This window comes from Anabrus simplex, chromosome 1 (assembly GCF_040414725.1).
Source record: "Anabrus simplex isolate iqAnaSimp1 chromosome 1, ASM4041472v1, whole genome shotgun sequence".
NCBI classification, from domain to species: Eukaryota; Metazoa; Arthropoda; class Insecta; order Orthoptera; family Tettigoniidae; genus Anabrus; species Anabrus simplex.
The window spans coordinates 510,846,630-511,423,345 of NC_090265.1; the positions used below are offsets into that span (position 1 = coordinate 510,846,630).

General features: G+C 38.5%; 3 protein-coding genes and 1 pseudogene across 7 annotated transcripts in view; 3 read left to right on the forward strand and 1 right to left on the reverse strand.

Annotated features, from left to right (window-relative positions):
• LOC136868568 (CCA tRNA nucleotidyltransferase 1, mitochondrial) overlaps window positions 1–34,019 on the forward strand; it is a 131,826-nt gene extending 97,807 nt beyond the window's left edge. Inside the window, exons 8-10 of the mRNA XM_067144783.2 lie at window positions 14,186–14,289; window positions 14,427–14,599; window positions 33,816–34,019. Of these exons, the coding sequence (XP_067000884.1) occupies window positions 14,186–14,289; window positions 14,427–14,599; window positions 33,816–33,952 (414 nt within the window). The 3' untranslated portion in view covers window positions 33,953–34,019. The remainder of the gene's footprint in view (window positions 1–14,185; window positions 14,290–14,426; window positions 14,600–33,815) is intronic.
• Window positions 34,020–85,589: 51,570 nt separating this feature from the next.
• Dhpr (dihydropteridine reductase) lies at window positions 85,590–160,158 on the reverse strand. Its single transcript, XM_067135396.2, has 6 exons — window positions 160,015–160,158; window positions 134,002–134,085; window positions 133,815–133,920; window positions 124,385–124,525; window positions 113,673–113,865; window positions 85,590–86,980 (listed from the first exon to the last, which is right to left on the reverse strand). Exons 1-6 carry the CDS (start codon window positions 160,156–160,158, stop codon window positions 86,881–86,883), a joined length of 768 nt encoding a protein of 255 aa, XP_066991497.2. The 3' UTR covers window positions 85,590–86,880.
• A 1-nt stretch (window position 160,159) lies between these two features.
• LOC136857039 (E3 ubiquitin-protein ligase KCMF1) lies at window positions 160,160–481,014 on the forward strand. Of its 5 annotated transcripts, none has more exons than XM_067135395.2 (8): window positions 160,160–160,343; window positions 244,901–245,068; window positions 302,595–302,734; window positions 328,039–328,154; window positions 365,406–365,504; window positions 369,706–369,880; window positions 461,292–461,473; window positions 479,136–481,014. In XM_067135395.2, exons 1-8 carry the CDS (start codon window positions 160,328–160,330, stop codon window positions 479,830–479,832), a joined length of 1,593 nt encoding a protein of 530 aa, XP_066991496.1. In that variant the 5' UTR covers window positions 160,160–160,327; the 3' UTR covers window positions 479,833–481,014. The 5 variants fall into 5 exon arrangements, with proteins under 5 accessions (XP_066991496.1, XP_066991493.1, XP_066991494.1 ...); XM_067135392.2 differs by lacking the exon at window positions 160,160–160,343 and adding an exon at window positions 160,415–160,732 and having other exon boundaries at window positions 369,706–369,874; XM_067135393.2 differs by lacking the exon at window positions 160,160–160,343 and adding an exon at window positions 160,415–160,732 and having other exon boundaries at window positions 328,039–328,143; window positions 365,407–365,504.
• On the forward strand, window positions 374,654–378,006 carry LOC136857042 (piggyBac transposable element-derived protein 4-like; annotated as a pseudogene).
• Window positions 481,015–576,716: the final 95,702 nt, after the last annotated feature.

Consider the following 576,716-nt stretch of genomic DNA (forward strand, 5'->3'; position numbering starts at 1 on the left):
ACAATATTAAAAAGTACATGTTTCATTTCTAATGTGGAACATCTTCAGCTAAAAAAGATACAAAAATTGGCATGAACAAAATGAAAAACACTGATGATGATGATGATGATGATGATGATGATATAAAATGTTCCTTCATGTTGGGTTAAACCCTCAACAAGTCAATGTTCGAGTTTGAGATAAAATCTTTTTTAGCTGAAGATGTTCCACATTAGGAATGAAACTTGTACTTTTTAATATTATAATTAGATTTTAAGCTGTATTATGTTAAATAAATACATAGCCTAGCAATAAAAAAATAAGTATTGGAAGGTGGGATTCTCCATTCAACCTAACCGTAGTTGAGTTGATGCCAATACTGGACAAAAAATGAGATTTATAAGTAGTACCTTTATGTGCAAACCACCATATTTTTGTGTTACCTGTGAGTGATGCCATTGTGTGTGATATACCATGAGTCTACATTACCTGTGATTAGTACCACTTGCGAGAAACACCATGAATCTGTCACCTGTGATTAGTACCACTATAGGAGGAACACCATTGTTCTGCTTTATCAGTGATTAGTACCATTATGAGGGACCGGTGACCTGGATTTTGGACCCCTTTACATAAGTATCATTGTAGTACTTATGGCATTGTGAATAGGATCTGCTGATTGTTTTTCTCACGATCATTTTTTCATTGTCATTCATTTTAGACTCTAATCAGCGTATACACTTCGAAGTTTTAATTTTCATTTCATTCACCTCGTACCATTAAGGGCCGATGTCCTAGCTCTTAGGCCCCTTTAAACAACAAACATCATTATCATCATCATCACCAAGAATACAACCAAGAATGCCCAATCATCTTGACTCTTCAAACCAAATCTCAAGCAGATGTGTTGTTTTCTTTGCACATTATTACTGTGGTGTACCAACAACCGAAGAAAATGACAATCAAACAACTGAAGCCACAATACCGCAGCCCAAGTCTTTGATTGCTAGCCCAACTACCAAAGAGACAAGAGGCCATCCCATTGCAAAATCACGCCAACTACTTACGGTAGGCCTCGATAAAAACACAGACACAGGATTGGGAAGCAATGGAATCTGGGCAGAACCACAGGTCGAAAGGAACTTCAATAGAGGGTGGATCCAAGGGAATAGGATAGAGCAATTCATGTGAAATACCTAAAACACTAAATCATTTAAACCACATGAACATTTAATAAATAAGAATTTTTGTTTAAAAGGAGAGTAGCACCAATAAATAATCCATATAACTTTAAAAGAAACAACAACATTTGACTAAATAAATTAAGTAAGAATAGGGAAAAATTATTTCATTCACTTGGAACCATATTAAATCACAAGGTGTAATACCTTTAGAAAAAAAAAAAAAATATCTTACAGATGAACTGCAGTTCATTTTTCTTTAAAGGAAACCTTTAAATTAATGGTCATATGATCATTTGGTTGAGAGCTCTCAATGAACCTTTTAAAAGAACAGGGTACCCCTTTTAGTAGATTGTTTCTACAACAATGTTGAAAAGCTTGAAAATATCAGCACCATTTAAAATTCACACAAGAAATAAAATTAAGAATTTAAACCAGAAGGGAAGAAACACCTCCCAATCAACATTTCCAAAATACCACAAGTGTAATAGGCAAACTAAGAACTAGAAAATATTCACAAGTCGGACCAGTCAAACCACGACATATTCACAACAAAAATAGTTAATTTCACCAAATTCCATCACACATTAGACGGTAGAAACATCGTAGCGATCACATTTCTTAAATCACATTGCCAATGTTATTCAATGAGGTGCAATAAACCCCAATCATCATCAATCAGGTCTTGCTTGACCACTATCCCACACGAGCGTCTGCTGCACAACGCTACTCGTAACGGTCATGTTCCTTATCAAATTATGTCATATCTAATCAATACCCACTATCTTGACGTAACAATGACATAACCATTGTAAGATGGAGCAACACAACAATAGCAAGTATTAAATCTGTAACGTAAAAGCAGTTTAAGCTTCAAAAGGATAATAGCACCTTCAATATAGTATAGAAAATAAATGAGTTCCAAGAAAGCCAATTTATAATAATAATAATAATAATAATAATAATAATAATAATAATAATAATAATAACCAGAGAAAATTAAGTAGAACACATCTGAGATCGACAAATTTAAATATTAACAATGATAATACTATGCTACTAGGCCCTTGGCAGAGCCTAGAATAGTCTTTAAATATAACACTGAAAGAACACTTAATTATGGGGACCACAGCTGTTTTATTTTTAAGGCCGTCGAAGTACATACCGGATATCACCTTGAAATTTAGAGGGAAACACTTTTAAACAGCTTCAAATATTATTTCTGACAATGAAGAGCAGATTTCAGGCATTTTCACACAATATCACAGGAAATATCCACGCAACGCTCTTGTGCTACATAGCAATGTATTTCAGTCCGACATGTTGACATTCTGGTAACTCCTGATATTAACACAGTTATGGTAGACGTGCTATCTTTCACACAAAATATGTTTTCAAAACTTACCGATGAAGAGGTCCATTAATAATCCTTACAGATCCCCTATTATTAAATAGTAGCATATGACACACAGTTAGTATTTAAACAAAATTAAATAACATTGCACCAATCACCCACTTGAAGAGTAAATAGAACCAAACAAATGAACCCATCATACAGCAGGCACAATGTAAGTAAGAGGCTCCACAGCCACTTCAGTCCCATAACTAGGGTGGACGATAATCATTTCCCCTAGCCATAATGGCTAGACGGAGTGTCACTGCAAACATAGCCATCTTGGAGATGATTAAAAGCCAACTCCCTGCAGGAAAATTGGAATTAATGGTCTGGCCGCCTCAATCACCCGATCTGTCACCTATTGAACTTTTGTGGGAAGAACTTGACAGGAAAGTGAAAGAAAAGGCACCAGACAGTGTGGATGGGTTGTGGCAATGTCTGTTAGAAACCTGCGGATGTATAAATACCGAGACGTTGGAAAAATTAACAGCTAGAATGCCACGCATCTGTAAAGCAGTAATCAAAGCAAAGGGTGGACACATTGATGAACAGGCAGTGTGATTGCTTAAGATGTTGTGATTGTGTTCGTAGCTCCCTGTGAATGATCAGTGTAGAGGAAAATCTAGTGAAATGTGTAATAAAACTAGTTAGTTCTAAAACATACATATTTCCATGTTGATTTTCAACAGATAGCCCCCTATCTTTCATGGTAAGTGAAAATTCATGGGTGAGTCTAAACTTTCTGCTACTAGTGTACATCTCATCGTTGGATCCGTAATGAGCAACATATACCTTTCTAAATTTATTTTTTTTTTTTTTTTTTTTTTTGAGAGTCTAACTTTTCAATACAAAATAATTTTTATTGATTTACACAAAAAGCTTTATGTCGTAACGGGACATGTTTCGCCCACATTTTTGGGCATCATCAGCTGTTATTCCTGCCCTCAATGATCAAAATAGCCAGGATCCTGGGTATTTGTTTCCTGAATAAAATACTTAAAATTGTCAAGCTAACTTGGATAATATTTGATAAAATATGTTTTCGTATAAATATATGATCTGTGGAGACATCCGGCTGTTTTGAATTATTTTGACTTGTGAAATATGCTATATATTAAAAATATTAATATTACATACAATTATTCTGTTTTAAAAAGCGAGTCTACACTTGTTGAACATTAGATAAAAACTAAATTGTTATGCTTTATGTCTTTTTGGGTAACATTAGTTTGAATTGTTCAGCCTTTAATATCCAATGAGCGTGTTCTCGTGGTTAATTGGGTTGTATGATCTTGAATATCCAATTTGCATGCTCTCATTGGAATGTTCTCGAGCTTGAGTGTCACCTTGGGACTTAACTTTTGTTGGCGTATTTGTAGGATATTATATGATCCATTGGAATGTTACTCATGCCTGTCATTATCGAGTTTTGAAGCGGGGACTTCTCAATGTCATTATGACAAAATGTTGTAGTCCTGTTGCTTCAATTTAATGGTTGATATTAGTTGATTGAGAGTCTGTAACAAGAAAAAAATCTGTGTCTTAGTTGTGGAGTGTCTGTGAATTGAAGTATAAAATGCAAGAAAGAGTCTGGATGATGAGCATACTCCAGATACTAAGAATTTAGAGCCTAATTTATTTTGCAAATTTTACACACAGTTCATCCCAGATTTTGTGTGTCAGACACTAGCTGTGACATAGCTGAGACGGTTGAGGTGCTGGCCTTCTGACCCCAACTTGGCAGGTTCAATCCTGGCTCAGTCCAGTGATATTTGAAGGTGCTCAAATACGTTGGCCTCGTGTCGGTAGATGTACTGGCACGTAAAAGAACTCTTTCGGGAATAAATTCTGGCACCTTGGCGCCTCCGTAAACCATAAAAGAGTAGTTAGTGGGACGTAAAGCAAATATTATTATTATTATTATTATTATTATTATTATTATTATTATTATTATTATTATTATTATTATTATTATTATTATTATTATTAATGTTGAGAAATGGTTGACTATCTAACTGCTTCCTGACCTGCCTAAAGAAAGCACGCTGGTAATTGAAAATGCCCCTTATCTCAGTGTTCATGAAAATAAACCACCAACTAAATATGATGTAAATCAAGCAATGATGGAATGGCTTAAAAGAGAAAGGTTTCCTCTTTTCTGGGAAAGCATGAAGAAGTTTGAGCTCTTTGAACTTACACAGAAGTTAAAAAAGCTACAGAAAGTATTTCGTTTAGATGAAATGTTTACCTTTTGAACTTGGTAACCCTTAGCGTATGCTGCCTGCTCCACTACTAATTCATTTCTGCACTATAAACAGCTGTAGACCGAGCTCGATAGCTGCAGTCGCTTAAGTGCGGCCAGTATCCAGTATTCGGGAGATAGTAGGTTCGAACCCCACTGTCGGCAGCCCTGAAAATGGTTTTCCGTGGTTTCCCATTTTCACACCAGGCAAATGCTGGGGCTGTACCTTAATTAAGGCCACGGCCGCTTCCTTCCCACTCCTAGCCCTTTCCTGTCCCATCGTCGCCGTAAGACCTATCTGTGTCTGTGCGACGTAAAACAACTAGCAAAAAAAAAAAAAAAAAAAGCTGTAGGAAGTGAACACTGCAAAACAATCTAACACAAATATAATTATGTTACATGAAATATATTTACAGTTACAGATTGTCTTGTTGAATAAAAACACAGGTTAATCAGGATCACCATCTCTCCACTCGTGTCATGAATTTGGAAGAGCATTACCACCTATAGTTTCAGTGTCACTATCACTGTCCATTAACTGTTCTAAAATATCCACTTTTGTGAGCAAAGATGAAGCAAAAGCCTTGTTAACATTCAATCTACACCGAGTGGCAAAAAGTCACAGGAAGGGGTGTCCCATTAGAAAATGTGCCATGTATGACCCCTGAGCATTGCGGGTAGCTGTGACGTAGATGAGCAGTCTGTCACAGGCTCCAGTGTCATGAAGATGGCAACACGTCACGAGTTAACCGACTTTGAACGTGGTATGATCATCGGCGTATGGGTCATTGCATTACGGAAATTACACGTGAATTCGGGTTCCCGAGGTCAACGGTGTCGAGGGTTGATCTTCAATATCGCAGATAGATTGTTACCACCCGTGTAAACCGCCGCTCGGGAAGACCGCAGGTGTTTAATGAACGGACATCACATTGCCTCCACAGAACCATACTGGGCGCTCGACGGGCTACTGTGAGTCAGATCATTGCCCAGTTGAATGTTGGGAGTCAGAAACCCATTTCTACCAGGACTGTAAGGAGGCAGCTGCACCGCATAGGCTTCACCAGCCGACGACCAACTCGTGTCCCTTTGCTGACACCTCGACACAGAGGTCAACAATATGCATGGGCCCGTGAACATTGCCAACGGACCCTGGATCAGTGGCGGCATGTGGTATGTTCTGATGAATCCCAGTTCCAGTTGTATCGAGCTGATGGGTGTGTGAGTGTGACGTATTCCCCATGAAGCTATGGTTTCTATGTGTCAACAAGGTTGTGTCTAGGTGGGAGGTGGATCAGTTCTGATGTGGACGGCATTCTCATGATCACAATTAGGCCCCATTGTCCAGCTGCAGAGAGTGCTAACAGGTGCACGTTATGTGGACATTCTTTCAGATCATCTGCCATGTTTCAACGGGACAATGCGCCATGTCACCACTCTGTGGTGGCACGCAGGTGGTTCGAGGAGCACTCCAGTGAAGTTACGACCATGGATTGTCCCTCCAGATCCCCCAATTTTAATCCATTCGAGCATTTATGGGATGCTGCTGATGCTGGTGTACGCTCCATGAACCCCGCACCAACAACACAAGACCAATTGTGGGTAGCAGTGCAAGATGTGTGGGTCCAGATCCCTCCAGAACAATTCCAACACCTTGTATAGATCGATGCCTCGCCGTATTGTTGCTTTTTTTAGGGCTCACGGAGGAGCAACTCGTTACAAACATCACATTCAGTGTCTTCCCATGATGTTTGGCCACTCAGTTTATATCATCAGTAAACTTTCATAAACTTTTGAGAATAACAGAGGTTACAAAGTAATTACAATTCCAGCAGACTAAAGTAAATAGGAAAAGGTGTTCTCTTGGAGACCGTTAGATAGCTCTCCAACACAGCACAGTCGTCATGTCGAGTAGGACCTTACATCGGAGCTTAATGTTGAGCCCCACTCGACATAGGAGTGCAAAAGGTTAAAGCTTCACAGGCACACTGTTGTATGGCTGCCTCTGTACATGTGTGAATTTAATGCCATCGAGCTGGCTTGGGATTGAATCGCGCGATTTGTCCAGGAGCACAATGACGGGAGACTTCACACTGACAAAACCGAAGGAAGTGATCTTGGAAGCTATTGCGTCTGTTACTCCAACTGATTGGGAAAGATTCGAAAGGCATGTCATCAAATTAGAAAACTAGTTCTGGGAGAAGGATGATCTGTTAGAAGACATAATGGACGACATTCTTGAAAATAGTTCTGTTTTTTTTTTGGATGAGATTTATGTATATCGTTCTTGCTTACCCTCTTACTCCCATTGAATGAGATGAGATTTATACGAGCTGATTTTTATACCCGGATACCCTTTCTACCGGCAACCTTTGACGAGATTTTGTAGTTAATAAAAGATGTTAACCTGTATGTGTTACTTGTATATGTTACTTCAATTTATACATGACTTGAGTGAAAGTTTTTATTTTAGGGAGTGTTCATAATTTCATGAAATATATATTTAGCCAGGTCTTGAAGGTACTTTTTTCCTTTCTTTGTTTGTATTTTTGTCCTTATAAATCATGTTGCATGATCGTAATTATACTTTTTTTGCTTTACGTCGCACCGACACCGTCTTATGGCGACGATGGGATAGGAAAGGACTAGGAGTGGGAAGAAAGTGGCTGTGGCCTTAATTAAGGTACAGCCCCAGCATGTACCTGGTATGAAATGGGAAACAACGGAAAATCATCTTCTGGGCTGCCGACAGTGGGGTTCGAACCCACTATCTCCTGAATGCAAGTTCACAGCTGCGCGCCTCTAACCCCACGGCAATTATACTTTAACACATTTATTGCATTGCAGAAATAGATGCGCAGGTTAGTTCCCTAATAAAGCCTGTTCACATCACAAAATATGCGACACTGCTGTAAATTTGAGTTCTTTATTAGTGAAAATAAATAAAGTTTGTGTTCAGTTAAATTTCTCAACAGAAACACTGTTGTTAGCTAACATAGTAAGATATTTTATGTCATTGATCATTTCAATTTACTTAACTTCAGTGCTAGCGTTAGCTGTCATGTGCTTCGGATGTTTTGAGACTATGTTTTCAGGAAGAGAGATATCGCTGGGTTGTTGCCAGACAGGTAATCGCCACATGCCTGGTGGGCACATTCCTTAGCCTGGCAAATGTATCAGCTACGGACAGTACCAGGAAAGTAATTGGACTCTCTGCATGATGTGGCATACTAAGTGTATGTGGTCAGCCTTCCTCATAAATAGAGGACGGATTCTTTTGCACTAAAATTACAGAATATTCATGTGTCTTTGCACTAAAAAACAGGATATATGCATAGTTGCATACTCTGCAAAATACTTGTTTTCCTGTATGTATAAAGTTGGTTCTCCAGATATCCACTGCTGAAGTTGAATACTTGTATCTACTTTTTCTTTTGGCATGATTTTTAATGGTTACTGGTCTTCATACAACAAAGAAATGAAAGTATAGGTTATAAATCCAACATAGTGGTGGCTCCGACGAGCTCGCAATGCACTGAATAGGCTTGCCAACATCGGCGCATTATCCACAGATGCTAACACGAAAGATGAACAGCTAAGATGAAATGACTGAGCTCAATAGCTGCAGTCACTTAATTGCGGCCAGTATCCAGTATTCAGGAGATAGTGGGTTCGAACTCCACTATCGACAACCCTGAAGATGGTCTTCCGTGGTTTCCCATTTTCACACTAGGCAAATGCTGGGGCTGTACCTTAATAGGGAACATGCATGATCCGGGGTTTTAATTAAAAATATGCTAATCTGATTCAAAATTGCATGCAGAATTCAAAAATGTGATCAGAATGTACAAATAATAACTCCAAACATGATAAAAATCTACGAAAATGTCACGTCACGCAAGTACGCGATCTCATTGGCCTGACGTCATCGTACAGGTTGACTGAATTAGCAGACGAAATAACACACAGTGTGCTGTGAGAAGCAGGATACACTTCGCGTATTTCTACTTTACGTTAGTGTCTAGTATGGTTAAATTCGAGGTCTATACATTGGATAATAATCTGAGTGGTTTATTTTAGACGTAAAATGAATCCTGCGCAGACAGTGAGGCAGAAAACTTAAAAATGGTGTAGAGTTCCGATGTGCAATAGCATACCAAACAAATTGTTTATAAACGTTCCAAAGACGCTAAAACTAGGGAGAAATGGATTTTGGCGAGCTGGAGAAATGCTGGTGATATATCGGAAAAGTCTACAGTTTATTTTTTTGAAGATTTTAACGTAAGATGAATTTGTTTGAATTTTCAAATCACTTTTCCATGTCAGCTGTTCTAGTGGTAATACTTTAAATTTTAATGTATGATGCTTTATTTAAATGCTTCAATTACATCTTGGAATATGAAAGTAATAAACAGTGCATTAAATAATGCTGATTATTAAAGTATTCTCCAAACCTAACCTATGTTTTGGGTGATCCATGTCAAGATAATAAATCAAAGGGGTTATGAACCATTTTGACAGCTCTAATTCTACCAATATATCTTGGCATGGAACAGTTGTATGTATGTTTAGTCCTCAGCCCGCAGGCTGGTTGGATCCTCAACAGCTCTGCCATCAGCTGTCATAGATGGCCTAGGCATCACTGAAGAGGCATACTAGGGAAATGAGGAGTGAGGTAGTTTCCCGTTGCTTTCCTCACCGGGCCAGAAGTTGCTATTACATATCAGTCTGCCAAGCCCACTGAAATGCATGCACCAACCGACCCTATGAGCAATATTTTCACACCATTCATAGCAGGGACTGGCTGCAGAAGGAATGGCATTACTAGCATCACTCATACCTCAGTCACTTTCATTTTGTCAAAGCCAAGGATAAAGCTGAGACAGATCAATGAAAGTAACAAGATTGCTCTAGCCCATACCAGAAGACATAGTGCACTGTAAACACTAGGTCCCGCCAGCAAAGGCATATGGAACAGTTATGTATGTCTTTATTGAAGAGCTTAATTGGTAAAGAAATTTAGGCTATATCTAAATACTCTATAATGTAACAAAGAATAGCGTGTACATCATGAAAGGAAACAACGTGAATTTAACAAATGTATAACTCTACACAAAACCAATGCTTGTCTGTTGGGGTCTTATAAGTTAATAATGCTCAATTATAATAATTATCATAATATTAATGAAATAAATAACATAATTGCACACAGGTGAAAATAGTGATGTAGGTGTTTAAAATATTATCCAACTTAGCCTAAGTTTTAGGTTATACAAGCCAAGTCAATAAACCGAAGGGTAAAAATACCGCGCGAGTTGCCCGTGCGGTTAGGAGCGCGCAGCTGTGAGCTCGATGCTGAGGCTGTACCTAAGGCCACGGCCGCTTTGTTCCCATTCCTAGGCCTTTCCTGTCCCATCGTCGCCATAAGACCTATATGTGACGGTGTGACGTAAAGCAAAAGAATAAAAGTCACAGCGCCCAAAGACATTCCTGTATTGAGCGACTAAAATGTCACCAGGACACTTTTCTTTCCTGATATGCTCAGCTTGTTAAAAGCCAAATGTAATTAATGTTATTGGCTTCACGCCCCGCTAACTACTTCTACGATTTTCGGAGACGCCGATGTGCAGTAATTTAGTCCTGCTGGAGTTATTTTACGTGCCAGTAAATCTACCGACACGAGGCTGACGTATTTGAGCACCTTCAACTACCACCGGACTGAACCAGGATCGAACCTGCCAAGTTGGGGTCAGAAGGCCAGCACCTCAACAGTCTGAACCACTCAGCCCGACTTGTGAAAACTAGATTAAGTCATATTTATCTTTATCATGTTTAACTTTTTCCCTCCACAAAGATATTTAATTCTCTTTCATGGGCCCCGGAAGTGGGTAGGCCAGTTGTCCCAACCGTAAATATATATTTTTTTGGGAATGATAGATGATCTTTCTTTCTTTCCTTCTTTCTTTCTTTCTTAATCAGTTTATCCTTCAGGGTTGGTTTTCTCTCGGACTCAGCGAGGGATTTCACCTCTACCACTTCAAGGGCAGTGTCCTGGAACGTGAGACTTTGAGTATGGTGATGAAACTGGTGAGGAGGGCCATTACCTCACCCAGGCGGCCTCACCTGTTATGCTCAACAGGGGCCTTGTTGGAGGATGGGAGGATCGGAAGGGATAGACAAGGAAGAGGGAAGGAAACGGCCATGGCCTTAGGTGCCTGGAGGAGAAGTAGGAAAATACGAAAAACCACTTCGAGGATGGCTGAGGTGGGATTCGAAACCCTTCTACTCAGTTGACCTCCCGAGGCTGAGTAGACCCCGTTCCAGCCCTCGTATTATTTGTTCTCAACTTTCATGGCAGAACCGGGAATCGAAACCGGGCCTCCGGGAGTGACATACATTAACCACTACACCACAGAAGCGGACTAGTACTATAATGCTACCTATATGTTTATGTTAGTGCTGAAATCCGATTTCTTACTTTACTAATGCTGAAAGCCCGAAAATGTAATGTTATTCTTTAATAGGGGAGTCAGTCTAGAAGGAAATGTTGAAAGTGATGTGATATCTATCCAGGTTCGTTGTTATCCTAATACTATGGGTTACAGTACATTGCACGTATATAAAAGACACCACTTACAAACTTGCTTGTTATCCGCGAATTTCTGCGGCCACAAAAGTCACTATTTTTCAAGAATGATGACATTTACACATGATAGATTGTCTGACTGTGCTGGTTTGAACCTTTCTTCCGTCATTTCTAAGTTATTCGCGATCATCAATAATAAACAATCGGCTTTTAGCAACGGCTGATGCACAACGGCTGGTAGAGCTCCATGCGGTACTGGATCGTGACGTCACAGCGCGCCGCTTACGTCAGAGGCCGTTTCACTCGCCTTGCGGAGAGGCACTATTAAATATTTTTTTAATGGTAGAAAACAAGGCAACATACCACAATGTAATACGTTTACGTACTATTTCATTGGTGTACTTTTCAAAAAAAATATTTTTGAAAATGATGCATGTTCCCAATTAAGGCCACGGCCACTTCCTTCCCACTCCTAGCCCTTTCCTGTCCCGTCATCACCATAAGGCCTATCTGCGTCGGTGCGACGTAAAGCAACTTGTAAAAAAAATTGTAGGTTAGAGCTACAAACTATTGGTCTGGATTCGTTAGGTCCTAATAGTGACAAGACCATAGGAACAAAGAAAATGGTAGTATTATCTAGTTTCAGGCTGTCTCTGTTTTAATTCTTCTAAATAAGTAAAAATACTTTTTTTGGGTAAGGCAGGTTGGTCACTGCCAAACATCGAGGAAGGATCTCTCCTCTCTGCTACTTCAGATATAGTAAAACGTTATTTTTCTCCGATTCCAACATCCGAACCGCATACCAAAATGCCACCGGAAAACTTATTGTCAGGCTCTTGTTAATGTTGTTAATGTTGTTGACTGTCGACAACAATGCTTCCAGCGGCGAATGGAATTTTAACATATCATTTCTTTGTATTGTTGTATCAATTTTAATATCAATATTTAAGTTGTTTTATACAAATAATAATAAAAACTGCAATTATGCATTTATATGCCCTATAAAACTTATCCATTTGATTTCAAATGGTATTTATCACCCTTATTTCTTATGGGCATATTATATCATAAAACATGCAAATATGCCAAAATCCACCCTCTACTCCAGGGCCTCTCAGGGTGCATGCGCGTGGTGCATGCACTGTGCACGGTGCAAAAGACGACTTGGCTTGATTGACCAAAGTGCAGACCCCCACTCCTCGATTTAGAGCAATAGCGCTAACTCTCTCTCTTTCCTCACGCCTCTCTCGCTCGCTCCGCCTGTCTCCCTCTCCCCCACTTGCGCCGTAGCGCTCCAAATCCGGGCTGAGTAGAGCCGAGCATAGCCGAGTAGCCCAGAGACGAAGCGTTGATCCGAGCCATACCGAGCGGCACCGATGCACAGTGCACGGAGCTCTTGCGCCTCGCTCTGCACGCGTGAGATTTTGGGCGTTTGAGAGGCCCTGCTCTACTCATAAATGATGAAATGGAAATGAAATGACGTATGGCTCTTAGTGCCGGGAGCGTCTGAGGACAAATTCGGCTCGCCAGGTGCGGGTCTTTTGATTTGAAGCCAGTAGGTGACCTGCGCATCGTGATGACACATACACCTAGCCCCCATGCCAGCAAAATTAACCATTGATGGTTAAAATTCTCCAACCCTGCTGGAAATTGAACCCCGGACCCCGGTGACCAAAGGCCAGCACACTAACCCTTTAGCCACGGAGCCGAACCTCGTAAATGATGAAACAGGTCAATACAGAGTCTAACGAAAAATGCATTCAAGAATTTCATTTTTTTTAAAAATGTATTTCACAATACAGTATTTCAAAATTGAAAAAGTGGCTTAGGTAACTCTAAATGGCACTGTTACAAGGGCCAATTACCCAGGAGATTTTTCTCCTTGCTATCATAAACAAACAACGAACTAACTTCATGCCTTCTACGGCTTTGATGGACTTTGGCCTACAAAGCAACCCCTGCTCATCTTGACGTTCTGCAGTACACAAGGTGATGGTGATCAAAGCAATGAATCCTCTCAGCCATTATTCTTGGCTTTCAAAACCGGGGCCACACTCTCACCATCAGATAGCTCCTCAATGGTTCTTCTGTAGGCTAGGTGGAACTCGAACCAGCCCTCAGATCCTGGTAAAATTCCTTGACCTGGCCAGGAATCTAACCCAAGTAAGAGGCAGGCTCGCTACCCCTAGACTGCAGAGCTGGCTTTCTGCTATCACAGGTTGTAAAGTATCTCTAAGTTGTAAAAATTGTTGCTGAAAGAATATAAAGTTACCATATCTAGTACATAATCGGTGTTTTGGAAGCACTGCTTCATGATCAGTAGAGTGAATATATTGAGACTAGGCTTTTTACACATTTCAAATATAACAAAATGAAAATTCTAATTAATTCTCTAACAAACAGTTGCATTAAAGAATGTTAATGTAACTTCATTTTCTTATTTTTAAATTGAAACAGTGGCTTAGGTGACATGAAACAAACATTAAAACTTGGTGATCGAGGATGGATTTATATGTCATCACTCCAGTTTCATAGATTCTTAATTATGTGGGCATATAACATTTAGATCACGTTGCCAGGTTTGAAGGGAAATGAGGAAACATTGCTAGCTGTGATGAATGGTAATGTTAAGATCCATCTGTTGAGACCTGTAGACAGAATTCAGAAAAGTATATCAGTCTAATGTAGAAGAAGGCACTGTTATTTGCTGGCCTGTTTGTCTTTGATTCTATGTTCATCATTTAGCAATTCAAGTTGTATTCTCTCATGCATTCTTTTTTTTTTCTCTCTCTCTCTGTTAGGTGATATCTTTCCACAATCGTGTCAAGCTTTCGGCCTTTGATAGGGATCTTGGGTTGTTTGTTCTAGCTCATAGAGAGGACAAACTTGCAGTGAAGCCACTCAGGTAGGATCAAATACTAAGTTATTTAGTTGAGTGTTGGAGAGAGGGAGTGAGACTTGTTTGTTCTGTTCCTATACTAATATGATTTACTTATTAGGTGTGCTGGACTTGATCTAATGCCTGATTGTGTTTGTTTACAGGGCGTATCAAGCATTGGTAGTAAATACCAAGCTCAAGCTTGCTGATGCTCAGGAATATGTGAGACAGACCCTCCGATACAGAGGAGATAAGCAGTTACTTGATGAGTTTAATCAGTGGACTGTACCAAAGTTTCCTGTAAATGGAAACATGTTGAGAGCTAATGGTGTTCCAGGTATTATATATATATATACAGAACTTATTGTATTTTGTTTTGCTAAGATTTTTAGAGAATGATTATGTAGGTTCCTTAGAAAGATTTGAGAGCCATTTTTATAACTTTGGCATATAGTTCTGTATTATTGCAAGATTGAAATCCATCACAGGTACTTCACCAGTGGTGGCACCTTTTCAGGAGCATGTTAGCACCCGAACACGTAATGTTAGTGTACTGAATAATAACAGATTCAGTGCATAGTTCAGATGTCCCTCTTTTTGGCACTTGAGTAATGCTATCTGCTTTTATCGAAGGTAGAGGTATGGACCTCCCTTTTGGGATACCAGTTGATCCCAGAGTAATCAAAGACAACCTACCAGAATTTCATGGGAGGCTCGAGGAGTGTCCTAAAACATTCCTAAAGACATCGGAGTCTTCACTGTGTAGGGCAAATATACCTACAGAAATATACTTGTAAATTGTCAGCTAACAACTAAAAGCGTCAGCAGGGGCTTGGTGGCAGAACATTAAAGGGCTTGGCCTCAACTGGGAGGAATTCAAGAAAGAATTCGTCCAGAGATTTGACTTGGGGGCTGTCCAAACTTCGGTACAAAAAAAGTTCCTAACTGAAGCACAACCCAGTGGAATGAGAGCAGGAGCTTTCATAATTAAAAAACGCCAGCTCTTTAAGAGAGTCCGCGAGGGGGAAAATATTGACTCGAGCGTCGCTTATATAATTGAACTGCTTCATGATAAGGTTCGATCTCTTGTTAAGGTGGCACAACCAAAAACCTTTGAAGAGCTCCATCACATCGTAGCAAAATTAGACGAAGAAACAAGTTACCATGCCTCAAAAATGAAAACTTTAACAGCGGAGGAACCCCGGAAATGCTACCGATGTGGGCGGACCAGGCATTTAAAAGACCGCTGCCTAGTAAATTAGCTTGGGACCTTTTGAGTCGGGGCAAGGTTGGTTCCAGAAGAAGGAAGAAGCCCCAGATACATTACACTTGGCTAGAAGGTAAACATATTGGTCATATCTATAGTGGTGATGAACCTAATCCACCCCACCCGGCTGTTAACTTCACAATTAATGGCAAGCCTTCCATCACTATCCTTGACACTCAAGCTTCACACTCATTTGTGAATATGAATGTGGCAAAATTATTAAAACCTGTTCGTCCTGCTAAGGTGGCAACAGTCAAGGGGACAACCCATGACATATATTACAAAATTGCGGGTTGTACCTTTCTTCAAGCCAAGTGCTCTACTGAAGTCATAGATATACCTATATATATAGGATTTGATACCTGACATAATATTAGGACCCGACTTCTTAACTAAATATGGGGTAGTGATAGATTATACAGCCAATGAAATATTCTTTGGTAATAAACAGAATTAACCACACCCGGGTGACTGGAGTGGGACATGATGATGATGATGATGATGATGATGATGATGATGATGATGATGATGAATAAACAGAATTAGGTTGGCATGGATAGAAAATAAAGCCTTTGAGTCGGAAACTTAAGAAACCAATGTATTGGCCAAACTGAGAAAAGGGCTGTTGAGGGTGGAGGAGAAGGAAGACCTGGAAGTTGCTGAATAAGTTCTCTGAGGTCATTACTGATAGAATCAGGTTTACCATAATGGCAAAACATAAAATAATGTGTAAGGATAATGCCCCAGTTAAACAAAGGCCTTACCCACTTAACTCAGATAAACGAAAATTTTTAATAGAAAAAGTCAAAGAAATGAAGAACCAAGGATTGATTGAACCTTCAGTATCAGGATTGGCTTCTCCAGTAGTACTACCTAAGAAGAAAAATGGTGATTACCGACTTTGTGTGGACCTACATCAGGTAAATAACAAGACTATCAGATGCCTACCCCATGCCGGATCTCTGACATCTGATAAAGCAAGTGAGTGGGGCAAAAGTCATCAGTACCCTCGATTTGAACTCTGGCTTCTTGCAAGTGGAAGTCGAAGAAGAGTCTCGACTGATTTCTACTTTTTCCACCCCAAGAGGACTGTTATCAATTCAGAGTCGTGCCCTTTGGTCTTAAGTTTGCTCCAGCCACCTTTATGCGTCTGATGGACGAAATCTTGTCCGGATACACAGGCAAATTTTGCCAGGTCTATCTGGATGACATCCTCGTGTACAGCAAGACGTTTTCGGGCCATTTGGAACACTTAGCTGGAGTCTTAGAGAGGTTGAGGATTCATGGACTCACCTGCCAAGTCAGGAAGTGTCAGTTCGCATCAAACTCAGTTGAGTACTGAGGTACAAGGGCTTGGAGAGACAAACTGAGAAGAATAGGGCCATTGAGGAACAGGAAAGGCCTCGTACCAAACAGCAGGTACTTCAATTTTTAGCCCTCTGTGGGTGGTATAGTAGCTTTGTACCACACTTTGAAACGAAAGTTGCTACGCTAACCGACCTCCTCAATAAAAACATACCATTTAAATGGACCCTAAGGGAAGAAACAGCCTTCCAGGAAATAAAAAGATCTATTTGTGACTCTCCAAATCTAGCTTATCTGGATACAAGCCGGGAGGTCTGCTTGCAGACGGATGCGAGTGACATTGGTCTTGAGGCTGTACTGTTCCAGTATACTGAAGTTTACTTCCCACCTGCATGGATCTTCTCCGGTCATCGTCATTCCAAGGTCGCAAATTGCGAGGATTTTGGGAAAATACCACGATAATCCAGAAGCCAGTCATCCTGGTCAAGAGGAAACCTATTCTTCGATTCAGTGACGTTTCTTCTGGGTACACATGCGTCAGGATATCAAGAACTATGTCCAAGCCTGTCCAATCTGTGCTCGCACTAAGGCGAACAACCAGAAGGCGAGAACCAGCATGAAAGGACGCTGACCACATCAACCTTGGGATGTTCTCGCCCTTGACCTTATGAGACCTTACCCAAGGATATCTCGGGAAAAGACAGGGATCCTCGTGGTGACTGATCTATTCATCAGATAGATGGAAGCATTCGCCATCCCTGAAGCTACATCAGGATGTATCGTACAACTCTTAAGGACGGAAGTCTTCAGTCAGTATGGGTATCCTCGGTGTCTACTCACGGACAGTGGCAGTCAGTTCACCTCGAGACAGTGGTTGCAAGTTCTGTCGGAGTGGGGAATTGAACACTGGACTAATCTGATCTACCATCCACAGGCGAATCCCACCGAACGGAGAAACCAGGAGGTGAAGAAGATGCTTTGGATTCACTTGGTCGGCAAAGAAAATATCAAATGGGACCAGCACCTACTTGAGTCCCTGCTGGCCATCAGACAGCGGGTTAACCGCATCACAGGTTTCTCATCTGCAGAACTTTTCCTTGGACGTTCAATGAAGAGAACTGGTGACTGGGACTTTATCCATGGACAAAGGGAGGAAACGGAGGATTCTGGGCATGCGCGGAACCACTGGGTGCACCGCCAAGCCGAAGAGCGTTCAAGGAGAGAAGCCGAGAACAACAATGCACCGGAGGAAAGGGACTTCAGGCCTGGAACACTAGTTCTACGTCGAAACCATTCCCTCAGCAACAAGCTTCAGAAGTTCCACGCTGGGATAGCTCCAAAGTGGCTTGGACCTTTCGAGGTGGATAAGAAGTTGGGAAATGGTGTGTATCTCCTGAAGACTACACTGCTGACGAAAGTGTATACACAGTAATTATAATAAGAAGTATTTCTTGTCCACCTATTCAGTACAAATCACCTTTTTGGTGTTTACACTTTTATACAATTAATTTCTCTAAGGGACATGTTTCGTTCTGTTTAATATATTTACGACTGTTCAAGAACATCATTTTAAGATTAAGATTTAGGCCGAAGATGTTCTTTATAAGAGCGAAACATGTCCCTTAGAGAAATTAATTGTATAAAAGTGTCAACACCAAAAAGGTGATTTGTATTGAATAGTTGGACAAGAAATATTTCTAATTATAATTGCTGTGTATAACATCATTCAGTACGGAGTAACCATGAGAATAATGACCTGTAATGAAGGTGCATACTTCGGAATTGAAGGCGTTACCTCAACCCTACAAGAAGACGGAGAGACTGAGGAGTCAACACTCTCTACGGGGCCGCAGAAGAATGCCGACTTCATGGAGGATCAACACACACCGATACCTACCTTGGAGGATAAGAGAGTTGAAGACATAGACATAAGGACACCTAGATATAATTTAAAACCTAGAGTAAGGAATGTACAGGATAGATATTGAAGGTTTTAGGGGGATAATTGTCATAGGTACTACACTCTTAACTGTTGTAAAACCTTCAATTATTATGTTTAATATATATTAATTATATTTTATGAAATGCTAAATTATCCTTTATTAACCCTTTCACTACCAATTTTATCGTTTCATTAATTAGGTTATTTCTTTGCATTTACTGGTCAACGAACTTCTAATTAGTATGTATTGTCAATATCTAATTCATATCGGATACGTTGTGCCTCTGAGAGGGGTGGGACATATGTGTCCCAATGGTATTTCTGTGTGGGACATATATGTCCCAGTGGTATATTTTGAAAGATGCCAACCCTTATTTACAATACCATTATTTATAAGAGTATGAAATACAAAATATGGTACACAGAATACTAAGTATCCAAACTTAAAACGATGATGTATAAGATCAAATTATTAAGTTTAAAACACTTCACATGTAGGTTAGATTAGGTGCAGTAGATCAAGTGTGATAATTTACAAAGTAGTTCTTGCACAGAGGGAGCTTACACATTGTACAGAGAATTTTGGTTCTTGTTTCTTTCTTCAGTTTTGAGCACCTCACACATCGCCTTCTGGTGTTGCCTTCCACCGGCAACTGATCTCCGAAATTCAACATCAATTTTGATGCGAGGTAGGTCGCCCAGATGTCCTCTTCCTTTTTACAGTTGCATTTGTTTTGCCAACAGTCATCATTTGTTCTGCAAGGGGAATAATGTACTCCAGCAATGGAATATTTTTATGCTTGGTTTCTTGATACAAAATCCAAGAATTGACAACGGGCCATCATGAGGACCTTGAAGAAAACCTTTCTCCACCACTTTTGAGATTTTCTATCAAAATGGTATGTTCCAACTTTCCAATCTGAGAGATCTACACCTCCCATAATTTCATTGTAGAATGATGTTGATTCTGGGCAGGGAACTACTTCTTTATGCCCATTTTTCTTCTTTTTTTAGCACTTCGACTTCGTTTGCCATATGGCAGTTGCTAAGTACCACCACTTCTTTAGAATCCTGCCCTCTTGCAGCAAGCGTTCCAGAAGCATTAGCCAAGTTCAGACATTGACTCCTGTCTAACTTTCCCTGCAATTGTCGTTTTTGTCTGCTTCTGAGGCTGTATCACCATCCAAACGTACCGAATCATTATCACTAGGCACGTAATTTACATCCGCAACATCATCAGAGCCGAAGTCCAAATCTGATGCTGGATCTTCTCCATTGGTCTCTAAAAACTCTGCCAGTTGGTTGTCATTCGAAAAGACATCCTCCCAATGCCGTCTTTTTGAAGTGATCTTAGCTACAATAAACAAAAGCTATTTCGTAAACCAGGTTATAAAATACCACTGGGACTATATGTCCCAACAAAAACTACCAATGGGTTATATGTGTCCCATTGTAAAGAAATTAGATATAACATTGCACTAACCTGATATAATAATATGAAAGATGCAAGAAAGTGGTATTTATTATCGCTATAAGCACTTGCGTGTGTTACACAATGAACAAAATAATGTGACCTCTGAGAATTGGCGCGAAAACAATGACCCGTATCGATAATCTCCCTTTCTATGAATAAAACTTAGAACGAATGCCATCTGTTGGAAATTTATGGCAATGCTAAATCTAACAAATGTATAGATAACCATTGGGACACAGTCCTGTGCTATTATAATTGAATTAAATCCCAATGGGATTGCTTGATGCCCTTGCGGGACATATATGTCCCAGTGGGAGTGAAAGGATTAAATGTTAAATATAACTAATACATGGTTTCCCTGTAAATATGTATTATAAATTTGTATAACCTCAAATACGTATTGTGTATAAGTTTAACCTCAAAATCTATATAGTCGAAAGCTGTAGAAAACTATAATGTTCATATATTAGGTGTATTCTGCTATAATTTGGTAACTTCTGGAAACTTACTGTAAGGTTTATTATCCAGATACATATAGAGAGACATTAAGAATGTTGAAGAGATTTCCATGTGTATTGGTAAACAGTAATCGAAAGTTCGAGCTGGATCCATTACGGGAGTACTCTATTCGACTAGCTGGTCGATAGATGTTTTGTGTTCCATTTATAAAGTGTAAGAACCCTTCCAGAAATCTATAATTCTAGATGGTTGCACTTTACAAAGGTAAAAAATTGAGTGTATCCTCCTATTCAATACATCATATATTCCATCATTAGATGGAGTTATCAAATACAAATATGTTACGGCTCGCTTGAGACATCTTCAGTGAAAAAGGGCGAGGTTGAAATAATTTACATAATACAAGCTAAAATGCCAAAAAACATAATGAAGGAACAAATGAAAAAAACAAAAGAGAGCCTAGATGGAAAAATAAATTAGCACAATATACAATATTTACATCATTATGTGGAGCAAAAAAGAACTCGCTGTGATAAAATTCAGTGAAACGGTTAATACAAAACATTATTGAAACTAAAAACTGTGTTAGCCTAAGAAGAAAAGAAATGAAAGAAATGATACAGATAGAAATGAACAATAACAATATCTTGTAATATCTAGATAGTTGATCGAACAGTAGGCCTATATATATCGAGCTGTGAGTCAGTCAGTTCAAGAGTGTGTGTGTTATAGTGAGCGAGTCAGTATTGTTGATATCTGTACTTGTCAGAATCAACTTCAGGTTACTCTGCTATTAAGTGGTGTAGTGTCACCTGCTATTGTATGTAATTGTGTGTTGTGACAATAAAGTAGTTTACACAAGGAAGTGAATGTGCTCTCGTGTGATATTTATTTACGTCAAAATCGCATTTGGGAGCAATAATCAGGGTTAAAGGATCTTGGTGTAATACTTCCAAAGTCTTTTCTTGAAAGGGGAATACAGTGACATGGATTTACCTCTCTCTCTAAATAGGACAGTTTGGGAGATAATTTTAGATACTATACTGCAGGAATAAAATTTAAGAGTGCTAACAGGGCTGTATATATGTTATAATTTCTACTCGAAAACAAACTAGATTGGGGAACATTTTCTCAGGTGATACTACACCAAAAGATGTTCTTCAATATTGAAATGTTAAGACTCTTTCTTTCTCAGAAATACCTTATTGGCCCAAAAATTGCATGTCCCTGATGTTTGGAAGGCATTTACAAGAAATATTAAATAATGAAATAAAATTACAACATATTCAAGCTCTCCTATAACTAATTTAATTAGCCCTAAAGTAAATCAAAGTACATTTTTTAAATACAAAAGACTGTGGACTTGCCCCCATTTTAGGTAAAGGTTAAGAATGGGACCTGCAGTCATTTGTGCCACTGCATGAGGCTTGTGTATTGCTAGCACCTAATTAATTTGGTTATGGTGCCATCTGTCAAAGGATGGTGGACTATGTTTTGCTGATAAGTGTATATTAATTTGTCACCAGTGGTTTATTTTGCTTGACATACAAACTTCATTTAGATGTGTGTGTATTGGTTTACTTGATATGGAGTGCGAAGCAAGGAATAACATGTTTAAACTTTTATTTGGGATTGTTTATTGTGTCGCAGTTGGTGATGACATCTGTCTGTCTGCAGAATTCTGGGAGTGACACCATATTGTAGAAATTTCAGGCAGTGGCAGTGACTCTGATACAATTGTTATGGAATATGTAGCACAGTTGATGAAAATTGGTTAGAAAAATATATATCTTCCTAGGTTGGTTGGTGGTTCCCTAGTTTGGGCATTGAAAAATTCTATGTGGGATTTATATAATTCACCTTTATGCTGGTGGTCTCTTTCTTAATTTTTTCTACACTGGGACATCATAAGTACAATCGTGCTTATTATACGATACAATAAATGCATCATTATTTGTTTACACCAAACCAGGCTTGCCTTAAATTCAGTTAAGAAATTCAGAGGTTCATCTGGAATTACACCTTGTGGATTTATTAGGGAGATGCAAGATTATTTTAGAGGGATAAACATTCCCGGAGATCAACAGCTTAGAACTGTAGGGAAGTTTCTTGAAAGAGCAGGTAATATTTGTTTTTTGGCTTTTAAATATAGTTTTGAGGATTTCAAAGGATTTCAAAAAGCATTTTTGGATAAATACTGGAGTTATGAAATTCAACTAAACCTTAAATTCGAACTGTATTCAAGAAAATATGCCTCATGTACCACAATGAGACATGCAGATTTCTTTATCAGCCAAATGCATAAACTCAAAGAGTTAGATTGATTAAGGTCATATTCAAAGAATTCTAATAGCAATGAATATTCAGAGTGCTATTCAAGCTGAAATCATGCTTAGATAATTGGATGGTACTACCATGTTTAACCAGACTCGGAATATGAAATCATCTGAACATCATATTAATTTTATAGATCCGAATAGAGAACAGAAGTGAGATAATCATACCCAGTTGTCAGTCAACCAAGAAGAAAGAAGTGGAACCACAGAAAGAAAAAGGAGAGATGATCGAAGATGATTTTTGAGAAGAAAATTTACCAATTACAAAACAGATTCCAGAAACGGGAGAAATAGACCTCAAAATAAATCATATGTGAAAGAACCATATCCAGAACCAAAGGGAGAAAATTGGGGAAGAAACCAACACTAGAGATAATTTACAGAGAAGATGTGAAGAAAGTGGAAGGTACCTGGAGGAACTGCATAAATTATCAACAACAAAAAAAGAGTGGAAACAGACCTTAAAGCAATAAGATGATAAAATTTTAGAAGCTGAGCTTAGCTTCAATTACAGGATGAACAAAGAAAAAGGAAGTGCAAAAATCAATTAAGTTCCTTACCATATAGTTGTGAGCCTGGCCTGAGGAAAGAAAAAACTTTGATAGGGAATTAAACGAGAGTAAAGTTGGGGATGGAAATGAGTCGACTGTAGCACAAATAGACTCTTGGATAAGAAACCTGAGGAACTATTAGAAGATTATGTAAGAAATGAACATAATAATATGAAAGGACTTCCTGTTATTGAAACCAGAATCGGAAGATTGAAAACGAAGGTCTTGATTGATACAGGCACAAGTATGAGCATCATTTCCAAGCATTGTACTGTTGGAAAAACAGGAATAGAATTGGTTTTCTGCAATGAAGATTAGAGGCATTATTCCTGATAGAATGGTTGTTATAAAGGAACAAACTTTCTTAGAAGTGGAAATTGGAAGATCAGTATTTCTTCATTCTTTTATGGTTATGCCGAGAATGAAATTTAATTTGATAGTTAGAGCTGATTTTATCAGGACTTGTGGAGTTGTTATTGATCATGACGTTATTCAATTTAGAAAAGCTGAAATTACAGAAGTTATAATTGTAAATTAGGAAGATATTAAAGAAACCCATTCGAGAATAATAACCTTATTTATATTTCTAGGCAAATAAAAATATCAGAAACATGGGAAGATATGGAAGAGATCTTCAGAGTGATAGATAAAATCTTGGAAGAGGGTGAATCAGAAACCCATCCTCCTAATGACAATATGAAGAAGGTAGCAGAAATTAATGGTTCTGAGAGAGTGAGAGAGAGAGAGAGAGAAGCAATTATTGAAGAATCTTTTGCTCGAATACAAACATGTTTTTTTATGATAAGCCTGGGAAAATTCCATATTTTAAGTATGAATTATTGGTTAAAGTCATGCTACCCTCCAAAAGAAAACCATACCCAGTACTGGAAAAACATCACACTAGGGTAAAGAAGATCGAGGATATGGAAAAAGATTGCATAATTACGAAGAATCCTATTCCAATTGTGAACGCCATAGTAGTGACAGAGAAACCCAATGGATCATTCATTACCTGTATGCTTAGGTACCAGGTCTTTGAATGAAAAATTTGTACCTGAGCATGATCGAGCACCTAATATTAAGGACATTACCAGTATCAGAAAATTCAGGAATATGAAATATTTCACCTGCGCTGATTTTACTTCATCCTATCACCATTTGGAGCTTGATGACCATTCTAAACTTTTAACCAGATTTATGTTTGAAGGACAAACATACATTTTTGAATGTTCACAATTTTGGGATCAGAAACACAGGATCAGCCTTGATAAGAGCCCTCGACAGATGTTTAATTCCAGAGGTGAAGGGATTTACGGCAAGATATATTGATGATGTCTTAATAGCATCGGAAACCTATGATGAACACATGGGAAAACTGGAGAAGTTATTCAAGAATTTATCCTAATCATTTCAAAGCGAACATTAAAACATCTCATTTTTGTCAGCCTGAGATTCTTTATCTTGGACACATGATTGATGGAAATGGGAAAAGGCGTAACCCTATTAAAATCAAATCTATTCACAAATTTTTTCCAACAATTAAGCGGATTTGCCAATTCTTGGGCATGGGTGAATTCTTAGCGAATCACTGCCCAGGATATGTGGAAACTGTGGCTCATTTGCAAGAAATGTTGAGGAAAAACTAGAAATAGAATTGGTCTTTGGGATGAGAAGAGGCATTCATCAAAACTAAGGGAATGTTGGAAAAAATATCAAGTTAGTATACCCAAATTTGAATGAAGCTTTCGTCATGCAATCTGATGCTTCTAACATTTGAATTGGATCGATCTTGTATCAAGAAGATTCTGCGGATTCCAAGAACTGTACTTATTTAGCTTTTTTTAGTAGAAAACATCAAAAACATGAGAAGAACTATTCGACTACGGAATTGGAAGTGCTTTCTATCATATATGCTCTCCAATGTTGAAAAAGTTAATTTATGGATTTTGAATTATGGTACGAACAGATCATAGAACATTTTCATTGAACATTGCCAAGGAAAAGATAACATTCTCACAGATATCCTTAGTAGAAATCCCAATACAGAAGTCAGAGATGTGGTATCAATAGAACTAATTTCTGAAGATTATTAAACTCTAAGGAAATTAGGATTTCTTAAACAATCTAAAAAAAGAGATAAATATCTAAGACTATTAATTAATTATTTCACAGGAAAGTTGTTACCTGGGGAACAAAGATATGAGGAAACTCATCATATATCTCGAGATTATCTGTATCAGAATGAGATTGTATATAAGTTTATAGACCGAGATCATACTAAGTGAAAGGTTATGGTACCAGATAAATTACAAGATCTTGTATGACACACTCATAGAATGATCGATCACACTGGTGTGGATAAAGTTGTAGCCACTTTACACGAAACTTGTACATGGATTAAATTAAGACACAGGTAGAGACATTATCAAGACTTGTGATGTTTGCCAGAGAGTGAAATCCAATAATTTCTTATTAACTCAATCACCGATTCTGATATTACCAAGTAAACCACGGGAATTTAAAGGACTGGATGTTTTCGTACCTGTGCCACATGGAATAATGGGTTTTAAATTTATTTTGGTCATGATGGATGTATTCTCAAAATATCTTACCTTATATCCCATGCAAAAAGCTAATGCTAAGCAGACTTGGAGAAGAATAAAGATGTATCTTATACCATTTATGAGAAAACCGGTTTTCTTGCTAACTGATCGTGGTTCTTAGTTTACCTCATTTGAATTCAAGCAAGCGATTTGTGAACTTATCATTCAACCTATTCTAAATTCAGTAAGAAGACTGGAGAGTAACCCAAGTGAGAGGGTAATGGAGGAAGTAGTGAAATTTTGCAGAATTTATTAGAGAGGAAAACATTAGAATTGGCCAAATGTATTGCCGATTATGATGAGCTGTGTGAATAATACCATTCACGAAGCTACAAATCAAATTCCAGTGGTCCTACATTTCAACCGATATCGTAGTAGACCATGAAATAACATTGTTCCAGAAATAGAAAATCCATGTCTTATGCATCAGTTGAATATCCAGCGGATCATTGTTGGTGATCGCAACAGAGGATTGAAACTAGTCCTGTACTCATAATATACTTTTAAACATAAATGCATATAATTAACACTGTCCAAGTATTGATTTGGTTGAGAACCCCTAACCTACAATTGTGAATTTAACGCACTCTATTGGAGTGATCGGCTGCCTATGATTGGCTGTTTATTAATTCACTTACCCTCCGCCAAAAGGCAGGACTCAAATGCCAAGTCGAAACTTATTATTTACTGTTGTCTTGTATACCTATTTAAGAAGAGCCCTCCAGTTGTCAACGTATGGAACAAATTATTGTATTTGCTGGCCAGCACTGACTTCTTTGTCAGGGAGTTATCTTAGAACCTCAACCTAGCACACAAGTCAGCATGTGCAGCATTGGGGTGAAAAGAAGAAAAAGCAGAAACTGCAGTTTGAGACTTCTATGACACTCCGACCATTAACACAAACGAATGGAAGGAATCAAACTTTGAGTTATGGCATGTCTTTGCAATGGCTGCCGTTCACAGTTTCCATTACAGAATCTGCAATTAAAGGGGATATTACCAATCAACAGCTCAGTGCACTTGTACATTGTGTGGGGAGCACTGCAAGCAGTATTGCCTACTCATCTGCCAAAAAGGACTAAATCAATAGCTTTCTCTGCAAGTGATAGTCATTTTCAACAATGTTGTTATTTTACGTACACAGTGCATTTAAAAAATCTTATTATTGTGAATACCCAATAAATTTATGAACCACAGAGTTCATGCAATTTTTTGATACTGAACTATGTCTTTTAAAAGACAGTTACAATACTTTTTCACCTCAGCTTGCTAGCTGTATGGTAGGTTGCTTCCCAAATAGTACATATTTGGCTAAACTGAAATATGCTACAGAATATTTATTACTCACCATAATGAAACCATTTTAGAGTCAAGTAACAGGTGAAGTAACACTATTTTTACTCTTGTATAAACAAAAAATTATGTGAACGAAAGGAAACAAAACAAATGCTTTTGCATCTTTTCTGCACCGATTCATGATAGTTATCACAAACTGGATGTGGTACTCGGAATGTAACATGTCCGCAAAATATATTGCTCACTAACAAACAAATGAATGCAGAACAGTACATTATACATTCCAGTTTCAGCACATTTAATATATATATTTTTTACAAGTTGCTTTACGTCGCACTGACACAAATAAGTCTTACGGTGATGATGGGATAGGAGGGGGAAGGAAGTGGCCGTGGCCTTAATTAAGGTACAGCCCCAGCATTTGCCTGGTATGAAAATGGGAAACCATGGAAAACTATCTTCAGGGCTGCCAACAGTGGGGTTCGAACCCACTATCTCACAAATACTGGATGCTGGCCGCACTTAAGCGACTGCAGCTATTGAGCTCGGTGCATTTAATTTTAATACCTGGTACCTCACCTCTCACTATGGTGCATACTTGTATCCTTCCTGACATACCATTAAGCCGTTGTAGCATGATAGACAAAAAGATCTAATATGATGTTCGTTGATAAATAGTTCCTTTTGCGAGTGAACAGTCTGTTTTGTGTGATCTGTGAAGTACCCCAGGATGTTGAGATGAAATAGCTGGATCTCCGTATGGCTGTCAGGAGTAAAGATAGACAACATGCAACTTCTTTTTTATAGTTTGTAGAGATATTCTGCTTTATGGCCGCTTTTGAATTTCCTGTAAGCGAAAAGACCCAGGTAGCAGTCATTGTCCCTGAATTACACATGTGAAGCAAGTCCTTAACACTATCCATATTTGTGTAACATTTCCATATCCAAATTTCATCATCTTTGATTCACTCTTACACCTCATCTGGCAGCTGCCATGGTGGATCAGTGGTAGAGTGTCCGGATCGTGATCCTAAGTTAGCGGGTTCAATCCTGGCCGAGGCAGTATATTTTTGAAGGTCAGTCAAATATCATGGCACCGCATGTTGTCGTTGACATGTTGAAAATCTCTGGCGGGGCTCTTGGTGTCACCCGATAAATTTAAATTAACTCAGCCATAATATAGTCATGATGTCAGGAAGAATTATGAATTTTGAAGTGAATGGATAGAGAAGTGACAAAAAAAGGCATGATTGTTAACCGCTCAATCAGGGGAAGTTTTCAGATGTGGTAATAATAAAAATAATAATCATAACAACAAAATGAGGGTAGTAATAATAATAATCATCATCGTATGGTCTCAGCTACCGTGGTGCAGGTCTTCCGAAGTGGCACCATCTAGGCCACCTAGTTATAAATGTCGACATTCCAAATGTTCAGCTAACCAGCAGTGAAAGCAGAATTCTGCTGGAATGGATACCCTCTTCAGACCCAATGTCCTCATAGGAGGAAAGCTGAATTTTATTCTCTGTAAATGTAATTTGAATTTTCAAATAATTTTACTTATGATTGTTCTCAGAGCTTGTCTTCATGATTTCTTAGATCACCAACATACTGTAACATCTAAGGTGGCCTTTCAACTTGACAGTAACAATGTCTCCTACAGTTCCTGGTACACATCCTGTACATGAAGAACTGAGATGTAGAAAATCACAAATTTCGGTTATACATCCCTTTAGGGAAAAAGAAAAAAAAAAAAAAAAGAAAAAATAGAAGTCATATATAGCAACATGAATGTGAACACACAATAGAATGAACACGAGGACAGGTCAATGTGAGGCGAGGGAGCAAGAGTAAGGAGACAAGACAAGCATGAAAACGTAAAAGGACAAGGAATTCTCCACATCTTCATACAACGCCATCTTCAAATCCATCAATCCCACTTCTCCTGTATCAATTTCTTCTCATCCGTGATAAGCTCCTTTCTGCTTCCAAGGTTCATCAGAAGGGCAAATTTCAAAAAACTCATTGAAGGGCCATAATCACAGGCCTACAGTCTTGTAGTGGAAACTGTAGGATAAGAAGAAGGAAGCTGGATAAACACAGGAAAAACAAATTAAAATATATTTTGGTAACATGGATGACGTATGCATTTCATCATCCTACCTGCTTATTGTAGATCATAGCACAAGTACAAGAACTGGAATATCTGATTTCTTGAACATTTTGTGGATTTTCTTTATGTAAAAAGGTCTTCCCAACACTAGAGATACTATTTGGTGCTACAGGTTAAGAAAATTGCATTTTTCTTTGCATTATTTAAAGATGCATCTCACTGATTTACAAGTTTGGTGCAGAATCAAACCTGGCCTCTGCTAGTGAAAGTACTGTCCACATTTTTGGGCAAATTTGAATTGTGAATTTTATTTGTGCAGATACAAATTAGCATTACAGAAATTCATTTTTCCATAAATGTGGCCTTCAGTCCTGAAAAGTGTAGGGATACAACCAGACTTGAAAATTAGCTTTCTGGCCATACCTCTATACAATTGATTAGCTGGAGAACCTCTTCCTTCCCAATTATTATTTATTTAGCATATGGCTTTTAGTAAAGCCTCCATGGCTCAGGAGGCAACGCGTCGACTCTCACCGCTGGGTTCCGTGGTTCAGATTCCGGTCACTCCATGTGAGATTTGTGCTGGACAAAGCGGAGGCGGGACAGGTTTTCCTCTGGGTATTCCCGTTTTCCCTGTTATCTTTCATTCCAGCAACACTCTCCATTATCATTTCATTTCATCTGTCAGTCATTAATCATTGCCCCAGAGGAGTGCAATAGGCCTCAGCAGCCGGCACAATTCCTATCCTTGTCGCAAGATGGGGGCTTCATTAATTCCATCCCTGGCCCGGTCAATGACTGGAATTTTTTTTGTAGGTTTTCATTTTCATTTCATGGCTTTAAGTGCTGGAAGTGTCCAAAGTCATGTTCGGCTCACCTGGTTCAGGTTTTTCTGTTTGACTCCCGTGGATGACTTGCACATCTGGGTGTGAGGAGATGATGATGATGATGATGATGATAGGGAGAGTGTGAAACCCACAGTTAGCACATAACCTACTCTTATTGAGTAACACCAAGAGGTTTGCTCAAGGCGTAACATCCCCATCTGATGACTAGAACCACTATCAACAGAGTCATTTGCCCTTACTCCTTATGAATATTGCAGAGAGGTTTGGAATTGAATCCAGGCTTTTGGCGCATCTTGTGATTAGAATTTGTATACCTCCACCTCTCCTAACCTGTCCGTCAACATTCTGATGGGCTTTCCTTCCTGATAGTACAGTTTAAATTAATTTTTCAATCTTATTTTTTCACATCTTCCCAAACCCCGTCTAAATCTCTTGGCCTTTAGGTGGCCCATCCCACCCCTTCAGGGTGGGGAATGAAAACATTTGAACAACAATTTTTCAACCTCCTGCCTTAGGACATTGTTTTGCTGTCATTAGTTAGGGCTGTGTGGAGGTTTGTTTACATTTACTATCAGTTTAAAGAACTACATTGAGAAACATATTCTTCTAACATCAGAGATTGCTATAATACTGGAAATAGAAGGGACTCCTTCCATATTTTCAGAGTATTTAACATATTTTTTAAGCCTTTATTAATACTTTATTAGATATGCTGCATTTTTATAATTGAGGACAGCTTGTTCAAAAAGATCTCTCTTACAAACTCTTAAATTGAAATGAGCAATCCTACAACTTGAAAATTACTTCTTGTGATATTAGAGTTATGTACTGGGTTGTAGGAATATTCAGCTTGGATAATGAATTGTTCTCAGCTGAGAGAATTTTTAAATGTTGATTTTTTCTTTTTTTCCCTCTTGACTCACATTTTCTGTTTGTATAAATAACAGACCACACTGGAATACTCATGTTGTCACATTCAATCTTACCAATTTTATCTCAGATACGAAGAGACTTATGGTTTGACTTCAGATAGTTATTGCATGAATGATATTGAAGGATGCATAACTTTTTTTTTTTTTTAATACACTTTTCAGTAGTTCATCATCATTCTACAGTTCACGTGTCTTCACTCATCAGTTTACAAGTCCCCAGCAACACAAGCATCAGTGACTTGTTAATGTAGATAGTAGGTTCGAACCCCACTGTCGGCAGCCATGAAGATGGTTTTCCATGGTTCCCCATTTTCACACCAGGCAAATGTTGGGGCTGTACCTTAATTAAGGCCACGGCTGATTCCTTCCCACTCCTAGGCTTTTCCTATCCCATTGTTGCCATAAGACCTTCCTGTGTCGGTGCAATGTAAGGCAAGTTGTAAAAAAAAAAAAAAAAAAAAAAAAACTACTGTATACATAATTTTTAGCCCGCCTGGTGGCCATGATCGTTAAGGCGCTGAAGTCTAAAACGGTCTAACACCGAGGTTAGCCGGTTCGAGTCCCGTTGGTCGAAAAAATTTTCACCATCAGAATGTTGGCCGGCAGGGTAGGGGAGGTGGTGGTATACAATTTCTAATCACTAGATTGCGTGCCAAAAGCCTGGATTAAATTCCAAACCTCTCCGCAGTGCTCATATGGAGTGAGGGCATATGACGCTGTTGATGGTGATTCGTCCGTCGGATGGGGACGTTAAGCCTTGAGCAGACCCCTTGGTGCTATTCGACAGGAGTAGGCTATGTGCCGGCACCGGGTTTCACCCTCTCCCTACTATCATATATCACGTCATTAATTTCATCTCTCATTAACTCCTCTGATGAGGTTGACGTCAGGAAGGGCATCCGGTCATAAAAAACCGCCACGACAAATTCATCTCACCTCATACCCGACCCCGTAGGGAAACGGGACAAGGGCTGGACAAACAAACTGTATACATAATTTTTCTTTACTGTTATTAAAAAGCAAGGATATTCAACATAAAATGGGGGCTTTATATAGATGAACTTTTCTTCTTCTTCTTCTTCTTCTTCTTTTATGACCACATAGGATCACTTTAGTCAGTCCGTCGTTCAGGTCTCTTTGAAGGGATTGTTCGGGCTTTGCGGTCCTCCCAGTACTTCTTCAGACGCTCCGATCTTCGTGCCCTTTCCTCAGTTGAAAATGTGCGTGTTGTTGGTTTGTTTTGTGTAAGGGTAAAGCGGAGGTTTGTATTCTTGAGTTTTGTATTCAATTTTATCTTATTTTTGGTGTCTTCTGTTGTAAGGCCTATTTCCTTCAGATCCTCTCTTACTTCTCTGATCCATTTACATCCTGTTGTGGTATTTTTTGAGACGAGATTGTGTTGTACTAGTTGTTTCAGAAGTCTCGAGTCCTGCATCCTCATGATATGTCCAAAGAATCCCAGTCTCCTCTTACGCATAGTATCTGTAATGGGTTCTAGCTCTTTGTACACGACTTTGTTAGGTATTAACCGCCACTGTCCATCTTTCTGATATTTTTTGTTGATACAGGTTCTTCCAATCCTCCTTTCAATTTTCTGAAGTCTGTCAGTCTTTGATTGTTTATTCAGGTAAAAGAGTGTTTCTGCTGCATATGTAGCTTCCGGTTTTATAACTGTGTTGTAGTGTTTTATTTTTGTATTTATTGATAGACATTTCTTTTTGTAGATATCCCATGTTAATTTTTGTGCTTTAGCTAATCTATTTGTTCTTACTTGGATTGAGATTTTTTCATTTAAGTTATGTGTTATTACTTCTCCAAGATATTTAAACTGAGTTACTATTTTGATTTTATTACCATTTATGGTGACTTCTTTTAGCTGTGTTGGTTTTTGGGGCATAATTTCTGTTTTTTCAAATGATATTTTGAGGCCAATTTTATTTGCAATGTTTTGAAGTTCTGATATCTGGGTTTTTGCTTCTTTTATGTCCACTGCTAGTAATGCTAAATCGTCAGCAAAACCCAGGCAATTTGTTTTGATTTTTCGGCCAATCTTTATTTTGGGGGGACATTTTCTAAACCATTCCCTCATTACCATTTCTAGAGCACAGTTAAATAATAGTGGTGAGAGCCCATCTCCCTGCCGTAGTCCAGTTTTAATTTCAAATGTCTCTGATGTTTCACCCCTAAACTTCACTTTTGACTTGGTATTGGTGAGAGTCAATTTTATCATGTTTATTAATTTGGGGTGTAGTCCAAGATGAACTTTTATAATAATGAATTATACAAACAGTAGTTTTTTTTTACATTGTTTATTAGATAATTATCAATTTTTCAGTTTCATCATATGGTGATTGAGCAAACAAGGAGTAGTTTATCCGTTTAGCTCAGGTAACAGTAATGACATTTTTTTGGTACTTCTTGTTTCAGGTGGCAAGGCAATGGGTGCAGTCCTGCAAAAACTGAAAGAAAAGTGGATTGATAGCGACTTTACTTCAACTTCCGAAGAGCTAGAGAAATTCATACCAGAAATCCTTGATACGTTGGACATTAAAAAACCTAAGTGACTAAAAATTTCAGTGTTATTACCTACTTGATTAAAAATATTAAATAAATTTTACCATAAAACTTGAAGTACCACCGGCCTTGTTTCTTGTGTACTTCTACATGCCTACATGTCCTTAAAATGAATTTGTTTGATCAGAAATATTCAATCATTGAAGTAGTGCTATTCTTAGTAAGTCTATACATTGTAAATTCTATTTTCCTCATCCTTTCATTTTATTTGTATTACTACTGTCTATTTTAGCATTCTTTCTTCAGTCGTCCATTAAATATGTCCAAATATTTTGTTGCTGTGGATATTCTGTCACCTTTACCACTTTCAGTTATTTTTATACCTTCATATTCTATATCTCCTTGCCTTCCAAAATTCTACTTCAGAATACATTTCTGCTTCATGTATTTGTCTTTTACCCTTCTTTGTCCCTTGACAGGTCTCAGTTGTGCATAATTACAGATACAGTATTATCCCTCGTTTACACTATTCAAGGGACCCAAGGAATACTGGTGAAAATGGGGGGAATGTGTAAATCGTGTGAAACAACGTATATATTAAAAATGCTCTGTAAAAGGTCCTAAATGTTACACAAATGCATACTATTAATTTATAGAATATTTTAATCTTTCCTATTGCAGTCTTCATCTTCTACCACTTTTTCCCACACCTGTGGGGTTGCGGATGCAAACTGTGTCACAGATACGGATATGGCCCTTTTTTACGGCCGGACGCCTTCCTGACGCCAACCATCCATGGAGGAATGTAATCACTATTTCGTGTTTCTGTGGTGGTTGGTAGTGTGGTGTGATGTGATGTCTGAATATGAAGAGGAGAGTGTTGGGACAAACACAAACACCCAGACCCAGAGCCAGAGGAATTGATTGCAAACGATTAAAATTCCTGACCGGGCCGGGAATCGAACCCGGGTCCCTCCAAACTGAAGGCTTCAATGTTTGTCATTCAGCCAAGCGTTGGACTTAATCCTATTACAGTACTTATCTAAAAGAAAGGTCCAGTGTAAATTAACTGTTGACACTACACTGCCTTTGTAATTCTGCTCATCCACTGACCACGTGAAGGGTAGCCTACCAGTAGGTAGTTAAAATATTGTGTAATGCAATGTATTATTTTAATGTGGTTATCTTTCTTAGAATGGCTATAGAATTATCTAACATGCGATCAGTTTTCTTTCTCTGGATGGAACATTTTAATTGCTACTATTGTACTTATTTACAACATTAACACACACTTATTCCAGACAGAAAACTACACAATCACTGCTTCCTACCGAAGCAGTCTAGATTCGATCTGTGTTTACACTTCTTATTTCTAATTTTCTTTATATGTTTTTCAAGTTCATATAGTCTCCATTCCTGACACGGCCGACTTGATGTGTCGCTCTAGCTATCTCCTTACCGGCCTTGACAATCAGGTCCACGCATTGTAATTAGGAGTGGTTACACAGCTCGACACGTGGCGCTGGTGGCCTATCTATTTGCGGTAGAAATGCATGCTTCTTTGTGGAAAAGATATTGACTTTGATTGCCGATCGTAATTTAGAGTTATGGAGAATGTTACATAGGTTAATACTGTTAAAATGATTAATCCTAAAGGTTACTTTGATTGATATTTGCCAAAATAATGTCGTGCAATGAAACTGCGGAGAGGTGGAGTAGTCAAGCTGACGTTCTGATATTGACTCTGATTGCCAATTTATCTTAATTTAGGGAATAAAGGAGTATGTTACATTGAATAATACTGTTAAAATGATTAATCCTAAAGGCTACTTTCATTGATATGTCCCAAAACGACGTTGTGAAATGGAACTGCGGAGAGATGGCGTAGTCCCACTGACGTTCCTTAACTGTCAGGAATAATAGTAATTGCTTTTATTATCATGGCATTTAGATACATAGCAGAAGTAACCACAATACTTTTGTCTTTTGATGTTAATCTCTGAGAGCCATTGTTCAATGAGAATTTTAAAATTCAAGTGCTGCTCTCAGGAAGGGGACTGGACAAAACATAAAAGCCTTACGTTTTCTATATTCGTTATATGGATAACATAAATATTTTGACTCAAAAATCTTTAAATGTAAATTTCTATATATATAGATTCAGGTTACATTTCATTCATACCTTGCACTAGAATTTTAAATACCGGGCGAGTTGGCCTTGCAGTTAGGGGCACGCAGCTGTGAGCTTGCATCCGAGAGATAGTGGGTTCGAACCGCACTGTCAGCAGCCCGGAAGATGGTGTTCTGTTTTTTTTTTCGTTTTTTTTTTTTTTTCTTTTCCATTTTCACATCAGGCTGTACCTTAATTAAGACCATGGCCGATTCCTTCCCACTCCTAGCCCTTTCCTATCCCACCATTGCCATAAGATCTATCTGGGTTGGTGCGATGTAAATAAATAGCAAAAAAGAAGAAATATATAAAATAAATATTCAGTGAGACAAAAGTATTTTAGTAAATACATTGTAAACTGTTAATTGCTCAGGTAACAACACTTCATACGTTGGCCTTACCGTCATAACGGTAATGGTTCTTACTTGCCAGTGTTTAAATGTTAAAGTTCAGATTATCTTGGATAAAAATCTGTTGTGTTGCTGTCATATGGCAAATACGACTCTGACTCAAGGATTATTATTATTATTATTATTAAAGCGTCTTTATTGTGGCGAAGTTAGGGCTCCCGGCCCTTTCTTACACTTAACCACTTCATGTATATACAATGTATATTTTACATAAAATTTAAACATATGAAATCTTTACAACCTAAAGTATAACTAAAGCAACTTAAGTATCACTAACTAAACTAAGGTGAGTAAAGTATAACTAAATTATATACAGGAACACATTGCAATAAACAACCATATTCACTCTCATTCATGCATCCCATTCACACTCAAGAAAGACTGGAAGTGCTTAAAAGATGACGCTGGCAAAGGATTTTAAATTTTGTCTTAGATTTAGCTTCCCTGATGTCATTGGGGAGTTCATTCCACCAGCTCGTGGCGGTGATAGTGAACGATCTATTGTAGGTTGCGGTTCGATGCACAGGAATTTCTAGCGTACAGCCCTACCGGGTATTGAACAGGTGCAGGGAACTAAGGTAGCGAAATCTGGTGGATAGGTAAGGAGGAGTGTTTTCAGAAAGCACTTGATACACCAAAGTAGTTGCGTGGAGTCTACGTCTGTCATTCAGTCGTAACCAAGATAATTGTGTATAGAATGGGGATACATGGGCGTATGGTTGTATGTCGAATGCATACCTGATGCATGCATTTTGGGCACGTTGCAGTCTCATGCTTTGCTCGTTATTGATATCAATAAAAACTGTATCACAGTATTCGAGAATCGGAAACAAGAGTGATTGAATGAGCTTTATTTTCAAGGACCGAGGAAATATATTTTTAAACCGCTTCAGAGGATGCAGGCTTTGATATACCTTTTGGCACACTTTCATCACATGTTGCGACCAGTTCAATGTTTCGCTTATAGCCACACCAAGATTCATAACTGTTTCACAAAATGGAATAATGGTATTGTTTAGTGCTACAGGAGGAATTTCGTATTGTTTTAAGACGTGTAAGTTTTTTGAAGTACCAATGATTATTGCTTGCGTTTTAAGAGGATTAATTTTGAGATTGTTACTCAATGCAAAATTACTTATGAGACTTAAATCAGCATTAACTTTTTCTACAGCACTCTGAATTTTATCAGTTCTTGAGTGGTAGTAGATCTGCAGATCATCAGCATAAAGATGATACTTGCAATGTGTAATCGATTTGGCAACATCGTGTAAGTAAATTGCAAACAGCAATGGTCCAAGTACAGACCCTTGGGGGACACCGAGGGGTTTGTTAAGCCACTCAGATCTGCTATTATTTACTTTGACACACTGACGGCGATTTTTGAGGTACGAACTGAAAAAGTTTATTGCTGTCTTGCTGAAATTTAATGAATCCAATTTTGAAAGTAGCAGTTGAGGAACAACAGTATCAAAAGCACTAGAAAAATCAAGTAGAACCAGTACAGTCACTTGTCGAGTGTCCATTGCCTGTCGGATATCATCAGTTACTTTCAGTAGGGCAGTCGTTGTGCTGTGTCCTTTCTTGAAACCAGATTGGTAAGGGTCAAGCAGTGAGAAGTTAGTCAAGTAAGTGAGGACTTGTTCGTGTACCAAGCGTTCTGGTACTTTGGAAAGGGGTGGGAGAATGGATATAGGGCGATAATCTGATGGTAAACTAGGAGAATTCTTCTTAGGAATAGGAATGACGATACCGTGCTTCCACACAGTTGGGAATACTCCCTGTACAAGGCAATGATTAAATATATGCGTCAGAATAGGTAATATGGCACCAATAATATTTTTTATGAAAGATAATGGTATGTCGTCATTACCGGGAGCATCAGACTTGAGGGAGTAAATTACACGCTTCACATCGTTCGCCCCAACTTTTTTGAAAGTGAATTTTACTTGATTTACTCGGGAATGAGCATTTATGGCGTTAATATCATCATTAGTTAGGTCATCAACTGGTTGATGATTATTATTATTATTATCATTATTAGGATAGTTAGCATCATAGTCATTATTGTCAGTAATATCATTATTAGTGTATGCTGCTTTCGTAAAATGAGAATTTAGATCATCAAGTGGTATACTGGGTGTCTGCATGGTCAGGCTGCGACCTATACCCATCTGATGCAAATGTTTCCATATTAGTGCTGAATTTCGTCTGTTTGTTATCTCTTGAATATATTTATACTTGCTGTTACGAATTAATTTCTTAACTTGATTTCGGAGAATACGGTAATTTTCGAAATCACTAGTGCTTTCAGTTCGCCTAAATCGCCTATACCAAGCATCACGATTTGCCATGACCGATTTAATTTCATTTGTTAGCCAAGGAGACGAAGGGTGAGAAACTCGAATTTGCTTCTTCGGAGCGTGTTTGTCATACAGTCCTAATATTAAAGAGTTCAGTCTGTCAACCTTATCATCAATGTCATTAGTCAGTAGAATGTCATTCCACGGCAATTGATATGCTTCATTTCGTATTATCTCAGTATTAAAATGCTTGAAGTCTCTTCGCATTATGTACCTGGTTTTGTACTTTGGTGCCTTGAGAGAGTAACATAAGTATATGAGATCGTGGATTAAGGATTATGCAATGAAAGAAAATGAAGGGGTAAAAAATACCCGATTAGCATCATTAGCTGCCACCCCCGGAGGCCCGGGTTCAATTCCTGGTCCTGCCACAAAATTTTGAAAGTGGTACGAGGGCTGGAACTGGGTCCACTCAGCCTTGGGAGGTCAACGGGATTGATTCCCACCTCAGGCATCCTCAAAGTGGTTTTTACCATGGATTACCACTTCTCCAGGCAAATGCACGGATGATACCTAACTCAAGACCACAGCCGCTTCCTTCCCTCTTCTTTGCCTATCCCTTCCAATATTCCCATCCACAACGCAAGGCCCCTGTTCAGCATAGCAGTTGCGGCCGCCTCGGCAAGGTACTGGTCATCCTTCCCAGTTTTATCCCCGACCCGAAGTCTCACGCTACTACCCTTGAGGTGGTAGAGGCGGGATCCCTTGCAGAGTCCGAGGAGAAGGCCAAGGGGTAAACAGATTATGAAAGAAGTAAAGATGATAGATGCCCGAAATAGAAACGGAAAATTAAGAGGAAAGTGCTAATTGCTTTGAGCAACTAGTTTTGTCCTGGTCTATAGAGAATTCGTGAAATGATAGTGTTCGAAATACAAAAAGGCACACAGTAATACATATTCGAATATTTCCAAACACAGTTAAAGAAAAGCAAATCACTACACCATTAAAAAAACGAATTAGCGCGTAAATTAAAATTCTTGTTTAGGACGAAGTTACAGCGAGAAATCACTTTGAGCCACTCATTACATTTGTTCTTGTTTGCAGAAAATTTCTGCTTGAAGTACAAAAAGGCGCACAATAATGTCACAAATTTCAAGATTTGTAAACACAATTTAAAGAATATAATCACCACACTACACAAAAAAACAACCCGAGCTCGATAGCTGCAGTCGCTTAAGTGCGGCCAGTATCCAGTATGTCTCAAATATTATTACAATATTTTTAAGTCCAATGTATTGTATTGAACAGGTGGATTTAAAAATATTGTAATAATATTTGAGACATACGTCAACTTCAATACGGAACCAAAATGAGAATAGTTACTTGTAACAGTATCCAGTATTCGGGAGATAGTGAGTTCGAACCCCACTGTCGGCAGCCCTGAAGATGGTTTTCCATGATTTCCCATTTTCACATCAGGCAAATGCTGGGGCTGTATCTTAATTTAGGCCACGGTCGCTTCCTTCCAATTCCTAGACCTTTCCTGTCCCATCCTTGCCATAAGACCTATCTGTGTCAGTGCAACGTAAAGCCAATAGCAAACAAAAAAAAAAGAAAGAAAAAACACAATAAAAAAATAAACTCACTAGCGCATAACTATCAGCTCTTAATATCAAGCCAACAAGCACTCGTTGCGAACACAATGCCAACATTTACAACAGCAAAACAATATAAATAAAACTGGAAATGCAGCGATTTGCGGTATACAGCTTTCTGTCTGTGAGTAGGAAGCCAGCTCTCCAGCGGCATTATAGTGAAACTTTCCAATTACAGCTTTATGCTGGGCTTCACAAGCGATTGTCAAGGCTAGTATAAGGAGCACAGTGAGGGATCCAGTTGGCCGTGTTCCTGATCACGTAGTTTACATTTCACTCAACATATGTCATCAGAATATCCTGTTTCAACTGGAGCTAAAGAAAGTTTCTAACTCAGCTCTCCACATTGGAACAACAGATTCTTTCATTCAATAATGCAGCTTAGGAAACATAACCGATTAAATGCAATATTGAGCGAAAATAATGGAAAATCCTGTCAGCACAAATCGAGGCCCCGGGTTCGATTCCCGGCGAGGTCGGGGATCTTTACCTGGACCTGAGGGCTGGTTCGAGGTCCACTCAGCCTACGTGATTAGAATTGAGGAGCTATCTGACGGTGAGATAGCGGCCCTGGTCAAGAAAGCCAAGAATAACAGCCGAGAGGATTCGTCGTGCTGACCACAAGTCACCTCGTAATCTGCATACCTTCGGGCTGAGCAGCGGTCGCTTGGTAGGCCAAGGCCCTTCAAGGGCCATGGGGTTAGGTTGGTTGGTTTCTGATGAGAGGTTTCTTACTGAGTTTTATAAATCGCTCGCACTTATGCAAACAACTTGTGACAAGGTTACTTAAAAGTAGCTTTAGAAATATTACTAAAAGGAGCTGTGGAAACCCATCATTACAAGTGTTACATTTCATTTCTCTTCCGAATTTCTTTCAGGAGATTGGAGCAGTTTAGTAACTCACTTTGAGGAAGGTAATGCACAGCTGCAATAAGAAAATCAGAAACAATTGTCAGAAGCGATATATAAAATGAGGAATGCCCTCTTTGTATTAACTGAACAGTTTAATTGTAATTATCTTACAATCAACTCCAAAATAACTGCTTTTATACTTTTCCGAAGAGCTGGAGATATAGGGCCGAGTAATACGCTGACTCTTAATGATGATTACATTAAACAAGTTGATTGTATTAAATATTCAGGTGTTGGTACAGTTAACCTCCACACTAGACTGGGGCTATCATATACAATTTATTAAGAGTAAAATAGTACCGACTATAGGTGTATTGAACAGACTACGTGGAATAATTCCTGCTTCTAACTTGGTGTGTTTACTATACTTTCATTTATAGTCATCTACAATACACTGATGTTGTATGGAGTAGCTGCACTCAAGTTCAGATAGCAGAACTTCACATTCTTCAAAATAAAGGACTCAGAGCCCTGTATAGTTTTCCATTCTTAATGTCCAGATGATTAATATACCCATCAACAGGCATTCTTCCGTTTAGGTTATCTACTGCATACTCTTTGGTAACACTTGCTTTCAAAATTAAACATAGGCCTAGTTTGGCTCGGGGGGAAATAAAACTCGAATTAATCAGTAATTCATCTATTCATGATCATGCAACACGGCAATCTGGAAACTTACATATCCCTAGAATTAATACATTGAAGTATGGAACTAATGGTGTATTGTATAGGGCCATTATAGCATTTAATTCCATTCCAGACTTGATGAAAGCTTGTCAGAATTTTAATAAATTCAAAAAACTATTATGAAATATTTATGGACAAAATGTAATATTCTTGGGTTTAGTCTGTTTAAATGAACTTATTATCACGTTTCATTTCAAGCTATAGGGTTCTGTTTATATAAAGTATTAAACAACAACTGTATCCTTAAAAAAAGTTGTATTTTAGATTTGAATTACTGGTACTATAAATTTTTATCAGCTTTGTATTATCAATAATTCATTTTTTGTTTAATATTATAACTGTGCCAGCTTTTTAATGTACTGTCCCAATACGAACATTAGCTCATTGGATCTTTGAAACTATAAAAAAAATATATATATAATAATAATGTTATTGGCTTTACGTCCCACTAACTTCTATTTTGGTTTTCGGAGACGCCGAGGTGCCGGAATTTTGTCCCGCAGGAGTTCTTTTACGTGCCAGTTAATCTACCGACACGAGGCTGTCGTATTTGAGCACCTTCAAATACCACCGGACTGAGCCAGGATCGAACCTGCCAAGTCGGGGTCAGAAGGCCAGCGCCTCAACCGTTTGAGCCACTCAGCTCGGCAATAAATTAATTAATTAAATAAATAAATAAATAAATAAATAAATAAAGGTGGCTAGGACCATTACAAAGAAATATTGACTTTTCATTATCAGATGGATGTAGTATTTCATCCTTCAAAAGTACCACGTACCCAACATCATGTTTCAAACATTGAACTATTAACCTGGTAATTATCGGTTAAGGCCACGGCCGCTTCCTTCCCATACCTAGGCCTTTCCTGTCCCATCGTTGCCATAAGACCTATCTGTGTCAGTGCGACGTAAAGCCAATTGTAAAAAAAAAGAATTATCGGTTACTATTTGAAGAACTTGAAAACCACCGAGCCAGTTGGCCGTGCGGTTAGGGGCGCGCAGGAGTGGGCTTGTATTCGGGAGGTCGTGGGCTGGAACCCTACTGTTCGGCAGCCCTGAAGATTGTTTTCCGTGGTTTCCCACTTTACACCAGGCAAATGCTGGGACTGTACCTTAATTAAGGCCACGGCAGCTTCCTACCCACTCCTAGACCTTTCCTATCCCATCGTCGCCCTAAGACCTATCTCTGTCGGTGCGACGTAAAGCCAATTGCAAAAACAAAATTATCAGTTACTATTCGAAGAACTAGAAAACCACCGAACCAGTTGGCCATGCAGTTAGGGGCGCGCAGCAGTGGGCTGTTATTCGGGAGGTAGTGGGTTAGAACTCCACTGGTTTTCCGAGGTTTCCCACTTTACACCAGGCAAATGCTGGGGCTGTACCTTAATTAAAGCCACGGCAGCTTCCTACCCACTCCGAGGCCTTTCCTATCCCATCTTCGCCATAAGACCTATCTGTGTCGGTGTGACGTAAAAAGACTTTTAAAACTTGAAAACCATATTCTTCGACTGTTTCATTGTCATCTAATGTAAATTTTGCCAGCTGCTTTCCAGTTAGCGAATAAGTTAAATATAATGAAACCGGTGGACTATTCTATAAAATGTTGGCAAGCCCTTGAATAGAATGCACAATAGTTTGTTAGCCAGCTTGACTTCAACGCCCAGTGCCTCTCTGTTGACATCTCTTATGCCGAATGTGCCGCGCTGATCACCGGGAACTGGCGGTTTGCTTCTACAAAATATTCGTCTGCGACTTCAAGTTTATTTATAACCTTCACAGGCTATATTATTTGATAGTGTTGTGACTTTGTGCCTGACAGAGTGTGAAACTAACCCATTTCTCCAATATTCATAAACATTGTGTGATTTCGCCTACTTGTTTTTACGGCTGACGATGACCTGGACTAAGGTCGAAACCGGTCCCATTTAAATAAGAATGTAATTACTACATTTCTTTCTTTTATGTATTGAATTGGTTGAACTTCAGTTATTTAATTTTTAATGTTAATAATTTCAATACGGAACAATGAAATTTTTATCTTTATTTTACACCAATAAAATATTACTACTAGTTAACAATAATTAAGAAGTATTAACAAATTAAAATATGGCTGTGATGGACTAGACATTGATCACAATTTACTGATGTCCAAGTCATAGTAATGTTCTAAACATCTGTAAGATTTGGCTAAAAATCTTGTTAGTTCCCCGTTTTTACTAACACTATTTAGTGCTAAGTGCTAGTCCTCAAACCAGGTGAAGAAGGGGAGGACCACTACTATGATGATTCCAACAGACCACAAACCTTCAAAGCACAACCTTGTAATAATGTAGTGGTTTCTCAACTAAACTGAAAGTACAACGAAAGAGAAAAACTTTGCAAGTTTAATTCTCTAACATCATTAATTTCAAATAGAACATTTAAACTTACAAAAATAACTTAGCAGTAAATAGTGTTAGTAAAAACTGGGAACTAACAAGATTTTTAGCCAAATCTTACAGATGTTTAGATCATTACTATGACTTGGACATCAGTAAATTGTGATGATCAATGTCTAGTCCATCACAGCCATATTTTAATTTGTTAATTCTTTTTAATTATTGTTAACTGGTGGTAATATTTTATTGATGTAAAATAATTTTAATGATCAAATTGTTTAAATGAAAGTTTAATGTAAAGACTTAACCTTGAGAAATTTGTTCAAATGAGCTGAAGATGCTCGACACAACAAATAAAACATGTCCCTGTTAGTGTTGTATTGTAATAAAATGTCCTTCTAGAGACAGTAAACATTTTTATGTATTGAATTAGGTGGAAAATAAAAAGAAGAATTGTAACAATCATAGAGCAAGACCTTGAGATTTTTAGGAGACGCTAAACAAGGGGCCTTTGCTTGACGTTACAGAGGCGTACTTCATACAGATAGATCAGTATTTTAGTGCTAATCTTAATCTAAATGAAATTTCTGAAAAACCTAAGAGTTCTATTCGATTTCTCAATAACATTATTTACAAATATAAGAGTTCCAAGAAATATTACTGTTCTTCATGCTTTATGTAATAATTTTTCATATTATTCTTTTCGTCCGCAACGTCCCCCGGACCCCTCCTTTACTATCGCGCCATAGGCGATTTTCCTTGCTAACCCCTAATGGCCCTCCTCAACGCCTCTCAACTTTATGCACATGACACAAACAAGCCACCACTCATTGTGCTACAGCCGCCACATTAGGTCTACGGCTGTTTGAGGTGAGTCCTACAAATTAGCTTAACAATTGATAGGGCTTATATCTTGTCTTCCTTTGTTAATTTTGGGTTTTTTATCATTTGCAGGTATCCGATATTGAACTGAGAAACACAGTCCATGTTAACATCTTCAGGACACATTTGTATGTTCCCACTTTATCAGGTTTCATGCAACAGCACAGCCAAGCATAGTAAATATTCTGCTACAGGAAGCAAAATTTTATAGAGGATGGCATATTTTAGTACATAAAATTATAAACGAAAGCAAGCACAATGAGATTTTGGTATAATTTAGTTTTATTAATGTAATATAAGTTCGAACTGAACAATTTAGTGTTTTAACACCAACAAATTTGAATGTACCTATACGGTTTTAACTCAGTACATTCGACCTAGAAGACCAGTGCTATTTGAACTGACACACAAGGTGATAAAAAAAAAAAGGAATAATTTAAGCAATACCAAGTAAACAAGAGCGAACTCAGTACCGCAAGATGGAAAACTTTGAACGCACACAAACCTGATTTCTTTTCCTTTAGATTGTTTTTAATTGTGACATTTGACCCACAAGTTTGTGAACTTGTAGAAATATGAGACAACCTTGTATTTTATCTATATATATTTTAATATAAGGTCTATAGGAGTTAGGTATACAAAAATGTTGATGTATTGTACCGAGAACAGCGGTACAGAACCAAGTCTCCGCAGTTAAAATTTAAAACTTCGCGCTATGCGCCGGCCCAGCAGCAAAAGTCAGCCAGAAACAGTGAGCAACCTGAGTGTGTGACATAGGGCGAGTTGACGTCACAACCTGCCTCCCCGTGACTAAGGCTCTATAAGATGGATATGCTTAGCCGCCATTTTGGTTCATACACGCTCAATGAGCCATGTGGTCAAACTCTAGTTTCTCCTACGAGCGCTCGCTTCATCACATTGAACGTATCGCTTTAATCACCACATGCATGGACAGAATAGTGCTATATTTGTGTGTATATGTATTTCATTATGGTGGGTTGTTCTGCACCTAATTGTAGTAATGTCTCTAGTGCGGGATACAGGTTGTTTAGATTCTCTTCTGAAAATTCTAGGAGAGCAATCTAGCTTCAAAACTGTAGACGTGACAGGTGGAAACTAACATAGACTTCGAGGCTTTGTGAGGTAAGTTATTTCACATTAAACATTGGGTTAGAAGTACTGTACCATTTTAATGATTAATGCTGAGAGTCTTTTTTTTTTTTTTTTTTTTTTGCGCTATAGCTTGCCTCTTTGTTATCGGTATTCTTTTCAAGTATGCACGGTACGAGCAATTATCACTTCTTATGCATCGAAATTCTGATACAGCTTTGGTCTGATCAAAAAGGGCAAACTACCGATAATAGCCACATAGATTTAGTAGAAAGGCTATCTGCATGGGAATAATGCCTGATCATAAAATACTAAAACTTCCTCGTAATATGCCTAATTCAGAATAAAAGTATATTAGGCCTATATGCTGATGAATAGCATACTTAGAAAGGTCATACTTCTGTCCACCCAAGTAAAGATTTGAAATTTTACTTACCGTTTAAGTAATATTCCATTAAAATAATGTCTATGTGTACCTTACCACTATGATATTTTAAATATTGTCTCGATAATCATAAGCCCTTGATAGTTTTGATGTGGAGGTAGGTAAGGTGTAAATGTTTGAGGATTTTGTTTTGTTAATAAATAGGCCTACACTTAAGATTTTGTGGTATCTGTGTAACATGATTGCAAATTTTAATCAGGCCTAGGAAATAAAAACTGGTACCTACTTCAAATCAGTTACAAAATTGTAAGTACCAGTTCAACAATAATGTCAACAGATATGAGTACCATTTTAGGTATGTGCATATATTTTGAGCATTTTAAAATGCTTTACTGTAAGATCTGTAATGATGGGCATCAGTTATTATAAAAATATCATAGAATGGTACGTATTGTAAGCAGAGAAGGGGGAACACTGTTTCTCCCTGCTTAGTTGTATTCATCTATCTAGCAGAAATGTCTGATTTGAAATGACCACAGTACTAGAACTCATGACATTGTCATACGAACATAGAACGTTAGGTCTATTGCCATGTTTCTGCTTAAAATATTGAAATTAATGATGTTTCAGAACAAGAACATGAGTCAGGAGATGGAAAAGCCATTGTAAGTTGGTTCATGACCTTTTGTAGTACCGTACCTGATTCAATTGAGGTTCCAGTATTATTTACAAATGAGTCCAAATTGTAGTGGACACATCAATTCATTGTAGCAATGATTGTAATACATTTATTCATAAAGGTGAATTTTCTTTACCAGGTTCAGAGTGAACATGATAATGCAGAGCATGGTAAAAAAATACAGAAAACAATGAATTTATCTGCTTTCCCTCTTAAAATCAAATATTGGATAGGTCTGTTTATAGTGGATGTACTAGTGCACTAGTAGGTATGATAACTAGGTGAACATTATTTATATTGATTCATAATGTGTAAATTCACAGATATAAAAACTTTTACTATCTTGTATGAGAGATGCTAACTTGAAATGCAGGGCAAGCTTCTTTCAGTTGGGGATCTAGATTCATAATCTTCATGTGCAATGTTTTCCCTTTTAGGTACACTTTGAAGATAATCAGTGGGAACATAAGAGAGCAGATGGTTAGAAAAAACTGAAGCCCAATGCAATTCCTATATTGTTTAATGTCCCAAATCCCCTCAGGAGACTTTTATCTGCCAGAAAGTCTCAGTATAAGGTATGTATAATAATATTTATTCTTCCTCAAATGACTGAGGTTGCCAAACTGACAAAGAATACCATAAAATATAAATTTTGTTCAGAGTACAGAGTAAAAAACAATCATTCTATTGATAATGTACAGAAAACAATGAAGCAGCAGATAAATTACTTTAAATATGTTTTAGCACAGATGTATTGTTTAACAAATAATTATAAATTTAAATGTGTAGTTTTTCTGATTGCCTAAAATGAGCCAGTCTTTAATTATTCTGACAAAAGGAATGCCTAGTGAAAGGAGGATATGTGAGATCACTTTTATTTCAGATCCATTATGTGCTTCCTTGTTATTATAATATTTATATTCTCTTCCAGAAGACTTCACAAGATGAAAATAAGCATTCAGAAGGGAATGTTTCTGAACAACAGCTTCAGAATGAAGAAGGCTGTTCATCAAATAGTGAAGCCTTTGGACCTTCTACTAGTTCTACAATAGCAGAGTTGCAGGAAGAAATCAAATCATTAAGAAGGGAACTTCACAAGAAAAATGCATTAATGAAAACATTTCTTAATGATGAACAGATCTCAGCCTTAGAACACATGCCTTCGCCATAGAGCAGTGAATCCATTGTTTATGGTTTAAAGCTTAGGTTCAGTTTAGGTATTCATGGCTGCAATTATTTACATAGCACAAATTATCCTATCCCTTCTTACAGTACACTCACTAAACGAATTAGACATTTAAGAATAGAGTTTGGCATTTTTAAAGACCTTCTTGAGCCTTTGAGATGTAAAGTGCAAGCTCTTGATGTATTAGAATGAGTGTGTACTCTCTCCATCGATGAAATGGAAATAAGTAAGCCAATTGATTTTAATAAGCACGAGTATTCATTTTGTGGAAATATTACTCTTGGTGATACTGAGTCTTTAGGTAACCACATTACTCTTGTTCTAATCAGAGGTGTAAAAAGGCTTGGAAACAGGTAATAGCATGTGAAGTAACAGGCCCTTCAACCAAAGGTGTTGTACAAAAACAACTTATTGAAAGATGTATTCATTTTTCAGAGCTGTGTGGCCTTCGTGTTATCTCTATCACTTCAGATATGGTTAGTAACAACAGAGCTATGTGGGCTGCTTTTGGTGTAGAGGTGACACGAAATGACAGTCGAAGGAATGTCAAGTTCAGTATTAATAATGAAATTTATGTTGTACCAGACGTTTGCCATCTCCTTAAAAACTTGAAAAGTGCAATTTTAAATACAGGTCTTCATCTCCCTCAGTCACTTGTAGGAAATGAAGGGCTTCCGAGTAGCTTTGTATCTGGAAAATGTATTGTACAGCTGTGGCACTCGGAAATTGATAAGAACAAGGAATTGAGATTACTTCATCATTTGCAGAGAGCTGATGTGGAGCCAAGTCATTTTAGTAAAATGAATGTTGGTTCAGCTGTTTGCTTCTTTACAGTAAAGACAGCAGCAGCACTGAAGTTGACTGTAATGTTAAAAATGTTGTCCCCTGAAGCATTAACTACAGCATACTTTTGTCGGTTAATTGCACAGTGGTTTTCAATATGTTCCTCGAAAGTTGCAAAGGCAGGTGTGACTGGTAAAAGCAAAAATGTAAAATTTCAATTCCTTAGTCGATTTGTACAGATCTTTCAAAATATTTCAATAAGTAATGGCTGGAAACCTCTGAATACAGGAATGATTATGTCAACATTGTCATTGTGTTCAATTTCAGAGCAACTTCTAAATGAAGGATATAAATTTGTGCTACTGCACAGGTTTACTCAAGATGCTGTTGAAAATATTTTCTCACAAGTTAGGAGAAAAGTCTGGTTCTTGTCCCTCTGCACTACAGTGCACTTATAACAGTTTCCCAGTTTATCTCAGATGTAAAGAGATCTTCCTATTTTAGTGACAGTGATTCATTCTTAATTGATCATATACCACAAAATATTCCATCTGCACCATTTTCTGCCTCAGTTCCTATACCACCTATGCCATCTTTCGTTGACAATACCGTACTGCATTTTCTTCTGAAACTACAGTATTTAATTCTACTTCCTCAGACATCACTTCAACTTCTGCCTTTAATTTGCATCCCATTCATCTCACTGCACTAACTTCAACTTCTGTTGATCAGTATCACACTCCCATTGACATTGTTGAACCCATTTCTCCTTCTGTTATTGATCTGCATTATGCCTCCACTACCTCTGCTACACCTTCTACTTTAACTGCTGAACTCCCACTGACATAACTACACCCCTTAATACAGTCACTGTGGATCATTCAATATTCAGTTCTGCTCCCAAAGTCCAGCAACAAGAGTTCAATATACAAACTCCTCAGTTACAATATTTGTCAAAACTAACTTCATATGACAGAAATAATTTGTTCAACATTGGTGGTAGTACAACAAATACATTACTGAAAACCAAGATCTGTGATATATGCAGACAGTTTTTGAACTATGAGCTTTCTGACTCGAGCTCTGAAACATTCGTAATTTTTTAAAATTTGGGTGGTCTAAAGAAACCAAATTGTGAAGTTATGGATTTAATTTATAACTGTGAGGTCTTCTATAGGGACTATAAGCATTATATAATGCAAAATGGTGCAAATCTTGTAATGGAAAATATTTTGAGTGATAAATGTACCAGCACATGTTTTCCAATGTGTTGTAATTTAAAAGAAAAAATGGTTAGACATTTCTTCAAAATTCGATCCTATGCTGTTGTGGACTTTAACAAGAATGTACAGAAACGAGGTAAAATGTATGGGACTGCTTCAGAAAAGAAGAGAAAAATGTAAACAAGGAGTGTTATTGTTTTGTAAATACTGTAATAAAGGGAGACAGTAAATTTGTAAAATATTACTTAAATTTCACATTTTTTAAAAAAATGTGCTGCCTGAACAAGTTAACCAATTTTGCAACCCTTTGAAATTTAATAAAGTGAGTCGTGTTGAGAAATCATAATACTTCTCCTCAAACCAGAGGAATCTCTGAAAGAAAAAAAAAAAAAAAAAAAAAAAAAAGCTACTGTTAACTTTGCCTACGTAAAAAAAAATTCAATATTCTCAACAGCTTGTGAGTCACTCCCCTTACAAGTCACTGTAACTGATTATCGCTGGTCTCGTGGTGTAGGGGTAGCATGCCTGCCTCTTGCCCGGAGGCCCCGGGTTCGATTCCCGGCCAGGTCAGGGATTTTTACCTGGACCTGAGGGCTGGTTCGAGGTCCACTCAGCCTATGTGATTAGAATTGAGGAGCTATCTGACAGTGATATAGCGGCCCCGGTCTCGAAGGCCAAGAATAACGGCCGAGAGGATTCGTCGTGCTGACCACACTACTCCTCGCAATCTGCAGGCCTTCGGGCTGAGCAGCGGTCGCTTGGTAGGCCAAGGCCCTTCAAGGGCTGTAGTGCCATGGGGTTTGGTTTGGTTTGGTAACTGATTATCAGTGCAATACTCCAGGCTGGGAGAGAAGATTCAGCTATAGAATTAGTTACTCTATTCCTCTTTTCTTCGTGAATGTAATTTATGATAATATTTGTTTCATGAATAAACTAAAATCTTCTGTTAATTACAACTGCATAAGCTGATGAGATGCATAACATTCACTAAAAATTAAGTTTATTTTGCACATAGAATGTCCTTTTTTAAATACTGGTAAATAAGAAAAGGGGCCCGCCTCTGTGGTGTAGTGGTTAGTGTGATTAGCTGCCATCCCCGGAGGTCCTGGTTCGATTCCCGGCTCTGTCATGAAATTAAAAAAATGGTTCGCGGGCTGGAACGGGGTCCACTCAGCCTAGGGAGGTCAACTGAGTAGAGGTGGGTTCGATTCCCACCTCAGCCATCCTAGAAGTGGTTTTCCGTGGTTTCCCACTTCTCCAGGCAAATGCCAGGATGGTACCTAACTTAAGACTATGGCCGCTTCCTTCCCTCCTCCTTGTCTATCCCTTCCAATCTTCCCATCCCCCCGCAAAGCCCCTGTTCAGCATAGCAGGTGAGGCCGCCTGGGCGAGGTACTGGTCATCCTCCCCAGTTGTATCCCCCGACCCAGAGATTGAAGCTCCAAGACACTGCCCTTGAGTCGGTAAAAGTGGGATCCCTCGCTGAGTCCGAGGGAAAAACCAACCCTGGAGGGTAAACAGATTAAGTAAATAAAAAAAGGAACTAAATTTTAGAAGAAAGAAATAAGCATAAAAAATCCTAGTTACTTGGGTGTGTTCGTCTTCATACATCATATTTCAGCGTTTTGTTCGATGAATATTTTTCTTATTATTTCGACAACATTGAAAATAGCGCTGAATCAGTTTCACGCAAGTATGAAATACCGACTGAGATCATATATGGTATCAAAATCTTCTATCACAATTTATGTATCTTCGACACTGACCGATTATCACGTCAAATTCCACGGCTTAAGAATGACAGTAGTCCAGGCCTATATCAACACCACGGTGTCCCTCATTTCATTTGACGGTACCGCGGCGCATAGGTTATGAACAACCTATTCTACTTATCAATAATATAATAATAATAAACCGATTTATTAGTACCGGTAAGCTATTTTTCCTAATATTTCTCCAGTGAGAATACAGTATATGCCTAGTTTGTTTGGCCGGGCTGAGTGGCTCAGACGGTTAAGGCGCTGGCCTTCTAACCCCAACTTGGCAGGTTCGATCCTGGCTCAGTCCGGTGGTATTTGTAGGTGCTCAAATACGACAGCCCCGTGTCGGTAGATTTACTGGCACGTTAAAGAACTCCTGCGGGACTAAATTCCGGCACCTCGGCGTCTCCGAAGACCTTAAAAAGTAGTTCGTGGGACGTAAAAAACAAATAACATTATTATTATTATTATTAGTTTGTTTGTTTTTAAAAGGCATATTACGAGTATTAACTACTTTGCTTTTACAGTCACCGTCTCGAGTAAAAATTACACAATAATGTCCGAAATATGGTAACATTTGTGTTCAGTAACAGTTTGAGTAATATAGAGAATGAGTATTTTTACATTATGTTAGTTTAGTATAACCGGGCGAGTTGGCCGTGCGCGTAGAGGCGTGCGGCTGTGAGCTTGCATCCGGGAGATAGTAGGTTCGAATCCCACTATCGGCAGCCCTGAAAATGGTTTTCCGTGGTTTCCCATTTTCACACCAGGCAAATGCTGGGGCTGTACCTTACTTAAGGCCACGGCCGCTTCCTTCCAACTCCCACGCCTTTCCTATCCCTTCGTCGCCATAAGACCTTTCTGTGTCGGTGCGACGTAAAGCCCATAGCAAAAAAAAAAAAAAAGTTTAGTATAATTTTCAGGCTTGGTCAACAGTAAAAAAGAGGGATATACAAGGCTGGGGCGGTCAACTGCCTTACGAACGTAGTGCAGGAATGAACCAAAATGGCGGGCGAGCATACCTAGTCTTTAGAGAGCCCTACCCGTGACACAGAGAAAGCCTACGTCAGTATGGAATATTCCAAAAGTTTCTTCGGCTAATAACCTTCCTCACAATAATAGCTGGATAAAATCAATCGCATCATCATGTAGCCCCGTATTTTATCTCCATTCCTACAGCTTCAGGCATAAGCGCTTCATCCAAGGAGAAAACAGGCCCCTCAGGCAAGGACCCTTCAGGTCTTGCAGGCACAAAGGGCCAAAAAAAATGCCCTTCAGACGGAGGTCTCTTGAATTTTAAACCTACACGTACGGAGGGTAAACACAACCCCGGGCCCTCAGCCCATCCAGCCCCCACCACCGTCCAAAGCAAGACCTCCAACCATAATAAAAAGAAGGCCCAGCCCCATGCAAGGAACCAAAGGCAGGTCAAGCCCACGCAAGCACATCCCGAGCTGCCACAGTGCCCGCCCCAGGCTAGCTCCACCCCCCGCAGTAAACAGGCATCAACACCACACCAGCCACTACCATCTCACCACCCACACCTGAAACTCTAACACAGGTGCAACAGCCAGAAGGGAACATGGCAGGAAGGGTGTTCAGGGGAAAGATAGACGAAATTCTGAAAAACGTCTTCCCGAACCTGAACCTGACCGGAATCATAACCAATGGAGTTATGATAGCCAAACTACTGGCTACCACCCTATCAATCCCATGGCTTGGGGACCTGGCGAACGCGATATCTGAGCTCCTAACCCTAGATGGCTGAACAACCCAACGAGGATAAGAAGAAGAAGAATACTAACACACAAGAGCTTCGAGTTCTAATATGGAACTGCCAGGGCGTCAGGTCAAGAAAATACGAACTCGAAGCCTTCCTAGCCGCGAATGTCATACACGTAGCTCTCCTAACAGAAACCTTCCTCCCACCGGGGAAGAAGTTCACCATAAGAGGCTACAAATTACACAGAAGCGACAAGGCTAATAGAGTCGGAGGGGTGGCAGTTCTGATAAGGAAGGACATTAAACATATGGAACTAGACTTATCAAAACTGGTCGAGCTGGAGGCATGCGGAATTGCCATGCCAGTGCGAGGAACACTCATCAATGTCATATCGGCATACGCCAGACCTAAAAGCCGTAACACACAAGACACTGAATCGGTAGTAGGCTAAATCTAAACACGATCCTGGGAGGGACCTAAAAGCCGTAACACACAAGACACTGAATCGGTAGTAGGCTAAATCTAAACACGATCCTGGGAGGAGACCTAAATTCGAAACACGCCAGCTGGGGCTGCCTCAGACCTAACTCAAAAGGCACAAAGCTGTACAACCACATGCTATCCCAGGGCTATGTAGTAGCAGCCCCCAGTGAACCCACGTTCCTAGCGCCAAACGAACAGGTCGATGACATACTAGACATAGCCCTACTGCGACATATTCCTCAAAGACACAGCATTAAAGTCATAAACGACCTAGGGTCGAGGCATCAACCAGTGATATTTACACTGGAAGCGAACCCAGAGTAATATGAGAATAACCCTAAGCGCCGATTCAACTAAAAAAGCAGCCAAATGGGGTAAATTCGAAAGAAAACTCGATTCAATCCTACAAGGGACCGAGGACATACAAATAGTAAACCCAGCCCAAACGGATGAATCATTAAAAACACTCGTAAATGCGATCCAGGCAGCCACAACAGCGAGCATCCCGGTACACAAACCTAAACAACACACTAACATCGAAATAGCGACCCACATTAAAGATCTAATACGCAGACGCAACCAACACAAGCGCAACTGGGCCCGATACCACCGCGATGAAGACCGGATACGTAAAAACGAACTCAGAACTGAAATGAAACCGAACTAATGGAATACAGGTCGCGGATCTGAAATAACAAACTGAGTACGTTCGACACAAATACCACACCGGTGTGGAACTTAGCGAGATATTTCACACAAGAACCACACGTGATCCCAATAATTAAGGGACCTAACGGACCAGTATACGAAAACCAAGATAAAGCCGAGGTGATAGCTGACTCACTGGAAGCGGCCTTTACACCCAATGATGAACCGTCATATCCCGCCTTCATTAGACAAACAGAGGCCAAAGTAGCGGAATTCCTAGCAAACGCACCTAAGCCCGAGGTTAAGAAGACTAATATCCACGAAATTATATCAATAATAAGATCACCTTAACCCTAAGAAGGCACCCGGCCCAGATGAGATTCAGAACATAATACTCAAAAAGCTAACTCCGAAAGCCCTCGCACTACTCACTAAAATATACAATGCAATGTTCCAATTGCAGGATTACCCGGAACAGTAGAAAAAGGCGAGAATACTTGTATTCCGCACACCAGGCAAGGACAAATCTAACCCTAATAATTACAGACCTATCAGCCTCCTGGACGCCCTCAGCAAAGTATTCGAGAAAATACTGCTGAAAAGGCTAATAGCACATATTAAGGAAAAAGGAATAATTCGAAATGAATAATTCGGTTTTAGGAACGGCCACTCCGCCCCGCAACTGCTTACCCGATGTCATAGAACAAGCGACCATCGGACTAAACAAGCGGAGGGACACAGGCACGGTATTCCTTGATATCCAGAAGGTATTCGATAATGTCTGGCACAAAGGACTTTTAGCGAAATTAATAGACCTCGAATTCCACCCAGGGTACATAAGACTAATTAAATCATACCTGGAAGGCCGAGAGTTCCAAGTAGATGTTCACAACACACTGTCAAACACGCGACCGACTAATAGGCCCAATCCTCTTCATCCTATTTACGAATGACATGCCGACAGCGGAACACACTACCACGCACCTCTACGCGGATGACACTGCTATCACAGTACAACACCCTCAGCTAGCATGCACCCGAAAGAGACTACAAGTAGCACTGGGAACCCTCGAGCTCTGGCTAACCAAATGGCGTATCAAGGTCAACGTTGACAAATGCCAAGCTGTGATGTTCACTAGGAAGAACAGGCGCGCAAATAGGCCAGCCAATATCAAACCGCTCAAACTATTTAATCAAGATATAGCATGGCACGACAAGGTCAAATATCTAGGAGTAGTCCTAGATAGAAAACTAACCATGCTATATCACATTAAAGACATCCAGCGGAAAACACACACACGACTGTCACAGCTCTATCCTATACTGAATAAAAGATCCAGTATTAACAAGAGAGTAGCAATCAACATGTACAAGGCCCTAATTAGGCCAATAATAACGTACGCAGCTCCCGCCTGGGGCTACACTGCTATGACGAACTTGGATAAACTGGAACTAATGCAAAACAATTTCATTCGAGCAGCGGCTAGACTCCCGTGTGACACACCAATACCAATACGCCACCTACGCGCAATTGCGAAAGTCAGCTCGACAGGGAAATACATACGAAAACAAACATTCCGAATGTACACGAAGTCATGGGGTAATAAGATCAACCCACTAGTCAGTGGAATAGGACGCTATGACGTCGATCTATACACCAAATACCCTACGCCGAAGCACATTCTGTTCAGCCACGGGGTAAGGAGGCCGGGAGTCCAAAAGCCCCCCCCCCCTCCTCCTAAGCTGACACCAACCGACTACACCGCTCCACTTAATACTACGCACGCACACCACACTGCAAACACCTGTATATATGTTCATGATTGATGAAACAATCCGAACAGTGATAAATTGTGAACGACATTCGCATTCGCAACTAATTGAAATATTTCGCAAATTTTGTGTGTCAGAACTCTTCAGACTGTGACAAGTGATTAATTAATGAATTAACTTCAATCTATGACTGTGTCTTCGACTTATAAAAATCGTGAGATTTTCCAATATCTCGTGTATTCAGTGTAGACATTGGACTGTGATTAGTTTCAATCCGTGCACTATGCATTTAATCTGTGCAGACCTTGAACTGTGAGTTAACGATAGACTGTGAATTACATATTCGAACTTTGCATTCATGGTAGGCATTGAACCGTGTTAAGAAAGGAGTTACATATTCGAACTTTACATTCACGGTAGACATTAGACTGTGTTTAAGGTGTACATTTACCTCAAATTAAACTGTTTATTTATGACTAGTAATGAACTGTGCATTTAAACTGTGAGTTTTCAATAGAGAGTATTTTCTTTTGTGTGATCAAACCACGGACTGTGGAAGAGTGAAACCTATTTCATTTAATTTCAAATTAATGAACCAAATTGGTTTACAAGTGAAACATTATCTTTTTCAAATGACTGAGTTAAAATTGCACGTAACCCTAAGCAAATATTTTGCGTGTGATAATTTCAAGCTGTTTCAAGTATCACATTTTCTTTAGTCAATTTTATTGACGTCTGATTACGTCACACTATGAGTGATTCTTTGTTCAGCATTCAAATCCGTTATTCAAGAAACTTTTTCCGTGTCCCAGGTGCTAATGTGTACAGTCATAAGTCATTCCCCGTGCAACCAAATAACAATGCTCACATCACTACGTTATCCCGATCTTTAGGACGTCGTATGGATATTCCAGAACTTCCATCGTGGGAGAAATCGTGGTTCCGTGGTGCCGAGAGCAGTCTGATGGCAGTATGAGGAGGGCAGCCGGATTTCTAGTACATCCCCAGCCTGGACGAGGAAAGAACAATTTCCTGCATATCTGCTGTATGAAGGTAGTATGATTTGAACTTTGTTAATAAATTCAGAATTTTAAAAAAGAACTTAAGAATCATTTCAAGAAACCCCTCTCCCTCTGTAAGCACTCCAATCAGAACGGTACACGCCCTGAGTCTAACTCATGCTCGTCAAAGTACCATATTTACTGTTACAGTATATTTTATATTAATTGCCAGTTTTTCATGACTTTCTTGCAGCTGATGATGGCGCTAACGAAACGCCGAAACTAGTACTGCTAAATAAAGTTAATACCGGTATGCTGTAATGCATTCAAGCAACATTGTTTTGTACTTAATAGGTGGAACATCTACAAACTTTATGAGTATTTTTAATTAACTACGTCTGTTGAGTAATCACAACATATCGAGGGCACTCTTCGGTTTTTTAAACGAATATGTTTTAAAGAGAAAATATAGAGATGCAGAAAATGATAGACAATTGTTTTGACAAATGTTAGTCGGCCGGGCTGTACCTGATGCACTGAAGTGGCTACTGTATTATTCAAGGACAATTGTTCCAGCTGCTCCTGCATCAGCACAATCTTCACTCCCACCATCCACCAAGAAGTCTGTTCTCTGGGAGGATTTTGATGCAAATAATCAGCAATTTGTACAGAATCCATCCCCGAAGGTTGCCGCAAGTATTGAAGTGAATCCTTTCCTCCGCGCTAATCTAGTACCGAGGACAGTAAATCTAACTTCGTGGAATGATATGAAGCAAACATACACATTAGGGAAAGCACGGTTGTGTATAGTGGCCATGGGCGCCGGCAAGGGGGGGGGGGGGGCGCTTGCCCCCCCCCCTGGAATTTTAAAAAGTTGATGTTCAATTGTTTAATATCATACCAGATTATTTCGTAAACTGAACTTACTGACAGTCATTTAGCATATGTTATATTCGCAAATTTCTGTAAACAATTTAATGTTGCGGACGTTATATTGGTATTTATATTCAAGAAAATTGTTAGTGTGCTGCCCCTTGGAAAACTCGAGACGAGGCAAGATGCGCCTTGCTGCATATGCAACCACCATTACGCATGAGTGAAATGTGCAATCTAAATTGCTTCAGTTTGCTCCAATTCTTCAGACAGGCAGGTGTACATCGTTATCAGACCCCGCATTCAATGACATGCGACCACTGCTTGTGTTTACCTATATTTTGGTGACGAAGGAAACAATTACTTACCATGCTATAGTGTATTCGCATCATAATTAGGTAGGTACTTCGAAATATGACTGTGCAATGTGAACTGTGTCTAAGTGTACGCGACAACTCGAAGACGATGTCCGAAACGCAACGTAAGTCGTGGATGTCGGTTATTTTTAAGAGATGTCACATAGCACAGCCCACTGTGTTGCTTATTCAAAAGAAGTAAAATACATCGGCAGAAATACTTCTGGGATGATCCGGCACTTACAAACGCATAATATCAATGAAGAGGAATCGTCACAGAACACCTCCGGCCCGGTCTGAATCACAAGAATCTACCGTGCCGACAACGATTGTGAGGCATCCAGGTAGGTTTACATCCTAATAAAAATTATTAACAAATTATACGGGTTAGTCAGCTAAGAAGTCCGCCTGACATAACTCGTGAAGAGTTTAAGGTACTGGCATTCTGTATTCACTTTCGTTAATGGTAAGGAGCTCATAGTTCAACATGCAGTGCTATCCTAGGCTTTTGACAAAATTTATCGTCACACACATTTCTATGTAAGAACCGCTGATGATAACTATCAAGCTTACACTCGTAGTTATTGGAACGTCGCACAGCTTGCACTACAGGAGGATCGGTCTCGAGATTGCCCATCACTAGCTAACCTTCCAGCTAAGGAGTGGGACTCCTTACACGACTGCACGTTAATAAATAATTATTTGAAAATATATTGCGGTATACACTTTGGCATGGGTTTATTTAGACTATATTTTAAAGCCAAAACTAGCGTTATTTTAAATTCTCCTTAATTTGATTTAAAACTACGGTATATATTTTTATCCACTGTACCGTACAACCAAATGATTTTGGCAATATGTTGATTCATAACTATGACCGCATTTAAGGAATTGGTGAAGATTTGTCAGAGTATTTCTTAATTATTTCAGACAGAATAAAACTAAGCCGTTTCTACTTGCCAGGTAGTATATTCAGTATTCTGGATAGTGAATGTTGTTCATGCATAGTTTACGATAGTACCTACTGGTACTGGATCTGCAGTATATCCTTCATAAATTATGAGTGCATACCGGAAGTGAACTGGTAACTATTTGTCAGTAACATGTTTATCAGACAAGTAGAGGTGGCTCATGTTTCCCAAGCTCAGATGTAGTAACATGTGTATACTACCTCCTTGCTGCGACAAAGAAACCCAACCTAGATACCATGGAAGAATATTGTGCTTAAATAAAACAAGTAAACAAAAATATTTTCTAACAGATATCACTTTCAAATATACCAAAAAAAGATTTTTCTACCCATAATTTTATTACTGGTCATATTGTCCCTTCCATAGTACATAAGACTGTAGAAAGGAAAGACGTGTCATCAATCACAAGAGATATAAGTGTTTCTAAAACTGTATGTGTAGTTTCTGTTTAGAACAACTCCTGCTGATGAGAAGAGAAAATCTTGTTTTTATCAAAAAGAGGATATTTTTATAAATAGTCATTTCTCAAAGTATGTTGCAGATGTTTCATATCTACAGGCTCTCAATGTTGTTGGAGGTGATAACATAGATGACCTGAATGAAAGTGTATGTCCTGTATTATTCTACATAGATTGTTGCTGTTCTAATAGCATTTAAGTGTGGCTATTGTAAGTTATTTGTATCTGGTGATGATAATGAAATTCAAGATGACAGAAATAGCTTCATCAGTCAGACAAGTACTGGTGGCTTATGTTTCCCAAGCTCAGATGTAATAACATGTGTATCCTACGTCCTTGCTGAAACACTAAACATCCTAGATAACAAGAAAGAGTTGTTATTGAATAAGTCAGTAAAACTTATTGTACCATGTTTCACTTTCAAATATCTGGGTTTTTTCTATCCGTAATTGTACTAATGGTCACACTGTCCATGATATTGTACATTGTGTTGTACACACATCTTTAAATATCTTGTTAAATGATGATACAACAAAATTTAGTGGCTGTACAGAGGAAAAAAAGTCTTGTAATTGGTGACACTTAAGTTTTCCTAAAATTGTGTGTAGTTTTTTTTTTAAACTACCACTGTTCATCAGAATAGTCATTTCCTCCTCACTCCCTGATTTAATTTTTTCCTTCGTGAGCAGTTCTATAATTCCAATATAATTATACCAATGACAGTGATAAAAGATCATTTGTTAACCCTGAAATAATTATGAAATAGTCTTTGTTGATTCGTACGGTGGCGCATTGTATGTTATGGCTCATAATATGTTTGAGGAAAGATAACGTAAATAGCATTTTAAAATATAATTCTCAAAATGAGTATCTGTTCTCAACGTTAGTGCGAGTTCGACCCTGTACTGAATGTTACACAACGTCGTTCTCCACAGTACTCCCGTAGGTCGCATGGTGATGACGTCACATTTCGAGTGTAGCGGCCTTGTTTCCTAGGTAGCATTGTTGTAGTTCCCTCGTTACTCCTCAGCCCTGTAAAACGAAGTGTCACTAAAAGTTTCGCGGATAGTCTGTGCCATCTCAAAATCCGCGCACCCTAATTTTAGGAGAGAATTTAAAGAAAAGAAAATTGGCTTTGTTTCGTTTGCAAGAAATTAATCTTACATTATGTAGGCCTACTAAAAAACTTTCTATTTTCTCACCAACACAGAGAAACCGAATACACTACAGCCAATACTATTCACTTCCGTATACTAAACTGAGAGACATGTTTGTAGTGGTGCACCTGGTGGCCCGAACTTAAACATCAGGCGCCAAGATTGAAACTACAAAAACTGCACGTTAAAATTGATAGAAATAATGAAACTCAATAATGATTTCGTTTTGTCCCAATCCTTGGCTGAATGGTCAGCATTGAGGCATCCGGTTCAGAAAGTCCCGGATTCGATTCCTGGATGGATCGGCGATTTTAATCGCGTATAATTAAGTCTTCTGGCTCGGAGACTGGGTTTTTGTGTTTGTTTCAACACGTTTCTCTTCATATTCAAACGACACACTACACTTCCAACCACCACAGAAAGATGCAACAGTGATTACTAAACCTAGGATTTTTAGGTGCTTAAATGTTATTTTAGCTGCCTCCAGTGCCAATTTACCAACTGATGAGCCCAACACTGGGGCGAAACGCTGGTAACCAGGAATGAGTTAGTTGGAAAATTTATAATGTCCAATAACGGACCAACTATATCTACATATACCGGTATAAAAGTTATGTCTGTACATTGCTAGTAATTTAAAAAGGATGATATTTTGTATCAGCCGTGTTCACAGTAACAAGGAAATGCACTTTTTAATTTTCCGTAATTTCTGTCTGTATGTGTGTATGTATGTATATGCATCGCGAGAAAACGGCTGAAGAGAATTTAATGAAAATCGGTATGCGGGGAATAAGTCGCTACAATCTAGGCCATAAATAATTTTATACACGCTGAGTGAAATGGTAGTTTATGGGAAGACCTAAAATTTAATTCTCAAATGTTTATGTTATTAGGGCTCATATCTTAATAAAAATCGGTAGGAAAAAAAGGAGAAACGTCGCTGCAATCTAGGCTATAAAAATTGTATTAATGCCGAGAAAAATGGTACTTTAGGGGAAGGCCAAAAATTTCATTCCCAAATATTTATGTTTTAGTGGCCGTATCAATAAATACGAAGCTGTTTTTAAGTAAGGTCCGTTTCGTTGTAGACACTAGTAGTTCGCGCGCATATCGCAACGAGCGCATGCGTCGTGTACCGGCATGCCTCGGGAACAACTGTGCTCAGTTTCAGCTCTGTAGTTAACCTGTATGGTTCTGTTCCGTGCTTTCAAAATGTTTAAGACTATCAACTCGCCCTCCGCGTGTGAGGTTCGCTCAGTGATACGGTTTTTGTCAGCAAGGAACCTGTCTGCTGCAGAAATTCATGGACAGATTTGTGAAGTGTACGGTGATACTGTTATGAGTGAAAGCAAAGTCCGTAAATGGGTACGACAATTCAAAGATGGCCGTGACAACGTCCATGATGAGGACCGCTCCGGTCGCCCTTCTTTGATTACAGACGATTTGGTGGCTTCAGTTGAAGCGAAGATTCGTGAGAACAGGCGCTTCAAAATAACAGGTCTCTCAAACGATCAGTGCTTTACAACATTGTTTCTGAACACCTAAAGTTTAGGAAACTGTGCAACCGCTGGGTCCCGAAACTCCTAACAAAGGATGACGAAAACCAAAGATATGAGTGTGCGATGAAGTTCTTGAATCGTTATGACGAAGAAGGTGACTGCTTCTTGAATCAGATCGTAACTGGAGACGAAACATGGGTTTTGCGTATCATGCCCGAATCGAAGCAACAGAGCATGGAATGGAGACACACACACTCGCTGTAAAGGTGAAGGCCAAACAGACTCCCTCCCAACGCAAAATCATGGCGTCGGTGTTTTGGGATAGGCATGGTGTTTTGTTGGTCGACTTCATGCAACGAGGAACCACTATTAATGCAGAAGCATACTGCCAAACCCTGAGAAAGCTACGCAGAGCGATTCAAAACAAAAGACGCGGCATACTGACAAAGGGAATTGTCCTTCTCCATGGCAATGCAAGACCTCACACTGCAGGTATATTCCGCGATTTATTGGACAGTTTTGGCTGGGAAGTTTTAGACCACCCACCCTACAGTCCTGATTTTGCGCCGAACGATTACCATCTGTTCCTCCACCTCAAACATCACCTCAGTGGCAACCATTACAATGATGACAACGTGAAAACAGCAGTGAACCTGTGGTTATCGGAGAAGGCGGCAAGTTTCTATGAAGAGGGTATTTTAAAATTGGTTACGAGATATGATAAGTGTTTGAACAAACTTGACAACTATGTACTATCTGAAAATAAATTTACTTTTTTGAAATCACCTTTGGTTGTGTACTTATTTTCAAACGGACCTTACTTAAAAACACGCCTCATACTACATAACTAAAGTTATATAGTAAAAAATGTCCGATCATTTATATTTTATACATTGTTACCGTACTGGCTATGATATGAATTTGGAATTTTATTACTAAGTCCACATCAGCATTGAGTCACGCGAAAATTGGTAAACAGAATTTAATGAAAATCGGTATGTAAAGTCGGAGAATAAGGAACTACAGCGTATGCTATAACTAATTTTATAAGACGCTCTAATATCATAGAGTCGAAAGAAAACTAAATGTGAAGGCCTACAATATAGAAAGCTCATAAAATTGATCAACAATAACTTTACATTGACCATTGTTTGTTGTGATGTGCCTTGTGTTTTCTGTTGCCACTCATCTCTTTTTTGAAAAGGGTTATCGGTAAAACTAATGAGCGACAAAAATCTAACAATTTTCGCCATACCCCGGAATCTGCCACCTGGGCTACTGCCCTAAATGCAGATCAGTAGTGATTGATTGACAAAATAATAATACTTCTGGGCTACAAATTACAATAATTCATGCTTTAAACAGGATACTTCAATGAAATCATACCTACTTACATCATAGGCCAATGATTTGTAGATGAACATAAGAATCAAGAAGAAATCCATGTTAAACAGCAGCAGGCATAGTGAATATACCGTATAATCTCGAATATCACCAGCCACCGAATAAGACCCACACCCTTATTTTGAAAGAACAAAATTTTAAAAAAAATGAAGTCAAACTTACTTACAATCTTTACTAACACACATCAAATGATTAAAAAATACAAATAAAAGTAAACAAACATTTCCAGAACGATATGCAACAAGTTCATTCATCATCCTCATCATCATCAGTACCAACTTTAGAATTTTCACCACCATCACCTCCCCACAAAATGTCATCATCGCTGCCATCCATAGCATTAAAAATGCTACATTTCCTGAAGCTTTTCGAGGTCTCCAGGGATACGATTCCATGCCGTCAAAATACATGAACACAGCAGCTGAACTTCCGGGCGCCGAATGAGACCAGTTGGCGTCAGTGTCTGATTATCAACCGCCATCCATTCTTTATAGAGCTGTTTCAAGGATGCTTTAAATGGACGGTTCACGCAGACATCCAGCGCCTATAGCATAACTACTTTCAGTTTCTCACTTGCAGTAAAAGATCGCAAACGCTTTGTGGAATTCATGTTAATACTGCGAGAACGTGCGTGTGACTGACGCCAAGCGCGGAAGTAGAATTTACTGAGAGCGGAGAGAGCATTCTTGCTAAGCCACGCCGGCGGTGATGCCCGATTTACGCACATTCGGAAAGATGAATTTCGCAAAATTTTAAATAAGACCCGCACCAAATTTTGGAAGCAATATTTTTGAAAAAACAGTGCGGGTGATAAATTTGGAGCATACATGACAGGACTTCCTTGATAAATTAAGCGGATATGCGATAATTGAAAAAGGCTTTACACAATAAAACTTTTTGAACGTAACACAGGCAAGAAATAATATAATACACACTGCAAATCACATGCTAGTTCGACTTTTAAAGTCATAGTTGTGACCTTTATAGCTTCCTGCAAAAAGTCTTGAGAAGGTGTTTTGTCATAACAGGAACCAGAACTCCTGGTCTTCAAAATAGAAATAGACTCCAGAGATTCATTGGACATGCATGATCTGAACTCTGTTCTAATTTTCTTCACAAGGCTGAAAACACTTTCACATTCTGCACTGCTATGGGGTATGGCGAGAATAGACAGCATTACTCTAGAAATTCGGTCATACTTGTACCGGGAGGTACACCTCAACGCCGCGCATTTAAATCTTGCGCCTAAAAAACTCCTCTACAGGAGAAACAGTTAACTTGAAACTAGACCTATTTAAACCTTTACTCAGAAGATGTCACTACCGTAATTCGACGTAATTTTGTTATTGTGAAGTTTCCAGTACTGTGTGAATTTCAACTTGCTTTTGTTTTCCGTTCATCAAGAAGTTTGGACATTCTCTCATAGATGTCACTGCTAGAAAACTATGATTATGCACCCTGGTGTGAAGTGAAAGAACTTTCTTGAAGAAGTTTTGTATTCATACATTTTTTTTACTAATTGATATTCATTTATTTTTGGGTTGGCAATATTTATCTTTTCTTTCCACCAGTTTTGAATCCAGCCAATCCCTAATTTTTGTAATTAATTTCCAACCAATCCCGTATTTCTTCTTAGATTCTGAGTGTCACTTTTAAATTTGACCAATAAAACCCTGTGGGTGTGTCTTTATTATTCATTAAAAAGGTCTCGAATTTTCCCCGAGGGTTTATAAACTGCGGATTTTCACATCTCTTGGCCAATTGATCGTTATCTAACTTAGTGTGGGTATCAAGCAGCAGGTGGGAGGCGCCTCTTTCATCAGACAGCAGTTCTTCAGCAAGGCAATGGCCATTTAACTCCTTACATTTTTGCTAGCTCCGCAGTTTAACCTGAGGGAAAGGTCCGAAAACTTAACTATGTAACCATCCTCTCTAAAATGTAAGTTCTGCTGGCTAATGTAAAATTTTCATAAAATCCCTAACTGTAACTCGGGGATAGAGTGTGATGTACCCTCTCGAGCTCCCCTTCATATTGGTTTGAGGTGACTATGTTTTGTAACTGGTTTTCTTCCTTTCCGTAACGTCTTAAGTTACTCTTATACAAGTCACCTCCATAGTTTGGTAATAGCCCGTTTCATCGGCCCAGTGCCCCTTAGGTTTTCAGACTTCATATCTTGGAGTACAGATACACGCCTCCATTCTATTTGTGTTTCGGGCCATTTACTTAACCTGTTCTTTTCTACTACGGCCCAATAGGTTGGGTACTAGTTACCCCAGTTTCAAATTTTGTACGTTGTGCCTTGATGGCAAGTAATTGTAATTTTCTGATATTGCCTTGAGTAGGCTTGAGAACTGAGAGCACGTTAGCTCTTTTTCTAGTGTTGTAAAAGTGCCTCTGGGAGGCCTGATATTATAATTGCTGGAGCAAGGGCTCCATGTATTAGGGGATTTCTGCCCTTAAGTAAAGTTGTGATCTTTGTAAAGTTGAGCGTGTAGCTCAGGAATTGTAATGCGAGGGCTTGAAGCCCAAGATCTGTTTATACCACTAATCTTGTCTTTCCTAGACTTGTTTATTGCTACTGGTACCTGTTACATTGTTATTTGTTGATTTTTGAAATTCAAAAAAATATATATAACCTTTGTTACAGTTTTAAATTAACTTTGATTTTGTAGTTGGACCCATTCACCCCGGCACCTTCTTTCACCTCTGCTGGTCCACGGATATTCCCGTAACAAGTGGTAGCAGAGCGTGGTTGAATGGGTCTCAATTAAGCCCCTTTTGACGGCTAAACATAAGTTTCGATTTGCACAATTTTCTCGGTCGTTGGAATTTTCCTTTCCTATTTTCTAAATTCGTAAATTTTTTGTCATCATGTCCGGCCCTCGCGAAGTCCTCCATCCCGGCTACTTGCGCAAGGAGGAATTAATTTACGAATTATCTATTAGAAATGTTCAATCTGGAGGCACGGTTGCGGCAGATACCACCAAGCTTAAGAAATCCCTTAAATTACCTATTAGTTCCCAACCTTGGGAGAGAAGGATATTGATGAGGCTCTGTCCACCATCACAGATAACACCACTGAGCTAGCAACCGTAGTTAGTTTTTTGAAGTGAATGATCCTTCTGCTAACCAACTTAAAAGAGTACAAGCTAGAGTGTTCCATTTTTACCATAGAGTTAGCGATCTATTGTCTCTTAAGTTAAACGAATTTCAGGGTAAGGAGGAAAGTAATCTTGTTGAACACCTTTCCAATATGTCCAGTAAAGTTAGTCAATTGTCAACTGTGACTGCTACTCCCAAAACCGACCAAGCCACTATTGTAAACATCGTAAAGGAAGAAGAACCGTCCAAGAATGTAGAAAGCGGAAAATCGGTAGCTACGCAACAAACTCCTGCCCCATTTGGAAATGAGTCTGATCGTCGTACCTCCATTCCACCTTTCATTTTGAATAATGCTGTCTCTGAAGCTTCTCCACCTCCTCGGCCGTTACACACTATGTCACCTGGGTTTGGTAGTTTGCCTCATCTTTTGGCTATGTTGCTTAGGGGAATTTCTAAGTTTTCCATTAATTCTACCAATGATGTCATTTCATTTTTAAGGTTTCTAGTTGAATTTCAAGATCACGTTCTAGTGTTTTCTCTTTCTCCTTCTCAAATTCTTCAAATCATTTACCCTTACTCCATAGGTGTCCTCTCAGACAAAATAGTCAGAGCCATATCTAAACAATCCTCTATAGAAGATTTCCATGCACACCTTCTGGCGAATTTCACTCCGTCTCGAGCAATGTCATCGTTAATTCAAAGGTACTATCACAGAGTACAGCTACTGGATGAAAATCTCGCCGACTTCATCCAGGACATTAAGTTATACACCACGGTTTCCGCTCTTCATTTCCCAGAAGATCAAGGCATTTCCCCACCCTACAGGTCATATCTGTGTTTCGCGTCGCGTCCTCAAACCTTTGCTGAATTGGAGGCGATGGCTGTCTCAGCCGAAGGAGTTAGGTATGCCGACACCTTACGAGTGCCCTCCGTCTTCGAGTAATTTTCGGCCTCAATCTCGCCGAACCTTCAACACCCGCAAATGCTATGCTTGTGGGTCGGCAGATCATCTGCGTAATAAGTGCCCTTTGATTAAATCCAGTGGAACAAAGAATGGAGCAGGGTCATCCCAAGGCTGTTTTAAATGTGGCTCGTTTTCTCATATCGCCAAGAATTGCCCTAATGCTAATAGCAACCCCTCCTGTTCAACTTCCACCAACTCGAATAGTTGAAAGTGACTAGCGGCATCGGCTGAGTCGGCAAATTCATCTTTCCAAGGCTCAGCCCCGGTTAAAGCCTCCAAAAGCTCGGAACAGCGTAGAAGTTCTTCTAACCCCGCAGTTGAATGCCCTAAAGAATGTCTTAGGATTGCGGCGGAGACCCCCGCACTTGTACCTTTCCTCAAAATTGAGTTGGATAATAAACCTGTTACTGCTCTATTAGACTCAGGGAGTGTTTGTTCCATTATTTCGGCTGAATCTAAATTAAAGTCTGTCTGTAAACTTTCTGATTATTGTTCGACCTACGTTCAATGCATTTCGGCCAATTCCTCTCCTTTAGAAATTTTAGGTTTCATCTTTGTCTAAATTGTAGCTACGAACTTGTCTTGCCCGGTAATATTGGGAACGGATTTCATCTCTTTTACTAGTCTAATGCTCGACATTCAGAGCAAGTCGTGCACTTTCAAATTTGCTAGTAACTGTAAAATTCCTTTGCTTAAATGTAATCCTGCGTCATGTTCATCTGTTTCGCCTACCCAGGATGAGATGTTTTTAGACCTTAGACATCTACCAGAGGAGTAGGCTGGTAGTATTCGTAAGTTATGTCAGTCGTTTCCTGATACTCTTGGAATTACTGACCTTATTGAATACAAGATTTAGGTTACGGATTCGATCCCCGTTAGGTTTCCACCTTATAGATGACCTCCTCCTAAAACCAAGGCTCTCAAGGAGATCATAGACCAAATGCTAAAGGATGGTATTATTCGACCTTCTAAGTCGGCGTATTCACCGCCCATTTTCCTGGTTCCGAAACCCCAAGGTGGATTCAGGCCTGTGATTGACTATAGGGCTTTAAAACGGAAGGTGGTGTTACAGTCTGTGCCTCTTCCTGACCTACACTCTCGTTTTCCATGGTTTCGGAAAGCTAAGTTCTTCACCATCTGAGACCTCAATCAGGCGTATAGTCGGATCCCTCTAGCCGAGGAATCAAAACATTTAACGGCTTTTGCCACGGATTGGAACTTGTATGAGTACAACCGCGTGCCTTCCGGGCTCCCCACGGGAGCAGCTGTGCTTACCAGACTGCTAGATAGGGACATCAAGTTTGATTATTATACCATTATCTTGATGATGTCGTATTTGCTGAGACCTTTGAAGAACACCTTGATCATCTGAAAGAGGTCCTTAATCGCCTTCGTAAGGCAGGGTTTACTATGAAGTTATCTAAGGTAGCCTTTGCTAAGCCTTCCATGTCATTTCTAGGGCATATTGCGTCGCCCGATGGTGTTTCCATTGATCATTCTAGAACACAGGCCATCCGTGATTTCAAAACTCCTAAGGACATCAAAGGTATTGCCAGATTCATAGGCATGGTGAATTTCTTCAGGAAATGTATTCATAACTTCGCTAACAGAGTGGCGCCCCTCAACTTACTTCGTAGGAAAGGCGTTAAATTTGAGTGGGGGCCTTCTCAACAAGCCGCCTTCGAAGACCTGAAATTAGCTCTTTGTAATGCCCGTTCTTGCTCTGCCTGATTTCTTGAAGAAATTCATCGTTCAAACCGACGCATCGTCGTCGGCTGCTGTGCTTCTTCAAGAGACTGAACTCGGAAGGCGACCCATCGCCTATGCATATAGGACACTATCGGCTCAAGAAGCCAAGTATTCCATCTATGAACTTTAGGGTTTGGCAGTCTTATTTGCATTAGAGAAGTTCCGACTCTACCTGGAACACATCAAGTTTGACCTGGAAACATATAACCAAGCTTTAAGCTGGGTCTTAGCTAGGCCGCATCGTACTGATCGTATAGCCCGATGGGCCATCAGGATTTCGGCCTTCCAATTTGACGTTAGAATTATTTATTTTTTTTGCTAGGGGGCTTTACGTCGCACCGACACTGATAGGTCTTATGGCGACGATGGGAGAGGAAAGGCCTAGGAGTTGGAAGGAAGCGACCGTGGCCTTAATTAAGGTACAGCCCCAGCATTTGCCTGGTGTGAAAATGGGAAACCACGGAAAACCATCTTCAGGGCTGCCGACAGTGGGATTCGAACGTACTATCTCCCGGATGCAAGCTCACAGCCGCGCGCCTCTACGCGCACGGCCAACTCGCCCGGTACGTTAGAGTTAGAAATGGCTGTGGAAGTAAGGAGAAATTGAAGGAACTTACTAGAAAATTGAATATAGCAAAGGCAGCTAAGGATAACATGATGGCAAGCATAATTGGCAGTCATACGAATTTTAGTGAAAAATGGAAGGGTATGTATAGGTATTTTAGGGCAGAAACAGATTCCAAGAAGGACATTCCAGGAATAATTAATGAACAAGGGGAGTGTATATGTGAGGATCTTCAAAAGGCAGAAGTATTCAGTCAGCAGTATGTAAAGATTGTTGGTTACAAGGATAATGTTGAGATAGAGGAGACTAAGGCCAAAGAAGTAATAAAATTTAGATATGATAAAAATGACATTTACAATAAGATACAAAAGTTGAAAACTAGAAAAGCGGCTGGAATTGATCAGATTTCTGTGGATATACTAAAGACAATGGGTTGGGATATAGTACCATATCTGACGTACTTATTTGATTATTGTTTGGTCGGAGCAGCTATACCAGATGAATGGAGAGTTGCTATAGTAGCCCCTGTGTATAAAGGAAAGGGTGATAGACATAAAGCTGAAAATTACAGGGCAGTAAGTTTGACATGCATTGTATGTAAGCTTTGGGAAAGCATTCTTTCTGATTATATTAGACATGTTTGTGAAATTATTAACTGGTTCGATAGAAGGCAATTCGGTTTTAGGAAAGGTTATTCCACTGAAGATCAACTTGTAGGATTCCAGCAAGATATAGCAGATATTTTGGATTCTGGAGGTCAAATGGACTGTATTGCGATTGACCTGTCTAAAGCATTTGATAGGGTGGATCATGGGAGACTACTGGCAAAAATGATTGCAATTGGACTAGACAAAAGAGTGCCTGAATGGGTTGCTATATTTCTAGAAAATAGATCTCAGAGAATTAGAGTAGGTGAAGCTTTATCTGACCCTGTAATAATTAAGAGGGGAATTCCTCAAGGCAGTATTATCGGACCTTTATGTTTTCTTATATATATATATATATATATTGTACCAGGAAAAGTTGTGGGCAAAGGGCATGAGTAGGACCTCAGGGAGTGGAACTGGGTTTTGGAGCCGATACAGAGAAGGATAGTCTCGCAGAGCGAATAATAGATGGTAAATAATTTTTTTTCAAAACAATTTATTAATTTCTCACCCTGCGGTATGATTGTTGACTCAAAATTTATATTGAAATTAAATGTTGAAAATAATCTTCTTGAAAAAAAAATGGCATAAATATCATTGGTTTCAAAGTCTTTCATATGTGTGAATTTCCACCTAAAGTCTTTTTAAACCTAAGCACACTTTTATAATGGTAAATGGATATGAGAAATTATTAAAAGTTTTCAGTTCTCAGTTCGTCAATCTCGTTATACAACACACTTGAAATCCTACAGTCTTTCTACGAGAAATGAAATTGAAATTAAATTTATCACTTTTGAGAAATTATGGAAATTGTTCACACGCGACACTGAAGTTTCACTGTTCAGAATGAATGAAAAAGTTTAGTCAGTTTGTTACTCACTTATGACAAGAACTGTTGTTACCAAATGTCGAAAGATGGACATCTGGAATGTTCCATGTAGAATCAGGATCGGCGATGTTGACGTTCCCGATGAGGTGATGACAGCAGGAACTGTTGAGTTTCGCACACGAAAATTCATTTAGTGCGACTGGTTATCACTTACACTGTTGAACACTATTTATGGCGTATGAAGAATCACAGTCCTTTCTGTACTAAATACTATTTACAGTCGTTATTGAAACGTTCTTAATCACACAGTTCATACTTGAAGAAGAAAAAAAAAGAAAGCAAGTCGATAAGCACAGTCTGTGAACACAGTCATTAAGTTAGATTTTCTGCTAATCCTGTTATATTAACTCAGAAAAGTTCTTACTTTTTCATTCAAAATATTGATGTGACGTGAATAAAGAAATATAATGCAATACTCGAGAGAAAAAAATAAGTTCTGGTGATTCTTAAGTATTAGGCTCTGTAGAAGTTTAATGTTACTTGACGTTGCCTAAGTCCACACGTAATGAAATAGTTAATATTTGTACTCCAATAAGTTCACTCGTGTTACAGTCTTAAATGTCTTTTTAGGATTATATTGTAATCGCGACGCGACATACTAACTGCAGTGCGACGTCCTTTATCGGCGATAGAATTTCGCGTTCTGGAGATATGACGAAAGTACTTCTACCGTGACTGCGCGAACATACTGTACGCGGGCCGGTTTCTTGACTATCTCACTCACACAGTACTGCACTGGTTTGCGGGCTATCTGGCCTTGACATATATAGATGCCAGCGCAGGGAGGGGTGGCAGCTCTCTCTCGGCCATGTGACCGTAATTACGTAATTTCGTTGAGACTTTAAATTGTTATAACTCAACAACCGTTTGATGAATTAATTTGAAATTTACAGGGATTAACTTTTATGATGTTTGCTATAATTCAGCGTTTGTCCCGTTGAAATTGGTTAAGGTGTTAAAAAGCTGTTAAAAGAAAAATTCTTTCGAGAAATATCTCTAGGGGAGGTGAGCTTCGAGCGACAGGTGACGTCACTTGACTCCGCCTAGCGTACCCGTAGGGTCTGGCACATACTGGAACATTCTTTACATGGATGTTCGTACGTCGGTCGGATCTTTAATGCTGGAAATAACATTTCTTTCAATTAATATGGACCAGGACCTAGGCCTTCCTGGTACAATATATATATATAAATGATATGAGTAAAGGAGTGGAATCGGAGGTAAGGCTTTTTGCGGATGATGTTATTCTCTATAGAGTGATAAATAAGTTACAAGATTGTGAGCAACTGCAGAGTGACCTTGAAAATGCTGTGAGATGGACAGCAGGCAATGGTATGTTGATAAACGAGGTTAAAAGTCAGGTTGTGAGTTTCACAAATAGGAAAAGTCCTCTCAGTTTTAATTACTGCGTTGATGGGGTGAAAGTTCCTTTTGGGGACCATTGTAAGTATCTGGGTGTTAATATCGGGAGAGATCTTCATTGGGGTAATCACATAAATGGGATTGTAAATAAAGGGTACAGATCTCTGCACATGGTTATGAGGGTGTTTAGGGGTTGTAGTAAGGATGTAAAGGAGAGTGCACATAAGTCTCTGGTGAGATCCCAACTAGAGTATGGTTCCAGTGTATGGGACCCTCACCAGGATTACCTGATTCAAGAACTGGAAAAAATCCAAAGAAAAGCAGCTCTATTTGTTCTGGGTGATTTCCGACAAAAGAGTAGCGTTACAAAAATGTTGCAATGTTTGGGTTGGAAAGAATTGAGAGAAAGAAGAAGAGCTGCTCGACTAAGTGGTATGTAAACTGTATATAGGATAATATCTTTTGTTTATTTCCACCTATTCAATACATTACAAGAAGTTGGCATTTATTTTAAAACATTATTCAGATGAGACATGTTTCGCCTCTCACTTTGAGGCATCTTCAGTCATTATCAAAAACATTATTTTACCAGGCATCTGGTTAAAGATATTCAAAAATGTGTTTGATGATTATAAGAGAGGAAAGATTTACGTTAGTTATAAACATGTTCATGAAGTAACTAAAAATCCAATATATTGATAAAAACATATGTAGTTCTTTGTTGAATAGGACTTGTTTAATTCTACTATAGTAAGAGAAGGTGGCTTGAAGCCGTAGTCGTTAATAGATGTCTAATACATAGTGGAAGGCATAAAATATCAGTTCTATGAGAATATACATTACATTCAAATGATACTAAAAACCAGTGGATTCAAAGGTAGTACATATAAAATGTTCAATGAAATAACTATTGATCTAATAAAATGATAAACACATATGTAGTTCTTTGTTAATTAGGACGTCGTAAGATTGTACGGCTTAAAGCCGTAGTCATTAATAGATGTCTAATACATAGTGGAAGGCATATGAAATCAGTTCAATGAGAATATATAATACAAACAATTGATACATAAAAACTGGTAGATTCATAAGAGGTACATTTAAAAATGAAGGCGTCATGTGACTATAAAAGACAGTTGATGGCTTAAAGCCGTAGTCAAGGTTTGAAATGTAGGTTAAATAACTGCTAAATATATGGTAAAAAGATATGTCAAAATATACAGCTTAGTATAAAAAATATGAAGGAAAAACATTCCAATTGCTTGACATAAGTTACTTGACGTTGGCATGCGTATGTCCATGATATTTATTGGTCAACATTTCGTAGGTTATTTTAGATTTATTCGGCAAGATTGCGTTGACAAGAAGTTCACCGGATGTTTATAGTTGGCCTAATTTGTAAAAAGAAAGTTGCAGAGATGATGATGGGTGGAAATTCTCAACGTTGGTATGTTTTTTTTTTTGAATTTCCACCCATCATCATCTCTGCAACTTTCTTTTTACAAATTAGGCCAACTATAAACATCCGGTGAACTTCTTGTCAACGCAATCTTGCCGAATAAATCTAAAATAACCTACGAAATGTTGACCAATAAATATCATGGACATACGCATGCCAACGTCAAGTAACTTATGTCAAGCAATTGGAATGTTTTTCCTTCATATTTTTTTATACTAAGCTGTATATTTTGACTTATATCTTTTTACCATATATTTAGCAGTTATTTAACCTACATTTCAAACCTTGACTACGGCTTTAAGCCATCAACTGTCTTTTATAGTCACATGACGCCTTCATTTTTAAATGTACCTCTTATGAATCTACCAGTTTTTATGTATCAATTGTTTGTATTATATATTCTCATTGAACTGATTTCATATGCCTTCCACTATGTATGAGACATCTATTAATGACTACGGCTTTAAGCCGTACAATCTTACGACGTCCTAATTAACAAAGAACTACATATGTGTTTATCATTTTATTAGATCAATAGTTATTTCATTGAACATTTTATATGTACTACCTTTGAATCCACTAGTTTTTAGTATCATTTGAATGTAATGTATATTCTCATAGAACTGATATTTTATGCCTTCCACTATGTATTAGACACCTATTAACGACTACGGCTTCAAGCCACCTTCTCTTACTATAGTAGAATTAAACAAGTCCTATTCAACAAAGAACTACATATGTTTTTATCAATATATTGGATTTTTAGTTACTTCATGAACATGTTTATAACTAACGTAAATCTTACCTCTCTTATAATCATCAAACACATTTTTGAATATCTTTAACCGGATGCCTGGTAAAATAATAAGGTTTTTGATAATGACTGAAGATGCCTCAAAGTGAGAGGCGAAACATGTCTCATCTGAATAATGTTTTAAAATAAATGCCAACTTCTTGTAATGTATTGAATAGGTGGAAATAAACAAAAGATATTATCCTATATACAGTTTATGAAACTTTCAATACGGACGAAAAATGATTTTCATCACTTGTAATAAGTGGTATGTTCCGAGCTGTCAGCGGAGAGATGGCATGGAATAACATTAGTAGACGAAAGTTTGAATGGCGTTTATAAAAGTAGGAAAGATCACAATATGAAGATAAAGTTGGAATTCAAGAGGACAAACTGGGGCAAATATTCATTTATAGGAAGGGGAGTTAGGGATTGGAATAACTTACCAAAGGAGATGTTCAATAAATTTCCAATTTCTTTCAAATCATTTAGGAAAAGGCTAGGAAAGCAACAGATAGGGAATCTGCCACCTCGGCGACTGCCCTAAATGCAGATCAGTATTGATTGATATAAGAGGATCTGAAAATGTTGTGGCGGATGGACTAAGCCGCATGTTTGCTAATGATGTAGAGACCTACGAACTGGAAGATAGTTCTTCCCTTCCCACGCCCATACCTTCGGGCATTAATGCCATTCTAACCGATGTCCCCATGTTGTTTAGGGACATTGAAAAATATCAACGTGAAGATCCAGTGCTGGCTCCTATTGTGGAAACCCTTTCTTCTGGAAACATGTCATCCCTTATGTGTTGAGGAATGGGGTTTTATGTTGCCCGTCGAGGCATGATCAAAAGATGAAAGTTGTGGTTCCAGCTGTCCTTGTACCTATGATCTTAAAGTATTACCATGAGACCCCATTAGGGCGAGCATTTAGGAATCTTCAAAACTCGAGAAAAGATCCGAGAGATGTTTATCTGGAAAGATATGGACGGTGAAATTTGAGAATTAGTAAAAGCTTGTAAATCTTGTTTGCTCAGTAAACCCACCTTGTCCACTAAGCTCGGTCTATTATCTTCTCATCAAGCGTCCCACCCCATGGAACGCCTCTATCGACTACGTAGGACCCTTCCCCCAATCAAAGGGGAATGCCAACAAATTCATTCTTGTGCGGGTAGATGGTTTCACAAGATTTTCCTGGTTATTTCCGACTAAGCTGGCTACCGCTCAGTCCACCATTTCTTGTTTAAATTCCATCTTTGCTTCTTTTGGTCCGTGTCAATATTTAGTTTCTGATAATGCTAAAGCCTTTACCTCCAATCTTTTTCGTAAATTCTGTTTTGATCTGTAACATGTAACTACATCGGTGTATTATCCTCAACCATCTCTGGCTGAGCGGGTCAATCGTAATCTGAGATTGGCTCTAATTGCCTATCATCATGATGATCATTCCAGGTGGGATACGTCCCTGCATTGGTTGGCCTTTGCTTTGAATTCGGCAGTTCACGAGTCTCATAAGTTCACTCCTGCTTCTCTGATGTTTAAATTTGTACCTAACACGCCGCTCTCTAACCTTTGGTCACTTAGTGATATTCTTCTACCAGAGACAATAGATCCCGATAACATTAGAGATCTACGGAAGAAGGCAAAGGCCAATCTTAAAGTTTCTCATGAAAAGGTTAAGGAAAGGTATGATCGTGGACGGAGGCCCACCAATTTAAAAGTAGATCAAGTCATGGTAAGAAACTTTGTTCCCGCAGGCAAGCTTGCCCCCAGATTTCATGGGCCGTGCGTATTATTGGATTTCCTGACACCGGTTACCTTATTAGTGAGCAATCCAGCCACGGAGAGGTTCTTTAGAGTTCACCTGTCTCAGGTGAAACCTGTGTAATGTCACTGTTAACTTAGCCAGCAACGTTTAGTAGCAGTTCGAAGGTTATATTTTTTGAGAGGCCTTCTGCCCCAAATTAGTGTGTTTTGTTATCTATGTAAATGGTATGTACGATCTTCCCTTGGGGTTTCCTGCTGTCAATTCCTTTGTGGCCATTACCAAGCCCCCGTCTCCTGCATATCCACACTATTGGCTAAAAGAATAAAAATAGCCTTCCCCGCCGCTTGCCCCTCAGCATCACCAATAAAGATCGTACCCTCTATTCTCAAGTCACCAACAACACTTTTCCGTCGCTGTACCACCACTGAGGTGGGGTAGGGCCCACTCCACTCCCATGATGTCTACCTGTGTACGGCGCCGCTACCGCCAACTCATCTGGGGACTGTACATACAATTCTGATCTGCGGCGTCCTTCACCACGACTACACTGCTCATAGTAGCGGGAGAGGTGTATCTGAGGTTACTTGAGGGGTCCGAGCGACCTCAACTGGATATCGGCAGCGGCGGCAGTACTTGCCGTCAAAATTACCAAAATGTATTTCACATTCTACGGCAACAAAGACACTCTAAAGCTGGAATTTAACAAGTTTCTACCCATCAACAAAAACTTAGAAAATGTTCTTGGAAATAATTTATTTTCAAAATTCATCTGTCTCCCCTTGGAAGGACATTTGGGAGGGGGGGGGTCTCCCCAACGCCGCGCATTTAAATCTTGCACCTAAAAAAACTCCTCTACAGGAGAAACAGTTAACTTGAAACTAGACCTATTTAAACCTTTACTCAGATGATGTCACTACCGTAATTCGACGTAATTTTGTTATTGTGAAGTTTCCAGTATAGTGTGAATTTCAACTTGTTTTTGTTTTCCGTTTATCAAGAAGTTTGTACATTCTCTCATAGATGTCATTGCTAGAAAACTCTGATCATGCACCCTGGTGTGAAGTGAAATAACCTTTTTTGAAGAAGTTTTGTATTCATAAGTTTTTTTCCTAATTGATATTCATTTATTTTGGGTTGGCAATATTTATCTTTTCTTTCCGCCAGTTTTGAATCCAGCCAATCCCTAATTTTTGTAATTAATTTCCAACCAATCCCGTATTTCTTCTTAGATTCTGAGTGTCACTTTGAAATTTGACCAATAAAACCTTGTGGGTGTGTCTTGATTATTCATGAAAGGTCTCGAACTTTTCCCGAGGGTTTATAAACTGCGGATTTTCACGTCTCTTGGCCAATTGATCATCATCTAACTTAGTGTGGGTATCAAGCAGGAGGCGGGAGGCGCCTTTTTCATCAGGCAGCATCTAACATCTTACTGTTTTGCTAGCTCCGCAGCTTAACCCGAGGGAAAGGTCCGAAAACTTAACTATGTAACCAACCTCTAAAATGTAAGTTCTGCCGGCTAATGTAAAATTTTCATAAAATCTCCAACTGTAACTTGGGGATAGAGAGTGATGTACCCTCTTGAGCTCTCCTTCATATTGGTTTGAGGTGACTATGTTTTGCAACTGGTTTTCTTCCTTTCCGTAATGTCTTAAATTATTCATATACGACTTTACAAAAGAAAATATTTATAAAATCCTCCTATCAATACAATTCAAGTCATCTGTTAGATGAAGCAAAGTCTATACATGTTTCAGCCTAATCTCAAGGCCATCTTCAGTAGTAAAACAATGATTACCTAATATACAAACAAATTAAAAAACATAATGATGTGAAGTGCTTCATCTAACAGATGACTTGAATTGTACTGATAAGAGGATTTTATAAATATTTTCTTTTGTAAAGTGATAACCGTCAATACGGAATGAGATTCATAACTTGCAATATTCATATACGAGTCACCTCCATAGTTTGGGAATAGCCTTTGTTTCATCGGCCTAGTGCCCCTTAGGTTTTCATATCCTGGAGTGCAGATACATGCCTCCATTCTATTTGTGTTTCGGGCCATTTACTTAACCTGTTCTTTTCTACTACTGCCCAATAGGTTGGGTACTAGATACCCCTGTTTCAAATTTTGTAATTTGTGCCTTGAGTAGGCTTGAGAACTGAGAGCACGTTAGCTCTTTTTCAAGTGTTGTAAAAGTGCCTCTGGGAGGCCTGATATTGTAACTGCTGGAGCAAGGGCTCCATGTATTAGGGGATTTCTGCTCTTAAGTAAAGTTGTGATCTTTGTAAAATTGAGCGTGTAGCTCAGGAATTGTAAAGTGAGGGCTTGAAGCCCAAGATCTGTTTATACCACCAATCTTATCTTTCCTAGATTTGTTTATTGCCACTAGTACCTGTTACATTGTTATTTGTTGATTTTTGAAATAAAATAAATATATATATAAAACCTTTGTTATAGTTTTAAATTAACTTTGATTTTTTAGTTAGACCCATTCACCCCGGCACCTTCTTTCACCTCTGCTGGTCCACGGGTATCCCCGTAACAATGCTTAAGAAGTCCATCGGCTCCACGAATTCTTGATATTTGTGTCCACTGGAATCACTTGCAGCATCTTGATTTGTCGTCGAAGTGTCATCCATCTGAAGAGATGTGAACTGTCTCTGAAGCTCATTCATCACCTCATCTGTAGTTTCATTCTCTTCCTTGCATAACATGATAGCAAACATTTCCAAGAAAAAACGAATGGAAGAAAACTATGCATCTTCAATTTTGTCTAACCTAGCAACTTGAGCATGCTTTAACACATCATCCTTGAGTGGAAACTTCTTGATGATGTAGTCACAGGCAATACAAAAGTAGTTTTTCATTGATGAAAAGAAAAGGGATTTATCTGTATCCTGGAGATCATTCACTATGTTCGAAGTCTGAATGCCAATAACTAACTCATCACTTAAATAGTTTCTTCCACCATGTGCAATATGAATATCACACCCAAAAGGCAAATTTTTCTACCTTTCTTGATTTTAGTATGCATGGAAAATCAACAGAATACGATTCTTTAAATGTCTGGAAGTACTGTCTCTTTTGGATTGGATAATCTACAATACAAATGTAGCCTATGAAAATGTCTGAGAACAAATGTCTCAATATGTACTGAAAATCAAAAAGAACCTGGATCACTGAACGTCACATAAAATTATAACAAACACTCAAGGTTGTTGAACACTTCATTAAAACATGTCAAAGCACAGAGCCTTAAACCATTAAATGAATATGACGCCAACCTCGTGAACAAAGAATATGCACATGGTAAAAAGCATACACACACGTGGAACGAATGTAATTCTTCTTATTTATAATTTAATGTGCTTCGCTAATAGCAGTATACCCAGTCACTGGAACGAATCTAATTAGTCCAACGAATACAGGAAACTGCGAAGCACGAAGTTATAACACAAAAACTGATTGATTGGGGTGGCAGTGAATGAATGCAGACGTGTTATTGATGTGTGCTAGTTTTTATCTAAACAAACCCACTTCAAGTCCCTTTCCACCACAAATACTGGACTAAACGTATTACGACTGAGTGTAAACTTCGAAGGCTGGACTCAACATAATTTTCATTAAATTTTCTTCAGCCATTTTCTTGTGATGCGTGTACATACATATATATACACACACACATACATACATACATACATTAACATTATAGACTGTTATGCCTTTCAGCGTTCAGTCTGCAAGCCTCTGAGAGTTTACTAAACGTTGCCACAATCCTCGATTTGTAACTAGTGTTGTGGCCTCATTTAGTTCTATACCTCTTATCTTTAAATCGTTAAAACCCGAGTCTAACCATCGTCGTCTTGGTCTCCCTCTACTTCTCTTACCCTCCATAACAGAGTCCATTATTCTCCTAGGTAACCTATCCTCCTCCATTCGCCTCACATGACCCCACCACCGAAGCCGGTTTATGCGTACAGCTTCATCCATCGAGTTCATTCCTAAATTAGCCTTTATCTCCTCATTCCGAGTACCATCCTGCCATTGTTCCCACCTGTTTGTACCAGCAATCATTCTTGCTACTTTCATGTCTGTTACTTGTAACTTATGAATAAGATATCCTGAGTCCACCCAGCTTTCGCTCCCGTAAAGCAAAGTTGGTCTGAAAACAGACCGATGTAAAGATAGTTTCGTCTGGGAGCTGACTTCCTTCTTACAGAATACTGCTGATCGCAACTGTGAGCTCACTGCATTAGCTTTACTACACCTTGATTCAATCTCACTTAGTATATTACCATCCTGGGAGAACACACAACCTAAATACTTGAAATTATCGACCTGTTCTAGCCTTGTATCACCAATCTGACATTCAATTCTTTTGAATTTCTTACCTACTGACATCAATTTAGTCTTCGAGAGGCTAATTTTCATACCATACTCATTGCACCTATTTTCAAGTTCCAAAATATTAGACTGCAGGCTTTCGGCACAGTCTGGCATTAAGACCAAGTCGTCAGCATAGGCCAAACTGCTTACTACATTTCCACCTAACTGAATCCCTCCCTGCCATTTTATACCTTTCAGCAGATGATCCATGTAAACTACGAACAACAAAGGTGAAAGATTACAGCCTTGTCTAACCCCTGTAAGTACCCTGAACCAAGAACTCATTCTACCATCAATTCTCACTGAAGCCCAATTGTCAACATAAATGCCTTTGATTGATTTTAATAATCTACCTTTAATTCCATAGTCCCCCAGTATGGCGAACATCTTTTCCCTCGGTAGCCTGTCATATGCTTTCTCTAGACCTACGAAACATAAACACAACTGCCTATTCCTCTCGTAGCATTTTTTAATTACCTGGCGCATACTGAAAATCTGAGCCTGACAGCCTCTCTGGTCTGAAACCACACTGGTTTTCATCCAACTTCCTCTCAACGACTGATCGCACCCTCCCTTCCAAGATGCCAGTGAATACTTTGCCTGGTATACTAATCAATGAGATACCTCGATAGTTGTTGCAATCCTTCCTGTTCCCTTGCTTATAGATAGGTGCAATTACTGCTTTTGTCCAATCTGAAGGTACCTTACCAACACTCCACGCTAATTTTACTACTCTATGAAGCCATTTCATCCCTGCCTTCCCACTATACGTCACCATTTCAGGTCTAATTTCATCTATTCCTGCTGCCTTATGACAATGGAGTTTATTTACTATTCTTTCCACTTCCTCAAGCATAATTTCACCAACATCATTTTCCTCCTCCCCATGAGCTTGGCTGTTTGCAACACCACCAGGATGATTTCCTTTTACATTGAGAAGATGTTCAAAATATTCCCTCCACCTCTCCAGTGATTCCCTGGGACCTATTATGAGTTCACCTGAATTACTCAAAACACTGTTCATTTCCTTTTTCCCTCCCTTCCTAAGATTCTTTATTACTGTCCAGAAAGGTTTCCCTGCTGCTTGAGCTAGCCTTTCCACGTTATTACCAAAATCTTCCCATGACTTCTTTTTGGATTCAACAACTATTTGTTTCGCTCTGTTTCTTTCATATACGTACCAATCCCTGTCTGCTGCGGCCCTTGTTTGGAGCGATTTCTGATAAGCCTTCTTTTTACATTACAAGCTGCTCTCACTTCATCATTCCACCAAGATGTTAGCCTTTTCCCATCTTTACACACAGTTGTTCCTAGGCATTCCCTTGCTGTTTCTACTACAGCATCCCTGTATGCCACCCATTCACTTTCTATATCCTGAACTTGCTTACTCTCTACTGTTCGAAACTTCTCACTAATCATATCCATGTACTTCTGTCTAATTTCCTCGTCCTGGAGATTTTCTACCCTTATTAGTTTGCAGACAGATTTCACTTTCTCTACCCTAGGCCTAGAGATACTTAGTTCACTACAGATCAGATAGTGGTCTGTATCATCGAAAAATCCGCAAAAAACTTGTACATTCCTAACAGATTTCCTGAATTCAAAGTCTGTTAAGGTATAGTCTATTATGGATCTGGTACCCCTAGCCTCCCATGTGTAGCGGTGAATAGCCTTATGCTTGAAGAATGTATTCGTAACAGCTAAACCCATACTAGCACAGAAGTCCAGCAAACGCTTCCCATTCCCATTAGCTTCCATATCTTCCCCACATTTACCAATCACCCTTTCGTATCCTTCAGTTCTATTCCCAACTCTCGCATTGAAATCGCCCATTAGCACTATTCTATCCTTGCTGTTGACCCTGACCACGATGTCACTCAATGCTTCATAAAACTTGTCAACTTCACCCTCATCTGCACCCTCACATGGTGAATACACGGACACAATTCTTGTCCTAATTCCTCCCACTGACAAATCTACCCACATCATTCGCTCATTTACGTGCCTAACCGAAACTATGTTGCGTGCAATGGTATTCCTGATAAAGAGTCCTACCCCAGACTCTGCCCTTCCCTTTCTAACACCCGTCAAGTACACTGTATAATCTCCCACCTCTTCCTCATTATCTCCCCTTACCCGAATATCACCTACTCCTAGCACATCCAGATGTATCCTCTTTGCTGACTCAGCCAGTTCTACCTTCTTTCTTCCATAAGCCCCATTAATATTGATAGCTCCCCATCGAATTCCATTTCGTTCGCCAAGTTGTCTCCAAGGAGTCCCTCGCCTGTCAAATGGGAGTGGGACTCCATTACTTCCATAGGTCCGAGGCTTGCTTAAAGTGTTCTGAGCTCGGTAAATTCATGAAGCAGGATGCTGCCCTACTTGCACATAGTCCAAGTGAGGATCTCTCCTCTAACGGGTTATGGACCACCGGTGAATTTTATAGTCCTATCCGCCTGAGCACAAGGAGGGCCACGACTCAGAATATGTCCGAGATGCCCAATCCCATTCCATAGCAACTGGTATCCCAACTCTCAGGACCACTTACTAGGACACTCAGCCATTGCCCATGGTTCACGAACTAGGACGTGACTACAGTAACCCACAAACATGAACCATATAAACATACGGACAGAAATTACGGAAAAGTAAAAAGTGCATTTCCTTGCTACTGTGGACATGACTGATATAGAAATACTATTATTTTCAAATTCTGAGCAATGTAGAGACAAAACTCTTATTCTATATATATATAGATTTTAATCATTCTTCTTCTTCTTTAGCATTTGTCACGCCTGGTGGCAGGGTCCGCTGTGTGGATTCGTTGTCTCCATTTTATTCGGTCTCGGGCCATGTCTGGATGTAGTCTTACAGCTTTCAGGTCGTTGTGCACTGTATCGGTCCATCGCTGTCTTGGTCGTCTCTTGGGCCTCTTTCCAGCAACTTCCAATGTGTACGCTGACTTTGCCTATTTTAATAATTACCAGCTCATATTCTACATGGGAGTTGTTCATCACACAAGCAACAATATAACATGACAAAGTTTCCGAAAACACGCACGTGATGTGAGAATATTCACTTGTTAGCAACAAGATTGATTAAGGAATTGGTATTTGATGCTCAACGCTAATCCACAAAAATATATTTCACAATACAATCCTTTTCCAAGGTAAATACAAATTATACATGGATTGAGATACCATATTTCTTAAAAGCCACCCTGTCTTCATTACATTAACTATTTATGTAAATATTCTCTTAAACATTTAATATGAAACAATTTAATAATTCACAAACACACAGCAAAAATAAGTTTGTATATCAAATATTGCACATAAGTAACCATAATTACCATTTTAAAACTTAACAGACTTGTCTCTTTCAAAAACTAACATAGTACCCCTTTCAGACCTTCTCCACACACATTTGTAGGTCAGAACATATTTCTTTAATGTGAGGAAAGTGAGAAATCTTAATGCGAGGATTGTGAGGAATCTGTAGAGCAGTGAATAAAAATATTCAATTACAAAACGAAGAGTGTCACTAATCTTATATAACAACTGCAAAATTGAAAGCTTGTGTAAGAGTATCAAGCCAGCCAGACAGTTCAAATCTGTACCACATGTTTATGTAGACTTTGTTCTTCCTGTAACTACTAGTTAATGTTCCAATAATTACAAAGGAGCTACAAGACTTGGTTGTGAAGTGCTGATGATCTGTATCTCTCCCTAACAAGTAATTCAAACAGTTTCAGAAAAATTTCATGAAGTAAAGTAGAGTATGCCATTTAACTGTTAAACAACTGTATAATTATGAATTTGAGCCTTTAAAAGAATGCAAACGATTTAAAAATCTCATGAAATGAAGTTGTGTGTCGCCCTTAAAACTGTAGGACTTAGGCAATATATGTCATTTAATTATTCAAATGTTCTGTAATTACAGTTTAAATTGGCTTAATATAAAAGCCAAGAAATTGAGAAAAATTAACAATTATGATTCACATCACACAAATGTTTACGTTACAAATTTATATTAAAAAGGTGTTACTTAGTTGATTTCCTTGTAATATTTCATTCTTTTCTCCTGAATAAATATATATCTTGTATATTTGTAAAAATTGTAACCTTGGGTTTGAAAGGGGTAAAATTAAAAATTAAAAAACATTAGGTACTGAAACTCAGTCAACGTATTGCACAAGGAAGACGATTGGAATGATCAATACAGAATGTCAAAGAGGAAAATGTATTGCAACAAGTAAATTAATTTGTTAACGTCATGGACCATGATAACACCGATCAGAATTAGTCAGAGACAACAGAATATCTCTTTTTAATATCTACACCAGAGCAAATGAAATTAAACATGTAGCCTCTTCTTTATGTGATGAGATTCCTTCCTGATTGGTCTCTTCACTCCCATCAAACCATATGAAGTTCAGTAGCAAAATTCTTGGTGACCAAATGTACAAGGCTTCCACTAGGAGGGCGGTCCTCACCTTTAGTCCAGCGGAGAAACAAACTGAAAAGTAATAGTAACATAAATGATGATAATAATATTAAGCTAGGAGCAGGAATTAAAGCGATGTGCTGAAAAGGGATCTAACCGATACTTTTTCTGAAAATACAGACGTTGATTCCCATAGGGAATCTGTAGTATTTGTTCCGAATGAGTAAATTTATAATACCAATATAAATGGTCCGTTATTGGACATTATAAATTTTCCAGCTAACTCATTCCTGGTTGCCAGCGTTTCGCCCTCGTGTGCTAGGCTGGGCTCATCAGTTGGTACCTAGCACACCTACCAAGACGCATGGCTAGTGCATACCGTGGAGGCCACTGCGTAGGCCAATTGTAGCCACCGGCAGTGCCAATGCATTATGAGACACTCTGTCTCACTACTGAAAATTGATGCCTGCTTGGCCATCAGATAATACAGACGTTGATTCCCATAGGGAATCTGTAGTATTTGTTCCGAATGAGTAAATTTATAATACCAATATAAATGGTCCATTATTGGACATTATAAATTTTCCAGCTAACTCATTCCTGGTTGCCAGCGTTTCGCCCTCGTGTGCTAGGCTGGGCTCATCAGTTGGTACCTAGCACACCTACCAAGACGCATGGCTAGTGCATACCGTGGAGGCCACTGCGTAGGCCAATTGTAGCCACCGGCAGTGCCAATGCACTATGAGACACTCTGTCTCACTACTGAAAATTGATGCCTGCTTGGCCATCAGATAATACAGACGTTGATTCCCATAGGGAATCTGTAGTATTATAGTATTATAAATTTACTCATTCGGAACAAATACTACAGATTCCCTATGGGAATCAACGTCTGTATTATCTGATGGCCAAGCAGGCATCAATTTTCAGTAGTGAGACAGAGTGTCTCATAGTGCATTGGCACTGCCGGTGGCTACAATTGGCCTACGCAGTGGCCTCCACGGTATGCACTAGCCATGTGGTAGGTGTGCTAGGTACCAACTGATGAGCCCAGCCTAGCACACGAGGGCGAAACGCTGGCAACCAGGAATGAGTTAGCTGGAAAATTTATAATGTCCAATAATGGACCATTTATATTGGTATTATAAATTTACTCATTCGGAACAAATACTACAGATTCCCTATGGGAATCAACGTCTGTATTATCTGATGGCCAAGCAGGCATCAATTTTCAGTAGTGAGACAGAGTGTCTCATAGTGCATTGGCACTGCCGGTGGCTACAATTGGCCTACGCAGTGGCCTCCACGGTATGCACTAGCCATGCGTCTTGGTAGGTGTGCTAGGTACCAACTGATGAGCCCAGCCTAGCACACGAGGGCGAAACGCTGGCAACCAGGAATGAGTTAGCTGGAAAATTTATAATGTCCAATAACGGACCATTTATATTGGTATTATAAATTTACTCATTCGGAACAAATACTACAGATTCCCTATGGGAATCAACGTCTGTATTATCTGATGGCCAAGCAGGCATCAATTTTCAGTAGTGAGACAGAGTGTCTCATAGTGCATTGGCACTGCCGGTGGCTACAATTGGCCTACGCAGTGGCCTCCACGGTATGCACTAGCCATGCGTCCTGGTAGGTGTGCTAGGTACCAACTGATGAGCCCAGCCTAGCACACTAGAGCGAAACGCTGGCAACCAGGAATGAGTTAGCTGGAAAATTTATAATGTCCAATAATGGACCATTTATATTGGTATTACTTTTTCTGAAAGTGAGCTCTCATCGCAATGAGGTTCTATATGGACGTTCCTGCATAGTGGCGTAGTCATGTGGAAGAATTGGGAACTTGTTGCTGTGCTAGAGGGTGGAGAATTTTTGTCTTGCATGGAAAAGGGATCTACCTCCAGTCCACGACGACGTTTTTCACAATTAACTCATAATAGAGATTTTGGTGGTTAGACCCGTATTTGGCACATTGCTTCACTTATTTTTGTAAAGAATGGAAATAGAGATTTCCACAGCCTCATAGCTATACAATACATACATACATACATCATAATTATAGACCATTATGCCTTTCAGCGTTCAGTCTGCAAGCCTCTGTGAATTTACTAAATGTCGCCACAACCCTCTATTTACAACTACTGCTGTGGCCTCATTTAGTTCTATACCTCTCATCTTTAAATCGCTAGAAACTGAGTCTAACCATTGTCGTCTTGGTCTCCCTCTATTTCTCTTACGCCCATAACAAAATCCGTTATTCTCCTAGGTAAACGTAAATTTTTAGCGAGGAGGTGTGTTTGAAATATGTTTTCATGATAAATGTATGGTTAGGTTAGGTGATGCTGTTTGAAGAATAAAACTGAAATATTTGTCACAGAAGCCTCTGGAGTGATACAGTATTTCTCTGAATCCAAGACAACGGTTTTTTCTCAGAATCTCATGTGAAAATACAAGGGTCGTTTTGCATTCGCAGCCTGACAATAATGAACAACACTGGCAAAAACCGCAGTACCCACACTGTTTCTTTTCAGCCCTGCACACGCACACACAAGACTCGTTGAAAATAAACGACCGCCACTTTATCATACATCGCTAGCCGCAGTGACCGGTTGTACAGTGTCTATGTGTAACGTCACTGGATCTCTGGAAATAGTGAAGAGAGAACGACATTCTATTATAGGAATGAGCTGGCTGGAAAATTTATAATGTCCAATAACGGACTATTTATATTGGTATTACATACCACTTAGTCGAGCAGCTCGTCTACTTTCTCCCAATTCTTCCCAGCCCAAACTTTGCAACATTTTTGTAACACTACTCTTTTGTCAGAAATCACCCAGAACAAATCGAGCTGCTTATCTCTGGACTTTTTCCAGTTCTTGAATCAAGTACGGTAATCCTGGTGAGGATGCCCTCTCCTTTACATCCTTACTACAACCCTTAAACACCCAAATAACCATGTGCAGAGATCTGTACCCTTTATTTACAATCCCATTTATATGATCACCCCAATGAAGATCTTTCCTTATATTAACACCTAGATACTTACAAGAATCCCCAAAAGGAACTTTCACCCCATCAACGCAGTAATTAAAACTCAGAGGACTTTTTCTATTTGTGAAACTCACAACCTGACTTTTAAGCCTGTTAATCAACATACCATTGCCTGCTGTCCATCTCACTACATTATCGAGGTCATTTTGCAGTTGCTCACAATCTTGTAACTTATTTACTGTATTACTCTATACAGAATAACGTCATCTGCAAAAAGCCTTACCTCTGATTCCGCTTATTTACTCATATCATTTATATTTTCCTTATATAAATGAAAATGATCATGGCATTGTATAAGGAATGTTGTAGTTGCGTGCAAACACAAGTTGGCAGGACAAGTTAGTTCAAAATAACTAGTGGGCTGGGACAGGGAAGTGTTCTATCACCAATCCTGTTTACAATAGTCATGGATGACATCATGAGAACAGCAAAAGCAGCATATGGAGGAAGAGAAATGAACATCATGTTATTTGCAGATGATATTGTGATTTGGGAAGAAGACGACAGGAAGGTTCAAGAACAGTTGAATGTGGTGAATGGGAAGATTGAAGAACGTGGATTGAAAATAAGTGCAGAAAAGAGTAAAACTCTTGTTATGACTAGAGGGGAGAAAGAAGGGAAAGGTCAGATTAGACTTGCAGACAAGCACCTGGAAGTAGTGGAAACATTTAAATACCTGGGGAGTGAATTAATGGAGAATGCTCGACTGGATGCTGAGATTAGTAAAAGGATTCAAGCTGGAAGTTGTTTCTATCATAGTGTAAGAAATATGTTATGGGACAAAGATGTGCCAATGGAAGCAAAGGATACTATGTACAAGATGTATTACGTACCCATAACAACTTATGGAGCAGAAACTTGGACAATGACAAAGAAGGATGAGAGTCGAATACAGGTGGCCGAAATGAAATTCTTGAGGAGTATGATACAGAAGAGTAGAAGAGACAAAATAAGGAATGAGAAAATCCGGGAAGAAATTGGAGTGGAAAAAATGAATGATAGAATAGAGAAGAGCCGACTAAGATGGTTTGGGCACATAAAGCGAATGAGCGATGAAAGAATGCCAAAAAAGGTTATGGAAATGCAAATCCAAGGAAGGAAAGGCCGTGGACGACCACAGTTGAGATGGAAGGATACCATCCAACGCAGCATTATAGAAAGAAACTTGGACTGGGACACAGTGTTGGAGGAGGAGTGGTGGAAAGACCGAAGAAAGTGGAGAGGAACCATATTTGCCCCTACCCGGCTACAGCTGGATAAAGGGAAATGATGATGATGATGATGATGATCATCATTTATATATATAAGAAAACATAAAGGTCCAATAATACTGCCTTGAGGAATTCCCCTCCTAATTATTACAGGGTCAGATAAAGCTTCACCTACTCTAATTCTCAGAGATCTATTTTCTAGAAATATAATAACCTGTTCAGTCAGTCCTGTCTAGTCCAATTGCAATCATTTTTGCCAGTAGTCTCCCATGATCCACCCTATTAAATACTTTAGACAGGTCAATCGCAATACAGTCCATTTGACCTCCTGAATATCCAAGATATCTGCTGTATCTTGCTGGAATCCTACAAGTTGAGGTTCAATTGAATAACCTTTCATAAAACCGAACTGCCTATTACAGGCTGACCAGAAATTTGAAGTAATAAACACAGTTATATGCCCATCTCTCATATATCCTTTCCAAACTATCAAGCCAGGGAAGATTCCGAAAAAGTTCCTTGCTGATACAAACATACTAATTCGAAGTGTTCTTAAGGGAATTCTTCAAATACCTGCAAACATTCCTAAAGGAATGGTCTACACTGAGAAAAAATGTAAGGGGTTGGGACTCTTCTGCGCCACTTGGGAAGCTCATCTTCGGCACATTAACATCTGTAAGGTACTATTAAGCTCAGATGACGAATACATCTGTGCTACAAGAAAGCTGAAAGAAGAAATAACTCTCTCACTACAATCCCTCAATGTCCATCCATCTGACAATTTGCTACATCCACGCCTAGAAATAACAGATGCCAGGAAAGTGAGAAGAGTACTGAGAGAAAGGGCATTTAGTGAGTGGAGTAACTTGCAGCAGAAAGGAAGAGGTGTATGTTTGTACAATGAATATACTCCTGCCAACTCCTGGATTCGAGACCATCAAGGCTTATCATGTAGTGAATGGCGTGAAGCAATTAAGACGACAGCAAACATTTCAGCAGTTAGATCGGTACCAGGAAGATCTCAGAACGATTCCCTTTGTAGGCGCTGCCTCAAGGAGATTGAAACTCTTGCACATGTTTTGGGATCTTGTCCTCATGGTGAACTTTTAAGGAATACGCGCCATCATAACATCCGCTCGTTAATTGCGGCAACGCTAAAAGACCATGGTTTCCAGGTATTTGAAGAGGTTCATGGCTTAGCGCACAACAGAAGCCACAGAAAGATTGACATCACTGCTTTCAAGAATAAGAAGAGAGGTTATACCATCGACCCCACAATTCGCTTTGAAAGCCATAAGACGCAGCCCTCAGATGTTAACCTAGAGAAAAGGAATATTTACCAACAATTCCTTACTACAGGGAGAAATAACAGATAGAGGTAATCGACATAGTAGGTCTAATGATTGGAGCAAGGGGAACGATTCCCGCTTTTGCCGCTAATTTCTGGAAAAAGATGTCTCTGCCAGTTACAACATTACGGGAGATTGCCATCATAGCTTTAACGGGCTCACTGATAATTTTAAGAAATCACTGTTACAATTAGGTTACCTTCAACATTTCTCAAGTACAGTATATCTATTTCTCTTCTAAAAATAAATGTAAAAGTATACTTTGTCGCAAGGCAGCCTCTGCATGAGAGGAAGTATTTCATAAAATAAAAAAAATTTCGCAAACATGTCTAATATAATCAGAAAGAATGCCTTCCCAAAGCTTACATGCAACACGTCAAACTTACTGACCTGTAATTTTCAGCTTTATGTCTACCACCCTTTCCTTTAAACACAGCAACTACTAGAGCAACTCTCCATTCATTTCGTAGAGCTCTCTCATGCAAATGATAATCATTGCCTTTGGTATATCCCCAGAAATCTTATCCATTCCAGCCACTTTTCTAGTTTTCAAATTTTGTATCTTATTATAAATGCCACTGTTATCGTATGTAAATTTTAATACTTCTTTAGCATTATTCACCTCCTCTATCTGGACATTATCCTTGTAATCAACAATCTTTACATACTGCTGACTGAATACTTCTACCTTTTGAAGATCCTCACATTACGCACTCCCCTTGTTCATTAATGATTCTTGGGATGTCCTTCTTGGAACCTGTTTTTGTCTTAAAATATACCCTTCCATTTTTCGCTAAAATTTGTATGACTGCCTATTGGATGGTGTTGTGCAATGATAGACCAAGCAAAAAAATTTATGTTTCGAGAAAGAGGTGTCTTTGCGGATGCTTAAAGAAAAACTATCTACCTCGTGCATTTTTCTATAAATCAAATCTTATTATATTCACGTAGCACCAAATTTTGTTTTTCTAAAATAATATAAGCAAAAACCTTATTTGAGTATCTTATTTTGATAAAAAAAAGCGTCCTAGTATACAAGTGATTTCAGAAATTCTATAATGCAATCAGAGTCCAAGCACCAGGTGGCGTTTAGTCTACAAATGCGAAACAGATTAATACAAAACTAGCACATTTCTACAGGAAAAAACTATCAAGCACAATATCACAGTACAACACTGTTAATATTTTACATTCCATAGTCAATACTAACTCTTTTATTATTACCCATTCCCGTGGTCATTATAGTGAAGGAACTTCACAACTACATAATGCAAATAATAATAGTAAAATCAACGTAAGAAAAAGAGTAAATTTCACCTTCACAAACGACTTCATGAGTTATTTCGAAATCAGGTTTTCCTAATAAACCTTCGATATCATCAGCTATGGTAGGAGAACTAACTTACTTTTGATAAAACTCCAAACAGTCTTTAAGGATCAAGTGAAACATGGATTTCATATCACGTAATTTTTCTGAGCTTATTGGTTTTCCTTCCGGCCACAGTTTAAGCAGTTTTCTTGAGAAATGTATGCTGTCGCCGACAGATTTTCGACCAGTTCCTTTTCCAATGTTTATTTCCGTATAGGTTTCCAGCCTTAGATCACTTTTCACAAAAACTTACAGAGGCTCTGATTTCTTTGAACAATAACCAGTTTACCTTTTCACCCTCAACGCTTTTCTTCCTGTTGGTGATCGCACCTTCTATTGCCGATGTACCTACAAAGTCATCCTTTACCATTTGGAAGACTTGTAACGGATTTCTCTTTCTGCAAGACTTCATTATTAATGTAATCCTATGGCACATAACGACGTTGCTGGAACTTTAATGCAGACTCAATATCACCAAAGTCCGAGTCGTTTTTCAGAAAACTGTGTCCAGGAACTAGAAAGCGTTGTGTGATAGTCAGTAGGCTAGGATGTTCTTCTAGAATAGTTTTCAGCAACAAAGATATTTTTATATTTCGATTCTGGCCCCCACATGAATCTGACCAGAGAATCATATATGTTGTGCCTGGTGATACATGAGTCAGTATGTTTTTTCTTAAACACGATCCAATTTCTTGGGCTCCTCTTCCAGCATCTCCTTCCACCCACACGTAACAAAATCCTTTGTCCTTAGAATCATGAATATCGCAGTTATACAACCAAAGTTGGCGTTTATAGAACACTACATTTGTTTGTATTCTTGGGAGTGGCAATGTCTTTTCCAAATCGAACGAAATGCATTCAGTTTCTCTCGGCGTGTCGTTTTTAGCCTGTAAGAAATTCTGCTTCATGGGATTCCTTGCAAGGTTTACTTCCTCTAAATGACTTTCATGTTCTTTTGCTAGTGAAGAATCCAATTCTGATTAATTCTCTATCCTCATGGTAAACGCATCACATGTATTGCATGCATCTTTCTTTAGTGTTTTACACTTTAGGTTAAACTTGGTTAGAAATATTTTTTTATACGATGCTAAAGAAACAGGATTCGCATAGTTTTCACAGTAGAGACCGTAAATCAATTTGAGAGTAGTACCTGGACTTAAATACTCTGCCTTTGTTTGTGAACGAAAATAATGTGATTTATAATTCGGAAACTTTGAAATGTGCTCACATACTTCACAGACTTAGCTTCTGGTAGTTTATTATATCTTCCAGCACTCCCTCTCCCATCCACGGTTTCAATTCGCTTCGTTTTTTTTTAAAAACTTTGTCAACAACACAACTCGACACCCGTAATGTTTGTAAAAAATATTGCTTTACACACTTTCCTATTGCACAGAAAATACTCTCTGGATGCATTCTGCTTCTCAGATCCTAGTGCTCTCTTCCGCTTCATACTGACCTCTTTAACCATTCTTGCTATTATTTGGCATCTAGCTTCATAAGAGCTAGCTTTATGAAAATGAGTAAATATCACTGGTCTCTGGTCCACTAAAACTAATTTGTGGCATTTGAGCCTGCAATTACATTCGTAATCCCGAAATTCTTTACTGAATGTGAATATCCCCCTGGTATTGATGTAGTCTTGATTGGTATTCACCTTCCTTTTCTTAATTTGTCCCGTTTGATCTTCATTTTTCATTTTTCACTTTCTTCCTTTTCTTGGGAGGCCATCTGAAATAGCAAAGCTAGTGTCCAATTCTATCTCCACATCTGATGTCCCAGTATCTCCATGTGGGGTGAAATTATTGGAGGTGCCAGTTTCCAGCATTTTGTCAAAATTTTGGCATAAAATATTTCCTGATATGCTAGGAAATATTTCATTTATAATAGAAATGTTGTTTGAAAGAATACTGATATCTGAACACTTGTGGTACAAGCGTGGAATATCATCACGGTCTTTCTGAGGCTTATCATTAGAAAACACTCGTTTAAAACATGTACATCTTCGTCAGAGTGGCTTATTTCCCCAACATTCCTTAATTTTGTTTCTATTAATGCACACAACTCAGGGTTGGACACTTCGATTTCAACAGATTCCTGAGCTGTTCTGTTGGAACTATTACGGCCACTCAAATTTGACATTAAATCACCAAATGTGATGACTTCAGGCGAAACACATTCTCTTCCAATTGGAAGTGACATATCACAAGCCAGAAGTTCCTGGTTGACTGAAGGTGAAAATGTATTACTTTCACAGTGATTCATGTCAGTTTTAGGTCGATCAAATTGATCATGTAGATCAGAAACACCCCCGCCACGTTCAGTAGGTATAAGAAAATTGATTTGAAAGTGTTGTGCGGGATTAGTTACTTATTGAATGCGGTGTTCAGCAAGCTCTTTGTCAGAAGGCAGATCTTGTGGAGATGCCTAAAATAGATATTGAAAAATGTTAAATATCCGATTATAAACCTTACAATTAAATCAGTTTTAATAGGAATATGAAAAATCTATCTTGCGTTTTCATAACAGTTATTCCTAATGTTTCTAACATCTTCTTTCCTCTTGAAGGATGCATGTTTGGAGCTTACTAGGAGATTTGTAAATACTGCAGCAGTTGCTAAACAATACAGAAGTGGGATTATAAAGAAGGAATTACGCATTCTTAGACACACAAACCCGCCAGTATATACTGCAGCTGCTAAACAATGCAGATGCCGAATGCAGTATTAAGAAAAACAACCTTCATTTTAAAACTAAAAGCCCCCCAGAACTACACACCAACATTAAGAACCAAAGCATTTATAGACCAAGTCTCTCACTTGGTCTACAATTGCAGAATGTTTAGTCGGTTGGTCTACTATTGCCTTGGACTTCAAATGCAAAACACAGTAACGGACTTCAATCATGTGGCGCTTAGGTTTTTTTAATTTACAGGAACTTTTACTGTAGAAAGTTGGCATTTCTTATTTTATATAGAAGTTTGAAGCCTTGGCCACCAGAATGCAGGAGAAGCCTGAAATGAGCAAATTGTCCCTCAGTCTACGAATGCAACACTACGTCCAATTATGCTTGCCATCATGTTACCCTTAACTGCCTTCTTTGAGAGATTCAATTTCCTAGGAAGTTCCTTCAATTTCTCCTTACTTCCACAGCCATTTCTAACTCTATTTCTTTCCAATCTTTACCTCCTCCTTAGTCTCTTTATTTCTCTATTATAATAAGGTGGGTCTTTAACATTCCTTACCACCTTTAACGGTACAAACCTGTTTTCACATTAATCAACAATTGCTTTAAACCGATCCCAGAGTCTGTTTACATTCTTATTTACCGCTTTCCATTGATCATAGTTACTTTTTTTAAACTGCCTCATGCCTGCTTTATCAACCATATGGTACAGTGGAACCTCGATTCTCCGTTTTTGGAGGGACCACCGAAAAAAAAAAAAAAAAAAAAAAAAAGCACAACATGGGAAAACGGAAAATCTGTGAATGAATGAACCATGAAGAATTTGGCTAAACATCACAAAAAAGAAATATGTATACTGAAAATCTTACAAACACCCCTAAACCAAACCAAACTACAGCCCCAATGGGCTTTCTGCCTACCAAGCGACCGCTGCTCGGTCCGAACGCCTGCAGATAACGAGGTGACGCATGGTCAGTGTGACGAATCCTCTCAGCCGTTATTCCTGGATCTCTAGACTGGGGTCGCCATCTCACCATTAAATAAACGCCTCAATTAAAGGTAATCGTAGAATGAGTGAACCTGGAACCCGCCCCCATATCCAGGTAAAAAGGCCTGACCTGGCCGGGAATCGAGCCTGGGTCCTCTGGGTGAGAGGCGGCGAGTTCGACCACGACGTTAATTACCGGTACGCAACTTAAAAATCTCAAACCTTTACATTCAGTTTTACCGGGGAAACTTTGTCGGTTTCCTCTGAAAACTTCTTTCAGTTCAGCAACTTTGATCGGTCAAACTGTTCGAAAAAACTAAAAACATCAAGCCAAACAATCGACTACAAGTAGTTTTTAATTCTCTAATCTAATAAAATAAAGCACACCGGATACAAAAGCGCCCAACATGATGGCGAAATCCCTTTTTCTTTAAAAATTCCATTGTAATTTGGTCACTGGTATACTGTTCGCAGTCAGTTTGTGGAAATCTTGTACTGTGCAAATTAGGCCTACGGCCTACATCGACTTTTAAAAGTTATGTTGAACTCGAGAATATTGTTTCGAATGTAAGTATCGATTCTCAAGTTTTCGAATGCATTATATTCAATTATGTCCGTCACTAATCACGATTAAATTGGAAGGAGAAAAAGTATTATCAAAACTTCCGAAATTACGGTTATTCACGACCTTGACCTCAGCTGGAAAACGCGCTCGCTGTCCAAGTCCGTATGAGTGCAAAATGATGCAAAAGCTTTTCCATGCAATGTGCGCAAATAAAACAACTGCGGTTTTAATATTTTAACACAATAACGTGAAATTCCTAGTCTTACATTAGGACCAAAACAGTAATAGGCAATCCCAAAACCTCCCATGGCTTTATGTACGTAAGAAGGTGCAACATCTGCTCTGGTCTCGATAATGTAATCGTATGCGATAATATTAAAATACTAAATTTGTGTTACTTAAGAAGGAGCTGTTCAGAATGCTGTCTGAAAGCTCAGCGACTATACACTGCCCTGAGGGAAATGCCGAAAACCTGTTCGGCGATACACTCGGGGGGGGGGGAAGAAAAGTAAACATCTAACTCTGGACATAATGTAGACGCTTTGCAAGTACGAACATTTGACGAAACTCGTTCCGTCTTCAAGTAGAGCTGTTGAAATGCGCTCCGTCTCCTTCCAATTGTTGTGGACACTCTCTGCTTTGTGATTTCGATTCTCTAAACAACACCACCCGAATGTGATGCTAAGATGGTTCCTAATGCAAGTTCACCGCCGATAGCTTTTCCGCTCACTCAAATTACTGCAATGACTGGACGTGAACACCAAGATCCGCAAGTATGCGTTGCCGTCCTTTCGTGAGATACTGTTTCTTGAAAAACGCGTGATCGAGGATTTTGAATTGATAGGGCTCAAATTTCTGAACGGTTGATATGGGAAATTGTTTCTTCGAGGAACGGATAATGCGGGATTTTTAAAACGTGATTTAATTAGTATGCTCGCGGGACCACATAATTTGAACGGACAATACAGGAAAACGTAGCTTCCGGGAACATATGATTGAGATTCTACTGTACTGCATAATAAGACCTACTTTTAAGACCATCCTTTCTATCACATTTTTTTAACTACTTCGGTTTCACTATAGAGCTCATCTGGTTTTACCAGCACCACGTCCAGGATATTTTTCCCTCTAGCTGGCTGGTTCCATCACTTTCTGAATCAGCTGTCCTTCCCATATTAGCTTATTTGCCATTTGTTAGTCATGATTCCTGTCGTTCGCACTTCCTTCCTAATAGACATTTGGTAAAATCAGGTCTTCCGCTACAATTGTAATTTCTTTCCATGCTGTTTCCCACATTGCTGATTATCTTATCAAATAATTCTGAATCCGTGTCAGCACTACCCTTTCCCGGTCTGTACACTCCAAAGATATCAAGTTGCCTATTATCTTTGAGCCTTACACCCAGACTTTCATGTTTGTCATCTTTAACTTTTTTGTAGCTTACAAATTCTTATTTCACCAGAATGAATACTCCCCCTCCGACCATTCTTATCCTATCTCTATGATACACACTCCAGTTCCATGAGAAAATTTCTGCATTCATTATATCATTTCTCAGCCATGATTCAACTCCTACTGAAATATCTGGTAACTACCGTATTTCACGGCATAATCGTCGCCACCGCGTAATCGTCGCATCCTTTATTTTCAATACAAAAATCGGACTTTAAACCTTTTATTACATAATCGCCGCACGTCCAAATTTTGTTCACTAATCTGGATAAAAGGTAAATGGAACTGCAACGTAAGTTGCACATGAATGCGCAATTTAAATACGTGTATGGTTTATGGGCAATTTGGCAACACAGTCACGTTTGCGACATGTTGCACAACATATAAATAAATAATACCGGTATATGTACGACGCATGGCTTACCGGTAGACTATCGGCAGTTTGACAACGTGGTCGCGAGACAGTGTACTATTTATTAACCACCTACATATTATGAGTTCCCATTTGAAATACGTAAGGCTGTAAGTTATCGCTTATCGGCAATGTCGCCAGGAAATACCGGCTAGGTAGGTTGAATGGACCTCGAACCAGCCCTCAGATACAGGTAAAATTCCCTGACCCGGCCGTGAATTGAACCCGAGGCCTCCGTGTAAGAGGCAAGCACTCTACCCCTACACCATGGGGCCGGCTCCTGTGTTATTGCGCACGAAGTGAAATCCAAGACGATAACGCAGATTTCCACGGAATTATTCAGCCGAATTATTTACGATGTCTCAGTTGTCATCGCTAGACTCTTATCTTACTACTACGTCATAAGTGTCCGGGCATGGGATGAAAACTTTTATCCAAGCAGTCAAGATAATTATTATCCAATGCTATTAAAGTTTTATTTTATAAACTCGTCAGTAATGTAATGTAAAATCATCAATAACTGGGAAGAAATATTAACCTAATTACCGCATGTTTAAAAGAAATTGAAAAAAATGAATGTTTGTTACTGACGTCTCGGAATACAGTCAACTAAACAGTAGATCTACACCGCGCTAGCTAGAGCTCCGGTTTGCGAGCTTTGCGCAAGCGCAGTAGTGTGTCGCAACCAACGAGCTAAACTGATAAATTGTTGCATGCTTCCTTGCTGCCTAACAGTATTGGCTGCTCTGGAATGGACAGATCACAGATGCATTTATTTGTTTCAGATTTACGTGATTACTGTAGACATGTGTGCGTGAGAATTTAAGTTTTTAATTTGTGTTTTGGGTGTTTGCAGAAATAATTTGTTTTAATAGTGAACAATTACGGAAAGTCATTTATATCGCAAAACATTAACGTGTGAAGCATTTATAAGCGATTATGGGTAAATATAGAAACTATTCTGCGGGCTTCAAGCTAAGCGTAATTGCCTTCGCTGAACAGCACGGGAACAGAGCTGCAGAAAGAAAATTTTCTGTGAGTGAAAAGTTGGTGCGTGACTGGCGGAAAGTAAAAAACAAGCTAAAAAGCACAAACCCTTCTAGACGCACGTTTAGAGGTCCTAAAACAGGGAAGTTTCCTATAATTGACGAAGAAGTGTTTAGGTACGTCAGTGAAATACGTAACAATGGCTGCAGTGTATCATATGAAATGTTACAAATTAACGGACAGGAGGTAGCGCGCAAACACAACATACCGGTAACTCAGTTTAAGGCGACTCGTGGGTGGATTAAGGGGTTCATGCGACGACACAATCTGTCAGTGCGAAGGAGAACAACATTAAGCCAAAAGTTGCCTGCTGATTACACGGACAAGATTGTAAATTTTCACCGATTTGTCATACGTTTGCGCAAGGAAACTTCGTACTTGCTTTCTCAAATTGGTAATGCCGATCAGACTCCAATCTTTTTTGATATGCCTCGCAACAGCACTATTGCGCTAAAAGGATCACGGAGTGTATTAATGAAAACCAGCGGTAGTGAGAAGTTGCGATGCACGGCAATGCTAGCCATTACAGCTGACGGGAGAAAGTTGCCGCCTTACATCATTTTCAGGAGGAAAACGATGCCTAAGAATATACAGTTTCCCCGTGGAATTCATGTACGAGTGCAACCAAAGGGTTGGATGGACGTAGAACTCATGCTGGATTGGGTTAAAACTGTGTGGAATAGAAGACCTGGTGCACTACTAAAACAACCAGCTCTGCTTGTTTTAGATAGTTTCCGAGGTCACCTCGTGAACGAAGTGAAGCAAATTCTGACTACAAATAAGACACGACAGATAGTCATTCCTGGTGGCCTAACATCTGCTTTGCAGCCACTAGACGTATGTGTTAATAAACCCTCTAAAGACCGCTTACGTCGATTTTACGAGTGGATGATGAGCGGCGATCAGCAATTGACGCCCGCCGGAAATATCAGGCGTTCACCCTTGGACTTGTTATGCTCGTGGGATCTTATACCACCTGAACTAGTCTCCAAGAGCTTCAAAAGGACTGGGATTTCGAATGCACTAGACGGTTCCGAAGATGACGCAGTGTGGCAGGGAGACGAAGAATCTGATACTGGTATTAACAGAGGCGAGGACGGCGCATCAGATAGCGAAACCTGCGATAGCGACACCGAAGATTTGGAATAAATTGCGTACCGGTAAGTCCGCATTTCACAACAAAGAGATAATTTTTTGCAAGTGTATTATTTTAACTTTAATACTCAAATTAATGACAAATTAACTTAATACGTTCGTTTTTATTTTCAGGTTGGAAAAACGTTTGCCGAATTGTTGTGAAAAATTATGAATTTTGTTTTAGACTATTTTAATTATTTTGATGTATAAACGCGAGTATTACGTGCATCTTAAATTTGTATCAAATACAATTTAGTTATAAATACATTTTTTGAGTAATACAAATACTGGTATTAAATATTCATCGTATAATGGTCGCACCCTACAATTTTTTTCGAAAATTTTGGTATAAAAAGTGCGATGATTATGCCGTGCAATACGGTATATATCTATTAAATGACTTAATTTTATTCTTTTCTTTACAATACAGTAAAACCTCATTAATTCGAAGTCGTTGGGACTAAAAAGTCGGACTTCGAATTACGTGATTTCAAATTAACCGCCAATTCGCAATTCAGAAGTACCAACCCTTGCCGCGTTACGAAATATTCTAAGGCCCGTTACTGCATGCAGTTAACTTTGATTCACAGTTTATACCTTTCAAATGCCATGAAAAAAGAACTATTTCCAAAATGCATCCAAAAAGGTGCATTTACAGTATTCAAATAATGCACTTGCATATCTCACTGGCAAATATAACCTCACGCAACGAAAGAAAGAAAAAAAAGCATGATTCAAAGACGAGGAGAAATCTATGCTGGCTCCCATGTGCAAGTGCATTATTCATTGGAGTACTATACTGTATGCATTTTAGATGCCTTGTATTTACACAGAAAGTACCCGATGCCCTTAAAATCAAACTTTCCTATGACTCTATCCTTGTACGATTTCCCGCCATGGCACTTCTCTCGTACTTCAGAAATGTAAACACTTGCCGCGTCACAAAGTATTCTAAGACCCATTAATACATGCAATCACCTCGATTAACAGTTTAAACCTTTCCAATGCCATAGAAAAACTATTTCCGAAATGTATCCATCAAGGTGCATTGACAATGTTCAAACAATGCACTTGGATAAATCACTGACGAACATAACCTCACACAATGAAAGAAAAAATATCACACAATTCAAAGATGAGGATAAATTATGCTGGTTCCCCTGTGCAAATGCATTATTTTTTGGATATCTGTACTGTTTGCATTTTTAGATGCTTTGTACTGGGATGGAAAGTGCCCGACGCCCTTAAAACGTAGCTTATCAACTTTTCTATGAAGAGGGGATAAAGTTTCTCGCTTCCATGTGCATTGCAATTGCAACGCACTACAATAACCCCCATCCCCGACCCGTGTACGATTCCCCGGCTGGCACGTTCTCCTTTAAAACCATAAGACCGTTTGGGCTCGCATTAAAATAAAGCAATGCAGTTTCATCGGCAATGACAGTATTGTCCGGTGCCTACGAATTTATTATACGAGCCACGCTTTTTCGTCAACTGTCGGCATCGCCAGTGTTCGCGCATTCTGTTTTCCCGCACACTGCCTGTTGAGTGATATTACGGCGTTCCTGAAAAAATTGAATACAAAAGAATTCCGATTTCATTCAACTTGGCAATCATGAAGCGCACTGTACAGTAAAATACCAGTATAACAAAATTTTGGGGACCTCTGAAATTAATTTGTTATACTGAAATAAGTCAATTCGTAAGAACTCACCTAGTATTATATCCGTTAGTTATTGTTGTTTTTCGGGGCGGAACTACGAGGTCATCTGCCCTGTTATATCAGCTGCAGGATCTATATAACTTCAAAATACCATTATAACAATAAGAGTTACAGTACTGACAGATGTTTTCAGAAAATCTATCTTTACATTGTACCAGTAAATCTACACACTGTTCCAGAACATAATTTTTTGAAAAAGTCTGTGATTTTCTTCTGAACTAATCCAGACACAAAAGCTCGTTCCAAATAGTCACCAACCACTGCACATGAATTTAAAACAGATTCTGGCACATCACTTCGTGACACGAGAAAACCTTGAAGGCTATGTGCCATGTTCGTTGCCTGCTGAAGAGTCAAGCTCTGTCGATCACAATCATTTTGGGGGTTGTCTTCCTCTTCCTCCTCATCGCATGGATCTCTATCATTCATAATGTCCTCCACAATTTCCTCATTTGTGATTTCTTTGTGGACTATTACATCACTATCTACATTGATGTAGTCGGTAAGACTTACCGTAGATGGCACATCCAACGTTGTACACATACGCTTCCAATTCTCCTCGGTTTCCACATCATCCAACACTTCACTTTCTGCGATGTCTTCTGTAAAAACCACTCCAGCTTTTCTAAAGCAGTTTGTGATGATGTCTGCATTCAGGGATTTCCATGCAGCATTAAACATCTGCATTGCTTCCAATATATTGATGTTAATGGCTCTATTCGTGGCAACGTTGCACAGCATTCGACGGACTACATGAGCTCGGTAATGCCGCTTTACTGCATGAATTATACCCTGATCCAGCGGCTGCAGAATTGAAGTTGTATTTGGAGGCAAAAATAAAACTTTTACATGCTCCAAATGGCGAGGCACACAATTATGAGAAGAGCAATTGTCCTTCATCCGACGTTCCAAGTCCAACGACCACTCTTTGAATAGCACAGATGTCATCCATGCCTTAGAATTGTGCTTGTATTCACAGGGCAGATGTTGCACTCCCTTGAAGCACCTTGGCTTCCCAAATTTCCCAATTATGAGAGGCTTCAGTTTGTCCGTCCCTGTGGAATTGGTGCACAAAAGAGCCGTGATACGTTCTTTTGAACGTTTGCCCCCAAAACACTTATTTCCCTTAAAATCAAGGGTTTTGTTCGGCATTAGTTTATAAAATAAAGCAGTTTCGTCTGCATTATAAATGTCTGCCGGCGAATATTCTTTCAAGGCATCCTTTAGAGTCTCCAGCCGCCATGAAGACGCAACTTCCTTCGGGGCATCGTTAGCTTCACCATTTATAATTTTGTGGGATATGCCATATCTCTCCCGGAACCTATGAAGCCAACCAGCACTACCCATAAACTCAGGTGACCCAAGCGAACGTGCGAAAGATCGTGCACGCTCACATGAGAGTGGGCCATTTATTGGAATGTTTTTACTCCGCATTTCCACAAACCACGTATAGACGGCTTGGTCCACCTCCTTGTAGTCGGCTGTCCTGATCATCTTATGCTGTGGACCTAGGGCATCAGCATCAATGTTTTCCTCTATCTTGCTTTTCTGTTTTAAAAACGTAGAAATTGTTGACGGGCTAATGCCATACTTCTTCGCTACATCTCCTTTCTTCTGCCTTTCTCTACTTCTGCAAGTATTTTACGTTTTTCACTCAACGAAAACTGCTGTCGCTTCTGCTTATCCATTTGCAATGATATTTACGGTACTTATTTATTTAACGAAATGCACACGAACTTTGCAAGTTTAATGATATAACCTTAACAGCAAGAAGAAGTAGTTCTCCAAGAGAGAAAGAGAAAACAAGCAGAAATCAGCCTGGATTTTTATTCATCTGATTGACCGCAGCTGGACCGGTCCAAATAATGACATGAGAAGTCAAAGAGAATGTGAGAAGTGCTTTGAATAGGCTTTGCGAATTAAATAGAAGAAACATGCAATGCATCCGTCGCGTTCATTGGTGGATTACAAACATCGCGATCCTACTCAGCCAATAGTGTGACGTCTTACATCGGTTGATAGGCCAAGTCTATTGGTTGCACAAAGCGTAGCGTTCATTGGTGGATTGCAAACTTGGCGCTCCTACTCAGCTAATAGAGTGACGTCTTACATTGGATGATGGGCGAAGCATATTTATTTATTTAATAGCGTACAAATGTGCATTAAAAGAAAAAATACATTAATCTTTCGCATATTCTAGTGAAGATTGTTGCACTTGCTGAAATGATAGCGATCGTAATGTTTATCACACAACGTACGCACACAATGTAGGGACGGTTCATGAAAGTCTGATCGCCGGCATAGACTATGGTGAAACCCATGTACCGCCAGCCTATTCAAAGCACTTCTCACGTCATTATTTGGACCGGTCCAGCTGTGGTCAATCATAGCATCAGCTGAATAAAAATCCAGGCTGATTTTTGCTTGTTTTCTCTTTCTCTCTTGGAGAACTACCTACTTCTCGCTGCGTATGTGAAAGCTGCATTCTTATTTTCATATCTTCCCGTAAAAAAGTTTCTTTGGATAATTTGTACGCAAGTCGTAATGGTGACATCCTGGAGATGCCCAGTATTCGTTTCAGAAATCTGGCCTTTACATTTTCAATAGTTCAAAGGTCGGACACCGTTAGTCTTTCCCAAATAAGTTCCTTACCATATGTGAGAACTGGGCGAAGCGTATTGGTTACACATAAGCGATTGCCTTCTCGATCGCGTATGGTACATACATGGAAAATGGCGATCATATCGTCTGAATAACGAAATAATGTAACAATAAAAATTTGGTCATAAAACAGGATGAATTTTGGTTTTAATTTGAGAAAATATGGTCAAACTGGTAAAGAAAAGAGCTCAATTTTAATTCATTAAACTGAAACTACGAAATTCGTTAAAATGAAATATTTTAACATACAACAAATAGGGAAAAAGGAAGGGACCAAAAAAATTATTCGTTCTTCTGAAAATTTCGTTATACTGGTGTTTGTTACAGCGGAATTCTACTGTAGACCCACCGAAGTGAGTGTAAGTACGGAAAGCTACCCCTCCATGTTCCGGAACACGCGTTCTGTTATGACGCGGATAAATTTCGAGTTGAAATTACTCTGTAACATACTATTGTTTTAAAATGTAAAGGCAGGTTTGAATTAAAAGTCTGAGTTTCGGTAATGGGGCCGACATTGTACTTCGAATTACGAATTATCCGTATTTCGAATTAAACAATTTAAATAACATACAAAACTGTATCTCATGTTTCCAGGAACGAGAGCTTCTTCGAATTACGTGGGATTTTGAATTATCGAGGTTCTACTGTACTTCTACAGTTCAACACGAACATTTTTATGTCACCCCTACTTGACTTCCAGATCTCTGTACCCTTATCACCGCTCCCTAGACCACCCCGTTTCCTGGAATGTACCCCCCTATTACTCTTCCAAACAAATTTCCCAACTTATACGTACCGCTGGGGTTTAAGTGAAGGCCAACTGAGCGCAGATCCCTATCTCCTACCCACTCATTAGAATCTAGAAATTTCACTCCCAGTTTTCCACATACCCACTCCAGTCTCATTTAAATCCCCAATCGCCCTCCACTTGGTGTCCTTCCTACACAGTACAGAGGAACCTCAATTATCCGTTCGCAGAAACTACGTTTTCCCGGAATATGCATTCAAATTACGTGGTCCCGCGAGCATTGTAATTAAATCACGTTGCAAACGTCCCACATTATCTGTCCCTCGAAGAAACGATTTCCCAGGATAAACCGTCCAGATATCCCAGTCCCATCAATGCTAAAGCCACGATCAATCGTTTTTTAATAAACTGTATCTCACGAAAGAATGGCTATGGCATATTTATGGATCTTGGCGTTAACGCCCCGTCAATGCGATAATTAAAGCAAGTACTGTACCGGTACTGGAAAAGCGATTGGCAGTGAAGTTGCATAAGGGACCATCTTAGCATCGCATTCAGGTGGTATTGTTTAGAGAATCTCGGAAAATTATAAAGCAGAGAGTGGCCACAACAATTGCAAGGAGACACGGCGCATTTCGACAGCTCTGCTTGAAGACGGAACGCGTTTCATCAAATGTTCGCACTTATAAAACGGCCATATTATGTCCAGGGTTAAAGGTTTATATTTTTACATTTTTTTTCGATCGTACTGCCAAACAGGTTTTCGGCACTTTGCTCAGGGCACTGTAGAGTAACTGGGCTTTCAGGCAGGAATCGGAACTGCTCCTTCTTAACACAAATTCAGTACGGTATTTTTGATATTATCGTACATGATTATGTTAGCGAGACCAGAACAGATGTTGCACCTTACATTATAAAAAGAAAGCCATGGGAGGTCTTGGGATTGCCTATTACTGTTTAGGTTCTAATGTAAGACTGGGAATTTTACGTTCTCGTGTTAAAATACCAAAAACCGCAGTCGTTTTATTTGCTCACGTTACATTTAAATGGTTGGTATCATTTCCAACTCGTACAGACATGTGCAGCGACGTGCTTTCCAGATGACCTCAAGGTCACGAATAACCGTAATTTCTGAAGTTTTGATGATATTTCTTTTATCTTTTCAATTTGATTGGATTTGTGACGGACAGAATTGAATATAATGCATTCTAGAACTTTTAAGAATCGATACTTACATTCGAAACCGTCTTTTCGAGTTCAACATAACCTTTAAAAGTCAATGTAGGGCTAATTTGCACGGTACGAGATTTCCAGAAACTGACTACGAACAGTATACCGGAGACCAAATTACAATGAAAGATTAAGAAATGAAGGGATTTCGCCATCTTTTTGGGTGCTTTTGTATCTAATGTGCTTTATTTTATTAGATGAGAGAATTAAAAACTACTTGTGGTCGATTGTTGCTTGGCTTGGCGTTATTAGATTTTTCGAAGAGTGTGGCCAGCCTAATCAAAGTTGCTGAACTGAAAGAAGTTTTCACGGGAAACTGACGAAGATTCCCCTGTAAAAGTGAATATAAAGTATCGAGATTTTGAACTCGCATACCGGTAGTTAATGCAGTTTCGTGGTCTAACATGTCTGCCTCTCATCCAGAGAGCCCGGGTTCGATTGCGACCAGGTCAGGCAATTTTACCTGGATATAAGTCTGGTTCCAGGTCCACTCAGCCTACGTGATTACCTTTAATTGTGGAGCTATCTAATGATGAGATGGCGACCCCGATCTAGAGAGCCAGCAATATCGGCTGAGAGGACTCGTCGCACTGACCATGCGGACCTCATAATCTGCAGGCCTTAGGGCTGATCAGCGGTCGCTTGGCAGGCAAAGTCCCACTGGGGCTGTAGTTTGGTTTGGTTTAGGAGTTTTTGTAACATTATAATTATACATATTTCATTTTTGTGATGTTTTGCCAAATTGTTGATGGTTTTCATTCATTCCTGAATTTTCCGTTTTCCCGTGTTGTACGGTTTATTTTCATGGTCCCTTGAAAAACGAAGAATCGAGGTTTCACTGTATTCCACTGATAACAATCTCCGCTTCCTTAAACTTTATCCGTGCTGCATTTACCAGATCCCACATTGTCCCAACTATGTTGGTACTTATACCTGCTTGCCTTATATTGCTGGTACTAGCTTGAAACACTACCAAGTTGTAATAAAAGTCCTGCATTATCCATTCCTCGAAGAAACGATTTCCCGGATCAACTGTCCAGAAATTCCAGTCCCATCAACGCTAAATCCTCGATCAATCGTTTTTTAATAAACTGTACCTCACCTCCTTCTCTTCTACTTTCCTCAACATCTGCCTCAACCTAATTCCTGGATAACACTCTGCCATGGTTCCCTTTCCTCTACACACTTTCCCCACATGTCTAACGATGGAATCCCCCCATGACCAGAGCCTCAAACCTACCCACCTCATTTGACCCCCTCCTGGTCAGCTCTATCTTTCCTGATAGCTGCAGAAGCTACTTCCTCCTCCCTTTTCTCTCTCCCATGACCCTGTTTCATCTGTCTTTTCCTAACCTCTAATCTACATTTCCCTTTCCTACCTTTTCCCTTCCACCTACTTCCACACATCTCAGCAACAGTTCCCTGTTCTTCATCTTCCCTCTGTTGTTCTACCTGGAGTGACTTGTACCGATTTCTCACACAAACCTGTCCCGAATTCTGATCCTGAATATAGCCCTTAGCCTGCAATCTCCTTCCCCTTAGAACATTAGACCACCTGTCTTCTACAATTCCCCCTTTTCCTTCCCATCCTTCTTTTACACCTACTGTAACCTGTACATTGTTTGTGAGAGGCCTACCTTCCTTCCTGTCTTCTGTGAGAATCCTAATTATCTCCCTCAAACTCTCCAACTCCTCCCTCATACCCCTCTCAATGCCTCGCCACACCCAGAGTTCCTTCACTTGGACTCCTTAGCCATTCTTTAAGGAAAAATGAAAAGAAAAGGAAAACTAACTTATGTGCAAAAAAAAACAAAAACTAAAAACACAACCAGAAGGAAATATTGTCTAGGATAGTACTCAAAGATTACATGACAATAAGGTAATTAATTTACTACCACACTACAATACTACTTAGTCGTACTCTATTTTTTTTTATTACAACACCGTAACAGGATAAACACTTCTCTTAATTACTGAATACCGAAAGGAATACACAAAATTATATACTTCTAAACTGCAGTTATGGCTATCCTAATTACAACAACAGAATTCTAGTAAGAGTTTCTACGGATACCTCTACTGTACAACACAAATATTTTACAATAATAAAATGAGCACGCTAATTTCTAATAAGATATTACTCCTATACTACTGTACAGTACACTACAATAATTTTAAACTACATTCAGACGTATCCTAATTACAATACCTGTACCGTATGTCACTACTAAGCACAAACAGAAATGAGGATTGCAAGTTTGAAATTTGCAAGAACTACTGAGCTCAAAGATTACCAACAAAGCTAAATGCTTAGACAGATTATTATTAATACTATGCTCTAATAGATACACACGAAAGATACATACACACAAAGATATACACAAATATAGCAGGCAAGATACGGTACTATCTAAATATACCGTATCTACACTACAATTCTCATCTGAAATGTGGTTATATGATTTTTACCGCTGGTGGATTACTGTTATTTTCCTTACTACGTGGGATGGAGAATAAAAGTGTCCTTAAATGCTGAAAAATAAGAGGTTGTTTACAATAATTACTGTCAAAACTACGACGGGGGCTTGAACTGCAATATTATTGGGATATAGGAATTTGATTACAGTGAAACCTTGGTTCTCCGTTTCCAAACTACAGCCCCTATGGGCTTTCCGCCTACCGAGTGACTGCTGTTCGGTCTGAAGGCCTGCTGATTACGAGGTGAGCCATGGTCACACACACCTGTCCCGACTTCTGATCCTGGATAAAGCCCTTAGCTAGCAATATTCTTCCCCTTAGAATCCTCTTGACCGTTATTCCTGGCTCTGTAGACCGGGGTCGCCATCTCGCCATTAAATAGCTCCTCAATTAAAGGTAATCGTAGAATGAGTGAACCTGGAACCAACCCTCATATCCAGGTAAAAATGCCTGACCTGGCCGGGAATAAAGAGGCAGGCAAGTTAGACCGCAGGGCCGGCTTCAAACATTAATTACCGTTTCGGGACTTAAAAATCTCGGAACTTTAAATTCAGTTTTACCGGGGAAACTTCGTCAGTTTCCTACAAACACTTCTTTCAGTTCAGCAACTTTGATCAGCCAAACTCTTTGAAAAATCTAATGCCCGTAATGCCAAGCCAAACAACACTTGACTGCAAGTAGTTTTTAATTCTCAAATCTAATAAAATAAAGCACATTGGATACAAAAGTGCCCAACATGATGGCAAAATCGCTTTTCTTTAAATCTTCCATTGTAATTTGGTCACTGGTATACTGTTCGTAGTCAGTTTATGGAAATATTGTACTGCGTAAATTAGGCCTACATCGACTTTTAAAGGTCATGTTGAACTCGAGAATATGGTTTCAAATGTAAGTATTGATTCTCAAGTTCTCGAATGCATTATATTCAATTCTGCCTGTCATTAATCAATCAAATTGGAAAGAGAAAAAAAATATCATCAAAACTTCTGAATTTACGGTTATTTGTGACCTTGAACTCAGCTGGAAAGCGCGCTCACTGTACAAGTCGGTACGAGTGCGAAATGATATGAAGTTTTTGAATGTAATGTGCACAAATGAAATGACTGCGGTTTTTATGACATTTTAACACAAAAACATGAAATTCCCAGTCCTACATTAGGACCAAAACAGTAGTAGTCAATCCCAAAACCTACCATGGTTTTATGTATGTAAGGTGCAACATCTGTTCTGGTCCCGATAACATAATCATATACAAAAATATTAAAATACCGGTACTAAATTTGTGTTACTTAAGAAGGAGCAGTTTCGATACCTGCCTGAAAGCTCAGTGACTATAGAGTGCCCAGAGGGAAGTGCCGAAAACCTGTTCGGCGGTACACTAGAAAAAAGTAATAAAATAAACACCTAGCGCTGGATTTGATTTAGACTTTTTTTTTAAATGTAAGAACATTTGACGAAACTCGTGTCGTCTTCAAGTAGAGCTGTTGAAATGCGCTCTGTCTCCTTCCAACTGTTGTGGACACACTCTGCTTTACGATTTCGATTCTCTAAGAAATACCACCCGAATGCGATGCTAAGATAGTCCCTTAACACGTTCCCTGCAAAGTATGCATGGAACTTAGACTACAAATTATCAAAATAAAGTAATCAGCTGATTTTGTACAAGGCTTGACATAGGGATTAGCAAGTGGGTGCAACAGGGCAATGCATTCCACCAGTGTAAGAAACCTTGTCTTTCATAAGGAAGAGTAAAAATATAAATGTACAAAATGTATTATGCACCCACATTGACGTATGTGGTCGAGACCTGGACAGTGATAAGTAGGGAGGAGTGTAGAATTCAAAACAGCGAAATGACATACCTGCGAAGTATGACAGGAAAGATTCAGAAACGGAAATGTAAGATAAAAGCTCGGAATGGAAAACCTAAATGAGTGAATTGATATGAGAAAACTAAGATGGTTTGGACATGTAAAGAGGATGGAGGAGAAAGAATACCAAAACAATGATGGAGGTGAAGTTTGAGGGAAGAAGAGCGAGACTTAAAATAGGGTGGACTGATTCAATAAAGAAGCAGCCTGGAATGGGACAAAATGATGGAAGAGGAAGGCGTTGGTCCAGTGTACTCACTCCGCTCGGTGTACACAGAGGCTCGGCGGCGGGTGGTGTTTTTTATGTTTAGTTCACGGGATTGCTGATAAGAGCGTGTTTACAATCTGCGAACTGTTACCAACTGTTAAAGAAATATCCCACGAAATGTGACAAAATGTTACTTTTAAATATATATATATAGGTTACAACAACTAAATTAACGTTTTTCTTGCAGTATATGCCGCGGCAATAGTTAAGAGCCTCTTGAAGTAAGTGTGGCCCCTGAAGGGATGACAGAGCTTGGCTTGGATTTTCAAAGATAGGTTACAGCTACAAAATTACATTTTTTCTTGCCAAGCCTTTAGCCGTGTTTTTATTTTTCCCTAAAGTATAATCACAATATGGCTTACCAAGTGTAACTAAATGTAACAAACAAAAGAGAGTTGTACCATTCAGTTAAATGAGCGTTCATAATAATAATTAACTACAGTTAAGATAATAGTAACACCACTGAACAGAAATTAGTGTTTATATAACTTAAAACATTTGTCTTACTCAGCAACAAATTCCAAAGGTGTCCAAGTGGAGAAATCTGCATTTGGCATCCACTTGCGATTCATAGGTGTATCGAGAGTGACAGGCAAAATTGCTACTGCCAAGGAATTAACTGGTAAGCCACTGTCCTCAGCAGCCAAGGATTTGGTCAACTGATGAACAGCTGCCTTAGCCATGCCATAACCAATCATGCCTGCAACAATGGTAATGGTATTGTTTTAATGTCCACAGTCACAGACTAAGAAATAAAAGCTATAGGCACATAACAATGAGCCACAGTTTTATTTATTCCTCAATAAACATTTCAGTAGCCAAATTAACAAAGGATACCACACAATACAAATTCATTAATCTAAGCACAATTTATAATAAAAGATATACAATAATTGTAATGAAATGAAATGGCATATGGTTTTAGTGCCGGAAGTGTCCGAGGACAAGTTCTGGTCGCCAGGTGCAGATCTTTTGATTTGACGCCCGTGGGCGAGCTGCGCGTCGTGATGAGGATGAAATGAGAATGGAGATGACACATAAACCCAGTCCCTGTGTCAGTGAAATTAACCAATTATGGTTAAAATTCCCGACCCCACCGGGAATCAAACCCGGGACTCCTGTGACCAAAGGCTAGCACGCTAACCATTTAGCCATGGAGCTGGACAATAATTGCAATGATAATGTAAAATAACAATCCTTAGTCGCAAAGGTACATAGAAGAAGCAAGATATATGTAAAAGAAAAATACTTCAAATGATATACGGTAATTAAGATGGTGGTACATACATATGATGTCTCAAGATCAATACTGAGGCTTTCAATGTATGTATGCATGCCCCAGTTAACAATAATCTCATTTGGCACACCAAAGTGTTGTGTTGCACCCAACATGAGCCCTATACTCTCGATATCCTCAAGTAAAATGTGTAACAGGAATGTGAGTTAATACATTTTATCACCTGTATAATTTAATTTATTATCTACTGCAAGTGGTTCATGTTTGTGGGTTAGTGTAATCACGTCCTAGTTTGTGAACCATGGGCAACGGCTGAGTGGCCGAGTAAGTGGCCTTGAGAGTCGGGATACCAGTTGCTATGGAATGGGAGTGGACATCTCGGAAAAATTCTGAGTCCTGGCCCTCCTTGTGCTCAGGCGGCTAGGACTATACAATTCACCAGTAGTCCATAACCCGTTAGAGGAGAGATCCTCACTTGGACTATGTGCAAGTAGCGCAGCATCCTGCTTCATGAATTTACCGAGCTCAGAACATTTTAAGCAAGCCTCGGACCTATGGGAGTAACGGAGTCCCACTCAAATTTGACAGGCGAGGGACTCCTTGGAAACAACTTCGCGAACGAAATGGAATTCGATGGGGAGCTACCAATATTAATGGGGCTTATGGAAGAAAGAAAGTAGAACTGGCTGAGTCAGCAAAGAGGATGCATCTGGATGTGCTAGGAGTAAGTGATATTCGGGTAAGGGGAGATAACGAGGAAGAGATAGGAGTACTTGACGGGTGTTAGAAAGGGAAAGGCAGAGTCTGGGGTAGGGCTCTTCATCAGGAATACCATTGCACGCAACATAGTTTCTGTTAGGCACGTAAATGAGCGAATGATGTGGGTAGATTTGTCAGTTGGAGGAATGAGGACTAGAATTGTGTCCGTGTATTCACCATGTGAGGGTGCAGATGAGGATGAAGTTGACAAGTTTTATGAAACATTGAGTGATGTCGTGGTCAGGGTCAACAGCAAGGATAGAATAGTGCTAAAGGGCGATTTCAATGCGAGAGTTGGGAATAGAACTGAAGGATACGAAAGGGTGATTGGTAAATGTGGGGAAGATATGGAAGCTAATGGGAATGGGATGTGTTTGCTGGACTTCTGTGCTAGTATGGATTTAGCTGTTACGAATACGTTCTTCAAGCATAAGGCTATTCACCACTACACATGGAAGGCTAGGGGTACCAGATCCATAACAGACTATATCTTAACAAGCTTCGAATTCAGGAAATATTTTAGGAATGTACGAGTTTTCTGCGGGTTTTTCGATGATACAGACCATTATCTGATCTGTAGTGAACTAAGTATAGACCTAGGGTAGAGAAAGTGAAATCTGTCTGCAAACGAATAAGGGTAGAAATCTCCAGGACGAGGAAATTAGACAGAAGTACATGGATATGATTGGTGAGAAGTTTCGAACAGTAGAGAGTAAGCAAGTTCAGGATATAGAAAGTGAATGGGTGGCATACAGGGATGCTGTTGTAGAAACAGCAAAGGAATGCCTAGGAACAACTGTGTGTAAAGATGGGAAAAGGCGAACATCTTGGTGGAATGATGAAGTTAGAGCAGCCTGTAAACGTAAAAAGAAGGCTTATCAGGCAGACAGGGATTTGTACGTAGATGAAAGAAACAGAGCGAAACAAATAGATGTTGAATCCAAAAAGAAATCATGGGAAGATTTTGGTAATAACCTGGAAAGGCTAGGTGAGGCAGCAGGGAAACCTTTCTGGACAGTAATAAAGAATCTCAAGAAGAGAGGAAAAAAGGAAATGAACAGTGTATTGAGTAATTCAGGTGATCTCATAATAGATCCAAGGGAATCACTGGAGAGGTGGAGTGAATATTTTGAACATCTTCTCAATGTAAAAGGAAATCATCCTGGTAGTATTGCGAACAGCCAAGCTCATGGGGAGGAGGAAGATGATTTGGTGAAATTATGCTTGAGGAAGTGGAAAGGATGGTATGTCATAAGGCAGCAGGAATAGATGAAATTAGACCTGAAATGGTGAAGTATAGTGGGAAGGCAGGGATGAAATGGCTTCATAGAATACTAAAATTGGCATGGAGTGTTGGTAAGGTACCTTCAGATTGGACGAAAGCAGTAATTGCACCTATCTATGAGCAAGGGAACAGGAAGGATTGCAACAACTATCGAGGTATCTCATAGATTAGTATACCAGGCAAAGTATTCACTGGCATCTTGGAAGGGAGGGTGCGATAAGTTGTTGAGAGGAAGTTGGATGAAAACCAGTTTGGCTTCAGACCACAGAGAGGCTGTCAGGCTCAGATTTTCAGTATGCGCCAGGTAATTGAAAAATGCTACGAGCGGAATAGGCAGTTGTGTTTATGTTTCGTAGATCTAGAGAAAGCATATGACAGGCTACCGAGGGAAAAGATGTTCGCCATACTGGGGGACTATGGAATTAAAGGTAGATTATTAAAATCAATCAAAGGCATTTATGTTGACAATTGGACTTCAGTGAGAATTGATGGTAGAATGAGTTCTTGGTTCAGGGTACTTACAGGGGTTAGACAAGGCTGTAATATTTCATCTTTGCTGGTCTTAGTTGACATGGATCATCTGCTGAAAGGTATAAAATGGCAGGGAGGGATTCAGTTAGGTGGAAATATAGTAAGCAGTCTGGCCTATGCTGACGACTTGGTCTTAATGGTAGATTGTGCCAAGCCTGCAGTGTAATATCTTGGAACTTGAAAATAGGTGCAACGAGTATGGTATAAAAATTAGCCTCTCGAAGACTAAATTGATGTCAGTAGGTAAGAAATTCAACAGAATTGAATGTCAGATTGGTGATACAGAGGTAGAACAGGTCGATAATTTCAAGTATTTAGGTTGTGTGTTCTCCCAGGATGGTAATATAGCAAGCGAGATTGAATCAAGGTGTCGTAAAGCTAATGCAGTGAACTCGCAGTTGCGATCAACAGTATTCTGTAAGAAGAAAGTCAGCTCCCAGACAAAACTATCTTTACATCGGTCTGTTTTCAGACCAACTTTGCTTTACGGGAGCGAAAGCTGGGTGGACTCAGGATATCTTATTCATAAGTTACAAGTAACAGACATGAAAGTAGCAAGAATGATTGCTGGTACAAACAGGTGGGAACAATGGCAGGAGGGTACTCGGAATGAGGAGATAAAGGCTAATTTAGGAATGAACTCGATGGATGAAGCTGTGCGCATAAACCGGCTTCGGTGGTGGAGGTAGAGGTAGACCAAGACACCGATGGTTAGACTCAGTTTCTAACGATGTAAAGATAAGAGGTATAGAACTAAATGAGGCCACAACACTAGTTGCAAATCGCAGATTGTGGCGACGTTTAGTAAATTCACAGAGGCTTGCAGACTGAACGCTGAAAGGCATAACAGTCTATAATGATAATGTATGTAGCAAGGGAAAGGACAACCGCCCTGCTCTCGTTTTCTTCTTTACAGTGCTTTAATGCTTCCAAGGGGAAGAGATATGTGCTGCTAGTTGGAGAGCTTCAAGGTTACGGTCATCTGCGCAAGTGAACACTGGAACCTTCTGGACGAACAGGTACGAACCAATGATTAATTACTAACACTTTTGAGTGACCAATAGTGAACATAATATAGACGTCCCTTCGTCACACGAGTTAATATAAGCCAATACGTGCAGAACTCGTCTCCTTTCGCAATTTGCTTTTCTCTGCCAGCTACATTACAATAACTAATTAACAGAGCTTGACCATTAGGCCTATATCTCAACTAGAACTTTGCGTTGTGGCAACAAACAGATTATTCCCTACGAGCTGTATGGTTTATTCAACACTATACTTAAAAGTGTTGAATCTAATTTTGCCATGAATATACTAGTCGTGTGCCGATTGTAATTGATTCGATTAGTTTCCAGTGCACGAGGAATTCAACAAGCAACGTGAGAGTAGAAAGACCCCAGCTGTGCCAACGAGCAGCACATTGCAGCAAAGTTTGTGGATCACCGCAATGAAAAGAAATTTCAACACCTACATCATAAGCTTCTTTCGGTGTTTTTTCAAATCTGTATGTTCGTCATCACCAGTTGGTTCATTCCAAATTATGTGTTAATGTCATACTTTCACAACATGTATACACCGGTTATGACCCCCTCACACTGTCTCACATCAATATCATCCTCTGGTTTTCTCCACATACTTTTTTTCCATTCTTCAGCTTTGTTTTACTGTATCCTGGTGTCTGTCGTTGCATTCATTTTATTTTAGTTCCTATTTTCTTCTACCACATTCATCCCTGATTCGTCTTATGTCCTTTCTGATACTTTTCAGCACACACGTTATGATAGAACATCTTAATTGGAGCTTAATGTTGTCATCAGCTGCCACTTGGAGCGAGCCACCTGGTGACGAACGAGAGTACCACTACAGTTCTCCAACGATAAAGCATTCTTAAATTCAAATCCTCATTAGTGTAGCGACTTCATCGTGAACAGTCGAGATTGTCTTCCGAAGATGTGGAGCAAAGTTCTCTGCTAAACGTAAAAAGTTTCATCTTGTTTGCTTGACACGGCATAGGTCCAAAAGCCCACATCGTGAAAGAATTATTGTTGTCCAGATAGACAGCAAACCAATGTCCACCACAATAGTGCAGGTCTATATGCCTCCTAGTTCAGTGGATGATGAAATCAAAAGAATATATGAAGAGAGAGAAGATTTATCGAGTCTTCAAGTATGGGCCATGAAAGCATCAATGTTAACAGTAATCCTTTCAATAAGCCGGTTGTAGTAGCTTACCCATTAGGCTATTTCTTATTCATTATTAAACCAACGTCTGCATTTCCCCTGAGTGAGTCTGCGTCGATGATTCTGTAGTCTGACCAAAAATCCTGTTCTTCCTGCCAACGTAATTAATTAATATTGGACTAATTACTATTAATTAATTACTATTGCGACTTACAAATATATGGTACAATTTACATTCAGAAATTATTGTTTGAAATCAACACATGGAAATGAACTTTACGATTTATGAGATTAATTACTCAAATGCCAGAGTATGATAAATTTAGCAGTGGCAGTGATGCTGATAAAATTGATTATCAAGATAGAGATGCTTTCTTGGACTTGTGCTGATATGTAAATAAATTAAGTCGTTAAAGACATTTGAATTTAACGAGTTAATACAGGAGGAAAGAGTTTAGCTCTAAATAGTGTTTTTTTTCAATTTTTGATTTGAGGAGCGATACCCTAAGCTCAATTTAAATGTACGGTGAAATAAGTTACAAGCTTTTAGATCAACATTTATTCAGATGATAAAAGACGATTAGGTTTATTTAATTACAAGATACTAAAATCATTCCGTATTGATGGTTTTTGCTTTACGAAGGAGTAATGTTACTCCATCTAAGGAAATATTTGTATGTATTGAACAGGAGGACGTATTAAATTTCCTTTGTAAAGTGTAGGTTTATTTCGTCGGACTGATAGTTTATCGGCATAAAATAGCCAGCAGATATGGATAATATTTTTATTTTGTTGGGATTTTGGTTCTTCAGCTTCACATGTTAATTAAATATTGTTCTATTCTTTTAGAGTGTCATGGACAATGAGTGTAATGTCATTGGAAGAAATCCAAATCCAGTTTAATTAATCAAGAATCACTAATACCCAAGGAATTGATTCTTGTAAAATTTATTATCTCCCACCTTGATGTTTTTATTAATAAATTTGCCAATCCATTTTGATGGCGAGAGTTATTTATGTACTGTTCATCCTGTCAGTTTCTTATGTCATTAAATATTGGGTTGGCCACACAAACGGTCCACTCCTTGGAATCCTCGTGTTAGCCGGCTGAGTTTAACAGGGACAGGGGTATAAGAATTGGCCACCTAGGACGTGGTGGCTCGATTTAGGCATACTTGACCTCTTGGCTGGATGAGACGAGCGGCATAAATATCATGATCACGTTGAATATTTCCACAATTGATGGATGATAGTCAATCCATAGTGGTGATTACTGTTTTAAGAGGAAATACAACTAGACAACCATTCTCTATATAATACTAAAACACAGAGAAAAAATGGAAGGGATATGACACTTAAAAAATGAAGGTATCGGCCAAAGAAAGACAAGGACCACGAAGGGCGTGAAAATGAAAGACTCCCTAGGCCTCGAGTGCTCTAATTCCATCAGGGTCAAAAAACGAACAAGAGTTGACCAAGGAAAAGGGTCATTCGTATGGTAGCATATGATAGAGCTTGGTTGGAAGAGGCTAAGAAACATGTGACAGGATTTCAGTTACCTATGTCTTTTAACGCAGCACCAGCTTGAATTGATAACCTCTGCGGTCGATACAAAGCTGCGCGCAATGCTACAAGGACCATCTGGCACGTTTCAACATCTCCGGTGTCATGGATCGATATGCTGTCTAAGGTGACCAGGATTGCTTGTTTCCTGAGCATATACCAGTTTTTTTTTTGTTGTTTTTTTTTTTTTGCTAGGGGCTTTACGTCGCACCGACACAGATAGGTCTTATGGCGATGATGGGATAGGAAAGGCCTAGGAGTTGGAAGGAAGCGGCCATGGCCTTAATTAAGGTACAGCCCCAGCATTTGCCTGGTGTGAAAATGGGAAACCACGGAAAACCATCTTCAGGTCTGCCGATAGTGGGATTCGAACCTACTATCTCCTGGATGCAAGCTCACAGCCGCACGCCTCTACGCGCATGGCCAACTCGCCCAGTCCAGTTGTTTTACATGGTCCCCACAGAAAAATTTCAGGGGCATAAGACTGGGCAATGTGATGGGCCAGAGGAAAAGTCCTTCCCTTCCTATCCACTTATCAGGACACGATGCGTGGAGATGGTTCCGGATGACCATCACAGCACGTGGTGGAGCTCAGCCATGTTTAAACAATACCCTGCAGTGATCAAGGAGTGGCACATGTTCCAAGAATATATGACAGGTCATCTTGGAGAAACCGCAGATAGTGTTCTCTTGTCAGAGGTCCCTCAAAGAAATGGGGACCAATGAGGTGATCACACACGATGCCACACCATACGTTCACGCTCCACTGTACTTGAAAAGTTGCCTGTCAAACCCAATGAGAATTATACATACTCCAGTAATGCATATTATGTCAATTAATGGTTCTGTTGTTGTGGAACCGCGCTTCATCCGTAAATAACTTGGCTGCTAAAAGGGCAGGATCAGAGTCCACATGCTGTGGGATCCATTGACGGAATGCCACCCGTGGTTCAAACTCATTACCAAGGAGCTCCAGGTGAAAGTGCAGATGGTACACGTGAAACCGCTGGGTACGTAATACAACTAAGGTTAGGTTGAAGGAAGAATCCCACCTTCCAATACTTATTGGCTTTTCATTGCTAGTCTATGTAATTATAAAACATATTCCAGGTTAAAATCTAATTAAATTATTAAAAAAGTATGTTTCGTTCCTGATTTGGAACATCTTCAGCTAAAAACCATGTATAAAGATACAAAAAATTGGCATATATGAAATAAAAACACATATAATGATGATGATAAGGAGATAAAATGTTCCTTCATGTTGAGCTAAAACACTCAACAAGTCAATGTTCAAGTTTGTGATACAATCTGTATGCGAGGGATCCTAGAAAGTCGTCATCTTTCTTTAAAATGCTGAAGAAGTTGATATAGTATTCTAGTACGTACTTTAAATATCTGGTAAATATCTTGTAGATGAGGATAGACTTAAAATTTAAAAACACGATGACCGGGGCAAAACTCTGTAAGAATAACCGAAGTTGTGGTTAAATCTTGATATAAAGTTTTAAAGGTGCTGACGGGAGTCTGTAACAAAAGGAAAGAAAAATTGTTTTAGAAAAAGAGGTAGAGAAAAAACCTTGTGAATATAAGGTGGTGAAGTATCGGGAGAACACTCAAAAGGCTTACCCCCAGCAAGTCCCGCTATGTTTACTTTCGTTATGTCGTCAGCTGACTAAGTGTATATGTTATATGGTTGGCCTGTGACAGGAGCATGAGGAGAAAGAGGTGAAACAGAGAAAGGGAAAATGTCATGGGAAGTGAAGTTGACGAGAAGGGGACTTACAAGATGTTTTTCCGGATCCTTTTCAATGGCTTTCCTACATAAATCATGATTGGAAACCAATCCTAACAGTATATTTATATTATCGGTTATCTCATTTACATTCTGATAAGGGTTTAGTTTTTAATCAGTCTCAATATAAATGTTTTCTAAAATGCTCGTGGCCAAATATCTTTTGCATCTTTCGGCATTTACATGTTCCTGGTATCTAACTCGCAAATTTTGTCCCGTTTGCCCAAGCCTAAGAAATGGCACAGTCTAAGCACTTGAGTTTACATAACCCCAAATTTAAAAATCTATTATTACTCGCAACATGATTAAATATTAGACATTGTTTATTATTACTGGTACAAAAGACTATATTGAAACCAAATTTCTTGAAGATGTTTGTGATTTGATAAATATTACCCTTATCACAGGTGAAGATGGCAAAGTTTTTCTCTTTATACTCTCTTTTTAGCTGCATTTGAGGATTAATTTTTATTTTGTTTATTAATCTATCATTGTAGTTTTTAGTATAACCATTACTAATCGTTATTTTATAAATAAGACTAATTTCTTTTTGAAAATCGGACAAAGGGATATTATAGGCTCTATTCAACATGCTTAGAAAAGAACTACTTTTATGTGCTTGAGTGTGATGTGAATCTTTCTGTATGGTATTTATAGTATGAGTTGGCTATCTAAAAATCAAAAAAGGTACAGTAGGTTTAATTCTTTTCTTTTGATAGATCTGTAAATTTTATAAAAAGGGTCTAAACTATTGATTTGGTCTATTAAATTCCTAATACTATTGATTTGTTCATCTACAATTACAAAAATATCATCAACAAAGCCAGACGATAATACGTTTATCAACTATCACAACTCCTACTGTGTCACTGTTTGATTTGTTCATCTACAATTACAAAAATATCATCAACAAAGCCAGACGATAATACGTTTATCAACTATCACAACTCCTACTGTGTCACTGTCAAGAGAGCAATTGTGAGGCTTGACATGCAGTGCACAGTTTCCAGCCTATACAATACCTGCTCCTGGTCTGTGTGTGCACCTAGTGTTGTAAGGTAATGTGTTCTTCGTATCTGTGCTTGTTTTACGGGTTAATTCGAGGTACCCATAATGAATTAATAGTGACAATCACAATTCCTGCTGTCTTCTAGTCGGTAAACACACATCTCATTATATTGCTCCAGTTTAGGTAGAGGGACCGTTGTATTTCAGAACTATAGTAAAAGCGGCGGGGTGCATAAAACTAAATCACAAGGGGCTGGTGAACTACCTGGTATATAATAGCATTTAGGTTGTCTTCTTATTCCTCCAGGATACTAAACATCTTCTCAACAGTCAATCTGAGAAGGATAGATGAAAAACATGTACCAGTACAGACATGGTACTTTATGCTCTGCTGGAGAAAAACATTTATCAGTACACCACAAATTAATTTGAATTTGTTAAATGGAAGTTTTATTATTAAAATGAACAAAACTGTCCAATACACTATTAAAAATAACAATATAATAACAAAATAATACCACAACAAAAGAGTCGTCCTTTTGGCTGTATACGGAATGATAATTCATATCCAGTCATTCTGCAAGGTGCAAAACTGAATGTTTTGTTTCCATGTAGTGCAGAAAGTGTCAAACAATGAAATGTAAATAATGCAATTCAATAAAATGTCTTCCTCTTTACTGATTTAAGATCAACTATATTCAGATATTCATGTCAACAAATGTCCACAGTGGGCAAATATCGGCTAAGCTACCTCAACGGGAAAATTACACAAGTAACTACCATAACACCTAAAGAAACACTTTCCCTACAACTATGTTGTTTGTTTCGACTATAATGACACTATATTTACTAGGACCCACCTGGAGTTGGCCCTATTGCTGGCTTGGCTCCTGGAAGGGAGATCATTCCTCCATCCTTCAAATACTTAGCAGCAATGCTAGCAGCAATCGTAGAACTCCACACACTTTGACGCCACATCAAATCTGCATTCTTCACAAATTCTGCACATAAAACAATCCAAATTCCAATCAGCAAATCTTATTAGGAAGCATATGACAAGGAGAAAATGCCCAGTTTGGATGTAATTTGATACACATGCATACCGGTACCACTGACGGGCAACTAAATGATTTAGAGTTGCAATGATCTATTACTTTTAGAATGCACTATTGATGTGACTAAGACTGAAGAGAGAGTGTTATCCATCAGACAACCAGTGAGCATTGTAACTGAAGTCATTAACCCCCCCCCCACACATAGCTACTGGACTCTCTACAACACCCCATGCAATTCCACAGGGCATCATGATGACTAGTATCAAATGGACTGAAGGTTCACTAGCCCATGTGTACAGTAAACTGCTATTAACACCACAGAAGGACAGTTGCAAATGGAGAGGTGACATAACCAGGAAGGATGGACTGTTGAAGACAAATGGCATCATATCATGTTCAGCAGTGAATTTTAGTTCTGTATCAGGACAATTTTATTTTAATTTAATTGTTAGTCAATACAAAACTTAATATGAAATTTATTACAAGTAAGTTAAATGCTTACTAGACTAGATAACATTCCAATTACATGAATCTCCAAATAATACAAAAATTGGAAGTGACAAATTATTAAAAATATGCTTGGAAGAAAATTTAGTTCCTCAACATTTAAATTTTAATAATTCTTCTTGGATGAGAAAAAACATAAGATTAATAAAACCTGGACAAAAAAAGAAAATCAGATTTTTATACATGAAGAAAACTAATCATAGTTTATAATGTCAATTTGTACATATTTGTTTTATTTGTATATATTTGTTTCATATACCTTTGCTGGCGAGATGTAGTGTTTACAGTGCACTATGTCTTCCGGTATGGGCTAGAATAAATTTGTTACTTTCATTGCCCTGCCCCAGTCTCATTGTTGGCTTTGACAATATGAAAGTGACTGAGGGATGAGTGATGCTAGTAATACCGTTGCTTATGCAGCCAGTGCCTGTTATGAATGGTGTAAAAATATCGCTCATAGGGTCAGTTGGTGCATGCATTTCAGTGGGCTTGGCAGACTGATATGTAATAGCAACTTCTGGCTCGGTGAGGAAAGCAACAGGAAACTACCTCACTTCTCATTTCCCCAGTATGCCTCTTCAGTGACGCCTAGGCTGTTTATGATAGTTGTTGGCGGAGCTGTGGAGGATCAAACCAGCCTTCGGGCTGAATACCCAACATACACAACATACATTTGTTTCATTTGTTCTATGTCAATTATGTGCATGTACATTTGTTTAGTTATTAGATGTTTTACATTAAGGCTGAAGATGGCTAGCCCCGGTCGAAAATATATAAATAAATACATAAATAAATAAATAAATAAATAAATAAATAAATAAATAAATGCATTAAAATAATTTCTTATGGGAAAATTTACTTTGATATACAAGTGTTTTAGATTACAAGCACATTTTCAGAATAAATTATGCTTGAAATCCAAGGCTTTACTGTACAAAAAACCTTGAAGAAATACTTAAAAATGCCCTTTTAAAAATGAACATGGGTCCTTAAAAATAATTTACCATAATCCTGGAATGCCCACAGTTAGAGCCTTACCAAAAAATACAAAGAGAAGTTAATTTCAGAAATAGTCCTCCTTTTTCACAGCAGAAATAACTATGAAGAATTTCATACAATTAGGCAACAACATTAAAAAATATATTAAATAAAATCCAAATTATACTCTTCACTCTTTTGATGTCACCAATTTGTATTAAAATATTACCACAACAATACCATTAATTTAATTCTTGAGAATTATGAATTTTGTATTAGAAAACAATTATTTTATTTTTAATAATAGAACATATAAACTGTATTACCAATGGGATCACCAGTTTCAAGAATCCTTGCAGACACATACACAGACAATTTAGAAAATACAAAAACAATAAATATGAACGTATTATATACTGGGCAAGATATGTAGACAAAACCTTCATTGCTCTATATCAACAATTTACAGATGGAGTCACCATAATCATTCTCCAGTTCCCTTATCCAGCTCCTGCGGGGTTGGGATGTTTATGGCACCTTTCCATCTTCCTCTATCCAACAACCATTATTCCTCCTTGACTGTGTTCCAATCCAGGTTTCTTCTAATTATACAATTCTTTATTATTTTCAACGACCTTAGTCTGAGTCTCCCTTTAGCCCTCTCTCCTCCTATCTGGGTTTCCATCACCCTCTTTGGCATTCTTCCCTCATCTATCCTCTTAACATGTCCAAACCATCTAAGTTTATACCTTTCTATTCTGCTAAAATGCTTTTTCACTCTGATTTCCTTCCTGACGTCCTTCTTCATCCGTACTTTGATTTCATTGGCCTGGATTTTCTTCTCATGTCCTTTTATCAGTATCCAGGTCTCTGCTGGACGGTAGCACAACTATCATCTCTATAGATTTAATTCTCTACAAATAACCTCAGCCTTTATGGGTGGGGTTAACTTCCAATGAGTAACCAGAGGAAAATGTCCACTACAGAGCGCATCCCCAACTGGTGGATAGTAGGGTTTCCCATATGGATGATCTTCCAATCCGTACACCAACAGGTAGCCCTATTCATGTAGGCTTTAAAATGCTGGGACTCTCCAAGAGTCATAAATATGGATGACCCTAACATAGGATGATGTGCAAAGTCCTTTGGACCAGTGCAGGTAGGCTTGCCAACATTTACAGAGAAAATAAGGGATCGAGGAGGAAGCCTACAAAATAAACATTTCAAATAGCATTTTTTACAAAGAACAGTAGGAATATACAGTAGAAGTCCGCTATAGCGAGCACAGGATATAACGAGAACTTCATTATAATGACCTTTTTGTCTGTCCCTTCAAAATTCCTATATTAAACTGTGTATTATTCTTCGGTTACAGCGAGAGCCGTATCACTGACGCATCCGTTATTTATGCGCCCCAGTGATTATGTTGCATGCAATCGATCACCTTCGGTATTGTTTTCTCACTATGTCCACTAGTAAGTTCTCTCGTCGACATTCGGAGGCGATGTCGGAGTCGATTAGTAATACTCGTCAGTTGCTGTTCCGTAAAAAAAACTTAAAAATGAAAGATAAATTTTTTTGCATAATAAATGCACAAATAACTTGTCCGATAACAGTTGTTAACTCGTTAAAGATAAAGGCTGAATAAACGATCACTTAATTTTAAGTAATGCAATTAAGAATGGGATACACCTCAAGATATGTCAGTGTGCGTCATTGATTACAGAGGTTAGTTCATATTTTCTCGCGTCCGTTAACTTATGGAAAGGCTATTACCATGTAAATTTATAGCAATAAGATTATAATTTTATTTCTCTACTGGCGATTGAAGTATATTTCCATCATACGTATAGTACAGTTAAGTTAGGATAGGTGACGCTGTTTGAATAAGAAAACCAAAATGTTTGCCACAAAATGCGATTGATCATCCAGGGTACGGTATAGTTTTCTTGCTAAGTGCACTTGCGAGCTCTCTCATAGACATTCGAAACGATGTTGGAGTCGATTAGTAATACCTGTCGACTGCTGTTCTCTAAAGAAAATCCAAAATGAAGGAGGATACCAAGTTTTCGTAACAAATGCTTGCAATTGTTAAATCGTTAAAAATAAAGGCTGAAGTAAACAATCTCTTTTAATGTTATATACTGAAATTAAGTAAGAATGTGATACACCTCAAGATAAGACAGAGTAAATCACCGTCTTCAGAGGATAGTTTATATTTTCTCGCGTCTAGTTAAATTTCGGAGAGGCTATTCCCATGTAAATTTTAGCGAAGAGGTTATCGTTCCTCTACATGCATTTGAAATATGTTTTCATGATGCATATGTGGTTAGGGTAGGTGACGCTGTTTAAAGAAAAAAACTGAAATGTTTGCCACAGAAGCCTCTGGAGTGATACAATATTTCTCTGAATCCAAGACGACAATTTTTTTCCTCAGAATATCATGTGAAAATTCAAGGGTCATGTTGCATTTGCTGCCTAACAGTAATCAACACCACTGGCAACTACTGCAGTAATCACGCTACTTCTTTTCATCCTGCGCGTGCGCGCACACACACAAAATGCGTTGACAGTAAACAACAGTATCTTTATTATACATCGCTAGCCGCGGCGACCGGCGGTACAGTGCCTGTGTGTAACGTCACTGGATCTTGGAAAATACTGAGGAGTGACTGACATTGTATTAGTCTCTACACAATTGGTTCTCAAATTTGCAGAATGGCATAAAAAATGTGAGCCTTTGAATTCTTAGAAAGGCCATGGCTACTCAGTAGAAGAGTTATAACTCGTCTACTGTACCCGACGCTTAGTAAAATTAAGTTTTATAGATAGCAGGAATATTTTCGTGATTGATCATCGTATTGTAAAGATCCGTGGAACACGTAAGATATTGCAGGCAAAATAACCACTCTGATATGCAGAATAATTGTGCAGCCGCAAGAAAATATGGCATAAACTAAAGCCAATAATCAGCGTTAGTGTGAAGACAAAGATAGCTTATAAAGGCGTACTGAACAAGAAAATGCATTCAGTGGTCCGCAACATGGACGCTTTAAAGAAGTCAAAGATGAAATATGTATGTACATGAAGAACACAAGGGCGGAATTGCCATACCACGGCGCAATAAACTCAGTCGCTGACCTTCAACATCCGCCACGAGGCATATACATCGCTAGCTGCTGAAGTTGGCCGAACCCGGCAAGTGAGACGTGCATGCAGCGGCAGACAGGGAAAGTAACAGTTTCATAGTAAGCACGAATATTTTCCTGATGGATAGTCGTATTGTAGACGCGTAGAGTAGGTTTTGCCGCAAATTTTCAACGGGTTCTGTTCGATATTATGATGCCAATTTTATTAAACCCGCTGAAATAAAGACCAACGGCGCAGCCGCAAAAGAATACGCCATAACTAACGCCAATGTTCGGCGTCTAAAAACACTAAAATAAGAAAGGCAATCATATGATTTTACAAAGCACTTTTTAAGACTGGTTTAAATTTTTGAAGAAAAAAGTGGGGGTCGCCTTGGATTCGGAAGAAATACAGTACTATAATTTTTTCAGTATGAAATACACTTGTTTTAGCAAACATACACTTTCACGTAGTATCAGATTTCGAAAAATAACAAACAAGTAACCCATAGCGTGGATATTATCTGCAAAAATGCAAGTTTTGAACAGACTGATTGCCGTTTCATACAGATTTTAATGTGTACGGGTGTTTTCCCGACTTTTACAAAAAATCGATATAATAGCGAGTAAATTTTTCACTGTTATGAATTCTCGCTATCACGGACTTCTACTGAATTTAACATTCATATGCATGTTTTATTTTACATTATTCCTTGTATTTATTTACAGACTTTGCTTCTTTTAGCAAAGATTCATTTGATTTTTCATATGTAAAGAATTTTCTTCAATTAAAATTAAAAGCTACTTGCAGTTCTGCTTTTATAAGGTCGGTGGCACATTTGACACGCACCTCTGTCCATTTATGGTTTGTTAGGGAAATAATTCTTTCTACCTCAGCATTTGAACCAGGAATGCTTAAAAAACCCAACTATTTTTAGCAAATTGAAAACCTTTCCTTACACCTCGTAGTAATTTAAAAACCTTCAAGGTCAGTTCTCTTACAGTAAATTAATGATATACGTGGATATTACGGTGATAACCTGTATTTTAGTTAAAGATTCTGTAGACCCTTCGCGAACGATAGGTTAGAGATCTCACATATCGTGGCTCGGACATTGTCACAGAGGTTAGGAATTCAACATGTCGCGCCTCGGAGGATGTCACAGCAGGCTAAGCGATGCTGCCAACTTAGGAATTACCGTATTTTCAAGACCAGGCTAGTGATAAGATTATTGGTTAGGCTTGCAACAAGACAACTGGGCAGGGGGCAACAAAGTGGACAACAGGCCTCTAGCATACCACACACATCACAAGGTAAGAAACGATTAATAACCCTGTGACTAATTAAAATGTACCCGGCACAAACCGCGGCTATTTAAACTCACGATATTCTCATCTTCAACGAAGCTGGCAGTCCTAGCCAGCCAATAGCAACATAGAAAGTGGTGGCAAATTTGAGTTTGACAGTGCCTCTGTTTTAATTCTTGTAAATAAGAATATTTCTAGGGGCTGGTTAGTGGGTTGAGGAGAAGTGCTGGCACCAGGAGGCTCGTAGTGAGGTTACACGTGAATAACCTGCGCACAGCACTCTAGCCTACAAGATCCTTGCTCAAGACTAGCAACTCGTAATCGCTCGTAGATTCTCATGTAACAGGTTGGCGCTATTATATGCTCTAAAGTATTCAGCTGTCTCTTAACACCCAAAAAACTTTTGCGTATATGTTTCTTACATACGATCAATCCATGTGGGAAAATTGTGGCCGAGGACAAATATTTTTTTTGAAGATCGATGCGATAAAACGATAGTTCAAGGAACGATAAATGTGGGGAAATTGAACAATGGTTTATATGGAACATTTTTGGGACTGAATACAATGAACGGGGGATACGGGAAAACTACAGTTCCGGGAAAGATGCAACGAGGTTCTACTGTACTATATTCTTTTCAGAATGAAATTAAACATACACTTTCACGTAGTGGGGATATCATCCGCGAAATGCAAGTTTTGAACAAACTGGTTGCCGTTTCATATCGATTTTTATATTCAATGGGGTTTTCCGGAAAAGACTGGAAATAACGACAATCTGCTATAGTGAGTAAATTTTTTCGTCGTTATGAATTCTTGCTATAACGGACTTCTACTGAACATACAACAGCTCTACGCGATGTCTCATATAGATTTTAGTATAATTCAATTCTCGGACATAGATCGTGAATTGCATAATTGAATTCAATCCTTAATCCGGAGTAAGACAGTGATAGCTCAATGAATATAACTAAGAAGTTATATTCATAATGAACACAAATCTCCAGAAAACTGAACATAGCTGCTGGTGACTAGACTGAAATACAATACAGTCATACAAAGTAATACAAAAAGCAGCTTGAAAACAGACAAACTGTTCACTTGATAGATAGATTCCATGATCACAAGATATTAGATATTGGATACTAAGCTAGCCTGGCACGGGCTTAAATGAACTTTGTCATACCCTGTATCTCCCCTTTACACGACCATCCCTCCACACAGATTATTGGTAGCTGGCTAATCACTGAAGTAGACGTTCATCCACGTGGTCACACGTTGTTCAAAATCTTGCCACAAGACTGTTGACTTACATGCTACTGAATGGCTGAAAACTCCTTATGGAATGGGAACTTCCTCTTGCCTAATGCAAAGACTGCTAAATTTAGACTCGTTGCACAATATCGTGCCAGCTCTTATTTGTCTTTGGTTATAAGTTGAAATACCTACTACTGTGTTTTAAATTTTTAAAATCCCACTTATATATATGTAAATAAATAAAATTATTACAAGAATAATTCACTTATTTTATTGATTAAACAGAATAAGATGCATGATACCAATTAAAATGATGAAGATCTGAATATAAAATATAATGAATGGAATTAATGATGATGATAATAATAATAATAATTGTCCGACTTGTTGGCTGAATGATCAGTGTACTGCCCTTCGGTTCAGAAGGTCCCGGGTTCCATTTCTGGCCGGGTCGGGGATTTTAATCACTTCTGATTAATTCTTCTGGCTCGGGGACTAGGTGTTTGTGTTTGTCCCAACACTCCCCTATTCATATTCAGACAACACACCACATTAACAACCACCACAGAAACACACAGCACAGATTACATCCCTCCATATAGGGTTGGCGGCGGGAAGGGCATCCGGCCGTAAAACAGGGCCAAAACCACATGTGCCATGCAGTTCGCACCTGCAACCCCACGGGTGTAGGAAAAGCGTAATAATTATATATTTGTCAAGGTAACATATTTTAATTGATTAAAGGTACAAGACTACAGGTTAATATCCGCATGAGAAAAGCCATCGCAAATGTGCCATGCGGGTCATTAATAACCGGTGTAATTGCCTGACTGTTGAATGGAGACATGCATACGTTGGGTTAAAACAGCGGAATGGGGCGTATTATCCTGTTGGAAAACACCCCGGGGAATGCTGTTCATGAATGGCAGCACAACGGGTTGAATCACCAGACAGACGTACACATCTTCAGTCAGGGTGCGTGGGATAACCACGAGTGTGCACCTGCCGTGTCACAGGAAATTGCTCCCCGGACCAGAACTCCTGATGTAGATCCAGTGTGTTGACGCTGCAGACAGGTGGAACACACGGCCATCACTGGCACGAAGGCAGAACCGGCTTTCATTGGAAAAAACAACGGACCTCTATTCCATCCTCCAAAGATATCTCACTTGATACCAATGAAGTTGCAGACTGCGGTGGTTTGGTGTAAGTGGAATGCACGCCGCAGGGCTTCTGGCTCAGAGTTGTTCTTCAAGTAACCAATATTAAATGGTTCAATTCGTCACTGTGGTGCCAACTGACACTCAAATCACTGCTGCAGATGCAGTCCGCTGTGCCACAACCATACACTGAATACGGCGGTCCTCCCTCTCTGGGGTGTCACGGGGACGTCCGGAGCCTGGTCCTCTTGCGGGCATACCTTCTCGTGACCACCGCTTCCAGCACACATGCACAGTGCAGCCATTCCTGCCAAGTCATTTTGCAATAGCGTGGAAGGAAAATCCACCTTAACGTAGCCCTATTATACAGCCTCGTTCAACCGCAGTGAGCTGTTGATACTGGCCTCTTTGTTGTCGAAAATGAAGTTTTTACCCACTCACAGATATCTAACGCTCTCGCACAGTACAGCCCGTATTTAAAGCTAACCTGATGTGCAACATCATGGGGCCAGTACTAGTGCCACACTAAAGCGATTTGCAGGAAATTCTAATCAACGTAATCTTTCAGATGTATAAACACACCTACCAACGTTCATTAATCTAGCACAACCCCTTCTTGGTGTCTGGATATTTTTTTCCGCCAGTATATTATAATGAACGTCAAGGGAAGTACGTAACCAACTTGTACGGTTAAAGGATACTATGGAATTATTCCACCAACCTCATTCACAGGAGGCGAACTTTGAAACTGAAAAACAACAATCTATCAATGATCCATGGACAGAGCTTACCTACCACTATGCAGACACATCTCAATGAAGGAAAATAACAATAGTTCTCAATAAATCCTACCATTTTGCTGCATGCAAACGTTTTTTGATGGCAAGTGATGTTTTACCTTTAGAAGCAGCATTTCCACCAGCCCATCCACCAGCAACACATATAATGGCATCGATCTTATCTCCTTTTAACAGTTCACCAACCTGAGATATAACACTTGTTTCCTGAAAGAGAGAAGAAGAATCTCAGGATAGTATATCATAAGTTCAAGTATGGAATGTAAACTATGTCTCATGTCAAATTACCTGCTCGCCCCAAGATTCATCAGGCTTCACCAGAATGTTGGCGTCAGCTTGGTCATTGGCTTTCAGATCGATCGACCCAACCCACTAAAAAAAAGGGAACAACATAATATTAATATGAAAGATGGATCTCGCAGAAAGTAGTAATATAACATTGATTACAGCAGAAACTTGCCAAGGAACATGTCATAAAATCACTGATATATGGAATGGATTAATGGTTCTATAAGACAACCATACAATTTTGAAAGAGCTACATCAATTACTGTAATGAGCGAAACAGTACAAACTATGAAACCTTCTATAGTTTTAGCCAAATATTTTCAGTGGGGAGTTGTGTTTAAAATAAAATAAAAACACAATATATTACAGGGCAGTATATTGATCACTAACTGGCAATTGAAGAGGTAGATTAAAATAAAGGAAGCAAAACTCGCATTATACAAAATACGACTCACTAAACTGTGTTCTCTTAAATACAAGTTACACTTAATCTTTTAAAAATTAATCTTTCTTCAGAGGTGCCTCAGAAAATTGTCAACTATAAGCAGCATTATATTATTTGCAGAAATATAATGAGAGCTCTGGAATTTATCTTGGGAGAATGTAGAACTCGAGCTGTGTTTATTTTGACTATTCAGCAAATAACTACAAAATTAAAAGTAATAAATACAAAACCAGTCACATACATAGATAACTGCTTTAGTTATGTCGCGGTCGTGCTGTAACCTATTCAAAGAACAAAACTTTCAGCACAGAAATATACTGTTTTATTTTTTCCATTTTAACTCTTGGGCTGCAGTCTGCCAAATGTTGGCTGTCAGCTTCATCAGAATACCAGATTATGTCCTGTTGATTGTGCACTCTGTGGTCAAATGTATAAATGAAGACAACTGATGTTTAGGTCAAAGAAGATATCAAGAGTTTTTAACCACATGTCCTGACGAATTTAACTTATACAGAAACAAGTGTACGTAGGTTTGATAAAATGAAAGAGAGAAAACAAAAATGATAAAATTGTGGTGATAGGCAGCTGTGATGGGTTAAAATGCCTAATATTCTTAAACAGATTGGTCACTGATTGATCAGCTGAACAGTCTAGAGCATTTGATATTAGTTTTCACTTTTTTTAAAAGTTCACTGCTTAAAGATTAAAAATGATTTGTGTCATACCAAGAGCTATTAGAACAAAATACACAAGCTGAAGTCTACGAAAATAAGTAAAGAGGAAATATATTAATTTTTTAATTTAAATATCTGTAGGTTTGTTGGCAGAATACTTATCAAGACAGTTTATTACTATTACTAGCTGATGTACCCGTGCTTCGCTACAGGATTCTCAGGAAGACTGTCCTTGTGGTTTTCTAACTGAAGTTAACATAGGTGCCGATCTAACAGTCCAATGTCCCAGTGCTGGAATGACCAGGCCGCAGATAGCCGTGAACACTCCTTTGCCATTAGTTATGTAAGTGTGCACACTACTCTTTCCAATCAGTGCCACAGAGTAGGGACTGAATATCTCGAATGCTATGATGAACCACTGTGTTACGTACCAGTAGTATCAGAAAATTTATGAACCAAAGGAATGGCATGCTAAAGAAGAAAGTTAACTAACTCCTCAGCTACTTCCCGCCAATATTCAGACAGACTGATATACTCGGTACGACAGGGCAAGTTGGCAGTCCTGAAGATGCCAATTTTCACACCAGGCAAATGCAGGGGTTCTACGTTAATTAAGGCCACGGCTGCTTCCTTCCCACTCCTAGCCCCTTCCTATCCCATTGTTGTCATAAGAACTATCTGTGTCGGTGTAAGGTAAAGTAAATTTAAAAAATATGTACATACTCGGTATGCAACAGTAATCCCATCTATTGAAGATGAGTGGCAACAGAAGACACCTAGTACATCACAACAAACGATGGTCAATGTAATGTTATTGTTGATCAATTTTATGAGCTTTCTATATTGTAGGCCTTCACATTTAGTCTTCTTTTGATTCTGTGATATTAGGTTGCCTTATAAAATTATTTATAGCATAGACTGTAGTTCCTTATTCCCCGACTTCACATACCAATTTTCATTAAATTCTGTTCACTCATTTTCTTGCGACTCGGCGCTGATATGGAATTAGACAACAAAAATCCAAATTCATGAATATCTGTGTTATCATAGCCAGTATGGTAAAAATGTATAAGACATCAATGATCGGAAATTTAATACTATATAACTTTAGTTATGTAGTATTTATCAACAGGACCACTAATAGCAACAATACTTAAGAATTACATTTTAGGCCTTCCCCTCAACTACCATTTCACTCAGCGTGAATAAAATTATTTATAGCCTAGATTGTAGCGACTTATTCCTCGACTTTGCATACTGATTTTTATTAAGATAGGACCACTAATAACATAACTATTTGAAAATTAAATCTTAGGCGTTCCACTAAACTACCATTTCTCTCAGCGTGAATAAAATTATTTATGACCTAGATTGTAGCGACATGTTCCCCGACTTCGCATACCGATTTTCATTAAATTCTCTTTAGTCATTTTCTAGTGATGATTTCCAACTGTTGCATTGAAATTACCAATTAGCACCTTTCTGTTAACCCTGAATACAAGGTCAAACAATGCTTCATAAAGCTCGTCAACATCAGCATCTGCACCCTCCAATGGTGAATATACTGAGACAATTTTGGTCCTAATTCCTTGAAATGCCACATCTACCCACATTATTCGCTCATTAACGTGCCTAACAGAAACTACATTATGTTGTGTGCAATAGTATTCCTGTTGAACAGTGCTAGCCCACACTCTGCCCTTGCCTTTTTAACACCCCTCAAAATACTTTATAATCTCCTATCTCTTCCTAGTTATCTTTCTTACCCCGAATATCTTTTTAACTCCTCACACATCCAGATGTAATCCTCTTTGCTGACTCATCCAGTTCTACAGTCTTTCTTCCATAAGCCTCATCAATATTGATAGCTCCCATCCAATTCCATTCCATTCACCAAGTTTTCTCCAGGAAGTCTCTCGCCTGACAAATGGAAGTGGTACTCAGTTATTGCCATAGGTCCGAGGTTTGCTTGAAACAGTCTGAGCGTGCTCGGAGAAAATTCTGTGGAGCAGGACGCTACCCCACTTACTCATAGTCCCAGTGAGGATCTTCCTTCTAATGAGTTAGGGACCACGGTGGATTGTGTAGTCCTAGCCTCCTGAGCACAAGGAGGGCCCGGACTCAGAATATGTCCTTGTTGCTCACTGGCATTCTATAGCAATTAGTATGCTGACTCTCAGGACCACCTACTACTACTACTAGGCCACTCACGAAGTAGGACGTGACAACAGTAACCCACACCACGGACCACCAACTCTATCAGTGAGACTAAGGGTAACAGATCTATAAAGACTATATCTTAACCGCCTTCGAATTCAGAAAGTCTGTTAGGAATGTACGGGTTTTCCAGGAATTTTTTGATGATACAGACCACTATCTGATCTGTAGTGAACTAAGTATCTCTAGGCTTAGGATAGAGAAAATGAAATCTGTCTGCAAATGAATATCATGGTAGAAAATCTCCAGGACGAAGAAATTAAACATAAGTACATGGAAATGATTAGTGAGAAGTTTCAAACAGTGGACAGTAAGACAGTTCAGGATATAGAAAGAGAATGGGTGGCATGCAGGGATGCTGTATTAGAAACAGCAAGGGAATGCCTAAGAACAACTGTGTGTAAAGATGGGAAAAAGCGAACATCTTAGTGGAATGATGAAGTGAGAGCAGCTTGTAAACGTAAAAAGAAGGCTTATCAGAAATAGCTCCAAACAAGGGCCGATGCAGACAGGAAATTGTAGGTAGATGAAAGAAACAGAGCAAAACAAATAGTTGTTGAATTCAAAAAGAAGTCATGAGAAGATTTTGGTAATAACCTGGAAAGGCTAGCTGAAGCAGCAGGGAAACCTTTCTGGACAGTAATAAAGAATCTTAGAAAGGGAGGGAAAAAGGAAATGAACAGTGTTTTGGGTAATTCAGCTGAACTCATAATAGATCCCAGGAAATCACTGGACAGGTGGAGAAAATATTTTGAAAATCTTCTCAACGTAAAAGGAAATCTTCCTGATGGTGTCGCAAACAACCAAGCTCATGGAGAGGAGGAAAATGATGTTGATGAAATTATGCTCGAGGAAGTAGAAAGGATGGCGAATAAACTCCATTGCCATAAAGCAGCAGGAATAGATGAAATTAGATCAGAAATGGTGAACTATAGTGGGAAGGCAGGGATGAAATGGCTTCATAGACTAGTAAGATTAGCATGGAGTTTTGGTAAGGTACCTTCAGACTGGACAACAGCAGTAACTGCACTTATCTATAAGGGAACAGGAAGGATTGCAACAACTATTGCCGTATCTCATTGATTAGTATACCAGGAACAAGTTGGGGAATACAACCACAAACAATTAGAACATCAGCTCTAGCTCTATGCTACTCTGCAGGAGAATATGCTTCCCCAGTTTGGTACAGGTCAGCTCATACGAAGCAGTTGACATCGCTTTAAACTAAAGCTGTTTGAAACCTACACACATTGAGGTGTGAGTCATAGGGAGGTAGCAGCTAACAAAGAAAGGCTCCAATCTTCTTCTTCAGAAGCACATCCTCTCTATAGAGGTTAAAATCTAGAAAAAAAAATTCTCCGCACATAAGTTAACCTTGGGGGGGGGGGGGGGGGGGAAGCAGAGAATGCTAGGGTCAAAATGTGGAAAGAAAAAATCAACCACCTTTGCAACTGGATCGAGCTGAAGGACAGTCTTCCACGCGGACGCCAGGAGAAGTGGACAGTATGGAAAGCCCTTAACAGACTCCGTACAGAATTCGGCAGAATAAAAGTAAATTTGTGGAAGTGGGGTTCCTCAAGAGATTCATAACTTTGTGATTGCGGAGAGCAGCAGACGATCCAACATCTACGTCAGTGTGTTTTATGTCCTTCAATGTGCACTATAGAAAACTTGATTGCAGTCTCCCCCAACGCTACTGACGCCGCACAACATTGGGCCAATACGAATCTCGAAAATAACCAAAGTCGACCGATTCAGCACTAGGGAGCCCATGTATCACTAGAAGTTGCACAAGTAATATACCAGGCAAAATATTCACTGGTATCCTGGAAGGTTTTTTTTTTCTATATGCTTTACGTCGCACCGACATAGATATATCTTATGGCAACAGTGGGATGGGAAAGGCCTAGGAATGGGAAGGAAGCGGCCATGGCCTTAATAAGGTACAGCCCCAGCATTTGCCTGGTGTGAAAATGGGAAACCAAAGAAAACCATCCTCAGGGCTGCAGACAGTGGGGTTCGAACCCACTATCTCCCGATTACTGGATTATCTTGGAAGGGAGGATGCGATCAGTGGTTGAGAAGTTGGATGAAAACCAGTGTGGTTTCAGACCACAGAGGGGCTGTCAGTTCAGATTTTCAGTATGCGCCAGGTAATTGAAAAATGTTACGAAAGGAATAGACAGTTGTGTTTATGTTTCATAAATCTAAAGAAAGCATATGACAGGGTACCGAGGGAAAATATGTTCACCATACTGGGGGACTATGGAATTAAGGGTAGATTGTTAAAATCAATCAAAGGGGTTTATGTTGACAATTGGGCTGCAGTGAGAATTGATGGTAGAATGAGTTCTTGGTTCAGGGTACTTACAGGGATTAGACAAGGCTGTAATCTTTCACCTTTGCTGTTCGTGTATACATTGTTACTTCATCCTAGGCTGATGATGGCATATACAATGCCGAAACCGGTACCTAAAAATGACAATAAAAATGTGACGTTTTAATTATTTCACTCTTTTTTTTGGGGGGGGGGGGGGGCTGGCTGTATTGAACAGGTGGAAAATCCGACCCTTATCTTTGACTGTAAATCTTGTTTCAAAACGGACCAATAATGAAATTTTAGACGTTAAATATAAATGGATCATCTGCTGAATGGTATAAAGTGGCAGGGAGGGGTTCAGGCAGGTGGAAATGTAAGCAGTCTGGCCTATGCTGGTGACTTGGTCTTAATGGCAGATTGTGCCGAAAGCCTGCAGCCTAATATCTTGGAACTTAATAAGTGCAACGAGTATGGTACGAGAATTAGCCTTTCGAAGACTAAATTGATGTCAGTAGGTAAGAAATTCAACAGAACTGAATGTCAGATTGGTGATACAAAGCTAGAACAGGTAGATAATTTCAAGTATTTAGGTTGTGTGTTCTCCCAGGATGGTAATATAGTAAACGAGATTGAATGAAGGTATAGTAAAGCTAATGCAGTGAGCTCGCAGTTGCGATCAACAGTGTTCTGTAAGAAGGAAGTCGGCTCCCGGACAAATCTATATTCACATCAGTCAGTTTTCAGACCAACTTTGCTTTACGGGAGCGAAAGCTGGGTGGACTCAGGATATCTTATTCATAAGTTAGAAGTAATGGACATGAAAGTAGTGAGAACGATTGCCAGTACAAACAGGTGGGAACAATGGCAGGAGGGTACTCAAAATTATGAGATAAAGGCTATGTTAGGAATGAACTTGATGGATGAAGTTGAACGCATAAACAGGCTTCGGTGGTGGAGTCATGTGAGGCGAATGGAGGAGGATAGGTTACCTAGGAGAATAATGGACTCTAGTATGGAGGGTAAGAGAAGTAGAGGGATACCAAAACGACGATGGTTAGACTTAGTTTCTAACGAGTTAAAGATAAGAGGTAGAGACGTAAGTGAGACCACAGCACTAGTTGCAAATAGAGGATTGTGGCGACGTTTAGTAAATTCACATAGGCTTGCAGACTGAACGCTGAAAGGCATAACGGTCTATAATGATAATGTATGTATGTATGTATGTATGTATGTATGTATTGTAAGTTTTGGTCTGCCAAAAACCCTTAGTCTTTTATGGGAAAATAATGATTTTTGATTTGATAATATTAGGTAAATGAAATCTCATGGACAGACATAGGCTACATGTATAGTGATTTAGGCCACAGCACAAAATAAATTAGAAATGTATCACTTCCTTAGAGCAGGTTAATTTGCTCATAATTCTGAGGAATAATGGATAGAAAATCATAGAAAAGAGAATTGTTCTTAATTTTCTTTAATCATGCCTCAGGTGTCATCTGTGTGATCAGATGGAGACTAAACCATGCTAGTTTTGGTGCAAAACTAATTAAATGAACATTCACACAGCTAGTTTAACACAGTCCCATCAAGGCTTCATGAGAAAAGCATCTAGTCTTTTTATGCCCCTCGAAAACCACCTCTGTCTAGGGTGCACAGGGAAGCATGCTTGGAGTTTTATGGCAGAATCATCCCATGCTGTTTTCTCAGAAGAATCACGTTTCAAGTTATTTTAAAGGGGAAAAGCTTAAGTTGATGTACAAAGGCAGAGAAGTTCTTGCCTCCCACTGTCAAACAGGGCACAGAGGCAATTATGATATGGGGCTGCATTACGTCTGAAGGCCCTGCAGATTTGAGAATTGTTAATAAGTCTGTCAAGAGTGCAAAAGTATTGCTAAAAGCTAGAAATGAAACTGCCATTCATCACTAACCTCCTCTGTGAAAATGTAAATGTAAACACATTAGCTGAAAAGTAAGTGTCAACACAGCCCGGCCTCGCGGTGTGGGGGCAACGCGTCCGCCTGTCACCCGGAAGCCCCGGGTTTGATCCCTGGCCAGGACAGGTTTTAAAAAAAATTGTAATGATTAATATCCCTGGCCTGGAGACTGGGTGTTTGTGTCATCCTTAACGTTCCTTACCTCACATTCAACGCTTTACACTTGCAATTACAATTACACGTAGGTTCAAAAACATATGGTGTAAATAGTGGCAAAAGATCTGTAGAGGATGCTGCCTCGAACAAATAGCATTAAAAAAAAAAAAAAAAAAAAAAAAATCCATGACAATAGCCAAAGGCAAGTATACGAGGACGGTTTGAAAAGTTCTTGGAATCACCGCTAGATGTCAGTGCTAGAGCAACAAGGTTCCCGTGCAATAATCACACATCCTTCGTGAGTGAACACGTGGCGCGTCAGTGCTCTAGCTGCAGGAGTGTGGTAGTGACAACTCTTTGTTGTTGTTCCCGCGTAGTGATTTGTGACAATGGAAAAAACTGAGATTCGAGCAGTGATTAAATACTTTGTAAAGAAAGGTATGAAAGCAAAGGAAATTCATGCCGACTTTCAGAACACACTGGGGGACTCTGCTCCTTCATTTTCAACTGTTGCCAAGTGGACCAGCGAGTTTAAATTTGGTCGGGAGAGCTTGGATGATGATCCGCGTAGTGGACAGCCAAAAAGTGTTACGACCTCAGAAAATATCGCAAAAGTGCATAAAATGGTCATGGAGGATCGTCGACTGAAAGTGTGGGAGATTGCTGAAGCTGTAGGGATGTCGTCTGAACGGGTATATTATATTTTAACCAAAGAATTGGGTATGAATAAATTATCTGCAAGATGGGTGCTGCGGCTCTTGACATTGGACAATAAACACACCAGATTGGAAATGTCCGAACAAAGTCTGGTCCGTTTTCAGTGCAACCAACAAGATTTTTTGCACCGGTTTGTGACTACAGATGAAACTTGGGCCCACTACTATACCCCAGAGACAAAACAGCAGTCAAAGCAGTGGAAACATGCTGATTCACCACCACCAAAGAAAGCAAAGGCAGTGCGTTCGGCCAGAAAGGTTATGGCCTCAGTTTTCTGGGATGCAAAAGGCATTCTGCTGATAGATTATCTTCCTACTGGAGAAACAATTACAGGGCAATACTATGCAAACCTCCTAGACCAACTACAGGAAAAGATACGCGAAACAAGGCCTAGTTTGGCAAGGAAAAAGGTCATCTTTCATCAGGACAACGCTCCGCTGCACACAAGTGTTATTGCCAAGGCAAAACTTCATGAACTGGGGTACGAATTGTTGCCACATCCACCTTATTCACCTGATTTGGCACCATCAGACTTTCATCTATTCCCCAAGCTGAAAATTTTCCTCGGACGGAGAATTTCTACAAGGGAAGAACTGACAGCCGAATTGGAGAGGTATTTTGCAGGCCTGGAGGAATCTCATTTTCGAGATGGGATCAAGGCATTGGAACATCGCTGGACCAAATGCATTAGTCTACAAGGAGACTATGTTGAAAAATAAAAGCAGTTCCACTGAGGTAAGATACTTAATTCTAGTTCATTCTGAGAACTTTTCAAACCACCTACGTACATACTTAAAAAGCTTGGTTCCAGATAGCAGAGAAATACAGATGATAGTTACGACCTCCATATTGAACAAGCTGGCAATGCCAACAATACAGAGCAATCAAAATACAGAATTAGCATTGCAACAGACTATTTGCAAACAAACGGTTGAAGCCAGATGGCCCTATCAAGCAAACTTGTATTTTTACCCTGTCCTGCTCGTGTTGAGAAATGTGGATATTTAGTGATGAAGTACATTCAGCATTGGTGCAAACAATGGATCATTTGCTTGTGCAGCATTGATCAAGTGAATGGTATCTCCTGCAGTCTTTTAAGGTGAAGCACAAGAAGGTAGTCACCCAATCTTAACAAATGGACAAGGTTTGACCCTTCAAACAACAAAAAAGCACTTGTTAAAGTTGTGCAAGTGAAAGGCCTCAAAAATCTAGAACCTCCAGAGTTGAAAGAAAAAAATGATCTTGGTGCTAATTGTCTCGATCATCAAGTAAAAAAAAGACAGCAAGAAGCGTGGCAGAAGTGGAAACAATGCGAGACTTGGGAGGTGCAATGGCTACCGTATGCACTGATATGAAGAATGCTCCTACTCTTCCACTGTACTGGTTACACCTCAGAGAGGATTGAAGAATGAAATCTGCAAAAGTTGGATCTCTCTCATATTTATACATTAACCTTAAATAACCTTCTCATTGAAACTACATCGATTTTGCTACTATATTAGTCCTCTTTTCACAATCCATGGCCACGTTGTGATCACTTACTCCTTCATACGATGAATAGACAGACTATCCTAGCACTTTGGACAAGAATTCACTTTTGGCTTGGTTGATTGCTTCTATGTTGAGCTGGCAGATATTTAACATATTGGCAATTATGAGACTCACCAGCAGGTCACACTGACTCTGTACTTCTGCACTGTGATATATCCCTTAACTTTTGCTTTGCTCCTAATGAATAAACTCTGAAAACAATACACCATCGTCAACATGTCAAATGAGGGCTGAAAGTTTCTGCACAGAAAGTGATAACTGAAAAAGCCTAGGATATTGATCACCTAATGACTGCAAGATAGAAGTCTCCTAGATAAGCTGGAGATAGCTATTGATCTCAAATCCACCGATTCAATTCTAACAGATGCCTGGAGAGGGGAATGGCGGTTTAGTTATCATTGCCTCAAATCAACTGACCTTTGAGCAAATCTCGTAAGAAGTTGAGGAGCTAGTCTTCTCACTTACCTTAATACCCTGCCTTGTTCAGCTTGCTAATCTCGGGGATATCACCCATCAGTCGTCACGAGTACACTCAGTTTCCACAGCAACTTACTCACAAGATTACTGTCATGTCATGGCATATGGCCTCGAGAGAGGCCCGGTGCAGGTCTTTAGAGGCGACCTCAATTAGAAACCTTCTATTATTTCTAATCTTCTTCCAGTTGAAGCCTAACTCTTTTACAATATGTACTTCTCAAACTGATACAACCTCTCTCCTAACACAGGTCGTAATTTAGATATTGACGGAATTAAAATCCATGGATCGTGTGTCGAAATCTTAAGAAACCTTTACACACCTTTCCTCTTTCTGCCTGACCAATGGAGTATTCCCTAACGTTTGGAAAGACGCACTAATAAGGCCTATCCCGAAAAACAATACCTTGGATTCTCCATCAGATTACTGCCCTGTGCCCATCCTGCCACCCCTCGCAAAAGCACTCGAACGTCTGATTCATGCACAAATCACTGTATACCTGACCCAAAATTCCCTCCGTGATCCTTTTCAATCCGGCTTTAAAAAAGGACATAGTACCGCGACAGCATTACTGCGAGTTACGGACGACATCAGACAAGCGATAGACCAACGATATGTGACTGTAGCAACACTACTAGACCTAAGCAGCGCCTTTGACACAGTTAGCCCTGGGTTACTACTGCTGAAACTCCGTAGTCTCAACTTTAATATGACATCTCTTAAATTTTTTAGCTCCTACCTCACTGACTGTCGGCAACGAGTATCAATAGGAACAATGTACTCAGGATGGCACAACAAATCAATGTGTCCCTCAGGGGTCGGTTTTGGGCCCACTTTTATTTGTTGTTAGTGTGAACGACATAGGGGACGCATTGAAATATAGCAAGTACCATATCTATGTAGATGATCTTCAGATTTATTATCACTCATATCCACAAGACATAGATGTAGCCATTGACAAGAGTAAATTTTGACTTACGACGACTGAATGACTATGCGAAAAATAACAGCTTGTTAATAGATCCTAACAAAACTCAGGCTATTAAATTTGGTACCAAAATAAACCTCAACTTGTTAAAAAGTAGACATGTACCCCCAATTATTTTAAATAATATTGTCGTGCCCTATTGTAAGTCAGTAAGAAACTTAGGCGTTATAATGTCTGAGACACTAAATTGGACTGAACAAGTGACAAATAGTGCAGAAATCCCTTTTTCCTCTCAAACGCTACTCTACTATATTTCCAAAAAATCTTAAAATACAACTGGTAAAATCTCTAATCTTACCAATTCTAGACTACTGCGACACTGTACTTACGGACATACCTCAAGACAGTACCAAGATGCTTGAACGGAGTTTAAACACCTGTATTCGATTCATATTTAAGCTGCGATATGGTTCTCACATTTTAGCTTATTATAGGGAGTTGTCATGGCTTCGTGTTCATGAGCGTCGCAGTCTCCATGGAGTTCTAAACACAGGTGTACCGAATTATCTCTCTTAAAAATTTAATTACCTCTCCTCCTATCACAACCACGATACACGATCTGGCTCCTGTTTAACAATATCTCTCAGTCACTCCAGGACTTACAACCGCTCCTTTGTAGTCATTGCCGCGAGGCTGTGGAATACCCTACCTGCTACCATTAGGGATTTGCGTTCTCGTAGGAGATTTAAGATGGATTGCTGAAATCACTTTCTGAATACTTCTAGCTGACTTTTTGATGTGTGTAGTGTGAATGAGTGTGGGAATGAGCATATTTTCATAAAGATTAGAAATATATTTGCTAGTTATAGGTTTTTTTTCTGTGTTTCCGTCTCCTATTATCACTAGTGTTAGTTTTATATTTATTATCATGTATACTTAGATTGTCGTGTTGTACATTCTATAATCGTTTTTTATTACAATCTCCAAATTTTCTATTAGTACTATAGTCGTTCTGCGGAGAAAAGAAAGGCGACTAAAACTTTAAGTAAGCAAAGTCAATGGCTGGTATGTAACGCATACGAATACGTTATGAAGAACAATGTTCGTAAGGGTTATATTTCTGAGACAGCTAAAATGTTGAAACTTAACAGGAAAACTGTAAGTGAAGTAGTAAAGAGGGGACCTACAACTCCGAAAAAGTGTGGTAATAATAGGGTTATCTTTAATAAAATTGATGATTTTTTGCTGTGACTTGGTGAGATGCGAGGTATATGCATTCTTTACTAAAGGTAAGTTACCAACCGTACAGGAACTGTTAAAACATTGGAAAAATGTGTGTGGCTTTCCTTATGAAAAAACTACTCTACGACAGCTGTAGAAAAAACTTCCGTATTCTGAAGAAAAAAATTGTAATGGAATCTGCTAGAATAGTAGCTTGGCGATATAAATTCATAGACCATCTCCGGAAGTTGCGTTCCGAGGGATGCTGAGTTGCCTACTAGATAAAAACTTGGTACGATACTCATGACTAGGGCCCGGATGTTGATGACATGTCATCTTTTTACTGAGCTGTCTAAAACAATGCTGAAGCAGATATAAACTCCGGCCGGGTTACCCCGTCTTCAAATATGCCATTTTTATTTTGCATCTTTTTGCATTTTTTGCTATTTTTCCATTTTAAGAGCATTTTTTTAAGTTTGGTAGATTTTTGGGGACATATTTTAGAGAAATCGGCCTTTTAAGATCATTTTTTCCCGATTTAGTCATGTCACAGCTTTATATGAGGCAGTTACGTCTCTCAGAGTTAAGAACAAGCTAGTAGTTGATACAGGATAATTTAAAATATTGAAATAAAATATTTCAGTATTGCTATTAGTAGTAAAATATATATCTTGGATGCAGAAGGTTATGGGGGGTAGGTATGCAGATACTCTTGTTTTCGTCGCAAACCAGTTATTAGCGGAATGGAATGTTACCTGCTCTGTTGACGAAGGACAGCAGTGGCGGGGTAGAAAGGGGAAGGTCTTGTCTCAGTTCCGCATAATTCACGACGACGGCTTCCAAAATGCCTAAAATAAAACCGAGTGTGTCAGTGCATTTAAAACAACTAGTATCTGAATTTGGTGACAATGTGTTTTCCACCGATGGAAGTATACTGTTTTGCAAATTGTGTGGAACTAAAGTAGCTGCTGAAAGAAGATTTACTGTAACGCAACATATCGGTCGCGATAAACACATTCGTGCTCTTCAGTGTGTTTCAAATAAACCTGCAACTCAGCGCTTACTGCCTTCAGTTGCTTCGAATTCCGGCAAGTCCTCACAGTTCAGTAAAGAATTGTGTGATGTATTTGTATCTGCAAACATTCCGCTGTATAAACTCAACAGCCCGAAATTACGTGGATTTTTGGAAAAAACATACGAATCAAGTATTATACCAGACGAATCAACTTTACGTAAGAATTATTTGCCGCAGTGTTACGAAGACACATTAAACAAAATAAGATGTGAAACTCTCGGGAAGAAAATATGTGTGTGAATCGACGAAACTTCAGATGCTATGGGGCGTTATATAGGCAACGTTGTGATCGGAACTTTAGAAGTGCATACGCCAGGTGAAATATTTTTATTGACTACCGAAGTGCTAGAAAAGACCAATTATTTTATCATATCAAAACTGTTTGACAGTGCTATGTTTCTCCTGTGGCCTGAGGGCATCAAACATGACGATGTACTTTTATTTTTAACTGATGCTGCACCGTATATGGTACGGGCAGCTAATTCATTGACGGCACTCTATTCTAAAATGGTCCATGTTACGTGCCTTGCCCATGGACTGCACAGAGTTTGTGAAGAAGTAAGGGCTCTTTACCCCAGTGTAGACAGGCTTATAGCGAACGTTAAGAAGGTTTTCTTAAAAGCACCCTCACGAGTCGCACGTTTCAGAACTGAAGCTCCAGACATTGCATTACCCCCACAACCTATCATAACACGCTGGGGCACGTGGTTAAACGCGTGTATGTATTATCGTGAAAACTTCAAGTTAGTAAAGGAAATAGTGCAGAGTTTTGACAGTGAAGAAGCTGCAGCAATAAAAATTGCCCAGGACATGCTGTCTGAACCAAACATTGAAGGTAGTTTGGCATTCATAAAATCAAATTTCGCCTTATTGACAGCAACAATCACATAATTGGAGAAAACTGGTGAAGAAATAGTTGATTCCATTTCCTTAATCAACCAGGTGGAAACTAGTCTTAGCAACAATCGTGGCGAAATTGCTGCGGGTATTGCATCAAAACTGAAAAAAGTGCTGGACAAAAACACCGGGTATAAAACATTATGCAAAATCTCAGGCATTCTTTCTGGTGAAAACTACTGCATGGATGCGATTGAGGAGGATTTAGCAGCAAACCACCTTCCTCACTTCAAGTACGCTCCGATCACATCAGTTGATGTTGAACGCAGCTTTTCGAGATATAAAAACTTGTTGGCTGATAACCGCACATCATTTACATTTGACAACACCAGAATGACATTCGTAGTGCAGTGCAACTCAGACTAAAGTGAACATAAACATTTTGTTAAGTGCTAGAAATCTATTTTGATTTACTTTTCAGTTTGAGCTTAAAGATGTCATTTTTTAAATATTGGTGAGTTTATTATTATAAGATCATTTTTTTCCATTTTATAGTGCATTTTTAGAATTTTTAGATCATTTATTAAAGTCATTTTTAAACATTTTAAGGGCATTTTAAAAACTTTTTTACGGCATCAACATCCGGGCCCTACTCATGACATTGTGAGGAAAGGGTGGGATGATGGAACTTGTAATTGCATACTGAAAACACCAACATCGCGAGGCAAGCGTATTATGGTATTGCATGCTGGAGGCAGTGGGGGCTGGGTTGAGAATTGCCTTTATTTATCAGCTAAAAACATTGGAGACTGCAAAGCTGATAGCCATGACGAAATGACAGCTCAAGTTTTTGAAAACTGGTTTAGGTCTCATCTTCTAGAGAACCTACCACGCGACCGAAAATGTGTAATCGTAATGGACAACGCAAGCTATCATTCGCGGCAGCTGATTAGGTTTCCTTCCATGAACACTAATATTAAGGACATTATTAAGTTTATGGAGTACAATAACATTCCCGTGCCAAAACCTGTACCCATCAAGGCAGTCATGCTGCAGGAAATCAAATCAGCCAATATCAGTAAAAGGTACGCTGTAGAGGAGATCGCAGCCTCACGTGGACATGAAGTTTTGCGACTCCCTCCATATCACTGTATTTTAAACCCCATAGAAATGATCTGGTTTCAGCTGAAGACGTATGTTAGGAAAAATAATGTTACGCCAACTTTGAGTGCTAGTGTGTGTCAACTTCTTCGTGAAGGAGCTGGTCCTGAGAGGTGGTCTGCTTGTGTTCGAAGCACCATTAAGACAGAAGAGAAGTACATGAAACACGACACGGATAGCAACCAAGATAGATTTGTAACTCACCTAGCAGACAATGACGAGGACGACGAATAGAGGTACGGTAAATACTGCATTTGTTTTAAAAGTAGCTAAGTTTGCTGGCTATTTTTTGTTCGAACTATATACTCCGATATTTATTATTATTATTAATCTGCTTACCCTCCAAGGTTGGTTTTTCCCTCTGACTCAGAGGGATCCTACCTCTAACGCCTCAAGGGCAGTGCCCTGGAGCGTGAGACATTTGGTAGGGGGATACTTCCGGGGAGAATGACCAGTACCTCACCCAGGCTGTCTCACCTGCTATGCTGAACAGGGGCCTGTGTGGGGGATGGGAAGATTGGAAAGGATAGGCAAGGAAGAGGGAAGGAAGTGGCCGTGGCCTTAAGTTAGGTACCATCCCGGCATTTGCCTGGAGGAGAAGAGGGAAAACATGGAAAACCACTTCCAGAATGGCTGAAGTGGACCCCGTTTCAGCCCTCGTACCACTTTTCAAATTCCGTGGCAGAGCCGCGAATCGAACCCGGGCCTCCGGGGGTGGCATCTAATCACACTAACCACTACACCACAGAGGCGGACAATTATTATTACTATTATTATTATTATCCCAGTTCCTAGTTCGTGATTTTACTTTTCCTTTGCCAGGCGAGTTGGCCGTGCAGTTAGGGGCGCGTAGCTGTGAGCTTGCATCGGGGAGATAATGGGTTCAAGCTCCACTGTCGGCAGCTCTGAAGATGGTTCACCGTAGTTTCCCATTTTCACACCAGGCAAATGCTGGGGAAGTACCTTAATTAAGGCCATGGGCACTTCCTTCCCACTCGTAGACCTTTCCTAGCCTATAGTCTCCACTACGGCTATGAATGAAATCAGGAACATCACACAACTCTCGATCAGCACAGCTATGGACTTGTTTAGGTTAAAGATACTACCTGTTCTGACGTATGGCCTAGAATTAGTGGCAGAATACCTCACGTACAAACAGCTGGACGAATTGGAGCGAGTAAAGGCTAGATACCTGAAGAGAATTTTAGGAGTCCCGCAGAATGCAAGATCGAGGCTAGTGTATGAGCTTACCAGGGAGACCTTCTTAATAGAGGATCTGAGATGCGAGCTCATACTTCAAGCTAGTACCAGCTTCAAACAGCTTATACAAGATCTGCATGAGAAGAAAAACAACATACCAGAGGACTTCTATGCAACATCTGCTATGCAAGACAGGACCTGGATGGAAGCTAATCATGATATGCGACACGTGACGACGAGATTGGCGATCCATGGTTTCCACCACAAGGTGTGCTGCAACAAATTATTTCACGAACCAAGTGACGAATGTGTGTGTGAGTTGTGCTTGAAATTCTGTGATCGATACCATATTGTAAAATGCAGGAATAGACAGAAATCCATCGTAGCTTATAGCAAAGAAAAGTAATGTGTATGTAATGTAAATGTAATGTGATGGTATTCTGCACGGCATGTGCGCATTCTTCAATAATAATAATAATAGTCGCCATAACACCTATCTGTGTCGGTGCGATATAAAACAAATTGTAAAATATTGTTGCACTTTTCATTTCTTTACTGAAAGCGAGACACTGATATTAGCAGCATAAAATTAATATTTTAATGGGCCTACTTTGGTATCAATTTAAGTTTAGTCTTTGTCGAGTTTATTTGCCAATGCCTTCTTCCTGTTTTTTCTTTCCTTCTTTCAACATCTGCGACCACCGCACGGGTTAAGCACGAAACAAATTATTCTGCGACATTGGTTTGTGCTGTGGTTCATTATCTAGTTTTTATATTTATATTTTGATTTTAGAATAAATTAAATGTTAACATGTTTAAATAATTGACGCAAAATATGACAACCTTGCTTTTGACAGAGCTCACTTGCCTTTTAAACGACACGCGCCTCTTGTGTCCATGAAAAAAGGAGCCGACTGTCAACCCTCATTATCACTAGGGCGGGCAGACTGACAACCCTCATTACTACCAGGGTGGGCCAAGTTTTGAGATCAGAAGATACCGCTTGAGTATGCGTTGAGCGTCAGGACTATACTTGTTTAATGTCACACTAACACATTGAAGGTTATTGGCAACGGAGGGGTGGGAAAGGGCTAAGATTGGGAATGTAGTGGTTGTGGCCTTAATTAAGGTACAGCTCCAGTACTTGTCTGGTGTGAAAATGGGAAACCACAGAAAACCATCTTCAGGGTTGCTGACTGCAGGATTCGAACTCACTACCACCTGAAGGCAAGCTCCAAATTGATTTGAGGCAGTGATACCATTAATAATCAATCTTCCAAACTAGCTGATTTTCATCTGCCTTGCCCTGTCTAAATTAAGCTCAACATAATTTGAGGCAATCTTAAATCCACCAATTCAATTCTAGAGATGCCTGGAGAGAGGAATGGTCAAAGTTGCCTCCTGGTGTTTTAGTTTCCATTAATGATCAATGTTCCGAATGAGCTGGCTTCCATCTGCCTTGTCCTATCTAGATTAAGCTAAACAGAATTTGTCATTGATGCTTTCATGGCCGATACTTATAGAGTTACAGGCTAAGAAGAAATAAAATACGGTCCGAATTCTATGCAACAGAAGCCGTGGCATCTTCATAATGGAAAGCACGTAACTACGATATCTGACAAACAGTAACTTGTTTCTCAGTGCAGGGCTTCCACTTTCAAGTGTGTAAAACAAACGCCTTCCATGAGCCAAGCTTAGAGTGCATCTGTGAACTATGTGGGGAGAAAAATGTGAACGATATCAGGTGGAGTGGTGTAATAGGAGATGGGTCTCTTAATGACTTAAGTAGTGAATAACTTTTTGATTTTCACCGTAATTGTTCTATCAGATTGGTGGCTATTAGCTGCAATAAATCTATTATAGGACAATGTAAATATTTGTTGTGTAAGCACCATATGATAAATAATTATTAATCCTCATGCCAATTCCCTCAACCATCAAATCAACTTCAGGGTTACCAGTAGTAACCTAAATCTGTTTTACCTGGGATATTCAAGTTTTCCTTGCATTAAATTCAGGGGGGCAATGTACACAAGAGTGATGCTCGAGCATGTTTATCATAGTCTGGACTCATCTTGAAACATATTTTGCACAAATACTTACAAAGGCATAAAGAACTTGAAATAATTGCATCATAAGTCAAACAAGCTAGAACTTACCGTAAGTGCCAATCTATGAACTAGGTTATCAGTAATCCCATCATAAACAGCCACTACAAGAGACGAAAATGAACTACAGTGCTCACAGAAAGCCATCAGTCAATCACTCTTCAAACTGTCTGTGTTCATCCGGGACCTTATTCTTGAAACGGGTAAGAGTAAGCTTGCCAGTTTCTAAACACACTCATAACAGAAACATATGGGTTAGTGTTGAGAAATTCAGGAATAAGTTCCCAATTTCATAAGCAAAAGGAAGTGTCGTTCGAATACATATGCTGGTCAACTTGTGTGCATAGAAACAAGCACCATTGACACATTCCATTCTTTGTAGAATTCTTTTGTGATAATTTCATTTTTCCATAATAATAGCAGCGACACTTGAGACTTTTTAACCATTCCAAAATGATCAAGTTTTAAAAAATTTGTTAATATCTTCGCCTTAATTTTATACTTTGACCAACAAGCACATAACTTGTTAATTTTCTTTTAAGCGTTATATTTTTACTTCATCCTGTTAATGTCACTTATTACCAAGGGTCTATTATATGTACTACATACTTGTATATCTTTGTTCATACGACCTGTTTCGGCTGATGATGGTGTCCATAGACACCCAAACTGGTACTGAATAAAAATGTTGTGATCATATTAACAACATATTGTGTATTGAAAAAAGGTGAATCAATCAAATTTCCCTCTATTGTATGTTATCAATATGAATATTTGAACAGTTTGAGCATTGCTGTATGTAAGAATTAATTTAATATTAATAATGTCCCCTACTGTATAAGAAAGTGTAAGTTAACTTAAGTACGAGAAGAGCTACAATTGCTTTAAAAAGGGTAGCACTGTCGAAGAAGTTAAGTGTTACAGCAAAATCCTTTGTTTTGAAATTGGAAAGTGTAAAATTGAACTGTTTTAATATGCGAGGCATTCCAGATTAAAGTGAGCCTAAGTGTGAAAAATAATAATTTTTATTTAGTAATATATGTCATGTCTAATGTTAGTAAAAAGTATAAATTTTTCTAAACCTATCCAATTTTTTGATTTTTCATATTTTTCCTTTTTGTTTTCACTACTTTTCAAAACACTGACCATCTTTGTGCTCATATGGTAATATTGGTCAAGTTGGCAACACTGTTTTAATTATTTATTAGCAGCTGATGTGTGTTGTTTTTATGCCATCTGATTGATATTGACTTTGCTGCAACATCATAATTCAAGGTAATTAATCATTATTATTTGTTTCAATGGTTGTTTTTGATCCTACTGTTATTCTGTAACACCCGTTACAAAAAACAGTAAGTTAAATCCACTACTAAACTAAGACACTGCTTTAATTAATTTTTTTGGGAAAGTGAGGTTATGTTTAAGCCTAACATTATAATATATAAGAAACTGAAGAATATTTATGTCTTGATGGTAAAGATAAAGTAACGGGTGTTACAGAAAACACGACCACGGGTGTTACAAGCAAATGCTAAACAGTAATTCGGGTACTTTGTTTTATTTTAAGATACTGTTCCATTGAAAAATGGGCTGTGTACTTACTGGGAAAGCTTGTAGAGCTAGATTAGAGGTTTATTTCCAGTAAATTTACATTTTATTTGTTTTTATTTTGGATTTTATGTACTTTAGGCTACTTAAATCGATTGATTGCTTATTCTCTTAAGGGTAGGATTGTTTTATTTTGGCCTAAGCCTAGTTTTTGTTTCCTAATGCTTCTCATCTCATTAAGTTTATACCTCTGACACTGTATTTTTTTATTTATTTAAAAAATCGCACCTATTGATAAGAAGGTTTTGATGAGAGCTTATCGTGAACGACTCAAGGCCAACAAAGATCAATATGAGGCACATCTTCTAAAAGAGAGGCAGCGTGATAAGCAGAGAAGAGAATGAAATAAAATAAAAGAAGAAGAAAATTAACAATTATTACAAGAAAAATATAGAAAGGTTCTAGAGAGAGTGGGAAACCATCGTAATTAACTGCTGATTCCACCAAGGAAATCTCTCTGATTGACAGCTACAAATGCCGACAGTCTTTTGGGAAAGCGGTAAATAGATTAAAGAAGAACTTGCCTGACAGCCCAAGCAAAAAAAAAAGTGCTGTAGTAAAAAAACTTGCACTAGATATTGGATTGAAATTAAAAGAGCATAATAAAACTGTACATTTACCACGTCGGTCCCTATCTGAAGACCACAAGACGTGTACAATTGATTTTTATAGTAATGATGAGATCAGCTGGCAGGCACCCGGGAAAAATGATGTAAAATCAGCAAAATGTACAAAAAAAACTGGCAAGCGAGTACATATGTAAGTAAGGCATTTGATAATGACAATAAGAGAGGCCTTTGAGGAGTTTAAACTTCAATATCCTGATGTTAAAGTAAAGAAATCACTTTTTTTCTCTCTACGTCCCAAACGTGTATTACCGGTTTCTCAAATGCCGCAATGTGTGCGTCTGCAAATACCACGCCAATGTAAATTTTTTTATTGGAAAGCATCTCCAAAATAAATGCAAATTTTCCAAAAAATCATAAAGAACTTCTAGAATACACATGTTGTGATGTACTAAGGGAGAGCTGTATGTTTGAGAAGTGCTCAAAATGTTCAGAAACTGATCTTCACGAAGATCAGATCTCCTGGAAGAAATGGACTGATGAGGGAGGAATCCATTTGATTGCTGTCTCCGGGAATGTTAAGAGAAGCTGTTAAGGAGCTAAAAAGCAAAATGTCACATTTCAAGTCTCACTGTTATGTGAAAAAAATACAGGATTATTTTGAAAAATGCATGAAAAATCTGAATAAATAGAAAAATTAAGAACCTTATGCTGTTGTAAAAATCGACTTTGCTGAAAACTATTCAATTAGGCTACCTTTCAGGACGAGATTCAGCCAGGCCACTGGAGTCACCACCAAGTAAATTTACATGTGCTTGGTTGCCAAATAATAAAACAAAGTCATGTGTTGTGATAAGCAATGACACAAGTCACAGCAAGTTTTGTGTATGGACTTTTCTTGGTAAAGTTGTTAGTGACATTAAAGAGAATTTTCCTTTTGTTGACAAATTAATAATTTTTAGCAATAACTGTGCTTGCCAGTTTAGAAGCAAGTACACCATGTCAGCTCTGTATAAATTGGAAACTGATTTTGAATTGGTCATCGAATGGAACTTCTTTGCATTAAGCCATAGGAAAGGTGCTGTCGATGGCATTGGCGGAAAAGTAAAGCGCCCTGTATGTCCATACAGGTGAAAGGAAACAGACAAATTCATATAGAGTCAGCAAAAGATTTCCACGAGTATGTTGAGAATAAAGTCACTGGCATCAAAAGCTTTTACATTAATAATAGTGAGGTTTCACAGAATGAGTCAGTTCTCCAAAACTAGAGGGAAAAGGTTATCCCGATCCCCAATATTCGGTCAAACCACCATTTTAGAGTATACGATAATAACCATATTTTTAGAAGGGAGAACTTTAACTTCTTTGATGACCAAGGTAGCAGTTTTCCAAGATGCTGAGGACATCATATATTCTCAACCCTCAACTTCTATAACCAGACTTTGGTATGAAGATGTCTATTCAGATTCAGAGTGTTCAAGTGAGGAAGAAATCCTTCAGTTGGAGAAGAAACTAGCCGCGAGTGCTTTATAAAAATCCAGTAGATGTTCACTCTGGAATGTATATACTTGTTGAAGTGCCTTGTGAGCAAGTCAAGGGTCGCAAGTCACAGCAAGGAAAAATGTATCGTTATGCTGCCATATGCCAAGGAAGTGTCGATGATGAGAACTATGTGTCTGTAATGTTCTTAAAATCGCATGGTTCCAATAGTGTTTTTATAGCCAATGATAATGACATCAAACATGCAAGTTTTAATAATATTTTGGGCAAACTCCCGAACCCTTCAGTCAAGCCAAAGGGCCTCTTCACAAATTCTATACGAGTTCAGTGGAAAAATTGATGTATTTGAGAAATAACATCAAGAGTTATTTCTCAAAGTTTTGAGACACAGGATACAAATATAACAAATAAATATACTTAATACTAAAGTCATAAACAATCATTAGTTGTTTTTATCATTACTTAAGTATTGGCAATTTTTAAAATATTGTTTTTTAATTAGTCTAACATATCTAAGGGACTAACTTTTTTTTATTTATTTCATGTAAGCATATAAAAATGTTGTTTAAGTTGTGCACTTGTTTGCTGTACAATGTATTGTAACATATAAACATGCTTAGTATTAGTATTTTATACTCAAGCATTTTATTCAGATAAAAAACCCAACTGGGCCGATGACCTAGATGTTAGGCCCCTTTAAACAAGAACATCATCGTCAAAAAACTTAAACCGTAACACTCGTTACCCTTCCTTGTAACACCCATTACTTTTTCCTTATAGCTAAAATCATGTAATTTTTTAATAAACAAAATATTTATATCATGTTGATGGTCATTGTCACAGCTAATATTTATATTTTTTTCATAATTTTGAACTATTATAATTCACAGAGGCCTTTGCTGGCAGGACCTAGTGTTTACAGTGCACTATGTCTTCTGGTATAGGCTAGAGCAATTTTGTTACTTTCATAGATCTGACTCTGTCTTATCCTTGGCTTTGACAAAATGAAAGTGACTGAGGTATGAGCGATGCTAATAATACCAATTCCTTATGCAGCCAGTCCCTGCTATGAATGGTGTGAAAATGTTGCTCATAGGGTCGGCTGATGCATTTCAGTGGGCTTGGCAGACTGATATGTGATAGCAACTCTGGCTCAGTGAGGAAAGCAACGGAAAACTACCTCACTTCTCATTTCCCTAGTACACCTCTTCAGTGATGCCTAGGCCATCTATGACAGCTGATGGCAGAGCTGTTGAGGATCCCACCAGCGGAAGCGCTGACGGACTGAACATACATACATAATTCACAGAGTTTTAAGTAAAATGACGTAAACCTCAGGAACCATGTCCATTTTATGTAACACCAGTTACCACTGTAATTTAAATTTGTATGAAGAATTAAAATAGATAAATAATAATAAAAATGTGAGTGATGTTTAAATATTTTAGTTCTACCCTATCATTGCACATCTGAGGTTTTGACTAAACTTATTTTGTTTTATTTAAAAATTTTATGCGTCCAGATGCAACACCTGTTACTATGGAATTCCTGACGTGTATGCCCATTTTTGGTCCTACTTTTAAAAACTCATTTAACTGCCTTTACACCCACAACCATCTGGCAACTCTAAATAAAAGATTTATTTGAGTCCTGTTTATTCTCTGTCAGTCCCGATATAAACGCATCAGTCTCAAACGGTAAATATAATCTAATGAGTTTCAACATACGATTCGTAAGAATCGCAGTTTCGCCTGTTACTTGAGGGATGTGTTCCTGTACCAGTCCTTCAATAAGGAATTCCCTCACAGTAACAGATCACAGTGGTCAGAATGAACGAGGGAACAAGTGAGCCAGAAGCGAGGGGTAAGAGAAAAGAATACTGGAATGTGGCAACATCGTGAAATGGCACGTGCAATGCTCCTCCCTCCAATCCTACGTGTCAGACACCAACTTTAGTTATTAAAGGTATACATCCTTCTGCTGCAACAGAAAGTTTTTTTTCCTGCTGTTACTACCAATAAGACCAAATTGAGAAACAAACTGCAATCCTGTATGTTGAATGGGCTCCTGACAAAGGAGAAACTAAAACATTCATCTGCCCATAATTTTCACATTTCAAAAGAGTTTATTGCTTTGTCAATGTTTTCCAAGGATTTTTTTTTTCATTTGCTTTACGTCGCACCGACACAGATAGGTCTTATGGCGACGATGGGACAGGAGAGGGCTAGGAGTGGGGAAGGAAGCGGCCGTGGCCTTAATTAATGTACAGCCCCAGAATTTGCCTGGTGTGAAAATAGGAAACCACGGAAAACCATCTTCAGGACTGCCGACAGTGGGCTCGAACCTACTATCTACTTAAGCGACTGCAGCTATCGAGCTCGGTTTTTTCCAAGGATTAACAGAAGAGCAAAATATGAAGATCAAAACCGGTAAGTTCTGTTCTCATTTAATAACTGTGCATTTTTGATAAGTAACTTATACTTTGCTTTCTATAACTTACTGCCTTTATGAATAATCCTATTCCATTGTAAATAATTGATTTAGTATTTACTTTTTCCATAATCTAGTACCTTTTTAGGGGAACATTAGCTACGAAAATTTTTTACCCGGTGGCAACTGTGTACGCAGCCGGTTGACGAAATACGAAAAAAACGAGAACAAGGTGAGGGTAGGGTTTGAACAGTTTTCTCCCTCTAAATCTGCGCCCCAAAAAGCTGAATAGGATATAGGATACGGCAGAATTTTTTCTTCTTCCTCCGATGCTTGCAAAGATGTTTCACGCTTTCTCCCAAACAAGCTAATAAATACAGTGGACAAGCCTGCCAATATACCACAGACAACATTTACATATGTGCATACAGTCTCCAGAGCACTTTAACTGAATTTTCATCGTGGAAGTAACCGTATATTTTCTGCACTGTTGCACTTCATGAAATATGAAAGAAAAGCTAGAACGCTAGAAGTCACTACAGCATATTTTTGAATAGGTGGCAGCAATGCTCGCGGTCATTCTTGTTCTTTTCTTTGGAATCAAACGTGCCAATATTAATGTGACAAATTGATAATTCGTGAGGTTAGAGATATGAATACACTCCCATTAAAGCACAAAACTACGAAATAACAATAAATCGCCTGTATACAACACCGCATATTACCAAGTTCAATCACATCAACCAGCACCAAGAATAAGGAGTTGTTCTACTATCAAATATGATTCTTTCGGTTCCTGATAACATAAGCATATCACCACTAAACAATTAGACATTACAACATTATAACAAAACATAGTTAAACTGGAATATAAATAATTTATTTACCCAGTTTTGCGCTTTAAAATGTGCCACACATGCTGCTCCCAAAGCACCTCGTCCTCCGTAAACGAACACACGTCCTAAGATAGCGGCCATGTTTATTACCTGATTGCGAAGGGAATGATGGGATACAAGATTCTGTGACGTCATTATGGCCTAGTTGGGTTAGGTTTAGTGATGGAAGTGTATTGAAAAATTTTGATCAGTGGAAATGTATTGAGCGATCATTGTGTCCATCATTTATTAAAGTCGAATCTTAAGAATCTGAATATAAAGGTAGAATCAATTATTGGTGTGGGAGTTTTGTGTACTCTCTGAAATGTCTCGACATGAAGGTGAGTTGATGCCTTATCACGGCCAGAGAATAGGCTACGTTATTACTTGGTCCTGGGCGTTTGAAGGAGTAAGATTTGTACGTTGAAGCTTGTGTTAGACGATCTGTTTGTGTCTTTGTATGTATTTTTCCGAGCTGGCGATACCGTAGAAGGAATTGATACCTTTACCGATCATAATGTGTTAATACCCTGACACGCAAAATACTGTGTGATAATGTGGGTAGCTTCGGCTTTTGTAGTTTCCGCATAGTGGAAATTAAGAATGAAGTATACATTTTTACGTTACTGAGTGATGATTCATCTAGTAATATAGAGAAAATAGGGGATGGATGATTTACTATACCGTCAAATGCGCAGACTCGCTTGTAATCTGTTTGCAAGGAGGGAAGGTCAGTATTATGGAGGTATTGATGCAGCCTGAGAGTGTTTGAGTACTATGGTGTATGTTTAGACAATGGAAAATGCAAGTGACATACAATGTGTGTGATAATTCCAAGTACAGTAATTATTTATGTTGTCTAATCGGGCTATAAGTCCTGTTATAGCAAGATAAGTGAAATTTTGTAGTATATGATGTAATCATTCTGCATATAGGTCTGAACCACTGGAAACACCTTGCATCTGTGTTTTCATTTTTGTCTCTTTCTGAAATTGTGTAAAGAGAAATGAGTTATCATTCATGTCAGCCATTTGGAAGTTTTCAGTGGTGCACTTGTAACTGATTGGATGTATTTGCCTTCCATTTAAGCTGATGACTTTGTCAGTGTATTGGTCACTCGCTCCTGCCGTACAAGTTTTGTATAAAAGCACAGAGAAGGATTTTCCTCTCCAGAATTACTGGAGCTTCTCAGTATGGAGACATCTTGGTGCCTGTTATCTTAGAAATTGTCTTGATATAATATTTTGTCTGGTGAAGTCTTGATTTTCTGTTTTGGGAAACTTATTACTGTAAATCATGGCTGATAATTTCTGACACTGTCATATTTTCATATTGCATATTTGTTACAAGAAACAAATTTACCCTCATGAAGGAGTTGAGTATTTGACAGATCTTAACCTCAATTAAGTGGTTGAACATTCACAAATTAGTTCGAATCAATCTAGACTGACGTTTCATTGTTATCCTAGTGTGTTGTTCTTTTCAATCTGTCTTAATTTATCTCTCAGGTGGATTATGTCTTTGTAACTGATTAATTTTTCTTATGTCATTTGTACCTTACTTTTCTGAAAATCTACATTTTTCTGTTATTTTTCTCAGTCTCATTAAATTATGATTTATCCTTCAGTTTAAGTTGAAACTTAATGAGTCAAATTTGTCTGTGGGGGTTTAGCCTATTGATAATATTCATAAGTAGGCATCCGGATGATATATGCCATTATAATAATAATAGATTTATTGCAGCCAATGGCCAATAAATACATATACAAATTAATTTTCTTCACTATATCTCACTATAGATTTTGTTCTTTTCGAGCACTCCTGTAGGTGATATCTTGCACATTGTTTACCACAAAGTTTGCAAAAACAGTGTTCATCCGGTGAATGAAAGGACTTTATTTTACATAAGCGATGATGAAATCCATGCACAGCAAACAGTCACTGTGTGCCTAAGAGCGTAGTTGGTTTGAGTCCATTCCTTATTTGTCATTGCGTCGGTGCGATAAAATTCCTCCCAGGTATTTACCCTTTTCTCCTTCCTTTCATTTAGGTGTTTTTCTGAAGCTTTTGGTTGTTGGTAGATGCAATCGTAATTTAAGATCCTCGATGAAGAAAGTTTCCTTTGTAAGTTCATAAACTAACCTTGTAGGAGTAAACTTTGAAACGGCTAGTGTATTGAATAGGTGAATAATAAATGTATACTTTGTAAATTGAATGTGAAAACTTAATTGTTACGAAATTGCAAACTATGCATGAATTGTTAAAATGTCAAGAGAAACGAAGTTATTCATTTTGAAGGAAATAGATAGAAGGAAAATATTCGTTTTGGTGCATTCAGCGAGAGTCTGAAGAAACAAAGACAAAATAAAAGGTTGGATGGCGGTATTTGCCTTGGGAAAAGCTCATGGAGCTTTTGAGGGGAAAAGTTGTACGTATGTAAGAGGTATTCTGCTCATTAATGATTCCAGGAATGTCCTTGGAACTTGTTTGTTCAGTATTTTCATGCCAACGAACAATTTGAGGAAATTTTATATCATTTATTGCAGCTACCACAGAATATATTGACCTACAGACCGAAGATTTTGCCATCCCATGCATATCTGCAATACAATGGTACTGACCACCATTTCCTAGCCAATGTAGTGTTATAATCATTATAAAATATCAAAGCCATTTCTTATTAACAGTGCTGATGTAGTTAATTTTATTATTATTATTTATATACAGTCGTATCAGCACACACTTTATTAAAACATAACCGACCGAGCTCGATAGCTGCAGTCACTTAAGTGCGGCCAGTGTCCAGTATTCAGGAGATAGTAGGTTCGAACTCCACTGTCGGCAGCCCTGAAAATGGTTTTCTGTGGTTTTCCATTTTCACACCAGGCAAATGCTGGGGCTGTACCTTAAGGCCACGGCCGCTTCCTTCCCACTCCTCCTAGCCCTTCCCTGACCCATCGTCGCCATAAGACCTATCTATGTCGGTGCAACGTAAAGCAACTAGCAAAAAAAAAAAAAAAACACATAACCGGTGTTCGGACACTAAGGTCCATCATCAGTGTTAAAATTTAAATTTCATTTCACATAAGTGTCTTGTCAAAATTGGTTAAAATGAGTTTAAAATGTAGCACTGTTGACATCAATGTAAAATAAGAAAACGAAAAAACAAGTGTAAAAATATGAAATAATACACTGACTGACAGAGCAAATGCAACACCAAGAAGGAGTGGTCAGAACTTTATGCCAAATGCAGGGTAGACTGACGTCACTGAGGTATGCTCATGATGTGAAATGCGCCGCTGTGCTGCGCACGTAGCGAACGATAAATGGGACACGGCGTTGGCGAATGGCCCACTTCGTACCGTGATTTCTCAGCCGACAGTCATTGTAGAACGTGTTGTCGTGTGCCACAGGACACGTGTATAGCTAAGAATGCCAGGTCGCCGTCAACGGAGGCATTTCCAGCAGACAGACGACTTTACGAGGGGTATGGTGATCGGGCTGAGAAGGGCAGGTTGGTCGCTTCGTCAAATCGCAGCCGATACCCATAGGGATGTGTCCACGGTGCAGCGCCTGTGGCGAAGATGGTTGGCGCAGGGACATGTGGCACGTGCGAGCGGTCCAGGCACAGCCCGAGTGACGTCAGCACGCGAGGATCGGCGCATCCGCCGCCAAGCGGTGGCAGCCCCGCACGCCACGTCAACCGCCATTCTTCAGCATGTGCAAGACACCCTGGCTGTTCCAATATCGACCAGAACAATTTCCCGTCGATTGGTTGAAGGAGGCCTGCACTCCTGGCGTCCGCTCAGAAGACTACCATTGACTCCACAGCATAGACGTGCACGCCTGGCATGGTGCCGGGCTAGAGCGACTTGGATGAGGGAATGGCGGAACGTCGTGTTCTCCGATGAGTCACGCTTCTGTTCTGTCAGTGATAGTCGCCGCAGACGAGTGTGGCGTCGGCGTGGAGAAAGGTCAAATCCGGCAGTAACTGTGGAGCGCCCTACCGCTAGACAACGCGGCATCATTGTTTGGGGCGCTATTGCGTATGATTCCACGTCACCTCTAGTGCGTATTCAAGGCACGTTAAATGCCCACCGCTACGTGCAACATGTGCTGCGGCCTGTGGCACTCCTGTACCTTCAGGGGCTGCCCAATGCTCTGTTTCAGCAGGATAATGCCCGCCCACACACTGCTCGCATCTCCCAACAGGCTCTACGAGGTGTACAGATGCTTCCGTGGCCAGCGTACTCTCCGGATCTCTCACCAATCGAACACGTGTGGGATCTCATTGGACGCCGTTTGCAAACTCTGCCCCAGCCTCGTACGGACGACCAACTGTGGCAAATGGTTGACAGAGAATGGAGAACCATCCCTCAGGACACCATCCACACTCTTATTGACTCTGTACCTCGACGTGTTTCTGCGTGCATCGCCGCTCGCGGTGGTCCTACATCCTACTGAGTCGATACCGTGCGCATTGTGTAACCTGCATATCAGTTTGAAATTAACATCAATTATTCATCCGTGCCGTCTCTGTTTTTTCCCCAACTTTCATACCTTTCGAACCACTCCTTCTTGGTGTTGCATTTGCTCTGTCAGTCAAGGCACGTTAAATGCCCACCGCTACGTGCAACATGTGCTGCAGCCTGTGGCACTCCCGTACCTTCAGGGGCTGCCCAATGCTCTGTTTCAGCAGGATAATGCCCGCCCACACACTGCTCGCATCTCCCAACAGGCTCTACAATGTTGTAAAAGGTATGGGTATACCATAGGAATGGCTGGCTTTTCCTCGTGCTCAGGCTGTTGGTCGTGTACTGACAAACGTTCAGCTTTAAGTACGGAACCGCGATGCAAGCACATGTGACGTCACCTCAAGGTTTCGTTGGAAGCACCTGATGTTACGTCAACTCAAGATTGTAAACAAAATGTTGCTTGTGACTGTTTCATTTAAAATTTTATCTGGTTCCATTGTCTACGCCAAAAATATCTCAATGTTTTCACGTGTATTTAATTCAAATCCATAATTACCCTCAAGGATTAACTTCATGTTCTTTTCGATTCCTAAAAAGCTGTTGTTATTGTTGTAAATGTGTTCCGCAAAAGCTGAATATCTGTTGTACTTTACTGCCTTGAAATGTTCTTGATATCTTTGATTTAAGGTTCGCCCTGTTCTTCCTTTATAAAACATTTTACAGTCGTTACAAGTGAGCCTGTGTATTCCCGAATTGGTAAGTTTAAATGTATTATTTCATATTTATACACTTGTTTTTTCTTTTTCCTTATTTTACAGTTGATGTCAACAGGGCTACATTTTAAACTTGTTTTAACCAATTTTGACGACACACTTATGTGAAATTAAATTTAAATTTTAACGCTGATGAGACGGGCCTTAGTGTCCGAAAACCGGTTATGTTTTAATAACTTGTGTGCTGATACGACTGTATATAATTAATAATAATATTAACGACATCAGCACTGTTAATAAGAAATGGCTTTGATATTTTATAATTATCATAATTTGTCATTGATTGGTCGAGAAACATCCAAAGCCTTTAAATTTAGGAACACAAAATTGAAAATATTAACCATCAATGAGGACATTAAGTTTAACCACGAATGCTTAAAGCATAACTTAACACCTAATTTTGTTAATCTGAAAAGCAACAACACATCAATATCTTGTCAACGAGCCGTCAAAATAACATGGACAACATGGTTAAAAAGTGAGATCAAGAGCCTACATGCAAAGAAGGACCAGTTAAATGAAGAAGCGTTTCACCTTCAACTTCAACTGATGAACACATACAATAAACTGGACTGGATATGTCTCGCAACACACATTCACGAATACATAAGAATTAGACTTGAGAAAAAACGAAAATGAATTCAAAACAAATTAAGTAAGCTTAAGAACAAATACATATGTGATGGTTTTAATGATTTGACTGAGCACAAATTTTTTGAACCTGTTAACATTTCTGACACACCTTTAACCCGAAATGAAACCAACCTATTAAAACTAGGTCACAAACACAATCTTAAAGAAACCCTTAATAATGCCACAATTATTTTATTTATTTAATCGTATGGCCTCAGCTAACATTTCAAGTTGACGCCATCTGGCTGTCTGCTCGTCAATTTCGTCGTTCCGTTTTACTCTGGGCCCACTAAATGGCAGACCGCGTAAACCGAAACTCTCTTGGGCGTCTATGGCTGAGATTTAATGAATTTTGTCGGGTAAACACCAAATGTGTCACCAGATATCTTTTACATGCCGACATCGTACGACATGGAGTGTCGAATGGACTTTTTTCTGCCCTTCAAAAATCTGACTACCTCTGCCGGGTTTGAACCCGCTATCTTGGGATCCGGAAGCCGACACTCTGCCGCTGATCCACCGAGGCAGCCACATTAAAACAACTAATAACAGAGACTGAATCAGCTATTCAAAAAGTCCCTGACAATAAAAAAGAAACTGTAAGATACTTAGTAGTAAATGAAATTGAAAACATCAAAAAGAAACCAATCAAAGAAAACAAAGAAAGTAGTACACAACAAGAACTAATAACTAATCTAAAAATTAAAATAAAAAATAATAACTTGATTGTAACTAAAGCAGATAAGGATAGCATCACAGTTATCATAAATAAAGATGACTACATCCAAAGAAACAAACAACATAAAGGAAATAAAGAAGGACCCCACCAGGAATTTAAACACAAAAATAAAAAATAAAAAACCTAAAGGATACACAGTTCATAATAAACGAACAAGATAAACAAAAGTTAGTCCCGATGAACCTAAGGTGCCCAACTTTAAAGTCTCTCCGAAAAATCCGTAAAGAGAATTACCCTGTTAGACCTATAATTAATTGTTGGAACAGCCCCACATTTCAATTATCTAAATTTTTACTTAAACACTTACAAAAACCACATCACATTAAAAAATAGCAATTCAGTATCAAATTCTTTGGAAGCTATTTCCAAAATACAATCAACAGAAATAAACAAACTATAATGGTATCATATGACGTGACCAACATGTATTCCAACATTCCTATCAAAGAGACTATAGATTTAATAGAAGAAAATTTAAAGAATCAAGACAGACTCAGTCACAAAGAAATTAACGAAACAATAAACTTATTAACTCTAATATTAGAAAATAATTACTTTATATTCAACGGAAAGTACTACCAGCAACACACAGGTTTACCAATAGGGGGTCCACTATCAGGTTTCTTAGCCGATATTTATTTAAACAATCTTGAGAAAACCATCTTGAACATATATCAGAAAGAAATAAAATTATGGGTCCGTTTTGTTGACGACACGGTAGTATTTTTAAATGGAGACCTCATTTCTCCCGAAACATTTCTGGGTGGTTTGAATTTGCTTCACAGCAACATTAAATTCACTATGGAGAAAGAAATCAATAAAAAGTTAAATTTCTTGGACCTCACATTAACAAAAACCAACAATAGGATAGATTTTGATATTTTTAGGTAACCCACACAGGCCATCACCACCATCAATAAAAATTCCAACCACCCAGGAGTATACAGGAACTCGCAAACAAGCAGCGTACAACAGTTATATTAATAGATTATTTAAACTTCCCCTGAGTAATGAAAACAAACTGAAAGAAATTAGAATAATAAAACAAATTGCTAAAGCAAATGGCTACAACCCAAAAATGATAGACAATATTATACGTAAGAAAGAGAACGGAGAAAAAAAGAAAAACCATGAGAAAAGAAAGAAAATCCATGAACGTAATCAATTTGTAACATTTACATATTTTGGAAGTCAAGTTTTTAAAATTGCGAATATATTTAAGAAATTTCAACTTAAAACATCTTTTCAAACCAGAAATAAAATATCAGAACATATATATATCAGAACACACACGCACATATATATAATGCACATAGTGTCAATAAAAAAGAAAGATATATTATATATATATATACACCAATGCAGGAGTATACAGGCTCACTTGTAACGACTGTAAAATGTTTTATATAGGAAGAACTAGGCTAAACTTAAATCAAAGATATCAAGAACATTTCAAGGCAGTAAAGTACAACAGATATTCAGCTTTTGCGGAACACATTTACAACAATAACAACAGCTTTTTAGGGATTGAAAAGGACATGAAGTTAATCTTTGAGGGTAATTATGGATTTGAATTAAATACACGTGAAAACATTGGGATATTTTTGGCGTAGACAATGGAACCAGATAAAATTTTAAATGAAACAGTCACAAGCAACATTTTGTTTACAATCTTGAGTTGACGTAACATCAGGTGCTTCCAACGAAACCTTGAGGTGACGTAACGTGCTTGCAGCGCGGTTCCGTACTTAAAGCTGAACGTTTGTCAGTACGCGACCAACAGCCTAACCACGAGGAAAAGCCAGCCCTTCCTATGGTATACCCATACCTTTTACAACAACATTGTAAGTTTAAATGTATTATTTCATATTTTTACACTTGTTTTTTTTCTTTTTCTTATTTTACATTGCTGTCAACAGGGCTACATTTTAAACTCATTTTAACCAATTTTGACTACACACTTATGTGAAATTAACTTTAAATTTTAACGCTGATGATGGACTTTAGTGTCCGAAAACCGGTAATGTTTTAATAAAGTGTGTGCTGATGCGACTGTATATAATTAATAATAAAAAAATGTAGTGTTGTTAGTAACTGTTGTTTAGCAAAGAGAGATTTATTTCTGTTCTTAGGATGTTTTAACCTATGCCCAATATCTATCAAAAGTTCTTCCACTTGTATTGTGCTTAACCTAAAACGTTCATTGTATTGAAATACAGTGTTAAACTGGAAGTTTATTCTTTCCCTGTACAGACGGTAGTTTTCATTTTCATCGCTATCACTACTGCTAGACCACATATTTATCAAAATGTATCTGAAATAAGCATATTTAAATAGCACTAGTACATGTATGTATTAATGTCCTTTCACTGGTAGAAAATACTTCCCAATTCACTAGTAAGTTTCAAGTACTAGGACTTTTGTGGAACACACCCATAAAAATTCACTGGTAATTTGTAAGTATGGAGTAGTAAAGTACAACTCTAGGAAATTCTTTTGTGAAACAGAAAATCTGGTATTTGTACTAGTTACTAGAGAATTTACTAGTAATGTACAAGACCATACTCTTGTGGAATAGGCCCCTGGGGAGTTCCTAGGTATTATTTTAGTGACAGTATCTGAAGTGATTACATTAAAGAGTAGTGGGCTTAATGGGTCTCCTTGTAAGACTCCATTTGTCTGAGTGATGTTTTTGACCTAGTTGTCCCATCATCTATCATAATTCTGTTTGAGGTCAGAATATTATTTATAATAATCACCAATTTGTTATTTTTTCCTACCAACAGCTCTAGTTCGTGTATTAGAATTTCCCTATTTATCAAGTCAAAAGCTTTGTTATAGTCAACAAAGACAGCCAAGAATTTCTGTTTAGGGTGTCGTAGAGTTTCATCTATGTTATCCAACAAATTTGCTGCAGCGTGGAGTGTTGATTTTCCTTTCCGGAAACCAAATTGTTGATCAGGAATCTTGTCATTGATTTCTTCCTCCAATCTCCTTTTCAGTAAACTGGTAAATAGTTTTTACAGGTTATTCTCTAGCACTATGCCTCTGTAGCAATCTAGAGATCCCGTATCTCCTTTACCTTTGTAAAGGATTTTAATATTGGATTCTCTCCATTCATAAGGAATGTTTCCTTTTTCCGTACAGGTGTTGAATAATGTCACCCATATTCCTAAAACGCTTCCATAGACAATTTTATATGTTCGTTTAGAATACCGTTCGGACCTGCTGCCTTTTGATTTGCCAGTTGTGTTATGGTTGCTTTAATTCCTCTTCCATGAAATATTTAAACTCCATGTGTTTGTCCGTATTTTCTTTCATCTCCATAGCCACCGGCCGGTTTTCTCTGTTCAAGATGCGTGAAAAATGATCTGTCCAAGTTTTCATTGGGATATCATTTGGGAAATGAGGTCTTCTGGCAGTTTGCGAATGGAACGGGTTTTTGCGAGCTGTTTCAGCAATTATCATTGCTTCCCTATCCATGAATGCCTTTTTCTTCTCTTTCAAAAACTGTTTGTACTTTCTCCTTTCTAGTGTATATGGATTCGTGTCAATCGGGTTACTTTTCTCTCTTTCTATGTAGGCATTCAAGGACCGTCTCCCTCAGCTAGTAGCACTCCTGGTCAAACCACTTTTGAGCTCGCCTGGTGCTTTTCCTGATTGGTATAAGAGCTTGTTTGAGTTTTTCTTCCGTCTTTAGTTGATTCATAGGCATCAACTTTGGATTAAAAAATATAGGCTTACTTTACTAGTCAAAATTCATGCATGATTCCTTTTGAGTTCCTACTGAAGTGAATTTCTTGTTACAAGTTCCTATCTCTGGTGATTAGACCTTAGATGGAGACTTTGATATTCTTCTAGGAATTCTGTACATTGAATAACATTGCATTATGTAAGAAATAGGCATACTGTGTTAAAATATTTCAGCTGGTATAGCCTACTTCACCAGTATTATTCTATGTATTGGATGCCTTCTTGTTATTTTCAGTTTACTTAGGCACTTCTCGTATTCAGATAACCAAAAATCTATTCCATGCATAAAGGACTTAAGAGATAAAATCTGCAGCAATGACAGAGTTTTCAGATTTCAGCCCTTCATTTTTAAAAGGTTAATTTTTAAAATGAAAATAATAGCACACAATGGACTTAAGAGTAAGCAACTTAGATGTATAAAACTCTGTATCTGTAGTTCGCAACTCTTAGCTTGATATCGGTTGCAATGTTCATTGCACAGTTCACAAACACAGTTGATGTCTGGTTATTGAAAGTGTTTGGTCCTGTATATTTTTAGTGAAGACGTAGACTGCAATCACGTCGTAATCTATCTGAGGTTATAGTAAGTTTCCTTCCAGTCTGTTGTGAAGAATTTGCTCCCTATTTCCCTTTTATTGTCTTTTGTCCAGAAGTTGCACTGAGTTTAGTAGATGGTAAAAGGTATTTTATTCTGGGATCCTTGATCATGAAAGATTCCCTCGCTAGTTCGTAGGCTAGTCTTGAAGTATATTTTGAAAGTTCAAGGATAGCTTTCAGAAAGTGGGCTTCAACCTTCTCTGTGGTAGATAGATTGTTTAGTGACAATTTAAGCCAGATTATTCTCAGTTCTGTACATCAGGACCAGCTTAACCTCAGTGTAGAACAGTATCATGGCTGTTTCAACTGATAGCTTCTAAATGTTCTTGATGTAATCTATAGTTCGTTTATTTTTTTCTGTTCTGACTCTTTCTTAAAGAATTAGTGATTGTGCTATAGTTTTGAAGGTTGGTTAGTTCACCATCATTACTACCTCCTTGGTCAGTGCACAGGATTTTATCCTGATCAAAGCAGAGGTTAGATTTTCTCTTGGGTCCCTTGTTCTGAAATTCTTATTTAGAGAGAAGCTCCATAATGTTCCATGTTAACCATTGCAGGAGAAACTAAGCTAAAATGTTCATGTCGCAGAGTGTCAACGTAATTCAGCGAATAACAACCACAGTCATCGTAGAACCCCTACAGTGAGCCGGGCAGGGTGGTCTTGAACGAGTTTTTGCCATCATTTTCTGACTCCCAATTCCCTCCTCTTCTCTCCACACCCTCTCTCAGCTGGTGTAGCAATCTCTTCCTAGATCTTCCCACTGCCCTTCTTTCTAGGCACGCACATAGTGTTCTTGTGCCAGGTATTCACTTTACATGTCCAAGCCATGTTAGTCTCGAAGTCCGTAGCTTCTCTTCTATAGAGTTCACTTCAGTTCCCTTCTGATTTCATCGTTCCTTACATGATCCTTGTGTGCGATTTGGTGGGTAATTATTAGAAATTTTATTTCACATGCTTGCAATTTACTATCTTCTCTCTGTTTCAGTTTATGGACTGAATGTAAGAATGGGCACAAAGTATAACTTATACAAAGTCATTTTGGTTCCCATGGACACATTTTTATCCCAAAGTAGATAATGTCTTACGACGTTGCAGAAGTTACAATTGCTAGCCACTCTGTTTACTATTTCTTTATCTGCAATACCTCTGCTGAAAATCATGCCACTTAGGCATTTGGATACGTGTACACATAGAATGTTTTCACCTTCAGGCTTTCTGTGGCAACCAGTATCATTCCTACTAATTTTCAGAGCAAGAGGTTTTGTTGCCCTAACTTTCATCTGATACTGTTCGAACTTAGCTACCCATTCATCTAGCCTAGTTTGTATGTCTGCCTCATTCTCTCCCTAGATAGCTACACCAACCGTAGTGACATTGGTTAATTATAGTATATACTGTGTGCATAATGTGCATTAGTGTTAGTCCTTCATAAGCCCACTGATTGAACCATCTCAAATTACAATTCTTAAAAATATTTTGATATCTCTTACATAACTGGTCACACAGCCTACACACACATTGTGCATTTGGTTCATGGAATACAGTGTTCCTGCATAGCTTGATATGGAATCTGTGAACAGCCAATCTGGTGAGATACCTCAGTTGGTAGTTTGCTTGTGTCCATCTCCTGTCAGTCATGGCCTCTGTTGTGTAGAAATGCTCCTATATATCCCTTTTTTCTTCTCGTAGATGGGCCAGTGACCTAAATGTTAGACCCCTTTAAACAACAAGCATCATCTTCTCATAGATTGTGCAACAGCCTGTCATATGGGGCACTAGCTGTTAGCATAAGCCTGTATTGTATACCCTTGATCAGAAAGGCTTCCCTCACAAGTTTGTAAACAAGCTGCAATTTTGTTGATTTTGAAACACCCAGAGCTCATTTTAGGCACCTTGACTGTACAAAGTCCTCTAAATCTTTGAACCTCAGGAATTCTCTTACAATCTCAAGCCCATAGACTATTGTCGCGGCCACCAAATTAGGCGGGTGAAGTAAATTGCGCTGTCGTCAGATATGGGAACGGCGAAGCGACAGATGGTCGAGAGTTGCTTACCCCTGGGCACGGATTGGCAACGCTGATCGTGCAGTGCTGTCAAACTGAAGCCCATCCGCTCCAGGCCACCTTACCCGAGTCATTCCCTGTCAAGCAGCTGTTGAGCTCGCATCGTAAAGGCAGTTAAAGATGGATAGTGAATGTGAATTGATTTGGGCTCAAGTCAAGAGAGAAGTGGCAGAGAGGAACAAGACAAAGGGCATAGAAAAACTCACGTCAGAAGCCATCGACCGTGCGACTGCTGCAGATTGGAAAAAGTGCTTCAATCGCGCGGAAGATGTTCAAACAGACGATTGGGCCAAGGAAATAGTAAGGGACGAAAGAAAGGAGCCGTTCATCATCAGTGTAAAAGACGATTTGACAGATAGTGAGATGAGTGATGACAGTGACTAAGACTGCCTTGAAGCCAGAAACCGATTCTTACTTCATTGTAAATTAATGTAAACCTATTCTTTAAAGTAGTTCTTTTCCTATATTACTCGGTACAATATACAGTATTCAAATATTTATAATGTAATAAAACTGATACGGATTAATATGTAGTCCGAAAGTATTTACGGGGTCCTGCAGCCTGTGCTGATGCGCGCGCCCCAAACTGCCTCAGCTAGCGACATTTACATGAACGCTTTCCGGGCCATTTTCCAGGAAAATGACAAGACTCACGGAAATGTTTCGGATAAAAATTATAAGTCAGGCAATTTTTTTTTACATTTTTCCCGCAGACAAAATTGAATTGGCTGAAGAAATAAAAACTTGGCCGCTTACTGAAATTTTCAATACTGATTCTACGGATTTAAACTTACTTGTTCAAGATTTTATTTTTCATAATTATTTAAAGTGGTTTATATGGAAAATAGTTATACCACTGGAATCAGCAGTCTTTTCTGAAGTTTGTAGTATAATTTGTCTCGAAACATTGTATGAAGTAACATCAGGAGCTTGAGAGAGAACAACTTGCCTCGCGCTCCGAAATGATGTGTTCAGTTAGACATTTCTTTGCCAGTTGCTACAAAACCTTGGCAACAGCGTAATTTCTCTGACCCGCCTAATTTCGTGGCCGCGACAATAACACGGGTAACACTTTCAATCAGTCACCACTGACATGCATTTAGGACAGTCTCCCAGGTGGCAGATTCCTTACCTGTTGTTTACCTAGTCTTTTCTTAAATAATTGCAAATAATTTGAAATGTATTGAACATCTTTGGTAAATTATTCCAATCCCCAACTTGCCATCCTATAAACGAATATTTGCCTCAATTTTTCGTCTTGAATTCCTACTTTATCTTCATATTGTGATATTTTCCTGCTTTTAAGTACACAGCTAAAACTTATTCGTCTACCAGTGTCATTTCACGCCATCTCTCCACTGGCAGCTCGCGAGCAGCTTGTCCTCTTTCTCCCAAGTCTTCCCAGCCCAAACTTAGCAACATTTTGATAACCCAGAACAAACAGCTGTTTTTCTTTGGATTTTCTCAAGTTCTGGAATCAAGTAATTCTAGTTTGGGCCCTGTACACTGGAACCATATTCTAGTTGGGGTCTTACCAGAGACTTGAGTGCCCTCTCCTTTACATCCTTACTTCAAACCCTTAATATCCTCATAACCATGTGCAGAGTTCTGTGCCCTTTATTTACAATCTCATTTTATGTGAATACCCCAATGAAGATCTTTCCTTATACCTACTGTAGGTACTTAAGAGTGATCCTAATAAGGAAATTTTACTCTTTTAATGCAGTCATTAAAATTGAGAGAACTTTTCCTATTAGTGAAACTTACCATTCTAAAGAGCACCCCGCCTTGCCTCTTCATTGCAATGTTCTCTTTGTTGTTCATTGCTCTTATTGCTGCAACCGTTCTAGATCTTGGATAGTTTCTGAAGCTGCGGCCTGTTTGAATAGTCACACCCATGTATCTGAAGCTGTCGACTCTTCGGAGACGAGCATTACTACATGATCTGTGCTCAATTTCAGTTAGGTTTCCCACCTGAATGCTAGCAGTTCTGTTCTCCCCTCGTTAAGCCTAGTTTCAATTCCGTTCGCCCATTCTGCTACTAAGTTTATAGCCTGTTGCTGCTCTATATCCTCTGCCGCTATTGCCATGTCATTTGCATAAATGTACATTTTTGGATTGGTTAACTCCTTTTCGTCATTGTCCCTATACCAGAGTGAAAGCAATGAATACTGTAATATAGTACTGAGTGGGCTGCCTTGAAATACTCCAATCTTGTGTGATGTCCAGTTTGACATTCCAATTTTCTGACTTGAAGGGTTATGTATTTCACTCGCAACCAACCTTCTATTCCTCTTCTTCAAACTCTCCAGCTCACTTCACCTTATGTCAAGTTCTGTGGGATGCAGAATAGGTGATCAATGAGCCTAGTTTGATAGGCCTATGATCCCATATGGCCACGCCATAATCCATAATTAGCCTTGTGAGCAATAGTGCCTTCGTCTAGGAACTGTTGCCCTTTCACATCCGCATTACAAAATATAAAGACTGATACTGTTTAGTCATTACACTTCTGATGTGTATCCCATATTTTGACTGACAAAGTTTAGAAGGTTAGATGTTGGTAACTTACTTGGCATTTGATTCATTTGCAAATGTCCGCGTTCATAGCGTAATGGTTACGACTATTAGCTGCTGTCCTCGAGGGCACAGGTTTGATTCCTGGTACTGCCAGAAGTTTAAGAATAGCAGGAGGGTTGGTATGCGGTTAAAATGGTACTTGCAGCTCACCTCTATTGGGGGTGTGCCTGATAAGAGCTGCACCACCTTGGGACAAGGACATATGTAAATAAATAAAATGGCATATTGAACTCATGTTCAGAACAGAATTTCAGTACTTCAGCATCTCTGAGGATGAGTATGAACAAATATAAGGTACAAAGTATTGTTATTATCGGTCCTTAAAAGAAATGTATGGTTTTTTTAATGTCAAATATATTCATGCAGTTTGATATTTTGAAAGACTTCATTGCTTTGATAATGTCAGTTTTCTTTCAGCTCTCCTACTTGAAATGTTCTACCTGAAATGTTGTTTAAACCGAATGGTAGACTTCTTCAGGTGGTAGAGTTACCAAATATACTGTCTGAATTTAATAGATTGGCTTAAGAACTGGTAGTTTCTATGTTGCAACCCTGACTACTTTTCTCTCTATTGATTGGCAGTTTACTTCACATCAGGACAGGACCTATTCTCTCTGGGGTTCGGAGCTCTGTGGGCTGCACATGGGATGAATTTATTATCCAACAATTTTAACCTACTTCAGCTAGAATAGTTTGAAAATTTGAATGCTGAGGTAGTCTTTGTTTTCCTACTTTTAGTAGCCTTTTTATAAATTTAGGTGGGACCCTTAGTCTTTAACACATTCACGCCCATCATCTGAGTGGCTATTTAAAGGGCTGGCCCAGCTATTCCAGCTGTTAGTGGCAGAGCACACAACAACGAATTCTTTTCACAATAAGTTCTAAACTGAACAAGATATGGAAACAAAATTTTCCACATACCTTAATGAAATCCTCTAGTATCTCTGTAGGGTGTGGTAGGTAATGTCACACTTTCCTGGGTGAATGGGAACACTACACATTCCAAAAATAGCGTGTGTCACTAATAATTTAATTTTTGAAGCACACTTTGCACCTTCTTCAGGGGAACTTGTCTATATTTGATGGTGAAAACTTTAGAATAATATGCTCTTTTCTCTTCCAATCTAACCTTAATGATGGATCCTTGGCCGGTGCCCTTTTTGGCGGCAAAATTGCAGGACGTTGACTTGGAGCTGGGATTTCGGAGAGAGGTGACTGTACTTGTATGTCGGGTTCAATTTTTACCCCGTTTGAGAATTGCTTGGTGTTCCTTTAGATCTTTTGGTACACCCCTATTTGACCGTATTGTTCCACATACGGCAGTATTCTGTTCCCGTAATTGTTTCGCGAGTCCAACGCTATTTGTAATAATTGTCCATATAGACTGTATACCCCTGGCCTAGATAATTTTCAAGCAGCTGAAAAACTGTGCTTTGTAAATTCGCATCACTTGCATCATTTATATTGTCCCTACATGCCATGGTTATACTTCAAAACGTGATTATACACTACGCAGCTAGTTGTGCGAGCGCTAGGCTACCTTCAGAAACAAAACAAAGATAGTGCATTGGGAGGGAAAATCGCCATGGCCATGTGGTTTCTGGTGAGTAGAAGCATTCATAAGGGTATTACTTTCATCTCTCTCGCACATATTTGTGACCAAAATAGATCCCAGCTGCGTAGGAACGGCTCCAGTTCAAGGTTGCGCTTATCCGGGCTAACTCGGATACGGTCTACAACATGGTCACGTGCTATAGCCAATAACTCGGATACGGGCGTGAATGTGTTAAGATGACTGGCATTCCGTTCTCTTTCAGTTTTCAAAAGCCTGATAATGTCCTTGTTTTACTCTTTAAAGCAATCACTATTACCACCATGCAGGGGAATACTCTTATTCAATCTAATGCATAATGGTTCAAGAGAATACTGTTTCAGACAGTTGGAAGTAGACGCTGAAATATAGGCTGTGATTACTGGTAGTTGATGGTTGATGGTGGTTTGAATTTACCTTTTGGTTCTTGCTGGGACTTCATAATTTTTATTTTTTTTAAAATTTGTATTTCACGTGGTTCACCTAAAATTATCTAAATTATTTGCCGTGTTGAGGTGATTCCACTCATTAAGAAAGGAGATATGGAAAATGTACCAACTATATATGAATTAACTCTGCTGGAAATGTTTCCATTCTTGAGAGCAAAGTAAGAAAATACATAGAACCTCAACTATAGAACAGCATGGATTGTGTCAAACCAGATCAACTATAATACTGTACTTGTTACCTATATCACCAGTGAAGTACCATGTATTCTCTTGAATTTCTTTCTTTAAACAAAGTTTACAAGGGTTCTGTGTTATTTACTTCAAGAAATTATTACCTTTGTAATAGATAGAACTGGTGGATTGGCTCTTGAATTACTACGTATATGAAATACCGTGTCTCTTGCTTGCACAAATGTAAAAGTTGCAGAAGTTACAACTACTTATAATATCGTATTCCATCAACAAACTTACCAATATTAAAATTTTAAAAAGCAAATGTTATTTCTTCTTTCCCCCAATCCAAAATTGAAACAGAATAAACCTAATCTATGAAACACCAAATTAAATAAATATCAGTAATCTGAACCCTAGAATAGTAACGTGAGTAAATTTTACGCATATGTCGCGTAATTACGTGAACCTTCTCCGTGTGGAGCGGATTAGCTTCCTGAGCTTACTGCTATTCTACCCTTGTTTAGTTATCGTGAGGACTGCGGCACGGTGAGACCTGTGTAAGCTTCCTTCTCAGCAGCAGACCGGCGTATGCAGAAGTCACTATGTAAGTATTACGCATCATTACCAATGCCCGTTAATATCTATGAGTAAAACATACCCATGGTTACTGATTGTATATGCTTATCTTTTGTACGTAGTAAACAACCACGCATTGAATTCTTATATGCATGTTCGTCTTTTAAATGTGTTGCCCTGATAATTTATGTATACACTGTGGTTGTATTTTCTCATATTGCATTTAATTTGTCAAGAATATACTATACAGAACATAATTTTTAACTTAAGAATGGTCCAATAATTCCATATTTCTTTTCTCAGAAACATGGTTCATGGATCCGGAGGACATCCTACAGATACTAGAAAAATTCATCTGACGAAGAGTGTGGTGAAGAGAATTTACTTCAAGAGGAAAATGAATCAGAAGAGGAGTCGTTGAATGATAGCGAAGCTGACCCAGACTGTCCGGCTCCATGGCTAAATGGTTAGCGTGCAGACCTTTGGTCACAGGTGTCCCGGGTTCGATTCCAGGCAGGGTCGGGAATTTTAACCATCATTGGTTAATTTTGCTGGCACGGTGGCTGGGTGTATGTGTCGTCTTTATCATCATTTCAACCCCATCATGACGCGCAGGTCACCTGCGGGTGTCAAATCAAAAGATCTGCACCTGGCGAGCCGAACATGTCCTCGGACACTCCCGGCGGCACTAAAACCCATGTGCCCTTTTTTTTTTTTTTTTTTTTTTACCCAGACTTCATCCCCGATGCAGGTAATTTGGATCCTGAAGACCTAATTTGTGAAGAGATTAGATCCTAACAACCATTTGCTGGGAAAACTTCTGAGATAAGAAGAATTTTGAACGCATCAGAAAAGGAAACGAAATGGACAGAAACGTGATGACAATTGTTAGGATTTCGGACAGTAATCATAATTGTTGGGAATAATGGCCTTGTGTGGAACACGTGCAGTAAAATTCCTAAGGGAAAAGTTCCTAAAAGGAACATCATATATGGCTTGATCCTTCTGCAATTGCTGTGTCTGCCAACAAACAGGGGGAATGCTTCAAGTTATATTTTTTCAGATGTGTTTAGGGAAATGATATTGCTTCAGACAAACGAAGAAATTCTTCCCCAAGACAAAATTACAAAGTTCCAAATAGTGTACATTTAGCGGAAGTGACGTTGACCGAATTGCACGCATTGCTTGGAATTATTATATTATCTGCTACATTAAAAGACAATCATTAGTATATGACTTCTGGGATAAAATCACAATCTTATGTAACAGATGCCTTCGCCAGGGAGTAATCCCAAACAACTGGGAGAAAATTGACTATAAAAATGCTGTATAAAAGAAAGGGTGATTCAACGAACTCCAAAAATTGCAGGGGAATAGCACTTGAATGTTCGCTATTTAAGATATTCACACGTCCACTGACAAGACTCACGGATCTAGTAGATACTTACCTACCTAAAGAGCAATTTGGTTTCTGGAGAGGAAGAAACACTACGCAAGTTGTTCAGTGTCTTCAAAGGGACATTGAAGATGCATTATCAAAACCGAAAAGGAAACTAACTATACGCCATTTTCGTTGATTTCTCAAAAGCCCTCGACACCCTCGGTAGAGACATCATCATAACTAAACTGAAAATTTACTTGGCCAAGATAATCCCATATGTTCCATTATAAGAAGCCTACTAAGTGAAAACTATATAGTGATAGACGATTGAATCTCCCGTTCAAGAACCATAAAGCAAACAGTAGGGGTGTTACAAGGTAACCTATTTAGTCCCCTTTATATACAGTGGCCACAGCGGACGTAATAAAGGCGATGCATTCAGAGAAAGTTAAAATATATATTTATGCAGATGATGTGATGGCTTCATCATCGATTGAGGATTTGCAAACCTCTTTCGATCAATTGGCAGACTGGGCGGAGAATAACGAGCTATGTAAAAAGGGCACTAAGAAAGCTTTGCAATGTAAGTGAACACTTTAGACCTTTTCAAAATAATTTCCACCACACTCAATACACTTCTCCATACGTCGAAACCAGTCATTGAACCAACTCTGCCACTTTTGTTCAGTTACATTTTCACGCTCTTGATCCCATGCTGCCAGAAGCTCCTCGACGGATGCAAAACGCTGCCCTTTCAGCTTCATCTTCACTTCTGGGGAGGGTGCGAAGTCACATGGTGCAAGATCAGGACTGTATGGAGGGTGATCAAGCTAAGTCAACTCTGATCTGGCAAGAAAATCCATTGTTACATTAGGACGATCTGCTGGAGCATTGTCGTGATGCAAGAGCCAAGTGTTGAGCCATGACCTTGAATGGAGCTGCTTGAGAGCCTGGATGACCTGAGACAGTCAAGTCTCACTGTACCACTTCGCAGTAACTGTCCTTTATGTTTCTAGCACAACCCAAGTCAGGATGCCCCGTTTAGTGAAGAATACTGCAATCATCCTTTTCTTCACTGACCTTGACTTTCGCACAGTCACAGGAGTACCCTCATCTTCAAACAGCCTCACGTTGTTCTGGGACATTGTTGGGACATCGTAATAGTAAAGCCAAGTTTCGTCACGTGTAACGATGCTATTGACGTTACACAAAGTCCCATTTTCAAACTGTTTTAGCATTTTTCGGCACTATTTCCTTCGATGTGCCCTTTGTTCCTCTGAAATTGAATGGAGCACCCAAAGGAAACAAACCTTTCTATCATGGAGATGGTCATGTAGAATTGAATGAATAGCTGTTGCAGGGATATGGAGGATTTCTTCTACCTGCCGATATGTCAACTGCCTCTCTTGCTGCAACATTTTCCTCATAGCTTCAGACGGTCGCCCAGGACAAGGATCGTCTTCACCCCCTAAAATTTCCCCTCTGGAACTCTTTTCATCAGCGGAAAATTGTTGTCCGATGTGGACAGTCTATCCCCAGCACAGGAGTAGTTTCCTCCAGACACTTGTCAACAGTTAATCCACAAGCAGAATTGTAGTAGATAATTGCGCGATATTTACCTTTAGACCACACTGACATCTTGCTTGCTTTCAATCCCACTGCTTGGTAACAACTGGGGTGAAGGTCGTGCCTTGCTGTCTTCTAGACCGGTTTTCACCTCTTTTCATCCCTTACCGTACCAGGGGTGTCCAGCCAACCATTTTTGCGTATTGCAAAACTTTTTCTTAGAGCCCTTTGTATTAATAAAGAAAAGACAGTGACTATGACATTTAGAAGAGGTGGGGAACATGCGACGTTCTTCCACAGAACAGTTCCTCTAGCAGCAGTATCACATGCGAAATACCAGGGAGTAATAATGCAAACAGGTGGAAACAAATTTTCTTACTACATTAGAGTCTGCGCAGCCTTTAGGAGTACAAATAGCATGAAACACCTGAGAATTGTCATTAAAAATAGCAGTAAAATTGTTTAACGCCAAGGTATACAAACTAGCTCATTTAACCGTTCTTCGCTTTTCATAAACATTATAAGACTTTGCCTAACACTGCGTGTGCCATACTGCCGTTCAGAAAATTACGCACTGTTTCTTTTAAGTGACTTACATTTTACTTCTTCTGAATTTTACAGTGTCTACCCCCGTCGTTTTTATATCGCCTCTTCTACTGATTTGGAGGGAACTTGACCTTTTATTTTCTTTTTCCTATGCATTGTTTTTCATGTTTTAATCGGCTGATGACCTGGACTAGGGTCAAAACCGGTACCACTTCTACTTATTATTAAATAAGAATGTAATCGCTGCATTTCTTATTCTTTTGTATTGAATAGGTTGAACCTCTTTATTTATTATTTCAATTTTAACTGTGATACTTTTCAATACGGAACAATGAAATTTTTATCTTTTAAGGTTTCGCCTGTCATCACCTACGGAATAGCAAACATCTGGCCTTATCTAACAAGAGATCAACTGTTAATCATAGAAAAATTTAAAGCATCATTTCTAAAGGAAGCTTTATGTGTCTCCAGGTACACTCCATCTTGCTTGGTGTACGTATTGGCAAGGGATCCATTATACTTGGAGGAAATAAGGCTAAAATTTCTACTTCTAGCCACAACCACCTACAATTCTATCATGATGGAACTTGCATCAAAGAGAGAAGAAATCTCGGAAGAGTTCTATGCCACCAGTGTCATGATCATACAAGATAGAAAACAACCAAACTACGACCTCAGGCATGTGATGACTCAGTTTGCAATACATGGTTTTCACCACCTATTATGCCAGAATTAGATTTCCATTCTCCACGACAAGAATGTATGTGCAAGCGCTGTGGTGAGCTATGTGACAGATACCATGCGATGTTTTGCTAGCAAAGGACCAAATCACTATGTTCTGTGCTAGAGTCAACTAACCATGTATTGTTTGTACCATGTATGCACATTGTGCTAATTTCTCTAATTAATTAAAAGAGAGTCATTTAACTACCGAAATCCTCTTTGACAGTTCGTGTAGTGGCAATAGGTATCGGGCCACGTCAGAGAAGAGGTTTAACTTTCTCATAAATTGTTTACGATTTGACGATAAAAATACCCGACCTGATCGTAAACAGCAGACCCAGCTGACACCTATTTCTGAAATATGGGAATTATTCATCAGTAATTGCAGGAATTTCTACAAGCAAAGTTCATATGTGACCATTGAGAGCAGTTGTTCGGCTTTAGAGGTCAATGTCCATATAGGATGTACATCCCCTCCAAACCGACCAAGTACATCATAAAAATTGTGGTAATGTGTGGCAATTCAACTTTGTTGTGGATGCTATTCCTTACTTAGGAAAAGGATCTGTCCCAGATGGACAGCTATCTGCCAGCTACCTTCTCAAGACTTTGGTGGCATCTATACGAGGTTCCAATTGCAATGTAACAGTGGACAACTGGTTCTGCAGCATACCACTAGTTCAGTCGCTTTTGAAAGATGAACTGACGGTTATAGGTACTAAAATGAAAAACAAGAGTGTTTCCATCTCAGTTTGACCCCAAGTTTCAGAAAAGAAAACCACAGACATCTATGTTCTTGGTCCATGAAGATTTGACTGTTGTTTCCTACAAACCAAACACCCAGAAAATTGTGACTGATATCTGCACACAATGATTCAGCTATTCATGAAAGCACTGAAAATTGTGTGGTGGTAATTAATTACAATGGCACCAAAGGACTTGTAGATTCATATGATCAGATGAGCCATCATGTGAACTGTAACCGTAAAACCAAATGTTGGGCACTGTGCTTCTTCTTCAGTATGGTGAACATGGCCACAGTCAATGCATACATAATTTATGTCCATAATTTTTACAAAAAGAATAAAGATGGGAGTAAACCCCTATCCACATTGCAGTTCATGTTAAATTTGCACACCAAATTGACAAATGATTGCCAGATCAAAATACTACAACCACCAGCACTCATTAAGGTACGTAATGCGATTCAAGATGTGGCTTGTGGAAAGAAAGAAATTAAAGATGGCAAACAACTTCCTATTGTTTGGAATGTCACAAACCAATTTGTGGTGAGCATCAAAAGATTAATTGCCAGGAGTGTTGAATAAGGACATAGAAAATTTCAGCTATGTGCAAAATGTGTGCATTTTTTGACAATTCTTCTAAATGATTCATTCTAATTTTTAATTTGTTTATTTTTTAGTGTACAGAATCGCTGAAGTATGATTAAACTGCAACTGTTCCGCTGAAATGTATTTTATTAATACTACCTGAAATATGCGTGCATTTTACTCATTACCTATAACATACAGAAAATTAGTGTTACCATTCTAGGGTTAATTACTCCTACCAAAAACTACACACCAGTATTTAAGCAAGGATCCGATAAATTCCTTTTAAGTACTTCAGTTGTGTAATATGTCCTTGTGGTACATAAACAGTATCCTTCGATTTGGAGCTAAAATGTATAGTGCCTTTCCAACTCTTGAACAACCCGTGTACCGTTGACCCTGGAAGAAGCCTGTTTTCTGTAGATCGAATCCTGCAACTTTAAGTGATTGTCCTTGCACCTTGTTGATACACATAGCGAAACTCAAACGAATGGGGAACTACAGTCAATTAAATTGATGTATTATGTCCAAAGGGATGATTTGAATCTGAGGAATTATTACATCCCCGTTGCATGTCTAGTCGTGATGGGGACTTCATTATTATTCAGCATCACTTTCTTGTCTGAGAGTCGTGTTCCAATTCATATTCCTGAGAAGAGTAGTCGGTGCCACAATCATTCGCACGAAGATGTTCGGGTGTACTCCAGGTGACTCAAAGTTGTTCAAACTTCTGTAAATGGCTTGTAAATTTGTAGAACACTAGGTAATTCTTGTAAAAGTTGCTTGTTGATGACATTGACAGCTTCATTTCTTGGAGCAAGAATTGCTCTTTGACATAGTCATCCTGATTGGTGAAATGCTGCACCCACACGTTAAGTTCAAATCTCTGCATGCCGTACATTTGGCTGGGCACCGTACCATACACATGCACACAAACCCTTTGGGATATCACTGATTGAATAAGACTCTTAGTGTCGGACCGGAAATAGCTTTCTACACAAGTATGAAGGATGAGTTCTCCACCTAATCAGTACTTTATTTTACATAGTGTCAATATTATTTACAGAAAAGAACAGTACCGGTTTCACCTGTAAATAGGTCATCTTCATCTGTTGAAGAACCTGCTCAATAGCGACTGTACAGAATAAATACTACTAAAAATCAAGAATGCCATTAAAAGGAAACATAAATGCCACTATTCTAAAAAATACTTATACATATGGTACAGTTTTGGGGGTTAGAGGGCTTTTTCCCTGACCCTGTGATTTCTAGATATTTCAAAAATTATATTTGCTGAGGTTGAATACAATTCTAAGAATTTTATCAAGAATCACTGTCATTGTGGTCTCAAGTTCAAATATCTATGTTAAAAGCCAATACTATGTCCAATGGTTTTATGAGATGTTTCAAAGTGCATTGTTGGGCAGCAAATATGCGGGGACATCGTATTCATTAGAATAAGAGGTTCAGTAACCTGTTTACAGATACATAGCTTATTCTCAGTCTCTATCAATGCTGAAAAACATATTAGTGAATGCCACTGTACTAAAATAATACTTAACGTTAAGATATATACATGGGGTTTAAAGGGCTTTTTTCCTGGCCCCATGATTATAGTAATGGCTTTCTATGCCGTGGACTTAAAATTACTGTACATCTTGACAAATATATGTATTATACTACTATTCCCTGTTAGTTATCTATCTTGTGTACTGTATGTATCCTCTCAATAAAATTAAGTTTGAGTTAGTTGAAAGAATATACAGTTCACATTTTGTTGCTGCTATAGTGAAATCCTCGCATTCCCTAAAATTTTAAGTGAATGAAATGAATATCAGGTAAATACAAAATAATTAAAACTAAAATTATTAATGAAGGCAGGTCTTTCTTAATTGTACCGCTGTAAAGAATAGTATGAGAATACACCTGTGTTCAAAATTTCAGATCTCTGCGTGCCGTAGATTTGGCCGGATGTCCCACACACGAACGCTTCATTTTCTTATAGATTGGGCGTAAGTGATAACAGGGAGGACAAAGCACACGAAAGGAGTGAGAAACACCATGGTTATCTACAAAAAGCATAGCATACCATCTTGCTCTAGTATTTATTTATTTATTTATTTACATAGTTTACGTCCACATTGGAGCACTTAAATCAAATCCAAATACATTTACTTTAACAAAGAATTAACTGAAGATTTAGCTTGCTTTAGTATATTCAAACTATTTGGCAAGAAATGTGAACATACAGCTTCTTCAGTTGATGCTGTCTCCTCCATTATGGAGTATATTTTCCGGTTTTGTTTCTGACATCAGGATTGCCGTATCATGGAAGTCGCACCACTGTAGGAGGTTCTATGCCCAACATAAATGTTTTCCACCTATGTCCACATTTCCTTTCCATCTGACCTATGATCAATTGTGACAGCTTTTATTCGTTGTTTCAGAAAATGTAACTGAAATAGCTTTCCTAAGTGTGTCTTCACATGATTCCTTTTTACAGCACAATACCTTCTCGTTGACGCTGAATACCCATGGGTCTCGATATTCTGTCATACATCCACATTTCAGAGGTCCACTTTCAGTTAATTGACAAAACCTTTAGTGTCCATCCTTCAACATAGTGAAGCAGCACGAGTAACACAAAACTTCTCGGCCCACCCAGTTTCGAATCAAAGCTCACTATTTTTAAACCTAAGAATTTCATTTTTGTCCGTATTGAACTGAGAATGGAAGATAGGAAAACTTAAAGGGTCCACCTTTTCAATACAAAAAATGTTATAGTTTATTTATAACATGTATTTGCACTTGGAACTAGTTTCGACGCTGTTTGGCGTCATCATCAGCCAAAATGTGGGAAATAGGCCAGCATGTAGGCATTTATATTACACAAGGCGTTACATTAAACAATACACATCTTACAAGGAGCTAAAAACAGGGACGAATATAGAAACAAATGAATCGTTGAGAAAGTAAAAGTTATACATATTAAAAATAACCTTAACCACACATCTTGCAGTGCGAAAGTAATCTTCTTGAATGATTCCTGAATATAAAACACGCGCGCACACATTTCTGAAGAGCCAGCAGGCAGGACAAAGTAAAGTGAAACCTTAAGAGTTCTTCTGAGAAGAGTTCATCATTTTTTTTTTTTTTCTTTCTATGTTCCGACTAACTAATGAAGTCTCCCTTGAGTTCCTGATAAACATACATAACAGGAAATTCTCCTTCACTCTCAACAATAGCTATAAAGACCAACGGTAAATTTCATTTTAAATATTGTGCAGAGACGTGAAAGCATGAACTTGAACATGATATAACTCCTTCATTTAACCCAATTTTTTACACAAGGTGTTACATTAAATAATACACATCTTACGAGGAGATAAAAACAGGGACGAATGTAGAAACACATGCATCGTTGAGAAAGCAAAAGTTATACATATTAAAAATCAGCTAAACCACACAACTTGCAGTGCGAAAATATTTGCCTTGAATGATTCCTGAATACAAAACGCACGCGCACACAATTCTAAAGAGCCAGCAGGCAGGAAAAAGTAAAGTGAAACCTTAAGAGTTCTTCTGAGAAGAGTTCATCTTTTTTAAAATAAAGAATTGAACACCATTCGCTCTATAGCAAAATTCAATGGATATAATGAATCCTTTATTGAAAGAATAATCAATAAATTCAGACACCGCCCAAAAACCACCCTAATAAAAGACAATACTAGCACTGCCACGTTTTCCACATTTACCTTCAATAAAGAAATTTACGTCACTAACGTTCTTAAAAAACACAACGTTAAAATAGCCTTTCGTACTAACAATAGAAGCACAGAGATCCTACACAACTCTTCATCAATAAATAAAAGTAGTCCTTTTTCTAAATCAGGTGTATATAGGTTTTCTTGCCAAGACTGCAAAAGTTCTTACCTAGGGCAAACAGGACGCAGCTTTAAAATCAGATATGCAGAACATGTCAATGCCATAAAACACAACCGTTTTTTCTGCGGTCGGCCTACATATAAAAGAATTTAAGCACAACTTTACTGAAATAAATCAAGATCTTGAGGTATTAGATATTCTAAACAAAGGTTCTTTCCTAGACGCCACTGAAAACCTCTATATTCATTTAGACCAATATTTCAATCCCAACCTAAACTTAAATGATATCTCAGAGAAACCCAAGATCCTATTCAACTTTCTCATTGGATTTTTCAAAGACATGAATATCCCGAAAAACAGATCTGTCTTTCAGATTATGCATAATACTTTGTCACGCCACACACTTTCACCACATCACCCTCCATACTTCCCCTCCTTCCACTCCTCTTCCCCTACCGCTCATCCCCTCTCCCCTCCTAATCCAACAATGGCCACTCCCCAGACCTAAACTATCCAACACGCTCTGTTCCTCTTCATCTCGCGCCATAGCTTTACCGCCTCATGTCCCGCAATAAACATCATAGAAACCTGCCCCCACCCTACACGTAACGCTGCAACAATACACCACAAATACTGCACAGTCAACCTCCAAACTCTTAAAAACGTATTCCTTAATACCAATTTTATATTCTTGTCGAGCTGAATACCGGACCTGTGAAGATTACAAGATTATTTTGTGCTTCTACAGAATGGTGTTAATGAAGCTATGTAATATAGAGACTTTCAAAGGTGGTTAAATGAAGAAGTTATATTATGTTCAAGATCATGCTTTCACATCTCTGCACAGCATTTAAAATACAATTTACCGTTGGTCTTTTATAGCTATTGTTGAGAGTTAAGGAGAATTCCCTGTTGTGTATGTTTATCAGGAACTCAAGGGAGACTTCATTAGTTATTCGGAACATAGAAAGAACGATGAACTCTTCTCAGAAGAACTCTTAAGGTTTCACCTTACTTTTTTCCTGCCTGCTGGCTCTTTAGAAATGTGTGCGCGTGCGTTTTGTATTCAGGAATCATTCAAGGCAAATATTTTCGCACTGCAAGTTGTGTGGTTAAGCTTATTTTTAATATGTATAACTTTTGCTTTCTCAACGATGCATTTGTTTCTACATTCGTCCCTGTTTTTATCTCCTCGTAAGATGTGTATTGTTTAATGTAACACCTTGTGTAAAAAATTGGCTTAATGAAGGACTTATATCATGTACAAGATCATGCTTTCACGTCTCTGCACAATATTTAAAATGAAATTTACCGTTGGTCTTTATAGCTATTGTTGAGAGTGAAGGAGAATTTCCTGTTGTGTATGTTTATCAGGAACTCAAGGGAGACTTCATTAGTTAGTCGGAACATAGAAAGAAGGATGAACTCCTCTCAGAAGAACTCTTAAGGTTTCACCTTACTTTTTCCTGCCTGCTGGCTCTTTAGAATTGTGTGCGCGTGCGTTTTGTATTCAGGAATCATTCAAGGCAAATATTTTCGCACTGCAAGTTGTGTGGTTTAGCTTATTTTTAATATGTATAACTTTTGCTTTCTCAACGATGCATGTGTTTCTACATTCGTCCCTGTTTTTATCTCCTCGTAAGATGTGTATTATTTAATGTAACACCTTGTGTAAAAAATTGGGTTAAATGAAGGAGTTATATCATGTTCAAGTTCATGCTTTCACGTCTCTGCACAATATTTAAAATGAAATTTACCGTTGGTTTTTATAGCTATTGTTGAGAGTGAAGGAGAATTTCCTGTTGTGTATGTTTATCAGGAACTCAAGGGAGACTTCATTAGTTAGTCGGAACATAGAAAGAAAAAAAAAAAAAAATGATGAACTCTTCTCAGAAGAACTCTTAAGGTTTCACTTTACTTTGTCCTGCCTGCTGGCTCTTCAGAAATGTGTGCGCGTGTGTTTTATATTCAGGAATCATTCAAGAAGATTACTTTCGCACTGCAAGATGTGTGGTTAAGGTTATTTTTAATATGTATAACTTTTACTTTCTCAACGATTCATTTGTTTCTATATTCGTCCCTGTTTTTATCTCCTTGTAAGATATGTATTGTTTAATGTAACGCCTTGTGTAATATAAATGCCTACATGCTGGCCTATTTCCCACATTTTGGCTGATGATGACGCCAAACAGCGTCGAAACTAGTTCCAAGTGCAAATACATGTTATAAATAAACTATAACATTTTTTGTATTGAAAAGGTGGACCCTTTAAGTTTTCCTATCTTCCATTCAAAGCTCACTACACACAAGATGTGTTCATTTCAGGAATACACTACTTATTATGCTGATTCAGGTTTTAATTTCTACACCTGGATCCCATTCTTGTATTAACCAGTATCTTCCCTGGGTAATAATAGTGTAGTTGCTTCCCACTTATGTTGATTGCTTAGTGAACTGCTTCATGGATAATTTGGAAAAATGTTATTTTGTACGTTCTATGTTTTTTATGACAATTCAAGCTTGAAAATCAGGGTACATGGTATATGTGGGAAGATAGTATATAGAATTAAATTACAATTAAAATTTTAAGAGTAATAAAGCCTCATTATTCCTCGTAACAAAGTACATTTTATTATGTTTTGTAACACGATATTGAATATCCACAAAAGTTTCAAAGTTCGTAGGATTCCTTTTGTAGCCGAATATGCTCCCCTGCCATTTTTGCTTCCTTTTCACTGCACAGATAAAGAAGAAAAGTGTTAGGCTTACTATCAGCACTGGTCATGTAATATGCACACTTTTTATTTACAGGTTTACCTGGAACTGTTTATTGAATATCAACTTGGTTCTTTTAAACAAACCTGTAAGCTTAGACTCCCTACTGTTACATAAAAATTCTGTCTGCAGCATGATTACTGTGTTGCTCCACAACCTGAATCACTTGACTTTTAGAGCATGCCATAAAGCTTGAACACTTCATCATAACTTTCCTATAAGTAAAGTCAATTGGAAAGCTAATTATGGTATCCTAATACACTGAACGTGATTTTAATGCCTTATGTCTTGCACGTGCCATAACCTGGTATTACAGACAATGAATCTCGTAAAATCTGTATTGACGGTTGAACTTCTTTCAAAATTGTGCAAAACTATATATTTTACATCCAATTAAGACGAAACTTCACACACATTAATAGACATGTTTCGACCCGGCATTGTGTCCTCCTCAGTGAGACATGCGTGATGAATTAAAAACATTGAAAACACACAACATGAAATGTTCGTTACAGTTTTTTAAAAAGCATGGGGAAAGTAAAAATACTGTGAAATGTTGATCGTTAAAACAGTATTGAGCTCGAGGTCTTTCTATTTCAATGTTTTTGTTGTCCTTTGGTGTGGTTCAACTGGTATCTGTATAATGTTGGCTTAGTTATGTTCCGTCATGGGCTGATATACAGCATCTTTTTATTTTTTTGGCTCGCTTCGCTTCACCACTGAGAGCACGACATGGCTGGCGCAAGGACACTCTGTCGCTAGCTGGTATAATGCGTGCTTTTCTTCCCCACTACTCACAGCAATTCACACTTATAGAAATCCATTTCTAGTGAAAATAGTATTCTAAAACCTACCTGGCAGTACATTTGATGTTCAAAATGTTGTCCCTCAGCTGTCTAACACGCCTGACACCTCGTAAATAAGTTTGGAGACCCTCGGTGAATCTCCCCCCGTGTGATGTTTGAAATAACTTGTGTAAATTCTCTTGTAGTTCTTCTCTTGTATAAGGGTTGTTCACATGCACTTTTCCTTTCAGCATCGCCCACAGGTAATAATCACAGGGGTTTAAATCAGGAGATCTAGGGAGATAATTAACCATATGATCTTCAAAAACTTCCCGTATTACCTCCATAGACAGATTAGCGGTATGTGCCGTCGCATTATTTTGCATAAAGTAACCATTACTCCTTTCTTCCTCCGTCAGCTCTTGAAATAATGGTCTGAGAATGAGGTCTATATCAATCAGCATTTATTGTTTCACGGAAAAATATTGGCCCTATAATTCTGCAAGCACTAATTGCGCACCAAACTCCTATCTTTACATCATGAAGTTGACGGACATGCAGCTGGCACGAATTTTCTTCACACCATTACCGATTGTTTTGACTATTTACATAGCCCCTTAAGTGTAGCCATGCTTCATCACTATAAAATAAAAGTTCTTGGTCAATATACCCATCGTGAACTGACTGAAGTAACCAGTCACTATACTGAACCCTAGCGAAATTGTCAGGTCCTCTTAAATATTGGGCAGGGGTGGGTTTGTACGGTTTTGTTTTTAACAGTTTTATTGCTTTGTGGGCAGAAGATGATGACACATTAGCTTTTACGGTGAGTCGCGACAGGGATTTTGTTGCAGTTCTTTCCAAGGGAGCTATTTCATCAAGCTTTTCCTCTGATAAAACTGTCTGTCTCCTGCGTGATTTCTTGTTAAGAATGGACCCGGTGTTGCGGAACTTCTTTGCGAATTTGTGTACCGTACTCCTATGGAGAGGGAGGATGCCATGAAATTTGCGACTGAATCGAAAGTGACATTCTGTATAATGAGACTTTCCTAAATGTCTGACTAAATTTTACAAATATTATATAAAAGTGCATTTAACTTGAAGAATCTGTATATATGCATTTAAAATGGAAATATGAGAATTAATATTCATTAAATAAAATACACACTCGTCGGACCTTGTACTCACACTTACTTGTTACCTGCTTACTTACACATACGTTATTTGAAGGGCGCCAGCTGCCACTCAGTGCAGCAATAATAGAATGAGACTCTTGACTATCTCTAGGGTGTGGGGTAATAAGCTTACTTTTGACAACATACCATATAAGTTCTGGGAAAAGGAGATTGGCGTTCGGTTTCCCCATTAATTTTGAGGTTAAGATATTTTACTGTCAATGAAATAAAACTATGAATTCGTTTGATAGAACAATATATATTCTTTAAATAATATATCAAAAAATAGTGAGTCTTGTTGCGATAAAGCAGATGAGAATATGAAATTATGACACTGCAACTGAAAGAAACTAGGCATGAATTTGAATTCTTCTTGACCGGACATTTAACAATTTATACGAAATATTTCCCTCACTGATTCACTTGACTGTACCTTTCAACACTTTGAGTGTAATTACGACGTATTCCTTTGATCTGGTGTTTACTGTAGATGTGTCGCGCCTAACTTGGTGATACATCCTTGTGACTGCTTCTTCTCCATATCATCTAACTTCTTTGCAAGTCAATATGGTATTACCTCATAGTAGGTGGTATCCCTCTCTGACTCCATGGTAAGCCCTTGCGTCCGTGTCTTCCACTAAGTGACGGACCAACTTTGGCCTCACTCTCTCAATGACCAATAATTAATGGCTCAATGAGTCTTCTCCATCTCTCGTTCACACTTGTTGACTGACCGACTGAGGCCTCTTCATCTAGTAGACTACTTCACTGTTCAGCTTCCGTTTAACTAATGACTGACGCTACAATATGCACCCACCTTTTATAGACGTTGGTTGACACAGCTACGTAATCTCCAGAAATAACAATGACATACTCCTACAACGCGGCAAATATTACATACAGTTGTGAAACCGCCGCCGGCTTACTGGGTTTCTCAAAGAAAGTGAGCTCAGTACTAACTAAATACGATAGCGTAGCCATGATGTGGCAATGACTTGGCAGAATCGCCAGCAATATTGCACAATGTAACGATGCCATATCCACCATCTGATATATAACAATTCTCACTGTACATGTATTGAATGTTATTCTACACATACGTATATATGCATACATCTCAATTACAAATACGCAAGCGACAAGCATTGCGTAAGGGAATTGAATAATAATTATAACAAAATAATAGTAATCTCACAGATAAAATAATAATAATACAGACATAATAATAATAATATACATATTATCTTGTAACGGGATTTGAACCGTTACAATAAGAAGAAAGTGAACACAATGAACACGGTACCAATACCACAGATGTTGAACTAAACTATTGCTGTGAAGGAATGGTTATCGCTACCGTACTGCATTAGATCATCTTAGCCAGTAATGGATCAATATATCTCTTGGCAAATGAGTCACCCGACCACGCTTTCACCTTACATGTTATAATTCTCATATTTTGGTCCGTATTGAAATGTACAATGAAGTCAAATAAATATTGAAGTTTAATTATTCCACCTATTCAATACATAAAAAAGAGATTTTAATAAAGAATTAAATCTGTAAATAAAATTATAGGGACATGTTTTGCCCTTTAATTAAGGGCATATTCAGCCTTAATCTCAATCTGAAAGATAATTAATCAGGTACCTGATTGTAATTAAATTACGTATGAATGTGAAGATATTGGAAATATGCTTCAAATGGTGAGCGAAATGGTTGACAATAGTTATGATATTCTGAAAATGAAGCCTTAATAATGTCTATTATACAAATAGTCGTAAATTTATACACTTTTTTGAATGTCCTTGTTTAAAAATTGGTAACAAATTGTATACTGGTAGTTTGATAAGAACGTAAATTTTGTAAAGTGGCGTCCTGTGGAGGTTGAGGGCATTAGAGAAAACTTTTGGATCCTAAACAGATCGAATGTCACAATAATAATAAAAATGTAGTCGATAATTCCAAATGGAATATTAATACATATTAAAGCTAGTAAATAGACATTTTCGTTGCTCTCTTCAAGTGAGATTTATAATAAATTGTTACGTTGAAATAAGTATCGGGTGTTAAACAGTTCAAATGTCAGGATAATGATGAAGAATGTAGTATTATTATTATTTCGTGTCAGAGTGTTGAGAAACTTAAAAATATAAATAAGGTATTATATACAAATAAAACAGAATACATTTTATGTCACAAAACATGTTTCACACAATGTCTGCCCAGAAATGGGCAACAGAAATTCCCTCTTCAGTGGCTTGAATCAAGTCTTGAAGTGTACAACGAACAGGGCAGGACTGACAGTCATACAGGTGTTGGGTAGTTTGTTGCTCCCCACAATCGCAGAAGTCTGACTGATCTTTCACATAACCCCATTTTTTAAGGTTATCCTTGGATTTACCTACTCCACTCCTCAAACGATTAAGTGCCTTCCAGGTTGTCCATTCCAAATGATGACCAGGGGGTGGAGATTCAGAAGGCACCATCCAATCAGAAAGATGCTCCATTTTTGCTCGCCACATATCACAACGTGCTGTTCTTGCTGGTTTATCCAGAGCCTTGGAGACATTGAGGAAACTTTTCCTGGACTTCAGTCTTCTGGGTGGAGGTCGATGTCCAAATAACGGGTGGTTGCTTGTGAGATCCACCTTCGACCTCTCTTGCCTTGCAAACACTTCTCGCCGAATGTCTGGAGGAGAAATACCAGCCAAGCAGTAGAGTTTGTCAGTGGGAGTAGGTTTCAGACACCCAGTTACTATTCTACATGTTTCATTAAGGGCTGCATCCACCCGCTTCGTATGGGCTGACCTAAACCATACAGGACACGCATACTCAGCTGCAGAAAAACTCAGAGCAAGAGCTGAGGTTCTTAACAAAGTTGGATGGGCTCCCCATTTGCATGAGCCAAGTTTACGGAGGATGTTATTTCGGGCTGAGACTTTCTGTCCAGAATTAACACAGTGTTTCTTGTATGTTAAGGTCCGGTCTAAAGTGACACCCAGGTACCTAGGTGTAAAACAATGCTCCAGTTGCTTACCCTCCCACGTCACGCACAGCTGTCTAGTAGCTTCTCGATTTCGAAGATGAAATGCACACACCTGGGTCTTAGTCGGGTTTTGTAGTAGCCGGTTCTTCTGATAGTACACTGAAAGTTCCTTAAGTGCATTTGAGAGCTGCATTTCAGTGGTTTGAAAGTCGTCAGACTGGACAGCTAAAGCCAGGTCATCAGCATAAATGAAGCTTCTTGTATAGGAAGGCCTTGGCTGGTCATTTGTGTAGATGTTAAAGAGGATTGGCGAGAGGACACTGCCCTGAGGAAGTCCGTTCCGTTGGTCCCTCCACCTACTGCACTTTCCTTGAAACTCAACAAAGAACCGGCGATTCTGCAGGAGAGTTTCAACAGTCTTCGTGAAACCATAGTCTCTGGTGAAGTTATAGAGCTTGGTGATCAAAGTTCTATGGTGCACTGTGTCGTATGCTGCCGTAAGGTCCACAAATACCACACCTGTGATTTTACGTCTTTCAAACCCATCCTCTATGTTGTGCTGAGTTAAATTGAGCACCTGTGAAGTACAATTCCTTCCAGATCTAAAGCCCGCCTGTTCTGGAATAAGAAGGTGATCTACTTTAGATGTGAGGCGCTCAAGTAGGATCCTCTCAAATATCTTATATAGGTGACAAAGTAATGATATTTGCCTGTAGCTCTTAGGATCTAATGGATCCTTACCTGGCTTCAAAATAGCTATCACTCTAGACTTCCTCCATACCTTAGGTATCTGTTTACTCTGCAGGCAATTGTTTAGAAAATCAACAACCCACTTCCTTGCTCTGGAACCAAAATGTTTTATTTGTTCCACTCTCATATCATCCAGACCTGTAGCCTTGCCATTTTTGGATTTGTTTATGGCTTTCTCTAATTCCTCTAGGGTGATATTATTAGTGAGGTCGCTAGACTCCTTATCTATTTGGCATTCTATTTTAACTCTATTCATATAACCCCCTATTTTTCCATTGAGCAAAAGTTGATGAGTAATGGCATCTGGGGACAAATTGACGTGTACAGGGGCTTTTGTGAAGTCATTATTAAGCCTCTTTAAAAGTTGCCAGGCTTTCTGACTACTTTTAGACATGTCCAGCTCTTCAAGGGTAGATATCCAACGATTTTGTTTATCTTCCGCTAACATTGTTGTCAACTCTAGACCTTTCTGCACAGTCTCTTCGCCAAAGGGATTCGTCTCAAATAGATCAATGTATTCAGCCATCAGAGCTGAGGAATGTTGATTGAGTCCAGGAACATAATTCATTCGACAACCTCTGGGAATTGACTGTCTGGAGCTCTTGTTCACTGCATCTACAAACAGATCGTAGTCAGTCATAGAAATACCTATATCAGATAGAGCATCTTCCAGATATGCAGTAAACTTGTTCCAGTCTGCTTTCTTAAAATTATATCGCCTGCGGAAAGGTACGCTCATAGGACGTACCGCAGCAAATACCTGACACATGATGGGTCTATGCTGTGTGTGTGGTATTGGGGTGCCGATGTACTTTATACACTGCTGAGCAATTCCTTCGCTAACAAAGATTAGATCAGGGTTATAACCTCGTTGCCAACGCCCGCTGTTAAAAGAAGGAGGAAGTTTAACATCGTGTAACAGTAGCATCTGGTGGGTCTCAGCCCATTCCAGCACAGCCTCTCCATCTTCATTCTCATGTTCATATCCCCAGACGTTGCTTTGGCTGTTAGTCACCAATTACAATGTGGACGGCTTGATTGTCGAAATTCCTTGGTTTCTGGAAATGGAATGCAGAATTTGGTGGTTTATATATAGAGGAAACAGTGCGATGATTTAACTCAACTGTAAGGAGTTCTACGTCAGCACAGTCAGATATATCAGTGGATAGGACTGCTATACCAGGTTTGACAAATATTGCACTTCCATGCTGTTGACTTGGTCTCTCTACCACTAAACGCATGCCAGAAATTCTTGGCCTGCTCTGATTATTGTCTCGATGGGTTTCTTGTACACAAAGGACATCGCAGCCATGTTCCATACATAAATACTGCAAGAGTTCTTCTTTTACAAGGGACATTCCTTCGATGTTTATAGACATAATCGACAACTGTGGTCCTGAAAAGGACCTTTTTAAAATCATCTTTCAACACTTCTGGAATGGAAGAATTAGCCGGTAGATATGTGCACTCTCTACCGTTTCCAGGGAGCACCGTCAGTCACAGTCTGTTTAATCAAAATTAACTGCACAATTTATTCTGTGGCTGCACACGTGGAGGTTTCTTCCGCGCTCCCCAAGAATGTAGTAAATAACTCCGAGTGAAGTTTAAACACAATTTAATTTTTTTTTTTTAAATAGACATTTCTGCTGCTCACTTCAAGTGGGGTTTATAATAAGGCTGAAGATGCCCTTAATTGAAGGGCAAAACATGTCCCTATAATTTTATTTACAGATTTAATTCTTTATTAAAGTCTCTTTTTATGTATTGAATAGGTGGAATAATTAAACTTTAATATTTATTTGACTTCACGCTATCACCTTCCGTGCGTGTTCCCCTGTCACACAGAACGAGCCAAAGAAAAAGACCCTGTACATCAGCATTATTGAAGTTCAACTGTCGGATTTTTAGTTTTGCGTGGCCCGCTTATATCACCTGTGTTCTCTGACTACGGAGTTTAGCTCTCAGACGGTTCAACTTCAATAATGCTTATGTATATCAGCCCATGTCGGAACACAACAACTAAGCCAATAGTATACAGATACCAGTTGAAACACACCAAAGGACAACAAAAACATTGAAACAGAAAGACATCCAGCTCAAGACTTTTCTAATGATCAACATTTCAGTTTAACTTTCATCGTGCTTTAAAAAAAAACTTCTTCACTAACATTTCGTTTTGTGTGTTTTCTACGTTTTTGATTCATCATACATGTCTTACTGAGGATGAACCAATGCCAGGTCGAAACATGTCTATTTATGTGTGAAGTTTAGTCTTAATTGGACGTAAAATATATAATATTGACTAGGAGGATTAATATAGTTTTTTCACAGTTTTGTAAAAAAATTGATATACTGAAATCTCAGCCAGTTCAACAGTGTTGCATACCATCTAGTTCATTAGGTGAGGGAATACCCTAGGATCCATAACCAGATAAAGGGGGAGAACTGCTACAATTAAGATAATGGAAGGATTGTAGGAGACGCTTTGACCATGAGCTGAGAGCAAAGAGGCCTATGCCTGCCACTGTATTTATACTGACATGAATTTTCTTCCTAATTGCATATAAAAATTAGGGCGCATGATATATGCAAGGGATATATGCTTGTAAGTATAGTAGCTTCCGAGTATTAGTTAAAAGAGGATATAACCTAGTTTTAAATCTTTTTATAACTTGATCTCTTCAGAAGCTTGGTCTCCAATTTTGATGTGAGCTATTTGGTTCTAAGACAGCTGCTGGATGATATTTACGTGATATGTACATCAACTCCAATACAGTATACACTGCCTGACAAAAATAGTTAAGCACCCAGAATGAGTGGTCCAATATTATTCCATTTTGGTATACACGCATATCATTGATGTGTGAGTACACGATTAATTTACAAGGATCTGTAATGTCTAGAGCGCCCGCGAGGGTGCATTCGTGATGGCACCATCCTGATGTTAATGTGTTACCAGTCAACTGCTGCGAGTCAGGCGGTTAAGCAAGACACGCAGGGAAGACTACGTTCAGTACGAAGGACCCGCGATGCCTCGCAGACACGTTAGACAGCCTATCCACCAATATTGACAACATTTGACAGAGGCCGCATTGTGGGACTGCATGAGGCTGCTTGGGTGTATCTTACAATTGCCAGGCATATGGGCCATTCAGATTTCACAGCAGCCCGATGTTGGACTCGGTGGGTGCAAAAGGGCACCCAATCACATCGTGCAGGTTCGGTTTGAAACACTGCCCCGAGGGACCGTCGTATGGTGTGCCAAGCATTGCATGATCCAATAATTTCAGCATCCGCTATCTTCAAACATGTACTAGATACTCTACAACATCCTGAGGGTTCCCTCACTGTGTCTCAACTCGCACCTGCCGGATTGGGGTCCTACTGCCCCATGCATCTGTTGCGATTGACACCAGAACACAAACGCCTACGTTTGGAGTGGTGCCTTGCCCAGGAGGCATGGACAGAGGACGACTGCCGTCTCATGTTCAATGATGAGTCCCGCTTCTCTATAACCTCCAATGGCCACCCTATGCGGGTTTGCAGCGTCAAGGGCAGAGGGCAGATCCTGCCCATATTGTGGAAAGACATACAGGTTTAATCCCTGGCATCATGTTGTGGGGAGCCATAGGATATGCTTTCAGGTCGCTTCTAATAGTGCTTCGTCAGACTTTGACGGCACAGCGATATGTCACAGACCTTCTGCATCTGCATGTCCTACCTCTTACATCACAGCACTCTTGGACAGTGTTCCAGTAATGTAATGCACATCCACATACAGCATGTGTGTCTATGGACTGCCTAGAGCATGTTGAGGTTCTCTCGTGGCCAGCAAGGTCCCTGGACCTCTCCATCATTGAACACATGTGGGATGACATTGGAAAGGGGCTCCGTCCCAGTACCATCCTGCGGGATCTGGAGGGACAACTGCAACAGCTGTAGACAAATGTGTCTCAGCAGAGGATCCAAAGGCTGTTTGACACCGTTCCAAACCGCATTGGGGTGGGTGCGACCACCTACCGACATGGCGCCAACATTCCACCTGTAACAGCCAACTGCCTTGTCTCTTTCATCCCATATTGTATTCAAAAGCTTTTTCACAATCAATGAAGCAAGTTAACGTAGTTTGTTGTTGGTTAAGACATTTTTGAACTAAAACAGACACAGTTTCTCACCCCCAACCCTGTTTCGGAAGCATTTTGATCTTTGTATCTCTTTAAATGAGTATGCGGGCTGTTGCTATTTCTTGATAGATGTCGTATTTTAGTATCTGTCTTTTAGCACAGACCAGAGCAATAGCCTCCAGTGAAGTCTCAGTCTAATTTACTTCCAAAACAGCATGGGCGGTACTGAGTAATACCACCAGTGGAGCATGACAGTATATATGGATGTTATCAAAGGCACTACTCATGGGGCCAGTTGTGCTGCAGTAGCAATTTCTGGCCCAGTGAGAAAAGCAATGGCCAACTAAATCACTCCTCATCCTGCCTAGTTTGCTTCATAATGGTGCCACCATTGGTTTTTGTAGTTTCCCCATAATTTAACTATGTGACCTGGTGTTGCTGCTTGAAGATCTAACCTGCTCCACAGCTGAAGACTTAGCAGAAATTGAGTGTAGAATTCTTATAAACACTTTCAGAGATAATTCATTAGACTTATCAACTTTTAATCACTACACCATTTAGATTTTTTTTTTTTAGACAGTGATAAATTTCAGCCTGTCTGCAAGAATGTGCCCATTATTGTAGATGTGACTGAACATAAACAGTTTTACATGCATTTGATCTTATCCAGCAGCTTGCTGATTTTGCTCGACCTACATTTTTCTTGAGTTGATCCTTGAAAATCTTCGAGCCATTCAGTTCTTTGACATAATCCGATTCTGAGCGATCATCTCTAAAGAGACCTGCGATGTTGTTCTGTGATAATTGCACTTGCTTTACCTTATCCACAAGAAGGTAGTTCATTTTCACAGTCAACTTGATTCATGGTCATCCTGGGGGAATGGGGGAGGGAGAGTGATGAACAACTCCTATTGGGACTTAAACTGTTGTCAGTGATCTTGGCAAAAATTTACTCTGGTTTTGAATCAGCATATTAGACAGAAACGCATACAATTTTACATTTAATATAATCTCTGTAGAACATGATTACTCCTCCAACTCTTCTATTTATATCCCATTATCTGTACCATGCTACTAGGAATACTTGCATGCATTTCTTACTAACACAAGATACATGTACATTGCTATTCTAAGAGTTGTTAGCTCCTTGTGGTGAGTAGGTAGTGATGGAAAATTTAAGTGAATGAAGTTCTAATGAGTGGCTAAAACAGTACTCATCACATAAAGGAGAATTAAGATTCACTAAGCACGATATATACTTCGAAATGGGAAAGAAATAACTTCTGGTGAAATGGACAGAGAGGTAGTTGTGGCGGAGATATTCTCAAACTGGGTCATAAACTATCACCAGTGATATGTTTTCTACTCATTGATATTAATCCGTTCAGGAAAGGCCTTGGGGAAGCTTCTCAGCATCCAGAGAACCAAGATATTTCAGTCTGATATTTGTCTAACGATATTGTTCTATTCGCATTGACACCTGTCAAGATGTAAAGTAGTATCAATAAGATCTAAAAATATTGTAATGAGTGGAATCTAAAAATTGATATGCAAGAAAAAGACGAGGAAGAATTTATGGTAATCAAAAGAGAGCATGGCATGCAGACTTCTAAAGCGTAGACAGTGGTAGGGGGTGGGTAGGTAAGACAAGGCTGGAATTTGTTTCTAAAAGTTGAATACGTTGACAATAATAATCAGAAATAATAATTTGTAGTAATAATCGTAAGGCCTTGGCTGTCGTGTGCAGGCATTTTAAGTGTATGGCTGTCTGCTTGTCAGTTTGAATGTTCCACTTTACTCTAGGTCTTGTAGATGATACAGTAAACTGAATCTCTCTTGGATGTCTATGGCTGAGTTTTAATTAATTTTGTCGGGTTAACACCAAATGTATCCCCGAAGATCTTTTATATGCCAACATCTTAAGACATAGTGTCAACTGACAATTTCTAATCTCTGGATTGCATGCCAAAGGCTTGAATTTAATTCCAAATCTACTTGCGGTGTTCATATGGTGTGAGGGCATATGACACTGTTACTGGTGTTCCTTTAATCGGATGGGGTCGTAAAGCTTTGAGCAGACTCCTTGGCTCTATTCAGCAGGAGTAGGCTTTGTGCTGGCAACAGGTTTCACCCCCTCCTTTCCAGCTATCATATGTCATGTCTCATATGTTTAGTCTCATTAACTCTAATGTGGTTGAAGTCAGGAAGGGCATACAGTGATAGAAACTCACTGCATAGATTCATCTCTCTTCATACCTTGCCACGTAGAGAAATGGGAGAAGGGTTAGACACACATCAATGGGATTGTCAAGTTATACTGCTAACAGTGGAGTGAAAATGATGTGTGAATAGATGAAGTATACCAGTAGACATTGTTAACCCAATCACTGCCAAACCCGTATATATACGTTTTTGAATGCCGTGCCACCTCCGCCAAACCCGTATATATACGTTTTGGTGCAGTGTGTACTTCACCGATCTCACAAATGAACGCGATATAGTGTCATGCTTTGAGATTCCATGGAAATGCTCAAAGAACTTCTGTACTGTAGATATACCACTCTATTTCGTGTGTTTTGAAAGCGATCTTGTGTTATTTCATCTTCGTTGGTGTGGAACATCTTTCCCTCTTACGTGTAGCCATCATGGCGCCTTGAAGTATACATTCATCTCTTGTTGACGAAGAAATTGAATGTTTCCTCATAAATCGTGCTTCTGGAGAGCTATATTTTGATAATGAAGATGGAGAATATCTAAGTGGCGACATTGAACTACAAGAAAGTGCGAGACAAAGTAGTAATGACGAGTCTCATGCGGAATTGTCACCCCTTCTTCAGATAAATTATTTTTCCCCAAATGTAAATGATTTTGATATTACCAGTTCTTGGATCAAGAATTTTGTATTGTATTTCAGTAATAGTATCACTGAGAGGAGTGGCCGCGTGAATTAACCTGCAACGGCTATGGAGTCAAGCTCTCCACTCGGTAGACGAGTGGGTTCGAACCTCACCGTCAGCTGTCCTGAGAATTTCTTTTCTTTTCTTTGTGGTTTCCCTTTCATACCCCCAAGCAAATGCCGGGAAAGTTCCTATTCATAGGCCACAGCCGATTCCTTCCACTTCTGTACCCAGTTTCATTCACCATCATTCATTTCATATTCATTACCTCCTCAACTGAGGTTTGCATCGGGAAGGGCATCCGGTCATAAAATATGGTGTAAAATATAATCTCACTTCATCCCCGACATCGTATTGGGCTGTAGGACTAAGGGGACGGTATGCATTCCATTAATAGTAACAGTAAATATGTATCTGTCAAAGTGCTTCTTCCTTTAAAAAAAACCCGGCCCACAGGGCTCGGCAGGTCATCAAAACTTGGCAGTGAAAAGGTTAAGCAAATAGTAAAGTATTAGTTGAGACTACACTGGGACTCGAGGTGATATGCTAACGTTACTGTATGAGAATCAATTGTAACCTTAAAATGAGTGCTGCTGGGTGGGCATTCACTCATTGGCAAGTATAATGTGCTGCTGAATCTCGGTTTTTGCTAATGGTTGTAGATTCTTAGGTCAGACTGTTAAGGCGCTGGCCTTCTGGCCCCAACTTGGCAGGTTCGATCCTGGCTCAGTCCGGTGGTATTTGAAGGTGCTCAAATACATCAACCTCGTGTCGGTAGATTTACTGGCACATAAAAACTCCTGCGGGACTAAATTCAGGCACCTTGGCGTCTCCGAAAACCGTATAAGAGTAGTTAGTGGGACGTAAAACAAATACCATTATTTAGATTCTTAGGGGACTGAGAAAGTAGATTGTAGATCTACAAGCTCTACCACAATGTTGGCAGATAACTGCAAGAGCTCCTAGTTGTTATAGAACCTGGTGGTCTTTCCTTCTCTGATTTCCTTGTTCAATCTTTTTCTTTGGACTTGTGCCATTGTCTCTAATAAAATTGCTGAGAGTCCTGCTGGACAATATGTTGTCACAACGGCTAAGATGTAGCCTTCCAGTTGCTGATGTCAGCTCAGCATATTTTCACATTCGACATAAGAATGCCCTTGTATCTCGCTGTCCTCTCCGATTTTGTTGTCCAATCTTCAACACAACTTGCTTTGGAGGGTGCTGGCGATGTTGCAGCCCGTCAGAGTTGTTTGAAAATCATTTCCTCGGTACTAGTGTTATTTGCCTCTTCCAAGGCAGTGCTGGTGATATTTTTCCAGACATTTTAAATGTCTTCTATAAATATTCCAAGGTTTTTAATCCTTATATAAGTGTTTGTATTGCTGTGGTGTTGTTACCATGTAGCCTAGTTTTGATACCAAGATTATGGCTGTCAAGAAACCTGTTCAGTAGACGACCAAACACTGCACTCCACATCTGTATCTTTGTTAAGTGTTCATCGAGAGGTGGCTGCCAAGTTGAGGAAAATGTTCAACAGATTGTTGCCACTGACTAATGCATGAAGCTACCTGCCCATTCTTACCGTAAATACTTCCAAGGTTGGCTCTATACTTCACTCTTAGAGAACAGCACATTCCCAAGGCATAGGGCATGACGTGAGATATGGGTCATTGGTTGCACTGCGGCCTCGGGAAGTTGTTTGTACTAGTTTTCACTATGAACTGGGGTGATAACGAAAATCATGTTGCAGTTATTGTGCTGCATAATATACCCAATGTTCCAGAATCTCAAAATATCTTAGAGGTTAGTGTATCACACTATCCAGCGTTTCTTAGACCCTGGAACTGTGATTGACTACCCCTGGAAAAGAAGGCCAAATAAAATATGGACTCCAAAATTAGTGAAAGCCATGTCGAATTGTGAGCACAGGCATCCAGTATATAGACAGTCTGTGATGGCCCACAAATTTATAATATCCAGAATGTGTATATCTCGTGTGTTAGGTAGTGACCAGGATTTGTGTGTTAACAGATTGCTCAAATGACACTGTCCTCACAAATAAATTGAAATGTCGAAGTCTTGCAGAAGCTAAGTGCTTACGAGGAAATGGGCAACAAATCCCCACAACATAAACAAGTAGCAATTTTTGCAGGCACAACACCAATATTATTTTGCATTATAAACAGTAAACTGCATGCATTAGTAATTACAATAAATACTGAAGTACTCTCTCCTCAGTACCTGGTCACCCACTACTGGGTACCCCCTGCGGGTGGGGGACGCACATGCAGAATACACCCACGGTATCGTCTGCCTGTCGTAAGAGGCGACTAAAAGGGGCAACCTAGGCGGTGTCGTGGATTGCAGTTTGATATCATGTGTTGGACCTCCTGTGGATAGGAAGGGCTGAATGGATTCACAGGTAATCCCTGCCTGTCGTAGAAAGTGACTAAAAGGGTCATTTGGCCCTGGTCCCGTCTATTGTTTTTTGAGGGTTAGTTGTAGACCTACTCCAAATTTTTGATGTGCGTGCTGCTCGTAGATGGGCCTCTTACGTGTGTGTTTATGCCCGTGCAGTCACCATCCAGGAAGCGGCAGGTGGGAGAGTCATGTATCCTTGCAGTAGTATCCGCCTGACAACACAGATCCCCGCACAGCTGAATGCCAGAAGGACATATTGATTGTTTTTTTTTATTTTTTCTCTATATTTAATGCTCTGTACACGCTATGGGGTACATGCTATTGCGGGTGACTAGAGGAAGGGAGTCTTAGAGATCATTGCCTCAGTCATCCTGTATTAGGCATCGTCTAACATCGGACCCCAGTCAGTACCGGCTATGACCAGGTGGGTATTGCCTTGGCAGCTTGGTTCGGCTACAGAGACCCCTGATCAGAGTGGGCAGCATTCAGGGAGGATGATTTTCGGGAATGGCTTCAAAACGTCATCGACCTGCCCAAGGTGGTCCCCCACCAAAGTCTTTTAACTTTCTCTTCCCTGAGAGGTTCAACTCCCTCGGAACTTGCGCAGCGTGAAGGAATCAGATTTAGCTTCACTAGGTTTCTGGTTGCTACCAGAACCGATGGGCACAATTTTAAGCTTGTGAAATCTATCCTTTTTAGTAGACACATTGAAGGCGTCTACAGCGAACTTGAGGATCTCAAGAAAATGCGCAACGGTAGTTTGCTTGACTCGTACAGCACTGTAAGCCGATCAGTTGCTTAAGTGCGACCACTTTGGCGGAATACCCGTCAAAGTGGAGGAGCACAAATCCTTGAATCTGGTTCGCCAAGTCATCTTTCACTGCGACCTTATTTTGAACATTGACAGAGAGTTGATGGAAGACGTGAAGAACAGTGGCGCGACACGTCCGCCGCATTACACGCAAGGTCAACGGTGAAGACATTGCCTCCGGTGCCTTCATTGTCTCTTTCACGTTGTCAGTGTTGCCAGACAAAGTCAAGGTAACAACTTATCGTTGCGATACATCCCCCCTCCTATGCGATGCTATCAATGCCAGAGATTCAGACATATGGTATCTCGTTGTTCGAATCAGTCTGTGTGTGGTACATGTGAAGAGTAGCTCACGGCGCGGAGGAGTGCACAACTCCGTACTAGGTGTGATATTCAGCACACTGAACCCCTCTTTCTATCAGTCATTTGGCACTGGAGGTAGTCCAATAATGTGGAGAGCGACATTCGATTGCATTTGTTGGAAATCTATTTTTAAATTGTTGTTCTGAGTTATTTTCAGTACTGCCCTAAATAATAGACCTTTACATTTTTTCTCGTACTCATTTTTCCACAATTTGTCCCCAGTGGAAATGAGGTGACTGTTTGTGCTTCTGAAACCATTGTTTTTCAACTCGTTGCATACATACCACCTTTAATAATTTTTCCTTCTACAGTCAAAACTCACTTCTGCCAACACTGTTGGTTTCATGGAAAAATGTTCATTACCAAATGTGTCTGCTGAAACAAGGTTGTAAAAATTTATCAAACAGCAAAGAACATCCACCTTAATATAAGCATACACCTTTATTTTGACTGTTCTAAATAATTTTATAACTAAATATTTGCATGGGAGATATTACAAGTGATTTTACAGCCTTTACACTTTCCGGTTATTTGTGACGTCTCGTGCTTTTCTTTGTAACATTGGCCCACTTACTCATGGCTTCTTTTCTTGAACACATTTGAATCACTCATGTACTACAGCGTTCACTTCTGCAAAAACTGACTCCCACTTTTTTTTTCATTTCTCGATTCTTATTTTTCTCCCACTCAGAGTATAAATTTTATTCTTCACAATTGTGTTTTCCCTTAGTTTCATTACCCCCTGTGACTGGGGGACGCAGACGAAGCCCACGGTATACCCTGCCTGTCAAAAGGGGCGACCATGGGATGATTGTATTGAACCATGGAACTACTTGTGATTAGTACCACCACGCGGGGAACGCCATGGGTCACTTCTACTTGTGCGTAGTACCACTATGTTAGGTACAAAATAGGTTTGTGATTAGTAGCTACAGAGTGCATTGCCAGCTTTTACAGTACCTGTGATTAGTACCCCTTTAGGAGCAACACAATGGTTTTGACAGGCCTATGATTAGTACCCACCATATAAGGAACTCCACGGGATAGTGTTGGTCCCTGTGGTTAGTACACGTATGTGATGAACACAATAGGTTTGCGATTCCTGTAAATGGTGCCGCAATTTGCGAAAAAAATGCCATAGGTCTGTATTGCGTGATTTTCATTGCCTTTGAGTAATACCATATTGTGTGGAATACCATGAGTTGACATTACTTTTGATTAGTACTGCAACATGACAAATACCATGGTTCTACTTTCCTAGCGATAAGTACCATTATGAGGGGGCGATGACTTGGATTTTGGACTTATTTAGACTATAAACATCAATTCAGTATTCTGCTACAGAGGCAGTCCCTTGGTCAGTAATACTATTTTTTTATGTCAGTTTCTGTGATTGTGAGGCATTGCGGGTCTGATCCACTGATTGTTTTAAATTCATATCCATCCATTCATTCCTTGTCCTCACGTTTTGAATTCTGGTCAGTGAAGGATTTTGGACTTCTAATTTTTCATTACATTTAGTCTCATTTCATACCATTAGGGGCCGATGACCCCGATGTTAGGCCCCTTTAAATAACAAGCATCATCATCTTAGTTTCATTTTTCAGGGAACTTTTCTCATTGAAAGTCCTTTCGCACTATATTTTTCTTGTCTCGAGATCTAAACGCTCGTCCCTCCTACTCATATTTTCTCGGCGGTTGAAATTCTGTGGTATTCTGCCTCAACAATCAGCACATGAAAGTTCCTTCCTTGTCAAGTTTAATTGAACTACTTGAGCTCGACGTTATCAGCGACAATATGAGTTTTAGAGAGTGATGTAAGATATGCTGGAAAATCCCTTGGTAACTTATGAGTAAGCAGTCACTGGTAGTATTCCTGGGCAACCACAATTCTCAGAATGTACAAAAGAGGACCCTAACAAAAGGTTTAAACTGAGCCCTGACAGAATAATTAACTTCAGCATTCCTATGTACCTTTCTTTCTGTTTTCCTTGGATACGAAATAGCACAAACATTCAAAAGGAATTCCCGTATGTTTTCAGAATGATTTTAAGATAAAGAATAGCATTGCCCTGTTTCCTGGAATGTGTACAAAGTGTCCACTTAAGACAAGTGTACAAGATTAATGGCGATGTCTGTTGTCCATAATTCAAGATGTCCATATGAGGCTTATTTAACGCACGTCTTATGTAAAATAAAATCTGTTGCGTAGAAAAATGTCCATACGGGGAGTTGTCCGTTAGGGCAGGTGTGACTGTATTAAGTAACATGGATTAAAATTAAGATTCCTCTAGATTTACCGCATACCTTATCTTTCTTGATAGTAGGTATTCAATACATATTTAACGAGTCTCCTTGTCCACTGCGTTTAGGGTTGCCATGAGGTTCAGGATGAAATTCAGGACACCAACATCGACAAGTTCCAAACGTACTGTTGGCGCAAACTCTATCGGACCACTAGCCCCATGCATATAGTGGTACGGGGACACAATCGTGTTTTTGCATCTGTAAAAATATTTGATATATTCATCTTTGGCTCTGTGCTCAAGATCACAAGTTGGGGCCTATTGTTCCGAGTGTATTTGGATAATTCCATGAGAACTGTCCCATCCGTTATCAAATTACACACTGGTATCATGGTAATGTTAAAAATCAAATAGAGAATAAGAAATCATTCTTTAAGTAAAATACCTACTTTACAGACCACTCCAAAATGATATAATATTCAATGTTTGCATAGATTTTTAAGTAACAGGTGAGACATTCCCTTTCAAAACCATTTGAGCAAAATTTTAAATAATTTGCTCTGATTTTTTAAAAATTCAAAACATTTAGAGATTTTTAAAAATTCAATTAGGAAATCAGGACACATGCTCAAATTCAGGACAATCCCGCCTTTTCAGGACATATGGCAACCCTAACTGCGTTCCTGTCCAGCAGTTTTTAATATTCCTTCTTGAACTTCATTTATTTCCCCAGCTTCTCCACTCATAATTTTTCTTGCCACTTCCACCTCGTCAGTAGCTTACACTTCAGCCTATGTTCTCCTTCATTTTTAACAGGTCGTGAATATGTTCCTTCTGTTTTCTATTTCTGCTCGGGTTTCCAATATTGCTTTATCTTTATCTTTTAGTAGTCTAGTGTTGACATTTTCACACTTCCTACTTTTTACAGTTCCATGTGATGTTTAGGTTGATCTCTTATGTACTTACTGAACAACTAACTTTTTATCTTTCCTTCAGCAATGATTTTCTGCTGGTTTCAGATACAAATCAGTGTTTCAGTATATAAGAATTGTAAAGGAAATGTCATCCATTATTCCAGTATTTAGATCTGGATGTTTTGTTTCCATGACACTTTTCTCTGTAGCAACAATGCCAGGAATCCTGTTTTCTTTTATTTTTTTCCCTCTTTTTTTTTTTTTCCTCATTTGACTATAATTCTGGCAAGTCTCACTTATGTGTTGGCTCTCAACTGCAACCATTCCCCATCTATGCAAATAAATAAATAAGTAAATAAATATTCCTCTGCATACATTACTTGATTTAAATTTGAGTTATTAGAATTTCTACAACTGATGGCAATGGTTTCCTTTTATGTTAACTTCCATGGTAACGTGACTTTTGGCCAATTTTAGTCTTCCATCATTATGTTGAAATTAAAATTTGTTTTATTTCTTCACTTACCATATTACTCAGATATAAGAAACTTGGAGTGTACTGGTGTCCACGTGTGATTGCTATCATGACTTCCTCATGGCCAAGTAACTAGTTAACTGCTTATGGTTGGGATGGTTGAGCTAGTTCATATTCCTGTTAGTTTGTTACCTTAACTCTGTAAGTGCCAATTGTCGCACTTGCAACACTTTGTGTTGCTAGAATGCCAATGTTTCAAGCGCGACTTATTGCATACAGTAGATATTAACAGAAACATTTTTTTAGTGCTGTTAATCCTTTTGTAATTCATTCGTATTGGATATGACAATTTAGCTGAAGATTTAGGCGTTTCATTCTTCGTATTACTGTGGCAGGAAATAACCTTTGGAGGAGTCGTTGACCTGCAGAGTCGTGGTTTCGCATTTTTACATCAGGCAAATATTGGGGCTGTAACTTCATTAATCCTTTGAAACTGTGGGGTCCGCTAAACACCCTTTCACAAACTGCAGCATTCCTCAATGCCTACGAGGCCTGACAGGAAAAGGAAACTCTGGACTGTTGATTCTGAATACTGTTCAGTGGGCATGAGAATTGGATGCCATTATGCATCTTTAGACTAAGCACCAAAAGTTAGTTTTGAGATATTCGCGTTTAACTTTAAGTGTATATGTAAATTGGAGCAAACCTAATTTTGCCTAACATGGTATTCCTGGTGTTGTAGGTTAATAGATTGTACCTTCTTACCAAATTTCAACATTTTTATACTCACAGTACATAGATTATCCTGAAAAAATGGCGCTTAATCTACTGATGCTATTCAAGGTATTTCTCACGTGCGAATAATGCATCACAATGCTACACCAATAATCCTGTACTGTTGAGTATCTACTGAGTATGACTTAAAAATTATAATGTAACCGCTGTCATGATTAAAACCTGCCGCTCCAAAACTCCAGCACATTATTCTAGTTTTAGATAGAGAAACTCTAGAAGGGGAAGTACTTCCGAAAGTCATTGCTATAACCACTTACTACTCTGAGGAATTTCAACTGATCTGATTAAAATACAAATGGTAAGAAATTAGCGATTGTAGTCTATAGAATGCAGCACATATTTGTTTGTGGATTTTCCTTCATGACAGGTCTATTATGTTCAAAAAGTACACTACTAACATGATATATTCAAGCTTATGGGTGAGTTTTCTTTTATTATTGACACACATTAGTTGCTAAGTTGAATGGCAATCTCTCATACCATTATGCACCGATGAAAAAATGAAATGTCGTATGGCTTTTAGTGCCGGGATATCCCAGGATGGGTTCGGCTCGCCAGGTGCAGGTCTTTCTATTTGAGCCCCGTAGGTGACCTGCACATCATGATGAGGATGAAGACAACACACACACCCAACCCCCGTGCCATTGGAATTAACCAATTAAGGTTAAAATCCCCGACCCGGCCGGGAATTGAACCCAGGACCCTCTGAACCGAAGGCCAGTACGCTGACCGTTCAGCCAACGAGTCGGACATTATGCACCGATGACCTAGCTGTTAGGCCCCTTTAAACATCATAATCATCATCAGATTGCCAGTCCTTTAAACTAAGTAAAGAATATGAATGTCATATGTGGTTATGATTACTTTTTTTTTTTATTCCAAGAAAAATAAAGCGATTCTGAAGAAAGTATTGAATTTTAATTACCTATCTCAGTCGAACATAACAGGAACAGAAAATGTGATTTAAAATATTTGCTCCCTTAAATTCACACAAAACACTGGACAGGTAATAAGACTGTTGCTCTCAGTTCATTCAATCTCATCGTCGCCATAAGACCTATCTGTGTCGGTGCGACGTAAAGCAACTAGCAAAAAAAAAAAAATAATAATAATAATAAAAAAAATAATAATAAAAAAATAAAGCATTCAATCTCACCGACCTTGATAGCTGCAGTCGCTTAAGTGCGGCCAGTGTCCAGTATTACACGTAACTAATCTCATGATTAGGCCCGTATTGAAATTTGCTATAAATGCTTACAATATAGTAACTATTTCAATTCACCTATTCAATACCAATTGGTTTCATGTTGCTTGTTCATAATATTACAACATGAATTTGCAGGGACATGTTTCGCTTTATTTACAAGCATCTTCAGCCCACACAATTGTCTCAAGGTTAAGACCTGTCGTATTTGGATTGTTTTTACAAAATATTTTGCTTGAGTATATGTCCATGTTTGGTAATAATATAGGATATATGTACACATTAAAAGTATAACAATATGAATTACAATGTTGGATAGAAGTAACCCTTAAATTCTAAAATACATTGACATCCAGAAACATAGTAACTACAATTTAAAATTTCTTTTTGGGTTGAAAATTGTTTTCACTTTTACAATGTTGAATTGGGGTAACCCTTAATTCTAAAATTCATTGACATCCAAAACATAGTAACTGCTATTTAAAAATTTGGCTAAAATTGTTTGCACAAAGCTGTGGTTGATTTAAACAACCGTAATATGGCTTTAATTTTGAGTCATGAATAAGAACTGAAAGTTAAAATATGTAGGAGTCATTTTTTCTAAAACCGTTGAAATCTGGAACACCGAGCTCGATAGCTGCAGTCGCTTAAATGTGGCCAGTATCCAGTATTCGGGAGATAGTAGGTTCGAACCCCACTGTCGGCAGCCCTGAAAATGGTTTTCCGTGGTTTCCCATTTTCACACCAGACAAATGCTGGGGCTGTACCTTCAATAAGGCCACGGCCGCTTCCTTCCCACTCCTAGCCCTTCCCTGTCCCATCGTCGCCATAAGACCTATCTGTGTCGGTGCGACGTAAAGCAACTAGCAAAAAAAAAAAAAAAAGTCTGGAACACAGTAACTTCCGATGTTGAGAATTTGGATAATAATTGCGATCTCCAATGTAATTATTTAAAAACAACTATGATTTGACTCCATGTGTCGGTAATATTCTAAATCTAAATCTTGGAACAGTTGGAGACTAGCTTCTAGAATTTACGAGGCTTGCTGCAGTTTGGTGTTTTGATCAGTGAAGTGTTGGAATAATGAGTTCTTGTTCATTGCGACATTGAATATCCGAAGGTAGCCGAATGTATTAATGTAGTTGTAGTTAAAAGGAGTGGCTTCATTCAAGTCTTGAATAGCTGTTTAGGTTTCTTTCGAGGTAATAGAATGAGTGAAGCATCCCTTTGACTGCTGCTACAAAGTCTTGTGGTCTTTCTTACGTTACTGTGACTGACGTCTGTTGACATGACATGATTCAAATTTAAAGCCATATTACGGTTGTTTAAATCAACCACAGCTTTCTGCAAACAATTTTAGACAAATTTTTAAATAGCAGTTACTATGTTTTGGATGTCAATGAATTTTAGAATTAAGGGTTACCCCAATTCAACATTGTAAAAGTGAAAACAATTTTCAAACCAAAAAGAAATTTTAAATTGTAGTTACTATGTTTTTGGACGTCAATGTATTTTAGAATTTAAGGGTTACTTCTATCCAACATTGTAATTCATATTCTTATGTACACATTAAAAGTATATTTCCTATATTATTACCAAACATGGACATATACTCAAGCAAAATATTTTGTAAAAACAATCAAATACGACAGGTCTTAACCTAGAGAAAATTGTGTAGGCTGAAGATGCTTGTAAATAAAGTGAAACATGTCCCTGCAAATTCATGTTGTAATATTATGTACTAGCAACATAAAACCAATTTGTATTGAATAGGTGGATTGAAATAGTTACTATATTGTAAGCATTTACAGTGTCCAGTATTCGTGAGATGGTGGGTTCAAACCCCACTGTCGGCAGCCCTGAAGAAGGTTTACCGTGGTTTCCCATTTTCACACCAGGCAAATGCTGGGGATGTATCTTAATTAAGTTCTACTGAACTGAAAAAAGACTTTTCTATTAGTCACTCGGTCAGTCACTACTGATCTGTATTTAGGGCAGTCGCCCAGGTGGCAGATTCCCTATCTATTGTTTTTCTAGCCTTTTCTTAAATGACTGCAAAGAAATTGGAAATTTATTGAACATCTCCCTTGGTAAGTTACTCCAATCTGTAACTCCCCTTCTGATAAATGAATATTTGCCCCAATTTGTCCTCTTGAATTCCAACTTTAAAAGAAGGAAAGAACACAAAATGAAGATAAAGACATCACTCGAACTTAATCGTCTACTGATGTCATTCCATGCCATCCCTCCACTTACAGCTCGGAACATACCACTTAGGCATAAAATCTCAAGGATATTATAAAAAAACCACCTATTCAATACTTTCCACTTTTAACACATTGCTGACCGGATGCTCGAGCTTGTCACATACCCTGTGGATCGGACATTTTTCTACTAAGCATACTAGGGTCACTTTATTATAAAAATGTAAATATTAAACCAGTCAAGATTTTATCTTTAAAGTTGGTGGATCTGTCTTTACAAAACCATCTTCAGCGTCAATTGCTAACACATCAGTAATGTTTACATCGTTGTCGTCGTCAGTCACTTGAATAAATAAGCACACTAGGTAAATTACGGCTTGTAGAGGCTTGAATATCACTTCCACTATCACTCGTGCACTCAGTTTCCACTAATTCATTATCACTATATCCCTTTGAACGATCATCAGCATATAATTCTTCTAAAATATCGTCAGCTAACACCGTATTCCGCAGGCGCTCCATCTTGTCATTGACTGAACCGGCAGAAACAAAGTCGACGTTTCGAAAGTAAATCAAAGAATAAAAGAGGCCGTGAATAAAAGAAAAGTGGCAGATATACATCTACGATTTATTCTACTCAATGTGCAAGTCTGAAATAGTTCAATATATGGTCAAGAGATGTCACTGGAAGACTGAAAACGTCTTGAATAAAACCGAGATTTCTCGGGGCCCGTCACCTACCGCTGGCGAGTTTACCACGAGATTTCTCGGGGCCCATCACCTATGTGTTAATGTGGTTTGAATCTACATGAGTTTATGTAGACTTATCAGGTCAGGTACATGTTTCACCCATTATTTGGGCATCTTCAGCCTGTAGAAAACCTTTAGGTCAAGGTTTGGGACCTTTTAAATCATATATACACTGACTTAGCAGATGTCATGGGATAGTCACCTAATAGTGTGTGGGGCCTCCTCTGGCCCTGCGAACTGCAGAGAGGCGCTATGGAAGTGAGTCGACAAGTCCCTTGTAGTCCTCTGGACGCAGCTGACACCAAATTGTTTGCAGAGCGGCCGCCAATGCTGGTCTGTTTGTGGGTGCAGGATCCATAACATGGAGCCTGCGTTCCAGGACATCCCAGATATGCTTGATAGGGTTCATATTGGGGCTCCTGGGTTGCCATGGCAGTCGTTGGACCTCCGCTGCTTGTTCCAGGAACCATTCCCGGGCGACGTGGGAGCGATGTGGTAGTGCGTTATCATCTTGAAACACCGCAGAATTGTCTGGGCGCTGGAAGGCCAAAAATGGGTGGAGATTGTCTCCGAGCAGCTCAACGTACCACGTACTATTCAAAGTCCCTTCCAGAACAACTAGGGGGCCCATTCCATACCAGGAAAATGCACCCCAGACCATAACACAGACACCAGCACCCTGGACCACACCTTCGAGGCAGGCGGTATCCATCACTTCATGTGGTCAGCACCATACACTGTGCCTCCCATCGGCATGGTGCAGTTGAAATTGTGATTCGTCCGACCATATCACGTTACGCCAGTGTTCCAGTGTCCATCTCTGGTGTCTGGCAACAAATGCGCGTCGTCGTGCCCGATAACGTTGGGTTAACAGTGGCACCCGTGTGCGGCGCCGGCTCCCATACCCCATAGAATCCATGTTCCTACGGATTGTGCACTGGGAGACGTGTCTAGCACGGCCTGTGTTGAATTGAGCCGTGATTTGTTGCACGTTGCCCGTCTGTCACTATTGACAATCCGTCTCAGGTGTCGCCGGTCACGGTCATTGAGGGTGGCTGTTGTGGACGGTGACACCCGCATTCAACCATTCACGATACACCCTGGACACGGTTGATCGTGTGAAGCCGAATTCCCACACCACTTCTGAAATCGCACTTCCCATCCGTCGGGCACCGACCACCATACCCCGTTCGGTGTCAGCTCACGACGACGTTCCACGTTACACCTGTCACATGCACAGCCACTGCTCACAAGGTCTCCTATACAACTCCCGCTGGCACAGGGGGTGCATTGTGCGCAGACAACACATCTGCGCATCAGTGCTCCGCTATCCCATGACATTTGCTCACTCATTGTAGTATAGTATACAAACGCTAATCATTTCTTAAGACTAACATGCGAGGATAATAATTTTTAAAATGTGAACAAAACATAACTGTGGGTAACAAATCAATTGTGTTTTAACACAATACTTGTCAGTCCTATTCTATCTAACTTAACATATGTCTAAAATTAATATGGATCTTCTTCCTCTATCATAAGTTTTGGGTAAAGAGGATATTACAAACTGGGGTTCATTTGACCCTCCTATATCATTTCATGTTCTTGACGTACCGTAACTGTCAGAATGTGTTGTCAACCACAAGTGATGATTTAGAACTGATTGTTAGTTGTAGGCTAGTCAATATTATTGTGAATGAAAAATATAACATTTAATTTAACGGTGTTATTTACACAGTTAAACCTTGTCAGTCTTGTTCTGTTTAACTTAAAAAATGAGAGTTGTTACTTGTAACATACCACTTAGTCGAGCAGCTCGTCTCCTTTCTCCCAAGTCTTCCTGGCCCAAACTTTGCCACATTTTTGTAATGCTACTCTTTTGTCGGATATCACTTGGAACAAATTGAGTTGCTTTTATATGGATTTATTGCAGTTCTTGAATCAAGTAATCCTGGTAAGGATCCCATACGCTAGAACCATACTCTTGTTGGGGTCTTACCAGAGGCTTATATGCCATCTCCTTTACATCCTTACTATAACCCCTAAATCCCCTCATAACCACGTGCAGAGATCTGTAACCTTTATTTACAATCATATTTATGTGGTTGCCCCTGTGAATGTCTTTCGTTATATTAAGACATAGCTACTTACAGTGATCCCCAAAAGGAACTTTCACTCCATCAACGTAGTAATTAAAACTAAGAGGACTTTTTCCTATTTGTGAAACTCGCAACCTGACTTTTAACCTTGTTTATCATCATACCATTGCGTACTGTCCATCTCACAACATTATAAAGGTCATTTTGCAGTTCCTCACAATCTTGTAATTTATTTATTGCTCTGTACAGAATAACATCTGCAAAAATAAAATAAAAATACTTGATTCCACTTCTTTACACATATCATTGATATATATATATATATATATATATATATATAAGAAAACATAAAGGTCCAATAATACTGCCTTAGGGAATTCCCCCCTTTATTAATACAGGGGCAGATAAAGCTTTACCTACTCTAATTTTCTGAGCTCTATTTTCTAGAAATATAGCTACCCATTCAGTCACTCTTTTTTCTAGTCCAAATGCACTCATTTTTGCCTGTAGTCTCCCATGATCTACCCTATCAAATTCCTTAGATAGGTCAATCGCGATACAGTCCATTTGACCTCCTGAATCCAGGATATCTGCTATATCTTGCTGGAATCCTACAAGTTAAGCTTCAGTGGAAAAACCTTTCCTAAACCCAAAGTGCCTTCTATCAAACCAGTTACTAATTTTGCAAACGTGTCTAATATAATCAGAAAGGATGCTTTCCCAAAGCTTAGATATGCATTGCATGTCAAACTGACTGGCCTGTAATTTTCAGCTTTATGTCTATCACCCTTTCCTTATACACAAGGGCTACAATAGCAACTGTCCATTCATTTGGTATAGCTCCTCCTTGCAAACAATAATCAAATAAGTACTTCAGATATGGTACTACATCCCAACCCATTGTCTTTAGTATATCCCCAGAAATTTTATCAATTCCAGCTGCTTTTCTAGTTTTCAAGTTTTGTATCTTGCTTAACGTAGGTAAATTTTAATACTTCTTTAGTATTAGCCACGTCCTCTATCTGGACATTATCCTTGTAACCAGCAATCTTTACATACTGCTGATTGAATACTTCTGCCTTTTGAAGATCCTGGCATACACACTCCCCTAGTTCATCAATGATTCCTGGAATGTCCTTCTTGGAACCTGTTTCTGCCTGAAAGTACCTATACATATTCTTCCATTTTTCACTAAAATGTGTATGACCTCCCTGTGCTTGCCATCATGTTATCCTTAGCTGACTTCTTTGCTAGATTTAATTTCTTAGTAAGTTCCTTCAATTCCTCCTTACTTCTACAGCCATTTCTAACTTTATTTCTTTCCAACCTGCACCTCCTTCTTAGTCTCTTTACTTCTCTGTTATAATATAGTGGATCCTTGCCATTCCTTACCACCTTTAAAGGTGCAAACCCATTTTCACATTCCTCAATAATTGCTTTAAACCCATCCCAGAGTCTGTTTACATTTTTATTTACCGTTTTCCACCGATCGTAGTTACTTTTTTAAAACTGCCTCATGCCTGCTTTATCAGCTATATGGTACTGCCTAATAGTTCCAATTTTAATACCTTCCTTTCTTTCACATTTATGTTTAACTATGACAAAAAAAGCTTCATGATCACTAATACCGTCTATTAGTTCTGTTTCTCTATAGAGCTCACATGGTTTTACCAGCACCACATCCAGTATATTCTTCCCTCTAGTTGGTTCCCTCATTTTCTGTAATAGCTGCCCTTCCCATATTAACTTATTTGCCATTTGTTGGTCATGCTTCCTGTCGTTTGCATTACCTTCCCAATTGACTTTTTGTAAATTGAAATCACCCACTACCATCACGTTCCTTTCCATACCGTTTCCCCACATGGCTGATTATCTTATTGAATAATTCTCTATCAGCATCAGCTCTACCCTTTGCCGGTCTATACACTCCTTAGACATTGTTGCCTATTATCTTCAGAGATGAGCCTTACACCTAGAAATTCACGTTTGTCATCTTTAAGTTTTTCGTAACTTACAAATTCTTCTTTCACGTGAGTGAATACAATTTCTATCCTATCTCTATGCTACACACTCCAGTTCCGTGAGAAAAATTTTTGCATCCACTATATCATTTCTCAGCCATGATTCAACTCCTATTACAATTATTTAACTCAATTCCTTTCCTTACAATACTTTACAGTTGAGTACTAACATTTTTATGTTTTCCCTCCTTGACTTCCAGTTCCCTGCACTGTTATCACCGCTTCCTAGGCCATCCCGTTCCCCTGAATGTATCTCCCTATAACCCTTCGAAACAAATTTCCTAACTTATATGTACTTCTGCGGTTTAAGTGAAGACCATCTGAAAGCAGATCCCTATGTCCTACCCACCCCATTAGGATCTAGAATTCTCTCTTCGTTTCCCACATACCCACTCCATAGTCTCATTTAAATTCCCAATCACCTTCCAGTCATTATCCCTCCTACACAATATTCCACTGATATGAATCTCTGCTTCCTTGAACTCCACCCGTGCTGCATTTATCAGATCCCACACATCCCCAACTATGTTGGTATTTATTCCTGTTTGTCTTACTTTCTTAGTACCATCTGGTGAACAACAGTGAGGTTTTTCCGCCTGCAGTTTCTCACTACCTTTGCATAGTCCTCTGCAGTGTATAAACGCTCATGAAATTTGAGGGCACGCTCAATATCTGCCGTCACTGTTTATATTATTCTGATCTGGAATTCACTGATTTGGCACGTTCTATTTAGCATAACATGTTAAAAGTTTGTTACAGTGAAACCTTGGCATCATCTTCAAATAAATATATCAATAGAGAAATATTGCTTTCATCCAGACTACCGTGTTAGATACCGTGCAACAATCTCATCTTGGTACTAACCTTAGAAAGTTCGTCTAGAGAACGATTCTCCTACGTAACCTTTTTAGCAAGGTTCGTTAGTAGCATTGTCCTTCTTCTTACATTCGGAAGTACTTGATACTTCGCTGAAGTTAACACTTGATAAACCGCTCAATGTATCACCACGTCAATAACTTAGCACTATTGAAAACGCGGGCTCCCTCGCTGTTATCCGTGACTCAATGTGAGGATTGTGGCACTTGGTCTAATGATGCAAACTGGAACGTGCATAGTTTACAGATGCAATTTACAGTTTGATTCCTGCTATGTTGCTTAGGTTTTCAGTTAACTGACAACTAATGACTTCTTGTAATGCAGTGGGGAATTTATTATAAGTAGTTCAAGCTTTCCTCAACAAGTGCTAAAATCTCAATTTTGGTGAAATGGCGCTTAGTCTGTTTGTGCATAACTCCATCCAATTGTGGCCAGTGTGCATCTTTTGACCAAACCTCTGTGTGTTCAGAATAAATGGAGTGAAATAAACCGATTTGAAATCACTATGAAATTGTTCATGTTTTGTATATTATACAATGTTTAAATGTGTGACTGTACCTTTAGTGCAGAACATGAGATTCTGAAAGAACAATTTGTTGACTTGAAAAAAATCCATCAGTTGTATCTCACTGTATGTGGAAGGTAACTACTTAATTTTTATCTAGGAATATAACACAGGGTTATCTGAGTAAAATGGTCTTTGGTTTTGAAGTATTTTGTGAATGTTCAGAAATATGTTTTCAAGGCTTTTTAAAAGCCTGCAGCGTTGAGGGTAGTATAACACTTGGCACTCACAGAGTTAAGATACGTTTCTTGAAAGATATGTATGTTCCATTATCATCCATTGAAATTATTTTCAACAGTTCAGTACATGCATTATTATACAGATTGAGTTGACTATGAATGTTCTCCTCAGGAACTGGTTAACTGTTAAAGATATTGGAAATTTGTTACCTCTGTCAGTAATTTTACCATGGGGCTTATAATAAAGCTTCCAGGTTGTCATTATGTCCTGAGATATCGGTACTTCTTTTAAAAAGGATTCTACACTGTTTTACACACCTAGCTTTGGAGATATGGATTTTGTCATTTTAGAAAGGTAATTCTTTTCAAAATCTGACGAATACTTTTCGTGAACGAATCGATCACTAACAAGGCGGCCAAGGTACGCTATCCGAGAGCTGGGTTCTCGCTCTGCTGTGCCTATGCTTGAAACCTTTAATATTACTAGATGTAACAGGTATAGGAAAAAGGGAGTAGTAGCAGTGGCTAATAAGCGACAGCTTTTATTTTAATAGGGCAGCCTATGACTAGTGAACGACACAAGTTTGACGACACTATTTTCTAGAGATGTACTTGTTGGATTTTGAAATAAATCACACCCGCGAATTTGGAATGCCTTCATCTGTAATGCTAGATGTTCCTATTAAAAGAAACAAAATTATTTCTGTTATCTTGGCAGATATTGACGTCGAATGCATTTTTTTCCTTCAACTGTGATGTTCTATTTTTGTCCACTTCCGTGGAAAATTTCGTAATTTGCTTATGTTACTATGCTTTACTACTCCCTGAACCGGAAAAACAGTATTTTGGCAGCAAGCTGTTGCCAGGTCGCTTGCTAGAGGAGTTTGCTTGTCTATGATGCCTGTGCATTTCCTCTACTCTAAACCCCCTGTGCCTATCGTAAAAGGTGACTAAAAAGGCCCCCAGGGACTCTTAACTTCTGAGCGTTGGTTGGCAACCTCGGGGCCTAAGAGCGCTTCTGGCATTGATTTCACTCACTTGTGCCAGGCTCCTCAATTTCATCTATCGTATACGACTTCCCTTGGCCCAACTCTTGTTTTCCAACTCAAAGATACTGGGTTTGAAAGGCCATGGGAATCTTTTATTTTCACACCATAAACGGCCCTTGTTTTTTTTTCCCCTTCCTTTTTCTTTTTCCTTCATTTTTAAAAGTGTTTTATCCCTTCCATTTTTTATCTTAGTAGTGGTTTATAGAGGATTGTTGCCTTGTTGTATTTCCTCTTAAAACTATCACCACCACCATTTCCTCTATGGTCATATTTTTTAGAGTGCTATTGTAAGTGTTGAACAAGTTTTTATTTACATGTGTTAACTTGAGTATCTCTGAAAGATTGTAAGTCAACAATGAGTATTCTTAATGTCCAATCATGGTCATTATTTACTCTGGTGAGTTTCCATTTTCTGCTCAGACATGCAATAGTACACAAAATACTCTACTTGAAAATATTAATTTTTTGCCTCATGATTGCATTTTTTGTGAATGTGTCAATATTTAATGTGACTTACCCTGTAGATACTGATGGTGATATTTCCCTGTGTTATTCTCAAACAGGCAAATATATTGGATCTAGTAGACGTTCTGCCGGTATCTAAGGGGTAAAGAAATTTCACCATTATGGCATTTGTGACTGCCAGTCTTGTTTTCTTCTTAATAAGAATACCTAATTCTAAAGTATTTTAGTTCTTGTAGGGATGTGGCAGTTGTTTTAATAGGTCAACATGCTTTGCAGAATAGTCTCTTGTGCTGGCATGTCATGAAGTTTTTTTTAATCCTTTGCTCCCAATATATATATATTTTGGCTTTATCAAGTAAAATGGCGTATATGTATTTTAAATTTGTTACATGACCATGATAATATATTAATTACTTGCTTGACATGGTAGTTCTTGAGCATCTACAAAAATATTTCATCAGTGTGAATTAACTGTAGACAATAGTATTATGGTAAATGGGATAAAAAGTCGGATTGTAAGTTTCTGCAAGAGGAAAAGTCCTCAGTTTTAATTACTATGGGGATCACTGCATGTACGTGGATGTTAATATAAGGACGGATTGTAATTGTGATAATCACATTAAGGAGATTGTAAATAAAGATTACAGATCTCTTCATAATGGTTGTGAGTAGGGAGGGCGTTTGACTTAAATTTCATAATGTATGCAAAATAAAACTTGCAGTTATGACCTAAATATAGTACAAAAATTTTTAAGTGATTTCTGAAAAAGACAATATACTTTCGAGTTTATTGTAGAACACTTATTTTATTCATGAATAGAGCAGTATTTAATGAGGTTATTATTGTTAATTTGTTTTTAAAATATACTGTAAAATAAATTATTCTTAATGAATGTATGTAACTTAAGTAACAGTACTTGAGAATAATGCGAACTGAAGTGTTTCGTATATTTTACAACATCTGTGAATTACACTGTACAGTGAAAAGTTGGAGATTCTCTAAGGAAAATGATTGTCTGTTGTGAACAAGTACAGGCTTATACATGGAGAAACTTCTCTGCACTTCAGCAAAAACTACTGGAGCATACTCAAGACATGTAATGTCTCCTGGATTTAACTCAGCAAGAGAAAAATTTTCACCTGACAAAAGCTTTGCCATTTACCACATTATTTTGTAACCACAGTTCTTCTCTAACACCTTCATTTTCAGTGTATTTGCTTCACCCACTTTACCACCACTCACATGGCCGGTTTCACCAAGCTTCGTTTATGAATTTGACGACTGTTTAACTTTGACGATTCGTTTATCGTCCATTTTTTCGTTTCTTCAATGTCTGTTTACTTTGACGATCGTCAAATGCACCATCAATTTTGACGCGCCGATTTTCGACCTTCAAATATGACGATTCGTTTAAAATGGTGTGTCCGTGTTGTAAACATTGCAGTGTTCAATAGTAGCTGGAAATTATAGATCTCTTTTAAAGGGTTTTAAGCGTTCCGACATTTTACAGGAAGTGTTAAAGCATTTCACAGAACGTTATTTAGAAGATCATGAATGTGGGAGACAACTTTGATGCTGAATTACTGTATATAGAATAATTGGAAAATCTGGGACCTGAACGTGCAATTTCTGACCGTAATGATCATTTCTTCTCAATGGATGACTTCAATTTTGTAACTAGGTACAGACTTTCCAAGAGAGTAGTACTGAAACTTTTAGAGCAAATTGAAAATAGACTGGAATATCCTACTAATAGAAACCGTCCGTTAACACCGATACAACAACAACTACTTTTAACTTTACGTTTTTATGCTACTGGTTCTTTTCAATTGGTACTAGCAGATGTGAACAGTGTATCTAAATCAACAATTTGTCGCTATATTAGAAAAGTTTCCGAAGCAATTGGTTCCTTGAGACCCCTGTATGTGAATTTTCCTGAAGGTGACGAGGCTCGTTCAGTTATTCGCGATTTTTATATGATAAGCAACTTCCCTGGAGTAATAGGTGCCATCGACTGCACACATATACCTATACTGTCTCCTGGTGGACATAAAGCAGAAGTTTTCCGCAACAGAAAGTCCTATTTCTCAATTAATGTACAGACTATTTGTGATGCTAATTTACTAATAAGGAATATTGTTGCTAGATGGCCTGGATCGGTTCATGACAGTTTTATTTTTGATAATTCTGAAATAAGAATGAAATTTGAGACGGGAAGAATCCAAGACGGACATCTCCTAGGGGATAATGGATATCGGCTAACACGTTTTCTTCTTACGCCATTCTTAAATCCACGAAATCAAGGCGGTTAATAATGTTACTTAAGTTTATACGTTAACACATTCGTAGATCATTATTACGTTATTATTATTATTATTATTGTTATTATTATTATTATTATTATTATTATTATTAAATTTAGTCTATTGTTTCTTCAAATAAAAGGAAAGTTTTGCCTCTAGCACTGCACTTCTCAGTTTTTCATTTTCTTGCTTAATTTTTTCGGTTTCTTTTTTCATGTGTATTAAGGCCAGTTCTTCGTTATGCCTTAATTGCAGCATGTCTAATTCTTGCTTGCAGAGATCCCTTCTTGCTTCTGACAATTCAATAATTTTTTCACGAGCTTTCAATGCTTCTGATTTCTTTGTCTTCTTAAAAGAAGGCCGGTTTCTTGATGCCCACGATATCTTGCTACCGCTAGTTGATGGTGGAAGGTCATGGATTGTATTCGGGACCGTTTCTTCACTGGTAGGAATAAGGATCTCTGTACTAGGTTCTTCTTCAAACGTCACCAGTACATTGCATGGTTCAATAGTGTTGCTACTGGATGCGGTTAGGCCTATGTATGCAGAGTCGCTTTCCAAGTTGTTGGGAAGAGGCTCTACTTGGTCCCTGATTATTTCTAGGAGTTGTGATGATGTTTGATCTAATGAAGGGGTTACAGCAACTCCACCTCCAGTTTTAAACATATTCACCTTATCCTGGCATCTTTTTTGCTTAGCCCTTCTTTTGAAGTTGTCATAAAACATTTTCAGTTGTTTCACTGACCTCTTATAAACAAATTCATGAGAATTAAAACAATTTGCTAGTTCTATCCACGCTTTCTCTTTATCATGTAACGTTATGCCATCGGTTTTCTTGTTTTCGATTGTCTCTTTCCTTTCGGCAACAAGACTCACGAACAAACTCTTCTCGTCTTCAGAGAATTTGGATCCTCTCTTCTTTGACGAAATATTATTATTATCTTCCATTTTTGAGACCACTCTTACAACTGAAAATTAAATTACAAAACAAGTCTATTTTCAACCACGGCTCAGTACTTCAATTATTAATCGAGAAATGGCAATCCGAACGTACGATAAAACTCGATATATCGCGATATAAAATCGTTTTGAAATGCGAGTTCGTGTCAAAATAAACGGAGCGTCTATTCCAGCTCACTAGTGATGATGAAATGTAAAAGGTTTTGACGAAGCGTCAAAAAGAAACGGATCGTCAGTTTTGACAGCCGTCAAGCACATTATGACAAAGCTTGGTGAAACCGGCCAATACTGTCCAAATCATTGACAACTCTACCCACATCTTGCAGTTGATTCATTAGTTCCACTTGCAATTTTTTAAGAACTATCCAATTTTTTTAAAAATATGTGGGTGCATTACTGTATATACTTAGTTAGGAAAGTGCACCCACAGTTTCTCCATTTGATTGGAGCAGAAGCAGTGTTGTCATCATCAGAGCTCTGTCAATAATAGCAGGTGTCAATCCACATTCCCATCTGTTTAATACAGGTGAAAATGGTACTGAAATGACTGGTGCTTTTATTTTGCATGGTTGAACTTGAAAGGGAGCTTTCTTGGAAAGGATAGTCAGTCTGTCAGCTGCAGGAAAATTAGCCTGTATCCTCTCTGTTGTTTGGTGTAATACACGTGGTGAATATGTCACGTGCACCTTTTTTTATAGAGTGCATTTAAACAACCATCCACCTTTATCATGTAGGGTGCTATGGCTGTTATAAACAGCAGCTCTTTATTGTTCCAAATGCTGCCTGGTCACAATGTTCTTAATGACTGGTCAAGAACTCGGCAGATTGAGTGGTCAGCTTTGTCCAGCTCTTCACAGTGTAGCAAGAAGCATTCTCCAGGGGTTCCTGCTTCCAAAATTCCAACCACAACATTTGCTATAAAATGTAATATTCTACAGATCCTAATGTTTCATCCACTGAATTTTGTATGTTTTTGTCTCCAACTTTCTTCCTTATTTCTTGTATAGTTTGGTCATAGCGTCTGCCAACATGAGTTTGTCTCGGTGTGCTGGAATTTGCTATTAATTTTCTGAACAACCTATCATTGCAATGTAAGGCCGTAAATCCCGACTCCCATGTGCTGCTATTGGTGCCAATGCATATGGTGAGTGTTGCCAACTTAGCAGATTTTCCGCTAAATTAGGTGGAATTAGAAGACTGTCGGCGGAGAAATATACCATTTAGTGGACAGCGGATTTTTTGGCGGAATTCTAGATTTATTATAGCGGAATTTAGCGTTTTATCCATTTTACTTTTAAAAAAATTTGTACTTCAGTCTGTCTTTGAGCTATTCCGTATTTCTGGCAATCACATGAGGAAAACATGTTATTTGGATTTAATGTTATGAGATAGTGGTATCATAAATTTGTAACGCATGAGGAAAGGGTACCTTTCTCTTAGTTGACGAATGATGACAGATAATGAAACTGTGAGAGAGTAACATTTATATTTATGCTATGAAGGAAGACCATTCAATGAAATGGCCTGTCCTGTGTGTGGCCCTTGAAGCAAAGCAAAAACAAGTTATTTCATTCCCTCTCCTCATACGAGGAGGGGCGGGCCATCAGGTCAGCGAAGGAGCTCTTCGGCCATAGGAAGGAAAGAATCAGTAAAGAAGATAAAATGTAGGGGGTATATGTCGTACATAGCATAGAAAGGAGATCGTTAGTGAACTGGCGCAAGGAGACTGGGACAACAAGTCGGACCCAGGCGAGACCCACAAAGCACCCTGCACAAGCAAACTCCCGCGAACACCAGAGGGAAAGGAGACGAAAAATTTATTTGTAGCAACATATCTCGGGCGCGTATTCAGAAAAAAGACAATGTTACATAGAGTTACAGAATTACATTACATTACATTACATATATTGAGCTGGAGTAATGAGCGGGTGTGGTAGGAAGGAGGAGGATAGTGTTGTGATAGAAGGTAGTGCAGGGTTGCGGTCATGTTGGTGATGGAAGTAGTGAGTAAACGAAGAAGAGCCATTATTGGGAGGGGCGGTAGAAAAAAGAATGGGTTGTGGAGCGGGTACGTTAAGGGGCGGCAATAGTAGGGTGGGGGGCTGTAAGAAGGGGTGGTAGAAGAAGAACAGACATGACGGGGTGGGGAGCAGGAATGTTCCACTCTATAAGTTCTTCTGTGTAGACGGACGCCAGAGGTGATCAGCTGGTCAACGTCGGCGTTAGACGAGAGTTGAAGACGGACCGTGAATGTTGGGCCTTGATCGTTGAAGATACGGAATGCTCGACGGGCCAGGACACCAGCCAGTTGAAGTTCATTCAATATATCCTGTTCTGGGATGGCAGGGTCTATGCCACGGATGACGCAGTTCAGAGACGATTGGAGTTGTCATGTTGCTTCATTGGGTGTGTCCTCGGTGAGCGGGCTGAGCCGCAGAGGTGGCAGACGAGTGGTTGCCGGGGGGGCTGCAAGGGACTCGGGAGAGAGACAGGTAGGGAGATGGTGGAAGTAGACATGATAAGAGAAGAGTGGCGAGTCGTGGTAATGACGGGCGAAGTAGTCAAGGGAGTGGAGGCAGAAGTGGTGAAGGTGGGAGTGGTACTAGTAGACGTAATGGAGGTGGGGGGTGGTGGGGACGTCGTTTGGCGAGATGAGAGGGGGGTCAGGAACGTAGCACAGGTCATGTAAGATACTCTCGGGAGTAGGAACCACCTCGTGCCGTTGACTGGAGATTATGGCGCCATGGGCTACGGATTTGTCCACTTGAGCTTGTTCCCGAAAGAAGGCGAGGACGTCCGGTGAAGTTTGACCAGAAGATCTGTCCTGAAGCCGTGCAACTTCCCAAATCGAGTGTCCGTGTCCATCAACTTCATTGCAAATGAACCAATCCGAGAAGGATGTGTCCACGCCTTTGATGATACAGGTGTACATGGTGGAGAGAAGGCGACAGCCAACTAGGCGTCTGCCTATTTGTTTGTCCCTGGGTCGGCTGAGTCAGCGATAAGCAGAGTGCCACCCAGCCGCAAAAATGTAGAGGCGTGACGTATTGATGTAGGATGTTGCCCTTGAGGTAGGAGATTCACCTAGTTTGCACCCGGCAGTAAAACGCTTACAAGTTTTAGCTCGCCGGCTCGCAGGCAGGGGGTTAATTCCAGTGGAACTCACAGATCAGGTGAGTACAGACATTTATTATTATTATTATTATTATTATTATTATTATTATTATTATTATTATTTGCGTATGGACCCAATGGATCACGCAAAGCTCTAACGATTCTGTTTTCTGAGTTGCCAAACAGCTCTCATCCTTTCTCTGTGGATCCTTTTTCGTTCTTCTGTCCACTTTGCTCCAGTCTTCTTTTTCACTTCGTTCTCTAGTTGCACTTTCCATCCGTTAATTTTTTTCCTAAAGAAGTTTCTGTCTGCGCTGTCATTTGAGTTCATCTGGGCTTTTTCTAGATCCCTCTTCACTTCTAGTACCCATGGAGTATTTTTTAGATGCTCTATGTAGGTGAGGATCTTGTGTGTCAGTCTACTTGCCGACAGTCTGCGGACGTGCCCATAAAATTTCAGACGTCTTTTGCGGATGTCTGCTGCAGTGTTGGAAAGCTCTTCTGTCACTTTGCGTGACCTCAGTCTATATCCATCTTCTGTTTTTTGGGGGCCGAGAATTTTCCTCAGATTATTATTATTATAGTCCATTATTTAAGATTGGATTTCTTGGCAGAATTTTAGCGGATTTTTAGTAGTATTTAGAGGATCTTGAAAATATAAGTTGGCAACACTGCATATGGTATCTTATTTTCAATAAGTCTTTGTGTGGTACATGTAGAAGAGCTCATGGTGCGGAGACCTGAGTCTATATCCACCTTCTGTTTTTCGGGGGCCGAGAATTTTCCTCAGATTATTATTATTATTATTATTATTATTATTATTATTATAACCCATTATTTAAGATCGGATTTCTTGGCGGAATTTTGGTGGATTTTTAGTAGTATTTAGCGGATCTTGAAAATATAAGTTGGCAACACTGCATATGGTATCTTATTTTCAATAAGTCTGTGTGTGGTACATGTGGAAGAGCTCATGGTGCAGAGGAGTGCACATCCTCTTATTGATGCACTGACTGCCCCGGTCTTCATTCTCCTCAAGAACCAAACTGTCTGGTCTCAATCAGAAGAAGATCCAGGAGATCGTGGCCATGAATGGTCTCTGTTTCCCCAGACTCCCCTCAAGAGGTCGGCAAATGCCACACCCAAGCCAGCGGAGGCTGCATCGTCGACCGGGGGTGGGAGTCCACTTCCGAGCCTGTCTGAACAAGATAAGAAAGCAGAGAAGAGGGACGCCTTAACCATGCGCTCCCCCACTGCTCATGCAAAAGGGGAATCATGTCCTCCATACACTAAGGCGCGAGTTGTTATTCGGCTGAATAAGAAAGTTTCATGGGAAAGATGTCTATGATGTCACATACAGTCATCTCAAGTGTGGTCTGTGTAGGCGAACTACGGGGCTATACGAGGAGTAACATAACCACGATACCACTTGTTAGTTACAACACTGTTTTATTCGACATCACAAGCCATACTACATCTATGTACACATTCACTCTACTAGTACTTGGCTTACATCTTAACATCTTGTACAACTGCCATCCAACTGCTACACATTTCAACTGGTACATCCTATGACACACAATAAGTGGGACGCAGCTGATCACCTCCGAAGAGTCCATAGATAATCGCAGAGAAAAAGCTGCTGTCAAAGAATACACAAAATTACTGAACATTGAACCCTAACATTTCCCCCTCAGTGTTAAACTCATATTTACATTTTTACATAACCTGAACATCTCAACATCTCAACATTTTAACAATTTTCATACAGTTGCCAAGAATTATATAGTTTACAGGCTTAGTTAACATATCAGCTAGTTGCTTGTCCGTTTCAATATATTCTACATTCACATGCTTCTTTTCCACTTGATGTTTTACAAAGTTATACTTAATGTCTATGTGCTTTATTCGCTTCTGATCCGGATTATTCACAACTTCTATTGTACTCGGATTATCTTCAAATATGGTTATACTCCCTGTATCAGTAATTAAGTCTGCCAAAACTTTATTCAAGAACATTGCCTTTTCAGTAGCTTGACATAATGAGATTAATTCTGCTTCTGCAGTGCTTAACGTCACAACACTTTGCTTCTTACATTTCCAAAGTACCGTGTTATTAAGTACCTTAAATACACATCCTGAAGTTGACTTACTGTCAAAGTCTCTAGCAAAGTCTGCATTTGCATAACCAGTTAACACATCACAGTTGTTTGATTTACAGTACTTCAGTTTCATGTCCAAAGTTCATTTTACATATCTAAGTACTCTTTTTTAATGCTAACCATAGCTCATCAGATGGCTTGTTTTGAAATCTACTTAGATAGGACATTGCAAAAGCTAAGTCAGGTCTTCAACCATTTGTTGCATACATCAGTGAATGATCTACAAATTTTTCCTTATCAGGAGTAATTGCACAATCATTACTGATTCTAAAATTATTGTCCATGGGTGTTCTTACTGATCTACACTCAAGACATTTTAAATCTGTGCAAGACACTCATCAAATAGTTTGTTTGATCAATGTACAGACAGTTTTTTACTTTGTCAATGCACATACCTAGGTATTTAAGTTTATTGGATGCTAGATCCTTCATCTTAAAATTCAGGCTTAAGAAGTTTTTCAGTTTGTTAATTTCTGCCAAATCATTTCAAAAAATCAACAAATCGTCCACATTAATCAACATACACAATTTATCTTGGATGTACAAACAATAATCATTCTCTCACCTACAAAACCCATACTCTTCCATTTTCTCCCTAAATATTTTCATACCAATATTTGGGTGATTTGCAGAGTCCATCTAAGTTAGTGACTTTTTCGAGTACAGAACCGGACTGAACTTCCACACCTGGTGGGGGTTTCAAAAGGACATTTTCTTTGATCTCTCCATACAAGAGAGCACTTTTTACATCTATTTGATGAATTTCCAAATTATTTTGAACTGAAACCAATATCAGTATTCTTGAAGTTTCTAATTTTGCAACAGGTGAATAAGTATTCTCTTTAATGTTACTCTGTAAAAAATCATGTGCAACTAATCTTGCTTTGTACACCATTGAACTGCCTACTTCTTTCTTAGTAGATACCCACTTAGTACCTGTGACCATTTCATCATTTGGTTTCTTTACTTCATTTTCTTCAAGTGATTGTAGCTCTTCCTCAATAGCTCTTTCCCATTATAATCTCTCGCTACAAAACTTGACATCACTGTAACTTAATGAGACATCAACCTCTGACTGAACAAATAATGCAAATAGCATCTCTTCTGCTTCTTCAACCACCTTATCCACATCTGTGACATCATCATGCCATGTTGGTTTCCTCCTAATTCTTTTTCCTTCTTCAATTTGATCTGAACTACCTCCATTACCTTCAACTACCTTCTCAATACTGACTTTAACTAAATGAACATTAACATTTTGAAGTTGAGACTGGACTGATACAGTTACTACATTCTTGTTCCCTAATTTATGTTCGTCAAAAATACCTTGTGACCTAAAACAATCTTTCTCTTTTTAGCAGCCCATAACCTCCAACTTCCTGCCGGAGCATAGCCTATCATAACTAGCTTTTCACTTTTTGGTTCCAGTTTTCTCCTGAACTCTTTAGGCACATGCTTAAAAGCAATACTACCTAAAACTCTCTGATTCAATCAGTGAAGTTCTAGCCTTTTCTACGAAGGTTCTATTCATTTCATATTATTACTAATATATTCACCACCATTGTCTGCTCTAAGTTTTAACTGGTTTTTAGAGAAATGATTTTTTGCATAATTATAATATTCAACAAACTTGTCATATACCTCATCCATATTTCTCAATAGAAAAATGTGTAAAATCATCAGTAAATGTTGCAAAATATTCATATCCATCCCATTAAAGGTTTAATTGGACCACACACATGAGTATGAACAAGGTCTAAGAGCTTACTTGACTTTTCTCTTTTACCACTAAATGGTTGTCTAGTCATCCTTTCAAGAATGCAATTCTCACAATTAAAATTTTCTAATTCAAGTGACCTAACCTTCTATGCCATAACTCTAATTCTTCGTAGGTTTACAATTCTTCAAAGAATTACCATAGCTAGCATTAGACTTTTCAACTTGCATCTTAACTGTGTACAGTGAACCATCTTTCTGTCGTGAAAGTATTAATTTCTTATTCAAGAAAGCTTTGACACTCCTATGAAATATCATTTTGCAGCCAACCCGCTCCAACTTTGATACTGACAATAGATTTTTTCTGAGTTCCGGTACATAATTACATTTTTAACAGTATAAGGAACAATTGTTCAATTAGCATACATATTAGTATTAATATTCTCTATTCCAATTGCCTCAATGTTTATGCCGGTTTTTGCTATCTTCTTTGGAAGTCTTAATTTCACATAGGTATCAAAAACATCTAATTCAGACACAAAATGATCAGAACAACCTGATTCCACACCCCAAACAAGATCACTCTCAGTATTACCTTCCTTATTTTCCTCTACATTACACACAATGTTATCAGAGTTACATGAATTTAAATTTTGCCCTGACTCACTTTCACTTTGAACTTCATTTTCATCCTCTGCATAAAATGACAATTTGCCATCTTCTTCAGTGTTGAAATTATTTCCCCTGCTGTCCATTTTCCAAGAAGTATTTCCACGAGCTGTGGAAACTGGCCTACGAAAATGTGTTCGACCATGTCCTCTTGACCTTGAAGGTCCTCCTCCTCTGTCTGGAGTGAACTTTCCTCTTCCTCTGTAGAAGCTTTTAGGTGAAGAATTGGAATGTTCTTTACACTGATATTGTTTATGACCTGGTTTACCACATCGAAAGCAGAGAAAAATTTTATCACTTCTGGTAACAGAATTTTGAAATTTCTTCTGTTTTTCTTCTAACAGATGATTTTTCACAAAGTCTCAAAGTTTCAAGAACTGTCACCGCTGAATTATATCTACGAGGCATTGAAACTAACAGACAATTTGTCATCCTCAGATAGCTCACTATCAGCATCCTTCAGTTGTGAGAAATAGTCCTCCAATTTCATAATATGTTCTGCTAATGAACTACAACCATCATATGTAGTTCATTCAACAGTCTCCTCAAATATAAACTACTTCTTGCCCCTTTACCTTTAAAATTATCTTCTAAACTCTTGAACATTAAGTTTTGCTTACACCAGCAATGAGTAACGCCTGGGCTTTTGCTTCCTTACCGGCATTTTCTGTTTTCGTAACAAAATCAGGAATTTCGATAAGCTTCTAACACTTGAGCTTGACATAATACACTCTTCATTCTAAGCGACCCATTCCCAAAATCTGCACCCGAAAACTGCTGAATGTGAAACATTTCGTTAATCGCCACTGTCTCTGGTGAGCCTTCACTATTTATGCAAGCACACCTAGAAAACAACTCACTGGAACTTTCTGTACCTTGTAGCTGTGTCGATCTTCTGGATACTTCTGGAACGCTCTGGATATTTCAGTAGCAGACTGGCGATCTGGATCATATGGGGCAGACTAGTGATCTGGGCGCATAACCTTGTAGGCGAACTAATGAAGTTTTTATCTTTAAAAACTATCGGGCTATGCGAGGAGTAACATAATCACGATACCTCTTGTTAGTTAAAAGACTGGTTTATTCAACATCTCAAGCCATAGGCTACTACATCTCTGTACACATTCACTCTGCTAGTACTCAGCTTACTGCATCTTAACTTCTTGCACAACTGGCATCCAACTGGTACATTTTATGACTGACGCACAATAAGTGGAACACAGCTGATCAAAGAGTTCATAGATTATCACAGAGTAAAAGCTGCTATCAAAGAATACACAATATGAGGGAACATTGAACCCTAACAGCCTGAACTTCGACACATGTCGGGAGTACAAGGACCCTCCTTTTTACCGACAATTTCCATTGTTGGCAGTATTGTCGCTGATCCACCCTCGGTTGCTAATCATCTTGAAAGTCCTTTTGCAGATGTGTCTGGTTCAAGCAATTACCATCGTGATTTCTTGGCTCTGAAGCAGGAGGCAGAATGCCATCATCTTGAGTTTTGCCAGTCAAGCTTTAGAAGATTTTAACGTGCCCTTATGAAGTGGGAACTCCGCAACGCCTTAGCGCTTTGAAAGGATACGGCTCCCGGACCAGATAATGTCCATAACCAGATGTTGAAACTTCTCAGCAAAGATAGCCTCACCCGAATCTGGACAGAGGGTTAGTTTCCGTCACAGTGGTGAGGCTCCTCAAGCCTGTCAAAAATCCCAAGTATGCAGGAAGTTAAAGATATATTTGTCTTATTGTCTGTAAACTATTTGAGAGGATGGTAAATTGCTGGCTTGTGGGGTGTTTGGAGAAAAGGGGACTTTTGTCCGAGTACCGATGTGGTTTTCGAGCTGCGTGCTCCACCACTGATACTTGGTACACCTGGAGAGTTCTGTCCTGGACACATTTCTCCAAAAACAGTGTTTAGTAGCCATTTCCTGCAATTTAGAAAACGCCTATGACACCGCATGACAACATGCCATCCTTTTTCCTGTATCAGTGGAATTATTGCAAATTTTTGTCCCTTTGTCCATTCCATGTCATCATCACCAAATCTGATAAAGGCAACACTACTGTCATAATGGAAAAAACTGACTACTTAGGTAACATACATACATACATACATACATACATACATACATACATACATACATACATACATACATACATACATACATACATACATTATCATTAGAGACTGTTATGCCTTTCAGCGTTCAATCTGCAAGCCTCTGAGAATTTACTAAACGTCGCCACAATCCTCGATTTGCAACTAGTGTTGTGGCCTCATTTAGTTCTATACCTCTTATCTTTAAATCGTTAGAAACCGAGTCTAACCATCGTCGTCTTGGTCTCCCTCTACTTCTCTTACCCTCCATAACAGAGTCCATTATTCTCCTAGGTAACCTATCCTCCTCCATTCGCCTCACATGACCCCACCACCGAAGCCGGTTTATGCGTACAGCTTCATCCATCGAGTTCATTCCTAAATTAGCCTTTATCTCCTCATTCCGAGTACCCTCCTGCCATTGTTCCCACCTGTTTGTACCAGCAATCATTCTTGCTACTTTCATTTCTGTTACTTGTAACTTATGAATAAGATATCCTGAGTCCACCCAGCTCTCGCTCCCATAAACCAAAGTTGGTCTGAACACAGACCGATGTAAAGATAGTTTCGTCTGGGAGCCGACTTCCTTCTTACAGAATACTGCTGATCGCAACTGCGAGCTCACTGCATTAGCTTTACTACACCTTGATTCAATCTCACTACTATATTACCATCCTGGGAGAACACACAACCTAAATATTTGAAATTATCGACCTGTTCTAGCTTTGTATCACCAATCTGACATTCAATTCTGTTGAATTTCTTACCTACTGACATCAATTTAGTCTTCGAGAGGCTAATTTTCATACCATACTCATTGCACCTATTTTCAAGTTCCAAGATATTAGACTGCAGGCTTTCGGCACAATCTGCCATTAAGACCAAGTCGTCAGCATAAGTCAGACTGCTTCCAACATTTCCACCTAACTGAATCCCTCCCCGCCATTTTATACCTTTCAGCAGATGATCCATGTAAACTACGAACAGCAAAGGTGAAAGATTACAGCCTTGTCTAACCCCTGTAAGTACCCTGAACCAAGAACTCATTCTACCATCAATTCTCACTGAAGCCCAATTATCAACATAAATACCTTTGATTGATTTTAATAATCTACCTTTAATTCCATAGTCCCCCAGTATGGCGAACATCTTTTCCCTCGGTACCCTGTCATATGCTTTCTCTAGATCTACGAAACATAAACACAACTGCCTATTCCTCTCGTAGCATTTTTCAATTACCTGGCGCATACTGAAAATCTGATCCAGACAGCCTCTCTGTGGTCTGAAACCACACTGGGTTTCATCCAACTTCCTCTCGACGACTGATCGCACCCTCCCTTCCAAGATGCCAGTGAATACTTTGCCTGGTATACTAATCAATGAGATACCTCGATAGTTGTTGCAATCCTTCCTGTTCCCTTGCTTATAGATAGGTGCAATTACTGCTTTTGTCCAATCTGAAGGTACCTTACCAACACTCCATGCTAATTTTACTACTCTATGAAGCCATTTCATCCCTGCCTTCCCACTATACTTCACCATTTCAGGTCTAATTTCATCTATTCCTGCTGCCTTATGACAATGGAGTTTATTTACTATCCTTTCCACTTCCTCAAGCATAATTTCACCAACATCATTTTCCTCCTCCCCATGAGCTTTGCTGTTCACAACACCACCAGGATGATTTCCTTTTACATTGAGAAGATGTTCAAAATATTCCCTCCCTCTCTCCAGTGATTCCCTGGGATCTATTATGAGTTCACCTGAATTACTCAAAACACTATTCATTTCCTTTTTCCCTCCCTTCCTAAGATTCTTTATTACTGTCCAGAAAGGTTTCCCTGCTGCTTGACCTAGCCTTTCCAGGTTATTACCAAAATCTTCCCATGACTTCTTTTTGGATTCAACAACTATTTGTTTCGCTCTGTTTCTTTCATCTACGTACACATCCCTGTCTACCTCGGCCCTTGTTTGGAGCCATTTCTGATAAGCCTTCTTTTTACGTTTACAAGCTGCTCTCACTTCATCATTCCACCAAGATGTTCGCCTTTTCCCATCTTTACACACAGTTGTTCCTAGGCATTCCCTTGCTGTTTCTACTACAGCATCCCAGTATGCCACCCTTTCACTTTCTATATCCTGAACCTGCTTACTGTCTACTGTTCGAAACTTCTCACTAATCATTTCCATGTACTTATGTTTAATTTCCTCGTCCTGGAGATTTTCTACCCTTATTCGTTTGCAGACAGATTTCACTTTCTCTACCCTATGCCTAGAGATACTTAGTTCACTACAGATCAGATAGTGGTCTGTATCATCGAAAAATCCACGAAAAACTCGTACATTCCTAACAGATTTCCTGAAGCCAAAGTCTGTTAAGATATAGTCTATTATGGATCTGGTACCCCTAGCCTCCCATGTGTAGCGGTGAATAGCCTTATGCTTGAAGAATGTATTCGTAACAGCTAAACCCATACTAGCACAGAAGTCCAGCAAACGCTTCCCATTCCCATTAGCTTCCATATCTTCTCCACATTTACCAATCACCCTTTCGTATCCTTCAGTTCTATTCCCAACTCTCGCATTGATATCGCCCTTTAGCACTATTCTATCCTTGCTGTTGACCCTGACCACGATGTCACTCAATGCTTCATAAAACTTGTCAACTTCATCCTCATCTGCACCCTCACATGGTGATTACACGGACACAATTCTTGTCCTAATTCCTCCCAATGACAAATCATCATTCGCTCATTTACATGCCTAACAGAAACTATTCTGTGTGCAATGGTATTCCTGATAAAGAGCCCTACCCCATATTCTGCCCTTCCCTTTCTAACACTCGTCAAGTATACTTTATAATCTCCCATCTCTTCCTCATTATCTCCCCATACCCGAATATCACTTACTCCTAGCACATCCAGATGCATCCTCTTTGCTGACTCAGCCAGTTCTACCTTCTTTCTTCCATAAGCCCCATTAATATTGATAGCTCCCCATCGAATTCCTTTTCGTTTGCCAAGTTGTTTCCAAGGAGTCCCTCGCCTGTCAAATGGGAGTGGGACTCCATTACTCCCATAGGTCCGAGGCTTGCTTAAAGTGTTCCTAGCTCGGTAAATTCATGAAGTAGGATGCTGCCTTACTTGCACATAGTCCAAGTGAGGATCTCTCCTCTAACGGGTTATGGACCACCGGTGAATTGTATAGTCCTAGCCGCCTGAGCACAAGGAGGGCCACGACTCAGAATATGTCCGAGATGCCCACTCCCTTTCCATAGCAACTGGTATCCTGACTCTCAGGACCACTTACTAGGCCACTCAGCTGTTGCCCATGGTTCACGAACTAGGACGTTACTACAGTAACCCACAAACATGAACCATCTACTTAGATAAAACTAAAAAAAATTTCTGTGACTTCTTTTTCTATTGTAAAAAAGACCCAACCATGAAAATCCAATGCCTACTCAAACAAACTTTAAAAAACACTTCTCCTCACAGATCAAGAAAAACTAAATTAATAAACATGAACCCAGGCCTACCCACTGCCAAAGCCCTCCCAAAAATTCACAAAACTAACATTCCCATCCGTCCAATAATCAATTACAGACCCAGTCCCCTATACAATACTAAATTCATGCAAACATTTTTACTAAAAAAACTATTTTTATCCAACAAATCTATCAAAAACACTTCTGAACTAATCAACAAATTAAAGAACTTTGATATCCAACCAAATTTTTCTCTCCATTCTTTTGGCATTGTAAACATGTACCCTAGTATTCCAATTTCCAAATTATTCCCCATAATAAACAACAACCTAAACAAATTCAGTAACCTAAGTAAACTTGAAATTCAAGACTTCGTGTCTATTTTAAAATTATCTCTCAACAGTAATTATTTTTCCTTTGATAACACCATTTATCAACAAGATGGCTTGGCTATGGGCTCACCAGCTTCAGGCATTCTTGCTGAAATTTACCTTGGCTTCTTAGAAAAACACAAAAGTTAATAATAATAATAATAATAATAATAATAATAATAATAATAATAATAATTTGTCTAACGTCCTCTTTTGGGCCAGATATGTCGATGACACATTAGTAATTATAAATGAAGAATCAACCAATGCAGCCTCTACACTTCTTCATCTCAACAACATGGACTCTTAACATTAAATTCACCCTCGAATCAGAACACAACCAAACTCTTAAGTTTCTAGACTTAACTATCACTAGACATCCTTCTTTTTTTATCTTACAAAACATTCAGAAAACCAACCCAAACAGCAACCACAATACGACAAGATTCTTCGCACCCTCAAGCACATAAACGCGCTACTTATAACAGTTTAATTTTTCGTGCCTTCAACACCCGTATGTCTAAAAAAGATTTAAATAACACCATCCGTAACATCGCTAAATTCAATGGCTTTAACAACTCCTTCATAAACCGTATCATCAACAGATTCAAATACCGTCCTAAAACCACGTTATCTAAAGACATAACAAAACCAACTGCATTTTTCACTTTCACTCAAGATGCTTATAAAATAACTAATGTTTTTTAAAAGCATAGCATGAAAATTTTTTAGAACTAACAATAGAAATTTCGATATTTTACACAACTCTAATGCTTTTTCTAAATCTGGAGTATACAGATTCAAATGTAACAACTGCAGCTCCTCCTTCATCGGACAAACTGGCCGCAACTTCAATATCAGATACTCAGAACATATTAACACCATTAAATACAACAGATTCACCGCCATAGGACAACACATACAAGACTCCAAGCATAATTTCACCAATATTGAAAAGGACATGAAAATACTTATCATTTACAAAGGCCCCCTCTTAAACACTACTGAAAATTGCTTTATTCACCTTGACCAGCACTTCATCCCTAATTTCAATTTAAACAACATTTCTGAAAATCCCAACATCCTTTTCGACTTCCTAATTCTTCTTCTCAAAAATTCTAAATTTCTAAACCCCAATTCTATTTTCCATGCCTTACAAAGTTCCTACCCACATTTTCTACCTCCAAACACTCATTTCTAGTTTTTACTTTAGAGATGAATAATCTGATATACGCTTGTCGTTGCTAGGATTGAGATTTTTACTAGTGACTGAATCGGATATATCTGTTTGAGATACCTAAGCAGTGTGATTTTGAAACAATATTTTGCAGTGTCCGTCAGGATGAGTGACTAATATGGATGGATACATCCTGTCACCACGATAGAACTGACTGGTATTGGCATTTGATTTCCCGAGGTTCTTGCCAACTTATTTTCAAATAAATTGGCATTCCCAATTGTTTGGGTATCAACACGTTCTTCAGGTGTTAATATTGAATGTTGTTCAGTTGCATAAGGGATGATGTGCTTTCATGATGTCGCACTGTGATTATGATGTGCGTACCTTAAATGTGCAGCAATTCCTCTCTCCCTCTCCACGAAAAAAGCTCACAAAGAAACACCTAATTATGGAAATTCGTTTACATTATCTTTGAGCATTTATGTAGTAAAATCAAGTGTGTCTGTATTCTAGATAGAAACTTGCGAGGTAAGACTAGGAACACATCAAATCAGGCACTTCTGCCCTAGGTACTATAGTTATTCATTTTGATAAAGGAAAAACTTCTGCATAGTTTAGTAATATAATTAAGAAGTGATCACGCCAGTACTTACCAAATAGATATTTAGAAGTAAATTTTAAAAACTGTCAATCAATTTTGTATCAAAACATAACCTGTACAAATACTATGCACAGCCATTACAACAATACTTAAACGTAAACATGCATATGGTACTCTCATGTATAAATAAAAACACTGGCTGAGATTAGGTGTTCTGTAGTGCATGCTGGCGAGCAAGATTATATTGATAAAGGTGCCGAATTGTCTGTTGCTCTCCAGAATCAGAGGATTGTTTCAATTTCAGTTGAAAAACCCCATATACATATTCAGTCTAGATCTACCAATTCTTGTGTAAAATCTTTTTACTGCCTTCCACATTATCAGATTCTCTAGATTTAAGCTTAGGTTGACCGAGCTCGATAGCTGCAGTTGCTTAAGTGCGGGCAGTATCCAGTAATCGGGAGATAGTGGGTTCGAATCCCACTGTCGGCAGCCCTGAAGATGGTTTTCCGTGGTTTCCCATTTTCACACCAGGCAAATGCTGGGGCTGTACCTTAAATAAGGCCACGGCAACTTCCTTCCCATTCCTAGGCCTTTCCCATCCCATAGTCGCCATAAGACCTATCTGTGTCGGTGCGACCTAAAGAAGAAGGGAAAAAAAAAAAGCTTAGGTTGAACACGGAAGTGCCCAAAGAGTGGGTCTACTTCTGATGTAGATGCCTTGAGTCACGTGATAACTGGGGGCTGTTTTTTTCCTTCCTTATGAGTAAATAGTCTTCTTTTTGGTGTAGTTGTACGCTTCTGACTAGAGTTTTCTCCCCTTCAGAAATAAAAAGGACCCCGTTTCTTGGTATTACTTCATAATTATATATTTATTGAGAAAATGACTTTCCAGACATTCTGGATTGCCAAAATTACAAAGTTTAACTACATCAAAAATAATAAAATAAAATTTGAATAATCAATAACACAACGTACAATCTTAGCATTAAACACTTGGGAGGAAATACAAAAAATGAAAAATATAGTGCAATACATTGGTTATTAGGACATTAAAATGAAGTACTTTGTTTACGGATACGATTTTAAAATTGACGTATAGTTCCTCGTAAAGTGGTGATTACCAAAACATTGATTCTGGACTTCTGTAAGCCGAATCTGTTCCAGAATTTAATTTTCTAAAAACTTACTTATTTCACGTGCCTCTACCATTAATCCGAGTACTTCCACCTTTTGAAGATGGTAACTTACTTTCCCCTGTAAAAATCTATTATAGATGTTCCAGATCTGCGACAGAAGCTGCCATCTTGAGATCTCCCGGATATACTTCTGAGGAAATATTGTCATGTTCATTGGCTCGTGCCATTCATTACATGTAAGACCTTGCGATGACAGGAGTATATTCCTTATGCAGCTCTATTCCTAGTCCCTTTTGAGGTAATTTACAACACTTAACAAATTATCCTTAACGCAGTTCACTGAGTATTTTACTTGTATCTGGAAGGTTGGTTTTCTGATTTAACATGGGAGTAGGATTCAGGATGCCAAGTGTATTCAAGCAATCCAAAGTCTCCACCGCGGTGTTCCTAATTGCAATTACGTAATTATTTGCAGTACTAATGATTGTGTTGCAAGCATTTATGTGCTGTAGTTTGAGTTTCCATTCAGCTTTAAATAGTCCAAGGCCTTAATACTTCTTTCCTGTGTACAATGCAATCTGGAAAATCTGTTGGTAACTGGAGTATTTCTTAACACTTTTAAATAATTTAACTGAAATCTTGTCATAAATAACCTTCACAATAAAATAGAATCATCGGTATCCTTGCCACGGCTTAAATCTGGTCAGATATTTACAGTCCTTAATACAGCAGTCTGCCCCTCTTTAACTTACCCATTTCAAACTGCTGAGAAAAATACAATATCCAGGTGTTTTCCAAGGGATTCTAAGAAAATTATTAAAAGTGTTAAGAAATACTCCAGTTACCAACTGATTTTCCAGACTGTGCATTGTACACAGGAAAGAAGTGTAAAGGCCTTGGACTATTATTCCTCCCTATAATGAGAGCATCATCAGCAAACCCTATAACTGTGAAAAGTAGTAAATGTGGTGAGAGTGATTTATCTTACTACACACATACACTTTCTTCCAGAAACCGATCGAAAATGTAGACTGTTGATGGATTGTGCAAACTGTTGACAACAGAGAACCTTGTAAGATTCCTCTTCATAGAGAGATTGGTTTGTTTTTCCCTTTCAACATCTCTACTTGAGTAGTGCTGTCTGTCAGTTCATTATTATGTCATTTTAGGAAGAATAGGCTCTTCAGCTAGAGCCATTCTGAGATGTTTGTGGCCTATATTCTCGAATGCCTTCGATGTATCTAGGGGTGCTACTGTGAAATAATTTTTTTTCTCCTTAGATGACAGGAGGATTTCTTATAATATAGATGTATTAATTAGAGTTCCTGGTTGATTACTAAACCTGCTTTTATACTGGTTAAAACTTACGAAAGATCGTTAACTGTCCATTGAGAACTCATTCAATAACCCTCCCAATAACCAAACAAATTGTTTTTGTCCTCCAGATGGAAAGGTACTGAGCGTCACCATCTTCTTACAACTAAACAGTTCGAGCCTTCTTTAAGTAAGCTAGTACCTCCTTTGTTTTTACCACCAGTACCACATTGAGAAGCAGTTTGTCTTTGTCGATCACAATTTTTTAGAAGTTTCCAGGGGGTATTACCATTATCATTTTGCAGTACAGTAACATGACTCAATACTGAAAATTTAATAGCTTTATTCGGAGACATTCTTAAAACTCGGGTATAAAGTACATGCTATTAATAAAGCTGCCGTACACCTTCAGTGCAATTCGCTTGAAAGTGAGGCAGAATTTAGCAAACAGCAGCTAGTGTCATTCCTTTGTCTCTAGTTGGGTCGTGTAAGGAGGATAAATATTTAAAGCAGCGCTATGACAAAGAGAATATATTCGTGATTCCAACGATGTGCAACAGATAGTGTGTGCTTTCATTTACGGCTACAGTTAAAGCAATTAAGGCAAAACTGTGCAAGCCAGAGAACGTGTTCCGGCTGATAGCGTGCAGCAGTAGTGGGAAGCCAGAATACGTACTCGGGCAGACAGTGAAGGAGTTTATTACAATTTTATTTTCAGGGTGCGAAGTATGTACCAAATTGCTTTCTTTCTTTTACAAAGTATTTATCAAAATCCCGGTTTTATGCACAGAAATTAGGGCAAACTATCACCATAAATTCACACCTTCAATAGGAATGATTATAAATCGTTGTCAGGCACTTGTGTGTGTGAGATATTATTTATGAAAAGGCCATTAAAACATGGTTAAACATTCCAGACTTTTTTATACTCCCTCATATCTCACATTCTACTTTTTTTTTTTTTGTTTGTTTGTTTGAAAATGTGAATTAAGGAGGTATTGTTTATTTCAGGCGTTAGCTGTGATGCGTGTCTGAAAGGAAATTTCCGAGGCCGACGATATAAGTGCCTGATTTGCTATGATTATGACCTTTGTGCCACATGCTACGAAGTAGGAGCTACCACAACTCGCCACACCACAGAGCATCCGATGCAGTGCATCCTTACCAGATCTGACTTTGGTATGTGCCCTTCTGCTTTTTGTTGCATTTGTTTGATGTGTGTTTGTGAAATGATAAGTATTGCAGGTTATTTTTCATTAATACACTATTTTCATGAACATTATAAGAAAATATTTGAAATTAATTTGACAGGAAAGTATGGTACAAGAAATTGCAGAACAGTTAGGATAGAGAACCTCATATGTACTATAGATGAAATTAAGAAACTTGTTAACATATGATATGACTTAAGATTTTGTTTACCGAGCAATCTGGCTGTGCAGTTCGGGTTATGTGGCTGTCACCTTGCATTCAGGAGATAGTGGGATCAAACCCCACTGTTAGCAGCCCTGAAGATGATTTTCCGTGGTATCCCATTTTCACACCAGCCAAACGCTGAAGCTGTACCCTAATTAAGGCCATGGTCGCTTCTTAGTTCTAGCCCTTTCCTGTTCCTTCATCGCCTTAAGTTATATGTGATGGTGCTGTGTAAAGCAAATTGTAAATGAAAAAAGGAATGTTTTTGTTTCATTATGAATAATCAGCTATGTACATCAGGAATGTTGAGCATATTTTTGAAGTACAGGTTTTGAAAGATACAGGGTAGGGCATGGAAACTTCCTGTTTTGAGAATGCAATAAAACAACTACAGGTTTCATTCAACTTTATTGTTGGAAATTTGAATTTACAGAGTTTTAAACACAATGGGCCGATTGCAGAAACGATGACTTGTTTTAAGCCTTAGACATCGTCTACCTAAACAGCGTCTAAATCATTCACGTTCTTCCATCGCATAAACAATGTTCAGTTGATGTTTAACTGGACATCCCTCAAAGTTTCAATTTTGGTTTGAAAATGGAGACAGAAGTACCGTATTTCACGGCATAATCGTCGCCACCGCGTAATCGTCGCATCCTTTATTTTCACTGCAAAAATCTGACTTTAAACCTTTAATTACATAATCGTCGCACGTCCAAATTTTGTTCACTAATCTGGTTAAAAGGTAAATGGAACTGCAACGTAAGTTGCTCATGAATGCGCAATTTAAATACGTGTATGGTTTATGGGCAATTTTGCAACACAGTCACGTTTGCGACATGTTGCACAACGTATAAATAAATAATACCGGTATATGTACGACGCATGGCTTACCGGTAGACTATCGGCAGTTTGACAACGTGGTCGTGAGACAGTGTACTATTTATTCACCACCTACATATTATGAGTTCCCATTTGAAATACGTAAGGCTGTAAGTTATCGCTTATCGGCAACGTCGCCAGGAAATACCGGCTAGGTAGGTTGAATGGACCTCGAACCAGCCCTCAGATACAGGTAAAATTCCCTGACCCGGCCGTGAATTGAACCCGAGGCCTCCGTGTAAGAGGCAAGCACGCTACCCCTACACCATGGGGCCGGTTCCTGTGTTATTGCGCACGAAGTGAAATCCAAGACGATAACGCAGATTTCCACGGAATTATTCAGCCGAATTATTTACGATGTCTCAGTTGTCATCGCTAGACTCTTATCTTACTACTACGTCATAAGTGTCCGGGCATGGGATGAAAACTTTTATCCAAGCAGTCAAGATAATTATTATCCAATGCTATTAGTTTTATTTTATAAACTCGTCAGTAATGTAATGTAAAATCATCAATAACTGGGAAGAAATATTAACCTAATTACCGTATGTTTAAAAGAAATTGAAAAAAATGAATGTTTGTTACTGACGTCTCGGAATACAGTCAACAACTATACAGTAGATCTACACCGCGCTAGCTAGAGCTCCGGTTTGCGAGCTTTGCGCAAGCGCAGTAGTGTGTCGCAACCAACGAGCTAAACTGATAAATTGTTGCATGCTTCCTTGCTGCCTAACAGTATTGGCTGCTCTGGAATGGACAGATCACAGATGCATTTATTTGTTTCAGATTTACGTGATTACTGTAGACATGTGTGCGTGAGAATTTAAGTTTTTAATTTGTGTTTTGGGTGTTTGCAGAAATAATTTGTTTTAATAGTGAACAATTACGGAAAGTCATTTATATCGCAAAACATTAACGTGTGAAGCATTTATAAGCGATTATGGGTAAATATAGAAACTATTCTGCGGGCTTCAAGCTAAGCGTAATTGCCTTCGCTGAACAGCACGGGAACAGAGCTGCAGAAAGAAAATTTTCTGTGAGTGAAAAGTTGGTGCGTGACTGGCGGAAAGTAAAAAACAAGCTAAAAAGCACAAACCCTTCTAGACGCGCGTTTAGAGGTCCTAAAACAGGGAAGTTTCCTATAATTGTCGAAGAAGTGTTTAGGTACGTCAGTGAAATACGTAACAATGGCTGCAGTGTATTATATGAAATGTTACAAATTAAGGGACAGGAGGTAGCGCGCAAACACAACATACCGGTAACTCAGTTTAATGATATAGATGTTGATTCCCATAGGGAATCTGAAATATTTGTCCTGAATGAGCAAATTTATAATACCAATATAAATGGTCCGTTATTGGACATTATAAATTTTCCAGCTAGCTCATTCTTGGTTGCCAGCGTTTCGCCCTCATGTGCTAGGGTGGGCTCATCAGTTGGTACCTAGCACACTTACCAATACGCTGGCTAGTGCATACCGTGGAGGCCACTGCGTAGGCTAACTGGAGCCACCGGCAGTGCCAATGCACTAAGAGACTTTGTCTCATCACTAAAAATTGATGCCTGCTTGGCCATCAGATGATATAGATGTTGATTCCCATAGGGAATCTGAAATATTTGTCCTGAATGAGCAAATTTATAATACCAATATAAATGGTCCGTTATTGGACATTATAAATTTTCCAGCTAGCTCATTCTTGGTTGCCAGCGTTTCGCCCTCATGTGCTAGGGTGGGCTCATCAGTTGGTAAGTGTGCTAGGTACCAACTGATGAGCCCACCCTAGCACATGAGGGCGAAACGCTGGCAACCAAGAATGAGCTAGCTGGAAAATTTATAATGTCCAATAACGGACCATTTATATTGGTATTATAAATTTGCTCATTCAGGACAAATATTTCAGATTCCCTATGGGAATCAACATCTATATCATCTGATGGCCAAGCAGGCATCAATTTTTAGTGATGAGACAAAGTCTCTTAGTGCATTGGCACTGCCGGTGGCTCCAGTTAGCCTACGCAGTGGCCTCCACGGTATGCACTAGCCAGCGTATTGGTAAGTGTGCTAGGTACCAACTGATGAGCCCACCCTAGCACATGAGGGCGAAACGCTGGCAACCAAGAATGAGCTAGCTGGAAAATTTATAATGTCCAATAACGGACCATTTATATTGGTATTAACTCAGTTTAAGGCGACTCGTGGGTGGATTAAGGGGTTCATGCGACGACACAATCTGTCAGTGTGAAGGAGAACAACATTAAGCCAAAAGTTGCCTGCTGATTACACGGACAAGATTGTAAATTTTCACCGATTTGTCATACGTTTGCGCAAGGAAACTTCATACTTGCTTTCTCAAATCGGTAATGCCGATCAGACTCCAATCTTTTTTGATATGCCTCGCAACAGCACTATTGCGCTAAAAGGATCACGGAGTGTATTAATGAAAACCAGCGGTGGTGAGAAGTTGTGATGCACGGCAATGCTAGCCATTACAGCTGACGGGAGAAAGTTGCCGCCTTACATCATTTTCAAGAGGAAAACGATGCCTAAGAATATACAGTTTCTCCGTGGAATTCATGTACGAGTGCAACCAAAGGGTTGGATGGACGTAGAACTCATGCTGGACTGGGTTAAAACTGTGTGGAATAGAAGACCTGGTGCACTACTAAAACAACCAGCTCTGCTTGTTTTAGATAGTTTCCGAGGTCACCTCGTGAACGAAGTGAAGCAAATTCTCACTACAAATAAGACACGACAGATAGTCATTCCTGGTGGCCTAACATCTGCTTTGCAGCCACTAGACGTATGTGTTAATAAACCCTTTAAAGACCACTTACGTCGATTTTACAACGAGTGGATGATGAGCGGCGATCAGCAATTGACGCCCGCCGGAAATATCAGGCGTCCACCCTTGGACTTGTTATGCTCGTGGGTGAAGAAGAGTTGGGATCTTATACCACCTGAACTAGTCTCCAAGAGCTTCAAAAGGACTGGGATTTCGAATGCACTAGACGGTTCCGAAGATGACGCAGTGTGGCAGGGAGACGAAGAATCTGATACTGGTATTAACAGAGGCGAGGACGGCGCATCAGATAACGAAACCTGCGATAGCGACACCGAAGATTTGGAATAAATTGCGTACCGGTAAGTCCGCATTTCACAACAAAGCGATAATTTTGCAAGTGTAATATTTTAACTTTAATACTCAAATTAATGACATAACTTAATACGTTTATTTTTATTTTCAGGTTGGAAAAACGTTCGCCGAATTGTTGCGAAAGTTTTAGACTATTTTAATTATTTTGATGTATAAACGCGAGTATTACGTGCATCTTAAATTTGTATCAAATACAATTTAATTATAAATACATTTTTTGAGTAATACAAATACTGGTATAAAATATTCATCGTTTAATGGTCGCACCCTACAATTTTTTTCGAAAATTTTGATATAAAAATTGCGACGATTATGCCGTGAAATACGGTATCTTTCATGCAACTCTTTGCTTGTCGCAACCAATGAAATTCGTCGGTGCGCGCGCCGAATGCCAGTCAACTGTTTGTCTTCCTACATACTACTCAAATATGGCTGAGTATGACTTGCCCATAGATAAGAGTATCGCTTTCGGTGCAAATTAAATCTCATAATATTATCGACACTAAAGCGACACGCCACCGTACGGGGAAGTGTAGCTTTCATTATAGCGTTGTTACAGCGAGTGTAATCTATATATATAAAATAAGAGTTTTCTCTGTACATTGCTCAGAATTTGAAAAGAATAGTATTTCTGTATCGATCATGTCCACAGTAACAAGAAAATGCAGTTTTTTACTTTTCCGTAATTTCTGTCTGTCTGTATGTATGTATGTATGTACACGCATCACGAGGAAACGGCTGAAGAGAATTTAATAAAAATTGGTATGTAAAGTCGGGGGGGGGGGGGGGGGGGCAAGCCGCTACAATCTAGGCTATAAATCATTTTATTCACGCTGAGTGAAATGGTAGTTTAGGGGAAGGCCTAAACTTCAATTCTCAAATATTTACATTATTAGTGGTCATATCGATAAATACTACATAACTAAAGTTACATATAATTAAATTTCTGAACATTTACGTCTTAAGCATTTTTACCATACCGGCTATGATAACACAGATATTCATGAATTTGGATTTTTGTTGCTAAGTCCATTTCAACGCCGAGCCCCGACAAAATGGGTAAACATAATTTAATGAAAATCGGTACATAGAGTCGGGGAATAAGAAAGTACACTTTAAGCTATAAACAATGTTATTCACCCTGGGTGAAATGGTAGTTTAGGGGAAGGCACGTGTGTTCTTCGTTCTATGGAAAAGTACTACATAACAAAAGTTATAGAGAATACAATATCCGATCATTTATGTTTTATTCAGATTTACCATACCGACTATGATAAGAGTGGTATTTCAGAACCAGAAGACAATTAATAATGTGAAGGCCTACAATATCGAAAGCGCGTAACATTGATCAACGATAACATTACACTGGCCGTTGTTCGTTGTAATGTTCTTTGCCTCTTATGCTGACATTCAACTCCGATAGATGGGATTACTGCTGCGTACCAAGTATAACAGCCTAACTGAATATTGGCGGAAAATAGCTGAGGAGTTAGATAAATTTCTTCTTTTGCATGCCATTCTTCTGGTTCATACATTTTCTGATATTGCTGGTACGTAACACACTGGTTCATCATAGTATGCCAGCTATTCGATACCTACTCTGACGTGCTGTTTTGAATGAGCAGTGTGCACACTTAAGTCAGAGGCTCAATTAGTAGTAGTAGTAGTAGTAGGAACTGGTCTAGAATTATAATTTAGGCCTATTCCAAATTATTGTACCATTTCATAGCCCGGTTTGCGTCAAGAATAGGAGTTACATTACTAACACTTGCCATGCATCGCGGGAGAATGACGAAAATTATATGATGAAAGAGTATATTACAAAGAAAATATGCAAATATAACAAGTTAAGTAGGCCATGAATTAAAATTACGACGATCAGACCTAATGAATCCATGCAACCGTGAGTAAAAAGATCGGATTGTTGTCCCGTGTTGAAAAAAAAGAATCACTTGAAAAAAAAATTAACAACGGAACGAAATTACAGGCAAAATTCAGTACACAAGGAAAGAAGAAATTGAAGTCGGAGAAAAGAAATGCTGATAATATAATTACGAGAATATTTAGAACATGAAGAAATTCTTGCCAAACCTTAAAATACGAATTGAAAATATCGGACTTGAAAGAAGAATAAGGAAAGAAGAGATCGCCTGGTAGTAGTCGCCAATACAAACCCAAAGCCGTTAACCAGAACCTCGTATGAAAATTTAGAGATCGTCAGTTTATTTTTCGAGCTAGTGACAAGCAGAAAGTACTTAAAGTACTGTTCTAAATATTATCTCTTGTGAAATAATTTACTAGAGAGATAGAAAATATGCTCAAAATTATTTATTTACTGATTGGAAAAGGCATCTAATGTCATCCTTCAATATGTTTCCATCGCATGTAATCAACGGAGATATTATGACTGAGTAAACCAGGAAGATGGGATTGCAGTCTGGAGGAACTCTTACCAGCCGTTTTCCACACCCGAGGCCAGACACCAGAAACCAACGATGACGTGAGCTTGAACTCGAGCCGGGGGCCAAAGAAGATTGAGGATGAAATCCAACCCAGTCGAATAACGAAAGCAAGATAAGTCAAGTTCCATGCATTTATATTACGCAGTTAAATTATTTATATTTGGATGAGTAGTAGTACGTGATTAATTTAATATATGATTGTAGCAAGGTCAATATTTAGCTCTTCGAGATGTGTGTTCCATGAATAGTCTCATTAAAAAGGAATCCATATAATTTCTTGAGAATACGGATTCAGGTAGTCTTTGACATCCCAAATCTATACTCAATCTGTAGGAATGTTTATTTTGAGGAAAGCTTTGAAAGTCAACATTCTCAACGTGATATTGGAGATACATATCTTTCATTGTATAAATCAATCCAAATGCAGTGTGGAATGAAATAAGACCGTCTTCTAGAACAATAGAACTTTATATAACGTTAAATCGTCGCCAAACGTAAGTAAATACAGCCTGAAATATTAACACATGCTTTCTTTTACAGGGGATGTGTAGTTGCTTGTGTTATGTCATACAGTAAACCCATGACGTGCCATTATATTATGTTAGTGGAGTATACGTATATTGCGCTACTTGTAAAGCAACGAATGATTTTATTGTATGGAATTGTTGTTATGATCAACGAATTCATGAGATTATAGGCTAGAATAATGGACATATGGAAGTATTTGAGTTATGAGGAATTATATTAGATATGGTGCGTATACGGTGAAATATGTTTATATTTAAGTAGTTGGTGATATTTATGCAACATAACGCTAATGTTAGGTTGTTGTAGTCATCGCCATGTGAATTATAAGGTAGTGTACGAGGTCAGGTTAAATTGTACATGTATAAGATTGTATGAGGTTATTGAACTTGCAGGCTATTAATGGTGTACGGTCAACGAAAACATATCCTAAAACAAGGCATTTACGATTGAAACTTATCATGTTTCTAGAAGAATTTCACATGTTATGCTATGCCCAAGTTGATTTCCTGTCAAAGACATGATTGGATGGAGGAAGCATCCTCATGATTTAAATAACTACTGTCTGTAAATAGATAAATTTCTTATACCATTTTCTGTCCAAATTTCGCAGATAGATGATTGTTTTTGAGTGAAGGTATGGCACTCCCAGATGATCGACTTGCTTATTGACACGTGTGTTACGGTAGGTTACTCCTACATATTTTCAGGAGATGTTATGATTTAATATGTTTACCTAGTAGAAATGATATATTTTCGATTTTATTTACGTTGGTATGTGATTGAATGGCTAATTTTAAGCCATATTATTTGGAACTTACTTATATTGCTTACGTTATGACAGAAACTTGAGAAAGCAAGAAAGGCAAAAATAAGTGCAAATTTCAAAGGGACATTCAATGATATTTAAATGATATCTCAATAAGATTTAAATGATGTTTCAGTAATATTTAAATGATATTCTGGATATTTCAATGACATTTCAATAATATTTCATCGTATTTCAATCATTTTAATGATATTTCAATGATATTTAAGAAATATTTCAATGACATTTCAATAATATTTCAAGGTATTTCAATCATTTTAATGATATTTCAACGATATTTAAGAAATATTTCAATTACATTTCAATAATATTTCCAGGTATTTCAATGACTTTAATGATATTTCAAAGATATTTAAATGATATTTTAACAATATTTTCGATGATGTTTATATAATATTTTAAAGAAATATCAGTTATACTTCAGTTTGAGATCAGAATTCAATGAATATGACTGAACATGTAAATATTATACTTCATTCCAAGTACAATGAACTTTAAAATAAAATAGGAGATAAGGATTTTGATTGGAATTCTTGCTATTTATTCATTTCATTATCGGAAGAGATATTAGATGGAATACTTATAAGTGAATCAATGGATAAATTCTACATTTTAATTATTTATTGGCTACAGTTATATGGAGATGGTTTTGCGGATGAACTTTGGAAAGAGGCTGTGCATTTCTTCAGTTGAGTCCACGTAAAAAAAAATTGATTGAAATTTTTCTTTATCCCTGAAAGGTATTGTGCAGCGAATTAATACAATCTTGACATCAAAATATGGTACATATGTGGTATTTGCCAGAATAAGCAAATATTGGTGGTAGCAAAGGAGTACTTATGACGGATGTGATGTAATATACAGATGATTTGGCAAACGTGGATATTGATATTAATATTCGGTTGCAGATTTAGGATGATGTAATTATTTTCATTCCCATCTGCATGATATCTCAGAGATTGCAGGATATGAATATATTTCTTTGACCATCCAACATAATATGTTAGATTAATGGCCGGAGTATATGAAATAGTTAGGGGAAAAGGCACAATACGAATGATGTACCCCCGTACGGTGCATTATGGTACCACAATTCACTAAATAACTCTATATTCAACCCTGAAATGAGCCGTTTCTTAAGAAAAGCTTTTTCCTCTTCACTTTTATTAAATGTACATTAATTTTATTCCAGACTAGCAGCGAAGATGTGGTTTCTTCTCAGGCTTGGAGGAAAAATTGCCTCCACATCAGATAGTTCTTTCCCTCGCTAGTGTAGTGAATTGAGATTTTCCGACTCATCGGGTACTCCCAGGAAACTGATAAATAAACGGGCATAGTTTTTGCCCCGGAACTATCCACTATTCGAATCCCTCCGCCGAAATAAAGACGAAGATTGATCACGGATGTCTGGGTTTTGGTCATTCCAGCTCTGTAGTTTTGGACTGTCAGTTCGGCAGCATAGTACTGTTCGTTAAAAGTGAGAAAATGTGTGGTTTTTCATTTGATCGAGTATTGCATATGAAAGCATTGCTTTGAATCGCGCCATTCCTACTGACGTCATTGTAATGACCCATGTTCATTTCAGTTGGGAAAACCACTAAGAGAGTCTTTCTGAGGATCTATAAAGGCAGGCGAAGAGTGAGTGTCTGCCATTATAATGAAAACTCCCCAACCTGATTGTGATTGACGGTAGGCAAGCTGGCCTACCATTACAATGAAAATTCCTTAACCTAGTCTTCATATGAGAAAAGACGTTGGTGACTTCCCCGTCGTGCTTCTAGGGCAACGTTAAGAGCTATGCAACTTAATACAATCTTGCTCACAACGTTTACACTACCTAACCTAGAATTCTGTATAAAATTTAGAATTCCGTAGCGAAGCACGGGTACATCGCTAGTTTACTCATAAATACAGTAGCTTCGACAAAGAGAAGATGAAGCAATAGTAATGTGTAACCGAGTGTGTTGTACGGGCCATGTAGATGTAGCTTGCATTCTATAGATCGTAGATTCGAAACGCATCATCGGCAGCCGTGAAGATTGTTTTCCATAGTTTTCCTATTTTTACACCAGGCAAATACTAGGGCTGTTATTATGGCCACGGCTCTTCTTCCCCAGTCCTTTTTAAACGATAATCACCACCACTTGCCTTTTCCTATCTGATAGTTGCCGAAAACCTATGCGATTATATATATAAAAATCACATACGACCTACTTTTTAGTTTTCACTATTATGTGTGTGTACTTGGCAGTAAATATAAGTGAATCTCTCCCGGTTGATGTATGTGATAGCCCTCAGATGATTGGGACACGTAATTGTGATATGTATGTTGTCGAAGTGACCTATAATTCCATGGAAATTACCCCATGTATATAATAAAATATCTCGATTGCCATGAATTGTATTCGAGTTGACAGTTACCGGACTGTCACTTTGTCAGTCTCAAGAAACAAGTCTCTCGTAAAGCGAAACCTTATTTTATGATTATCTCCCCGTGCATGTCAAACGAATTGCTGCGATTTAGCAGCGGGCGACCTACAGATAGGCCGTCGGACTAACCTTTCTTCCCGGAATCGTCTCAACATAATACAAATGACATATTTCATGGTACATAACCTCTGATTGTGATCCACTCCTGTCATTTGAGGTTAAACAGTGCTCTCGGCAGTGTTTAACCCATGAACGCCTAGCGTTGCATATGTGCAACGGCATGCGGGTGATCTTTTTTTCAATGTATGAAGTTGTTTTCCAGTAAAAAGATGAAAATTGGGTGCTTATTCGGTAAAGGGAAGTGTTGTGCTTTGTTACGAGTCGGTTAATCAATAGTCACCGCTTGATTGTTGACGAGGTGTATGTTTGAAGTTTGCCGTGTGTTCCAGCTATCACAATGGCATACCGTAAGAGGTAAGATTCGCCATTTAATTTTATGATTTAGAAATAATTAACCTCTTTTAGGAAATACAGGAAGTAAATTCATCGGAGTTTAAATGTAGAACGATATCTTTTACAATTAATAACTCGTGGGCGAGTGAGATTCACATATTCCCGGCGTTGCATATTCGCAACGCTAGGCGGATCCGTTGTCAAATCACTTTCTCATGTACCAATTTGTTATTGAAGGGTTTGTTATTGACGTAACAACCCTTCGTTGCTGTGCATGCAATTCAAACTCATATACCAGTTTTGTGATGCATATTATATGGTCAAGAGGTTTTCCAGGGCAGATAAGAAAGTCATCATGGTAGAACGCCCTGCGCTATTAGGAATTTATAATACATGTATGGGAGGAACTGGTCTCATGGACGAGAGCGTCAACAGATTCTGCGTGGCCGTTAGGAGCAAAAAATGGTGGTGGGCAAATTTTTCCTGGATTTCAGACGTCAGCCTGCAAAATGCTTGGTACCTCAACAACATGTCACGGCCTAATATGACGCAGCCTCAGTTCAAGCGGGAAGTGGCGCAATATTACTTCAAATCCTACGGCACGGAGCCCAGGGGTGTGGGGCGCCAATTGCTCTCGCGGGTGGGGAAAGGTCGCGTACATTAAGTTGTACGGTACGACGGGTGAGACCACCTTGTGATATATATCCCAGACAGTAAAAGAAGACGGTGTGCATACAGGGTGTGTAAAGTGTGACGTTGGGCTCTGCATAAGCTGCTTCATTCCGTTCCACATAAAGGGGCATACAGATCACAGAGTCTTCAGAGAAACCCACAGCAAATGATCACACCAGTAAACTGAAGAATTCGTTTTCAATATCATTTTCCTATAAATATATTTATTTTGATTACCATATGTATATATAATAGATACTGTAAATAATGTCTTACTGTATATAAACTATTTTATTTTATTTCTTAGTAAATAATCAACTCGGCAGTAACTTATATCTTCTTCTCCATGCTCACTGTCCGCTTATTTTCATTATTTTCTCGAAGAAAACAATGTGTGTTGGTACCTTGCAGACTACTACTTAAGCGCCTAGCGTTGCATATATGCAACACCCTATATTTCCGAAACTAAACATGTTTGCTTCTTCAATATAATGGATATTCCTTGAGTAATACCCTATCCAAAGAATGTTTATTAAGAAAAAATGAACATTTCAAAAAATAAAAAAGTCGGGCGTTCAAGGGTTAAGCATGACGGGTTGAATATCGGTTTTAGACAGTGTCTGAGTGATATGTAATGTCTCTGCAATGCGGCAGCCATACTTGGGCATTGTTTAACCGTAGACATTGTCTAAATGCCGTTTCTGCAATCGGCCCAATGTCAGTTTAATGTTGCCTTCCATTGTCAATACACTGATTCAGTCGACTTCGAAAACTTCAAGTCATCTTTTCAAGCATAACGACCAGGATATTCTCAATTTTGGCTTGGATGTTGTTCCGTAGGTCTTCCAGGGTGTTGGGACAATATTTGTAAATTAGAGACGTGAGATAACCCCATAGGAAGTAATCAGGAGGGGCTGAATCAGGTGAGCGTGCAGGCCAGTTTACGTCCCCTCGCAGGGAGATCAATTGTTTGGGGAAAGCTGCTCTCAAAACACCCATAGAAACACTGGAGGTGTGGGCTGTGGCCTCTTCGTGAAACCACACGTCAAGATCCATTTCTTGGAGAGCAAGTAAGAAGAATTGTTGGATCATTGTAACATAATGGTCTGAATTGATGTTATCATGACCATTTTCTAGAAAAAAGTATGGATCAATTATCCCTATTCTTGATATGGCACCTCATACCGTGACACAATCTGAATGAAGGGGCCTCTCACAATGTTCTTTGGGATTTGTTGCACTCCAATACCGCATGTTCTGTTTATTCACATAGCCACTGAGGTGAAAATGTGCCTCATCAGAGAACAACACAACTGCGTCATTCGGTAAGGTGTCGTGCAGCTGCTCACATGATGTTTGTCGGGTTACATAATCCTGCTCCGTAAGTTGTTGGACCCCAATCATTTTGTATGGGTGAAAATGGAGCTCAAAGTGAAGAATTTAATGAAGAGAATGGGACGACATACCAAAGGTAACTGCCTGTTTACGCGCAGAACTCCTGGGTGACCGCAGAGTAGACACATGAACTCTGTCCATATTTTGAGGCGTTCTAAGGGTCTTCGGGGGTCATTTCCTTTCTTTGGAGACACTCCCCTTTCTCTAAAGGCATCCACCCACATAAAAACACATTACCGATCAGGAACACAACCTCGCGGAGGAATATCGAAGTGACGACAAAAGGCATGTTGCACTGCAATCACTGACGGACCGTTAGAGAAATACACCTCCACAGCAAAAGCGTTCTGCTGCTTTGACCAAAGCATGTTTGCGACTGAGACGGGCGGGAACACAAATATCCCACTCCAACGCTTCCACTGAACCGCTCCCCACCCCACGACCTTCACCGCAAGATGTTCAAAACAGGAAGTTTCCATGCCCCACCCTGTATTCTTCACTTGATGCGGTGATAATGGCTTCTAGAGAATAATAAACACAATTTTGCCAGGCTGAGTAGCTCGGGCAGTAGAGCACTAGCCTTCTGAGCCCAAATTGGCAGGTTCGATCCTGTCTCAGTCCAGTGGTATTTGGAAGTCCTCAAATAATATCAGCCTTGTGTCAATAGTTAAAGTGGCACGTAAAAGAACTCCTTCTGGACAAACTTACAGCATCTTGGCATCTCTGAAATCCGTAAAAATGCAGTTAGTGGGACGTGAAAACATTATTAAACACAATTTTAGTAGGATACCAATCGCGTAATTATACATAGGCAAGTCAATAAGTATCTGCAATTTTGCTGTAATTGTCTTTAGGTTCGTGCTATGGCGTTGTGCTCACCAGCCGTTATATGGTACTGTTGTTTATGTCCGTTGTAGGTTTCACTGTTATCAGATCAGTACAGCTTGTGCTGTTGTAACGTAGAGATGGCCACGCCACTCTCTGTTTGAACCAAGGAAGAACAGCGTTCCGTAATCATGTTGGGGTGGTTGTTTTTTTCTGAGGGTGTAACACCAGTGGAAAATTCCTAGAAAACTTTCAGCACAATATGGGGACAATGTTTTGCCACAGCAAAGTGTTTATCAGTGGATTGAACAGTTCAGAAGGGGTCGCTTGACTGGTGATGACATGGCAAACCATATGCACATTAGCCGTGGTTCTGCACATGAAAGCATGGATAACTGGCTTAAATTTCACAAAGTCTGTTCGGGATGGGTTCCAAAACAACTCAGTGAAGAGCGGAGCTAACGAAGGTGAAACGTTTCTGAAACGGATAATCATTGGAGATGAAACATGGGTTCACCTTTTCGAACTAGACAGCTATCTTCAGAGCGTGGAATGGTAGCATCCCGGATGCCCAGTCAAAAATGAAGTCAAGAGTCAACCTTCTGCAGGAAAAGTGATGCTCACAGTGTTTTGGGACTCTCAAGGGGCAATCCTGGAACATTGCCAGCAAAACGGGGGGGGGAACAATTGAAGCGCCGAGAACCATAGTGGGCCAAATCCACCAACCGTCGAAACTGAGTTAATGCCACCTAGCGGTTTCTTTTCTGACTCGGGTATTATCTCTTCAAATGGGCTATCTCCACGTCTTCCCAGTTATGTGCTACAAGGTCACAAAATATCAACCAAATTGAACTAGCCACTGGAGGTAGTACCATAGTGGGCAAAGTCGTCATGACCAATCCCTCGCTTTCTCCGAGTCACGTGATATGCGTACTATCATGACGGGCATCGGCCATGAGGAGAATATAAACAGTGATACGAATTCGAAGAAAAGAGCGTTTATTTTTTCAAGAGGAAGATTTTGGCATATAATGTAGGAATACATAACTGTGAGAATGATAAAGGGAACATGTACATGTGGGGTGAAGATACAGCACAAAGAGGTCCAACAGAAGTATGTTCATGTATTCTGTATTACCTGAGGAACGTCAGCACAACAGCAAATCATTTAATAGCCTATTCAGACGCTTGTGGTGGCCAGAATAGGAATTGGTATATTGCATCTTTGTGGGCCACATTAGTTCTCTATTCCCAATTTATAATTATTGATCCTAAGTTCCTAGAATCTAGCCATTCATATTTGCCTAATGGCAGAGATTTTAGTATCATCAGAACTTCAAAATTTAAGAAAAAATCACTGTTCACGGTAGAAGATTATCTGATCTTACTTAAGTAATGTAGGCAAATAAGCCCTTTAGTGTGAAGGAAATGGTACAGAAAGGTTTTGTGAACATTAAGGAGCTCTAAAAACATTTGTGATTCGTAGGGAAACATTAGAAGGGGAGAAGGTTCAGTGACTCAAAATTAGGTGGTTTCATTTCCAGTCTAATGAACTTCTTAAGATTAAGTTCAGGTACACCCTGAGCGAAATGGAAGAATGGAAAATCCTTGATATTTCACCTTCTCGTAAGTGCAGGCCATCTGTCAAGGTAACAACTTCCGTACTTTCACCATGGGAACAGAGTCCTGCTTAAGGCGCGCCCATTAAGCTGGTAAAAGCTAAATATGATTTTTAAGTGCCATGCTGTCAATCGTTCCACTATTTAATCATAACTTTTTCAGTATTTGTAATATTGTGATATAACTAGGGCAAAATGAAGTACCTTGCAGTACCATGTGGAGTTGGTCCATTGGAATATTGTTAAAATTCATACTTTCCATTTAGAGCCATAGTGGGTCTAATCCACTCCAGTGGAAAATGATGGTATTCATTTACTTTTTATTTGTATTGAAATGCCAGATAATCTTTTTATTTTGTTTTGTAGTGATTAATGGATCTATTAACTACAACATGCAAATGTTGTAGTCTGTGTAATCTCTGTCTTTGAATTATGGCAGTGATTAAACTTTAACCTTAATTTTCTCAATTTTTAAAAAATGCCACTTGGCCCACTGTGGTTCTTAGTCCTTAATAGTGAACATTTCAGTAAACAAGCTGAAACCTGCAATTCACAACAAATGCAGAGATTGATTGTCGGAAGTTATTTTGTTGCATGACAATGTGCGTCCACATACCGCCGCCCACACCGCTCAAACTTTTCAGATGCTGCGTTTCGAGGTGTTGGGGCATCCTGCATACAGTCCTGATCTTGCCCCGTTGAATTACCATCTGTTTGTTCCAATTTAAAGATCCTCTAACAGGCCGTTGATTCTGCTCCGATCAGCAGGTGAAGACAGTGGTGCATACGTGGCTTGCTGCACAACCAAAAACCATCTTTGCAGAGGGTATCCAATAGCTTGTGAAACCTTGGATCATGTGCATTGAAAAGCAGGATGACTAAGTTGAAAAATTATATCAATAAAAATTTTGTACTCTTTTTGTAGTAGAATATAAAAATTGATTGCAGATACTTATTGACTTGCCCTCGTATATACTGGCACACCAGTGGTTGGGTTGGAAGTTTTCTTTTATGGTCACTTCCTCTTCACCACTGCTGGAAGAATTTCTCCTCGTATGACTTATCACAAGTAGTCATTGTCATTTGTTGCGGTGGTTATTTTCGTTCAAATAAATTGTTTTTCCAAGCATGCGATATCCACTTGAAATGAGGTTCCATTTATTGTTTCGAAATCTTGCTCATTGGAGTGCATTTGTGCACACTTCCCACTATCCAGCACCGATTCTAGTTTGGCACATCGATATACGAGGGTAGCCCAGAACCGAATGCACCACATTTTTTTCCTTCAACAATTAGTTATTGAACACAATGAAACTTGCCCACAAGATAGAATTATGTTTCTTCTACACTCCCTATTTTTCCACGTAATCTCCTTCCAGTTATGTGGCCTCCCTCATGCGAGACAACCTGCCGCTGACGTTCTCCATTCTTGCAGTTCCAGCCTTAGGAGTAAAGGTTGATGCCCTGTCGGTACCACTACTTGTTCTGTTCATGAAGCCATTTCTTCACTGTGCGAATCACCTCTTCTTCATCATGACCTTACCAGTGGAAGCAGTTGCTTTTTTTTCTTTTTTTTTCTTCGGAGAGTCAGGATGGTGCCATTCCATCAATTGCAGTTTTGTTTCAGGCTCAAAATGGTGAACCCAGGTTTCATGACCCATCACAATCCGGGACAAGAAGGCTTCCCCCCCCTGCTTCAAAACGTTGCAGCACCTCAGAGGAAATGTTTGAGTTTTGTATTTCTCCGTAAGATGGCGCAGAACCCACTGTGAACACTTTTTGTATAATCAAGAGCACTGATGATTACACCTACACTTCCTTTGCTGATTGACAGTTCCCACGCCAAATGCCGAATCGTTCTGTGTTGGTCCTCGCATATGAGCATATCAGCATGCTGCATCCTGTCAGGTTTGACAGCCGTGGGTGGCCTCGCCAACCACTGCAATTTATGGTGCTCTGCCGAACCTTTCAGATGATCTCAGCCTCTGTGCCCAGCGACTAACTGTACTTCTGTGGACTGCTGATGCTCCATAGACTGCACATAAACGTTTGTGAATGTTTCCAACCGTTTCTTGCTCCGCAGTGAGAAATTCGATTACGATACGCTGCTTGAAACATACATCACTTATAGACGCCGTGTTGAACCATTGCTGCAAGTAAGCTATTTTTTTTGAAGAAGCGGAAACTTTGAACACACACTCCGAAAAGTTTGTAGATTCATTTCTAAAGTTACACGTTCGTACCATTGTTGCTTGCTGAGAAAAAAATTGTGGTGAATTATTTTCTGGGCCACCCATCGTATACGTTATTTCTTGTAACTGGGTGTCGTTCCACAAGAAACAATTTCATGGTTTCGAAGAACCTCTGTATGTCATTTGTCAGATAGCTCAGAGAACTTTACAGGAAGAGCCAGACATGGAATACTTATACTTCCCTCAACCGTTCATATCTATTTGTGCACCATTAGCAGGACTGGACAAATCAGGAGGGAAACATCTAAGAGCCATCAAACATTTTTAGTAGCCAAGAATTAAAATTAGTTTGCTTACATCTGTAGTATTAGCATATTTACTCGCGTAATAGACCCCTTTCCCCCCCCACTTTTACAGCCAAAAAAAATAAAGGGGAGTCCAGTATGCGATAACATCAAATTTTGTGCAGTGAATACATGACTTCTGGGCTCCAAAGAGTCATAAATTGTACATGTAAACATTGTACACTGTTCTTTAACAAACTTATGAGTGCATTTGAGTTATACTGGCTATTTTCGTTGGATGGCAGTATTTCTAAATGTAAAAGGTCAATAAATGGTGAACACAACTTTTAGGCCTACACATAAAATTTATATCATCTGTTTTAGTTACTCATATCACGTCATTCGTTTCATCTCATTAATTCCTGTGATGAGAGGTGGACGTCAGGAAGGGTATCCGGTCATAAAAACTCTCTACGAAGACTCGTCTCACTTCATACTCAACCCCGTAGAGAAAAGTAAACCTGATCTCTGCTTTCCTTTTAATTGTCTTGCGCCGCTAACTTCCCTGCTACCGGCGTGTCATCGTTCCAAGTGACATCTTCACTGCCATCTCTTCAGCCTTGCACTCCAATAGAGACTGAGGGCATTCGAGGTCCTGTCTATTTGAACCTTTTAAAAACAATTTTTTTCCCAACTGTAGAGTCAAAACTGTATGAACCTATTTCCAAATGGTTTCCGGAGATTGATATTCCCAGCTGGTGTACGTGCCACTCCTGAATAAAGCCGTGTTGTTGGAAGCGTGAAAAACCACCAGCTGATAACTAGCGTATATTACGAGTTGTATTTCTGAATGTAATACATAGTGATTTGAAGCGTTCTTTTGATAACTACGGCTGTTGAAAGCCAGACCCTTATTTTTGAATCTATTTCATGCTTGTTCTGTACATTGATCACATTAGGATTTACCTAAAGAGCTGTAAATGAGATAAGAGAGACCACATTGTTTAGGTTAGGTATGGTATCACCTGGATAGTGCCAAAAGTTCCACAACGGAATGAATAGAAATAACAGGAAAGTTTGTCACATTTATGGATATCTGCAGGTGTGGTGGTAATGTGTTTTATTATCGTAATGTTTAATTTCATACGTTTGTTGTCTCCCATTTTTATTAATGCATACCCTAGTATTTTCTATTTGGCGTCTCCGAAAATTGTTGAAAGTAAGTGGAAACATAAAAAATCAATAGTATTATTATTATTATTATTATTATTATTATTATTATTATTATTATTATTATTATTATTATTATTATTATTATTATTATTATTATTATTATTATTATTATTTGTTAGGTACTTCGGTGATTAAAACGATTGTGATTGGATTGTTTTTATCAAGTTTTAAACCTACTTCTCTCCCAAATAACCCATATTGGCCCGAGTTACGAGATATTACACAATCACTTTGTCAATGATCTCACCTGCCTATATTAATAGGCTTAGCAACAATCGTGAATATTTCTTAACTAAAGTAAACCAGTTTCCTTATCCCGAGGTGGTGCAGCTCTTTTTTAATCATACCCCCAGTGGAAGGGAATTGCATGTACCATTTTTACCGCAAATCTACTTTCCTGCCATTCGTGAAGCTCTTGCAATACTGTACCAGGAATCGAACTCAGGCTCCCGAGAATGGCAGTTAATTGTGCTCTTACCCTGGTGAACATTCTTAACTACAAAACACACATATACACATGACCGATGCGTGCTTGCAATGTGCGGGGCTGTCGCAAATCTATTCGCCTATTTGAGTGACGTCATCAGAGCTGCAGTAAGCCTACGCTATGGAGGCGGACATTTCTTAACTATGAAACAGGTGTACCACATGACTTTGCGTGTTTTAATTGCGTGGGTCGTACTGACAAAACTATTCACAAAATTGTGTGATATCAGAGCTGCATAAGGTTTGTACCCGCTTCGAAGCGAAATCATTGTTCTTCTCCGACAATTTTTTTTTTTCCCCCCTACATCTCGAAAAGCCAAGGGGGATCCAATACGCAAGGGGGTCTAATAAACGAGTAAATATGGTAACATGTTTGATCTCTCAATCTTCAGCCATCACTACTGGTTTGCTTCTTCTAATATATGCACAGGCTACTTCTCCTCTTCAGACTACTCCACGTATTGGAGTCAATCTTGTGTATCGTGCATTAAATATGATGCTATGTATCGCTAGCTACATCTATCCCCATTTATCCGTCAACAATAAATTTTCTTTGCGCCTTCATAATTTTCGATTAGGGTAATAATCTCCTTTCCATGTTTCACAGTAGGCGTCAAATTATTCTCTGATTTGCTACACAATACATCTCAGGGGTTACTAATATGCATAAAAAAAATATATATATTTTTTAACGTGAGATCAACTGGGAACACGCATATCCTCTCTTATAGTTTACCAGCAAATCCATTTTTCCTTAAATATAAATAAAAATCATCACTCAAACTCATCCAGCCAGTAATCCTGCAAGAATTCAATTTAAACTATTCTGCTGTAATAATGAAATAAATTGCAATAACAATAATTTAAATTTTTAAATTCTTGTTTTATTCATGATCATGAATTGCCTTGGGATGAATTATTAAAATATCTAATTACATTTGTTGTATCCTCATTCAAAGAATTAATCAATAAAGTCGTTGACTGAAATCAAATCATTATCTCGTTAAAGAAATGTGGTTCTTAACAAACATAAATGTAAAGAAAAATTTTACGAAGTATCATTTATCATAATTATCAATCTCATTAAGTAACAATCTTGCCGAATATTAATGAAATCAGAGTGTCAAGAAAATTAAAGAAATATGAATACAATCAAGAGTGTGAATAAAATCAAAAGTGTGAATAAATAAAGAAATATGAATTCAAGAGTGTGAATAAAATCAAAAGTGTGAGTAAAATCAAAAGTGCTTATTTATCCTCTCATCAAGTCATTACTCTTCTCTTATATCCTTGCTTGATTTCAATTATAACGCTAGCAGAAAAAGCAAAGTTCGAAATGTCATAGCTTCAAGTGGCTGTTTTTATAATATTCCGATAAATAAAAATAAAAAAAATCAATAACTTTCACCTGTTACTGGATAAATATATCCATATTATTTCCTAAAAGGATATAGGAATCGTCTAATAAATCGTCCTAACAGGTCTTACATTTATTAAGTTTCACAATCACATTTAAATTCAATCACTAAATCACGGAATCTTAGAGAATATCGATGATAATTATCTACTAGTCAATAGCAGTAACTTAAATTATGAAGATGCTTTCTCCCATCAAAACGTGGCTTCGATACAAATAAAACACGACTTAGTACAACATGTGAAATTCTCCTAGAAGATATCAGGTTTACACCTTTATGTTTATCATTTGGAAATTTTATTTTGATGACTGTATATGGTTATCAACCTACAGATTCTGTAACGTATTTCACCATATGAATAACCTATCAACCCAAAACATCCTATGTCACTACTAAAATCATGCTGCAATCACAACAATTATAACCTATGATTTGTATTATGTCGCGTAATTACTACCAATAAATCATAAATACATATCTCTTATCATATCCCAATCATAAACATTACAACTCCACATTAATCATATCAAGAAATATATCCTCAGAATATCATCTCATCATTACGACGTATGTACTCTTAATTACACATATAAATATAAATCATTTCTCCTTCAGCGGCATATTGTTTCAATATACCATTATCATATGACGATCTGGCGATAACCAAGTCTTAATATCCTATGAAAACATCTATTTGCACTCCGCATTACAGCCGGATTAAATTATATTATGTATAGCACTTTTCTTTGGCAATGGTCGAAGTATCGTTTTAAATTCTCTCCACAATTGACTGTAAGCATCCCTACATATGAATGTTGATTTACCTAATCAAAGACTACCTACATCCATGGTCTTAAAACAATTAAAATAATTTCTTTGCGAGGACACTGCACATTGAAATCAATTCTTGAAGATATAAAAGTCAACCTTTTAAAATCACATTACATGGTTACTTTCAATAGATAAAACTACATGGAACTTAGCTTATATCTTCTCGCGCTACAGGACGGGGCTCTATTCCAACTCGATCTTCTTTGGTCCCCTGGCTTGAGGTGATGGCTCTGCGTCATATTTGGGCAGTAGTTACCAGTTTCGGGCTTGCAGAAACAGCTGGTCGGTGTCCATCAGTTGTCAAACCCATCTTCGGTTTAGTTGCTCGTCTCGATGCCATCATATACATGCGATAAAAACATATTTAACATAGTCATGAGTTCCACAATTCAATTACACAACAAATTCTCCTGTGTCTAATTTCTATTTTCAAGCATATTATTCCATCAAAATTCAATAAAAATCTCCATTTATAAGATGTGTAAAGTACTTTAGATAACTTCTAGTTTGACGTAAAGCCGGGCTGAGTGGCTCAGACGGTTAAGGCGCTGGCCTTCTAACCCCAACTTGGCAGGTTCGATCCTGGCTCAGTCCGGTGGTATTTGAAGGTGCTCAAATACGACAGCCCCATGTCGGTAGATTTACGGGCACGTAAAAGAACTCCTGCGGGACTAAATTCCGGCACCTCGGCGTCTCCGAAGACCTTAAAAAGTAGTTAGTGGGACGTAAAACAAATAACATTATTATTATTAGTTTGACGTAAATGTATTTTGAGTTGGCGATTCCTCCTTTTAGTTTTTACCCTCGATAACCTTGATATTTATTTGAGGATCGGCGTAATATCTTTATAATATTACTCTTTCTTCCAATTATTCATCAAATCTACTTTCGTAAAACAGCGTTCTCCTTTACGTGTTGAATCTCTCGTGATGCTCAGCGTAAAATGTGAATGTTCACTTTGCCATTTTAACCATTTAAAAACTTCTGCATTTTTTTTTATCACAGCCGCGTGGATTCTATAGATCTGAATGTCTTACTTCCTGACCATGGCTTACTTGATTCGTTAAGACTGTATTCTTTTCGACATATTCACGGCTTCTTTAATTCTATATGCCTGTACTATTATTATAACATAACCATGGCCTATTTAATTCTGTATGTCTGTACTTTCTTCTAATGTATTTCTCTACTATATAATCTTTGTCATTTTATTACGATGCATGGCAAACATTGGTGTCGTAACATCTCGTTACAGTATAATCAGGGCAATGAAATGGTACATATGTATATATTCCTTTGTTTCAAAATAACCACTGCTCTGTTGATTTAGGTGGCTTAAAATTTTCTAAACATTGCTTTTGTGTTGATCACCTTCTAATAATTAGTCCTATGTATTACCAGTGAAGATCTCGACTAATTTTGAGTAGATTCATGGTATAAACCACTCTGCTTAATTACAGTTCTTTAAATTCGTGCCACTCATCCGGCTATTCATTGTAGCTTTCAACAAATCAAGTATTTGTTCTCTTTCTACATATAACTAAACTAATAGTCATCCTGGGCTTCACTCACATGGATTTTGTAATTTGTGAGAAGTAATCGCTCCTCGGTACTGTACTAAGACAGTATCTGAAAATCGCTATAGTGTAAAACCTCGCCGAAAAATTGAAATTCATTAATCCCTGAAACTCTTTGTAAACCACGTTTGTGGCATTGCCTTTTGGGGCTAAGATGACCATGCAGCCTATAACTATTTGAGAAACAGTCTTCTATCAAGTCAGGGAGGGAGAAAAGGAACCAGAATGTTTCTTTTTTTAAAAGAGATTCCAAATACCTATTTCCACGTCTGTAACATCTTCAGTTTTTGAGATATATCCCCATAAAAAGAAAGCCATTTATCAGTCCTTCCCCCACCTCCTCCCTCACCTCTAGGTGGGCTGGTGTAAGGGTGCACATGACAGCTGAGCAAAATGTTGTTCACACTGCAATGGTGCACGAAACGATGTTGTCGCCATAACAGCTGATTGCACGTTACAAGAGATTTTAGAAACATGGAAGAAATGTTTTTTAATGTCATTGCAATGATACACAACACAAATGAAATCAGCCAAGAACAATCGCACTTTCAACACCACGATTAAGTTTACAATAAAAATATGTCACACAAAATGATACGAAATAAATCTACGATGTTCTTTTTATCACGATGTTAGAAAATACAAAAGAAATCTGCAGACAAGAATCTCTCTTTAAATACACCAATAAATGTTACATTACAATATTATACACTGGTGCTAACACACAAGAATTCGAGTAAAATCAATTAAATTTACGAAAATTCAGAAACATTATTCTTACCTTAATAAATTTACAGAGGCTCTATACCCTACAGATCACTACCACCACCTTTGTTGTCGTCGTCATCCAGGCAGATCAGCAACTCCTGACAGTCACTGTCATTGCAGAGTTAATTAATGTCGTGACATGGCTAACTTTCTCCACGAAGCCGCATCCACTAGAGCAATACCCTCCCGAACAGTCCTTTCAATTCAGTGATTGTGAAAGACTTGTGAAACATTACGTACGCACAAATAACTTTACTTCATACCAACTCAATAGGTTTGAAGAGATACTGGTTCGGCGGCAACATAATAACCTCCTATCCTTGTTCCTTCACTACCTCATCGACTACATGCGTCGGTGAAACCGGTTTGTTTTGTTTCACCAGTGCATATAAGGCTAATTTACTCATACCCATGTGCGCTGAGACAGGCTATTTCTTGCCTGCAACCATTCCACTAACAGGTCTTCACTGGCGCTTGAAGTAGGGATCTTGTCCATTATTACAGAGTGGTAAGGTGCATTGCCCATAACAATGACAGAAGGGCCATTGAGCTGTTGGAGGAGTTTCTTAAACCAATCTAAAAAGCTAACATGGTCCATATCGTCGTGATAATAATTGATCGGAATATTAGAAGGCTGCCGTCCACAAAACCACTGGATGAACCTGCGTGCACTATTATTAATGGGTGGTATGAATAAAAATGAGAATATAGTATGTACTTAACTTTTCAGAGAATATACTTCACTTGATAAGAATAAAGTTCTTGAGAATGTACTCACTAGTTGAGTATATACTCATGTTATGGAGGTGGTAGGGTATATACTCACCTTCCTAAGAATATGAGAGTAGATTCTCACATGTGATATGAATAAAAGGGAGTACCTTCTCAAATTGATGAGTATATATTCACTTTGTTTTGAGTATGGCTGATAGTTGCCTCAAACATGAGTATATAGTCATTTCTTGCTTTTGGGAGAAAGATTTCAAGAACATGGCTAAAAAATGTATGCAAAACAATTTATTTTTTAAAATATATATACTCGACTATCATTCTTTCATCTCTGATTTTAACTTTTCTTTCTGTGAGTTCCAACACTCTTATCTGCTTTAACAGCACCAAGCACTGCTTGTCTGTATTATTTAGAGTTCTGGTTTCATCATTTTCGTAGTCGTCCAAAACACTTCTCCGTTTAGGGGTAGCTACAATTGGAGAGTTCACGATTTCTGCAGGACTCCCTCTTTCTCCTCCCTCTTCCAATACTACAAATTCCACTACAGGTGGAGGAATGTGTTCTGGCTGAACTTCAGGAAGCCCTACTCCAATCGCAGTTGCTCCTACGAAAAAACAAACAAAAAACGACAAACGTTTTGATTTACTAATTCAGTTTTCTACGGACAATTGAATTAAACGGAGCTGAAGTCCCAGGCTCAGGATTCAAACCCGGGTACCCTGAACCAAAGGCCTAGGTGCTATTCGATTCTTATAAAGCAATACATAGAAATATCTTAACCTTAAAGTTCGTAGTATACTTTCTACAGCCTCTATAAACCTGTTCAAGAAAATAATCATGAATATACTTTCGGAACATACCTGGAATTCGTGTCAATGTTGGATTAGTATCCCCATCCAACAGCCCGTGGATAATATTCTCCCAGTCCTTCAGCACTATCCTTTTATTCCCCGTTTGGTTTACGTCGCACTTTTGTTTCACCCTCATTTTCATATTGTTTATCCTTTTCGTTATGGTGCCAGTCTCAACTTTCTTGCCGCACATTGCCATCAGTTTCGTTTGAATTGCCTCCAACGATTCGGATTTTTCTTTCCGAACCGCCGGCAGTTGGGAATTACTAAAAAGTACCGCATGTTTCCGCAATATATTCGCAAATGTTATCGGATGAATACTTTCCATATCGACAAACTTTACGAATGAATAATCAGTGCAAACTACAAACTAAACCGGATCCACTTGAGGTTATGTTGCGATTGGAACCAAACATGTTAAGAGTTGACGATCGTACACAACATGAGTATCTACTCAGTTTCAAACGATCCACATGGTGGTGCACTTGAGTATCTACTCCATCAGAGGAGAACCTTTTTATTCTTACCGAATGGAGTACATATTACTTGGGCTGAGAATATACTCCTACTAAATGCTCATGCTCATGAGTATATAATTTGAGTAAGTACTCACGTTTTATTCATACCATCCAATCTGGCGCCCCTCCCAGTTGGTTGATCATGGGAGCTTTTTGGTCTGTCCTCGGTCCAAGATTTAGCAATGCACTCGCCAGCATTCGCCCACGTCTCATCCAACCATGTTACCTCATGGAGGTCCTCACCGACAAGTTTATTCAGAAAATACTCATAGCCTTCACGATATTCGACTTTTCAAGTAGCACTTTTCTTCTATTCAGTTTTTATATCTGAACCTACTTTTAAAGTTACCCCTGGAGAAAAGTTTTGCCTGCCTAAGGGAGACTAGTAATTTTGCCATGATAGGGTATTCCTTACTGCTGTAAATAATCGGACACGTGTCTCCATCTGGCATCAGCCTGGAAAGAATCGATTGTTGTTACAGGAGATGGCTTAATTCGTTTTTTTTATGGAGGGCTTAGACACAAGACTTCACTGTCAGCCCCGTTTCCGCTACTGCTAAGTTCCCCAGTCCCTTTTTCCTTCAGTTCCTAGAGGATAACACTCTTCTGAATAACAGAACGCTTTGAAAGTCCTGATGTTTGACTTCTACGTTCCACAATTCCGTCTCCCTCTCATAAAACACAAGTCGAAACTCCTCGGTGGAAAGGATTATCAACTCGCAATTATTCACTATGCTGTCCTTTCTGTGACATCGTTCTGCATTACTTACACAAAACTTCACAATTATCTCACAAAATACCACCACTTTCATCAACGCATGAATCACACCTGACTATGTGCTAGCACAATAGACAAACGGCAACACTTCAATATGGAAGTCAAGGTAGTTATAGATGGCACCACTATACTAGCCATATAGCCAACAGCAACTAAATGAAAACAGTTCATCTTTATTTTTCAGCTCACTTAAACGTTACATTCCTTTAAAAAATGCTCATGTTTTTGTAAGTAAATAAAAGGTTATACGCCGTATACAAAATTAAATACAAACTAATATCTATAAAATGCATAACTGTACGTGACCTAAAAATTAGTTGATTGGTCGTTCTGAATGACGGGTGACGTTCAATTATTATTTGTAGTAGTATCAATGTGAACTACAACTATCAAGTGCAACCTTGTGCCGGCCCACCTATAAGTGGAATTTCCAAAAATAAAAATGTACACTGCTGGGCAAAAGTTTATGCACAGGCATTGAACTGTTAAAGAATGGACTGAGATTAAAAGAAACATACCCATGGAAGGAATTGACAAATATACATTCTAAAACTAATATTTTACAATAAAACTATGTTTTTACATTACATCTGAGCAGGAAATAGACAATATGTACACATTTACTCCCACAGATCACCAGAACATATCAAACTCTCTTCTCATTAAAGAAACTCCTCTTTGCTGCGAGTACAGTTTTAACTCTTTTCAGCATTCTCAAAAAAAGTTTTTCTAATACTGATGCAGGTATACTTTGCCTGGCATTCTGCAAAATGTCCTACATCTTTTCTGATGAAATACACTCTTTTCGCACTTGCCGATCCAGCTCCTCCCACAGAAACTCAATTGGATTTAAGTCCGGGGATTTGACGGGGGGCATTCTGTTGAAAACAATTCTCCAGAGTTTTGTTTGTTTTGCGGATAATGTATGCAATAGTGAGATATGTATTTGGGGTCGTTTTGTTGGAGGACAAACCCACGTCCAATAAGTTGCTGTCAAGACGGAAGAGGATAGCGAGATAGGATGGAATGGTAGCAGTAAGGATAATTTAATAAAACCACCTATTCAATACTTTCCATGTTCAATGTGGTTTGAATCTACATGAATTTATGTGGACTTACCAGGTACATGTTTCACCCATTGTTTGGGTATCTTCAGCCTGTAGACAACCTTTAGGTCAGGGTTTGGGACCTTTTTAACAATATAATATAATATATGAATGTTAATAATCTCTTAAGACTAACATGAATTTTATGAATTTCTTAACGCAGAATTTTTTCACGGTTAATAAGACTTACATTCAAGACATTTTTGGATCCTGGTTGTAGTTGGCTCCTTTCTGGCTAATTCACTGTATCCCAGTGTTTGTTCTGTGCCCTGCTATCCCATTCGCATAAGAAACAGGTATTTTTTTCTTCGGTAAAAACGAAAAGAGGTGGGTTTTATGAATTAACGCAGAATTTTCTCATGGTCAATAAGACTTACATTCAAGACATTTTTGGATCCTGGGTGTAGTAGTTTCCTTTCTTGCTAATTCACTGTATCCCAGTGTTTATTCCGTGCCCTGCTATCCTATTCACATAAGAAACGGGGAAAACTTTTTTTGTGCAGTAAAAACAAAAATAGGTGGGTTTTATGAATTTCTTAACGCAGATTTCAAGAAAAAATTAGTTTTTCCGTATCACGTCTGGTTTAGTGACAATTTTACAAAATGTTATTTTGTTCTTACGTAAAATTATTGATACTTGGTGGTATTGATTAAATTTGATATATTAATGTCAATTTCAGCTTGCAAAACGTAATCATATTTTGCATGCATTAAATACACATAAATGCTGCTTTGTAAGCAAGTAGATGGTTTGTATTATATTTTTAATGTATACTGAAATTCGTGAAAGTGAAGCATAAAGTGCCTATTTAGTTTCGGCTGTACAGTTGCTTTTAAATTAATATAACCATACCTTGAATAAAAATTACATGGTTAAACATACATAGTTTTGTTACATTATGTGCAGGTTAGATTCACACCTCCGTCCTTTGCTGTTTTTCATGGATTTTCCGGGTTTTTTAAGTTTTTGAATGATCTCTAGAAGGGTCGTCTCGTGGAATCGGCCAACAGTAATTGGCCATCGTATTCACATCCCACCGTCCCTGATGGCGTCGTTCTGCATCTTTGAGATCCTGGTGAAACCTTTCACCCTGTTCTTCACTGACAGCTCCTAAATTTCGAGGGAAAGAATCCAGATGCGAAGCTAAGAAATGAAGCTTAAAGCTCATATTACAACAGAGTTCCTTAAACTTTACCAACATTTTCCTTACAATTTCTTTGTATTGAGTGTCCTTAATGTTGCCAAGGAATTTAGTTACATCTTTGAATGCGTTTCATGCCTCTTTCTCAATTTTGGTCATCGTGTCTGTGAAATTTTTATCCTTCATCAGTTTATGAATTTGTGGTCCATCAAATACGCCTTCTTTGATTTTTGCATCTGGTAATGGGGAAATTTAGTGGATAAATATTGGAAGCATAGGCTACTTTTATCCAATGCCTTGACACACTGTTTCATCAATCCTAATTTGATTTGCAAGGGTGGAGGTAGAATTTTTTCATGGTCAATAAGACTTACATTCAAGACATTTTTGGATCCTGGATGTTGATTCCTTTCTGGCTAATTCACTGTATCCCAGTGTTTATTCCGTGCCCTACTATCCCATTCGCATAAGAAACAGGGAAATTTTGTATAGCCTTTTTGTTGTCCCAGCAACAATCTAATGATCTTCAAATCACCGCATATTTGCCACCCATGCTCGTGAAATTTAATTTTCTCAAGCACCAACTTTAAGGTCTCATATGTTTCAGACATTTTTTGGAGTGTGCAAGTGGTACGGATGCGAGAACATTTGTATTATGAAGCAAAGGGTCAATAAAAACACACCAGTTACTAGGATCATACTCTTTCTCTCCCAATTGACGTAGAAGATTTGAAACATCCGTACAAAATACAAGTTCATCTTCGTGAGTATAATACTTTCGCACTGTTATCTTTGAAAGGAAACTGCTTTATCTGTCCATCATAAACATTGCATAAGGGCTGGGGCTTTTAACACGTCTTTTTATTCAAGTGGTCTAAAATGTAAGACAAATGCTCAACTGTCTTATCTTCAATCCTACATACCTCATGGTCTATTGCGTGTCTGGGGGAGTTTGTTATGAATTTACCAGGAAACCCCAAAATACAAAATGAAAATTTAGAAATTAATAAACCTATAATAAAATGCAAACAGTAACAAATCAAATCACATAATTGTATTCTAAAAAAAGTTGCGCGAGAACGTCTCTCAACATTACATCTTACGAATTCATGCAAATACTAAAAAACTGAATTGCGTCAAAACTAGACGTGATAGGAATAAAATAGCATCATTTTCGGAATCACGGCAGCGATTTCCATAAGAATGACATCTTTTCCATTTTACCGCAAACTCATGTTGGCTAATCTAATTTAAAAAATGTGAACAAAACATAACTGTAGGTAACATAAATTAATGGTGTTTTAACACAATTAAAAGTTGTCGGTCCTATGCTATCTATTCTATCTATCCTATTTATACATGTGATAAGCATAAGTGCTGACGTACTAGGGGAGAATTGCAGTAACATCATCACTTTTTTTTAGATATGCAACCTGTGACATTAAAATTTCAGAGAATAGTCCTGTACAGGCTGGTCTCCACTGATTAACATTCAACACCAACATGTCAAATTTAACACGTTACAATTGACATGTATATTGTGATTGTGTCTTCCAATTGACTTTGCATGTTAACTCAGAATGTTGAGGTTAACACTTTTAACACGTTGTCGTGTTTTCCGCACCAAGTGGGAAACATCAACGATAAGATATCTATTAGGTTCAACCTTTTCAATACTAATTTCGTGTTGATGTTACAAATACCTTTTATTCAACTTGGGGACCGGTTTCGATATATATGTCATCAGCCATAAAATGAATCACAAATATATAAGTAAAGACATAATAATCAAAACTATTGTGGATACATATTGAAATACGTTCATAACTGTCCATTCACACCATGTGATAAGATAAATCGCCATAACAGAAGAGCAACGGCATAATTATTAAATCTGATGCGTGACACGTTGAAGTAAGCATATAGTTTCTCACTATTCAAAGAATAGAAGAAGATTCTCCAATATATAGTCTTTGTGCATCCGTTCAACAGAAGGCTCCGATAGGCTTCCAAAGTAATGAGTCATTTAAAACACTCACACGTGCTATGCATCAACCAGAGTGTTGAGAACTTACTTGGTATGTAATTTATACCTATAAAATTTTAACACTGATGAATATGAAATCAGTCAGTGGTAAAAGACATTAGTCTTGTGAGAAGGAAATATAAAATGTTATATGTGGTAGGTCTGGAGTGGAGGAAGATTGGGGGGGGGGGGGGGGAGATCTTGTTAGGGGATTAGTAGGTTTAAGGTGGGTCTTGTGAACAATGTGGTGGGGGTTTGTAACGTGATAGGGTACTATGTATCGCGGTAAATATTGACCTCCTATTCGGAAGATTAAAATAATTAAATACTTTATTTAAAAAATCAAACAGAATGTTAGTTTTTTCTAAGATTTCGTTCAGATTCGAATTGGAGTTGAAGAACTGGTCTAAGTGAATGAAGCAATTTTCTGGGACGTCAAGAATAGGGCCTTTGTCCATATTTATGAGCACTGCTATATCTTGTATGTTACTGAAGCTATGCTTTGAATCTTGAATGTGCTGGCCAACTACCGAGGATCTAATATATTTTGTAGCATTAACATGTTCCGTGTATCTGTTTTTGAAATTCCTCCCTGTTTGACCAATGTACGAGGATTGACAGTTTTGACATTGGAATCTGTAGACACCCGATTTTTGATAAATGTTATTCTTGTTATTTTTTTTTTTTTTTTTTTTTTTTTTTTTTTTTTTTTTTGCTAGAGGCTTTACGTCGCACCGACACAGATAGGTCTTATGGCGACGATGGGATAGGAAAGGCCTAGGAGTTGGAGGGAAGAGGCCGTGGCCTTAATTAAGGTACAGGTCCAGCATTTGCCTGGTGTGAAAATGGGAAACCACAAAAAACCATCTTCAGGGCTGCCGATAGTGGGATTCGAACCTACTATCTCCCGGATGCAAGCTCACAGCTGCGCGCCTCTACGCGCACGGCCAACTCGCCCGGTATTCTTGTTAATTGAGCTGGTGTTATATAAGATATCCATATTTCTATTGTTAGTTCGATATGCAATTTTGGTGTTGTGTTTCTTCAGAATATTTGTAATAACGTAAATATCTTCGTTGAATGTGAAGGTTGAATAATAATCAGGTTTAATTTTCTCTCTAGTTAGAATTGAATTCAGGCGATATTTTCGTTTGTTGTTAATGCGCTCTATAAATGCATTGTCGTAACCGTTATATTTGGCTATGAAGCGGATTGTATTCAATTCTTTATTTAGAGTTATTGTATTAAGTGGTATACTGAATGCCCTGTCTACCATACTCTAAGCATACGTGCGTGCTTTGGGATGAAAAGAATTTTTCTTGATAGTAGTGGCTGTCTGTGTTGGTTTTATGTAAATTTTGTATTCTATTGATGAAGTTTTTTTAACGTGAGATCCAGAAAATTTATGCTTCTGTGTGTCTCAGATTACAGAGTGAACTTTATCTGCGGATCAATATGGTTTAATTAGCTAAGAGTGGTGGTTGCATCAGTAATTCTTTCGTGAAGGATATCGGGTGTGTCATCCACAAATCTGGCCCAAAATTTTATGTTCGCGAAGTCACTGTTGTTAATTGCTGTATGCTCTAAATGGTCAATATATATCTCAGCTAAAATCCCTGAAGCCAGTGATCCCATAGCTAAGCCATCTTGTTGGCATATGCAATTATTGAAACTGAAGAAATTATTCTTAACCACTAATTTCAAGATTTCCATGAAGTCCTGGACCTCAAGTTTACTGAGGTTGCTATATTTATTTAGATTGTTTTGGATTATAGGAAAGAGTTTCTTAGTATTGATGCTTGGACACGTATTTGTTATGTCAAAGTGGAAAACATGTCAATCAATTCATTGTTCGGAGATGTCGTCACAGCTTCGGCAACTTCTGTGCTGTTTCCATGCCAAGAGATAGCCTAAACGTCACAAATGATGTGCTTCCCGTGAAGTAGGATTATAGTTACAACACTACGCAACACTCATTCTCTTTGTTGTTATAGGCTACAAATACAGTACGCGCACGTGTGTCGTTCTCTCTGCACTATACTAAAATTTATAGTCAGAAATGGAGTGGAGCAAGGAGATTACTCTGGCCTTAATTATATAATTGAAGTGCCTTGTTTGTGGGATGTCTCATCAAACGAATACAGAGATAAAGCAAAGAAAGCAGACAGTTTCCGGGAACTCGAAATTATCTATAATTGTGCCCGTGAGTGCATTGAAAAAAATGAGCGTCCCTCCACTCCCAGTACAGTCGAGAATTGTAAAAAATTCAGAAAAGTCGGTAGTCGAGGGCGGGAGCGGACAAAGTTTATACTTCAAAGTAGTTTGCTTTTGAAGCATTGAGCAGGATGAGAGGAAGAAATGTGCCTAATGAAACTGCATTTCTAAATCGTAACAAGAAGCAACAGTGGCAATAACAAAGGCCAATTCCTCTTCATCTGAGTCCATTGTCCTTGTTTGAAAATACTAGACACCACCTAAATGTATTACCACAAATTGATATGATGAACTACCTGTGTATTAACAAAGGAAGTCAAGTTTAATATGTTAATTAAGTGTGGACACAATGTTAAATGAAACAGTATTTAACAATTAACATGTTGATGGTGTCACCAGTTAACATTTAACACTTTAAACATTTAACATGTTGTTATTAAATGTTAATCAGTGGAGACTGGCCTTACAGTCAACATAGATGAACAATGCACAACAGTGACCTTACTGTCCTTCAAAATAGTCCCCTCCCTTAACTATGCACTGCTGAGATCGGCGATTCGTGTCCTGGAAACTTTACAAGAAGGGTTCATTTGGGATGGTGTTCAAAAGCCTTGTCACATTTCATTGGATGTCAGGAATATTGTCAAATCTCTTTCCTTTCAAAGCAAGTTTAAGTTGTGGGAATAGGAAGTAGTCTGGTGGACTGAGATCTGGCAAGTATGGGGAATGTTCAAGTGCACCACCCCCTTCTTTGCCATGAACTGTTTTGACTATATTGGCTGTGTTTGGGCGAGCATTGTCATGGACAAAAAACTGTGAACCTTGTTGTGCGTACTGGGGTCGTACCCTGCGTAGACGTTTCATGAAACGGGTCAAAATTTGCATGTACCATGCAGCATCCAATGTCGTTCCTTCAGGTAGAAATTCCTTGTTGATAATCCCTTGACTATCGAAAAAGGTAATAGACAAGAAAAATGTTCCACCGATCAATACATTTATTGTGAATGAATTATTGCACTAGTACCGGTTTCGACCTATCTTGGCCATCATCAGCTAGCACACAAGTTTACAGTCATAGGACAAAATTACAAAGATGTTACGTAAGAGCATCCGGATGTCTAATGAAAAATGGAAGTAAAATATATTGCAGTATGTTGCATTAAAATATCTCTCTGATATCTTTCTGATTCAGTGCAATAGTGCAATAATTCATTCACAATAAATGTATTGATCGGTGGAACATTTTTCTTGTCTATTACATTGAATCCAATCAATACGGAATATGAAACTTATAAATAATATCGAAAAAGGTGACGAGCATCGTTTTGATGCATGACTTTTCAGCTCTGGCCTTTTTCCGACGAGGGGATCCCAGAGAACGCCATTCCATGCTTTGCGGTTTCGTTTCAAGGTCGTACCCGTGACACCAGGTTTCATCCTCGGTGAAGAACAAACTCCACACACTAGTAAAAAATTCCAATATCCCAGCCGAAATACACAAGAAGCTGATATCCTCGGACCCAATACCTCCTAAATTGTATGGCCTTCCTAAAATCCATAAAGAAGGCATACCTCTGCGACCTATCGTGAGCCCTATAGGATCTCCCACGCACGATATCGCCCGTTACGTAGCTGGACTACTTCAGCCACTTACAGGACACACTGAAACCTAAGTGAAGGGCTCTCGACATTTCATCCAGCTCCTTAAGGACCAATCAAATGAAAGTACGGACTTATTATTAAGTTTGACGTTACATCACTTTTCACCAAGGTGCAGCTAACAGAAGTATTTCCGCTATTAGACCAGAAACTTCCAGAAGACCTGTCAACACTAGCTAAAGAATGCCTTAGCGCCACTTATTTCTATTTCAACGGGGAGTTCTACGAACAGACAGAAGGGGCCGCGATGGGGTCGCCACTCTCTCCAATAATAGCAAACATGTATATGGAACACTTCGAACAGAAAGCCTTAGCTACATCTGTCCTGAAACCGAAATGTTTTCTCCGTTTTGTGGACGACACATTCGTAATCTGGCCTCACGGGAGCAATAACCTACAGCTATTTCTCAACCTTCTCAACTCCATACACGTAAATATTCAGTTCACCATGGAAATAGAAGTAGACAGGAAACTACCGTTCCTGGATGTGCTAGTAATACGCAACTCCAAAGGGACGCTGAGTCACGCAGTATACAGGAAACCCACTCGCACAGACAGGTACCTACACGCCTCGTCTCATCATCACCCATCACAAAAGCAGGCTGTCCTAACATCAGTGGTGAACAGGGCCATAGCGATATCTGACGCAGAGCACCTCGAGCAAGAGAAAGAACACCTCACAAGAACTCTCAGGAAAAATGGCTAGTCGCTCAATAACATCCGATGAGTCCTTAAAAAATCAGAAGAGAACAAAGAAAAGGCCGCCACAGGAGAAAACAACGGGAATGAAGAACTGACCCGCCCGAAAACAGCGATACTGCCATACATTAAAAACACTACAGACAGGATCGGCAAGATACTGGACAAATACAACATAAAAACTATCTATAAACCACACCGGAAGCTAGCCTGTTATCTACCACCAGTAAAAGACACAATAGAATTACAGGCCCCTGGAGTATATCACATTGAATGTAGCTGTGGAGCTTGTTATGTAGGCGAGACAAAACGTCTGATTTTCACCCGCCTAAAAGAACATATCCGTCACACCAAGAACCAAAACTCAGATATTTCAGCGGTAGCCAAGCATTCCTATGAAACTAAGCACGGAATATCATTTGACAAGACCAAGATCCTAGCAGCTTGGAATCTGGAAAGGAAAATCCGCAAGGCTATCAAAATCAAGAAACATCCGAACAACATAAATTTAGAAGGAGGATATAAAATCAGTAATTCTTGGATGCCTATCATTCATAGTTTAAGACATACAGACCACAACATAAACACACGGGCCATAACCCCATTACATAACAGTGCGGGCAAGCCCCCAGTACCTGGCTGTGACACACACTTTCCAGAATACTCACGAGACAGCCAGGGCTTACATCAGCCAGAAAGGCTAGGATATAAAAGGCCAAGATCAGGGCCACTCTAGTAGTGTAATTTCTGCCTGGGAGACTGATTACCTCGGATCGAGTAGGGGTATTTCAGTCGCCTCGACAAAGAATACTGCAATGTATTCGAAACGTCGGCAAACTGTACGTGATGTGCAGACAAGTACAACACGGTTCAACCCGGAAATTAAATAAAATAGAACTTTGTCACAGGTTGTATGTATCCTCATAAAAAGAATTGCACTCCTTTTTTCAGCCCCACCCCCAAGTTGACTTTGCCCCAAAATGCGTTTCTTTATATTTAACGGAGATTCCAAATACCAATTTTCACGTCTGTAACATCATTAGGTTCTCTTTTCTTTTCAGAGATACCGTATAATTCCGAATACCACCCGCACGTTTTTCCCTAAAATATTGGTTCTAAATCTTGGGTGCGGGTGGTATTCAAGCCGTTCATTCTTGTTAATATTTACTACATTTACATAGAGCATTGAAATAGATTTGAATATGGTTACCATACTCAATATACCACATTAAACGGTCATTCAGGTCTTATTGTGTTTTACTTGCGTTCTAGAAAACAAACGATTTTTTCCGCAATACGTTTACGGTGGCATGTAAGCGCGAAATGTAAGGAAATGAAATACGGTAAATAAAGAATATGGGTAAATATGCGGTAAATTTGAAAGCCGCTGCTGTGGATGCTCGATCGTCATTTGTTTCACAAGTGTTGCTGCTTTACAATGGCGAAAAATGAAAGTATCCTCCCATTCAATACATCATATATTCCGTCATTAGACGGAGTAAACAAGTTCAGACATGTTTCGGCTCGTTCGAGCCATCTTCAGTGAAAAAATTAGGGGGGTTGGAATAATTATTTACATAATATGAGTTGAAAAAATGCTAAAAAACATAATGAAAGCGTAAATGAAAAAACAAACAAAAGAGAGCCTAGACGGAAACAAAATAGCACAAATATACAATATTTACATCAATATGCAGAGCAAAACAACTCTTGCGAAGTACGATATAGCGCAAGATCAGCCATTCGCGCACCCAGCATGCCAGCAACATTTCCACGACCACACGGCACATTCCCGCAAATTCACTTCACCAACTGTGCAATAAACAATTTGTATTTGAAATAAATCTAGGTTATGATAACCTTCTATCGATGTTTTTGTTTCAAAGTTTTGAAAACATATAACATTGTCAACGTCTCTGATCCTATCACGGAAAATCAATAACCCGGCGCATGCGCTCTGTTCAGTATATTCAAATATCAAGCGACATCTCGACAGAAATTTGTGAATATTTAAAAAATAGAGTTTAATTATTGTCGAGCCTGGTCATTTTTGCCATTATAGGTTTGTTGCATAATGTACTATTGAATGTTTAAAGATGACCAGGATAATACACGAGTAAACTGTCAGTGGTTCACCACTGTCATAAGAGCGTAACACGTGGTTAGCAAGCCTGCTGTTCCGCATGACTAAAATATCCAATGTTGGAAATCTACATTTCGACACCAATTCAGATGGAGAAGTATTTAATAGAAGAAGTATGTTTATATATGTAAAATAAGAGTTTTGTCTGTACATTGCTTAGAATTTGAAAAGAACGGTATTTCTGTATCGGTCATGCCTAAAGTAACAAGGAAATCCGCTTTTTACCTTTCCGAAATTTCAGTCAGTCTGTATGTGCATACATCACGAGAAAATGGCTGAAGAGAATTTAATGAAAATAGGTATGTCAAGTCGGGGGAAGAGCCACTAGGCTATAAATCATTCACACTGAGTAAAGTTGTAGTTTAGGGGAAGGCCTAAAATTTAATTTTCAAAAATTTATATTATTAGTTTTCCTTTCAATGAATACTGTACTGCATAACTAACTCTATATAGAATTAAATTTCCGATCATTTGTGTCTTATACATTTTTACCGTATGGCTATGATAACACAGATATTCATGAATTTGTATTTTTGTTGCGAAGTACATATCAACGCCGAGTACAAGGAAAGGGACTAACAGAATTTAATGAAAATCGGTATATAAAGTCGGGGTATAAGAAGGTACCGTCTAAGCCAGGGATTTAAAGATAAAAATTTAATTGTTCTGTATTGAAAGTATTAACGTTAAAAATTAAATAATTGAAAAAGAGGTTCAACCTATTCAATACATAAAAGAAAGGAATGTAGTGATTACATTCTTATTTAATAGTGATTAGAAATGGGACCGGTTTCGACCCTAGTCCAGGTCATCGTCAGCCGTTCAAAACATAAAAAAACAAGAAAAACAATGCATATGAAAAAGATTAAGTGAACTCTGGATCGGTATAAGATGAAATATAAATTGATGAATGGGGTAGAAATTGTGAGTCACTTAAAATAAAACAGTACGTAATATTATGAAAGGTAGTACGGCACACGCAATGATAAGTAAAGTCTCTCAATGTTTATGAATAGTGGAGAACGGTCAAATGGGTCAGTTTTTACACTCTGTCAGGTACAAAGTCACAACACTATCGAACAACATATGAAGATCCATAAATATTTTGAAGTCTCAGACGAATAGATTTATAGAAGCAAACTGCCAGCTCACGGTGACCTTGGATGTGCCGCGCTGATCACCGTGAGCTGGCTGATTAATGCAACTGCGATAACAGACTGTATAACCTGAAAACAGTATTCTCTCACCCATGGGTAGTTAATGTAGATATCGAGCTCGGATATTATTATTATTATTATTATTATTATTATTTTTCTATTATTATTATTATTATTATTATTATTTTACGGTCGTGATTATTATTATTATTATTATTATTATTATTATTATTATTATTATTATTATTATTATTATTATTTCTTGTATGTACAGCTGTGAAGTGTTACATGCATTTAGTATTAGTATTACTATTATTTACGTAGTCAAATGATCGTATTATGTGCAAGGTTATGTCGTGGGACATGTGTTGTACACAGACATTGATATCAGTTCTGTTAATTTAAATACCTGTAAATTGATATTATAATTTATTCTTACCTGTATATATAAATTGTAATCCATAATTATGAAACACACTGTAACTTCCAGAATGGTACATACACTAGAATGATTGAGAACATTCTCTACACTATTTCTATGTATTGAACACTCTGGAACATTCAAGAAGATAGTTTCTTTTGCAACGTATCTTTCTGGAGATCTGGCCAGAAATATATAGAGACAGTCTTGACGGTGAAGTTAGTCACTGTTGAGTTACTGAAGTTGTGGTTTGGAAGTTATTGGAAGAGATGTGGCTGACATGCCGAGTTAAGGCAGTCTCCATTCTGAATTGATTGGTAGTCGTCTGTTTTATTTGTATTCCAAGGTTGTAATCTGTGTGCTGTGTTATTCGGTTGTTCTTAATAATGGCAGCTTGTTGATATTCTCGAAGTGAAGTGTTTTGATACTGTGATTAAGGTTATGTGTGTGTTAATTTGTGTATATATGTGAATAAAATTAATTGTACCAGCTGACAGCAGCTCGTGTGCGTATTTGTGAGTACGTTATGATACACCTTTGTCTTTAATTTCTTGATGTGCAGCTGGCAGTTCCTAGTCAATACAATACCTGTTCCTGATTTGTAAATGCACCTCCTGTTGTAAGGTATGTGTGCTTTCTATCTGTGCTCGTTTTATGGGTTCATTTGGGGTACCCATAATGGCACTTATGATTGCTGCTGTCTTCTGGCCCGTAACCATACATCTTGTTATATTACCCCTGTTTAGAGAGAGGGGTCGATGTATTTCAGAACCAGAAGGTTGCATAAAACTAGATCGCAAGGGGCAGTTAGACCACCCGATATAGTGTATTTTACTGACTGTTGTAAAATTATAAAACCCTGTTCCTTTCTATCAAAATTGTTCAATGTGTTGTTTATTTGAAACACGTTCTCTGTACAAACATCCTGCTTCCGTGGACTGTGTGCAGTGAGAAAGCGGTACATCGTTGAAAACATCTTGTTTGAATCTTATGTTCTGAATTATGATTTAATTAAGGCCACGGCCGTTCCTTCCCATTCCTAGGCCTTTCCTATCCCATCGTCGCCATAAGACCTATCTGTGTCGGTGCGACGTAAAGCAAAATAGCAAAATAAAAATTTGATTCCTTCAGGATGTATTGATTAAACAATTTACACGCAGTCAGACAGAACCTTTGTGATAACACTTATTACACCAGATGTACATATTTTTATAATACACAATCTTGAACATAAGAGCGTGGAACGGACACGCGTCTGCCGCTATCTACTGCTGTTAAAACTGTCCTGGGGGGTCTTTTTTAGCAACCTCATTTGGTGTAAACATGACGAGTATCTTTACCTCTTTCGGTGATATGAATTTATGCTCCTTTGGTCACTTTCTTAAACTGGAAAAATGTGTTGTAATCAAGTAGATTTAGGTATTATTGAGGCTGTGGGACAAAAATTTTGTGGTTAATAACTGCTTATTAGATCATAGAGGAGGAAGAAGAGTTTGACAGCACTGGTGACATTCGTTTCTCTCTGAGATTCAGATTAAAACCTAGCCAATATGTACCAGGAAACAATTCTAGAAATAGTAATTGAGTATGTCAATTTCTTTCGTGGGCTAGAATGGAGTTTTCGGTAGAAGCTACCACCAGGTCATAAACTTTAACAATTGCTGGCGTGGCTTTATTTGAGTGCTCCAGAATTCATACCTACTCAGTACTTTGGACTGGAAATTGTACTTCCCGCTTCTGGACATCGCCTAGAAGAGAAGGATACTGTGGCATCACCAGTCTGAAGTGCTGTCCTCTGAAGGCAGTGTCACATTTGCAGTAGATAAACTGGTTTTTTTTTTTTTTTAAGTTGTCTACTTAAAATTGTGAATTATGTCCATAATGTATCTTTATAACACATGGTCGTAATTATAACATACTTATCAACATTTTATTACAGCTCTCTGTAGAACGTTTAGATGGTATGACAAATAGAACAAATAGAAACAAATCTAAATATAACAAACAGAATTTCAGTAATCATGTGTTACATGCTTTTGGTATTATCTCTCTGGGATTCTTCCTTAACCAGTGACTGACTAAAAGAGTACCACGTGAATACAGATTGATGTGTTTCCACTTACTTAAATTGGTAGCAGTAACATTCTATTGGATATACTGGCATTAAGGATATCTTTTGTAATTTCATGGAAATGTGTCCTGTTCTTCATAAAGATGTTGATTTTAACATACAAGATAAATTATAGTTCTGCACATTGAATATAAATTTTTTCTTTACGTCGCACCGGCACAGATAGTTCTTACAGCGACGATGGGATAGGAAAGGGCTAGGAGTCGGAAGGAAGCGGCCGTGGCCTTAATTAAGGTACAGCCCCAGCATTTGCCTTGTGTGAAAATGGGAAACCACGGAAAACCATCTTCAGGGCTGCGACACTGGGGTTCGAACTCACTGTCTACCGGATACAAGCTCAGAGTTGCGCGACCCTAACTGCACATCCAACTCGCTCGGTAATATCAGATTTAATAATTACTGGATACTTTTATGCTTTCTCATATCATGAGATTGGAATATGACTACCTGGCCTAATGTCTGGCATTACTTCTTATTAATCCAAGACTGCTCTCTTTAATCTTTCCTGTCCAAATTCTTTTTGTCAGTTCTTGTTCTCTCCCAAACTCAGCATATTTAGGTTTGCAAGGCTAGGTTTTTTTTTCCTGCATTGCATTATTCTCTCTTATTTAACTGATACAGTTGTTCTTTAACGAGTTGATCTTGTGATTAAGAAATGTTCGTAATCTCATTGTTTTGCCCCTTAATTCATTCCTGTGGAGAGGGAGTGAGTATGGCTCAGGGCTGTTGAACAGTAGTTTAGCACAGTACAACTGTAAAATGTGTTGAAGTAACAGGGAGTTTGTAGGTCAGTGTGTCATGATGCATAAATAGATGCTGCTCTAATTCGGCTTGCTCTGAATAAACATTCTTATAAAACAGTTTTCAAGGTATCAGAACAACATTCTAAATCAACATCCTAGATCAGGGATATTTTAACTATATGGAAATAGAATGCAAATCAAAGTAATGTTGAAGCTATCCACACCATATAGTTTTTTAAATTATTTGGTTGTTACAATTGTACATCTAGCCCTGTTTCTTGACACAGGGTCTGGACTGAGGCGAGATGAATTTATATTGCATGTTTTATGGCCAGATGCCCTTCCTGATGCCAACCTCAGTAGAGGAACTGAAGAAGAATAAATAAATGAAAGCTAATTACATTGGGTAAGTATGTGGAAGGAATTGGCTGTGGCCAGTGAATAGCAACTGTCCTGGGATTTACCTGGAGGTGAAAAGCATTCTCAGGACAGCCAGCAGTGGGATTCGAAACCATCTTCCAAATGTAGGGCTCAGCTCCATAGCCATAGCACATTAACACTCGCGGTCACTACCCTCAGTCCGTTATTAACATTTCACATTAGTTTATTACTGTTGATTATTTCATGCACGTTTTGCCCATGTTAAGACTTCTTCAGTTAATTTATATTATTTTTATCTGTCTAGTCAAATTATAATAACAAATGATAGTAAAAATATGTAACTTTTACATTTGAACGTCAACGTTATCTTCATAATGAAGTGTGTAAGTCATAAAAGTATTTATTGTAATACATGAATTACAGTAATGGCAGATGAGGAAACCAAACGTAACAGTTCAAAATATACCTGTACTATCATTTAAAAATTTAGAGAATGAAAAGTTTACCAAGATCAATAAAATTATATCCGTTATAACAGAACTTTGTTGATTTAGGCAAACTGATTTTCTCTACCATCGTCATTATTCTGCAGGAAAAGATTAAAATTTGCAAAGCTAAAACATTTCATATACACAGACCTTTTCTCAGTACTTATGGCTTATATTTGACCAATATCGGTACTTCTTAAAACATGTGCCAACATGTAAACCAGGTTGTAGGTCAAATGTGTTGGTGTTTTTTTTTTGTTTTGTTTTTTACCTTTCTATCCCAGCACACTAGACAGTCTTTACGTTTTCCTTGGGCATCAGAATGTGTATCTTTCCATCCAGGCATTTTCTTTGTCGGTAGTTGATGAAAATTCTCTCTGCATTTCCTGACCTGCACGATAATCACAAATGAGGTATATGACACTCTTTCTGGATGATCAGTTTGGATTCAGAGTTCTAAGTGTTTTCCACCTAGAAGAAGAACATTACACTAGCCAACATGATTTTGCGGTAAAATAGAAAATATGTAATTCTTATGAAAATCGCTGCCCTGATTCCGAAAATGATGCTATTTTTTTCCTATCACATCTATTTTTGACGCAATTCGGTTTTTTAGTATCTGCATGAATTCGTAAGATGTAATGTTGAGAGATGTTCTCGCGCAACTATTTTTAGAAAACAATTATGTGATTTGATTTGTTATTGTTTGCACTTTATTATAGGTTTATTGCTGTCTAAATTTTCATTTTGTAGTTGGGGGTTTCCTCGTAAATTCATAACAAACTCAGACACGCAATAGACCGCAAGGTATGTATGATTGAAAATAAGACAGTTGAGAATTTGTCTTTCATCTTGGACCACTTGAATAAATAGACGTGTTAAAAGCCCCGGCCCTTATGCAATGTTTATGATGGACTGATAAAGCAGTTTCCTTTCAAAGATAACAGCCCGAAAGTATTATACTCAAGAAGATGATTTTGTATTTTGTACGGATGTTTCAAATCTTCTGCGTCAATTGGGAGAGAAAGAGTATGATCCTAGTAACTGGCGTGTTTTTATTGACTCTTCCAAAATAAGTTTAGTGGCTGTTTTGCTTCATAATACAAATGTTCTGGCATCCGTCCACTTGCCCACACCACAAAAATGTCTGAAACATACGAGACCTTAAAGTTGGTGCTTGAAAAATTTACATATCATGAGCATGGGTGGCAAATTTGCGGTGATTTGAAGATCATTGGATTGTTGCTGGGACAACAAAAGGGCTATACAAAATTTCCCTGTTTCCTTTGCGAATGGGAGAGCAGGGCATGGGATAAACTTCGGGATACAGTGAATTGGCCAGAAAGGAAACAACTACAACCAGGATCCAAAAATTACTTGAATGTAAGTCTTATTGACCGTGAAAAAATTCTACTTCAATCCTTGCACATCAAATTAGGATCGATGAAAGTGTAGGCATTAGATAAAAGTAGCCTATGCTTCCAATATTTTTCCACTAAATTTCCCCATTATCAGATGAAAAAATCAAAGAAGGCGTATTTGATGGACCACAGATTCGTAAACTGATGAAGGATAAAAATTTCACAGACACGATGAGCAAAATTGAGAAAGAGGCATGGAACGCATTCAAAGATGTAGTGACTAAATTCCTTGGCAACATTAAGGACCCTCAATACAAAGAAATTGTAAGGAAAATGTTGGTAAAGTTTAAGGAACTCGGTTGTAATATGAACCTTAAGCTTCATTTCTTAGCTTCGCATCTGGATTATTTCCCTCGAAATTTTGGAACTGTCAGTGAAGAACAAGGTGAAAGGTTTCTCCAGGATCTCAAAAATGCAAAACAATGCTATCAGGGACGTTGGGATGTGAATATGATGGCCGATTACTGCTGGTCGATTGCACGAGACGAACCTTCTAGAGATCATTCAAGAACTTCAAAAACCTGGAAATTCCACGGAAAACGGGAAAAGATGGAGGTGTGAATCTAACCTGCATATAATGTAAGTAACAAAACTATGTATGATTAACCATGTAATTTTTATTCAAGGAACGGTTATATTAATTTAAAAGCAACTGTACAGCCGAAACTAAATAGGCGTTTTATGCTTCAGTTTCACGAATTTCAATATACATTAAAAATATAATACAAACCATCTACTTGCTTACAAGGCAGCATTTATGTGTATTCAAACATGCAAAATATGATTACGTTTTGCAAGCTGAAATTTATATTGATACATCAGATTTAATCAATACTAAGTATCAAAAATTTTACGTAAGAACAAAATAATATTTTATAAAATTGCCACTAAACCAGACGTGATACGCCAAAACTAATTTTTTTCTCGAATTCTGCGTTAAGAAATTCATAAAACCCACCTATTTTCTTTTTTACCGCACAAAAAAAAAGTTTTTTTTGCAGGCTAGTGTTATACATACCACTTATATTTTCAAGTTCATATTCCACCACTTTATCATCAGTTTTCTCTAATTCTTGAAACTGGATGTAGTGAACTGGCAGAAATTTCCTATCAGATGATTCTTTATCCCATAATAAGTTATATACAGTATTAGCATTTACCCGCAGCTTCGCTCGCATGGATTTCTTAATTTGACAAAAGTAATCGTTCTTTAGTACTGCACTAAGACATTATCTGAAAATCCCTAAAGTATAAAATCTCACTGAAAAATTGAGTTTCATTTACCCCAGAAACTCCTTGTAAACCACGTTTGTAGTATTGCCTTTTGGGGCTAAGATGGCAATGTGACATAGATCTGTACATGTGAGAAACAGTCTTCTCTCAAGTAAAAAAAAAATTTAAAGGAGATTCCAAATACTGATTGTTACGACTGTAACATCTTCAGTTTTTGAGGTATATGTATCCTCATATAGAGAATTAAACTCTTTTTCACCCACCCCCACCCACAAAGTTGTTTCTCCCCTCCCCCAAATGTGGGTTTTTGTTAAAAGGAGATTCCATATACCAATTTTTACTTCTTTAACAGTCTTCAGTTTTTGAGATATCATTATACTAATAAAAATAATTCAACCCGCTTTTCAGTCCTTTTTAACCCCCTTCAGTGATATTTCCGGAAGATTAAGAATACCAATTTTCATATCTGTAACATGTTAAGTTTCTGAGATATACTGTAGATATGGTCTTTTTAAGAATTCACTCCATTTGTCACTCCTGTTCACCCCCATTAATTGGATATTTGAAAAACCAAAAAAGTGTTTCTTTATCTCTATAGGAGTTTCCAATTACCAATTTTGTCATTTGTAAACTTTAACAAGCAAGAGGTCGCACCCGTTTTAGAACGCAAGAGATCACGCGAAGGCAAATTATTCACGCTTAACCTATTTGATCCCATTGTTCCCAAATGGGAACATGATTTCTTATTCTTGTCAGGAAACAATAAGCTAAATTAAGGCTGTTCTACTCTTACTCGCGCCTAGTGTTGAATTCCATTTGAGTTCCAATTCCGTTCCAGGTTTTATACAGTACCGACATCAGTCATTTTGTTGTATCTTCATGCTGCAGCCGAATATCCTCAGACTTCGTTCTTGCTTATGTTTGAAGTAAGTTATAATATATTTTTTTCAATATCAGTGAGATTTACATGTTTTTGCATCTCTGGAGTTAACAAATATTAAGAACACGATAGATGGGGGGGAGGTTGGTAAAGCATTCATTTTTGTTGTTCCCAAATGGGAACAATGGGACCTTGCATATACTGTAGTGTATTTCCTATATGACACAATAACATTTCCACTCATAATCTAAACATTTAGGCTATCAAATTTTAATATATTTATTAGTAAGACTAGTGAGAAATTCAAACACGTTATCAACCCTCATTTTCTGTGGATTAATAATCAGTAAAACTTCTATGACTTTTTCGTTCGTATAACAATTTAGATATAACATCCGCTTCACTTCACGTTTTTCATATAAGTTCATTTCTCTCTTATTTTAGATGTCTTTCAAGAAATTCCTCAGCCGGGCTGAGTGGCTCAGACGGTTAAGGCGCTGGCCTTCTAACTCCAACTCGGCAGGTTCGATCTTGGCTCAGTCCGGTGGCATTTGAAGGTGCTCAAAAACGACAGCCCCGTGTCGGTAGATTTACTAGCACGTAAAAGAACTCCTGCGGGACTAAATTCCGACACCTCGGCGTCTCCGAAGACCTTAAAAAGTAGTTAGTGGGACGTGAAGCAAATAACATAATTATTATTATTAGTATTAGTATTAGTATTATTATTATTATTATTATTATTATTATTATTATTATTATTATTATTATTAGACATTCCTCAAACCTGAAGAGATTTTAGAAGAATTAGAAAGTGGTAATCTACAGGGTGAAGTAGATATTGTTATAATGCCCCCTGAAGGAGGTGATTGGAACTTGACAGATGATGAAGCTGGTGACGATGACGTAACATGCACCGATGAGCAAGATCTGCCTGCAGAATTGTGTGGAGAGGTGGAACTACATCATACTACTGAAGATGATGATGATGATGGCGGTGGATCGCATTCTAAGAGGACTAGGTCTGAAAAAGATCCACGCATTTCCAGTAACACGGCAAGTAGTAAAGGCAAGAGAGAGAGAATTACACCCCAATGGAAAAAGTCGAAAGAATATACAGCCAGTCTACAAGAAACTCCTATTGACAGTTTGGAACAAAGTCACCCTCACCTTGTAGGACTGGAGCCGTTTTCCCTATTCCGTTATTTTTTCAATAATCGCATTTTGGACATGTTTGTAAAGGAAAAGAAACGATGCGCAGATCAAAAAATGACTAATTTTTATTGTGATGAAACAGATGTGCTAAAAAATTTTGGAATAATATTTATGTCAGTGTAGCATTCCTTATCACGAGAAAAACTGTATTGGTCAAAGGGAGAAGATGTTTCTGTTCCACTTGTTTCAAGGCAAATGAGTCGTAACAAATTTCAGGCGATAAAAAGAAACATTCATGTTGCCAACAATGAAGAGCTGACACCTGGAGACAAAATGGCAAAAGTGAGACCTCTCATTCAGGCAGTGAATGAATCTTTACAACAGTTCGGGATTTTTGAAAGAGAATTGAGCGTGGATGAACAAATGGTACCTTACTATGGACGCCATAGTTGCAAAATGTTCCTGCGTGGTAAACCGATCAAATTTCGGATTCAAACTTTGGATGTTATGTTCTGCTTGTGGATATCCATTCAACATTGATCCATATTGTGGTAGAGACATCAATAATCAGAAATCTGGTATTTCTTTGGGCACTCAAGTGGTGAAAAATATGTTGAGCTGTGTACTCAACCCGTCATGTCATATTGTGTTCATGGATAACTTTTTCACGTCATATGATCTCCTGGCTGAATTACGTCTTCTTGGATTCAGGGCTACGGGAACAGTGCGCAAGGTGACACAAGAACTGCCCTTTCCAGAATATTACCTCAACAGACAAGTCCATTCGAGGAACATACGGCTTTAGAACTGATGGAAGTGTCCTCGCAGCAAAGTGGAAAGACAATAAAGTTGTTTGTGTTGAAACAAATTTTGACAAAGTGCATCCTACCCAACAGGTGAAACGGTATAGCCAAAGTCAGAAAAAGCATATACAAGTTACCAAGCCTCTTTTGATAAAACCTCACAACAAGTAGCCTATATGGGAGGAGGGGATTTGCTTGACCGTTTCACTTCGCAGTATAGGCCTGTAATAACGCCAAAAAATGGTGCTGCCTATACTTATGAACTGCATCAGTATGCTGAGAATTGCTGCAGGGTGGGTCCACACACTACTCTTTCCAGATTCAAAGCTGGACCACCTTGCTTTCACCAGAATGCTAGTCAGTGGCATGTTTACATCCACTCCACCATATCCCAGAACTGGACCTTCAGGATCACTTTCCTTTGTATAGAGAACCGGTGGAGCACACCATCTCGTACCAGCAAAGAATCTAGGAAGATGCCGATTCTGCAAAAAGAACGCCTGTCTAATGTGTTCAACTTAGAGTGCACAGATTCCAGTCCTGTTGCACCTTTACTGCTCACCATTGTTCCATAGTCCAAGATAAGAAGACTGGACTGAATAGTGAAATAGCTGAATATAGCTATTGTGTGCGACCATTGTTCCCAAATGGGAACATCCATTTTTGCAGTTATTCATATATGTAATTTACTTTTAAATGTGTTTTGATGTCTAAAATGATGCCAATAAATAAAAGAATAAAGATAAACTGTAAAAACAAATTCTTAATGGGGTTGGGTCCAAATGGGTTAATATTCTGATGAGCTGTTATTTTCCTTCTGCAGTGAATGCTTTGATAAATATATAAGTATGTACCCTGTTTAACTGCCTTTCAGTTAGTACACACATAATTACCCAATAACAATATTTTCTCAAAGTAAAAAATTAATGAAATGTTTTCAAAAAATCTGGCAAAATTACGTGAGTTTTTAAAGAACATAAGAGGTCGCGCGTGAGCAAATTTCCTCAACGTTTGCATTTGTACATTTCAATGAATGATTTGGTCACAATTCAAGATAAAACTACTGCACCACACTTCACTGAAAGCCACCGAAACCTCTTGAACTTTACTTTCTTGGAAATGCAGTAATGTAAGAATACACTACACGAGGGGTCGCTCAAAGGCAATTTGGTGCGGCAGATGCGAGAGTGAAAGAAAACTTAAACTACTCTGGAACAGAGTAGGCAATACACTGACGATAATCGTCAGGCGAGAGGGGAGGGATGAAACGAGCTCCCTAAGCCCTACAGCGGCTAGCAACGAATTTATTTATAAATATTTAAAAAGTGCGGCAAATTGCCGCAGGTACGACCTCTCGCGTGATAATGTTTTAGGGATATAGATATACTCATTTAGACAATTAACACACCCCCTCCCTTTTCACCCCCTTAGCGATGGAATATCCAAAAATCCTTCCTTAGCGAGCACCTACACTCTAATATACTGTAAATGTATCGCCAAAATTTATGTTCAGTAGTTTTGGCTAGGCGATGATGAATCGGTCGGTCGGTACATGTTATTTTATTTATATATTACATTCCTGCCAACGTTTACGGATTATCCATAAAATTAACGGAAATTGCACCATTTTACGGATAGACGGTGTCATTTTACGACTTCGCGGACAAAAATTTGAAACATTAACATTAGATAATCGCCCCACTTCCATACAGTCAATTGTGTGCGTGGGGTGAAGTCAAGTCCACGATAGTAGACAACTCATACTTTGATATGAATAGCTGATTTACCCGTGCTTCGCAACGGAATTCTACATTCTATACAGAATTGTAGGTTAGGTAGAGTATATGTTGTGAGCAAGACTGTATTAAATTGCATAGCTCTCAACGTTACCCTGGAAACGTGACGGAGAAATCACCAAATGTCTTTTCTCATATGCAGACTGTGTTGGGGAATTTTCATTGTAATGGTAGGTCCACTTGCCTATCATCGGTCACAATCAGGTTGGGGAATTGCATTATAATGGCAGACACTCGCTCTCCACCTGTTTTTTTACATCCTCAGAAAGACTTTCTTAGTGGTTTTCCCAACTGAAATGAACATAGGTCATTACAATGGCGTCAGTAGGAATGGTGCAAAGAAAAGCAAGGATTTCACATGAAATACTCGATCAAATGAAAACGAACACATTTTCTCACTTTTAACGAACAGTACTACACTGCCGATCTAACTGTCCAAAGTTCCAGAGTTGGAATGACCAGGCCAAAGACAGCCGTGATCCGTGAACTCTCTACTCTTAGTCTTTTTTCGGAAGGGGTATTCGAATAGTGGAGAGTTCCAGGGCAAAAACAATTCTAGCATTTTCATTCCACTTTGGTGCTGCCTGGACCATATATTGATTTCTTTGCAAGTAATCTGATTTCTGAGTGACCAGTCCTTTCTTGATTTCACCTTAACCTTTTAGTACTTTGTGTTACTTACTTACTTACTTACTTACTTACTTACTTACTTACTTACTCCATGGCTCTACGGTCCTTTAAGGACCTTGGCCTCCTTGACCACAGCTCTCCAGTCGTCCCGGTCTTCAGCACGCCTACGCCACCTCCTGACTCCAACGGTCCTCAGATCAGTCTCCACATCCTCCAGCCATCTCATCCGGGGCCGACCTCTCCTTCTCCTGCCCCCAGGGTGTCCTGTCAGTGCTTTCCTTGGAAGTCTTCCCTCCTCCATCCATTGTACATGCCCCAGCCATCCAATTCGTCTCATTTTGATTGATGTCACCAAGTCCGGCTCCTTATACAATAATCTTATTTCTTCATTTGTTCGGATTCTCCATAAATCTCCCTCCTTCATCGGTCCAAATATCTTCCTCAGTACTTTCCTTTCCCACACATTTAATCTCCTCTCTGTGGCCTCAGTCAATACCCATGCCTCACTCCCATACATAAGCACTGGTTTAATTATTGTTTTGTAGAGAGTCAGTTTTAATTTCCTGCTTAAGTTTTTACTTCTCAGAAGGGGATTCAGTGCCCGGAAGGATCTGTTGGCAACCTTAATTCGATTTACAATATCTGTCTCAACTTTATTTTCTGATGTTATTACTGAGCCAAGATATGTGAAGCTATCTACTGCTTCAAAGGTGTAACCATCCACTTGGAGTTTTTTAGTGTTCCTTCCATTTCTCTCTGTTACCATATATTTAGATTTAGCCTCACTTATCTCCAAGCCCAAGGACCCAGCCGCATCTTTCACCTCCCTCAAGGCAGTTGTAAGTGCCTCGTTACTTCTAGCAGATACCACCACATCATCTGCATACGCCAAAATTTGGATCAGTCTATTGTAAATATTACCACCCAGATTAGTAGTTACTGATCTTACAGCTTTCTCCAACACTAGATTAAATAACACTGGTGATAAGTGGTCTCCCTGCCTTAGGCCTTCTTCGGTTCTGAAAGATCTTGACAGACTTCCCTGCACTTTTACCTGACTTCTGCTGTTCTCCAAGGTCATCTTAGTCAATTTTATTAACTTCTGTGGGAATTTAAACTCCTTCATTGTTTCCCACAATGTCGATCTCTTAACTTTGTCATAGGCTTGTTTAAAATCTATAAAAAGATGCCCTAGTCGAACGTTGTATTCATATGTCTTTTCCAGAGTCATTCTCATGGTGAAAATATGGTCCATCGTCGATCTTCCAGGTCTGAAACCAGCTTGGTACTCCCCTATAATTCTTTCGGCTCTACTACTAACTCTCTTTGTTATGGCTGTAGAGAGGATTTTGTATACTATACTCAGTAAGGATATACCTCGATAATTCTTGCATTGCATGCGTGACCCCTTCTTATGTATAGGACATATATTTGCTAGTGTCCAGTCCTCTGGCATTGTACCTGTTTCCCATACCTTTTTAATTATCTAGTGTATTTTCTTCACCAACACTTCTCCATGTTTTACCATTTCTGCTGTTATGAGGTCATTCCCTGGGGCTTTACTGCTCTTTAATTGTTTTATAATATCTCTTATTTCTTCAATCGATGGTGATCCCATATCGTCTTCATCCTCATCTCCATTCTCCTCATCCATCTCTTCCTCCTCACACTCATCTCCATATTCACCCTCCTCATCTCTCTCTGAAGTTTCCATACTGTCTGATCCTTCTTTTTCTTCATTTATTGGTCTGACAGAAAGTAATGTTTCAAAATGTTTTGCCCATTTTTCCAGAATTCGTTCTTTCCCAACAATGAGTCTATTAGTCTCATCCTTAAGCATATTCACTCTGGGTTGATATCCCTTCTTTACTTGTCCAACCCCATGGAAGAATTTTCTGCCTTGTTTGTTTTCAAAATTCTTCTGCATTTCATCCACTCTCTCCTTTTCTTCTATTCTTTTCTTGCTCCTTATCAATGTCTTTGCTATTCTCCGTTTCTCTTTAAAAACTGCAATATTATTTCGAGTGGGTCTCTGTAGCATTCTTTGTCGGACAAGATTTCTCTCTTTCAGAACCTTATCCACTTCTTCGTCATACTATTTATTTCTACTCTGTTTCCATCTCTCTCCAAGTACTTCCTGCGCCGTTGTATTTATTGCTAGCTTGGTTTCCTCCCACATTGTGTTGATGTCCACATCTCCGTTTCTGCCTATCTGTAGCTTTCTTTGCAGCCGGTCTCTATATTCTTCCTCCTTCTTCTCATCCCTTAACAGTTCTACATTATAGATCTTGCTCTGCTCAGCTCTGTCCCTGGGTTTAATTGCCAGTCTTTCTCGGAACTTGATCCTCACCAGTATGTGATCTGAATCACTGTCTGCACCACGCATGCTTCTCACATCCATTATATTGGAGCCATGTCGCGCATCTATCAGCACATGGTCTATCTGGTTCTTTGTCAGACCATCCGGTGATATCCATGTCTCTTTATGGATCTCCTTATGGGGAAAACCTGTGCTCTCAATCACCAGCTCCTTACTGAAGGCAAAGTCAATCAATTTCCACCCGTTTTCATTTGATTCTTGGTGTTTACTATGATATCCTGCCACTGGGTGGTTTTCTTTCTCTCTGCCTACTTTGGCATTATAATCCCCTAGGACAACTTTAACATCATACTTGGGCAACTTGTCATATACTTGCTCCATTTTTTCATAGAAATGTTCTTTCTCTTCCTCATCGGCATCCTCTGTTGGTGCATGGACACTAATTAGTGATATGTTGGCAAATCTCCCTCTCAATCTTAACCGGCATAGTCTGGAGCTTATTGCTTCATATTCAATCACATTATGACTGACCAATTTCTTGACCATAAACCCTGTTCCTATTATATTTTCTTCCTCCCCACTATTGAACAAAATGTAGTGCTGTAGATCTGTCACCTCGATTGTCTTCCATCTTATCTCCTGTAATGCTGCCACATCTATCTGATATTTAAGTAATTCCTCCTCCAATTTTCTACTAGCCCCGGCCTGAAAGATACTTCTCACATTCCATGTTCCAATATATCCGTATCGTTGCCATTTAGTGTGCTCTAGTCGTCGTAAGTTTGGGACCGTCCGGTTATCTTGATTTGGTTTCTGAACAATATGTAGTTTTGTGGTAGTGGAGTTGTTAGCCCCACGTACCAACCCCCAACCTGGAGGACCAGGGTATCACTCTTAGTCTGGATCATCACCTTAGACCTGTCCGGCTTGGGTGGCCCTACCAGGAGCATATGCTCCCGCCGGCATAGCTCTAAGGATCATTTGAACACGCAAGCCTCCAAAACACCCGGCAAAATGTATTTTGCCTTCGTCAAGGTGGTGATACCACCGGGAGGAGTACTTTGTGTTAGGTGATCGTTATTGATAGGAAATTTCAGTGAACACTGGAGTTTTTACTTGTTCACCTCTAGAGCAAAGATATGCATCAATCAGCAACTTATTCAGAGTTCTGCTGTATAAGTCCATGGGAATATTTTCTGAAATCTTGTCAAGAACCCAAACTTTTATTGGAGCTAAGTGCAGAGCAAGCTGATGAGTAGGGAAGTGTAAGGGAGTGGAGGAGTTGTTCCGGACTCATACGGCTCTCACATATAGACACCCAGGTTACATTAAAAGTAATACTATACCACAATAAAGGAGGACAGTGATAATAAGAAGAGTGGTCCGACAAAACTATTTAAGAGGGGTCAAAATGACTCCCAGGCATTCTGGAGGTAATGTGTTCAATTTACCTAATGTGTGTGTAGTTGTCATGAGACCACAAATCATCCAGTTTATTCTGAATTATTAGTGGTCATTTTCACTTTGAAACTATCTGTGAGTAGCTGGTACTTGTGACTTATTAAGTAGGGGTAAACATGAGTAGGTTTACTGCACTGAATGCTGTTGACAGCCTTGGCAGAACTTCAGGAACATTTGTGAAGCCATCACAGGACTGTAACGATTGCATGCTTTTGAAAATATGAAATGAGTAAACGATGACTAAAATAAGTTTAAAATATGAAATGAGTAAATGATGACTAAAATAAGTGTAAATACCAAGACTGGGCGCCACCTGTAAAACAATTACAGGAATATATAACTATGTAGAGCAATGAGTAACTCCGTCTATCAAGGCGACAGTCATCAGGCTGACGAAGCGCCAGACTTACTTTATAACCTTACCGGTTTACCCCTGAAATTAGATTTGGGTAGCATGCCAGGTTCATCCATACTCTACTGATAAAAGATTCACTGCAAGTTTCCTTCCATGATTTTACTCCTAAAATAAATAAAAATATATATAAATTACCTCAATAATAATCACTTGATGAGACTAACACTCGTTCGCCGTTTACAAAGGGCAAATATACAGACCACTAAAAACCACATACAAAAATAAATCATTTGACGAGACCAACTCGTGTTTGCCGCTTACAAGGTCTAATTACAAACATCTACAAACCACCAAGATGAAGAAAGGAACATCACTTTACAAGACCAACTCGTGTTTGCCGCTTACAAGGTCTAATTACAAACATCTTCAAACCACCCTAAAATTATTTTCACTATTTACATTTATCATACCTCCAGGTAAGAGTCGCACTGCACTCTACTGTTGCAGAAGAAAAGCCTAATCTGGTAAAGAAAAGTACGACGACTTTCTCTACGTATGGATGCAACCTTCTTTACGAAGAGCATCCCTAACCTTATTTACACACTTCATCGACGTCTTGAGTCCTTCCCGAGTGCCGCACAGGTTAGTGTGGCGCCTCACGTTTCTCCAACTGAAACTGCATACTCGGCCGATGATCTTCTTTACCCAGAATTAGCTCTGTGCACAAGCACACATCCACTACCGAATGTAGATTTGGTACGCTGTGGTGCCACCAGAAACTTGTAGCATCAGCGATATTTAGCGTGCTCACTCCATAGGTAAAATATACTTAAGACCAATAGAGCATCACCTAGGAATCTGCGCAAAGTAGCTCCCACGTGCCGGTCTGAGTGAGAAACACAGAATCAAAAACACAAACACAACCAGAAACAGAATCAGAGTCCGAATGACTTGCCACACACGCGTACATACTTATATAGCGTGCTGCACGTGGTCATAGTGTCCCGAAAAGTTTATAGGTAGCAACGCTCTCACAGGCACTTCTTGACACGTCACTGTCAACCCAACCTCGCTTAAAACAAAGCCCTCGTATTGGCTATTGAGTGTCTGATGTGACATTGAATGTCCACTCACATATATCCACATTGATCCACTCCAATTCTTCAGCCTATACTACCTGCCGTACCCTGTGTTTCCAAGCCACTTTGTTGCAACACATTCAACTGACTTCAACCGTCCTTCCCGATATAGTCGCAGTTTTCCCGGTTTCACAATCCTATGGCTAGGCCGTATTTACAGACTCTTACCCAAACGGAAATTTATACAAAATATAATGATGCACATATGCAATATTCCCTAACTACACATTCTTCTTATAATATTACGTTTTTACATTCTCAATAAACAAAATTACATGATTTTAATATTACAAACTATATACGAAAATTTCCTAACCTAAAAATTCGGGGATCGTACATACGTACGGTTACAGGACCCCAGCTGAGGCTGCCATTTCTTCTATTTACTCTATCTGTGCCAAATTTATCTTCTGTGCCTGATCTACCTTCTGACCCCAGAGGTAGGGGGTTTGTAACTAGTGGGAAGTCTATATTGACAGATATACTGTATGTATAGATCTAAATATATTTTGCCTTTGCATTATATGCTTATTAGGTAGGTAGGTAGGTAGGTAGGTAGGTAGGTAGGTAAGGGTTATTCTGCCCAAAGGCAGGTCCGAACCTCAGCAGAGGCGTTCCTGAGCCGGAGTTTACGTGCGGTAGGGTGGCCAATTCCTTTCCGCTCCTCCATTCCCTTACCCCCCACCAACAGCGTGCGGCAACCCATCCAACTCCTGACCACGCCCGATGTTGCTTAACTTCGGAGATCTCACGGGATCCGGTGTTTCAACACGGCTACTGCCGTTGGAAATGACAAAATATTTGGTGAGCTGTTTTGAATTACTTGGTATTTGTGATGTTAGTCGGCCTCATTCATATTTTCATATTTGTTTGCAGACTTGTACTATGGAGGAGAAGCACTCACCGTAGAGCAGCCACAAGCTTTCACGTGTCCCTATTGTGGAAAGATGGGTTTTACAGAGACTACCCTCCAGGAACATGTTGCAGGGGAGCACCCAGAGACATCATTTGAAGTAGTAAGTAGAATCAAACTAATATAATGTTTACGTATTACAATGATTAGCAAAGCTGATGTTTTGGTCCTTCAGGTCTCATTAATTAATTCATTAGATATCTTTCATGGTCCACATCCTTACAAGAAACCTTACTACGCCATCTATTTCAAAATTATTGTCCCGGAATACCAATCATTTATTATTGCTCGGTATCAGTAGTATGTCTAGATGATGTAATGAGTGAACTGGTAAAGTTACTTCAGATGTATCAATATGTGTCCCAGATGTGGTACATATAAAGAACCAGTAATATTTTTTCTGTTTTAAAACACTATCTCATTGCAATGCCTACTTAACAGCCTTTAGGAATGTGAAGCTATGAACCTACTATGCTGGCGTAGCAGGGGGAGAGGTGATAATCCCACATGGCGCATCCCAGTTGGGGCGGATAGGGGGGTCATAACTGGCTTGCCAAAGGAATTGAGTGAAATAAACGAGCTCTTGCGTACCAAACACACATCCCTCTGTGGGTAGGGGATGCAGACAAAGAATATACCCATGTATCCCCTGCCTGTTGTAAGAGGTGACTAAAGGGGGGCGACCAAGGGATGATCTAATTAGAACCATGATACTACTTGTAATTAGTACCATTGTGCGGGAACACCCTGGGTTGCCTTTACTTGCTAGTAGTACCACTATATTTGGTACACAATAGATTTGTGATTAGTAGCAGCAGAGTATGAATCAGGGTGGGATTTACAGTACCCGCGATTAGTGCCACTACATGTGGAACACCATGGGCTTACGTTGCCTGTAATTAGTTCCATTATGTGAGAAACGCTCCGGGTCTGGGCATTGCCTGTGATTATTACCACTATATGAGCAATACCTTGGGTCTGCGTTGCCTATGATTAGTACCCACTATGTTAGAAACACCACGGGATAGTACGAGTCCCTGTGATTAGTACACCTATGTGAGGAACACCATAGGTTTGTGTTGCCTGTAAGTGGCGCCGCAATGTGAGAAACACCATAGGTTTGTGTTGCATGCGTGTATTACATTACCTGTGAGCAGTACCACGTGTTGGAATACCGTGATTCTATGCTACTTTTAATTAGTACCGCAAGATGACAAATACTGTGGTTCCACTTTACTGGCAATAAGTACTGTTATGAGGGGTCAATGACCTGGATTTTGGACCCCTTTTGACAACAAGCATCATCGATTCAGGATTGTGATTTAGAAGCTGTCCCTTGGTCAGTAATACTATTGTTTTGTGATAGTTTCTGGGAATGTGGGACATTGCGGGTCGGTTCCACTGATTGTTATAAATTCATATACTCCTTTCATTCCTAGTCATCGAGTTTTGAATTCTGGTCAGTGGATGATTTCGGACTTTTAAATTTCCATTACATTTCATCTCATTTCGTACTATTAGGGGCCGATGACCTAGATGTTAGGCCCCTTTAAACAACAAGCATCATCATCATCACGAATGTGAAGATCATATTGGCAACAATGATTGCTCAGTACGAGAAATCTACACGCGTGAAGGTGAACATGTACTGCCTGGTAAAACAGGCTATTTGCTGATAGAGAGAAAACAATGACAATACTGGCAAAGCCACATCGAAAATATAGTGACTGAGAAATTATTCCATTCACCCATCCTAAAACCCAGAACCGTACAATTGTCGGTAGATGATGATAATAATAATAATAATAATAATAATAATAATAATAATACCGGTAATACAATTGTGTGTGGACATTTTAATTTAGCACTAACTAGGCTGCCTGCATGTCTATTTCAACTTTTCATTTTACTCTACCAGTCAACAGAGAAAAATCGTATCTCTCTTGGGTGATCTCTGGCTGAGTTTTATGTAAATATGTCAGGCTAACACCAAATCTGTCACCACAGATCTTTTACATGGCAACATCATATGACATGGAGTGTCAAATGGATATTTTTCTGCCTTTCAAAAGTCTTAAACTCTGCCAGGTTTGAACCCATGATTTTGGGATCCAGAGGATGACACTCGACCACTGATCTCATCAAAGGTTTTCATGTTGTCAAAGTTAAGACTTTGTTGAAGTAAATAAAGGCAGGAAATGTCCGTGGGCCAGACAACCTTGCAGTATAGTTGTGGTGTTCTCAAAGACGTGATGCAGCAACATGGTTAACATATTTGTTCAGCCATTTTCTTAAAGAGGGACTAATACCATCTGACTGGCAACTAAACATTACCTGTACACGTTTGAAAAAAAGATACCTAAGTGAATTGTGTTAAATTCTGCTGGATTCAAATTTTAAGCAATGGTTGACTAAGAAATTCACAAGATTATTATGATGACTGAGAACCAAGCTGCATTTTTGAATGATTGTAACACAATGGATGCAATCCATGCTTCTCGGCTGCTACTTAAGGAAGAAAAATTGCTATATCAATTTTCTGGACCTCAAGAAAGCCATTAATCATGCATCAAAAGACCATTCTTGGCCAGCACTCTATCCTGGGCTACAGTGTCAGTTGGATGCAGTTACCTTATGCTGTACCAAGAAGCTTTGAGAGAAATTAATTTTATTTCATGAAAAATATTTTGCAGTGATAGTATGAAGAGTATGTTATTACAGTCTTCCTCAGTCTACAAAGGATTAAGTGCCATCTAAATGCTACAGGTATCACAGATTCTTGCTGCAGTCCATGATGAAAGTGTAAGCTGCATCATGGAGTTGCAAAAATGTGAGGATTTGGTATTGCAAAACATAGCAGAACATTTTGTGAACAGGAAGTGAAATATGGTGAAATCTCGTTAGTGTGTTCCTCATTAACATGTTTTCTCACTTAGCATATCACATTCTCACTTAGCATACCGTAAACTCGAAGTCCGGATTCTCATCGTATTAAATCTATATTAAAATACCTCGCTTATCACGTCACAAATTTATGCTATTACCATTTAATACGATCACATTTTTCCTATGCTTGAAAATGTCAATCATTCCTTTTCAATGAATGAGGATTCCAGCTCGGGTAAGAGCCATCACCACTGTTGCATGATTACGGGAAAACATCTTGAATATCTAAACGTCACAGGATAAGTTGCACCTTCAGGGAACAAGGCATTAACATCAGCAGTGTTCATTTTTGCTTCCTGGTTAGCAGCTAGATTGCTGAATAACACAGTGAGCCTATTTGTGCTTGTATAATGATTCCATTCAGAAATTAGAAATTTATTGTGTGTTGACTGGTACAGTGAAAGATATTGAATATTTCTTACTTGATAGCCTATATCTGGATTAGGAACATTAATCATGTGTTGACTAGTGTGGTGATATTTGTCTTGTGATAGCCTAGTTATGAATAACAGAGAAGTCGTAAGATTCCTTATTAATGAAGACAGAATTAATGTCTATCAGAAAATGGACTGGCATTCGCATATTTAAGCATGACAGGTGGTGCGAATGTTGAAGCTTGCACCTTCAAGTTTTGACTCCACCCCTCGAGTTGGTCAAAGTTTTTTCAGATTTAAAATGGTAGACAGTCATTCCTCGCAGTCACACATGGTAGAGTGTAATCTTTTAATGAATTGTCTCTGAGTGTGACCAGAAAATGATGTTTAATAATTCACTGGTCCAAAATAAAAGGCTTCTACTAAAATTTGTTTTAGAAAGATTGTGACTTGCAATAATACTTGGATATTTTTATGGGCCCATGTGCATATTTGTTGTCTGGTGTTTTTCATGCCTTTCAGTGTATTGTTATTTTATAAGCCCCAGCAGAAAAATGTTTTTATTTTTGTTCTCATGTTTTTCACACCCTTTTCCTCTCATCTTTAGGAATGATACCCATGGATGCATGACCTTCTTTTCATCATGGGACCTCTTAAATATTAGTTCCTAATTAGTGTCGACCTCATCTTGAAATTTTTTTCTCTCTCTTCATCTGGTAGTCCTAGAGTGGAGAGTCTGATTCTACCCAGCGCCTCACATTCGAAAAGTATGTGTTCAGCTGATTCCTCTGCTTCATTGCATTTTCCACATATATTGTCTCTTATTACTCCAATTCTTTGTAGATGTTTTTTCAGATGGCATTGTCCTGTCAACAGTCTTACTACCCATCTAATATTTTCTCTGCTCAGTTTCAGCTGTTCTTTAGTATGCTTCTTGTTTGGTCCTTTTATCAGTTCCTGTGCAAGCCTGCATCCTGGAGTATTTTTCCAGTTTTCCATTTGTTTTGTTTTGTGTTTTTTTTTTTTGTACCCATTTTACTGTGTAGTGTCAGGCTTGTCCATAGAAAATCCCGCATACAGGATCTGGGCCTACACAAAATGTGTTTCTGCTCCTTTCCTGGCCAATTTATCTGCCTTTTCATTTCATTCGATACCCACATGCCCTGGTACTCATATTATTTTGACAATGTTTTACATTGAGAGCTTCAGGAGAAATGAATGGCAATACCAGACAATTCTGGATATTATCCGGACTGGTTCTAGTGCCTTAATGGCCGCTTGGCTGTCCATAAAAATGAAAATGTTCTTATTCCTATAGTTCATTTTCATATTTTTTTCAAGATTTGTTGTGATAGCTGTGACTTCTGCTTGAAGGACTGTAGTGTGTTTGCCCAGGCTCATCTGGATTGATCTCTCAGGTCTTCCCGTGTTGATCCCTCCTCCTGTGCCAACCCCAGTCTTTGAGCCATCAGTCCACCACACTATATCTTTTTTCGGTATTCAAATCCCAGTCTTTTTTTTAAATCTGGGTCTCAAACGCTTTTTCAAAGTTGTACTTCGGTATCATATAATCAGAAGGCATGTGTAGAACTTCCTCTGTTATTACTCTCTTAATTTTACAGTGTCCTAGATTGGGTCTTCGAGCATTCCAGCACTCTGATTGTGCCAAACTATATGAACTCATTCTAGCCTGTCCTTTTATGAAGTTGCGTAGTGATGGGAGGTCTAGTAAAGTATTCAAGGCTTCTGTCAGCATAGTTCTCATAGCCCCAGTTATGGCTATGCATGCCATTGTCTGTAGGCTATCCTATCTACTACTGACTTTTCCTTGGCTTACTTTCTGCCACCAGATGATTGCAGCATAGGCCATCAACGGTCTAATGATGATTGTATATATCCACATTACCATTGATGGTCTTAGGCCTCATGTCTTCCCGACGGCTCTCTTACATGCATACAGCTAGTTCTTGGCCCGGGTTATGTTCCTTTCTATATGTGGATTCCAGGTTAAATTTTTATCTAACACTACACCTAGGTGCAGTGCCTGTTCTTATATATATATATATATATATATATATATATATATATATATGTTGCCCAAAGAGCTTCAGTGATCTCTTTCCCTCTAATTTTCTCCTTGTAAAAGGGACCAGAGTTATCTTGTTCGGGTTGACTGATAGTTCTTCCCAACACCAGTTCTCCACAAGGTTAAGTTATCTTTGCATGAGGTCCTGGATAACACTCATCACCTTACCTCGTACCACAATCACTTGGTCATTTGCGTATTATTGTGTATAGAAACCTTGTTCGTTGAGCATAGCTATGATTTTGTTCACCACGAGTTTCCACAGCAGAGGAGAAAGACCTCTTTCCTGAGCACAGTCTCAGGTGGTGCTAACCATCAGCGTTTCGTCAAAGAGGGTTGCTTTTATCTTCCTTCCGTCTAACATGGATTTAATCCATTTGATGTCGGTTTTACTCACCTTGCTCTTTTCCAATGCTTTGTATTACTGAAGGCTCCTTTTATATCTAGAAATGCTGCCAGTGAAATTTTTTATATTCTAAGCTTTCCTCTAGTTTATAAACCCACTGGTGGAGTGCTACTTGAGTGGATCTGCCAGGTCTATATGCAAACTGATTTTCATGTAACGTTGAGTTCAGTTCCACCGTTCTCCTGATATGTTTATCCAGAATTTTCTCTGTTGCTTTCATTATGGAGGAGGTTAAACATAATGGTCTGTATAAATACTGCTTTAGATTCAGACCATGATTTTTAGCACGTACCCTAAAGCTAAACTAGCTCTGAAAAGGTCCGTCAGGGCATTAAGTATCTCCCGTCCTTCCTATAGGAGTATTGGAAGTATCTCATCTGGCCCTAGAGCCTTTAGTGGATGAAACGTGCTGATTGTCCATTTTTACATGGTTATGTTTTATTATTCTGTTGGCACAGTTCCAGTCTGCTCTTTGAGCTCCGGTCTGTGTTCCAACCGTTTCTTCTTTTGTCATCTCCTCAGCCTCAGGAAATTGACACGCCATTAATATCTCCAGCGTGTCCCTCCCCGCCTGAGTAAATGACCCATCTGGTTTCTCCAGTGTCCCCACTTGATTTATATGGGTTGCTTTCAGAACCTTCTGGAGCCTTGCTGTGTCAGTCTGTGATTCTACTTTCTCGCGGAACAGTCTCCAAGATTTTCTTTTTGCTTTCTGTATCTCTAGGTTATACTTGGTCAGTTTCCTATGATACACGTCCCACATACCATTTCTAGATGATATGCTGTACAACATCGTAACGTCTTTTTTCATTTTGGCTAGTTGGTTGTTCCACCACCTTACTTTTTTTTTTTTTTTTTTTTTCTTTCAGAGGACAGTTTTCATGGAATTTGTCTATAATGGCCTCATCCAATTCTTTCTGTCCTCTCATGTTAGTTGGAATTTTTTGTACAGCCTTCCCTAGAACTTCCTTGTATCTGTCCCAGTTAGTTCTTTTTGGGTCTTTGTACACCTCAATCCCACATAGTCTTGCATCTATTTCAAATTGGATGTGCTGGTGATCTGCCAATGATAATAAATAAAGTCTAATAAAGTTTGCAATATGCATAGTGCTTAGTGTAATGTCTATTACCTTCCTACGATTTTTATTTATAAATGTAGGCTTGTTTCCTAGGTTTAGTATCATCAACTCAGTTCCAAAAATAAACTCTAATAAAGATTTGCCTCTTGGATTGCAGTTTGTGCTGCTCCATGCCGTTGGTGTGAATTTGCATCAACTCCAAGGACTAGGTGTTCGCCTTTCCTCTTTGCTTTGCAAATTAGTTTTGCAACTTCTTCTGATGGGGGCAGATTAGTTGTGTCATGTGAGAGGTATGCAGAACCTATTATTTCTCTGGGTCCCTCCCAATTTCCAAGTTTAATCTTGGCCACGGTTAAGTCCCGTGAACGGTGTTCCTGCAACATAAGACATTTTAATTTCCTGTTCACAAGAAGACATGTTCTGGGTATTTCCGATGTTGTATCATACATCGGGTTACCTTCAGATTCCACCAGTCCTGCTGCTCTGCCCTTGACTACCCATGGCTCTTGAATAAGGGCCACGTCAATAGCCTCCAGTGAAATTGGCCATAGCTGCTTTTTTGTGCTGAAGATTGGCCTGAAGGGCTTTCAGCTCCATCTTTATCAACATTGGGTTTCGTTCTTCCCCTGATGACTTGAAACTTGATCTGCCCAAGTCCGAGCTTAGCCTTAAGGCTTCTCTTTTTAAGCTCTTCAAAGTCTCTTTTACCAAGGGCTAAAACGACTGTCCTTCCTGTCTTGTTGATTGAAGTGGCATTCAGCACTCTCCACCCTTGTGTTAGAAGTTTGGTATTGTGCTGATTGATTCTGACAGCAGTCTGCTCTACTGGAGCTTCTCTTGCCTTTTCTTGTTTTGAGTCGGCAACAGCCTGTCCAATTGGGAATTCTGTCTCCTGCATGACAATAAATGCCCTCATATCAGAAAAAATCATATCTAGTGTTTCCATATCCCTGTTGGATAGTTTTTATTCATGTAATCAGTAGTACATTTTCTCTCTCAAAACACTCTTTCCCTTGTCCCCTGCAGAATCGCCTTAACAAGGTTTTTTACTGTATGTGGAGTATGCAAATAACACATAGTTTGATTGTGCTTTGTGTGCAGAAATACAGTATGTCTTCTGTTTCAGTTCTGGCATGGAAAAGGGAGGCTTAGGACATGGAGGATAGCCGTGAACAGATGCAGAGTCTTCCTTGCAATAAAATCGTGGCCTTGAACATTAGTATTTCTCTGGTTTTGCTGGTTAGTTAGGAAAACTAGAAATGACCCTTCCTTCAAAAATGCAGTGCTCGGAGAAAGTTTTGCATATTCTGGTTTTGTGCACTTTTTATTGTGCTGTGTGTACGCAGATACATTACGAAAGTTATATACAGATAAATACTTGCAGTCAGCTATGTTAACACCACAAAAGCACAAATTTGGTACTAATGAGGTATTTTGAACACAAAATTATCGATCATTGTGCGACAGATCTAGCTTTGAGGCCTGCTTGAACACAACACATACTCAGCACCAAGGAATCCAACTTCTTTTAGGGCAGATTATCCCACTCTTGGATAGCAGCTTCTGCTAGTTACTGAATGTTGGCAGGAGGATTAGGATGGCGGACAATATTTTTCTCATCAGTTCATGCCATGCTCGTGCCAGCCACACCCTTTGTTGTATGCAGTGCATCTCAAAGGACTGACTGACCACTCTGGCTTGTTGGCATGAGCCTTACTGTCGGTTAGTGTAAAGCCTCGCCCACAGTTGGAGGATGTTGTCTGTACCAGATCAGTCATGTTACTCTGAATGGCAATCAGAGGTGTACATTGACAAAACATGATGGAACCCCCCTTGCTTCTGATGGTGCTCCAGAATGAAGGGCTTATTCTCTACCTCACCAGACCATATCCACACTGATGCTCCTGTTGTATGAGTTCAAGCTTATGGTGACCTCTGTCAGGAAAGAGAGTACGCTTTCTACAGTTTGTAATACCATGGGCAAGAGATGTTGCCCATCTCACTCGAACTACTCTGTGGTCAGTTTTGAGAGGACCTTTTGGCACAGGCTGCCATGATACCTGTCCTCCATCGTGCTGCCAATTTTGTACTGTCTGCTCTTTACACATTCACTCGTATGATACTGGTGAATTAGGTTACAGTAGCAACAGGTCTATGACATGCTGAAAGCAAGAGATACTGATCCGCTCTGCGAGTTGTTTTGCACGGGCATCACGTCTCTTGTCCGATCAGCAACCATTTGTGTCTCATACTTTTTGCTAACCCTGGGGACATCACTGATTCCAAAATTAGTGGCAAAATCTAGTTGGTCACTCTCCTTCTTGCGGCAGTATCATAAATGGAATGTAGTCATTAGCACAATTATTAGTATTGCCACATTTACCTCAATCCTACACGTGCTGTCTATACACAACCTTTGCTGCAGGTAATGTTGATAAACTGAGTGACATGACACAACCTCCTTTCAGACAAATAACAAATGTGATCTTGATTTAGCATCACTTTGTGTCTTTGATATACTCATCAAGGGTTATTTCATTTTTGGTTGATCCATATTGAACTGAAATTCTCTCTCTCTCTCTCTCTCTCTCTCTCTCTCTCTCTCTCTCACTCTCGATTCGTTTAGTCGATTCTGACTCTCCGTGACCCCATGAACTAAAATACGCAAATTTCTTCTGTCTTGCACTGCCTCCCGAAGATTTCCCAAGCTGGAATTTAGTACTTCTGTGATGCCTTCAATCCATCTCATTCTTTGCTGCCCTCTTCTCCTTGTGCCTTCGATCTTCCCCTTTTCTAATGAATTGTGTCTTCTCATGATGTGACCAAAGTAGCTTAGTTTTTGTTTCAGAATTAGGTCATCTAAGGAACACTCTGGTTTTATTTGCTGTAAAACTGACCTATTTGTTCTCTTCGCATTCCATGGGACTCTTAAAGATTTTCCTCCAACACCACAATTCAAAGGAGTCTATTCTGCTGCGTTCAGCTTTTCTTATGGTCCAGGTCTCTCATCCGTACATCACAGCTGGAAAAACCATAGCTCTTACTATACGGATCTTTGTTGCTAACACGTTGAGTGCCAAGCCCATTGTAGCACACTATTCCACTGGTGCCAGGCATGAATTTCAATAGTATTCCGCTGGTGCCACAGCAATTATGTGTTTTGAAGGCTGTTTATATAATCTTGGGATATATTAATATGATGTACTAAGTAAACTTTATCTCATCATACAAAGGTCATGTGTGACGCCATATGGTGTCACATCAATTTTTACGAAGCATAAAATATAGCGTGACGCCATATGGTGTCACATCAATTTTTACGAAGCATAAAATATAGCGTGACGCCATATGGTGTCACATCAATTTTTATGAAGCATAAAATATAGCGTGACGCCATACTGTGTCACGTATTTTTTTTTAATGTTTTATATGGAATGAACAACACAAATTTCAAATATGTCAAAAATATTGTGATAATTCAAACTAACATATGTTTATTTATTTATTTATTTATTTATTTATTTATTTATTTATTTACCTTTCACCTTAACATGTAGTACATGTTTCGAGAATATTATGCATTCTCTTCCTCAGCTAGTGGATTAAAATTCAGTATACAATAAGACCTGACTAAAATGGGGGGGGGGGGGCATTAAAAATTCAAAATAATGAGTATTACAGTGTAACACTTAAAAATTTGGATGGTACAAACATAGAATTAAAATCCCATTTTGTCAAGTACAAATTAAAAACACAATATAGTAATGTCTAATTAAATACAACGTCTTGTGATGATATGAATTCACAGTATCCTTGAAGTTGCCTTGTGTAGTTCAAAAAAGTTGAGTTAGGAATGAATGAAATTGCATTAAAACTTGAAGTCCTGCCGATATCCACTGTTAATGGGTGTTAAAATGATGTCTATTTAAATTAAAATATCGGACACAGCGTCATATAATGATGTGAATTTACGGTGTCCTTGGAATTGTAATACTATCTTGCGAAGTTCAATTGGATTTGTACAAGATTAAATGAAGTTGCGTTAAAACTTGGAGTCCTGCCATTATCTTCGGTTGATAGATGTATTGTGCAGCCAGGTTGAAAATAGGTTAAAATGGTCTATAAAAAGGAAATGAAATAGAAATTAACAAAAGGCTCCGACATGAACAAATGAGAATACAATGGGGCAAAAATATTAAACCTTACCGGTGTGATGTTGTAAATATTACGTGTGGCATGCATGTGTTGGATAGATGTGAAGGCACCTGATGTTGTATGGCAACTGGTTACGGAATTACATTGGGTTGCGTGGTAGATGGAAGGAGGGGTGGAAGGAACCGCCCCTGATACTACAGTCATACTTCCCCCCTTACACGCTTGACATCATTTGGCCTCTTACTAGGGTATTGGGTTACCAATTTAAACAACTGATTGTCTTCTGCAATGTGTTCATTTAGGCCGTTCTCATTATCAATTTTTTGCAATTTGTATATTTCTAATTTCTCTAGGGCATTCATTTGTTTGCCTTTGCTTAATGTATGTAATAGTCATATCACGTTCAATATTTGTGAAATGATGGTTGCTTTCATGCATGTGTAGAGTATCTAGAATGTTTTCGTGCATTGACATGCTCTTTATACCGTACCACCACACTTCTACCTGACTGTCCGACATATTTTTTTCCGCAATCTTGGCACGACAGTTTGTATACTCCTGACTTACTGAACCTACTGTTGGTGTTTACGCTATTCGTATTGAACAATAAATTATTATTATTATTATTATTATTATTATCTGTCCTAAAGGATACATGGATATTGTGTTTCCTAAATAGTTTAACCAAACTGTATGATTGTTTATTAATGTAAGTGAATGTAGCAAATTTCTTTTTTTTTTCTTCCTTATTTACAAGTAGAGTGTTAGGTCTATTCACGACCTTACTCTTTATCCTATTGACATAGCTTTTGGGGTAACCGTTTCTTTTGGCAATATCTTGTATAATGTTTATCTCTTTATTAAAATCATTTCTGTTTAATGGTATTCTTACTTCTCTATTGATGAAGCTGTAAAATGTCGCTTTCTTATGTTCTCCTTGGTGGTTCGAGTCTTTCCTAATAACATCTGTGTGTGTAGGTTTTCTAAATACTTGTTAAATCAGGTGGATATCGGCAGGACTTCAAGTTTTAATGCAATTTCATTCATTCCTAACTCAACTTTTTTGAACTACGCAAGTCAACTTCAAGGATACTGTGAATTCATATCAGCACGAGACGTTGTATTTAATTAGACATTACTATATTGTGTTTTTAATTTGTACTTGACAAAATGGGATTTTAATTCTATGTTTGTACCATCCAAATTTTTAAGTGTTACATTGTAATACTCATTGTTTTGAATTTTTAATGGGGGGCCCCCCCATTTTAGTCAGGTCTTATTGTATACTGAATTTTAATCCACTAGCTGAGGAAGAGAATGCATAGTATTCTCGAAACATGTACTAGATGTTAAGGTGAAAGGTAAATAAATAAATGGTATTGACTAGGCGGACGATCTTCCAACATATTTACTGTTACGAAGTCGATACGGATCCTATCCCGGCCATCATGGTCAAGATTATTAATAACACAATTTTTACGAAAACCTGCTGAAATGCGAAACAAGTCATTACATTACATTACATATTGTTGCCCCTTATGGGTGGGGGACGCAGATGAAGAATACACCCCCGGTATTCCCTGCCTGTTGTAAGAGACAACTGAAAAGGGGCGACCTAGGTGCGGACACGGATTGTGATTTGGTACCATCTGTTGCACCACCTGTGGATGGCAAGAGTTGAATAAATCCACAGGTAAGTCCTGCCTGTCGTAGAAGGCAACTAAAAGGGTCATGTGGCCATCGGTCTTCTCTTTATTCTTTTTGAGGGTTAGTTGTAGACCGATTCAAAATTCTTGATGTGTGAGTTCTTGTGGCTGAAGAAGTATCAATTTGAAGATTTAGATGCTCCTGGCTTGTAAATGGAATATCTTTCTGTGTCCCTACACAAGGACCTCAGTCATCATTGTTCACATGATTGTGTACACCATTTGCACCAGCATCGTCCCCACCGTCACTATCAGTATCGCCACTGTCTTCCACATCACTCGATACATCCATTATGCTGTCAGCGCACTCGTCCTCACTAGCATTTTATTCACTGTCATCAACACTTACATCTTTTTTTCCATCAGAATCCATAAGTAGTTCACATATATCCAATTCACTAATTCTCTTCTTGGTAAGTCACCATTTCTACCAAGAATATTACCAATATCTTCCATTTCTTTATATTTTTGCAAAGCTATACAAACCGAATGATAATTCGCACGTAAACGAGGAAAAGAAAAAAAACAATGCCTGGGGCGCTTTCACTTGTAAGAATGATCACGGGCCAGTCAGTGGTTTTGGAAGAATACTGTGGCACCATATGGTGCCACATAGTAGCAATACATAGCTGGAGTAGACCCTGTAGTTCGCACTTCACATAGTACCAATTTTATGCGCATAGATGTCGCAGCTGATTTTCTACAGCGCATCGCCCAAAACTCTGCTGTGCCGCCATATGGCGTCACGCCAACTCTGATTTCAAGTCCTGTGTGCCGCCATATGGCATCACGCCATCTCACATTTGAAGACCAGCGTGATACCATATGGCGTCACGTGGCACCCAACGTGTTAATGTTACGTCTCTACTCCTTAAGATATTATCAAGATTGGTCATTGCCTTTCTACCAAGTAGCAATCGTCTTTTGATTTCATGGCTACAGTCACCATCAGCAGAAATCTGTGAGCCAAGATAGTTAAAAACAGAGACTACCTCCATTTTTTCTCCTACATGCCATGAATTGACAGGCTTAAATGCCATAATTTTTGTTTTCTTGACATTCAACATTAGTCCAGCCTTTGAACTTTCACTTTCAGTAAGACGGTTTTTAAGTCTTCATTTTCTGCCATCAGGATAGTATCATCTGCATATCTCAGGTTGTTTATATTTAACCCAGCTATTTTGATTCCTCTTTCTTCTTCATCTAACCCCACGTTCCTCATAATGTGTTCCGCATACAGATTGAAAAGTTAAGGTGACAATATACAGCCTTGCTGTACTCCTTTCTGAATCTTGACCCATTTAGTTGTTCCCTATATGGTTCTCACCGTAGCTTCTTGGTCAGAGTATAAGTTCTGTATGAGGTTAATGATATGATCTGGTACTCCCATGTGTTTTAGTACTTTCCATAATTCATTATGATAGACACAGTCAAAGGCTTTAGCATAATCAATAAAGCAGAGATACACATCTTTCTGGAATTCTCTTGCCTTCTCCATTATCCATTAGATGTTGGTGATTTGAACTCTGGTCCCTCTTCCTTTATGAAATCCAGTTTGTTCTGCAGGTAGCTCTCGGTCTACATACTAGCAAAGTCTATTTTGTAAGATTTTAAGCATGACTTTGCTAGCATGTGAGATAAGTGCAATTGTTTGGTGATTCGAGCATTCTTTAGAATTTCCTTTCTTTGGAATTGGGATGAATACAGAACATTTCCAGTCTTTTGGCCACTGTTGGGTTTTCCACATTTCCTGACATATGGAATGCAAAACTTTCACTGCACTAGCTCCAATTACTTGGAACATTTCTACTGGAATTCCATCATGTCCACTAGCTTCGTTTTTAGCAGTATTCTCTAGGGCCCATTTGACTTCACTTTTTAACATATCTGGTTCTGGTTCTAAGGGCACATGAACTTCATTATCAGTAATACACGGTTCTCTCTTATACAGATCTTCTACATATTCCATCCATCTTTTCTTAATGTCCTCTGCTTCTGTCAGATCTTTATACCATTTTTATCATTTACCATTCCAATTTTTGCCTGGAATTTTCCTTTGATGTCCCCAATGTTCTTGTAGAGATCCCTCATCTTCCCCATTCTGTTATTTTCTTCAACTTCTTTGCATTGATCATTTGGGAAAATATTCTTATCTCTTCTGGCTAATTTTTGAAACTCTGCGTTTAATTCAAACATTGCTGATCTGTCCCCTTTGATTTTTGCTTTCCTTCGTTCTTCTGCAATTTGCAGTGCCTCGCCCGATAACCATTTGGCCTCCTTGTTATTCCTTTTCTTGGGAATGTGTGTTTCTGCTGCCTCCTTTACAGCGGAGTATACTTCTGTCCACAGCTCTTCAGGGTTTTTGTCTTCTACCTGTAATGCATTAAATCTGTTCCTGATTTCTACTGTATAATCAGAAGGAATTCTTCCAAGGTCATATCTGCACAATGAGGCGGCTTTAGCTGTTTTCCTCAATGTCAACCGGAATTTTGCAATTAAGAGTTCATGGTCTGATCCACAGTCAGCTCCTGGTCTTGTTGTAGTTGATTGAATAGCACTCTTCCACCTACTATTACAAATTATGTAATCAATTTGATTCCGGTATTGGCTGTATGTGGAGAACTACCGGATGAAGAGATTATTGCTGATGTATGTCAACAACGCGGTGGTGATGGACCAGCTACAAGCGATAGTGACAATGGAGATGGAGATAACGACTTGAATCTTGACACCTGAACTGAGTGAAGTGTTACGTGCAATCGAAGTGCGTAGGCGTTACATCAGTGCGAAAAGTTGTAGTGAAAATGCTTTGAATTCATTACAAAGCTTGCTAAAGGAGGTTTATACTCTTAATGCAAGAAAAGTGAAACAAGCCGAACCATCTGATTTCTTTAAGGCTGGGCCAAGTTCAAAATAATATTTTCTTTCTTAACGTATTTACCTATTTGCAAGGATTTACACATGTAGGTCTATTCCATTGGTTTTTCAGTAAATTTGTGATGTATTGCGTAAGTTTGACTTCTAAGTAATTCTGAGTTACAAGTAGTTTTTTCTTTTCCCCTTGATATACGTACAAGTCAGGTTCACCTGTATATGCTTTTTTTTTATCTATAATCACTGTTGCATTGCCTTTATCGGCCTTGGTGATGATAAGTTAATTATATTTTATCTTCTTTATGAGGGCATATATGTGTTTTTGTTCAGCTATTAATTCCTTATAGTTGATATCATTAGTGGGAATGGAAAGGAAAGGATGGGGTTTTTTTTTTTTTTTTACGTCGATTCTTAGTTCGTCTTGTGTATCTGCTGGCATTTTGTTGAGGGCTAGCTCTGATTCTGTAACCATGGTAGTGGCTATGTTGAGTATGTTCAAATTGGGCCAGTTGTGTTTGGGTCCTTTGGCTAGAATTGAGTGTTCGTCTTCATTTAACACTTTGAAGACGATGTCATCCCATGTGGGGTGACGGACCCTCATACAAAATATAGTATGTCACCCCTTATGGGGTGACACGGTTGTGCCTCTCAACTTCACGCTGTCGCATGAAACTAGCGCTACCATTCACTGTTGTATTGCATTGCTTGTTCACGTAAGGTGTTCATAGAGTGCAGTGCAGTGCCCATTCCTTTCTCAGCATGCTGTGCATTGTGCAACAGACAGTGGAATTTCTCCGACATTCGTCACCCCGTGGGGTGACATACGCAACCATCAGAATTCAATTATTAATGGCAAGGAAAGTAATGTGGATTGGAGTTTATTATTGCTTTATTCTTACATACTGGTTGAGATTTAGCACTCAGATGAAATTATACATGTGAATAAATACAATGTTTCTGCAAACCTGAGAATGTTACCCAGTAATTATCACTGGCTGGTGATTTGGTTGAATCATTGCCCGATGAAGCTCCGGAATCTTTGCTAGTGTCCTCACTACACAAATTACTGTCCAATTCCGACTCTGAAAAGGTGGCATCACATTGCATATCCTAAATGTCAACATCTCTTGATTCAACATTCAAACCATTTTCAAGTTCTTCTATCTCTCTATCGGTAATCATGGCTTACTCAACACAGAAACACGTAACATCAATTAAATTCTTGTCACAAAACCTTAAATTACAAGGAACTCGTTGAAAGGCACGTAAATCAACATCTCACAACACAGAGCACAGTGTTCCACAACAACAAAGGTAAAAAGGCTGTCACCCTTACGTGTGCTTTCTTTGTTGCATAGTCAACCTGATAACATGTCACCCCAATGGGGGGACACAAAAATAGTAATTTTGAACATGAATTATGTCTTTGATTGTCATCTACGAATGAAATTACGAACATCCGCAGCCGACGACAACCTGAAAAATGTATATCGCATTTCAGCAGTTTACCACGAAAAAATCAAATGTACACATAAACGCTAAAGTGTTAGGGGTATGTTCCATACATTTATGACAGGTGGGTGAAACTGCTTGCAATCATCCGTAATTCTGTTGTTATCTCTAATCTGATTATTGTAAAGTTTAGTGTTTTTTAACTTCCCAGTTGTTTCTCCAAGTTTTGTTGTTTTTTGGATAGTTCGTGAAATAATTTATTCTCTACTTTGTGATAAAAAAGGTTCCATTGGGCCTTTCAGTATCTAGGCCTAAAATCAAAGATAGCCAAATTATGCAAGGACGTTGATTTCCTAAAACAATGCATTTCACTCGATTCACTATGGCAGTCGACTTCAGTAGACTTTACTTTTTCCCATTATTGTTCACACTAGCATTGTTAACTAAAGCAGCAGTTGATAATGTATACTCAACATGCATCTTTTGGTCATGTATTTGACTATATTGTTGAAGTCAAAGCCATGAGTGTTAGACCTGTATGAGTTATCGCCCGACCACCAACATTCCTAGGATCATTCTGGCCTTTATACTGCACTAGGGTAGTGAGCAACCACAAATGTACTAATGACAGATGTTGACAGATGCAGGTTCAGCATTGTCTGTAAAACGCACTCATGCAAGAATAGTAACACAACTCAAGAAAGTCATTTTTTAGTTATAGTTATGACGTACATCATATGCAAAAATAATCATTCTTTTCGATCCAGCAAATTGTCATAAGTGTAACTCCTTTCTTTCTTGGCAAAAATCACAAATGCCATTATACCACTTCAGCGTACTGAACATCGTCAGTCAACAATATTGAAACGTCTTAGCTGTGAATTATAATAATTTCGTGTGGCTATTTCTAGCCGAGTGCAGCCCTTGTAAGGCAGACCCTCCGATGAGGGTGGGCGGCATCTGCCATGGATAGGTAACTGTGTGTTATTGTCATGGAGGATAGTGTTATGTGTGGTGTGTGAGTTGCAGGGATGTTGGGGACAACACGAACACCCAGCCCCCGGGCCAGTGGAATTAACCAACAAAGGTTAAAATCCCCGACCCGGCCGGGAATCGAACCCGGGACCCTCTGAACCGAAGGCCAGTACGCTGACCATTCAGCCAACGAGTGGGACAGCTGTAAATTGACCTGGGAAGAGTCTTTGTGACTCTGGCAAATGGGAGTGAGATGCATCGTTGCAATCCATCAACAATAACATAAGGACTCGGCAAGTTTGAGTTCTCTAGCCTTTCTCACTTCAACTCCAAGCACATAACCTACTAGAGGTGCCCCCTGGTAAGCCGAGCAACCCAGTGGAAGGTTTGGGTACCCAACCCCAACGGGAAACTGGGTTGGCGAGTCGATCAATGCAGGAGGATCACCAAGCCGTTATTTTAATGCAAAAGTCAGCCCCTATAAACTTGGCGACTCAGTGGTGGACAACAACGAGATTTATGACAGGAACGACCGAGGGCAAAGACTAGTCCAATTTGCAGAATATACCAACATGCCAGTAATTAACACGTTCTTCAAAAAGCATCCTAACCGAAAATGGCCATGGAAAAGCTCCAACTCCATAGTTAAAAACGAGATAGACTTTATTCTGTCAAATACGCCTCATACTGTGAAAGACATCTCGGTTTTAAACAAATTCAATATTGACAGTGATCACCGATTTGTAAGAGCAAGAATTGAAATCAATGTAAGAGATGAAAGAAAAACACTCTTAAAAAGGAAGAGAAACGTAATCAATCTCAAAAATTTTGAAGAAAACAAAAAGTAATTCCAAAAAGTCATCCAAAGAAAGTTTCAGGTAAGAAAGGAAAAACACCTAGCACAAATGTTAGTTGCAAGTGCACAAGAAGTAGGTGGCTTATGTAAGAATAATAACCAACCAAATAAATTCGGTGACAAAACCAAAGACCTCCTACAGAGGAGAAGAGAAACGAACATTCAAACTGATCGGGACACAATAGAATATTCTGAGCTATGTAAGACCTTAAAAAGAGAAATGAAAGCTGATATACAGAAGTTCAATGAAGAAACCTTAAGAACAAATGTAGAGAACAAGACATGTTTAAGGCAGCTAAACGTAAGCTCACAATTGTTTAAAAAAAAAAAAAAAATACAGATCATAGCAATTGATAGAGACAATGGTCTAATTACTGAAGAGGAGGAGATTTTGAATTTTATTAGACTTTTATAGGAGTCTATATAGTAAAACAAAGAATATTTTGATAGCACCTGACCTAAAATGTGTAACTAAAGTTCCAGATATATTTCCTTCGAAAGCCAGATATGCTATAGACAACATGAAGAAAGAACCTGTTGCCGGTTATGATGATCTTTCTGTTGATATTCTGAAGCTTACAGGTGATGAAACAGTAAACCACTTGGCTAAAATCTTCACTTCTTGTTTACACAATGCTTCAATCCTAGCATCATGGAATAAAGCAAAGTATTATTGCATAAAAAAAGAAGTATTCACAATATTTAAAACTATCACTCTATAAGCTTGCTCTGTTTTATACAAATTTTTTATGAAGATCTTGTTACACAGAATCAGCTAATCAGCTTTACCCTTGACTCAGCCCAGCCGGTTGAACAAGCAGGATTCCGCAGCAGCTTTAGCACAGTGGACCACATTCTGGCTCTGCGTGAAGTGATCAGCAGAGCAAATGAATACCAGATGCCTCTGTGCATAGCCATTGTTGATTTTCAAAAGGCATTTGATACAATCAGCCATTCAGCTATCTTACAAGCCTTCGATGAGCAGGGAGTTAAAATGGCTAATATCAGAGTTCTCAATAATATCTACAAGACCTCGTTAGCCTTTGTTAATGTCATTGAAGCAACTTCAGAATTTCCTATCGGAAGAGGTGTTAAACAAGGTGATCTAATCACTCCAAAGCTATTCTCAGCTGTTTTGGAGATGGCGATGTCGAAGTTAAATTGGGAAGGAAAGGGTATAAGGATCAGTGGCAGAAGGCTTAACAACTTGAGATTTGCTGATGACATTGCATTACTGGCAAACGACAATGGCGAACTCCAGACATTAGTTACTGATCTTGCCATGGAATTTGAGTCAGTCGGCTTGAAGATTAACCTTTCCAAAACAAAAGTCATGTCCAACTAGTGGGTCACAGCAGGAATTGTGAACATCATCAAGGTCAATGAATATATATTACTGGGCCAGTTGATGAATATGAAAGGTGATAGACGACCAGAAATTTTTCGACGCATTAAGCTAGGATGGCAGGCGTATGGAAGAAACTCAACTGTCTTCAGATAAAATAAGCCAGTAAATCTGAAGAAAATAGTTTATGATCAGTGCATTCTACCTTTGCTGACTTACGGCTGTGAGACCTGGACACTGAACGAATTTATGAAAGAGAAACTTAAGACAGTGCAGAGACATGGAAAGGTCAATACTGGGTTTTACAAGGAAAGATAAGAAGAGAGCAGATGGCATCAGATCGATCACCAAAGTTAATGACATTCTTGAGAGAATACCCACCTTAAATTGGCAATGGGCTGGGCATATTGCTCAAAAGGAAGATGACAGATGGACGAAGCTAGTGTTAGAATGGAGTCCAAGAGATCATCAAAGGCCTAAAGGAAGACCACCAGACAGATGGGACAAAGACATCAAGAGAATAGCTGGTGCTACCTGGCTGAGAACTGCTCGAGACTGTTCTACCTGTAGAGTTCTGCTAAAGACTTACCTGAGTTCACGACTTAGAGGCCACATCATGTAATGATAGAATTGGCTGATGATGATGAGTTGTGATTTATTTCATTGAAACTCTGTGAAAAAGTGATGCAATATATGCTAAATTTCACTGTGTAGAAATAGTCTGATAAAATATTATCCTTGATTTGATATGGTGTTTTAAACTTTGTTTTCTTGAAAACTTTCATTTTTGAGTTGTCACTATTCTTGTGGAGGTGCAAACTGTGGACACGCAAAATGGTGATGATAGTGATAATGTTCCAATTCTGTGGAAAATTACTCTGAGAATCCCAAAGTTCTAACAAAGTGGCAGGATACTAGCAATGATGAATGAACCAAGGAACCACCCGGCCAATAAGTGGATAGATTTTGTACATTTTATGTTGTATACACTGACTTAAAATAGGTAAACTACCCCCCCCCCCCTTTTTTTATCTTAAACATTATCATGTTTTTAAAGGGAAGGTCTTGTTCATGACTGTAAATTAATTCTTTATGAAATAATATAAGCTGTTAATTCCAAGTTTTATTAAATGATTTAATTATGTCACTATTTTCACGGCCTGACGATGGAGCAAAATCTCTGAAAGGCATTGTAAAATCATGTGACTGGTGACAGTTTATATTATTTCATAAAGACCCCTTTTTAATCTTTTATAGTTTTCTGGTTTGAATTATGCCTTTATTATTTTTTTTTTTTGTATTGTCAGAAATGCATCTGTAAAAGAGTTCAATTACCTCTGGAAAAATGTACTATTTGATAGCAAGGGGAGCACGTATACACCCACAAGGAATATAAACTGATAGAACATAATTACGTGGAGAAGTCGCTTCGGAACGTACGCCTCCTGTTTTGCTTTATAAAAGCTGTAGAAAATGTATTTCCAGCAGGCGTAATGGGATGCTTTGTGAGCATGAGAGTATGTTTGTGAAAATAATGCATCAAGTTTCGAGTCTATGGATTCCAATATCTCAAATATATGTAAAGATCCCATGGCCTGACTTTCTGGGATAAATACTCTCTCACCTTAACCTCAGTTTTGAGTTGGTTGTAAATTATGAGCTCTTACAGAAACTTTTTACCAGTAATTGTATTTGCATATCAGCTCCCCTCATCAACACAGTGTTTACTCCAATAATGACTACATTATCTTTTTTTTATGTTACCTTATTATGGTATTCCAATTCACCGTAATAAGATGCTCTTAACCTCTTCAGTGACACGCCCGAGAAATTCTCGGGTAAGGGCACGCCTGCCCATAACTGCACCGCCCAAGAAATTCTCGTTTAGCTGCAGTGTTCATTTCGCCATCGCCCAATAATTTCTCGGGTACTGTAATCTCTATGGAAAAAGTTTTCCAGCATTCCCAACAGATGGTAGGAGGATTTCCAGCTGTATTCATGAAGCCTCTGGCCTAAAATATGCCTTAACTTCTCTACTTTACATATACAATCTCTGGCCAGCTGACGAGGTAAATAGAAATGGCGAGCGCGAAACGGAAGAGAAGTTTATCTGAAAACAAAATAAGGAACTATATCAAAGATGAATCTTTGTGACATTAGTATTTCTGATAGCAGTGATAATAATTCTATTGATTCTTCAGATGATGACCTTCATGGTAATTTTAGGGAAAGTGAAGAAGATATTACATCAGAAGCTAAGGTGATGGTAGATGTTGAATATACATTCGTGTGGAAAAAGTGTAACCCTGGGGATAGTGTGCGACCTAATATAATTCAATTTACAGAAAATCCTGGTGTGAGGGTTGGATTATTACCAGAGGTGAGTGTGATTGACTGTTTTGAACTGGTTATAACGGATGAAGTTGTAAATTTGACAGTGACCGAAAGAAATTTGTTAGCCCTATGCTAAAAGTGCATTGAAAAACTTGTAAATAAATCTCCGCATGCAAGGGCAAAGTTAAAAAAAAAAAAAAAAAATTATTGCGTTTGTGCTGTTGATGGGAATAATACAAAAGCCTGAAACAGAAATGTATTGCTCACAGGTCAGTATTCTCAAAACACCAATATTTTATGAAACCATATATCAGACCTACTGTAAAAAATTGCAAATAGAATGTAAAGTAAGATTTTATTAACCTTGAATAATATATGAATGCATACCCTTAATAATTGTTACTCATTCCTTGCTATTTTTCACCACATTTCCACTGCAATTCGGGAAGTTCTTCTCGAGGGTGGAACGTCATAATCAGGGGGGTGAAACTCTAATAGGGCTTTTGGTTCCAATCTGTAGCTAGCTTCAGGTAGTTTCAGTCTCTTTTTCTAGATGGCGCTGGAGGTCATTCATAACGTGTAAATAGTTATATACACGTTCTGTAGATGGCACCCAAGTAAGCATGAAATGAGCGTTGTTAATAATTAAAGGCAGTTTGTCTCGAAGTCAAGTATTTAAAGTATTTCAAGTCTAACCTCAATCAGTGGGCCCTTCTAACAAATTAATTAGTCATAAAACGTCAAGCATTGTGGAGATAATATTGCTGAATTGCATCGAATTCGATTTTACCCAATCGATTAACCTTGTTCCCATGATGCTACAGTATTTGTGTTGTTTGAATTCCAAGTGCTCATGTGCTTGTGCTGTATGTGCTGTAAATCTTCGCTCCTTGTGCTTGTTTATTTGAAATATATCTTCGCCAGTCCTCCTGAAATCCTGTATTTCCTGTTTGAGTACACATCAGGGGCTGAAAGCTGAATGGTTCTATTAATGTAGTTCTATATATTTCCTGTCTCAGTGCATTTAATTCTGTTATTTTTATTTTCATGTGGTACTTGGATATTGATGTGATACCCCATTTTCTTGCATATGGTGTGCTCTGTTGTCTTGCTTTCGAAGGGATTTCTTATTTGTTATAATATCAGCTTTGTGTAATGTGTCAATCATTCATTTGAAGTTAAAGCTGCTTTGAGGTGTGTGGTTATGTTCTCAGTAACATAGTATGCCATACGAACTAGGGGTATCAGATCATTATTTACAACGTAGTAAGTACTTGGAAATAAAAATATATGAATTACAATGTATTGGGCATGGAAGTAGTAGAACTGCATTATTATCGCCGTTTGGGCGAGGGGGGGGGGGGGTGGCGAGGGGCAGGGAAAGGAGGGGGGAGGAGCCGTAAGCATACCCGGATGTGCGTCACTGCGCCGGATGTTAACTCTCCGCGCTATCTGTTGATAGTAATACTAAGGTATTGCATCAGAATGCACACTGTGGCGCTATCTCGGAAAAGAGACTAAAACTACTAGCGCCAAGTGGCTTGGAACCGAAATTTATCATTGAGTTTCATCTCTATTCTATTCTATCCTCTTTGGTCATAATTTTGTAAATGATGTAAATCTGTAGAAAACATGTGAAGATTTACATCTGTCTGTGTATATACAGGGTGGAGCGAAATTCGTGCACTCGGGCGTCGCAGTGCGACTCCTCACATGCCAGCAATAAAAAAATGTCCCTCACAAAAGTTCATCCTGCAAGTATATCAGGCAGAAAAAGGACGTTGAAGAGTGGCTTATTTGCTAATTTCCATCGGACATTACATGCTGTAATACAGTACTTGTTACCTTAGGTCACATGTATCCTACATTTACAACATTGTGTACCGCTGAACACAACAAATACTTTGCTAGGCCTACTGGTAACGTAAGGCCCTAGTGAAATGTAATGGACCTGAACGAGGCATGAATAATAGTTGGTACTAATCTACGAGACCATTGTAGGAGGTTTCAAAGAAAACAGGTTTCGCATCTTGTGTATGAAGTGGTGCGAATAAATTCACGCCCACGACGTGGAAAGGGCGTCTTTCCAAGCTGACCAATGAAAATGATTGTTCGTCCATTTCTAGGAACGTAGTAAGTGCAAATGGTTTCTAGAGGACCCGCTGCAATTGCTGTTGACGATTAAGTTGCCAGATACCATACCACCTGGACTACATTTACGAAATAAAAAACATACACTTCAACCAGGCTCGACCCCTTGACCTCCTGCATGCCAACCCAAAACTCTTTCCACTGCACCAACTGTACAGCACGAATAATATGTGCTGACAGAGGTAGTTACCTTGCATGTAGTTACGGTGTTGCCGGATTGCCACTCTTCAACGCCCTTTGATATACTCTAAGGACAAACTTTTGTGAGAGACTTTTTTTATTGCTGGCATCTGAGGAGTCGCGCTGCGACACCCGAGTGCGCGAATTTCGCTTCACCCTGTATATATATATATATATATTATTTATTTATTTTTATTTTATTATTCAATTTAATTTTTTATTTAATTTTCTATTACATCATCTGTAATTGGGACATCCTGTAGCTGATAAATAAATATATTCTATTCTATTAAATAATTTCCTCCAAGAAAACTTCACTTTCCTGGCACAGGAGGTCTGCCAAAACCTGCCACTGAAGGGGTTAATGTCCTTTGTTCCAGAGTATATCAGTTGAAGCAATTGTGTGGAAGTGCCCTTTTAATTACTTTCTAATACATGCATATTTACAATGTAATGTATGTAATGTAATGTATGAACTATCATTTCAGGTGTGTCCGGTATGTGCATCTCTCCCAGGTGGCGATCCAAATCTGGTGACTGATGACTTTGCTGGCCATTTAACCTTGGAGCACCGGAGTGGTCCTCGCGACCTGATATCCTTCCTCATATCCTTTACAATGCTCAGTGCCCAACACAAACTAATACAAAAGACAAGACTGTGTGTCTTACTTTGACACACAAATTTCAGAGCTAAGTATTGAATTTAGTTGTAATGTTGAGAGACGAGAATGTCTGGATGTCCTGTTGAGAGTAACTTGAGAGGTGAGGGAGAGAAAACTGACATTGGAAATGCAGAAGGATTAACATTCCTTAATAGTAGGAGCTGTAATTAATGTCTGAGGCACAGGTTCTTTTCTCATCTCTTCTGGTCATCTTTATAAATACACAATGGATATATTTTTAGGACCTTGTAAATATGCAGAGCTGAACGAAGAACGTCTTGACTTTTCCTTTGAGTACAAAGTATTAAAAGATTAATCCAATTTTTAATGACCATACATCATGTCTGCCTTACCAAGGTGAGTGGCGAGACTGTTTTAAAGTAGGTAGACGTGTTGAGGTTGGTCAAGGCAGTTTGCTACAACATGGACCATGACGTCCTATGTGTATTTATTTTGTACAGTGTAATTAGTCTAGTAAATAAATTAGCCTTGAAATGTATATTCTATTGGCCTTCCCTTTGCACTTAATAAAGTGCATTTTTGTGAACTGTGGGAAGAGCTAGGCATCGTGCAACATGAGTAATCAACACGAACACGAGACCGAACATCGTGGCGTGGCATCAGCATATGGTAAATCTACAGAGGTGGTGGTTATGGTGGTGATCATTTAAAGGGCAAAACAATAGGATTATGGCCTCATGGCTCTCATCCATTTGTCTGCACATAGGAAAACATCAGATTTCGAATGAGAAGAGCTTTGTCTTTGAAGTGATGGATGTGTCCTTCCAGATGCGATTAAGTTTTGCTATTGAATTTCTTGCAATGTGCTTATGGATCTCAGGTTCACAGTCTCTGGTATTTGTGACAATAGATCCCAGATACTCAAAGGGTCTGACAACCTCATAATCAGCAATTCTTTTTATGGCAGGTCTGTTATTATTAAAACGATCTACAATCATCACTTTCTTTTTGTTTGTTTTTTTCCAAGACCATATTTTCTGCTTCGCTCGTCTAACCTCCACATGATGGTTTGCAGTTCTTGATCATCTGTTGCAATTATCGCAGTGTCATACGCATATCTGAGATTGTTAATTTTTCTCACAACTGTGATGCCGTTACTCCAGTCTTTGAGAATATCTCGCATAATGTACTCGCTGTATATATTGAATAGGATGGGGGAGAGAATGCAAGCTCGTCGCACTCTAGCAGTACTAGAAGAAATTTCTGAGAAGTTGCTATTAACTCTCACTGCCACAGTGTTCGAAGAGTACAATTGTTGAATCAGGTACACTAAATGTCTCAGCGTCCCCATCTCAATGAGCATTCCCTATTGCAACCTGTGCAGCAGAAACTTGGACGATGAAGACGGCAGATCGCCACAGGATGGATGCTTTAGAAATGTGGTGCTATAGGAGATTACTGCGAATACCATGGACAGCACACCGTACTAATGAATTGATCCTTTAACAGCTCGGCATCAGAACAAGACTGTCGACCCTTATCAACCAAAAACAACTCGGATATTTTACTCATATTGCCAGGAGACAGGAAGCAATGGAAATACTTGTCATAGAGGGAAAAGTCGAATGCCGAAGACCTAGAGGACGTGCACTGTTACGATAGATGGACCAGATCAAGAGCTTGACCAGGATGAGCTTACAGCAAGCAAGTCACTATGTCAAAAACAGAGACTCCTGGAGGCAGATTACCAAAAGGATTGTCGTGTGATGCCACTACACCCTTACGAAGGGTGTTGGACTCGAGGAGAGAGGAAACAATACCAGTTGTCAAGAGTAGAGCAATATTTAGGCGTAGGTCTTTTGGGCCCAGGGCCAGGGTGCCAAATTTATGGGGCAACATTAATAATAGAATTTTCGTTCCACTTATGTGAAACCTATCATGGTTAAATTTATCAACAGTATGTGAAACGTGTCTCTAATAATATTATAAATGTTACTGCATCGTTGAAAAACACCCCATTGGTTCTGCATGCAGGTATCAAAATGACTTCAGGCTGCAAATTATTCAAGCAGGCAGCGAATCAACATCACCAGGACACACCCATGTGGTGTTGAGTGAATCGGGAAGGCTGCTAAATTCCCCATAATAGCAAGGGTTCCGGAAAAGGCCATTTTTATTAATTTTATAAGAGTTGCCTTTCATGTTACCAACACAACCTGGATGCACACATGTATGAAGGATGAGAGTCTTCCACCTAATGAATACTTTACTTACAAAGTGTCTCAAATTTTAATTACATTAAAAGACAGTACCAGTTTCGACCCGTTAAATGGGTCATCGTCAACTGTTGATGAACCTGCTTATTCAATAACGACTGTACAGAATAAAATATTACTAAATGAAACATGAATGCCACTATTCTAATAAAATGCATAATGTTAATATACTGTATATGCATATGGTACAGTTCATGAAGTTGGAAGGCTGTGGCTTCCTAAAGTCCCATGAATGCCACAACTCCAAAAATTAGATTTGCTATAATTTTAAAAATAGGATACAATTCTTAGAGTCTAAAGAGTCACTGACATCCTGGTGTAAACTTCAAATATCTTATGTTGTAATGGCAACATTATGTCCAACGGGTCTATAAAGTAGATTCAAGAGTGCATTGTTGGGCCACAAATATGCGGGGAACGTTGTGTTCAGTAGAATATGAGGTTCTTTACTTGTTTTACAGGTACTATGCTCATTCTCAGTCTATATCATTGCTGATAAACATGCTAGTTTCTACTAGACTGTTGTGGAGGCATAAGTTGCTGTATATGACTTATTGAAATCAATGAAAGTCAGTGTGAGTGCTCCTCTCTTCATACTTGCATTCCATTCAGATAAGGTCAAAAAATCTATTACCCTTATTTTTGGCTTATGAGTAATGTTACTAGAGACTACTACGTTAAGAGTGGAGTGAAACAGAAACAGGATGATTTTTGTAATTCTATGCGGATGTATCCAGACAGCAATTTCTGACAATAGTGCTGTTTGAAAGAAAGCTTTTAAATGGAGACAGCATAAAATATGAGTATATGGTTTTTTTCGTGCAGCGAACGATCTGTTTCTGTGCTCCTTGTAAACTTTTTTTAGGGACATCCCACTTCTCAACAACTGGCTTCAATGATTGGTGAATGGAACGTGAGAATTTCCACCCTCATCGTGATTACGTTTTCATGTTTAAAGGACAGGGTAGTGAATTGTGTATCGAGTTGACAGCTGTCTACTTTCTCAGTTGAATTATTATTATTATATAGTATAATGGATCAACATCAAATTTTAATAACAGCGCTTCAGGAACTTAGGAATATGGATCAAGATCCAATCGAATTTGGTGGAAATCGCCTTTACAAAGGTCCTCCAGGAAAAATAATGTTTTCCAATTTGGTATGGGATTCCTAGTCCATAAGAGTATAATAGACCTGATCAAGGAGTTCTCATCAACCTCTCCAATAATAGCAAGATTAACAATTAAAGTGGGGAATAAATCTTATACTCTGATAATTGTGGCAAAAATGCCAAGGAAAAAGAAGAAACTGGCAAACTTTAGGAAGAACTGGACCATCATCTATTAAACATCCCTGATGTAAACATTGAACTCTTGCGTGGAGATTTCAGTGCAAAAATAGGGCAAGAAAGAAAATATCGTACATTAGTGGGAAGATGGCCAGCTCATAAATTCACATACAAAAATGGGCAAAATTTAATTGAACTTTGTGAGGACCATGGACTTACAGTATTCTGGAATCCACAAGATTTCAGACAACCACACCAGTTCATGACTTGGAATTATCCTAATGTAAAATTGGGGGAGTTTCAAATTGACCATGTAACCATGGATAGAGATTACTACAAAGAAATTTATAATGTGAAAGTCCTCCGGAGGGTCTGTTGATTCAGATCATTATACATCAAAAATAAAAATAAAGTTAACACCTAAACGGAGACAAAAAAATCTTAATCCACTAGGCAAAGAAATTAGGATCCCAGTTATTTAATAACAAAATGAATATGGAGAGATCTAAAACACCCCTCAGTGCCAAATTGGGGACGATAATTAACAAACTGAAAACTGTAGCTGAGGAAATTGCTCCCATTAAACGGAGAAAGAAACATGGCTTGAGGAATGTGACGGTGCAATTCAAGAAAGGCATAAAGCATGCTTATATCTGACCAACAACGGAAAACCAAAAAATCCTGCAAAGAACTCGTGAATGCTGGAAGACAGGCAGCCAAAGAAATTAGAAGCATTAAAAGAAATATTATCAAAAATAAACGCCGAATACCACAGAAGAAGCATTTGGTCAACATAAAACAAGACTATTACAAAACATTCCAACAATATCAATCAAAGTACATTCCACCTACACTTACGATTGAAAAATAAAAACGGGGAAATGGCACACTTTTTTTTGCTAGTTGCTTTACGTCGCACCGACACAGATAGGTCTTATGGCGATGATGGGACAGGAAAGGGCTAGGAGTGGGAAGGAAGCGGCCGTGGCCTTAATTAAGGTACAGCCGCAGCATTTGCCTGGTGTGAAAATGGGAAACCATGGAAATCCATTTTCAGGGCTGCCGACAGTGGGGTTCGAACCTACTATCTCCCGAATACTGCACACAATAATAGGGATAATGCTAAAATTATGGCCGACTATTTTATAAAGAATTACTTAATTGTGAAGATCCAAAAGAACAATTTGATTTTGATCCTTCCCCAAAAATAAAACTCCACTGGAAAAGTTATACTGCCAACTTATGATGATGAAGTGATCAAAGCAATAAATTCCCTCAAGAACTACCAAGCAGCAGGAGAGAATCAATTTGTAGCAGAACTTTGGAAGAATGCAAATAAACAAACCCTTCAAAATTTACATAAACATATCATAGATATCTGGAATACTGAAGAAATACCTGAGGAATGGACTACGACAATAATCCAGCCACTGTACAAGAAAAGTGATAGATTGGATCACGGTAATTATCGGGGTATATCTCTGCTTGATGTTACTTATAAGATTTTATCTAAAATTATGTATACAAGAATTCAGGAACAATTTGACCAGGAACTGGGATAATATATCGGGGAGGATTTCGACAGGACAAAGCGGTCCCGATCAAATCATCAATCTTAAGTGGATCATGAAACACCATAGAGTTTGGAATAAGAGATTAATCATAACTTTTTTTGACTTCAAAAAAGCTTGACAGTATTCATAGTGAGTCACTACTAAAATTCCTTAAAGAATTTGGTTTACACTAAAAACTCATCAGTCTTATTGGAATCACTCTTATGAATACTAAGTCGAAAGTCAACTTTAGAGGTGAATTGTCTGAGCCATTTGAAATCCACACTGGACTTCGACAGGGAGATGGACTCTCGCCATTATTGTTTAACTGGTATTGAGATACATAGTCACGGCTCGTTTAAGTTCTTCATCGCTGTGAAATCTTTTTCCTGCCAGGAAGTCTTTAAGCTTCGTAAAGAGATGAAAATCCGAAGGGGCCAAGTCTGGGCTATACGGGGGATGGTCGAAGGTTTCCCACTTGAATTGCTGCAAAAGTTGTTGTGTTATCGCAGCTGCATGAGGCCTGGCATTGTCATGAAGGAGAATGACGCCTGTAGACAATAGACCTCGCCGTCGATTTGTATTGCCCGCCGTAATTTCTTAAATATTTCACAATACTCATTAGCATTAATTGTCTCTCCACGGGCCATAAAATCAATGAGCAGTACACCTCGGCAATCCCAGAAAACTGTTGCCATGAGTTTCCTGGTGGACAGAACTGTCTTGAATTTTTTTTTGTTTGGTTGGTGAATGAGCATGATGCCACTCCGTTGACTGTCGTTTAATCTCAGGTGATGCATAACAAACAAATGTTTCGTCCCCAGTAATGATGAGAGTCAGGAAAGAGTCTCCTTCATCGGAATAACGTTCCAGAAACGTCAGTGCTGCAGCCATACACTTGGTTTTGTGCTCCTCTTTAAGCATGCGAGGTATCCATCTTGCTCAGATTTTTTAATAATGCAGATGGTCTTTGACAATTTCATGAAGAATTGTTCGAGACATATTAGGAAGATGTTCACAGAGTTCATAAATTGTGACGCGCCGATCGTTCCCCACGCATTCGTGTACTGCACTCAGCAGTTGGTCTGTAATGACAGATGGTCTCCCTGATCGCTCCTCGTCGTGTGTATTCCCCCTCCCCAGGTTGAAGTTGCGACACCAGCGCCGAACAGACTCGTCCATCACATTGTCTCCGTACACCTCCGTTAATTGGCGATGAATATCACAAGGTCGAATGTTTCATGCATTAAGAAATTTAATCACGGCCCTCACTTCACAACTGGCGGGGTTCTCAATTTGTTTAAACATTTTAAACGATCACAGACACAACACAGGCAATGCAAGCGTCACGCAACCTCACACAGAGCAGGCAGACAAGCCACTGACGCTGTCTGACCTTGCCCAGTGGCTATCCGAGTCGTCAGTGCTTCATGCGGCGCTAACGGGTACTACTTTCCGGATGGCTCTCGTAATTCAGGTTTCCTAAGGGAATCTATATCCATATCATGGTATGGTGCATGTGGCTGATAACAGATACAGATATTTGTGATTATATGGCGACTGGTTATCTGTTATACCGAGTGACAGTGAATTGTGTATTTCTAATGATGTTTGTGATTCGGAATGTGATTTTGGAACTTCTACTTCAAATCATGGGCAACAATCTCATGTGTTGGTATACAACTCCAATACAGTTGAAGACGATGTAATCACAGGTACTGTAGGTCCTCTTCACAGGGGGCACTGCTTTGAAAGGTATCACACTGTACAGAACTACTAAGCAACTTGATGAGAATGTTCCACATTTGAGGTAGATATCTTGAATATTTTTGCAAATTGCGGTGGTTTGACTGCAGCAGACAATCGCTCATTTTCCAAAATGAGTTAGCTATTTTCAAATTCCATTAGCTTTTTTCCATTTGTATTGAGACAGGTACTGTATTTCTTCCAATCCAAGACTTTTTTCCCCTCAGAATTTCATGTAAAAAAAATCAAGGGTCATCTTACATTCGCATCCTAATGGTAATGAACACCACTGGCAGCTACCAAGCTAACCACGCTGCTTCTCTTCATGCACGCACACTCCTGCGCTCACAAACTTGACCTTCAATGTCAACACATCGCTAGCCGCAGCAGCCGGTTGAACAGTGCCTCTTTGTAACGTCACTGGTTCTTGGAAAATAGTGAAGAGTGAATGACATTCTGCTAGCCTCTACAAAAAAAGCAAATTGCAGAATGGCATCAAAACATTACTCTCTTGAGCTAGTTGCAGGATCGACCATAAAGTACTTCAGAGCCCCAGCTACACAGGAAGTGTTAATAGAATTGGAATAGCAAGGATTCAATCCTTCAAATTCTTTGAAAAGCCACGGCTACTCAGTAGCAGAGTTTCAACATATTTACTGTACCTGACAGTAAAAGTAAGTTTTGTAAACAGCTGGAATATTTTCGTGGTAGTATGTCGTATTGTAGAGACGCGTGGAACGGGTATTGCCAGCAAATTTTCAACGGATTCTCTTCGATATTATGATGCTAATTTTAAGTTAATGGTTGTTAAACACGTGGAAATGAAGACTAATTCTACAGCCGCAAGAAAATACAGCATAACTAAAGCCTATGTTCGGCATTAGCGTGAAGACAGTTAGCTAAAAAAAAGTGTACTGTACAAAAAATGCATTCAGTGGCCCTCAACAAGGATGCTTTAAAGAATTTGAAAATGAAATTTTGAGGTATGTGCGCAAAAAACGCAAGAGTGGAATGGCTATAATGAGATGCGTTACGAATGCAGGCGCATATAGAGGAATTCCCTGTACTTTCTAAGGCAGTATCTGGTTCCTCGAATGAAATATGATGCTTGTTGTATAAATGGGCCTAACATCTAGCTTCTAATGTATATGATTAGGGAAGTAGGCAGTATTTACATGATACTTGTGTGTGTGAATTTTTTTTCTCAAATTAAATTTGAAATTTGTTATAAATCTAATTGATTTTACAAAGTGCTTTTAAGCCAGATTTAATTTTTTTAAGGAAAAAGTGGGTATTGTTTTGGATTTAGACATATGATATATCCTTGTGCAGTGCCACGGCTATTAAAGTTGCCTATTTACAGCTACATCTTGAAATTTTTCCAGAAAGTAAATCCTCGGTTGGTTGTTAGATAGGTATGTTACAAAAAATTGTGATGAGCTACGAACACCCAAATTATTTGGAAAAATAAGCTAATTAATAATGCTTCTTACGACATTCTATAAGAAGTTATTAAGCTACTCAAACTATATTGTTTAAAGGTAGCTTCTTAATTCCGGAAATATAGGGCATTACATATATGTAACATGAGGTGCTTGTGTTGTCAGTTTTCGTGCATCTTGTTGAGGATGGTGACTTATAGAATACAGTAATTGTACTGTTTTCGTGTTTGATTCCATATGCGTAAATTGGTAGTATGCTCTATAAGAAGCACTAAACAAGTCTTTTGAGCCTATCCAGCCTTCGATCATGAGTTCATATGAATGACTCATATGAATTCTTGAATAGTTTCTTTTTGCGAAATGGCAGGAAACATGGTATGCACCGTCCCACATCATGTTTACAACATGCACTGTGGACACTGCTTTAACACAATTCACTGGCACACCGTCCCTTTATTTCCTGGGATCTTGATGATCAGATGATTGCACTCATGTTGCAAGTCCTCAATTGTGCAGCCTTCTCCTGCATGTGCTCCTGACGGGCACCCAGATCCTCATTTTTGTATGCCGTATGATTTTGCATACAACTATACCGCTTCCCTCTTGAACTCCAGTTTTTTGGTTGTGCCATATTACTGAGGTACTGTGAGTTTTGAAGACTTGCATCAAGAAGCCAAGAAAATACTGCCTACTACTACTTTTTGCTTCCTATAGACAAGCAATGTTGGTTTATGTTTTCATCCATAAGGTCCATTCCTAGTATGAACATGTTATCGGTGCCAGTCAGTTAAGGATGTGGCACTCTTAATTTACTTTTTCTTCCCAAGGGAAACGTTTGTCGTGGTAGAGTTGGGTGGAAGGGGAACGGGGCAATTTGTGGAGGCAACTTTTTCTGTGCTGTTAACATGCCATCAAACAACAATGATGACATTACTTGACGTACAATCAATCTCTTCGCTTCATATTTTTAGTGCAAGTAAGTTAACATTCTTAGTGGTCTCCGTTCTCTCTGTTTGTTCGTATACCAGAATAACCAGACAATTTTAGATAAGTGAGCAGTTTCATTCCTGTAAACAAATTGTCAAAATGAAGTTTCTTCTTGTCATCAGGAAAATGATCTGGCAGATTTTCCAAATCTTGCTTCATTGTCGACTTGCGTATTGGTATTTGGTTTCTTACCGTAATATCCATAAAAATTTATTGGATCATTCCCTCTCTCCGTAAGCATGTGGAAGGTGACAGTATAGTAACACCCATGTATCCCTGCCTGTTGTAAGAGATGACTAAAATGGGCACCATTGGCTCTTGGGAGCGTGGGTGGGCCACCATGGGGCTCATTGCTGAGTCCCGATGTTGCTTCAACATAATTGTGTCAGGCTCCTCGCTTCCATTTATCCTATCTGGCCTCCCTTGGTAAGCTCTTACTCCTTTCAGACCCCAACGGTATTATGTCACAGGGCCTTGAGAGCCTTTCACTTTCACGTCCTTCGCGACCTTAGTTTTCTTTGGCCAATACCTTCTTTTATCGAAGTGTTGGACCTCTTCCATTTTATCCCTCTGATTAGTGTTATTTGCCTAGTTGTACTTCCTCATCAAATAATCACCACCACCACCACCACTCTCCTCCTCCCGAGTGTTCATGCACCACGCTTTATAACCGATCTGATTGTCTTATCCCTGATGAATTGCTTGAATTACGGGTGGTGTCGTCCATAATGTGGAATCATGGATTCATCAAAGTTTATTTGGCGAACAGGGACAAAAAGCTCCATAAAGTTGCTTTTGATCTTCATGGTCCATGGTTTGCTGTGCACATCTATTTCATTGTTAGTTATAAAATGTAGGAATCACATTATTTGAATTGTGCTTCTTTGCTTTAAAGATCATACAGTACCTTATTTTGTCAGGCGAATCCTAAAAGTACCTCACACCTGGAAGCTCATAATAATAATAATAATAATAATAATAATAATAATAATAATAATAATAATAATAATCGTATGGCCTCAGCTACCGTGTGCAGAAATTTCGATTTGACGCCATCTGGCTGTCTGCTCGTCAATTTCGACGTTCCGTTTTACTCTAGGCCCACTAGATGGCAGGCAGAGTAAACCGGATCTCTCTTGGGTGTCTATGGCTGAGATTTAATTAATTTTGTCGGGTAAATACCAAATATATCACCAGAGATCTTTTACATGCTGACATTATACGACATGGAGTGTCGAATGGACTTTTTTCCGCCCTTCAAAAATCCAACTATCTCTGCCGGGTTTGAACCCGTTATCTTTGGATCCGGAGGCCGACACTCTACCACGGATCCACAGAGGCGGAAGCTCATAAGAAAGCTGATATGAAAATTCCGATAAAACACTTCAGTTCACTTTTTTTTTTTTTTGAACTGATGTATCTGGACAGTTTCTAAACAAAGCATAATTTTGTATTTCATTCAAAACAAATTTATACAGTTCATCATCAAAGATGATGTCACAACACAGAGGATAGGTGTTTAATATTGTAGAAAAGTCTCAAATAATGTGGCGATTACAAAATATGGATACAAACTTCAGCGTCGCGAAGGAATTAGGTGCTTCACACTCAACAATTTCTGCAATTGGGAAGAACACACACAGAGAGAGAGAGAGAGAGAGAGAGAGAGAGAGAAAAGTCTCAAATAATGTGGCGATTACAAAATATGGATACAAACTTCAGCGTCGCGAAGGAATTAGGTGCTTCACACTCAACAATTTCTGCAATTGGGAAGAACACACACAGAGAGAGAGAGAGAGAGAGAGAGAGAGAGAGAGAGTGTGTGTGTGTGTGTGTATCTCATTTACTAGTCAAGACTGTGTGCAAGCTTATTGATCAGTTTACATTTGTGCTACTTCTTTCCTGGGTTCTTAATTTATTTGGCTAGCATTATAGTACTTGGTAAACGTTCCTCTCAGACACTGTCCACAAATACTGTATTGCAAATACAGTAATTATTTCACTTATGTTTCTTGAAGTTTTAACTTTATTCTGTTAATTAACACTAAGTGTGCAGCCTAAAACTTACAGATATAACATTTTCAGCAACAGAAGAAACCCGGTTTGTGTGACGATCATTTATAACAACTGTTGATGTACGGTCCCTTTGGAGACGTTAACAACTGGTTTAGACTGTTTAAGGTGCGTCTGACGTTATTCATCTACTGTCACTTTGCTCAGTTCAGTCTGGTGTAGTGCCGTTATTGTCTCACGTATTAAAACTTTATTACTTTTCTTTTATTGAAACTCCACCATGCCAAGCTTCTGCGCCACGCAACATGGCGTTTCAAAGTGACAGTGAGTCTAGTAATTACGAGTCGTAAGAGGTTTCAAGGCGTTGAATGATTTATAGCAATCCTTACCAGATGTCAACGTACATCTTGTTGTTTGAGTCATCATTCCATAGACTGGTTTGATGCAACGCTCCATGCCACCCTATCCTGTGCTAACCTTTTCATTTCTACGTAACTATGGTATTGCATCCTACATATGCTCTAATCTGTTTGTCATATTCATACCTTGGTCTACCCCTACCATTCTTTCCGCCTACACTTCCTTCAAAAACCAACTGAACAAGTCAGTCCTGGGTGTCCTAAGATGTGTCCTATCATTCTAGCTCTTCTCGTCAAATTTAGCCAAATCGATCTCTGCTCACCAATTTGATTCAGTATCTCTTAATTAGTGATTCGATTTGTCCATCTCATCTTCAACATTCTTCTGTAACACCACATTTTAAAAGCTTCTATTTATTTTTTTCTTTCTGAGCTAGCTATCGTCCATGTTTCACTTCCATACAATGAAACGCTCAGATGAAAGTCTTCAGAAACATCTTTCTAATTGCTATATGAATGTTTGAAGTAAGCAAATTTCTTTTCTTAAGAAAGCTCTTCCTTGCTTGTGCTAGTCTGCATTTTATGTCCTCCTTACTTCTGCCATCGTTAGTTATTTCACAACCCAAGTAACAATATTCATCTACTTCCTTTAAGACTTCATTTCCTAATCTAATATTTCCTGCATCACCTGCCTCCGTTCGGCTGCACACCATTACTTTTGTTTTGTACTTATTTATTTTCATCTTATACTCCTTACCCAAGACTTCGTCCATACCATTCAGCAGCTTCTCAAGATCTTCTGCAGTCTCAGATAAAATAACAATATCATCGGCAAATCTCAAGGTTTTGATTTCCTCTCCTTCGATTATGATTCCCTTTCCAAATTCCCCTTTGATTTCCTTTACTGCCTGTTCTATGTAAACATTGAAAAGGAGGGGGGACAAACTGCAGCCTTGCCTCACTTCTTTTTGGATTGCTGCTTCTTTTTCAAAGCCCTCTATCCTTATCACTGCAGACTGATTTTTATACAGATTGTAGATAATTCTTCGTTCTTGGTATCTGATCCCAATCACCTTCAGAATTTTAAATAGCTTGAACCAATCAGCATTATCGAATGCCTTTTCTGGATCTACGAACGCCATGTACGTGGACTTGTCCCTCTTATTTCGATCCTCTAAGATCCGATGCAAAGTCAGGATTGCTTCACGTGTTCCTACATTTCTTCTGAATCCAAATTGATCTTCTCCTAACTCAGTTTCAACTTGTCTTTTCATTCTTCTGTAAATAATAGTGTTAAAATTTTGCAGGCATGAGATACAAAACTAATGGTGGGATAGTTTTCACACTTGTCAGCACCGGCTTTCTTGGGAATAGGTATAACAACATTCTGCCGAAAATCGGATCGTACTTCTCCTGTCTCATACTTCTTACACATTACAGGGAATTACCTTGCTATACTGGTTTCTCCTACGGCAGTCAGTAATTCAGAGGGAATGTCATCAATTCCAGGTGACTTGTTCCTATTTAGGTCTCTCTGTCAAACTCTGACCTCAAAATTGGGTCACCCATTTCATCAGCATCAACAGCCTCTTCTTGTTCCAGAACCCTTTCATCTACTTCTTTACCTTGATACAACTGTTGGATATATTCCTGCCATCTTTCTGCTTTGTCTTCTTTCCCTAGAAGTGGTTTTCCATCTGAGCTCTTAATATTCATACACCAAGATTTTCTTTCTCCAAAGGTTTCCTTGATTTTTCTGTATGCAGCATCTACCTTCCCTAGGACCATACAACCTTCAACATCCTTGCATTTCTCCTTTAGCCATTCTTCCTTAGTTACCTTGCACTTTCTATCCACTTCATGCTTTAATCACCTGTATTCTTTTCTGCCCTCTTCATTTCTAGCATTCTTGTATTTTTGTTGTACATTAATCAGGTCTAGTATCTCCTGAGTTATCCACTGATTCTTAGTTGATCTTTTCTTCCTTCCTAACATTTCTTCAGCAGTCCTACTGACTTCATTTTTCATGACTATTCACTCTTCCTTTATTGTGTTTCCTTCACCCTTTTCATTTAGTTCGTGCACAACTTGTTCCTTGAAACAATCCCTCGCTCTCTTTTCTTTCAACTTGTCTAGATCCCATCTTTTTGCATTCTTTCCTTTCTTCAATTTCTTCAACTTCAGATGGCATTTCATGACCAAGTTGCGGTCAGAATCCACGTCTGCTCCTGGGAAAGTTTTGCAATCCAACACCTGGTTTCTGAATCTCTGCCTAATCATAATTAAGTCTATTTGATACCTTCCGGTGTCTCCAGGTCTCGTCCACATATACAGCCGTCGTCGTGGTGTTTGAACCAAGTATTGGCAAGGACTAAATTATGATCAGTGCAGAATTCAACCAGCCAACTTCGTCTTTCGTTCCTTTGTCCCAATCCGAATTCTCCTACTGTATTACCTTCTCTTCCTTGGCCTACCACTGCATTCCAGTCTCCTATCACAATTAGATTCTCGTCACCTTTTACATATTGTATTAAATCTTCTATCTCCTCATATATTCTTTCGATTTCTTCATCATCCGCTGAACTAGCAGGCATATAAACCTGCACTATTGTAGTGGGCATTGGTTTGGTGTCTATCTTGACGACAATAATTCTTTCACTATGCTGGTTGTAGTAGCTTACCCGTTGCCCTTTTTTCTTATTCATTATTAAACCAACTCCTGCATTTCCCCTGTTTGATTTTGTGTTGATAATTCGGTAGTCGCTTGACCAAAAATCCTGTTCTTCCTACCAGTGTACTTCATTTGTACCAACTACATCTAACTTCAGTCTACATCTCTCTTTTCAGATTCTCAAACCTACCGCAACTTCTAACATTCCACGCTCCGACTCGCGGAATGTCAGTATCCATCTTCCTGATGATCACCCCCTCTCCTGTAGTCCCCAAATGGGGGACTAGTTTACCTCCAGAATATTTTACTTGGGAGGAAGCCATCATCAGTACATCATTCATACAGAGAGTGCTGCATGTTCTCGGGAGTTAGTTACAGCTGTAGTTTCCCGTTGCTTTCAGCCCTATAGCAGTATCAACACAGCTAAGCCTTGAGTATTATTACAAGGCCATATCAGTTAATCATCTAGACTGCTGCCCTTGCAACTTCTGGAAGGCTCCTATTCCCTTTCGATGAACCATTAATTAATCTGGTCTCTAAACAGATACCCGTCCAATATGGTTGCAGCTGCGGCTTGGCTATCTGCTTCATTGGAACACTCAAGCCTCCCCACCGCGTCAAGGTGGCATGGTTCACAGGGGAGGGTCAACGTGCATATCAGTGAAAAAATTGTGATTTATAGTATCAATCTACTTAAGGAAATGTATGATACATACATCTGCTAAAATGCAGCAGAAATTTGCATCTGTATGCTCTCAAGCAAAAAGAGGTCATACTATTTCCATCTCTTTAGAAAGTAAAAAGGAAACACTGATTTGGACCAATTCATTCATATGTACAAGGAAAGAAGAGATCACTACACTCAATGATATACCATTTCCATCTCGACAACTTTAAAACTTTACAACATACATACATTATACATACATTATCATTATAGACTGTTATGCCTTTCAGCGTTCAGTCTGCAAGCCTCTGAGAATTTACTAAACGTCGCCACAATCCTCGATTTGCAACTAGTGTTGTGGCCTCATTTAGTTCTATACCTCTTATCTTTAAATCGTTAGAAACCGAGTCTAACCATCGTCGTCTTGGCCTCCCTCTACTTCTCTTACCCTCCATAACAGAGTCCATTATTCTCCTAGGTAACCTATCCTCCTCCATTCGCCTCACATGACCCCACCACCGAAGCCGGTTTATGCTTACAGCTTCATCCATCGAGTTCATTCCTAAATTAGCCTTTATCTCCTCATTCCGAGTACCCTCCTGCCATTGTTCCCACCCGTTTGTACCAGCAATCATTCTCGCTACTTTCATGTCTGTTACTTGTAACTTATGAATAAGATATCCTGAGTCCACCCAGCTTTCGCTCCCGTAAAGCAAAGTTGGTCTGAAAACAGACCGATGTAGAGATAGTTTCGTCTGGGAGCTGACTTCCTTCTTACAAAATACTGCTGATCGCAACTGTGAGCTCACTGCATTAGCTTTACCACCTTGATTCAATCTCTCTTACTATATTACCATCCTGGGAAAACACACAACGTAAATACTTGAAATTATCGACCTGTTCTAGCTTTGTATCACCAATCTGACATTCGATTCTGTTGAATTTCTTACCTACTGACATCAATTTAGTCTTCGAGAGGCTAATTTTCATACCATACTCATTGCACCTATTTTCAAGTTCCAAGATATTGGACTGCAGGCTTTCGGCACAGTCTGCCATTAAGACCAAGTCGTCAGCATAGGCCAAACTGCTTACTACATTTCCACCTAACTGAATCCCTCCCTGCCATTTTATACCTTTCAGCAGATGATCCATGTAAACTACAAACAGCAAAGGTGAAAGATTACAGCCTTGTCTAACTCCTGTAAGTACCCTGAACCAAGAACTCATTCTACCATCAATTCTCACTGAAGCCCAATTGTCAACATAAATGCCTTTGATTGATTTTAATAATCTACCTTTAATTCCATAGTCCCCCAGTATGGCGAACATCTGTTCCCTCGGTACCCTGTCATATGCTTTCTCTAGATCTACAAAACATAATCACAACTGCCTATTCCTCTCGTAGCATTTTTCAATTACCTGGCGCATACTGAAAATCTGATCCAGACAGCCTCTCTGTGGTCTGAAACCACACTGGTTTTCATCCAACTTCCTCTCAACGACTGATCGCACCCTCCCTTCCAGGATGCCAGTGAATACTTTGCCTGGTATAATAATCAATGAGATACCTCGATAGTTGCTGCAATCCTTCCTGTTCCCTTGCTTATAGATAGGTGCAATTACTGCTTTTGTCCAATCTGAAGGTACCTTACCAACACTGCACGCTAATTTTACTACTCTATGAAGCCATTTCATCCCTGCCTTCCCACTGTCCTTCACCATTTCAGGTCTAATTTCATCTATTCCTGCTGTCTTATGACAATGGAGTTTATTTACTATCCTTTTCACTTCCTCAAGCATAATTTCACCAACATCATTTTCCTCCTCCCCATGAGCTTGGCTGTTTGCATCACCACCATGATGATTTCCTTTTACATTGAGAAGATGTTCAAAATATTCCCTCCACCTCTCCAGTGATTCTCTGGGATCTATTATGAGTTCACCTGAATTACTCAAAACACTGTTCATTTCCTTTTTCCCTCCCTTCCTAAGATTCTTTATTACTGTCTAGAAAGGTTTCCCTGCTGCTTGTGCTAGTCTTTCCAGGTTATTACCAAAATCTTCCCATGACTTCTTTTTGGATTCAACAACTATTTGTTTCGCTCTGTTTCTTTCATCTATGTACCAATCCCTGTCTGCCTTGGCCCTTGTTTGGAACCATTTCTGATAAGCCTTCTTTTTACGTTTACAGGCTGCTCTCACTTCATCATTCCACCAAGATGTTCGCCTTTTCCCATCTTTACACACAGTTGTTCCTAGGCATTCCCTTGCTGTTTCTATTACAGCATCCCTTATGCGACCCATTCACTTTCTATATCCTGAACCTGCTTACTGTCTACTGTTCGAAACTTCTCACTAATCATATCCATGTACTTCTGTCTAATTTCCTCGTCGTTTACAACCTAGAATAAAATGAACTTGGGCCTACAGGGGTCTGTACCACGCATGGAGGTCAGCAGCATGTGAAGAAAAGGTTTATACGGCGTATGGACGTCGGCGTCAAGGTGTTAATCGTAGTTCTAGGACATAACATCATTGCAGCTCTGAGTATCGTGTTACTTACTGCAGCTGTTCTGTTTTCCCAAATGCGCTCCAGGTAAGTGCTGCAAAGGAGCCGTGTTTTACCGAGCAAGTTCGCTATGCGATTAGGGTCACATCCTTTTCAGCCTGCATTGGTGAGAGAGTAGGTTCAAACAGCACTGTCAGCAGCCCTGAAGATGGTTTTCCGTGGATTCTCATTTTCGCGCCAGGCATATGCAGGGGCTGTACCTTAATTCAGGCCAATTTTGCTTCCTCCTCAGTTATGGCCCTTTACAATCCCATTGTTTTCATAAGACTGAGATGGTGCAATGTAAAAGAAATAGCAAGTAAGAACTCTGTTTCAAGTCTCTAAATTACACTGTCGTAGACCTCACAGTAACACAGTATGTCAAACCTCTGTTCTTACTGGTGCTTAGGACTGGTGATCGAAGGTGTCCAAACCACTTGATATGAATATCCACTAGAACTTGTAAAACCCATTTTATATCTTGTAGTACAGTAAATTTAACTACACTCCCTTATATGTTAGTGTGCTTTTCTGGTTTAACTCTGGTTTATTAGGTTATTTATTATTAGTTATGTAGTCTTTATATTTGTAAATTATCTCTTTCTTATAGTCCTGTTTCCAGTTTTGCACTTCATGTTTTATGTGTGTTCAAGATTTGCAGAAATTTATTTCTAGGTTTCATATAAATATTTTAATGGACAGTTTGTTTTTGGTATTGGCACAAACCATTTTGTAGCTTGTGTTGGGCAGATTCATGTTATTTGTTTTGCATGGTGTTGAGTTTCTCCTGTAGATCTGTATCCACAAACACCAGTTACTTTTCTAAAATTCATATAATTTCAATATTCGATATTGTCCAGGTTTACTAAAGGTAAATTTTCATTTGTCTGAATTTCAACCTAAAATTTTTCATACTGTTGGAGGGAAAACAATCCATTACAAGCTTATATGCAGGTTTGGTGTTCAAAAATAATTTATCGTAAATCATCATCATAAAGGGGTAGTCTATATGGTCTGACACAATTGTTATCTGGTTGTTGGTTGAAAAGATTTCCACTATCAGAATGTTGGCCAGCAGGGTATGAGAGGTGGGGGTATACAATTTCCAATCACTAGAAGGCATGCCCAAAGCCTGCATTCAATTCCAAACCTCTCCACAATGTTCATATTGAGTGATGGCATATGACGCTGTTGATGGCGATTTGTCAGTCGGCCGGAGACCTTAGTGCTGTTAGATAGGAGTAAGCTATGTGCTGGTACTGGGTTGCACAGTCTCCCTTCCTACTACTGTACCATATATCATTTCATTTCATTAACTCCTTTGATGTATTTAAAGATAAAAGTTTCATTGTTCCTTATTGAAAAGTATCACAGTTAAAATTGAAATAATAAATAAAGAGGTTCAACCTATTCAATACTAAAGAATAAGAAATGCAGTGATTACATTCTTATTTAATAATAAGTAGAAGTAGTACCGGTTTCGACCCTAGTCCAGGTCATCATCAGCCGATTAAAACATGAACTTCCTCTGCAATCTGTCTGCTAAACATATAACTTCTTGGAACCAGTGAATTCCCTACGCTTCCTAAATACAACTGACATGCACGGAATGCTTAAATTAGGTATTTTCGTATACGTTTTCTTAGATAGAACAGACAACTGACTGACTGAATTTAAATACATTGCGGCAGCATGGCTGCACATAACCAATTGAGTTAAGAGGATTTACAAATTGGATTAATATGTTGATGAATGCATTGGTTTTCATGTTTTAATCGGCTGATGACCTGGACTAGGGTCGAAACCGGTACCACTTCTACTTATTATTAAATAAGAATGTAATCACTGCATTTCTTATTCTTTAGTATTGAATAGGTTGAACCTCTTTATTTATCCTTTGATGTAGTCGACATCACGAAGGGCATCCGGTCATAGAAACTCGCAGAAATTCATCTCGCTTCATACTGGCTCCATAGAGAACCAGGACAGGGGTTGGACGGACGGACACACACACACACACACGCGCGATATGCCAAGAGAATGAATTGTTACTGAATGTGGTGGCAGAAAACATTAATATAATAGATAATTAGGAAACAGATGGTATAATAACTCAAATGTATAATGACCAGCCATGAAAGAAATAGATTGTGTAACTGTAAGCAATTAGGTGTAATAGAGTATTCTTCTGACACACTTGTTGGATATTCCAGGTATTGTTTCATCATTGTTAGGGCTAACAAAGCTTACGCTTTGGATAACCTAAAATGTGTTACAAAATCAATATCATCTTAGTCCTTTAACTCTTTCCTGCAGGTTGCGTAGTAAAGCTTACTGGAGTCTCACATTGTCTCCTGCAGGTTGCGTAGTAGAGTGTACTCGACTTTCAAACTAACTTCCTCTGCCATCTGTCTGCTAAACATATAACTTCTTGGAACCAGTGAATTCCCTACGCTTCCTAAATACAACTGACATGCACGGAATGCTTAAATTAGGTGTTTTCGTATACGTTTCCTTAGATAGAACAGACAACTGACTGACTGACTGATTTTAAATACATTGTGGCAACATGGCTGCACATAACCAATTGAGTTCAGAGGATTTACAAATTAGATTAATATGTTCATGAATGCAATGGTAGTGAGTTTGAAGTTACAGGTATGATCATAAAAATGGTGTGGGGAGCAGTTGGGACAGAAGATGAACCTGAGGAAAGTCGAAATATGGTATAATGCCCATGGTAGGAAATGCTCATTCAGGTACCATCTCCCTTTAAAATATTAGGCCTACTCGGACAAAAAATAATTATCAGTTTTAATCGTTAAGTTAATTCTGTTTCAGACTATGGGCCTCTGCATATTTAAACAATATTGCAACTCGTGTCAATTTATCTTCCAATCCCATTCAGTGAAAGATATTTTATAATTTGTATGTTCAAGAGAGTATGATTTGCTATGTAAATACAGTATCTTCATCCGACTGATTCCGAAAATGAAATAAGCTGGGAGATTCAAGGTGAAGTCCTGTGTTCTCTGCATTACCAAGAAAATAAGTGCCTCATCAGGTCGAGCAATTCAGGCTGACTTTGAGAACAAGCAATTTAATATTAACTCGCACCATGTTGGATGCTTCTTGATGTTTCATTCCAAACGGGGGGGGGGGGTTTCTGCGTGTAATTGGGTGATCTCATTGTATCATTTTAGAATAAGTATGGTGTATTTTCATTTGTTACAAAATTTGAAACCGATACCTTAAGTGGTTTTTACAGAATAAATTATTTAGTGAAGGTACTCCACAGTTATACCTGACAAGCAAACTATTACTCAAGGTTTTGCCAGACAGTGAGTGAAAGATAGTCCGTGGGAATGGGTTAAAGTACATGTGCTACCAAAAGTTCAAGGACACCTGCATATTTCATGAACATGATTCCTGTCCTTAAACGTTTAGTCTCAGGCATATGATTTTTTTACAGGGAGCTAGTAAATATGTAGAGGAACATTTGCTGCTATTTTCATTAAAATATTACTTTTTGTTTTTAAGTTATTAAATTTTTTGTTTACAATGAATGAAAGGAAAACAACTATTTTTTTAATACTTGAGGAAATCTGGACAGTACAATATGGATATTACATTAATAATTTTTATTATGGAGGAGCACAGATTTCCTGTAGTATATTTATAATTGCAATAGAGCAACAGAACGTTTCAATTAAAAAATTCCCGTTCTATAGCTCATAATAGAACCACAGAAAGAGGTCTTAAAACAAACGTTTCTTGATCTTCGCTGGACAGGTGACCCCTCAAACTACCGAGATAGTTTGTGGGTTATGTTGTAGTTTGAATATCTCACTATAACACACAAACGATCTCGGTAGCTTAAGGGGTCTCCTGTCCAGCTAAGGTCAAGGAATATTTGTCCACGAACTGGCTGCGCTGGCGTAGCAGGGGGAGAGGTGATACTCCCACGTGGTGCGTCCCAGGTGGCGGATAGGGGGGTCCTAACTGGCTTGCCGGTGGACTTGAGGGAAATAAAACACCTCTCGCGGACCAAACACACAACCCTCTGTGGGTGGGGGGCGCCGACGAAGAATACACCCACCGTATCCCCTGCCTGTCGTAAGAGGGGACTAAAAGGGTGACCAAGGGATGATTGTCTTGCAACCATGAAACTACTTGTGATTAGTACCACTATATTAGCACCATGTCGTCGGCTTTTGCGGTACCTGTGAGTAGTACCACCATATGAGCAGGACCATGGGATGATAGCTACCATAGTTCTGCCTTGCCTGTGATTAGTACCCACTATATGAGGAAAACCACGGGATAGTGGAAAGTCCCTGTGGTTAGTACTCTTATGTGATGAACACCATAGGTTTACATTGCCTGTAAATGGCACCGCAAAGTGAGAAAAACATAGGTCTGTATTATATGTCGAATTTCATAACCTCTAAGCAGTACAATAATGTGTGGAACACCGCAAGCCTCTGCTACTTTTGATTAGTACCGCAACAGGACAAATACCATGGTTCTACTTTCCTAGCGATCAGTACCATTATGAGGGGCTGATAACTTGGATTTTGGACCCCCTTTAGACTGCAAGCATCATCATTTCAGTGTTACGCTATAGCAGCAGTCCCTTGGTCAGTAATCCTTTTCTTTTACGTCAGTTTGTGTGAATGTAAAGCATTGCGGGTTGAATCCACTGATTGTTTTAAATTCATGTCCATCCATTCATTCTTCATTCTCACGCTTTGAATTCTGGTCAGTGGAGAATTTTAGACTTTTAATTTTTCATTCCATTTCGTCTCATTTCGTACCATTAAGGCCGATGACCTCGATGTTAGGCCCCTTTAAACAACAATCATCATCATCATCAAGGAATATTTGTTTTATGACCTCTGTCTGTGTTTCTATTGCGAGTTATAAAACGGGGGATTTTTTTAATGGAAGCACTTTCTGTTGCTCTGTTACAATTTTAAATACTCTGTAGGTATCTGTGTTTTTTCACAACAAATCTTATTAATGTAATCTCCATATTTTACTGTTGAGATCTCCAGTATTTAAAAAAAAGGTATTTAATTTCCAATTATTATATACAAAAAATTTAGTAACTTCAAAACAGTGATATTTTAATGAAAATTTCAGCAAATGTGCCTCTAAATATGTACTAGTTCGCTGTAAAAAAACCATATGCCTGAGACCAAACATTTAAGGACAGGAATCATGTTCATGAAGTATGCAGGTTTCCTTAAACTTTTGGTAGGACCTGTAAATTCTTTTACCCTCCTAGGACATTTTATTGTTTATTTATTTTATTTATTCACAAAGCACAAGATACAGGTACACAGAGCAAATTTCACTTACACTGTCAACAGACTAATTAACAAATGTAAACTTTCATAATAAAATATAACAAACATGACGAAATATAATGAGATCTGGTACACAGCCTACTAATAACAGCTGTCCAAATCGAAAACCATGAGAATGTCCCTGTTCATAGCCAAGTCGTCATGGGTCAAGGTGGCGGTATAATCCCTTCACATCAACTTATCTTTGACTATTTACACCCCTCTCGAATATGCTTTTATCTGATGCTATATCAAACTCTTGTCTCCTATTAATATTGTTAAAGAGAGTTGGGAGGCAGATTAGGAAAGATCGTTGAAAGTATTGCATGCTGAGTGTGGGAAATGTGGAGAAGGTGTTCTGGTGGAGCGGGAAGGAACACGGAGAGAGAGGAGTGAGACAAGGTGTTCTGAACGGTAATGCCCATTTAAGATCCCGTGGAGGAATCTCAGGTCCGCTGCCTGTCGCGTGATGTGCAGCGGTGACACATATATTGCCCTTAATATCTGCTGCGTAGACAGATTTCTGAGCTTGGGATTTCTGTTCCTAACAATTGCAGCAAAGAAGGATACTGCTCTGTCTAACTGGTTAATATTGGAGGAGGAGGCTGTTGTCCAAATCGGAGAGCAGTAGTTTAAGAGATTAAGAGAGGTTGAATGATCGTGAGGAAGAAGTTACGAAGAGCAATGAGATCAGAAATTTCTGTGAAGCGGTAGAGAATGCCTAATAATTTCATAGGCTTGGTTGTATATATTTCTATGTTGGTGTTAAATTGTAATTTTGTATCGAATATTACACCTAGGTCACGCTGTTGCGTAACTACAGTGATAGGCTTGTCGAGTAGGTAATATGTTGTCTGTAGAGGAGATTTGCGGAGTGTTATGGTCATGTGGCTGCATTTTTGTGGATTGGGAATAGGTTTCCAAGTACGGCACCAGTTCGAGAGGGCATTAAGTGAGTACTGTAGCAAAGCTGCATCTGCTGGATTCCTGATCTCCCTAAATATCTTGCAGTCATCAGCAAAAAGTAAGGTATTCACTTTTTCGTTGAGTTTGGGCAGCAGATTGTCCATAAACAAGGAAAACAGCAAGGGGCCTTGTGGTACACCGGAGGTGACTGGTAACCATGAGGATGAAGTGCCTAATATTACCACTCTCTGCCAACGGTTATGTAAGAAGCCAGCAAGAAGGGTCAGAAGACTGCCGTGTATATTAAATCGTTCTGAGAGTTTACGGAGCAACAGAGTATGGTGTACAGAATCAAAAGCTTTTGAAATTTCTACGTAGCAGATATCCAGCTGTGATTTAGCTGCAATTGCATCTGATGCAAAGCTATGCAGAGTGGCCAGGTTTGTCGGACAAGAGCCACCTGGTAGAAAACCATGCTGCTTGGTTGAGATTTAGGGTAAGGTGAATGTGAGGAGGCGCTGGTGGTCTGTAAGTTTAAACATTAAATTTGTTGTCTGATTTGAGAAGTGGAACAATATTCACCTGTTTCCAGGTAATAGGAACATAGCCCGCGGTAAAACATCCGTTTAATAATTTAGAGAGAGGGACGCAATCACTGGATTGTTCTTCCAAATGCATGACCTTGATCGCATATCTGCTCATCTTGGCTACAGTTTGTTCAAATAACCTTCTTATTAAAGAATAATTGAAAAGGATCTAACACATTGTCTAAGTCCTATTGCTGCTCTGATTGACCAGTGAAAGATATTTTGCTCGTTGTATTAAAACCATTTAAGTTGTGCCACTCTAAACTTCATGTGGTGGGTCTTTTCGCTGGATCTACAGACACAACTACTTCCTGAAGTGCGGATTCTCTTTGAATATTATCACTCTATATTTTTTTACTCACTTCTAAGACTGCTATGTAAAAGATCGTTTATTTCAGTAGTCCTTAAGAGCACTGGATTGTCCAGTCATAGATTTTGAGAATTCCCCATAGCTTGCAATTAGAAATTGCTGTAGATGAAAATCTATGTACTTTTTTAATATTAATCTGATATATGGTTTTTATACCTTGTACGGCAATTAATGACGTACGTTGAGTTCGGCTAAGTTATTGTCTGTTACATCATCACTGGAAAACAGATCAATGAATTTTCATGAAACTTGATGTTTAAGTTAATAGCTAGTAGGATTTTATCTATATGTTTTTTAAACAAATTCACCAGGAAGGTGGTTTTGGAGGTAGCCTGAAGTATAGAAATCTACGCGTTTTTCTTAAGGATGGTTTTATGGGAAAATTGCGCGTGACGAAGTTAATTCTATTACTTATAGACTTTTCTGTTTTATATATTTTTAAGATACTGTGAAAAATAGGGGAAATATTGGCAGTCCTGTGAAGGTTTGTCCAAGAGCCAATAACCAACTCGATACTGGGTTACTATGGGGATCATACTGGCCACTTCGTATGTACATCTGTTTATTTATTAACACTATAGTTTTTTATTGTATATGAAGGTGGATCAAATATAAATTGGAATTTGAATGTACCACTGCTGTAATAATTCTGAGGGCGGGGCTTTGCCAGGATGTTGGTCGGGGTGTTGGGAGAAGGGGCTTGTGCGTGCGAACGACGGTGAACTGGGCTGCTTCAGTATGACATGAGTGTGCAGGATGTGCACATGTCTGTTGCGCTACGCATCATTATCAAATTTCTCGCAAAAGAGGGCACCATACCTTCCGAAACTTTGAGACGGCTCCGCACACAGTTTGGGGAAGAAACACTTTCACAGACTCGAGTGTATGAGTGGACTAAAATATTTATGGCAGGAAGAAAAGCTGTGGAAAATGAACCTCGTGAAAGGAGAATGCAGACAAGCATCACCGCCGACAACATTGTTACCATTCGTGACATTATTGGGGAAGAACGGCGAATAAAAATTTCTCACATTGTTTTAGCCATAGGAACAAGTTATGGAAGTGTTTAAACCATCATCCGAGACAAAGTCCATTTCAGACAAGTGTATTGAATGCAGGATACTATGTAGACAAGTGATCTCTATACATGGGTGTGTGTTTTTATGCAATAAATTTTTAAAAATAAGTCCCATTTATATTTGATCTGTCCTTAGACTACTGTAAAATTTTGTGATCCATGTGGAAGGGAAACTGGGCAGAGAACACAAAGAAAACCTAATATGTTAATATGTCCATTTATAACATCACATTATATTATTTTGATGCCAAATTTTGGACAGATTGGACAATTATCCATTTCTGAAAGATGTTAGTCACTTCCAGTGGGTTTAATGTTGAAGTATGGAAATATTACAAGTCTTGGAAGACATCACGAGCATACTAATGCAGCCATTATAAATATTATAGTTTGTCTCAAATGAGAAGCTGTTTCCTATGAAGTAAAAATATTTTGGCTTGTCATAAGCGGTATTAAACACAGTGAAATTTTCTGCGAAGAGTGGTATATTGTGAGGCTGGTATGATACAAACATGGCAGCTACTTGGTTGTACAGTTCTAAGTTGCCTCTCGAGGCCAAAACACTTCCAGTTTGATGCAGATTACATATAATTGCTGGAAGATAGGTAGATACTTATCATTAGACCCTGGATTATATGTAATTACATACTCTCTTCCCATATATGTATCTACAAGAAAAGCTAAAATGTTGGCAAATCACACTAAAAGGACCATTATTCCAAGGAGTTTAAAGTTACATATTTTAAATATTTTGAAGGATATTACGCACTTAAAGAAAACACAATTCTTTTTTCAGTAATTTTACATCAATTTAAATTTGTAATTAAACACTTGAATATAGTTTAAAAACCCTGTACTGTACGTCTCTAACATCTAAAAATAATTTTAATAATTAAAGTGAAGTATTCTGTCAAAGAATCGCATCCCTTACCTATGTCGATGGTTTGTACATCCCTTAAGAAGTAACGGTACAGTGTGAAGGGTGGATCAATGACATATCGCTGTACTACGCAGAAAGACACAAAGTTATAGTTACCCTGCGACTGGGATGACCGCTTTGCAAAAACAACCCATGAAAGAAAACACTTGCTCGATTCAAATTTGAGTCACAGTTAGTGAATCGCTATGGCACCAGTCGCATCCGAAGTACCGTCAAAGTTAAACTGGATTTCGATTGCTGAAGCCTTTGCAAGTGACGGTAAAATCGTGCTATGCCGAGTGTGTGATAAACGTATTGGGTGTTCCATGAAGTCACAATTAGAACAGCATTTAAAAACTGATCTTCATGTGAGAAATAAAAAAACGTGCGTCGAATAAACAAATTCCTCTTACACAAGGGACACTAGAACCTTCTTCTTCCAGTAAATTTAATAAATATTTGTGCATGGCAATGGTTGCTGCAAACATACCATGGTATAGGCCTAAACCTGGAGTGCCGAAGTTTCAATGATTCCTACGCAAATATTGCAACTTCAGTATTCTGGATGAATCAACACTCCGGAAAAACTATTTGAACTCCTGCTACATTGACACAATGGAAACGATTAGAGCTGAACTTGGCAATTCATACGTATGGATTACCTTTTCGAACGATGCCTTGGGTCGTTTCATTGCAAATCTCCTAGCAAGTAAATTGGATCCAGAGGCTCCGTGTAAGTCTTATTTTAATTTACTGCAAACCACTGGAACAGACAAATCATGCTACAGTTTTGTGATTTATCAACAATGGACTTAAAGAGCTAGGAATTAACGAAGAAAGAGCATTGGTGCTCTACTCAGATACTGCATCCTATATGCTAAAAGCTGCGGTTGCGTTGTCTGTGTTTTACCCCAATATGGTTCACTTCACACGCTTGGCACGTGGATTACATAGAGTAGCTGAGATCATAATAAGAGAAAAATTTCCTGAAGTGAACGGTTTAGTATCAGCTACAAGGCAAGTTTTCCACAAATCTCCCTATCGCGTGCAGTGGTACAAGAAATTGTTTCCAGATGTGCCTTTACCTCCACAGTCTGTGATCACCAGTTGGGGAATGTGGATGGAAGCTGTAAACTTCTCTAATGAACATTTTGAAGCAGTGAAGTCAGTGGTGGAAACACTTCCTCCTGAAAGTGCAGCATCTGTGCGTGAGTGTATGAGTGCCTTTCAAGATTCAAAGGATGCTTCATCGATTGCATACATCACAAGCCATTTTAGTTGGATTTCGAACAGCATTACAAAGGTGGACACTTCTGGACTGCCCCTCCAGGAATCTATGTCTATAGTGGAAAAAGCAATCAGTAAAATGTGCTGGAAGCATTTGCTGAGAGTGTTTCAGTAAAATTCAATGATGTATTGAAAAAGAACCCAGGATACAATTTTTTTTTTTTTTTCAAATGTATGCCATATACTTAATGGTGAGTCTGTGCAGCTCCCTGAGAATGAGAACGTGTCTTCCAGTATCATTCCTCATTTGAAATATATGCCAGTGACTTCATGTGAAGTTGAAAGGTCTTTTTCTATATATATAAGAACATCCTAATGGACAGAAAGCATTCAATGATTGCAGAAAATTTGGAAACCTATGTAGTTATTAATTGCGTCCCCAAATGAAAATTAGAGGTTGAATAACATTTGCACTTTAAACTTTTTTTGTTTTGTTTCCTTTTCCTTTCAAATAAAGCTTAAGTATTAAGTCACATATTTTATATTTATCTGTTTAACTACATATTTTGTCAATTTTAGCTACATATTTCTCATTTTTATATTGCATATAATCTGGCCTCTACTTATCATACAGACTATTTTTGTTGTAATGCAATTTAATGAAGCATGACTATTGCTCTAAGCAACAATTGACGTATATAACACTTTGAGATAGATAGATAGATAGATAGATAGAAAATCTGTTGAGGTGATGTAATGAAGGCCCTCCATTGTATTTATACTTCCTTACGCCAAATAGATAAGGAGTCTAGCGACCTCACTAATGATATCACCCTAGAGGAACTAGAGAAAGCCATAAACAAATCCAAAAATGGTAAGGCTACAGGTCTGGATGATATGAGAGTGGAACAAATAAAACATTTTGGTTCCAGAGCAAGAAAGTGGGTTGTTGATTTTCTAAACAATTGCTTGCAGAGTAAACAGATACCTAAGGTGTGGAGGAAGTCTCGAGTGACGGCTATTTTGAAACCAGGTAAGGATCCATTAGATGCTAAGAGCTACAGGCAAATATCATTACTTTGTCAGTTATATAAGATATTTGAGAGGATCCTACTTGAGCGCTTCTCTAAAGTAGATCAACATCTTATTCCAGAACAGGCGGGCTTTAGATCTGGAAGGAACTGCACTTTACAGGTGCTCAATTTAACTCAGCACATAGAGGATGGGTTTGAAAGGCGTAAAATCACAGGAGTGGTATTCGTGGACCTCACATCAGCGTACGACACAGTGCATCATAGAACTTTGATCACCAAGACTATGGTTTCACGAAGATTGTTGAAACTCTCCTGCAGAATCTCCGGTTCTTTGTTGGTTTCAAGGAAAGTGCAGTAGGTGGAGGGATCAACGGAATGGACTTCTTCAGGGCAGTGTCCTCTCGCCAATCCTCTTCAACGTCTACATGAATGACCAGCCGAGGTCTTCCTATACAGGAAGCTTCATTTATGCCGATGACCTGGCTTTAGCTGTCCAGTGTGACGACTTTCAAACCACTGAAATGCAGCTCTCAAATGCATTTAAGGAACTTTCAGTATACTATCAGAAGAACTGGCTACTGCAAAACCCAACTAAGACCCAGGTGTGTGCATTTCATCTTCAAAATCGAAAAGCTACTAGACAGCTGTGCGTGACGTGGGAGGGTAAGCGACTGAAGCATTGTTTTACACCAAGGTACCTGAAGACCGGACCTTAACACTGTGTTAACTCTGGACAGGAAGTCTGAGCCCGAAATAACATCCTCCATAAACTTGGCTCAAGCAAAGGGGGAGCCCATCCAACTTTGTTAAGAACCTCAGCTCTTGCTCTGAGTTTCTCTGCAGCTGAGTATGCATGTCCTGTATGGTTCAGGTCAGCCCATACGAAGTGGGTGGATGCAGCCCTTAATGAAACGTGTAGAAGAGTAACTGGGTGTCTGAAACCTACTCCTACTGACTTTCTCCTCCAGACATTTGGCGAGAAGTGTTTGCCAGGCAAGAGAGTTCGAAGGTGGATCTCGCAAGTAACCACCTGTTATTTGGACATCGACCTCCACCCAGAAGACTGAAGTCCAGGAAAAGTTTCCTCAATGTCTCCAAGGCTCCGGATAAACCAAGAAGAACAGCACGTTGTGATATGTGGCGAGCAAAAATGGAGCATCTTTCTGATTGGATGGTGCCTTCTGAATCTCCACCCCCCCTGGTCATCATTTGGAATGGACAACCTGGAAGGCACTGAATCGTTTCAGGAGTGGAGTAGGTAAATCCAAGAATAACCTAAAAAAAATGGGGTTATCTGAAAGATCAGTCAGACTTCTGCGATTGTGGGGAGCAACAAACTACCCAACACCTGTATGACTGTCAGCCCTGCCCTGTTCGTTGTACACTTCAAGACTTGATTCAAGCCACTGAAGAAGGAATTTCTGTTGCCCATTTCTGGGCAGACATTGTGTGAAACATGTTTTGTGACATAAAATGTTTATTTGTATATAATACCTTATTTATATTTTAAGTTTTTTCAACACACTGACACGAAATAAATAACTGGGCAATATTGATATTTCAATACTTCAATAATCACTACACTTTTTGAAATGGAAACACATTACTACGCACTTTCTTTCAGTTGTACAGAATGTCACAGGAACCACTTCACCAGGGAATTTACAACATTACAAGCACCACCTACAGGATACTTTATAAATGAGGATTTCATTAAGAATTACAAATGTCACCCTCATAATTTTGATGTATCTACAGTATAATAGTTTCGGCACTATACTCGGTCCCAGTTCTGTACAAAAAGTTCAGTAAATAGTCAACGAAAATGTTACCGTGCACTTGCTAAGTGATTGTCCCGTCAATGACAGGTACAACAGCTATTTGGATATATAAGAGGGTGTTGCTCTGAGCACGCATGCAGCTACAGTTGTATTCAGTGATTGATATTGATCAGGTTCCAAAACACTCGGGGATGATCAACAGATGGCAGGAAAGGAACAAACTTGAAAAATTGAAAAGAATACGTATTTACGACAATTGGTTAACGAGATGTGAAAGTTCAAATATCTTTGAACTGTATGTACATTGTACATTTAGGATGTGGCTCATGTCTGTATAATCCCTTGGTGCTGTGACAGCAGTGCACCTGTTTTTATGCAGTGGACAGTGTTCCATAGCAAGAGAAAAGGATAATGATGCCAAAAGTATTTCCTTTAAGTACGTTAGAAAAGAAATTCTAAGAACATTTCTGTGTAAATGGAGAAAGCATTCAATGTAAGGTGTCGTAGTAATTAAGGGTGCTAAGGGTAGTGGCTACAACAGTGTGGCAGTACTGAAAAGCATAAAGCAGGCATTTGTGTTAAATAAGTAATCAGAAGTAGAAGCCATTTCTCTCGTTGTGCTGAGTGGCTCAGATGGTTAAGGCGCTGGCCTTCAGACGTCAACTTGGTAGGTTCGATCCCGGATCAGTCCGGTGGTATTTGAATGTATTCAAGGCACTTCCGTGTATGTGGGGCTTGCCCTTTCTCCTTCTACCACCCCTAAATTGTACATGTACAATTTAAGGAAAATAAATAATAATAAGAAAAAGGCAAAGGGGGCATAGTTCAGTGAGGTACAGAAAGATCTGCAGGAGATTGGGATCTCATTTGAGGATATCCAAGAGCGTGTCCCACTTAAGAAAAAAACTCCAAGAACATCAGAGTTTCCTACCAAAGCCGAAGATGAAAACTGGAAAGGCATGGACGGAAGAACGAAAGGAGCAACACCGTATACGAATGAAAGAGTACTGGACCAACATTAAAGCTCAAGGGAAACAGTTGAAATGACGTGGTCCTTAGTTGGCCGAAACGAAACAAGAAGAAGAATAATAATAAATATGTCAGCTTCGCATCGATAGATTTACTGGCATATAAAAGAACTCCTGCAAGACAAAGTTCTGGCTCCTCGGCGCCTCCAAAATTCATCAAAAGTAGTTAGTGGGACAAAAAAAACAGTAACATTATTATTACAAGCCATCTCAAGTTCGGCATTCCCTACTCAATTGGATTTCTTTCAAGATTTGTGTAAAATGATGTGGGGACCAATATACCATTTAACAAGGTAGATAATCCACATTTCAAACAATTTATACAAAAATATATGAAATTTTACACTTCTTGTTAAACTGCAATAAGAAAATACCAAATTCCTATGAAAATATCTAAACTAAGGCAAACTATAGATATAAAGGAGAAGGGTTTTGATAGATGAAACTTAAGATGCTGGTGGTAGGTAGATTGCAAACATCGCTGTGTGAATACTCTCAACAGTTAATTTTAGTGAAAGATTTTTGTTAAGTTGCAAACTTCTTTCAAAGTGAATGATGTAAGCATCACAGAAATTTTTCATAGTAGCATGAATCTGTTTTAGCCTGAAGGTATAAAGACAGATTGTCTACTTCTTTTTAATTAGCCATGCTGCAAGTTACATGCTGAAAGGTGGCTAAGGTCTTCAGATGACCTATCCTAACATGCTCCGTTTGACCTGTTTAGCACGTGGGCTCCATCACATAGCTCAGACAATTTGCATCTGTTAAGGTGATATACACAGCTTTATAGCAAACATGGAAAAGATATTCTTGAAAACCCCTAGTAGGAAACCTAATTTCAAAGAAATGACCCCTTATATTTAGAGCCCTGCACGGATGCGAATATCCGCGGATATCCACGAAGTTAGTGTTTGTGCAGATACAAACTGTATGGCAGTGCGGATAATTTTGCTCGTAATTTCTAAATAATAACGTTTATTGATTTTCATTCACTCAGGTATACTCTTGTTTTTGCTTGTGGTTAGGCGACCCTTGAATTGGTATGGGAGAATAGTGATATACTAAGGACCTTGAGATCATACAGCTGTGAATCTGACCTAAGCCTAACTGACTCCTGCCTGCAGTTAATGGAAGGAAGGAAGGAACAAAAGTCAATACGTCGGTAGTTCTTGCAAGAGAAAATCCCTCATAATCCTGTGACTGTAGCGGTTCTGGTGCCAGGTGTCAGGCCTATTGTATTACGTTAACAGATCTATCCGTTTCATTACCTTGGGTATAATATACTGTAGTTATATATTAACAATATTCGCAGATAACAGTTCGTGGACTTAGACAACCATTCGCAGATGCGGGTGCGGATGAAGGAACTGCGGGTGCGGATATTATTTTGTATATCCATGCAGGGCTCTACTTATATTCCTTAGCCCAGCATTTTTGATGGGGGAGACAATTCTGCAATAAACGGTCCGATTGAAGCAAATTGCAAGAAAATTTGTTGGTATTGAGAATAACTTCGCAGGTAATCATAATCATTTCTTAGCTTTGGCATGCCAGGTGTGGTTGTGTATGAGTCTCCTCCAGTTTGTCCTGTCCATCCACAGATGAAATGAAATGGAAATTGCATATTGCTTTTAGTGCCGGGAGTGTCCGAGGCATGTTTGGCTCGCCAGGTGCAGGTCTTTTTGACTTGACGCCCGTAGGCGACCTGCATGTCGTGATGAGGATGAAATGATGATGAAGACGACACATACACCCAATCTGCATGCCAGAGAAATTAACCAATGACGGTTAAAATTCCTGACCCTGCCAGGAATCGAACCCAGGACCCCTGTGGCCAAAGGCCAGCACGCTAACCATTTAGCCATGGAGTCAGACTCCATCCACAGATGTTATTCACATATGCGACACCAGTTTACATCTGTAATTTCAAGGTTCTTGAAAATCTGCTTCTGCCAAATATCACAAGCTCTTCTGCTTGGTCTCTTACCAGGAACACTGTCAAGAGATGTCAACTATTACGATTCAGTCGTAATAATTACAAATTGCCCATCACAATTATGCCTTTACGGATGACACACCACAAATTATGATTTTTGTTGATTTTAAAATCTAAGTGTATGAAGTGTTCAAAAGGATACACAAAGAATGCCATTACAGCTTGAATTCTCATAATATTGTCAGATTTCTCAGTAATAATTTATACCCCTTTCCTGTCCCTTGTTTAAGAATATTTAAGAGTTTTCACGTGCGAACGCAGTGTGTGCTTCCAGTACCAGAAAAATAGGCACCTGTGAAGTGGTATATCTTGCGGAGTTGTCTTTGTTCGTCACATGACCAGACTTCCATGCAAGAATGTGAGGTCTTTTGTCTTTGTTTTGGTGGCAACGTGGCAACAAACCCCGTTTCATTGTGGATACTGTGTGCGTGACTGTTGTAGAAGTATTTATTGGGATTTTGGTTGCCAAATTTACATATACAGTATTGCTCTTCTAGGATATATGCTAATTGTGTGTTACAAGATGCGAAAGGTGTGAAATAATGCGATTTCTTGTGCAGGAAAATACGTGTGGCGATGTTACCGTGATTAGTGACGCTAGTAATAAACCAAAAATAGTTCAAACATTTAGGGAGGAATACTCGAAAGAATGGCCCTGTTTACTCCGTTCCTTAAAATCACATTTTGTAGTGTGTGCACATGATATCAAGAGAAAAAGCATGTCACCAGTGCTAGTTTACGAAACAGGAACTACAAGCTGGTAAGGGAGCAACTACAGTACTCAACAAAAGAAATGATCCTTCAACCTCCACTCAGATATGCACTGCAGATCACCTGTTACTTTAGCAGGTAAGAATAACACACTTTATATGCCAGTTTTGGAATATCTGGTTGAACTGTATGTTGTTCATTGATTTTTCAATGATATGTAAGTTAGTAAGATCTCGAAAAAAATATTCTACGCCCCCCCATCCCCGTGCCCGAACAGGTGCATTACGCATTGCCTTTCTTGAAAGTTGGCATCTCTGCACTGTGATCAAAGTATGCTTAGGTGTCCTGTGGGGATCCATCCTTTTCATGTGACCATAACCATTACAATCTTTTCACTTTTGGGGTCTCCAGTACACTTCTTTCCAATCCAAGCTGTGGTCGGATATCGACATTATTTTATCCATTTTTGTTTTTTTTGCATACAACTGAGCAACTTCATTTCTGTTGCCTGAAGGTGGCCGTTTGTTGATCCAGTAAGTCTTGCTGCTTGCAGACCATGCATCGATATAGGTACCAGATATATTTTGTAAAAGCTGATTTGGAAAACTAACGGAAATTTCATCCCAGAGTATTTTATGTACAGCGTGATAGAATGTGGAAGCTTTCTGTATTCTTTTTTTAATATCCTGATGTATGGCTTTGTCTGAAGAGAAAACACTATCTAAGGACTGGAAATTGCTTAATATCCATCTCCTCATATCCAATTCTTAGATGAACAGTTGGAGAGTTTCTGCTCGTCACCAAACTGATTTTAAGACTGAAGGTTCTAAAAACTTCACGCCAAAGATCTAGTCTAGCTTGTACGTCCGCTTCCGTCTTGTCCCATACCATTACATCATCGAGAAAGGGATTTAATTGTTGGATCCTAACTTTTAACTGCTTTTAAAACAACATTCATTATGGTTATGAAGAGGAGTGGTGAGAGAACTTCATCCCTGGATTCCATTTGTCGTTTCAAACCAACTTGACCTTTCATCCTTTACTTGGTCACAACTCTTGGTTTCATCATATAATCGTTGTACTTGTCATTGTACACAATTGCGAGTTTACATAGGACAGATATTTGAATGCCTGATCCCATAAAACTTGTAGATGAACTGTCTGAGAATATTAGTGGAACAGCTCTTGGGCTAGTTATCAAAGGAAAGTCAAGAGAAAATGAAAACTGCTCTTCAAAAAGTCTTGAATATTCTACAATGGTAAACATCAAAAACAGTTTTCGAGTAAGTTATAAAATGCTATATACTTCTCAGCACGATCTGAAACTTTTCCTATTTTGCTCCTGTGATCTCATGTGATATATTATGTTTCATCCACAGATATCAGAGTATCTAAATATTATTTACATTGTATTTTTGGATGTACAGAAACAATGTTTAAATTTTAGCCTGAATGTGTTAACATCTTATAGTTTGTTGGAACAAGCAGCGCTGTTATTCCTACTAAACAAGTTGTGCTAAGTAATCCCTATGAATTACAACAAATTATGTTCATTTCTCTACTGTTTTTTTAACAGTTAATGAATGTCATTGACTGTGATCATGCTGGAGGCATGATTAGTTCAGTAGCGTACCTGCTGGCTTCTTATCGAGAAAGCTGAAGTTCAAACCCCAGTTGATCCTGGGTTGAGATTTTTATCTCAAAAATCTCTTGGCGTCAGGAAGGGCATCTGGCCTTAAATCCCCGACCGTTACAAACTTTGGCTCTTTAAGCGCACACCGACATTTCTTCTTGCTGCACCAGTTGGTGTTTTTTCTTTAGACTTTGAATACCGATTAGCCGTTTGTATTTGTATCCATTCTCGCATGAACTTTTACAATCACCACTCTTTCCCGTGTTATGTACATCAGATTGCTCAGTGCAGACAAACGTTCATCTCAGTAGGCACGCATAGATGCCAACAGAAAGCAGACAACCGGGCGAGTTGGCCGTGCGGCTGTGAGCTTGCATGCAGGAGATAGTGGGTTCGATTCCCACTGTCAGCAGCCCTGAAGATGGTTTTCCGTAGTTTCCCATTTTCACACAACGCTGTACCTTAATTAAGGCCACAGCTGCTTCTTTCCAACTCCTAGGCCTTCCTATCCCACCATCTCCATAAGACCTATCTGTGTCGGTGTGACGTAAAGCCACTATAAAAAAAAAAAAAGAAAAAAAAAAAAAAAAAAGCATACGATTGATGTATTTCTAATATTGACCCCCAGTACATTGCAATGCTAGGTCCACAGAGATAAATGGCATTTCAAACAATCTGGTTATCATAGTTGCATGTTCAGACTATAGGCAGACTACTTTCTCATGTGCCATTAAAAAATATATTGCTCCCAGTGGAAAGGGGAAATAAGACCCTTCATATACGTCCCAGCATTTTTGAATCCTCTCAAATTATTGTGGATTAGTATTACAACTATTAATCTAAACGCATGATAACTTGTTCATTAATTAGCATGCAGCTAACTTTTCATACCAGTTAAGAAAATATTGATAGCTTAGTGAAAATTATGTGCATGTGATATCACTTCTGAATGATGTGAAGGTTTGGAAGTCTTTGTGTTAATTAACTGGCTGTAGATATTGGAGTGTAATCATTACAGTAGCATTTGTATGTGATATGTTATCCTTAACTGTTTGTCACGATGAACCTGCGGGCTCTAGGCATGGTGTTCGGAGAATACCACACCCTTCACGGGGTGTGGGAGGACCCAGGGCTCGTCGGTCTAACATGCATTTCAGGTGAGTGCAATATTAATGTGTCTTATCTTCATGAAGATCTAGGTTAAGTTCGCAATATTTGGTAAGATTTTCATGGTGGTTTTTAATGGGTTTGAAATGATAAATGCATAGTATTTAAAGTCTAACCTTTTATTGACTAGGTGGAGGGGAATTCGATGTTACTGTTAAGTCAGTGGTATGCCTAAATAATAAAACTGTGACAATGAAGGCCAAAATTGCAGAGAGGACTGGCCAGAGGCGACAATACTGGCAGAGCTGTGAGCTAAACGGTAGTGCTGGTGAATTGTTTGGACTTGTGATACGCAAGCTCTTAGAAAAAGATGGAAACTGATTAACAATACAGCACACACCCAGAATGATCTGGAAGTAGAAACTGAGACTCTTCTGTGACCCTATATAATAAGCGCAGCTGACATATGACAGTCAGTCTTGAGTAATTCAGTACTGTGTCAATTGCAAGTTACTTATGAGATGGTCATGTGTCGGAGAGTACTGTAGCGGATCAAGACTTTACATGGTGTGAAATGAACTGTTCTAGAATGATGCTGTGCTATGAAGACCATGTTGGAGAACAGGATCTCAACAGGTCTGTCTGCAATGTGTTCAACCCTGATTGTGAGTAAATACTGTATCACATGGGAAAAAAATGCGAGTGAACTTGGAAATAACTGTGAACAGTCGTTTAATAAAATTTAAGTTGATTGTAAAACATCCTACCTTTCTCATGATAATTTTAGTTTTAACTCTTTAAGGAGCAAAACTGTTTTTGAGGTATAAATTCCATTTTATGATTTTATAATTACAGTACTATTGTTATGTACAGTATACTTACAGTTAATAACAATGATATAGCCATAAAATATTTCACATTTTGAATATAATGAGTTTATTGGTGGTTACTCTAATGATCACCATCCATTCAGGCACCCAGTTTGTACCCACCTGGTTAGTGATGACTTAAATTACCACTTACTTTTACTGTTGATATTTTCATACAGGAATCATTTCAAGTTTATTATCAAATTGGAATGACATACTTGAACTATATTAACATGTGTGTTGATAATATAAAAAATCATATTAAAACAATGTCTAAACTCAATTATTTGAATCTGCAGTTTGCTGGGATTTCTTTATCCTATTCCCAAATAAAACTGCTGATGTCAACAGCTCACTCAAACACATGTCATCAATATTTGAAATGGAAAGGAGTAAATCAGTCATCACACAGCGCTACTTTGCAGTCTTTGCATAGTATAGAGCTTCGGTGCTGCAGTAAGCAATTGCTCTTGCATTTGTGGCAATTCGTTGATCAGACACTTTCTGGCAGTGTGGTGCTACCCTGTGCATCGAAATCACCACCGATATCAAAACCCTCTTCCTGATCTTCTGACATAGCATCAAGAATGCCACACAACTTGTCAGTTCTCTCAAGTTATTTTTGCCTCTGCTCCTGGCCATTTTGTACTAAAAGAAAAATATTAACTGTATATATTAATATTTTCTTTCTATATTCTGAACAGTCTTGTTATAACTTGCTATAGAGCACTGCTTCCTAGAGTACAACAAAGCCTAAGCCTGCTTAACATTTTCAGCCGTACCCTGAATTATTCTGTTGGCTTGTATTTCATACACAGCACAACTGTCTGGCTAATAACATCTTTGCGCCAAATGCTAATGAGAGTTCTTGGTGAGAAAAGAAACCAATAACGCTGAAAGAATTTAGATATCAGTATTAGAAATACTACATGAAGAAAGTCATTTACAGATGTAGCACAGTGCATGAAAGTACACTTACCTCAATTCATTTGAAATTTTCAGCCTCCTAGGTCACTACTCATCAGAAATGTCACTACAAAATCGTTCAAAAGATACCTTAGTGAAGTTTTCTTGTCAGCAAAAGTAGGAAACAGTCTTACTAATGACAAAAATGATTAAAAAACTACATTTTATACGGGGTTAGACTGCAGAGCGATGGTGATCATTCATGTAACCACTTAGAAAAAACATGCAATGAATGCATGACTGCAAACTCCTACATTGTGAAGTGAGTATATGAACAAACACTGTTCCTACTAAGGAACCTCTTCATGTACATAAGGGTAACTTTCATTCCAAATTAAATGAAAATATGATCTTAAGAGCAAGGGTTAAGTGACCTCCAAATTTTCAATGGTTAAGGACCCTCAAATCCTACTGCAATACTTATTTCAGATTTGTAACATATTCAGCAAGCTGTAATGCCCAGTACATCACTAAAGTAGGATTATGTTTGTAAATTGTTTTGCTGTATTTTCAAGAATTTTCTTAAAACATATATTGGTGACTTGTTGGTTGTGGTGAGATGTGCAGCAAATTTCATCAAGAAGGCATTCATCTGCCCCCTCCTGCAGTAGTTCAAGGGATTGTTTAATTTTTGCCCTTACTTACATGCTGAAAATGTTTGTTTTACTGATATGCCTAGCATATTGTTGAGAAAGATAATACTGTATATATAATACTCCTAGTCTTCATATGCTTTCCGAATGGAAGAGCATTTTAGTAAAGAAATTAAGGAATAAAGAATTATTTTGAGGTAAACATGCTTATGAACTACGTTATGAAGTTGGAGCTTTTTATGCCTTCTGTTATGGTATCAAGTATCTGCTCATCAGTTTGTTGCCTTTTGAGAATCCTTAAAAGTGAGGTACCATTTTTAATACATTTACTGACGTTAACGAGTTGTCTCCTGGACAAACCTTGATACTTTGGACATTAACGTGTATGGAGGCGCCGTGGTGAACAGTACATGCCAAATGTTGTCCAGAAAGGTGACCGATTAGGACAAGGTTCGGTGATGGTGTGGGGTGGCATCAGCATTGGTGGCCATACGGATATTGTCCGTGGTAATCTTACCGCAGCGGGGTACATCGAGCAGATAATGCGTTGGTTGCTGCATACGGCCCTGAATTCGTACTTGTGCACAGAGCTCATGTAGTGCGCACCATCTTGCAAGAACTGGACATCCAACAGATGGAATAGCCAGCAGTGAGTCCCGACTTTAATCCCATCGAGGATGTGTGGGATAGGCGTGACAGAAGTGTTCGTGGGCATCCTGTTCCACCACAGACTTGAAGACCTTGAACAGGCTCCCGTTGAAGGAAAGGACCTGATACCGCAACGTGACTCAGTTGACTTATACAGAGCATGCCACGTAGGTGCCAAGCTGTGATAAATGCTCATGTAGGACATACACCTTACTGAAGCTCTCCAGCTGTGATAAAAATCCACCCTGAAGGACTGTTATCACTTTGTTTTTGCCCCTATTTGGACATTTCTGTTGTTCTGAAAATGAACACGAACCCATCGATGTTCATTTGTATATTTCAACGGTAAAGAATAAAGGTTTAGTTGATAATATACCTGGGTGTGAGGTATTGGTTTTGTGGAGCATGGCATATGTTCAAAAACATGTTCCCCTAATTTTTTGAACTGTGTATTTGTACGTCTGGAAATTTATCTGGAAACATGAAGTTCTCATGCATTTCAGGTCAGAACTTGGCAACAATGGTCATGGCAGAACTCAGACTGCTCTAGAACATTTCAGGAAAAGTGTTTATCTCTGTTGGCAGTATATAGAACCTATTTGTTGCCTGCAGTATAAATGTTCAACACTCCCCCCTCTGTTCCAGTGACTAGAGATCATGATGCCAGGTTTAAGGACAAGTGTAGAATTTGTTACATTTAGAATGTCATTGGGTTCTGCTTAGTATAAAAATAAACAATGTTGTGCAGTTTGTTTTGTCTGGACTTTTTGCAGCACTAGTTCACATAGTATTGGTATTGTAATCCTTATTTTAAATGCTACACTCACAGTGCTGCCAATTGTGATTGTCGTTTCAGATTTCCGTGGTTCAGATTTTGTAATATTGTTCAAAACTTAAGTATTAATTTGGGAAAACGCCATTCTTGGCAAGACAAGGTAACTTTGTGACTTCAAATAGATGTAAATACTGAATTTTTACAACTATCTGGTAGCTATACCTACAGCTGTATAAATGTTTTGTACTTCCACAATTTCTGTTTCCTGCTTTACACCACAGATCTGCCAGGATCTCTAACAGTATTCCTCCCCATTTCCATCACTTAGGCGAAAGACAGCATTGTTCTGTAATTGTAGATTTTTGATAGAGTAAAGAGATAACACAACATATTTTTGTAGTTCCTCTGGTGGGCTATCATCTTTATCGCCTTCAAGCCGAGAGAGTGTCGACCCTATTGCAGAATTGTTGTCTCAGCTATCAGGTGTGCGAAGATCAGCTGCAGGCCAAGGCTCCACACCTTCCCAACTTCAACAGCTTCAGATGCAACTCCAGCTCGAGAGACAGCAGGTGAGGGTATGGACACCAACTTCTTTTCTTATAACAGAAGTGAACCAGAGTTTCTAACAAATTGGGCCTAGTCATGTGTAGTAAATCACACATTCCATTTTCAGCTTATTTTGATGGAGATGTGTTAATTGAAATTTGTTGTTGTAGAATAAAATTCACAGCATTTCCTACAATGTTGTAACACCTTTCCAAAAATTAATTTTCTATCGTTGAATTGAATTTTGTCTGCCATATTGTGCAAGAATAACTGTTTTGAATTATTTGGTTCTGAGCTTGTAAAGAAAAGAATACTCTCATCCTTCTCAGGCATAAGAAGTCTTTGTACTGGCTTATCACTTTTGATCCGTGAGTAAAATGATAGTTTAACTCTTATACGCTCAGCAAGCCGATCTGTCGGCTCGAGTGGTATTGCTGAAACCACTCAGCACACCAATCTATCGGCTCTTTGATCGGTTGGCTGTATTAGTACTTTAGTGGACTCCCAGATGTCAGGAAAAGACAGCAATAGTAGATTTAGGATTTAGTTTACACTTTTCTCGAGAGATAGAGACACTAAGCTCATCTGTTTGAAACAAATGAAATTATCAAACCGCGTATGTTTACCGCATGGCAGCCACATGGCGAGTTGAAGTGTGCTGCTTCCTAGTATAGTCTTGTTTATACGTGTTTTCCTTCATTGTATTGTTTCCATTTTAATTGGTTATATTTTGTTTATATTCAACATTTATCAGTGTTCAGAAGTGAAGTTTAGTTTAACATTTTGTGTTATTAGATTTTTGTGCCATGAGTTGGCCTAATGTTTTTAAATGGCTGGGCCAAGTTCTAAGCTAAATAATTCCGAAGTATTGGATTATTTAGATTCTTTAGTCGATGACAGTGACTTTATAGCCAAGAATGATTTGGACTTTATAGGTAGCGATGATAGTGCTCCAGAAACAACCCCAATAAATGCTCACAGTATATCTGAAAATGTTGATGATGATATGGATAATGAAGACCAAAGGGAGATTCTTGTCACCTGAAAATAGTCTCCCTCTCCCATTTCAGTATCATGAATTATCGTGTAACATGGGCTGGATGAATGTACGCACAAACACTGTGCCGTGGCAGATAAGAAATAGACATAGTAATGTGACAGGTGTCAGATAATTGTGAGCACAATGCACAAAGATCAGGCAAGATAAAAATTAACCCACACTGTGCACTTAACGCAGACGGTGACACCCAAAATAAATCATAAAATAGTAACACAGTCACAAGACCCACAGCACAAAACGAATAAGGAACAGAAATAAATTAGAACATGCAAGGAGAAGTAGGAAAAGGCGACTTACCTTAAAGGGGTAAAAATGTGAGGCCGAGCACACCTCGATTTTTTTTTTTTTTTTTTTAATATCAGAAGTAATATCCAGTAAATTTTAGAGAGTAGTCCAGAACCGTATCGTGAAAGAATAAGCGCTAGTTTAGAAATAGAAAAGTTAATTAACAACAGTATATCAGTTTTACAAATGTCAAAACATAATTATTTGTTCTTTAGAATTAATAGCCCGAAAAGTAGGGAACAGATAGTTAAACAATAAAATTGACAGAGATAAATGCAGAAAAATGAAACTAATACTTTAGTATGGTGTTAACACAAGAACAAAGTACCGTATAATCCCGAATACCACCCGCACTTTTTCCCCAAAAATATTGGTTGTAAATCTTGGGTGCGGGTCGTATTCAAGCCGTTCATTCTCGTAAATATATACTACGTTTACATAGTGCTGAAATAGATTTGAATATGGTTACCGTACTCAATTTACCCCGTGTAAATGGGCATTCAGGTCTTACTGTGTTTTAGTTGCATTCTAGAAAACAAGATAGGTTTTTTCTCAATACAATTACAGTAAACGCGAAATGTAAGGTAATGAAATATGGTAAATCAAAGAATATGGGTAAATATGCGGTAAATATGAAAGCCGCTGCTGCAGATGCTCGATCATCGTTTGTTTCACAAGTGTTGCTGGCATGCTGGGTGCGTGAATAGCTGACCTCGCAGGATATCGTACTTTGCGAAAGTTAAGACTGTTGGTTACGGTAATTTACCTCGCTCACATACGAGTTCCGTATCTGTCCCGTGAAAGTGCTGTCTCGATAGTAAGTGATGGATTCAAAACAGCGTCTGCGCTCATTTACTGTTCATGAGAAACTTAAAGTTGTAATCGAAGCTGAAATATACGAAAATCATGCCATTGGCAGAAAGTACGATATTGATGAATCGTGTATTCGTGATTGGCAGAAGAAGAAGGAAAAACTTCTAAAAAGTAACGGCAATCGCAGAGCATTCCGCGGGCGGAGTGCAGTGTTTCTGGAAATTGAAGAACGACTCCACAAATTTGTGATAGAAAAATGTGAGTTAGGATATGGTGTTTCTAGTGAAATATGTCAATTGAAAGCACTAGAGATCTCAAAAGAACTCAAAATGCAGGGTTTTACTGCAAGCTGCGGGTGGATCCAAAACTTTTATCGGAGAAAGTGATTGTGCATTCTATTTCATGTCGTCTCCCTGGGGCATATGAAGAAAAAACAGCCTTTCAGCATCACATTATTCATTTGAGGAAGCTAAATTCTTATTTGCTGTCGCAGCTGTGGTTGAAGTGTGTTTGGCAATGTCGCCCGGGAGCTTTGTTACAAAAACGAAACATGCTTGTGTTGGACAGTTACTGAGGACATACAACTGACGCCGTAAAAGATACGATGAGGAAAGGAAAAACCGATCTTGCGATAATTCCCGGAGGACTCTCTTCTATTTTACAGCTGCTGGATGTGTGCGTGAACCAGCCTTTCAAAACTGCAATGAAACAGTTGTACACCGAATGGATGTCTGATGGTGATCACGCATTAACACCAACCAGACAAGTGATGACGCCTGAAGTGGGACTAATATGCAGCTGGATCAAGACTGCATGGGCATGCATTCCCAATGATCTAGTGTCCAAAAGCTTTAAAAAATGTGGAATTTCAAATTCAGTGGACAGTAGTGAGAACGACTATTTGTGGAAAGATGCCAGCGACGAAGTTCCTGTGGTGAAACTTCAGATGGCGACGGTGAATTGTGAATGATCCGAGTATTGGGCCGATTTTATTTAAGATTTTTGTGATGATTTTATTCATTGTAAGCTGTTTGAATTTATATTTTTGGTATATTTGAAGAAAATTAAATAGGTATGAAAGTTGTTTGATTTTTTACTTTTTTTCCCGTATTTTGCCATCTCAAATTTAGGGTGCAGGTCTTCTTCGGTGGTGGGTGGTATTTGGGATTATACGGTATATTGAAGTTACTAGGGAGCAGGAACCTAGAAGTAATTCCCTCAAAAAATAACTCACTTGAAAATCAACCACACAATGGGACTCAACTAGAGACCATTCCAAAATCCAGTTAAGTAGAAGTGAAGATTAAATGAATAGAATAAATACCAGAGGGCAAGGTTAAATAAAATATAATCAAACTACCAATAAAGTAGGAATTCACACAGTCAGACATGGAACAAGGTGTAGAAAATATGACCACCAACACAATAAGTTCAATATCAAGGAGGACGAATAACTCCTTAATCCAATGAATTCCAATTAAAATACCGGAGAATCAGACAATGGGTGACATAATCATCCAAAGAAATAGTAATAATATAGTAAGGTGAGTAAATCTCACCACCAACACTTCTAGACCAAGGTCAAGTTGAGTCATTCAGCTACGTTCTTTTGGTCTCAGCAAAATCAGTCTCAAGTCTCAGTTTGCAAAAACAAAAACATGCCTCAGTAAAGGTCACCAAGACGACGAGAAAAATAAAATCAGGGAATGAAAATATGTGACAGATCACTGTAATAACAAAGAGTTTAATTTTTCTCAATACATAATTAACGGCAATTCTTGATTACATAAGTTACCACACCAAGGTGAATGATACAGAGCTACAGGAGTGTTGAAATAAATGTTAGCGCTTCGGAATAGATAGGCATATTTAAGGTTATCGGCCACCGGTAATTAAAAACAAGGTAAAATAATAGAATTTAGGAAACGGACAATAACGTCCCTTTAAAGGTAATACTTCACGAATAGTACATATCTGACATTTTAGGTAGAAGTAACTAAAACATACAGGAATAATAACTAGACGTTGGAAAAATACGAACGGATACAGAATTACAAATGGAAAAGCACAAGGTGATGTCCTTAACGGAAGGACAGAAACAAGATTATTGACCACCAGGAATAAATTAAACCAAAACCAGAAGAATGAGATTTAGAAAAAAGATCGGTAATGAACTATTGATAAAATCTGCTCCCAATTACTAACGAGAATGACAGTAATACACGAGAAAGGTAGGAGTTGGAGAACCCAAGATTAGAACTTAAAAATAAACATGCAAGGTCAATTTATCATTCACAACACGATCAGAAGGTAGAAGAAGGAAATAAAAAACAGCATGTACCAAAATTCCCTCCCGAAAGGGATAGGAGCTGGGGTAGACCCCGGTAATATATCGCAGGTTACATGGCACGTTTGTATAGCACAGAAACCAGAAGTAGACTCCAAAATGGCTCCCCCAACAAAGCTCAAGGGCATCCATACCCATTAGTAATAGGAAGAGGGAGGGAGAAAACACCAATCAGGATCGTTCCACAACACATGGCTAAACAGAGAAAGATTTGTATAGCTCTGCTAACATATTAAGGTGGACATGACTTAGAGTAATTTCAGTTTTAAAATACCATTACAATCTGGGCCCAAACACATGCCACTTCCTGAGTCTCTTCCAATAGCCTACTTCCTTTTGTTTTTCACAGATTTGACTCTTTCTCTTATGGTGACAGAATCTAATCGATATGCCCAGCAATTCATCACAAATAAGAGAGATAATGTTCCTCCCTCTGAAGAATTGGGTCAGGATCACACTGTCTGAAATGAAAGGATTTATTGCATGTGTTCTTAACATGGGTATCAACAAAAAACCAACCATTGCCTCTTACTGATCTACATTGTCTTCTCAGTTCAACTCATGGTTCCCTAAAATGTTTACTAAACGTAGATTCTCCCACTTGCTGCGGTTCTTTCATTTTGTCAACAATGAGGGATTGCCAGAGCCAGGAGAAACAGGATATGATCCCAGTGTTAAGTATCAACCATTAGTGGATCATGCCAACAGGGTATTTAGGCACCACTATACACCACATCAGGAGATTAGCATTGATGAGTCTCTTGTAAGAACTAAAAATAAAACTAGCCTTCTCCAATATCTGCCCAACAAACACCACCACCGCTGGGGGATCAAATTTTGGATGTTTTGTGATTCTGTTTCCATTTACTGCCTGGTTTTTTTTTTTTTTTTTTTTTTTTTAATCTACAGGGGTGCCAGATCTCAAGAAGATAGACAATATTATGAAACATGGTTTGGGATACATCGTGAAAAAGCTCCTAGTGATGGGTGGTTACCTTAACAAGGGTCACCATGTCTTTGTTGACAAATATTTCATGTCTGTACCACTTATGTGCCATCTATACCTTCTCGGTACATATATAACAGGAACTGTTAGGAGAAATACGAAATATTTCCTCAGAAGTTTAAAAATAAATTTTCTGTTGAACAGAAACAGTATTTTAGGTCAGGTCCAATGTTAGCATGTGCATTCCGAGAAAAGAAATCCCAGAAAAACCCAGTAGTTCTCCTATCTAGCCATGCATTAGCCCAAGAACAGGAAATTCCAGCAACCCACAACAGTGCCAACAGCAATTCTAAACCAGCAATAATATCCTATAATAAATTTTGGACATCTAATCAGGACACCAGAGAACAAGATCATCAGGAGAATAGTAGAAAAATTATGGAATAGTAAGTGCAACATGAAGTGGATTACAGAAATCAAGGAAGATATGGATGAACTACAAATTACAGTGGAAGACGTAAGAAACAAAACCGACAAAATCAAGAAACTCACAGACAAGCAAACCAGACTGCAAATCAGAATCAACAAACAGACAATAGGAAGGGTGATTTCCGATGAAGAAAGAAGGATAAGATCAGAGAAAATGAAGAAGTACTGGGCTGACAGGAAACTGAAAAATTCTTTGTATAAAGTTGGTTAGAGTGGTCCAATGAAGGCCATAAAATGTAAATCTATATATATAAAATAAGAGTTTTGTCTGTACATTGCTCAGAATTTGAAAATAATGGTATTTCTGTATCGGTCATGTTCATAGTAACAAGAAAATGCACTTTTTACTTTTCCGTAATTTCTGTATGTATGTATGTATGTACACGCATCACGAGAAAACGGTTGAAGAGAATTGAATGAAAATCGGTATGTGAAGTCGGGGGATGAGCCTCTACAATCTAAGCTATAAATCATTATACTCACGCTGAGTGAAATGGTAGTTTAGGGGAAGGCCTAAAATTTAATTCTCAAATATTATTAGTAGTCCTATCTTGATGAAACTCGGTATGCAAAGTCAGGAAATAAGTCGCTATAGTCTAGGCTGTAAATTATTTTATTCACGCTGAGTGAAATGGTAGTTTAGGGGAAGGCCTAAAATGTAATTCTCAAATATTTCTTATTAGAGGTGTAATCGATGAATGCTACATAACTAAGGTTATATAGTATTAAATTTCCTATTATTCATGTCTTATACATTGTTACCGTACTGGCTATGATCACAAAGATATTCATGAATTTGTATTTTTGTTACTAAGTCCATATCAGCGCCGAGTAACGAGGAAATGGGTAAACAGTATTTAATGAAAATTGGTATGTAAAGTCGGAGAATAAGAAACTACAGTTTACGGTATAAAATATTTTACAAATCACAGAGTCGAAAGAAAACTAAATGTGTAGGCCTACAATATAGAAAGTTCATAACATTGATCAACAATAACATTACATTGACCATTGTTTGTCGTGATGTGCTTTGTGTCTTCTGTTGCCCCTCATCTCCGGTAGATAGGATTACTGCTGCGTACAGAGTACTTTTTATTTGATTTACGTCGCACCGACATAGATAGGTTTTATGGTGACGATGGGATAGGATAGGGCTAGGAGTGCCTTAGGCCTTAATTAAGGTACAGGACCAGCATTTGACTGGTGTGAAAGTGGGAAACCACGGAATACCATCTTCAGCATTGCCGACAATGGGGTTCAAATCCACTATCTCTCGGATGCAAGCTCACAGCTGCGCACTGCTAACCACACGGCCAACTCGCCCAGTCGTACAGAGTGTAACAGCCTGCCTGAATATTGATGGGAAGTAGCTGAGGTGTTAGATAACTTTCTTCTTTAGCATGCCATTCCCCTGGTTTATAACTTTTCTGATACTACTGGTACGTAACACACTGGTTCATCATAGCATTCGGGCTATTCAATCCCTACTCTGAGGCACTGATTGGAATGAACAGTGTGCATATTTAACGAAATAATGGCAGATGAGTTTTCATGGCAATCTGCGGTCTGGTCTTTGGAACTTTGGACTATTACATTGGCACCCCAATCTAACCGCAGCACTGTTCGTTAAAAGTGATAAAACGTGCGGCTTTCCATTTGATCGAGTATTTTATATGATAGCATTGCTTTTAATCGCTACATTCATACTTACGTTTTTGTAATGACCTATGTTTATTTCAGTTAGGAAAACCACAAAGTCAGTCTTTCTGAGAATCCCGTTGCGAAGCACGGGTACATCAGCTAGTAAAAAATAAAATTCATGGGTGGGATTGACACCTCGGACATGGATGTTATACAGTTACCTTGATGAAAGGCAGACTGTACGGTCCTGGAAGAAGGTGGCTTTCAATATAATTGCTAGGATGGTACTGAACAGCTACATTCTTTATAAAGAAAACAATAAGGGATCAGGGAAAATAAAATCTAGACTGCACTATACAGTATCAATAATTGAGAGCCTCGGGGAGGAGTGGATTACCTCAAAATTATGTGCCATCCATGATCAGAGAGGACCAAAGGGGGTGAGGAAGCTTCCTGAGGAGGAGTCCAACTGTGTTGTTTGCAGCAGTAACAAAAAGAGGAGGGGGCTTGAACAGTATGCACTAGGTATAACAAGAGTCTGTATGGAGAGTGTTTTTCAAAACATAAATGCTGACTCCGAATGGTACATGTACAGTTCTTTACGTCAGGTGCTATAATTAGTGCCTAAATTAGAATACAAAAAACAAAATTATATCATGTTATACAGAATTAACTGCTCTTATTTTCATAATGGCTGATCAACAATATCACTAAAGAACAGACTACTATTTAGTATTTGAAAACCGATTTTTACTTTTTGTAATGTATTTTCTAATGTTCAATATTTTTTTTGTAGTAAAATATGTCATGAACAATTTTGGGATTTTTTTTCTAAAACTATTGAATAGTGTACTGTTGTGATTTTTGTTTTCAATTTTGTATCTGGGTATTTATTTATATGGCAGTTATTTACATTTTAACATGCATAGTTATGAAAAATACCCTGAGTCTTTTGGGCATGACTGGTGAAAATAGCCTGAGAGTAAAAGGATTAATAATGTTGTCAAAATAGATTACAGAATATAACAAAAGACAAAATTCCTGTCGGTGTTCTACTGGCCTGGTAAATGGAAGTAGGATTCTTGTCACTGTCATGGATCCAAAACAGCCAGCAGTAATAATTAAGTAAATGATGTAGAAAAATAGGGATCTCTTTAACATTGGACAAACACGAAAACAAGGAGGACAAGGACAATCTCCATCTTCTTACACTGCCGTCTTCAAATAAATGGGTTCTCTTTTCGTCAATCCCAGTTCTTCCACATCCATCTCCTCTCAGCCTCCTATGAGCTTGCCTCCACTTCCGAGCTTCATCAGGAAGGTGTTCATCAACACCGATGTAAGAACGGTAGGAAGGAACAAAACTGCACAAGTACAGGAAAAGGGAAGAAACATAAGATAAATACAGATGGAAAAATATTGGGAACACAGGATCATTTGGTCTGACATCAAGCTTACCCGGAGGTCCCGTTGTTGGAAGAAAAATATCACCATCAGAATGTTGGCAGGCTGGGTAAGAGTGGTTATTATCATCATCATCATCATCATCAATGTCCCATTCCAGTCGCCCGGATGTGGTTAACAAGCCTCCTCCACTCCTTTCTGTACTTCCACTTTTCCTGCTCCATTAGTTCCGCCACATCCAATCCAGCTTCTCTAATGTCCTTCCACATTTGATCCATCCACCTTCTTCTCGGTCTTCCAACTGGTTTCTTTCCCTTAACTTCTCTTTCTTATTCCCTTCTTGCTACTCGTTCCTTTTCCATTATTTTTACAGATCCGAACCATCTCGGTCTTGCTTTCTGTATGTTCTGTACTAAAGGTTCTATATTTAGCTCTTCTTTGATTTTACTATTTCAAATTCTATCTCTTCTTGTCTTTTTAACTGATGTTTTTAAAAATTTCATTTCTACTGCTTGGATCTCACTATCTTGTCTCTTATTAGTTACCAGCATTTCTAGTCCGTATGTTACAATTGGTATGAAATACTGTTTATATAATGTTAATTTTGTTCTCTTGAGTACTTAGTCATCCCATAAAAGCTTGATGATAAAATGTTGTACCTTTACTTAGTCTGTTATTAATTTCAGGGTGGATTTCATTACTTCCATTAATAATGCTACCGCGATATGTAAACTGTTCTACATTCTCTAACCGTTCTCCGTCTATGTTCACTTGGCTTCTCTTTTTTTCTCTTTCCCACAGTACATGACAACAGTTTTCTTTTTACTTATTACCATTCCAAACTTCTTCAGATTTTCGTTCCAAATGTCCAATCTCCTTTGTACTTCCTTTTCTCCCTTTCCCCAAATCACCGCATCATCTGCATATACCAAGGCATTCACTTTATCCTCTTTTACACGTTTTATGATTTTATCCATCAGTATAATAAACAATAATGGTGACAGTGCACTTCCTTGCTTGAGACCTTTTTTTGTATTGTCAGTCACCACTTCCCACTTGTACACTGCTTTTACTCTCATGATACAACATTTTTATCTCGTTAATTAATGATTTTGTTAAATTCCTTTTCAGTACACATTCCCATACATGTTTTCTCTGAACTGTATCATAAGCTTTTTCCAAATCCAATAATATGAATAGGATTTCCTTGTTCCTTTCCAGATGCTTTTCCATTATCGTTTGCACTGTAAATATCAAGTCTATTGTTGATCTATTGGCCTAAAGCCATATTGTTCTTCCTCTGTGTTTCTATTATATCCCTCAGTCTTTTGTCTATGACTTTCTCGATTATTTTTAGCCCATGTGGTAATTGGGTTATACCTCGATAATTTTCACATTTCTTCCAATTTCTTTTTTTGAACAGTGGTATAATGCTTCCTTGCGGCCAATCTTCGGGTATCCTTTCATCCTTCCATATGGCATTGAGGGCTCTGTATAGCCACTGTAGTCCAATGCTTCCTGCTGCCTTAATCACATCAGCATTGAATTTGTGTTTTCCACTTGCTTTACCTTAGGTCATTGCTTTCACTGTCCTTTCAAATTCCAAGTATGTTATTGGGTTCTCTTCTTTTTCTCCATCTATTATTTCTATTTTCTTATCTCCTCCTTCCTCCAAGCAGTCATCCTCATAAAGTTCTTCAAAATACTTTGCCATCACCTTCTGAAGAGCCTTCATCATGTACTATGGATCCATCTTCCCTCTCTACTGCCTTGATTTTTTTCTTTTTGATTTTATTACTCTGTATAATAGTTTCTGATTTCCAGGACTATCTTGCTCAATTTTGTTGGTAAACTCTCCCCAACATTTCTCCTTTTCTTCCTTGATACTCCTATTTGTAGTTTCAATCTTTTGTATCCCACATGTAACATTTCTACCTTATTCTCAACCCTCTGATACGTTTTTTGCTTTTCCTTATCCATTTCTTTCTTCACCTTGTTCCTTTCTTTTATTTATTTTTTTATATTGTTTTGTCCACCACCGTGTCTCCTTTCCCTTAACCTTTGTTTGTTTGTTTTTTTTTTTTTTTTTTTTTTTTTTTTTTTTTTTTTTTTTTTTTTTTTTTTTTTTTTTCCTCATACCTCATTTGTTGCTCCACAAATGTCTGCCTTAAATAGTCCCACTCTTCTTCTCCACCTCATATTTCCATGTTGGGCAACTTCCTTTTTATACAATCTTGGAATGCCATTCTTTTATCCTCCTCCTCCAATTCCCAAATCCTGATCGTAGGTTTCTTCTTCAATACAATTTTAGGGATTTTTACTTGTTTTATTTCCACAATGAATCTATGATCACCTTCCATACTTTCACTGGGGGTTATCTTCGTATTCATGACGTATCTTCCCCATTCTTGGCCTGTTATTATGAAATCGATGAGTGTTCCATACTGTCCATCCCAACTATATCGGCTGATCTTAGGGCTAATCCTCTTTATAAACAATGTGTTGTTTATTATCAGGTTATTTCTGATACAAAAGTCCAATAGTTTCTCTCCATCTTCATTTCTATTGCCATACCCATGTGGGCCCAGAACATTCTCATATCCCATTCTATCAGTTCCCACATGAGCATTCAGATCTCTCAGTATCATGATCCCATCTCCAACATGTGTTTCCAGTTCACTGAGGAACTCTTCTTTTTCTTCCACGCTACATCGTGTCTGTGGAGCATACACCTGTATTATCTTCAGTAGTTCCTTGTTTACATGTATGTGCATTATTATAATTCTTTCATTTACATACTCAACTTCAGCTATTGGTTTGACATTCTGATTCACTACAAATCCCACTCCATTTCTTTTCTCTTTACTGTTACCCATCCAGTACAAGGTGTACCCCTTTCTTAGTTTCTTCATTCCTTTCCCTTTCCATTTTACTTCACTTAATCTCAGGACATCGAGTTTTCGTCTCCATTAGGTCTGTCAATTCATTTTCCTTCCCATTCATTGTTAAAATATTTATTGTTCCAAATCTGGTTTTGTTCTCTGATCTAACACTTGCACGAACATCAACATTACCATCATACTGTGCAACTGTAGTCGGAGACTTGTCAATTCCTTTTCCATTTTTAAACTTCCATCCGAGGCTTGTATTGTACAGTACTTGAAAGCAAGTACAAATTTACTCATCTGCTGACCTGCTAAGTTTAACCCATCTGAGGATTTTCTCGCGGGGTTTACTCCCTTAGCCTTTGAAGATCCCTCTTGTCCACAAGGATGGGTTGCCCCGTCCACCATCTTCGCCATTTTGAAGGTCTCCTTCTCTGCCTAAGATGCTGTTAAAGTCCCACCCGTAACCCTGGGCATTGGTTCCACGTTATACCCCGTGAGACTGGGTCCCTGCCCGAACTTAGCTATCCTTCACACCGGCTAGTGATGTGAAGGATACCCACCCCCGCAGCATGGATGCGCCTGACAAGAATTACTCACGTGAAGGATAGGGAAGATGACCCTATCTCTCTTGAGCCGGTGCCACAACCAATGGCAAAGGTAAGAGAGGTAATAGTGTAAAATTCCTCATCTCTACATTTCGTGCCTCTGTGCAGTGCTCATATGATGATGCTGTTGGTGGGTATTCATCCGTTTGCACGGGACGTTTTGCCTCAAGCTGACCTTTTGGTGTTTTTCAATAGGTGGTGGTTTCTTCACTGATACTGGGTTTCACTCCCTCGCTACCTCATCAACCAAGCTCGATAGCTGCATTCACTTAAGTGTGGATAGTATACAATTTTCAGGAGTAGTGGGTTCGACCCCCACTGTCGGCACCCCTCGTGGTTTCCCATTTTCACACCAAGTAAATGCTGGGGCTGTACCTTAATTAAGGCCACAGCCGCTTCCTTCCCACTCATAGTCCTTACCTATACCATCGTCGCCATAAGACCTATCTGTGTCAGTGCGACATAAAGCAACTTGTAAAAAAAACCTCATCACCACACAACACTTGCCATGCAATCATCACACAGGACTCACTTGAATCATGATCTCCTTTGAAGCAAGCCGTGAGAAACTCATTGACCAAAGATGGTGTTGTTCAAACAAATGAAAATCGCAAACCACACATCACCACAGACAGTGGACTCTTATCCAAGTGCTTTAGCATTAGAATACGCATCAGACTTTTTTCTATTTTAAGGTATTTTTTACTTAAGGATTGTTGAAGGGATTGGAATCATTCTGAAAAGCACACTCAAAAATTAACCATGTCGTCTCATTTCCTTCCCTATCTGTCCTGTGATGGATATAATTCTACTAAGACTGGTTTGCATTAGCAAAAGTTATTTCCTCTTAGCAAGTGTCAACTATGCCAACAATATCTTATTGTGGTTGTCATGTACATTCATAGAAGCTGGGCCAAGTGGCTGATGGTGGAAGCACTGGCCTTTTGAGCACAAGTTGGTGGATCCAATCTCGGCTCACTCCGATATTATTGGTGCTCGAATACGGCATTCTTGCATATGTTAATTTTCAGGCACATGAAGAAACTCCTGCAGGTCAACGTTCTGGCATCTCTGCAATCTGTAAAAGTGACATAAAATTAATAATATTATTTGCTTTACATCCCACTAACTGCTTTTGCGGTTTTCAGACACGCCGAGGTGCCGGAATTTTGTCCCACATGAGTTCTTTTACGTGCCAGTAAATCCAACATGAGGTTGTCGTATTTGAGCACCTTCAAATACCACTGAACTGAGCTAGAATTGAACCTGCCAAGTTGGGGTCAGAAGGCCAGCGCCTCAACCATCTGAACCACTCAGCTCGGCTGAAATTAAATTATTATTAATGTTATTGTTGTTGTTGTTATTATTATTGTTGTTAAATTTATTGGCCACATTAGACCACTTAAGTCATTCCTCGTTCACTTTCTCTTTGAAGATTGTATTGTTCGGTTCTTGTGATCTGCCCATTACTTCTTCATTCGTTCCGATTGTAATTTTCTCAGTTCGTCTGAAATTACTATAGGACTTTTGTGTGTCATTTCTTCTGATAATATGAGTGTCTTAAGGCAGTGCATCTCTGAAAATTCTAAAATCTATAGTTTTCATCCTTTCACCTTAGAATTTTCATCATTTTATGTCAGTATCAATATGATGCAACATACGAAGTTCCAAGTTTCTATCAACAACAGGTTTTGCGATATTTTAAAATTTAACAACTTTATAAAACTTTTGAATGTATTTACAAAATGCTCCTCAGGCCAAACGATTCAACAGTACTGGCTGAAAATTTTATCTCGGTTTTAAAATACTACTATAAAAGTGATGTGTAGGTTTTGACAAATTTTAATTACTCTAAGAAGAAAAAGGAAATTATTTCACATAGGTATAACTCATTTTTTAACTTTTATGATCATGACGAGGAAAAAAATTGATGTTACAGCAATTTCCAGTTTTTACTTTGACACAAGCACTTTCTTCGGGCTGTTAGCCCAAATTACACTATGCAATGATTCATTGGCATTCTGTGTTTTATCTACTGTGTAGTGCTCTGAAATCTCATTCGAAGCAAGTCTTTGATACACAGGTATTATTTTACACACTACCTGTGGAGATAGTGTAGTCTTCTTGTTGCTTCTGTCATGTTCTGGTGAATCTACGAAAAAACTAAACTAAAGATATTTTAAAAAAAGCAAAAAACCAAGTTTTAGCATCATTTTCACCAAATTTCACCCATACATTGCCTTAAGAAGGGTATTACTTTTTTGTTCTCTACATCTGCTATCTAACATCCATTTGCTTTGAGATCTTGATGAATTTTATAGATCCATTGCCCTCTTGTCTTTTTCTAAGATTTCTCCTCGCTGGTTGTCGTAAAAGCTGATTTCCTGGCAGTCACAAAATGTGAAAGAAATGAGTTTTTTCCATTGTACTGGTGATTGGGTAATAGCTCTTGATAGACAGTTTCATTAGGAAGAATTCCCCAGACTTCTTCAACCTGATATTTTTTATTTATGAAAGTTTTGATGATTCTTCTCTGTTTTGGGGAACTGATCATTTCTTCTTTAATTTTTATTTTGGAAGAGGTTTTCACAAGCGTAAGTGACTTTCAGGACAATTAAGTTTTTATAGTGATCGATCTTAGTGTCTATTGACAAGCATTACTTGTTATATGTCGACCAGGTTAGAAATTGGGCTTAAGTTTCATTTATCCGTATATCTTTCTCATTTAAGTGTTGTGTGATGATTTCTCCAAGATATTTACAGTAAATTGTAGAACTATGTTAATTTTTTTTATCATTTATGAAGACTTTATTTATGCTCGGGGGTTTCATGGGAATGATCTCGGTTTTCTCAAAGGTTATTTGTAATCTTTATAGGGCACTTTTTTGACGATTCATGATCTGAGCATGAACTCCTCCAGAGTCAAGGGCTGCGGGAGCTAAACTATCCGCAAACCCCAGGCAGTTTTTTTCTTATTGGGTGTTTTGCTCCAATTTTGATTGTACATGGTTTTTCCTTTTGCCGAAGTTTCACGTTGTAATCGATGTAATTGGGGGTGTTATTGAAAAGCAGTGGAGATAATCTGTCACTTTTGTCTGAGGCCAGCTTTTATTGTAAAAGCTTTTGACACTTTTCTCCTGAACTTCAGCTTGGAATTTGTCTCGCTTCAAGTTAGTTTGATGCTGTTTATTAATTTGGGATGAAGGCCATATGATCCGAATATTTTTTAAAGTGTCTCTATATGGATACTATCATCTACATTTTTGAAATCTTTGAATGAGACGAAGATTTGTTTGTTTCTGCACTTGTAATATTCCATTATTAGTTTCAGCCTGAAAATATTATCATATATACTAGTAGTAGGTTATTTTTCAATACTTCAGAAAGAATCTTCCTGCTAATTTTAACAGAGATCAAAAATCTTCTGTTTATTAAACATGAAAAGATCTAAGTCTGTCTGCTGAAACTAAGAAAGCTACTATGATAGTAAAGCTGATAATGTTACTATGCATCTGGCCCATTTTGTTTGAGACAGTATGGTGGAGAATTTGCTATGCTTTGGCTATGATAGAAATGATAAATGAGAAAGGAAATGTGAATATCTTACCCAGGAATTTACCGTGATATTTCTCTTCCTTCCGCATTTATCACATGACAGGTGCATACCTGCCAACTCTCCTCATTTAGGCGGGAGACTCCTGTTTTTACACCGTTTCTCCCGCCCTCCGGTTAACGTATTAATTATCCTCATTTTTCAAAAATCATGCGTGTAATTTCAGACTAAAAGTCTGAGATGACAAACATCAGTTGTCCTTCGAACAGATCGATTAGAAATTGATTTTACGTGTTTTGGCATGTGTTTCTATTCTGCAGTTGCACATTGTATTGATAATTCTCTGTAAGAGTGTGTATTTACTAGCTGCCGCCTCGTGTTTAGTTGGCATCGAACCTCTTTGAAATTGTTAATGGTTAATTTAGCATGTATATGGGTGAGAAGTAGTTATAGGTTGCGGAATATTGTATCATCTGTTTCCTATGTGAAACCATACAACCTGTGACAATAAAGTTTGGTGAATGAAGTCAGAACGGTCGATACAGCAACACTGGCGACACACAACGCTGCACCTGCGTAGCAGCAGGTTTTAACCACCTGCTCCCAACATTGTTCAGTTGAGTATCGTGTGTGTGCCGTGTTAGACATGTTTGCTATGCGTGTTTATTGCGTTGGTTCTGAACTGCGAACAGGAACATGAACGACCAAAAGATCAATGTACAGTTTTGTTTTAAGCTTGGCAAGACAGCAAAAGAAATGCATGCGATGCTGGTACGTGTTTATGAAGATCAAGCACTGTCCTTGAAGTATGTGTACAAGTGGTTCGCCCGTTTTCGAGGAGGCTGGGAAAGTGTTTCTGGCAAACCCCGTTGCGGAAGACTGGCGACCGCCTTCAGTTACGAAAACCTTGAGAAGGTTAGGACATTAATCGTGAATGATTGGCGATTAACTGTGCGCATGATAGGGGATGAACTGCAGATTAACCATGAATCCGTATGACAAATCGTTACCCAGAAGTTAGGGAAGAGGAAAACATGTTCTCGTCTTGTGCCACATCACTTGATTGGTGATCAGAAGCAGGCACGTTTAGAGGCTTCACAGGATTTTGTCGAAACCGTGGATGTGCGACACCAAATTTCTTGAACTGTATTGTCACTGAGGATGTAACCTGGTGTCTCAGGTACAACCCTGAAACGAAACGGCAAAGCATGGAATGGCGTTCTCCGGGATCTCCTCGTCAGAAAAAGGTCAGAGCCGAAAATTCACGCATCAAAACAATGCTCTATCACCTTTTTCGATAGTCAAAAAAACCACCACAAATAGAGGTACAACTTTGAATCACTTTGGTTACTACTGTCCGTTGCAATTGAAAAAAGTTCAAACCTGCCTGCAGGCAGAAGACACCCTTACCTTATTGAGATGTAAAAGCTGTTGTCTTCCTGGGGATAGAGTATTTTGTCCAAATCACAAGGAATTTCTACCTGAGGGAACGATGTTGAATGCTGCACGGTACATTGAAATTTTGACCCGTTTCATGAAACGAACGATATTCCTGACATCCAACGAAACGTGATGAGGCATTTGAACACCATCCCAAAGGAAGCCTTCTTGCAAAGTTTCCAAGATGTATCACCGATCTATGCAGTGCATAGTTATGGGAGGGGATTATTTCGAAGGACAGTAAGATCACTGACATTGGCATTAATAGGAGGCTATTGTAATTTTCAGCCAGAGTTATTTTGTCAGTTCCTCAATAATATGGCAAAAAAAATATGACTTGACATTTAAAAGTGTGTACAAGAATAACTTTCAGTACTGAGTCAAGAAGAGACTCAACATCTACATTTTGTAATGTTTGTAAGTGTGATTTCAGTATCTCACATGGGGGGAAGGGAGATATTTCAGAACCTTTGCTCACAAAGAAGCATACAATGCCCAATGTGTTCGGGGGCAGGGGTGGGGGGGAACAAGAAACTTGATTTCAAGTGTAAGGAAGACAAACTGACAGTATAAAACATGCAGAAGTATTGTTCACGTTGTTTAATATTGAGCGATCATGTTAACCTTCCAGTTAATTGTTACGATCATGCCAATCCGTTATTTAGGAAGATGTTCCCAGAGTCAGAAATTGCTGCAAAGTATGGCTCTGCCAGAGTGAAAACCTTGGCCATCCTTGCAGAAATATGCATTGAAGAATGAAGGTTATTGCTTGCCATAAAATGGTGGGGTTTTTTTTTTTTTTTTTTTTTTTTCAATTGCAACGGACAGTAGTAACCAAAGTGATTCAAAGTTGTACCTCTATTTGTGGTGGGGTTTTTTTCTTTGCGCCACGTACTTCAGCAAATTGAGTTTTCGGAGTTAATATTTTAGAAGGAAGTGCGATAGGCATTAACATTGCCAATCTTTTACTCACTTAATTGGAAAGAATACAGCATCCCCGTGAAAAACTATGCTGCTCTTGGTACAGATAATGCCCCAGTGATGGTAGGGTTAAAGATGGGTGTGGCAGAGCTGTTGAAAAGGGAAGTGGAAATTATTTTAATTGTAGGATACCCTTGTAATTTAATAAATTCAGCTGCTGTAAAGGGGAATCAACATCTGTATCATCTGAGGGCCAGGCAGGCATAAATTTTTGAAAATGAGACAAAGTTTCTCATAGTGCATTGGCACTGCCGGTGGCTCCAAGTAGCCCTTCGCAGTGGCCTCCATGGTATGCACTAGATTAATAATTAATCACTTGTAATGCACTAGCAATGCGTCTTGGTAGGTGTGCTATTTACCAACTGATGAGCCCAATTTATCACAGGATGGCGAAACGCTGGCAACCCGGAATGAGTTAGCTGGAAAAATCTATCGTGTCCAATAACGGGCCAACTATATCAGTATTATGCTGAAAAGGGATCGGCATGTCTGCCTGTTAATGTAGATGAAAATAAATATTGACTGTTATTTGGAAAAAAGTTCAGATGGAAAGGAAAAGTTCAAAAGAGTTTCAGAGATGATAAAAATTCTATAACTTCCAACGGCCCCCCTCAACCTTTCCCCCGTCGCCGTCAGATCTCCTAATTTTTCAGTTTGGAAGGTTGGCAGGTATGCAGGTGTAATTGTGATGGAATTATTTTGCTTTGGCAGTAGTTATACTTTTGACCAAATGGTATATTATTCTTTTGTGTATTACATATAAATGTAAAATGCTCGTTTCCTTTACAGTTTAGTATCATCTACTGTATGATTTTGATCTTTTTTTTTGTTGTATATTTTATGTGGTTGGTGTACAAGAAAACAGTTACAATATATCCAGCCATCTTAATATCTGTATCCTGAAAGTGAATCCTTTTCAATTCCAAATTTTTCAATTTTATATCCACTATTGAGATCTAAAGCCAACGGCTGTAGCAGTGTTGAAACACCGGATCCCGTGAGATCTCCGAAGTTAAGCAACATTGGGCGTGGTCAAGATTTGGATGGGTTGCCACGTGCTATTGGTGGATGGGGGGGATAGTGGAATGGAGAAGCAGAAAGGAACTGGCTGCCCTACTGTACGTAAACTCTGGCTTAGGCACACCTCTGCGGAGGTTCAAACCTGCCTGCAGGCAGAAGACACCCTTACCTTATTGAGATGTAAAAGCTGTTGTCTTCCTGGGGATAGAGTATTTTGTCCAAATCAGTTACAAAGATAGCCAATATAACAAACCACTGGTATGCAGTTGATAGTCCAATATTTTTATTAAAAGTTTTTCTCTCCTGTAAAATTATAAATTTGTTACTTGCAATAGTTTACTTCTCAGGTATAGATATTAGTATTTGATAAGTGTGTACACTTTCTGGCACAATAACTGAACACCCTTCTATGGAAGAATCAGAGTTAATCTTACATCAGGCTATGATCTTCTGTAAGAAAATAGTCTTACTCTTTAATCTGTATTTGTCCAGTACACACTCGGTAAAAAAAATAAAAAAAATAAAATAAAATTGAATAGCAGCAGAGTTCTATTATGTTAGAGGAGTTTGTACCTAATCTTATAATTTAAACTTGTTCCAAAAGCATAGAACATCACCCTTTTATTAGCAAGGTATAGATAAACCTCCATATATTAACTAGCCAGGAAATGTTGTGTGATACTGTGCTCCCTCTTTATCATTGCGCATGTTCTTGTGGCCTTGAAAATTTCAACTAATCACGTGTGTGGATGGGTGGGCGGGTAGAAGTGTACATTAAGAGGATTTGTTCTTACAAGCGACTGTTGTCTTAAGATTCTTCTTTCTGCTACATGGAAGCACTACCTGCAAACATAAGCAGTACTAATAGTTGTGACAATATACTCCACAGTTGTATTTTAATTACTGTCTCCTGTCTGCCTTTCCAGATATAACAGTATTTTGTTCTACTCCGTGTGTTATAACTGAGGTTCAGTTTATTCTCTTAGTTGAGTGAACTTTAACCCTCAAGAGCTAAAATAAATCCCATGTTGGAACGTATTTCTTTTTTAATCTTTTGAAAAGATAGATACTGGATATTTGCAGTATGCAATTGAGCGAGTATTCTAATTTTAAATTAATAAGAGTAAGAATTGTGCACTCGGCATTGAGAACACAGCTAAGAAAATGGTGGGGTTGTATAAATCCCACCTGAAGCCATTGTAAAAGTGACTTTTCCATTTCATTTCCCAAGAAATGCTACGAAAGTACTTTTACTTACGGGCAGCAACCTGCTCTGTTGTGAACCCAACTCCGCTTGCAAATACATACATACATACATACATACATACATACATACATACATACATACATACGTACGTACATGTATATGGTCAGAAATGTAGAAATCAGAGAATTGAATTCCCTGAACTACAAAAAAATGTATAGAGACCAGTAAACTGAAGTGGAATGGGCACATAAGAATAGAAGATCGAGAGTTCCAAAGCGAGTATTTACAGAGAAAATAATAGGAAAAAGAAAATGAGGAAGGCTCTGAATTGGATTGAAATGGTGAAGGAGAGTATAGAGAAGAGAGGAGTTAAAGTGGAAAAAATATTGGAAAAGGAAGCGAGAGAAAGACAGCTGTGAAGGACCTTGATTCACAACCCAGCTCAAAAGACAGGAAATAAAGAAGTACATAAACTTCTGTCATGTAGGCTATCAGATTGACTTTCTATGTTGATCATGTTGTCCCAGCTGAAATGTTCGGTTCGTTTGGCTACACTTGTATTCATAACTTAGTGGATAATCTAAATCCACGAGAAATCATTGCATTGTGGCGATTTTGTGCAGACTAAACTGTGGTTAGACAACACAGAAATGTGACCCACAGCACACACTGTACAAGACCAATTAGTATGCTTGAAATGGACCATGTGGGTAGATCTTCAGTGCAGTATTTCTGAGTGTTGTGTATGTTTTGCACACAGTTTTTGAATTATAGGGAAGTTTCACTCGGGCAATTAATGGAAAAATTTTGGAGAAAAGGGAAGGACTTACGTGTTTTGGGGGTTTAAAACAAGAAGAGGTATCGAACAAGGGAGTTCTTTCCCTGTTGCTCTTCATTACACTCGTGGATACTGTTATAAAGGAATTGAAAGTAATAGATAATGAAGACCTCCATTCATTTGTTTTTGCTGATGTTGCCATTTGGGGGGATGTTCAGAGGAGGTTGGATGTTAGGAATACCAAGTTAAAGAAACGTAAGTTAAGCAAGAACAATAACAGCGGTAATGAAAGTTAGCGGGACAAATACACCTTGTACCCTCACCCTTGAGGGAGAGAATATTAAATGTGTAAACACCGTCAAATATCTGTAGAATACAATATTAAACGATGGAAGTGTTGAACGGGGTGTAAAAAGGATCCAACTTCTTTCATCAAGTATGAAGCATAGCTAGTGGCAAGGGAGTTCCTCAGAGAGCTAAACGGGCCCTGTTTAAAACTGCCCATCATGACATATAGTCTGGAGAGTTGCTTCATCTTACATAACAGAGAAGAAAATCAACTGGAAGCTTGGAAATGAACTTCCTTAGATCAGCTATACAAAAAAAAAAAAAAAAAAAAAAAAAAAGACAGAATTAGGAATGATCAGATAGCAAGAGACCTGCAGGTCAGCCTGACCCTGGAAGAAAGGCAGAGTGTTGCAAGGTTGAAGTGGCTCAGACACATTAAGTGGATGCAGCTGTGTTAAATTCCAAGGCAGTATTTTGATAACATTCCAGGATGAAGGTCATTGGACACCCTAAAAAAAAGTTGAGTAGACCAGATTAGAGAAGAGGAGCAACATGGGATGCTGTAGAGAGAGAAGCATATCAGGACCGTAACAAATAGAAGGTACATCGTTCTAAACATTCTACCTGACTCGCTGGAAGGAATTCATGATGATGATGATGATGATGATAAGCAGGATGGCACAGCGAACACATTTAGACGACATTACATGTGATCGGATCATCGGCAGATTAGAGACCGCCTACAATCAGCGCGACGTGGGCTGGAAGTTGACTATGTGGGAGGAAACATTCAGTGGCATTCCGGGCAAAGTGCTACATTCCAGCGTCAGGATCGTTATCTTGCCGTAAGTGTTGAAGACATCCAACGAGCACATCTGCTGAACTGGCTAGAGACCTTCGCACATCTCCTGTCTCTAGATTGTGCATAGTCATTTGCTGTGTATGCTCTCAGACCCTTCACACAAAGGTACTGTCAAATATGCCTTGCCCACCGTGATTGGTAGGAACAGTGGGGTAGAGCTCTGTTCATAGACGAGTCACGGTTCAACCTGAAAAATGATTCTCGCTGTCTGTTCATTTGGCACACTCCTGGGACGTGTTGCAACTCTGCCAATATTGTAGAAAAAGTCCACTATGTTGGCGCCAGTGTTCTCGTCTGGGGAGGCATCAAGTTGGGATGTGTTTCCTAGTGGTACTATGATTAGTGCAATCTATAGGGATGACGTCTTGCAACAGTATGTGAAACTTTTTCATGGTACATATGGACCTAGGGTCCGTCTGATGGATAACAATGCCTGCACACTCAGGGCTGGCCTGGTGCACATGCGACATGACGTCTTCGTGTTTCTAGAGTGACCAACTCACTTCCTATACTTAAATCCAATTGAACATGCATGGGACACACAAGGTCAAAGGATTTCAAACCCTAGCACCACCACCGCAGACCATTGTTGACCTTCAAACGTCACTTGTCCATCAGTGGGATGCATTACAGCAAACCATGCTGGATGGTCTGATCCACAGTAAAGGGAGCTGTGGTGTATCCTTTATTGCCATGAGAGGTCATCACATCCTGTACTGGCGTTCTCTATCTCACCAGTGAAGCGCCACCTCACACGGTCAGTGCCATCCGCTCTGCATGTCCAGTTTTCCTGTATACCTTATAACATATCACTGTACCACGAGTTCCATTGATGCCAGAGCACTTACTAGTGCGCATTTACCGCAATCACCCATGTTTTTTCATGGATCTCAAAGAATCCTTAACTTATGACAACCGAGTGAGTTGGCCGTGCGGTTAGGGGTGTGCAGCTGTGACCTCGCATCCGGGAGATAGTGGGTTCGAATTCCACTGTCGGCAGCCCTGAAGATGGTTTTCCGTGGTTTCCCATTTTCATACCAGGCAAATGCTGGGGCTGTACCTTAAGGCCATGGCCGCTTCCCTCCTATTCCTAGTCCTTTCCTGTCCCATCGTCGGAATAAGACCTATCTTGTGTCAGTGCAACGTAAAGCAAATATGAAAATAAAATAAAAAATAATTTATGGACATCGATGTAGTACTTCGTCAGAAAACATTTTTTCTTTCGATATTAACCTTTTAAGTGCTGAGTTACCAGTTACCAGTGCTCAGATTTTTATTTGTATGGGGGGAAAAAATGAAGCCTCAATTTTTATCTTACCAGTGGGGTGATCATCTCAAAATGTTTATAAATGTTGGTTCTTCTTATTTTTCTTTTTATGGCCGCATAGGATCACTTTAGTCAGTCCATCGTCGGGTCTCTTTGAAGGGATTGTTCGCGCTTTGCTGTCCTCCCAGTACTTCTTCAGACGCTCCAATCTTCATGCCCTTTCCTCAGTTGAAAATATGCGTGTTGTTGGTTTGTTTCGTGTAAGAGTAAAACGGAGATTTGTATTCTCTAGTTTTGTATTCAATTTTATCTTATTTGTGGTGTCTTCTGTTGTAAGGCTTATTTCCTTAGATCCTCTCTTACTACTTCTCTGATCCATTTACATCCTGTTGTGGTATTTTTTGAGACGAGATTGTGTTGTACTAGTTGTTTTCAGGAGTCTTGAATCCTGCATTCTCATATGTCTAAAGAATCCCAGTCTCCTCTTACGCATGGTATCTGTAATGGGTTCTAGCTCTTCGTACACGACTTTGTTAGGTATTATCCTCCACTGTCCATCTTTCTGGTATTTTTTGTTGATGCAGGTTCTTCCAATCCTCCTTTCAATTTTCTGAAGTCTGTCAGTCTTTGATTGTTTTTTCGGGTGAACAATTGTTTCTGCTGCATGTGTAGCTTCTGGATTTATAACTGTGTTGTAGTGTTTTATTTTTGCATTTATTGATAGACATTTCTTTTTTAGATATCCCATGTTCATTTTCGTGCTTTAGCTGATCGATTTGTTCTTGTTTGGAAAGAATTTTTTTTTTATTTAGGTCATATGTTATTACCTCTCCAAGATATTTAAATTCAGTTACTATTTTGATTTGTTACCATTTATGGTAACTTCTTTTAGTTGTTGGTTTTTGGGGCATAATTTCTGTTTTTTCAAATTTTATTTTGAGGCCAATTTTATTTGCAATGTTTTGAAGTTCTGATAACTGGGTTTTTGCTTTTATGTCCGCTGCTAGTAATGCTAAATCATCAGTGAAACCCAGGCAATTTGTTTTAATTTTTCGGCCAATCTTTATTTTTGGGGGACATTTCCCTGAACCATTCCCTCATTACCATTTCTAGAGCACAATTAAGTGCCATAGTCCAGTTTTAATTTCAAATGTCTCTGATGTTTCACCCCTAAACTTCACTTTTGATTTGTTGTAAGCGAGAGTCAATTTTATCATGTTTATTAATTTGGGGTGTAGTCCAAGGCATCTTAAAATTATAAACAGAGATTCTCTATGGATGCCATCATAAGCTTTCTTGAAGTCTACAAATGTTATCACCATATCTCTGTTTCTTCTCCTGTTATAGTCCATTATCAACTTAAGACTCACGATCTGATCAGGACAGCTCCTCCAGGTTCTGAAACCTCCTTGATATTCTCCTAGTTCTTTCTCAAGTTGTAAAATTATCCTATTAAGGATAATTATTGAAAATATTTTGTATGTTATGTCTAGGAGCAAGATTCCCCTGTGGTTATTACGGTCGGTTTTGTCTCATTTTTTGTGCAGTGGGTGAATGAAAGCTGTTGTCCAGTGTTCTGGTAGTTCTTCTTTAATCCAGATAGACAAGTTGTTGATGGAGGGCAACTTTTGCCGATCTTCCGGAATATTTCCAGATTTCTGCAAAGGTCTGATCTCCTGGCGCTTTGTAGTTTTTTAATGTATTCAGTGCTTGGACTTCCTTTATTGTGGAGGGATTGATGTTCTATGGTGGTGTTTTTGTCGGGGTGTTGGTGTCCAAATGAAGGAGTTCTGTAGGTTCCTCACAATTTAAAAGCTTGTTGAAATATTTAGCCAGAATTTCTGCATTGTCTTTATTGTTATGAGCCAGCTTACCATTTTCATCCTTCATCAGTAGGGTTGGAGGTTCATATTTTTGGAGTTGTTTTCTGAAGATTTTGTAAGACTTAGGTAGTTTCTTTTCTCTTTTTTACTAGATTTTGATTGGATATTTCTGTTTTTTGGGACTGATGTAATAGCCATGCCTGATGTCTTTTCGCCATTGTTTCATCACATTCACTCTTCCATGATTGGTGTTTTTTTATGTGATTTAATTGGAGCCAGGTCTTCTGCAATTTGTTTAAGGTTGTGTACTAAGTCTTCAAGTTTATCTGTGATTTTTATTTTTTCAGTTGCTTTCTGGTAGTTTTTGTTGTTGATGAGCTGGGTAGGATGTATTTTTCTTTTAGTTTTAGGGGCTTGCTTTTGTTGTCTCCTCTGGAGAGTGTGTTTAATTTTAATTTTAACAACGTAGTGATAACCTGTGTCTATTCCTCCGAGGACTTTGACATTATAGATCTCTTTGTGGTGGTCCATGCAGATGTGATCCAGTTGCCATTCTCCTTTACTATAGTCAGGGTGTTTCCATGTTTTGAGTTTTTGAGGTTTCCTCTTAAAACATGCAGATTCTGGGATTAAGTTATGGTTTCTACACAGGTCAACTACTCTCTCTCCATTTTTATTTGTTTTCTTGTGTGCTGGCCATTTCCCGATGATGCCACTTTCTCTGCCTAGTTGAGCATTGAAGTCGCCTATTAATAATTTTATATGGTGTTTGGGGATGTTATCTATGGTCTGGTCCAATAGGTACCAAAATTCTTTTGTTTCCTCGTGGTCTTTTGAGGAGTTGTTTTTATCATTAGTGGGAGCATGGATATTTATTATAGTATAGATTTTATTAGATGCTTTTAAGGTGAGCGTTGAGTCGTGGAGGCTGTGATTTGAATTCTTGACCTGAGTTTATTATTTTAAGGCTGACCAAAAATCCTGTTCCAAATTGTGGGATATTCTTAATCACTCTCTTCCTGGGTATACCTTTATAAAGTCTGTACCCTTGAGATTCCAAGACATCCTGGTCAGTGTTTCTAATTAACTGTAATCCCATGATAAGAATTTTGTATTGGTCTATTGTGTCGGTGATCATTTTTAGTTTACCGGTTTGCATGTGTGAGTTTATATTGTGTGTAGAGAAGTATGTTATCTGCTTTGGTTTGATTCTTGATTTTATCTCGTTTGTGTATGTGGTACTGGGATATTTCCGTATTTCTCATTCTGGACTTGGGACCGGACAATGGCAGAGTTTGTTGGTTGTTGGTTCTTTATAAATTTAAATGCAAATGGAAAATCCTACTCTTATGTTCATTATTATTTTGAGACAAAACAAAATTACGCTTTTTGTGCCCATGCGTATATCATCTTTATATGCAGTAAAGAGCCCAAAATAAAATTATTTCTTCAAATTTGTTGGCAACTAATACATCTAACTCCTTATAAGTACATAAGTTGATATTTTAAAATATTTTCTAACCCTGGAATGTGGTGAGAGCTCATTGTTTTCCTCCGGTTGTTTGTGATACCAATTTGTTCAACCAGCTGCACCAACTCCACTGGCACAGAAATTTTTAGAAAATCAGTGATTTTGGGGTTTTCATCAGTTTCCATCAAACACTACTTTGCTCCCAGGGTCTGTCTTAGTTACTTGAAAGCCTGGTGGACAAAAGTCATCTGTCCGCCACAGAAATAGTGATGAACTAGCTTTTGAACTCGCAGTGTTTACTTCTTTAGTTTAGGAGGCGGCTCTGTTTCTTTCTCACTTACAATATTTTCAGCACACATTGTATCACTCTCACTTTCCAAATCACTTAACAATTCATTAAAATCATAATCTTCATTATCACTTTCCAGTGTGGTTAATAACGGAAAGAATCTTTGATCCAGAATAACATCGGTGCAAGAGCAGCTATAGCTTGTTTTTCCACCATGTTAGTTTATATCACAGATGAACTCCGCAGGCGTCTACAAAAAGCTCTGTAAGGTACTTTCCGAAGCTGTAAACCGTGATCAATTAGTTCTACATAATGCCCAACAGATGGCAGAACATGTCAGAGTTCGAATCAGCACTTGAGAGTTAACCGGGAAACTCAAGAAAATTAAATTTCTCGTGCACCGTCTATATACGGGCATAGTACTGCTGGACTGGTCGAATCAGCCCATCTATAGGCGGGCGTAGCACTCATCAGGTTAAGTATCCAATGCTTAGATTGGGATATTAAAAATTTGACGAATGTTTCTGTCTTCTTCAAAATTATAAAACTATCTTCCTTATAGAGATGACACAATTGATCGGAATGGACCACTGGCAGAAGTTCCTATTCTAAACTTAACTCTGAGCAAGTTCCTGCCCATGAAGTCATCAGTCAAGTGGTTTGTTGGATCTTCAAGATGCACCACTGAAGGTTATGCACCTTAAAAACCGATAGCAGTGGTGTAACGAGGTGTAGTGGGCAAGATGAGGAGTGACGTAGTTTGCCATTCCTATCCCACTGAGTAAGAATGTGTTATTGTTGTACAACTGACCCTGTAAGTTGCACCGTTTGCAGAATCCAAGTGCTGTAGTTGTGTTCTGAATATCATCACTCGAGCTGGAATTCCTCTGTAATTACATATTTTGTTCCTTGATATTTAAATACTGGGAAAAGTTGTTTCAGAAACCATGTTAGTGTATAACTGAATTTCATTTTACATTTTTTAAATATATATTTGTAGGTATTCTTAGTGATACTACATAAAATTACATATTTCAGTGTTTTGGTTCTCATTATATAAACTGCTGTGTTGAAGTTTTGCACTTTATGTGGGGCTATTGTTAGTTACCTCAACAGGATGATTAAGATAATTATGAGCGGCAGGTATTTGAAAGGGTTATAAGTGCAGGTGGAAAGATACCTGTGAAAGTGGTTCATCCAAATGTTCCAGTTAGCTGCAGGAAATACTGTTGCTTTAATTGAAGCACTATGTGCAGGTCTTTACATCTTTCATTAATATCAGAGATAACTGCTTTCAAACTAACCACTTATATATTGAATTTTCCAGAAATATTTTCCTAAACACATTTCTGTCCTCTTTCTTACTTAGGAATTTACAAATCTCTTCTTAAAGTTTTCTTCTTTTGAAATGTTTCAACCAGGTTTTAGTTTTTTTTAAACAGTTGAAGAACATCATTCACGAACATCAGTTAACTCTAGAATCAATATGGCACCAATTGCATCCTTGCTGGCTTCAAAGTTAAAATCTTGGATTGTAGTTGATGAGTCCTTGATAGTGATTTATCAAGTGTGCAACAAATATATCGCATGTTCCATGAAATGCCGCGTTGAACGGCATGCACGAAGTGCTCTGCACAGAAAACACAAGCAATTAAGTAAACAGAAAAAACAAATTCTTTTAACACAGATGGAGCATTCAAGTAACCCTTATTATAAAGACTTCTGCAGTGTAATGATTCCAGCCAATATTCCTTGGTCTAAACTTGAAGTGGCTGAATTAACATCTTTTCTGGAAAAATACTGCAAGCAATGTGTTCCTCACCAATCAACACTATGCAAGAATTATCTTCAAGTCTGTTATAACAAAGCAGTGTACAACATAAGGCAGTATATAGGAAAAATTTATATATGGGTTACTGTTAATGATAAACTGGGTGCTAAGGGTAGTTTTATTGCAAATATTAGCGAACAGTTAAGGTCTTCTCAAAGCCATGTTTGATCTACTGTAAAGAGCTGGACTAAACAAATCACTCAACTATTGAAAGATTTTTGAATGATGGATTAAAAGCTCTGTGGCCGATTGAGATGCAAGTGGAAAGGGTATCAGTGATGTATTCTGATGCTACAGCATATACGCCCAAGTTGCAGCTGCTCTGCAAGTGTTTTATCCCAGTATGTTCCATTATACATGCTGGCTCGTGGACTGCAACGTGTTGCCGAAGATATTAGAGCCAGTTCTTCACAAGTGAATAGATTAATTTCAGCAACAATTTTTTTTTTCTTTCTAAAAGCCCCACATGGAGTGCTATCTTACAAACAGCAATTGCCAGATATACCACTGCCTCTAGAACCAGTGTTAACGAAATGGGGAACACGGATAGAAGCAGTTAACTTCTATAGTGAGCTTCTAGATGCTACAAAGGCTGTTGTAGATACTTTCGATCCTGAAAGTGCTGTAGGGTATCTTCATGCAAATCGCAAACTGCCTTTAGTGACTCCAAAACAGTCTCCTCAATTACCTAAATTAGCGACAACTTCAGCTGGCTTCCAGAAAGCATCAAACATCTAGAAACATCAAGATTGCTACTGCAAGATTCTGTTGCTGTCATAGAGGATGCTATTAAAAACTAAGTGCTGTGCATGGGGAAACTGGTGCAAGTGTATTGAGTAAATTGCAAAAGGAAATCCTGTTTATTCAACACTTCACAACATATGCCAAATTCTAAATAGAAATGATGTTGATACACCCTACGACATTTCTCCAGCAAAACTTTTCCTAAAATTTGCCCCAGTTACATCATGTGATTAAGAGAGATCTTTCTCAGCATATAAGATCATTCTGAGTGACAAATGTCTTTCAATGAGCCTTGAGAATACAGTACAAGTTTGTTGTAGCAAAAATTCATAACACCAAAAAAATTATTGTTACATCCGATTTTTTGTAAAAATTGGGGGAAAATCGGGCACACATTACAATCCATATCAAACTCAAACAAATTCTTTGAAAACCTACATTTTCGCAGATTTCTGTCCTTTGACTTGCTTGTTATTTTTCTAATTCCAAGACAACAAAAATGTTTGTTCAAATTTCATTCTGAAAAATTTTTGTTTTCTTATTCAAACAGCATCACCTAATCTAACTAAACCTTTCATGTCTCATGAAAACATATTTCAAGCACCAGCAGAGTAATGATAGCCTTTTCGTTATAAATTTTTATGGGAATACTCTTCCCAAAATTTAACCAGACGCAAGAAAATACAGCGAACCTTGTTGGTACTGTGGCTACTCCAACCACTACTCTTATACTTACATATCTTCCACACAATATAAATAACATTTGTTTGAGCGCCAGTTGCTTTTTTAAGAAAAACAACAAAATTCGGTAGAGCATACCTCTTATATCAATTATCTCAAGGCGTGAGGTGATAAACTCACATATCTGGCAATATACAGGGATATGGATCAGGACAATATTAAATTACTGTTGCATTTCCACAATTGAGGATTGTACATGGAACTGGAATCACTTATTATAATTAAAAATAAAACTGAGTTTATGACTAAATTTACGTCACAATGAACAATCATTTACGTCTTTTAATTTAACAAAAGAAATATATCGTGAGATTTGCGGTACAAAGAAAAGGAAAATTTAATCTAAACAAAAAAAACTATTGGCATGAACTTGAAGTGAGACGTGATATCGCCGCTGATTACACTCTTCTTCATGTTATGAATGCATAACATGTCTGATGCTTTAATTACCTGTTGTCTGCATACACCGCTGTTGAACTTGAAATTCTTGGGAAAACCTGTGAGCTGAAGTCGGGAGCCGTCTGTTGTAATCTTCTTATATAACAAGGAGTTGGCCTACATACCATGTACGCGTGTAGGGAGCTCCAATGTAATTACGTCCACTCAATATATTTTAAATAATTGGAAAATATTATTGAAACGTCTTGTGAAGTCCATCCTCACAAGAAGATGATGTTTCTTTATCAGCATAGTACCCGTCTCTGCTCGGATACAAGCACCACTTGTAGACTTCCTCGATGATTACCTCTTCAAACACAACTCTTAGCTCTGACCATCACACTAAGACCACTTCTTCCATTTGATACATCTGACTGTTACATATGATCTGCACGATATCAACTGCTTATGAACTGAGTACCTCTCCCTACCGTAGCATCACCTTATATAACCTCGCGATGACGACTCATCTCCCCACTCACTGTTCATCCCTTCCACTTCAACATACAGTAGCTGACGAATACTGACACTTGGTCGCAATCACGTGTCCACGCACTGATGTCATCAGTCAAGCGTTGTCTAAGCTTACCCAAGCGGATCGAGAATGACTATGCCGAATGCGTCACCGGGAAATCTCCTTGTACACAATATTCCCAGTTAAACATAGCCTCGATTGCAAAATACTATGCCAGCTCATCTAGCCAAAGTTACAAGCCACAGCATGACAATATGAAACCAACAAATCTCACTTACTACAATGCAGAATAATTACAAACATATTCACTTAACCTATGATTAAATACAATAATATACGCGATACCTAATTATTACAGTCTAAATGATGAGAAACAGAATATATAAAATCTAATGAATCGGGTTAATAATGATAATAATAATAATAATAATAATAATAAATACAGAATGGAGTCTGTAACCCTGTTGTACGGTTACAGTACGTTCCTCATCAAGACAATTCGTCGCTTAGCACGTAGTAAATTCAAAGTCCCGATTCACGCCATATTAAATCTACTTGAAGACTGAACGAGTTTCGTCAAATGTTCGCATTTATAAAGCGTCCACATTATGTCAGGGGTTAGATGTTTATATTTTACTCTTTTTGATTGTATTGCCGAACAGATTTTTGGCACTTTCCTCAGGACACTGTATAGTCACTGTGCTTTCAGACATGAATCGAAACTGTTCCTTCTTAACACAAAACAAGTATTTTAATATTATCGCATACTGGTATGATTATGTTATCGAGACCAGAACAGATGTTGCACCTTACATACAAAAAGCCATAGGAGGTCTTGGGATTGCCTATAACTGTTTCGGTCGTAGTATAAGACTGGAAATTTCATGTTTTCGTGTTAAAATGTCAAAAACCGCAGTCGTTTTATTTGTGAACGTTACATTTAAATGGTTTATATAATTTGCAACTTGCACTGACATGTGCAGCGAGCGCGCTTTCCAGCTGAGCTCGAGGTCACGAATAACCGTAATTTCTAAAATGATTTTCTCTTTCCAGTTTGATTGGATTTGTGACACCAAATACAGTAGAGACAATACGCGACACTTCCAGATTTAGACTTGTTAAAATGGGAGACAATTCGTAAGTGGCGCTCCTAGTGGCACGACCTGCAAATTCACGCTAAATTCAAATATCAATGGAAATGCATATACGGAAATGGATAAATAAATTGTGTCTAGAAGGAAAGTGTTATTAAGATATTAACCTCAAAGTTGCTAAAGCAATTCTGGATAAATGAATGAAGAATTATTAAAGACTGAAATTAGACATATAATCAATATGTGAAATGGACTGCTGTGAAAGGGCTTGATCTTTCATTTATGCATTACCTTTTTAGCTTTAGCATACCTGCCTGAACTTTCACGGCTAGATGTGTCTTTTTTTTTTCTTATTTAAAAGCATTGTACATCACATGAGCACACTTGTCAATAAAAATATCGGCACATTCCTTACACTCAAGATTAAATTAATTTACATTTAAGAGCTGGACAATTTTCCTTTTAACTTGAAGCCTACTAACAGAAAGAAAATTATAAATTTAGGCACGAAAACATTCAAAATTTCCCTATAAGAAATACTTGCCATTACATTAGGGTAAGGCAAATTTGCATCATCATCACATTTCTTAAATCACTCATATTTTCTTCAGTGCTTGACAACGCATTATGGCATTCCAAATGGGGTAACTTGGAACACAACCAGCCACACATATACGCATATGCATTTTCCTGAATTAAATCGAAACCCACAGATCACACCTACAACAACACATCGGTATTGAAGGTTAACTGCTGCACTAATACAATAAAATAAGCTTATTGTATTTTAAGCCAGTTAAAATACGTGTCGCGCAGGTTAGAAGTTTAGGAAGTAGGCCTTCTATAAAAATATCTTTGTGACTGGAAGAATATATATGCAAACACAGTATTTACTTACATTTTCTTGTCACGAGGGAAACGGAAGAAAGACTGCGAATCCTTCTGCACTTCAGAGTTATTGCAGCCAAACGCAGCACATATCTTTCCACTCATATTGACAGGAGATATAAAGGAATGACACACGCTACTATTTACTTATGCCAACTTTATGCAAATGCATAAATAACCCCAAAAACTTCACAAACGAATACAAGTGCTCTTATGTCAGAATCAGTAACTCTCAGGTCACTCCGCTAGACAGAGCTCTAATCGCTGTTCCTCGATATCTGGCAGTGTGTCGCGTACTGTATTTGGTGACGGGCAGAATCAAATGTAATTCATTCGAAACCATGTTCTCGAGTTCAACATAACCTTTAAAAGTCGATGTAGGCCTAATTTACGCGGTACAAGATTTCCAGAAACTGACTACGAACAATATACCGTAGATTATATTACAATGGAAGGTTAAGAAAAGAAGGGATTTCGCTATCATATTGGGCAGTTTTTTATCTAAAGTCCTTTATTATATTATGTGAGAGAATTAAAAACTACTGGTGGTCGATTGTAGTTTGGCTTGGCGTTATTATATTTTTCGAAGAGTTCGGCCCATCAAAGTTGCTGAACTGAAAGAAGTTTTCACAGGAAAATGACGAAGTTTCTCCTGTAAAATTGAACATATAGTATTGAGATTTTGAACTTGCGTACTGGTAATTGTTTGATGCCGGTTTCGCGGTCTAACTTGCCTGCCTCTCATCCGGGGGGCCCTCATTTGATTCCTGGCCAGGTCAGGCATTTTCACCTGGATATAAGGGCTTGTTCCAGGTCCACTCAGCCTGCGTGATTACCTTTAATTGAGGAGCTATCTAATGGTGAGATGGCTACCCCGGTCTAGAGAGCCAGGAATAACGGCCAAGAGGATTCCTCACACTGACCTTGCCTCATCTCGTAATCTGCAGGCCTTCAGGCGGAGCAGCGGTCGCTTGGCAGGCAAAGGCCCATTGGGGCTGTAGTTTGGTTTGGGAGTGTTTGTAAGATTGTAATTATACATATTTCATTTTTGTGATGTTTAGCCAAATTGTTGGTTTTCATTCATTCCCGGATTTTCCGCTTTCCCGTGTTGTACGTTTTATTTTCGTGTTCCCTCCAAAAATGGAGAACTGAGGTTCCACTGTGTTCATATTTCAATCCTTTCATTTTCATCCTCGCATAACATCATCTCGTATTCCTATTCTCATATTTCACTTCATATCTCTTGCAATACTTCACCCCATTTATCGTGTATAACCTACATTGACGCATATCAATCTTCATATTTAACTAAATAAATCTATCATCGGATCATTGTCTTCACATTTAACATCAACCTGTCTTCTTTCTATCTTTATATCCATATGTAAACTCTTCTCACTCATTTATGACAACATATAACCTATATTCGTAAACATAATTTCCTACATTTCATTTAAAATCATATAGCATTCTACTCTCAAATACTTCACGTATGTTATGGCATGATTCACTATGACTCATTAATATCATAGACATTACACTATCATACTATTTAGTCACTTTCCTAAGTAGAGTTGGTCGTTTTTATTTTTTTTTAATTATGAGAACTACTGTTTCCTTAATTACGACACACAATTAAGTCACTCGCGAGAAACTATCTTAATTTGATTTGTTTTGAAGACATATACAATTTATAATCTATTAATCAAATGCAAGAAATCTACCCCGTACAGAAACTACTGATTAAATTCATATCTCTACGAAACTTATCTTTTCCTTTGGCCACCGAGATTGTTTCTGGCTAGCCTTCAGTAGCCTTGGTCGGCCTCAATGTTTCGCCGCCAGTGATTGAGATGTTCTCGGGAATGCAACTCTCCTGTGCCTGTCATATCGGCTAGATTTCCCCCGAACAGTCGGCCCACATTTTTCTTACAGGTCCATGGCGTAGTTGTCTTGCGCAATTGGAGGATATAAATTCATAGAAAAGATTAGTTGAAACATCTTGATATAAGCAAAGCCTTCTAACATAACAATGATATCGAGAATCGGTTTAAGTAGACGTTTATCTCTCTAATTTTATGCAGATTTCAATATGTCCGCTTCTGCTTTATTTTTTTTATATTGAATGTAATTGCTACTTAATGACATTTTATAGTTGATTCTTTCTTTTACGGCCGGGCTGAGTGGCTCAGACGGTTGAGGCGCTGGCCTTCTGACCCCAACTTGGCAGGTTCGATCTTGCCTCAGACCGGTGATATTTGAAGGTGCTCAAATATGTCAGCCTCGTGTCGGTAGATTTACTGGCACATAAAAGAACTCCTGCGGGACAAAATTCCGGCACCTCGGCGTCTCCGAAAACCGTAAAAGTAGTTATTGGGGCGTTAAGCAAGTAGCATTATTATTACTTTATTTTACGAGCCAAGGCATATTCTATGCCTTCTTAACGCTTGGCTGATTGAATCTTGCAATATTTCATGTATTTAGCATGAATTTATTAATATTATCTTAATTATACGATGTTCTTGCGTGTAATTGCAATATATCCTTTTCTTCTTCCGCTGCTATATCAGTTTCAGTGCTTTGAGTTGCTTCTTTCATGACCGAAGTTCGTCTGCTTTTCATCGATGTGTATTCATTTGTAATTATTATATTACTGTTAGCGTTAACAATTCGAACTACTCCGTATTTCCTTGATATTCTATCACTTTATGCACAATGTTTAATTTCACTAGTGGTAATCACGTGCAATTCGACTCAACTAAATTGCTCTTAGAACAATGCAAACAACACATTTTCTCCCCTTACTTCCGCTAGGTATATTGCTTGTAATATATATATATGTTGTTTCTTTTACTTGAATGGGACTTACCATTGTTCTAACTTAACTTTCGCATTCCATGTTATTCAGCACTCCTGTCCGTTTATAGCATTTCTTATCTCGACGTCATATATACAGAGCGTTATATCAGCCTTATAATTTTTATTCTAACATTGCACTTTATCTTCTTCGTTACTCATAACTTTTTCAATATTTTCTATTATTTCTTCCTGTAAAAAATCAACATCATTCTTCTTGTCATCTGGGATTAAACATTCCTTTATGTCGTTATGTACCTCTTGTCCTTCGATTCTCATGTGCTCGTTATCTCATACATTCTCATTTAGCTCAATTCTTTTGTCTCTGTGCCGTTATCTTCAGTAATAGGGAACCTAATTTCCTGCTTCATATCAATTGTCATTTCGGTAGCTAGCATGAAATCGATTCCTAATATTATATTGTATTTGATCCTGCTCATGACCATAAAAGGATGTTCGAACGTTATCCTCCCTATTCCGATTTTTAGATAGGTTTGTATTTTACATTCTACCGATTTATCAGGCATTATTCTGCAAATTTTGACCTTTGATACTGGAATTGTCGGTAATTTAATCTTTTGACTAATCTCATGGAATAACACTTGAGATATCACGCTTATGCTAGCTCTAGAATCAATTAAGCATTGCGGTTTCAATCCACTTATCCTTACGATAATTATAGGTAGATTAATTAGCTGTTTTTTTTTTTTTTTTTTTTTTTTTTACATCTTCCATTAACTCATCCAGATTCACGTCCCACGTTTCAATTTGTGCATTCAGCCAACTTGAAATTTCGTTGTACTTTTTATCCATCACATTTTCTATTTCTTTATTTACTCTACAATCGACGTGTAATTTTTTCATTTTTTCTGGATTAACGTCGAAGGGTTGGGGGGTTGGATTCAGCCTCTGTTCTTCGCGTTCTTTTCGTTTGTCGGATTGCAATTTGAGACTTTCGGCTCCTTCAATATCTCCATTTATGTTTTGATCCTTGATTGCGCTCTTCCACTTCTCTTTATTTTGTGTAGCTTCCCGTAAGTCTTGTACATACTTCCTGTTTCGATATTCTCTCTCTTTATAACTTTCTCCCTGTCTTCCTTCATATATGGGTCTTATCCTGTAATTTTGTTCTGTTTCTGTTAGCCCTAAATTGATTATTTGGTCCATAATGTGGCACAAATCTGCTGTTTCCATTATATCTATTGCTCATTTGATGACCATTTCTGCATTGACATTTCGTTTCTTCTGTCCTTCTTTCTCCTTTTCCAATCCAGTCCTTTCTTCAAGGGTTTCTTGGATTTCCCTTTTGCTGTTCTAGCATATTTTTATTAATGTCTTCATGCATTAATACATTTATTGCTTCGTTATTTGTATTTCTCGTGATCCTACTCGTATGTATTCATATCATATCAAGTTGCCTTTTTCTCCATTTCGATTGCCGATTCTACATTCACGGCTGACAGTAGTCTTTGTATATCTGATGGAAATTGTTTTTGAATTGTCTTAATTGCTTCCAATTCACTTGGCGCTGAGTCTAGATCCTGAAGTCTGTGAAATTGGTAAGCTAAATAATCACTAAAGCGTGTTTGACCCGTCGATGCATGCAATTTTTTAAGAATATAATTCTAATCTGAGGTTCTGCTGCACTTCCGAGTCCCAAAACCTTTTTTAAAAATTCGACTTCAAATTCCTCGTAGTCATGGAATGTGTACTTAAACGCCTGATACCATAGGTTGGGAATCGAATCCAGTGTTTTTCAATTAATCTCAACTTTTGCCGTATTGTTAAAATGCTTTGGCCGGTCGTAAGTTTTAATTATATTTATTATCGCTGGGTTTCCATTAGTGTTCCCCATTAATATATCGTCGTTTTGATTAGTTTCAGCCGATACTGTAGGTGTTTCTTCTCTTTCGTTAATGTGCAATTCCATTGCTCTTTGTCTCGTTACAGTTTGAGATAACCAGTTTTGTTACTTGAGCTTCGTTTCTAATATCTTGAATCTCTTTTTGGATCTGTTTTAGCTCCTCTTCTGTCTTTCTTATTCTTTCATCAACATCACTTCTATTTCGTTCTATGTCCTTCATAATATCCAACTTATCTTCAATCTGGTCGTGTGCTATTATGAAATCGACTTCCATTGTCCTATTCATTACTTGCACTTTCTCGTTCATCTTGTCTATCCTCTCCTGATATTGATACCATTTTTCCTGTGAATCAATTTTTAGTGCTTCTATGTTCTCTGCCAGTCTTTTAATCTCTTCCTCTTTCAAACTTTGAATATAATTCTTATTATCTGTTAAGTCTTCCCTGACTTTAACTATTTCGTATATTTCCTTGTTTTTACTTTTAATGGTTTTGATCATTTCGCTTCCTAGATTCGTTATATCATTCTTGAATTCCACAATTTCTCTTCCAATTTTTCCCATTTCTGTTTTCATCATTTCCATTTTCCTTATTTCTTCCATTTGTTCTTGTTGCAATTTGTCTTGCTTCTGTTGGTACCTTCTTGTATATTTATTATTTCTTCCAGTTGCTTTTGTTGCAATTCTTCTTGCATGTTTCTCATTTCTTCCATTTGTTTTTGCTGTTTTTCATTTGCTTTCTGATCATTTCCTGCTGTTTTTCTTCTTTTTTTCTAATCATTTATTTTAAGATTTCCAGTATTGCTCTCTGTTCTTTTGTCTTTTCTATCTCTTCAGATACTGTCTTTATTTCCTCATTTTTTTTTTTAAATTTCTCTTCCTTGATATTCTTCGAACTGCGTTCGCATCTGATTTAAGTTTGACATATTCGGTTTTCTTTTTCTCTGTTTTTCAATCAGTTGTATTGTCTTTCCAGAGTCCATCCCACCAATTGACATCTATTATCCCAGTTTTTACAGAAGTTTCTGTCCTAAGTTTCTCATGCACTTTTAATCCATTTCAATGTTATCATCATATGATTTTCATCATCGTATCCAATAAAATTTAAATTCTACAACATTATATACATTTAAATATATATATATTAGCTATTCTCCATAGTTTACTACATATTTTGGTGCTTTTTGTTACATATTTTGTGTACATATATGGCTATACTACATAAGAATCCCAGCTCTAGTCACCACCCAGTACTACTACCTCAAGCAGCTTCAAAACAGTCAGTGTTAAATGAGAGCAAGACTTCAGCGGAAGCTACATTTTGCAATGGTCTGTGCCAAAAGGTGGCAAAAATACTGCATCTATCTAGAAATAACCACAAGACTGTAATGTTCATGACATGGCAGGTCTATTATGTATCTAATTTCTGGCTTTTCTGTTGTACTGGTGCATTATCTTCCACAGTATCAGTTGACAGGTTCAATCCCAACTCAATCCAGTAGTATTTGAAGTTGCTCAAATATGTCAGCTTAGTTTCGGTAGATTTACAGGCACATAAAAGAACTCCTGGGGAAAAAATTCCAGCATCTCTGCATTTCCGAAAACCTTAAAACTAGTTTGTGATACATAAAATTAATAACATTGTTATTATTATTTAATTAAATTGAACTCATGGCCTGAAGCAGCAATAGCAATTAATAAGTTAATAAGAAGAAAGAAAAATGGAACATATTGTCTAGTATGGAGCAGAATACCTTCCAGGTATGTATGTGAACACACCAATCGATTCAAACACAAAATTGCGTGAAAGATGTAAGACAGAATGAGACCTAACACAAAGTGACCATTGAACATTTATACTGAAGAACACCTCACACCCTCCCTCATCCTTCAAATATCATGCAAAACATGCAGAATCACCACTGTGAAATGATGCCACAGTAATATTTCCCAGTATTGTATGAAGTATGAAAAATATTTCCTGTATCATTTAAAATACAGAACGCAGAATCAGAGTTAACGGAACAAATCTCAGAACACCATTCCTACATTCTTTCCACCTGTGCCATACGCAACTTACATAAATAATTTTACAATATTTTGTTGTAAACGATGCTTTTTGTATTTGCTCGATCTCCTTCAGTGCCGTGTCCACTTGAATTTTTAATGAAATGAAATGGCGTATGGCTTTTAGTGCCGGGAGTGTCCGAGGGCAAGTTCAGCTCGCCAGATGCAGGTCTTTTGAGTTAACGCCCGTAGGCAACCTGCACATTGCCATGGCGATGAAGGCGACACATACACCCAGCCCCTGCGCCAGCGAATTTAACCAATTAAGGTTAAAATTCCTGACCCTGCCGGGAATCAAACCCAGGACCCCTGTGACAAAAGGCCACCACGCTAAGCATTTAGCCATGGAGCAGGACAATTTTTAATTATAACCTGCAAACTTCTGTACTCTTGATGTTAGTAAATAAAACCTACTGCTGCTTGTGAGTAAACACAGGCGTAGGAAGGTAGACAACAAGTTTATGAAGAGTCTGCCTCTGCTTGCCTATTGAATGATAGTTTAAAAATTGTAACACAGTAATTAGACCAAAGAAAAATGCAGAAATTGGCTATGTTACTTGAAGTCAGGAATTCATTCAAACACAAAACTGTTGGATAGTCATAATACAATTAGAATGAGACCTAACACAATTAGCCACAGAAGATTGTTGTCTTTATACTGTACCACAACTCTCACCCTCGCTCTTTCTGTTAGTGTATGCTTAACATGCAGAACCACCAGAGTGAAATTTTCACAGTATTTCCAAATATTGTTTGAAGTAGGAAGAAAATGATTAGAATCAATGTTACAATAATATATTGTAGAGTATACTGATTTGGGACTAAACAAGACCAAAATAATGATTGTTGATAGTCAAGAAATTAGCCAGCACAGACATCTTCAAGGAATTGAACGTCTCAGAAATTCTATACCTCGATTCAGTCATTTCCAGTTCAGGTAGCTGTGCTCCTAAAATTAAGAGAAGAACAGGTAAAGCCAAAAATGTAATAACAAATTTGTCTCATTTATGGAAGGTCGCTCTATCTAGTTACCATTGAAAATTATTGTAATATCCAGTCTGGTATTTTTAGTTTTCCTCTACGGATCCAAGACGTAGACTCTTCATGCTACAGACCTGAAGAAAATAGATCCTTTTGAAATGTTATACTGGTGAAAAATGTTGTGTATACCTTGGACAGCATTTTGCACCAATGATTTCATTATAAACAAGCTCAATCTCAAAATCAGATTATCAATATGTAAACAAAGAGTTTTACCATTCCTTGGACACCCTGCGATGTGGGAATGACAGCATATAAAAAGTGATCATTCTTGGAAACTTTCTCGGCAAGAGAGAGAATGGATAAGTTCCCGCTCAATGGTTGAACATTATCAAGTGTATAACTGGGTGGAACACCTTGGATGCAGCAGAAGAACCACAAGAGATGGAGACAACTGACCAATAGCCACCTGGGAGATTATAATCCTGAGAATTGAGGAAACAATAAGAGAGATACTGATTGAAGTGCAGAGCACACTTAGAATCACGTTAACAAAGCAAGTTGTATAACACTGTTTCTATACTCTTTCTACCTATATCACGCATAACTTGCCTCACTGCCCGAGTTGTCATTTTTTTTAAATGTGATTTTCTTGTAAACAAAGTTTTTGTATTTCCTGTATCGCCTTTGGTGCCTTGCTCACTTGTATTTTGAACAATAATAGGATTCATGACACCGGGCGAGTTGGCCTTGCTTGTAGAGGCACGCGGCTGTGAGCTTGCATCCGGGAGATAGTAGGTTCGAATCCCACTGTCGGCAGCCCTGAAAATGGTTTTCCGTGGTTTCCCATTTTCACACCAGGCAAATGCTGGGGCTGTACCTTAATTAAGGCCACGGTCGCTCTTCCTTCCAACTCCTAGGCCTTTCCTATCCCATCGTCGCCATAAGACCTATCTGTGTCGGTGCGACGTAAAGCCCATAGCAAAAAAAAAAAAAAAAAAATTCATGACACTACTGAATGCAGCATTCAGTTGTCATTTAGTAAACACAAGCTTATTAAGAATCTTGTCTTTGCTTGCATCTTGAATTATACCTAGTCTTGTCATAAATACTGTTACAAACTTTTAAGCTGTACTGTACAGTGATTTTTATTGTGATCGTTTCCTTTCTCTGTCATGAGTCACCCTTGCCATCGAGAGTCCAGGCAAAGAAGCCAGAGGCTGTTTTCCTAAAGCGTTTATGATGACTTGGGGAGAGTATGAGTATGAGATCAGTGTGGCTGTAATAGCCCTCCTCAAGGTAGGGAAATCTGCATCTCGTAATTTCAAGACGTATAAACATTGAAAATTAGTAGAGTGTTCATATACTGCTCTATCAAGTAACTCTTCGAGACAAAGACTCTCGATGAATGGGCAGGACTCCGGCACATTTGAAAACAGTGGTGGCTCGTATTTGGAGAAATGCAGTGCAGAGATGATCAGTCGTGGCTAGTGAGCTAAATGTCTGAGAAAAACCCTGTCCCGTATGTTAGGTAGTGACCTTGGGTTGAAAGCTTACTGGCGAATCACAGGACATTCTCACAACCCGGCTGAAGATTCAGATGGACCTAAAATCAAAACTCCTCCTGCAGAGGTACACTTGAGGAGGGCACAGGAGAATTCTTTTACAGATGAAACAATTTTCACTGTTGAAGAAATTTTTAGCGTCCAAAATGACAAGGTGTATGCCTCATCATCCCGTGTAGCCCATGCAAGAGCTCCGAGGATCCAGTGAGGCCATCATCCTGCTTCAGTAATGGTTCGATGGGGTGTGAGCTATTCTTGTACCACCACGCTCCATTTCTGCGTACAAGGGATGAAGGTCTACGGAGAGGGTGTGTTACAGACAGTAATAAAGCCATTAAGCAACACACTCTTTTTAAAAAATAAGAATGGAATTTCTAGCAAGATTCACCACTAGCTTATGAGCAAAGACCACCCAGGAGTGGATTCAAGCCAATGTTCCCGCCTTCATATCTCTATAACTTATATCAGTTTTGTCCCGTATTGGCATTAACTCAACTGAGATTAAGGTTAAAGGAAGAATCTCACCTTCCAATACTTACGTTTTCTAATAGCTAGTTTATGTGATTACAAACATACTCGCTTAGTCTAATTGATTGACCAAAAGATTAGTATGTTTCGTTCCTGTGGTTTGGAACTTCTTCAGCTAAAAACATATAGTAAGATATGAAAGGGTTCTAGTGCCACGGTGTTAGGACGTACATGCACGTGTTTGCCAATGAAATGCTAAGTGTAGGTGGCCCCTAAGGAGACCATTTCTGTTTGTCTGTGTAGACAAAGCCCTAGTAGTCGTCTGCGTTAAGGCATTACGCATTTCTGTTGCAGTGTATGCCGGGTTCCTGCGAGCCAGGATTCACACGAAATGGTCATCAGCTCGTGTTGTTGACTGCGGACGACCACTGCAAGGGCGATTTTCAACATTTTGTGTCACACGATAGCGGTTGTATGTCCTGACAACATTGCTATGGTGTACAACAAATGTTTTAAAAGTTACCCATGTAATTTACATAATGTAGAGGTGCTAACTATTATGGATGGCTCGTAATTATTAGGGATTTCAATTCATAATAAGGTGAAATTATTATGAAAAAGGGAAATTATCACAATCAAGAATTCTACAAAGAATGGAATGTGTCAATGGTACTTGTTTCTGCCCATTCGTTTCTGTTACGGGTGTGTTTAGAAACTGGCAAGCTCACACATGCCAATTTCAAGAATTAAGACCTTGATGAACACAAGCAGTAATTACATTGTTGTGAGCAATGTATAATTACATTGCTGTGAGCAATGTAATCGTTTTTGTTGGTTGTGTACAATGGGATTATTGATAACCCACTTCACAGATTGGCACTTAATGACTAGTTACAGCTTGTTTGACTTTTAGTACATTTATCTCAACCGAGCAAGTGGCAGTGTGGTTAGGGTCACACAGTTGTGAGTTTGCATTCGGCAGATGGTGGTCGGCAGCCCTGAAGATGGTTTTCTGTGGTTTCCCATTGTCACTCCAGGCAAATGCCGGGGCTGTACTTTAAGGCCGTAGCCGCTTCATTCCCACGCCTAGCTCCTTTCTATCCCATAGTCACCATAAGACCTATCTGTGTCAATGCGACGTAAATAGACTTGTAAACAAACATTTATCTCAAGTTATTTATGCCATTATAAGTGTTTGTGCAAAATATGTTTCTAGATGATGAGTCTACAGTATGATAAACATGCTCAAGCGTCACAGTTACGTACCAACTAGCTGAAGTACCTGTCGTTGAGGGGATAATTACTTAGCATGTGCATGATTATATTTTTTGTCCGTCCCTCATGTTGTTCTCCAGATTCTGAAGCGCATAAGTGGACACGGCTCTCCCTATCAGCAGCTTGTCCTGACGTACTAGCTTCCTTGCTCTCTGTGGCCCTTTACAGTTTAATACAGTTTACGCCTTCTGATATTGTAGGCCTTCACATGTAGTTTTCTCTTGACTGTGATATTAGGGCTTCCGATGTAAAGGGAATCCTTCTTCCTCCTTTCACAACGTTCCTTCATGACTTTTTCTCATTTCGATAGTCATCTTTACAATTTTCATTGCTGTAGCTAGATGTAGTACCAGTCATTGATGGGACAATCATATAACATGTGCATAGTCATCTCTCCAGCTACTTTTCACCAATATTCAGGCATGCTGTTTTACTCGGGATGCTGTAGTAAACACATCTGAGATGAGACGAAATGCATCACAACAATGGTCAGTGTTATTGATGATGAGTTTTATGAGCTTTTGATATTTAGTTTTCCTCCAACTCTGTTATGTTCATCCTTCTTTCATTACTCCCTGTCGTCTTATTCTTCAAGCAATTGTTCCTTTATGATTTTTTTTCTAATTTTTTAATAATAATCTTAAAGATTTTCCTTGTTGATATGGACAGATGACCATGCGGTTTTTCTCCTTAAGACAGTCCTGACATAAACCGTCGCCAGTCAACACGATTGAACAATATTTCCATGTTAGCAATGCTGGGAGTTGATGTGGACCTAGCAACAAAATCAAAATTCATTAATATCTCTGTTATCATAGACGGTACGGTAAAAATATTACATACATAATCATAAATTTAATTCTATATAACTTTAGTTATGTAGTATTTATCAATAAGACCACTTATAACATAGGTGTTTGAGAATTAAATTTTGGCCTTCCCCTGAACTACCATTTCACTCAGCATGAATAAAATTTATAGCCTAGATTGTAGAGCCCCAGTGTCAGAATTTGCATACCAATTTTTATTAAATTCTCTTCGTGGTGCTCGTATGTACAAACAGAGATGATGGAAAATTAAGAAGGGCACTTCCTTGTTAATGTAGACACGGGCGATACAGAAATACCACTTTTTTTTAATTCTCAGAAATATACAGACAAAACTCCTATTTTATATATATAATGTCCCACTAAATTTAATGCAGGGAAAACAGATTTAGGTTACTTGTGGGAACCTTTACCTTAGTTAAAACCATGGCCGCTTCCTTCCCACTACTAGCCCTTTCCTGTCCCATCGCCGCCATAAGACCTATTTCTGTCATGCAACGTAAAGCAACTTGTAAAAAAATAACCTTGTAACAGTATTTATGACAAGAATAGATCGTTTAAAAATTGTAATACATTAAATAGACCCAAGAAAATTGAAGAAATATTGTGCAAAAGTATACCTTTCTGAAGTCGCTGAAGGCAGCAGTTGATCCAAACAGAAAAATTCTTGAAAGACATAACAAAATTAGGATGAGCCATAACACAGTTGGTCACAGAACACTGTTCATACTGTACTGAACTACACCTCACACCCACACGCTTCGTCAGTATCACACACATCATGCACAACTGCCAGAGTGATATTCTGTTAAAATGGTATTTCTCAGTATGAAAGGAAAAGTTGGAATAAATTTTTCTGAACTTTATATTACCTGCTAGACTTACGCATTTGCAACACATCTCTTCTCAATATGCTGTTGGTCTTATGCACTTCAAAACACATGATCTAGTCTTCTTCAACCCACTTTTTATGCAGCACGCTACACTTAATGTGAAGAAATTGCTGCAAGCAGGGAGGATCTCATGAACACCTTTTATGTCAAACTGTGTTGTAAGATTTACTGTTTGCATACTTTCAGATTTGAAAAGCAGTCCACAGTTATTTGCTGGTCTTCATCTAATGTCACTTATGCACTGCTGTCCTATTACAAAGAAATCTGTTGCTATCAGCAGTGAGGAAAAACTCCACTTTCTTTATTTCACTCATTCTCGTCACGAACCGTGTTGTTACATTCACTATTTGAATACACTTAGGTTTGAACAACAAACCACGGCCAGTACGAATAAATGAACAAAGCAGCTCACATCCGTGTAGGCATACTCCCTATTACAAATACATTTTGTAACACTAAAAGAAGCTGTTATTTGTTTTTATTTTTTATTTTTTTTTATAAATGAATATTTGTAGTTGCAAGCACTTTCTCATACTTAATGAATCGTGAGACATTTCTCACCATTCTAGGTGCTGTAGTTTTCTCATAATTTTCCTAACCTTTAGCTGTTAAAGTTTGGTTACGTAACTCTATTCATATTTATTTCTCTGGAAAATATACAGGTGTATTACTATCAATTCTTAAGGCTAGAAAATGTTTGTACTAATCTTAGACTTAAAATACTTTCCATGATTTCTTAAATTCTAGTAATGCAGAATTTATACGTATGTTGCTGGTATTTACTTTTTCTTTATAGCTCGTCTCAAAGCAAATACAGTAGAACCCGGCTTAACCGAAATGCTCTGGCAAAATTGTATTTTAATATTTTGTTTATACCCTCTCGTTCTTAGCCATCTATATTAGTAATTCTCTTGCTATATATCCTGAGAACCACTAGGCAAACCCTAGTTTTATATCATGACATATACCAGAATGCACGTGTAGCATAAAACAAAACAGTTTCTCACCATCTAGTTCATTCCATGATACATTTTTTCTTCAACAAGCAGGAATTATTACTATGACTGCATTATTATTATTATTATTATTATTATTATTATTATTATTATTATTATTATTATTATTATTATTATTATTATTATTCATGAAGATTATGTAGACTGTGGTTAGCGTAGCTTCAGTTGCGGGAGTTCCCTCTTGTTTACTGCTCAGACTATACCGCAGCTTCTGTTCGGAAACCAGGGAAGTCCAGCGACCCTTCTTCATTCATATTTTTTTCACCCAAGCTCGTTCCACTGGCCTTGCGGTTTTATACTGTAGTTCCAATGCTTTTCTTACCCCCATTGCAAAATAAATTTTTTCATTATTTCAGATTGCTTTGCGCTTTGTTGAACAAAGCAATGATTCTACACCAGCTGATGTATTGTTGATAAAATGGTGACACGACATAGCTGCAACAAGAAAAATTCAGAAGAAAATCACTGATTTTATACAATGAGTGACATTATGTAAAGATTTTAATGTTAATATACACTATGCACCTTTGCTTAAGAGTTTATGCATTTTTGTTTCAAGATTTAACTTTTGAAAATATTTACCATGTGTCATCCGAAAAAACGCATCAACCGAAGTGGCTCCGCCCCCTTTATTTTGGATAAAAGGGGATTCTGCTGTACTTTGAAGGCATTCAAAATATTTTAGAAGGGAAGAGATTCTCTTTGTATTTCCTTGTTCTCAGTCTCACTACGCTCAGTACCGTCGCTTGTAATCTTCTGAGTGCACAGCTAGATGAAGTGTGGCTTCCTGTTCAGTGGCTCTGCATCTTAACAGAAGATAAATTCCAAAGACCATAAACTGCTGCTTTATAGGCATGGAATATTTGTGTTGCTCGTAATGCAGTATAGTTATCAGTTCCCTGATTTACAAATGAATATTTTGCTTTCTACCGGCTACTTTTTCCTTATTATGTAAAACAAGAGCTAAGAGGTTTCCACCTACTCAATACAGTAAAACCTTGTTAATTCAAAGTCGTTGGGATGCAAAAATCGGACTTCGAATTACGTGATTTTGAATTAACCGCCAACGCGTACTTCGGAAATACCAACCCTTGCGGCGTCGCAATATATTCTAAGACCCGTTACTGCATGCAATTAACCTTGATTCACAGTTTAAAGCTCTCAAATGCCATGGAAGGAAACTATTTCCAAAATGTATCCAACAAGGTGCATTTACAGTATTCAAATTATGCACTTGGATAACTCGCTGGCAAACACATATCTTCACGCAATGAAATCAAAAGAAAGTAAACAGGATTCAAAGACGACGAGAAATCTATACCGGCTCCCCTGTGCAAGTGCTTTATTCACTGGATTACTGCCTCCGTAGCGTAACGGTTAGTGTGATTAGCTGCCGTCCTCGGGGGGCCTGGGTTCGATTCCCAGTACTGCCAGAAATTTTAAAATGGCAGGAGGGCTGGTATGTGGCTGAAATGGTACATGCAGCTCACCTCCATTGGGGGTGTGCCTAAAAAGAGCTGCACCACCTCAGAATGAGGACACGAGTTTACTTACTTTACTTGATTACTGTACTATATGCATTTTAGATGACTTGTGCTTGCACGGAAAGTATCCGATGCCCTTAAAACATCGCGGCTTATCAAACTTTCCTATATATAGAGGGGAGAAAGTCTCTCGCTTCCGTCCACATTACAACAGTACAGTGACTATACTTGTACAATTTCCTGCCATGGCACTTCTAAGACCCATTAATGCATGCGATTATCTTCATTCTCAGTTTAAACTTTTCAAATACCATGGAAAACACTATTTCAGAAATGTATCCAACAAGGTGCATTTACATTATTCAAATAATGCACTTGGATAAAACAATGGCAAACATAACCTCACACAATGAAGGGAAGAAAAACACAATTCAAAGACGAGGAAAATTTATCCTGGCTCCCCTATGCAAATGCTTTATCTTTTGGATTTCTGTACTATTTGCATTTTTAGATGCCTTGTACTGGCAAAGGAAGTGCCCGACGCCCTTAAAACATGGCTTTTCGAACTTTCTTGTGATGGGGGAATGAAGTCTCTCGCTTCCGTGTGCACTGCATAGCAAAACAGTACATTTCCTGGCTGGCAATTCTCTCCTTTAAAGCCATAAGTCCGTTTGGCCTCAGCATTTAAAAAAATAAAACAAACAATGCAATTTCATCGGCATTGACAATATTGTTTGGTGCTTACGAATTGATTATAGGCTATAAGCTATGCTTTTTCGTCAACCGTCGGCATCGCCAGTGTTCGTGGATTCCACCTCTCGCACACTGCCTGCTACGTGATATTGTGGTGTTCCTTAAAACGTTAAATACAAAATAATTACGAATCCGCTCAAACATAGCAGATATGAAGCACACTGTAGACATGCCGAAGTAGGTGAAAGTGCACAAAGTTACCCCTGCACGTTCCGGAAGGCGCGTTCTTTCAAGATGCAGACAAATTCTGAATTTAAATTACTCAGTAAAATACTAATTTTTTCAAATATAAAGGCAGTTTCGAATTAAAAGTCTGAATTTCGGTAACGGGACCAATATTGTTCTTTGAATTATGAATTATCCATATTTTGAATGAAACGATTTAAATAACATGCAAAACCGTACCTCATATTAGCGGGGCAAGAGCTGCTTCGAATTAGGCAAGATTTTGAATTAACCTATTTCGAATTATCAAGGTTCTGCTGTACTTCTTTATTGTAACTTTTAAAAAAGTCATATATATTTGAAACTAGTTCGAAGAAAATGTTTAGAACTTATATTAGAACAAGTGTGATAGTCATAAGTGTTTATCATTCAACTCTTTACTTGTCTTGCACCAAATGTCAACACCACACACTTATTTCATAAATTTTATCTATAATAATTCACGTCTTCCGTTAACTTTATGATTTTGACTGATGGTGGTCTCTAGCAAGACCGAAACTAGTTTCAAATGTCTAACTTTTTTAGGTTACAATAAATAAGTATTGAATAGATGGAAACCTTTTAGCTCTTGTTTTACATTATATTGCTCTTCAATATGGAATAATATGAAATTTATTACCTATGGTTACTTTTTTCCTTTTCGTTAATGATCGGTCCCTGTCCTCCTCGTGAACAGGGGTAGTTGATTATACAACTCTCTCGAGGTTGGCTTATTCGTATAATTGTTGCAAATGGTACAGAGTTGGTTAAAGCTTAAATAGTGCTGTTAAAGCATGCTTTCTTGGAATAAGCATATGGCAGAAGAGTTCCAGCATACAAGCACAACAGGAGATCGTAACGTTGGGAACATATCCATCATACGACCACCCGTTGCTCAGTCTAAACCTGTCCTCTACTAGACCATTTAGGACCAATTGAAAGTGAAATTCATCTTCAAACTTCTACCAAACACAGAGCATCCACCGTCCTTGGCCAAAAATTATCTTGGCAAACTATTGATTGAGGTGTTTAGCCAGAAGGTACCCACTGATTTCTTTGCTTGATATTATGCAAATGGAGCTAATTATACTTTCACTCAGTCCTTGCCAGTGTACAGCATTTCTTGAGAGGACTAGAATAAAGGACTGGAGGAACAGATGGCAAGCTTTATGTCCAGCAACAAGAGCAGACTGTGCGTTAGTGCTAATGTTGGTGGTTTGTGCAGGGTCGACCAGGTGAGCGACATGTTTTGCATTATATACAGCAGTGACATGCTTGATGAGCCCCTGGAATCCTGTAGTGAGCTATTGCCTACAATATCTGCTGCTCTTCTGTGTTTGTACAGCGAACAATCGTTATTCCTATTACTTTTAGAATATTGCTGAACTCATTCTGCATGTACTCTTGCAACAGCTGGGAGATGCATTATGTAAGCAGGTTAGTGCCTGCCCACATACCACTCATACAACCCAACATGCTTTTGAAGGGTTTTCTTCAAATCCAGTGACTAGCACAATAGCTAGATCTGTCCTTCCTATTGAGCATGTATGGGACTGGATTGGACATTGTCTAACTTCGTATTTGATACGACGACACCATTGCTCAACTGTTTTACCAAGTAGAATGTGCATAGAATTCCACTCTGCTGGGTGACATCCATCACCTTTATAATCTTTTCTATGCAAGTTTGCAGAGTGCATTTCTATGTGAGCGGAGGTACATGGGTTAGAGAATCTGCCCTTCTGCACACACTGCAGACTGGATACGTACTGTGATCTTGTGCAATTGGTTGTATTCACTGTAATACCAAGCAGTTGGCTCTAGAAATCTATTGAATATTGGTATTATGTTAGGAGGAACTTTTTATGTTCAGAGTAATGGTGAAGGCATCCAATATAATTGCAGATAAATTCATGAATATCTTGAAAATAAAATGTGGAGAACCTATGTTCATTGTGGTGGGGTATGAAATTCATATCTTATGCTGCATTTGTTGGTCAGTAACATATTTAAAAGCTTTAAGTAATGGAAAGAATCAAAGAAGTGCAAATCAAGTTATATACACAAAGATAAGAACATGGAAAGGAATACTTTATAGGATAAACATACTGATATGCTGATGTGTTTATCCTGTTGTGTGTTCCTCTCTTTCTGTTTACTAAAATTGATTTTGGGGTTGTCAGGTTTTCAACAATAGAAAAAGATGTCCCTTCACTTGTAATGAATAAAGGCATTATACCTAAACACAGAGTTGTAAATGATGCTTAAGGCCCAAACAGTATCTTCCAAGCTGCCAAATTGAGTGCACTCTCCCTTGAGCTTGCAAGACCAGCACAGGCGACTGGGGGTGTATAGATGTGTAAGGGAATTGTGGTACTGATACCAAAGATTTTAGATCCTTGTAGATGGCCTTGATAATTTTCTTGAAGGAATGGTGAACCAATGGCATGTATGGATCTTTAGAGGAGGTAGGCCTTCCATGGAATTAGACCATCCTTCATCACCATTTTTGTAACAATTAATTACCTCGTTCGAACATTTCAGCTGCTTAACGACCCTACTCAGTGCCTGGCTCCTGGAACAAGAGTCCTTGCTCATGAAGGTCCATTAACAACATTGTTATTAGAAGGGGATGTTGTGGATGTAATTTGAAGTGTGACTTCACTGAGGATGTTGGTTCTTCTTGAGATATAGTACAGGTATATATTTCAATATGTTCTAAAATGCTTGGTATTTGATATGAGGACACCATTGCTCAAGTGTGTTAACAAGTAGAATGTGCATAGAATTCCACTCTGCTGTGTGACATCCATCACCTTTCCATGCTTGTGTTGATTTCTGCTTATTTAGTCCGTATACACTATACGACCACATCATACAAAACTGTCTAACTCCTCTGTCGGTAAAGGACTCGCAAGTTCAAGTGTTCTTGTTGCAGGAGTCATTTGCTGAGAACACTCATATTTAGAGATTGAAAGCTCTCCAAAAGGTCATGAATGTGCTGTTGTTAAGTTAAAGAAAGTTGGTCTTGTTCTGTGAATTGTTGTGTTGTGGTTGTCAATATTGTTCAAAAAGGCCCATGTAATCACCAGTCTTGTATCCTGATGTATTATTTTTAATCTGCCCAAAACACTTTATCTCTACTGGTCTATCAATCTCATAATTGTTTTTAGTGTGACAATTCTTTTCCTTTGTTTGAGTGACATTTTACTCGAGGATGTACTTTGGTGATGCATTTAAATTTTTTTCCCCTTTTTTCAGTTTCTGTTATTTATTTATCTCCCCCGCTCCCTTATTTTAATAGTACTGTATACCAGGCCTTTTAATCCCCTTGTTTTGCATCTTAAAGCAACCACCACTACATCTGCAAGAGACAACCAGAGAGCCGGTTTTCATCTCATACTGTCAGGTAAAATAAATGCAGTACCAATCTGTGACTAAATGACATTTAATTATAGTGGTGGTTGGCCATGTAGCACAGCTGATGAGGCACAGGTCTTCTATATTCACAGTTGCAGTGATGAACCCCTCCATTGTCAGTTGTCATTTTTTAAGATTTAAAACATTTATTTGCAAGAATCCCATATTAGCATATTAAATGATACTGTAAACTGAGGTAATATCAGGCGCTGGAGTTTTCAAACAGCAAGGGTACTTTCACTTTTTAGGTTGGTCGTGCCGCATCCCAGTGGCTATTTCTTCTGCACTTTTTCTGCTTACTGTTTGAACAGTAGCCCTCAGTTTTTAATATGCGTGTCTCCACATGTGTAAAAGGGTTTTCATCTATTATCGTAATTGCCACAAGTGATTTTAATAGGCACCACAACCTTTCACTGCTACAGTAATACAGGGTGGGTGGAAAATCACTATCCAGTTTTAAACTGTAATAACTTTATTGAAGATGGATAGATTTACGTAAAATAAATGTTGTGTTTCCAAGTTCGACAATTTTTTACACTAAAATTCCACTTAGGCGCCTGTGTTGGTAACGAGGCGTGGTAAACGTCATTGTATGTCGTCAGTTATATTTCAAAGAAAATCCTGCAGAACATTTCATAACATCACATAGATACATTCCTCTGATTCCTCCAGAGTGCACAGTTTTGTCCAGTAGACTACTTCTTTGCCCCATCCTCACAAAAAGAAATTTTATTTACAATTTGTTTTTACATCGCACTGACAGATAGGTGTATGGCGACGATGGGATAGGTGTGGGAAGTAAGCGACTCTGGCCTTAATTAAAGTACAGCCTTAGCATTTTCCTGTTGTGAAAATGGGAAACCACAGAATACCCTCTTCAGGGCAGTGAGGTTCAAACCCACTGTCTCCCAAATGCAAGCTCATAGCAGTGCAACTCTTAACTGCACAGCCAATCGCTCGGTACAAAAGAAATCACATGATGTTAGGTCTGAGGCCACTCATGTGGCCCCCATTGTCCCAACCCATACCTCTAAAAGTGTCTGTCCGGCCAGTTACACAGGGTATGTGCGAAGTGGTGTGGGGGCCCATCCTGCTGAAAAAATAACTTTTATAGCATTGTCCCATTACAAGACCATTGGCCACACATCCTGATTCAGCATGTCCAGATACTGCTTAGCGTTCATTGTATCTTGCCAGAGGACAGGACTAATGCCAAGGTCTGAGGTCATTCTACACTTTTGCTGGATTTTCCACTTTTTCGCTACCAAGCTCGATAGCTGCAGTTGGTTAAGTGCGGCCAGTATCCAGTATTCAGGAGATAGTGAGTTCGCACCCAACTGTCGACAGCCCTGAAGATGGTTTTCTGTGGTTTCCCATTTTAACACCAGTCAAATGCTGGGGCTGTGCTTTAATTAAGGCTAGGGCCGCTTCCTTCCCATTCCTAGGCCTATCCCATCGTCGCCATAAGACCTATCTGGGTTGCTGCGAATTAAAGCAAATAGGAAAAAAAAAATACTTTCTGCACAGGGTAGTGTTGTGCCCAGTTGTGACAGTTATGTTGATTGACAAAACCACCAATGTGGAAAAACTGCCTCATCACTGTAAATAACATTATAAAACGGATCTGGCCAGTTGGTGTGCCAGGAAAGCATTATTTCTCCATATTCCGTGTGTATATCTCAGGCTGCATGTGAACTCCTGTACATGATGAGGCTTCCAAGTCTGAAAGTGAAGCTCCTTCATTAACACTGTCTGCAGTGTGTGTCTAGAGAGTCACTCTCACGAGAGTCCTAGTGCGTTAATTTATCAGGACTCTGTATGTACAATGCCCTCGCTACCATATCATTCTTGGAGACCACACTTGACTGTCTCCCACATCTATATTCTGTATACTAGGGTTAGAACTTAAATAGTGACAACTAATTACAACTGATACAAAAGAGATAAAGTACATGGTACCTAGTTTTTACACCCTTCAGTGTAGTTGCCAACATTGTGGACAACCCATTGCCAGCTGTCTGGAAGTAATCATTGCCTGACAAATCTCGGAAACATTTCTGAAGCGAATGCCAAGAAGTGGTTCCTTCATCTTAGGAATCAAGTCAATCACGAGGGCATCAGTCCAGGGAGTATGGTTTATGGTACAGCAATTCCCAACCCAATCGACCAAACAAATCAGCTACAGCTTGCGCTGTATCCAGTCAAGCGTTATCTTGCAAAATGATGGGTGGGTTCTGCAGAAAGTGTCGCCACTTCTTTTTCAAAGCTGGTAGCAGATTGTGTTACAAAAATGAACAGTAATACTGTGCGTTGACTGTCTGCTCTGGAGAAGCATCATGCATTAGGATAGTACCATCGCAGTCATACACAAGAATAACCATAACTTTCACATTACTGGGGTTCTGACGAACCCATGTTCGTGACCCATAATGACGACATTCGTTCAGTTGGTGTTTCAGTTGTGACTCATACAATTTGGCCCCTGTCTCATGCAGCGTAATGACACAGCGTAAGAAAGTCTCTTGGCATTCATAGTGCTCCTAGTGGTTACAAGCAGCATTGTATCGTAACCATTTTTACACATCCGTCAAATCACGCGGGACCCAACATGATGCAGTTTTTTCCATGCCCAGGCGTTCCTTCATAATGTGAAGCACAGTCATATGCGCTAATCCGATGTCTCGGGCCAGCTCACAAATCGTATGGCGTCGATCATTGTCCAGTGACATGGCAAGAGCATGCACTTACTAGGACGACCTGGCTGACGCATGTCTGCCACATTTTGGCGTCCCTTCTTGAGGGCTTTTACCCACCGTGCCACTGATCTGTAAAGTAATGCAGATTCCCTGCAAGCCTCTTTTGATACTGTACGACCTCTGGCACATAAAATCTTTATCCAACTCCATTTCTGTTTCAAAAACATAGTGACAACACTGTCTTAGACTGCCAGTTAACACTAGACTCTGTTCCTCTCACCAGTTTGCATGCGTGTGATATGGGCAGGGAGAGTCCATGTGCTTTGAGGTAAGATAGGTACGTAACGTGTGCTGTCAACGACATTATTAGATTCTGTTGCATGGCATCTACAGCAGTGTTGCCACTATGCAAGTTCCAACCTTTGTATACAGTTTGAATGCGTAATACAATATTGTGAGAAAACAGCAATTGACGTCCGAAACAGGGGAGGAGCTTACGGTCAGCTGTTTCCAATATGGCGGCGAGATAATGACGGGAAATAAACACGACAGTGATCGGGTGTGCGTCTGTAGGGTTTATTAAGTGTTCAAAATGTCTTTGGTGTCGTATGCGCAACTGTTGAGAGTTGTCGGAGATTTCACGCGTCCATTAGTGGAAGGGGAAAAAATATTAAAGCGTAATTACTTGATATGTGTAGGTAAAAAGTTTGAAACAGAAGATGAAACTGGTGTTGTAGCGTTGTGTTTACAATAATCCCACATCGATTCAAAACCCCACAAAGTTAATGTTGTCTTGAACAAAGGGAGTGAAAATGTGAAGTGCAACTGTACATGTAAAGCGGGTTTGTCAGAGAAATGTTACCGTTGACACGCTAATTCACCTTAACAGTTAAGCTACTGTAATTTTCCACTATTAGAGGTTATGGAGTAATTTCTTGTTTATTTGGTCCATGCCAAAGGCCTAGCCAGGTGACGGGGGAATTACCTGTCTTGTAAACTGTAATCTTGGGGAAGAAATAAAATAATAATTCTACTAAGTAAATGTTGTAAAGCAAATAAATCCTAGGCTTTATACAGGCTTCTGTTGGAACAGCCCACATCCTAATCTTAATATTCTTCTATTTTTAACATCAGCACAAAAGTTAGAACTTAGAACTGACAATAATAAGTATAAAAATTATAACTACTTACAGAATATGCAGAGCAAAGCTTGAAAATTATAATTTAAGAGTACTATAACCTCTACAGTCACAGCTGTTTGGGGAATACTTGGTTTGTCCAATTCTACCAAATAATTAGGTTATGGCTTCTAATTTATGATGACCAGGCGAGTTGGCCGTGCGGTTAGGAGCATGCAGCCGTGAGCTCGCATCCGGGAGGTAGTGGGCTCGAACCCCACTGTCGGCAGCCCTGAAGATGGTTTTCCGTGGTTTCCCAAATGCTGGGGCTGTACCTCAATTAAGGCCACGGCCGCTTCCTTCCCATTCCTAGACCTTTCCTGTCCCATCGTCGCCATAAGACCTATTTGTGTCGGTGTGACGTAAAACAAATAGCATAAAAAGCTAATTTATGATGGCAAAATACTACATGTTTTCTTTCATTGATAGAAGTATTTTATAGGCAATTTATATGCAGTGCTTAATTACTACCAGTTAAAGATATTACTCGCACGTAGATAGTTAATTTACTGTCTGCTGTTACACATATGAAGAAGTTTACAAAGAGCGAATTACATTCTATGTGTGGCACAGAAGTATTAGGCTACAAGTTTATCAGTATTTTTGATGTAGCTAAATCTTTGTGAATACGAATTAGAGACAATAACTATCAATGAGTACAATAAACAGTACTGGTACGTACGCTGTGGAAAGAAGTCGTCTTCACGAGAATGCAGACTGCACACTGTCATGTGTCGCGTAACACGTTTTCCAATTGACAGCGCGGAAGCCCATCTTTCTCTATGAACTTTTTGTACAGGAAAGTAGTGAAGAGATTTCGCACCCGTTTTATACGATTTGCAACCGTATACAGAGCAGTCCCTCCTCAAATTTAACAATTTTCTTTCTGTTTCCATCACGACATCAATGCTTCGCCATGTAAATAAACCTCACCAGTCACTATGTTGCAGCTTCAACATTCTACCGCATGGCTGCGCCATCCAACTTTTCTGACGTCAATACTAATGCCTGTGTGTTATAAATCAAAAGAAAGGTCTCCATCTCAGGATTACTAGAAAAAATTATTAATTTCATTATGGCCTTTATTTGCATAAAATATTAATTTATTTGAATAATACTATGCTTACATCGTTGCAGTTAACTGTATTCACCAGTAGATGGCTCTATGAAAGTTGTCTCCTCTAATCTATCTATGCCAGTCCAATAGAGGGCTCTGTGAAAGTTGCCTATGCAGATCTTTGTTAGTCCAATAGATGGCTCTGTGAAATAAAGCTATCTTCAGAATGTAAATTGTTGCTCCATGTTAGGTCTGATAAACAAGAAACAGAAAGGTATACATTTCGGGATATTCTGTATTTCAAAAAGTCCTTTATTTGACTCAAATAGTAATTTATTCGCAACATGCGATGCATTAGCTGGTAGATGGCTGTGCGAGTCTGTGAATGTCTGTCCGCATGGTTTGCTGATCTTTCAAAACCTTGTTTCATAGACTGTCACGGGAGTGTGCTATCCATGCACAATGTTGGCCATTTATTACACACATGCACACACGCGCGCGCGCACACACACACACACCACATACAGCAGCGCCGTTGTACCAGTAAATGGGTATTCTCTCAGACGGTGGTTTTGATTGTGGTTCTTTCAGTGCATAGAACTAACTTCACTTATCTCATGGTCCACACCTAACGGAAACTTAATAATTGATTCTTTTCATCTGTTTTAGTTGTGGGGAGTACGTTTGCATGGTTGCATATTTTCTTCTTACAAAGTGAACTGCTGTTAAACGAGACTACAGAACACGTCGCCTGTGTTTCTGTCCTATTTGATCTCGGTTTTTCTTTTCATGGTTATGGATTCCTTGACTGACTATCCTTCTATCTAGCAGAAAGCCAATTACTATTGTATTCATCATACTTAGAGTTAAAGAGAGAGTTTTCAATTTTCTTTTGTGATGTGTAAAATGAGTTCTGTTCCTTGGAGTGGATGCCTAAGAAAGTGGTCTGTTTTGCGAAGCACTGCAGATGTCAAAGCTCAAACTAGGGATCAAGTTAGTAATTTCCGCACTAGGGAAAGAAATCCATTGGCTCGGAATACTATTCACTATGAAACTTCCATTGAATTATTTATTGTAGAGTTATTCACTGAAATGCCAAGTACAATATTTCATTGCGGACATTTTAATTCATGTTTCCACAATGGTTTGGTTTATTTTTCACAACCTCAAGTAAACAATGTATGTACTTAAAGGTATGATGGTAATGATAATTTCATGAACCTCATAAAGCAGTATACTTGTACAATGTCCTTTGCATCCTTCTCTGCTAACTGTAGCCACATTTCAGGATTAGGTCCTTCATGTTTCAAAGATTCAGGGGATAATTCATAGGTACATTTCAGATTTACTGCCTACTGAAAATTGCTGTTTTATGTGATAGATTAAAGTCTTGCAACCAGAATTTGTTGCGAAAATTCTATAAATTCCTCTCTTAATCCAGAGACAATTGAAAAAGACTCGCCATCATTTTGCTAAACAAAATATGTGCTACATCATAACATAATGCTGAAAAAGCAATAAGACAAGAAATAACAAATCATTAAGCACATTCTATCGATTGAAGATTTGTGGATAGTGCATCTTGATCTGCATAGATATAACAGGCCGATTGCAAACGAGATAGCTGGGGTGTTATTTTCAGAAAGTAGTGAACCACCAGGTTATTGGGACATTGTAGCACGTGGTAGACAAGGAGGCGCAAAGCTACTTTCTACTTTAGTGCTAAAGATAGTTTTCAATTTTCTTTTGTGATATGTGAAATGAGTTCTGTTCCTTGGAGAGGATGCCTAAGAAAGCGTGTTCTTTTGCGAACCTAATGTTTCCATTGGGAAACCTGGCTGGGACAAGGACCTTACAATACACATAATGGCAGTAGGCATCAACCAAATAGGTCAAAATTAACCATGCTTCGATTCATCTGAGTCAGGCGTGCAGTCAGAAGTTTTCTTACATTTACATCAGGCCAAGAAACTATTCCATCAGTACTCAGTTGATAAGTTTATTTGAGTTGAGGATCAAAGATTAGAATTCTTAAGAAATAACCAGAAATCCTTAAGAGTGGAGCTGTTACAAGGGTTGCAAGATTTTGTTGTTAATGAAGCTCAAGCAAATAACCTTATGACTGGAAGAAGAGTAATTTTTGCCATCATCCTTTCAGGGAAGGCCGAGAAATATGCAGCAGTGTTACCAGGATGCTATGGCAATAGTTAGAAAGTATGGAAAACGTGATGTTTTCCTCACATACGCTTCCAGTCTTAACTTGCCTGATATTAGATCTGCTATGCAGCATGGCGAATCACCTGCCGATAGACCTGATGTTATCTCACATGTTTTCTCAGTAAAATGAAAGAACTTAAGAATGATATAGTGAGGAGATGTGTCCTCGGCAAAGTCGTTGCATTTGTGTATGTCATAAGAGTTTCAAAAAAGAAGTCTCTCTGTCTGTGTGTCAAATTTTGTGAACCCAAGAATATTGATAATTTTGTGTATGCAGAATTACCGGACAGAGAAAGATTTCCTATGCTATTTATGATAGTTTCATGTCCTGCATGGATCATGTGGCGTGTATAATACCAGTGCACCATGCTTGAAAGTTGGTATATGCAACAAAGGATGGTCAAAAAGTTCCAGGAAGAAACTGTTTACAATTCTGATCTGTATCCCATTTATAGGAGGAGGAATACTACATAAGGTAGCAAAAACTGTGTGGTCATTGACAATTGGGACATTGTGTCCTCTAACAGATGTTTCATTTTGAAGAATAACGCTTATATTAATGTAGAAATATGTTCCAGTGTGAAAAGCATTAAATATCTCTAAGTATGTTTGTAAGGGATATGATGTTGCAAACATGGCATTTTTTCACTAGTGGCAATGTCAAAATTATGAGATACTGAGCTGTGCCAGTATGAGAATGTTAATGCTCACGAAAGTTGTTAGTGATTATTCGAGAATGAAATGCAAGAACATGTCACGTGCTGTTCTGTTGTCTGTCCTTGCTGTTCATGAACAACTTAATCAGAATAAATATTATAGGCAAGGGTTAGAGCAACAAGACAATTGATTCAGCTCAAAATAAGCATACAATCCATACAGCTTGGTTCAAACTTAACAGAACAGACAGACACATACTGTCTTATTCACACCGAAACACCAAATCATTGTATTTTTACTATCACATAGAGGAAAATGAAGCAGGGTGAAAACCAAATTATCAGCAGAATGTACGCTGTGTCTGTTAAAGATACAGACCATTATTTTCTACATTTTTTATTATTGCATCTGAGGGTCTACTTCATTCGAAAACCTACGATCAGTGAATTATTGTATTAATCCAAGGTACCGAGATACTGCTATAGCCAGGACTTTGGTCACTGATGACAGAGAGTGGTACAACTGTTGGAAGGAAGCTGTTTCCTTCATTATGTCCAAGCAGAACAAATGGCACTGCATGAAATTGAAATAATTTTGAATTCAAATGGGTTTTCACATTTTAAAAAACTTGGTTTACCACTGCTAACAAATAGTATACTTTCAACCCCAAGTACAGCAGCATAACATGCCCTTAATGCTCAGAGATGTATGGAAACTGACAATAAACTTAACTCAGAACAAGAAGCTGTTGTTGATGAAATACTAAATGTAATTTCCACACTTGATGATCAGAACATCATCTTTTCAGAAGCACTAGGAGGCTGCAGGAAAAACATTTATTTATTCAAGTTCAGTATACAAAATTAGAAGTAGAGGTGAGATTGCAATCACTGCTGCATAGACAATAATTGCAGCTTTGTTATTACCAGATGGTAAGACAATTCACAAAATTTTGCTTATTCCAATAACAAAAAGTTCAGTTTTGTGTATTAAGTGGAATGGCTCAGAAGCAGACATTTTGCAAAAATCAGCTGTTGTTATTAATGATGAAGATTCAGTGACTCCTCCATTAGCAATAAAATACTGTACATTGATCGCCTGTTAAAGGACATTGAGGTGTGAAAAAGAAATGTATGGTAAGATTATCATATTTGGGATAGATTTTCACAAAGTTGGTATCCAAAGGTGGAAGAGCTCAAATAATTGAGGCCTGTAGGTATCCAGAATGCTCAAATATGGCCAAAAATTAAAGTATTGCACTTCAAAACAAATATGCGTGCCAGAACAAATATGCATGCCAAGCCTTTCGAAAAGGAATTTGTGACGTCGCTACTACAATTGGGAAATAATTAAAAGTGAAATAAGAAATGATATAATTAGTGTTCCAAAACAAGGATGCGTATGATAGGTCAATTGCCAAGGTTCAAAAATTCCAGATGTATAGTCACAATGGAAGTGTGTTTTTAAAGGCAAATAAATGGTTTTCTGGGGTTCAGTATATTTTCTGTTACTTTTCTCACGCTTCCTTTATTATCAGTTTCATTTTTAGTCTTTGTTTGCAACTATTGCTGCGACAGGCCAGTAGTCCTGTATCAAAACTGAAACTTGTGTCGTCAATTTTTTTGTGACAGTTTCATATCGTGTTGAGGTGAATTGTAACGTGTAGACCTTGAACACTTCACCACCATTGCTGCATTAAGACAACAGGTTCACATCCTTTAAAACATGGAAGCTATGAGAGTGCAATCATCCAAAGACAATTTGTTGTCCATTTTCTCCCTCCCTCCCTCTCTCACTCACTCAGTGACGGAGATATCTTGCTACTGGACAGTTTTCTTACAGACACTTGAACTACCTCTTCCTAACCTTTCTCCCATCACCTGGGATAGACTTTTGTGATCACTCTCTTCCAGTATTGTCTGTCTCAAACCCTGTCCTTCAGTATATTCCATTGTTTCCAGTCTTTTGGAAAACAAGCTTTCCATCTAATTTTCAATCAGCACAGTGTTGGATTTTTCTTAACCTCTAGCCAGTTGATTTGATATGCAACAAAATCTTCAGGTTGTCAGGATGTCTTTCCACTTCATTTGCTTTTCTTTAAGCTTTGCCTCAATGGGAACTACTCGTAGAGACTGGCAGTTAACATAATTCTGTATTTTATCCTGTCAGGTAACCCCATGAGCCCATCCTTAACATACAAATTTCTGCAACATGGACTTTCAGCTCATTTTTTCTTTTTGTAGCCCAACATTCAGTGCCATGTAATATGGTTGAGCACACTATTACCATTTTATATATTTGGCCTTTAAGGTGAAGAGGCATTTTCCTATCATACAGAACTCCTAATGATGTGCCCGCCACTGTGACCAAACATTTTGTCTGGTTAATGACATCTCTATTACTATCTCCATCAGCCTGCTCTACAGATCGAAGTTAAGTGAAGGTACTGGTTTGAATGACATTCTTATTATCAAAAAGCAATCCTACCCGTCCATAGAAAATTTGCAGTGCATGTACTGTCTTGGCTTTGCTGATCCTTAACCCATTTTCCTCCAATGCATCCTTCCAATTGTTAAATTTGTCTTGAACTGCACCCACACTACCACCAACACAATGTCATTAACAAATAACATACTCGATGGACGGAGCAAGTTGGCCGTGCATTAAGGGTCCGTAGTTGTGAGCTTGCATTCGGAAGATGGTGGGTTCAAGTCCCACAATCGGCAGCCCTGAAGATGATTTTCCCTTGTTTCCCATTTTCACACCAGGCAAATGCTGGGTCTGTATCTTAATTAAGGTCAAGGCTGCTACCTTCCCATTCCTAGCCCTTTCTCATCCTTGTGATGCCGAAAACGTTTGTTAGTGCGATACTAAACCAAACCACTAAGGCCACGTGCACACCGAGCGCGCTTCGCATAGTGTGTCGCGTGTTGCTCAGCGCTAAGCGTCACGCTAAGCATAACCAGTGCTTTGTTCGTAATCCAGGTGTTCACACCGTCCGCGCTCTGCTGCGCTGAACGCCTATCTTACAGCTAAGCGAAGCGCCAGACAACGCGCAGTGTTGGTTAATTGCTTAGCGTTACCTAGCTGGTTCTGAATCTATGGAAGAAGAAATTATTCATGCAGTGTTTCAAAGAGAAGAAATATGGAACCCAAGACACAAAAACTATAAAAATGTAACTGTTTCAGTTGTATCGCATTGCTACAGTAAACATATACAGTAATATTACTTCTACTGTCACACTTTACTGGGCTTAACATTGTGACAGGATGAAATTGGGTATGGATTTTAGTGTTGGAAGTGTCCGAGGAGAAGTTCGGCTTGGCAGGTGCAGGTCTTTTGAATTGACGCTCGTAGATGACCTGCACCATGATGAGGGTGAAATGATTATAAATACACACATACACCCAGCCCCCGTGCCAATGCAATTTACTAATTATGATTACAATTCCCGACTCTGCCGGGAATCGAACCCGCGACTCTGTGACCAAAGGCCAGTACGGTAACCATTTAGCCATGTAACCGGACACTTTGTGACAAAGTGCATAGAATCTCCCGGACTCTGTCATATCGGTTTATAATTTTGCCAGTGGAGGGTGGTAACATGAAGAATATCACTCTGCAGGCTAGTAGTGGGCTTGGAAGTAAATATTACTGTTTATTAATTATATTTGTCACACATTTACTCCACTTTTGTTACGATGATTAATTGTGTATGCTAATTGTAACAATATTGCAAAATACTATTTATAATTAATATATAAGGAGCATGATTTAGCCGGAAAATTAATTTCCACGTGTTTGCTGCAAGGTGCTCCTAGATAATTCGGAAAATTGAATTTCTCCCAATACTTCTCTGCTACTTGACGCCACATTTCAGTTGCAGGGTTTGGAAGGTCAAAGGTATTTTTTTGTCATTCTGACGTAATCATAAAATTTATCGCGATAAAGTCTTGCATCTCTGTGCAAACAATGGAATTATCTGAAAGTAATTCGTTCTTCATTAAATTCAAGTACCCACTTTCGATCCTTTTTCCTAATTTTCAGTTTTAGGTAACTGTTATCCATCAGTAAACTGTTTCTAGTGTACTTGGATAACGGCATTAGTTTGTGACGACCCTAAAACGCCTCGCACCGAACTAAGCTGAGAGCACGGCGTAGAGTTTTCGGTGTGAACAGCAAGAACGCCTTGCGTTATGCATTGCATTTCACGCTACACGCGACACACTATGCGAAGCACACTCGGTGTGCACGCGGCCTAAGGAAACGGTGCTCCAGGAGGCTTCTTCCTGGGTGTGCTTGGATAGTTTGTCAATGATCATTATGACGAAGCGGCCTCTCACCGCTGGATACCATGGTTCAAATCCCGGTCACTCCATGTGAGATTTGTGCTGGACAAAGCGGAGGCGGGACATGTTTTTCTCCGGGTACTCCGGTTTTCCCTCTCATCTTTCATTCCAGCAACACTCTCCATTCTCATTTCATAGCATTTATCACTCATTAATAAATCACTTTCTGAGTGGCGACCCCATCGTACTAACAGCCTATATATGTTTCATTCATTACATCCCTGACCCGGTCAATGACTGGAAAACAGGTTGTAGGTTTTCATTTTCATTATGACGAAGAATGGGCTAGTGCAGAGCCCTGATGCATACCTACTTTAACTGCCAAATTTTCTGTGGGCCCGCATGAACTGCAAATAGACATCTGGCATTCATATCTGGAATGGTGGTTATGTACGAATATGGAACATTTTTCCTGTTGAGGGCCCAAGAAATTAGATTCTGTGGCACTCGGTTGTGGTCCTTTCCCAGATCTATAAAGAACCTATGCAGATCTTCCCTGTGCAGATGGTACTTTTTGATGAGCATTCTGTGGGAAAGTCCAGCATCCGTTGTTGGTGTACCAGGTATAAACTCAAACTGATTTTCTGAGGTGCAAGTCCCTTAGCCTCTTTACGATGACTCTCTCCCAGAGTTTGAACATGGCAAAGTAGTTTAATCCTTTGGTAATTAGCACAGTCTTGTGCATCCCCTTTTTCATATATGTGGTTAATAACTCTATTGCATAAAATGAATGTCATTGCAAAGCCCGTATTGTTGTTAATATACTTTTTTAAAGGTATAGTCAAAGGTTCCATCTTCACAATACTTTCTTTTTTAAATTAACAATTAACAAATGTTGGACATGTTTTGTTCTTCTTGGTAGACATTTTACTTGCTGTCCATTTTACTTACCTTATAAGTATTTTGGCTGATGGTGTCCACCAAGAAGGACGAAACATGTACCGACATTTGTTAATTGCTAATAAAACATTTAAAAAATTAGTACTGTAAAGATGGTACCTTCGACTGTACCTTTAAAAAAGGATAACTCTCTCACTCCAATTTTTAGGAATTTTCACCTGAAACATGATAGTATTGAAAAGGTCTGTAAACCACTTGATTCCTCTGTCTTTCATGTTCTTCCAAGGTTCAGTAGGGAAATTATCTGGGCCCAGGGCCTTTCGATTCTTCCCATAGCTTTTCCCAAATATACTGGATGCAAAAGACCTAGGTTGATTGGGAGTTCTTCACAGGGCACTCTGGAATTTTCTTTAAAGAGCCGTTCTTGAAAATAAGTATTCCATCCTTCCTCCTCCTTTGTCAAGACAGAGTTTTGCTTAACTTTAATGCCTGTAATGTGTGCATTGTCCTTTGTTCTTTTCCTTAGTTTTGGTGGTCAAAAGATCTCCTTTTCTCCTTTTTTGTTTGGGAAACCTCACGTGCATGATCTCCTCCCATACTTACTACTTTTTTTGGCTTCTCTCTTCTAAGGATGACATAAACCTGTTAAACTGTAGAAGTATTGTAAAGAAATTAATAGAATTAAGTAATTTAATAAGTTCATATTGATCTGATATTGTATTAGAGATTGAATCATCACTGAGAAGTTATGTTTAAGATACAGAAATTTCCTCACAGAACTGGAGTATTTATTGCAATGGCAGGATAGGATCGGAAGGAGGAGGAGTATTAATACTGGTGAAAGAATTTGTAAGATAAGAAAATGTTAGGAATGAAAAACATGAAATTCTAGGCATACGGCTAATCTGCAAGGATAATGGTCAACTTGATGTTTCTTAGGTGTACAAATCTGGAAAGGGTGATGCTGATGCGGAATTATTTGACGAGACGATCAGCTAAGTGGTTAACGACACAGATAGGAACGTGGTTGTAGCATTTACCAAATGTTAACTGGGAAGTTATTGCAAATGAGAGAATGCTTGACAGACAGATTGTAGATAGGTTAATCAGTAAAGGACACCTGAATCAGAAAGTGATGGAGCCAACTAGAGGTAAGAATATTCTAGACATGATACTAATAACAATCAGATGACCTCTATAGAGAAACTGAAGTATTAGATGGTAATAGAAGCTATTTTTGCCATAGTTAACCCATTCATGCCCACATATGTCTTTTTGGCCCATCATATTTTGCTGTCTTACAGTATATAAAACTGTTGCACTGTCAACTCCAGCTAGATTGTTTCAATATACCTCTATATATTTCTGAAGATAATTATACCATAGTTTCTTTAGTTGTTGCTATCGTTCTTGATTTGGAGTCCATACAGTAAGTCTGATGAAAAGCCAGAAGTTTATATGTCATAAAAAAGAAACTTTTAAGGAATTGAAATCCAAAATTAATATGGCAGTGTAGACTTCAACACAAAAGTACTGTAATAATCTTGATTGAAACTTTTTTTTTTTTTTCCCCTCTGTTACTATCATGTTTACGTTGTAAATCTCTTGTATTGGCAATATCATCACTTGAAACATTTCAACTCTTAAACTTATTTTTATTTTGACATAGGTTGTTGGGAAACAGTGGTTCTTCTTCTCCTTCTGATGGTGATTGTGAAGATAAAGAAGAATAAGAACATAGAATAATATTCATCATCATCATCATCCTAAACCATCTCCAGTTTCCCGGGTGTGGTATATGAGCCTCCTCCATCTCATCCTGTCCTTGTACCATTCTTCCTCCACCAACTTGTCCCAATCATGACCTCTCAGCATTACATCGCTCTTAACTAAATCTATCCATTTCCTTCGTGGCCTTCCCACGGGTCGTCTTCCTTCTACCTTTCTGTCAAATTCCTTCCTTGCAGTTCTGTTTACTGGCATCCTCTTCATGTGACCAAACCACTTCAGTCTTGATATCTGAATCTTATTTAGGAGAGAATTGTCTACTCCTACTTCTTCTCTAATTTTCTCATTCCTAATCTTGTCTTTCCTGGTTTTCTGGATCATAGTGCGTAGGAATTTCATTTCAGCTGCCTGAAGTTTGGAATTATCTCTATTGGTCAGTGTTGTGGTTACGAGACTGTATGTAAGAATTGGTGTATAATAGGACTTGTACAATGTCATTTTTGTTTTCATTGGTATTTGCTCATCCCACAGCAGGTGTCTTACCTGGTGGTAGAATTGTGTTGCCTTATTGATTCGATTGTTCACCTCATGTTTTGCTAGGTTGTCATTTGATATAACGCTACCCAAGTATTTGAAAACTGGAACGCTGTCCAGTTGAGCTTCATTTAACATTACTATTGGTTCTGCTCCTTCCCCATACACTTTCATCACCACCGTCTTGGTCTTGCTGATGTTTAAACCATATTTCTTAAACTCCTCATTCCAGCTTTGTATTCTCTCTCCCAATTCATCTTCTGAGTCACTCCAGATCGCAACATCATCTGCAAATGTGAAGGCTTTGATATCTCCATGTTCTTTCCTTTTAATAGATTTCATTACTACATCCATTACAATAATAAATAGAAGTGGTGACAATAAGCTGCCCTGCTGCACTCCTCTCTTTCTTTCAAACCAGTCCGACAAACCACATCCTACTTGAATACAGCTTCTGTTCCCACTATACAACATTTTCACTTTGTCTATGATGCTATCTCGCACTTGAAGTTCTTTCATGCATTGCCAAATTCTTTCCCTTGTTACACTATCGTATGCTTTCTCAATGTCCAAAAATATTAGGAATAAAGGCTTGTTCTTCTCCCAGTATTTTTCCATTAGCATCCTAATTGCAAATATAAGGTCTGTAGTTGACCTTCCTGGTCTGAAACCATACTGCTCTTCTTCCAAAATTGGTTCAAGAATATCTCTGATTCTGGTCTCTATTATTTTTTCCAATATTTTCAGGACATGAGACAGTAGTGTGATACCACGGTAATTAGTACATTTTCGTCGGCTTCCTTTCTTGAACAGAGGTACAATGATGCCCATCTTCCAGTCCTCAGGAATAGTATTTTCCTCCCATATCTTGTTGAGCAGTCTATAGAGCCATTGGATTCCTGGAACTCCCACTGCTTTCAGCATATCTGCACTTAGTTCATCTACGCCCACTGCCTTTCCTTTCTTCATCTCTTGAGCGCATTTTCAACCTCAAGCCATGTAATTGGTGGTTCAGTTGTGGTTCCTCGACTTGGCTCTCCTCTATCCGTTGTTATGTTTTCTGTATCTCCATTCAGCAGCTTTTTGAAATAGATCTTGAGTTCTTGTTTAATTTCTCCCTCTTCTTGTACCAGAGTTCCATCATCACGTTCTATTGCTTTTATGGTCTCTTGATCCCTTCGCTTGTTTTTCACTACTCTGTATAGCAATTTCATATTTCCTCTACTGTCCTCTTCCAGTTTGTCTGCAAACTCATTCCATTTCTTCTCTTTTTCTTCCCTTACAATGTTCTTTACAGCAAGTTTCTTGTTCCTGTATACTCCTTGAAGTCTTTGTATTTCTTGTTCATTTCGTTCTTGTCCCTGTTTTTGTTTCTCCTTGTCCAGTGCCTTCTTTATTTGGTTTCTTTCTTTCACCGCTGTTTTCACTCTATCGTTCCACCATGGTGTCTCCTTTTTTCTTTTGATAGAACTTGTAACTCCACATAGGTTTTTGGCTTCTACCACAAAGGTGTCTTTGAAGGCCTTCCATTCTTCATTAACGCTGGTTACTTCACACTTCGGCAAACTCTGTTGAATCCTTAGTTTGTATTCTTCCTTTATTTGGACTTCTTGCAACTTCCAAGTTTTAATCCTTGGTTTTTTTGTAATAAGTTTCTGCGTTTCATTTGTCTTATGTTTGAAATCTACTACCAACAATCTGTGGTCACTGCCCATGCTTTCACTAGGGATGACCTTTACATCTGTGATGTACCTGCCACCATCTTTATTTGTGATTACGTAGTCAATCAATGTTCTATACTGGCCATCCCAACTGTACCTTGTTATTCTGTGACTGTCTCTTTTTTTGAAGAATGTATTTTTGATTATAAGATCATTTCTTCTGCACAGATCTAATAGTTGTTCTCCTTCTGGGTTCCTTTGTCCAAATCCATGTGGACCAATGATGTTCTCGTACCCAAGTCTGTCTACCCCAACTTGCGCATTTAGATCTCCAATAATAATAATAATATTTTCCTCATTAACTGTATCTTCCAGGTCTTGCCAAAATTTCTCTTTGTCTTCCTCACTGCAGCCTGTCTGTGGGGCATACACTTGTATGATGGTGTACTTAGTGTTCTCCAGTTTCATGGACATTTTAATGATTCTATCACTTTTGCAGATAACTTCAGCTGTAGCATCAGTCCTTTCGTTAATTAAGAATCCAACACCATTTTTCGCTACCTTCTCCTGTTCACTCCAGTATAATTTATAACCTCCACGAAGTGTCTTACTTCCAATCCCTTTCCATTTGGTCTCACTTAATCCCAGTATTGATATTTTTCTTCTATCCATCATGTCTAGGAGTTCTTGTAACTTTCCAGTTAATGATAGAATGTTCATAGTTCCAATTCGGTATTTGGGTCTCTTTTTTATTTGGGGTTTCCTTTCAGAACATTGTATATCATCAGCCTTACGGTCATCATACTTTACAATTGTCTGAGAGGACGTGTCAGTCCGGTCTATAATATTCTTTCCGAGGCTCTTTTTCTTATTGAAAGCAACTATACTCAATACTCTCCTGCTGACTTGCTAGGCCATGGGTATAACTAAGTGCTGTATTTACTCGCCTATAACACCACTATTTTTCTTCTCTTTTGCTTATTTTCATCTTCAAAAATCGAGGAGGCTCTAAAACGTAAAATTTTCACATACAGTAATATACGTTTAAAAGCTGAAAAGGGATCATCTTCAAATCAGCACACAAATAGTTACAGTATTTAAATCTATACTTTATGTTACGCAAAAAAGTTATCACATTTAAACAATTATGTATAAAGGCTCCTCGTGCATTGTTACAGCTGATTGGTCATACTACTGAATGTCCCACCATAGCAACGCAGCATGGAGCTGGATTCAAAGCTGTGCAGCATTGTGATTTTGTCATGCGGCAACTACCTGAAATACAAAATATTTGTTTCTAATACTGACTATTTTATAAAATATTATAACCATTCATTTTTTTTTTTTCCTGCAAGTGTGCTTCAGATCATTTGGTGGGATCGTTGCTACTTTCATAGTCACGTGGCTTTGTCTATATCCTCATTTTTTACTCTGCCCATTCCAGAGTAGATTGTCTTCAGTTCCATCCAGAGCAGGAGGAATTCCTGTTTTAAGAAAACGTTTTGGACGATGTTGGGTGTGATTAGTCTCCGTGCACTTACGATCCACTCACAGATCACATGAAAGGGCAGTTGCTTGATTTTTCTGCCTTTTGTAATCTTATGCTTATCATTTACTATCCAACTTGCATAGAACCTAACGTGATCTTTGAATGGCTTATTTATGAAGACATCAAATGGATGTAAAATCGAAGTAAGGCCTCCTGATATGTTGGCTGGACAGGTCTGCATCCATGTTCGTCTGCTTTTTCACAGCATCCAACTCCAGCATATACTTGTTCAGCAGGGCTCCTGGTCGGTGTTTCCACTCTGTCCTCGGCTTCTATCCTCTTGTACTTGGACAAGTATTCCCGTAGGAAAATCTTCTTTCATTAAGTTTTCCTTTTAAATATAAAATACGGTAGAAACTCCTTGTCAGTTGTCACTGTTAACTTCACAGTGCATCCAATTTTTTTTTTTCATTAGATTTACCAGCTGCATTGATTGTGGTATTTGATGGCATACCAAAGAACAGTGGAATCCGATCAGCGTTGTCAATTTGAGACTGACGGTTGTTTCCAAAGTCTTCCTACAAAGTGGTAAAATTCAATAACTTCGTCAGTATAAACTGTTGAAAGCCTGGCACAGCGATTTCCTTCTCCATAAACTTACAGTAGTCCATTTCAGCACACGAAGCGTTCTGATCATCCTCTTCTTGCTTTAAAATCCTTTCCCTCTATGCCAAGACTTTGTGCAATTTCACATGTTTTAAATTGCACCATTTTGTGATTTACAGCATTGCTGTTGTCTCTTCCTTCTCTAGCCCACTCCTAAACTTTTAAGACCACATTTTCATGTTTTCCTTTCTTTGGACTGCAGAAAGTTTTAGATGTTTTCTTTGCTCCCAATAATTTGTGTGTCTGGTTACGACAATAACAGATCATACACGGCTGTACATTTTATTTAAGACTTGCTGCTGCCCATTTTCTGATGGGAGAAAGTGAACGTGAAATGATAAAAATGTTCGATAAACTTAACATGAAACTAGAATAATGTGGAATGAGAATTAATAAGACCAAAAGTATGATAATTGGAGGAAAAGGTAGAAAAGGGAGAAGAAATAGAACAAGTCACTAACTTCAGGTATTTGGGAAGTATGATCAGAGATGATATGCATTGCACGACAGATATTAAGAAAAGAATTGCCATAGCAAAAGAAGGCTTTAAAAAAAAAAATCAAAATTACTTTGCGGACTACTAAACAAAGATTTGAGGAAAAGACTTGCTAAGTGTTATATTTGGAGCATATCGCTGTATGGCGTAGAGACTTGGACATTGAGAAAGGAAGATGAGAGAAGATTGGAGGCACTAGAGATGTGGGTGTGGAGGAGAATAGAACGAGTGAAATGGGAAGACCAAGTAAGGAATGAGGAGGTATTACGAAGAGTTGGAGAAGAACAAAGTATGTTGCAAATCATTAGAAGGAGAAAAATTAACTGGATTGGACATTGTTTAAGGAGGGACTCTTTACTGAAAGAAGGAATAGAAGGAATGGTGAAAGGCAAACGAGGTAGAGGAAGGAAAAAATATCAAATGTTGGACAATATCTAAGGAAATAAATATTCGGACATGAAAAACTTGGCGCAGGACAGGCAACAGTGGAATAGGTTCATCCCATGACAAGACCTGCCATAAAGCAGAATACCTAAATGATGATGATGATGATCTGCATTTTCTGCAGCATATTTTAACACATTCAAGTTGAAGGATGTCTTAAAACTGATTCTCTTGCTCATTTTCACTCCTGCCTATATACTGGACGCTTCCTAATTACACATTACATGCAGCCATGCTGGACATGGAGGCCGGGAGCTGGAAGGGCATTGAGAAGTGTATGGTAGGGGGAGAGAGCAACCAAGACCAGTCAGTGCACAGGTGGTGTAGAAGCGTGGGTTTTACCAATAACCGAAATATTAAACTTGCTGCTTGGACACATGAAAGATTTTTTCAATGATTTTTTCCTCTGAAAATAGTTTAAAATATTGGCGAGTAAATACGGTAATATACACTTTTAATATTGGCGAGTAAATACGGTAATATACACTTTTGGTCTCTAATTTTGAGAGAGGGATGGCTTTCAACTACTACACATATCATCGCCGCCATTGATGATATGGTTTTGTGCACCGCAGGTATCGGAATACGTGAGATGTGACCCTGTGTTAGGTATGGGCATTATTTTCTTGTGGAAATAAGATGCAATTTGCTCTGATCATTGTCCTGCAGCTCCCTGGTGCCACATAAAACACTTGTTTTCATTATTTCTTTCACTGCACACTCTAACAATAAAATTGTACACCCACAACTGTCTCTTGTAATAAACTATACTGCTGCTCATTACTGGCATTGGCAGACACTATTGTATGTCAAATACCAGTATTTTCGTGCATTATTTTCAGCTGCTCTTTTAGGCATAACCTGCTAAAGCTAAGTGATTATCATATTCTTGCTTAATAATACCCTTACCTTCCTGATTACAACTCTTCAGCTTCATTTGAAACAAGTCACATGTTTTACAAATGTTCATCTTAGGTTACTTGAATCTTAATTCTGTCAAACGGAATACATCTTTGTAAACTTCTTAAGTCGCGTACACCTCGCACAGTTTGGTTATATTATGATGCAAGTATTTGTAACTGGTATGGAGACTCAAATAATGGCTATCAGCTCTGAAGGGATGATCCCTATTTCTGATGCTCAAAGTTACAAATGAGTGCCAGAGAAGAGAACACCATAGTCATTTTCTCATAAATGAAGAAATTCAAAATTTGTGGTAATGGAACTCTGTAAGCGTGTGCTAGATTTCATATGCGAATCTGAATTCTAGTGATGGTTATGAGATCTAGTTACGTGTTCTGCGAACAAAATGTTCTTCTTATAAAAGTAAACAATAAGGATTATTGGTGAGAAAGTGCTAATTTTATAACTATAAACAGTGTATGTTCATAACAAAATAAAATGTTGCCTGATAACATTTCCTTCAAGGCTTGCCTCATCCCGAGCAAGTACAGTACTTAGCAGGTCGTTCAACGCCCTGTGTGTTTATTTAACACCTAAATGAATGAAATCATTCATGAGTAACAGTCCATACAGAATATATCTGTGTGCAAATCTTCTGCCTGTGAACTTAAAAAAAAAAAAAAATTGGGCATAAATGGGTTAAAAATAAATGTGATGTAAGGAAAGATTGTGAAGGTAGGACTATTAGGCAATACCATGTGTTTGATACGAGAAATAATTATGGTCAGTGGAAAATGGTGAATTAATATTAAATCAACTTATGGGATGGGTTTAAACAGTGTTGAGGACTGTGAAAATAGATATGTACATTTAAAGGAGGTACCGAATGGGAAAGACTCGCGTTGTTACAACAGAGAAATAAAGCGATTAAGAAGCAAGTGCAGGTTGGAGAGAAATAGTTATGAATAGTTGTAGAAGTGAAGAGAGATTGAAGAAACGTATTGGTATTTGTTTTTTAAGTTGGCTAAGGATAACATGATGGCAAAAATACTTGGCAGTCATGAATTTTGGGGGGGAAATGTAAGGGTATGTAAGGTACTTTGTGGCACAAACAGGTTCCAGGAATGACATTCCAGGGATCATTAATGAACAATAGAAATGTTTATGGGAGGTCCTGCAGGAGGCAGCAGAAGTATTCAGTCAGTAATATGAGTTGGATGTAAGGTTAATGTCCAGGTAGTAGAGGTGCCCAATACTGCCGGAGTACTGAAATGTACTTGTGATAATAGACATTTACAAAAAGTTGAGAGCTAGAAAATAATTCATGATTGATAAGATTTCTCAGGATATACTAAAGGCAGTGGGTTTGAATATAGTGCTATATCTGGAATATTTGATTACTGTTTGCTTGAAGGAGCTATACCAAATGAATGCAGAATTGTTATAGTAGCACCAGTGTATAAAGGAAAGGGTAATAAACATAAAGCAGGATAATTACAAACCAGTCGGCTTGACATGTTTCATGTAAGCTCTGGAAAAACATTCTTTCTGATTATATTACACATATTTGAAAAATTAGTAACTGGTTTGATAGAAGGCAGTACAAGTTTTGGAAGGTTACTCCAGTGATGTTCAACTCACAGGATTCCAGCAAGATATAGCAGATATTTTAGATTCATGAAGTCAGCTGGACTGTGTCGCTGTTGACCTATCCAACCCTTTCGATAGCGTAGATCATAGGAGATTTACGTCGAAAATAAGAGCAATTGGACTAGACACAAGAGTGTTATGAGTGGCTAAATTTCTAGAAAATAGAACTCTGAGAATTAGAGTAGGTGAAACAAGAGGGTCATCTCCCAAGGCTATATTATTGGACCTTTGTTTTCTTACGTGTATATATACGATACGAATAAAAAATGGGAATAACAAATAAGGCTCTTTGCAGATGATGTATTACTGTATAGGGTAATTAATCAGTTGCAGCAAGAAGACCTCAACACTGTGAGATGGACAGCAGACAATGAATGGTATGATGGTAAATGGGGTGAAAAGTTAGGTTGTAAGTTTCACCAAGAGGAAAAGTCCTCTGGTTGAATTAATTACTGTGTTTAAGGGGGAGAGGGTTGAAAGTACCTCGTGGGGATCCCAGTAAGTACTTAGGTATTACGCAAGATCTTCATTGGGTTAATCACATTAACAAGATTGTAAATAAAGCATACAGATCTCTTCACATGGTTATGAGGGTATTTAGGAGTTGTAGTAAGGATGTTAGGGAGAGGACGTATAAGTCTTTAGTAATACATCAGAGTATGGTTCCAGTGCACGGGATCCATATGAGAATTAATTAATATAAGAACTGGATAAGGTCCAAAAGAATGCAGCATGATTTGTTCTGGGTGGGGGATTTCCAACAAAAAAAAAAAAGGTGGTACAGAAAATTTGGCAAACTTTGGGCTGGGAAGACTTGGAAGTAAGGAGACGAGCTGCTAGACTTAGTAGTATGTTGCAAAGACGTCAGTGGAGAGATAGTGTGAAATGACATTAGTAGATGAATAAGCTTGAGTCGCGTGCTATTAAAGGTAGGAATGATCATACTATGAAGATGTAATTTAAGAGGACAAATTGGGGCAAGTATTCATTTATATTAAGAGGAATTAGGGAATGGAATAATTTATAAAGGTGAACATTAAGACTAGGTAAACAATTGATAGGGAATTTGCCACGTGGGCGACAGTCCTAAATGTAGATGATTGGATGGACGGACTGATGGATCCTCTTTTTGCCACATTTGGCATTTGAAATGTCTCTTCTCCTCTCTAACTGCTAGTTATACTTCGGTATCCCACCACCAAGTTTCCTTCTTTTTTATTTTTATGAAACGCACACTGTTTGTTTGACCAAGAACTTCCTTTATATTTTCTCTGAACGCTGATAACACAGTGCACCAATCTTGTTCAACATTTCCTCCATCATAAAAAGCCTGCAATATACCAGTTTGTTGAAGTTCTTCTGTGAGACTTTTCATCAGTTCCTCCTGTAATCTCCACCACTTAGTTCTTACCTTTTGTCTCTTTCTACTTGAACGTCCAAATACTGTGATGTTAGCAACAAGTAGTCAGTGTTAGGAACCAAGGCTTTCTCTTGGGTTAACCTTACAATTTTTGACATTTTGAATAGTTTATCTCCATGCTAAAATGTATCAGATTTGAGGTTATTCCCTACCACTTTTATACCGTACAAAGTGTTCATCCATTTTCTCAAATAGGAAGCATGATTAGCTTAGCTGCTGCTTTCCCGCCCAGAAGGTTGAGTTTCAAATCCTGACCAATCCTTGGTGGAGATTTTCTAATTCATGTGGCATCAGGAAGGGCATCCAGCGTCAAACCCCAGGCAAAACAAAAATGTGCCTGGGTGGCTCCAGTGACTTCAAATAACTGGGATAACCTGAAGATTTATATTGGTTTTAAAAAAAAAAATATTGAACAAAGTTGTATCTTAAGCCTGAGCTGTTAGGAGAATTTCTTTACCCTCTTTAATCCCACGATATCCTCCATGGGATCTCTCAAACCCTAATATTTCCTATCCCACTTAGCCATTCTGATCTCCGGCCATTATTTGTCATTCATGTTGGGCAATATTGGTTAGGAACACATCTGAGTGTGACCAGAAATCTTTTCTAATGCTGAAATGACAGCCAACTTGTGGGGCATAGCACCGAGTACATTTAGGGCTTCACTCCCTGGCAGGAGTTTGATAGCTAAGATTGTCAGTCTCTCTTCCCTTTTACCAGTTCTTCTTTGAAGTCTTGGTCAAACATAATGTCAGTTCCGTTCCTCTTTCTATCGGTACATTTGTAGAAGAGTTTAAGACCATTCCCTCTGTCTTAAACCTTTCTATAGGTCTTCTGGATACAAGCAATATTCATTTTCCTTGCTAGAGTTTCTAAAAACTTTCTCCTGTTAGGGTTCGGATGTTCCATGTTGCAATCCTGATCTTCTGAACTTTCTTCTTTAGTCCCATACGTCAGAACTATGAGGTGGCCCTTTCCCATTTCTCACTGTCTCCAGGCCAAGAAACCACGTCTTTTATGGGGAACATCCTAGCATTTGCACTTCGGGCTGTTAGTGGTCCATATTAGATTTTTATAGCCAGCTGCCTCCCTCGTACTGAAAGTTACATAACTATATTAGGGTAATTTTGCGTATTGCCATGGAAATAAAAAGGGAAAATATCAATGTTACTCCTAGGCCAGCATTTCTTAATCTTTGAGAGACCACAGCCCAGTAAATACTTTTGCTATAAGCCGCCTGGTCCCAAAATTTACGCGTATGTTTCCAATTTCTTTAATGTTCATACATTTCACTGAAATAAGTATTGCGTGATCTTAAAATGAACACTGAATATGATGTACGATGTTGACAAAAAATAATCATGTCACTGTATGAATAAAATTGTCTGGCCTTTTATAGTATCTTCCAAGCCAGCATCAATTAGAGTATTAATTTATACTAATTTTCATTGATATATTACCCCGTTCTGACAACCAAAATGTTATAAAATATACAATGTTGATTATTGTACTATTACATAGATTTTAATGATATTAGTTTGAAAGGGAATGTTACTGGGAAAAATTGTTATTCACTGAACTTCACAACAGAAGTCAGTAGAGTAGGAGCAGCAGTAGGATGTCAACTCATCGACGAATCACTTGTCACAAATACATAGGCCAAAAGTTATTATGTGCATTAAATGTATTTTTATATATAAAATAGTATGAAACTCGATGTTCTAAACAAAACCGAAATTTTACTCCTCTGAGAATATTTTCACTATACAATATTTATTCATAAAAAAATGCTTAGAAATGTAAAACAATTCCAAAAGAATTTATCATGAGCCAGCAGTTGAGAAACTCTGACCTAGGCACCTGGCACTATTGTGATCCTTTGAATCTGGAAAACGCCTAGTAAGCTTCTGTACAATGTGCTAGTGTTGGCTACTGAATGTATGATTCGAAGCAGTGTATCGATTCATTCAAGTGTCCGAATGAATCGATTCACAGGAACGGCGAGCTCACGGCACACGATTCAGCTTACTCTCAGCGGACAGTGCTGAATGGCGCACTCACTGGACACGCGGAGAGCCGAGCTTCCGCTGCAGCGAGACATGCAGTGAGTCATGGCACATCGAAAGAATCGTGAACGAGCACGGCTCAGTGAGACACAAGATACACACGACTCCTTATCGGCTCACTGCAGCGAGACATACAGTGAGCCATGCTACACTGAAAGAATCGTATGCTATAATGGACTCTCGAGCTCAGCTCATTTGAAAATAATACCCATTTGCATTCACTGTCCTCTTCTTACAGGGAGGTTTAAACAATAGATGGATTTATTTGCAGTGTTAAAAAGGTAGTCACAACATAATTCTGAAGTAGCTAGTAAGTAGGTAGGCTATTAGGTTATACTATTTATTAGTTTAATGAATCTTAGTATTATAACTTAGTTGACATTTGACAATTAAACTCGACTCTAGCCTGCCCTATGACTAGGAGTCATGCTCATGACCACTCAAAAGTACCTGTTTTATATTGGGAAGAACGGCTCAGTATTCTCTCAGTTCATATGTCACATCGTTGCACAAGACTTCAATCATATGTGGACAGACGCAATAACAGTATGTTGAATCAGAAAACCAGCGGGCTGCTGTACATCTCGGGTAGCCTATACAAAATATGACTATAAAAAAAAATCCTCAGCTGATAGAAAAATACTTTTTTTTTTAAATGACTGAGCGAGTTGTCGTGCGGTTAATATCGCGTGGCTATGCCCTTTGCATTCGGGGGATGGTGGGTTCGAATCCCACCGTCGGCAGCCGTTAAGATGGTTTTTCCGTAGTTCCCTCCCAGCTATTTCATGTCCCATCGTTGCCAGAAGACCTATCTGTGTCAGTGCGACATAAAGCAACTTGTAAAAGAAGTACACCAAGGAATGTAAACTCCTCTACTCTTTTAAATATATATTTCCCAATCTTCAAAGGCAATCTGTCAACCTCCTCATGATTCAGTCTCTGTACAACCATGTAATATGTCTTATCATTTACCCGTGAGCCAATCTTTGCTGCTATTTCCTCTAGTTCCACAAATAACTGCCTAATTTCTAATTCATTGCAGCCAATAAGAACAATATAATCCGCATATGCAAGGACTTCCTGCTGTCTCCCCATTATGATACCAGCATGTACAAGAGCTAATTTCCTGATAATCTTGTCCAGTGCAATTTTGAACAGAAGAAGAGATAGTGCATCCCCTTGTCTCAGACCAGTTTTATTCTGGAAGGAACTTGATTTTCTGCCCTTGAGCAAAACACAGCTAACATCATCCACACACGGCTTGCACATGTTAATTAATTTTATGGGAAAGCCAAACTCTATCATGATGTTCCACAGCCCTTCTCTATGGATTGAATCATATGGCTTGAAGAAATCTATAAAGAGATAATGAACAGACTCCTTGTGTTCCTATGCCTTATCATTAATAGTCTTAATTGCAGGTGTGTTGTCTGTAGTGGATCTGTTACTACGAAAAGTGTTGTGATAGTCCCCAATAACACTTTCAGCAAATGATTTTAAACGCTCTAAAAGAATAGAAGACGGAATTTTATAGGCCACGTGTACAAGCGATATGCCACGATAATTTTGAAGTTCTTCCTTATCCCCTCCTTTATGAATTGGGACAATAAGTGATTCCTGCATTCTTCAGGAATAATTTCATCATGCCATATCCTTAGAATAATCTTATATATGTATTTATGTAATCTTTATCCACTGTATTTAATAAGCTTAGCAGGAATGTTGTCACTACCTGATGCTTTGTTTTTAAACGTATAATACTTTGTAATACCTCTTGTTATGATGGCTCTGGTATTTGTTCTTCTGATGGCGAACTATAGAGCGTTCCAACCTTAAATTGCAGTACAGCGTAGATGGAGCGCGCTGTTGCGAAATCGACTCTTGAAGATCACGCTCGAGTGTGACTCAAACAGGGCGTCACAGTTTCACATTTATCGTTTGCAATTTTGTTATTTTAAGTCCATTCATTCATAAATTAATATTTTTAGGATGGTAAAATAAATACAACACACTTTAATCACTGGCGTTGCTCTCAGACATTGGACGTACACCTATCATTTCTGCAAGGCCTGATGTTCCCGCTTTGGATGAACCGGGTTTGGGAGATGAACTTGAGGATTATCCAGACGATGAAGAAAGTCGTATTAAAAACTTTTCATCGTCGACATCGTCCTGTAATTCGTCTGCTTTCCACAAATCTCTTTCATTTTTCTTTACTTCGTTCACTAATTTGCCCAATTTCTTAGGTTTTTATGGCATAAAAGTATTAGTTCAGCATTTGGAACAAAACCATGTTCATTACCCGCGTGGACTACGGCAAATCACGGTCCTCGACTTTTCCGAGGCCTAAGTCCCGAACTCACCCCTTCATTGGCTGCCTGCTGTGCACTTTTCACTGTCGTATCCTTCCATTCTTTTGTCACTGTGTGCCCAATATTTACCCACGATTCATCTGTGTAAATTATAGCTTTAATTTGTGCCCTCAAACGTTTTATCTCCCTGAGATATCTGTGCCTCCAATTTATAATTTCATTGGTTTCATTGAAAGCTGCTTTATTACCCCGTCTTAAATAACGGAAGCCTATATCATGTAAGAAGCGATACAACGTAGTTTTGGAAAATCGTGGCAAAGAATCTTCTCCATTTACCCGACTCAAAATCACGTTCAATGTCGGTGGTATATTAGCAAATAAAAGAAAGTGAACCACCTAACGCACTCCACTTCGCACAATTTCATCATATTTAATTTTCCTTGCATTTTTCTGCCGTCCTTCTCTTTTTCTTTCTTTTTCTTTTTTTGCGGGAGTTCGCAAATGACCATGTGTGTGTTCCTTCCTTATAGCATAGATTGTTCTTTCGGAACAACCTGTAGCTTTAGCTGTTTCACTGACTGCGCTGCTTATATTCATAGTCTTTAAAAAATAATCCAGGACACTCGTTATAATATTGCGTTCTTTTCCCATGAGTTTACCTACGGAACATTTCTTTTTAATCTGACAATCCATTGTACATCCTTCTGCACTTTTTCTTCGAACTAAGAACCCCCCGCACGAGCACGAACTGACAACTACACAGACTACACAAACACAATCTACTTGTCCTCAAGAACTATGCATTTATCACTGAACTTGTCCGGCTCCATGGCTAAATGGTCAGCGCGCTGGCCTTTGGTCCAGAGGGCCCCGAGTTCGATTCCCGGCCGGGTTGGGGATTTTAACCTTCATTGGTTAATTCCAATGGCTCAGGGGCTGGGTGTGTGTGCCTTCTTCAGCATTAGAATTCATTACAGGTAGGACCCCATTCTTGTAGACGCGCAGGTCGCCTATGCGGCGTCAACTCGAAAGACCTGCACTCGGCCTCTTTGGAGGCCACGCGCTATTAAATATATATATATCACCGATCTTTATTTAATCAATCTTATAATACTGATTAAATGAACACCACGGCACACGGCTGTCAGTATATTTAAAAGCTCAGCCAGCCGAGTCACTCGTGAAACATAAACAAACGAGACGTTCTCCCTGTCATAAATTAAGAGATAACGAGATAAGGACTCGAGGTATGATTTAAAATTAACTTCCATATCCGAAGACCGTTTGCTTTGCTTTAACCACACCATTGTCCTTCTGCACTTTTTCTTTGAAATTAGATTCCCAGGCACGAGCACGAACTCACGAACCACACACACGAAATACACTTTCCCTCAAGAATTGTATATATGTCACTGATATGTATTTAATCACTATTATACACAGTGATGTAGTTGGAACAAAATATTTACAGGAACTCACTTTATTAATTCAGCACTTTCCAAATGGACTCGTATTAGGTGTCAAAATCAGCGGCCTTATGTTTCCGACAAGTTGTTTCGTCAGCTGAACGTTTCCTCTTTCGTAGCCATGACTTGACATATGGTTGTGGGTTAAATATATGCACAGGGGGTCCAACGCTGCTTATGAAAATAAGTCCGCTTGATCTTGCAACCAGCAGCCTATTTCTCTTTTCGGCGTGGATCTCATTGTACACCCATGATGTTTCAGTGCTATGTGTAGATTATAAGATATTCTTACTGAATTTAAAAATGTTGCGTCATTCTAAAGCGGCAAAATATTTTCCGGAACGGCGTTCCGGTCCAACTAAACTACTGATTATACATACTACTGACGAAATGAGCACTGCACTGCATGCGACTGTCTGGAAATGTTAAAAGCGCATGTTTGGGAGATCACTACCGGTACTTCAGCCAGCCACACAGACAGCAAACCGAGTCACGCGCGAAACCGAAATTCAAGGAGGTATTCTTCCTGTCACAAATTTGGAACTAAGCAAGATAGGAACTTCGGGATTGTTTTAAAAATAACTTCCATATCTGAAGACCATTTGCCTCGCTTTGACCCCCCATGGAAATTCAATAGGAAAGACGCTGGCCAGCGACTGACTTTTTCATGCCTGCACATAAAATTCCCTGAACATGACTGAAAATAAACGCATATACCGCATTTTGTTATCGTTTAAAATTAAAAATAAACTTATCTACATCGAGCTGAAATGTTTCTTTACCAGCAGTGAAAAAAATTATTAAAATAATGAATATAAAATAGGAGTTATGACATAAGTTTTATGCAATGAAGATTTTGCATTTGGCGAAATTTCCATTATATTACCATTTTCACACTAAATTATCTTTTTTTTACATTTTTTTTTTTTTTGTTAACGGCATCAAATGCGCCTTGAAATTCTGTACATAACTCTATATTCACCCATTTTAACCGATAACATCTGATTTACGGATATTTGGCAAACCCGCTGCATTACAGTAGGACAGCGCTACCCGCAAAACATGGGAGAAGGAAAGAGACGGAATTATCCCATTACTGCTGTACTGCAATTTAAGGTTGGAACTCTCTATAGATGGTTTACCACAACAGGTTTCTGGATTATCACAATTCAGCAAGGAATCGAAGTATTGCTTACAGTAATTTAATAAATTGTCCTGATCAGCAATTAAATGTCTACACTTATCTTTCATAATACTCGATCTTGGTTGAAATCCTTTTTTAATTGTGTTGACAGTTCCATTCATCTAGCAAGATGTTCCTGTTTCTGTAGTCATCTTGGATTGATTCTTTTTGTTGTAGACTTTTTTTCTTTCTCCAAATTAATTTGCTACATTCTTTCTGCTTTTCTCTGTATAGTTCCTCAACATCTACATTCTTATTAGTCTGCAGTCTCTTATTATGCCATATTGCCACTTCATTAACTGCATCTTGACATGTCTCATTGAACCGTTTCGGTTTTTTTTTTACTAACACCTTTTGGTATCACTTTCATTGCTACTGTTATGATTTGTTTTGTGTTATGCTAGACTGAGTGGCTCAGACGGTTAAGGCGCTGGCCTTCTAACCCCAACTTGGCAGGTTCGATCCTGGCTCAGTCCGGTGGTATTTGAAGGTGCTCAAATACGACAGCCTCGTGTCGGTAGATTTACTGGCACCTAAAAGAACTTGTGCGGGACTAAATTCCGGCACCTCGGCGTCTCCGAAGACCGAAAAAGTAGTTAGTGGGACGTAAAGCAAATAACATTATTTTTATTATTATTATTATTATTATTATTATTATTATGTTTTGTGTTATTCCACATTCGTTCACAAACTTCGTCATTTGTTTCATCAATGCCTTCTGTAGGATCTTCTCCCAGAATATCAAATCTGTTTGCAATTTCCACATTATACTATCTTTCATCCTCCTGCTTCAGTTTCTCAGTGTCAGCTTTGCATCTTTCCTCACTCTGTGACTTACAAGAGGTTTTCAACTTAATTTTAACAAGCAATTATCATATTGTGATCAGATCTTATCTCAGCTCCTCTGTAAGCTCTCATATCAGATAGGGAGCTTCTGTGCCTGTTTTCAATTAGTACATGATCTATCTGATTGGTAGTCTTACCGTCACATGAATACCTTGTTTCTTTATGTATTTGTTTATGTGGGAAAGTGGTACTCCGCACATTCATGTTTGTAGATGTAGTGAAATTGATTAATCTAATGGCATTATCATTGCTTTCGTCATGCAGACTTTCCCTTCCTAATGTTGACACAAAAATTTCTTCCTTTCCAACTTTTGCATTGAAATCACCCTAAATCATTTTGACATGTTTTGGTAATTTATTCCACAGTTCTAACACTCATAAAAGAAGTCGTTAACGTGATCATCCTTGTCGTTTGTGGAGGCATGGCAGTTCACCAGTGATATGTTAAACCATTTAGAACATTCACATGTTCAAAGGACAGCACTGACGATACTTGTGAATTTTGGACACAAAATGCAGTACCGTAAACTGGGGTTACTTTGTTACAGTTTGACAATTTCTTCAATATAATCGGAATATCATTATGTATTAAGGTTTTTCTATATTGCTGTATGCTTCCATCCTTTATTCATGTTTTGCAACAATTTTTATACATGTATATGCATTTAATCACTTAATATTTCAAGAACTTGTCACAATGTTACCCCATTAAGTGGGGTTACTTTGTGACACCATCTTTTTTACCATTGCATTCCCATTTTTGGTGCAGATATCATAAAGTTACCCCCATTAAGTAGTTACTTAAGACTTTGGCTTAATATAAAAGGAGTATTTCTTTCACAACCATGTTAACACAACCCACTGTAAATTTTTTAAACCCTCAGATATAACCACTTGAAATATTTGCATTATTCAAGTGAGAGTAATTTACAAACTGTTTACTTTGCGCTGTGTTTTGTGAGTTCTGGAATTTCATAGATTTCAAGTTTTCCTCTTTGTATAGTTGGATTCATTTTACACCATATTTCGTCATCAGCGTACTATATTTCATCCTTGATATCCAGCCACTTCACGGTGCTATCCATAGGATTGAAAACTGCACCTTGCTTGTGTACTGTCGTTACAATTCCTGGATAGTACTTGGTTCAAATATTACAGTTACCCGTGTTCCAACGATCGTATCATTGGATTCCAAGATACGATTTTCACGAATAGGAAGTTTTTCAGAGACAGGATTAAATTCTTCATGCAAGGAATTGTCATTCAACTCAGTACGGATGTCATCATTGTCAATTTTACTTTAATCCTCTTTTCCGGTGTCTTTAATGTTCTTTGAGCGACAGTTCCCATTGGTGCCACTACAGCTAGGAATCTAATCTTCAGTGTCAAAATCTGAAGCTGTCATACCTCTTCCAGGTGGCACGTCTATACATCTCCCCTTTCTGCAGCCATTATTTGTTACCTTACCTCTTTTGAGATTCAGGTGCTCAATAAAACTTACTTACAGCTTGTTTCACAGCATCACCTTCTACATCAATTGCTCTGTTGTACATGTGCTTCAGAACTTCTTCAGGGCTTAGAGGGCAAATGCCACATTTCCTGTATCAAGAACGTAGATTATTTGGACCAATTTCAAGTAGTTCTCAATTAGATCTTAAAAAGAGATGGACATTATTGGTTCGGTATAGTGGAACATCGTTTTCTGACTCCATATTACTAAAAAAAGGCAATTTTAGAACACTGAGTTTATTTTGTGGCAGAGCCATTGTTGTCACAAAGTTATTCCGTAAACTTCTCCTCTTTATTTTATTTTGACATAACTGAAAGAAAGGTCAAAGCAACATGAAAATCGTGCATGTTTATCAGGAAACGTGAAATTAAGATTTCCACTAACTTTGGTGTATGTACCTCATTAACGTTTTCTGTTGCCGACAAAAGTTTCCCGCTATTCACAAAATCACGTGCTCAGTACAATATACAAAAAGGCTCTCTGTTGCCAACAATGTAGCACTTAAGACATTACCATTGTACACACAGGTAGCTGCATTATTGGGGAGTGAAAACATATACTATTCATTGTCAGATGATCGATGCATATCCCGCAAAATATGAAATTATTATTTGGCTCGCACCTGTCACAAAGTAACCCATGCAGTCACAAAGTAACCCCGATTTACGGTACCAAATTTGTGGGGTCCAGTTTCTTTACCACTCTTAAAATGTGTATACTTCTCCATGTCCTGTACACTATTACTTAATAATCTAGTCTTGAATTGCAGCAATTCCCACTCTATACTTCTCCAGCTGTTGACTGAGGATTTTGAAGGATCCAGGTTCATACAGGGTTCTTACATTCAAAGTTCCTATTCACAAAGCCAATTTCCATTGCAGGGTCATCATATTTTGATATCCATTCTTTTTCATACGAGGCAAATATGAGATATTCGTAACAACCCTTTTTTTTTACGCAGTAGAGCCATTAACCCTATGTGCAACCACCAACCTGGAGGGCCAGAGACTTTTCTGTCAGGGTTGCCATACCTTAGTCGAGTAGTCCCAGTTTTAAGGCGCCAGGTACTCGCCCTCACACCTATTAGAATAAGATTTGCTGGTTATAATGTATAGCAGGTGGTCCGTCAGCCAAATATTTCTTGAGTTTTAGCAGGTACACTTACTCAACATGGGTGAACCCTCCAAGGTTCACAACCAGCCAATGCTTGGGATACCCATTCAGGTCTTTAATGGAGCGGTTTCCCGTTCCCTTCCTTATCCTATCTTGTTGGCCATCTAGTGGCTCTTCCAACTTTATGAGCAGTTTCTCACTCTCAAGGGCAAGAGGGTGCCCATTCTTCTGCCCACTCATCCGCCCTCCTAGGAGACCGTTGGAATTTGGTAGAAGGTGGTTTCCTTATACTGGTGATAGCGCCATCTTCCTCTCTTGCAACAAATCACCACTATAAACATGATTATTAATCACTCTTTATCACTTCACTAATATCCTCAATATCACTACCTCCACTATCGAAATCCATATCAGATTCAATCTCCTCTAAGATTTCCTCCGGATACATCTTACGTTTATATGCGGCAGCCATAATTCAAACACAATGTTTACAATTGTGTGCCAAAAGAACAAAGTTTTCCTGGAGAACTACATGCAGAAATAATATGAATTAATTGGTTTAAAGTGTGGTTAGTAGATGACAGAAGCATATAACACAGTTATAAGGCAGATTGAGTATATTCGATTGCAACACCAGCAGGCCATTTCAGGAAGCTTGAGTATATTTGATCACAGCAGTAAAGCTGTTAGTGTGAAAACCCCAATAGAGGTATTTCCTTATATTTACACCTAGGTTCTTACATTCATCCCCATGACTGCTATCACCCCATCAACACAGTAATTAAAAGTGAGATAACTTCTCCTCTCGGTGAAACTTACAACTTTTCATCCTGTTTGTTTTCTCTGATGCATGAAACGGTCCTTCAAAGATACTTAAAATGAATGCAACATTTGATTTTTTTCCTATTTTGTATCAAGAATTGCAGTGGTATTATGATGATCAGACATTACTTCAGGTGTGCATTTTGGTTTTCAAATGAAATCTGGAGACGTACAGCTTCAGCTTCAGTGTGGAAGTCGGGGATGTTGAGGTGGTCTGCCATTAGGACTTCATCATTTGCAAAAGCCAGGTAGTTGATGTTAACTGTTTTGGATCCAGTGCCCAGACTAATACCAGTATTGAGAGGTCTTATTGAGTGGTCTGTTTCTTCTCACATGGATCACCTCTCAAGAAAACAGTTGAAAATAAATGGTGAGAACACATTGCATTAACGAGCACCAGTCATAAGCTCATATTTTCCTCATGAATTTTGCTTGTGAGTGGGAGTTGGCCTTGAGTTTGATGTTCTTTTTTCCCACTCCCATCTCCTTGAGGGTATCAGGAAGACTGGATTTGTTGATTGAGTCATAGACCTTACTGAAATCAACGAAAGTGGTTTGGCATGAAGAAATCTAAGTTTGATGATGCTCTTTGGTGAAAAAATGTATTTGTAGCCGGAGTGGGTCTTATGGAAGCTGGTTCACTGTTCTCCTATCTAAGGATCAAGAACAGGTTCAATGCGACTTTGAAGTATTTTTGACAGGATTGTATAGGCAACTGGATTAAGAGAGAAGTATACCTCTGTAGTTATTCACATCTGCTCTGCTTCTGTTGTTCTTCTGTCCAGGCTCATCCGATCTTTTTACTTCGTCCTTCGGCTTAAAACCCTTCCAAGTTATTCACGGTGTTACTAAATTTATTTCTAACGTTTGGATCCCTGAGATGTTTAACCTTTCCTTATCTTTCCACATTTCCTTAATCTTGCTGTAGTGGTATTTTTTTCCAGAAGTAAAGAAATATGTTTGGTTAGTCTCTTTCTGTTTATTCTGTACAAATGTCCTAGAAATGCCAGCCTCCTCCTCTTTATGGTCTGATTCTTTCCACCATCTAGTAAATTTCTTTTTTGCTCTGAAGTTTCCATCCTCCTTCAGTCTGGATGGTACCAAGCAAGCGGCTGTGTGATTAGGGTCTCGCAGCTGTGAGCTTGCATTCAGGAAATAGGGAGTTTGAACCCATTAAGGCTACTGCCGCTTCCTTCCCACTCCTAGCCCTTTCCTATCCCAACGTCGCCATAAGACCTACCTGTGTCAGTGCAATATAAAGCAAATTGAAGAAAAATCTAGACAATGCCCATAATTTTTCTGAGGAATCTTCTCTAGCTTGTCCAACTAGTAGTTTATGTGGACAGGCATTCTGTTTTAACCACAGTGTTATGTTTCATTTTGGCCTTCGAGGATATGCATTTCTTGTTGTAAATGTTTTTTATTAATCCATATGCGTGCTCTGGATTTTTCTAGTGCATTCGCCACTGACTGCTTTTTTAAGAACAACATTATTAATGGGTGAGAACCCATTGCCTCGACAAACACCAATCATAATCTCGAAGGAATTTCTCCATGATTTCACTTGTGATTAGGTGTTGGTCAAAAATTATTATTATTATTATTATTATTATTATTATTATTATTATTATTATTCACTTACGAATAAAATATTTCCAATGATGCTGTGCACTTATATTTCAAATTCAGTTATTTTGATATATCTGACAAAGAAATGAAGACGTTCTTAAGGGATTGAATGTGAAACCAATAATAAGTTACATCTGTGATTACAAAAAAAAAAACTGGAAAAAGTCATATTCAAAGGATGGAATCTGGAAGACTACCAAAGGAGATCCTATGCTACCAACCAAGGGGAAACATATCTATAGGACATCCAATGGAGCAATGGAGAGAAAGTGCAAGACCATAAGGGGACTCTTGGCCCAATACTTGGAAAGAAGTAAGGTGATGATTATATATGAGTTAGAATAATAGTGTCCAAACCACAAAACCTTGTATATGTAGCTCTTACTTCAGCCATGAAGAGAGAATATTTGCATCCAAGAAATATAAACACTGCATTCACACACCAGGAGATTTGAAATCAAGATACCTTCTTGAGACTACAAATTTTGATCTATTTTGCAGTATTTACATGCTTGTTAGATATCAAAATAACAATGAAGTTCATTACATGCAGTATCAAAATAGTTCAGACGATCTCACCAGAAGTGCTTCTTACTGTTTGGTGCTGGTAATTTCGTTACTTCCCTCAAAATAACTAGTATAGTCATCGCCACGTCTTGGTTGTACAGCATTTCGTAGGTGAATCTTATTGACCAGCCATTCTGGAAGTTCATAATAATATTGTATGATCTCAGCTGCTGCCAGAATGAAAGTCTTGACAGTTGGGAAACTTCAGTCAATTTCAAGATTCCACACTTATCAGCAGGTCACGCATCTGTAGTTGACTACAGTTGGTGCTTCAATAAAATACTTCATTAACTCAACTGAATGAACTGCTAACATATTCGCCAGTCTTTTATATATGCCGACTTGAATGACATGGGGTATTATGGATTTTGCCATCTTAAAAATCCACCAGCTTTGACCAGGCTCAAACCCAGCTAACAAGAAGCTCCCATGGTAACCACCAGCAACGGCAGAAAGTACACAATACTAAGTTTAATCAGATCACCTCTGACTCTGAGAATGAGTAGTTGCTTTTTTAGCTTGAAAGTTCTCCCTCTGTCCTTTAAGTTGGATAATGTGATGTATGGACAGCTGAACTCGCTTGTGTCTTCCTTTTGTACAGGCAGCACGTCAGCAATTGGAACGCCTTCCTCGCAGACAGACCCAGGCAGCATCTTCTGCCAACTCTGCTGGGGCTGGAACTGCCTCGTCTGCTGCCTCTACCGCTACAGGAACTCACGCAACTGCACCATCAGATTCAAGTCCCAATCAGTCCACACAGAACTCCCAGTTTTTGCTATCCAGGTGAGCAGAATATGCTTCTTTCACTTTGTTAAAGTTTCCTTGTGGTTGCTTATATGTCTTGTTTCACTGAGGACAGCATTCTTTTTGAACTTTTCTAGGAAGGTTTGCAATGAAAACAGTGATGTATCGCATGACATCATCTAGAATCAATCGGACAGAAACAGTTTATATATTTTGTCAGTTAGTGGCATCTTGCCTTTTGAAATATTTATATTGATTCTTAAATGATTTAATGATTTTACCTTTTTTCATTTGTATACTATATCCTTGGGTAACTGGTTCGCGCTTTTGTCAGCAATTCAATGCTTGACAACACTCCATATTAAGATGGGTTCAGGGCACTGGGATAAGGAGGTAATCTTAGCACTCTGTGATCCAAAGATTTCAAGTAATCATCCACGGCATTTACTGGTGCTGGTTAATGTAATTTCACAAAGTAATTCACACTTGCATAGATCTTGATCAAAATGCATGTTATTTGTCGTTAGCCATGTCTCTAATTCGTATTTCCTGCTGGATGATGGTGCTTTATAAATCCGATGGGTGTGGTACGATGCATTGCCCATCCCTCTGATACAATAATCTGGTATGTTTGGTATCAGCTTTGTTTTAAGCCAAGTGATGAAGTTCTTGTCATTCATTTCATGATGGTAATCTGCAGATTTTTTTTTTTTTTTTTTTTTTTTTTTTTTTTTTTGCTAGTTGTTTCTTACGTCGCACCGACACAGATAGGTCTTACGGCGACGACGGGAGAGGAAAGGGCTAGGAGTGGGAAGGAAGCGGCCGTGGCCTTAATTAAGGTACAGCCCCAGCATTTGCCTGGTGTGAAAATGGGAAACCACGGAAGACCATTTTCAGGGCTGCCGACAGTGGGGTTCGAACCTACTATCTCCCGAATACTGGACTGGCGGCACTTAAGCGACTGCAGCTATCGAGCTCGGTAATCTGCAGATTTAATTTTTGACTTGAACATACACAACCCGCCTGGTACAAACCCTTTTTCACTACCTGCATGAACTATGATCCATCTCTGACCTGCACTGTCTGCTGAAGTCAGAACGTCTTCAGTTGAATCGTCCTGCCAATACTTCTTAAGAGTATGTGATGGATGGGTGTATGTTTCATCCAAAAATATGATGAGTCTGTTCTGTTCACCCAGCTTGTAAAGTTCTCATGTACACCAACCTCATAAACACACTATTGTTTCCTTCTTTCAGTATTTTCCTTTTATTTTGACACTTCTTAAATTTAGAGCCTATCTCGAATGCTACATGTGCCTCAGATGTTCGCAACTCCCCTTGTGTTCCATGTCATCACGGAGCATAGATCGTAATTTCCTTAATGTTGGTATTTCCTTCTTCATTTCATAATACTCCTGAAACTTCTGCCTGATGATGCACTTATCCATATCATCCAGTACAGTATGATTTTCTTAATCACTTTACTGTTTTTACGTGGAGTGGATAATTTCGTCCCATTATGCTCTGCCACTATCCCCTCCCTTCTGATTTTCTTAATGTCTGTGATTTTCCTGTTACTGCTGAAGCTAGTTTAATTGCTTGACTTGAAGGTAAGCTAAAGCAGTTTGCAGACTTTTCTAAATCACAGAAACTACCGTATCTTCTCAAGTAAGTAACACACTTTTTGATGAAAAATACAGGTGAAAACTTTGGATGAGTAAATTATTCAAGGAATTCAGGTATTAAAAAATTATTTACAATTCATTTACATTTAAAAGATACATCAAATAAAATATAAACACAATTGGTTCAACTCATTCGCAGTTATCGTCATTTGCCGTAAAATTACGGCGTGAGATTTTTTCTGAAAAGTCAAATAAGGTACCAGTACATCAGGTAAGTTGGACACGTGGGTTTGTAGTATTGACACTGGAAAATATTCTTCCCGTTACGAGCTGACAATACGACCTGAAATGAAATAAACTTAAACTAATAAAAATGAGCGTGGAAATTTTATTTGAGGCATTGTTTTTCATTTTAGAACAATGTAAGGTGCAAGCTTTCTGCCATCAGCTGTTATAGTAAGCATTGCAGTACATCGTTATTTTTCGCTTCCGTTAGTGCATACGATAACACTCGATGTCCCTTTCTTATCGATTGTTCGACTTTGTGACACATGGGAACTGATAAGCGTTTGACCTGCGGTTCCTATTTGACAGATCAAATTTTCCTTTAATTTAAGCTTCTCAATCACAAAGCGATTAAAATCAAATACTTTTTGGTTGAAATCATTCATCATTTTTTGGCATAATATTGTTCTTTGTCGAAGAGAAACTCCTTCTCTACTCATAAAATTAATCATCCAGCTGTAGCTAACCTTCAAATCCGGGACACTGATTTCATGTGCAGCAGCTATTTCTTGTCCTTTATAAAACAGCATTTTGTGAGAAACGGCATATCCAACATTGCATAACGAAATCATATATTTAAGCAGATCCCCCTCTACTTTCGGAAACCCACCTTTTGGTCCATGAAATGCTTTGCGAGACTTGTTGGTCGCTTGAAGTGCACTTCTCTATTACCGCGGTAGCGCAAGTTGCATTTGGACACTGAATACTTGCGGTCCGCTGCCCTATGCCCGTATGTTTTGGCGTAACTAATCACCACAAGTTTATATGATGCAATATTACTCAAATTCTTGCTCACTGTGGACTCTCAAACAATTTTGAGATCACAGAAAATGCATGTCCCTTACCCAAAACACTTGTAAAATATGTTTGTACCAGACTGTAATAAGCATCACTAGTCACTTCTGCGCTGATTCTCTCGCTGAATTAGTGCATTGGTATTTCCTACCGACTGATAGCAGCATGTAGGATGCTAAATAGTTGCGAAATTACAAGCTTATAATACATATTTACAAGGGAGCAGTTTGGGGAGAAAGGATACAAAATGTTTGTCGAATTTCCCATTGTAATATGTGAATTTTATATCTTAGTATTTACATTTTAATTACAAATCAGGTACCTGATTTATGCCTTGAGATAGTACTATGACTGTTGATGCCCTCAAAGAAGTGCGAAATATGTCTCATATGGAAATAATTATAAATTCCTAAATGTTTAAAGTTTCTAATGTATTGAATAGGTGACATAATAAACTATTTAGCATCCTACATATAGTATCTTCAATACGGATCATTAATGATATTTATCACTTGCAATGATAACAGCACGTTGCCCAGTACTTGGAATGCCTGATTTTGCAATAGGAAGGTTGCTACTGTAGTAGCTGACATCTTTATTTCGAAACTCATCCGAAGCACGTGATGGTTGTTCGAAAAAGCGGTTTTGTCAAATACGTGAACATTTCCTTTTTCTCCACTTTGGACCCAAAAATATTGGGATGCGTAAATTATGCAAGGGCGTTAATTATGCGAGAGAATACGGTAATTACATTGCGTACTATCTGTCTTCCTGTGCTATAAAAAACTTTGTTTTATCGCTCGCCATCACTTTACACATGGATATAATAACTACTTCCAATAGGATAAAATATCACATTCCAAGAAAGATGTCATGGAAAATCTCTTGTTCAATATAGGGCTGAACTGACTGTTTAGGCCTAGTTCCCATTCAGTGTTGCCAAGCCACCCGCAGTGTTAGGCAAAGCATGGAGCTAGAGCACTTCAATGCTGGCTTAATGGAAACATATCCCCCATGGGAGCTGGGCGAGCACTGACCTGTGGTCACTATTCGGCAACATTGGGCCATCTTCACTTGTATTGGCTCATGATCAGGCACTCCCTTGTACAGCTTAGAAGGCTGTTGGTCTTGCATGACTAGGACAGGAGGAAGTTCTTCCAAGTTAGCATTTCTTCGGGGTTTCACTTAGAGTTGCCAAGCTCTAGACTTAAGACGGTACCTAAAATGGCCAAGGACAACATTCTGAAGGCAAGTATACTTTTTGTTGCCTTCGATTTAAGACCCTTTGAAATTTTGGAGGGTTAAGTCTTCATTAATCTGGTATATGAGCTGCTCAGACTGGCAGTCATGTTAACGAGCGTTAAAAATACTGTTATCAAAAGAAAATCTAGAGAAAGAATTGAATACTATTCGTTTCATCGCAAAATATAATGGATACAACTCATTTATAGAACGAATCATTAAAAAATGTAAACATTGACCAAAGTCAACATTAACAAAAGAAAGATCAAACCCCTCCATATATTCCACCTTCACCTTTAATGAAAACATACACAGTATAGTCAGTGTCTTCAAGAAACGCAGTACCAAAATTTCATATAGAACTAACAGTAGAAACATGGAAATAGTGCATAATTCTAAGTCAATAAACAAAACCAACATTTTTGCAAAGTCAGGCGTCTACTGCTTTAAATGCTATAACTGTTTTTCTTCATATATCGGGCAAACCGGAAAAAGTTTTAAAATTGTATATATCGAGCACACTGCCATCAAGTACAATAGTTTCTTGGCAATAGGCCCACACATTCATGACTCAAATCATAGTTTCAGCACTATAGATCAAGACTTAGAAATTCTTGAGAACATAAACAAAGGCCCCTTACTCGACATTACAGAAAACTTGTTTCATTCATCTGGACCAATTTTTCAACCCCAATCTAAACCTGAATGAAATTACAGAAAAACTCAACATCTTGTTCGACTTTTTAATCAAAGTCTTTAAATGCATTCAATTCACGAATAAGCGATTGTTCTTTTACGCTTTGCGCAATACTCTCTCGCGCCGCACACTACCACCACTTCTCGTCTCCCTCATCCGCCTTAAACACCGCCCTCTCACCCCTTCCCCCTCCCCTTTCCACATAACAAACATCAAGCACGCTGCACGAGGTGAGTCCCATATTTTGTCACACATGACCGTGAATTTGTCTTGCCCCATTTCAAGTAATCTATTCATCTAATTAGTTTTCCTTTTTCTTTTTAGGCTTTTTAGGCTTCACTATCCACATTGAACTCGGACAATTTCAGTCTAACTAAAACTATATTCAACCCACCACTTATTAAGTGCCAGCTATAACATATAATTATCAGAAGACCTTGTTAATCATATATATAATCATATGCACTTGGACTTGTATCTCCACCATCAACAGAGGAGTGGACTTCAATCTTACTTCGGCATTTTAATGTGTACATCAAGATTTTAAACTTACATATCATCAATCCAACATCGAATGTGTAACATCAACAGTTTCACAACCATAGACTAAAACGCCCGTAATGTGTTACAACATACCACCATATATTTTACCTAATTTTCATTTTTATGTGTGAAATTGTCACTATGTATTTTATATCATATTGTACGTATAATGTTTATAGTTATGTTTATGTTACCCAGTTTGCAATTTCAAGCTGAAGATGACACTCTTACGTGTTGAAACCGGTACTATGAATAATTAAATAACATGTTGTAAACTAATATCTTGTACGACATATACAGTGGACGCCGCTTGTTATGATCACTCTGGGACGCAGATAATTTGATTACATTAACCGGCTGATAACAGTAGCCGAGAGTTGGCCGTGCGGTTAGGAGGCACAGCTGTGAGCTTGCATCCAGGAGATAGTGGGTTCGAACCCCACTGTCGGCAGCCCTGAAGATGGTTTTCCGTGGTTTCCCATTTTCACACAAGGCAAATGCTGGGGCTGTACCGTAATTAAGGCCACAGCTGCTTCCTTCCCATTCTTAGGCCTTTTCTGTCCCATTGTCGTCTTCAGACGTACCTGTGTCGGTGCGATGTAAAGCAAATGGCAAACAGTAGCTGAAAAATAAAAATTGGTAGGTAGCCTACTCTATTTATTCATAACCTACATGCACTACAATGAAGCAGATACCACCACACAGCACTGCAGTACCGTTAACTGTTTTCTGCTGTGTAAAATAGTCTCTAATCGTTGTTTGCTTCTGGTTGTCTCTCAAAAGTCCATTAATATATAGCGCCTGTCGCATTTCAGCATTCGTTGGCGTTCGGGAAGTTTCGGCAACATCGTCATCAGCATCGCTATCTTCTGCTCCATTCTCTTCACCTCTATATCTAATTCTGCGGAGGTAACTGCCTCACATGTCGTCTTTGTTTCGCATCATTACTGATGCCCTCATCCATGTTCATCCATTCCTGAAATTCATCTTCCGTTAAGCCTGTTGGACAAAGTTCAACATCCTCGTCTACTTCTGATAACTCTCTTAAAAATCCCCCATACCAGAAATAGTTCCTTATTGTATGTGGTGAGACATTATCCCATGACATGGCTAGAATATGCAGGGCATCGAGAAGGTTGGTTGTTTTGGCAAGGGCATTGGCACTAGTTTTATGCAAGTCCTGTATGTTTAAGATTCTTGTGCGCATTTCATCGCCATAATACGCTTTCATGGTAGGAATGATTCCTTGATCGCATGGTTGAATTAATGAAGTCTTATTCGCTGCTAAGGAAACCACATTGATGTTCTTGAGCTCACAGTTCATAATGTGTGCTGCACAGTTGTCAACCAGCAAAACTATTTTACGGCCCGGTCTATTATCCCACATCAGTAGCCATTCTTTGAACATCAGGGCAGTCATCCATGCATTAGAGTTGGAATAATAGTTCACTGGAAACTTATTGATGCCTTTAAAGCATTGTGGGTTCTTACTTTTCCCAGTCACTAATAGTCTTTTCTTTTCACCAGACATATTTGCACAACATAAAACTCTTACTCGTTTCTTGGATGTTTTACAGCCTTTAACACTTTAATATTTGAAGAAGTGTATGTGTTCAGGCAAGGCGTGATAATACTCGCATATTTGAGAAAGAAATCCTTGAAAACAAAATAATATGATAACATAAACCGAATTCATGATTACAGTAAAGAGAAGATTTTCAATGTTTTAGTATTTGTCCGTACCGTACTTCATAAAAGTGATTATACAATACGGTTGATAATAAACAGCGTCCACTGTATTTAGTATTGAATAGGTGGAACCTTCATTCAAACAGTACAAATAGGTCTTACGTTGACGATGGGATAGGAAAGGCTTAAGAGTGGGAAGGAAGCGGCCGTGGCCTTAATTAAGGTACAGCCCCAGCTTTTGCCTGGTGTGAAAATGGGAAACTACGGAAAACCATCTTTAGGGCTGCCGACAATGGGGTTTAAATCCAATATCTCCAGGATACAAGCTCAGAGCTGCGCGCCCCTAACCACACGGCCAACTCATCTGGTAATGGTTCCATTAAAAGTATATTAACAAGGCAGATTCAACCATAATACTATTTTAAATGGTTTTTAATAAGTTTGGACAAGTCAGAACAGGAATACATAACAGCACCTATAAATGTGATAGAAATGAAGGTTGTAAAAGTAGGCTTTCTTTCAAAATCCTCAAGTTTGAAGTAGGATGAACATATTTTCCAGGTGGTAGGATGCAAAGTATCTCTCGACCACCGACTGTCCACAGTATACAAATATCATCGCATTTTGAGAATGTGTAAACAGTAATTAAATATTTCTATGCTGGCCAATTTTTGTGCAGTTAACCCATTCATGTCACAATAAATGGCCACGTTTCTGACTGTGGAATCAGTTTTAATTTCCTCACCAGGCGTTAGAGCATACCTGTCACACAAAAATGTACATAAAATACTAATTAAATTTTTTATTCATGCCATTGAAAGGTATGACTTACCCGTACGTACTTTATTACGTGCAGGACTGCTGGCTGTGGTACAAATTTTTCATAGGAAATAATTTCAGAAAGAGAGGATCCGTGTACTCTTAAAATGTCGCAAGTCGGACGATGGGCGAAATCTACATTTTTCGTATTTCTGAAACACCTCTATATCCACTAAATGGATATATACCAGGGTCTTTATTCTCCAATTTCCAATTGCAGGTTCTTTTGCCACCAGCTACACGCGTTTGGTAGGATCTGGTGCAGCACTTTCACTTGCTTTCTTCAATGGTCTTCACACTTGAGTACCTTTCACTTTTGTTATTACTACCCTCAAACTCTGATACATTTTTAAAAACGTCATTATTGCCATAATCGCCATCTAAAACATTGTTAACAAGCGCTTTCAAACTCGCGTCATTACTTTGATTCTTTTTCTACTGCATAATGAATACTGAATACCGATGAAAATAAACTTTTGTTCAACAATCCCATTGTCGCACAAATATACAAACAGCAATGTTTGCCAACAGTATAGAGCGCGCACGAAGTTGGCATACCCCTACTCATTATATATTTATTTCTATTGTCAGATACCTATTGTTATCAACTTCAATTGTTGACAGCAGATGGTGCCAAGATACTGAAAGAATGACTGATACAAACGATTATACGATTGAGGAACATGTGCTGGCCGCTGTGTGGATTTATGAGCGTAAAAATAGTGGCGGATCGATTAAAAATGTGAGGGACAATTTCGATTAAAAATGTGAGGGACAATTTCGTTGCGCGGTTTATGAAAGCAGCACAAAGAAGACGTTAGCGTGGTAAAAGAAAGCAATTTTTTTTTTATTTTAATGGGCAGTGTTCACGACGTGCTGAGAAGTGCAAGACCATCCACCAGACTTGAACCTCGTGCTGGCGTGGAAAAATGGTATTATCTAACAATCTCCGGTGAAATCCACACGGAAACATGCGTCAGAGCTGGGGATACTTAAATCAACCTTGAGGAAACTCATCAAGGTGGATCTGAATATGAGTCGTTGGCATCCATTGACTGTCGGTGAATTATCAGATGATGATTTGGAAAGAAGTGTTGATGCTTGTGGTCGGATGCTGCAGCAATTCCAAACAATGGCCCAGAAGGCAGAAGTCATGTTCACTGACGAATGGGCGATTTATCGTAACTCAAAAGTCACAATGTTTATTTTTGGAGAGAAGAAAATCCACATTTTTTTCAAGAAACCGAGCAAAACGCACCTCACATCATGATCTGGGCCAGAATCTGTTTTGCTCATATTTTTTTAATTGTTCTGTTAATCAGAACATTTCCTCCAGATGATTAATGACTGGCTCATCCGGCAGCTTCAAAATGGGGAAATCTTTGACATTGTTTGTTTTCAACACGATGGGGCGCTGGCTCACTTCTCAGTGGCTGTTCGACAACGTCTGAACGCAGTGTTTGGGAATTGCTGGATTGTTGCATAAGGCCAATTTCATGTTTTTGCCCGTATAGAACTTACTGCTAATAGTTAAAAATTCTTTTAGAGACAGTAAACATCTTGATGTATTGAATAAGGTGGATATAAAAACAAGAATTTGTAACTATTCATTGCTGGATTGGTCGATCGGACAGTGATCCAGCTCCTCTGATCCAGCCCTGATCTAACAACACCCCATAACACACTCTAGGGTTAGATCAAGGAATGGCTTACAAATTGTACAAAATTGTGTTGATTATCCTCCTAGTCAATAATCAATATTACATCCAATAAAGATGAAATGTTATATAGACATGTTGCGACCCGGCATGGGGTCATCCTCAGGAAAATATATATAATAAACTAAAAGCATTAGACACACAATATGAAGTGCTTGTTAAAAAGTATTGACTAGGAGGATAATAACACAATTTTGTATAATTTGTAACAAATTCAACTGTCAAAACGGATCTAACACGAGATTTATAGTCTGTAATCAAGGAACATTTGAGGAAGCAGCGGTATGTTGGAATTTCCAGACAGTGACCCCATGGATGTTGCTTAATATGAGCATCAGAACATGGCATATTCAGCTATACAGAGACCATGGAGCAACACAGACAGATGTTTTAAATTCCTAGGATATAAGTAGAAATAAAGAAATGAGTATATGTACCTTCATATCATGTCAGTGAGTTTAATTTAATATAGGGGTATACGGACTTCTTGTGCACCCTGTACGTGGCCTCTAGTTTCTTTCAGTGTGTATTGTGAGAACTTGTATTGCAAAACCAGTCTAATACATGAATACTGCGTCATGTGCTGAGCTAGTAGATTGATTCATGCGCCAAAACATTCCGTGCAATAACAGCTCATCAAATTATGCGAATGGGTTAAGTGTAGCTTTAAAGATAGTAACGATTTGACACTGATTTGTTCCTTTTCAATACTTGTATTATCCTGTTGGGATCCTTTTCTCTTTTTGTGCTTTTCCTGTGCTCCTAATCTTTTACCACCTGAATTTATCTTTCTTTCTTTCTTTCTTTCTTTCTTTCTTTCTTTCCTTTTCCTGTACTGATCTGGCTTTCTTCTTATCCTACACTTTCCACATCAAGACTGAAGATCTGTCAGAATAGCCCCTGAATGAATGTTGATGCCACCCTCCTAATAAAACTGGAAAGCAGAAACAAGTTCATCAGATGCGGGGTGTTAAGAAGAGATGGATGTTGAAATACTGTGCTTGATGAGAGAGCCTATTTGAAGATGGCAGTGTATGAAGATTTCCTTGTCCTTTTGTGTTTTTATGTTTATCCTTGTGTCTTATTTCTGTTGTTCTCTCTTCCCATTCTGACCTGCCATTGTATTAGTTCTGTTGTGTGTTCCTTTCGTGTTCCTGTCTCTGTATATATGACTTGACATTAACCCGCGAGTGGTCGCTATATGAGATTTTCTCTCACATTATATTGTATTGTGAGTTTACTTCTCAGTGATGCAAGGGAGGTGACTGTTCCCTCTTCTAGCTGAGTTGGTAACTGTTGTGTGTAATGCGATTCACATTTGAAGGGTAAGCATCCCCTCCTCTAGTCAGAACAAAAATTTGTATGAGTACGTGTGCCCTGTGTGAGAGGTTCTCTCATCACGCGATCAGTGGTGTTGGTGTTATGTTGAAGTCAAGAGGGGAGACTTTCTCCTGGTGTAGGCATTAGTATTTTACTTAAGTCACACGAGAAAAGTTCTCCATTTGCAGTTACTGATAAATAAGCCTTCAAAAACTGAGTCGAAAAATGCTGGGTAATAAGCACTATTACAAACTCCAGCTAACTCAAATGTTAGAGAGAATATGTATTGTATTTCATTCTTGCATTTGTATTGCGACTGTCAGAATGTTCTATATTAATAACTAGGGCTCGGATGTTTAAGACCTAAAAAATAGCCCAAATAAGAAAGCAAATATGACCTCAAAAGTGACAAAATATGATGTAAAAATTACAAAATATGACCTGAAAATGATTAATCTAAATATGGCCATTTTAAAATAAGTTATAAATCGAAATGGCAATTCCTTTGATACATATTTGTTTAGTAAATTCTTTATTCTTACTTTCATATTAATTTTCTGAATATAGGGCCTACATGTTTAGCAGTTATTCACAATCTATTGTTCTCGATTCACTCATCAAACATTTGTGAATGCATATGTATAAAGTATTAAGTTCGCTAAGATTATCAGATTACACAACAGCTAAAAAGTCAAAACATGTTTGCACCCTTCATTGATGGTTTTAAATATGAGAAAACTAGAAATCAATCTACTTTAAAAATATATATATTTGGAACGTTTAAGTCCCGATTACTTTAATATTACTCAAATCCGTTGAAGTTTAAATTGAACACCACAAAATGAATTGAGTAGATGTCTTTCGGTACATTATGGTAGGGCGGCAGGGCAAAGAGTACAAACTCACATAACTTTTTCATTCTTCTTGGCGTGTGGTATTGAAGTGCATGACAAGATTCATCTTCAAAGCATCAGGCGCGAAAGACCTCCAATTATCAGTTAACACATTCTTATAAGGAGAGAAGCTCCTTTCTACTTTACAAGGCGTTATTAGTGCATATTTAAATAATATTAAATCACTGCTGTTGAGTGTGCACTCATCTTGAAATGTACTGGTACCTTTTCCTCTAAAAAACAACATTTATCTTGCCACACACAGCGAAAACCGTCACTTCGATTAAGCACGTTTTGAAGTTTTTCTTTTACACTGACGCCAACTATTCCATATGATTGTTGTGCTGAAGTTCAACACTTCTCACAATTTCAATATTGGCATGAATTTCTAAGCTAGCAGCTTCTAAACAAGTAATTGCACTCTATACAATTCCAAAGTTCGACAATATATGTCGGATTTTCTGACAAACTGTTTGAAAACAATTCCTGCACAATCTTGATAGAACAGGCAGAGTATTCCACTTGCATTAACTACAGATATGATACGGAAAAGCAGTTTTTGAATACTAGTTCTCATTCGAAAATTTGACAATTTTGCACAGCTACAGCTGTTGCCAAACCCCCAAATATGACCGAAATATAACGTTTCTACAGAAATAGCTCAAAATATGACCTTATAACAAAAAGTAGCCAAAATATGCATTTATATGACAAATAAAAATCACTTAATTGTGACGATAATCACCTGATTTGCACCAAAACCCAATCAGGCAAGAAAATAGAGGCAAAGAAAAATATGACTTTTCCTAAACATCCGAGCCCTATTAATAACAATGTTATTCGTTTTGCATCCCAATAACTGCTTGTTACAGTTTTTGCCGTTGCCAAGGTGCTGGAATTTTGTCCCACAGGAGTTTTTACATGCCAGTAAATCTACCGCTGACATATTTGAGCACCTTCAAATACCACTGGACTGAGCCAGGATCGAACCTGCCAACTTGGGCTCAGAGAGCCAGCGCCTTAACCATCTGAGCCATTCAGCCTGGCACTCTCGTGAATATTACATACTGACATGTGACTGAACTAATGACTAATTTCTATTAAGTAGTAATTTGTTTCTGTAATATATAGTTAGTCATTTCATCTTTTAAAATCTAAAATTTATAATAATATTTGTTTTTACGTCCCACTAACTACTTTTACGGTTTTTGGAGACACTGAGGTGCCAGAATTTAGTCCTGCAGGAGTTCTTTTACATGCCAGTAAATCTACCGGCACGAAGCTGACGTATTTCAGCATCTTCAAATACCACTGGACTGAGCCAGGATTGAACCTGCCAAGTTAAGGTCAGAAGGCCAGTGCCTCAAATGTCTGAACCACTCAGCCTAGCTCTAAAATGTATAACGCAGACTTTGCGTCCCATTTCAGTTATTCTTTTCACTCTTTCATCCTGCAGAATTTTGGAAGATACGCTGTATTTATTTTAAATGAAGTTTAATGTGAGAGAGTCTCACGTGCCACCACTCGTGTTACAGTTTGGCTAGCGACCCCTCACGGGTTATTGAGATTCTAAGTAAAGGATACAGAACACTTCATATGGTTATGAGACTATATAGGAGTTATAAAACCGATTTGAAGGAGAGCATACAAGTCAGTATTAGGGCGCCAATTAGATTATGGTAGAATTACTTGATTTGAGAACTGGAATGGGTGATTTCTGACAAGAGTAATGCTGTGGAAATGTTGCAGTCTTTGGACTGGGAAGACTTGGGAGTAAGGAGACAAGCTTCTCGACCTAGCAGTATGTACACCTACTTGTGTCAGGCTCCTCACTTTCATCTATCCTATCCGACCTCACTTGGTCACTTGGTCTGACCCCGACAGTGTTAGGTTGCGAATCCTAGAGAGTCTTTCCTTTTCATGCCCTTCATGACCCTTCTCGTCCTTTGACCGATATCTTCATTTTTCAAAGTGTCGGACCCCTTCCTTTTTTCTCTCTGATTAGTATTAATAGAGGATGGTTGCCTACTTGTACTACCTCTTAAAACAGTGACCACCACCACTAACTAAGCAGTATATGTTGCAAGTTACAAATGTCATTGTTTCTCCGTACTGACTTTGAATATTCAGTACATGTACTGCTTATTTTTTTAAATAATTAATCGCTAAGAAGGATTAAAATTTGTATTGATTGGGTGGAAATCCTTAAAGCTGTTATATATTCTGAATAACCTGTATGTTCTGAGCTATCAGTAGAGGGGTGGCATGTAATATTATTAGTAGTTGGTTTAGCTTGAATTGAGTTTTTAAAAGTACGGAAGATCATAATAAGAAGGTAAAGTTTGAATTCAGGAAGACGAATTGGGGCAAATATTTGTTTATAAGAAGCAGAATTAGCAACCCCCCCATCCACGCTGCGGGGAGATGGTCAGCGTCATACATTAGAGAATAGCCTGTGGAAGTGGAGTACAGTGGGGACTGCGTGTGCCCCAAGACCGCTACGGTAGCTGTGAAGGCCCCACAGGAATCCTGCAAAGATGGCGGCTAACAGGGCTCTGGTGAAGGTATAGTAAGTCGGTGATGGATATAAGCTCAGAAAGACGTATCAAAATATGGAAACTGAAGAAGAAAACCAAGGAAGAATACCAGAAAAAAATTATTGAACTTACCAACAGATGATACAAAAACAGGAGAGGAGGAATGGAAAAGGTTTAAGAAGACATTTGTAAAAGCTGCAGAGGAAGTTTGTGGGAGAACAAGTACTATATGGAATGGTTAAGTGTAAGAGGAAAGGCATGAGGGAAGATGTCGTTTTAGATAAAAAATGGAAACGAAGTGCAGGAAAAAGAGAAACTCATAAGAATGTGTAAGGAGTATTTTGAAGATTTACTAAACTCAAAAGGATGCATTGAGGAGAAAGGTCTAAGCATGGAAAAAGAAACGGATTTAACATGGGGAGAAGTGGACAAGATGAAAGGAGGGAAAGCCTCAAGTTTAGATGAAGTGAATATTGAGATGCTGAAGACAGCAGGAGAAGTAGGGAAACAGTAGCTTCATTGTGTGTTGAAAGTAGTATGGGAGCAGAGGAAGATCCCTTAAGACTCGAAGAAGGGGATAATCGTACCCATCTTCAAGAATGGAAATAGGAAAAAATTGTTAAAACTATAGGCGAGTCACATTGATATATCACTGAGCAAAGATGTTTGAGATGATTCTGGAGAATAGAATCAGGAGGAGGGTGGAAGAAAAGTTACTAGAAGAACAGTCTACAATAGACCTTATATTTGCAGTAAGACAACTACGAAAGCATCATTATGAGTGGGGTAAAGATCTGCTGATGGCCTTCTTGGATTTTGAGAAAGCATATGATCGTGTGTGGGGAAACTAGGTATGGGAAACCATACAGAAAAAGGTGTCAAGAAACAGACAGTAGAAAGAGTGAGGGAGATGTACCATGGGAGTGTAAGTTGTGTGAAATTAGGAATAGAGAGAACAGACTGGTTTGAGCAAAAAAGTTAAGACAAGAAAGTGTTTTGTCACCTCTGCTCTTCAGTGTAGTAATGGGTGAGCTAATGACAAACATGGCAAGGAAATTTGGGGAAGGAAAAATTAAAGTGATAATGTTTGCAGATGACTTGTTAGTCTGGGGAGGAAAGGAAAAGGATATCCAGGAAGAGTTACATGCATGAGAAGATGAGGTGGAACAATATGCCAAAAATAGTGAGATAGTGATCACGACTAGAAAGGGATAATGCGTAGCGGGGAACAACTTAAGAAGGTAGAGAGTTTCAAGTACCTGGGAAGTATCACAGGGGAAAGTGGAAGAAATAAGGAAATAATCAAGCGTGGAAGACGAGCAGTAGCGTTCCTGAAAAATGTCAGAAGCCTGGTTTGGAGCAAGGATGTCCCTCAGAGAAGCAAAGGAGTGATAAACAGGACGTAATACGTACCTATTCTGACGTATGCAGCAGAAACTTGGGTAATCAGGCAGAGAGCTGTGACTAGGATACAGGCAGGTGAGATGAAATTTCTGAGAAGCAGGATAGGAGTGACAAGAATGGATAAGATGAGAAATGAGAAGGTTCAGAGATATAGTAAAAGAAGACAATGACAGAGGAAAGGATACCCACGAGGATGCACAAAATGGAGATTACAGGGAAATCAACCAAGAAACAGGTGGATAAAAGGAGTGGAAGAGTATGTACAGAGAAGAGGAGAGGATTGGCCAAGAGTGAAGAGGGAGAAGTGGTGGGAAGACAAAAGGAGAAGGAGAGGCTTATGTTCCAAGCAGACCTGACCATCAGCTGGAAACTACAGATGATGATGATTAATAAATTATCAAGGGAATGTTTAATCAGTTTCAAAGTTCTTTGAAATCATTAAAGAAAAGACTAAATAAAAAAACTGATAGGTTTTCTGCCACTTGGGCGATAGCCGTAAATGTAAATCAGTGGGGTTTGATGATACGTGGCATTGATATAGTGATCATAACTGTGGGGTTTTCAGTGAATCTGAGTGATCACTACATTCATGGTCATGTAAAACTGCAAACTTGCATCATATTTCTGCCTTGCCATTTTACATCATATTTTCTGACCTAATTTTGAACTCTTTTGCTTCTATATAATGCTGGTTTATTTCATTCCCTCCATATGAACTGTTATTCTGTTTCCCTTCTCAATTTCTTCCCACTGAATTCGGATATCTGAGGCTTAAATGGAAAATATTTCCAAAACTCTAAAAGAGGGTAGTTGCAATTTTGGTTATCACTCAACTGCCCATTGACACCAAAGTATTATAGTGAATAGTCTTTTCTTTGAAGAATGTATTTTTGCCTCTGTAATTCTGTATTAACTAAGAAATTATAAAGTATTGCCCACTTCAGAAAATTTGTATAACTTATTCAAATTTTACCATTACATTCTTGTACTCTTCTCTTTTATTGTGTATCCTGTCCTTGGAATTGTTGGTACTACAGACGCTAAATCCCTACCACCTCCTCAGTGTGTAATAAAACAATTCTACCACAATCTTAGTATGCTCCTTCATATTATAAAGAAACTGAAATAATTTCAACCCCTAATTCCCTGTAATTAAATGTACCTACTGTATATAATTAATTGATGATTATGTCCCCAGTGACAAGTTATAGTAAGATTGAACATTAATAGAAATAAATACAATGACTGGTCAGTGTGAGAAGAGGGAAACAGAAATAGGAGGAAAGCAACAACAATGACACAGTTACAAAAGGATGAGGACAATCTTTCCATCTTCATACACTGCCTTTTATACATAGATGGGCACTCTTCTAATCAATGGCATGTGTTGTATATCCATTTCTACTTACCCCCTAACAAACTCATTACATTAACTCCTGTACTGAAAGATCTTCCACTCTTCTGACATGTCATTGTTCGCCGTACACAGCAGACATGTGACGAGTTCATGTAATCCAGCACCCTTAGCCACCAGAAGACAAACCCCACTTCTCTGCTCTTCGTTGCTTGCCTCCATTTCTACAACTCGACGAGCACCCTAGACCAGTCTGCGCACCAATAATGACATAACCCAATGACTGTGTGCACCTGCGAGTTGTCACTGTGCAGTTCTCGTACCACAGTGATGGCAGTATAGATACATAACAACAGTGTTGCCACCTTTCGCATGGAATGTGTGTTATGGCGGGGGCTCGATTTCCATTTGACTGCCCCGTCTAATTTGGTCATTTATATTTGCTTATAATATTATATGAACTTACACAATAAAGGCTCTTCCAGTACGCTTCATAAACTTATGTTTGTAGTGTAGCTATGTTATTAAATTGAATTGACTGTACATTTTTTTAAGGGAATTTGACATCAAGAAAGGTGTGCTTTAACAAATATTTCAAATTATTGCCTGCATAATTCTAATGCCATACCTAAAGTAATGACATTTTCAGATACATCTTTGCAAAAATTATTTCATTGACTTAGCTTGTTAATACTGTGTTTACCCTAGTTTCTGACTGTACTGCAGTGTATTTGAACTTTGTAAATATGTTGTTTAATTAGTATATTTCTTTTTCTCGTAGGTGCATGGAAACTGCAATGTCAGATTCTGAGTTGCAGTCAGCTGAACAAGAGAGAGCTGATCGCAGCTTGTTTGTGCAGGAGTTAGTTTTAGCTACCCTTACCGAAGGCACTTCATCTCTGTTACTGGATGGTTTACCTCAGGATGGTCCTGGAGGGAAGAAAGAGCATGAAGAAGCGGGATCTAGGGCAAGTTCGAACAGCGAGGGAGCAAGCAGTAGCTCCTGTTCTCCACGTGCCTCACCATCTACTAGTAGCACCAATAACCCTGGTTCGCAGCAACCTTCTTCAACTCCACAACAGAAAGTAGCAGTGTCTACAGTCCCTAAACGTTCCGCTTCTCGGGGATCTCTCAGTGGCGGAGCAACAGGCCTGCCAAGTTCTGTTGCAGGAACTGGCCGACCCGTACAACCTGCTCAGCAGTCGGTAGTGCCAGCCGGAGGCTCTTCGGTACAGCATCACGAGTTGCGTGGAGGCATCCGTGGAGGAGGAGGAAGTGGTGTGCTAGTAGCACAGCCAATGCAACAACAAGTTCGAGTAGTGACGGGCACAGGCACAATCCGGGAAGTTGTGCCTCCTCCTGGGTATGGCCGAGGCAGTTCGATGAGAGGAGCAGGTTCGCCAGGACCTACTCGAAGGAAGCCTGTGCGCCCAGTGGAAGGCAGGAACCAGTCTACAGAGCCTCCACCGCCTCACTAACACTACGCCCAATGTTACTTTCTAGTCCCATCATTTAGAAGTTAACCCCCCTCCCCCTTTACCTTCTCTCACATTATTATTTGCCATCCCCATAAAAACCATTCAAAAGTTGGTGAGACTGTTTAGAGGGGTATACTTTATTTGAAGAGGGAGGGGACTGTGTGACTCAAGTGTAGGCGACTGCTATTTGGGCCATGTGGTTGGTCATGAACTGTCAAAACTGTATACAGGGGAAGTCTATTATGGTTATGTATTTAAGGGAGTAATTAACCTTTGTGTATTGATATATTTAATTAGTATAGCCATTTGACTGTTAATAAAGGAAATGAATGCCGAATATTGTTGAATATATCCTTCAGTCTGACCAACTTTTGTGGCCTCTTGTATAATAGCTTGTTATATGTGTGCTGTGTGTGTGCTTGAAGTTCGTGCGCGAATTTTCCTGAGCACGAACTGTTCAGATGGCGGCAGAATGAGCTGTACTAGGACATATTGAGACTGTACTGATTATTTCTTTGTCTGTGGAATATTCTTTCTGACAGCAAAATGGTGAAGTCGGGAATTCTGCAGGGTGCTCCTCATTACCTAAAAAAGATATTTTACATAGATTTGTAGTTTCTTTCTGTAAATGGGGAGAGAATTTAAGGTATAATTATTCAAGAATTCCTTCCCGAGTTATTGAGGGAGGTGTGGCTATCCATTTTTTCGTTAGTCACTGATAGTGCACCTTGCATTAAAAGTTTTGTATATTTTTTTCTTTTTTTTCTTTTTTTTTTTTTTTTCCTCTAGCAAAGTGGGCATACAGTTGTTAATTAAGAATCATGTAATTATTCTTGCACACTCTTAACTCTAGTTCTAACTGTGCTTTACTTTGTTTGCATATTACTATCTTGATCAAGTTGATCATCAAGGTAAATTTATATAAGATTGTCCAAGTTTTTGTTTCATCCAAACAACAGTTAATAAAGCTGTAATATCAATGGGAATGTTTTACTTTCAATGATAAGGTGAATGCTCACAAGATGTTCTAGGTGCTACTGCCTGGTAATTGCCACACAACAGCTATTCCTGTTCTGTGATAAGTTGAAAGTTGTAGGAAAGTTATCAGATCTTAGTGAACTTTTCTCTTGATTTTGAGTGTAATGCTTGCATTAAAGTGAAGTAATTAATATATTCATCGTACTCTGATTTTTTCATTATATTTTTAAGGACTAGGGATTAGTTTTAAGTCAGTCATTGATTCCTTGTGGAATTAATCTATAATTTTGGTAGATTACACATGGATTCCAGGATTGCAAAATCTAAAAATAAAATAAGCCCTTTGCTATTGTAACATTAATACATTAAAGACAGCTAAAGCCAATACATCGTAACCTTGGAACACAGTGAAACCCTCACATAACATGTTTCATAGAAATGATGCTTCAATTACATGCAGATGCCATCTGAGACACAGTAATAGTCTATCTTTATAGTAAATGCTCTTTGCACTCTTTATGCAGCAATATGGTTGGAGATTTCTTTTTTTTCTTTCTGAAAATATGACTCATAGTAATCTGTATTTTAATGTCGCTGGCCAGTGTAAATGAAAGGCTATCAATTTTTTGAGTGATACGGTATATTTAGATATAACCTGGCAGATACTGAAGTAGAGTAAATATATCTGTATTTGTAATGGAATAGCAGTGGTGTGAATACTTACCATATTTGCCAAAATATATTACTTATCCCGCTGTGTCCTATTGGAAAAAGATTTTAACATATAGGATCAACAGATTTATTTGAAATTTTAATCTTCTGAGAGTCTTTTCATATTCAGATCTTTTATTCAGTTTTCATATCTGTTATAATTTTGAGAAATTGCCAACAGATTATTTTTATAGCAGTCAAGTGCATTACTGATTTTTTGTCTCCTTATGTTAGTAAAAATTGTGTATGTGTGAGTGTGTGCACGCACAAGGAATCCTTCCTTCCTTCCTTCCTTCCTTCCTTCCTTCCTTCCTTCCTTCCTTAACAGCTGTTTAAGGGATATTATTTACATAGGATGTAAAATTATATTAGTGTTTGTTCTGTAAATTTAAAAAACTGTGATATTATCTTGGACAGCTTACTGAGAAAAGTAAATTGTGAAACCCCCCTGACAATTTTTTTCTCTCTCCTGTGTGCCAGTTTCGAGTTTAAAAAAATTTCTTTTTTTGTTTTTTGTTTTGTTTTGTTTTGTCTTGGTTGCGCTGTGTTCATCTACTGAAGTGAAGAAAAGTAATGAAGAGTGACTTACAAGACTCAAAGAGCAGTCCAGAACATCCCATGCTTTTGAAACACTTCAGGAAATCAATCGTTGTTAAAAAAGGAAGCCATTCTCTTTTAGTGTCAACTCAGTTAATGCAGCTTATATATAGATTTTCACTCTGTCGAAAACATGAAATGTAACACTATAACTCTGTATGTTATCAGTCTTTGTACTTCTTTTTACTCCACGGGACTCCTAAGACAGAAGTATATCATTTTTAAGTAGGCCTTACCTTAGTTTTACATTTCCCTTTTCGCTTTCCTACTATGTATATTTTTGTACAATTTTTCCACATTTGTCTTGAGAGGTGTAAAACACTGATTTTATGATCTGTAATCTGTTGGCCTTCCGGCTGAGCAGCTGTTGTTGTGTAGACCAAAGCCCATTGCAGCTGTAGTGCCAGGTGGTTTTTCAAAGTATCCATATTGACTATTGATATATTTCCTGAACATGTTTCCTCCTCGTAATTTTTAACTGTTGGTGTCTCATTCACTTCTTGATCATTTCCTGCTGAGCCCTGCCAGTTTGTATGTTCAAATTGTAGTCTGAGTGCAGATTTACTTTATTTCAGGTAATATTTGTCCTTGAAAATGTATCATATTTACTTAATATCAACAGGTGAAGAGAGTGCTCAAAAGTAAATGTCATTTTAATTGGAGGGTGTTTCTTTTTTATGATATGGGTTATAAATTCAGCAAATATTGTTTTGCCAAGCACTTCGTGTATTCATGGAGTTTCATAGGCACATACTTCTTAGCATTCAGTTGACTAGCCTCCATCACCTATTTGGTGCTAGCATAGCAACTTCTTGATTCTGCATCTCTTTTGAATTCACCTATCTCACCTGTGTAATGTCCATGTATTTTGCATAGTGCATAGCCCCGCCTGGTGGCCATGATCATTAAGGCATTAAAGTCTACACTGTCTGACACTGTGATTAGCCGGTTCGAGTCCTGTTGGTTGAAAAAAAATTTGCCATCAGAATGTTGGCAGGTAGGGGAGGTGGTCGTATACAATTTCTAATCACTAGATTGCATGCCAAAAGCCTGGATTAAATTCCAAACTTCTCCGCAGTGCTCATATGAAGTGAGGGCATGTAACGCTCTTGATGGCGATTCATCCATCGGATAGAGATGTTAAGCCTTGAGCAGACCCTTTGGTGCTATTCGAGACAGGAGTAAGCTATGTGCTGGCACCGGGTTTCATCCTCTCCTTTCCTACTATCATATATCACGTCATTCATTTCATCTCATTAACTCTGATGAGGTGCACGTCAGGAAGGGCATCCTGTCATAAAAACCCGCCACGACAGATTCATCTCGCCTCATACCCGACCCTGTAGAGAAATGGGACAATGGTTGGACAAACAATTAAGTTTGCATAGTGCAGCTGAATATCTTTGTTTCTACGAAGTACGTTGTCCTCTGCCAAATTCTCATATTACAGTTGGATGGTTGAAAAGAAAGAGTTTTTCTGAAGTTGTCTACTTCTTCATTAAATTAATACAGTATGTGCTGCAGAATATGACCCATGCTATGTTTAAAAAAATCTCAAATCATCATCTCGCATTCTGTCCATACATTCATCTGCCTCCACCAGCACTTCTTATCAAGGCAGTAACATCAGTTTACACTAGATATTTATCTGGAGGATTCAGTGAAATTTTTGCATATATTGGTTTCAGAACTTGGCAACTTGTAAATGAGGAATGTTGTAAGCAGAAATGAATAACTTTTTTGTTCTAGTAAAAGGAAATTTTACCAGCAGTATCGTATTGTAACCTTACATTGGGCAGCGGAAATGTATGACCGTTCATGGATGGTTCCGACTAAAAGGATCAAACAATATTACGGGTATGCCACTGCTGGTGTCAACGATCCACAAAAATCCACTCGCGGGTGTGTAAGTTTGTTGAATACAGGTCACGTGTTACAGCATTTACCATCAGGCTCTTCTCGACGTCATAAGAATACGTTGCTTAAAGTAAATACAAAATTTTAATATTCCACCTTCTCAATACTAAAAAATCATTTGATGTTTTACAAAAACATTACAATGATATTAATAGGTACTAGTTTCGGTCCACTGTGGACCATCATCAGCCTAGCCAAATTACAACAGTAAAAGACATAGTGATAAAATAAAGTAAAATAATGTGGAGAAATGAGAGAGGATCTAGAAGGATGGGATGGTGGTGGAATGACAGACAAAAGTGAAAAACCGTGTATGCGAATTATGATAAAAGTAACAGAAGTGTTCACATTGACAAGTAAAATCTTTGTGAAGTCACATAAAAAACTCTTGATGAGATAGTCTTTGGTTGACAGTTACTCCTGTGTTGCACAATTAAAATTTATAACTAAGTATATGCTTCTAGAAAGTTCTAGATGTGAGTTCCACTTTAGCGTAGACGGAAGAGTTGTCCGATGAGACCAGCATAAGATTGAAAGTTGACAGAGTTGGACATGTTCTATGGTGGAATGAAAAGCTTGCTGTGTTAAACAGAAGTAGTCTCAGTTCAATCGGAACCCCAATGAACCTTGCGCTGCGTGGAACAAACTTGCTGTATTGAATGCAAGTGGAGATTTTTGAACTGATTGTTAATTGTAGGCTGGTCAAGATTGAAAGTATAAATTTAATGCAATACAGCAAGTTTGTTCCACGCAGCGCAAGGTTCATTGGGGTTCCGATTGAACTGAGACTACTTTTGTTTAACACAGCAAGCTTTTCATTCCACCATAGAACATGTCCAACTCTGTCAACTTTCAATCTTATGCTGGTCTCATCGGACAACTCTTCCGTCTACGCTAAAGTGGAACTCACATCTAGAACTTTCTAGAAGCATATACTTAGTTATAAATTTTAATTGTGCAACACAGGAGTAACTGTCAACCAAAGACTATCTCATCAAGAGTTTTTTATGTGACTTCACAAAGATTTTACTTGTCAATGTGAACACTTCTGTTACTTTTATCATAATTCGCATACACGGTTTTTCACTTTTGTCTGTCATTCCACCACCATCCCATCCTTCTAGATCCTCTCTCATTTCTCCACATTATTTTACTTTATTTTATCACTATGTCTTTTACTGTTGTAATTTGGCTAGGCTGATGATGGTCCACAGTGGACCGAAACTAGTACCTATTAATATCATTGTAATGTTTTTGTAAAACATCAAATGATTTTTTAGTATTGAGAAGGTGAAATATTAAAATTTTGTATTTACTTTAAGCATAGTCTTCACTCAATACGGAACCTACAATGAAGTTTATTACTTTGAGTCATAAGAATACGTATCTTATAACTATTTGAGACTATCTTAATTCTTAATCTATAAATAAGAACATCAAGAATTTATTTTTGTTTGGAAGGATATTCTGATTTAATTAAACCATCTTTTTAATGAAACGTAACTAACAATAATAATGGAAAATAACAACATGATCGGATAATAAAGGAAACTGAATATTATAATCAACGCAGTTGAATAAATATCTGTATGCTTTCGTTGGTTGTTATGTTCTTTGTACACAAGGCATTATAATATCGTAAATTAAAGAAACGTTGGTGGTCAAAATAATGTTAAATTAATATTTCAAACAAATCATCAAATCCAACATGACAATCTGCTGAAGGCTTAAAATATCTGATTAGTAAATTAATTATTTACATTATTCGTTTCTGTCCGCCGACAAGAATAAGATAGGAAAACATTTATTCATTTATATCTGTCATCTGTTGGCCAAAATCTTGTTCTCCGGTATTCTATTAATATATCGTAAAAATTAATTGCACAAATTAGCAAAAACCTAAACAACTTGAGTGTTCGTCAGTAATAACCTACATTCAGTGTCGTGAAAACCTAATAACGATATGATCATAGACATCAAAGTGAAACTCGTAGCTCATCTTCAATAAATAATGACCCAAATTGCAGAACAGGAACGGCATACTCATAGAATCCTAAAAATTCCTGTAAATATTTGAAGTTCTGTTAACTACAAGACATGCGTACTACAACTACTACTCAATAGGAAGTACTAAGTTATGCATTACATCATACGACACTGATATTATTTCCAGTTATACAATATTTTGCATTTTTCATATCAATTGAAGGGTCAGCTGCACATCATCATCAAAGATAATCATGATTTGGAGTTATCATGGTCCCACAGCATCTGGAATAGTCTGTAGATTTTTCCTGTAAATATTTGAAGTTCTGTTAACTACAAGACATGCGTACTACAACTACTACTCAATAGGAAGTACTAAGTTATGCTTACATCATACGACACTGATATTATTTCCAGTTATACAATATTTTGCATTTTTCATTGCTATTACTTGGTGTTGAAGATCTTCCAACCACAATTATCTATCAAATGCATGAAGTTCGTTTCATTACCGTATCACGGGTTAATATTCTGACGACCATTCACACGTTCAGTATGCCAGTATCCTTCGGGAAATATTATTTTGAAAATACAACTGTCAGTCTTTAAGTGCTTGTCCATTTATCAATCAATATATTCGCATGATGAACACCTATTTTATTTCCCTCAACCTTAACCTCATTGGGATTCTTGAAGACAACATTACATTGCTCATAGTGCTTATTTCCCAACAAACTATTATACCCATAATCATCGCTCATAATGTCATTTTATTATATCGACCCTATCGTTCAATACTTCCTATCATATCACATATACATCATGCTTACTCTTAATCCTTCAATCAAAACATACAAGCACATTATCACCGAAGAAACCATCTCATTCCCAAATATGTGTGAAATCCACAATTATGTAATCGCGATTCAATCCAAATATTTCTCTTATGAAGATTTACATGCATAATATAAGCATTAATTTATAGGAAGACTTCCAGTCTCGACACATATCAATTGAAGGGTCAGGGAGAAAAAAGCAGGAGAGTCAATATTTGTGCAACTTGAGAAAAAGCAACTTTTGTGCTCGACTTCCCTAGTTCTTTCCCCTAACAGCGAAACTTTGAGTGCTAATTTCTCCTGACTCGCCTGCTTGTTTTCCAATTCTGACCTCTCAACAGATGCGCATGATCACTCTGAAGCGGACTGTAACGATATCTCAATTTCGATGAAAAAGTGACTTACCTGGTTTTTTCCCCCTGACCCTTCAATTGCTTTATGATTGCTCCGATGAGAATTATCTATGCAATAACTGGCATGTTTAAAAAAATCAATTATGAAAACGATACCTCACGAAACATAATTGACGAATCCTTGGTAAAATCCCTATATAAAACTTTATAGTTGTGTGCTCGAAATCAGCTGAATAGTGCATGGAAAACTATGACTCCAATTACGCCATTATTTAGAAGATTAACGACACTCTACAGATGTCATGAAATACCTAGCAATGACCATATCATATTGCTTAAGTTGTATCCTATGGATACGTCACATTCTAATAATGTGAAAGAAAATCTACACTACTGTAATGCATCTATGTAATAGAATAAAGGAAACGACAATCTTTTGGGTACTTATCGCGTTGACGGTTTTTTGCAGACACAGCTCCATTTCGGCTGGTGTAACATCATAGTTTAAATCATCTCAACATATTTCCAGACTCGCCAGGACAACCTGGCTTAGGCCTGCATATTTATGCTAGTTGACAGTTCACAGCAACAATCCTTCATATAAGTAGGCATCATCATACCTGAAACTTGTACAACAGGATTAGTTTGATATTACACGCTAAAGATAAATATACTGTATTAGTGTTTCTTTGCGACACTCTCCTTATTATCTTTATATTAAACGCTATATCTCGTAATTTTATAATTTACTTCTCATATTATTATACGACAACTATTCAGATTCCTCCACTTATGACTAGCTTTCTTCTTGTCGTGTATATCTGTCTTATGCGATGTTCAATCTCCTTTTTAATTACATTGATCATTGACATATAACTTCCTTTCCATATGTTTTTGACATTTGAGGAATAGTCTCCCTGACATAAGTCACTCTTGTAATCGGGAGTTCAGATAAAGGAACACGCTTAACAATGCGTGTCGTTCAACTATGTACCAATCGATTGCTTCATAACCGACTTCTTGATTACTCGAAAATATCAGTAACAACCATATAATGCATAACCAGTGCAGATGAAATCGAACTTGACATGTATCATTCAATCCATTCCGTGGCCTCCATCGTATATATCGTTATTGGAACTAAACTTCGCACGTAGATAATTATTTTATTCTTCCGTCGAAATATGGCATTTCATTTAACACTATTTGCTTGTACTCAAATAGTACATTCCTAGACACAAACTGTTGGAATACCACGGGGTTCTGAGCTTATGAATGTGTATATACATCTAGTTTCCGTTAAACTTATTATTCAATTGAGCGAGTTATCTCGAATTATTAATGTGTCTGGACGTATACCTTCACATCATTTTCGTTAAATTTCTTTATTATCATAAACTTCAATGGTTCCTTTATCTTCGATCCGGAATCCATTGGAAGGTTATAGTATTTGTATACTTGAATAACAGTGCAACCTTAATTCATAGTTTGCTATGGGGACAAATTTTCTAATTGCCAAACTGGAATATACTTTTCTTTAGGTATAAAACAATTCTCATAAATTTAGGCAAACCGGGCGAGTTGGCCGTGCGGTTAGAGGCGCGTGGCTGTGAGTTTGCATCTGGGAGATAGTAGGTTCGAATCCCACTGTCGGCAGCCCTGAAGATAGTTTTCCGTGGTTTCCCATTTTCACACCAGGCAAATGCTGGGGCTGTACCTTAGAGGCCCATCTGTGTCGGTGCGACGTAAAACCACTAGCAAAAAAAAAAATTTAGGCGATTGACCTCCACAGCATGACTAGTTTGGAAATCACTGCCTTCTGGCTCGTATTTGTCTAAATTTCATCCCTAGTATTCTGTCAAATGTTTCTTCTTAGACATCGATGTATTATTAGTTACATTTAGAATGCCGCCATTTTAAGATTGTGGGAAAATAGGCTTATACTTAGATAAAAATAAAGTTCATTATACAGTGTAACACTCTTAGTAAAGAAATTAAACTGCATAACCATAATTCTGTTTTTAAAAACTTGACCGAAACTTTGTAGTTATGGTCAGTGTTACAGTGCATTATTTAGTTAATGTTGCTGCATAGTAATAATCCTTTTTCTACTACTTCCTTTAGTCATGGGCTCTCCTTAAAAATTTCTTTTTTAGCGTCAGCCTGGAAGATCTTTTGCTACTATGTGCTTTCCTTCATCCCCACCTAGTTATACCTGCTCCCTTTAAAAAGTTTCAGGTCCTCCTTATTGACTCTGCTCGGATGTTTCTTCTCTCTTCACCAGGTAATCCCAGTGTAGAGGTTCTAATTCTTCCCAGCGCCTCATATTCAATAATTAGTGTTCAGCTGATTCTTCCCCATCATTGTATTTCCTACATACGTTAGCTTATTACTCCAATTCTATGTAGGTGCTTTTCAAGATGGCAGTGTCCAGTCGGCAGTCCTACTACCCATCTTATATTTGAATTGGTTCATAAAGAGAGGACATCAGTCACATTTTTTTCGAAATTGAGTTAACAGTGAATTTCACATCTTGAATGGTCATCACATCGTTTTATAAAGAAAGGGGATCCATCCAGCCTCTCCTTCACTGTGATATTGTGATTGGAAAGTTAGCGTTTTTGTAAAGGAAGGGCATCGTTCCGGACAGGTGGAGGAGACAAGACGACAATGAAGATGATTATTAGAGGATGACACGGAAGATTTCATCTCATTTCAGTAACTATTCTTCATCCTGAGACTAAGAACTTCGTTATAATATTCTAATATTGTTCTGTGAAAAATAAAAGGCAGTATGGGAACTTTGAGTGGTTAGATAAGGCTGTTCAGTTGTAAACTTCTCTTACACAGAAAGGTCATCAGTCCACAAGATTTTAAAAAATCTGTATAATTAAACTACTGATGATGAATTCATGAAATATATTCAGAGGATTCCTAATATGCATTCTCTATTTGAAGGTAACAATTTTTACGTTTCTATGATGATAGTAACATGTCCAGACAGTTTTTCTTGATTTCCCAACAATTAGCTAAACTGGACTGAAGCCCTTTCTTTATAAACTGATTCATTTTTTCTGCTGAGTTCCAGCAGTTCCTTAGTATGCTTCTTGTTTGGGCTCTTTATTAGATCTTTCACAAGTCTGCATCCTGGAGAATTTTTCCAGTTTTCCATTTGTTTCTTTTGTATCCGTATACCTATGTATTGCACGCGCACTTTTTAGTGACAGATTTTTTTACTGGGTTGAGGAGTAAGAAGGGGGCACTGCCGGTTCCAGTAATACTGCCAACTGAATGGAAATGAAATCTGAATTGAATCGATAATATGATCGATCGATATGAATTTTCTAAACCTTTATTATCTTACACCAACAACTGTATCACACACACAATATATAATATTATATAACATTTCTCGATAAGAAACTTTAAATGATTCTTAGTTTGTGTTTCAAAGGTTGCCAATACGAATCTCGAAGATAACCGAGGTCGACCGATTCAGCACTAGGGTGTCAATCTATCACTAAAAAGTGCGCGTACAATAGAGGCGGGCTTGTCTATAAGAGATCCCACATACTGGTTCTGGGCCCTCAGAGGGTGTTTCTGACCCTTTTCTTGCCAGTTTATCTGCTTTTCCATTACCTTCTGTGCCTGCATGCCCAGGTACCCATATTATTTTAACACCATTGTACTCTTGAGTGCTTCAGGAGAAGTGTATGGCAATACCAAACAGTTTTGGATGTAACCTGGAGAGCTTCAAGTGCTTTAATGGCTGGTTGGCTATCTGTAAATATGAAAATGTTCTTACCTCTGTAGTTCATTTTCAGGCTATTACATCAGCTTGGAACACTGTAGTGTGTCTGCCTAGGCTCATTTGGTTTGATCCCTCCTCCTGTTCCCTTCTCAGTCCTTGAGCCATCTGTTAGTGTCCCAGTCTTCCTTTTTAGTTATCTGGGTCTCAAATGGTTTCTCAAAGATATACTTTGGAATCATATAATCAGCTGGCATGTGTAAAACTTCCCATGTATTACTCTGTTAATTTTACAGTGACCAAGATTGGGTCTTTGAGCCTTCCAGCATCCATTTTGCTTCATTCGATATGAGCTCATTTTAGCCTGTCTCTCTATAAATGGAGGGAGATCTAGTAGAGTGTTCAAGGCTTCTGTCGCCGTAGTTGTCATTGCCCTAGTTACAGCTATGCATGCCATTCTCTGAACGCTATTTAGTTTGCTACTGACTTTTCCTTGACTTACTTTCATCCACCAAATGATTGCTGCATAGGTTGTCAGTGGTCTAATGATCATTGTGTATATCCACATTACCATTGCTGGCTTTAGACCCCATGTTGTCACAACTGCCCTCTTGCATGCATACGATAGGTCCTTAGCTCGGGTTATGTTTCTTTCTATGTGTAGATTCCAGGTTAACTTTTTGTCTAATATTACACCTAAGTGTAACACCTGTTCTTCCATATAGATTTCTTGCCCAAAGAGCTTCATTGTTCTCATCCCCTCTAATTTCTTCCATTTTATGAAAGGGGCCATTGTTATCTTGCTCGGGTTGACTGAGAGTTGTTTGTCCCGGCACCAGTTCTCCACAAGGTTAATCTTTGCATGAGGTCCTGGATGACACTCATCACCTTACCTCTTACCACAGTAACTAGATCATCTGCGTATCCGTGTGTATAAAATCCCTGTTCATTGGGTATGGCTATGATTTTGTTCACCACAATGTTCCACAGAAGAGGAGAAGGAACTCCTCCTCCCTGTGCATAACCTCAAGTAGCTCTAACCGTTAGTGTCTCTTCAAACAGAGTTGCCTTCATTTTTCTCCCGTCTAACATGGATCTAATCCATTTTACAACAGTCTTGCTCACCCTACTCTCTTCAACAGCTTTAATCATTGAGTTGTAGGTTGTATTACTGATGGTCCCTTCTGTGTCTAGAAATGCCATCAGAGCAATTTCTTTGTATTCTAGCCTTTCCTCTAGTTTGTAAACCAGTTGATGGAGTGCTGTCTCAGTGGATCTGCCAGGTCTGTGTGCAAACTGATTTTCATGTAAGGTTGAGTTCAGTTGCATTGTTTTCCAGATGTATTTATCCAGTATTTTATCCATTGCTTTTTGCATGAAGGAGCTTAAGCATAATGGTCTATAGGCTTTGGCTTGGGCATAGTTTGCCCTTCCAGGCTTCGGTATAAATACCGCTTTAGCTTTAGACCGTGATTTCGGTACGTACCCCAGAGCTAGACTTGCTCTAAAAAGGTCTGTCAGGGCCATCCTTCCTGCAGGAGTATCGGGAATATCTCGTCTGGCCTCGGAGCCTGTATGGGCTGAAATGTGTTGATTGCCCACCTCACATGGTTAGGCTTAATCAGTTAGCACAGTTCCAATCTGCTCTTCGTGATCTGGCCTTTGTTTCAATCGTTTCTTCCCCTTCTACTTCCTCGGGCTCAGGAAAATGACAAGCTAGCAACACCTCCAGCGTCTCCTTTCCCGGCTGAAAGTGTGCGATTCTCAGTTCAATATGGAACAATTATGAAGTTTTTAACTTTAAATGTTCCATTGGATTTTTCCAGTGTTCTCACTTGGTTTATATGTATCGTTTTAAGAATTTTCTGGAGCCTTTCTGTTAAGTGTTTGATTCCACTTTCTCGCAGAATGGTCTCCAAGAATTTATTTTAGCTCTCTGTGTCTCTAGGTTATACTCGGTGAGTTTCCTATGATATACGTCCCACATGCCATCTCTTGATGATATTTTATATAACTTTCTAACCTCTTTCTTCATTTTGGTTAGATTATTATTTCACCACCTAACATTTTGGGCATTTTTTCTCTCTCTAACGGGGCAGTTGTCATGGAATGCGGCCAAAATGGCCTCTTCTAATTGTTCCACTGCCTCGTCCAATTCCCTCCGTCCTCTTGCATTAATATTCTATCTTAAATAATCTCCCCCTTTTTTTTTTCTCTCCCCCAAACAAATGTATCATTAGCTGGAAATGAGGTTTCCAAATGAATCCAAATGATTCGGGAAATCTCATTGTGGATCATATCATTTTATAAAATTACTGTGGTGGTTAGAAAGTTTGAACTAATGTTCCATGAAAACTGTTCTTCCTAAGAATGATTCTCCTATGTGCCACACTATAATGGAATATTCTTGAGTTCGTTACTTAATTTTAGGTAATTAGTTAATCAAGTGCCATTGTCACTGGCTTCTGACCAAGTTAATCTTGGTTAGAATCCTACCATTGTTCCTGGGGTTCTTGAAATGAAAAGCTACTTCCTTGTGGTTTGGATTCCATGTAAAATTGGAAATTCCATGCTTATCATCACAATATAAAGTTGTTAAAACTACAAGCTTCCTTCTTTTAGTAGCTGTTGAATGTGGGACAGTGTATTAGAGCATTTCACATATTAAAATAATGTTGAAAATCTGTATTCATATTGTCGATCTGAATTTTACGAAGATTATAAGGTATTTTGTACAGCTGTACTATTGGTCATCACAATTTGAGATATGAAACTGCAGGTCATGAATAATAGGTTGGAATATAAACATCCTGTGTGCTGCCATAGTCTTTACGTATAGGCAATTTCTGACAGATTTGTGACCACACTCATGCCAAGATAGTAAAAGATAGAATATACCCTATTAAAAGAACATGTTATCCGGGTAGAAGGCCATTGTAAACAGGGAGTTTTATGTAGCAAGTGTCCTGGAACCAGACAAAAGGTGCATATTACATAAGATAGTGTAATAAGTAAGTAAATCTTGTCGGGGTTTCACTATAAATCAAAATTGTCCTTGTAGGCCCACTTACAGCTGGACACTGTCATAATAAATGGAATTATATAAATGAAAAAATGAAATATTATTTTAAGATGAGTTGCAGGATAAAATCCTTTCAAATTCCATTCAGACCATCAAAGCTGTTTTGGTATAAAATCAAGGAATTTCCTGAGATAATTCAATGGAATTGCAATAATTTAATTCACAATATCTGTTATTTTTCATTATCAGTTGTAATCCTGCATATTATTGTACTCCCAATGATATGTAATTTAAGGGTGGTGGGTGGAGATTTTATGAGTCCATGTTTGTGCATTTGATGTGCTCTTTTCACTGAATGGAAGTTTGTACAGGAACTCACAAATGTAACCCATACAATGATTCCAACGGAAAGTGGTATGAGTGTTTTTTAAATGGACATGAAAAAAATACACAATTACAATTGCTGACTTCTGTTGTAGAGTCCTACTGCAAGTAGTTAGTGCAATGTCATTTCTATCTGGGATAGTCTGCTCCAGTAGATTGGCCACTAACACGGTATGTGTGCCTACCTCACCCTTTGTGTACATATACCAGTTGTTTTCAAAATGGTCATTTGCCACAGTACATTCTTTCAGCCTTTCACACAAAGATCACTGCACATGCTGTAATTGATTATTTCAGAAAGCAATGCCAAAAAATGAAAAAATGAGTTATTGGCAGAACATGTTATTAAAAGGGTATACACACATTTTGCTACTGAAACCAGTCAAGTGACACTACTTGGCTGGTTTCTGCAGTAAACTGCTGGTACATTTTGTGATGTGCCGCACCTTTCCGGTTGACGCTGCTGCTCTGAATCCAGAATAGCCAGCTGTAGTTGTGTTTCTAGAATCGCATGTTCATAGTTTTGTGAACAACTGATTGAAAAAGTGTTTCTCTTGTTTAGTGCAATGTTTTTATAATCGTAGTGATATGTCTGAAAGTTCAGGAGACGAACCTGTATCTAAAAGGAAACGAGGAGTGGTAGACAAACAAACTCACATGCATAATATTCGGAATGCAAGGGTAAAAGGAGAAGGTTGTATTTCTCTTGGGCAAGGAAGTACTTGCCCTGAGCCCTACATTATTCTTTGTTATTGTTTGTTTTAGGTGCCTATCAATATCAAGAATATGCGTGACCTAAATGCTTTAAAACCTTACCTGATGAGATATGAACACTTTTATGACAGCATTTTACAAAGGCGTACAACAGAGACAGAATGTGCTGTGGAGTTTGTATGTGAGGATTGATTACCTCCTGTCATGAGCAGTCATTGCTGATTTCATCCTTTTAATAATTATATTTGTATCAGCAATGTAGTCTAAACCTACTAAACTATTTTCTATTTCCATAAATATGGGTTTTATGACAAAAGCCTTTTAAAATTCAAGAATGATCCCATAAAAACATGTTTGCAATACACTTTTATTTCAGGAACCGGTCAAGTGGAATTTTTTTTGGATTTTTTTACAGCAAAGTTAATAAGCACAAAATATTTTTCCTTAGATAGAAAGTATTAAAAGATATAATACTTTCAAGTTAAAATTTATTAAAACCCCTACCATAACATTTTATCTGATGCTAGACAGTTTTTTTCATTTTCCCAAAAATGACAGACTTGGCTCTTGACTGGTTTCTGAAATAATCGATTCAGTTTCTGTTCAGGCTGCTTCAGTCTATATAGCATTTTATGCCATTTGGTTTAGTTGGTATATCCTCATAGACATCATCATTTAGCTTTCCCCACAGGAAAAAAATTGGAGGCATCACATCAGGGACATGAGCTGGCGAGCTTACAGATCCTATTCGTCCATCCAGCTATTAGGAAAATTTGTTCAAGACAAGCTGTACTACGTCGTGCATTATGAGCTGGTCACAAATGATGCTGATATCACATGTTCCTCCTTATATATACATGATGTTCTCTAACATTGGTGAAGTTCCTGTGTTAAGAAGATAACATACCATATTTGTTCACACTCCACTGACATGGACATTCCACTATTGGTTAGTAGTGTGTGTTGCTACAGTTGTCTTGGCCATGATTTGTAAATATTGCTTTGTCCTTAAACAAGATACGTGGCAACTCTAGTATATCTTATCTTAACCGCTTCACTGCTGCGATCAAAAATGTACTCAAGCAGCCTGAAATGGCCCGCCAGTGCTGCGATCAAGTATACTTGAGCAGGACCTTGTGTCACCAGTGCTCCAATCTAATATGCTCAATCTGCCTTATACCTGTGTTATATGCTTCTTTCCCTCTATTAGCCACACTTTAAACCAATTAGTTTATATTATTTCCGTGTGTAGTTCTGCAGGAAAAAAATTTTCTTTTGTCACAGTTGTAAACATAATGTTTGAATTATGGCTACCGCCTATGAACATAAGATGCGTCCAGAGGAAATCTTACAATTTTAGAGGAAATTGAGTCTGATGTGGATTTTGATAGTGGTGGTAGTAATATTGAAGATATTAGTGAAGTGATATGGAGAGATAGTGGTGAGGGGTTTGCTGCCAGAGAGGAAGACTGACTTAGGCCTGCACACTTGGTTGGACAACGAGTTTGTGCCGAAGGCGCATAGCTTTCAAGTGTCAAACTTATGTATGTCAAATAATAACTTGACCCCTGAATGCCCTGAAAGTGATTATTTCAAGGTATTTCTGAATAAAGAGATGATGTCAAAGGTAGCAGACGAAACAAACAGATTTTATGAACAGACAGTTGATGTTAAGTTCATGATAAGTTCAACTCTACTTCCGTCAATATTGTGTGTTTAATTTACTTTCTGCTGTTAATTGTGTGTATGGATTGATATTGTATGTACATATAGTAGATACAGCCCATAATGCGAATGTCTATCTTCCTAATGCACAAAATTTTTGCCACCTCGTATGGAATCGAACCCTAGATCCCAAACATTAACTGTCTCCAACACTGTATAAACAAACTGGCAAGTTAAAATATTATTCTGAAGTTATTGCTTATATTTCATGTTCAAATTGGTGATAATCTGTGTTGAGGTGGTTGGCTGAAATAATCGAGCACTAGAGTCTCACCAACAAGTCTAAGAATTCAGCTGTGAAAAGGTGAATACTCATTCAGCAAAAATTGTCATGATTCTGAAAATTGTTTCCATGTAGCTCTTGATAGAAGACAGACAATACTTCTAGGACCAGGCGAGTTGGCCATGCGGTTAGGGACGCGACGTAAACCAAATAGTACTATTAAGTTGAAAGAAGATATATGATGGTTCAACCTTTCAATACTATTAAAATAAGAAATGTAAGTTTTACGTTCCTACTTAATTATAATTGTACCAGTTTCGATCAGTATTTTTGGTCATCATCAGCCGATCACAAATAAGTATAAAAGACAATGCACAGGTAAATAAAATATGAATTTTAAATAATACTGTCAGTTGCTGTTTGTGAAGCCCTAAAACACTTTCGGGACCACTGTGTTGAAATTTCAATGTTATGAAGAAGTCTAGAATCAAATACGTATTTTTCAGTTGCAGTTCATGAGGCACTGTATAATTTTAGGGGTTTACCAACAAGATGGTCTAGCTATGGGCTCACCAGCCTTAGGCATCCTAGCTGAAATATATCTTGATTTCTTGGAAAATACAGAAATTTCTCAAACATCTTATTTTGGACTAGATATGTCGATGGCACTTTAGTTATTTTAAATAATCATCCAATGCTGGTTCCACACTTCTTAACAACATTGACCCTAACGTCAAATTTACCCTTGAATCTGAACATAACAAAACCCTTAATTTTCTTGACTTAACTATTACCAGACATCCTTCTTCTTTAACCTACAAAATTTTCAGAAAACCAACCCAAACAGCAACCTCTATCCGCAAAGATTCTACACACCCACAAGCACCTAACAGCCTAATTTTTCGTGCACTTAACACTCTAATGTCTAAGAAAGATTTAAATAATGAATTAAACACCATCCATACTATTGCAAAATTAAATGGCTTTAACACCTCTTTCATAAACCATATTATTAATAAATTCAAACACTGCCCCAAAAAACACATTAACAAAAGATAAAACCAAACCCGCTGCATTTTCCACCTTTACTTTATCTCAAAACACTTATAAAATCACCAACATTTTTAAAAAACACAATGCCGGGCTGAGTGGCTCAGGCGGTTAAGGCACTGGCCTTCTAACCCCAACTTGGCAGGTTCGATCCTGGCTCAGTCCAGTGGTATTTGAAGGTGCTCAAATACGACAGCCTCGTGTCAGTAGATTTACTAGCACGTAAAAACTCCTGCAGGACTAAATTACGGCACCTCGGCATCTCCAAAGACCGTAAAAGTAGTTAGTGGGACGTAAAGCAAGAAAATATCTTTTAGATTCAATAACAGAAATCTTGATTTATTACACAACTCTAACTCAATTAATAAATCTAATTTTTTTCCTAAATCTGGAGTATACAGAGTCCAGTGCAATAATTCGACAGACAGGCAGGACATAACTTTGATATCAGATACTCTGAACACATCAATGCCATAAAATGCAACAGATTCTCTGCAGTAGGACAACACATACAAGACATCACCAGTATGGATAAAGACATAAAAATACTTAAAGTTATTAACAAAGGCCCCGTCTAAACACTACCAAAAATTGTTTTATTCATCTTGACCAATACTTCAACCCCAATTTCAATTTAAATGACATTTCTGAAAAACCTAATATTTTATTCGACTTCCTTATCTACTTTTTCAAAAAATGCTAAATTTACAAACCCAAATTCAATATTCCAGGCCTTATATAGTTCCTACTGACATTTTTCACTTCCTATAACCCATCCCCCTGATCCACCTTAAACTACTACACCTCATTTATTTCCCTATTTTTTCCTTTATTTTAATTATTTTTCTACTTTAACTTGTTCTTCCCTTTTTACCTTTTTTTCCCTCTCCTAAATGAATTATATTTTCTAACATCTCTAATGATTTCACTCTAACTTTCAAATTTATACAGCACTCTAAAATCGATCTTGACTCTTACCTTCAAGAAATAACACAATGTCATTATGCTCCTCGACTGTTCCAACTTTGCGCTTTTGAGTATTTTTTTTCTCTTCACAATTGTTTTTTCTATGTCATATGTTTCAATAACTTCAATAATCTAACATACAAATTTCTTTAACTTAGATATATTTCTTCTGACAAATAATATACAATCATATTGTACTATTTCACTCACATCAACATTTAAAGGCTTGATACTTGAACTTTTATTTTTTCATCGAATTTCCACAAACTTTTGGAAGCACAGTGCCAGTCGACACACACGTGTCTTGCTACTCTTCAGGAACTTGCTGCGTACTACATTTGCATATTTGATCTACGACTTCATCAATATTTTCGGAAATATCGACACGCAGTGCTGACCCCTAAAAGTATACAATGCCTCATGCACTGCAACTGAAAAATATGTATTTGAATCTAGACTTCTTCATAACATTGAAATTTTAACACACAGTGCTCCCTAAAGTGTTATAGTGCTTTATAAACAGAATCTGAGAGAATTATTTAATCTTCATATTTTGTTTACCTGTGCATCATCTTTTATACTTATTTGTGATTGGTTGAAATTTCAACACACAGTGCTCCCTAAAGTGTTTTATTGCTTCACAAGCAGCAACTGACGGAATTATTTAAACTTCCCATTTTATTTACCTGTGCATTGTCTTTTATACTTATTTGTGATCGGCTGACGATGACCAAGAATACTGGTCGAAACCGGTACCAATTATAATTAAGTAGGAATGTAAAACTTACATTTCTTATTTTAATAGAATTGAAAGGTTGAACAATCATAGACCATCTTTGAACTTAATAGTGAACTCACTTCAATATGGAACACTATGAAATTCTTATCTCTTAAGCAAAAAAAAAAAAGAAAAACACTGCTGGAACCTCTGACAGTACAGAATACATGGTATACTTGCCTGACTAATGCCGCTTCCCCTCATGGTAGCCCAGGAGCTAAGGTAGGGATGTAAAGCATCACCTATGAGAACATTAATTTCATCCTCTTCTCAAGTCGCTTGTTTGTTTCGGGAACTCTTTTGAGGTTTTACACTTCCAGCTTCACATAGTTGAATAAATTGATTCAGATATAAACATTGATATGGGTGATGTATGTCAGGATATATTTCAGCGTACACATTCCTTAAAAGCGTGGCATTCTTATTGCGTTTACCATACGCTAAGATTATGTCTGCTTTTTTTCCTGTAAAACCTGACCGTTCGCGTACTGCTGAGCCAAGGCACGCTAGCTTCCCCCACACCCGTGGCCCACCTCGCTTCCTGTCCTTTACGTCGCATGCTGTAGTTCGTAGTCCGTGTCATTTTGTGAAGATGGGAAGACGGATACCTGTAGAGCAACGTATTTTTGTGTGTAAATTTTACAAATATGAATCGGCTAGTCACATTCGTGCTGAGTTTATCAGAGTTCACCAGGCAATTGCCTCCTTCCAGAACTTCAGTTCTTGATCTTGTAAATAAACTGAAGACATGCAGTGTTAACAGAAGGAAAATTAGACTAAATTGGTGCAAAACTTCAATGCTTGCCATGAAAATATTTACTGAAATTACCACAGCAAGTTCATGTTTTAGTACAGCAACAAAATTATTTAAACTCAAACCTTATAAATGCAAGTGTTCATAATTTAAAACCAGCTGATTCCACAGCACGTGTGCGTTATTGCACGTGGTCTCCGTCATCATTGGAGATGTATTGCTCGTTACAAGGCCTGTTTAACTTCAGGACGACTACATTTGCAGCATTTGCTATGAGGTAACAGTTCAGTTAACTTTCTGGTACTGTGTATACAGATTTAAAGATTTAAGAAGCGAAGACAAAGTACAGGCGGGCTGTGGTCAGTTGGGCCAAAAGTGTGGGAAAAGCTGGCCTTGGTTCAGCTGCACGCAATCAGTCAGGTTTTATACAGGGTACTTTGTACTTTTGTTTCTAGCCTATCCATATTACAGGACACAAAACATGAACTGGTACAGCCAAGGGAAATACACATGACCTAGTAGTGTCAACTGGACCAGACTGTACTCTTGAATGGAAATTATATTTCATAAACTATTTGCACTTGGACAACAAAAGCCATTGTGGTTCTAATCATATCTACATTTATTTTCTTCATGTTGATCAGAATTATTCCATTTAAAGAACATACCTAGTGCTCGAATACCACTTCCCGACTGTTATTGGAACCTCTGTATGGGCTACATTTGTGAGCCCCTATATGTACTGCCATTCTTTGAAAACAGTGTATCATTTACACATCTTGTTTTGGAAATATTTGTGGTGGGGATTCATCCTTTATGTAGATCAGTACCCTTATGGTTTTTAAAGTACAGTATATGCCAAAAGTTCTTTGATATATTATTTTACTGTTTACATGGAAAACAACACATATATACTATAGTATGTAGACTGTTGTACAGGTGAAGAATGTTATTCTGAAATAAATTATTTCATTTCTCTTAATCAGGATTTTCACATCTGACTTGAAAGGGCAGTGAAAGCAATGACCAAAGGTAAAGCAATTGGAAAAGACTAATTCAATGTTGATATGATTAAGGCAGCAGAAAGCATTGGACTACAGTGGCTATCTTTTTCTTCTTCTTCTTCTTCTTCTTCTTCTTCTTCTTCGATTTGCCTCATGTCTGAGGTGTTGTGACTATCATAATGTTCAGCCCTCTAGCCGATGAACCATACTCCACCATTCTTCTCCAGCTAAGGCTTTCAATGTGGTTGCTATACCGAGCTCTAAATGCCATATGGCAGGATGAAAGAATACCTGAAGATTGGCAACAAGCAAGCATTGTACCATTGTTCAAAAAAGGAAATAGGAAGAAACGTGAAAGTTATAGAGGTATTACCCTATTATCACATGGGCTAAAAATAATCGAGAAAGTCATAGACAAAGACTGAGGGATATGATAGAAACACAGAGGAAGAATAATATGGCTTTAGACCGAATAGATCTCGACAATAGACTTGATATTTACAGTGCAAACAATAATGGAAAGCCATCTGGAAAGGAACAAGGAAATAATCTTCATATTTTTGGATTTGGAAAAAGCTTATGATGCAGTTAAGAGAAAACATGTATGGGAATGCCTACTGAAAAGGCTTGTACCGAAATCATTAATTAACAAGATAAAAATGTTGTATCATCAGAGTAAAAGCAGTGTACAAGTGGGGAGTGGTGACTGAAACATTTTATACAAAAAAAAAAAAATCTCCAGCAAAGAAGTGCACTGTTGCCATTATTGTTTATTGATGGATGAAATTATAAAAACGAGTAAAACAGAGTATCAGTAGTGATTAAGTGAATGCTTTGGTATTTGCAGATGATTTGGGGTAAGGGAGAAAAGGAAGTACAGAGGAGACTGGACATTTGGAATGAATCTGAAGGATTTTGGAATGGTAATTAGTAAAAGAAAACTGTAGTCATGCACTGTGGAAAAGAGAAAAAGAGAAGCCAAGTGGAGAACGGTTAGAGAATGTAGAGCAGTATACGTATCTGGGTAGCGTTATTAATGGAAGTAATGAAATCAACCCTGAAATTAACAAGACTAAGTAAAGGTACATTTTATCATTAAGTTAGAGAGCTTTTATGGGATGACTAAGTACCCCAAGAGAAAACATTCTATAAACAGTATTTCATACCAATTGTAACATACAGACTAGAAATGCTGGTAACTAATAAGAGACAAGATAGTAAGATTCAAGCAGTAGAAATGAAATTTTTAAGAACACCGGTTAAAAAGACTAGAAGAGAGAGAATTCTAAGTATTAAAATCAGAGAAGGGCTAAATATAGAACCGTTAGTACAGAAAGCAAGGCTGGGATGGTTCAGACATGTAAAAAGAATGGGAAAGAGACCAGTTGACTGAGAAGAAGGTGGATGGGTCAGATTAGGGAAGCTGGATTGGATGTGGTGGAAGTAATTGAGCAGGAAAAGTGGAAGGACAGAAAGGAGTGGAGGTGGCTTATCAACCACACCCGGGTGACTGGCGTGGAATGATGATGATTAACCACACCCGGGTGACTGGTGTGGAATGATGATGATTAACCACACCCGGGTGACTGGCGTGGGATGATGATGACAGAGAGTCCAATCATATGTCTCATTCATAATTATTTTGTAGAGTAGAGGTGTTTGGATCATGCCAGTTAGGAAGGTAGTAAATAATCTTCAATACATTCAGATGTCTGGACAGCATATACTGATGGAAATGTTCATCTTGTTGTTGAAAAATTGCAGCAGAATGACTTTGAATGATTTTCCCAATGTATGTGGTTATTAGGAGGGTTCCCTTTACTGACACAAAGGGCAGTTCTGTATCAGACCATATATCACAGGTTTGGCTTGTTGTGAACAAGTCTGTATTGATAAATGTTGCCAACCAGATATTGTATGGGAGTAGAAGCTTGTCCTTTGGCAAATACTGTAGAGCACGGTTTAGTCCTGTGTACCATGATTGGAGATTTGAAACTCTGCACACAAGTCATTCAAGGTCATTGGATCTTTAGTCTTGCATAAAGAAAAATGTGCTTAAGAGGAATGGGAAGTAAAGGCTTCTATCATCCATAATCTTGGCATTAGGTGGCATGAAGTTGTTGACCCTGTTCCTAGCCAGCTTTGACCTCAGGAATAATCTGGTACTCATTTTTGGTGTAGGCTGAGTGAACTTTAGGACTATCACCATGGGCCTCTCCAGAAGTGGAAATCTTGTTTCTACAATTTTTTGACTTCCTGTTGGGGGAATTGCACCCCTGTCCTTACAGGTGAACCATGCACACTTTTACTGCCTGAACCAGGCTGTCCCTTACAACAAGAAAATGGTTCTTCATGGTCTGTGTTAACACTCTTTGTCCAAATCTGCTCTGACCTGCACAGTTGAATACTGTGTTAGTCTCCCATACAAAACAATCGTGGTATTCATCTGTTCTGTGTGATCATTCAGAACTTTATCCCAGAGCATAAATGTGTTCCTGTTGTAGATGCATCATGTTCATCTGCAATGAATAACACATTGATCCAGCCTTCTGAATTTTCCAAGTGTGATTCTTTTCATAAAAGGAGCATGCCAGCTTTTGTCAATAACACATCTATTTTTACTTGGTCCTTAATTTACAATGAACATTATCTCACCACATCAGTGCCTAGTCCTCTTAGAGGACACTTAAGAACACTGGTGTAAAAGTTACCCATATTTAGGCCAAGGCCTTGAGAAGTCTACTTCTTCCCAGTCTTTCTCAAGATGCCCTTACTGTACAGAGATACGAGAGGACATTCTGTTGGATGTTGCAATTTTTATCTCCATTCATTCTTCGTCCTCATGCTTTGAATTCTGGTCAGTGGAGGATTTTGGACTTTTAATTTTTGTCATCTCATTTCGTACCATTAGGCGCCGATGACCTCGATGTTGGGCCCCTTTAAACAACAAACATCAGTCATCAGCAGTTTTATCTTCTATCAGTGTAGGGTTGTTTTTTTTTCTTCACTATTTGCTGTACATGATACTCGTCTAGAGAGAGAGATTTTCAGTTAAACAGTTTAATCAAAATGCACGTTCATTCAAGTACTAAGTCCACTTTAGTAGGCTGACTTACTGGACGTAGCTTATGTATTCCATTGCCAACTCTGAACTTCAGTTTATGCTTCTGATGTGGTACTACTAATCTCTAGAACGTCATTCATCATCATCATTTTACAGTTCCAGTTTCCCGGGTACTGTTGGCGAGCCTCTTCCATTCTGTCTTATTTAGGTATGTTCTGTTGTTAATGGTGTCCTCCAGTGTCCTTCCCCGATCTACGATGTCCATCCAGTGGGTTCTTGGTCTTCTCACCATCCATTTCCCTGTCACATGTCTCTCCAAGTTAACATACGCTGTCCTTGTTGACTCCATCCTCATTACATGCCCAAACCACCTCAGTCTGGACATGCTGACCCAATCTAACAATGATGTAAGATTCCCAGCTTCCTTCCTAACCACATCATTCCTCAACTTGTCCAGTTTGGTTTTTTGAATTGTGGACCTAAGAAACTTCATCTCGGATGCCTGCAACCGTGATGAGTCTGTCTTAGTGAGGGTGCAGGTTTCAATACCATAGGTATTGGTATGAAGTACTGATTGAACAACACCAGCTTTGATTTTGTTGGTACATAGGGATCCCTAAGTAGTGTTTGTACTTGCTGGTAAAAGCGAGAGCTCTTCTGCACTCTATTTGCCACGTTTGTGGCCAGTGTATCTAGAGATATTACACTGCCGAGGTATGTAAAGCTTTTCACACTTTCTAGTGGATGGTTTCCTAGCATGATGTTCGCTGGTCATTCCTCTCTTTTTATTGCCACTACTGTTTTGAGTTTGCCTATCTTGAGATTGAACTCCTGGAATTTAACCTTCCATTCATTGAGTCTACTGTATTTTCTCCCCAGATCATAACATCATCAGCAAAGGCCATTGCATTTAGTTCACCAGAAGTTCTTTTGATCTTCTTTATTATGTCATCCATGATGGTGATAAACAATAATGGGGATAGTGCACTTGCCTTGCTGGACTCCACTTTTGGTCTTGAAGCAGTATGAATGTCTGTCACCCAATCACACGCAGCTGGAACAGCATCTGAATTTCCTCACCAGTCCCTCTGGCACATTCCTTTTTCTCTGGCATTCCCATATCTTCTCTCTTGCAGTGCTGTCTTATGCCTTCTCAATGTCAAGGAAAACCATACCAAGCAAGTTGGCTGTGCGGTTAGGGGCGCGCAGCTGTGAGCTTGCATCTGGGAGATAGTGGGTTCGAACCCCACTGTCGGCAGCCCTGAAGATGGTTTTCCGTAGTTTCCCTTTTCACACCAGGCAAATGCTGGGGCTGTACCTTAATTCAGGCCACGGCCGCTTCCTTCCCATTCACAGACCTTTCCTATCCCATCGTCACCATAAGACCTGTGTGTTGGTGCGATGTAAAGCAAATAGCAACAAAAAAAAAAAAAAAAAGTGAAAACCATAAACAGATCTTTCCCTTTTTCCCAATATTTTTCCATTAATATCCGGACACTGAAGATTAGGTCTGTTGTGGACCTGTTAGGCCTGAAGCCATACTGTTCCTCTTCAAACTGTGGCTCTAAGATGACTCGCAATCTGCTCTCTAAGATTTTCTCAAGAATGTTAAGCCCATGAGAAAGGAGTGTTATTCCCCAGTAGTTGGAGCCTTTTTAGCGAATTCCTTTTTTTTCTGCTGTTTGCTTTACGTCGCACAGACACTGATAGGTCTTATGGCAACGATGGGACAGGAAAGGGCTAGGAGTGGGAAGGAAGCAGCTGTGGCCGTAATTAAGGTACAGCCCCAGCATTTGCCTGGTGTGAAAATGGGAAACCATGAAAAACCATCTTCATGGCTGCCGATAGTAGGGTTCGAACCCACTATCTCCCGGATGCAAGCTCGCAGCTGGGCGACCTTACCCGCATGGCCAACTCGCCCGGTGATTTCCTTTCTTAAACAGGGGGATAATGACATCCTTGCCATCTTTCCAAACTGCATTGAGCACTCTGTGTAGTCGCTGTAAACCCTGGACTCCTGCTGCTTTAATCATGTCCGTGCTAACTTCGATTCCTGGGGGGGGATTTCCCTTGCGGAATCTTCTTAAGGGCTGCTTCTGTTTCTGCCCATGTAATGGGAGGTTCCTCTGTCCAGGTTCCAACAGCTGGTTCTTTTTTTCTCTGATCTGCTTCTATCGTGTTCAATAGGTGATCAGAATGATTCCTCAGAACCTCCCTGATGTCCACTTCTTTCCTGGCCATGTTTCCATTAGGATCCTCAATTGCTTTGATGGTTTCAACTGAATTCCTTTTGTTTTTGATCACTCTGAACAATAGTTTGATCATCTTTCTGCTCTCTTCCTTCAGTTTTTGAGTAAATTTCTCCCAGCACTTTATCTTCTCCTCTTCTACTACTCTTTTAACTGTCAATTTTTTGTCCCGGTAAACTTGCTTGAGGTCTCTGATCTTCCCCTCGTCCCTTACCTGTTCTGGCTTGGATTTCTCTCTATCTCGTTCTTTTTGTACCATGTTCCTTTCCTTCATTGAGGATATTACTCTTTCATTCCACCAGGGTGTCTCTTTTTCCCTTACTCTCGGACCTGTCTTCCCACAAACCTCTATTGCTTCTTTTATCAAGGCGTTTTGAAATCTTGTCCACTCTACCTCACCACTTTTTCTGTAAGCAGTTGTCCTCTTGTACGGTCCTGATAGTCAGTCCTTTTTCCAATCATTTGTAGTTCCCACGCCTTAATCTTAGGTGATTTCCTGGTTGTTATCTTTGGTACATTAATGTCTTTCAGGTCTGCTACTAATAACTGGTCACTTGAGGTTCTCACTTGGAATCACCTTGACATCAGTCACAAGTCTACTTCTTTCTTTATCTATAATAACATAGTCAATGACCGTCTTACTCTTTCCAATCCAGCTGTAACGGGTAATCTTGTGACTGACTCTTTTGTTGAAAGTCAAATGAGTGATAAGCTGATGTTCGTGTGTTTATTGTGCAAATGTTAAAATATATTCATAAACTTCTTACTTCCAAGTATGTTCTCTACAGTAACATGTACTTAACTTGATTGCTAAAGGTGTCAGGGGCCAGGGAAACCCAATTTATGTTGTATTATTTAGGCTTCTTGAAGTAGGAGTTTAGTATCTACTAGAAAATTCTGCTATTTTAGTAAAATGCATGTTCCCAAGAAATGTTTTTCTAGCTTCACGAATAAAAGTAGCAAATTGTACAGTGTGTAAATATAGGTTAAGCTAGCAAAAACCCAATACCTACTATTAATGCAAGGAAAGTACCAGTTAGTCTAATTATGTAAGAACCAATTTCAAAACAAAAGCTATGCCTTCGTCAGATTTCGTGTGTCTTCTTTTTTATTCCTCATAAAAAGGTAAGAGGCGATTAAGTCCTATTTTCTGTGCCAGAAATTATATATGCTGGTAACTGATTTGGTATTATTTTTCATGGTTTTAAAACAGGGGTTTCCAGACGGCAGACCGCATGCAGCCCCCGATGCCGTATTTTGTGGCCCGTGAGAGATTTATATTTTTTTATGTGAAGAAAATTTACAAAAAATATTTCATAGCTTGTTCAAAAATGTATTAATTTTGATATCCTTTACAGACCCAAGTCAGAACTAATTCATTCTCTAATATTATTTCCTGTTTTTAATATTCACTTGGTCTGCATAGATTATTTTTTATTTAAAAATTAAAATCCAAACTTTGGCAGAAAATGAGCCCTCAAAAATGCCAGTGCTATGTCTTAACCATTATAAAAATTACTATGGGTTCCATACCAAATCTTGAACTCCATGCCAACCTAACTGTGGACATTTTATGCAATGTAGCATATAATGAATACCAAGAAATACTTTAATTATCATTGGTGTAAGAAGCAGTTTCAATTCTTCATTGTTCTCTCATTGGTAGTACTGCTGGTACACAGTGCTACATACTAGAATAAATTTTCAGGGAAGTACTCTTGGAAAAACATTGCTGGGATTTTCGGCTCTTACAACTGTATATCATAGTTCCTTCACACTATTCCCATTAAATTGCCATTCTTTAAGGTTTGTTTTGACTACATTATTAATTTCAGTTTGTCTTTAGGTTTTTTAATATTTTTTGACATTTGTCAAATATTAATTGAAATGAACTCGCATAATTGAGCATTTTTTTTCCAAATTCAATTGTCCTGGGTATAATGTTTTTTAATTTCACTCATTTATGCAATTGTAAAATAGTATTTTAAGCAATGAAAATTATTAAACCTTCATTTCAGTTGAACTACACATACTGTTTCATACCGGTACCTCTGTTCTATTTGCTGAATTTTGCAAATTGTCCTATTATTAAAGTGTGGCCGGCGATCATGCCTACGGTTTCCAGTATGGCCTTCAAGTCCTTACAAATTGGAAACCCCTGTTTTAAAACATCCCAAGGAACTTTGAACTGTTTTCTGGTACAGTGGCTATCTTGAGTTTGACTTTTCCCCAAATTTTTCCATACTAACTCGAGAGAAAAGGTGAGCTAATCCCTTGTTTAATTCTGGGATACCTGTATCAATCCTAATTTGAATAATTAATGTTGCTGATGATATAATTTCTACATCCACAAGTAACATTTTAGGAAGCCCAAACCATTGATACAACATTGAAGACAAACCAAATAAACTCAGTTTTATGTTGAGACTCTTGACTTAAGTTTGATCACTTTTCATTGGTATGCAGAAGCAAGAAATAATAAAATCAAGATAAGTTCTTCTGAGATCTGTAAACTGTAGATTGAAATTTCTCTTTGAACATCAGTTGTAAGGGTTGATTTTTTTGTTTGTTTTTTTAACAAGGGAAACCTATGCTAGGTACAAGAATTATTATTCCCAAAAATGATCATATCATCTTACACACACAATTGCCTTCACTGCACTTACCGGATATGTAGAATGCAGCTTTTTGAAATAGTAGCTTATTATTAACCGAGCATTGTGCGGTTAGGAACTTACTCCTCTACTCAAAGTTGCTGGATCAAATCCCAGAATTGTTGGTCAGTATTCAATGGTACTTTAATGCAAGAGACTTGTGTTGGTAGATTCACTAGTTTGTGAGCTGCTTTCAGGATAAATTCAGGTTCTTTGGTATCTAAAGTATTACATTTGAAGGAATGATATTAGTAGGTGAACCAGTATAGATGACATGATCAGATTGTTCTTCAGCAAAGACTGAGATTATATTTGTAGACCCTGTATAAATGAGAGAGAAATGGTTAGGTCTTTTCTAATCTTAATAAGCATAACATATTTATTATGCTTATATAGGTTTCTATTTAACATAATATAAAGGAAATGTACTGTATATTAAATATAAATTAATCTGATTTATTGTTAGCAAAGGTTATGCTGCAATGTTACTCCGTCATATAATTGTTTGATGAGAAATAAATATCTAAAAAAGAAGACTGGTTTTCTTTTTCTTTGGAGATAATGTACTTTCAATTTAAATTGAAGAAACTTTTTTTTTTTATAAAGACCTTGCTGAAATAAAAAGGAGGTGAAAATAACTGTGATCCAGGTATAATGTAAACATTGGTTACAATTTTTCCTGAATCTGTTCATTTGAATCGCTATGGAAAGTTATATTTTTGACTCATCTCAGAAGGTAACACACACATTTATTTTAACAGAATTTGTACCTGTATAACTTTGGTATCGAAAAGTCTGCCAACTAAGAATTCAGTGGCTTGGTTCTAAAAGGGTCAATGTAAAAAAAAAACCTGTTTTTGAGCTATGAGCATTTGAAGTTTTGCTTATAGTTTTCCAATTTATTTTTTCAACAACTGACTTTAAATAACTTTATACTTTCTTTGTGGAAATTACCTGATTAAACACTAATTTTTTGTATCGTATTCTTTAAAAATTGCCAAGTCTCTAATCTGTATTATCGGTAATCTAACATTGTTGGCAAGGGCTTATTTAATGAAACGTTAATTGTTCGTTTAGTACTTATCAGAGACATTGGCCCTTTTAACATATTGCAAGCCAGGATAAAACTTGTTTGTATCAGTTAATATCTCAATTTCGATAAAAAATGACATTGGTCCTTTTAGAACCAAGCCACAGAATTAGAAAGGTTAAGTTTGAAAATTAATCCAGAGTCTTGGGAATTTCAGAGATGAGTAGTTATCTGATTACTCCATATTATCTGGAAGTATATGGAACTGAAGACCCTTTTCTTGTACACCTTGAACAAGATCTGCTGTGATTATGAAACATACTCTTCAGCTTAATCTGATCGGAGAAAGGAATTCATTTGTACAGATTGAAGAATATCTTTTATTGGGACTGGAATTGAAGGGCAAGAGGAACTATTTTTGTGCAAGGCTGGTTTGGGAAGCATGTGATTGACACATTATACTTTCTTTTAAACATTTTCTTTCCTTTTTTTTGATAAATATGTAGGCTACTAAAGTAGGCTCCTTTTGGAACAATGAAGTAACCAAAGATGTAGAATTATGAGTGGGAGAAATCCCCCGGATTAAGTCTGACACTGTTTCCACTTACGTTAGGCTCCTTGTTTTTTAACAGACCTCCCTAGGTCAATTCTTGTTATCTTCTGGCTCCAGCTGTCAGGTTTGCACGTCCTAGGGTGTCTTCAATTTTCACACGTTTTGTTGACCTTTCCTTTCCTTCTGTTGATCTTTCATTCTTTGAAGGATCAGACCTCTTCCATTTTCATTTCAGAGTAGTGCTGAGAGAGGATAGTTTCCCAGTTATACTTCCTCTCAAAACAAACACCACTACCATCACCTCTACATTTATAGGAAATGGACTGAGCTAATATAGGAACTTTAATTATTCTATCGAGTATCAGTCTGTCATATAGTCCTTTTCTCTTGTAAGGCTATAGATAGCAGTTCAGTTTTTGGCCTTCATTTGCTTCTTTTTCATGAAAGAATTCCCTTCTTTTTTTCACCAGATGTGTCATGATTGAGATTGAGACTTTTTTCTTTCAGGGTTGGCACCTTTAAACTGAAAATTCAGGACCTGGAATCACAAATCACTATCCCTTGGGCCCAAAGTCCCTACACATCCATCGTAATACATGTTGCTTTGGGGCATCCACAACTTGACTCTTAATGCCAGTACCAACTCATAAATGTCATAATTGCCTAACGTGCAGTGTTGTCGACACAATTTCTTTCCACTGACGGAACTCATTGAATCTACTAATGTCCATTAAAACTAATTCGTGGACAACAAACCAAATTCAGGACATTTCCCATCATAGAAGACTTGCATCTGGGGTGCACGAAATTCTGTTTAGATTTGGGATAGTTCCAGGAAGTTCAGGATGGACAGCAATTCTCCTTACTTTGTTCTCAAAATAATGAAAATCCAGATTCATTTGTAATGTCCTTTCTCTACGTATGATGCCACGCAAAGAACCATGTCACTTCAATACAGTACAGTGGAAGACACAAGTTGGGTCAGAGGGTAGTTTTTGGCTTTTAGTGCTACCTGTTAATATATAGATACTTGTACAGATTTTTTCCTTCTCTTCAATTTTCATTACCATCTTCCAGAAATGAGTTAAAATACATGCAATAGTTTTGATAAACTATCAATCATATAATTTTACACCTAGAAGTGTTAACTTTTTTTAATGTTCAGAATTCAGCTCCCTGTTGGAAGGAACAAAGAAGAGAAAAATGATTTTGGTGATGTGCCATGGTTTCCAGGGTTGTGTCATATATTAATTCTTGTATTGGTTTTGAGGGACAGGTAACTAACTATGCCGTTTGGTTTTTCAAAATAAAATATAATCTTTAGTGAACTTTTCATATTGTACAAATCCCATCATATTACAGCATTCATTTAATGTAAATGTAAGAAACGTGTACTTTCAACAACTTGAGCAGCAAATGTCTTCGTAACTTGAATCTGGCTGATAAAAAAAAAATTTGAATTCAAGTAAGGTGTAAGAAGTACGTGCAAATTGTTTTACACTTTCTCCAGTGTTCATTTTAATGTCCTCTGTATTAGGCGTTACGAATAAGCTTCCTTAAATTAAAATTTATTATCAACAAAATGAAGGCTACCTACTGTATATTATGTTGTGATTTATACTAAAATTTGAAAGTAAGTTTTCTTGTATTCATTTTTTCAAAGTTTGTCCTTAGTTCATGCAGCTTATGTACATTGTTTCAACTATCTATCTCTTACTATTGCATGTGTGGTAATTAAAAGAAAAATTAGGTAATTCAGGTAGAAAGAATATTATAGTTTCAAGTAACTTACTTAAAAGCTTTTTTTTTTCTTTCTTTTACTGTTGGGACAGAGTATAATGCAGAGTGTACAGAGTAATGAGGATCATTACAGTTCTTTGATTATTTCTAGAAGAGGAAGGTCAATTCTCAGATGACTTATGCACCATACCCATGTAGAAATTATTTCATTCATTCATTCATTCATTCATTCATTCATTCATTCATTCAGTTGAATGGCATACATTTGAAAAGTATTTCAAGAATTATATACTGTGGCAAGATCTTGTTCTAGGAAGAAAATAAATGCACTCCTCACTTGTAGATTGCACTGACAAATTTCTGTGGAATATAGGAAGAGTACTCCGACATTAATGGAAGAGCTTGAAAATGTATTTTAGTAGGGATCTCAAACCAGTCAAAATCTCTTTTTTGCAAGTTGCTTTACGTCGCACTGACACAGATAGGTCTTACGGCGACGATGGGACAGGAAAGTGCTGGGAGTGGGAAGGAAGCAGCCTTGGCTTTAATTAAGGTACAGCCCCAGCATTTGCCTGGTGTGAAAATGGGAAACATGTAATTAATCTCATAATGGAACCGTATTGAGGATAATATATTAAAATTATAAAATTCTTTTATTAACAACCACCTACTCAATACAATATAATGCACTCATTGAATTATAAAATAATCATGAGGTGTCTTAAAAAATGGCTTAAATAACGGAACATGTTTCGTTCGGCATTGCGAACATCATCAGCCGTTAGTACAAAGACTAACGTCAGGGCCCTGAATTTAAGTGATTAAAATTGTTAAAAGAATAACAATGTCGTAATAAAAAGTAATGTGATAACATTAGACTTAATTAGTAACAGTATGTACAGATCAACAGCAAGAATTTATGGTGAAATACATTGAACGATGGCAGTCTGTGGAGTTAAAAACAATCATGGGGTTGTTAAAGTAAAAAACAAAAATAGATATTGTAGACAATTAAAATATACGTCAATGTGTGAAGCGTGGATTAATTATTGACGTGGGAGTTCTTACAATTATGCGAAAACAAAAGTTGAATTAGAGTTAATTGAACAGTACGAGTCAAATAGAACCAGTCAAAAGGCGCATGACGACGTAACTAAGGATGATGTGACGTGATCACTGGTAACTGCAAATTCTGTAGGAGAGAGAATCACAATGTTAGAAGGAAATACAAGTTGAACTAGTCCACATTCACGGACTAGCATAAAATTAAAAACGTGTACAATGTAAAACATCAATGATGAACTCATTAAGGAGTAACTGTGATCTTGAATAAGGGAGAGTTCAGGCAATCCGTAGATGAATGACGCAGATTATGGCACAATTGGAGTTTGAAATCCTTGGGACTAGTGTGAGGTGTCCGCTTAGCTTGATGTTTTACATTGTATACGTTTTTAATTTTATGCTAGCATGTGAATGTGGACTAGTTCAACTTGTATTTCCTTCTGGCATTGTGATTCTCTCACCTACAGAATTTGCAATTACCGGTGATCACGTCATATCATCCTTAGTTACGTCGTCATGCGCCTTTTGACTGGTTCTATTTGACTCGTACTGTTCAATTAACTCTAATTCAACTTTTGTTTTCGCACAATTGTAAGAATTCCAACGTCAATAATTAATCCACGCTTCACACATTGACGTATATTGTAATTGTCTACAATATCTATTTTTGTTTTTTACTTTAACAACCCCATGATGGTTTTTAACTCCACAGACTGCCATCGTTCAATGTATTTCACCATAAATTCTTGCTGTTGATCTGTACATACTGTTACTAATTAAGTCTAATGTTATCACATTACTTTTTTATTTCGACATTGTTATTCTTTTAACAATTTTAATCACTTAAATTCAGGGCCCTGACCTTAGTCTTTGTACTAAAGGCTGATGATGTTCGCAATGCCGAACGAAACATGTTCCGTTATTTAAGCCATTTTTTAAGACACCTCATGATTATTTTATAATTCAATGAGTGTATTATATTGTATTGAGTAGGTGGTTGTTAATAAAAGAATTTTATAATTTTAATAATTTTAAAATGGGAAACCACGGAAAACTATCTTCAGGGCTCGAACCTACTATCTCCCGAATACTGGATACTGGTCGCACTTGAGCGACTGCAGCTATCGAGCTCGGTCAAAATCTCTTAAGAGTCTTATCACTACTAACTCCAGAATCCTCACAACCCAGTGATATTGTTACTAGTTTCTCGCTGAGGTAGCTGTGTTTTAAAAGCTGATCATTACATATTAAATTTTTTAATCAGGAGATTGTCTTCCTTGGTTTTCCTTTGCTTTGTGTTGCTTGCATGCTATTTTTCTCATTGCATTAGGTGATAACACAATGTAATCCTTGGTTAATTCTAGAGTTTAATTTTCTTCATTAATCTCCCTTATAAGATATTTTGTACCAAGTACAGTAGTTCCGTAGATAATGGCCAAAGTACAATTTAAAAAGTAAGACTGACATCTAGAAGCCTTTTTGTTTTTCTCTCCACTTAAAGGAGTTGTAATTAAAGAGTGATGTCAGTATTTCCACCACTTAGGAAAAATATTTGAAACAGTCCTGAACTCTTCACCTGTACCAATTGCTGTATCATTTCTTATACCTCTTCTCTACCTTATGGCTGTTTTTCTTGTATTAGTAGTTGCCTCCTAAGCCTTTTTCGTAAGTGTCTGTTTTTGAATAATGTATATGAATAAGGTATTTACGTTGCTCTAATTGGTTTATAGTAACTTTGCATGTAGATTGTTCTGAGTAAGCATAGAAACTTATGTTTTATCATTGCCTACTAACAAATAAGTGAGGCCATTGTTCATAGAATTACCTTATAAACTAGTACCGAAGCAGATGCTGTAGGATGATTGCAAGGTAAACCAGTGCATATTGGATTATAACCATAAAAATATAGGTTTATAGGTTTCTAGACACTTCTGAAGCACGGTTAAGAAAACCATGTCAGTTGCATCATTTTAATCACCTTTCAAGTTGCTATAGTCCTCATGAAGGTTCTTTATTTTATTGTAAACTGTTTCAGGCATTTCTTCAATCAAATACAAGGGGGGATCAAATATAAACAGGTTTTTATTTTTTATTTGAATTCATTTATTGAAAATCGCAAGGCAATTACAATTTATTTTCCCATATAGTTTCCTGCTTTGGAAATGCATTTGGCCCAGCGTATGGGCAGCTTTTTGATGCCCTCATCGGAAAAAGAACAGGGTCGTGTCACCAGCCAGTTCTGCACAAAGGCTTCCACACACATCATCTTCAAATCATTGCCTACCTATAGCTTCTCTAAGTGGTCTGAACAAATGGAAATCACAGGGTGATAAGTCAGGGATGTAAGGAGGATGATCAAGTGTAATCCAATGCATTTCCTGTAGTTTGGAGAGACAGCTGCAGGATAGGGCCGCGCATTGCCGTGGAGGAGAATGACCTGTTGAAACCCTCGCCTTGTTCAACAGCTCGCAGTAGTAAGCAGCATTGATTGTGCATCGCTCATGCAAAAAATCAATCAGCAAAATGCCTCACCGATCAAAAAAACGGGTGCAAGAACCTTGCCATCTGACAGTCGAGCCTTGGCTTTCACTAATGCTGCTTCCCCTTTCCTCCGCGACTCCTTACTGGCTTCTTTGGATTCAAGAGTGTAGTGGTGGATCCATGTTTCATCGCAGGTGACGATCCGACTCAAAAATGCATCACCTTCTTCCGCAAACCTTGCTGCAAGACTCTGACAGACCTCCAAACGTCTTAACTTCAGATTTTCGGTCAAAAGGCGAGGGACCCATCTGTAACACACTTTACGGAACTGTAGATCGTTTGTCTTTAACTCCATGAATGTTTTCGTCTGTAATACTGGTCCAAGCACGGCGATCGTGTTGCTGATTTTCCACACTTTCTCATCCTTCCTTGAACTTTATATACCAGGTAAACACATGCGTCCTTGACAATTTTTGATCACCAAACTGTGCAGTCAATCTCTGGCAAATTTCCACCACTGTTATCTCCTTCTCGAGCAAGAAATTTTATAATTATGCGTTGCGCGGTGGAGGGATGCACTGTTGCTCCCACATCGTGTCACTGGCAAAACGGCGGATAATATGTAACAGCATACACTCCCCACTCCTAACAGTTCCACCGAAGCATAGCAGAAGCGCAGGGACAGTCCTACCAACTGCTGATGTTCAGGAACAAAAATCCCATTAATATTTGATCAACCTTCGTATATGGTTATAGTATTCACTTTGTCCATACCTATGACATTATAAATTATTACTTACATCTACAATCCACTGAAAACCTATCTGAATCAGGGTGATAAACATAGCACATCTAAACTGTCGTTGAATTTCATTGGGTTTGTTTATTTTTCTGTCTTTTCTTCTACCACTTCATGACTCATAAGTAGATTTGGATATGATGTATTGGGTTTATTAGGTGACCTAGAAAATGAATGCCTTGCACACTTTTCTACTATCTGCTTATATTGTAGGTTCTTCTTGATATGTAAAATATAGTATTTGTTAGGAGTGCATTCTGTGCTTCCTTTGTGTATTACCTACATCTCTTGCTAATATATTTAATTCCATGTGTTAAAAATCAAGAACAGTAAACATATAGAGAATATAGAGGTGGCCAAAAAATGTATACACATTTCTACAATGCTACAATCAAATCTCTTTAATTCGAAGATGTGGAAAAAATCAGATTATCCAAAATTAGAATGAACAGAAATGTGCATTACAGTGTTAAAGGAAAAGCAGTAAATCAAAATTGCAAACATATACAACTGAATAGCTTAGTTTGGTGCATTACGGCACATCCAGTTATAGTTGCTAGCTTCTGTACTTGTGAGACAGGTGGGTTTGAATCCCTTGTTGGCCATCGTCAAAAAGATTTTTCTGAAGTTTATCATTTCAGTTCCAGGCAAATGTCAAGATGGTACCTTTCTCACAGACAGCTGCTTCCTATCCCATTCCTAGCCCATATAATTATACGTAACCCACAGACACCATCCTCGTACAGCAGTGCATGTAGCTCACACCCATGGGGTGTACCAGGAAAAGCAACTACAGAAGTGGTAAGCCAAACGTGTCCTAAAACACTCTTGGCACTAAAAAGTCCTATGTTAAAAAAAAGGGAAATACACGAAATAATTAACATGCAGTGGACCTTACCTTAAAATCTGCAGTACTTTGTGCGTGATCCTGATATTGGTAAGTGAAAACATAGCTACCAGTAAATGAAAAACATTTAAATACAGTACTGTATTACACTTTATTTACACACAAGATCACATAATGAACAAATATAGGGCTAACAATCTTGGCTACCTACCTGTTCTCAATTGAAGTTTGTGATTTTTGTTTGCTTTGCTTTGGTTTTTTTTTTTTTTTTTACATGGTTACCAAAATCTATTTCATTTATTGCGTGAAATATATGTTCATTAATGTTTGCTTGATATTCCATAAATCTTAAATTTCTAACTATTGTAAAAGCTTAAGAAAGTACAGGTTCTTCATTTACTTCAATCCCATTGTCATCTTCACCTTCATCATTATCAGATCATGTTTTTCCCGTCACTTTGTGCACAGTCCCTTTTTCTGTTAACTCTCCACATACCCCAACTTCACAGTCAACATTACGTCAGTTACCATTTCTTGTCACTACTATGTCTAATTCTTCTGGTGTGACATCAACATCAGTGTTTTCATTGTTGAAACCAACTTCAGAGAAATGGTTCCTTATTGTTTGTTGAACGACCTGATTCTGAGGATTATTTAATATGCGGCTAGCATCCAGCAAATTGTTGGATTTCTCCATAGCATTATCTAGGATCTTGACACGTCCCCTGTCCTGTGAGCCACATGTGGCTCATAAAATGTGACGCTGAGATGTCTTACTACGTTTGTGAACCACATGTGGCTCACGGGACACTTACAATTTCTATGGCTAATATTTCCACGGAACTCGCTAGGATAGCACAGTTTGTATCAAGGACTTGCTTGGACAGTAATGAACTACAGAAATAAAGTGGGACACATGGAAAAATGTTTTTATGTCTTAAGTAAATTACAAATTTAAAAATTTGAAAAATTCAGTGAGGTACATACAGTACATCTATTGTGTTTTGTCCAACTCGTTGGCTGAATGGTCAGTGTACTGGCCTTCGGTTCAGAGGGTCCCGGGTTCAATTCCCGGCCGGGTCAGGGATTTTAACCTTAATTGGTTAATTCCAATGGCTTGGGGGCTGGGTGTGTGTGGCGTATTCAACATTAGAAATCATCCTAGGTAGGGCCCTCATCTTCACAGGATTACAGGTCACCTAATAGGCCGTCTACTAGAAAAAGACCTGCACCAGGCCTCTCCGGAGGCCATACGCCATAAAATAAAAATATTGTGTTTTACATTTATGTTTCATTTGGAAGCAAGACAGGCAATTTACTATTTTAGCTGCATTTTCCCAACTTTCACAATTTTTTCTTAGGTTGTCATAACACCCATTTCCTCCTTGTGGTTGGATGTATTTGTTGATATAACAATGTGGCATTTGTTACCGATGCACATATCACCACATCAAGTGCTACTTCTTTATACCACGTTAGGGACTTCCTCTTCCGATCATAATAGCTTGAATGCTGATCAGAACGTCTATGCCTTTCTTACAGCCATTGTAGTCTAGCACAGCCTTTGGTTTAGGTTTTGGCTGTTAACCAGCTGACATCTGCATCTCAGCCCCATGGCAAGTTAAAATCGTAACATCTCACTTGTCTTTCCATTTCAAGATAGTATTTTCTTTCTGACCTGCAGTAATTTCACCTTCTTTGGGGGCCATCTTCTTCACTTTTATAGCCCATGGGAGGTCTGCTCTATTCATGCGTAGAGTGCCACACAAATCTGTCTTTCACTGTAGTAGATATTTAGCTAATCCAACACTATTGTAAAAGTTATCACACACTATAATCCGTCCAGCTTCCAGCAAATCATTGCACAAAGCCAACTGCAGGGTCACATCCTATATAGATAAAGTACTATAGTTCCATACATATCCATCTTGTGTGCACAGTTTATAGATCTGGAGACCATATTTGTGGGATTTTCATGGGTTGTATGGGCGGAAACATATTCTTCCCCTAAAAGGCATCATAGATTCATCAAAGACAATTCACTCTCCAGGTGTCAATAGATTCTTCCAGTTGTTGACAAGTGTCTAGTAGTGGCTTTATTTTGTACAGGCAATCAGTCGGATCTCTGGGAAGTGTATTGTCGGCAAAGTGCCAACAATGTAGTATCGATGAGAAACGGTTGTATGACGTTTACATTATGAAATATTGGATGATAATATATTGGATCTACCAGTGTGATTCTGATGTGGGAAACTGCACAATGCCCATCAACATATATAAGCCTGTATAAATTTCAGTAGTTCCTCTCGTGTCGCATCTATCCACCTCTTCATGCGGCTATACCTAGCCATGTCCACATTTTGCTTCAATTGGACTGCATTCAAGTCAGTCTGCATTACCATAATGTCGTCCGGCTCCATGGCTAAATGGTTTGCGTGCTGGCCTTTGGTCACAGGTGTCCCGGATTCGATTCCTGGCAGGGTCGGAAATTTTAACCATAATTGGTTAATTCCCCTGGCACGAGGACTGAGTGTATGTGTCGTCTTCATAATCATTTCATCCTCATCACGACGCTCAGGTCGCCTATGGAAGTCAAATCTAAAGACCTGCACCTGACGGGACATCCCGGCACTAAAAGCCATATGCCATTTTTTTTACCATAAGGTCGAGTAATTCAGCACTAAAAATTTGCTGATAAATAGACACAACAGATTGTTCACCTTCGATATGAAGGATTGGCCTTTTGTCATATTGTTGACTCAACAATGGTAATATTACATCACTCCACCCATTTTCTTTATCTATCCTATTTATTTCTTCACAGGATAGACACATTACCTCTTTGGCTGTCCACTTTTTGGGACCAGCAGGCCATATGAATGGATCTTCGGGACTACTCATAACTACCGTAGATTCTGCTGCAGTTGGTTCCACAACATATGACACATTACTATCTGAATCTGAAATTTCACCAGGAGTGGCGATATCATCACACAAACGAATACTTGCTTCTTGTATATCACTGCCATCTTCACCTGAAACACTCTCTTTGTCGCTGAACTCAAAATCACTCTCCTCCAACATCCGCTGCAATTGCTCAACTGTTACTTTACGAGACATCTTCACAAACCCATAATAAGACGCTGTAACCTTCCAGCTCATACCCTCTAAAGCATACTTGACTCAGTGTTGCCAGTAATGTAACAAACGAAGAATCGGACAGTGAAACACGTGGCTCACAGGCGTGCAGGGACTAAAAGGTCTTACCACACCCGTGAACCACGTAGTTCACAAGAAGTAATACAAACGTATCACCTACAAATTTACTTTTTTTATTCCCCTCAATTGCGATTATGGCACTATGAAAGGACCTTTATTAGTAAAAAGTCATCTTGTCTTGGTGGGATGTTTTCATGTTCCGTTTGGGCAGGAAACGTGTTAAGTGCAATCAGACATTAGTACAGATGCTTAAAATTCATTATTATCCATAGGGAAGTAAATTGTCTTAATGCACTAAAGTTTATGGGTCTTAGAGTGAGTGATGCAATTATTGATAAAAAATATTCTCCTTTTAAATTTATACATCTTTTTTGTCTGATGTCACTAGCCCATTTTCAAAAAGTTCACTGGCCTTCTTATTAGCCTCGTAGTGCACTGAAATACATTTCACAGATTTAAAACTCATTGGTTTTGTTGATTTTCTCATCTGGAGGAGTGGTGACTTTTCAGAACCATCCATGTTTGCACCAACTAAAACAATAAATCTCTCCTTGCTATTTTTCCACCTTCAAAATTTAAGGTTTTAATCAACATGCACTTGAAAACCAATTCTTTTTTCATCACTGTTAAGTATGTCTTTTGGCCCATATTCCTCAACGAGTTCACACAAAACACTCAATAGAGTTTTTTACATCAACTGAAGCACTTTCACCTGCATTCGAGTTTTGAATGTTCATTTTACCAGCCAATTCCTCAGATTTGGCACGAACCAATGGACTACGTAATGATATATTGCATGTACCTGATTGAACCATTTATACATACTCATCAATGTCAAGAAATTCACCACCTCTTACACATTTCCTATTTCCACTTTGTAGGCTCCAGCTGTCCATAATTCTTCTTTATTCTTAGTTTAAGTTGATAACGCAGTAGTATCCCATAGTCATCACACCTCGTTCCACTTCTTTTAGAACTTCTACTAATGTTAAGCTAACAGACGCTAACACTTTCATATTGTGAACACCGTGGACTGAAAAATAACAATTTAACATAGAGGGTCCTTCAGACACTAACCTCAGTACAGTTATGAAGATGTTTGCAGATTGACTGAACAAGTGACTGCATGGTTTGGGTCATGAAACTGTCAGTTTTCATTCAGGAGATAGTGGGTTCGAACCCCACTGTTAGCAGCCCTGAAGACGGTTTTCTGTGGTTTCCCATTTGTACACCAGGCAAAGGCTGAGGCTATACCTTAAGGCCACGGCCACATCCTTCCCACTCCTAGCCCTTTCGTAACCCATCGTTGCCATAGAATGTATCTGTGCCAGAGCGACGTAAAGCAAATTGGAGGAAAAACAAATTACAAATTATTTGTTCTTACAACTCGATGGCTAGTGAGGGACAGGGTTGAAGGATGTACTGTGTAGATACTGTACCTGCACACACCAGAGGTGGATAATGCCACTCTAATGAGGTGAGAGTAAAGACTGTGTACCAGCAAGCTTTCATTTCCTTACAGCTGTCTGAGTAATTGTTAACTAAATCAATGAAAAATATATGCTGAACAGTACATTATTTCATTTCCTATTGGTCCAGCTCTAGAAAGTACATTTGAATTTTCTAAATGTTACTGACATTATATTCCAGGAAAATTGACCATATTACTAAAATCTTGCCTTTGAATTATCCAATAAACAGATCAAAAATTAAAATTGCACACAAATTTTTAACATGATTTGATACAGGAATTTCAAGGAGTTGATTGTATATGATTCATTAAGGAGTAGTTATTAGACATGTTAGCTCCCTCTGTAGATCAGTGGTAGTGTGTGGCCTCTGGAACCTAAGATAATGGGTTCAAATCCAGCAGAGGTAGTCTAATTTTTGAAGTGCGGAAAAAAGTCCATTCAACACTCCATATCATACGATGTTGGCATGTAAAAGATTCCTTCTGACACGTTTGGTGCACACCCGTCAAAATCAATTAAAACTCGGCCATAGATGCCCAAGAGAGTTCAGTTTACTCTGCCATCTAGTAGGTCTAGAGTAAAACAGAATGTCAAAATTGACAAGCATGGAGCTATATAGCATCAAAATGCTTGCTCATGGTAGCTGAGGCCATATGATTATTATTATTATTATTGACATGTTTAACTTAAATTAACCAAACTAAATAGCTTGGATAGTACTGTAGAGCGCCTGAGCTTTTGAGCCCAAGTTAGCAGGTTCAGTCCGGTGATATTATTTTGAAGGTGCTCAAATATATCAGCCTCATGTCAGAAAATTTTCTGACATATAAAAGAGCTCTTGCAGGACAAAATTCCAACACCTTGACATCTCCAGAAACCATTTAAAAAAGTACTTACTGGGACATAAAACAAATATATTATTAACCTAAATTTTTACCACAAGTGTTCAAAGAACCCGCCAGTAGCATCTAGACAAACCATTGCCTGAGCAATGTTTGCCAAGGTGTCCTCTACAATTTCGGTAAAGGATATTTCTACTTCTTCTGTGTGTTGTCAGTCTAGTGGAATATTATCAACTGAACCTTTACATCATGTCCATCAACCTCACATTTAGTAGTGATGTCACCTTCTTCTTGAAAATTGAACTGCTAATGCTACTTTATAAATGGAGCTTGGTACAATATGTTCAACACTTTCTAACACTTCATGTGCATGATGTCCAGTAACCTCTATGGCTATTTTGTTAATTAGGGGTAGATTTTGGTTAGAAAATGAAAATATAGTACATGTCTGATGCCATCCCTATCTTATCATGGAGTTCAAGTGGAAAATTAAGAAAATACTACTTTTGAATAGCCAGAAGGGGAATTTCAATCCACTTTTTTTTCCCCTCCTAATTCTTTTTCTGAGGCTGAGTACACCTCATTACAGATAATTGAACTAGTCTTACATGTAGCAGAGCCAAATATTGATATCTGGCCAACTGGATAAGAAGATATTATGCTAGACATCTGACACAATCGGCATTATTCAGCCACTTAAATTTGTAAAATTTCAGACGCCCAGTACATTCAATTAAGGTGGTTCAGGCAGTAGAGTGCTTGCCTCTTGGGCTGAAGTTGGCAGGCTCAATCTGGTGGTATATGAAGTTGTTAAAATAAGTCAGCCTAATGTCAGTAGATTTAGCAGCACATTAAAGAATTCCTGCAAGACAAAATTCTGGTACCTCGGCTTCTCCGAAAACCGTAAAAATAGTTAGTGGGCCATAAAAATCAATAACAGTATTATTTAACTTAAATAATACCAACCAAATATGTTTTCTTGTTCCTCATCAACTCGTTATACTTTTGCTTTCTTTGATAATTTTATTGTCTGTAAAACACTTCCAATAGAAACCTTTTTATTTCACATTTTAAGAATGCATCGTACACTTGATGTGCCTCTTGTTTATGTATAATATTGTTTTAAGGACTTTGTGGTGAGCTGTTAAGTATGCCCAAGGGGCAGAATAACTGATGTGAAAGCAGCCACCCTCGACTTTATCGGGATGTTTGCTTGTTAATGTCGTATTCGGTACCATATGTCCCAAATTTACCATAAATGTGTGCAATTGTGGATTGTGTTGGAGGTTCAAATTACTGTCTTACTATGCATTAGACTCGACATTTTTCTCTCTTCGAAATAAACGTGTGTTGCTCAGCCTAAACCTCTGCTGTCCCCATCTTGTTCAAATATCCTACAAAGTATTGCTAGTGCTTGCATTCATACGACTGCCACCATCTTTGGAGGCAGTATCACAACATAAATTTTCATGTAATCTTTCAACATCAAGTTAAGTCTACAGAGAACCTCTGTTAAATTGTGTATGAGTTTTATTTTATTTTTAGACCACCTCATGTTTTATACATTTTAATGTATAAAGGAAGAGCCACACTTCCTTTGAATACAAACTTGGCAGATTTTTAAAAAATTCCTGCATTGTTGAAAAACCATTAAACATGAGATTGGTGAAGTTTGTATCTATGTCTAATCAATGTTTCATAGTTTTTTCTCTTATCGGAATATATTACTTGAGTTTAGCTGTAATTTTAAGGCCTAACATTGTAATTTTATTTGAAATTATTTTTGTGAAAGATTGATTGTCAACATGTTTTGTAAATCTGGGTTTGATATTTATGATGATCATAGAATAACATAAACACAGGAACATGTATTATTGATGCCTGATGTAAAATAAACATTATGATGGAATTGATGTGATCACCATATATAAAATATAAGTGGGTTTCACTGTACATCTCGGCTGTACTTGGCTTCAAATAGAGCGTGTAGTTGAGTCATTTGGTAAGTATGATAGAAGTACTAAACTTACCTGCCTGCCATATGCCCTATATTTGGTCATTTAAAGATTATTTTAAAACATGTAAAATATATTTCTTCTGAAAATCATATCCATTGGGACTGTTACAGTCTGTAGAAACTAATTTCTCTTCAAGTTTTCCAGTATATGTTGATCATAATGGGCATATATTCTCAGTAGAAATTATGGTTGACAAGGTCAGAACAGTGTATCTTAGTAAACTTCAGAGCAACATTATTAAAGTATAGCAGGAAGGAGAAAGAATTGTGGAAAGCAGCATTTGGTAAGAATACAATCAAGAATATACGTAAAACAAAAGGCGTAGTATATTCCAGAATATTCAGTCAGTCCTTGCATTGTGGAGATTAAAAAATAAGTTTTATCAGTTTACAACAGTATGTTAATTTCTTAGAACATCGAATCTTGTCAAGCAGATTGGAAAATGTTTACACATACTAATGTACAGTAGACCTTCTCAGCTCCTAACATTCATAGAACTGTTGGAATGTCCAGACCTACATTAGAAATGAATTGTTAGTTTATGAGTTTGGCTCAAGAGACTTGAGGCCAGTGGCAAAAATGTCAATCTCTTCATCACTCTCAAGTCAGAGTTGATATTTTCCACACTCTGTGTGCGTGTGCAATCACAATGTGCTGTGAAGTCTCTCTCTCAAAGCGTAGGACTTGAGCTGTTTTAAAGCATCACATTTTCATTGAAGTCAGATCTCTTCCATATTTTCCCTCTGATTAATGTTATGTAGAGGATGGTTGCCTAGTTGTACTGCCCCTTAAAACAATAATCACCACCACCTCTGTCACAAAACATGCAGAATATCTTTTAGAAATTCCATGCCTTCAGAGAAGAATATATTGAATCTTCTTTGTTAATATTAACATTACTGTTTATTTGCAAACAGAGATGACATATAAAGCCCAGTTTAGGAACTCTTCACTGAAAAATAAAATATTATTTGTATTTAAGTGTCAAATTACTGCTCATTTGCAAAAAAGTAAAATAAAAGTGGGGATTAGGGGGTTGGCATGAATGAAGAGTCGTGTATAGTTTCACCTTAACAGATTCTGCCAAGTAGAGCTACTAGCTCATACTTGACTGTCTTGAAATATCTAGTGCCTTTTAAAATGGCAAATCATGCCAGATTTTTAAATTTTTCTTTTCTAAAGTAATACATTGGGAACAAATATTACATTGCACTTCATTTTCTACCTATGAAAGATGTTCGTAGCCATAAATGTGCACAAAAAATATTCTTGTCACCCTTACATATGGAGCTCTTGGGTCAGGCCGCACATTATTGACCTCCATTTCACCCTCTCTTTGCCTGTTCCAGCTTGGTGCTTCATCTAGACTATTATGATGGCCTCGCCACATCCAAAGGCGTTTTATACCTAACTACCAGGTTTCAGTGAGACTGACCCTCACCTGGAGAACACAGACACCTTTTGCAGCCACACCTAACCTAGAGAATGTTGTATTTCAGTGGCATTTCCTCTGTTAGTCCCCTAACACCCACCTGAAGGAGCTCTTTTGCCTGAGGCCGTTGGCCATTTTAGATAGTGGGGGTTATTTACTCAGCATTGAGTCGCTGGCTGTACAGTCTAATCTAAAAATATTATGTTCAGTAAATTATGAGTAGGATACAGAGGCTACTAAACAGAATCTTATTCACCCCCCTCGCTTCTCTAGCATATACGTATGATGTATTAAAAAGGTGGACCCTCATGAAACATACTTTCAGAAAGCTAATCAGTGTCATGTCAGCAAAGGCCAGGCAATCTACAACCAGTCCTTCCTTTTTATTACCCAGGTATATCCCACTCTGGACACCCAAGTTGGTCAGTTCTTTGTGTCATTCTTTCACAACCTTTTCAAGGACACAGTTGAGAAGTGGGGAAAGTCCATCCCCTTGTCTCACCCCTGTTTTTATCTCGAAGCTTTCCCAGGCCTTACCTCTAAATATAACTTTGGAATGAGTTTTAGTCAAAGTTTCTAGAATGAATCTGTGGGTTTCGTTGTGTAATCCCAGTTCCTGGAGAATTTTATTAAGTGTTTCTCTATCAGTGGACTCGTAGGCCTTCCGAAAATCAACAGAGGTGACTACCCCCTTGCGATTTCTCATTTTGGAGTATGCAAGTAAAATTAATGTTGAGGATCTGTTCAGCACAGGATCGGCTATTCCTGAAGTCTCCCTGATATTCTCGGAGTTTACTGTCCAGTTGACGTTCTGCGCGTGTTAGTCATGCCTTGGAAAAAATCTTGTATGTTACCGGGACGAGAAACTCCATGGTAGTTGTTTAGGTTAGTATAGTCTTTCTTCTGAAGGGGATGAGTCAGAGCTGAAGTCCAATCAAGTGGTAATTTCTCTGTTTTCCAGAATTCACCAATAATGGAGTCCTTTCCAGCTGCCTTATTATTCTTAAGAAGTTTAATGATTTCAGAAACTTCTTTCTGTGAAGGAGGCAACGAGTCCGGGTTTGGTGTGATTTGTTTGTAATCAAATTCTTCGCTGGATGAATCAAAATTGAGTAAGTTCTTAAAGTACTGAGCTAAGAGGCAGCAGTTTTCCTTGTTGTTAAAAGCCAGTTTACCCTGTGAGTCTCTGAAGTGAAGGCTTGGTGGAGTGTATTTTCCAAGTGTCTGCTTGAAAGTTTTGTAGAAGTCTCTGGATTTATTTTTAACGAAGCTCTCTTCGATTTGGATTAGTTAGTTGTGTGTGAAGGCCTGTTTCGTTCCTTGGATTACCTTGATTGTAACTTTCCTTTGTTTCAGAAAGTTCTCCCATTTGTCCTTGGTCTATTTAGAGTTCCATTTCATCCAGGCTGCCCGTCTTTGAGCTATGGTGTTGTCGCAGTCTTCAGTCCACCACGGATGTTTCCTCTTTGTGATAAGAGGGGCAAGTTTATTCGCTGTTTTCACAAGAGCTTCTTTCAGTTGGTCCCAGTTGTTACGATCTGCATTGTTCAGTTTTCAATTTACTTCTTGATTGTTTTTAAGTCACTCTATACCAAACCCAACCCTCTTGGAGGTTCTGTATAATTTAGTGTTTTTAGGCTGAAATCTCAATTTGATCTTTGGGAGGTAGTGGTCTGAGTCCAGATTGGCACTTCTTAATACCTTCATATTTTGTAGTTTGTATGTCCTTTTGTGATTTTCTTCAGATGGCCATATGATCTATCCGGAATACCCCCAGGTTGGTGGTAGGAGAAATCCAAGTCTTCTGTTTCCTTGGCAGATGTTGAAAGGCTGTAGATTTCATGACCATTCCGAAAATCCTACACAGTACTACCATTCGTTCTCCATTATGAGTAGTTCGTTTATGTGCAGAGAGTTACCCACTATGTTTGTCACCCCTAGAAGGTTGCCTTCACTGCGGCTAAAGAGCCCTGTCTACCCCACCCTTGCCAAGGACTAGTCTCCGAGCCAGAGGGACATAATTAATCAACCTTAGTTGGAAAGGGCTGCCGGTTCCGCCGCACCGATGATCATCATCTCCGCCTTAATTTTCGTTTGCACAGGTAATATTGTGGTAGTATGTAGAAGGAAGGTGCTAGTTAATAGGATACGATGAATGCAGGCGAAAGCAATACAAAACAATTCTGTCCATTGAAATGGTACCCAGAATTATAAACTCCATATCCTAGACAATGCCGGTTCGAGCATGTAGAGTGCCAGTCTTCTTTATGATATCCATGGCACTGATGGCAAGTATAACAAGATGGCTGACACTTAGGATAAAGATGGTAAACAAATATATCGAGTATCTCTCTACGTAATGTTATCTGTGGACTGAATTGCAGGTAAAAAAAAAAAAAAAAAAATGGCTGAGATTTAAGGCACAAAATATATATAATATTTGTGACAAAAATCAACATTAAACAATCTAGACAACACTAGCACATACTCAATATATGTTATAGTGTCTAAGACGAAATTCTAAAAGAATTCAATTATATTAGGTCCACCTATTCAATACATTTCTGCCATTTATTAAATGGTCTGTTTAAAAGTTACATAGTTGTTTAAGATACCTTGGACATGTTTCGACCTGGCTTAGAGGTCACTATCAGCAAAATAACAAAGAAGAAAGACATATGACAAAAACAGTGATATATAAAAATCTGAGATAAATCACAGTCAACAAATGCAATGGGAGTTTATATTAAAATGTACATAGCTTTAGTATGAAAAATATATTCAACAAGTACAATGGACAACTGTGGACCTAATATAATTGAATTCTCTTAGAATTCAGAATTTTGTCTTAGGTATTCAAAGTCATTATGGAACTAGAATAAAGTTTATTACTTGTTACATTAAAGTGTCACAAACACTGCCAGGAAATCATAAATTTATCATAGTTCCTTTTTGCTGATGGAGATTTGCTGCACCAAAACTACACACGTCTTATCAACCGCTTCTATTTCTATATTATTGTTGTTATTCTATTATTCCTCTCTTTTTTCCTTACAATATTTATGTCCTCCTGCTCCTCCTCATGTACCCATAATGTAATAAGTAACGGGGAATGATGTGATTTAGCCCACTCTAATCACTCTTTTCTGTATCATTTCTAGAACATCTCTTGTGCACACAACCAAATCAGTTACACTACCCCCATTCATTGTAATGTATGTCAGCTTTCATATTTCATCCATTCAGAATATGTAGACTTTCTGAAGCACGTAGTTCTAATAGTTTATTCCCATATATATTCCGTTCTTTATCCTGACTGCTTCTACTTCCTATCATTAGCTCCGTCCCTTCTTTACTATATGCTGGGAGATTTACTCCCCAATCTGTGCATTGCATCTCCCATTATAATAATAGTTCCTTTTTCTTCAAAGTTACCTCTAAGTTAACTTCTACCATTAAATCCTCAAAAAAATATTTTTTTTTAATATAGTGATCCTAACACATGATTGTATAGGAATCCTTTTCTACCACTCAGCTTAAGTTTCATCCAAAGTATATCCTCCGTATCATTTGACAATTCAAGTGATATACCTCCAGGATTTCTGCCTCATGAACCTCTCTGTATTTTCATTACACTTTTTGTCTCATACCCCTTTCAAGGTAACATCTTCCCTTCAGATAGTCTTGTTTCTAAAAAGGCAAATAACTCACAATTATCAACAAGCTTGGCCACTTCATTATTCCCAGTTTACTTAATAAACCTATATTAACAAAGCCAGCCCTCCATCCTAGTTAATTTGCTCTCCTGTTATCTGTCACATTTTCTGTTTTACTCCTTGTATTTATAGGCTTATCAATTTATACTATATTTCCATGAGGAGAGCTATATATTCCCCTAACCACCTTTCCTTCCAGTTTGTTTTCCTTTGCATTTACAGAATTCCCCATCTTGGCCAAAATATCCTTCAGATTCTGTCCCTGTTTTGTTTTCTTGGATCCTCCATTTTATTCCTATTTCTTACCTCTGCTGGTGTTGTACTGGTGGCAATGTCCTCAGCCTACATATATGTCAGCAAAACCACTGGCACATACTCCACTTCTGCTTCTTGTGTATCAGCAATCCTCCTCCTGACTTGTGGCAATGTCACTGCACTATCTCCACAAGCTAGCGCCTCCAACTGTGCTGATGAGTAATGTTTTGTCCAACCATTTCCATTGATGATCAACCTACTGCGCCTCATGAAAGCTGTAAGACCCTCGTTCCTAACTTCACCCTAGTGAAATCGAAGAACTTTCAAGTCCTTTCTCTCTTCAAGTTCCATCTCTCTATTGATCCATACCTCTGTCCCCTTTAACCCAGGAAGGACAGAGATTTTATTTTTTATCTTAACTGGTTAATTTTATCAAACCTGAAGATATTCATTGATGAGAAGCCAAGAAAGGTTGGTTTTGTGTAAATTAGCCCTAAAAGTTATCAATAGTAGGCTGGTACCATACTGTACTGGACATCCCTTACGAGAGCAAAGTTTTGCTAAATTTGGTAATACATTTAAGTTTCATAATTATTTAATGTGACTCCATAATGTCTTTTGTTTGTACAAAAACAAACCCTGAACATGTATTTACAGAAAAATATAGGCACATAAAATTTTTAAAAAGTCTATTCGTACAATACTATTTACAACTGTTCATAAAGTTGGGCTGATTTAGTTTGCTAGTTACAAAGAAACAAGTGGAAGTTTGGTTCTACACATTACACAGGTCCGTTCTGTGAAGTGAACTTCAACAACTGACCTTTTTTTCCATTCGTGAAATTTTATGCCTAGTCAAAGAAGCACTGAAATGTTTCAGTGACAACATCCTAGAGTGAGGAATAGTTGGATTTAGGGAACAGTAAGGATTCAGTCAGGAGGTCATCTGGGTCTATGCTGGGAAGACTTAGGCTTTTTTAATGCCTTTTACTTGGCAGGAAATCATCTTCAAGAGGAACATCGCACTCTTTGTTACAAATTAAAAGGCTAAAAATTGTTCCACCTATTCAATACTTTATTACAAGAGCTACATTAAATTGGGACTAGTTTTAACCTTCCCACGAGGTCATCTTCAGCCAAAAATGTTAAAATTGACAAGTCATGACATGAAAACATACAATGAATGATTTTTAAAATAAAGTTCTGTTGTACAACAAAAATTAAAATTGACAGCCTTGTTTGCTATACATTGTCAAATTAAAATTACATCACAGTTCTGCTAAAACATTGGGTGAAGTTTCACATTCTTAGACTTGTGGTTTGAAATAATTTAGTACAGAATCACATGAATGAAAGTTTATATCATAGTATATAGCTTGTAGTATTTGAAACACTATGGCATTCCATTAGGGACGTCTTGGTATACTGGATGGAAGTACAAAGGCGAGTAAGGTTTGTTTATTGTGATTCTGTACTAAATTATTTCAAACCACAATCCTAAGAATGTGAAACTTCAACGTTTTAGCAGAACTGTGATATAATTTTAAATCGACGATGTATAGCAATCAAGACTGTAAATTTTAATTTTTGTTGTGCAACAGAACTTCATATTACCTATCATTCATTATATGTTTTCATTTCATGACTTGTCAGTTTTAACATTTTTGGCTGAAAATCAAAATCAAAACTAGTCCCAATTTAATGTAGCTCTTATATTAATAAAGTATTGAATAGGTGGAACCATTTTCAGCTTTCTAATTTGTAGTTGTATTTCAATACAGATCACTATGAAACTTGCTGCTTGTGATGCTGTTCGTCACATTCGTGGCTGAAAACTATTTCAGTTAGTGCACGCAACTGCCATCGTGTAAGACTGTCTACTCAACCCCCTTCATTCTCTCCTGTGGAGTCCTTACAGAATGTGCAGCCACATCCAGTGACTCGGTGTATATTCCTAATTCTTTGTTGTCCGTTTCCAATACATGTCATACTTTCTCTAATACGAGGCCACTGGAGAGGGAAACAAAGTACCATGTTACTATGCTTGGATTACTGAACACCTTGTGCCCTAGTCCATAAAATATGTAATACAAATCTATACAGGTCTTACTCATAAAATTTTGAAATCAAACTTTTGTAATAAAAATATGGAAATAACATGACATGTAATGCTACTGTAAAGAACGTTCAATACCAACATGTTTCTTCTGCTCCCAGATTAAGCTAATGGGAAGTTACAGTGCTCATTGGTATTTTTGATTTTCCTGTTATCTATTTAGAACACATTTCATGCATTGAAAATTTTGTGTACACTTTCCTGTAAAATCAACAATGCTGTTTATTTCAAACAAGCAGCCATATTCACTTCATGTAAAGAATCTGCCAATTCAGGGCACTGTTAATTAAGTGTGGCGTACAACACAGACACATTAACTGTACTGAATGATTCTTAAAAGGTCTGTCTTTCATTCGATGCGTTATGTTTCCAGAATTATGGTGCCCTTGTTGTACAAGTGTTGCCTCTTGAATTCCAACTTTATCTTCATATGATCTTTCCTATCTTTAAAAGCTCAGTGCAGATTTGTTGATGATAAACGAGATGAAAAGTCCCATATGTTTCAGCAACAGGAAATGCTCTCTCAGTTTTAATTACTGTGCTGATGGGGTAACAGTACCTTAGTGTTAAATAAAGAAGGATCATCGTTATTGGGGTGATCACATTAACAAAGCTGTAATATAAAGATTACAGATCTCTTCATATAGTTACAAGGGTATTTAGGGGTTGTAGTAAGGATGTCAAGGAGAGGGTGTATATGTCTTTGGTAAGACCCCAATTAGAATATGATTCTAGTGTACTGGATCCACAGACCAGGATTACTTGATATGAGAACTGGTAAGGATCCAAAGCTTTAGATAGAGAAGAATGGCGGAGTATGGTTCATCGGCTGGAGGGCTCAATATTATGATAGTCACGACACCTCAGTCATGAGGCAAAACGAAGAAGAAGAAGGATCCAAAGGAAAGCAGCATGATTTTCCAACAAAAGAGTAGTGTTATAAAAATGTTGTGAACTTTTAGCTGGGAAGACTTGAGAGTAAAGAGACTAGCTGCTTGACTAAGTGGTACCATAACAACGAGATTTTTAAGTGGTATGTTCTAAGCTGTCAGTAGAGAGATGGCATGGAATGACGTTAGTAAACATCTGCTCAAGTCACACCGATCCATTACCTTCAGTTTATAGCAACATTTGTATTACATATTTTATGGACTAGGGCACAAGGTGTTCAGTAATCCAAGCATAGTAACATGGTACTTTGTTTCCCTCTCCAGTGGCCTCGTATTAGAGAAAGTATTACATGTATTGGAAACGGACAACAAAGAATTAAGGAATATACACCGAGTCACTGGATGTGGCTGCACATTCTGTAAGGACTCCGCAGGAGAGAATGAAGGGGGTTGAGTAGACAGTCTTACACGATGGCAGTTGCGTGCACTAACTGAAATAGTTTTCAGCCACGAATGTGACGAACAGCATCACAAGCAGCAAGTTTCATAGTGATCTGTATTGAAATAACAACTACAAATTAGAAAGCTGAAAATGGTTCCACCTATTCAATACTTTATTAATATAAGAGCTACATTAAATTGGGACTAGTTTTGATTTTGATTTTCAGCCAAAAATGTTAAAACTGACAAGTCATGAAATGAAAACATACAATGAATGATAGGTAAAATGAAGTTCTGTTGCACAACAAAAATTAAAATTTACAGTCTTGATTGCTGTACATCGTCGATTTAAAATTATATCACAGTTCTGCTAAAACGTTGAAGTTTCACATTCTTAGGATTGTGGTTTGAAATAATTTAGTACAGAATCACAATAAACAAACCTTACTCGCCTTTGTACTTCCATCCAGTATACCAAGACGTCCCTAATGGAATGCCATAGTGTTTCAAATACTACAAGCTATATACTATGATATAAACTTTCATTCATATGATTCTGTACTAAATTATTTCAAACCACAAGTCTAAGAATGTGAAACTTCACCCAATGTTTTAGCAGAACTGTGATGTAATTTTAATTTGACAAGTTTAGCAAACAAGGCTGTCAATTTTAATTTTTGTTGTACAACAGAACTTTATTTTAAAAATCATTCATTGTATATTTTCATGTCATGACTTGTCAATTTTAACATTTTTGGCTGAAGATGACCTCGTGGGAAGGTTAAAACTAGTCCCAATTTAATGTAGCTCTTGTAATAAAGTATTGAATAGGTGGAACAATTTTTAGCCTTTTAATTTGTAACAAAGAGTGCGATGTTCCTCTTGAAGATGATTTCCTGCCAAGTAAAAGGCATTAAAAAAGCCTAAGTCTTCCCAGCATAGACCCAGATGACCTCCTGACTGAATCCTTACTGTTCCCTAAATCCAACTATTCCTCACTCTAGGATGTTGTCACTGAAACATTTCAGTGCTTCTTTGACTAGGCATAAAATTTCACGAATGGAAAAAAAGGTCAGTTGTTGAAGTTCACTTCACAGAACGGACCTGTGTAATGTGTAGAACCAAACTTCCACTTGTTTCTTTGTAACTAGCAAACTAAATCAGCCCAACTTTATGAACAGTTGTAAATAGTATTGTACGAATAGACTTTTTAAAAATTTTATGTGCCTATATTTTTCTGTAAATACATGTTCAGGGTTTGTTTTTGTACAAACAAAAGACATTATGGAGTCACATTAAATAATTATGAAACTTAAATGTATTACCAAATTTAGCAAAACTTTGCTCTCGTAAGGGATGTCCAGTACAGTATGGTACCAGCCTACTATTGATAACTTTTAGGGCTAATTTACACAAAACCAACCTTTCTTGGCTTCTCATCAATGAATATCTTCAGGTTTGATAAAATTAACCAGTTAAGATAAAAAATAAAATCTCTGTCCTTCCTGGGTTAAAGGGGACAGAAGTATGGATCAATAGAGAGATGGAACTTGAAGAGAGAAAGGACTTGAAAGTTCTTCGATTTCACTAGGGTGAAGTTAGGAACGAGGGTCTTACAGCTTTCATGAGGCGCAGTAGGTTGATCATCAATGGAAACGGTTGGACAAAACATTACTCATCAGCACAGTTGGAGGCGCTAGCTTGTGGAGATAGTGCAGTGACATTGCCACAAGTCAGGAGGAGGATTGCTGATACACAAGAAGCAGAAGTGGAGTATGTGCCAGTGGTTTTGCTGACATATATGTAGGCTGAGGACATTGCCACCAGTACAACACCAGCAGAGGTAAGAAATAGGAATAAAATGGAGGATCCAAGAAAACAAAACAGGGACAGAATCTGAAGGATATTTTGGCCAAGATGGGGAATTCTGTAAATGCAAAGGAAAACAAACTGGAAGGAAAGGTGGTTAGGGGAATATATAGTCTCCTCATGGAAATATAGTATAAATTGATAAGCCTATAAATACAAGGAGTAAAACAGAAAATGTGACAGATAACAGGAGAGCAAATTAACTAGGATGGAGGGCTGGCTTTGTTAATATAGGTTTATTAAGTAAACTGGGAATAATGAAGTGGCCAAGCTTGTTGATAATTGTGAGTTATTTGCCTTTTTAGAAACAAGACTATCTGAAGGGAAGATGTTACCTTGAAAGGGGTATGAGACAAAAAGTGTAATGAAAATACAGAGAGGTTCATGAGGCAGAAATCCTGGAGGTATATCACTTGAATTGTCAAATGATATGGAGGATATACTGATCAATCAAGTGATTATTTAGGTTGATAGTAGATTTCTGATCTATTATGGGCCAGTTCTCCAGAAGTTTCTACTTGTTTTATACATTTGTAAAGGGGACCCATATGACGTAGGTTCTGTTGACTGGGCCTCTTGTGGTTGTATTTATTAGTACCATTGAACTGCTCAATGAACACTTGCAGGACATAATGTACCACATGGCGGGCTGAGTAGCTCAGACTGTAGAGCGCTGACCTGACTCCAAGTTGGCAGGGTCGATCGTGGTTCAAACCAATGGTACACTCACATTCATAAAAACCAGAAGACCGTAAAAGACTAGAGATAGGAAGTTCATATTCATAGGACATGTGCATTAGTATGTTCTGAAGAAATGATTAGCATTTGAACCATGTTGGCCATTTGAACCATGTTAAACGTCCACACCGATATTTCGGCGCACCACCACTGACTGGAAAAATGTTCCTGCAGCTCTCATTGTCGCTATAAACTGAAGGTAATGGATCGGTGTGACTTGAGCAGATGTGCAGGATGCCTCGCAGACGTATGCGAGAACTGTACCATCAAATCAGTGAAAGGGTGCATTATTGGCATGAGAGAATGTGATGCATCCATCCGGGAAATTGCTGCTCATGTGCGACAAAGTGTGTCGGCAGTGCAATGGGTGTGTACAGAATGGTTCAAAAAAGGCCATAGAACACGACGAGATGGGTCTGGTTGCACCACCCAGACTAACCCCGCCCCGAATGGCATTGCAGGACAGATCTGCATCCTCCTCAGCTCTGGGCAACAGTGTAACACATCGTACACTATGAAGAGTGACAGTCCGTCGCTGTTTATTGCAGTCTGGGTTACCGGCGCGTCGTCCACTTTTCTGCCTACCTTTGACTAATGTGCTTAAACATGTTAGACTGCAATGGTGTATGCAACGACGTTACTGGGGACAGGAATGGCAGGAGATATTGTGTTTGGATGAATCCAGGTTCTGTTTATTTGAGAATGATGGCCACATTTTGGTTCGCCGCAGGTAGTGGGGGAGGCATCACGTTGACTGCATTCGCACAAGACATACAGCGCCAACTCAAGGCCTTATGGTGTGGGGTGCTATTGGGTACAACCACAAATCACTGTTGGTGTGTGTCCAGGGCACTTTGACCAATTTGACCTACGTGAATGACAGCCTGCGACCCGTAGCCATACCCTTTCTGCACGACACCCCAGACGCCATATTTCAGCAGGACAATGTGCGACCACATGTTGCTGCATGAACTCGTGCTTTCTTGTTGTCACAGGATGTCGGACTGTTGCCCTGGCCCACCTGATCACTGGACTTGTTGCCAAACAAAAAATTTGTGGGATATGGTGAATCGACGGGTGCGGCGCTGTGACCCAATGCAAACCACCAAAGATGAACTGTGGAACCAGGTGAATGCAGCATGGATGGCTATACCCCAGGACAACATCATGCATGGAACAAGTTATCAGTGCCCATGGAGGACCCAATGCCTACTAGGCAACAGAACACATGCTGAACCTAGGTGATGAAAATGATAATTGTTTCTGCAGAACATACTAATGAACATATCCTGTGAATATGAACTTCCTATCTGTAGTCTTGCAAGGTGTTCTGATTTTGTATGAACATGAGTGTATTTGACGGTTCTCAAATACATCAGCCTCGTCACTAGATTTACTGACACATAAAAGATCTGCAGGACAAAATTCTGGGACCTTGGCATCTTCAAAAACCATAAAAGTAATTAGTGGGACTTAAAACAAACAACATTTTTTTAAATCTACTCGTACCACTAAAAACAATAGTATCTGCCTACTACGACATACAATGGGCACTAGGAAAGTTTTGCAATACGCAAAAACGGTTGGCTGGACACCCCTGTTATGGTGACGGTTGAAAACCAGTCTAGAAGAAAGCAGGGCACGACCTTCACACCAATTGTTACCAAGCAGTGTGATTGAAAGCAAGTTAAGATGTCAGTGTGGTCTAAAGGTGAATATCGCGCAATTATCCGCTACAGTTTTGCTCGTGGATTAACTGTTGACCAGTGCCTGAAGGAAATGACTCCTGTGCTGGGGAAAAACTGTCCACATTGGACAACAATTTTCCTCTGGTACAAAGAGTTCCAGAGGGAAAATTCTGGGGTTGAAGATGATCCTCGTTCTGGGCGATCGTCTGAAGCTGTGAGGAAAATGTTGCAGCAAGAGAGGTAGTTGACATATCGGCTGGTAGAAGAGACCCTCCATATCCCTGCACCAGCTATTCATTCAGTTCTACACGACCATCTCCATGTTAGGGAGGTTTGTTCCCTTTGGGTGCCCCATTCACTTTCAGAGGAACAAAGGGCGCATCGAGTGAAATAGTGCTGAAAAATGCTAAAACAGTTTGAAAATGGGACTTTGCATAATGCCAATAGCATCATTACAGGTGACGAACGAAACTTGACTTTATTATTATGATGTCCCAACAAAATCGCAGAACAAGGTGTGGTTGTTTGAAGATGAGGGTACTCCTGTGACTGTGCAAAAGTCAAGGTTAGTGAAGAAAAGGATGATTGCAGTATTCTTCACTAAACGGGGCATCCTGACTCGGGTTGTGCTAGAAACACAAAGGACAGTTACTGCGAAGTGGTACAGTGAGACTTGTCTGCCTCAGGTCATGCAGGCTCTCAAGCAGCTCCGTCCAAGGTCACGGCTCAACACTTGGCTCTTGCATCATGACGATGCTCCAGCACATCGTGCTAATGTAACAATGGATTTTCTTGCCAGATCAGGGTTGACTGTGTGACAGTCCTAATCGTGCCCCATGTGACTTTGCACTCTTTCCAGAAGTGAAGGTGAAGCTGGAAGGGCGGCGTTTTTCATCCGACGAGGAGCTTCTGGCAGCATGGGATCAAGAGTGTGAAAATGTAACCGAAGAAAAGTGGCAGAGTTTGTTCAGTGACTGGTTTCAACGTATGGAGAAGTGTATTGAGTGTGGTGGAAATTATTTTGAAAAAGTCTAAAGCGTTCACTCACATTTCAAAACTTTCCTAGTGCCCTTTGTAAGGCTTCTGTTCTTTTATTTCTAAGACATTCTAGACAGTTTGAAGAAATAGTTTGGCCTAACATAGAACCCAGTCAGTATTGGAAAGGGACAAACACGATGACAGATCAGTGTTGGAAGAGAGAACAACAGAAATAGAGGACAAGGACAATCATAAACACAAAAGGACAAAGCCAGTCTCCATATCTTTAAATAGATGGGCTCTCTGCTAATCAATCCCAGTTTTACATCCATTTCTACGAGCTTATTTTTGCTTTCTAGTTTCATCAGGAGGGCGGGTATCAACTGTCATTGAGGGGCCATCTTGACACAGGAAGTGTAAGATAAGAACAAAGCTGGGAAGCAGAAACAAGCTTGTTGAGGGCTGAGAAGAGATGGATATAGAAGAACAGGGATTGATGAGGAGAGAACCTATCTGTTTGAAGATGTGGAGATTGACCTTGTCCTCTTGTGTCTTTATGTTTGTTCTTGTTTATTCCTTCTGTGGTCTCTCTTCCCACACTGACCTGTCATTGTGTTTGCCCTATTATGTGTTCCTCTCTCTATACAGGATGTAACAATTAGGTACAGCCAAACTTTCAGGACACATTTCTCACATGTAGAAGAAAGTATGTTAATTTGACATGAGTTCAGAAATGCTTTATTTCCATATTAGAACTCCTTTCTACAACTCAACATTGTACATCAATCCTGAGAAACACACAGGAACAGAACATACTAGCATAACATATGAAACTCTTTTTTTGCATGCTCTCCATTAGCATTGATATAGACACAAAGACATGGCATCTTGTACGGGGTTTCGGTTCGGAAGCAGGTTGATGTACATATCAATCAATTTGAACATTTCATGTAAGAAAGAGTTTCATATGGTATGTTGGTACATTCTGTTCCTGTGTATTAATGTACTGTGTAGAGTTCTAGAAAATGAGTTCTATCATTGAAATAAAGTGTTTCTGGGTCCTTGTCCACTTAACATATTTTTTTCGACTTGTGAGGAATGTAATACCAATATAAATGGCCCGTCATTGGACATTATAAATTTTGCAGCCAACTCATTCCCGGTTGCCAGCGTTTGCCCCTGTGTGGTATTATAAATGTACTCATTTGGGACAAATATTTCAGATTCCCTATGGGAATCAACGTCTGTATCACTTGTGAGGAATGTGTTGTGAAAGTTTCCATACCCTACTGTTACATCCTGTATATATATATGACTTGATAGAACCCATTCAGTTATTTATAGAGTGTATGGGGGAAGAGACACATCTGCAACCAATATTCTGCTCCCGCAAACACCAGAGAACTGGTTGTGCTTCAGCATTTCTCAAGATGTCGTCCATTCTTTTCTGGAATGAATTCCATGGTAAGTTTCTGCCCTGCATTGGACTAGGAGAGTCCTGAGCAATGTATGGGAAGTTCTGGGTGTTTTTATTGGTGTATATTTGATTGTTCTGGATTCTGCAATACAATTTCAAAATACCTGATGTGTTGTAATCACTTTTGATGGAATGGAAGATATGTATCAATTTCTTCTCTTTTCACTATAGTCATTATATTAATGTTATGTTATCTCGGTGAAGTTGTCAGGCTAAATGGTTAGCATGCTAGCCTTTGATCACAGGGGTTCTGGGTTCGATTCCCGGCAGGGTCAGGAATTTTAACCATCATTGGTTAATTCCGCTGGCACGGGGGCTGGGTATATTTGTCGTCTTCATCATCATTTCATCCTCATCACGACGCACAGGTCGCCTACAGGACTGAAATCGAAAGACCTGCTCCTAGCGAGCCAAACATGTCCTCAGACACTCCCGGCACTAAAAGCCTTATGCCATTTAATTTTTGGTTTTATTCCACTATAAGTTGTGAATTCTTACGAAGTTTTAACATATGATGGTTTACTCTACTATAAGCTATGCATTCATATGACATTTTGACATACGATGTAATTCTTCTATAAGAAAAAAATACAGAAGGCAATGTGAGGAGAACAGGTTTGCGAAATATATAGAGGGAATGCTGCTGGTAAACCAAAGATTCAAACTTTGTTTGCAAACTTCAAGACAATGTACAGCTTGAAAGATATGAATCATTCTGGTAATCTTAAGCTGTTGAAGACTATCCCTTCAAGGTCCTCATTGAGGCCAACCCAGTAATAACTAAGGAGCTAGCAGATACAATGATAATTCCCAAATGTACTATTTGTAAACACACAATGAAAAGCTGTTCAGTAGGCTACTCATAATGATATTTAACCCTAGATCACCAAGCTCATTTATGAAGTACGTTATTACAATGCGTTTGTTTGTAGGACTATGGAAAATTAACTTTGATATTGTATCTCTTATGATAAATATATTTAAAGCTTAATAACTAATCCAGCACTTAATGCATTATATGAACACACTTCTCAGTTTTCAGCTGTCATGACAAGTTGTGAATTCAGTGGTTACCAAGCATGGTTCGGTTGCAAACGGTACAATCCTACTGTTCACAGATCATATGTCTACTGTTTGTGGTCGACATATATAGTCCATAACTATATAATGTTTTAAGACTGTAACTTATGCCCCTAAGATATTATACAGGGTCTTTTTTTTTTTTTGGCTCGCTCCGCAGCACCACTTGAAGCACGGCACTGCTGACGCAATGACACTCCGTCGTTAGCCGGTATAATGCACACTTTTCCTCCCCATTACCCATGGCAGTTCACACTTATGGAAATCCATTTCTAGTGAAACTAATAGTCTAAAACCTACCTGGTATTACATTTGATGTTCAAAATTTTGTCCCTCAGCTGTCAAACATGCCTGACACCTCGTAAATAGGGTTGTAGGCACTCGGCGAATCTCGGCCCGTGTGATGTTCGAAATAACTTGTGTAATGCTCTCTTGTAGTTCTTCTCTTGTGTGAGGGTTGTTATCATACACATTTCCCTTGAACATCCCACAGGTAATAATCACAAGGATTTAAATCAGGAAATCTAGGGGGATAATTAACCACACGATCTTCGAAAACATATGATGATTTACTCTACTATAAGCTATGCATTCATATGAAATTTTGACATCGAGCTCGATAGCTGCAGTCGCTTAAGTGCGGCGTGTATCCAGTAATTGGGAGATAGTGGGTTCGAGCCCCACTGTCGGCAGCCCAGAAGATGGTTTACCGTGGTTTCCCATTTTCACACCAGGCAAATGGCAGGACTGTACCTAAATTAAGGCCACGGCTACTTCCTTCTAATTACTAGGACTTTCCTATCCCATTATTGCCGTAAGACCTATCTGTGTCGGGGCGACGTAAAGCAAATAGCGAAATTTTGACATACGATGTAATTCTTCTATAAGTAAAAAATACAGAAGGCAGTGTGAGGCGCACAGGCATGCAAAATGTTCATTCACAGGGATTTAAATCAGGAGACCCTATAGACCAACTAGCAGTGTGTGCCGTCACATTATCTTACATAAAGTAACCATTACTTCTTCCATCAACTCTTGAAAGAATGGTCTGAGAATGAGGTCTACATATCGATCCGCATTTATTGTTTCACGGAAAAATCTTCTTCTTCCACTTTTACCATATGTGGGGTTGCGGGTGTGAATTGTGTCGCGCATGTGGATTTGGCCCTGTTTTACGGCCGGATGCCCTTTCTGACGCCAACCTTATATGGAAGGATGTAATCACTATTGCGTGTTTCTGTGGTGGTTGGTAGTGTAGTGTGTTGTCTGAATATGAAGAGGAAAGTCCCCAAGCAAGAAGAATTAATCGAACCCGGGACCCTGTGAACCGAAAGCCTCAACGCTGACCATTCAGCCAATGAGTCAGACTATTGTTTCACAGAAAAGTAAAGGCCCTATAATTCTGCGAGCACTTATTGTGCACCAAACTCCTATCTTTACATCATGAAGTGGACGGACATGCAGCTTGTGGGGATTTTCTGCACACCAGTAGCGACTGTTTTGACTATTTACATAGCCACTTAGGTGTAGCTATGCTTCATCACAATAAAATAAAAGTTCTTGGTCAATCTACCCATCGTGAACTGACTGAAGCAACCAGTTACAATACCGAACCCTAGCAAAACTGTCAGGTCCTCTTAAATATTGGGCAGGGGTGGGTTTGTACGGTTTTGCTTTTAACAGTTTTATTGCTTTGTGGGCAGAAGATAATGACACATTAGCTTGTACAGCGAGACACGACAGGGATTTTGTTGGAGTTCTTTCCAAGAGAGCTCCTATTTCTTCAAGCTTTTCCTCTGTTAAAACGGTTCGTCTCCTGCATGATTTTTTGTTAGGAATGGATCCGGTGGTGGGGAACTTCTTCACTAATTTATGGACTGTACTTCTTTGGGGAGGGCGGATGCCAGGAAATTAGCAAATGAATCCAAAACAGCATTCTGTATAAGAAGAATGCTTCGCATAGCACAACACAATGAATATACGCTGTCCTACTGTATACATTACTCGTTAAACTTCTGTATTACTACAGAAACTACGCTATTTTAAAGCAAACACATTGAACACACTACCAATACCACTGATGTTGAACTAAACTACTACTGTGAAGCAATGGTTATCGCTACTGTACTTCATTAGATCATCTTAGCCAGTCATGAAGCAATATATCTCTCGGCAAATGAGTCACCCGGCCACACTATCGCCTTTCATGCGTGTTTCCCTGACACACGGAACGAGCTTAAAAAAAAAAAAAAAGACCCTGTATTATCCAACCATCTGCAGTGACAAATGACAACATGACCTGCACGTAGTTGGTTTTATTGTCATTTTGATCGTTTATTAAGAACCCTGTGAATTTACATACATTGGCATAATGAGCGACCATAGCCGTTCGAAATTTCCTATGCCAGCCCTCGACAGATTTAGCTGTTCGCTGAAAACCATTTAGAACAAGATTTTATACGTTCCATAAAGGCAGTGGGGAAACGAGGTGCAACAGCTTCTCTTCTACCTCTTGTGGGTATTCCTGTAAGGTATGTTCTGTCTACGTATAGTGCAAGTTCTAACACAGGCTCAGCGACAGTATTAACAACTGTGTCGAGTATTTCTTGCACTTGATTTTCAGGGACAAAGGGCATTTCTTAGGGTCTGATTTCCATTGTATGCAGCTTTAATCCCATTTGTATAACGTGCCTGTCAGGTGGATTGGCAAAAATGGAAAAGGCATCCTATAATTTGAGCATCTGGGAATTATCGTCTTGCTGCATTCGTTGCTCTAATTTCAAAATCAGTTGTTATGATTTCAGGATGTAGTTAAGTGTTGGATTCTTAATTTCCTGGTACATTCTCCCATATGTCTGTTTATCTTCATGTAATAATAAAGAGTGTACTGGGGGAGAAAAACAAGATTACTGAAAATGCCATGTATTACCATACAGTCTTAAAGGTTCCATCGGCCCAAAATACATTGCTTCGAATAAGGTAGAATAGTGTCTCATTAGCAGTAAACACTAAAATACTATTTTGGTCATTAATGCCAGAATCATACTTGCAAAAACTGCTCACCAAGTATTGTCCTGTCATATGGTTCTACAGTTGTACATTCCTGCCAAGTTCTAGGTATTAGTCATTCATTAGCTGTTTACCATTCACAGAAAACCACAGCAACACTCTCTTCATACTTGTAATGACTACTCCATGTCAACTATTCCTTCAATGAAATTTGCATTTGTAATGCATCGTGCACCTCCAATACAGTCTTTTTTTATTCTTGCTTTTAAAGTGGTAGTGGTACATCTGGTTTTAGTGAACAAGAATTTGCTTTGCTGTTTTAGATAAAATAATTTTTATTTTCCAGCCATACAAAATATAAAATTTTGTTGTATATTAATTGAGCAGTATGTCTATTCCTAAAGAATATTTAACAATGTGTTTAATTCTGTAGAAACTTTACTTACTAGAAACAAGATCAAATAATGCACACTTGCATATGTGTGGATGCACATTTTTGTGCACATCATTTGGGATGGACTGAACATGTGTGGACAAAAAGTGTCAATGGTCACAATTTTCCATGGACTACAAAGAAAACAGATGTAAAAACAGTGGACTTTACTGCGACCCATTATACAATAACCTCAAAAGGAAATAATTCTGGTTCCACGTTATTCAATACCAATCATTATTACGATACATATTCATATATATGTATTCTGTGGGTGTGTTGAGGATGTACATTGGGAAAGGACAATGTCCATGAAATCCACCAGTTCCTCTGTACCGAGCTCGATAGCTGCAGTCGCTTAAGTGCGGACAGTATCCAGTAATCGGGAGATAGTGGGTTCGAGCCGCACTGTCGGCAGCCCTGAAGATGGTTTTCCGTGGTTCCCCATTTTCACACCAGGCAAATGCCGGGGCTGTACCTTAATTAAGGCCACGGCCGCTTCCTTCCACTTTCTAGGCCTTTCCTCTCCCATCGTTGCCATAAGACATATCTGTGTCGGTGTGACGTAAAAAAAAAAAAAAAAAAATAGCAAAAAAAAAAAGTTCCTCAGTAGTTGTGTAACTTGTTGGCTTGTATGATTCTTGATAGTTCTTGATGAACTTGTTACACACATTATGAATTGTAGCAGACTCGTCACTCGCTTGTCTCACTCCCCTAGTAGATTAATCCTCATACCTCAGGCTCTTCAACAAAAAATCCAAGTTCTTGCTTGAGATCTGTCGTCTTATTTCTCTAACCACAGAACATTGGATCTAATCATTGGTGTTGAATAAGGTGCAACCAGAATCATTTTCTTTTGCATTTACTGTATGATATTGGTGTCAACACGGAACAGCGAATATGAGATTTATAAACTGCAATCCTCAAGCCCAATTGTATGCATTTTCTTCTTGTTGGGTTGTCTTTGATGTGGCCTGTGTTCCTGATTTTCACTCATAATCTCATAGATCTTACCTCTTAATGGCCATTGCAAAGTTAGTTGCATAAGACAAATTTGGATACTATAGGTAGATCTTAACAACTGATCGAAAGCCCTTATTAAGATAGGTTTTCCTCCCTTTCTGAGGGTGTTGTGGCAGTGCTCCATGTATCAATTCACTAAGTACGTTTTGATCATATTGAAGAACACACACCAGTGCTGGATCTTTCTGCTTCAGTTCATGTTGCTGCACATGACGACAAAATAGTCCGTTGCACTGCTTGTTTTGCTGTAAGATTCCATATCGTAGGTTTGCCACTATTATCCCCAATTTCCCTAATTTTTGGTCCATCAGAACAAAACACTGCAATGTTCAATTTTTGTTTCTTCACTTCAAGGAGCTCTGGAGGTATCTCTTGTTCTTTCTGCTAATCCCACTACTGTTAACTTTGAATGGTCACAGTCTGTTCTTTCACAAAATAATCAATGAGAGGTTGACCAGACATATTAATGTTTTGTTTTCCAAATACAGTTTAGCATCAGTCATATATTTGGTCCCAGCTTCATTCAATATAACAATCTTAGTCGTATATTTCTTGATGAATTGTCACATACCAAGCGAATCGCTGCAAACTTGTCACTCATTGATCTCACTCCCCTAGTAGATTGATTGCTCATCAAACCTTGGGCACTTCAACAAAAAAATCGAAGTGTTTACTTGACATTGTCGCCTTATTTCTCTAACCACTGAATGTTGGATCAAAAGTTCTCTTGTATGAAGATAACTGATTTTCTTCACTCCTGACAACACAAGTATTCCAAAAATGATATTGATTTTTATCTGCTTGCTTGAGAAATACGGTAGTTAGACTAGCTATAGTGTAGTTGCTGCTCTGACATTATATTTCCTTATTATTGTATTGTACTAGTTTCTCTAATATGAAATAATTAAAGAATAAAGAAAACAATTCCATGGATGTTGAAACATTTCTGCTCCTAATAGGGTTTGTTTTAAGTAAATTGTGTTCCTTTCAGTGTGTGGGTATTATGGATTCTGGATGGAAGTACTGACCATTTACCGGTATGTGTATTTTTTCTGTTAGGTTGCTCTTCTTAGGGGCTCAACATTTGGATGCCTTGCACAACGTTTATATTGCTATTAATCGAATCAAAGCCTGTTGGTTTGGAGAACAATATCTCTTTTCTTCCTAGTTTGTCTGAAGCATCAGAATCGTCTGTAAATTGTAAAGGGGGTCAGATTTGCGATCATATACTTCAATGTCATCTTCTTCATAGCCATCCTCTGGTTCAGTGAACATTTCTCCAGTTAATGCTGTGTTTTCACCAGTGTCATCTAAGCTCACCGGACCAAAAATTGATCACCCCTGGAGAAATCATTACAAGCATCATTTAATAACGTGAAACTCCACCTCTGCACTTCATAACCACCTGGATTCAGTTAGGAAGTTTGTCCACAAAGTTGTACAGGTACATTGCATCCAGGTTAAGCCACTCGCTGAGGATTTGATCGCACAATTCTACCAAATTACAGTGACGTTCCGCCAGTCAGCCACTGTCCATGTTCGAATATTTCTAGCCCACTGTAGACGCGCGGCTTTATGTGCCTGTGTGAGTAATGGATTTTTACGAGGTGATCGACTCCAAATATTCATTGCATGCAGTTCCCGTCGCAATGTTCTCTCACTAACAGGTTGGGATGGACCTGCATTCAGTGACTGCAGGAATTCCTGTCTGGTTTGGTAGCAATTTTGATTTACAAGCCTTGAAATGTGACTCTGGTCCCTCTCAGTCAGGATCTCTTTTGACCACAATTCTGACATTGTGTTTTGTGGCCACATATAGTACACCACTGCTTGTAGATACGTTGAACAGTCCGCTGTGAAACACCAACAAATCCACCAACTTCACGCACCGTATGGCCATGGGCATTGCCAAACACGATTGTCCCTTTTTGCCACTATGTCACATCCATACATCTACCCATGTTGACGTACACTGTCCTCTTGAAACAATATCTTGCTGATCGCTGCTGCCTTATCCTCACATGGAAGCAGGTGAGGTTGAGCATGAGACTCGTTTGCTGCGCCATCTGTCAGGCTTAACTATCTATCTGTGCGTGCGCACTAGGGTGACTAATTTTTAGTCCGGTGAGCTTCTGTTAAAGTTATATTATTGTGTCTGGATCGTCCCTGATATTCCCTGCCAGCTGAAATACATTTCAGTTTTTAAAGAGTTTCTTCTGCATTTCAACGCATGCAATCACAGATAATGAGAACACAGAATAAAATATTGTGACGGTATATTTTACTCTACAATCGAACTATTCATTGTTATAATGTATTGTTCATTTTCAGGTGTATGCAGAGTAAATAAATCCACAAAAAAAAATGAGTGAATGAATAAATAAAATAATTGCTGGACTATCTAAAAAATGTAAAAGTAATGGTGTCATTAAGCATTCATATCTCAGACAACAGGATCCCCCTAGAAACACAATGAAGGAAAACACAGTAATGTAGTTGTTCTTGCCAAGGTCAAGACTCACTCAATGACAACTAGGGAGAAGGCAAAGCTAATACCTTTGCCAGAGGGGAAAGGGGAGTTACTTAACGCAATGAAACAGGACAATGTTATGGAAAAATGGTAGATATGAAAAATTAACTTTATATGACATACATTAGAAGTCCCTTATAGCGAGTACGGCATATAACGAGAACTCCGTTATAGCGATGACATTTTTCTGTCCCTTCAAAATTCCTATATTAAACTGTGTATCGTCCTTCGGTTACAGCGAGAACCCTATCACTGGCGCATCCGTTATTACGAGCGATAAAGCCCGCGACTTTTCCGTTACCGATATTTATGCACCCCAGCGATGATATTGCATGCGATCGATTACCTTCGGCATCGTTTCCTCGCTATGTGCACTAGCGATTTCTCTCGTCGACATTCCAAGGCGATTTCGGAGTCGATTAGTAATATCCGTCGACAGTTGTTCCGTAAAGGAAATTTGAAATGAAAGAGAACATACTTTCGTAATAAATGCGTAAATAACGTGTCCGATAACGGTTGTTAACTCGTTAAATATAAGGCTGACTAAACCGCCGCTTAATTTTGAGGCTAAATACTGCAATTAAGTAAGAATGGGATACACCTTGAGATATGGCAGAGTGCTTAATTGATTTTAGAGGTTAGTTTATATTTTGTCGCGCCTGGTTAAATTACGCAAAGGCTATTATGAAAATTTATAGCGAGAAAGGTATAATTTCCATACTGGCGCTTGAAGTGTTTTTTCATCATACGTATAGTACGGTTAAGTTAGGATACGTGACGCTGTTTGAATATGTAAGTATGTTGGGTAATCAGCCCGAAGGCTGGTTTGATCCTCTGCAGCTTCGCCAACAGCTGTCATAAATAGCCTAGGCGTCACTGAAGAGGCGTACTAGGGAAACGAGGAGTGAGGTAGTTTCCCGTTGCTTTCCTCACCGAGCCAGCAGTTGCTCTTACATATCAGTCTGCCAAGCCCACTGAAATGTGTGCACCAACTGACCCTATGAGCGATATTTTCACACCATTCATAACAGGGACTGGCTGCATAAGGAATGGTATTACTAGCATCACTCATACCTCAGTCACTTTCATATTGTCAAAGCCAAGGATGAGACTGTGACAGGTCAATGAAAGTAACAAATTTGATATAGCCCATACCAGAAGACATAGTGCACTGTAAACACTACATCTCGCCAGCAAAGGCATGCTGTTTGAATAAGAAAACTGAAACGTTTGCAACAAAATGCTATCGATCATCGGTACGGTATAGTTTTCTCACTTTGTGTATTTGCGAGCTCTCTCGTTGACAATCAAAGGCGATGTTGGAGTTTATTAGTAATACCGGTAGGTACCCATTGACTGCTGTTCTCTAAAGAAAATTCGAAATGAAATAGGAAAACACGTTTTCGTAATAAATGCGTTAATAACGTGGCCGATAGCAGTTGTTAACTCGTTAAAAATAAAGACTGAAGTAAACGATATCTTAATTTTAATGTTATATACGGAAATTAAGTAATAATGTGATACACCTAAAGATATGGCAGAGTACATCACTGATTTCAGAGGATATTTCGTATCTTCTCGCGTCTAGTTACGGCTATTTACATGTAAATTTTTCGCGAGGAGGTTATTTCTCCACATGCGTTTCAAATATGTTTTCATGATAGACTACATATACGGTTAGGTTAGGTGACGCTGTTTGAAGAAGAAAGCTGAGATGTTTGCCACAGAAATCTCTGGAATGATACCGTATTTCTCCGAATCCAAGACTTTTTTTTCTCAGAATCTCATGCGAAAACTCAAGGGTTGTTGCATTCGCGGCCGAACAGTAAGTTAATGGATACCACTGGCAGCTACCGCGGTACCGGTAACCACGCTGCTTCTTTTCACACACGCACAGAACTCGCTGACAATAAACGACCGCCTCTTTACTACACATCGCTAGCCGCGACAACCAGTTGTACAGAGCCTGTGTGTTTCTCAAATCTGCAGAATGGCATCAAAGCGTGCGACCCTTCGAATTCTTAGAAAAGTCATGGCTACTCAGTGGCAGAGTCATAACGCGTCTATTGTACTTGACGCTTAGTAAAATTAAGGTTTATAGACAGCAGGAATATTTTCTTGATGGATAGTCGTATTGTAAAGATACGTGGAAAAGATATTGCCGGCAAATTTTCAACGGGTTCTAGTTGATATTATGATGCCAATTATAAGTTAATGTTTAATAAACACACGATAAGGTAGAATAATTTTGCAGCCGCAAGAAAATACGGCATAGGCCTAACTAAAGCCAATATTTGGCGTTAGCGTGAAGACAAAAAAAAAAATGCGTACTGTACAACAAATGCATTCAGTGGTCCGCAACAAGGACGCTCTAAAGAAGTCGAAGGTGAAATTGTGAGGTATGTGGACGAAAAACGCAAAGGCGGAATGGCCATACCGTGGCGCAATAAACTCGTTCGTTGACTTTCAACGTTTGCGATTAGCCCAATACATCGCTAGCCGCTGAATTTGGCCGAACCAGAGAAGCGAGACGTGCGTGTAGCGGCAGCCGGTTATATCTGACGCTGCGTAAAAGTAACAGTTTTATAGACAGCAAGAATAATTTCCTGATGCATCGTTGTATTGTAGAGGCGCATGGAATAGGTATTGCCGGAAAATTTTCAACGAGATCTCTTCGGTATTATGATGCCAATGTTGAGTTAATGTACCTTAAACCCGCGGAAATAAATAATTGTGCAGGCGCCAAAAATAAAGAAATACGGCGTGACGGAAGTCAATGTTCGGCGTCTAAAATAGTAAAAAAATGCGTAGGCCTACTGTAAGACAAGGCATTCATATGATTTTACAAACTTCTTTTTGAGCCTGATTTAAATTTTTTGAAGGAAAAAATGGGGTTCATCTTGGATTCGGAGATATACGGTACTATATTTTTTTCAGAATGAAATTAAACATACACTTTCACGTAGTATCGGATTACGAAAAATAACAAACAAGTAAGCCGTAGTGTGGATATCATCTACGGAAACGCAAGTTTTGAACAAACTGATTGCCGTTTCATACCGTTTTTAAAGTGCATGAAGGGTTTTCCGACTTTTATACAAAAATCGGATATAACGATAATCCATTATAGCGAGAATTCATAACAACGAAAATTTACTCGCTAAACGGACTTCTACTGTAATGGGTTTTATTTATTTATTTATTTATTTATTTATTTATTTATTTTTATTACTAGAAAGATTCCACTGAACCTGAGGCTCGATATAGGTTCAGTCATTTAACATATTTATGTATGAAGAGATACAATAAATACTCGTAATATGCAACCGGGCGAGTTGACCGTGCGGTTGAGGGTGCACAGCTGTGAGCTTGCATCCAGGAGATAATGGGTTTGAACCACACTGTTGGCAGCTCTGAAGATGGTTCTCCATGTTTTCCCTTTTTCACACAGGCAAATGCTGGGGCTGTACCTTAATTAAGGCCACGGCCGCTTCCTTCCCACTGCTAGCCCTTTCCTATCCCATCGTTACCATAAGACCTTCTGTGTCGGTGTGACGTAAAGGAATTTGTAAAAATAAAAGTAATATGCAGCATTAAGTTCAAAGATTAGAACAATAGGTACTTAATTAACCAGGAATACAACATGACATTTTTTCGCTCAGGAAACGTATTCTTTACAATATTTTACAGTGCAGATACATTTTAACCAAGATTATAAGTCATTAATTTTAGAGCTGTTGATTTAATCAGTTAACAGAACCAATTAATTTTAAAATCTGATTAACCGATCAACGTGCTTTAACCAATTAATCAAAACGATTAAATTTTCAGTGTGGTGAAGGGAAAATAACTGTTTTGCCTAACATAATACCTGTGTAGAGAATTATTATTTGTCATTTGGTAAGCAAGCCACAGCTATTGTACGATAGACAGGTCGTTAAAGTAAGCTGATGTTCATGTCTTTCTTTCAGAAAAGTAAAAAGCAATAATACCTCATTAATTACTCTCTTCTGAAACTAGGATTATAACCATTGCTTTTACAAACTATTGGAAAGGAAATACCGGACAGGCTACTGTGATATATTTGCGGACCTTTACAAAACAGTCAGGCGGCATAATGGATATGGGGGGAAATTATTTGAAGGGACTGTCATTAAGGAATTTCCAGTAAATGTGCAAATGGACAGATACTAATTTCCAGAAAGAAACAAACTGTTGAAAAAGTTACAACTTAAAGCTCAGTTTATGTGTGGTTGTTATTCAGGAGACAGTATATATTCACATTCAGTGTTTGTGAACTTCAGTTACAAATTTGGCTTACGAACCGATGTGGGTAAAAGTGGTGTAAGTTTTGGATTTAAACTAAACAACTGTGGTAAGGTGATAGACAGAAAGACAGTGTTTCGTAAGAAATGCAGAAAATCGTTCAGTTATACTGGAAGTAGTCTTCAATATCATCTTGAACATATTCATCCTTTCCAAAGTGTATCTACATCTATCACTACTAGTTCATCATCTCAGTCAATGTTGAAGCCTGTGTCCTCTAATAAGGAAAGTGAAATTACGAATAAACTTGTGAAGTGGATTGTGTAGGATAGTAGGCCGGTCAACATTGTCATGGTCTAGAAGAGGTTTTACAGGAAGCTCTCAATTCTCACACTTACCATCTTCCCTCTAGAGACACAATAATAATTTTTTTGCTAGTTGCTTTACGTCTCACCGACACAGATAGGTCTTATGGGGACGATGGGACAGGAAAGGGAAACCACGGAAAACCATTTTCAGGGCTGCCGACAGTGGGGTTCGAACCTACTATCTCCCGAATACTGGATACTGGCCGCACTTAAGCGACTGCAGCTATCGAGCTCGGTACACAATAAATTGACAAGTTGTATGACGTAGAAAGGTCAAAATTATTAGACGAACTGAAACGTGCAGAATTTGTTAGTCTCACGGGGTATTTTTGGTCTTCCACACCTAACCGTAGCTACAGTGAGTTTCTCTCATCGGTTGGCCGGCATGCATGCCCAGCTTATCTGCCTCCCGTTGACTCTTAAGTCCCCGCTCCGCAGCATAGCAACAAGGACACACTTCGCTCATTTTATCCGTATGTGACATGAGATAGCAATTAAAATTAAGAAAATAATAATTAAGAAGATTAGTAATTAAGAAAATAAGCTCGTACCTTATGACAGGAGATGTTGGAAATGTTCTCCTCCTGTATCCACACACTTCTGGCATTTTAACATTCTCATAGCCCGCCATGCTGAGCTCTTCAAAACCCCGGCTTCTTGTCCAAGTCTTTTTATGGATTTTGTAGGTGTATGTTCTAATCTTTCTGCGATTTCAATTACTCTTTCCTCGTTAAGTACACGGTTTTTAACAATTGGCTTCTTATCGAGTAAAGAACTCGTTTCTCTCAATTTGTTTACGAGTTTCTACACGGTCTCCCTGTGTGGAGGGCATACACTTGAAAACTGTGTTACAAATTGCCTAACGCCTTCCTTGCAAGACTCTGTTTACTCATAATTATCGTATATAAATACCCTTTCCTCTACCGTGTACACCTGTGGAGGCATTATGAGAATTATACCCCAAAGTAACACTTTACAACTTGAGAACAGTTGGAGCGACAAATCAACACTTAATACACATTCTAAGCTTGGACCTGAACTGCAAAGTTTGGGCATTCCCGTGCTGTCACTGCGCTCTGTAACGGGAAGTGATGAGTCAACAGGAGGCAGATAATCTGGGCGTGCCTGCCGGCCAACCGATGAGAAAAACTCACTGTACTTAGAGGTTACAGCACTAGCACAACCTTTTCTTTTCTTTTTTATTTTATTTATTTAACAGTTTGTTCCATGACGATGAATGTAATACTTCATGCTCTGTAAACATAAATTTTACATAATATAATGACATAAATTGAGTACATATATTTCTTATTATATAAAGCTATTTTTCGAATGTCACTCATGATTCTCTTGCTTCAATTTGTGGTTTTACCGTGTACTAATATTAGATATTTTGCTGTATTATCCTAGAACCTGTCCAAATCACTTACAGTAACTTACGTTAATTTATATTATGCACATTTCACTAACATGTAATAATCTTCTAAAGTTTGTCTAAATCTATCGAATTAAAGTATAAAATTAATTTTTTTGTATAGTGTTCCATTAGTTTCACTTTGTCGAATGTCCATTTTCCACATTTCTTTATTATATTGTTCTTAAATATTTGTCTTTTTCTATCTACACATCTAAATAACAAATTATCCACTGTTTGTTCTTCATTGTTCTTCATTTCCACACGTGCATAAAAGACATTATTTTATTTTAAACGGGAAAAAATACGAATTTATTTTACCATGTCCTGTTGAGAAAGACATTATTTTTCCAGTTAATGGCAATTTCAACTTTAATCTGTCCTTCACATTCGGTATGAATGATTTTGTCACTGCTCCATTTATGGTGCTGTTCCATTCGTTTTCTCACTTATTTGTGCTCACTGCTTGTAGTTCGCTTAACACTACACTGGTTGGTTTACGGTCGTAAGACACAGATAGATTTTTGTTCCTTGCTGCTTGTTTTGCCAGTGTGTCCGCTATTTCATTACCGGGATCCCCATTGTGTGCTTTAATCCAGGTGTAATGAATTATCCAGTTTCGAATTTCCAGTTTTTGAGTTTGTTCTCTTATTAATGCTATTAGATTATGTTGGATAGAATGTTTTTTTAGTGATTCTATAGTTATCCTACTGTCTGTGTGAAGTGCTGCTGTTTTCTGGTGGTTAGGGAACTTTTGACAAGTTTCCAAATACTCCAGTGTTTTTAAAATCGCTAACTGTTCCACTTGGTTATTCGAGCAGTAGTCTTGTAGCCTATACTGTAGTTGATGTACTAGTTCTTTGTCAATGAATATGGCGACGCCAGCTCCAACTCCAACATCCCCCCTACTCCCGTCAGTATATATTTCAAATTTGCTGTATATTATCGTGCTTTCCTTTAATGGTATATGTATCTGCAGGATGCACCCGTACTCCCGTCAGTATATATTTCAAATTTGTTGTATATTATGTTGCTTTCCTTTAATGGTATATATGTCTGCAGGATGCAGCCTCTTCGAGTAGTACTTTGGAATATCCATAGTTATTTCCTTATTATTTCCCTTTTTGATTTCATAGAAAGTTGCTAATTTTTGGAGTTCTAAAATTATAGGAGTGGTTTTTATTAAAATACATAATGATTCATTTGATGTGGTTCGGAAAGCCTTTGCTATTGTGATGTTGATTAATCTTTGAAATTATTTAAGTTTAATAGCATTGTGCTTGTTAACGGCTTCAATCCAGACCGGAACTCCATATGAAATAATTCGTAGGATATTACCTTTGTATATAAATCTCATTACATCATGACTCAGTCCCCAGTTAATTTTTGCCGATTTAGCCAATGCGTGTATCAGATTAGTAGATTTTTGTGTTACTTGTTCTATATGTTCATAGAAGTTAAACTTTTTATCAATTATTTCACCCAGGTATTTTAAACTATCCAACTGTAGAAGAGATTTATTGTTCAAACAGATGTTCAGATTTGGTGTTTCCTGCAGTCTTTTCTTCGTTATCATCAAAAGCCTTGTTTTCTGCTTGTTTAATGTGATTTTATGATTTTTGGCCCATTTCTCCACCTTGTACAAGTCCATGTTAGAGTAATTTTCCAACTGAAGAAGGCTTCTTCCTTTGACAATCATAAGAAAATCATCCGCAAAGGCTAAGACCATCGTGTACTTGCTGTATTCTATATTTAAAAGTGAATTGTATTGAATGTTCCTAAATCTCGGGCCATAGTAGGATCCCTGAGCGCGACCTTTGCTAATAGTTTTTCGAAGAGATAAACTGTTTAGAGTTAATGACGCAGTTCTTTCATTAAAGTACGGTAACTCTAGGAAAGTTTGTGAATATTTCTAGGACATATGAATTCTCTTAGAGATGCTAGTATGCTCGGCCACCATTCTGTGTTGAAGGCTCCTTTTACGTCTAAACTGATGAGAGCTACGTAGTATCCTCTATTTAAGCTATCTTGTACTGTTTTCTTTAATGACATTTCTGAATCCACTGTACTGGTCTGAGGTGTAAATTCAAATTGTTGTTCATTCACGAGATTGTTAGAGTAAATATGATGCAGTATTCTACCTATTAATAACTTTTCTAGTACCTTAGCTGCTATGTCCAGCAGACTCATAGGCCAAAATTTGGTTACATCATCATGATCTTCTTTTCCAGATTTTATGATTGGTACAATTTTGGCATGTTTCCACTTTTTCGGTAAACATTCGGTCCTAAGACATCCATTGTATATTGCGGCGAATAATTTGGGCAATAAGTTAAACATCAGATGAAAGATTCCTACCGTTCCATTTTCTCCCGGTGCTTTGGTTGTATCCATTGAGCCGATTACCATTTTGATTTCTTCTTTCGTAAATAGTCTGCCATCCGGAGCGTCAAAGATTTATCTGCTTCTTTTCTAGTTTCCGTATGTTAGTCATTGCTATCCCTTTCATCATTTTTGGGGCAAAAGAGTCCATCATTAATTCCGTGGTTTCTTTCAAGTGTATTGTGTAAGAGCCATCGAGTTTACGAAGGGTTGTCATCATAATATGTGGTTTTAACTTACCAAATGCAATTCTGTAAGCTGCATTCCATGGATTGGATGATTCAGTTAAAGTACAGTCATTTTTCCAGGACTCATACTTTGATTTTTGATTGTAGTGTCATATTTTCTCTTCCATTCTAAATAGCTCTTCTATTTTTTCTGAGAGTTTTGTCATTTTTGGTCTTTTGATATTTTCTTCTAAATGCACAGACTTTTTTCCATAATATGGTTATTTCTTGTGACCACCAAGGAACTGAATTTTGTTCAGAAGTTTTTGGTTTTTGGTTTGGCATATACAGTCTTGAATGTCTTCTTACATGCTTTACTGACTGCTTCTCAAATTTATCTACTACTTGTTACATGTACATTTCTGTCATCATCGTAACCTCGAGTACTGTATATCATCTAAATCAGTTTCTTCTCCATTTCTGGAATCAATATTTAGATTTCGTGAATCAAATTCACGTTTAACCTCTAATGTGAATTTTTGCTTGAAATCATCATATCGGTCTGCTTTAACAATGTATCTAGTTCCATGAAAATTATACACAGTATTATTGTTTTTGTGTTTCAAATTATATGTAATCAATTTGTGATCAGAAAAATTTTCTTCATTGGAGCAATTCCAACAGCTCATCAACGTTAACATATTTTGATTAACAATTGTTAGGTCCACATTCCTAGATCCTGTGCTAGACCATATGTTGTGACTTCATTGTTATTGTTCATTAAATGTAGGTTATTAGCTACAACAATTTCTTCAATTATTTTTCCTCTTTTATTTATTAATTAATCGTGCCATGTTTTGGATCTCGCATTACTGTACATAGCCAAAATCAGGCCTTTTCCATGTGCCAGTTGTATTATGGCCTCCTATTTGTGTAGATCTCTATTTATGTCATTGTCGATATCCATATAAATGCTGGCAGCCACAAATTTTAACTTTCAATTTGAAAGTTAATTTACAACAATATCTTCCTCTGACAGTTGATTTATTTGAACAGCATCAATTTGCTGATTGGATACGACTATTGCTGCCCTCTTTACACCACATCCAGAGGTATAAATCTGATGCCTTTTAGAAATACCAGATAATTTATTTTTAAATCAATAGGGTTCTTGTAAGTAAGCAATGTGAACATCTCGTTGTATGAGCAGCTGATCTAAATTATAAGTTGCAGCCTTACAGTGTTTCAAGTTAATCTGAACATTGTTAATTGATATGCCACTTCTTTGAAATGTTTTACTAATGTCTTCGTTGTTTTGAGTTTCCATTCTAATAATCAATATTTTGTTTAAATTTCTTAATGGCAGGAATCAAGCAAGGGCAGGTTTTGTCTTTTGCGGTATGGTTCACACTAACTTCATCATTCTTGTGAAACTCGTTCCAGATTAAGCAGTTTATACATTTCATATCATTATCATTGGTTTGACAGTCTTTTATGTTATGATTCCCCGCACATTTTAGACAGACGTCTTCCCCTCTGCAGTCGCGTGCTCTGTGATTGCCCATCTGCAACATTTGAAGTCTACGTAATCTTCCGTGTAGCAGATGAGCCAGCCAATCTTCAGTTTCTTATGCAACATAACCTTCCTTATCTGTGAATTTATTCCGACCACCAGATCACAAAAGTTTTTCCTTATAGTAAATATCAATTTAGATTTTATATCTCCATTCCTTAGTCCCAACTCCGGGTTTCCTATTGTCAATTCTTCTGGAATGTTATAAATTACCATGTTCGGGTTCCATAGCTTAGGAATTGTAGCCTCCAGCTGTTGACAACATTTCTCTTTGACAGCAGCACTCAGGTTTTCCACTTCCTCTTTGCTTCCTGTTTCTATCATGATCCTTCCGTCCCTCAGAGCCTTCATACTGTTAACACCCATTTTTATATAATACGAATATAAATGCTCCGTTATTGGACATTATATACTTTCCTACTAAGTCATTCCTGGTTGCCAGCGTTTCGCCCTCGTTTCCCTATGGGAATCAACATCTATATCATCTGATAGCCAAGCAGGCATCAATTTTTGGTAAAGAGACAAAGCTTCTCATAATGCATCGGCACTGCCGGTGGCTCCAAGTAGCCTACGCAGTGGCCTCCACGGTATGCACTAGCCAGCATCTTGGTAGGTGTGCTAGGTACCAACTGATGAGCCCAACCTAGCACATGAGGGCAAAACGCTGGTAACCAGGAATGAGTTAGCTGAAAAATGTATAATGTCCAATAACTGAAAATTTTTATTGGTATTATAAATTTACTCATTCGGGACAAATATTTCAGATTCCCTATGGGAATCAACATCTATATAACCCATTTTTATATTTTTGGGATTTATACTGGACTTCAGTAAATGTTTCATTTCTTCCCTTGTTTGATTGGTTTTATATTTGATAAACAATTTAATTTGTTTTTCCTTCATTTCATAATTCGCCGTCACCTCAGAATAGAGCTTCCATGACGTGCCATTAGATGTAATGACGTGTCCATATCCAGGTCCTTCGTTAGTAATTTTGGTCACCAGATTGCAGCACGTGTCTCATAGAAGATATTGGATTTCTGCTACGTAACTGATTTACTTCAACTCGCAGTTTCTTAACGTTATTTCCAAGCTCATTATTTTCCAATTTCTTTGATTCGAGTTCATTTTCCAATTTTACTATTATAGTCTTTATGCTACTTACAGATTCTAGAATTCCGTTCCAAAATTCTTTCTTTAAATTTTCACTTAATTCAGTCACACTCAATAGATTCTGAAAAGCATTTTCCACATCGTCTTTTGTGGTATCCGCCATCTTGTAACAACCTTCTAACATACCAGGAATAACGGGAAAAAATGGATCTAGGGACATTGAGGTACATGCTGCAATGTCTTCAACCCTTTCCAAGAACTCTACAACTGAAAGTCCTTTTTCTTCTCCAGAGAATTTTAAGCTCCATTTACGAACTGTTCAAAGTTAAAAATTTCATAGTTGTTCCGTATTGAACTGAGAATCACAATGGTAAATTGAATTTAAGGGTTCCACCTTTTCAGTACAATACAATTCTGTTGCACAGGACTATGTTACAACATGTTTATTGTGATACCGGTTTCGACATATTCTTTAGTGTCGTCATCAGCCTATCACATAAACTGAGCAAGAGGACAAAAAAATATACAACAATATACACATATTGATAAATTCATGTAACGAAAGTTCACACTTAAACGTAAAAAATTATGTCTAAAATAGGTAGCAGTGTTTACAACGCGTTATGTATGTATGTTCAGTCTTCAGCCCTAAGGCTGGTTGGATCATCAATAGCTCCGCCATCAGATGTCATAGATGGCCTAGGCATCACTGAAGAGGCGTACTAGGGAAATGAGGAGTGAGGTAGTTAGCGGAGTAATAATCTTATGTAATCTTGATGTACCGGTAGGTGTTGAAATCACTCAATCTAATGTTGAGTTTATTAATGAATGAAGCTTATGATGTACCAGCACATCAAAAGGTGGATAGTTGTATACATGTGGGTTCTATGTTAGTGTGCAGGACCAAGGTTTCTCAGTCTAATGCGGAACGTGAGGCCTTTCACAGCATGCCGTGAAGTTTAACATGTGGAAGGGAGCTTAGAAGACTCTGTCAAACAACAGTACAAAAGTTTCATCCATCTTTGAGACTCAATTTACCATGTCACAACGAGTCAACCATCAAGATTTTAATATGTTTATCAAGTTTTAAACTCACATTCATTCATAAACTCAACATTAGAATGAGTGATTTCAACACCTACATCAAGATTACATAAGACTATTGTGCCGCTAACACATTGTAAACACTGCTACATATTTTAGATTAAATTTTTACTTTTGAGTGTGAACTTTCGTTACATGAATTGTATCAATGTGTGTATATTGTTGTATTTATATAATTTTGTCTTCTTGCTCGGTTTATGTGATAGGCTGATGATGACATTAAACCGGTACCACAACAAACATGTTCTAACATAATCCTGTGCAACAGAATTGTATTGTATTGAAAAGGTGGAACCCTTAAATTCAATTTACCTTTGTGATTTACGAACTATGTCCAAGGCAGGACTGAAATGGGATGACCTACTTGCAACAGAATGGGAAATCTGGTCTACAACATTCATGTTATTATCAGGGATAAGTTCATTGCCACAATTGTTAACCACGACATCAGCATTGCTGCAAATTGCACTGGATAGAGGGGAAACACAATCATTCGACATACCATTATTCTCATGTGGTTCAACACTGGGAGGACTATTGGGTATTGTTTCACTTTCATCTCCATAGTTTACAGATAAAGTGAGCGGGGCAGCACAAGGGGAATATCACAAAACAATAATGGAAACAAAAACAAAAGCACAAAGGTTACGTGCGGGACGTAACAAAAGTCCATACAGAGAAACTATGTTAGTTTGAAGTAGGTACACGAATCACAGACAATGACGTGCAAACATTACGTGAGGGAAATCTGGGTCATGAACGAATTCCGCTCTGCTTCACCAAAATTCAATCTTTCGATGAAACATTCCGACTGAACCATGCTCTGCATACCATTTAAACCACCTACCTATTCTGGATCAGTCAAAACTGGCTAAAAACTGCCAGGAGCTGAATCTGGGCCTCTTAGACTAGAGAACCAAAGTATAAAAGGCATGTCAAAATAAAAAAAAAATCAAATCAAAATCTCTCTATTTGCAAATGAGGTGTCTACCACGGTGGCAAATGGTACACTAAAATACATTATTGTCAAGCACTAAATTTTAAATTAACAGGAGACGAAGGAAATGTTCCTAGAATACAATATTATACAATTTACGCTAATAATTTTTTCTATTAAACACACACATCATCCTTAATAAATTTATATTGTTTACAAAATTCTACTTATAATATCTTACAAACATAGTCAATTCATATACAGTACGGTATGTGAAATTACTTCTAATAATACTATACAACTGGTATAAGATTAAAATTAACATTGAATTTATTTACATATTTATATTTTACCCATTTTGGAACCTAAGTAGCATAACGACCTGCTGCGTCTTAACCAGAGCCCCTTTTGCCACCACTTTTCAGAGTTCCTGAAGGGCCTTCACAGCTACCGTAGCGGTCCCAGGGCCCTCGAAGTCCCCACTGTACTTCACCCCTACAGGCAGTCCCCTACTTGGGCTGTCCAAACACCTTAGACCAGGGGATGGAATTAATTTAATCACACACATTTATTATTTACAATATCCTGCACTGGTCGAATGCCCTCTAACATTTAATTTAATATCTCTGTTGTTGTTTATTCTCTTCTTGAATATCTGTACAGATTTTGGAAAAGGATCAAACACTACCCCTGGTAAACTGTTCCACTCCTTCACGCCCTTCCCAATGAAAGAAAATTTACCCCAATCGCTTCTGCTAAAATTCCTTCTAATTTTGTACTTGTGGTCAGTTCTACCAATATAATTATTTTCCAACCGAAGCCTCTCACGGATATCTCCCCATGCTTCTTCTCCTGTATAGGCTCTATATAATCCTATAAGTCTACTTTTCTCCCTTCTCTTACTTAAAGTTTCCCACCCAAGTTCCTTTAACATTTCTGATACACTACTCTTTCTCCTGAAATCCCCTGTTACAAACCTTGCTGCTTTCCTCTGCACACTATCTAGTTCTTTTATTAGGTATTCTTGGTGAGGATCCCAAACACTGTTTGCATATTCCAATAATGGACGAACCATACTTAAGTAACTTTTTTCTTTTAATTCTTTGTTGCATCCTTTAAGTAGCCTCATTATGACATGTAACGATCTGTATGCTTTCCCAACAACGTCATCAACATGACCATTCCAGTGCAAATTACTTTCAAATCTCACACCTAAGTATTTGCACTTGCCATCTTTTGGGATAACTACCTCATCCAAAGTATATTCAAATTCAGTTTTAAAGCTCCTGTTTGTAAATGTTGTAACAGTTGATTTGCCTCCATTAATCTTCATATTATTTTCTTCAACCCATTCCTGGATACTGTCAAGGTCCCTTTGTAATTCTGAACAATCCCCAATGTTATTTATTTACCTATAAACAATTATGTCACCTGCATACAATCTTATTTTCGATGTTATATTGTTCCCTAAGTCATTTGCGTATATTAAGAAAAGTAACGGACCGATTATACTACCCTGTGCATTTCCCTTCCAGACTTTCTCTTCCTGTGATATATTATTTCCTACTTTGACTTTCTGAACCCTTGAATTTAGAAATGTTCTTATCCAACGTATAACCCTTACGTCCAATCCTATTCCCTCCAATTTCTTTAATAATATTCCATGTTCCACTCTATCAAAGGCTTTGGAAAGATCTATGGCTATGCAATCTAACTGGCCTCCTAAATCTAACTGATCTGATATGTCCTGCTGAAATCCCACCAGTTGTGCCTCGCAAGAAAATTTCTTTCTAAATCCGTACTGGCTCCTCATGAACCAATTTTTATCATCACATATCCCTCTGATGTACTTTGCTATTAAACTCTCCAGTATTTTACAAACTATACTGGTCAGGCTGATTGGTCTGTAGTTCTCTGGTTTCCTTTTATCACCCTTTCCTTTATAAATTGGTATTATTATAGATTCCTTCCATTCCTTTGGTATCACACTATTATTTATGACATAGTCAAAGAGAAATTTTAAATAAGGCACTATATACCACCCCATTGTCTTTAATACCTCCCCAGTAATTTGATCACTTCCTGCTGCTTTTCCTTGCTGAAGCAGTTGGATTTCTCTGAAAATATCTTCATTTGTGAATGAGAAGCTTCTTGTTTCCCTCTGTGTCTCTCCATCTTCTGTTACGGTTTCCAAGTCCTGACAATCTTCTACTGAATCTCGGAATTCCCTACTAAAGAGGTTTGCTTTCTCAGTATCTGTTAAATAGTGTTCACCCCCTTCTCCCACCATTGTAGGAATTTGGATTCCTTTTCCTTTTTGATTCCTAATATATGAATACAGCTTTTTCCATTTCCCTTTGTGGTCATTACCCTCTTGAAGAATGCCATTCATATAATTCTCTTTTGCTTCCTTTTTCACTCTATTCAGTTCCCTCATTAGTTGTTTTCTAGTTTCTCTATTCTCCCTACCGGTACCTTCTTTGATTTTCCTGTTTACTATTCTACATTTTCTTTTTAATTTTCTTATTTCCCATGTGTAATAAACAGGGTCTGAGGTCATTTTACCCTTCTTAACAGGTACAAATCTCTTCTCTCCTTCCCAAATTATTCCTTTAAATTTAGCCCAAAGTGTATCCACATTATTCCCTTCACTTATCCAACAACTGAATTGCGATTTAAGGTAAGTCCCAAATTCATCAACTTTAGTTTTTCTGTATAATTTCTTGTCTTTTGTGACCCTCTTATTAAGCATTTTTGGTACGAGTCCTACATCCATTATTACAGCCTTATGGTCACCTATTCCTTCAATTACCTCAGTTTTATCAACAATTTCCCATGGTTTAACCAAGAATACATCTAGCAAGTTATTGAGACGAGTTGGTTCTTGTACTACTTGTGTAAATCCTCCCTCCCAAATTAACTTATTTGCCAGTTTCTGTTCATGGGCTTCACTTGCAGCTCCATTCCATTCAACTTCAGGCAAGTTTAGATCTCCCCCAATTATTACCGTATCATTATTGTTTTTATGAGTATAATCTATTATTTTCTCAAATATTTCCATATCTCTTTCCTCTCTTCCAGGCCTATATGTTCCTATAATTCCCACCTCCTTCATATTATCACAAACTAATTTTATCCCTAATATTTCATCCCTTTCATCAGTAAACCATTCATGCGAACAATAAGTTTCCTTCACCAGAATAAATACCCCTCCTCCTTTTTTATCTCCTCGGTCTCTACGATAGACTGTATACCCTTCTGGAAATACTTCTGTATTACCCACCCCAAAATAGAGAGACATTAACGTAGACCAGAGGTAAATTTAAATGAATTAGGTTTATTAACATAAACTAGAGAGAAAAGGTTTGAATATAGGCATAAAACAAATAAATGGGGAAAACATGGAGTCAAATACTCAACGCACATGGTTTGTAAATATACGCCAATCGCAATCAAATCGCTTGACTTTTCAATCTGAATCGTACAGAAACTTACACTGTTGCAACAGAGGTATCATGATCTGTGATGCAATTATTTTTATTTATTACCAGACAGTGGCAATCAAAATATGAGCCAAAGTATTTCTCTCTTAAGGACCATTTGCAATTATGAGGTGAAAGAAACACAATAATGAATTAAATGTAATCAAACACCTATGACCTAGGGGGATGTTTTCCCTAAGGGAAGGGGCGAGCCACCTAGAGGGTGACGCCCTCTCTCTGTCCAGGAGAAGTGGTGGAGTTGTGAAGAATAGATGAAGTTAGGAGATGGGTAAAGGAGAATATATATTAAGGAGATGTGAAGATGTGGCCTCTTGGCTAAGGGGTGTAGTTTGTTCTCTGCTTTTTATTGAGAAATTGTTACAGATATATATACAGATGCAATTACAAATACAGTACAAGTACAAATTATGGGTTCAAATACATGTCAGTGACAAGGGGAGATTTAGCTTAGGATGATCTAGGAAGGTCAGAAGGGGGTTCTTGGGCTTAGATGTAAGGTCAGGAAGTGGAAAGTGGCAGTAAAGTTGTATAGGGAAGAGATGAGGAGGCGAAGGGGTCGTATGTTGGTAGGGGTGGAGGAATGAAACCTGTTGGGGAGGGGGTGGACAGACTTATTGATATGGCTGGGCGGTTGGAGGGGCTGGCCGGTGTTGACGGTTTGCATTTTTGGGTGGACGGCGGATAGGTGGGGGTGGAGCATGGGACGGTTCTACTCTTCGATGATGTCCTTGGACTTGAGCTCCAGTGCTGATGAGCTGGTTGACATCGTTTGCGGTAAGTAGTTGCAGTCGCACCATGTATGTCGGGCCGTGGGCGCTATGTAATCGGATGGCTCGTTGAACTGGGGCGCCTGCTGCTCTTGGTTCCTGCAGTATTTCTGTTTCCGGAATGTCGGGTGCTACTTCCCGTAGCACACAGCTGAATCTGGCATGAGGAGGTAGTGATGGCTGCTGTATTGATGTTGGTGGGGCGGAGACGAACTCTGGTGGCGATGGCGGAGCAGCCTCTGTCACTTCCTGCGTGGTGACGGGGGATTGCTGAGGTGGGCGTGGTGTGAATTTCGGGAGGGATGCTGACATTACGGGTGGTAGGTGAAAGGACGTAGTAGTGGTGGCTGAAATTGAGGAAGGGGTGCAAGCGGACGTTGTAATGGTTGTAGTGGTGGTAGTCGATGGGAGGGAAGGTGATGATAGAGGGGTTGTATGGGATGGAGGCTCATGGAGGATGGGAATATGTAGGGGGTCTGCAGCTAGCTGGGCAAGGATGTACGATGGTGGTGGCACCACTGCATAGGTTTTATTTTGTATTGTGTCTCTGGATGCAAAGAGGCGGCGCAGGTCTTGGTCACCTGGAAGGCGTACTAGCACATGGGATGTTGGCATAGCACTGCGGCCGTCCGACAATCTATATGCATTAATAGCCAGGATGTCAGCTGCTAATAAGTCGGAGTAGATGTCTTCTTCTGGTACGGTGGGCAGTATGACATAGTTGTAGTTGTAGAGGAGGAGACTGCCAACGAGGTGTCTGCCTGTATATGCTTTGTTGGGTCGGCTGGGTAGTAATTAAAGGTGAGGACCACCCGGCCGTGTAAAAAAGTTCGAGAAGTGTATTTATTGAGACCTGTGTCTGGCGTGTTGTGTCAATCAAACACAATCAAAACAACGCTTACCTTAGAAGACAGAGTCCCAAGGCGGGACGGACGCAGAATACGTCCACCCGCTAAGGAGATCAGAATTCAAAGACATGGACAAATTGCCACACACACATGAGGAGCCCAAAACCGGAAATCGTGCGATTAAAAGGTAACCAATGAAAACACGGAATTTCCCTAGACCTCCGTATTCACCAATTAAAAATGTTAATATACTGGCCAATAGACATAGTTCTTATTGTGACCAATACAAATTCTACATTTTTATGATAAAGTTTTTTACAGGTTCTCGAACATTTCAATTGCGACACAAAAGGTTTCATAAGCGGAAACCGCACGTGCAGTATAGGCTGCCTCAAAAATAAAGACCCTTTCAAATTTTTCAAAATTACAATTCTTGATGTACAGAATATAAAATGACAATACAATTTGGTTCAGTAATTCTTCTTCTTCATAGCCATCAGTTACAATAATTAAAAAAGGTAACTTTCAATATACTTTGTTGAGAGTCCTCAAAACCTTATTCTAATTAACTTTTTCTAATTCACATAAATTCTCAAAACATAAACTTTTTGTATAAGCTCTTCAGTTTTTAAATGTTCCTTTTGTTTTCACAACAGCTGTTTTACATAAAATTCTAAAAATGATGATAAGGCCAAGAGTAAATAACATAAGGATTTCTGTGGCTTCAGTGATCTCTGCATATGGTTGTTCAACGTTGGTCACATAATGCGTGTCCCATTTCCTCAACCAAGTGTTACTTATAACCATATTGTTCCTCATACAAAGATATAGAAGATGTTCACCCTCTGTTGTCCTATTCCCTATTCCATGAGGACCCAGGGAGGATACATAGCCCAGTCTGTCTGATTCAACCTGAGCATTAAAATCTCCCATTACTACCAAATTGTCACAGTCCATATGTTCTTCCAAGTTGGACAGGAAGGCTTCTTTTTCTTAATGTGAACATCCTGATTGTGGAGCATAGACCTGGATTATATGATATTTGTCTCCATTCCAATTTACTGACACTTTGATAATACTATCACTGATAAATTCAGTCTGGCTACAAACATCAATATCTTTATGAAGTATAAAGCCCAATCCATTTCTTGACTCCAAATTACTTCCAGACCAGTATAGTTTATAGTCTGCACGGAGGTGCCTAATTCATGTTGTCTTCCATTTGGTTTCACTGATCCCCATGATAAGAATTTTCCTCCTTTCCATCATATCAACTATTTCTTCAGTTTTATTTGTCAGTGTTAGAATATTCAAGGTCCCAATCTGTGAACTGGGTCTTGATTTGGGTTTCGTAGCTGGTGAAACTTCAGGCTGTAAGCTGTCATACCCACCTAGCTGTTGTTGTTGTCTTGAGTTCTTCGACCCAAGGCTCGTAATTGTCTTGAAAGCGATTGCAATTTTCTTTTATAACCTAAAAATTTGGGGTGGGGGATTTGCAAATTTTGAACCTAAACTACCAATGGAATTCTGCCACTTTTCAGTTTGGTCCTTCGGCAATTAATGGCATAGAAATCTCAGGAGTGTCCGAGATCATGTTCGGTTTACCAGTAGACATACTCACCACTTCTGTAACTACATTTCCCCCAGCTACACCCGTAGGGCTTGCTTTGGAACTCTTGTGGTACTGAGGTTGGCGTCAGGAAGGACATCCAGCCGAAAAATATTATCTCACCTAATCTCCAACTCCGTATTAGGAAACAGAAAATTTTTCGCTAGTTGATTTACGTCGCAGCGATGCAGATAGGTCTTATGGGACGATGGGACAGGAAAGGCCTAGGAATTGGAAGGAAGCGGCTGTGGCCTTAATTAAGGTACAGCCCCAGAATTTGCCTGGTGTGAAAATGGGAAACCACGGAAAACCATCTTCAGGGCTGCCGACAGTGGGGTTTGAAGCCACTATCTCCCGGATGCGAGCTCACAGCTGCGCGCTCCTAACCGCACGACCAACTCACCCGGTGAAACAGAACTAAGAGGTAAACATATACAGTAGTAATAATAATAATGCCTGCAAGTCAATTTCAATGTTCCGTTTAACTCTTACCAATGTATATCCTTTAATGCCTGGAGTGTCCAAGGCCATGTTTAGCTCACCAGTTCTGAAGCAGCTTTTTCCCTAAACACCGTATAGGGCTGGGTTTGAAACTCTTAGTGTATTGAGGTTGGCGTCAGGATGGGAATTCAGTCGTAAAATATCATCTCACATCATCCCAGACCTCGTATTAGGAAACAGCACTAAGTGTCGGACATACAACAATAATAATTTAAGTGTATATCCTTCAGTGTCAAGAGCACACGGGTGAAAGTCTAATGGGACTGTTAGTTCCAATCTGTAGCTAGCTTCAGGTAGTTTTAGTCTCCCATTTCAGATGGCGCTGGAGGTCATTCATAACGTGTAGATAGCTATATACAGGTTCTGTAGATGGCACGCAAGTAAGCATGAAATGAGCGATGTTAATAATTAAAGGCAGTTTGTCTCGAAGTGAAGTATTTCAAGTATTTGAAATCTAACCTCAATCAGTGGGCCCTTCTAACAATTATTTAGTCATATAACGTCAAGCATTGTGGAGATAATACTGCCGGATTGCATCGAATTCGACTTTACCCAATCGATTAAACTTGTTGAAACTTATATCGATTTCAAGCGATAGTTCTAGCGATGGGTAGAACCAGTTCATTCCTATGAACTACTTCACTCATTCACACTCTTTACTGTGAATCGTTCAAATGAAGTAGTTCGTTCATAAAGTAATGAAGCCAATACCGAATCCAATCCTCAGACCAAGACCGACTACAATAATATCAGACCTTAATGTTTACTATCGATTGGGAGGAAAATGGCGACTTCGTGGGCGAGCGTTTGAGACATGTGGTTGTTTCATATCTGTGTTTACATTCTGTTAAAGAGTGTTATTTTGATCGAGTTATTGAAGTATAAAGTATATGTTTGGTAAAATAGTAATCTATAACGGTTTATCAGTATGGTGTTTTGTTATAAATTTATATGATGGTATTTTTGATGTATAATAATGTTTATATTGTCGTGCTGTAACATAACACAAAATGGGTCGTTCCTGCTGCGATCGTGGTTGTAGATCTAATTATACCGTTGCTGAAGCTTTTAAATTCCCTGAAGATAGATCTCTACAGGGGAAATGGATAAGGAATATTCACCGGGAAAATTTGGAAGTCAAATACCAAACTATCGTAGGCTATGTGTGTAACCAAAATTTGTGGTTAGGAAAGATCTCTTTCCAACCGATAACGGTGAGCCTATTCGTTTTAGTTTTCTCATTCAGTCGGAGTAATTTCATGTAAGTTGACGATAAGTATTAGTTTCTATGTAGAATATAAGTGTGTGAGAGTATTTATATGGGTCACTGGTCACTAGGATCTGGAATTATACGTAGTCATGTGAGAATATGTTAGTTTTGATCGTGTTTGAACCGGGTTTAAATCGAACTATGGCAATGCCTCTCATACATCTATTCTTAAGTTCTCTAAGGAATAAAACATTAAGAAAGAAGTGGATTAGGAACATACATCGTGAATATTTCTACAAAACAGTAGTGTGCATATGTCATCTGAGAGTATGTCTGAGATTAGGGAAGGCTATTTTTTCTAATTCTAAATGGTTGACCTATTCGTATTCCTCGAAAAAACAATTAATTTAGATAGTGATAATTGGTATGGTGATGTTCCTTCAGTGTCTATGTGCTTCAAAGTGTCGTGTGATTTAGATACAATTGTATTTTGAAAGAATCTGTGCTTGCCGGCGAGAATATTTGGCTAGATCTTGGTGTATGACAAAACTTATAGTGTGACAGATGGAGCAATCTGAACACTGTTACACAGAAGAAATAGTGACTTGCAGGGATGGTGGTGGTGGTGATTATTGTTTTAAGAGGAAATACAACTAGGCAACCATCCTCTATATAACACTAATCACAGAGAAAGAATGGAAGGGGCCCGACACTTCGAAAAATGAAGGTATCGGCCGAAGGAAGACAGGGCCCCGAAGGGCATGAAAATGAAAGACTCCCTAGGCATCCATACGTAATACCATCGGGGACTGAAAAGAACAAGGGTTGACCAAGAGAGGCCGGATATGATAGATGAAAGTGAGGAGCCTGGCACAAGTAAGTGGAAGCAATGCCAGGACTCGACCGAGGGTCCCGTGGTCGCTCCAAAGTTCAGAGCCACTGGGGCCCCTTTTAGTCGCCTCTTACGACAGGCAGGGGATACCGTGGGTGTTATCCTACCGCCCCACCCACAGGGGAATTTGCAGGGATTAGCTTTGTTTGTAACTCAGGGTTTTTTTGTACCAATACCTTTCGATTCATACTGTGGATATCTGTTATCAAGCAGTCTACACCAAATTGAAGCTCGTCCATGTAGGTTAAAGACATCATTGTTTAGAGTCAATAGAGTTGTTTTACTCATGTTCTTTAATGGGGAAAATCCTATTACCGTATATATTTAGTGTCTGAACGCTTAATTGCGAAGTTTACCACCATGGTTGGAAGTGCTACTATATCATATGTCAACATATGATTTAAGAGTTTCCAGCAATGAAGGCTTAACATCACCGGGGCTGTTCATTGGGCTGGCGTAATCATTTCGGGTGTACTTCATTTTCATCGAGTGCTGAACATTAGAAATTTTCCAACACTTCGAAACTAAGACAACACGTTATGTTTTATAGTTCTTATGAGAGTGAATAAGTTGAGGAATTTCGCTCCTTAAATTATTTTTAAACATTCAAAATGATGTTATAAATATAATGTTAACAGTTTTATAATGTATTTCCATCTATCCAGCGAAGTGTAGTCTAAGAGAAAACGTTATTTGACTAAGTGAAATTTCGAAATAATCAGCTTGTTGTTCTCTTTTGCTGTGGGGCTGTCCATCTATTCTAGTTGATTATATGTGATGAGTACTTGTTCGCGAAGCGTTTTCATAGGTGCAACAGTGATTTTCCTTATGATGTTACATTTATCATGTTAAATTACCTACCACCGTTTGCAAAATATGTACGTGATCTTTTCTTAATTTCTGGCGGATTGAATAAGATATTGTGTAGCTCTTGCAGTGGTATCAACACAAGTAATTTAATGTGACGCTGGACTGAGTGGCTCAGTCGGTTGAAGCTCTGGCCTTCTGACCCCAACTTGGCGGGTTTGATCCCGGCTCAGTCCGGTAGTATTTTAAGGTGCTCAAATACGTCAGCCTCGTGTCGGTAAATTTACTGGCAGGTAAAAAACTCCTTTGGGACTAAATTCCGACATCTCCGAAAACTGTGAGTTGGTTTCTCGTCGAAATGAAGTTATTGCGTGCTACCCTAACCTTCATCAGTCAGCAGCTACTGCGCCCACGACGTCCACCATCTTGGTTTTGATATTACGGTCTGATATTTATTGTAGTCGGTCTTGCTCAGACGTTAATGCTACTCTCGATATTTCAAAGATGGCGAATCGAGTAGCCAGAATTGTTGGAAATGTGGGTTTGTTTTGGTTTGTTGTTATCGTATGTAGTCGGTGTAATTTTATGAAAGTTGACGATAAATGTTAGTTTCTTCGTAGAATATAAGTGTGTGAGTGTATTTATATTAGTCAGTGGACACATAGGCTCTGTATTTATACACAGTAATGTGAGAATGTGCTTGTTTTGATCGTATTTTTACCCATTGAAGAACGTGAGTGCACTAGGTGGACCAGGTTTTAGTCTAACTATGGCAATGCCTCTTATACAACTATTCTTAAGTTTTCTACGGAATAGAACATTAAGAGAGTAATGGATTAGGAATATACATCGTGATTATTTTGAAGTCCATGAGAAAATTGTACCGTGCATACATCATTTTGAGAATAAGTCTGAGTATAGGCAAGTCATTTCTCTACTTCCAAACTATTCGTGTTTCTCGAAAAATATTACTTTAGATAGAATATAACTGACATTGTGTTATTCCGCCAGTGTCTATGTGCTTCAAAATGTCGAGTGATTTAGATGCAAGTGTATTTTACAATAAACTGTGCTTTGCCTTCGGAAATGTTTAGCTGGATCTTGGAGTATAACAAAACTTATAAGTGAGACAGATGGAGCAATCTGTATACTGTTACACAGAAGATATAGTGACTTGAGGGATTACACTACCAACACTTTCAGATTCATGATATGGTTATCTGTTATCAAGTAGACAGCGCCGAACTGAAGCTCGTCCATATGGTTAAATATCAATGTTTAGTCAATAGAGATTTTGCACTCATGTTCTTTAATGGGTAAAAACCTATTACATCTTTAATGTCTGAACGTTTCATTACTACGGTTACTATCATTGCGTGAAGTGCTGCTATGCCATATGTCAACATTATTTTAGCATACCAGGGCCGTTCATGGGTTAACATAATCATTTCGGGTGTACTTGGGCTGGCCTTCTGACCCCAAGTTGGCAGATTCGACTCTGGCTCAGTCCGGTGGTATTTGAAGGTGCTCAAATACGTCAGCTTTGTGTCGGTAGAGTTACTGGCACTACTGCAGGACTAAATTTCAGTACTTCGACGTCTCTGAAAACTGTAAAAATATAGTTAGTGGGACGTAAAGCCAATTACATTATTATTTCGGGAGTACTTGCCATTCATTGGGTGCTGAATTTAAGTAATTGTCCACCCCTTCAAAACTAAGGTAACAAATTATGTTTCACAGTTCTCATGACAGCGAATAAATAGAGGAATTCCGCACCTTAATTTATTGTGAAACATTCAAAGTGATGTTAGAAATATCATTTTAACAGTTTTATCATGTATTTTCATCTATGCAGGGAAGTGAAACCTAAGAGAAAACGTTATTTGACGAATTGAAATTTCTAAAGTATAATCACCTTGTTGGGCTCTTTTCTAGTAGAATATACCGTATGTAATTCTAGTTGCTTATACAGTAATGCGTACTTGATGACGAAGCGTTTTTATATGTGTAATAGTGATTTTCACTATGATATTACATTTATCATGTTAAATTGCCGCCGTTTATATAATATGTACGTGATATTTTCGTTTTAGCCAATACCAGCAATCCGGCCAGTTCGGCCGCCATGTTTTTTTAATATTACGGTCTGAGGATTGGAGTCGGTCTTGATGAAGCCTCATAAAGCTGCTGAGCGACTTCGTTCACAATGTCTCACTCACTCAATAAAGCTTCATACTGCTTAATAACATTACCAACAGGTGGCAGAGCTATGCAATTATGCACCAAATGGCTTGCCTACTTACAGCATCTAGATGATGGTTGATACCCAGGAACAAGCAAAAGATAGAGAAACCTGTCTCATAAAAAGAAAGGAATACATTTAATTAGGCTCGTCTTAATTCGCATAATGCCCTGAAGTACTGAACAGTTTCTTTATCTGCCACGTGATAACTTTATTAGCTGTACTCTGCAGAAAACACCAGGGTTACCAACGTTATTCATCATATCATAACACATTTTATTCTCTTAAAATTCAATCCGAAATAGAATGAATATGATTATCACTGCCATAAATGTCTATTTATTTACCTTGATGAATCCTTCATTAATGTTCGTTTTGATTTTATTTTTGTCAGGAATAATAATCCTTGAAATTCAAAAAGTAATTTGTCATGTTGGGCCATTGGTACCATTTGAGGTAAAATCCCTCTTTCTTGTATTCTGAAAGCAGTTTATGGATCCTTTCACTGTTATACAATGCCTAGCAACTCGCGATCGCGGAAAAGTAGTGAAATTTGGGGTTTCTTCGCCGAAGGGAAATCTAAGTGTAACTGTTGTTCGAAACAAATTTCGTACAAAGGAGGAAATACATTTAATCTTGCTCGTCATGTTCGCATGATGCACCCAACAGTTTCTTTATCTGCCAGGCGTTTAGCGCCTCCTAGTACTGCACCTGTCGGTATTTCTCCGGAAGATAAGCAGGATGATCCACACCCAGCATCATCAACTGCCACCACCGAACAGCACACAGTGCCACGGGATAACAGTGCTACTTCAACAGTAATCCGTCCCCAGAATCAAGGAACACTATCGATGAATTTTTCAAAGTCTCTGTCAAACAAAAGGAATAAGGAGATAGATTTCGCAGTCTTGGAGACTGTGGTGAAAGATTATTTGCCCTTCAGCATAGTTGAGAGCAAACATTTTCAAAAGTTCGTGGGTAAACTGAATGGGGCTTATAGAATGCCTGCGCGGAAGACCCTTCCCAACACATTTCACCAACAACAATACACCATGACGAAGGAAGTGGTGAAAACTAATATTCAGTCTGCAGAAGCGGTTATATTGACAATGGATGGGTGGACTTCAATTAAAAATGAGAGCTACTTATCAGTGACAGCACACTATATTAAAGACCTGAAGCTTGAATCGTCCCTCCTAGAGTGTTTTAAGTACGACGAAAGACACACGTCAAAAAAATTCGCTGAAGAACTGCGACGTGTGACTTTGGAATGGGGCATTGAAGAACAAGTCGTGTGTGTAGTTAGTGACAATGCTCCTAATATTATGGCAGCAATACGTCTCACATCTTGGAAACATATCCCCTGTTTAGCACACACCCTAAATTTGATTGTTCAGAATAGGTTGAATGTTCGCAGGCCAGCATGGAGCTCAATAAGATGCAGGAACAGTTGAAAGAGCCGGTCCTAATCTTAAAACGGGATACTATCACAAGGTGCAATTCAACCTTTGATATGCTACAAAGAATAGTTGATGTCAAGAACTCCCTGATGTCGGTTATAACCATAAATTACCCTGATCTTCCAAATTTGACCACAGACGACATTGCAAGCATAACACAAGCCTGCGAAGTGTTGAAAGTTTTCAAAGATTTACTGAGGAAATGAGCAGTGAAAGACTGGTCACTGCGTCAAAAGTTGTACTTCTCAGTCGGTCGTTGAAAAGATGGTG

What these genes read in the sequence shown, in the direction of transcription:
- Dhpr (XM_067135396.2), bottom strand. Translation starts at nt 160,158, where the DNA reads ATGACGTCACAGAATCTTGTATCCCATCATTCCCTTCGCAATCAGGTA. An exon ending in ATTTTAAAGCGCAAAACTGG is followed by an intron (nt 134,086 to 160,014) that starts GTAAATAAATTA and finishes CCTTTTTTTTAG; the next exon opens with TGGGTTGGGTCGATCGATCT. An exon ending in CCTTTGGAATTTGTTGCTGA is followed by an intron (nt 86,981 to 113,672) that starts GTAAGACAAATG and finishes ATTACTTTTCAG; the next exon opens with TTTGTTTCTCCGCTGGACTA.
- LOC136857039 (XM_067135391.2), top strand. Translation starts at nt 160,669, where the DNA reads ATGGATGATTTACTATACCGTCAAATGCGCAGACTCGCTTGTAATCTG. An exon ending in TCTGTTTGCAAGGAGGGAAG is followed by an intron (nt 160,733 to 244,900) that starts GTCAGTATTATG and finishes TGTTTATTTCAG; the next exon opens with GCGTTAGCTGTGATGCGTGT. An exon ending in TCGAGAGACAGCAGGTGAGG is followed by an intron (nt 369,881 to 461,291) that starts GTATGGACACCA and finishes CCTTTTGTACAG; the next exon opens with GCAGCACGTCAGCAATTGGA.